This window comes from Rhinoraja longicauda, chromosome 10, assembly GCF_053455715.1.
Source record: "Rhinoraja longicauda isolate Sanriku21f chromosome 10, sRhiLon1.1, whole genome shotgun sequence".
Classification (NCBI taxonomy): Eukaryota; Metazoa; Chordata; class Chondrichthyes; order Rajiformes; family Arhynchobatidae; genus Rhinoraja; species Rhinoraja longicauda.
In genome coordinates, this window is record NC_135962.1 from 10,977,241 (window position 1) to 11,484,900 (window position 507,660).

Below are 507,660 nucleotides of genomic sequence, written 5' to 3' on the forward strand. Positions count from 1 at the left end.
GAAGGCAACTTTGCTCAAAAGACATGCAACTGGATTCTGGTTAGTGACGCTGCTGAGCTAAACTCCCCATTTCTCAATAACTAACTTAGACTGAATTTGTAATTGGTGCTCAAAGCACACGTGGAAGGCTGGAACTGTGGGCACGGAAGTCAATTTACAGGGCAGTGATTCAAATGTGAACTATCAGCAACTGTTATCAGACTGGCTGCCAACAATTCCCTTCCACCTCCTCTGCATTTCCAGATTTCACTTAAAAGCAGTTCCTTAAATGCTACCGAATTTCATCCAAAAACAATGACTTAAGTTTTAATTCAGGGTGCACTGATCAGTGACTAAAAATCTTAAACAACAGCTCACTATGTTCTCACCACCAATGGTCATGACAGCATGACTGTTATAACACATCAAATGTATTAGTGATAGATTACTGATAACTCACCAATGTAAAAATACATACACCACAGGACTATTATTTAGTAATCATGTCATTTATTGTACAGTCCCACCCCAAAAATAAAAACAGAAAATACACTGCATTTGATACATTCTTCATTTGTATTTAACTTTATAAAATATCTGTTGAAACTTGGCAGAACTAGTACTAGGTCACACGGTCCCCTTAATACAGAAACAGATGGAAAATCAGATACCTATATCAGTTGAACCTGGGAGTGGATAAAAATCTCCCTTGTTCCAACAATTCTGCTTTCACCGTGCTAAAGAGCATCACAATTAAATGTGATTCACAGTAAAGCACCTTATGAAATAGGGCAGGCACATACATTATAACACAACTTTCATTGTATTTTGTCACCAAATATACTTTTACACAGAACTTTCAGCAACTGGGCAGACTTTTAAGCACTCACAAATTCAATACAGCAGTATCCACTCTCTGAAAGTTTTCATGTTTAATATTTGATAATAAGATACATATTAGCTCCTCTTCAATAGTTTTGTTTATTATCCACACTTATTTTAAACTTTAACTGACTGAAATAAGCTTGCGTTGTTAGAACAGAATCAAAGAGGGTCTTACGAGTGAGGCAACAAATATGAGGGGTCGAGGGAGGGGTGGGGGGGCAGATGCCTGACTCCTGCTAATATGTTCTCATGTTGTTATCACCCTGCCATACATTCAAGAATGTAAAATAATGTCTGCATTCTTAAAATAACATTATTTTGAGCAATAATTTTAGCAAAATCAAATAGAGCATTTGTCAATTAACATTGACTACTGCCTGATGTCAATTACATGGATCAAGATGTTGAAACAAAGCAAAATTTTATAGGAGATAAATGGGTTTCTCAATTCTGAGATCACAACATGCTTCTCTACATCCCTGATGCATCCCAAACATAGTTAAGCATTGTAATTTAAAAAAATGTTAAACTTAAGCAAGATGGAGTGACATGAATGGTTCTGATCACTGTGGCTCCAAATGTACACAGCCTTATCCTACTTCAACTGTTCTACAACAGGCACCAAATAAAATATCAGCAACTTTGACTATTCTGACCTTTCGAGGGCTGGTTTACACGGCAGAAAGTGATTTACATAACAAAGCCAGTGATGGGGAGGCATGGGGACTGGAAGACATATATCCATCAATTAAAATCTCTAACTTCACTCTCCGATTACTTTTCCTTTTCTACACCAAGGTTTCCATGTAAGACATATGGTCAAAGGGTATTCCATTTTAAAAAGAGTGTATGAGGCCAGAAAGTCATTGGCTTCCTTGCTGGTATGAGCTGGCTGCACTGTAACTAGATTACAGTCACAGCAGATTAGAAGCAGTTCACATCAGTTTAATCAGCTCTGAGAAAATAGTCACTGACGTGATAGAAACAGCAAGGTGCAGTGATGGTGCGCTGCTCGAACGTGTTTGGGTCAATAATTCAGAGCTGTTGCCAATCAAAGATGATTTGGTTTGCATCTTGATTCCTTGTGATCTCTTCGAGAATGCGGTGCTGAAGCCACAGTTGCTGGAGCTTCTTGTATCGCTCGGTGCACAGATGCAGTGGATTGCCTCTCCTTTAAGAAAAAGTATCCAAATTCGTTAAATCTCTGGAAATAGTAACTGTACAAGACTTCATTTTCTCAAGTTTTCAGGTGAAAGATGTTATTATTGCAAGGTGATAATCTGCATGAATACAAGGAGATTGCAGTTGCAGAAATAGAAAACAAAATGACAGAGATAAAAATACGATACAGAACTACTAATGGATCTGGTTCGTAGCTGGAAGATAATATTTTCCTCTAGAAATATTAGGTGATCAGACTGGAAGAACAAGAGCTTGGAGCACATTGTACATCCCACAGAATAACAGCCTCCCACTGTAAGGTGATCGACCGCTTTCTCAGCTAATGTGTGGTTTGGTTTGGCATGCCAACAGTATTTCCTGCCCTCCCTTGACTTACAGGAGAAATGACAGGCAAATCGACTGCAACTTCTGGCAATTGCTTTGGCACTAAACCTAATAATCACACAGCCATTTTGACTTACAAGGTACTTGAACCCTGAAGGAATGTCACAGAATATTCATCAAACAAGGTAAAATCATGTGGAAACACATGAGATAGTTTTAAAAGTAAGATCTTAAGTAGAGGAGGAAAGAGAGCTGAAGAGATTTTAGGAGAATTAACAGCTTAGGGCTTTGCAATGACAGCCTTCAAAGCAGCAGTTATGGTCAGGCTGCTGAGAAAGTTAGAACTGAAGGAGCAATGATGCTCTGGAGGGACAGTGGAATAAATGAGACCACAGCATTAGGGAGTGAATGGACCACGAAGGTGAGGTGGTATCATTTGAAAATACCTGTGGGACATTAATTTAGATCAGCAAGTTCAGGATGGGTGAAATGGATGATGTGTGTTAGAAAGTGGACACTAGTTTCCTGGACAACACCAAATTTAAGAATAATAAAGGCGGGGAGGCTACTCAGGAGTGTACTGGAAGATTCAGTTGGCAAAGGAGACAGCGAGTCATGAAGACATTGGTTCCACAAAGTCTTCAACCAGCCTGACAGGACTTTTGCAATCCAAGAATGAAACAAATGTAACCCTTCAAAATGCTGGTGTTGCCTAATTATCAACTGAAACAAGTTGACTGGACAGTCAACAATTGTTTTGATGAAACTGATAACAGCAGATGAACTGATGCAAGCAATTTTACAAGGAGTGGAAAATGGTGACCCTGGTGAGGGAATGAAAACGAGGTCTAAGCCTCAGATGGTCAAGAATGACAAGTGCAATATTATTCAGTTTCAGACAGTGTCAGAGGGAAGGATGGATCCAGGAGTTATAAGGCGATGCTTGTGAGACTGTCCATAGTCAATGCCTTCATTCCAAACATTTAGCTATAGGAAGTTTCTGCTCATTCATGACTGGACGTGCGCCGGACAGCTTAAAGGGAGAGATGCAGAATCTATAGCAGGATGCTGTTTAGCCCATGCTCCTGCTGGCTGAAGAAAGGCTACCAAATCAAATAACTCTTTCCAGCTCTCCATCCTTGGCCCTGTTACTGCTCTCCAAGTCCTCATCAAAACAATATCTGCCTCAACCACTGAGCTTGGCCAATCTTGCCTGCCAAGCTCCCTGCCCTGGGTTACAGCACTGGAGGGCAAAGGTTGGCATGGTTACAGTAACAAAGTAGGACTAAGTGTGACTTGGGTAGCTTGGAATCATTTACACCAGACTCCTGAAACAGACACACTGTTCCAAACTCTATCACGGAAAAAGATTACAAGAAAATAGAAGTAGGCCATTGGGCCCCTCAAGCCTGCCCGTCATTCAATATGACTATGGCTGAGCTATGCCTGCCTCAACTCCTCTCTGCTAGATCCCCATAACCCTCATTTATCTATATCCACCTAAAATGTTTGTGATGATCTGGCTTCCAACATACGTAGGGGCAAAACATTCTAGAGAATCACCACGCTGAGAGAAGAAATTTCAACACACCTCTGTTTTAAATGATCCACCTCTTATCTTATAACTATATTTGTAACCCTTCCATGAGTGAGAACATTGCAATATCTTTCTTGTGAAACCTTCCAAGAATTTTGTATTTGAATGGGGTCATCCTTTGTTTTTTCTAAACTTCAAGGAATACAGACCCGCACCATTCTGCCTCTCGATACGACAACCCCAGGCATGGGCCTGGTGAATCTGCTTTGGAAATCTCCAATGCTAATGTACCTTTTCTTAAGTAAAGAGTCCAAAACTATGCACAGTTTAACAGGCACAAAAAACTGGGGGAACTCAGCAGACAAGGCAGCAACTGTGGAGGCAAAGGTCTGGTCAAAGTTTTGGGTTGAAACCCTGCATCAGGCCAGAGAGTGGAAGAAAGATAGCCCTCTAGATAAAGAAATGGAAGTCATAGTCATTTTTGAGTCATAACAATAGGGAAATAAATTCTTTGGCCAACTGACCAAGATGCTCCAACTAAGTTTGTCCCATGTGCTCGCGTTTGTTCCATATTTTGCTAAACTTTTCCGATCCAAGGACCTGTCTTAGTGTCTTTTCAATGCTATAGTAGTATCTGTCTCAACTATTTCTTCAGGCAGCTCGTTCCATATACCGGCCACCCTCTTAGTGAGAAATTTGCCCCTTAGGCTCCTATTGAATCTTGTCCCACTTATCTTAAGCCTTTGTCTGCTGGTTCTTGATTCCTCTTCCATGGGTAAAAGCCCATGTGCATTCACCCCATCTATTCCCCTCATTATTTTATATGCCTCTATAAGATCACAAGGTAGGAGGGGTGAAATGAGAAGAGAGCTTCAACAGACGCTGCTTGACCCGCTGGGGTCCTCCAGCAGTTTGTTTTTTGCTCCAGATTCCAGCATCAGCAGTCTGTGTCTCCACAGCACTCCAGGCATGGCCTCACCAAGTTCCCGTACAACTGTAATAAAACCTCCTTATTCTTAATCTCCAACAGTTTTGCAATAAAAGACTTCATGCCATTTGCCTTGTTAAATCTGCCAGCTAACTTTGTGTGATTCATTCATGAGAACACCTGCTTCCTCTGAACTTCACTCATTTGCAGTCTCTCTCCATTTACCTAATTGCCATCCTCTTTCCGAAGTGCATGACCTCAATCTTCTCTACATTGAACTCTATTTGTCAAGTTTTTGAACAATCTCCCAATCCATTTATATCCTGTTGTATAGACACATGTCCTTAATATACATGCCCTTCCATTATTTTTGTATACTCAGCACACTTGGAAACTGTACGTTTTGTTCCCTTCTCCAGGTCATTAATAGAAATTGTAAACCATTAAAGGTCCAGAACCAATCCCTGAGATACTGCACAAGTTACCTCCCTCTAGTTTGAAAAGGACCCATTTATACCAACTTTTTGTTTTCTATATGACCTTTCCAATACCATGGGCTATTAATTTCAGCTCCAGGTAGATGGAGGAAAAGTGAATAAGTGAAGTCGATGCATCAAATCGTTAGCTATTAATAGTAATCTCTCCGGTCGCACCATCCCTACGTCAATTCCAATGAACTATAACATCCATTGATAACTTTTACAGAATCCACTTACTCTGCAGTATCCATATAGTCCCTGATAGCAGAGATTTGGAAAATGTCATTCAGCTCGCTTGGAAAGATATCAACTGGCTGTCCAAACAATTCAATGTTAGCAAATACATTCCTTTGAAATAATCATACCTGAGCAACTGGTCGGTCTCTCCATAATCGTCCAGGTATGGAGCGGGTATGAAACATCCTCTGTTCTTTCCTGCCAGCAGCAACACCTGACACTCCCGTATCCTGGTGGGTGGAAAGGTAACAAATATTCTGATATCCTACTGCCTGAAGATGTTGTCAGAAGTGAACTCTCCAATTTGCTTGTAATGTCGCAATAGGTAAAGTAACTTCCACTTTATCATTTCTTTGCATTATATAGCTTTAATTTGATTTGATAGCTTGGATTCCATACTCATCTATTACACTTAGGGAAGAGTGTATGGTAAAGTCCAGGTTTGAGCGATTAAAAGAATGGTCCCTACAATGCTGGAGTTTGGATTCTGTAGGCCCTGATTGATCACTAATCCCTCATATCCTTGGTCTGTGGTCAGTGTGTGGGCCTAACTGCAAATATAAGTAGGCTACTGCAACACTTGCAAGCCAAACCTGTTCAGTATGGGTCAATAGATTCTAACAAGTGGGAGCCGTAGATGACCCATCAGTGGCCAAACAGATTTAGCTGTAACATTGCAACCATCATCCCAGCCATGACTGGTTCCTGAGCCTTGAACCTGCAGAGCTCTTTGTCTCTCTGGCACATTGGCTATCAACTTCCTCAACTGGATGGAATGAAAGACACATCCTCAGTGATGAATGCAGTGTATGAGCTATCATCAATTAAACTAACCAAATCAAAAAAGATGAGAAAAATAGTGTTTTCATGAAGCAGTGATCAATGCCACTTTCAAAGGGTAAATGAATAAATACATGCAACGGGAAATCTATAGACCAACGGAACAATTTTTTAGCGACCGGCACAGCATACAAACTCTTTGTGTAGTACAGATCATGATACCTCTGTGCCATTAATTAAACACAAATCAGTTTGCATAACAAGATACCTGAGGAACATTCCCAAACCGGACCCACAGTTAATAGCATGAACTGCGCATGCTCCAAACTCTTCTCCATTCACTTCTTCCCTGCAGCACTGACTCTGCGAACACAGCATGGCTCCACAGAACATGCAGAGGGCAAAATTCTTGGGCTCATCATCAGATGATCTGGGGCAACTGGTGAAAGAGCAGAAATTAGTTCCAGGTTATAGCACTTAAATCTTGCACATACACTGAATCCTCTCACCTCTACACATCCCCTTTAGCAAAGAAGGCCATGATTCAAAAGTCACCGATTTAACATAATTGGCAAAAGGACTCGGGAAAAGTGCTTTTTTTAATATTGTGAGTAGTTTTGATCTGGAAAGTTTAATAATGTTGTAGAAGCAGGTTTAAAAGCAATCCTCAAAAGATAATAGATGAAAATATGGCCTAAACCATAAAGCAGATTTTTTTAAAGTAGAAAATGAGCAGAGTCATAACCAGAGAACGTTCTCCTGAAGAGCCAGATTGATGCTTTGAACCAAATGATCTCTTTTGGCCCTGTGATTATCAGGTTCCTTTGCAGGATCAGATCAGAACAACCACCTTATCACTCAAGTAGCAGAGTGGTTTCAGTGCACAATCCGCCTGAAGGAGATGCTCAACCCAGAAACCCAGATCTTCTCCAATGATATTGGACAATGATATTGCTGGAATTCTTTGAAGAAGTAAATAGCAGGACAGACAAAGGAGAGTCAGATGATGTTGTTTACTTAGATTTTCGGAAAGCCTTTGATAAGGTGCCACACGTTAGGCTACTTATGAGGATGAAAGCCCACAGTATCAAAGGGCAGATATTAGCATGGATAGTCATTTGGCTGGATGGCAGACAAAGAGGGGGCTTTTTCTGGTTGGCTGCCATTGACTAGTGGATTTCCGCAAGGGTCGGTGCTGGGACCGTTACTCTTCACGTTGTATATTAATGATTTGGATGAGGGGATTGAAGGCTTTGTGGCATACGGATGATACGAAAATAGGTGGAGGGGCAGGTAGGGTAGAGAAAGCAGGGGACTCTGCAGAAGGACTTGGACAGGTTGGGAGAGTGGGCAGAGAAGTGGCAGATGGAATATTGTGTAGCAAAGAGTGGAATCATGCATTTTGGCAGTAGAAATAAAGGCGTAGACTATTTTCTAAATGGGGTGAGAACCCAGAAATCTGAGGTGCAAGTGGACTTGGGAGTGCTGGTACAGGATTCCCAAAAAGTTAATCTGCAAGTCGAATCAGTAGTAAAGAAAGCAAACTCAATGCTAGCATTTATTTCAAGAGGGCTTTTATACAAAAACAGGGATGTAATGCTGAGGCTCTATAAGGTGCTGGTAAGGCTGCATTTGGAGTATTGTGAGCAATTTTGGGCACCATATCTGAGATGTGCTGGCTCTGGAGAGGGTCCAAAGGTGGTTTACAAGAATGATCCCAGGAATGAGTAGGTTAACCTATGATGAGTGTTTGTCAGCACTGGGCCTGTACTCGCTGGATTTTAGAAAATGAGGGGGGGGCCTGATTGAAACAAACAGAATAGTGAAAGGCTTGGATAGAGTGGATGTGGAGAGGATGTTTCCACTCATGGGAGAGTCTAGGACTAGAGGTCATAGCCTCAGAATTAAAGGACATTCTTTTAGGAAGGAGATGAGGAGAAATGTATTTAGTTAGAGGGTGGTGAATCAGTGGAATTCTTTGCCACAGAACGCTGTGGAGGCTAAGTTTGTACATATTTTGAAGGCAGCGATAGATAGATTCTTGATGAGTACAGGTGTCAGAGGTTGAATGGTGGAATAGACTTGGTGGGCTGAGTGACCTAATTCTACTCCTATTCCTTATGACAGGCCAATGTCTGCACTTCATACTTCTGGTTACAGACCTCGTTTGAGGTAAAGATGCAGACAGGTTAACAACACCAATTTCAGAACTCAAAACACACATAATGGAATCAAAGGTGGCAGTCTGATCCAGGTCCATTATTAGATATGTTCTGCTCCTGTTTTGCATTTTACTGCTCTTAGAAGCACAGACACCAGTGGCTCTGGTCTCCCTCAGCCTATATTATAGCTCAGTGTCCAGACAAAGAGTTGCAATATAGTAAGTCATTGAATCTAATAATTTCCAAATATCAGTTCAAGAGTGGTCCTGCAGAGGACCACTCTGCCAATTTTGAAAGTGCATTCATTCTTGGGAAGTAGAACGTTGTACATTCCATTCCATTTACACTTACACACACTTACTTCCAGGACTATTAAAGTACACAATAAGGCAATACTCAAAGGAAATGTTCCACAATGAACTCACCTATGCTGACAACCTTGGTTCAAAAGAGAACTGTAGTCTTCAGGGAGATCTATTAATTGATTTCGTTCTCTCGGATAGCTTCAAGAAACAATTTATTGTTAAGGAGCATTAAAAGACAATGTTTGAAAGATATAATTTTAAATGCATTGAAATAGCTTCAATAAGCATTCTATACAACTGCCATCATTCATCTTTTGGAGAAAGTGAAACATACCAAACAAGATCTCATTCTACTTTCTCATTGGTCTCTCAAACTCTTCAATATGAGTGGATGGAAAAACAGTAGGAGATGCATTTGCATTTTTGTTCAATCCTAAGATGTTTGAGATTCATAAAGCTACTCAGCACAGAAATGGGCCCATGGTCCAACTTGACCATTCCAAGATGCCTATCTATTCTAATCCAACATTCCTACATTTGATTCATATCCTTCTACACCGTACCTATCCATGTACCTGTCCAAATGTATTTTAACATTGTGACTAATGCTCCTACCATCTCCTCTGACAGCACGTTCCTTATACCCACCACTCTGAAAAATTTGCCCCTCAGATTCCATTTAAATCTTTTTGGTCATTTAATCTATGCCGGCCACATAGAAGAAACGTCCACGTCGTGGGGCTGGAAAATGGAAGTGTCCTGAGCTAATTCTGCTACCACCATCATCTATTGTACAAGTGATGGCTCCCACTGAATGTCGCCGGAAGCTTGCACCCTTTTCAGGACGGAAGATGACAATGATGTAACATTTGAAACATAGAAGATGGACACGAAAGAAGATTTAATTTATGCCTACTAGTTTCAGACTCATCAACGCTGGCAAAGTAACAGTGACCATTCTCCTCATTTACGCCCCTCATAATTTTATAAACCTCAATAAGGTAACCCCTCAGCCTCCCTCATTCCCAGGATGAAGTCCCAGCTGTCCAAATCTCTCTTTATAACGCAAAACCTTCTAATCCCAGCAACATTCCTGTGAATCTTTTCGGCACCCTCTCGAGCTTAATCAGGTGCTTCCCACAGCACAGTGATCAGAACTGCAGACTATTCCAAATATGGTTGAAACAATGATTTGCATTGGACTTTATTTGTACGTCGTTTGTAACATGATATACCACCTCCTATATTCAATGCCCGATGAAGGCAAGCTTTCCATAAACTATCTCCACTGCTCTGTCTACCTGTGCTGTCACTTTCAGGTTAATTGAGTATGAATAAATTTGAGCTCATGTTTAATTCACTTTCTGAGAATCCAAAACGGTAGCAACATTCTTTCCTTTCCATCTCAAATTATTTAAGAAGCCCACTGGATTGAAGGTTACAGAACAGAATAAAAAGTGGTCCATCTTTTGAGGCTGTTCCACCATTCAGGAGGATTCATCCAAATTCAGTCCTGCATTCCTGCTCTCTCTCCTGGAACAATATTGAACATATCTTTTAATATGTTCAATGATTTCATCTCACTTTCTGTGATAGAGAATTCCACAGGTTTGTTGTTTTCTGGGACAACTTGTCCCCTATCCTTACACTGCCATCCCTGGAACTGGACTATAAGGTCACACACTGGGAACAACCAGAACTGGCTTGCACAAACAACTCCAACTGCTCATCCCAATGCAGCCAGATTCAGTTAGTTGCTGTTGTGTGCAACAACTATTAGGCTTTGGTGTGTTCAATGTGGTGCCAAATTTTATTAAAAAGTCTAACCTTTCATTACCACCCATCTGCACAAAGGTTAAGTTTTTAAAGTGAACAAGGAGGGAGAGTCTAAAAATAATTGCTGGACGGCACAGTGGCACAGCGGTAGAGTTGCTGCCTGACAGCGCCAGAGACCCAGGTTCGATCCTGTACAGATATTTGTACGTTCTCCCTGTGACCATGTAGGTTTTCACTGGGTGCTCCGGTTTCCTCCCACACTCCAAAGACGCACAGGTTTGTAGATTAATTAGCCTCTGTAAATTATAAATTGTCCCTAGTGTGTAGGATAGTGCTAGTGCACGGGTGATTGCTGGTCGGCGTGGACTCGTGGGCTGAAGGACCTGTTTCCACTCTATATCTCTAAAGAGTAACTTAGTGGGCCAGGCAGCATCTGTGAAGGGAAATGGACAAAGTTTTGGGTCAGGATCCTTTTTCAAGATTCGAGGAGAGGGGAGAAAGCTGGTAAAAAGAGGTGAGGGGAAGCAGTGGGCCAAGAGGTAGCAATTGATAGGTGGATCTAGGTAATGATGGACAGATGAGTCAGGTGGGGGAGAGAGGAATGGAGAGAGTAAGCAAGACTGCAAGTGAGAAGTGGAGAAGAGGAAGAGTTGCAGATGGTAAAATCTCACAAATAGGGAGGAGTTAAATGTAGAATCAAAGAGAGGGATGGTGGGTAAAGGGAACAGGGGGAGGAGCTGAGAAATGAGGACTTGGAGGGGGTGGAGGTGGGTGATGAGAAAGAGAAGGTAGATGAGGGGAAATAAACTAGATGACATGGGGCAGGGGGTGCAATGAAAGTGTGGGTGAGTGGATCTGAGTAGATCAGGAGGGGGTGTGAGGGTTTTCCTTGAAATTGGAGAATTCAATGTTCATGCCGTTGGGTTGCAGGCTACCCAACAGAATATAAGGTGCTGCTCTTCAAGTTTGTAAGTGGTCTCACCATGCCAATGAAAGAGGCCAAGTATAGACAGTTAAGGGCATAAGGCTCATCATATTTAGATCTACCGTTAAGTTAAGTCTATTTATGTTCCGATTCCTCCAATTACCTTTCCCGTCTGCCCATTCCTGTGACTACCTGCACCTTTTCAATCCTCTAAAAGCCTCACTCCCCCCCCCCCCTCCCCCCACACCACCACACACAAACACATACAACCACATGCACAATTCTGGATTGTGAATGTGGCTTTGTCTGAGCTAAGGGACAACACAACCAGATGCAAAGATGCAAGACTAACTTACCAAACTGATGTTCTCTGTCCCTTGAGAAAACTTTGCACTGAAGAATCTGAACACCACCTGAAATAAAACAAAAACATTATCTACAGAATACTCAGTTGCAACATTCTTGTTTTAGATTGAAAAGCTGGGAACTCCTTTTTAAAAATAAATCAATGAATTAACTTTAGCTCTAAAGGAATAGAATAGCATTCTACATGGGCGTTAATGTCAACTCACAAAATACTGTACAATTAAATAAACGACCACAATACATTTACTGCAATGAAAATCTATTTGATACGAAATTATACAAATATTGTGAGCGTATTAAGTGGCAAACATGCATGTGGTTTCAGTTCCTTGGGATTACATAGAACAGCACAGGAACAGGCTCTGCGGCCCACAATGTCTGTGCCGAATATTATGTCAAGTTAAACTAATCGCCTCTGTCTGCACGTCATCCATATCCCTCCAATACCATATTGCGCCACTCTTGTACCTCTTCCACCACCTCTGGCAGCATGTTTCAGGCAACTCCACTCTCTGTGCAAAATACTTGCCCTGCACATGTCCTTTAAAGTTTCCCCCTCTATCCTTAAAGCTAAGAACTTCAGTTTTCAACATTTCCACCATGGAAACAAGGTTCTAACTGTGGACCCTATCTATGCAACTCACAATTTTACATACTTCTATATACTTATATCAGGTCTCCTCCAAACCTCCGATGTTCCAGAGAAAACAATCCAATTTTGCCCAAACCTTTCTTATAGCCAATACCCTCTATTTCAGGCAGCGTTCCGGTAAACCTCTTCAGCACCCTCTCCAAAGCCACCCTATCCTTCCTGTAACGGGGTGACCACAGCTCCACATAATACTCCAAATGAGGCCTAACCAAAGCTTTATCAAGCTGCAACATGATTTCTTGACTCTTATACTCAATGTCCCGATCATTAACGCAGGCATACAATACCTTCTTTACCACTATCTACTTGTGTTTCCATTTTCAATAAGCTACAGACTTAGACCCCAAAAAACCTTTCTGCACATCAATGCTGTTAAGGCTCCTACCATTGACTTCATAGCTTCCCATTACATTTGACCTCCCAAAGTGGAAAAACCTCACACTCGCTTCTTCCAATTCTCCACCCATGTCTGTACTGATCTATATCAACTCACCAACCAACCCACTTACATTTGCATCCAAGTCACTTATATATAATAAACAAAAGTCCCAGCATTGATCCGTGCACACCACTCCCATCACTATCCCTCGTCTTTGGAATCCAAAAATCCCAAATAATCTTAAAATGGAGCCTAGGAAAATGGGAGCTGATCTCATTGAAACACTCAGGATTCTCAATTACAAGCTGCATGCTGAAAAGTTGTTTCATTTGGCTTCATGCACACAACACTAAGGATAAAGATGTGGAGATAAGAAATGAAGTCAGGAAAAAAATTCTTCACACAGATTCAGGTTAGGTTTTGTCAAGTATACTAAGATAAAATAGTCGCATGAAGCTCAAACAGTATGCATGATAATGATAGATACGGCACCAAAAGTAAAGCAGCACTATGGTGCAAAAATTGTAGTGCAATCTGCTGAAGTAGAATGCAATAACTAACTAAATGAGGTTAGGATAAGAGTAAGAGGAAAAGTACACAGCTGCAGCTCCAGTGGTTGGTTCCTTAGAATTCTCTTCCCCAGTTGGCAGTAGTTGTTCAGTTGGTGTTTGGAGACTGGCTGCCAAAACTGTCTCAAAACTGGTTGGGAACCAGCCATGTGGGTCAGGTTCAGGTGGGCTATTAGAAAATTCTCAGCCCTGGGCTGAGTTCAAATTGGCTGCGGTCAATTATTGATTTAATAAATGATCTTGTTTTGAGTTTATCCAAGATTGAGATTGAAAGAGTTTTGATATTCAAAGGAAGATAGAAAAATAGAATTGAGGAATGTCATCAGCCACAATTTTATCAAATAGCAGAAGAGCCATGAATGGCAGATGATAGAAAGACTGTTAGGAAAGTAGATTGTTAAAAAGAATGTAATGAGAAAACAAAAAGCACTAGGGGAAGTGAGCGGGCAAAGATCTGGTAAATGGAATGGAATACGTGAAAATATTCAGTGTCCATTTTTAGAGGGAAAAATAGAAAAAATATTATGCAAATGGTGAGATACTGCAGGAAGAAGATCTACGTGTCCTTGTGCATGATTTACAAAAGGCTGCTGTTAAGTACTGCTGGTAGGAAAAATATTAAGAGTATACACAAGGATGGAAGTTATGTTTCTGTTGCATGGGACATTGATGAAGCAACATCAGGAGTGCTGTTTAGAGATATAGCATGGAAACAGAAATACGGACCAAACACAGGCAGGTGGGACTAGTGTAGCTGGGACATGTTGGCTAGTGTGGGCAAGTTGGGCCGAATGGCCTGTTTCCACACTGTATTACTCTATGACTCAATGATTTTCATCAGACTAAGAATAGCTCGAAATGAAACAAGTTTGAATCAGCAGAGAGAGATGAGGGAAGGAATGAAGGTGACATGGCGGAAACCACAGAGAGACCGAATGGAACAAGCGATACCTCGAGCTGAAGGGTGGTGGTGAAGGAGTGCAAGGAGGAGACAATGAATGAAAAACGAGAACAATGAAAATGCTGAAAATATGAGATACCAGACTAGTGCTCAATTCTGAAACCGTTGAATTCATCGTCAAAACCTGAAGGCTGGCATGTGCCTCTTTCCACAGATGCTGCCTGGTCTACTGAGCATCACCAACATTTCCTGCTTTGATTTCAGAATTCCAGCATCTGAACTATTTTGCTTTTAGTTTGCTTTGCCATGGAATATGCGCAGAATATTCCAATCAATCAGAATTTTATCCTGATCTGTGTTAATCACTGAGCATTTAATGTCAGAAGTAGTACATACCTTTGCAATAAAGGGGTTACTGTGTCCTTATAATCATGAAAAAGCTTGAAAAGATTGGTTGGCAAAGCCAGGTAATAACATAAGGCTTCAAACTGTCCCTCTGAAGAGCCTAGGAAGAAAGAGATGCTTTTTCAGTCCGATAAAAATAAAGCAGTTACTTTATACAGGAGTTACTTTATACAGTGTTGAATTTTCAAGATATTTTACTAGTTTTATGTGGATATATTTGCCATAATCGCATCAAAGGAAAAACTATTTTTACATGGAAACCATTTTTATTTTAACTCTTGATACCTGTGCTGTTAAAAAGCACAAGTTTCAGGAATGGTGTGTATAGGAGTATGGCCACAAGATAACAGGGGCAGATTTAGCAGAAGGAACACCAGGAACCATATTACTCCCTTCGTGCCACAGAAACTGGAATTAAAATTGTGGATGTGCTGGGCCCAGGGTAGGTCATCCAAGATGTAAACACCCAGAAATTTGAAGCTTCTTACTTCCCCTTTCAGAAGTTAACAATTAGTTCCTTGTTTTTGTTGATATTGAGTGAGAGATTGTTGTTGGGGCACCACTCAACCAGGTGTTCTACCTCTCTCCTGTACACCGACTCATCACCATCCATGCTTCAATACCCTGGTCTGAGAGTTCAGATGTGGAATTAGTTCATTTCTCTTTCCCAGTTCTGATGAAAGATTCCAGACCCAAAATGGTAACAGTTTCTCCTTCCACAGCTGCTGCTCTACCTGCTAAACGTTTCCAGTGTTTTCAGTTTATTTCCCAGACCGATAGGCATGGTGGCTGAATTATTTTACTTGTTTGCCCTGGAGATGTGGACATTGCTGACAACACTGGCATTTATCATCCATCCCTGAAATGTGAGGCAGTGAAGAGGCAACTAGTGGGGTCACACAGCTGCAAGCTTCCTCTTTTAAAGTACACCAGATGGACTTTAACAACAATCTGGTAGTTTTGTGGAAAATGTTATTGAGACAAGCTTTCATTTAAAAAAAAGTTTCTTGAATATAATTTCCCCAGCTGCCATAGTGGGATTTAATTACATTTCTGGGGAAAAGTAAATCAGTAAATGTGGCTCATGTGCCAGAATCACTTCAGTGCCATAAAATCCAAAGAATCACTGCAAACATAGAACCTTTCCTGACAGTGGAATATTATTTATTCTGTTTACTTAAATCACCTCAGAGTAATACTGATTACTCATAACTTGCCATTGTTGCCTGGGTTCTCCACTCCCCAATATCACTGCATCTTGTCAAACTCCATACCAGCAACCTCTCATTTGGTTCCTTTTCAATTTCATCCCCATCCATCACACATCGTCTGCTTCAACCTCTTCCTATTACATAGAAGTCACCATAGAGTCCATGCAATCATTCTTTGCCTTATGACTTTCTTATTTTGGCCTCCAGTATATCCCTATTTTCTTTGCTCCATCACAGGCACACATGCCTTTCAATTCCTTGAAGAGGTTATTCCACCTCTACAGCCTTGGCCCACTATCCTCTCAAATCTATATATATAAATATAAAAACTCTCATCTTGTTTGCTCTCTTCCCCTGTATGTTTATTTGTCCCGTATGTGCAATTTTCATCCAGAGAAAAATAGTACACGATAGCGCCACAATTTTAGGCCCATCCTACTATCATTCTCCCATGCACTCAATAAATAAACTTTTGTTACTTTTTAAAAACAATTTACTTAATAAACTTTAATCAAATGCGCTCCCCCACCCCCTGCCGGGTGGATCAGCAGGAGGACCAGCACCCGTCCCGGCTTGCCCCGTGCCTGACCTTCCTCCCGTGGTGCAGTGCGGCGGCTGAGGGTCCAACAGGGTCCAACAAGATGACCATCGCCGCCGTTCGCTGCAGAACAGGTTTCGGGTCCATGGCTCACTTTGGCCGACGCAATGGATGCCCGGGGCCGACGTGAGTGGCTCCCTCTACCCTTCCCTGTCCCCCCTCGCTCGCCCACGGCCCTGGGGGGCACTCCCCGCCCGCCAACAGGTCCACGGATCAGTGGGGTTGCTCGGCCCTCAGGAGAGGTTTGCATCCAACGGGGGTTGCCGCGACCGCAGGAGAGATTTACACCCAATGGGTATACACCCGTCTAGTGTTTCTTAAAATCGACAGCTGCGACCACAGAAAAGACCAGTATCTTTTTGGTGTTTAGACATCAAATTTTGTTTGGCAGCACACATGTGAAGGGCTTACGAATGTTTAAAAATGTTGCATTAATCTAAGAATTATTGCTTCGTTTTCAGATTGAGTTTTTGTGCTTTTTTACCCGTTCCTCTCTGACAAAAGCAAATCTTTACATTCACCAAATCCTGCTCTAACTAGATTAGTAATAGTTCCTCTTCACGTACCTTTTGAGAGATCTGCAGGCGGTGGCACACCAAGCAGGTAGTTGAAGAACAAAGCAGAACAGCGGAGAAATGGAGTGATGCCACATTTTACACAATTCCACAGGTACCAGCCACAGGGCTTATTTTCTAAAGATCTGTAATAAATGCAACTTATTTCAATGAATTCAGCCCAAATTAAGCAAAAGCTTTGCAGTACAGGATGAGCAAAATTAATAATGAGCAAACAGTAATTTGGATTAAAAAGTTAACATTAATGTCCAGAATGCTGAAACATTGCAAATGAATTTTCTTCTCATTAAATGAAATAACAGAGGTAAAAGAAGAACATTTCTATGTTGACAGTATATCACAGAGTCCAATGATACAAGTAGACCTTAAGACAGAGAATGGAGAGAAGCCTAGATTAATGGAAGAAAAACAAAAGAGCAAGACAGTATACGTTCTTGCATTAAGTAAAAGGAATACTGGCTGAAGTGTGATTTAATAATAATAATAATAATGCATTACATTTATATAGCGCTTTTCAAACACTCAAAGACGCTTTACAGGGATTTCTAGAACATAGAGAAGTGAATAAATAGATAAATAAGTAAACGAACAGAGAAAGGAGACAGAAGGTGAGGTGACCTTCAGTGGTTGAAGGCAGTGCTGAAGAGGTGAGATTTCAGTGATGTTTTGAATGTGGTGAGTGAGGAGGAGTCTCTGACGGTTTGGGGTAGTGAGTTCCATAGGGTGGGAGCAGCGATGGAGAAAGCCCTGTCCCCCCAGGATCTGAGTTTGGTCCGGATGGGGGGGACACAGGAGATTGGCAGCAGCAGAGCGGAGGGTGCAGGTGGGAGTGTGCCTGTGGAGGAGGTCAGTCAGGTAGGACGGGGCCAGGTTATGGAGGGCTTTGTAGGTCATGAGGAGGATTTTGTATTGGATTCTCTGGGGGATGGGGAGCCAGTGGAGTTTGTAAAGGACGGGGGTGATATGGTCACGGATCGGGGAGTGGGTGAGTAGACGGGCAGCGGAGTTTTGAATGTATTGAAGTTTACTGATGATTTTTGAGGGTGAGCCATAGAGGAGGCTGTTGCAGTAGTCCAGACGGGAGGTGATGAAGGCGTGGATGAGGGTTTCTGCAGCTGTGAAGGAGAGGGATGGACGGAGACGGGCAATGTTTTTGAGGTGGAAGAAGGCTGTCTTTGTGATGTGTTTGATGTGTTTGTCGAAGGAGAGGGTTTGATCAAAGATGATTCCAAGATTCTGGATGTGAGGGGAGGTGGATACTGGGAGACCATCAATATTGAGGATGAAGTTTTGGGTGGATTTGGTGAGCGTTTTTGGACCAATGATGATGATTTCAGATTTGTTGCAGTTGAGTTTGAGGAAATTTGATTGAAGCCAAGATTTTATTTCAGTGATGCAGTTTGTCAGTGTAGAGTGTGTGGTGGTGGAGATTGACTTGGTGGAGATGAGGAGCTGGATATCATCGGCGAAGCAGTGGAAGTTGAGACCATGACGGCGGATTAATTGACCAAGGGGGAACAGGTAGAGGACAGTAAAATAGTTTTAAAGTCCCTGTACATTAAATCATGTCTTAGTAGATTCTGTCGCAAACATCACAATTTCTGTCGATGCAGAAAACAATGCGGTAGATAACTGAGGTGCTTGCCTTAAATTTATCACCATTCCTCATCAGGGAACATTTAATAACCATTGAGCATCTTCAATGATAAAAAGTTTAAGCTGGAAGCTACATATGTGGCACATATGAGATGAAGGAAAATATGGCTGCCGACATATTGATACGCGGAATGAAGGAGACTGGGGCTGGTTACATAGTGATGCACAGATTGAAGGAGACTGAAGATAGACACAAAATGCTCGAGTAACTCAGCGGGACAGGCAGCAATGTCTGGAGAGAAAGAATGGATGACATTTCAGTTGGAGACCCTTCTTCAGACTGCGAAGTCAGAAGAGACGGAAACTGGAGATATGGAAGGGTACAACGTGAATGTAAGGTGTGAAAACAACAGATCAAAGCAGATAATTATCAAGGAAATGTAGAATGGTTCATTGTTGGCTGAGGGGAAGGTGACAACGAGGCATACAAACAGTAAAATTAATCAGGTGGACAGTGAAACTATTCACTGAGAGACGGAGAGGGAAAGTAAGGGTTACTTGAAGTTAGAGAAATCAATATTTATACCACTGGGTTGTAAGCTGTCCAAGCAAAATATGATGTGCTGTTCCTCCAATTTTACTCAGACAGTGGAAGATGGCCAGGACAGAAAGGTCAGTGTGGGAATGGGAAGGAAGGACACTGGGACTGGTTACGATTTGATAGGTGGCAGAAGGAAACTGGGGCTGGCTGCATGTGGAATCAAGGATCCTGTGACTGGCTACATATAGAGTGTGGCTGGTATGTATTGATATGTGCTAGAAGGAGATTGGCAACATCATTATGACTGAGTGAAAGGCAGCTATGGAATAAAATAATGGAAGGTGAAAGTAAAAACTGTTAGAGACATCAGCTAAACCAAAATCAACTGTTTGGAACCATTAAGAAGAAAGAGAGCACTGGTGAGCTTACTAATCGCAAAGGGACTGGCAGGCCAAGGAAGACCTCCACAGCTGATGACAGAAGAATTCTCTCTATAATAAAGAAAAATCCCCAAACACCTGTCCGACAGATCAGAAACACTCTTCAGGAGTCAAGTGTGGATTTGTCAATTACCACTGTCCGCAGAAGACTTCATGAACAGAAGGCTACACTGCAAGATGCAAACCACTGGTTAACTGCAAAAATAGGATGGCCAGGTTACAGAAGAAGTACTTAAAAGAGCAACCACAGTTCTGAAAAAAGGTCTTGTGGACAGATGAGACGAAGGTTAACTTATATCAGAGTGACGGCAAGAGCAAAGTATGGAGGAGAGAAGGAACTCCCCAAGATCCAAAGCATACCATCTCATCTGTGAAACACGGTGGTGGGGGTGTTATGGCCTGGGCATGTACGGCTGCTGAAGGTACTGGCTCACTTATCTTCATTGATGATACAACTGCTGATGGTAGTAGCATAATGAATTCTGAAGTGTATAGACACATCCTATCTGTCCAAGTTCAAACAAATGCCTTAAAACTCATTGGCCGATGGTTCATTCTACAGCAAGACAATGATTCCAAACATACTGCTAAAGCAACAAAGGAGTTTTTCAAAGCTAAAAAATGGTAAATTCTTGAGTAGCCAAGTCAATCACCTGAACTGAACCCAATTGAGCATGCCTTTTATGTGCTGAAGAGAAAACTGAAGGGGACTAGCCCCCAAAACAAGCATAAGCTAAAGATGGCTGCAATACAGGCCAGGCAGAGCATCACCAGTGAAGATACCCAGCAACTGGTGATGTCCATGAATCGCAGACTTCAAGCAGTCATTGCATGCAAAGGATATGCAACAAAATACTAAACATGACTACTTTCATTTACATGATATTGCTGTGTCCCAAACATTATGGTGCCCTGAAATGAGGGGACTATGTATAAACACTGCTGTAAATTCTACATGGTGAAACTAAAATGCATAAAAATACCCTTTATTAAAATCTGACAATGTGCACTTTAACCACATGTGATATTTTCTATTACAAATCTCAAATTGTGGAGTACAGAGGCAAATAAATAAATGATGGGTCTTTGTCCCAAACATTGTGGAGGGCACTGTAGATTATACTAGCTCTCCAAAAGACATTGAATTATTTCTATTGACTTTTATTCTCCCCATACAAAATAGAGAAAATTAAAATCGACATATTAAGCTTTTGTTTTTAGAAAATGTCTTGCGCTTCTCCCAGTGCACCGCGCGTTGGCAGAAACTCGCAGCGAGCCTGTAATGGAGAAGCTGCCGAGCAGGTCCTGCTCGTCCGCCGAAGACCAGAAACCGTGAGCGTGGAGTCGGTATTGGGCGAAAGGCAGGGCTGGCAGGTGGTGCGGGGCACAAAGGTCAGCTGTAGGAGGCAAAGGTGGGCGGGCGAGGAGAGGGGCGTCGGGTGCTGGTTGACCCACATGTCAAAGGAAGGCAATGGCTGGAGGCCCCGCAGCAGCCTGGGGCTTGCCTGGACTGAGAGACGCTCATAAGACCTCGAGCACAGACCACGGATTGAAAATGGTGTCAAAACCTGGTGCCTCCTGCATGCGGGCCCAGTGGACTATTTCTGTACACTTTGCTAATCAGGGATTGTGCTTAGGTATGGCAATACTCTACTGGACTGTATGTAAGAAAATAATTTCACTGTGCATTTGCACCTGTGACAATAAAGAACCATTGAACCATAGTTGGGGTTTGGTGGTGAATTCCAACCTCTAATAGACTCAAGTATAAAATACCTGATTTCTCCCTCAGTGATTAGTGGATAACTTTTGTGACGTAACATTGACTGAGGGAATAATAATTCCATCATGTATTCTCTGGTTGAAGACCCCTTGATCAGTGCGATGAAGGATCTACTAAGTGTGCTGATGATTTCATTCCTTGGTTAGTTGCTAACCGAGTCCAGTTTGGAATATTTTGCTGGTTAAAAATGTGATGGATAAAAAGGTCACATGGCCACAATCATTTTTCCCTCCGTTGTTGCGTACCTGCTTGTATATTCTTGAAGAGTTTCATACAGTTCTGCTGCTGAACGGGACTCCTCACTTTCCTCTTCATCCTGCTCCATAGGACAGTCTGTTCATCAAAAATGCAATATTACATTTCACACTGGTGTCTTGAATTGTAATTGGGCAAATCAATTGGCTTAGAAAGTGATCCGAATAAAATGAATGAACAAAATATAGGAGAGTTTATGTGCTAGTTTAAATTGTACAAAGTGCCATAAGAAACTGTGGCACAAAGGACACAGCAAAATCAAACAAATCCAACAGAAAGAGAATTCAAGTCTCAGAAGCATACTGCCTGCGATACCAAGAGAACACAACTGCCTAGACAGACATAAAAGGCCGGAGGAACTCAGCGGGACAGGCAGCATCTCTGGAGTGAAGGGATGGGTGATGTTTTCGGTCAAGACCCTTCTTCAGACTCTATTCCTTCTCGCCAGAGATGTTGCCTGTCCCGTTGCGTCCTCCAGAATTTTGTGTCTATCTTCAGTTTAAACCAGCATCTGCAGTTCCTTCCCACACACTTTGAACACAACAGCTTGGTAGTTTAAAAAAAACAAGACATCTGAAGTATTATAGAGTTTGCAACCATATTCCTCATTGTTAAAAATCTCTTTCATACAGGTTAAATTTTCCCATGTAAAATGTTGAATACCAGCAGAACCCTGCTGCATACCGGAACTGTGTAGAGACTCAATCAGAGAGAAGCAATTCTCACTCATGAATAATTTCCTTTATTGGTCATCCTTGTACCACATTTTAAGCAATTCAAGTCCTCTAGTCCTACACTCTCCTGAAAAAAAATGGCAACCCAATGCTACTTATTGTAGACAAATAATGGATGGTTCGCACGTTTTCATGAAGTAGATTCAAATCTGGACTCGGGAGCTTTGAATTCACCCATTGTTGGCTTCTTCTAGAACCGCTATTCATTTACTCCCAATTTGTTGTTTATAAGGTCTAGAATTTATATCCTAAAAGTTTTACACCACTTTTCTCTTCCTACCCTACTATCATCTTCTAAGACTTGTTAATTCTTGCCACAAATAAATGCAGGCTATTCAGTTTTGTCGCAGTAACTAGTTAACTGTTTTTTCAAGAGGGCCTCGAGAGTCAAATCTTGTTGATGCAATTACTCAAAAAAAAATTCAAAGTATTCCAACAAGATAGGGAACTTTGTGTGACTAATTGTATTTACTTGTTTTCACTGCATTTCCACTTGGCATTGAAATCAGAAATCCACGAGTGCTCAAACTATTTCAGTTTCACTAACATTGGAAGAACACAGAAAATACTCTCAAAAGTAGGTTGAATAAGGACAAATGGGTGCTTGATGGTTGGCACAGGTTTTGTGGGCTAAAGGGCCTGTTTCTGTATTGTAGGATTATGAATCTCCATCAGTCCTGCAATATTTTTCTTAATCTGTGGAAAACATGACATGGAGATAATTGATGTCATCGACTCACAGCAGGGAAAATGGACCTTTCAGCCCAACTTGTTCATGCCGGCCAAGATGCCTACCTAAGTTAGATCTATTTACCAGCATTTGGCCTATATCCATCTGAACCTTTCCAATCCGTGTACCTGTTCAAATGACTGTTAAATATTACATTTCTACCTACGTCTACCACTTCCTCTGGCAACTCATTTAAACCACCATCTTCTGTGTGGAAAAACTTGCTAACAAGTCTTATTCAAACCGTTCCCCTCTCACCTTAAATCTGTGCCCTCTAGTTTTAGTCTCTCCTACTCAGGGAAATAGACTATGACCATCCATTCCATCTATGCCCCTCATGTTTTTATAAACCTCTATCGGGTCACCCCTCAGCCTCCTTCACTCCAGGGAACACCGTCCCAGCCTATCCAATCTCACCATATAACTTTATTTATAATCCTATTGGTACAAATGGTAACCTTCAGATTAGAGTGACTCGCCTGCAGTATTTCAAAGCTCACCTGTTGTTGAGGTAAAAAGGATCTGCACAACGTGTGCCATGGTAATCAGGTGGAAGAGGTAGAGGTTGTTGAATGCACAGCTGATATCTGAGGGTTGCAGCTCCACAGTTTCCTCCCAGTACAACGAAGGAAATGCCAAGACTAGACTTACCTGAAAAAATATGTTAGATGTAACAACACTTTAAAATTAAACTGCAATATAATATTCTTAAGACATGCACATCATTAGTCCGACAAGTCAACCAACTACTTGTGGTGTGACAGCAGATGTAACTTAGGAATGGAGTTGCACACAAAATACTGGAGTAACTCAGCAGGACAGGCAGCATCTCTGGAGAGAAGGAATGGGTGACGTTTCGGGTGAAGACTCTTCTTCTCGACCCGAAACGTCACCCATTCCTTCTCTCCAGAGATCCTGCCTGTCCTGCTGAGTTACTCCAGCATTTTGAGTCTACCTTCGATTTAAACCAGCATCTGCAGTTCTTTCCTACACATTTGGAATGGAGTTCATATTTTGATGTAAAAGCTCTTTATTTCTTCAGCCAAGATTTTTGGCAAGGAAGATAGGGATAAAGGATAATATATTGATGCAATTAATCATACAGACTAGTGTTCAATGACCTTCTTTATTCTCCTCTACCTGTGACCATAAATTAATTAAGGTATAAACCCATCTCAATGGCAAGGGCAGGTACAAAGGCCGGAGAAACATTTTTTTTTACCTATGATAGTGTGGCGGCTCCCAAGGGTCGGGCCATACTACTACCGACCCCTCGGCACGGGAATGGACCAGTCCCGGGAGGCGGTCCTGGACTCAGGTATAAAAGGACAAGGTTTGGGCGCCAAGCCATTCCGGCAGACTAGACCCGTCTGAGACCCACGAACCAATAAATATACCTTCCCAAAATACCTGGCTCCTTGCCTTTATCAACACGCTACATTGGTGACCTCGACGGTCCATTCATTAGGATGGACGAAGAAACAGAATTCGACCGCCCGTCCGGCTCGCAGACCGACCAGGCCCCAGCTGTCGACGCGGTAGGAATCAAGCTCCCGACCTTCTGGACCACCCGGGCTCGCATTTGGTTTTACCAAGCGGAGGCCCAGTTCCAGCTGAAGGGCATCACAAGGGATGACACCCGGTTTTTCCACCTGGTGGGAGCCCTTGACCAGGACGCGGCCGAAGAGGTAACGGAGTTCCTCCAGGACCCACCGGCCGACGGTAAATATAAAGCCCTTAAGGAGCTGCTGCTCCAAACCTACGGGCTAACCCGAATGGAGCGGGCCGAAAGGCTCCTCCACATGCCAGGCCTCGGTGACCGGCGCCCATCTAGCCTCCTGAAGGAGATGGTCGCGCTGCTCGACGGGCACAGACCGTGCCTGATGTTCGAGTATACATACCTGCACCTGCTGCCGGCCGACATTCGCCTGCAGCTCACCGACGTCTCCTGGGAAGACACCCGGGCCCTCGGCAGGCGCGCGGACGCGCTGTGGGCGGCGCGCCGTGATGACGTCAGTGCGCTAAACGTCACTCGAGAAGCGCCCGATTTTCTCCGGTCGGGCGGGGGAGCTGTGGAAGGAGTGACAGCTACGTCTCGGAGGCCTGCGAGATCGCCCCCGGTGGCCATTGCGGGTCGTGCACCTGCAGTCCCACATCAGCAGGCTCCAGCCAGCACCAGCAAGAGGTACTGGTGTTATTACCACCAGCGCTGGGGTGCGGCAGCCCGACAATGCCGCCAGCCGTGCACATTTCCGGGAAACGCCGGGGCCGGCTACCAATAGTCCCTGCGGTGGCCGGCCAGATTCACCGCCTCTTCGCCTGGGATCGGCGGTCCGGGAGCCGCTTCCTCGTGGATACCGGGGCGGAGCTGAGCGTCCTGCCCCCTTCGCCGCTGGACATTCGTTCTGGGAAGCGGGGGCCCATCCTCACCGCGGCAAATGGGAGCATTATCCAGACGTATGGCGTCCGCACGGTCCACATCGTTTTCGGCGCCAGTCATTTTACGTGGCTGTTTACGATCGCCGACGTCTCCCAGCCGTTGCTCGGGGCCGACTTTCTGCGGGCTCATTCTCTCCTCGTGGACGTCAGGCAGCAGCGCTTGGTCCACTCCGCCACGATGGAGCCCATCGCGTTGCGGCTGAATGACCCCGTTATACGCCCGCTGTCGTCCGTGGACTCCCATTTCGCTCGGGTGCTGGCGGACTTTCCGGATATTATGGCCCCGCAATTCCGGTCATCGACCCCCAAGCATGGGGTGTACCATTACATCACGACTACCGGCCCACCCCTCCACGCACGAGCACGCCGACTCCCGCCTGAGAAACTACGCCTGGCACGACAGGAGTTCCGTACGATGGAGTCCTTGGGGATCGTCCGCCCTTCCAACAGCCCATGGGCATCTCCACTCCACATGGTCCCCAAGGCAAACGGGGGCTGGAGGCCTTGCGGGGATTATCGGCGGCTGAACGTCGCTACCGCCGAGGACCGATACCCCGTGCCCCACATCCAGGACTTCAACGCCCATTTGGCTGGGGCCACGATATTTTCAAAGGTGGATCTGGTGCGAGGTTACAACCAGATCCCGGTCCACCCGGAGGATGTACCCAAGACGGCAATCATCACGCCGTTCGGACTCTACGAGTTCGTACGGATGCCGTTCGGCCTCAAGAACGCCGCCCAGTCATTCCAACGATTAATGAACGGCGTTTGTCGCGGGTTGGATTTCCTGTTCGTCTACCTCGACGACATCTTGGTAGCCAGCCGCTCGCGGCAGGAGCACTGTGCTCACCTCCGGCAGCTTTTCCAGCGGCTCAGCGAACACGGGTTGGCCATAAACCTCGCCAAGTGCCGCTTTGGCGTGGCCACCATCGACTTTCTCGGCCACCGTGTGTCCTCGCAAGGAGCGGTTCCCCTGCCGGACAAAGTAGACGCCATCCGCCGGTTTCCCCGTCCGTCCTCGGTGCGTGGCCTGCAGGAGTTCGTCGGCATGGTGGCATTTTATCACCGGTTCCTGCCATCCGCGGCCCACATCATGCGGCCGCTATACGAGCTGCTGGCGGGCAAGCGTAAGACCGTCGTGTGGACCGACGAGGCCGTAGCAGCCTTTGACGGCGCGAAGGAGGCCCTGGCTCTGGCTGTGCTGCTTGTTCACCCACGGGAGGATGCCCCGACAGCCCTTACGGTGGACGCCTCAGAGTTGGCGGTTGGTGGCGTACTGGAGCAACTCACGGACGGGGGGTGGCGCCCCCTGGCCTTCTTCAGCCGGCACCTCGACAACGCCCAGAAGAAGTACAGCGCTTTCGACCGCGAGCTCCTCGCCCTGTACCTGGCCGTTCGTCACTTCCGCTATTTTCTGGAGGGCCGCCCGTTCACCGCTTACACGGACCACAAGCCGCTCACTTTCGCCCTGGCAAAGGTCTCCGACCCATGGTCCGCCCGACAGCAGCGCCAGTTGGCCTACATATCCGAATTTACCACCTCCATCCGCTTTATCGAGGGGAAGGAAAACCGGGTGGCCGACGCATTGTCTCGCCCCGCCATCAATGCCGTGTTAGAAGTGGCACCCGGCATTGATTATTCTGCCCTGGCGGAGGCCCAACTAACGGACGGGGAGATGCCCGCCTACCGGACTGCCATCTCTGGCCTCCACCTTGAGGATGTTCCCCTCGGCCCCGGAGCGACGACGATACTTTGCAATGTGTCGGCAGGTCAGCCGCGCCCCATCGTCCCGGCCGCGTGGCGCAGGAGGGTGTTCGACGTGGTCCACGGGCTGGCTCACCCATCCATCCGGGCAACGATCTCCTTGGTAGCTGCGCGGTTCATGTGGCATGGTCTGCGCAAGCAGGTTGGCCAATGGGCCCGCACCTGCATTCCGTGCCAGACGTCGAAAATTCAACGCCACGTCCGGGCGCCACTCCAAGGGATCGGTCTACCCTGCCGCCGTTTCGACCACCTGCACGTGGACATTGTGGGCCCGCTCCCGCCGTCCCGGGGCATCACCCACCTCTTCACGGTGGTGGACCGCTTCACGCGGTGGCCGGAGGCCATACCACTGGCTGATACATCTACAGCCACATGCGCTCGTGCGTTGGCCGCGCACTGGATTGCTCGCTTTGGTGTGCCGGTGGTCATCTCATCGGACCGGGGGCCACAGTTCACCTCCGAGCTGTGGTCGGCCATGGCCCACCTGTTGGGCGTGCGGCTGCACCACACCACGGCCTATCACCCGCAGGCAAACGGCTTGGTGGAGAGGTTCCACCGGCAGCTGAAGGCAGCGCTGAAGGCGCGACTCGCCGGCCCCGACTGGATGGACGAGCTACCATGGGTTTTGCTGGGCATCCGGACTGCCCCCAAGGAAGACCTGGCTTCATCCTCAGCGGAGCTCGTCTACGGGTCTCCGCTCACGGTGCCCGGGGAGTTCGTGCCCTCGTTGCCGGGGCGAGAGGAACCGCCCTCATCCACCCTACATCGCCTCCGAGAGCGAGTTGGCAAGCTCGCACCCGTGCCGACGTCCCGCCATGGGACATTCCGCCCTTACGTGCCATCGGCCCTCCAGGACTGCGCCTTTGTGTTCCTGCGCCGTGACGCCCACCAGGCGCCACTCCAGAGGCCGTATGAAGGCCCGTACCGGGTGCTGGAGCACGGGCAGACAACCTTTGTTTTGGACATGGGGGGCCGGCCGGAGGCCGTGTCAATTGACCGCCTGAAGCCGGCCCACTTAGACATCGACCAACCGGTACGGGTGGCCCAGCCTCGGCCACGAGGTCGCCCCCCTTTGCGGGTCCCACCGCCTGTCTCTCCAACTGTGCCTCCGCCGGCCCCTCTGTCAACCGATTACCGTACGCGGTCCGGTCGGGTTGTGCGACCACCAGTGCGTTTCGTGCCTCCGGATCTGGGGGGGGGTACTGTGGCGGCTCCCAAGGGTCGGGCCATACTACTACCGACCCCTCGGCACGGGAATGGACCAGTCCCGGGAGGCGGTCCTGGACTCAGGTATAAAAGGACAAGGTTTGGGCGCCAAGCCATTCCGGCAGACTAGACCCGTCTGAGACCCACGAACCAATAAATATACCTTCCCAAAATACCTGGCTCCTTGCCTTTATCAACACGCTACAATAGACACAAAAAGCTGGAGTAACTCAGCGGGTCAGGCAGCATCTCTGGGGAAAAGGAATAGGTGACATTTCGGGTTGAGACTTTTCTTCAGACTGCAGACCTGAATTGTCACCTATTCCTTTTCTCCACAGACGTTGCCTGACCCGCTGTGTCTATCTTCAGTTTAAATCAACATCTGCAGTTCCTTCTTACACATTATTTAACCTATGATGCTTAAATTACTTACAAATTTCTGCTTTTCAACACTTGAGGCAAGAGAGAGATTTTTTTTGTTTTAAGTCACTTGAAAAAACTCACAGGCTGTACAGAATAGGCAGAATTATGAAAAACAAAGACTGGGACAACAGGAAAGGCCCTCAAAAACTATGTTATCTGAAAGTCTGCGCACAAAGAATTAAGGGGCTCTAAACCGGATTGATCCTAAATTCCAGCTGTTAAAAAATATTGTCCTATCATATTGTTTCTTTATCATTCTAATTTATTCTGACTGCGAATGGTTTGACTGCCCCGACCGCAGGAGAACAAGAGGAAGAAGCTTGAACTTTATTGCCTTCCATCACAGTGAGGAATGTGGAATCCACTGTGATGGATGTTTATGCTAACCTTTATGGTGTTGTGTGTCTTGTTGCTTTTCACTTAGTATGGCTGTATGGTAATTCAAATTTTACTGTACCTTAATTGGTGCATGTGACAATAAACTGACCTTGAAACCTTATTAAATCAAATACTATAGGTTAATATTTAATGATCTGACCATTGCTCCTTTATTTTCTTTCAAGACACATACTAGGAATGTAATCCCTGACAGATGATAGCATAAGCAAAGTGGCTTGCACAAGGATTTCGGCTTCAGTTGAACATGATGTCTACATAGTGATATGTTTATAGGCACAAAGCTCCTAGTTTAATCCAAAAAAACAGAAGGAAGATATTCTCTCTCGACCCTGTTAAACCATTCAATTGGATCATGGCTCAACAATATAACTCTATAACTCAATTTTGCCCAGAGCCATGAATATTCTTGCATAGCAGAAGATACAACTCTGTGTTTAGATTTCTACAATTTATGTGAAAGGTTTTCAGATATGACAAAATTCACAAATTTCCCTCAAATATATCAAAGAAACGTACCATAAGGTGGAAGAAGTCAATATCCAGAAATGACCAATTGTCTTCAACAGCCAAATGGGGCACAAAAACTAAAATATAAAACAAATCATATGATATAAAAACATTTCTTGGCAAGGTTGAATATCAGGAGAGATGTTAATACACAAATGGATTATATAAAGTTATTTTCAATAAAATAATTTAAAGATTCATGAAACCCATTCAATTTGTTTCAACATATAGGCATATATAGGCACAGTAGAATAATTATTCACCGAGGATGATTGAAATGCGAGGAGGTGCCAGGTGTGGAACAAAGTGGAAGGAGATGATGCACCTTCAGCCAGCAGTGAAAGACAAATCAATACAACTTATATACAAAGCAGCAGGCATTACAACAATAATACTAGTACTGCTTGTTAAAATGGCAACTAATTGGAGCCGAGGTGGAGCAGATCATTTCTGACAAAAACAGAGACATCTTTTCGTTTTGGTGCAATCGCTGATATATTAGCAACATTCAAAATCGATGCAAGTGGATTAAGGATGATGATGTATGATGCATGCATTCTCACAACCTTTGATCTTATATTTTACATTGTATTCATTGATCATAACTTTTGATCTCATATTTTACATTATATTTGTTAAAGGCCACATCATGTTTTGTAACTTGTAACTTGTTTTGTCCAAAACCTCTTTTATCATGCAATAGTTCCTTGATTGCTAACTTCAATCTGCAATGCAACCGTATGAAATCCACTGGAAATCACAATTTTGATTTGATAATTCTTCCTGCGTCTGAATTGGCATTGGTACAAGCTATCATGGAAGGTGGTAGCCATACATCCACTCGATCCCTTTCCAAGAAACTAGCCAGCCTACCAAGTCCTAACGTGCATGAAGTTCTGTTCATACATCACCACGCTCCCCAACCAGAGTTACGCGTACGGTAATTTTGAAATTCTCAACCTTTCAAACCTCTCCACAGCTTCCTTCTTCTCTACATCTCATCTCCTTCACGCGCCCAGCCCCAGTTCACGGCTGCATTTAATCATTCACCACCAATGGCCATGCAAAGCCATCAAGGCCCTAATTGCTGGAACTCCTTCTCTATTTCTCTTTTGGGCGGCACGGTAGCGCAGCGGTAGAGTTGCTGCTTTACAGCGAATGCAGCGCCGGAGACTCAGGTTCGATCCTGACTACGGGTGCTGCACTGTAAGGAGTTTGTACGTTCTCCCCGTGACCTGCGTGGGTTTTCTCCGAGATCTTCGGTTTCCTCCCACACTCCAAAGACGTACAGGTATGTAGGTTAATTGGCTGGGTAAATGTAAAAATTGTCCCTAGTGGGTGTAGGATAGTGTTAATGTACGGGGATTACTGGGCGGCACGGACTTGGAGGGCCGAAAAGGCCTGTTTCCGGCTGTATATATATGATATGATATGATATTTCCTCCTTTGCATACTTATTAAAACCTACCTCATTAACCACATTGAAAATCCAAACAAAAACTGCAGATTTTGCACAGCTGAAATGAAAATAGACCTGGGAAGAAAAAAATGATGGAATTTCAGCAGCAGAGAAGGTAGGGAAGGGATGGGTAGAACAAAGGGAATATCCCTGGCAGGGCAAGGCCAAATGGGTTAATGTAGCAGCTAGAAGCCTATTATGCTTCTGTGTAACATTGTAAAAAGTGAGGGAGTGGGACATATCTGGTAGGTCAGATTATTGGCATAGGAAAAAAATGACAGGCAGAAGTTCTGATATTGATGGAAAGAAACAGCGAGTTACCTAAAGTTGGAGAATCCGATAGAGTTTGGATAGCTGCAACGTGCCCCGATAGAAGAGGTGGCTATTTCTCGAGCTTACCTGTCCTCATCATCATAGTGCAGGACGCCACAAAATGAACGGTCAAGAGAGGGATGCTGAATTAAGGTGGTGGCATGCAGCAAAATACGGGATTACTTTCTATTTGTACTGTAAGTGATCACCCAATCTCTCTGTGTTCAGTTTCTCCAATGTCGTGAATGTCACAATGTGGCACCAAATGCAATGCACCAGATGAGAAGTGCAGGTGAATGAATCACTGCTTCGACTAGAAAGAATGTTTGGGTCCCTGGATGGTGGAGAGGGAACAGTTTTGATGACAGATATTGTATTTCCTGCAGTTGCATCGGAAAGTGCCATTAGATAGGGAGTGGTTGTTAGGGACAGAAGAATAGACCAGGGTATCATGAAGAGAGCGAGCCCTATGCATTGCTGAGAGTGGAAGGACGAGGACGTGTTAGGGTGGTGGGATTTTGCTGGAGTTGGAGGAAACTACTAAGGATGATCCGTTGAATGTGGAGGCTAGAGATGGCAGCGATAGAGGGAACTCAGTCCTGCTCTATCCAGGATGGAATGTGAGCAGGGACCCAGGAAATTAATGAGATGCAGTCAAGGGATATGTCCACTAGAAAGACAGAAAACGTTCAATTTCTACAGAAGGATCCCAGATCTCGATCATTAACCGTTTCTCTTTCCATGGATGCTACTTGACCTGCTGAGATTTTCCAGCATTTTCCGCTTACCTTTCAGATATCCAACATCTGCAGTTTTAAAACTTTTATTTGGCAGTGCTCCCATTAAATGCTTTGTGGCTTTTTTGCTGTGTTTAACCTCCTTATAATCAATCACAAAAAAACGTTGTTTCAGTCATAAAAACACAGCTTGAAATTTACCTCTAGGCTAGGAGAGATAAAAATCTATGAACAGATAAATGGAGCCTGCTTTTATATTATATTTTAAGATACCCCCAGGCAGCTTCATATCCTATGAATCACATGGTGGAGCTGCTATTTTACAGTGAATGAAACAGCAGCCAACGTGTAGAAGACCTTGCAGAGTATTCACATCTATCAATGCTCAGCTCATTGGATGACTGTTTTCTGCACTCCTGAGCCTTTGCCCAGATAAATGCTTAAAATTCAGCAGGTCCAAGTAAAGTTGCTGATTATTAAGTGGAAGAATGGGACTATTATTTTCCTGCTCAGGAATGTACAGGATATTTGCAGTTCACAGCAGCAACAAGAAGCTAGATGCACAACCCAGCTTTTTCAAGATGCAGGAGCAGTGTGACATTTCTGTAATTATACTCGTGTCGATAAAGGCCACAATTGTAAACTGCAACCTCTCAAAGCAAAGAGTGGGGATAAATGGGTCCCTTTCGGAATGGCAGGAAGTGACCAGTGGGGTACCGCAAGGTTCGGTGCTGGGATCCCAGCTATTTACGATATACATTAATGACTTAGATGAAGGGATTAAAAGTACCATTAGCAAATTTGCAGATGATACTAAGCTGGGGGGTAGTGTGAATTGTGAGGAAGATGCAATAAGGCTGCAGGGTGACTTGGACAGGTTGTGTGAGTGGGCGGATACATGGCAGATGCAGTTTAATGTAGATAAGTGTGAGGTTATTCACTTTGGAAGTAAGAATAGAAAGGCAGATTATTATCTGAATGGTGTCAAGTTAGGAAGAGGGGATGTTCAACGAGATCTGGGTGTCCTAGTGCATCAGTCACTGAAAGGAAGCATGCAGGTACAGCAGGCAGTGAAGAAAGCCAATGGAATGTTGGCCTTCATAACAAGAGGAGTTGAGTATAGGAGCAAAGAGGTCCTTCTACAGTTGTACCGGGCCCTGGTGAGACCGCACCTGGAGTACTGTGTGCAGTTTTGGTCTCCAAATTTGAGGAAGGATATTCTTGCTATTGAGGGCGTGCAGCGTAGGTTCACTAGGTTAATTCCCGGAATGGCGGGACTGTCGTATGTGGAAAGGCTGGAGCAATTAGGCTTGTATACACTGGAATTTAGAAGGATGAGGGGGGATCTTATTGAAACATATAAGATAATTAGGGGATTGGACACATTAGAGGCAGGAAACATGTTCCCAATAGTATAAGAAAATAACTGCAGATGCTGGTACAAATCGATTTATTTACAAAATGCTAGAGTAACTCAGCAGGTCAGGCAGCATCTCGGGAGAGAAGGAATGGGTGACGTTTCGGGTCGAGACCCTTCTTCAGACATGTTCCCAATGTTGGGGGAGTCCAGAACAAGGGGCCACAGTTTAAGAATAAGGGGTAGGCCATTTAGAACGGAGATGAGGAAGAACTTTTTCAGTCAGAGAGTGGTGAAGGTGTGGAATTCTCTGCCTCAGAAGGCAGTGGAGGCCAGTTCGTTGGATGCTTTCAAGAGAGAGCTGGATAGAGCTCTTAAGGATAGCGGAGTGAGGGGGTATGGGGAGAAGGCAGGAACGGGGTACTGATTGAGAGTGATCAGCCATGATCGCATTGAATGGCGGTGCTGGCTCGAAGGGCTGAATGGCCTCCTCCTGCACCTATTGTCTATTGTCTATTGTCAGCGTTTCACCTGACCCGTGCGCAATATTTGACTCAAGACCCTTTCTGCCCGTCATAGGATTCCATGGCATATCTCGAAGATGAGCAGGGAATTCTTCCCTGCTGCCTGGTCAATATTCATGCCTCAGCTATCAGCAGTAAAACAAATTTCCTGTTCAGTTATCCATTGTTGCTCGCAGAATCTTGCTGTGTACAAATCAGCAATCATCACAACAATCACTACACTTCAGAAGTATTTCGATGGATGTGTAGAGTTTGGACAACCCAGACTGTGAATTATTCCGTAAAATTAAAAGTCTTTCATTTAGGACAGTTTGTGCATGAGAAACTAGGTAGACATCCTATTTCATGTATAATGTGCAGAGACAGCAGGGCAACTCTACCCCATATCCCCAACCTCAGCACATAATCCTCCACACCATTTTACACTGAGCAATGCATTTCAAAGAAATGAATTTCATTAACATAAGAAGTGTTACTGTTGAGGCTCGAATTAATATGAGAGTTATGCACTGAAAATATTAGGAATGGAAATGGAAAACAGACCCTGTCACATGGAGAGGATATATAAATAAGTGACATTGAAATTATATTGAGAACATGAACAGATTGGCTTTCCTTCAATTATAGTTATAACCAGGGAAGTTACCAACTGTGACTTCAAAACTCTATTCAGTCCACATCACAACAACAAAAATTCCCTTTACCAGCCACACGTGGCATACTCACCCGACAATAAGCGGGTCAAGTGCTTCTGGATGGCTTTGGCTGATGTGACCACTCTCTGAGAAGCAGCAAACTGCAGAACCGCCTTTAGGCTTACACCCTATAATAAATAAATATAACCAGTCATTGGTCTAAAATTGTTCCCCAACAACACAGTATCTTCAAAAGTCGCAGACACAGGAAATAAAAATGTCCAGCTTACTTTATTGTTCATATTTTCTTGCATCATAGGAAGGCATTTAGGCTATTGAGACTGTGCTAGTTCTTGGTGCAATCCCACCCCCACATTAATTTCCAATTCTCTCCCACATGCCCAACACTTCAGCCTGATTCTCTTGCTACCCATCTACACTAAAGAGTAGTTTACAAAGGCCATTTAACCAAATGATCAGTTCAACTTGGAATGTGGGAGGAAACGGGAGCCATCAGAGGAATCCTACACGGTCACAGGGAGAACGAGAAAACTGTACACATACAGCAACCGAGATTCAGGGTGGAACCTGGGTGGCTGGGGCCCCGAGGCAGCAACTATTACCTCTGCAACACTGTGCCACCCACACTGAATATGAAAGGCCAAATCTTCTTTGGCAGGTTGAAAAAGTGGAAGATAATGAGCAAGTACCCTACTTCAATATTCAGAAGAAAGTGTGATAGTCAGAATGTAGGGAACAAGAGGAAGGGCACAATTAGAGAGCTACAGATAAGGATACAGTGTTGAAGAAAATTCCAACACAAGATGCCAATGGTAACACTGAGAGGAAGTCAGATAGCGGAGCACTGATTAGGATGTTGCCTGGGTTGAAGCCTTTCATTTATAAGAAGAAATTGAATAATCTGGATTAGTTATCCTTGGAACAGAGGAAGCTGAGAAGGATCTGACGAGGTATACAAAATTATGTAGTGCACAGGTATGGTAAATAGTTGGAAATATTTCTCCACAATATAGGCCATAGATTTATGGTAAGGATTAAGAAGTTGAGAGGTGTCCCGAGGAAGAACTTTTCCATCCAGAGGGTGACATAAGACATAAGAACAGAATTAGGCCATTCGGCCCATCGAGTTTGCTCCGCCTGAAAGGAACACGCTAGTTGACAGTGTGTGTCAACTAGCGTGTTCCGAGAGTGTCAACTAGGTGGCAGAGACTCTCACAGCATTGACATATCCATATGAACACTTGCATTGACAAGGCCTAGAAGGCTATGGACTAATTGTGGGTAAATAGGATTAATATAGATAGGTACTTGAAGATTGGCCGGGATATGACAAACCACTCTATCGTAACTTTCTAAGCTTTCCGGAACAATCTTCTCAACATCCCTCCCATGGACATGGAACTGGATCATCTCTGTTCAGACAGAGAAGCCGGAGTGAGGACAAATCCAGTTATCCATACATGAGCAGGGAAGAGCAGAAGAGACGAAAGAAAACACAGGATAACTGAGTCAGAATCTTATGCAGAGAAACAGACCCCATTATATTAATACGTTTTTTTTCTTTGAGAGTTAGTTAGAAGAGAACAGAAATATCCGTTTCATTTTTAACTCCCGGGGAAATTGAGAGTTACCAGAAACACCGCAGCTTCATTAACCGAGCAGCTGTCCTCTTCGAACAACTCAGTGCAAGAAACCACTACATTGTCCAGAAAGGTGTTCCCCAATCAGGAACTGTAAACTATATTTTTTTGTGAAGTTACTTACAATTTCCCAGAATATTCCTATCCTGACCAGAACATGAGTTATTAAACTCGCTGGAAAAAAGGACATTGAGGACTGCTGACATGAAGGCAAGTTAACAGGCAAGTTGCAGCCTGTTAACTCAACAGAATTCTTTGAGGAAATAGTGCACTCAGTTTAAAAAAAACAATGGAATGGTTTTGGATGCCTTCTTGGATAACGTGCATTGACCGCAAGCTGATGAAAGTGGACTGAAGAGCAAAGGTTGGCACATGGAATGTAAACACCAATATCACTGCAGGGCAAGTTGGGAACCCTGTGGAGGAAGGAACTGCAGATGCTGGTTTATACCAAAGATAGACACAAAGTGCTGGAGGAACTCAGCGGGTCAGGCAGCACCTCTGGAGAAAATAAGTAATGTTTTGGGTCAGAACTCTTCTTCAGACTGAAGAAATCTCTGTCTGAAGAAGAGTTCTGACACAAAACATCACCTTATTCCTTTTCTCCAGAGATGCTACCTGATTTGCTGAGTTACTCTAGCATTTTATGTCTACATTGGGAACCCTGCTCTTTTATCAGTCGAAGAGATCGGAGAATAAGAGAAGGCACCATTTTACTGAAATAAATAGGATTGTGTTTTGAGAAAAAATGGCTAAATGAGAAGAAATTAACGTGTTAGATTTTTAGATAACTAAGTTTTTAATAAATGGGAGAACCGGTCAATAAATTCAATTTAGATATTGAGATATCTGGATGGTTGAGGGAGGTGCTGGGTGTTGAGGTGTTACACCAGAGTTGTTTGCAGGTCATCAGGAGCTCCTGGTTGCAAAGTATTTTAATTCTGCTTCCCATTCCCGCACCAGCTTGTCTATGCTCGGGGTCCTTCACTGTCTGGGTTAGGCCAAATGCAAACTGAGGAGCAGTTCCTCATATTCCGCTTGGGTAGTCCAGAACCCATTTCTCCCCAGCGATGTTGCCTGACCATCTTTTTTCCTCCAGTAGATTGCTTGTTGCAAAGACAATTTTTTTCTTATACTGCAGTTAGCTGTCTAACAAAATTATATTCAGTTCGGGATAGGATGTGATGCAGAAAAAGTGTCATTAAGCCATACAACATGGAAACAGGCCCTTCAGCCCAACTCATCCATGCTGACCAAGATGCCCATCTAATCTAGTCCCATTTGCCTGCACTTTGACCCATATCCCCCTTTCCTATCCACGCACTGATCTAAGTGTCTTTTAAATACTGCCATAGTGCCTGCCTCATGCCGTTATAGTACCTACCTACATCCTCCGACAGCTTGTTCCATAAACCCAACACCCTCTCTGTGGAAAAAGTTGCCCTCAGGTTCCTAATAAATCTTTCCCCTTTTGCTTTAAAGCTATATCGTCTGGTTCTAAATTCCTTTACCCTAGGTATAGACGACTCTGTGAATCCTTTCAGTGAGTCTGTTAGAATAATTTCAGTGAGTTCAGTTTTGATCACCCTATCAATTCCCCTCATGATTTTATACACCTCTATAAAATCACCCCCCAGTTTAGTGCACTCCAAGGAAATAAAGTCCTAGCTTGCCCAATCTCTCCCTACAGCTCAGGTCCTCGAGTCCTGGCAACATCCTCCAAAATCTCCACACTCTTTTCCCAGCTTAATGGCATCCATCCAATAGCAGGGTGATCAAAACTGAACTCACCGAAATGATTCTAACAGACTCACTGAAAGAATGATTTGCATTAAGAAAAGAAGGCTCTTTTTGTTAGTATAAAGAGGGCAAGGCGTGATTTGCCAGAGGCATTCAAAATTATATGTCATAAATTTATGATCAAAAGAATGAATGGAAAGGTTAGGAAAATCTAAAAGGGAAGTGGATATAGATTTGAAAAATAAAGTACAATGCACAGGGAGGCACTGCAGATGCTGGTTTACACCAAAGATAGACACCCGAAACATCACTTATTCCTTTTCTCCAGAGATGCTGCCTGACCTGCCGAGTTACGCCAGCTTTTTGCATCTATCTTTTGAAAAATAAAGGTTTCAACGAGTAGGGTAAATTGGAGTGGAAAAAGACTAAACGGACTGGTGCATCTGCAATCACAAGACTAGAAGGCCACATAGTATAATCCACAATTCTGAGACAACTTGAGCATTAATTTAATTCCTGCTCACCAATGTTTACATGATCACATGAGATTTATGTAATAATCTTCAAAAGCATATAATAATAAAAAAATACACAATATTACCTGTCGATCTGGTAGTGATCCGAATAAAACTTTGTCCTCATCATGAAGTATGTTCTCTGCAGGAAGGGAACATTGTGTTAAAATAATTAATTTGTTCATAATTATAACCAAATATTGATTCATGTATATTGAAAAGCTCGATTACTAATATCAATGCATTAGTATGGATGACGGGGATAAATAGAAATAAACTGTTTCTTCTGACAGAGTATACAACCTTAAAATGATGCAGGGAGCATATCACGTAAAATGAACTGGGAATCTGCTGGTCTCCACTGCAAAATAATGCCATGCCTGGGGAATACATTGACGTTTCAGAGCGGTCACGGAAAGACATTTTGTTAGGCAAGATGAACTGTAATGGAAACAAAGGGGTCTAAAGGAAGAGTGGTTATGAGTTCTATAATTGGTGGAATTGGCTTTAGGGACTGTACGACTCTTGACATTCTCAACTTAAATTGCCCTTAAAGTAAATTTACATCACATTTGAAAGAGCTTATTTTATTTTAAATTTCATCCACATATAGTACTTGAGATTTGAAGATGTAAGGTGTTTGCGGGTATAAAAAATTGGATGTGGGGTGTGTAAGCAAGACAGGAAGACACAGAGGCAATTGCATTTTGGTTTTCCTCTGTGGTTAGACTACAGTGGCTGTTGAAATGACTCATAATTCATGAAATAACACGCGGATGTAACATTTCTAAATGGGGAAAATTTAGACAAGTAGATATTTTAAGTACATCGCGAAGCAGTGAAAGAGACGAGGTGATGGGGGTGGGGGAGGAAGAAAGAATAAACCACAAATCCATGTTAAGGTGGAAGACTAGAGAGACTATGAAAGTATGAATCGTTTATTGTTCTTTACACCATCTCTGAGTACTGACAGCTTTTTTTGGTTTCATTGCCACCCCTTTAGGATTGTATCTTATTCCCTCCCAATCTTAACATCATAAAAATTGTTTTATCTCCAACTTTTCTCAGAAAAAAATGATGAACTTGAAATGTGAATTTTGTAATCTCTTTACCATAGCTGTTTCTACTCGGGGTACTCTTCTTGCGCTTTCTGTTTCTTTTCTCCTCATCAGGGGAAATTTGCCCCATTTGAGTAAAAATCCAAGCAGTTTCAGTTTCTGGGTTAATCCTGTTTTGAAGTGTAACTAGAATATGCATACCTGTGGACTGAATTGTGAAGGCACACGCAGTCCACGCCATCAGTGGGACTCGCGGATCAGCTTCATTGGGGGCAACTTTCAGACCCACTCGGTACACAGCGGTAGCAAACAGTAGCAGCATTTCCACAATGCTCTTCGAATACATGACTCTAGCAAAGCACAAAAAGAATAACTTTAAAAACCAACCTCACCTAGTTTCCAATGCTAATGTAGGTCAAAACACAAGACGCAGGAGTAGGCCACCATGCCTCATGTGCCTGCTGAGCCATTCAGGAAGATCTTTCACTTCAGCACAATTTACCTGCTCTTTGATTTTCTCACTCCTAATTTTAATCTAATTATTCTTTTGTTCCTAATTATCCTTCAAATGGGCATTTAATGTGTTTGGGTTTAGCTCCACAGGTAGAGCTGCAGTCTCACTGTTTTTAGTGACCAAAATAGACCCGAGTAATCCTCAACCCAAAGGAAAAGAACAATATCTCATAATCTGCATGGGTAGTCTGCAACCCAACAGTATGAACACTAAACTTTCCAATTTCAGATAAACTACAATCTCTCCTGACCCACAAGTTCTTCAAGAACGCTTCCCCATCATCCAGTTCCATTCTCTTCCTGGTTCCACCTGACACTCATCCCTCCCTTATCTGGTTCCACCCATTACCTTCCTTACTTCAGATTCCTGCAATTGCAGCTTCTTCTGCCTTCGCATATCCCCTGTCTTTACCTACACCCTCCCCAACCCCCAACAGACTCCATCTACTCCTTCCTTCTCTCTACTTTTCACGCATCAGCTATTGCTTCCCAACTCCACCCATCCCTCTTCCCCACCTTGCTCCATCTGCCTGTCATCTCCCTCCTCGCATGGCCCCACCAATTGTCTGCCTCACCGAGAGGACCCATGAGAGCACTCGTCACTTTACGCCGGCTACCCCACCTCTACTCTCAGTCCTGATGTAGGGACTCGGCCTGAAATGCCAACTACGCCTTTGCACCAACAGATACTGCCTGACTTGCCGAGTTCCTCCAGCAATTAGTTTTTTCTGCCGTGACCAGAATTTGATCTTGACTCTGGTGTTGGCTGTGTGGCTTGTGCAAGTGTGAGCTGCACAGAAGAGGAGATTAGGCCAGCATAGATCAAGCCATCTTCATATTGAATGGTGGGGCAGGCTTGAGGAGCTTTTTGCAGTTGTTCTATAGGGAGGTAAACGACATTGATTGAGCAATTTTGCAACCTACTGTTGGAAAGCAGACAGCACTTGGAAGCAGGATGCTTCGGATATCTTTATACTTTCATAGCTGAGAAACATTGGTGTTTTACCAGAATTGAATGATATCCACAGATAGAAGGTTCAGAAGCACTGATGATAGGGGCAACAACCAGGAGCTAGGAAGGTATGGCCCAGATATTTATTTCAACTTTGCTCCATTCTTCCCTCCAAAACAGTGACAGATGTACATTTGGCACCGTTTTAGAAACCGTCTCAGTTAGAACTCAAGCATGGAACCTGTTACTCCAAGGTGAAAACTGACTTCAAAACTGTTTGCTGTACATATTTATGAGAAAACAAAATATGTTGCATTACTTACGGTGATTTAACTCCAAAGCTGAGGATGGATCTGAATTCCACAGGATTTTTCCACGAAACCGGGTTCACTTGAACGAGACTGTTTTTCTCCTCTAGACAAAACAGAAACTACTGATTTCTGCAGAAATAATTAAGCAGCGTACCACAGTGCCCTCCATAATGTTTGGGACATAGATCCATCATTTAATCAAGGGGCGTGGCTGTGTTCTGCAGCTGCGGCTCACCGGCAGTCTCTCCGTTTTTTTTTTGTGTTTTTTAGTCAATGTTGATGTTAAATGTACGTTTTGTTTTATTTTTAATTCTGTGTATGTAGGGGGGTGGTGGGGGGGTTGGGGGAAACCTTTTTTTAAATCTCCTCCTCAACGGAGATGCGACCTTTACCGTGTCGTATCTCCGTTCGCGCTACGGCCTAACATCGTGGAGTCGGCGGCCTCCAGCTGGGATCGACCTCGAAGACTCCGGTCGCAGGGCCTGGACTTACCATCTCGGAGGCTTCGGCCGTGGGCCCTGCAGACCGCAACATCGGGAGCTCGCAGGTCCCTGGCTGGCGACCGGCTTTTGGGAGCTCCAGCCGTAGCAGCTTCGACCGTCCCGAAGCACGAGGCACGATCAACACGCCCGCAGGCCCTTCATCACCCTGCGTGGCTCGGCCGCAGCACTTTACATCGCCCGGTGGGGGCTCAGGACTCTCATCGCCCTGCGTGGCTCGGCCGCGGCATTTTCCATCGCCCGGTGGGGGCTCAGAACTTTCATCGGCCTGCTCGGCTCGACCCTGGGACTTTCCATCGCCCGGTGGGGGCTTCAAGGGGTTGGGAGCCTCGATCGCCTCGTGGCGCCACGGGAGAAGAACGAGGAGGAGATAAGACTTTGCCTTCCATCACAGTGAGGGTATGCCTAGAGCAATCACTGTGATGGCTGTTTTGTGTAAAAAATTGTATCTGTGTGTCTTGTGTTCTTTAATGTCTACTGCCGGACCCTGACGTGAGAGGACGCTGGCGTTGATTATTCGCCGCTTTTCCGTCAGGATAGTTTGTCTGTTTGTCTGTTTGTTTCTATGTTAATTGTATTTGTAAAGCGCTTTGTGCATGTGTTAAGGCGCTATATAAAATAAATATATTATTGTTATTATTATTATTATTTATTTATTTGCCTCTGTACTCCACAATTTGAGATTTGTAATAGAAAAATTACATGTGGCTAAAGTGCACATAGTCAGATTTTAATAAAGGCCATTTTTATATATTTTGGTTTCACCATGTAGAAATTACAACAGTATTTATACATAGTCCCCCCATTTCAGGGCACCATAATGTTTGAATGTCATGTAAATGAAAGTAGTCATGTTTAGTATTTTGTTGCATATCCTTTGCATGCAATGACTGCTTGAAGTCTGCGATTCATGGTCATCACCAGTTGCTGGGTGTCTTCTCAGGTGATGCTCTGCCAGGCCTGTATTGCAGCCATCTTTAGCTTATGCTTGTTTTGGGGCCTAGTCCCCTTCAGTTTTCTCTTCAGCATATAAAAGGCATGCTCAATTGGGTTCAGATCGGGTGATTGACTTGGCCACTCAAGAATTTACCATTTTTTAGCTTTGAAAAACTCCTTTGTTGCTTTGGCAGTATGTTGGGGATCATATTGTCTTGCTGCAGAATGAATCGCCGGCCAATGAGTTTTGAGGCATTTGTTTGAACTTGAGCAGATAGGATGTGTCTATACACTTCAGAAATCGTAAGGCTACTCCCATCAGCAGTTGTATCATCAATGAAGATAAGTGAGCCAGTACCTTCAGCAGCCATACATGCCCAGGCCATAACACCCCCACCACCGTGTTTCACAGATGAGGTGGTATGCTTTGGACCTTGGGCAGTTCCTTCTCTCCTCCATACTTTGCTCTTGCCATCACTCTGATATAAATTAACCTTCGTCTCATTTGTCCACAAGACCTTTTTCCCAGAACTGTAGTTGTTCTTTAAAGTACTTCTTGGCAAACTGTAACCCGGCCATCCTATTTTTGCGACTAACCAGTGGTTTGCATCTTGCAGTGCAGCCTCTATTTCTGTTCATGAAGTCTTCTGCGGACAGTGGTCATTGACAAATCCACACCTGACTCCTGAAGAGTGTTTCTGATCTGTCGGACAGGTGTTTTGTGGATTTTTCTTTATTATAGAGAGAATTCTTCTGTCACCAGCTGTGGAGGACTTCCCTGGCCTGCCAGTCCCTTTGCGATTAGTTAGCTCACCAGTGGTCTCTTTCTTCTTAATGATGTTCCAAACAGTTGATTTTGGTAAGCCTAAGGTTTGGCTGATGTCTCAAACAGTTTTTTTTCTTGTTTCCCAGTCTCATAGTGGCTTCTTTGACTTTCATTGGCATAACTTTGGTCCTCATGTTGATAAACAGCACTAAAAGTTTCCAAAGGTGATGGAAAGACTGGAGGAAAGACTAGGTGCTGAGAGCTCTCTTATACCTGCATTAAGGAGGCATTTAAACACACCTGAGCAATTACAAACACCTGTGAAGCCATGTGTCCCAAACATTATGGTGCCCTGAAATGGGGGACTATGTATAAACACAGCTGTAATTTCTACACAATGAAACCAACATATATAAAAATACCCTTTAATAACATCTGACAAGGTGTACTTTAACCACGTGATGTTTTCTATTACAAATCTCAAATTGTGGAGTACAGAGGCAAATAAATAAATGATGGGTCTTTGTCCCAAACATTATGGAGGGCACTGTATATTGATGCTTCAAATATGGAAAAGATCAGCTCAGAGACAAACTGTTGTACCGATTTCATTTGCTGGCAAATTACACATCTTTATCTTTGTGGAATATCTTTAGTAGGCAGGGTGCACGAGAAGCATTAACCACAGGAAGAAGCAGATAAAAAGGTGGTTGTGCAAATTTAACCTGGAATCTAATCTCTCAGCTCTGGTCCTTTGGACCAGATTTACACTTTAGTGAGAGCAGGTGTTCAAGATGATAAATGATCGCAGTCAGTCATACAGCAAAGAAATAGGTCCTTCAGCCCATCATATCCATGTCAACCATTAGGCACCCATCTATATCACCCCTATTTATTAACTATTGACCCATAGCTTTCCCTGCCTTGGCGATTCAACTGTTCATTTACTGTTTACATGTTGAGAGTCTCTGCCTCCCTTTAGGCAGTATATTCCAGATTACAACTACCCTCCAGGGAAAAGAATCATCCTCAAGTCTTCTCCAATCTTCCTTCCCCTTCCCATAAACCTGTGCCGTCTAGTTTTAGATACTTCTGCTATGGGAAATGTTTCTTACTAATCGCACTATCTACGCTCATACGATGCTGACATTTATGAGGCATTCAAATAGGCATATTAATATGCAGGGAATGGAGGGATGTGGATCGCATGCAGGTAGATGGCGTTACTTTACTTTTTTATCATGGTTGGCACAGACATGGCGGGCGAAGGGCCTGTTCAAGTCAAGTCACGTTCATGGTCACATGCGCAAATAGTGAGGGTTAAGGGGAATGGAAATGTTCCAGTGTTGTACTTTTCTGTTTTATTCACTGTGTATGCCACACCTATATTCGTCCACCCAAAATGCATCACCTCACACTTACCAAGAATAAATTATTTCTGCCACTACTCTACTTATCTTACCACTTGTCAATAATGTCCTGCAGCCCAACTACCTTCTTCAAGGTCAACACCACCAATTCACACCTTATCTGCAAATTCAATAATTCTACCATCTAAAATTTGGTAGCTGAGGGATTAGATTCCAGGTTAAATTTGCACAACCACCTTTTAAACTCTAAATGGACATCCATATTCTTAATATACCTGTAGATAATTAACAGCGAGTCACCTATTGAATCAGTCTGGGACGTGGTTGCATCTCCACATCCTCCAGAGATGCTGCCTGACCTGTTGAGTTGCTCAAACCTTCCAGTGTCTGTGCAAGGTTCCAACATCTGCAGTTCCTCGTGTCACCAGAATGCCGTGTTGTCTCACAATGGATAATTTTGCCTGATCATATGTCAGACCACAGCAGGATTTGGTTTCCCACCATAATCCTTTCTCATTGACATACATTTACCTCACATACACACCTTTTGTGCCTGAAGCGTTTAAACCATTTATTCTTGCCAAGACGTTTTCTAGCCACCGAGGTAAAGTGAGCATATCTGCTATTGTTTCGGTATCTTTGCTGCAATACAATGAATAAAAAAAACAAGTTATAAAAAAGACTCTTCTAACCATACTATTGAAATATACTATTTTAAACAACAACCTTCATACAAAGTAAATTTTCTAAAACCATGACACTGTTCATTTAGTTGCCTTTCATTCTCGTACCAGATTTACTTGAAGCTACAAATTATTTAAATTTGTCTTATCTGAGACTAGTTGACACCCTTGACAATGTTTCACTGGGATGTCAGAGGTCATACCATTGCACAGCACCAACAGGAGATCAAGTGCGAGAAGAGAAAATCAAAGTAGCAGCTTAACAGAAAGTGAGATAGCAACTAAAAGATGAATTGAAGTGTGAAAGTTGAGATACTTTTGAGAACAATTTTTAAATGCAGTGCATCAATAGTACTTGGCATCATTAATTGAGAAGCAATTAACTGCAGAGGCTGGAAACATAGAATAACAGCAATGTTCAGCGGTTTGAGGTGGATATGATAACTGAAAGAGCGAAGCATCAATTTATTTACACCATAAGCTTTTACATATTTGTATTTTAATAATATTTTGAAAAATTAGACTGCTAATGGACAAACCTGTCTAGACTGTGTGCTTGCAGTGGAATGACCGGGATGACAGTATTACACAGAGCCTTGCACAGCGGACAGAGGAACTCTCCGTTTTCCAAATCAAATGACAGTTCAACATGAACCCTGTTGCGTGTTGAGTTTTGCACAGCTTCAAAATATCTAGAGATGAGAAAATATCTTTATTGGAAAATGATAGGTTTTAGAGTTAAATACATCCGAGGATCTATGATCAGGCTCATCATCCCTGTTTTGAAGCAGTGCACCATCATTTTCCTTATTAATAGCTAGCACAGTTGGTGTCGGAGTTGGCAGACACATGTGACTGGAGTGTAGTTATTACACCTTGAATGATTGAAGGTGCTTCATCATAACAGGATTTCCTTGTAAAAATCCACGTTTCTGAATCATTCCAGCTTAATCTGATTCCAGATCACAATCATGCCCCACAAGACCAAGGCCACTGCCCTTGTGGTGTCCCTATGAAGTTAGTTCTCATCCTCTGTACCAAACTCCTGCAAATTTCTCCCCTACATTCTCCCCTATAAAAACTCATTTCAAATGATCTACTTAATGGGTGTCAAAATATTACTGGGTGTCAAAATATTCGTTATTTTTTGGCAAATCCAACACCAGGCTGGGGCTGCAGACTTTTGTTCAATTGTATTTTTCAAAGTAAGCGGAAACGGTCCTACAATGGCTCTTCCTCAATACACCTTTCCCAATCTCTACCAAGTACCTGGATTCCCCAAGGAAAGTCAGTTACTTTGGTAACCAAATTTCTGTCATCCATTTTACATATATTGAAAATACTGTAAAAGTATGTTCCCAAAAAAAGTGTGTTCCCAAAAAAAGTGTGTTCCCAAAAATGTGTGTTCCCAAAAATGTGTTCCCCAATAAAGTGTGTTCCCATTCATTTAAACTTTAACCAAAAGACACACTATCTTATGGTACAAGAATTAGAGATTAAGGTAATGCAGTATCTCCTTTCCATGTAGTGTTTTACCCTGTTCCATTTTATTTTAATTCTTATAGTTAAACTGAGAGAATAGAAATATACCAGACAATGATTACTGGTACGGTGTTTATACAGCACCTGCTATCAGGCAAGTTCTATATTTAGAGCTGGTTATTTATAACCTTTATTCTTGGGACCATGGACATTATCCAGAACAAATGATCAGAACCAGTTATTAGTACAAATTATTTTACAAGATCTTACAAAAAAGGTACAGGAGTATAATGTGAAGTCAAAATGAGAAATGGTAGAATGTACACCAAATAAAATCTTCGCCCGTGGTCTGCTGTCACCCTCAGCATACATGCATACATGCACTGGACCGCAGCTCTAAAAACTCAATCATTGCAGAGTGCATTGTCTGTGGCACTTGTAGCATCAGCCCATGCACAATTGTTCACAAGACCAAGTGGACCCGTTGGGCCCAAACCTTTCCTGCATTGGTGCAGCACCCTCTCCTCCCCCCTCCTTCCCCCTCCCCCCCCCCCCTCTCCCCTCCCTCTCCCCTCTTCGCCCCCCTCCTCCCTTAATAGACAATAGGTGCAGGAGTAGGCCATTCGGCCCTTCGTGCAGGACTTTGCAAAAGTCTTTCAGGTAATTTAATGTAAAAGAATATGGGAGTTACTGAGACACATTTGGCCCTTCATTTTGCATTTGCACCCTGGAAGTGGTTTCAATACTCCGATACCAAGGTGAGCACCTTTGGCAAATTGAAACACACACCCAATTGCAGTTTTGAGGTATGCACAGCACCCTCTGGTATTAACTTACTTCTGCCAGCAGGTGGCATGCATTACATGCCCACAGCTTCCCACGTGAGTGCCACAGCCCAGGTCAGGATGCATAATGATTGGATCACAGTTGTCTGAAGTGAACAAGGAAAAAAGAATGATGAAAACAGTCACAGAGTCATAGGGAGACACAGCTGTCTGTGCTGACCAACACTAATCCTACATCCATTCACATTAATCGTACATTAATCCTATTTTTTATTCTCCCAGATTCCATCGCCCACCCTCATTCAAGGGGCAATTAATGCACCAATCCACCTTTGGGTTGTGGATGGAAACCGGAGCACCCAGAGGAAACTCATGCAGTCATAGGGAGAATGTGTGACCTCCACAGACATCATCCAAAATCAGATTTGCACTCGGATCTCTGACACAGTGAGTTGGTGCACGGTCATTTAAAAAAATAACCCTAAACAAAGTGACAAAAAAAAACTAGTATTACTAAAACAACAATTAGATTGTGGTTTATGAATAAGGTAGATCACGGATGATATGAACCTTAACTCTTTGCTTCAAATTGCCTGTTGCCCATATCCAGAATACAACTGTTCTCATTTTGTTTTTTTTTATTCTTGCAGCATCCACAGAGGGATTTGGATCTAATACGGGCAGATTAACGTAGATAAGCATCACAATCAGCATGGTTGTGGTGGGCCGAAAGGACTGAACGTATCTATGATCATAGGATCTAAACAGATGAAAAAAGAAGTGCAGAAATGCAACCCTTCATGTTAGAGTTAGATTTTCATTGAAATAATAATGACCTCTGAACGTTTAGCTGTCATTATTAAAGTAGAACCAAGGTTTCTGTTGTGGAATACCATCCACACCAAGGGCCATATAAGAATGGCAAGACTGTCAAATGGAGTATCAAAATATTACAGGTGCATTTTGTACCCAAGGATAACCACAATCATAGCTATGCTCAGTCCAGGATAATGTTTCGTCTTTAGTGAAATAGTTCTTCAACTGTTATAATACGTAACTCAAGGTGGGTGTGCAAAGAGAAACAAGAAGTTGGTGTCCTTCTAACTACATGGGCAGACTGGTGGGCCCTTGCACAACCTGCACTAAATAACTTAAAGTAGCCTGTCATGGCCAAGTAAAGAAACTCCTGGCTTCACTTGTCATTCATTACTTTGGAATTGGACCTTTTGGTATCAATTAAATTATGATGGAGGAGAATGGCTGATTGGAAGAATTTCTTGGTATCACAAAATGCTGGAGTAACTCAGCAGGTCAGGCAGCATCTCAGGAGAGAAGGAATGGGTGACGTTTCGGGTCAAGACCCTTCTTCAGACTGATGTCAGGGGGGGCGGGACTAAGAAAGTATATAGGTGGAGACAGGAAGACAGAGGGAGAACTGGGAAGGGGGAGGGGAAGAGAGGGACAGAGGAACTATCCAAAGTTGGAGAAGTCAATGTTCATACCGCTGGGCTGCAAGCTGCCCAAGCGAAATAGGAGGTGCTGTTCCTCCAATTTCCGGTGGGCCTCACTATGGCACTGGAGGAGGCCCATGTCAGAAAGGTCAGACTGGGAGTGGGAGGGGGAGTTGAAATGCTCAGCCACCGGGAGATCAGGTTGGTTAAGGCGGACTGAGCGAAGGTGTTGAGCGAAACGATCGCCGAGCTTGCGTTTGGTCTCGCCAATGTAGAGAAGTTGACATCTTCTTGATTCTGTTGCAACTTGAGTTAAAATAATATTCACCACATCTCACAACTTGCCTCGATATTATGAAATAATAGGGTTCCCTTTTACTGACTAATGCTCACAGGTGATTGTATATAAAGGTAGATACAAAATGCTGGAGTAACTCAGCGGGACAGGCAGCATCTCTGGAGAGAAGGAATGGGTGACATTTCGGGTCAAGACCTTTCTTCAGTATATAAAGGTCGGCTGAAGACTTTGTGACTTTATCAAAAATTGGCCTTGAGTTTCAGATTAAAAGTGTGTTCTGCAATGATTAACCTTCACAAGATGATGGAATTTGTATTTTTACAAACAGAATACAGCCTTACCTCCTATATTTGTTATGATTCGAGACCTCTTTTTTGTCAAAGCTGTGGATCTCTGAACACAAGCTGCTAGTACCATGGCCATTTCATCTGTTTTCACTTCCTGCTCTTCCTGGCATAAGATGCAAGTCAGTAATATTTTCTCAGCTGCTGTTGCACCTTGCATTGGTCCCAGCGCTACACCCGAGTCTGCTACTAGCGGGATACTGAGGAAAAACAAATTGCATATGGTTTTTAAAAAGTAGATTTATGGTTTAGGCAAAATAAATCCTTGCATTGAATTCATTTTCCTTCATGCATTCTTTATTTTACCAGATCAATTGCTCCAAATCTGTGAGTGTGTGTGTGTGTGTGTGTGTGTGTGTGTGTGTGTGTGTGTGTGTGTGTCTGTGTGTGTGTATCAGCAAAAATATTATGATCACCTGCCTAATATGCTGTTGGTCAGCGCCAAGCCATGGACTTTACAAGACCCCTGAAGGTGTCCTCTGGTATCTGGCACCAAAATATTAGCAGCAGATCCTTCAAATTCTGCAAGTTGCGAGGTGGGGCCGCCGTGGATCGGACTTGTCCATCCAGCACAACCCACAGATGGTCAATCGCATTGAGATCTGGACAATTTGGAGGCCAGGGCAACACCGTGAACATTTCATCATGTTCCTCAGATCATTCCCGAACAATGTGTGCAGTGTGGCAGGGTACATTATCCTGCTTAAAGAGGCCACTGCCATCAAGGAATACCATTGCCATGAAGGGGTGTACCTGGTCTGCAACGATGTTTATGTAGGTGACACGTGTCAAATTGATGTCCACATGAATGGTCGGACCCAGGGTTTCCCAGCAGAACATTGCCCAGAGCATCACACTCCCTCCACCGGCTTGTCATCTTCCCACAGTCCGTTCGGACCAGACGGGATAGACTTCGTTGCCCTCACGCATCGATGAGCCTTAGGCACCCAACACCTTGTCGCCGGTTTGTGGTTTGTCCCTCCTTGGACCACTGTCGGTAGGTACTCACCACTGCTGACCGGGAGCTCCCCACAAACCTTGCCGTCTCAGAGATGCACTGACCCAGTCGGCTGGCCAAAACAATTTGGCCATTGTCAAAGTCGCTCAGGTCTTTACTTCTGCCCATTTCTCCTGCATCCTACACATCAACTTCAAGAACTGACTGTTCACTTGCTGCCTAATATATCCCACCCCTTGACAGGTGCCATTGTAACAAGATAACCAATGTAATTCACTTCACCTGTCAGTGGTCATAATGTTCTGGCTGATAGGTGTATATGACCAACCTTATCATTGTCTTCAACCGGGCTGAGGCCATGCGACAACTCGCAGACACCTCCTCCTACTTATCCTTGGACGCTGACCCCACAGACGAGCACCAGACTGTAATATCACACACCATTTCTGATTCCTTTACTTCCGGCTCTCTGCCCTCTAAAGCCTCCAACCTTATTGTTCCCCAGCCCCGCACGGCCCGATTTTATCTTCTCCCCAAAATCCACGAACAGAACTGTCCTGGCAGACCCATTGTTTCTGCCTGTTCATGTCCCACCAAATTAATTTCCACACACCTCGACTCCATCCTATCCCCTCTGGTCCAATCCCTCCCTACCTATGTCCAAGACTCCTCACACGCTCTTCATCTCTTCAATAACTTCCGTTTTCCAGCCCCCCACACCCTCATCTTTACCGTGGATGTCCAGTCACTGCACCTCCCTCCCCCACCAGGAAGATCTTAAAGCCCTCCGTTTCTTCTTCGACCGCAGGACCAGCCAATTTCCATCTACTAATGCACTCCTCCACCTAGCAGAGCTGGTCCTTACTCTCAACAACTTCCCCTTCGACTCCTCGCACTTCCTCCAAATCCAAGGCGTAGCTATGGGCACTCGCATGGGCACCAGCTATGCCTGCTTCTTTGTCGGGTACGTCAAACAATCACTGTTCCAGGCGTACACTGGCCCTATCCCCGAACTCTGCTACATTGATGACTGCATCAGTGCTGCCTGCTGCACCCATGCAGAACTCACTGACACCATCAACTTCACAACTAATTTCCATCCTGCACTCAAATTCACTTGGACCATCTCCGACATCTCCCTACCGTTTATGGATCTCACCATCTCCATCACAGGAGACACACTATTGACCGACATCTACTTCAAACCTACTGACTCCCATAGATATCTAGACTACACTTCTTCCTGTAATGACTCTATCCCCTACTCCCAATTCCTCCGCCTACGCCGCATCTGCGCCCAGGATGAGGTGTTCCATACTAGGGCATCGGAGATGTCCTCATTCTTTAGGAAACGGGGGTTCTCCTCTTCCATTATAGAGGAGGCTCTCACTAGGGTCTTCTCGATATCCCGTGGCTCCACTCTTGCCCCCCTCCCCCCATTCACAACAAGGACAGAATCCCCCTTCTACCCCAGCAGCCATCGCATACAGCATATAATCCTCCTACATACACTTCCACTACAGGCCACATCTTCCCATCTTCACCCCTTTCTGCTTTCTGCAGAGACTGTTCCCTCCGCAACTCCCTGGTCAACTCATCCCTTCCCACCCAAACCACCCCCTCCCCAGGTACTTTCCCCTGCAACCGCAGTAGATGCAACACCTGTTTCTTTACCTGCCCCCTTGACTCCATCCAAGGACCCCGACAGTCTTTTCAGGTGAGGCAGAGGTTCACTTGCACCTCCTCCAACCTCATCTACTGTATCCGCTGTTCCAGGTGTCAACTTCTGTACATTGGCGAGACCAAGTACAGGCTCGGCGATCCTTTCGCTGAACATCTCTGCTCAGTCTGCCTTAACGCACCTGATCTCCCGGATGCTCAGCACGTTAACTCGCCCTCCCATTCCCAATCTGACCCTTTCTGTCCTGGGCCTCCTCCATTATCAGAGTGAAGCCCAGGGCAAATTGGAGCAACAGCACCTCATATTTCGCTTGGGTAGCAGTATGAACATTGACTTCTCCAACTTCAAATAGCCCTTGCTTTCCCTCTCTCTCCTTCCCCTCCCCCTTCCCAGTTCTCCCACCTGTCTTACTGTCTCCAACTACATTCTATCTCTGTCCCGCCCACTTCACTGACATCAGTCTAAAGAAGGGTCTCGACCCGAAACGTCACCCATTCCTTCTCTCCAGAGATGCTGCCTGTCCCGCTGAGTTACTCCAGCATTTTGTGTCTACCTTCAATTTAAACCAGCATCTGAAGTTCTTTCCTACACTATATATATGTGTGTGTGTGTGTGTGTGTGTGTGTGTGCACAATATATATTGAATGTTGGTAAATCATGCTCAAGGGTCACTGGCTAGTAATGTTAACTATTTCTCCATCTGCAGATGCTACCTAACCCAACATTTCCTGTTTATACGTAGATTTTCAATTACTCCAGAGAGATACCTGTGCAATTACTTTTTCTTAATCTTCATTCCTTAGATGTTGTACTTGTATGAAATCTTTAGCATGGTGCCTCACAGTACTATCAGACAAAAAAAGTGTCTCCGGGCTTGAAGGAAATGAAAGAGAAATCTCGCAGGGCTCTATGTTACATTCAGACTTGAGAATTTAATTTCCAGTTAATATGAAGATTATTCATAAATGGGATAGAGATATTGGTATTAATATAAATAGCAGCATTAAAAAAATCAAACATTTTAGAGGCTGGGGTCCAAATGAGCAACAGTAAATCAGTTGCTGTCATATTTCTCACCATATCCCTTTATGTAGTAGTATAGAGAATCATTAAGCAAGTAACAGAATTGGAACGCTTGCTCCTCTGACACTTACCTATCATCTTCAGTAATGATCACCTCTTGCTTTTGAGCTTCTGTCACCTTTTCATACAGGTGTTTGTTTGATTCAATGAAGTTTTTCTGCATTGCAGACATCTGTGCCATGATCTTCTGACGATATAATTTGGCCGCGTCTGCTTTCCGTTTACGCTCAGCCTTATCTTTGTCCTGTACACACTGCAGTACAAGCAAGGACTTTATTCAGCAACCGCCACAACCTCACCACAATCCAAAGCACTCTACAATGAATGAAGGACTTCAGAAATGTAGTTCTTCTACATTTAGAATAATGTAGGAAACACAATTTGTATGTGATTCCATAAAAATAGCAATATTTATATTATCTCAAAGACTTTCAAGGCCTAATTTTTTTTTTTGTATAGTGTTACCATGAAGGTTTGTGGGGCCTCGATTTAATATTTCGTCCATAAGAAACAATGCAGCACCAACACTGTTCTAGATTGTGCACTCAAATGTTTTGGCCTCAGAAGTGGAAATACTACCATGGAGCAACATCCGACACTTTAGCCACTCCTCACACCATTGACTGAGCAGCCGTAAACTAAAACCAGGACACTCAGTTAACTCATTCAGCTTCCATTAATGTGTTATAAAAAAGTTTTGATCTACAAAGGCAACTGGCTTCAGCCTGGCCGAGTCAAAGGTACGACAGGAAACCTGCGGACTGCGGTAGCCCTAAACAACGTCAGCTTTGTTTTTAAATGTACCACAAATAACATGAAAAAGCATTACCTCATTTGCCCTTTGGATCTCAAAGTCTGCTGAGCCAGGGCTTGATTTCTCCCTCAGCTTTTTCACCACATCAAACATCTGAAAATATACAAACATTCAACATTTGTTCCTTCAAATGCTCTTTGACCATTTTTATAGCACTCGGTCCAATTTTTTTAGTACTTTCCATCCTACATTCACAGCCAACATTCCATAGTTTTTAAGCATTTAGATGGCAAAGCTACTTTTGATTATCTGTCCTGTTAAGTTCTCTCACAAGATGACTCACTCCCAGATGGCCTGGAGAGATCTCTTTCCTTTAATAAAGACCTTTGACTTTAAGGAAACAATCATTCACATAACTAATTGTGGGTTCAGTAATGATTCTGGAACAAACCCAAGCAAGTGTTAACTCTTTGCATGGTAGTGCTCGTTTACTTTAGATTATTAAATAAAACTAGAAAATGTTGGTCATACTCTGCAAGTCAAGCTGCATCTATGGGAAACGAGACAGAGTCAATGTTTTTCCTGACAAAGGATGTTGATCTGATTTCTCTTTCCACAGATGCTGCCTGACCTGCTGAGTATTTCTAACAGTTTTTTAAAATTCAGCTTTCCAGCATCTGTACTATTTTTTTTTTAAATCACTTACTTCATATTATATTAATGGTAGCATTTGAATTATGAAGAACATAACCTGGGCTAATGCCTGTGATAACTCTTTAACTGAACAACAGTCACCTTGCACGACAATTTGAAAAAGGAGAATTGAAATCAGCAAACCCATTTACAGGCCTGGAGTCTGTACTTTGTATTAATGAACCTGTGTTCCAAACCCTGGTGGAGCAGGTACATACTCAAATGCCCACATGAACTGCCACAATATTTAACCTCAGATTGATATTGCTTCCACAATGCAAAGCTAGTTCATGCTAACTTGTGTCACTGATCAAAGTAATAAACTTTGTTGCATTTTGCTTTATATGCCAAGAAAGTATTTTTTAGATCAGGAAAAAATGAAATCAAAAATGGCATTTGTTTTAAGAACTCGCTTATTTTTTGTCTCTCTATTTCAAGCTACATTTACAAGACCAATTTTGGTCAGAAAGATTCAATGAATAAGTTCAACAGTTCACAGCCATTTGGCTTCGGAGCCTATTGACATCCTAATCCCACTTACCCAGCTTTGGTTTCTAATTTCTCATTACTCACACCAAAAATAAACAGATTTCAGTCTGGGAAATTCATTCGAGTCCCTGCTTAATAATATATTTTTGAGAAATATATTCCTGATTTCTTCTACCACTTCTACAAGTGTTTTCTGATTTCAGTCATGATTGAAGCAGCTCTAATTTGAAGAAATATACCTCTTTAGCCTTTCTTTACCTCCCCCCCCTCATCCAGAGGAAATATGTCCTCTGCATTCAATCCTTCTGAAGAGTTTTACTGTGAAGTTGTGTTTATTCGCAAAAAGTTATGATAACTCATCAATCATATAAGTTGTGATAGCTCATCAATCTCCCAAGTCGTCACTGCAGGTCTTAATGTTCTAAGGAAAAGCCTGAAGGCTTAAACTATAGACGTTTAGGCTTTCAGTCAAACTTACAGCCCACGTACACAGGGCTAACATTTTAATGCTATATCATTGTGTACCAAAAGAACAGGAAGAAGCTGTTCAGGCCCAGAGACAATTCTACCATTGGGTTATGAGTAAACTCTAACTCCGTTTTCCAACCTAATTCCATATCTCTCAATCACTGCCAACGAGGATCATTCATTCAATCTAAGTATTGAAACTTCCAAAAATGGAAAGCACCAGAGTCTAACGCATTATGTGTTTTACCTGTAAAGTATAAATAATCATGTCCTTCTGGGCATCTAATTGATGAACGTGCTTTAGTTTCTCAAGGAGTGACAGGATGCTTTCAGCATTCACAGCAGAACTTCCCATCCCTTCAGAATAATCAAAAAAAAGATTTGATCAAAACCAAATGCACACTTGACAAAATACAAGTAAACTAGTCTTATAATTACATGGAACTGCACATGCTGGTTTAAAAAAACCCCACAAAGTGTTGGAGTAACTCAGCAGGTCAGGCAGCATCTCTGGAGGACATGGATAAGTGACGTTTCGGGTCGGGAGTCTTCTTCAGGCTGATTTTAGTAGGGGGCAGAAAACTGGAAAGGAGGTGGGGATGGGACAAAGCCTGGCAAATGGTAGGTCGATCCAGGTTAAGAGTTTTTTTATTGGCAGTTGGGTGGACAAAGGGTAGAAATAAACAAGACAAAAGGGGGCAAGATAAGGAGAAAAGGAGCGAAATGTGAAGCCAGAGGAAAGGATGTAGGTGGAAGGGGACGGGGAGAACTGGAAAGGATGGCACACCAGGGTGGAGCACAGACAACAGAGGGGGAAAGAAGGGGGAGGGGCTTGTTACCTAAAATTGGAGAATTCAATGTCCATAATGTTGGGTTAGAAGCTATCCAAGTGGAATATGTTGTTTCTCCAGTTTGCATGTCACCTCACTCTGGCAATGAAGGAGTCCCAGGACAGAAAGATCAGTATGGCAATGGGAGTTATAATGGTTAGCAACTGGGATATCCGGCCGGCCTAGGCTTATAGTCTTATACGGTCATTGGAAACGATACTGTCACATGAAAAGCTCTACAAATTAAGATCACTAGTTTGTTACCTCTTTAAAATTCTGTTTCAAATCACAATACGAACTGTAAAGCCCAACATAGCATTACTGATTTGACAAACATGCGGTGTTTGGATGGTGACTATGGGCAAAATTCAGTTCGGAATTACATTAAGAAAAAAGTTAACGAAGATTTCAAGAAGAAAAAGCAATGTAATATGAAAAATTCAAGACCTCAATGAAGATAAACAATGAGGGGAGGAATCATATTGTTAGAAACTATGGAATTTTAAATTCTCTGTCACAGAAATCAGATATGACTTCTGGATAGGATGTATAATACTGGCAAAATCCATAACACCCTCGAAGGAGAATCTTGTGATATATCTACGGAAATGATCACCAGGCTGGTTACAGCAAAGCAGACTGCATGGATTGTAACTTAGGGGTGTTGGGACACAAGGTGTACGAGTTCAAGGAATACAAACTATTGACTGCATCGAAGTAATGTGCCACGATTTGTCCAGAACCCACCAAAAACACCAAAACATAATTTTGAATAACAAGCCCTTGAATAGTGATCGAGCCGACAGCTGACATTGCTCCGAAGAGATATGTGTGGCAGTGCAACCACCATACATCTATTTAGAAAGTGATTTTGAAGTAACTGCAATATAACAGGACAACCTATGAGCTTTGAAGCAATGGCTAATGACTTCAATTGTATTCCAAATGCCAAAGCAGGTCAAATACCTACTTGTTGCTTTCAGATAAACTTCAAACGTGACATCTTCCTCAGCAATGACTCCCTCTAGCTGCCTCTGTTCTTCTTGCAGAGCCATGCAGATAAGATGAAGAGTCTACATAACAAGAAAAACAAAATGTGATGCTGCTAGCCCACACAATATGTCATTAACAAAGAAACCATTAAAACAATTCCATCGATTTTAAAAGATCAACATGATATAATGTTCTGGCATTTGAATTGAACACTTTGAATTGAATACTTTATTGTCACACGTGACAAGTCACAGTGAAATTCTTTGCTTGCATACCATGGAAAGGTATGCAAATTGTCGCCCATAAAGGGCATTTACAAAATTACAAATCCCCCCCCCCCGCACCCCCTTTGTTCCCCCCCCTAACGGCGGTCCCCCCACAGCAGGTCCCCCCTGTCCATTGTTCTACCCCACCCCCTCACGGCGGTCCCCCCACGGCAGGTCCCCCTTGTCCATTGTTCTACCCCTCCCCCTCACGGCGGTTCCCCCACGGCAGGTCCCCCTTGTCCATTGTTCTACCCCTCCCCCTCACGGCGGTCCCCCCACGGCTGGTCCCCCTTGTCCATTGTTCTACCCCTCCCCCTCACGGCGGTCCCCCCACGGCTGGTCCCCCCTGTCCATTGTTCTACCCCTCCCCCTCACGGCAGTCCCCCCGCGCCGGAGCCCTCCATTGTTCCTTCTCTTGATTTTCCATTCCTATGGGCTCACCCATCGCACAATCCGAAATGGCCCCCGAGCCACCGGCATCGACGGAACCGCGCCATCGAGAGCGAGGTGGACTGGCAAGAGCGACGGGGGACCCGGCGTGGATTTGTTTTGCAGGAAATCCATTCTAATTTTTCAAAATCAACTGGGTGATTGTAACCCTGCAAGTTCATACCTTTTGTACCATTGCTTCACTGCATAACTGTCCAATGGAATCTGCAGCTCGTTGAAGAACTGTTCTGAGAATTAGCATGAAAACATCACAGTTCAAAATGTTCACCACCATTGCAAATGTTGGGAAGAACTGAGAAATGGCAGGAGGAGGAAGAGCTGCAAAACACATTATCAGTAGTTAATAACTTGAACACAGAATGCAACTATTAGTGTTTAATTGTCATATGCAACAAGACTTGAACAATTATATTTTTCCATGCTGAAGCTTTACAAGCACATAAAAACAACAATAATAAAATTAATTATCAGCTATACTAGGTCACAATTGTTCTGCAGAGGGAAAATGCAAGTATACAGCTACAGTATTAAACTTTAGTTCCCAAATATCCTCATCAAGTAACCTACCCAAAAGGCTCCCTCACATCCAAAATGAATGGGGCAAATCTACCACAGATCAAGAGATCAACCACCCCTAAGAGTAACATTTTCAATTATAAGAAGAGACTGGATAGATTGGGTTTGTTTTCCCTGGAGGAGGGACTGAGGTGGAGTGCAAAATAACCTTTTTTTCCATGGCAAAGGCAGCCTAAGGCCAGAGGGATGGGAGTCAATAGGTTTAGAGGGCATATTTTCTTTCCAGATGTTTGCTAAAATCTGAAAGGCACAATATGAGAAGGTGGTGTGGACAGGCATTTAAGAAGCGCCTGGACGAGCAGTTGACTCACCATGGTCTGGTAGGCCACTGGTAAATATTTCAGTGTAGATGAGGCATGATGGCCTGAATGGGTATTTTCTGCGCCAGTTGACTATGATCATGACATGTTATTTCTTTCCACTCTCTGCTGCCTCACAATTCCAGTGACCATGGTTAATCCATGACCTCTTGTGGTGCGTGCATATTCATCCTGTGACCACACAGTTTCCTTCCAACTTTTAACATATCCAGAGGGTGATGAATGCTACTGGCACATCGTTCCATATACCCACTATCCACAGTGTAAAAAAAGATGACCCTCAGGTTCCAATTAAATCTTTCCCTTCTCACCTTAATCTATGCCCTCTCATTCTTGATTCCCCTCTCCTGGGGAAAAGATCCTGTGCATTCACCCCATCAATTCCCCTCATGATTTTAAACACCTCAATGAGAAGTGATTCATGAGGCAAAGGCCTTTGAGACATCTTGAGGGCGATGTTGAGGTAAAAGATTATCTAAAGTTATTAAACGGCAGAACAAGGTGAATCACCTGTGCTTGCTTCTATATGGAGTAACTCGGCACAGAAACAAGCCCTTCAGCCCATCAACTCTACGCCAGTCATCAAGAACCATCATCTAATTCATCTTACATTCATCTAATTTTATTCTCCTATATTCACAACATTTCCTCCCAGATTCTACCATATTTGAGACCAGTCAATTGTAGTGCAAACCTTAGGGATTGTAACATCTAGTCCTACTAATCAATCAAAAACTATACCCGAGGAGTGATTTACACTTCCAATTCACCTACAGAAGTCTCACACAAATCCTTAGGATGCATTAAGAAACTGAAGAACTGGAGGAAATCTGCACAGTGACAGATTGAACCACATAGACGGCAGTGGAGGACAGCATTAAACCTGGTTCACTGGTGGTGAGGCAGAGGTATACCAGCTGTACCACTGTGCTACCTGCCCTTCTTCATTCTTCCCCAGTCCCTTTATCGTTCAAGAGGATACCATTTGTAATTCTTTCATCGTGGGGGAATTTTCCTATTTATGCTTAATAGGAAGATATGGTCATCATCTCCTCATATTCTAGCCTGGGTTCATTCAGGAATCTTTGATGTGCTCGTCCCAGCTTGGTGAATTTTATGTTTAGCATCCTTTCCAAACATTTCCTCTATCAATTTTAGTCCATCCATCATATCACTATTCTTGTTTTAAAATTATGATTGCAGCATCAGCATCACCCTGGTAACATCAATCACAAAGTACTCATTTAGTATCTTATCGAGGTCCTCTCCCTCCACTTTGGCCCCACCCCCCCCCCCCCCCCTTTATAAATAATACAATGTACATTTTGTGGAGTGAAATGGACAACATTTCAGTTTGAGATCTTAAATACAATGCAAAGTGCTGGAGTGCTGAAAATACAAAGTGCTACTGTAACTCAGTGGGTCAGGCAGCATCTCTGGCAGACATGGATACAAGTGAGGGAGGAGGAGTTGACTGGCAGATGTGTGGATAAAGGCCAGAGATGCAAAGACAAAAGGGTGTAAGATAAGGAGAGAAATGTGAAACCAGAGGAAGGGATATACTGTTGGTGAAAGAGGCACGGAGAAAAGGGATTGGGGGTTGGGGGAGATGGGCAAGCATCCGGGTGAGGCACAGGGAAGAGAGGGAAAAAAAGGGGGCGGGGAGGATGGGGGTTTAATTTGTTACCTAAAATTTAAGAATTCAATGTTCATACCTTTGGATGGTAAGGTACCTAAGCTGAATACAAGGTGCTGTTCCTCCAGATTGCATGTGGTCTCACTCTGGCAAAGGAGGAGACCCATGATGGAAAGTTTGGCATGGGAATGGGAGTTTAAATGGTTAGCAACCAGGTGATCCAACAAGCCTTGGTGGACTGAGCATGAGTGTTTGGCAAAATGATCACCTAGTCTATGCTTGGTCTTGCTGACGTAAAGGAGGCCACATTGGAAGCAATGAATGCAATAGATGAGGTTAGAGGAGGTATATGTGAACCATTGTCTCACCTGAAAGAGCTGTGGAGATCCCTGAATGGATGAGGAAGGAGGTGTAGGGGCAAGTGTTCATCTGTCTTTACAGGGGAAAGTACCTGGGGAGAGGGTGGTTTGGCTGGAAGGGAATGGTTTAGGTGGGAAGGGATGTGTGAACCAAGGAATTGTGGAGGAATGGTCTATGGAAAATGGTGAGGTTGGGGAAGATTAACTCATGGTGGGGCCATAGTGAAGGTGCAGAAATGTCTGAGAACAATGTATTGGATGTGGAGGCTGAGGACGAGTGAAACTCTATCCATGTTCCATCTGGGAGGAGGGGGAGCGAGAGCAGAACTGCGGGACACAGAGGAAATATGGGTGAGGGTTCCATCTACAGCAACAAGGGGAAACAACTTTTACTAAAGAAAGAAGACATTTCGGATATCCTAGATTGGAAAGCCTCATCTAGGATGCACAGGTAATGGAGCAGGATTTGAAAGTTAAAGTTTTGAGGAGCATGTGGTGTCTTGGATGAATGTTACCACGCACTTTGCTTTCTTATTCTGTCCTTGCCTCATTTCCTCATGCCCCCCTCACTTTCCTCTTATATTGGCTCTCACTTGTATTGTTAACAAAGTTGCAAAGAACATTCTCAATGAGAAACTTAATTACATCTAAATACCTTCATCGCTATTGGCTTGTTTTTTCTTCTTTTTCTGCTCCTCCTCAGCCTTAATAAACAGACAAACGATAAAACAGCATTTAAACATCAAAATTACATCTTCTACGGCTCTTAATTTTAAAAGCAGCAGGTTCAAGAAGCTAAATTAGTTCAAATTACTGCTGCCTCTCTCAAGTTTGATTGATCTATTTGATTAGGATTTTAGATTTTTAAGTATCTTATTAGCAATTGTTCAGTTAAGTGGTGGAATTGTTTTTCTACTAATTAAGCCTGTTTAACACGCTGAAGGAGTGGTTTAACACACCCTTCTAAATATGTTTGTTAAAAAGTCACACGTGTAACTTCAAAAGATGGAAATAAAATAAGGTGCATCTAAAATCCTTAACATACAAGAGCAGTACAACAGCACAGTGGTGCAGCAGTTTGTGAAGCTACTTGACATTGTGTGATGTTTATATGGAATTTGTACATTTCCCCCTGGTGCTCCAGTTTCTTTTCACATCTCAAAGATGATCATAGGTTAATTGGCTTAACTCCTATGGTTAAGCAAAAGAATCAAAGGGTTGTTCATTGGCAAGTTAGAGTGAATAAGTCGCAGGGTTACAATTATATCCATTGAAATCTGGGTGACAATTAGCAACGCTCATGCAAAAATTAACCAGAGAAAATTTACCTTAGTTTGCTGTGACTTGTAGTAATGGTAGAAAAACAGATTGAAGTGCTTCAGACATTCTGGCTTCAACTCATAAACACCATGCCCCGATAAACCTGGCTTTCTGGAGAGGACACAACGGACATCTTCCTGTGAGTGGAGCGCACTGTGCAGTCCCACAATACCCACAATAGTCACACTATGTAGATGCAAATGTGAATTGGCTTTCCATATATTTGGCTCGCACTTGTATTATTACCAAAGTTGATGCTGATTGCTCAAATGTTAAATCGGGCCATTTGATTTTTTAAAAATGCTAATTGATCTGAGCTTTTACATGAAAGCACAGACCTGAATCCCCATGCAGGTTCAAGTGCCACCATAAAAGTTTTCAGCAAAAAACGGCGAGATTTTCCTTCAATAACCTTTCTCCAGATGGGAACAGCCTTTACTTTATTCTCAACATATTGAAAACATCGTGTTTCCACTATATTGAGGATGGATGTCTCAGCACTTGACTTACTCTTAATCAAAAACCAATTGATTGGTATTGCACTTGTTGAACAAATAGATTACTTTGAACCCCCCCCCTCCCACTTCCAAACACCAGGAAATATTTCCCTAACCATTTGCTTGTATAAAATCATTATGTGAAGTCTAAGATAACAATTTCCAATCCTGCTCATCCAGAAAGGTCATGACCATTTGGTCTCATTCTGGACACTCCCTCTTCTCCCCTCTCCCATCAGGCAAGAAGTACAGAAGTGGGAAAACACAAACCTCCAGATTCAGGGACAGTTTCTTCCCACCTGTCATTACGCAACTGAACCATCCGGCCACCAACTGAAGAATGGTCCTGTGCTACCATCTACTTCATTGGAGACCCTTGGACTATCTTTAATCGGACTTTACCTTGCATTAAACATTATTCCCTGTGTCTGTACACCGTGGATGGCTTCATTGTAATCATATGTAGTCTTTTCACAGACTGGATAGCACGCAACTAAAAAGCTTTTCACTGTACCTCGATATACCTGACAAACTAAACTAATATTTGTTCATTTCTACCTCTCCTTGTAACTTACAATCTTTTTTAAATAACTATTTCCATCTCCTTACACAGTCAAAATAAACTGAGGTGAGAAGAAACTTTTTCACACAGAGAGTTGTGAATTAGTGGAATTCTCTGCCACAGAGGGCAGTGGAAGCCAAATCACTGGATGGATTTACGAGAAAGTTAGATAGAGCTCTAGGAGGCCATATCAAGGGATATGGGGAGAAGGCAGGAACGGGTTATTGATTGGGGACGATCAGCCATGATCACAATGAATGGCGGTGCTGGCTCGAAGGGCCGAATGGCCTCCTCCTGCACCTATTTTCTATGTTTCCAAACACAAGAATCGGCACTAATGTATTATTATCACATACTGAGATAGTGAATTTGTTTTTTTGCTGGTTACCCTGGAATATTATACCAGAACTGATTTATTGGGATCTTTCTATTCTTTCTTTGGCTGTTCAAAATTTTGACCTGACAAATCACTTCACTCAAGGCTCAAGGCTAAAACGTGCATACATAAGGTCATCAAAGCACAAGCTAATTTCTTGATCATGGCTTATGGCAGGTTTTTGCTTTCAAATGAAATACATTTGTAAACTGCAGGCAAAGGGGCAGTTTTCACCTCTGAACTATTCACTTCAGTGAGGTTCTCGTTGTACCCCTGTACAATGACAATAAAGATATATTGTATTGTATTGTATTGTTGTATTGTTATTTTTTGTTAAACATTCAATGGTGCATACATCTGCAGACACAGCATCAATTTTAATAATTTGCCTAGCAGAATGCTTTTATCGGACCGCACAGTATTTGGGTGGATGTAATTATGAAGGCTAGGCTAAGCAAGGCCCTGACAAGTCTTCTTCCATAGCTGATGAATCATGGAACATTGCTTCATTGGTGGGTCCTGAGCTAAGCACTTCCTTCACCCACCTGAAGCTAATCCAATTGGAATAAGATACAAAATGAAAATAATTGAAATAAAAGCAGAAAGTGCTGGAAACACTCAGCAGGTCAAGCAGCATCCGTAAGCGAGTAACAGAGATGATATTTTAGCTAAGGACCTTTCATCAAAAAACTGGTAAAAAATAGAAAAAGCCCAAGCAAGCTCTCGTGAATGGAGTTCCCTCACCCCAAATCCTGGAAGGACTCCCATTCTTCTGGTGTCATTGTCCGTCACATCTTTTCTGAAGGCAACTTCCGCAACAGCACTTCAGGCTTCGGCGCGGGCCGCGTGGATATCGGAAGCTCGCAGCCCCCTGGGTGGGGGCCGACATCGGGAGCTCCGGCAGCGGCAGAGTCTTCGCCCGCCCCGGATCGCGGGGTTTGGGTCGGCCCGCCGCAGACCTTTCACCGTCCGGCGCGGCCTGAAACGTGGCAACTACAACAGCCTGACCGCGGGAGAAGATGGCAGGGGAAGAGAAAAGACATTCTGGCCTTCCATCACAGTGAGGAGGTGACTCACTGTGATGGATGTTTCTTTTTTTATTTTGTGTTGGTTTGTGGTTGTGTGTGTAATTGCTTATTTTATTGCTCTTATTGTTGGACTGTGTGTGACGAAATCTCGTCCAAAAATGTTTAGTTTTTTTTTGGATGACAATAAAGGTTATTCTGATTCTGATCATCAATTGTAGCTTTCTCTCCACCATGGTTGATAATATCTCAGTTGTGGTGATTCACACGTCTGCATTATGTTTTCTCCTCTTAACCAGTGGCAAGAATAAGACTTTCAGCCCTCATCCCCCACACCACAAGCTTCCACAATCATGGATCATCCTCCATAACTTTCAACACCTCTAGTGCAAATTACCATCAGATATATCTTCCCTTACCCCTTCTGCACCCACATAAAATGCTCTGGTCAAATCTTCCATCTCTGGTCCAATATTTCAAGGGTGCAAACTCAGAAGATAGATAGATAGATAGATAGCTATATTTGTCATCCAAATTGGACGAAATTATGTCACCCACAGTCCAACAACAAAAGCATCAAAATAGGCATTAAAATTACACAACCTCAAAAACACACAAAAGAAGAAACATCCATCAAGAAAACATCCATCACAGTGAGTCTCCTCCAGTCCTCTCCTCACTGTGATGGAAGGCCACAATGTCTTTTCCCTTCTCCTGCCGTCCTCTCCCGCGGTCAGGTTGTTGTGGTTGCAGGCCGCGCCGGACGGTCCGCAGCGGGCCGAGCCTAAGGCGAGTCGCAGCCGCTCCCGCAGCCTCCGAAGACGGCCGGCTCCGCTGATGATAAGTCCGATCCGGGGGGGGCGAACACGCTGTCGCTGCCGCTGTTGCTGCACGTCGGGGCGGTCGTGGCTCCCGACACTGAAGCCCCCGCCCAGCAGAGAAATATCCCGCGGCCCATCCTAGGCCGCGCCGGACGGTGAAATGTCCGCGACCCAAGCCCCGCGATCCGGGGCGGGCGATCACGCTGCCGCTGCCGGAGCTCCCGATGTCGGCATCCATGCGGCCCGAGCCTAAGGCGAGTCGCAGCCGCTCCCGCATCCTCCGTTGAAGATGTTGAAGATGCGACACTTTCCTCTTTACCTTCTTCATTCCCTGTGTCCAGGGACCTAAGTCACCCTTCTCGGTGAAGCAGCAACCCTTCTAGGTGAAGCAGCACAGCAGTACTCAAGCAGCAATGAATTGCTGCTTGGGTACAGCATTCAGTACTCAAAACATGGTCATGACTTTGCAAAGTATCTCTGTTTAGTCCTAAAAGATGACCCAGTTTCCAGTGGTCTGTTCCATCCTAGTGTCTTTGGATTCATCAGCTATCTAAAGATCAACGTTAGCCTGCTGAAGAACACGTTATTTCATATCACAGCTTTCAGAACTCAATGAATTGATTGATTTCAAATAATTAGTCATTCCATACTTCTACCTCACATTTTCCACACACAACTTTTCCCTCATCACACACTTTGGTACATTGTCTTCTATTTACACCAATTTTAGACACACAATCGCCATCCTCTTTCAGCCAATACCATCACCACTTGTATCATTCAAATTCTCCTGTCTCCATTCAATTATAGTCAGTCCCTATGTTCTCCCCAGACCTGCATTTACCCTTGCTTTGCAACTTAAAATTATTTCTGACTTTACGCAGTTTGAATGAAAGGCCCCTGACCTGAAACTTTAACTCTGTTTCTTTCACCACGATACTGGTGACAGATGCTGCTTGACTTGATGATTATTTTCAGCATCGTTTTATTTCAGATTTCCAGCATCAACAGTACTGTTTTACGAGTTTCAAGCAAAACTGGATTCAAATCAGTCACTGATGGAAGTGGAAGAGTACCCTTAATACAGATCACTGTAACTTTGAAAATTTTGATAGGCTGGAGGAAGGAAAAGCAATTTACAAAAGTAAACTAAATCGCTTTAGTGATGGGAAAGAATTATCCAAGTACTTGCTCTTATCCAAGTACTTGCTCTCAACTAGGTGTTCAAAAACAATAGAATTGCTCCAATTAAATTGTGTAGCATTTCCAGAACATAAAGCTTTATGTATTATAGCGGAGGCTTTGGGAGCTGGGGTGATGAGATGCAATCCACAGCACAACAGCTCTGTCTACCCTTCACCCCTTGGAAGGATAATGTCCCCATGATCTTTTCTCTATTGGACAATGGCCCACTTGGCCAAAAGCAAAGTTTACCATGGGTGATAAATATTTCAAGGGTGTGGAAGCATCATATTAGAACACCAGCAAAGGAAAACATTTCTGCTTTTCTAAAAAATGAGAGGGAAATCGGTTAAATAACCTAGAAAATACAATTGATTTAATATCTGAATTAGCACACTGGCACTGAAAGAACAATGCAGTGAAAGTAGACTGCTCAAGAATTAAGCCAGTCAATCGTACGGAAATTTAGACTTACTTGAACGTGGCCACTTGATGTATAACATTTTCCAAACCAGTTTCATTGTTCTCCTGTTAAAATATTTGAGCACAAAATTAACATTTTTGGATGCTATCCCCCCCAAAATGGCTGATTTTGTTTTTGCATGTTTCATCACAATAATCATCAACATTACTCACCATCCTCTGTTTCCTTCCATGAAGTCAATTCTCTATCTAGTCGGCTAGGTCTCCCTGGATCCCATGTGATCTAACCTGCCAGAGCAGCCTACCATGTGGAACCTTATCAAATGCCTTGCACAAATCCACATAGGCAGCGTCTCTAACTTTGCCCTCATCAACCTTTTTGATTACTTCTTCATAAACTCAATCATATTCGTAAGACATGTACAAAACCATGCTGTCTATCCCAAATTAGCCTCTGTCTATCCAAATACATATATAACCCATCCCCCAGAATCCTCTCCAGTACCTTGCCTACCACAGATGTTAGGTTCACTGGTCTATAAGGGCACAAGGCTTTTCCTTGCAGCCCTTTGTAAATAAAGGCACAAAATTAGCCACCCTCCAGACTTCTGGCACCTCACTCGTGCATAATGATAATTCATATATCTCACCTAGGGCTCCTGCAATTTATTCTCTATTTTCCCACAGTGTCCTCGAATATATATATATATCAGGCTCAGGAGATTTATCTTGCATCTAAGCTATATGCCTTAGGATGTTCAGTACCTTCTCGATCATAATGTAGACTGTCCTCAGGATATCCCCATTAACTGTCCCCAAGTTCCCCAGTCTTAATGCCTTTTGCCACAGTAAAAATAGAGGAGAAATACTCATTGAAGACCTTGCCCATCTCTTGCGGATCCACACAGAATTGACCACTTTGGTTTATGATGGACCCTATTCTCTCTCCAGATTCTCTCTCTCTCTCCAGCATGCCCTGAACTCTTGTCATCACACTTTTAAAAGCATCCCACTTCCCGGATGTTACTCTGCCCGTAAACAACCTACTTCAACCTACTTTACCAAGTTCCTGTTTAACACCATCAATACTGACCTTGCCCCAATGTGGGCCGTCCTGTCTTTATACGTAACTCTTTTAAGGCCATTAGAATAGTGGTCGCTGGTTCCAAAAGGCTCAGCCACTGACATTTCAGTTAGTCCCTTCTCAATTTCCAAAGAATAAATAAAGCTCTGCCCTCTCCCTTGTAGGGCCCTTTATGTACTGCCTGTGAAAAGTCCTAGAACACGTTTGATAAATTCCACCCTGTCTAAGACCTTGGCACTGTGACAGTCCCAATCTAAATTGGGGAAGTTAAAATCCCCTACTATAGCAACCTTATTAGTCTTGCAATCTCCTGGTATATTTACTCTTCTAATTCTCGTGGACTCTTTGGGGGCCTATAGTACACTCCCAACAAAGTGATCATCCCCTTTTTTAGTTCTCAGCTCCACTCCATACAGCTTCACTGGAGAAACTATTCAGTTATAGGAAGGATGTCATTAAGCTGGAAACAGCGCAGAGATTTACAAGGATGTTGCCAGGATTTCAGGTCCTGAGCTATAAGAAAAGGTTGGAGAGTCTAGAACTTTATTTTTTGGAACAGAGGAGGCTAAGCCAAAGGAGGTGCATAAAATTATAAAGGGAATAGATAGAGTTAAAGTACAGAATCTTTTACTCAGAACTAGGTAATTGACAATTAGATGAGATAGGTTTAAGGTCCTGAGTGGGAAACATTTAATAGGAACCCGAGGGGCAACATTTTCAACCCAGTGGATGGTGGGTATAGGGAACAGGCAGATACTATAACAACATTTATAGCATCAACTTTTAAGAACCAGTTAGACAGGTACATGGATAGGAAGGTTTGGAGGGATATGGGCCAAATGCAGGCAGGTGGGACTAGTGTAGCTGGGGCATGTTGGCCGGTGTGGGCAAGCTGGGCCTGTTTCCACACTGTTTCACTCCAAATTTGAAAGATATTTGGACATGTACATGGAAAGGAAATGTTTGTAGGGATATAGGCAAAGACAGGCGGGTTGAACTGGCATTGATGGAGCACCTCGGTCACATGGACAAGTTGGGCTAACTTTTGTCCTGTATGACTCTATGACTATGAATTAAAAACAGCTTGAATTTCTACTTCCTCCTCAAATGCACTTGTCACATTAGCACATCCCACATTGCATGCAAGAAGGGAAAATACTCGCCATAACTAGTAATTAGCCAACAAAAACTTGGTATTTTACTCAAGTATGTAATCTTTACATTACAATAGCAATTCAATTGCTTTGAACATCTCAGACTGGCAAAAAGCCGACATAAATGCAGGTACTTCCCTATTCCCTATTTCAAACTCTAAACATAAAGAAACATGGACCCATCGAGACCCTTCTTCCGAAGGGTCTCGACCCGAAACGTCACCCATTCCATCTATCCAGCCTGTCACACTGAGTTACTCCAGCATTTTGTGTCTATCTTCAGTGTAAACCAGCATCTGCAGTTCCTTCATACACATTTGATGCCAGGATGGAATACTCACATTCTCAGGCAATAATTTTGCCAGTTCACTGTGAGGCATTGGTTCAATGCACAGTAAATGGATCACCTCTCTCAAAGTGACATCATCTTTCGTCACCTGGCCTACTCCAGGTACGTACCTCTCCCCTGCAGAGAAACAAATGCAAATTCATTATTCTGTGATTGAATTAAAACCAATTTGCCTGCACAGGAAAGGATGAGAAGATACAACATCAAATCATACTGCAAACTTGAAAGATTGCAATTAAAGTGCTACACAGATTCTGTAACCTGTACAAAGTTTTCCCACAGTCTGAGAGTCATCTGCCCTGGGGGATTAATTAAGGGGAAAAATCTTCAAGATGGAAAATTATCTGGGAAAAAGTGAGGTCTTTGGTGGAAAAGAAAAACAGAATATTATTCGGAGACTGCAGGATGCTAATGAACAGAGGGCTCTCGGTATCTTTATACAGGAAACAAAATCACACCACAACTTCTAGTTACCTGCAAGCAATTAAGGCGAATAAAATATTAACCCACTGGGGCTGGACAGACACAAGATATTTAAGGAAGTCTATTTGCACGGCGTGGACTTTAACATCGGAGCTTGCGATCCTTTGCCGAGGATCGACTGTGAATAGCTCCTTCACGGGCCCTGTGGACTTTAACACCATGAAGCCCGCGGTCTCTGGTAAGAAGAGGCAGATTCTGGAGCTCCATGCTGCGGAGAGTGTTTCAATCCGTCCCGACGCCGGAGTTTCGATCATCCCGACGTGAGGGCTTGGACATGGGACCGTCGGCAGCGGCGACTGCGGAGGGTTCAACAGCCCCAACCGCGGGCAAACAAAGAGGAAGCTGATTGAACTTTATTACCTTCCATCAGAGTGAGGAATGTGGATTCCGCTGTGGTGGATGTTTATGTTAAATTTTATTTTATGTGGCTGTGTGTCTTGTTGTTTTTTACCTAGTACGGCTGTATGGTAACTCAAATTTCACTGTACCTTAATTGGTACATGTGACAATTAAATTGAATCTTGAAAGCACACAGAGCTTCAATAAGACTACACCTGGAGTTCAATTTTCAACTCTTTATTTAAAGAGGTAATATCTGCATTGCAAACAATTCACAAAATATTCATCAAGGTGAAATTAAAGGGATTGCATTATGAGGAATGATTGAGTAGGTTGGGCCTAAATTATTTGTTAGAAGGATAAGAGGATTCTTCGTGAAAAATAGAAGATTCCTAAGGGCACCAACAGGGTTAATAATGAAGGAATCTTTCCCTCATAAGGGGTGCAACATCCAACTGGCCTAGTAAGAGGGTCATTCATTTTAGCCAGAGATGAGAATGTATTACTTCTTCATCTGTATAGCGAACCTTTGTAATTGTGTTTCTAAAAGCGATGTTGTGATTGAATAATATATATTCAAAGCTAGCAAATCTTTTGAAGTCAAAGGTTATTGAAAGTAGTTAATAAAGTGGAGTTGATGCCACATGATCTCATTGAAAAACAGAGAACCGAGGAGACATTTGGCCTTCTCCATCTATTTATGATCTAAAGCAGGGGCCTCCAACCTTTTCAGCATGAGGGGTAGATTATATATTTGGCACATTAATACGAAATAAGAACAAACACAAGTGAAACTTCACTCCTCGCCACCGCTGCGCACCCCGGGAATGCGGGGCTTCTGAACATCAACTACACTTGTGTTTGTTCTTATTTTGCTGCGTTAGAGGGAGATGGGGCCGAGGAAGAGAGTGGAGGAGCAGCGCAGATCTCGTTGGCTCTGGGAGAGAGGGAGAGGGGAGAGAGAGAGAGAGGTAGGGAGGGAGGGAGAGAGGGAGAGGGGAGAGAGAGAGAGAGGGGGGTAGAGAGGGAGGGAGCAAGTGGCGGCGCTCCTTCACCCCCCCACCCCCCCTCTGACACCCTCCCCATCCCTGCGCTCCCACTCTCACCTGCTGCTCCCTCTACCCCGACTCACTCTCCCCCTCACCCCTTCTCTCGCCAGGGTGAGTGGCGGTGGCGAGGAGGGAAGTTTCCTTGGGTTTGTTGTTTGCGAGGGGGCGCTGCGATCTCTCGCCTTGTCCCGGCTATGGGTCGGTGGCGATCCGCTCTCCGGTGAACCTTCGCCGGCAGCTTCTGCCTCCAGTCCCCGCCGCCTAAAAGCTTGCTGCGGGCCGGATAAAATCTCGTGGCGGGCCGGATGTGGCCCGCGGGCCTTAGTTTGGAGATCTCTGATGTAAAGCACCAGCATAAATGGGCTGTTGACATGCCGACATCCTGCTCCTATTTCTTACATTCCAATGCAGTGTTCTGCTTAACAGTCTACTACTGATTGTTTTTCATGAGATATATTTAATCAAGGTGCTACATGCATCAACATCAACATGAGCCAAAATTGCAAGCATTATCAACTTTATTCAGATTTAAGCAATAAATAATTTGTGCAGCAGCTTGCACCTCACTGATTTGGATTCAGTTAGAGCTTTATTGGCATTTTTACACGTGTATATAAATGAAGTCTTACCAACAACCATAATAATAAGGTGTAGTAACTCCTCTATTAAAACATTGGTTTGCTGGATTACATCCTGCAATATATAAAAGGTAATCAAAAACTCATTAAATTGGCAAACAACTTTAAATTAAAGCCATTTACATTTTTTAATAATTAGATTTTTGCCCAAGTGACTCGCATGCAAAAAATGAGATTTAATACAAAAGAAAAAATGCAATTTCTCATTTAAATCAACTGCTTCCATTAAACTAAGTCGTCCACTTAATTTTTTTTAGTTGAATACTGACTGAACTAGTCACTCTCTGCTTGCGCTCTTCATACTATGCACAAGGGAAGGTGGTTGCTGCAGGTGAATCCTCCCAGCCCCAGAACATCACCGTAGGAGTTTTAAGACAGTGTCGTTGGTCCAAACATTATCAGCTGCTCTAGGAATGAGATGTTCCAGCTCCTATTCCACTGTTCAGTTCCACTCACACTTCCTCAGACAATGTAACAGGCTGTGCTTGCATGGTGCATGACTACTACATTATCCAAGCTAGGTATGATAAATAGTAAGTAACTTTGCTGCCACACAAACACCACGTACTAACAACTTCCACCAATACAATCAGACTCCTTCCTTTTGACACTCAATGGTGTTATTATTCTCAAATTCCCACCCGACAGTCGCCACGCACTGGAACTTAACTGAACTGAATCAATTCCGTGGCTGAGAGCGAGTCAAGGTTTGTTTTCTCCTAAGTGTCTCATATATATTATGGCTCCATCACAGCCAGTCATACCTGAAATTTCATCCATTAATCTCAATGCTATTCACCTCCTTGAGGTCCTCTCTTACCAGCATTTACAGCAGATGAGGACAATATGCCCGGCATGGCAAAAAGAAGTATTGTATGGGGAAAAGTGAATCACCAAAATTAACTAAACGAAACAAAAATATGTAAGAAAATATTGGCAAAAGGTGATAAATCAACAGAAGCAGCAATTCTTCATTCCAAATGTTCAAAAGCAAAAGAGAGCACTGCAGATGTGCAAAGATTGAAAGTTCTCTTGAAGCAGGAATCATTGCTTTATGTTGCAAGACTGTGTTATGCCATACTGTTGCTTTAGAAATACAAAGAGAGAAACAAATAATTATCTGTAAAGTTAGTCTAATAACTTGTCAGGAAATTAATTATAGTCATTAGTATCTATAAAATGGGCGAATACTTTGTGAATTCACTGATCAGCAAGCAAGGTAAGAAGCAGGCGCATGTAGCAAACCCGATGGAGTTTTTTTGCGTAATTGAAGAATGTTTATGGATGTTATTTACATTTATCCAGCAGGTACTTCATAAAGTTACTCAAAAGACTGAACTAAATTCAAAACACAGAAAGTGGTTACGAATAGTCATCATTGTTTTGAGCGTGGAATATCAAGAGTTTTTTTTAAATAACTAAGAAGGTTGATGAAGACAGAGCCATAGACGTAGTCCGTTTGGAGTTCAGCAAGCCTTTTGATAAGGTTCCACATAGTAGGTTGCTCTGGAATAGAACATAGAACACCACAGTACATGAACAGGCCCTTCAGCCCTCAATGTCTGTGCGAATATGATGCCAAGACCAACTCTTAACTGCCATATCGATATATGGCACATTTTCTATATCTCTCCTTTCCCAGTAGAATCAAAAGTCTCTTTAAAATGCCTCCACCACCTTTGCCAACTGCACATTCCAGTAACTCATCACCATCTATGTAAAATACTTGCCCCACACATCTCCTTTAACCTTATCCCCTCCCACCTTAAAGTTATGTTCCCTAATATTTGATTTTTCATCCTGGGAAAAAGGTTGACTATTTACCGTATCTATGCCTCACATAATTCTATATACTCCGATCAAGTCACCCCGCAACTTCCAGAGAAAACAATCCAAGTCTGTCACACGTCTCCCCCAATCCTAGCATCATTCCGATAAACCTCATCTGTACCCGTTCCAAACCCTCCACATCCTTTCTGTATTGGGACAACCATAACTGCACGCAATATTCGAAATGTTAGATTGCATATGAACACGGAAGAGCTAGATAACTGCATATAGAATTGGCTTCATGGTAGGATGCAGAGGATGCTTTTCCCACAGGAGGACTGTGACTACTGGTGTGGCCCAGGGATTGGTGCTGGGTCCTTTGCTGATTATCAACGATTTGGATAAGAATGCAGAAGATATGACTGGTAAGTTTGCACATGACACTAAATTAGGCAATATCGCAGACAGTGAAGATGTTTGTAATGAATTACAGCAGGGTGTCGATCAGCTGAGCAAGTGAGCCGAGGACTGGATTTATTCAGATAAATGAGAGGTGTTGCTTTTTGGGAAGTCTATGGTACCTTCAATGGTTGAATGGTGCTTTTTAGTGTCACATATGCGAAGTGCAAATGAACAGTAAAATTATTTTCCCACAAAAAGTCCAGTAGAGTATTGCCAAATGTAAGCACATCACCGATTAGCAAAATGTACAGAAATAGTCTACTGATCCCGCATGCAAGAGGCGCCCGTTATCAGCAAGCCCCAGGCTGCTGTGGGCCTCCAGACGATGCCTTCACTTGGACGACCAGGACGGCGTGTGAACTAACGTTCTCTCCTCACCTGTTCACCTTTGTCCACCCTGTCGAACTTGGGTGGGACCTTCACAGTGAATGGTCAGGCCCTATGGAGTGTTGTAAAGCAGAGGGATCTTGGAGTACAAGTACATAAGTGGTGTCACAGGGAGGTAAGGCAGCGAAGAAGGCGTTTATCATGCTGGCCGTCATTAGTCAGGGAACTCAAGTATAGAAGTTGGGACATTATGTTCCAGTTGTACAAAACGTTGATGAGGCCTCGCTTAGAGTATTGTGTTCAGTTTCGATCACTTTGCTTTCGGAGAGGTGTCACTAAGCTGGAAGATTTACAAGAATGTTGGCAAGGCTCGCGGGCCTGAGTTGTGTGAAGATGTTGGACAGTCCAGATCTTTATTTCTTGGAGCACAGGAGGCTGAGGGGTGATGTTATAGAGGTAGATAAAATCATAAAGGGAATTTATAGGGTGAATGCACAGATACTTTTCCGCACGATACAGGAATCAAGAACTAGTGAGCACAAGCTTAACGTGAGGAGGGAAAGAGATAAAGGCCATCGAATGAAGTCAAAGGCCATCGAATGACTGCTCCACTGACTGAAGTTGTATCTTGGAAAATGACTGCAGTCTTTGGAAGACAATCACCCCAACCTCAGGACATCACTGCAAGAAAACTACCTTGAGTTGATTCACCAATAATACTCTTCCTTCCACCATAAAGTAAGAAGTGAGGATGTTTAGTGATGATTGCACTATGTTCAATTCCATTTGCAATCCCTCAGCAAATGAAGCAGCCATTGCTTGCATGTAGTAAAACTCAGAAAACCTTTTGGTACGGGTTGATAAATGGCAAGTAACTTTCACATCATGAAGTGCCTGGTGATGCCATCTCCACCAGTCTAATTAGGGCATGTCTCCAATGACTCTTACAAATTTCTACAGATGTATAAAGCATCCCTTCAGAATGCATGGCAACTTGGTTTGGCAATTGCTCTGCCCCAGACCGCAAGAAATAGGAGCAAAGAGGTCCTTCTACAGTTGTACCGGGCCCTGGTGAGACCGCACCTGGAGTACTGTGTGCAGTTTTGGTCTCCAAATTTGAGGAAGGATATTCTTGCTATGGAGGGCGTGCAGCGTAGGTTCACTAGGTTAATTCCCAGAATGGCGGGACTGTCGTATGTTGAAAGGCTGGAGCGATTGGGCTTGTATACACTGGAATTTAGAAGGATGAGGGGGGATCTTATTGAAACATATAAGATAATTAGGGGATTGGACACATTAGAGGCAGGAAACATGTTCCCAATGTTGGGGGAGTCCAGAACAAGGGGCCACAGTTTAAGAATAAGGGGTAGGCCATTTAGAACGGAGATGAGGAAGAACTTTTTCAGTCAGAGAGTGGTGAAGGTGTGGAATTCTCTGCCTCAGAAGGCAGTGGAGGCCAGTTCGTTGGATGCTTTCAAGAGAGAGCTGGATAGAGCTCTTAAGGATAGCGGAGTGAGGGGGTATGGGGAGAAGGCAGGAACGGGGTACTGATTGAGAGTGATCAGCCATGATCGCATTGAATGGCGGTGCTGGCTCGAAGGGCTGAATGGCCTACTCCTGCACCTATTGTCTATTGTCTATAGAACGGTGGACGCAACCCAGTCCATCACACAGACCAGCCTTCCCCCTTCACCTCTGACCTCACCTCCATCTGCGATTCATGCTGCCTTAGGAAAGCAGCCAGCTTAACCAAGGACCACTTATATCTCAGTCGGGGAGAAGATACAAAATCTTGAAACCATATAATACCAGATTCAAAAACAGCTTCTTCCCTAATATTAGACGATGGAACAGACCTCTCATAAGCCAAGGATGTATTCCTGATCTCCTAGCCTACCTAGTTGTGACTTTCCACTTTTTCTATCTGTATTTTCTCTGTTGTTGTAAGAGTCAGAGAATCATAGAGTGATACAGTGTGGAAACAGGGCCTTTGGCCCAACTTGCCCACACGGGCCAACATGTCCCAGCGACACTAGTCCCATCTGCCTGCGCTTGGTCCATATCCCTCCAAACTTGTCCTATCCATGTACCTGTCTAACTGTTTCTTAAACGCTGGGATAGTCCCAGCCTCAACTACCTCCTCGGGCAGCTTGTTCCATACACCCATCACCCCTTGTGTGAAAAGGTTATCTCTCAGATTCCTATTAAATCTTTTCCCCTTCACCTTGAACCTATGTCCTCCGGTCCTCGATTCCCCAACTCTGTACAAGAGATTCTGTGCATCTACCCGATCTATTCCTCTCATGATTTTATATACCTCTATAAAATCACCCCTCATCCTCCTGCGCTTCAAGGAATAGAGACCTACTCAACCTCTCCCTATAGCTCACACCTTCTAGTCCTGGCAACATACTCATAAATCTTCTCAGAACACTTTCAAGCTTGACAATATCTTTCCAAAAACACGGTGCCCAGAACTGGATACAATACTCTAAATGCAGTCTCACCAAAGTCTTATACAACTGCAACATGACCTCCCAACTTTTATACTCAATACTCTGACTGATGAAGGCCAAAGTGCAAAAAGGCCTTTTGACCACGTTATCTACCTGCGACTCGACCTTCAAGGAACCATGCACCTGCACTCCTAGATCCGTCTGCACTACAACACTCCCCAGAGGCCTACCATTCATGGTGTAGGTCCTCCCCTTGTTAGACATCCCAAAATGCAACACCTTACACTTCTCTATATTAAATTCCATCAACCATACCTCAGCCCACCTGGCCAATCGATCCAGCTCCTGCTGCGATCTTTCACAACCATCTTCACTATCTGCAAAACCACCCACTTTTGTATCATCGGCAAATTTGCTAATCTTGCCCTGTATGTTCTCATCCAAATCATTGATGTAGATGGCAAACTGAAATGGGGACAGTACCGAACCCTGAGGCACACCACTAGTCACAGGCCTCCAGTCCGAGAAGCAACCTTCCACTATCACCCGCTGCTTTCTTCCATGAAGCTAATGTTCTATCCATTCAGCTATCTCTCCTTGGATCCCATGCGATCTAACCTTCCAGAGCAGTCTACCATGCGGAACCTTGTCAAATGCTATGATGCTATAAGACTATATTGTGCACACTGATTATTTTTCCCTTTGCATAACCTGATGTACTTATGCATTGCACGATAAGATTTAACTGGATTGCACACAGCACAAAGTTTTTTACTGTACCTCAGCACACATGAGAATAATAAAGCAATGCCAAATTACTTATCCTCAATATTCAGTAGCATCACCATCATCAGTTTACCCACCATCAACATCGTGTGTGACCCACTAACCAGAAGCTCAACAGGACAAGCCACAAAAATACCATGGCTAAAAGAGTAGGTCTGGGGCTGGGTTTCAAATGACAAGCGGCTCTCCACTCAACATCCCAAAGCCTTTCCAGCATCTAAAAGGAGTATGATGGAATACCCTCTACTTGCCTGGATGAGTGAACCTCCAATGACTGTCAAGAAGTTTAACACTATCCAGGAAAATACACAGATCAGTTGATTAACAACTCACCCACTAATATCACACTTTGCACTGTTTAATTTTTTTAAATGCACAGCAATTATTCAACTGGGATATTCTGAAATCTACATCAAAATGGACAGTTACTTGGGATCACCACCACCTCTAGGTTCCCCCTTAGTTTACCGGCATCCTGACACTCTTTCATCCAAATCTTAACATGTTTGTGGGAGTACCATCACCGACAGAGCTGCAATTTATCAAGAGGATGGGTCACTGTCAACATCAAGGTATGGGCAATAAACAGCAGTAATGGCCACATCATGAAAATACTACAAAAAGGGAGGATCCATCTTTTGGATGTGATGTTAAATTAAGATCACATCTACTCTCTCACACAGATGCAGAAAATGACATGACAGTACTTCAAAGCAAGAGCCCCGATGCCCTAGAAAATATTTATCGTTCATGCAACATTGCATTTTATATTAAAAACATTTGGTTATTACATTGCTTTTAAGTTAATTTGAAAGCAGCAAATGTCCATTCTGTTTCCAATTTCACAACAGTGACTACACTTCAAAAGTACAAAAGTAAAATTGTTTCAGGTCAGTGACTTTTTAAAATATATTACATTGGCTGCAAAGCAGTTCTGGATAGCCTGAAAGCGACACAAGAAATGTTACATAATGCGTGTATCTCTTTCTTTTCCACAAATGACAATAGAAGCCAAACTATGTGCAATTTAAAACCTGATATTAATTAAACAACGACAGGGTTGTGAGGGTAGTCCACATGATTTCAATGAATAGCAAAAGAAGCCAGCAAGAATTAAATGTTTGAAGATTGCCACAATATTTCCCAACATAGTTTAGTGGTAAACTTCCTTTTATGATGCTCCTGCGATAAACACTGGAAGACACTGTACATCATTAAAGGCTGTATACCAATACAAGTGGAGGTTCTTGAATGATTCATTGCCAGATTTCTGCTTCCTTGGATGAATGCAGCACATCAACAGCACTCAATGCCAGACAGTACATTATCCTTCCCGACCTCAGCACTCCATCCATTATTCAGCATTCACTTCATCCAATATTGGCACAGAGTAAATGCAAGGTGTGGCACCTTTTACATATGATGCAATAACTCCAAAAGCTTCTTCCACAGCAACATTCAAATCCTTGGCCCCGGGTGTGAAAATTGTAACAGATAGCATTGGGGAAGAACCTTAACTCTGCAGGCTGCACCAGTTCAAGAATATTTTTTTCAACCCCAACTAGAGACGACAATAAAGACGGGGGCTTGCTGTTAACAGTCATTTCTCACGAGCAATTAAAAATAGAGAGCAAGGAAGCTTGAAGGAGGCCAAGTTCATCATTAATTTTCTCACAAAAGTGGAATATAAACAACATCAATGACCCTACTATTCAACTTCCTCTGTTTGGACACAACATACATTGTTGGGAAATGCCTGGTTTACACTCGTCAAAAGTCACTGAAACTACTTCATAGGCAGGGACCCACTTTTCCCTCGTGTAATATCACAACTTCCTGAAAGATGAAGAAGCTGTTCATTTCAACACGGAACATGGACACTGAACAACTTAGTGAAAATCACTGGGCATGATGAACAAAACCCAGTTAGCATATTTGAACACCACTTGTTTTTCTAACCCGCTGCAGATAAAGTTGTGAAGCTGATGTAAGGAGGCCACAAATGGATACAGAAAGGTTAAAAGAATAGGAAAATATATGGTAACCAGGAGTACCATGTGAAAAATGTGAAACGTACACATTTTGGCAGGAAATATTTTGAAATACTTCTAAATTTTGAGAGATTGGAGAGCTCTGAGATGCAGAGGGAACTGGGTGATGTAGCTGTGGGCAATTTGCATAAGGCTAGTACATATGCACTTCAAGTAATTAGGAAAACTAACAAAATGTTAATCATAAGGGGAACATTACAAAATGGGGCTATACTTCAGCTATATAGGGCACTACGAGACTTGATACAGAGTACTACATTAATTTATTTAAGGACGACTAAATATATGTTGGAAGCAGTTCACAGGATACCAGGAGTCAGTAGGTATGTGGAGTTGAGGTCACAGTCTGATCAGACATTACCTTTTGAACAGCAGAGCTGTGTTGACGATCCAACTAGCTTACTCATTCTCCTAATTTATACACATGTACATTTGTATCTGCAGTTGATCTTACTTGCATCTTGGATCTTACCTTATTTCGAGCAACAGGAGGCTTAGAAAAGACTTCAAATAATTCGTATCTACTCAGTATAAATATTAGGAACCGATTTGAGTCCATAATAGAGGCTGCAATCTGCAACATAAAAGCATTGTTAACTTTGGTGAAGTGATCAATATCAACAAAGGTGCAGATTGAAGGCAGATCGTCGCTGTCGACACCCATTGAAATATTACCTGGGTCTGTCATGTAATATAATTTTTCGAACTGGACAAACAAATCCTGCTTAATTTTGACAGTACTAGGAATCCCAACATTTCAAAAGAAATCTGTCACATCAGATTCTACCCCATCAAACCCAGGTGATATACCCAGGTGAAATATCCTTTCAGGAATTATGTTGTAACTTTATGCTGCTGTGAAATTAGCAGTTCAGCAACACCTCCCATCTCTACCAACGAAGTCAGGTGTTTTAAATTAATTCAGCTCAATCTTCATTCATCATATATACATTTTTTTTAAAGTCACTTTTGAAGATAATTTAGAGGAAAGATGCATAATCAATCATAGTAGCCCAGCCTATACTGTGTCAGCAGCCAAAGTTTCACATTATGACCACCCTATAGTTAATGGAGTGGTCATAATGTTTCATAAAGTTTCGCTAAACTGTACGTCCAAGCAGCCAGTGATGAAAAGTTGGTGACCTAGCAGTGTAATAGCATTCTTAATTAATTTTGAATGTAAACTCCACCATTCCCGTTTTCATATTACCTTCCCATGCAAACACGTAAGATACAATATCTACACTACACCTCGTCCCTTCCCACGATTGAGGAACACAACAGTTCTTCCAGGCAAAGCAGAGATTCACTCGTGCTTCTTCCAATGTAGTGCATTGGTGCAATTTAGTTTAGTTTAGAGCTACAGCATGGAAACAGGCCCTCCAGCCAACCAAGTCAGTAACGACCAGCGACCACCTGTACACTAGTTTGATCCTACACACGCAGGACAATTCACAGAAGCCAATTAACCTACAAAGCTACACATCTTTTGAATGTGGGAGGAAGCTGGAGCACCCAGTGAAAATCCAGGCAGTCACAGGGAGAATGTACAAACTCCGTTCAGACAGCACCCATAGTTAGGATCTAATCCAGGTCTCTGGCGTGTAAGGCAGCAACTCTACCGCTGCGCCACCGTGCCGCTTTCTGACATGATCTCTTCTATATTGAAGAGACCAAATGCAGATTGGTGATTATCATGCAGAATATCTCAATGCAGTCAGCAAAGGTGACCCTGAGCTTCCAGGGTAGAGATGCTGCCTTACAGCGTTAGAGACCCGGATTCGATCTAGACTATGGGTACTGTCTATACAGATTTTATACGTTCTCCATCCCGTCTAATCTGTGTCTTCATCTTCCTACACGGATCCAGCTGAGCCCAATGTAAACTCGGGGACAGCATCCGATATTGCAACTGGCCCAAAGGATCAAACATTCAATTCAACAATGTCGGTCAACCAGCTTTTCCTGTTTGATTCACAAGTGGCCAGCTGATGCTTGGTCATCAATTCGTAACATTAATTCAGAGTTTAACTCTCCACAGATAAAAAAAACTACTCTGCTGAGTATTAGCCAGCATTCTCTTTTATTCTAGATTTCCAGAATCTGTTTTGTATTTTACAGTTTTGGCTTTTTTTTTCCTGCCCTGCCTTCATTGATCTCCTCTATTTACACCTCTTGCAAACAGATCAACTATCAAGAAATATTCAGAATTCTCCAAGATGGCACCAATACATTTGTCACAACAGATTCCCATGTTTTTAACTCTGTCAAAGATTCTCCCGTTCTATCCACCCCAATCTTTCTCGACAACTTAAAATAACTTGTTATCTTGTTTTTCCAGTTCTAGTAAAAGATCACCATCATAAACTCCACTTCACTCCCCACGGGTGCCCCTGATCTCTCTCCTCAGGTGCTCCAGGTCTCTCCCCACAGGTGCTTCAGGTTTCTCCCCTCTGGTGCTCCAGGTCTCTCCCCATGGGTGCTCCTGATAGAAACATAGAAAATAGGTGCAGGAGTAGGCCTTTCGGCCCTTCGAGCCTGCACCGCCATTCAATATGATCATGGCTGATCATCCAGCTCAGTAACCTGTACCTCCCTTCTCTCCATACCCCCTGATCCCTTTAGCCACAAGGGCCACATCTAACTCCCTCTTAAATATAGCCAATGAACTGGCCTCAACTACCTTCTGTGGCAGAGAATTCCACAGACTCACCACTCTCTGTGTGAAGAAATGTTTTCTCATCTCGGTCCTAAAAGACTTCCCCCTTATCCTTAAGCTGTGACCCCTGGTTCTGGACTCCCCCAACATCGGGAACAATCTTTCCGCATCTAGCCTCTCCAACCCCTTAAGAATTTTATATGTTTCTATAAGATCCCCCCTCAGTCTTCTAAATTCCAGCGAGTACAAGCCTAGTCTATCCAGTCTTTCTTCATATGAAAGTCCCGCCATCCCAGGGATCAATCTGGTGAACCTTCTCTGTACTCCCTCTAAGGCAAGAATGTCTTTCCTCAGATTATGAGACCAAAACTGCACACAATACTCCAGGCGCGGTCTCACCAAGGCCCTGTACAACTGATCCCTCTCCTCAGGCGCTCTCGATCTGCTACGTCCAGTATTCTCCTTTTTTATTTAAGATTTCCAGACTCGATTCTGTCCTTGATCCTCCAAGAATCTCAGCACTCTCCCACACGGTTCCTCCGAATCAGTCCTGTCAATCCTCTCTTCTTTCATTCCTATCAACTCTCTTCTTTCATTCCTATCTCTCTGGAACACCTTATATCCAGGAATACTTGTACTCCATCCTGGACTTTAAGCCAGTTTCCGTTACTGCAAAAAAATACAGTTCTTGTTTATAAAATAGGACACAAAGTGCTGGAGTAACTCAGCGGGTCAGGAAGCATCCCTGGAGAACATGGATCGGTAACGTGGCAGGTCGGGATGCTTCTTCACGCCTTGTTGCTCTCTGAGAGCAGCAGTTCTTGTTACTCTATATATATTCTATTCAGTTTTATATTTAGCAAACTCGGATAAATTCCCTCATTGAATAAATACTGTACCTGTAACATGATTATGTCTTTGTCAAACATCTCTTCCCTCCATTTTACATTTCGGTAGTAATACACCTAGAAGAGAAAAGAATGTCAGCTACACACATTTTTCTCATTAACATTCGTGCACATTTGAACAGCAATGTGATGTAAATATCTATTTTACAATGATAATGTAAACCCTAGGGTTCTGAAAGAGGATGGCTTTAAAAATTGTGCAGACATCAATTGTGATATTTCAAGAATCGCTAATCAGGACTGATTCCACACGATTGGAAAATTTCCAATATTACCCCATTGTACAAGAAGGGAGCAAAGCAGAACAGTGGTAACTATAGGCCGGTTAGTATGACTTCAGTGGTTGGTAAGATTTTAGAGTCCATTATAAAGGATGAGGTTACGGAGTACTTAGAAGTTCATGATAAAATAGGCCAAAGTCAGCATGATTTTGTGAAGGGGAGATCTTGCTGACAATTCTGCAGGAACCGTAGTAATTTGTAGTAAATAGTAGGGCAGACAAAGGAAAGTCAGTGGATGTTGTTTACCTAGATTTTCAGAAAGCCTTTGATAACGTGCCACAAGTGAGGCTGCTAAGGAAGATGAGAGCCCATGGTAACAAAGGGCAGATACGAGCATGGATATCAGGTTGGCTGGATGGCAGAAGGCGGAGAGTGGCAATAAAGGGGTCTTTTTCTGGTTGGCTGCCAGTGATTAGTGGAGTTCCACAGGGGTCTGTGCTGGGGCCGCTACTCTTCACGTTGTATATTGATGATTTGGATAAGGGGTTTGAAGGCTTTGTGGCCAAGTTTGCGGATGATACCTAAATAGGTGGAGGGGCAGGTAGTGTAGAGAAAGCTTGGACAGGGCTTGAAAAGGGCTTGGACAGGTTGGGAGAGTGGGCAGAGAAGTTGCAGATGGAATATAGTGTAGAAAAGTGTGGTGCCATGCATTTTAGTAGTAGGAATAAAGGCATAGACTATTTTCTAAATGGGGAAAAAATCCAGAAACCAGAGGTGTAAAGGGACTTGGTAGTGCTGGTGCAGGATTCCCAAAAAGTTTATCTGCAAGTCGTAGTAAAGAAGGCAAACGCAAAGTTATGATTTATTTCTAGAGGGTTAGAATACAAAAACTGGCATGTAATGCTGAGGCTCTATAAGGTGCTGGTCAGGCCACATTTGGAGTATTGTGAGCAATTGTGGACACTATATCTGAGGAAGGATGTGCTGGCTCTGGAGAGGGTCCAAAGGAGGTTTACAAGAATGATCCCAGGAATGGGTGGGTTAACATACGATGAGTGTTTTACTGCACTGGGTCTGCACTCGCTGGAGTTTAGAAGGTTGAGGGGGGACCTCATTGAAACGTACCGAATAGTGAAAGGCTTGGATATAATGGATGTGGAGAGAATGTTTCCACTAGTGGAAGAGTCTAGGACTAGAGGTCATAGCCTCAGAATTAAAGGACGTTCCTATAAGAAGGAGATGAGGAAGAATTTCTTTAGTCAGAGGATGGTGAATCTGTGGAATTCTTTGCCACAGAAGGCTGTGCAGGCCAAGTCAATGGATATTTGTAAGCCAGGGATAGATAGATTCTTGATTAGTACGGGTGTCAGGGTTTATGGGGAGAAGGCAGGAGAATTGGGTTAGGAGGGAGAGATAGATCAGCCATGATTGAATGGCAGAGTAGACTTGATGGGCCAAATGGCCTAATTCCGCTCCTATCGCGTATGACCAATTGAAATAAAAAATGTTAAACCACTAAACATCTTTACAAGTAATATAACCCTGCTTCGTAAAATAAGTTTAGCAAACCCCTATTTCGCTTTAACATTTTGTAAATTCATTTTCAGTTCACATGAGTTTCTTTTAAAAATTCCATCCTTTCTATTTTTGACAGCTCTCAAATACCAATTTGACTTCAAACAATTCCTGAATCACTGACAGATCATTAAGGCAACATCCATTCTGTTACCAGATTTTTTGAGGGTTGAAATATATTTAAGTTGTAAAAAAAACAGGACCATACAGGATTTCTTGAAGATCAGTTTGTTTCAATTTACCATTCCAAATTAAAATTGGAAATAATCCAGTTTGAAAGTTTTAGAAATATAGAAAATAGGTGCAGGAGGAGGCCATTCAGCCCTTCGAGCCAGCACCGCCATTCATTGTGATCATGGCTGATTATCCACAATCTGTAACCTGTGCCCAATTTTTCCCCATATCCTTTGATTCCACTAGCCCCCAGAGCTCTATCTAACTCTCTTTTAAATACATCCAGTGATTTGGCCTCCACTGCCCTCGGTGGCAGAGAATTCCACAAATTCACAAATCCCTGGGTGAAAAAGTTCCTTCTCACCTCAGTTTTAAATGGCCTCTCCCTTTATTCTAAAACTGTGGCCCCTGGTTCTGGACTCCCCCAACATTGGGAATATTTTTCCTGCATCTAGCTTGTCCAGTCCTTTTATAATTTTATATGTCTCTATAGGATCCCCTCTCATCCTTCTAAATTCCAGTGAATACAAGCCTAGTCTTTTCAATCTTTCCTCATATGACAGTCCCGCCATCCCAGGGATCAATCTCGTGAACCTACGCTGCACTGCCTCAATTACAAGGATGTCCTTCTTCAAATTAGGAGACCAAAACTGTACACAATACTCCAGATGTGGTCTAAACCAGAGCCCTATACAACTGCAGAAGAATTTGATTTGATTCGGTGGCCTACTTTGTTCTAAGGTCTCCAAGGTTTACACCTGAAAAGTGATCTCCACCCCTCTTGTTCCTGTCTGCCAAGTGATGCGGTTCTATTTAAAATTTTCCCAGAAATATTCCCAAAATTGGAAACAGACTGCAGTGTGATGAACATGCATACACATGGCCGAATTACAATGTCCTTAATCGCTGTATTTATGGTTTAAATCGGTCTACCATTTGAAAGAGTAAGTATTTTTCAAACATGTATCGACAACACTTGTACAATACCTGATTTACTAAGGAAAATCCATTTCTTCGCCACATATCAGCTGAGACTTGAGCCATCAGCACCAAGCATCGTAATGGGTGATCCATCAGTTTTTCTACATGAAATTCCGACTGTAAGAATTGGCATAGCAATTGGTTATTATAGCCCAAGAACCTGCTTCAAGATTCTTCTGCTCAACATGTACAATTTTATTCTATAGCTATTTCCTAATGCCAACACGATCAATATCAAGTGTGTAAATTGATATTCATCCAATTTCTCCATTTAATTAACACGTTCATGTCTTAAAAGAGGCTTGGGAAACATGAATATACGGTCAAAACATACTGGAAACTTCAAAGTTATAGTAAAAATAACTATTTGTGCAAGCTCAGCTGCTACAGCAAGTGGAATTGCAAAGGTAGGGTAGCAAAAATAATTTAGAGATACAGATTTAGAGATACAGCGCGGAAACAGGCCCTTCGGCCCACCGGGTCCGCACCACCCAGCGATCCCCGCACATTAACATTATCCTACACACACTAGGAACAATTTTTACATTTGCCCAACCAATTAGCCTACATACCCGTACGTCTTTGGAGTGTGGGAGGAAACCGAAGATCTTGGAGAAAACTCACGCAGGTCACGGGGAGAACATACAAACTCCGTACAGACAACGCCCGAAATCAGGATCGAACCCGAGTCTCCGGCGCTGCATTCACTGTAAGGCAGCAACTCTATCGCTGCACCACCGTGCCGCCTTTACACAGTACACCCTCGTTTTAACAGACCCTTTTATAACAATTTCGGATATAGTGGACGGACTTGCCGAAGTCGCCACCGTCCTGCACTCCCAACCCGGCCGGTTACAGCCCCTGCTTCCGATGCCACCCCCCACTCCCGAAGTGCAACAGCGAGCCCTTCTTCACCAACTGCACGGACCAGTTGACACTGCTGTTGTCGCAGCTCACGTTGCATCCCCCGGGGACGATTTCTTCGGGCCCGTGTCAACAACAAGATGCACTCAGTCACCGTGGGGTTGCCTCCCCTCCCACCTGCTGCTGCTTCTGCCTGCCAGCTGTTACTTTGTCTGTTACCCTCTCGACCACTGCCGCCTCCTCTTCCTCTTCCTCCCCTCGCTCTGTCCACTCAGCCTGTTACCCCCCCCCCCCCCACCTCCACCCTCGTCATCCCCCGGTGTCGCCGACGTACTCCACCTTGGAAACAGCAACTGGTGGGAGGGGAGGGAGCCCCACGGTGACCGGGCTCGTCTTGTCATTGTCAGTGGCCTGAAGAAAGCACTGTCAGCAGGAGCAACAATGTGAGCTGCAACAAAAGTCCTGCCACCAGACCATGTGGTGGGTTAAGAAGGGCTCGCTGGTGCAGACCAGAGGCATCTACGCCTAGTTTTAAGGTGAAACGACACGTGCTGGAGTAACTCAGCAGTCTGAATCAGTCTGAAGAAGGAATCCGACGTCACCGATCCATGTTCTCCAGAGATGCTGCCTTACTCCAGCTCTTTATGTCCTTTGTATATCAACCATCATCTGCAGTTCTTTGTTTCAACTCCATAAAGCACCCCCCCTCCCCCATGGTCCATTATAATGAGGGTTTACTGTGCTTTAGGAAGCACTGTACTTTATACTTTAAGAAGCATATTCAAAAACAAAGACTAAATCTGTAAGATGAAATGTAGAAATTTTGCAATCGTATAACCTGGTTTAACGTGTGCATCAGAGTGCCAGAGCCCAGGTGTCAGGGGTTATGGGGAGATGGCAGGAGAATTGGGTTAGGAGGGAGAGATAGATCAGCCACGATTGAATGACGTAGACTTGATGGGCTGAATGGACTAATTCTACTCCTATCACTTATGAACTTATGATTTAATAAAAGCACAAGAAGTCATCAAAATGATGTAATAAAGTATTTACTTTACTTTTTTTCAGGATCTAAATACTGGCAAAGCCAGCGAATGTCACCCATCCCTAAACGCTGGTGATAAGCCTACAGCTTTAACTGCTGAAGAAGATCTGGTAAAGGTGCTCCCACAATGATGTTGGGGAGGGAGTTCCAGGATTTAGACCCAGTAGCAATGAAGGAAACCAATATATATTTCAATTAAAAAAACATTAAGAATGAAACCTGCAATGCAGTGGTGGTTCCCATGCATCTGTTGCCCATCACTTCTAGGCGCTGAGGTTACAGGTTTGTGGGGCACTGTCAGATAACCACATGCAACTAATTGCAGTGCATTATGTAGATGATACACACTGCAGCCACAATTGGCATAGAATTTCTCCAAAAGCTATTGAAGGTCTAGTTGGAAGGAATCTCTTTGATGCAACAGTTGAAGATGGTTGGGCCTAGGACACCCCTGGAGTATTTTACCCTTGATGCCCATTATTTCAATTTTCCTCGGGCTCCTTCATGCCACCCTCGGTCAAATGCTGCTTCGATGGCTAGGGCAGTCACTCTCATTTTACCCCTGTACAGTGCTTTGATCCCACCCAACAACGGGTGTCCTCAGTGTCGCAAGATGGGATTTGGTCTTTACTAAAATTACAGTCGTCGCAGCTCCTATCATGGACAGGTGCATTAGCCACGGAAATATTCACAAGGACAAGCAAATCAGCTGCATGCAAGTAAGCTGCAATCCACTGCCATATTACATAAGCAGGCATGTGAGAGGTCAAAAAAAAGAGGAAAAGAGCTGAGTGCTTGCGGGGGTCAAAAATTTGGATTTTTTGGAAAATTTACACACAAAATTACCAGTTTCAAGCCTCTTTTAGTGCATTTCAAAGTAAAAACAGACATTACAAAATAATGTGAATATGTCACTGTATACTAATAACATTTTTATTATTTAAATTAATTTAGTTATATAATCTTGCACTTAAATTTAATATTTATTCATTCCACCGCTGATTTTCTGGTACTCTTGGTTCCAGAGCTTTGCTGGTTTATCCAGCCGGCCAAGGAAGTCGGCTATGGGGATAGATGTGCTGGCTCCAGCTGGGCTGGAGTTCCAGAGCTCCGGCCGCAGGTTGCAAATTCAACCCACCGATCAGCTGTGGAAGTCCCGATGAGGTTGAGATTGGCTGCCTTGCCCAGCCAAGGGGCCACATTTTCGGGGAGACTTCCAGGGCAGGGGGATTTCAAGTGGACTCTCGTAATTTTGTCCGGATTTCAATGATCAGCGGTTATTTCTCACGGAACCCCTAGCGACCTCTAGCGGAACCCTAGTGTTCCGGGAAACCCCGGTTGAGAAAGGCTTCTATACATTGTTTATTTTTTATTTTTTGCTTTCTCTATTTCGATCCGATTTCTCCGTTGGTAAACGTGATTTTGGCAAAGTAAAAAATGCGGAAATCATGCAAAAAGTGTGGAAAATGGATTTTAAAAACGCGGAAGTCCGCGGAAAATCCACATGCCTGCATAAGTTGAACATCCGCTCATTCATTGCCCTGTCAACTCAGCTCACATTGACTGAAAGATACAGTAGGGAAACAGATCCTTTGGCATACTGAGTCCATGCCGACCAGCGATCACCCGTTCACATTAGCTCTATGTTTAGTTTAGAGATACAGCATGGAAACAGGCCCTTCGGCCCACCGTGTCCATACCAACCATCAACCACCCGTTCACACTAGTGCGTTTAAAAAAATAAATTCAAGGCAGAGATAGAGATTCTTGATTTGTATGGGTGTCAGGGGTTATGGGGTGAAGGCAGGAGAATGGGTTAGGAGGGAGAAATAGATCAGCCATGATTGAATGGCGGAGTAGACGATGGGCCAAATGGCCTAATTCTGCTGCTATCGCTTATTATCAACATGGACTTTGAAATGCATTTTGTTTTTGAGGATGCATGCAAAGACAAAGCTTGCCAGCACGCCAGGTTGGGAAGTCGTAAAACTTTTACAAATTCCCCAGTCTCCAGTTTCATCCTGTTTCCATTATCAGTCGAACATAAATCACGGAATTATAAAAAATGGATATTGTTCTTTACTTACTGATGGCACAAACTCCTCCAGCTTATTAATTGCTCCACTCTTGCTCAGGTGTACATGCAAACCTAAAACACAAAGCAATTTGTAAGAATTCAAAGAGGAATTGTTGTCAACAACAAAACAAGCAAAGCCCCTTTGTACCCAAATACATCAGGTCAGCTTGAATGTAGATTTTACTTTATGACAAAATAATGTACAACACCAAATGTGTTGATACGATATTTAGTTTTATTAAGTTATTGAACTAGTTTCCAGAGAACTAGGCAGATGATTCAGGGACAGAAGTTTGAATCTCACAATGGCAGTTTGATTCTGCCTGCATGGAGAGGCAGCCGAGAAATTAAAATTACACATAATTAATAACACTTGAAATTAAAATCTATCATCAGTAATGTTGTAAGTAAATAAATCTTTCACCAATGTTTGTTCTGTCTGGCTTGTATGCAATCCCTGACCCAACGTGTCTGCCATCTGAAATAGCCTACCAAACCACCAAGTTGCATTTTGTCACCACCCATTTATTTCACATAAATGATCTCATGAAACATAGAAAATTAGCTCAACAGGGAAGATGCTTCAGACTATGGGGAAAACAATGTATTACTAAGAAGAGAGACAATTTCTTCATGCAGTGAGTTGTGAAACCATGGAACTTTCTAATTTGGTGGGTTCTGGAGGCCCAGTCATTGATAGATTGCATTCAAAACTGATATTAATAGGTTTCTGCATGTTAAAGGAATTAAGGGATGTGGGGATAGCATGGAAAAAATATGCTTGAGGTAGAAGATCAGCCATGATTCTTGAATGGTAAACTGTTGGAGCCGAATGGTTTAACTGCTCCTATCGGTTATGCTCTTACATTCTAATGGGAGAACATGGAGCGAGTTACCTTCCTGAGCCACTACAGTCCTTTGTGTTGGACATTGCTGGGTAGAGAGTTCGAAATTGGGACCTAGTGGTGATGAAGGAATGGTGATAGGTATCCATCTTGGCCAAAATCGTGCAGATTTTTCCACTTGCCTGCTGCCCTTGTCCTTCTAATTGGTAAACGTTGTTGGTTTGGGAAGTCCCGTCAAAAATGCCATGGCATGTAATTTCGGTACATTTTATAGATGGTACATATTGTAGCCATCATGTGTTAGTAAATGCTCAGGGGATGCTTAGGGATGAACAATAAATGCTGGCCAGGCCAATGATATCCACATCACGAGAATAAATTAATCAATACCTCTTCTATCAGTGACAGCAACTATAATCCTGTAAAAACCCAAATGAACATGAGTTGAGAAAAACACAAGGAAAAGCAAAACCAAGAAGCTGGAATGCATTTTCCCATGTTTTACAGGGCAGTATAAATGCTGTACATCGACCATCACAATTGACTGTAATCCCATTGATTAAACTGCACATTGTAGATTTCCTGGTATTAAGTACTTTAGTTTTCATTAGAGTAATAACGCAGAAACAGGCCCTTTGGCCCACCGAGTCTGCGCCGACCAGTGATCACCCCGTATACTGGCACTATCCCATACACTAGGGACAATTTTACCAAAACCAATTAACCTACAAACCTATATGTCTTTGGAGTGTGGGAGGAAGCTGGTGCACCTGGACAAAACCCAAGCAGGCACAGGGAGAACGTACAAACTCCATACAGACAGCACCCATAGTCAGGATTGAACCCGGGTCTCTGGTGCTGCAAGGCAGCAACTCTACCGTTGCGCCACTGTGCCGTCCGTTAGTACTGAAAGCTGCCATGATTTACTACAAATCATACAGACGAGTACAGAAAACAAAATGAACACTGGTATAGAACTATTTCCACATCTTGGAAACAAAGCAAGGTGATATCCTAATTTGCATCGTAAATATCTGTGGATTAGGCTGCTGCCTTGTGATTACTTCGAGATACTCTACCTTATTTTGATTTTGTTTATGTAAATTATTTAGATTCCTGCTCTTTGTACCTTGAACACTCAAAACACAAAAATGTAGAGGCACTCACTCAGAGGCACTATAATTCATACATTGAAAAAAAAACTTTCCCAAAGTGATCTGTATTTCAAAATGCTATAATTAATTCTTGGTTTCATTTTCAAATCAAGAATTTAATCTTGATTAACAATCACTGTGATATGATATGAGCCATGTACAAGGTTCCATGTGTAGTGTCTAGTCTGTGCCAAGTTAGCTGATCTCAGCCATGATATTATGGCATGATAAAACTGGTCCAACTCCTTTGGGAAAAGGAAGAGTAAGGAGAAAGAACATAACTAGGGTACTGCTTTGAAATTCATCAAGAACAAAGTTAACATTAAGTGAGCCATCTTGGGAAGATATCACTACGAATCAGCTTTACATAGCTATTTTCAGAAATCAATGGAGGCGATGTTAGCTTTTCATTATTTCATTATATAACAGAGCCTCTCCAACTCCATTTCCTAAGTGCAGCTAACCATTAGGATAAAATATTCCTAATGCTAATAGAAGGCAGTACATTTGATGTCTGACACTCAATAGGCAACTGTGTTAGCCTAAACCCTAATCGGTTCCATTGCATTTCCCTTTGTTGTATTTTCAGGAAAAGGATCAGGGACATGGCCATAAATTAGTTGAACAGACTGGAAATAATCAGAAAAGCAAAAAGGAAGTTTTAATATATGAGAATTTTTCACCCATGGAATGGGGCAATAGCATTATGTGTATTAACATATCATGTTGCTGCATTTAACGAGTGGCCAATAATTAAAATACCACAATAGATCTTTTGTTAAATTGATCACACAAACAATTAAAGTAATATCGATTGTTTAATTATGTAATAAGGGAACACAGAGTAACATGGTGGTTTGCCTCAACTAATCAGGGCCTGGGTTCATGGTTTCTGTTGTTAAGAGGCAAAGTGTTCTTTCTTCCATGCTAGATTGTCCCCCTCATTCTGCCATATCACAATATTATCTAGGGTACCCAAACTTGCTACCCTCAAGAAATTCCTATTATAGTAGCCAGTGAGGCAATATCCTTAAACCAACCTGCAAGGAGCCTGGATAGGGGAAGGTGAATACTGACAGACTCTCGAGATACCATATAGCGTTTCAAGCTGATGGAGTGACCACACATAGTCAGAGTGTTGTATTGCTTCCTTGCATTGCGTTGACTGCACTCATTGTTACACTGGGATAAAACACGGTGGCACTCCTTGTAGGCTCGAAGAAGAACTTGCTCCTGCACGTATACATAAGAAATAATATAAATAGGAGAAGGAGTAAGCCTTCCGGCTCATTATAGTCTGCTCTGCTACTTCATATAACTTATCTCAACTCTGCTTTCCCATTCTAATCTCATATTTTGATTCCCTTTCAGTAATATCCGAAACATTTACTTTGGAATGAAACATTTAAGGGAATAAAACCAATTATTGAAGAACCAATTGTTTAAAGTATGAGTGTCAAGGAGAGTCACCAGGCAATAGCTCCGTCTTTGCAGTCCAGATGTAAATGGTCATTCTAAGAAATACTTCACGAGGAGGAAACTGCATTTTTAACTTGCACAAATTCATCCATTGAAGTATTCTTTTACTGTATAAAATTTGTCTTTATAATTTGGGCCTGAAAGTCCCTGCCAAGCAATCTGTTCGAGACTGGATCATCTGCTTCAGTGTCATTGGGTAAGGAATAAATATTGGACAGAAAATTGGGATAACAGCCCCGCTCAGAAATAGTCTCCTAAACTCTGAACACCCACTCATCCTTCCCCTCATCCTTGCCTTGGATCATTGAAAAAATTTGAAATGACAACTGAAATGCCCATGTTGAAATGCCCGTGTTGAAATGACTAAACTTTAAAAAGAGCACTGTCCCCAGGACTAGTCCCTGGGAATTACCACAGTAAAGCTCCCTTGTTAGTGTTTTGTCACTATGAAATGTTATGAACTGCATTTAGTCCTTTGAGTAATTTTTGTGTTGCAGTTTCCATTGTCCCTTTCGACCCACGGGCTTCATGTAAAATATTTAGCAGAGAGATCCCATGCAGCCCAACTCATCTAAAGCAGCTTTCACACTCCACTTAATCCTCTCTGTTTTCATCATCCAATTCTAATAAAACTCTCTATTGCTACCTACTTCATGGTCTTATTAGCTTCCCTTTAAAAACTCAACTCCATTTGGTGTAACCACTTCCAAACGGTAACACCTTTCACATTATGACCATTCTCCAGATAAAAACATTGCTTAAGATTTTCCTGTCTGATTGCTTGGTGACTTATTGATTTACTTTTCCCTGTAAACCAGAGAAAAACCCACTATCAAAATACTATGAGGTTACGCCTTCAACTATCACTTTTTATAAGCAAAATAAATCAGCCTTTAAGTCCTCTTCTTTTAAACAGCCTTTCATATTTGGATCCATTCTTATGCATTTTTGTTGTATTTTTCCCATGCCTCAACTTTGTTGTAATAGAGCACAAGAACAGTATTCAAAATATGTCTATATATGATTAAGTGCCAGTTTAGTAAAGCTTTGGTGGCTTTCAATTGAATTCCTTTTTCAAAGTGTCCATCTTATATTTGTTGCAACTTCATTGATTACATCACAACTTTTGGTGATTGGGTGTTTGCAATCCAGACCCCTTAGCTCTTCCATCCCATTTAGATTATCTTGAAGCACTGCAGGTTTTCATTTACATATCAGTTTATAAGCTTATACACATTTTTTTCAGTCCTCCTCAGTAAGCCTTCCAATTTAATTTTCACCTGACCATATATTAAAATAAATGTGGACCAGCAATCCAAGCATAATCCTCGGGGACCAGTCATTCACAATGATCTACAATTTGATCCATCTTTCAGCCTTTGCCATTTGTGAGCTATTCTGTTACTATTCCACCAACTCCATGTACTCTTATACTGAATCCTTGAGGCTCTGATTCAACATCAATGTGAAAATACCCACTCCAGAGGGCTACAGTAGTGATTTAACAACAATTTGTTCGTAATTACAGATGGGCAATAAATCCATGTAATATGAAATGATTTTTTTTTTTAAACCTGCTATTTGGTACTTTGTCAAGCTCCTTCTTAAAGACCATCAACTGCACCTTCATTAACATCATTTCAATAATCGTCAGTCAAATCTTATCTTTAACACATTTCTGCTCACTTTTATTTATTAGGCCCTGTACTTTCCAAATACCAATTAACCTTACATCAGGGTTATTCTCTTATTTTCCAAGGAAGTCCATTTACAAACCTTTTGCAATTTCTGCCTTTACTTCCCAAAGCAATAAGATACATCCCAATCAGACCAAATTACTTTCCACATTGAGAAAGAGTATGCGATCCAAAGAAACCATTGCCTCCCCCAGTTACAATAACAAGTGTGGACAAATGCCAAGTACTCATTTCAGACCTAAGCGATGGCCCCCATTTCTAAAGAAATATCAACTTTTGGTCCATAACCTGGCCTATCTTTCTGTTCCTTCCCCTTTACGTTATGCGCTTATAAATGACTATTACTTTCCCTCCCATGCCAGATGATGAGTAAAAAAAAAATCCTATGCGAGTAGGCATTTTATATATACATTAAAAACAAGAGGGTAACCAGGGACAGGATAGGGCCAATCAAGCACGCAAGAATGAATTTATTCTTGGGGCTGGAGGAAATGGTCAAAGTGCTAAGCGAGTGCTTCACATTAGTATTCACCAAGGAGGAGCATGGGGAAGACAATGAAATCAGGTAGGGGTATTCAGATATTCTGGGGTATGTTGATATCAAGGAGGAGGTGTTGGGTGTTTTGAAGGTGGATTTCCCCAGGGTCTAATGAGATCCATTCCATGTCATTGAGAGAGGCAAAAGAGATTGCTAGAGCTTTGTCAGAGATCTTTGTATACTCTTTAGCTACAGGCAAAGTCCGACAGAACTGGAGAACAGTGAATGTCGTACCTTTACTCAGGAGATAAACCAGAAAATTACTCAATGGTGGGGGAATTAATGATAAAGACTGAGGGCCTCACATCTGGAAATGCAGACTCCTTAGGGATATAAAGTTTGGCTTTGTGCAGGCGAGGTCATGTTTTACAAATTTGTAATGCTGAGGCTTTAGAAGAAGGTGTTGGTGAGGTCATATTTGGAATATTGTGAGCAGTTTCGGGCCCCACATGTGTTGACATGTGAAGGATAAGAAAGTCCTGAGGAGGTTTATGAGAATGATCCCGGGGATGATTGGCCTAGATGGAGTGGATGTAGAGAGTGTTTCGAGTAGTGGGAAAGTCTAGGACCAGAGCACAGCCTCAGAATAATAGGAAGTATTTTTAGAATGGAGATGGGAAGGAACTTCTTCAGCCAGTGGGTGGTGAATCTGTGGAAATCATTGCCACAAATGACTCTGGAGGCAGTCATTTGGTAGTTGCGGAGATTGATAGGTTCTTGAACAGGAAGAGCATCAAAGGATACAGGGCGAAGGTAGGAGAACAGGGTTGAGAGGGAAAAATAGATCAGACATGATTGATGGTGAAGTAGATTTGATGGGCCGAATGGTCTAATTCTGCTCCTATATCTTTTGATTTAGAAGAGGTTCACTGCGATAGAGTCATAAGGAGAAGTTGGACAAATTTTGTTTTTTTTTCTCTGAAGTTTTGAAGGCTGAGAGGCAACTTGAAAGTGCATAAAATTTTGACGAGGCCTAGATAAGGCGGATAGTCAGAATATTTTTCCCAGGTGAAAATGTGAAATACTAAGGGCATAGGTTTATGGTGAGAAGGAGATTTACAAGACATGTTTTCTTTACATAGAGAGTGGTAGGTGCCTGGATGCGCTGCCAGGGCAGTTGGTAGAAGAAAATAGCAACCTTTAAGAGACATTTAGAAAGAGACATGAACAGATCAGGAATATGGGGATATAGACCGTGTGCAGGCAGGTGTGCAATTTGGATTGGCATCATTGTCTGCACAGGTAACATGTGCTGAAGTGTTCTATATTCTAACACAAAACAGATCCAGAAATATTCCCTAATTGGTAACTAGTGAGGAATGAGGCAGTTTGATATTTGCCTTTATGAACTTGAAAAATGTTAAGTTATCTCTAGGGTGTATGGAGATGGGTAGAAATTATTATCTGATTATTATCAGATTATTATCTGAATGGTGTCAAGTTAGGAAAAGGGGACGTACAACGAGATCTGGGTGTCCTAGTTCATCAGTCACTGAAAGGAAGGATGCAGGTACAGCAGGCAGTGAAGAAAGCCAATGGAATGTTGGCTTTCATAACAAGAGGAGTTGAGTATCGGAGCAAAGAGATCCTTCTGCAGTTGTACAGGGCCCTCGTGAGACCACACCTGGAGTATTGTGTGCAGTTGTGGTCTCCAAATTTGAGGAAGGACATTCTTGCTATTGAGGGAGTACAGCATAAGTTCACGAGGTTAATCTTATAGATTATTAAGGGATTGGACACGCTAGAGGCAGGAAAAATGTTTCCGATGTTGGAGAAGTCCCGAACCAGGAGCCACAGTTTAAGAATAAGGGGTGGGCCATTTAGAACGGAGATGAGGAAAAACTTTTTCACTCGGAAAGTTGTGGATCTGTGGAATTCTCTGCCTCAGAAGGCAGTGGAGGCCAGTTCTTTGGATGCCTTCAACAGAGAGCTAGATGGAGCTCAATGATAGCGGAGTCAAGGGATATGGGGAGAAGGCAGGAACGGATTGCTGATTGTGCATGATCAGCCATGATCATAGTGAATGGCGGTGCCGGCTGGAAGGGCCAAATGGACTACTCCTGCACCTATTGTCTATTGAAATAAACTGAATTTAGCAAACGTGCGACATCCTTAATCCAGTGCTGTCTGTAAATTCATCCAAATTATTGGGTGGTAGCAGCATACAAAGATTCGATTGATCAAATCAACACATATAATAAATGGTTTCCAATCCTCCAAGAGATGTCCCTCAGTGAATATGATGTTAACTTTGCCCTCAAGAACAACGTTGTCCGCTGGAAAGTTCCATGGGTCATGGCAAGATTTCATCTATCTGATCTGGGAAATCTAGACTGGAACAATTTCATTGGGCGAACTAACACCAGTCACAAGGACAACATTCAATAATTCTATTTATCCGAAGTACTTAACTGGCTGTAAGCAGCTCTGAAACATTGTGAAGTAACTACAAAAGTGTATTTTCCTGTAATTTCTTTCTGGGGCCCAAAAATCTACTCTCCTTTTAACAATGCTGGGAATGGCGAGAGTGTGTGTGGGATTTAAAAGGAATTCTCATGATAATGACACACAAGCCTTAAAAAGTACTAACTCCTTAGTGAAAACATAACACGCTGGATATATATTTCAAAGTATCTATGGATGGAGAATTATTTTTGTGTTCTATGATCGGAACATCAGGTAGCAGAAGTTAGGAATGAAAAAAAGGGAAGTAAGGGGAAGGTGTGTGATTTGGTTGAAATGAGGAGAAATGGAATGACAAATGTGTTGATAGCATCAGCTGCAAGGAAGTGAAGGTCAGCAGATGAATGAAATCTGAAATTACAACAGAGCAAAAATGGTAGAAATTGAAATACAAGGGTGAAAAGACTGACTAAAAAAAAGGCTCAAAAGTACTGTGACTCAACTCAGTGGATCAGGCAGAATCTCTGGAGAACATGAATAGGTGACATTTCAGATCAGAACCCTATTTCAGTCTGATTGTGGTGGCAGACGAAGAAAGTTGGAAAAAAGGTAGGGGCGGGACAAAGCTTGGCAAGTGCTTGGTGTTTACAGGCGAGAGGGTTTACAATTGGTAGATAGTTGGACAAAGGGCAGAGATGAAAAAAACAAAAAGTGAGAAATAAGCATGAAGAGATGTGAATTGTGAAGCCAGGGGAAGGAATGAAGGTGGAAAGGGGTCAAAGTAAAACGGGTGCGAATCCAGTAGGGACCCAGGGAAGAGAAGGGCTAAAAAGGGGGGCAGGAGAAATGGTTTGTAGGTTACCTATATAAAATTGGAGAATTCAATGTTAATACCGTTAGTTTGGAAGCTACCTAAGTGGAACATGTTGTGGTGTTCCTCCAGTTTGCATGTGGCCTCCCTCTGGCAAATGGAGGAGGCCACAGGCAGAAAGGACAGTATGGGAATGAGAAGAGGAATGAAAGAAATTGGGAGATTCAGCAGGCCTTGGTGGACCAAGCACAAGTGTTCAGTGAAATGGTCGCCTAGTCTAATGCTTTGTCTCACCAATGCACAGGGGGGCACATTGCACGGGGGTGTGGGGGGGGGGGGGGGTGGGGGTGGCGCCGGATGCAGTAGATGAGGTTAGAAGAGGTGCACGTGAACCTCCCTCACACCTGGAAGGACTGCAGGGATCCCTGCATGGATGTGAGTGAGCTGGTCAGATACTTTTCTCTGCAACATGTACTGTGGTTGCAGGGGAAAGTATCTGAGGAAGAGGTAGTGTGGATGAGAGAGGAAAAGTGAACCAAGGAGTTGTGGGGGGGGGGGTCAGTCTCTGCAGAAGGCAAAAAGGGGCAGGGGTGGGAAGATTTTAGTGGGATCACGCTGAAGGAGGCAGAAATATTGGAGAATGATGTGTTGGATGTGGAGGCCCATGGGCTGAAAAGTAAGGACAAGGGGAACTCTATCCTGTTTGGATGCGGGGGTCGGTGGGGTGAAGGTTTGATGCAGAAGAAGGGTCTTGACCCGAAATGTCGCCTATTCCTTTTCTCCTGAAATACTGCTTGATCCGCTGAGTTACTCCAGCACTTTGTGTCTATCTCTGGTGAGGTGAAAGGCTGGATGCAGAGGCTTGTGGGGTGAAAGGTTGGATGCAGTGGTTGGTGGGGTGAACCACCCCACCAGCTCTCTGATTTTGAAAGATCATCAACTTGAAACGTTAACATTTTCTCTTTTTGGCAATATTGAGATTTCCCAACATCTTCTTCAGATTTTCAACATCTGCAGTATTTTTTTGCTTCTGGAATTCTGAACAAGAGTGGATTCCAGTCAGTGATTGATGGATTCAGCGATGTTCCTCTCCGAGGCCATGAAAATTGAACATGTAAGATCTAATTCAAGACTTGAAGCAAAGAATAACACAGATGTGGATAGCAAGGAAGGTGATCTGAGGACTCCGCAGGGTACAGATCAGATGAAAGTAGAGTGGAGTATTGGCACTTGGAATTTAATCTGGACAAGTGCGAGGTGATGCATTCTGGAAAGTCAAATAGGGGAAGGATGTATTCGATAAATGTAAGGCCACCGAAGAATATAGATGAACAAAGGGACCTTTTGGTTGTAATCCTGAGTCCCCTGAAAGTGGTACAGAGATAAATAGGGTGCTGAAGCAGACATATTGTATTCCTACCTTCATTGCTCAGTGGAAAGATATGAAAGTTCGAATGTTATGTGGCAACTTTATAAAACTGGTTAGGCTGCATTTGGTGTATATTATGCAGTTCTAGTCACCACATCATGAAGGAGTGACTGCACTGGGGACAGTACAGAGGATTCACCAGGATGTTGCCAGATGATGTCAGTTATGGGGAATAATTGGATAAGCTGTCCTTGTTTTCCCTGGAACAAAGGAGGCAGAACTGCAATGTAATAGAGGTATATAAAATGATGAGGCATAGACAGGGTAGTCAGAATCTTTTCCCCGGTTTTCTGGGCGAAAGGAGTTTCAAAGGGGATTTAGAGGGAATTTTTAAAAAACATAACATGTGGTTGATATCTGGAATGTGCTGCCAGAGGAAGTGATTGAATCAGATACAATCATTACGTTTAAAATGCATTTGGGCAATCACTTAAATAGGCAAGGAATAGAAGGATACTACCCGAATAGAATTAGTGTGGATGGGTAAAAAGGTCCCACATGAACGTGGTGGATCATTTCTGTGCTTTCCATCTCTGCCACTCTACGTTGGAAATCAGCCAGCACTGTACTAACCCTGACCTTTTCCTTTTGCTCTTTCTGCCCCACCCTTTCCTTAGCAACTTCAAACTTGTTTCATTTCTGATTTGTCCCAGTTCTGCTTAAGGATCAAAAGCTGAAATATTCACTGTTTCTGGCTCCACAGATGCTGAGCATTTCCAGCGTTTTATGCTTTCATCTCCATATTGGTGTAAGATAGTCCTCTGATCAACTAATTTCACTCTACAATTTCAACTGGGAGATCTACTTCCGGAGAGCTTCCAGCTCAGAATTATCTCATCACAACCACTGCAGACCATCGTCAAAATGGGAAGCAACAAAATGTGTAACAATTATATCAAAAGTTACGTCAAATTTGAAAAGTGCAAGGGCAAAAGCATAGAACAGTTACATCTTTCATATCAAATTAACCTCTGCTGTAATACCCATTAATTGACATAGCCTGTTAGAGCAACATAGCTATTCAGTCCATTTGTTTAAAGATAGACAGAGAGAAAGGGTCTCAAACAACTGGAGCTAGAGATTTGCTTTTTTGTTTCTGTACTCTCTGTACCTTCTTGATTAGATCACTGCCTTATTGGATTCTGAAAATTACACTTTGCTTAATCTAATCTCAGGGTTCAGAACATGCTATTAAATTAGCTTTTTTTTTGCAGCCGATAGTGCATTGAGCATACATAATGTTTGCTTATCTATATTCCACAATAACTAGCTGACGAAAAGCAGAGCATGTCCAGTTCTAGATGGAGGTGAACAGGTTACATTTATTTATTTTCTTTCAGTTGCTGTAACACACGAAACCAAAAATCATATTTGCACATTGAAAGGCAAAATCATAGTACTTACATCAGATGCACACCATTCCTGTATCATGGACAGAATACATTTCAGAAGCATTTGGATAGTGAATGCTGACTCCCATTCAGGCTCTATTTCTAGGTGTTGCCCAATCTGTCGGCTCACTGGCTCCATGTTCTGTAAGCAGGGCATAAAATTAACTGTCTCACTTTCTCCCCCCCACCAAGGAAAGAATGAATTCCTTCATCATATGCAAACTCCTGATTACTGCATTCAAACAATAAAATCAAAGCAAATTTACTGACAAACAAAATGACAATCTGTTCCTTCATAATTTTGGATAACATTGACCATGCTAAATATTTTTTTTATAAATAATACAATTTTGTTCTATTTTTCAAACTGACAATTAGAATGTCAATAGGAATTCGAAGTTAAAACTTCATCTCACCATAACGTATATTTTAAATAGCATCCAGAATATTGATACAGTCAGTAAAATAACAAGTGCCCCTGTCCTCTTAAACAGTCAGACATGATTTCTGTGATTCAGTTAGCAGGCTGGGAAAGACTTGGCCTGTTACTCCAAATTGAGTGTTTCCTAAAACAAAAGGGACCATAATCTATTCCTAAAGCAATTAATCTCTGCTGGAAATTAGGAAAGTGATAATAGTTTCAGAATCAGAACTGATCAAAATGGTAAATTTGGCTATTGATAAATAACAAGCTGGGTACAAATGTCACTGATTGATTGGATGAATCATAAGGAAGTTTTATTATGATCAGTTACTGACCAGAGGTAGAGGTCTCATCTCTGAATGGCCAGAAGACAATAGTAAAACGTTTAACGGTCTGTTACGCAAATCTTTACGTGTAACTTTAGCATTGGATAATATTGGTCACATAATTATGCTGAGGCTACAATCACTGTACAAGTTGTGATCATGTCACCTTGGAAATTTGTATCTGAGCAATTTTTAAGTAGGTGAACTAAGGAAATGACTGCAGTGTGGACAATGGTTCACTCCCACTATTAGAGTTTATATTTTTAAAGAACACTCAACCCCAACTCCATTAATTTTTAATTTGAGAGTTGACAAAATAACATTTATACAAAATTACCGAGGGACAGATATACGGATCCTCGACTTCCTCACCAACAGACCATGATCAGTATGAATCAGCAACACTTCCTCCTCAATAACACAGGAGCACGTCAAAGCTGTATGCTCAATTCCTGCTCTACTTTATTTGTACCCATGTCTGTGTAGCCAGACACAGCTCCAACACCAACTTCAAATTTGCAGACGACACCACCGTTGTTGGATGGAGAACAGATAACAGAGTACAGGAGAGAGATTGATAATCTGATTGAATGATGCCCAAACAATAAAATTGCTCTCAATGTAAGCAAGATCAAGGAGCTGATTGTTGACTTCAAAAGGGAAAAGGCAGAAATCTATGATCCTGTCTTTAATCAGCAGTGGAGAGATTCAACAGCTTCAAGTCGACCTAACTGCCCTGCCAGGTGAGGCAGAGGTTCACTTGCACCTCTTCTTATCCAATCTACTACATTTGATGCTCACAACGCAGTGTCCTCTACATTGGTGAATCCAAGTAGTGCCTGTGCTCAGTCCACAATGACCATCTCGAGCTTCTGGTTGCTTGTTATTTTAACTCTTCGTCCCACTACCACACCGACCTACCTGTATTCTCCATTGCCACAGAGGCCAAATGTAAATTGGAGGAACAACATCTCATATTCCACTTGGGTAACTTACAACTCAATGGATTTTGAACTTTCCAATTTCAAGTAACCCATACATCCAATGCTCTCCTCCCCCACACACTCACCTATTCACCTAGTTTTTTTTCCCCCTTTGTTCATTCCTTCCATTACCTCTCCCATTCAAGTTCCATCTACTCAACATTCCTTCCCCATCTGGCTCCACATATCACCTACCAACCTTTGTCCCTATCCTCCCTGGTTTCAGTTATCCATCATTCCCACTCCACCTGGTTCCACCCATCAGCCAGCAGACTCTATCGCACCACCCATGTACTGCTACATGATGGCAGTCTTTCCTGGTTCCTCTCTCAGACCTGATTCAGAATCTTGACCTGAGAAGATAACTTATATCATCTGCCTCCACAGATGCTGCTGAAACTGCTGAGTTCTTCCAGGGTGTACGAAGGAGCTGCAGATGCTGGTTTACACCAAAGATAGACACAAAATGCTGGAGCAACACAGCGGGACAGGCAGCATCTCTGGAGAGAAGGAATGGATGATGTTTTGGGTCAAGACCATTCTTCAGACTTCTTCAAGTGTTCTGCTTTTGTTCTAGAACCCAAGGACCATGGGGTTTGTATCCCTGCGATACCTGCTCACTCAAAAACATTTTACTAACATCGCACGTATGCTTAAAATAACACAAATTTCAGTTACTATGGAAATATACCAAAGTAGTCAAGAGATGATTTGCAGCTATTAACTGCATCAATAATGCAGGTTTTCAAAGGGCTATTTCTCAAAACATTGGATTCCAGATAAGTAACCCTAATCTCTATCGTCATGCTAATTAAACAAGATACCAATTCGGAATAATGACCAGAGGACTCAATGCATGTGGAGCAGTTCAGCATCACAAAATATTCTCAAAGGATGCATAAAATGGATCATTCAGAAGGAAAAGTAAATGTATGCCACATGAAAGGATTGCGTGGGAGTGCTCCAACAACATTTTATCGGCTGGGTAAGTGGGCTGAGGAATAGCTAAAGTCGTTCAATGCAGATAAATGCAAGGTGTTGCATTTTGGGAAGACACATCCAACACATCATACCAGCTCCAATGCAATCCCACCACCAGGGCAGGACCTCACAGTAAATGGTAGCCTGGTCCGGGGGGGGGGGGGGGGGGGGGGTTGTTGTTGAGAAGAGGTATCTAGAAGTACAGGTGCGTAGTTCCCTCAAAGTGGCTTCACTGGTAGATAGGGTGGTAAAGGATTTTGATACATCAGTCGGGGTATTGAGTATAGAAGTTGGGACGTTATGTTACAGTTGTACAAGTGACTGGTGAGGCTGCATTTGGAGCACTGTGTTCAGTTTTAATCACCCTGCTGCAGGAAGAATATCGTTAAGATGGAAAGATTGATGAGATGACTTACAAGGATGTTGGACTCGAGGGCCTGAGTACATGAAAAGATTGGACACTCAAAGATTTTATTCCTTAGAGTGCAGGAGGCTGAAGGGGCTGATCTTCTAGAGGTGTAAAAAATCATAAGGTGAATAGATGAGGTGAATACAGAATAAGAACCAGAGGACAGAGTTTTAAGGTGGGAGGGGCGTGATTTACTAGGAACCTGAGAGGCAATTTTTCACTTGGGGGATGGTGAGTATATGTAAAGAGCCGCCAGGAGGACGTGGAGGCAGGTATAACATTTAAAAAACACTTAGGTAGGTACATGGATAAAAAATGTTTAGGGGGATAAAGGCCAAACACAGCAAATGGGACTAGCTTAGAAGAGGCATCTTGGTTGGCATGGATGAGTTGGGCTAACAGGCCTGTTTCCATACTATATTACTGTGACTATATGTTAAATCAGCTTTGGAAATACAAATTACAATGAAATGCAGGAAAAAAATTAATATGGCATTCCATAGGGTAAATAACTGGAGAGGATTTCCAAGCAAAAAGATATACTTGCTTTTATAAAGATGGAGTTAATTAGAATTAGTCAGCATGCCTCTGTGCATGGCAGAACAAATTTGATTGATTTTTTTGAAGTAGCCAAGAAGATCAGCGAGGGCAGGGTTGTGGATGTTGCCTATATGGACTGCAGCAAGGCCTTTGATAAGGTTCCATAAGGATAGTTGCTCTGCAAAGTTAGATCGCATGGGAGAACTACCCAATTGCCTACATAATTGGGTTGATGGTAGGAAGTAGAGAATGATGGAGAAAAGCCTGGAGGCCCATGACTAGTGGTGTGCCACAACGGTTGGCGCTGGGCCCATTGCTGTTCATCATTTATATCAACGGTTTGGATGAAAATGAACAAGGCATGATTAGCGAGTGTGCAAAGGACACTAAAATAGATGGTCGTGTACAGGGTGAAGCAGACTATCAAGAATTACAGTGGTATCTTTAAACAAATTTCAGTATTGTGTCCCATGATATAGGATGGGTAAGAAAGTTTTGAGCATTGTTTTTAATGGACATAGAGTCCGAGAAGCAGCGGTTTAGCGAAATAATTGCAGAGCCAAGGGTCTAAATTGTTGAGCAGCAACCAATGACAGATTATGTAGAATATTAAAAATCTCTATTTTCATCAGTCCTATGCAGTCCTTTCATGTCCTATTTATATTTAAGATTGTCGGCAACCCTGCCTAATCTTACAATATTATACCCTTTGCAAACTCTCTTTCCTCGAGCACAATTCCTGTGCAATGTCTTTTCAAGGTTCCCATGTCCACTATTCTCCAATGGTCGCATTGATAACTTCCAGAACCCATGACCACATTAACCATCTGGAAATTCCTCTCCCTCAAGATTTTTTTTAAGTCATGCAACATGGAAGCTGAACATTTGCTTCGTCATGACCATGCCGAACATTCTAAGTACTCAACACTCTCTGGGTGAACACAGTACCCTTCAGATCCACTCTAAATCTCCTACCCCGCATCCTAAATCTGCATCCTCTAATTTTATTCATTTCTACAAAGAGGAAAACATTTCTGTAGTCCACCCTATCAATGCACTCAATCATGTCACCTTTTCAACTCCTCTTCATCAGACGAAACAAACCTAACCCCTCAGTCTCTCTTCATAACTTAAATGCTTCATCCTAGGCAACATCCGGATGAATCTCCTCTGGATCCTCTCCAGTGCTATCACATCTTTCCTATTGTGTGGTGACCAGAGCGACACACAGTACCTCAGCCGAGGTCTGACTTATATTTAAAAAGGTTGGAGCATAATCTCCCTGATCTTGTATTCAAGTCAAGTCAAATTTATTGACATATGCACGAGTACAGTGAGAGTCTTGGTTACAACAGCATCACAGGCACACAGACTCAGACAACACACTAAAACATAAATTATACTTACAATTTATAAAACAGAGACTACACACAAAAAAACCCAGACATTAGTGCAGAACACAATTAGTCCACTACACTCTGTGGCCTCTTGTGTTCTTGTACATTGGAATTGCCATTTCAGGCCATGAAGCAATCAGACAGAATACTTTCTGCAGTATGTTTGTGGTCCCTTTGGTGACATGCCAAGTCTTTTTTAACTTTTACAAAAGAGACGTGGCCTTCTGCATGATTACATCTACATATTGGACTCCGAACAGGTCATCCGAGACGTTAACGCCCATAAGATCTGAAGCTGCTAACTCTCTCAACCACCAACCCAACAATGAAAACTGGCATGTAGTCTCTCAACTTCCCCTTTTCGGAAGTCAACGATTTCTTCCTTGGTCTTTTTGACGTGGAGCCAGAGGTTGCGGTCATGGCACCTCTCAATCAGTTGTTCCGTCTCTCTCCTCTACGCTGACTCATCGCCACCTGTGATTTGCCCAACCACAGTGGTATCGTCACCAAATTTATACGTGGCTTTGGAGCTGTGCTTAACCACACGATGATAGGTATAATGAAACTAGAGCAGAGTGCTAAGCACGCAGTACTGAGGTGCACCGCAGTACTTGATGATCACCGAGAAGACGTGGTTACCGATTCAAACTGATTGAGGTCTGCCACTGACGATGTCAGGGATCCAGATGCAAAGGGAGGGTCAGAGGCCCAGGTCTTGGAGACTGGTAGTGAGTGTGACGGGGTGATACTGTTGTCAAGGAACAGCAGCTTGATGCATGTGTTCCTATTATTTAGGTGCTCTAGAGCAGAGTGGAGAGCCAGTGAGACAGCATCTGCTGAGGTCAGGTCCTAAATGAATTATTTTTATCAGTATTCACAAAAGAAATGGACTTTGTAGTTTGAGAACCCAGTGAAAGGAAGGTAAAATTGTACTGCAAGTCTCAATAAATAAAGTGGCACTCGATGCCTTAGTATGCTTAAAGGTGGATAAATCCCCAGGGCTGATGAGATTTATCCCCGGCTGCTATGGGAGCGAGGGAAGAGTTTGCTGAAGCTCTGGCTGAGATTCATAAATCTATGCTGGCCACAAATGAGGTGCTGGATGACTGAAGGATGGCAAATATGGTTCCTCTTTTCAAGAAAGGCAGCAAGGAAAAGGCACAGGATCAATGAACACTTGGTAAGGCAGAGACTATTCAGAGATGGTCAACATGGCTTTGTCACGAGCAAACGTTGTTTGACCAGCTTGATTAATTTTTTTAACAAATTTATTGATCCCATAGCAGCCAGAGATAAATCTCATCAGCTCTGGGGATTTATCCACCTTTATGCATACTAAGGTATCGGTACCCCAGCACCGGTTGAGATACTAAGTTACTAGTCCAAACTATCTTTCAATCATGTCTCAGTGATGGCAACAATATTGTAGACCCCCCATGTTAATTAAAGTGATTTTACCTCACTAGTTAGTTTCCTTGCATTATACTGGATATAATTTTGCTTTGTATTTCTCTCGTGTGTATAGACCCTCCTGTTCTGCCCACAGGACTAACCTTTACCCTTCCAGATAACTGTATTTCCCCATCTGAACATCAACTCTGAGCCCCATTCCCTTGCCATGTGACTTTAAACCATTGCCAATAACCTCCCAATTAGAATGTTGGTCCCATTCTGATTTAGGTGCAACCAGTCCCTCGTGTACAGAGGAGCCTAAAGTTCATTTTCTTTCATTGTCACTTTATGTAAAATGCCTCCAAACTCCCACAATGGCTCTACGCTGGAGCAACTGGAGGTATTTTCTGTTGATTATGGAAAATCTAGACACTCTCATTGTATAATAACTCCAATACATGTTGCCGTGCAACATATCCTGTCCCATTATCTCCATCCTTTGCTATTTATATATTTATTGAGAACCTGAAGTAAAATTAGCTTGTTTGCTTTTATTAAAATCAGGAGTGCAAAAGAGGTCAGAACTGCAGGACCGTAGAGATTTCAGAGGGTTGTAGGGTGGAGTAGTTGCAGAGATAAGGAGGGGCGAAGTCATGGAGAGATTGGGAAAACAAGAATGAGCCACCAAAAAATAATACGCTGCATTTTCAGCCAACCATGGAGTTTAGTTTTGTTTAGAGATACAGTGAGGAAATAGGCCCTTTGGCCCACCGAGTCTGCGCCGACCAGCGATATCAGTACACTAACACTATCCTACACACTTGGAACAATTTACAATTATACCAATCCAATTAGCCTACAAACCTTGTACATCTTTAGAGTGTGGGAGGAAACTGGTACATCTGGAGATAACCCACAAGGTCACGGGTAGAACGTACAAACTCCATACAGACAGCACCCGTAGCCAGGATAGAACCCGAGTCTCTGGCGCTGTTAGGCAGCAACTTTACCACAGCGTCATCGCGCCACCCGAGGGATTTACCAGATAATGCAGAAAGGAAATTCCATTAAACAGGAATGGGAAATATTTAACATTCAACCTCTGACCATAATAAGTAGAGGAATTTAACTTCCTTAAAAGGCGAACACTCATAACAGTGCATTTGATTTTGTAATGTTACATACCTGCATAGATTTTAAGAGCCTTAAAAAAGTTTTAAAACCTTCAAAGAAATGTTCTCTCTGCCTGTCTGTCCACACAGGTGGTTTGCTGATCAAAACATACCTACAAAAAGAGAGAGACACATGTTAGAATAGAAATTATAGTACTTTTCTCTGTCATATTGCATAGAAGTATACAAGACAAACAGATGATTCAAACTATTGTTCATGTGCTTAAGCTCAAAGGCGCCCCTTAACTTGGAGGTGTGCATTTTTCTGTACCTCTCGTCTGATGGGAGAGGGAAGAAGAGGGAGAGTCCGGAGGGGTGAGACTTGACCTTGATTGTGCTGGTGGTCTTGCCAAGGCAGCGTGGTGAAGATGGAGTCAATGGAAGGGAGGTTGGTTTGCGTGATGGACTGGGTTGCGGAACTCCACTGGTCAGACCTCCAACCTGAATATTGTCATTGCGCGACTATTTTCTGATTCTGTCAGTAAGCTAGTTCCAAATCCATCCGATCAACTCATGTTAATTCCATGTATCTGAATCTTCTGGATCAGCCTACCAGGGGGGACTTATTAAAATGCCTTACTAAATTCCATGTAGACAACATCCATCACCCCACTTACATCATAACATTCGTCACCAACTCAAAGAACTCGATCAAGTCAGTAAGATACGAGCTGCCATGTGCAAAGTCATGCTGACTGTCCCCTTGGGATAGGATTTATATTAGTTACTCTTGAATCCTCTGGGACCTCGCTTATGGGTAGAGAAGATGCAAAGGTCTTCGTCAAGGCTCCCACAATCTCCTCTCTTGCCTCACTCATCAACCTGGGATAAATCTTATCAGGTCATGGGGATTTATGCACCTTAATGCTCCAACACCACCTCCTTAATCCCAAACTGTCCTTGAATATTAGTGTTCCCCACACTTATTTCATAGTCCTCACACTTATCTCACAGTCTGCTTTGTGAAAACAGATACAAAGCACTTGTTTAGTACCTCTCTTACATCCCCAGACTCTAAGCACAAATTCCCTTCTTGATCCCCGAGTGGTTCTACTTTCTCCCTAGTTCCCCTCGTTTTAAATATAGGTATACAAAGCTCTGGGATTTTCTTTAATTCGACTTGCCAAAGCCATTTTGTGGCCCATCTTGGCCCTTCTAATTGCCCACTTGAGTTCTTTCCTTCTTTCTTTATATTCCTCAAAGACCGTGTCAGATTCCATCCTCTTAAATTGTGCATACGCTCACTTATACTTTTTGAACAAATTTAGAACCTTTTTGGTCATCCAAGGTTCCCTTTCTTTGCCATCCTCACCCCCTGTTCCTCACTGGAACACATCGGTTCTAAACTTCAATCAACTGGTCTTTAACCAACTGCCACATGTCAGATGTGTAGGAAGGAACTGCAGATGCTGGTTTACACTGAAGATAGACACAAAATGCTGGAGTAACTCAGCGGGACAGACAGCACCTCTGGATAGAAGGAATGGGTGGCGTTTCAGGTTGAGACCCTTCTTCAGACTGAGTGTCAGGGGAGAGGGAGTTACAGAGATAAGGAAGCGTAAGAGATCAAAAGAGATGCAGATCAAGGAAAATGTAGAATAGACCATTGTTAGCTAAGAGAAGGTAACAACAAAGCAAACAGAGATACAATGTAATGAGAGGGACAGTCAGACTGGTCAGAGAACTGGGAATGGGGAGGGATGGAGAGAGAGGGAAAGCAAGGGTTACCTGAAGTTAGAGAAGTCAATATTCACACTGCTGTGGTGTAAGCTGCCCAAGTGAGATATGAGGTGCAGTTCCTCTAATTTGTGCTGAGCTTCATTCTGACAATGGAGGTCAATTACAGAAATGTCAGTGCAGGAATGGGAGGGGGAGTTAAAGTATTTAGCAACTGGGAGATCAGATAGGTTTAGGCAAACTGAGTGGAGGCATTCAGCGAAACGATCGTCGAGCCTGCGCTTGGTTTCTTCAGCAAAACAATTGTTTCGCTAACATCTCCGCTCAGTTTGCCTATACTTGTCTCACCTCAGGAATTCAGCCTTCCGGTCCTTGTATGGACTAAGACTATGATCGAGCTTTCTCGATGCCATCAGGTAGATAGAAAATCCTCCCGCCGTGGAAGTCTAGAATGTGTCACCTCATCTATAGTACTATCAAGTAGCATTCACGCAGCATGATCATCGATGCTCTGTTTGGGTTTAGATAGAACCAATCAGCCCCAGACTTCATCACAGCCTGAATCAGCATGTGAAGGAAGAGCACCATTGTGACACTTGACCAAGTGTGAAATCAAGGAGCCATATACGACAAAGTAGCCCGCTTCATAGACATACCATCCACCAGCTTAATTCCCAAACCCATGACCTCTACCGTCAATGATCAGAGCACCAAGTGCATGGGAACAGCTTTGAAGGCTTCTCTTTTGTCATGTGTCATCCAGACTTGGAAATACATCATGGTCCTTCAATGTAACTGGGTCTAAATCCTAAATCCTGCCCATCACAACCATCAAAGCACACTCACCACAAGGAAGAACATCGTCAGGGACAATTAGAAATGGGCAATAAATGCTGTCTTTGCCAATGTCGTTGAGATCAGAGATTGTCGCGACTGACAGTTAAAATTTAAGTTCACCACAAACAAGAATTTCATTCTGACGTTTGATTCCTGTGCGAACGGAACGAGTACACATTGGTCAGCAATAAAATGTAGAAACAAGGAACTGCAGATGCTGGTTTAAAAAAAGCCATGTTCAATCATGGATTATTTATGACTTATCCATGTTCTTCTGAGATGCTGCTGCCAGACCCACTGAGTTACTCCAGCACTTTGTGAGTACTTTTGGTCAGCAAAAAGGGAGACTGACTCAATTAAAACATCTGAAGAAGGGTCTCGACCCGAAATGTCACCTATTCCTTCTCTCCAGAGATGCTGCCTGACCCGCTGAGTTACTCCAGCTTTTTGTGATACCTTCGATTTGAACCAGCATCTGCAGTTATTTTCCTACACAATTAAAACAGAGAGTTCTCCTAAATAGCCGAAGTGCAAAATGCAAAATAGTTCAGATTGCTTTCTCTTCCCCCCACCCAGTAATTGCCACATGCGACTTTTGATCATTTGTTATACCGGGTGACCAAAATGGAAAAGTATTTCATGGAAGAAAGGCACTTTGAAGAACAATGAACAAAGAGAAAACAAAGAGCAAAAATAATACTAGGATTCCACGGATGACTCAGAGTAAACACACTGCGTCCAGTGGCAAAATATACACTTTGGTACCAGAGGGTTCAAATCAATACGATACAAGTTTCTCCTGAACTAATCTTATTAAGTGATTATCTTGCAAGCTTGGTTTTGATCTCCTCAAATATCTTCATATCAAAAAACTTCATAACGAGTTATTGGATGTGTTTGATTTAAAAAAAATTATGTTCCTATTTTCATTTATTTCCTGACCTAAAAGCAGCTGTGTTTGGGAGTTAAATAGCAGGTTGACTATAGGTCATCTGAACTATCAGGACACTGACCCTAAATGTTAACACCATCTTTCCTTCTAAAAATGCCAACTGACCTGCTGTGTGTGACCTGCGCACAGGATTAATTTATTTGTTAAGTAAATTGTTTAAATTTATGGGGGTCCTTCAAAAAATCAGGATGTCAACAACAAGCACTGTTCAGCAACTGTGTCGTTGTAGCAGAACTGTAAACAGCTAGGTTCCGAAGATACACTTACTTAAGGTCATACAAGACCATTTGTTTCCTCAACAATTTTTCCTGGGAGTAACTCTGAAAATGAAGCTTGCCATTATCCATGTGTTCCGAAAACAGCTCGATTATGGCTTCGATAATGATTCTTATTGCACTATGTTCTTCAATCAGATGACGAGCCTAACAAAAATTAATTCAATAAAAATACAAAAATAATATTAATTCAAGGAGTGATTAACAAGAAATTAAACCAGAAACTTTCCATGTTTGATACATTTTTAATGATGCTCATAAATAAGCAGGGATGAAACAAAAGGATTTCTTCTCAAAAATTGTGCCATGATAACACTAATTAACATTCAGCAACTCGGGTATCAAACTGCTTTTCATTACAAATGTACTTAATCCAATGTAATTCAAGTCAATCATTCGCACCCAGATAGTGATCTTTGGAGAAACTTGATTCTAGCCTGTGACACACTCCGTCAGGTCTCCAGAATAGGAGGCTGCACTTGGCCAACTTACCAGTGTTGGAACAGTGAATATTTGAACAGACTGCGCAGTCACAGATATATTTCGATCATGGTCATCCTCCACAAACTCAAGCTGCAGTTGCTTATAATGCTGTTGGGAACAAACAGAGGGATCCTTAAACCACAAACCACAGAGAAATTCATGTGCAGCCACAGAATTTAAGAGAATCTGTTGTCAGACTTCTCATTTACAAAGGGTGGTACTTTATTTTCACCTATTCCAAACTACAGTGAAATTCTTTTTTTGCATAGATTTCAGTGCTGATCTTGCTATACATTAGGTACAATCATATTAAGTTTAAGAGTGTATGATAGTGGACTACACTGAATCCATACACCACAGTCACCACGTTTTGTTCATCAAGTTGGAATTTTAAAAAAATTGATACGAGTCTTTGCTGGGCCATAAGGGTCTGTTGTCTTAGCGGTGGCACTGGGTTGGATTTGCAGGGGTCGGCCTGGCCAAGTGACGTGTCGATGTCCTTCACCGCTGCTCTGCCGCTCTGTGCCACTGCAGGCTGTGTCTGTTCCGACACATGATCACTTGGAGCGGTGCCCAATCTACTTGAGTCCCATGCTGCTTCAGGGCCTGCCGCGGCCCATTCCGTCACCTCGACCATGCCAATACCTCCTCGACATCAGCCCAATCGACATGCCGTCCTTTGCCTCCGACAACCATCAATCAACCTCCTGCAGCCGACCCAGAGAGCCCCACTCACCGACATCAATCTTTTCTTCCATTCTACGCCATCTTGAAGGCATTCAATTCCCAATCTTCCAATCTACCTCGTCCTCGTACTTGTTTCCAAATCTCACTGACTGAAGTACAGCAGAGACAACCGGCAAACGCACAATTGGCGAAGTAGCCTCATAACAGAATGTGGAATAGTGGAGCAAAGGAACAGCCCACAATGTCCATGCTGAACATGATGTTAATCTCCTCTGGTTGCACATAATCCATATCCCTCCATTCCTTGCATGTCCATGCGCCTAAATTAAATGCCACTATTGCATCTGCTTTCACCACCATCACAGGCAGCGCGTTCCAGAAATCCACCACTCTCTGCGGGAAGAAAAAACAACTTGCCCCACACATCTCCGTTAAACTTTTCCCCTCTGACTTTAAATCTAGTCGTTGACATTCCCACCCTGGGAAAAGGGTTCTGTCTGTCTACCCTAAACATGACATGAACTTTCTATAATTTGTTGAATGAGAAGACTTACAGTGATAAATTCGACAGCAAAGAGCCGCTTGTATTCCGTTTCCATCAGCAAACTACACACGATTAATTCATGGAAGATTTTTCGGGCTCCTACATTTAAGAAATTACATGTTCACTCTGAATGTACACTGTCATATTTGCATGTGACATTTTTAATCTGCATTTACATAGGTCACATTTTTATTTCAACAAATTACAGCTCAACAAATTAAATCCACATCTGCACTCATGGGTAGAGGGCTCACCCTCTAACTCCCATGAGAAAGATCTTCAATAGCTTTTATCGGAGTTGCTGATCACACAGGCTTTTGTATAGGAAACTCAATCTTCATACCCAGGACAACTGTCGCAGCAGCATGACTGGAAGTCAAAAGAAACCATGAAAAGGATAATAGAGTCATACAGCACGGAAAAAGACCATTGGCCCAACATGTCCATGCCAAGATGCACCAAAGCTCGTCCCATTTGCTGGTCCCATGTTCCACAAAATCTTTCCTTTCCATTTACCTCTCCAAATGCCTTTTGAAGGTTGTTATTTTTCCTGTCTCAACAACATCTAGCAACTCATTCCATAGACCCATCGCCCTTTGCATGAAAAAGTTGGTTTTCAGGTTCCTATTCAATCTTTCACTTCTCAACTTAAACATGCCCTTTGATTATTCACTCTCCTGTACTGGGTAAAAGACTCAGCATTCACCCCATCTATTCGGCTCTTGATTGTATGCACCACTGTAAGATCATCCCTCGGCCTCCTACGATCCAAGGAATGAAGCCCTAGCCAGCTCAACCGCTCCATATTACGTAGGCCATCGAGTACTGGCAACATCCGCAAAAATCTTCTCTGCTGTCTTTCCAGCTTAATGACATCTTTCCGAGAGAAGGGTGACCAAAACTGAACACAGTACTCCAAGTGCAGACTCACTAACTTCTTGTAGAATTGTAACATAGCATCCCTACTTCCTTCACTGATGCAGGTCGGCATGCCAGCCTTCTTTACTACCTTACATATCTACGATACAAACTTCAGGGAACCATGTACTAGTACTTCTCGATTCCTCTGCTCTATGACACTCGCCCTACCGTTCACTATGAGGTTCCTCTCCAGGTTTGTCTTCCCAAAATGCAACATCTCACACTTATTTGAATTAAACTCCATTCGCAATTCTTCAGTTCACTTGCCCAGCTGATCAAGATATTGCTGTAATTCTTGACAACCAACTTCATCGTCTCCAACATCACCTATTTTATTGTTGACTGCTAACACACTAATCATGCTTTATGCACTCTCATCCAAATCGTTGATATAGAAAACAAACAGCAATGACCCCAGCACCAATCCGAGACACAACACTAGTCATAGCCCTGCAGTGTGAATCTTCCACTGCCAGACTCCGTTTCCTACCATGAAGCCAGTTCCATATCCAGTTAGTTTCTTCTCCCTGGATCCCTTTGATCTAACCTTTTAGAGCAGAATATCATGTGGAACCTTATTAAAGGCCTTCGTTTAGTCCATTAAGACTATATCTATGGCCCTACTCCCAACAACCTTCTTGGTTGTTTCTTCAAAAAGCTTCAATCAAATTCATAAGACACGATCTCCCATGTTCCATGTACAAAAACCATGCCAACAATAAAATCAACCCTGTCTTTCTAAATGCACATATATTTTATCCCTCAGAATCCTCACCAGGATCTTTCCTACCATAGATGTTAGTCTTACTGACCTAAAGTTCCCAGGTTTTACTTTCCAGCCCCTCTTAAATAGAGGAACAAGTTTAGTTTAGTTTATTATTGTCACGTGAATTTTCTTTGTTGTTGCATGCTATACAGACAGTGGAAAGAATATACATGATTACAATCAAGCCGCCCACAGGATAAAGGGAATAAAGTTATGTGTGACACATAAAGTCCAGTAAAGTCCGATTAAAGATGGTCCGATGGTGTCCAATGAGATAGATGATAGGTCAGGACCGCTCTCTAGTTGGTGATAGGATGGATCAGTTGCCTGATAGCTAGGAAGTTCAGCTAGGAAGAAACTGTTCCTGAATTTGGAGGTATGCGTTTTCACACTTCTGCACACTTCTGTGCACTGCACACTTCATATATCTCACCAAAAGGCTCCTGCCTCATTTTTTCTCGTAATCCCAGGTTCGTTACTTCTACCTTTCATTCCAACAGGAACATGCATACCTTGAACTTACACTGTCATTCTTTTGAAAGCATCCCACTTTCCACATGTCCAAGAAATAGAAATTCTTTCAGATTGTGGGAAACGAAGGAAAGTAAAGTAATTGTGGGTACTGTGTACCTAATGAATTGGAAATGAATGTTTAGGACTCAATTAGAAACACAAAAATATTAATTTACTCACCTTTCCACAATTTGGTGTCAGATAACATCAATTTGCTAATCAGGCAAGGTTGATCCGAGCCTGGAAGTTGGTTAAGTACAACCTCACAGAAAATCTGACGTAATCCAGCTGTGCAGAAGAAGAACAAACAGTTTACATCCATTCAATTAAATTCCCAAAAGACTTTAGAATAGTAATGGAATATAATCTTGCTTGGATGAATGCTGTTGCAACATTCATAGTTTGATCTCACAAAGCATATCTTTAAACATTCATTATCATTGCATCCTCCCTGCTGTATATACCATCTACAAAATCCATTTCAACAGTTTGCCATGACTCCTTCTGCAACATTTCCTAAACCTGCGATTCCCCGCAGCATCTAGAATAACAAGGGCAGCAGGCGGAAAAGATACCACCATTGGCTAGTTCCCCATCAAGATCACACACAACCCTAAAATATAACTCCAAAATGTCCTCATTGCTACTGGCTCTAAACTGGAACTTCCTATCCAATTGTATAATGGGGTTATGGTATCTTCATCACCAGAACTCAACAGTTGAGGTAGCAACTTTTAAAGTCCTATTAGGTACAGGCAATAATTGGTAGCCTTGTCAGTGACACCCAAATCCTGTGAACATATTAAAAAAATCTTTAAATGATACAAAATTTAGCCTCACAAAAATCATGGCGGTCATGCTATTAAGTTTCTATGCATGATCCCATTTAGCCTAGGACTTGCATTAAGTGATTGTCTCATCTGGTTAATAAGGATTGGAAAGATACTCATTTGGTCCACATATCCAAGCAGCTGGAAACATCAATTTAAAAAAAAATTGGCCTGTTAGTACGACTACTCAGTTCGGCCTCATTTGGAGTATTGCATGCAGTCCTGGTCGCACCATTATAGGAAAAATGTGGAGGCTTTGGAGACGGTGCAGAGGATGTTTACCAGAATGCTGACTGCATTAGAGGGTTCAGTTACAGGGAGAGGTTGGATAGACTTAGGTAGACACAAAATGCTGGATTAACTCAGCGGGACAGGCAGCATCTCTGGAGAGAAGGAATGGGTGACATTTTGGGTCGAGACCCTTCTTCAGACTGATGTCAGGGGAGTGGGCGGGACAGAGATAGAATGTAGTCGGTGGCAGTAAGACTGGTGGGAGAACTGGGAAGGGGGTGAGGATGGAGAGAGGGGAAGCAAGGGCTATTTGAAGTCAATGTTCATACCGCTGGGGTGTAAGCTGTTTGTGGGAGTATATATTCAGAGTCACTCAAGTCTTTGTACACAAGTTCTTTATTAGCAGATCACTAGCAGTACAGATGCTGGCTACTGTTACCCCCAGTTCCCATGATAGTCTGGTAACTAGCAGGCCAGTACTAGGATATCACAGTACAAAACCCAATCTGGATTCTGGACCAGATGCGCAACAGTAAAACCAGACATGGATCTACATAAGATACCCAAGCAAAATATGAGGTGCTGTTCCTCCAATTTGCACTGGGCCTCACTCTGACAATGGAGGAGGCCCAGAACAGAAAGGTCAGATTGGGAATGGGGGGGGAGTTAAAGTGCTGAGCCACCGGGAGATCAGGCAGGATAGGTTGTTTTCTCTGGAATTTTGCAGGTTGGGGAGAGACTTGATCGCAGTATATAAAATCATGAGCAGCACACTTAGAGTAGGCAATCAGAACCTTTTTCCCATAATGGAAACACCCAGCACCAGAGGACTTAGCTATAAGATTAGAAGGGGAAAGTTTAATGGAGATGTGCAGGGCAGGTTTTTTTATACAGAGAGGTGGGGGCCTGGAATGCATTGCCAGTGGTGGTGGAGTCATATACGATAGTTGTGTTTAAGAGGCTTTTGGAAAGGCACGTGGAAGTGCAAGGAATAGACAGATATGGATCATGTACAGGCAGGTGAGATCATTTTAATTTGGCATCATGTTCAGCACAAACTTTATGGGTCAAAGGGCCCAATCCTGTGCTATACTGTTCTATATTTTATGTTAAAGAAAGGAAATTATTGAGAAGAATGTAGTTTATAAATTGGAGTTGCTTCAAAATAAATGCAATCTTGTTGCTCTAATTTAATCAAGTTAATTGATAAGGAACAGAATTAACAGTTGGGTGTATGCAAAAAATACTTAATGCTTCGATAAAATGTCACATGGATCAAGGATTTGGACTGGGCGCACAATGTATCTCTGAACAGCTTGTCCCAGATTTTCAAACTAAGGTTATTTGTCAACAGAAAGAGAAAGACAATTCCAGAGGTGATTGTGTCAATCTGCAGTGCACTGAGTTGGACCTGAACTGAATTTCACTGGTGATAGCTTGAGCGACGATAGTCATAGAAAACCATGTTTGCAAATCTCTCCCTCTCTCAGGTGCACATACACTGTGTAAACCCTTGCTTGGAAGTTTGCCAGTGTTTGAAGGTCACAATTAGCTGAACATCCACATGCAGTGCAATGAGGCTAATTAGAAATTGATTTTTTGACAATGCAACCTAAAATATATCAGATTTTTAAATTATGAAAGGATTGTTTATTTCCTCCGCTGTTACCTTGATTATTGGGATGTTTTTTATCTTCTACCACGAAGACAGATACAAAGGATTTATTTAAAATTTGGCATTTTATTATTTTTCACCATTATTTCCAGTCTCGCTTTCAGACGGTTTAATTTTTAGAGGAGCTACTCTCTGCTGTTATCTACTAGTATAAACTCTTATTGGGAGTTTGTATAGTTTTTTCTAAGTTACTCTGATAACGTACTTCAGTCTCTATTTTTATTGGACACTTTTCTGGTTTCCAAGTGCTCCCATTTGGTTTCTGTGAGATCATTAATTAATTCTGTCTAATTATGCATGCCCAGATTTAAAGTAATCTGTCCCCTGGTTGATTCCATAGCAAGTTCCAGATGCCTCCCACCCCTCAGGTTACGGCAGGGTTCAGTTCCTGTGAACAATTCGCTAACCAGATGGTTCGCACGGCCGAAATGCAGTCTTGAACCAAGTCCCCATCTGGCAGAAGTTGCCTGCAGCCCTGCAGCAGCCGGCAAGTGCATCCCGCAGGTCTCCCAAATGCTCGTTTGTATGTACGGGCTGCAAATAAGTCATGCGTTCGTAATCTGAAGAGGACCTCTGTTTAAAAAATCTGTCCAGAATTCAAATGGTAAGCATGTCCTCAAGGCTCCCAGGCCAATTTGATTTAAGTTATGTGAAGATTAAAGTTACCCAAAATTATTGCACTACTTTTCTTAAAGAAAGTTTAAGATTACGTTTTGCACTTGCCTGAATACCCAATAACTTGGTTGAGCCAGGAGAGAAGGCGCAAAGCAAACGCCTGATGGAATACAACATTTGAGTGAAGAATCTCAACACGAAGAGGTGATTGGAAGACACTGTTTGTAATGTTCTAGAAGAAAAAAATAGCAGTGCACGATGCAGTATCCTCTTTGGTTTGGCCAAATGCATTGTTAAGAATCAAATATTTGTATCAATTATATTGTTGCATTGACTGTATCTATTCAGCAAGTTATCCTCATTATCAAACATCAGCAATCTGAAATATCTACTCTTCACCTTTCCTCCAATGCAACTTGATGCGAGCACACAAAATGTGTAGGAAGGAACTGCAGATGCTGGTTTAAACTGAAGATAGACACAAAATGCTGGAGTAACTCAGCGGGACAGGCAGCATCTCTGGAGAGAAGGAAGGTTGCCGAGACGTCACCCATTCCTTCTCTTCAGAGATGCTGCCTGTCCCGCTGAATTACTCCAGCATTTTGTGTCTATCTTCGATGTAAGCACCGACAGCTTTATGTAGTCCATAGGATTGTACAGCTCAGAATAAGCCCATATGGTCCCATGCTAGCGATCATGCCCTACAAATACCTTCTCCCCGTCTTCCACCTCTACTCATTTAATTCTATCAGCAGGTTCATCCCCTTGTGTTCATCCAGCTTTTCCTCAAATGCATTTTTGTTCTATGAACCTGGCTAATGCCTGAAGCACTGAACTCAAAGCAGTGATTACTTTAACAATTATATTTCAGCCTGCATAAATCCCGTGAGGCAAGACAGCTGCTAGCAAAATAATATTCTCTGCTGTCACTCTCCCGAGGTGAGTTGAGAAATTAAATGATCCAAAGTCTGGTGACGCTATCCTGCTGATTCTCAGTTTTGTTTAACAGGTCTGCTGGACAACTCAAGAGCTGGAAATTAGGTATCATGCTTACTCATTGTAATAGTTAATTTTATACTCTTACCACATCCCAGTTCAAGTTTAATCTGAATTCTTCGTTGGGTTTGCTTATGACCAAATTAAATTCATTTTGTCCCCATCATAGAAAACCAAAAGGCAACAGAATATTTATCAGGGAGGCAGAGCAGTCAAGAAACATTATGATCCCTTTGCAATGTGCCATATATCACTTGAATCTCGAGTAAGCTAATGCTATATTGATATATTTTCAACCAGATTTAATGGAAGCAGTGCAAAGATTTGGTCTCACTTACAAAAATTTCCAGCTTTGTTTCTTGACACAAAAGCAATGTTCCATCCTTTACAGCTTTACGGCCCTGGAGAAACAAGAAAGAACTGTAACTTGAAAAAAAAATAGTATTATAATGAATCGATCAAAAACAAATCCATGTAAAGTAATTTAGAAACAAGCTTATTTCTAATGTTTTAATTAATTCTTTCAAGTCCATTCCATTTCAAGTTACACAAATACATTTGATCAGCAGATCTCTCTCAAGGTAATATCTCCAAAACTGTTTGTTAACCTATCCATTTTGCTCATGCACAATATTTTACAGAAGTGTGCACACTTTTACTGTCACAGTAAATGTTTAATCTTTTGAGTAAAGATAACTTTTGGAAAGCATAACAATTTCAGTATTTGTTGTTTTTCCTGTTAAATGCATTGGGTGATGTAAATCTAGAATTTTTTTTATACAATCTAAAAAGAAGCTGTGTTTGCAAGAACTTACAATGGTGAGTAGCACTTACCTCTCTATCTATCAAGATGGTATAATTTTGGGCTTCTTTTTGTGAACAGCCTAATGACCGCTGGAGTGAATAGATTACATGGTCAAAGGAATGCTGCTCATCATTAAACAGAACACAGAAATAAGAGTCCGTCTTCTCCCTTGTAGGATAAAAAGTTTAAAGATAAGATGTTTCATCAACACATTTTCTTCAAAGGTTTGTCATCATATTTCTGCACTCGACAGAATTGATAACTATAGTGCACAACATTTGCTGGCATCTAAATCTAAAACTATGAAATCTCCTTCCACTGAATGTTCCTGTGAGCACATACAAATTAACAGACCATTATGTTGACTGGCTGTGGCTAATTAAGAATTCAGGTGTTGCCTACTGCATTTTTCATTAATAAATTTTAAAAAAACAGGCAATATATTCTTATACATATACAGAGGTTTATTCACATGCACCTCTTCCAACATCACCTACTGCTTTTGGTGCTCCAAAACGTGGTCTCCTTTACATCGGCAACATAGAAACATAGAAACATAGAAACTAGGTGCAGGAGTAGGCCATTTGGCCCTTCGAGCCTGCACCGCCATTCAATATGATCATGGCTGATCATCCAGCTCAGTAACCTGTACCTGCCTTCTCTCCATACCCCCTGACCCCTTTAGCCACAAGGGCCACATCTAACTCCCTCTTAAATATAGCCAATGAACTGACCTCAACTACCTTCTGTGGCAGAGAATTCCACAGACTCACCACTCTCTGTGTGAAGAAATGTTTTCTCATCTCGGTCCTAAAAGACCTCCCCCTTATCCTTAAGCTGTGACCCCTGGTTCTGGACTTCCCCAACATCGGGAACAATCTTCCCGCATCTAGCCTCTCCAACCCCTTAAGAATTTTATATGTTTCAATAAGATCCCCCCTCAGTCTTCTAAATTCCAGCGAGTATAAGCCTAGTCTATCCAGTCTTTCTTCATATGAAAGTCCTGCCATCCCAGGGATCAATCTGGTGAACCTTCTCTGTACTCCCTTGAAGGCTAGAATGTCTTTCCTCACATTAGGAGACCAAAACTGTACACAATACTCCAGGTGCGGTCTCACCAGGGCCCTGTACAACTGCAGCAGAACCTCCCTGCTACTATACTCAAATCCTCTTGCTATGAATGCTAACATACCAGTCGCTTTCTTCACTGCCTGCTGCACCTGCACGCTTGCTTTCAATGACTGGTGCACCATGACACCCAGGTCACGTTGCATCTCCCCTTTTCCTAATTGGCCACCATTCAGGTAATACTCTGCTTTCCAGTTCTTGCCGCCAAAGTGGATAACCTCACATTTATCCACATTATATTGCATCTGCCATGCATTTGCCCACTCGCCTAATCTATCCAAGTCACTCTGCAGCCTCCTCGCAGCTAACACTGCCACCCAGCTTCGTGTCATCCGCAAACTTAGAGATATTGCATTCAGTTCCCTCGTCCAAATCATTAATATATATAGGGGTGCTGAGGGAAGCACCCAGCACAGACTAGGCATCCACTTCACTGAACACACTCAGTCTGCCAAGGCTTGCTGGATCTCCCAGTTGCTAACCATTTCAATTCCCTTTGTCATTCCCATACCAATCTTCACCACTCTTCCCTGTGCCCCACCTGGATTCACACCAATTTCTCCGACTATCATAGTACGATTTACAACATTCCCGAATGGAGTTGCCTGTAATATGTTTCAAGAATAACTTTTTTAATCGGCTTCTAAGTTACAAAATATAATTTTAGATAAACTGTGTGTTTTAAAAAGGTTGACATTTCCTGCCCATCTCACATTTTGATTGAACAATCACTTCCCTCTTAAATCGATACAGTGCTTCTGGTGTAGGGAGTACATGAAAGGGAGTGCAACTATTTTAACCCAGTCAGATGCTGTCAACCTTTTTAGTATTAAAAGTCTACATTCTAAGAAAAGCTAGCAAAGCTATAGCTGCAGACTACAGCCAAGGGGTTGACAGAGATGGATAAAGTGAATGTTCCATGTGGTATATTGGGTGACAGTTACATTGCCCTGGATAGTGTTGAGCTTCCTCGGCTGTTGTTAGAGCTGCACTCAGCTAGGCTAGTTGGGTGGGGTGGGGCGATTTAATCTCACAATTGACTTGTGCTTTGCACCTAATTTTATGCAGTCAAGCAAACTGTTGCTCATCCAGTGAAGGAACCTTCAGTGACAACTATCCAGTGGCCTTAATATCCACCATCATGAAGTACTTGAGAGGCTGGTTCGCCCACTGCCACAAACAGGTCCACAGCTAATGCCATCTCCCTGGCCCTATACACCTAGATAAGAACATCTACATCAGACTCATATTCATCGACTAATGCTCTACTTTCCATACAATTATTCCAACCAAGCTCATCTTCAAACTCGTGGAACTCTGAGTCAGCACTTCCCTCTGCAACTGGATCCCCGACTTCCTGACCAACAGACCACAATCAGCGAGGAGAGGTGACAAATCATTCACTACGATAATTTTCAATATTGATGCTTTGCAAGGATATGTTCTCAGCCCCCTACTATACTCTTTATACACTCACGTCTGTGCAGCCAAATACCAATCCAACTCAATCAACGAGTTTGCACAATCTACAGGCAGATGACACCACCATAGTGGGTCGGATATTGATTAACGACAAGACGGAGTACAGAAAGGAGATTGAGAATCTTGTAACTTAGTGCCAAGACAACAACCTCTCTCTCAATGTCAGCAAGACAAAGGAGATTGTTATCGATTTCAGAAAGTGAAGCGGTGCACATCCCAGTCCAAATTGATGGCACCGAAGTAGAGATGGTCAAAAGCTTAAAATTCCTAGGACTAAATAACACCAGCAATATGTCCTGGACCAGCAATATCAAAGCTATGGCCTAGAGAGTACACCAATACCTCTTGCTCCTTAGAAGGCTTAGGAATGTTTGGCATGTCCCCAATAACCCTCACCAACTTCTACAGATGTGTCATAAAAGGCATCTTATCAGGAGACATCACAGCATGGTTTGGGAACAGCTCTATCCAAGACCACAAGAAATTGCAGAGTTGTGGACATAACCTAGATTGTCACACAAACCAGCCTGCCTTCCTCTTTCTCCATCTACACTATGTTGCTTCAGCAAGGCTGCCAGCATAATCAAGGACCAATCTTACCCTGGTCACTCCCTGTCTCCCCTCTCCCATCAGACAGGATGTACAGTAGTTTGAAAACATATGCCTCCAGATTCAGGGACAGTTTCTTCCCATCTGTTATCATCCTCTCAACAGCTATAGCGTGGTCCTTATCTCCCATCTACCTGACTGAAGACCTTTAAACTATCTTTAATTGGACTTTATTGGACTTCAATGTTCTATCTTTGTACTAAATGTTATACCCTTTGCCCTTTATCTGTGCATTGTGGACGGCTTAATAATATACATGTACAGTCTTTTCTTTGACTTGTAGCATGCAAACCAAAGCTTTTCACTGTACCTCAGTACACATGACAATAATAAACTAAACTAATTATAACTGCACAAATACTTTTCCAAAAATTGAATTAATTGAATAACTTATCTGATAGAATGGCTTTGGGGCTATCTAGAGATTCAGGATTCCTGCATAAACAGGGAAATCCCAAACTTCCACACAAATGGAATTTCACAATTGCTACTTCAGAGTCCAGTATAAGAAGATAACTGCAGATGCTGGTACAAATCAAAGGTTTTTATTCACAAAATGCTGGAGCATTTTGTGAATAAAAACCTTCAGAGTCCAGTGCTGGATTGTAAACATTTGTTAGGAGATACACCTTCTAAATCAGCAGCAGATTAATTGATTTTAATTGTTTTCTCGTGTCATTTGGCAACAAAAATATAATTGGTTAGATCATTGTCCATCTCTCTCTTCATGGCAGCTTTGATTTCTGTGGCTCTGCACTGTAACACAAAAGCACAGTATGTACTGGACATCAGTACTGGGTGCCTTTGAGCTCCCACACTAAACAACGAGTCCAGGGACACAACTCAAGTCATTCTGAGGGGCTGGATACCCTTGGTCCCTGGCAGCTCAGCTTTATGCTGCCACGCTGCTATACACGGGGGAAAGTCAATAATCTGGAAAAGGTAAATGATTTATCCTTAAGTCATTTACATAAATTAATTATTTTTCAATTAATTTTGACATCTCAATTTTTTGAGAAAAGATAAGATGACATTTAGAAACAGCTCTAAAAACCTTTGACAGCAGCAGGTGAAACATGGCCATCTAGGAGCATAAATGGTCAAGTGGCCAGTCACCAATGCTCTGATTTGCAGAATGACCTTGGCTGACAAGCTTCAGATTCCATTTATCGACAGGTTAAGCACAAGACACAGGCCACGTGGAATGTAAAAAGAGGCTGTCACACAACACAGTGTCAGGCTCTGTACCACATAGACCACGCTGACTGTCAATTTTTATTCTGACTTGGCTTTTGACAGCTGATTAGACGTGGGACAGGCGCTTAATCAGTTCTCAAAGTATTTCCTTCAGGAGTTACAATTAGTGGGCCCTGCGATTTGATGGTAATTCAATGATTGATCATTTTCCAGGAAGCAAAAGTGGGCGGGCAAAAAGAGATCAGACAGCTTTCCGCTCTGGAGAAGATTCAAAACAAGATACAGAACCACCCATGTCACAGCAAGGTTCTGCTGCTACGAACCATTTGAACACAAACAGTTTGCAAATCCAAAATGCAGCTACGATTCTAGTTCCCACCAGACAGAAGATGCCTGGAGCTCCGCAGCAGCTGCCAAATCCATGCCACTGGTCCCCAAAACACTCAACATGTGTAAGGGCTGCACATAACTCAGGCTTCCACAAGTCTTTCTATAAGCTTATGCTCAGCAAGTCAGGTTGCAGGGAAAGACGGGGAGGGATGGGTAGTATAAAGGTAATATCTCTGATAGGGTCAGATCAGGGTTGCCCCAGTGATATTTTGTTGATTACTGAGTCAGAGATAACCAGAAGTAAACAGTGAGACATGTAAAATAGATCAGAACTGTTGCCGAGAATAAAAGTAAAGGAATATATTTTGAAATGGCAGCAGAACAAGTAGCTGAGTGGAGAGAGAAAAACTGAGTTAATGTTATAGATAGATAACTTAGAGCAGAATTGGTAAGTCCAATGCAAAACAGTGAAATCTGAAATCAATTATTATGATAGATTATCATTACGATAACGATATTGTCATTGGCATTTACATTCCTCCCCCACTTTCACGCGAGTTGCCCAACTCAAGATCAAGTGAGTGGGCCCGGCTTGGCGACATATGGAGAGCGCAGCTAAGCAGTCCCTGAGCAACAGCGAGCTCGGTTTGCTGTGCGCATTTACTTTAAGTTGTCTGCCGTTGACCGTGTTCTCGCGTCTCCCTGTCTTCTCCCTTCTTATCGAGCGGGGACAACTCATATTATTTTTATTATAAATTATTATTACGCAACCTCTGTTGGATGGATAAACCATTTCCTTTAGGGTGATGAATCTTTGGAATCCTCTACTCCAGACGATTGTCATTGAGCCATTCAAAGCAGATTAATAGATTTCTGGATATTAAGAGAACAGAGGGATATGGGGGAATAAGACAGTAAAATGGAATTGAAGTGGATCATCATGTGATCTTGATGAATAGCAGAATAAGCTCAAATGGCTTGATGGCCAACTCTTGCTCCCGATTCTTATGTTCAGATATTTTCATTTATTCATCAGCATATTAATGATAAAATGGACACTTCCCTTTGCATACCTTGGTTGTAGTCCTGGAGGCAGTTCTTTGTCCTCTGCCCAGATCAACATCTCCACAATATACATGAATAGGACAGCAAACAACTCCTGGGCTCGTTCAGCCACACCAACAGGTAACTGGCTTGCAGGATTCTGTAGAAATACAAATCCAGTATTTTGAATGAACGTACACAGCAAACAATCTCTATCTTTGTACAAGAATCCCATTGCAATTCATTTTCCAATACAAAGCAGTTTTTGTGGACGAGTTGATTACAGAACCCTTAAACTGTACATAAACACCATTACTGCCATCTCAAATGTTCGCACTATGCTTTTGCTTCCTCCAATCGACCTGTGTCTCTCTGCTACCAGAGGGTATTTTTCTTTCCCCATCCACCTGCATCACATTAATGCCGATCACACTCCAATTTCCTTTCTGACATTTTTGCCCACTTCTCATTGCTCACCAATATTTTGTTTCTCTGCAAACAAACGTTGCTCTCACTTCCAACTGTCCTGCAGCTTCCTCCATTAGCAATCCCACAGGTGCTGTTCCTCCAAAAGAACACATTTGTTCCTGCTCCAATTGCTATGATGAATTATCTGAATAATCTCTCGAACTTCCACAGCATGAGGTGGAGGGCATACAGACTGGTTGCATCACGGCCTGGATTCAGTAACTGGAACACCCAAGAAAGAAGGTGCCCAGTCCATCACGGGTATTGACTTTCTCACAATTGAAGGGATCTACAGGAAGCATTGCCTCAAGAAGGCAAAGAATATCATTTAAGACCCACACCACCCTGGCCATGCCCTCTTTGTTATCATCGTGGTAACAAGATGGTGGTACAGAAGCCTGAGAATCGTTATCTCCAAGTTCAAGAAGGCTTCTTCCCATCAACTATGAGGCACTTGAGTAACACTGCACAACCCTCCTCAATAATGAACTACTATGGACGTCATTTAAGTTGCACTATGTATTACAGTTTGCACTATTATGTTCTGGTTACTGAGTATAACTGACAAATTATTATTGTATAGGAAGGAATTGCAGATGCTGGTTTAAACTAAAGATAGACACAAAAAGCTGGAGGAACTCAGCGGGACAGGCAGCATCTCTGGTGAAAAGGAATGGGCGATGTTTCAGGTCGAGACCCTTCTTCAGACTAGTTGGGGATAAGGGAAACGAGAGATAGAAATGATGATGTAGAGAGATAAAGACCAATGAATGAAAGATATGCAAAAATTTAACAATGATGAAGGAAACAGGCCATTGTTAGCTGTTTGTAGGGTGAAAAATGAAAAGCTGGTGCGACTTGGGTGGGGGAGGGATAGAGAGAGAGGAAATGCTGGGGTTACTTGAAGTTAGAGAAATCAACATTCATACCACTGGGGCTGTAAGCTGCCCAAGTGAAATATGAGACGCTGTTCCTCCAATTTGCATTTAGCCTCATTCGGACAATGGAGGAGACCTAGGACAGAAAGGTCTGTGTGGGAATGGGAAGCAGTATTAAAGTGTTTATCAACTGGTTGTATGTTTATTCGTTGCGCTATTGCGTTAATGTGCCTATAAAGCTGTAGCAGATAAGAATTTTCATGATTCAGACCCAGTAATACTCCTTAATGATATGAATATGATATAATCATAAATATTAATGATAGACCATTCATCTTCAAATGGAGAGGGATTACAAAAGGAAGCAGAGGTGCCAATATTAGTGAAGGAAACAATCACGTTTGTGAGTGTATAATAAGACAGGAGGTTCAACAAAAGAGGCTATAAAAGTAGAAACAAATGAACGGCCCATCATTTAATCCATCTACACTTCACGCTGCCTCATGGACACATCTCACCACGGAACTTCCCTCTTCTCCCCACTCCCATCAGGCAAGAGGAACAGAAGTGTAAAAATGCATACCTCCAGATTCAGGGACAGTTTCTTCCTAGTTATCAGGCAAGTGAACCATCATATCACCAATTAGAGAGCGGTCCTGACCTACCATCTACCTCATTGGAGACCCGCGGACTATCTTTAAACAGACTTTACTGGAACTTATATTGCATTAAACATTATTCCTTTATCCTGTTTCAGTACACTGTTGATGGCTTGATTGTAATCATTCCACTGACTAAATAGCATACTTTTCACTGTACCTTGGTACACGTGACAATAAATCTAAACTAAACAGTTGTTGTTGGGTAAGTCCATAACAGATATGTGGGAACCAGCTGATCAGAGTTCAGGACCGGCATGTTTCAGTAAGAAGGAGTTGCAAGGAATGCAAGATCAGAGAATCTGTCAGGGCCTTTGAAGAATATAAAATAAACAAGAATGAACTCATCAAGGAATTCAGAGACACAAAAGGGACCATGAAACATCCTTCGTAACTGGAATTTAAAAGGGGCATGAGGGGGATTTCATTGAAACTGACCAAATAATGAAAGGCCTAGATAGAGTGGATGTTTCTAGAAGTGGGTGTATGACCAGAGGGCACATCCTCAGAATAAAGCGATGTACCTTTAGAATGGAGATGAGGAGGAATTTCTTTATCCAGAGGATGGCGAATCTGTGGAATTCACTGCGACAGACAGCTGTGGAAGCTGAGTCACTGGGTATTTTTAGTGGAGATTGATAGATTCTTCATTCGTAAGGGTGCCAAATGTTACTGGGAGAATAGGGTTGAGAGGGAAAGATAGATCAGCCATGATCAAATGGCAGAGCAGACTCAATGGGCCAAATAGCCTAATTCTGCTCCTATGTCTTATTATCTTATGATCTATGATCTAATCCCAAGGCATTTTCCATACACATTTGAAACAAGAGGGTAACTAGAGAGTAGGTAGGATCATACAAGGATAAAATTATTAATGCTTGGAGTCAGAGGATATAGACAACGTACTAAATGAGTACTTTGCATCGGTTTTACAAAGAAGGACATGGAGGACAGTGAACTCGGTGTGGGGAATACTAATATGTTAGAGCATGTTAAGATCTAAAGACGTACAGGTATGTAGGTTAATTGACTGGGTAAATGTAAAAAAAAAAAAAAATTGTCCCTAGTGTGTGTAGGATAGTGTTAATGTGCGGGGATCGCTGGGCGGCACGGACTCGGTGGGCCGAAGGGCCTGTTTCCGCACTGTATCTCTAAATCTAAAAAAAAAATCTAGAAGGTGGTGGTGTTGGGTATCTAAAAGAGCATTAAGGTGGATAAATCCTCTGGGGTTGATGGGATCTCAATGGGATATTGACCAAGCTCGTTGAATCCTTTCTTGCCACAGGCAACGTCACGGAGGGCTGGAGAGTAGCAAATATCTTTATTAGAGAAGGGAAATAGAGATAATCCAGGACATTTAAGGCCAATGAGGCTCTCATCTTTGTACTTAGGTTTTTTTCAATAACCACTGATCCTGCTGAAAATCCTTTCTGTGAAGATATGGGCTTTCTCAAGTCTATTGATTGCACCCTGCTCTACCTCACCATCACTTCCCCCAGTCCCTTCCATGTTTGAAAACTTTCACACTGTTTCTCTAATTGATAATACAGGACAGATGTTCCCTCAAAGCAAATATTGGGAAGATCCAAACCATTGCCATCCATCATCAGCTGTCTCTTGCTAATTCTATCTCCCTGGCAACTATCCGAGGCAGAATTGAGGGATAGTTCGTAGCTCTGTAAAGTTGGAGAACTATCCTCTTTTTGCAGGCCACATTTTTAATTACTTTATTCATTTTTTAGGATGTGAGCACCGCTGGCGATGATGGCACTTATTTGCCCATCACTAACTGCCGAAAAGAGATGGTGGTGAGTCATCATCTTGAACAGTTACAGTTATCAATTTGGGACAGAGGTGACCTGTACAAGAGGAATGGGTTGCACCTGAACTAGAGGGGAACCAGTATCCTAGCAGGAAGGTTTGCTCGTGCTACACGAGTGGGTTTAAACTATATTGGCGGTGGGCAGGCGGGGTGGGGGGTGGGGTTTCAGGTTGGGATCTAATGCCGGACTGACGCAGGTGAAAGTCTGGAAGCCAGTATGGAAGGTGATGGCAGCAAGACTGATATCTATTGAAAGATTGCCATTGATAGAAACTCACATCATAACACTGTCTGCATGAACTCAGAAATGTTTACGTGACATTTCTGCTCCGGGAAACGTTCCAGGAAAATCTGATTCAATTGTTTACAATGTGGCGGTCCCTGGATATTAGGCCACTCCTAGGGTCAGTTCCCTCGGCACTTGACGGACAGGGACGAGGGACTGCCCACAGGCTACGGGGTTTCTACCCAGGGCTTTTTGGGGAGTGTTCATCCCTTCGGTGGAACCCGTTGTGAGTGGATGCTCACAACCTGCATTAAAGAACTTTCAATACCTGCCGTGCGTCCAGCCTATTTCTGGCCACGTCCAGGCCACTACAACAACATGCGTCTCCAATTTATTTCAGACTTGCATTTAACTCTCTGTTCTCTGGAACATTGCCAATTTCTCACAAAAGGGAATTGGAAGGGAATAAACCTAGTGATACATGGGCACACCAAATCTAAAACCATACAATTATTAATCCTACTATTATTCCCAACATTATACTCTTCCAACTCACCATCGCAGAATAAGCTTCAATTTACAATCACAGTTATTCTTTTGAGTAGAATTCAATACAAATGAAAAAGTTACCAGACACCACTAACCTGCATTGTGCCTTTTTATTGTTCATTACAATCTATTCCTTGTCTCTGCAATTTCTTATTACACCCTCAAACATGTTTTTAGTTAGAGGGGTGATGAAAATACTGGTTACTGGATGTCAGAAGGCATCCAGTGTAGTGGGGGTAGGGAGGTTGAGGGAAGGAAGCAACTGAGCTGTTTTCATAGATGCTAGTTTAGTTGGATTATGCAACATATAAGAAGTGCCATTTTAAAAAACTTCGTTATTTCAATATTTTAGAGGAGGCAAACAGATGGAAAAATTCAAACACTGATACAGATGGTGGTGGTACCTGGAACGTATTAAGTACTAGAAGTTCACACACCACATACATAGTGAATTTCCGACTGGGTGGTTCCCACCTCAGAAACACTCCTCCCTCTGCAAACACCAACCTAATCTTAGCTTGCGACATAACTCAGCAAAATAAACATCTTTATATTGAAGGATGTGGTAGCAATAAATGTGCATTATGTGACTTGACATTTTGCAAGATGTTGAGTTGTTAAGACTTGGTCAGGGGTAGATTTTAAACAGTATCTTCGAAGAAAGATAGATCTGGGGGTGGGCTTTCAGAGTCAAGTCGAAGAGATTGTATAGGTTCAGTGACAATAGAAATGGAAATTCACAATCAGCTAGTATGAATCAAATATAAATATCTGATTTAGTTATTCACAAGATGCTGCTGGAACCAGCATTTAAAGTCTAGTCTTAAAACTTTGAGAATAGCTGCAGTTCATGAGGTGAAATTGGTTCCATGGTGCTGTTTGGTAGGGAGTTCGATGATTTTGATATAATGAAGGAACTGTGATAAAGTTCTAAATCTGAACGGTTGTAATTTGGAGTTTAGAGATAGGTGGCTTCCCACACTCATTCTGACATTCTTCTTCAAGGTGGAGGTAGCAGATTAAGGAAGTACAGATTAAGCAATCTTAGTTAGCTTGTGAGATGGCACATATCACTGATATGTTGTACTGCTGATGGTGGAATACATTTTGCTAGGGGTGGATGGGGTGCCAATGCAGCTCACCACATTTTCCTGAAAAGTCACAACATTTCTGTGCTTTGTCGTGGAACATTCCTGAATTATGCCATGTCCCAGGGGAGGGGGTGAAGGAAGCTTCAGTGAATCAAGAATTGCATGTACATGCAGCAGTGTAATTTCTCGCCTCCATGCCGTATTCACTGTACCAGTGGGTCTAGAGCATATGACAGCTTATCTCCTAAAGTTTGCAACGGGCAAGAATTAGTTAAATTATAAATATAAGATTTATTCATTCACATGACGTGGGCGGTACAGGAAAGCAAAGACTTTACAGAGCTGACTGGGATTTCTATACTTTTACAAAGCTGAAGACGTGGCTGATGGTTTCTCCAGGTTTTTTTCTTAGGCCTTTTCATGGCAGTTTTGACGCAACCAAACTTGCAGTTTAAAGTCAGCAATGATGATCCATGATAGGATTTGGACGTGCACCAGAGTGACCAGGACCTGGCCTGCTGCTGGACACACTGTCCCTGGTGCCTGCTCACCAGCACTTATTTATTATTTCCTTATGTAGAGGCTGAATGCGCTGGCCCTCTGTACCCAACAGGCGCCCAGCTAGATACATCAGGTTCCCATAAAGTAAGTATTAAACCTCATGTTTGAGGCTTTTTGACAACATCAGCAATCACTGGTTACATGAAGAAATCAATGTCTCTGACAGAAACATCCAAAAGCTATTCAAATACATATAAATCATTTAACATATCAAAAATCACTAAGATATTAACAAATAATTAAAAACATTGAATAAAAATAAGTGACCAAGTCATGTGTATGCTGGCCAAGTCTGGTATTAAGCCAATCGATGGACATGGTGTATTCAGATCCTCTCTCCAGGTAATGCTATCACCAACACTTGAATTGAGTTAATGGGATAATGAAATAGGTGGGTAAAATCTAGTTGAGCCAAAAGGCTGGTTTCTGCCCTGTATAACTGTGACCCTATAGATTAGCCTTGTCTCTGAGATTTAGTGGATCATTTCAAGTTTATCTAGAATTGATCCAAGTCCTGACATATTACAGGTTCAAAGACAGGGTTAAGCCGCCATGCTCTTTTCATGGCAGTTTTGACGCAACCAAACTTGTAGTTTAGTCAACGATAATGCTCCATGATAGGATTTGGACAAATCATTCTTTTTGTTCTGGCATTCATCTACAATAATAAGATCTTCCTCAAAAACTAAACACTCCTCCTCTAACAGGTCATCACCAAATGGCCCCATTCTGGCCCATCATCTTCCAGGGGGTGATAGCGAAATATCTGATGGCTGCCTTTGAAGTATTTCTTTCCCTTTTTCCACTGGTTCCTTTTTCCACGTTCCTTTGTCTTTTATCTCTCCAACTGCCCTCATGTCATACTTTTGTTGCTTTTCTGCCTCTTACCTCTCCTATTCACTAATTAATCAGATGACCTCTTCAATTTATCCTTACGGCAATCCTGGCTCCATCCGCTCAAAAATAGTCAGTTTGCTCTATCCATCTCTCTCCCACTTTTTCAGCAACTTAAAATGTATTTGTTTTTCCTCTTTCCTAGTTCTGACAGAAGGTCTTTAACCCGAAACATCAATATTTTATTTCTCTTCACTGATGCTAAATATTTCTCACATTTTCTGTTTTCATTAAAATCGACTCATGATACATAAAAACATTTGAAATATTTTTCCCATACAATGGAATCATTGTTTATAAGAAGAGTGCTATCATAAACATATCCCAGTGGTGCGGACCACCTTACGGTCCACAGAGGAAATCTGACTCACAAGAAAAACCCTACATATCATGCCTGTGAGCGAACATTTTGCTCTTTTACAGATACCAATGAACATGTCAACATTTTCCTTCCACAAGTTAGAATCCCAACCAATATTAAGGTCCACTAGATAAATAATCTATCTATGTATGAATAAATGACTGAATTTTGACTCCAATATGCAATTTAAATACGCTTCTTTCAACAAGTGAGATAAATTATTGTTCAAAAATATGCTCAAAAAGCAGCTGTAGAGTTCGGAAATCCAAATTCCTTAGAAGCAGGATCATATAATCAGCATAGACAATAGACAATAGACAATAGGTGCAGGAGTAGGCCATTCAGCCCTTCGAGCCAGCACCGCCATTCAATGCGATCATGGCTGATCACTCTCAATCAGTACCCCGTTCCTGCCTTCTCCCCATACCCCCTCACTCCGCTATCCTTAAGAGCTCTATGCAGCTCTCTCTTGAAAGCATCCAACGAACTGGCCTCCACTGCCTTCTGAGGCAGAGAATTCCACACCTTCACCACTCTCTGACTGAAAAAGTTCTTCCTCATCTCCGTTCTAAATGGCCTACCCCTTATTCTTAAACTGTGGCCCCTTGTTCTGGACTCCCCCAACATTGGGAACATGTTTCCTGCCTCTAATGTGTCCAATCCCCTAATTATCTTATATGTTTCAATAAGATCCCCCCTCATCCTTATAAGATCCCCCCTCATCCTTATAAGATCCCCCCAGCATAGAGTTGGTCATTTTATCCGTTGTGTCCATCCTAGTTCCTAGTCTGCTCATATCCTTTTCCATTACAACACTTCAAATTTGATATGTAATAAGTGCATTGTAAATCCTCAGGCCATTCTCCAATCCTGAGCAATAAAACTATTGTCGATTGACAAGGAAGATCTTTCGTTAAATAGATATGTTCCATCAATAACCATCCAGCCTTACCTAGTCACCATCACCAGAAAAGTTACAATTAACAAAGACAAAATACTATTACATAAATCTCTTACCTTCGTGTCCTCAGCTGCACCATGTTCGTGCTTAATACAAGTAGGTCCAGTCTTCCAGGCTTCAAGATCACCACAGTCACAAAACCCACCTCCATTGGAAGAATTCATCTAAATGCAAAACCATACCATGATTAAATGCTGTGGTAACATCCACTTCAAGAAAACTAATTAGAAAAGTGGCAGGATCTTTCTGACAACATATTTCAATACAAAAAAAGTTATAATACCAAAAAGTTTTCATTAGCTGTGAAGTTAGGAGAGAAAATCTGAATGGAACACCTCCAGCTATTGCTATTTACATTTATCGGCTCATTCGAGAAATGCTCTTTGAGGTTGAAGTGAGGTTGAGAGGCAACATAGGAAATAGCTCAGTGAGCCCAATGCAGAACCAATGGGATTTCCAAACAATCAATTGGAGTTTGACTTTAAAACTACATTTGCCATTTTGGCTATCTGACATTGATAGCAATTCCTATAAAAAGACTCATTGGTTTTTGCATTTTTCAAAAACAATCTTCTGTGAGCAGAAAATCGCTACACTCCACTGCAAAATCTCTAGCCCTGATTCCCAGGACTAAAAGAAAAATTTAGAAGCATATTACCCAACAATATTCTGCATAAATCATACTGATATCTATCCAAAGATCTTCATCTCCATTTCCAACAAGACCATGCAACCATTAGATTTTAGATTTCAGTTTGGGCTAAAAGATCAATTATATTTTAACGGCAAAGGAGGGATTTCTTGCATGGGTCGTATTTATTCCTTCACCAGGAGTTTTATACATCCTCTGTTTAAAAAAAAAATCACATTACTGCTCATGAGATTGTTGTGTGTAGCTATCTATTTTGCTTAATGCCCACGAGCAAGTGAAAGATGGTTAGAGTCAAAGCATTGTACATCTCAGAAACACCTTTGGCTCACCACATACATGGTGACCATCAAGTACCCATCTATACTAATTGCATTGACCAGGACTTGCGGGCTATTGGCAATTCAAGTGATTGTCTAAATACATTTTATATGTTGAGAGAATCTCTGCCTCCACCACCCACATGGGCAGTGCATTCCACATCCCAATCACCTTTTTAGGAAAAAACAATTTTATTCAGATCCCCTCTAATTCTTTTACAGCCTATCCAAAGACTGCTCATTACTGAAATATTCCATTCTAGGCAACATCCTTGGAGATCTTCCTGCACAGCCAGCCCCTAAAACTACAATAATGTACTCCTAAACAGGTTTTCCTTTAACCAAATTTACCAAAAGAAATATTGATAGTTCACAGAGAGATCAAGTTCTCCAGCCCAGCTTTGTCAGCCTGTCAGCTATATGGAGGCTCAGTATAACATCAGTATTTATGTTCCCTACTAATTCTCAGCAACAACAGAGCAGCAGGCATAAAGACAAATGCATTCGCAACTACTCATATAGATGCCATTATCAGATGCAATCATCAGATATCATTTGAACTCCCAACCCATAACCTTTACCAACCAGAAGACCAAGTGACATCATGTTTACAGGAACAGAATCACCAAATTCCCCTCCAATTTCACAGCTTCCTGACTTATACAAAGCAACATAATAAACATAGGTCTATATCCTGAAACTTTCAAACTTCACCTGAACTGAACCAGTCCAAGTGCAGCAAACTGACAATACATAACCTACCTTATCCACAAGACCTAAACCCCAAGTTTCCCCCCCCCCCAATCAAATACTTCCACAAACTGTAAAAATATAACTGCTACATTTTCCACAAACACCTTCCATTCCAGCTTAAACACAGGAATAAAACAGAAAACACAAGACAAATACCTTATACCGATGATTTCGGTGAACACTATTTTGGAAACAGTCCATGCATAGTACGCAAGTGGGATCGAGTGCACAGTCTCTATAACAGAAAGGATACATTGTGTTAGAATGTTTAACACGTTGATCATTTTTAAATTTATTTTGAATATATTTAACACTGTGAGACCTGATAGAAGAATATAAAATTATGAGAGGCATAATAGATAGGGCAGAATCTTTTTTCCTGGATGGAAAAATCAAACATGAGAGAGGGCATTGCTTTAAGATGAGAGAGGCAAGGTTTAAAGGAGATGAGCGAGCCAAGTTATTTTATTACATAGAGGGTGGTGAGTGCCTGGAATGTGCTGAGTTTTTTTTTTAATGTGCTGCTGGGGGTGGTAGTTGAAGCAGATAAAATAGCATTTAAGAAAACTTTGAATGGGCATATGGTTATGGAATGGAGGCATATGGATTATGTGCAGGCAGATACAAGTTGGTCTTGAAATCGTGTTTGGAACAGGCATTGTGGGCCGAAGGGCTTGATCTTGTGCTGCACTGTTCTATATTCTATTTCTATTTGTGACACATCCTAATCAGAGTGATAGAACCCTGGTATGTGGGAGCGCATTTGGCTACGATCGATAGATCAGATAGATCAGATAGATCAAGATCTGTCGATAGCCTCATAATCCTGTCCGTTCCCCACAGTTGTGCAACTGCCCAATATTCATTATTTATCCAACTTCACTTTGGAAGTTACTCCTGAAATTGCTTCTGTCTGCCTTTAGATCACATTGTCATCATATGAAGAGTTTCTAATCTCCTCTGCAATTTATTTTGTCAATTGCCTTCATTTGATGAAGTACAATGGAAGTGTAGTCACTCTCATGTTTTGGGAACTGTGCTAGTGAATTTGCTTGATTAGTTTCCATCTGTTTTCGTACTTTACTCAATCACTGGGTTGACCTTGCTTTTGGGATTAGGACAAATCAGATTATGAACATATTGAATTAGTAGCTTTCCTGCACTCGTCCAAAATACATTCTTGTGGTATGGATATGAATGATTAACCATGGACGTGGCCTTTCTCACGACCTGCACTTCAAAACCAAGTAGGCCATGCTGCTAGAAATTTATTTACAGATTTCTTGTACTCAAGTGCTGCATTCCCTTGAATCTTTTTGTAATTCATTTTTGAGATGCCGTTGCGACAGAAGCCAGGATTTATTGCCCCTGAAAGGTATGGGAGATGCACTCTTGAACCACCTCAGGTGTTCCTGTGGAAGCATTGAGTAATGACCTCCAGTGAGGGAAAAATAAGTCAGCCATGATTGAATGGCTGAGTAGACTCAATGGGCCGAATGGCCTAATTCTGCTACTGTGTCCTATGGTCTTAAAACTACTTATTAAACTGTGTACTGTTTTTACATTGTACAATTTCATTGATTCAAATAAAGTTCAGTATAATATGAATAAACATGAATCTGAAATTAAGTTTAGTAGTTTATTATTGTCATGTGTACTGAGGTACAGTGAAAAGCTGTTTGTTGTGTGCTGTCCAGTCAAAATATAGTTGAAGACTTATACAAAACAGCACAAGAGGTTATCAGGAGCAAAATGCTGTGCTCAATGTACATCTCACCGACAGGAATACGTGGTCTCTCCTCCTTTGAAAACCCGGCCACATAGCTGTGATGTGGTGTTGTTTTGTTCCAGCTTTGCAAAACCAACTTCGGGGGATTCTCCAAATAGAAACCATTCCAAGGTTTGAAATAATATCTGATAGGCCTGCTCCTCTTCGGGTACCTTGGCGTCTGAGCCTGAACAACGTACTGAAGGGACGTATTTCATAAAGTGTTGATATATTCCCGAATGCAAATCAACTCCTTCCTGCCAATTCTGCAAGACAAAATAAAATTGTCAGTTGCAATCAAAGCTTCCCACTCTTACCTTTTGGACCAAATGTGCACTGTTTGAATGTCATTCCAGATCATCAAAACCCATTTGCTGAAAATGCTTTTGCAAAATTAACCTTAAAAAAATCTATAAAATTCCCATAAAGAACCAGTTCAACGTACACAAATGTATACTTAATTTTTATCATTGCCTACTTTTCCTTTCATGATGACTCTGTCTATGCTGGTATTTGTCATGTTTTACCCACGTACATTAGAGCTTGCACCTCCGCAGCCCACAATTCAAACCAAATGGGAACAGGGAAACACCACCACCTTCAATTCTCCCATCGTTCTCCCATTCAATTCTCCTTCATTACGTATAAAAGTTGAGAACTCACGTGGCAGCTGAATAAAACTTGGGTTTGGCCACAATTACAATTATTGTGTTGCCACACCATGGGAAGGAAGTGGAGGCTTTGGAGAGGGCATAGAAGAGGTTTACCAGGATGGAGCCTGGATTAGAAATATTAGCTATAAAAAAAAAGAGGTTGGACAAACTCGGGTTGTTTTCCCCAGAGCATTGGAGGCTGTGGGGTGACCTGCTAGAAGTAATAAAATGATTAGATGCAATTACAGAGTGGATAGTCAGAATCTTTATCCACTTCAAAATAATGCTATTTTTAAATAAAGGGTCTAAGGCAAAGAATCCTATTCTTCTAATCAGGGCACATCTCCCATGATGCATATTTAAAGGTTATGAGTACAAATCACATCCTTTCTCTTGTTTATGTCCACATAATCTGCAACAGATCATTTAATCAATCAGAAAATGAACAATCAAATCAAAGAAATGTCAAGCTTTCCCCATTATCAATACTTCTATTAATACGTTTATACATCATTGAAATACTAAACTTCATAGCATGCAAAAGTATATTAAATGTGTTTGCAGTTGCTGCTGGTATTTTGTAACAACCCGTTCTATAAGTAGCATTCAGAAACATTTCAATTATTAGCCCATTTCACTGTGTGGTATTTTGGATCAGGGACAGAGTGAGAATTAGTGACAAGTATAGAAGTATTCTTATAGAAATCTCTCCAAAATGTCTCAAATTTTACCAAACTTCCATTAAGACATCCTGTTTTGTACACAGAGTACACAACTTATTTGCAGAAAATATAGTACACAGAAAACCCTGATTTTTGTTAGAGTGAAGCACTTATAGTGAGGCAGCAAAGAGCAACATGGCTTTCTTCAACACACTTCCTGTCAATAAAGAATGGAAACAAGCAGAGGGGTTTTAAAGATCTTAAAATAAGTTGGTGAGGTGCCACACAGGAGGTAAATCGCCAAAGTTTAAATGCAAGGAGCTGTGAATAATATACAGGCAGCTTGAGAATTGGTTATAAAACAGAAAACAAAGAGCGGGAATAAGTAATGTTTCTCAGGAAGGTTGTGACTAGTGGGGTATTGCAATCAGTGTTTGCCTCCCGACATTTGATCTTCATTAGATCTATGTCAACAATTCAACTGAGGAGACCAGATGTAATATCTCAAGTTTGTTGATGGTACTAAATTAGGTAGGACTTGAACAAGTAGGATGAAATGCTGTTTCAAATGATTATGGACAAGCTGAGTAAATTGACAAGCACATAACAGATGCAATATAAATGTGGGGAAAAGTTTTTTTATTTCTTTGATGCATAAGAGAGAAAAACAATCAATTTTAAATGACGAAAGATTTGATAATATTGATCAATGGGACACAAGAGTCCCTGCACACGAATACCTGAAAGCGAACAAGTGTAGCAAGGTAATAGAAAGACAAATGATCAGCTGATTTTTATTACACGGAGATTTGAGAACAAGAATAAAGATGTCTTACGAAGCCTTTGAGTCTTATATCTGTGGTCGGAAAGTTACTAGAGTCTTCTGAGGGATAAGATAATATCTGCACTTATATGGATGTGGGCTGATTAAGGATAGTCAGCATGGTTTTGTACGTGTGAGGTCATGTCTCACAAATCTGTTTTTTTGAAGATGTGACCAAAAAGTTTGATAAGGACAGAGCTGTAGACGTATATATGGATTTCAGCAAGGCATTTAACAAGGTTGCACATGGTAGGCTGCTCTGGAAGGTTAGAGCACATGGGATCCAAGGAGAGATAGGTCTTCTCCACTTATCACCTCCAGCTTTGGTTACTATCTCCACCTTTCTCTCCCACAATCTGATTCATCTGCCAACTCCTCCTACCGAGATCCACCTATCGATTGCCAGCTCTTGCCCTATCCCTCCTTCTACCAGCTACATCCCTTTAACTCCATCAGACTGAAGGGTCCCAATCCCTTACGTCGGCTGTCCATTTCTCTCCACAAATGTTGCCCGACCTGCTGTTTTCTTCTGCACGGACTCGGTAGGCAGAAGGGCCTGTTTCCATGCTGTATCTGAGCGAAGCTAATATATTATGATACAAATAGAGAAAGGTCATCTTGGACGTGACCTTGTTCAATATGCAAGGCAAATTACTTATTTCATCATAAAGGATCTTCTGCAGAAAAGTTATGAAGTAAAAAAAGTTTTGTGAGCTGTTGGAAAGAGACACAGTTCAGCGCCAATTAGCTGAAGATGATTGAAAGATTAGACCACAATGCATCATACATTTAAAAATATCCAACATTTCTCAACAGATGCACATTAAATTGAGAAATAAAAACTCCATGAAATAGGTAATCATCTTAATTTAGGATTTTCAGGATGGGTGAAATGTGGTTAGTGTTAACTGTCTTTTTCCATGGAGCCTGTTTGACCTGTTGAGTATTTCATATTTTTCCTTCAAGTTTCCTATGTTAGCTTTTTTTCATTTTTCAGATTAAAAAGGATAGAAACCAGCTTGTATTTTCCTAGGAAGAGTAGTAAGTGAAAGGATTGTGAGTGTTTCATTGTTATGTTCCAAAGTTCACTGATGAACATAAAATGCACAAGAAATAAAAATACAAGGTTTTATATAAAAGGATATCAGTAGTAAAAATAAGTGCAAATTTCAGAGACAATGACAGAAAAATGATAATGGAAAATGAGGAAATGACAATTAAACAAATAACAGAAGTCTTAATAAACGTACCAGGTACTGTTTAGATACAAGGGCCTAATTTATGTCAGTGAGGAATTTATTGGAGAAACTAAAGCTTCTAAATACTAGTAAAATCTGGGCCAGTTAACCTGCCAGTTCACTGTGAGGTAGGCACAAAGAATCTGCAAGAAGATATCAATAGGTTTAGTAAGTAGACAAGAAGCTGGCAGATAGAGTATAATGTGACAAAATGTGACTACTTGTTCCATTCTACTCCAAAACTTTATTTAAACGGTAAGAAAGGAGCAAATATTGCTGTAAAGTCACATGCTGATTTTTCTAGATACAGGAAGTAAACATAAAAAGAATTCTGCATTCGTTTAGGAAGCCAATTGTTCTGTTGCCCTTTATTGCAAAGAAACTGGCAGATAAAAGTAAGAATATTTTGCTGAAACCCCGCATGCAATATGCGTGAAACTCTGGGGAACTAAAGGAAAGATACATTTGCCTCGGAATCAGCATAACATCAAATCACTAAAGAGGGCTGATCTTTGAAGAGTGAATGAAAGTATCCTGTAATCATTGGAGAAGTTTGGATGAATAAGAGGTGATTTCGTTGAGACCAGAAAAGATTCCAAGAGGAATTGACTTGGTTGGTAGGTAGATGCCAAGGAATGTTTCCTGTTGTTGGAGATTAAAGAACCATTGATGGGAGATGGGGAAGAACCTTAATAGCAATATTAAAAAATCTCCATGGATTATAAACCTTTGGAATTCTCTACCCAAGACTGGATATATTCTCGTTAAGTATAGTCATTACTGAGCACAATACATTTTTGGATATGATGGAAATAAGTGGATAACAATGTCAGGCAACAAGATGAATTTAAGGAATGGAATCTGGTGAAATAGATATCCAAAGGTCTAGGTAACAAAATGCACCTAAAATGCAACAAAAAACCCCCACCTTATTGTCTTATGTTTGATGTTAAAAACTCTCCAACCATTACATAAAGTTACATTCTTAAATTATCAAATTCAGAGATACCTTGCACATTCCAATTCACAGTTAAACTGTCTTCAGCTTGAAACTTACACTGTATAACTTACCACGGCACAATAATATACATCCACTTTGCTGGTAAAGCCACCGCCCATGAATTGATGTCCCAATTTATGAGCAATGTCCTTGGTTTAACTATTTCCAAATGGCTTCTTTCCCCAAAGACTGCAAATTTAGCAATTATTGTTAACACATCTTGGATTTTGTTATAACAATGTAATTCAGACTTCCCAGCAGTAATAAAACCATAAGTCATCGGAGCAGAATTAGGCCCATCGAGCCTACTCTGCCATGTAATCATGGCTGATCTATTTTTCCCTCTCAACCCCATTCTCCTGCTTTCTCCCTGTAACCTTTGACGCCCTTACTAATCAAGAACCTATCAATCTCCACTTTAAAAATACCCAAAGTCTTGGCCTCCACAGCCATCTGTGGCAATGAATTACATAGATTCTCGTAATCCTCCTCAGGCCTCTCTCCAACACCAACACATCCTACCTCAGATATGGGACCCAAAACTCCTCACAATATTCCAAACGTGGCCTCACCAATGCCTTAGAGAGGGGCTCAGCACAACGCATGCTTTTATATTCTAGTCCCCTCAAAATGATCACTAGCATTGCATTTGCCTTCCTTACTGCTGCAAATTAATCTTTTGGAAATTCTATACCAGCACTCCCAATCTGTCACCGGGTGGCGCCGTACAATGGCAGCCTCGCCAACAGTCTGTCTCATTCTTTTCTTTCTTTGTTGTTTTTAGTATGTTGTTAAATTATGACCATGATAGTACAAAAATACATTTAGCAACCATCGTAGTGGTTCAATACTGTGGTAGGTCCCCCCCCCCACCCCTCACATAATACAAAGTCCAAGTCCTTCTACATACTCCCTGCTTTCTCTACACTACCTGCCCCTCCACAAAATAGGGGGGGGGGGGGGAATCCCTAAAGGTTTTCCTAAGCTTTGGACAAGATATGGTAGTATAGCAGGAGACTCATAGAATTGTAGATGCTTGAATTTTGCATAAAACACACAAGTGCTGGATTAACTCACCAGATCAGGCAAGACTCTGGAGGTAATATGAATAGCTGATCTGAAACATTGCCTATCCATGTCCTCCAGAGATGCTGCCTGACCTGCTGAGATACTCCAATGCTTCATGTTCTGTGATAGTATAACAATTGTGTTAATGAAGTTTTGGCTAATAACTAAATGTGTTCTCTTCATGGAAAGACTCTTCATTACATCAGAATGAATTAAAGGGAATTTTTTTCCTATTTTGTGGAGGGGCAGGTAGTGTAGAGAAAGCAGGGAGTATGTAGAAGGACTTGTAGTATAAGAAAATAACTGCAGATGCTGGTACAAATCGATTTATTCACAAAATGCTGGAGTAACTCAGCAGGTCAGGCAGCATCTCTGGAGAGAAGGAATGGGTGACGTTTCGGGTCGAGACCCTTCTTCAGACTGATGTCAGGGGGGCGGGACAAAGGAAGGATATAGGTGGAGACAGGAAGATAGAGGGAGATCTGGGAAGGAGGAGGGGAAGGGATGGACAGAGGAACTATCTAAAGTTGGAGAAGTCGACGTTCATACCACCGGGCTGCAAACTGCCCAGGCGAAATATGAGGTGCTGTTCCTCCAATTTCCGGTGGGCCTCACTATGGCACCGGAGGAGGCCCATGACAGAAAGGTCAGACTGGGAATGGGAGGGGGAGTTAAAGTGCTCGGCCACCGGGAGATCAGTTTTGTTAATGCGGACCGAGCGCAGGTGTTCAGCGAAGGGATCGCCGAGCCTGCGTTTGGTTTCGCCGATGTAAATAAGTTGACATCTAGAGCAGCGGATGCAATAGATGAGGTTGGAGGAGGTGCAGGTGAACCTTTGTCTCACCTGGAAAGACTGTTTGGGTCCTTGGATGGAGTTGAGGGGGGAGGTAAAGGGACAGGTGTTGCATCTCGTGCGGTTGCAGGGGAAAGTGCCCGGGGTTGGGGTGGTTTGGGTAGGAAGGGACGAGTGGACCAGGGAGTTACGGAGGGAACGGTCTCTGCGGAACGCAGAGAGGGGAGGATATGGCCAGTGGTGGGGTCCGGTTGTAGGTGACGGAAATGTTGGTGGATGATATGTTGGATCTGCTGGCTGGTGGGGTGGAAGGTGAGAACGAGGGGGATTCTGTCCTTGTTGCGAGTGGGGGGAGGGGGAGCAAGAGTGGAGCTGCGGGATGTAGAAGAGACCCTAGTGAGAGCCTCATCTATAATGGAGGAGGGGAAGCCCCGTTTTCTGAAGAACGAGGACATCTCGGAAGCCCTAGTGTGAAACACCTCATCCCGGGCGCAGATTCGGCGTAGACGGAGGAATTGGGAGTAGGGGATAGACTTTTTGCAGGGGACCAGGTGGGAAGAAGTGTAGTCCAGATAGCTGTGCGAGTCAGTGGGTTTATAGTAAATGTCCGTCACTAGTCTGTCTCCTGTGATGGAGATGGTGAGGTCCAGAAACGGGAGGGAGATGTCAGATATAGTCCAGATATATTTAAGGGCAGGATGGAAATTGGAGGTGAAGTGTATGAAGTCAGTGAGTTCTGTATGGGTGCAAGAGGTAGCACCAATACAGTAGTTGATGTAGCGGAGGTAGAGTTCGGGGATGGGGCCAGTGTACGTCTGGAACAGGGATTGTTCGACGTACCCGACAAAGAGGCAGGCGTAGCTAGGGCCCATGCGAGTGCCCATAGCTACGCCTCTGGTTTGGAGGAAGTGGGAGGAGTCAAAGGAGAAGTTGTTGAGGTTAAGAGCCAGCTCTGCTTGGCGGAGGAGAGTGTTGGTCGATGGGGATTGGCTGGTTCTACGGTCGAGAAAGAAACGGAGGGCTTCGAGACCATCCTTGTGGGGGATGGAAGTGTAGAGTGACTGGACATCCATGGTGAAAGTGAGGGAGTGGGGGCCTGGGAACCGGAAGTTATCAAGGAGATGGAGAGCGTGTGAGGTGTCTTGGACGTAGGTGGGGAGGGATTTAACCAGGGGGGATAGGATGGAGTCGAGGTAGGTAGAGATAAGTTCGGTGGGGCATGAGCCGGCAGAGACAATGGGTCTGCCAGGACAGTTATGTTTGTGGATTTTGGGTAGGAGGTAGAATCGGGCCGTGCGGGGCTGGGGAACTATGAGATTGGAGGCACTGGGGGGTAGATCGCCGGAGATGATGAGGTCAGTGATGGTTGCTGCTGATAAAGGTCTGTTGTAGAAGGACTTGGACGGGTTGGGACAATGGGCAAAGAAGTGGCCAATGGAATGCAGCATACCAAATCATGTGGTCAGGCTCTTTGATAGTAAGAATAAATGCGTAGACAAGTAGTGCGCTTTGGTAGTAAGAATAAAGGTGTCGTCGACTATTTTCTAAATGGGGAAAGGATTCGGAAATCAGAGGTGCAAAGGGTCTTGGGAGTGCTAGTACAGGAATCCCAAAAGGTTAATTTGCAGGTTGAATCGGTAGCAAGGACAAATCACCATAGTGCAGCAGACAATACCACCATAGTGCAGCAGATATCAAATAATGACAAGACAGTGTATAGGAAAAAGATTGAGAACCTTGTAACCTAGTGTCAATATAACCACCTTTGCAACAAGACAAATGACACTGTGATCAATTTCAGGAAACGAAGTGGTACACATACCTATGTATGTATATACATTGATGGCACCAAAGTAGAGATGGTTGAAAGGAGTTCCTTGGAGTAAATATCACCAGCAACCTTTCCTGGGCCAGCCATGTTGAAGCAATGGCCAAGAAAGCACACCAATGCTTCTGGTTAATTTCTTTAGCCAGAGGGTGGTGAATCTGTGAAATTCATTGCCACAGATGGCTGTGGAGGCCAAGTCTTTAGGTATTTTTAAAGCAGAGATTGATAGGTTCTTGATTAGTAAGGGTGTCGAAAGGTTACAGGAAGAAGGCAGGAGAATGGGGTTAAAAAGGAAAGATAGATCAGCAATGATTGAATGGCAGAGTAGACTTGATGGGTCGAATGGGCTAACTCTGCTCCTATGAATTATGAACTTCTCTCCAGAAAACTAAATTGTAATCAGGTACACAAAATATCATAAACCACATCAGGTTCTTGAACTTCCCTGCACAAACCTACCTCAGTACTGAACCACTACTATGGTTGCTCAATGTATTTTTGTACTATCATGGTTGTGCATAATTAGAATGACTAATAATTTATTGTATATTTATTGTTGTTGAAACAATGTCACTTTTACTTCCTTATTTCCAGCTTAACCAATTACTTATTTATTTTGGAAATGAATCATCAGTCAAAGAAAACAACATTTTCACACATCCGATGGAAGGAAAATTAACTTACTAACATGTTCTACATTCAAGGTGCTGTCACCAATTTTATTTAACAGTGAGTATGATACTCCTGACAAAAGTCCCTTTTTCAAAGAGCACAATACCCTGAACAGGTTATAAAATCCCATAAAAGCAATATCCTTGAAAGTAAACTCCAATTTACTCATGGGGCAAAATGGAAAACACCATAAAATCATACTTGGACAAAGGCACAATTACACTCAATGGTTTAAACTAGAGAGGGACTGGTTTCATTAATTCCAAGGAAGATAATTTGCATACTAAGCCAACATGACAGCACTGGTGAACATTCATACCCAGAAAAATCTCAGTTTAAGCTTTTCATGGCTTTTGTACCAAATTTCATTATTTAGATAATGTATATTCCAATATTTTTCATTTTTATAACTATAGACAAAGATTTAACAAAAACGGCAGAACAATTCTGCGATATATTTAACACTTTTTAAAGCAAATAAATGCCAACTGACATTTGCAAAACAGTCAAGGATAGGATCAGAAATCAAACTACTGCAGGAACTCAGTGGATTGGGTTGCATCTACGGAGGGAAATGGACATATGACATTTTGGATTGGGTCTCTTCTTCAGTCTAAAGAGCCCCGACTCAAAACGTTCTTTGTCCATTTGCATTGATCCCTGGGATGGCGGGACTTTCATATGAAGAAAGACTGGATAGACTAGGCTTGTACTCACTGGAATTTAGAAGACTGAGGGGCGATCTTATAGAAACATATAAAATTCTTAAGGGGTTGGAGAGGCTAGATGCAGGAAGATTGTTCCCGATGTTGGGGGAGTCCAGAACCAGGGGACACAGCTTAAGGATAAGGGGGAAGTCTTTTAGGACCGAGATGAGAAAACATTTCTTCACACAGAGAGTGGTGAGTCTGTGGAATTCTCTGCCACAGAAGGTAGTTGAGGCCAGTTCATTGGCTATATTTAAGAGGGAGTTAGATGTGGCCCTTGTGGCTAAAGGGATCAGTGGGTATGGAGAGAAGGCAGGTACAGGTTACTGAGCTGGATGATCAGCCATGATCATATTGAATGGCGGTGCAGGCTCGAAGGGCCGAATGGCCTACTCCTGCACCTATTTTCTATGTTTCTATGTTTATTCAGAGGCTGCACGATCCACTGTCCGTCCAGTAGTTTATTTTTTTATCACGATTCCAAAATCTGCAATCTGTGTCTCCAAACACTGGATTAATTCCTATTCTGGTCTGAATTAACTGACCATGAATATACTGATATGGATACCTCAGGCATCATCAGCTGTGTAAGGGCAAATTTCCAGACCCATTAACAAAACCAGCAAATGATTCAACAATGTAAAGTACACAAAATTGTACCAGGACAAATGTAAACAACACTTGGTATGATAATGGATGCTTACTATTAAACCTGAAATATAAACATATCTGAACAAGGGTCAAAGGCCTGAAATGTTAAGTGTTTCACTCTCCGCAGATCCTGCTTGACATACCAAGCTTTTCCAGAATTTTATTTCAGCATTTTTTTTTTTTTTAACATTTTCATTTGCTATCACGATATTTATTTTTGGTAATGCTGATATTTGATTTAGAACCACATGATAGATTTTAAAAGACGCACAGACAGCATACTGTTAAAATCAGTTTACAAATTCAGTCCATAAATGCCCTGGGCAATTAATGCAAGACTGCCATGATCACAATGAATGATGGTGCTGGTTCGAAGGGCTGAATGGCCTCCTCCTGCACCTATTTTCTATGTTTCTGTTTTTATGTATTTAAAGCAACAAAAAAGGAAGAAAATATGTAGTTTACTTCATTTTGATTATTCAACAATCTTGTCCTACTATCAGTTTTGATGTCTTCCAAAAAAAATGAATGCTTGTCAAAAACAGTGAAACTGATATTTTCAGTAAAGCATGGGATTAAAGAACAAACTGCTGAAGGAACTCAGCAGGTCAAGTAGCATCAGTGGAGGGAAATGGACAGGTGACATTTCAAGTGGAGAAGAGCCTAAAACATCATCTGTCCTTTACATTGTCCCTCAGCGCCTTCCCTATCAGAGCTGGGGACTTGAAGAACTCACTGCAAACTTTCCACAGCAGAAGAAAATCAAGCACTCCACACCACTGCAATCAGCAAAGATGCCGATCGAATCATCTGGCTGCACTCCCTTTTCCACGAATAGGCAGGGATCAAAGAGCACAGCACCCACGGTTAGGATTATACAGTGCTAGTCGGGGGAAGGCAGAGGAGCGACTGTCTGGCATTGGTAAATGTTCAAAGACTCAACAACAGTCCTTATCGAATACGTCACGGTTGTACTGACTTCATCAGGAAATGTATGGAATAGTGTATTCTCAGGCATTCAAGTCTGTCAATACAGGGTCATAAAAAGTCCAGGAACAACCTTGAGAAGTCCATCAAGAAAGCAAAGATGTACTTTTAGTCTGAAATGGTGGATCAAACGGATGTTAGGCAGGGTTTGCATGCCTTTATTTCCCCATAGGGAGAAACCAAGTAGCTCAAATGAGAGCAAAGCATCACTCCCAGACAGGGTCAATGCTTTCTATTGTCTCTTCAAAAGGGAGTTCAATGCATCTTCTCAAGCCCCCAGAGTCTCTAAGAACACAGTGGTCTCAGTCACTGAGGTAAATGTCAGAAGTCCTTCACGAGGGTGAACTATGAGAAAGCAACCAACCCTGAGGATGTGCCTGGCCATGTTTTCAAAACATGCACTGACTAGCTGGCTGCAACCTCTTCAACCCCTCCCCCGAGGTCCCCATATGCTTTAAAACAATGTCCATAATATCTGTGTCCAAGAAGCGCAAGGTGACTTGACTTAATGACTACCGACCAACGGCAATCATGACTGCTGTGATGAAGTGCTTTGAGAGGTCAGTTATGAAGCATATCAACTCCTGCCTCAGTCAGGACCTGGACCCACTACAATTCACCTACCATGACAGCAGATCAACAGCAGATGCAATCTTGCTAGCTCTCCACTTGGACAATAACAACTTGCTGTCATCCTCTCTAGACCCATCATCAAACTCAGGGAACAGGGTCTCCGCTCATCCCTATGCAGGTGGATCCTTGACACCCTCATCGGCAGACAGCAATCAGTACCAATTGGCAACAGGCTTCCTCCTCGTCGAACATCAGCACAGGAGCACCGCAAGTCTAGTGCTCAGTCCCTTGCTCGACTCTCTGTCTACCAATCATTATGGAGCCAGACATAGCTACAACTTCATTTTTTTAATAAGATGATGATACAATCATTGTTGGATGAATAATGGGTCACGATGAGTCAGAGTACAAGAGGGAGATTGATAATCTGATTGACAATAGACAATAGACAATAGGTGCAGGAGTAGGCCATTCAGCCCTTCGAGCCAGCACCGCCATTCAATGCGATCATGGCTGATCACTCTCAATCAGTACCCCGTTCCTGCCTTCTCCCCATACCCCCTCACTCCGCTATCCTTAAGAGCTCTATCCAGCTCTCTCTTGAAAGCATCCAACGAACTGGCCTCCACTGCCTTCTGAGGCAGAGAATTCCACACCTTCACCACTCTCTGACTGAAAAAGTTATTCCTCATCTCCGTTCTAAATGGCCTACCCCTTATTCTTAAACTGTGGCCCCTTGTTCTGGACTCCCCCAACATTGGGAACATGTTTCCTGCCTCTAATGTGTCCAATCCCCTAATTATCTTATATGTTTCAATAAGATCCCCCCTCATCCTTCTAAATTCCAGTGTATGCAAGCCCAATCGCTCCAGCCTTTCAACATACGACAGTCCCGCCATTCCGGGAATTAACCTAGTGAACCTACGCTGCACGCCCTCCATAGCAAGAATATCCTTCCTCAAATTTGGAGACCAAAACTGCACACAGTACTCCAGGTGCGGTCTCACCAGGGCCCGGTACAACTGTAGAAGGACCTCTTTGCTCCTATACTCAACTCCTCTTGTTACGAAGGCCAACATTCCATTGGCTTTCTTCACTGCCTGCTGTACCTGCATGCTTCCTTTCATTGACTGATGCACTAGGACACCCAGATCTCGTTGAACTCCCCTTCCTCCTAACTTGACACCATTCAGATAATAATCTGCCTTTCTATTCTTACTTCCAAAGTGAATAACCTCACACTTATCTACATTAAACTGCATCTGCCATGTATCCGCCCACTCACACAACCTGTCCAAGTCACCCTGCAGCCTTATTGCATCTTCCTCACAATTCACACTACCCCCCAGCTTAGTATCATCTGCAAATTTGCTAATGGTACTTTTAATCCCTTCGTCTAAGTCATTAATGTATATTGTAAATAGCTGGGGTCCCAGCACCGAACCTTGCGGTACCCCACTGGTCACTGCCTGCCATTCCGAAAGGGCCCCATTTATCCCCACTCTTTGCTTTCTGTCTGTCAACCAATTTTCTATCCATGTCAGTACCCTACCCCCAATACCATGTGCCCTAATTTTGCCCACTAATCTCCTATGTGGGACCTTGTCGAAGGCTTTCTGAAAGTCGAGGTACACCACATCCACAGACTCTCCCCTGTCAATTTTCCTAGTTACATCCTCAAAAAATTCCAGTAGATTTGTCAAGCATGATTTCCCCTTCGTAAATCCATGCTGACTCGGAATGATCCCGTTACTGCTATCCAAATGCTCAGCAATTTCGTCTTTTATAATTGACTCCAGCATCTTCCCCACCACTGATGTCAGACTAACTGGTCTATAATTACCCGTTTTCTCTCTCCCTCCTTTCTTAAAAAGTGGGATAACATTTGCTATCCTCCAATCCACAGAAACTGATCCTGAATCTATAGAACATTGAAAAATGATCTCCAATGCTTCCACTATTTCTAGAGCCACCTCCTTAAGTACCCTGGGATGCAGACCATCAGGCCCTGGGGATTTATCAGGCTTCAGTCCCATCAGTCTACCCAAAACCATTTCCTGCCTAATGTGGATTTCCTTCAGTTCCTCCATCACCCTAGGTTCTCCGGCCCCTAGAACATTTGGGAGATTGTGTGTATCTTCCTCAGTGAAGACAGATCCAAAGTTACGGTTTAACTCGTCTGCCATTTCTTTGTTCCCCATAATAAATTCCCCTGTTTCTGTCTTCAAGAGACCCACATTTGCCTTGATTCTTTGTCTCCAGCTAATAGATCCCAACTCTTGATTCCCGGAACTCTAACCTCACAGCTACAACCCCGCTTCCCACACCCCCTGCCCCCAGCACCCTCTCCGCCCTGCTTCCAATCCCACGATCCGGCGCCGTGTACCGGCCCAGCTCCCAGTACCACTACTTACCATCCTCTACTCCACCCTCACGCCGCAACTCGTCTTCCCATATTTCTCTACCCACACTACGCTCCAACCCCCTAGTTCCCAGCGCATATTTGGTACCCTCCCTGTGGCTGTGCCACCCGAGCTCATACCCCAAGTCCCTTCCTTCTGCAGCCGGACTCCAACCCCCAGGCCCCCCCCCCCCCCCAGCTTTCTTCCTCCCTGCCCCGGCCGATTTTCCAGTCTAGACCCGTTGCCGATGGCGCTATAACCGGCAGCCGATTCCTGCCAACACTCGTTTCTTTCGCTCGCTCACCCTGACCACTTGCTCGGGCTCCGGCCATCTCCCGGTGACCAGCTCTCGGCCGGCACTCGGCTCCTTCCTATCCTCCTCCGCCATCTTCCCTCGGACTGGGCAAACTCAGTCCCCGCTGCGCAAGGCCCACCCCGCCGACACTTCGCGACCGTTTTCCGGCTGAGGCTGTCGACGCTTTACGGCAGCTGCCCAGACTGGGGGAGCATGGTCCGCGCGCCTATCGCCACCTGTCGACAGCCAAACGTTGACAGCTGTGCTATAATAATCGAAGATGGACAAAATACTGGAGTAATAGGCAGCATCTCTGGAGAGAAGGAATGGATGACGGTCAGTGTCGAGACCCTTCTTCATACTGAGAGTCAGGAGAGAGGGAGTCCAGAGATATGTAACGGTAAGGTGTGAAAACGACATCAAAGCAGACACTGTTCAACGAAATGTACAATGGTCCATTGTTGGACGAGGGGAAGGTGACAACGAGGCATCCAAACAGTAAAATTAATCAGAAGGACAGTGAAACTAGTTGGAGAACTAGGGCAGGGGAGGGACGGAGGGAGAGGGAAAGCAAGGGTTATTTGAAGTTAGGGATATCAAAAATCATGCCACAGGGTTGAAAGCTGCCCAAGCGAAATATGAGGTGGTGTTCCTCCAATTTGCATTGGGCCTCACACTGACAGTGGAGGAGGTCCAGGACACAAAGTGTGTAAGAAAATAACTGCAGATGCTGGTACAAATCGAAGGTATTTATTCACAAAACGCTGGAGTAACTCAGCAGGTCAGGCAGCATCTCAGGAGAGAAGGAATGGGTGACGTTTCGGGTCAAGACCCTTCTGACTGATGTCAGGGGGGCGGGACAAAGGAAGGACATAGGTGGAGACAGGAAGATAGAGGGAGAACTGGGAAGGGGAGGGGAAGAGAGGGCAGAGGAACTATCTAAAGTTGGAGAAGTCAATATTCATACCGCTGGGCTGCATGCTGCCCAAGCGAAATATCAGGTGCTGTTCCTCCAATTTCCGGTAGGCCTCACTATGGCACTGGAGGAGGCCCATGACAGAAAGGTCAGACTGGGAGTGGGAGTTGAAGTGCTCAGCCACCGGGAGATCAGGTTGGTTAAGGCGGACTGAGCGAAGGTGTTGAGTGAAACGATCGCCGAGCCTGCGTTTGGTTTCGCTGATGTAAAGAGGTTGATATCTAGAGCAGCAGATGCAATAGATGAGGTTGGAGGAGGTGCAGACCTCTGTCTCACCTGGAAAGACTGTTTGGGTCCTTGGATGGAGTTGAGGGGGGAGGTAAAGGGACAGGTGTTGCATCTCGTGCGGTTGCAGGGGAAAGTGCCCGGGGATGGGGTGGTTTGGGTAGGAAAGGACGAGTGGAACAGGGAGTTACGGAGGGAGCAGTCTCTGCGGAACGCAGAAAAGGGAGGGGATGGGAAGATATGGCCAGTGGTGGGGTCCCGTTGTAGGTGACGGAGATGTTGGCGAATGATTTGTTGGACACGCTGGCTGGTGGGGTGGAAGGTGAGAACGAGAGGGATTCTGTCCTTGTTACGAATGGGGGAAGGGGGAGCAAGAGCGGAGCTGCGGGATGTAGAAGAGACCCTAGTGAGAGCCTCATCTATAATGGAAGAGGGGAAGCCCCATTTTGACAAAGATCAGTATGGGAATGGGAGGGGTTAGTTAAAGTGTTTAGCAACCGGGCGATTGCGTAGGCCTAGGTGGACTGAGCGGAGGTGTTCAGCGAAACGATTACCGAGCCTGGTCTCGCAGATATGAGTCTACATATGGAACAGTGGATACAGTAGATGAATTTGGAGGAGGTGCAAGTGAATAATTGTGCTATAATAATTGTCGTGCTGAGTTAATAGTGAACAGAAAAGCAAGAACCTGGAGGTGCTGAAAATATGAAATATATACTGAAAATGCTGAAGATTCTCAGCAGATCGGACAGCTCCTGTGGAGAGAGAAATAGAGTTTGCAGATGATACAAAAGTGGGTGGTTTTGCAGATAGTGCAGATAGTTGTCAAAAATTGCAGCAGGATCTTGATCGGTTGGCCAGGTGGGCGGAGGAATGATTGATGGAATTTAATACAGAGAAATGTGAGGTGTTGCATTTTGGAAAGTCTAACTTGGGCAGGACTTACGCAGTGAATGGTAGGATTCTGGGAAGTGTTGGCACATTGGCCTTCAGTCAGAATATTGAGCATAGAAGTTGGGAGGTCACATTGCAGTTATATAAGATGTTGGTTAGCGTATTGTATTTAGTTCTGGGCACCATGTTATCGGAAAGCTGTTAGGTTGGAAAGGGTGCAGAGAAGATTTACAAGGATGTCGCCAGGACTTGATGGTCTCAGGCTGTAAAATTTCACATGCCAATCGACTTCAAAATACAAGAAGTTTGAAAAATGTTATTTTCATTGCAGAAAATTTGTTCCTGAAAACAATACTTTGATTCAATGAGAGTAGAACATATAATTTATTTGTTGTATTTTTCCACTGGTCTGGTGCTGTGATATTCTGGAATAAAAGAAATAAAATAAAATTGACTGTTGTCAACATCTTTAAAAAAAGTTCTCTCTTGCATACAAAAAAAGACACAATGTGCAAAAATCATTGGGTTAGGCAGTCTCTTGAGAACATGGATCAGTGACATGGATTGACAATACTTTGGATTGTGGACAGTGGGATGTTCAAGGACTTGATAATGGACTTGGATAAGCCACGGTTGCTGTCGACTTCATAAGGAAATGTGTGGAGGACGAGCTAACAGTTTTCTACGCTCACGTCAAATGGGATGCACCCACAATTTCATACATCTCAGTCTCTGATGCAAACATCAGAAGATCCTTCACGTGGATGGACCATCAGAAAGCGGGTCTGATGATGTACATGACCACGTTCTCAAAACCACCGTCAATTAACTGGCCAGAGATTTTTGTGGAGATCTTCAACTTCTCACTAATACTATCTGAGGTCCACAGCTGCTTTGAAAGGATATTCATAATGTCAGTGCCCAAGAAGAGCAAGGTGATATGCCACAATGACTACTGACCAGTGGCAATCACATCCATTGTGATGGTGCTTTGAGAAGACACAATAGATCGTTCTCGCTGGCACACCGCTCTACACTGGACCACTTGGACAACAAGAACATATACATCAGGCGTTGTTCATCAACTATTGCTCAATGGTCAACACCGTTATCCCTACTAAATCAATCATCAAATTCAGAGAATTGGGTCTTTGCTCATCCTTATGCATATGTATCCTCAATATCCTCATCTGCAGACCTCAGCCAGTACGAATTGACAATAACACTTCTTCCTCATTGACCAGCGGCATAGGGTACTTCAAGTCTACGTGCTCAGTACCCTACTCTATTCTCTCTATACCCATAAATAAGTAGCCAGACACAGCAGCAACACCATCTTCAAATTTGCTGGTGATACCACTGTTATTAAATGAATAATAAGTAACAATGAGTTAAGAGTACAGGAGGGAGATCGATAATCTGATTGAATGGGGCCAGATCAACAACTTTGCTCTTAAAGTTAGCAAAACCAAGGAGCTAACTGTTGACTTCAGAAAGGGAAAGCTGAGGATCCACTGACTTGTCTTTATTGATGGGATGGTGGGGAAGAGAGTCAACAGCGAAATTCTTGGACATGAGCATCTCTGCTACCATCAGGCAGGTTCAAGAACAGCTTTTCCCCATCAACCATCATAGTCATGTTATACAGCATGGAAACGGGCCCTTTGGCCCAACTTGCCCATGCGAACCAAGATGCCCCGTCAGCACTAGTCCCACCTACCTACATATGGCCCATAACCTTCTCAACCTACATTTGGCTCATAACCTTCTAAACCTTTCCTGTCCATGGAGCTGTCCAAATGTCTTTTAAATGTTGTGATAGTTCCTGCCTCAACTACTTCTTCTGGCAGCTTGTCCATATATCCATCACCCTCTGTGTGAAAAGGTTGTACCTCAGGTCCCTGTTAAATCATAATTATAATCATACTTTATTAGCCAAGTATGTTTTGCAACATATGAGGAATTTGATTTGCCTTACAGTCATACCAATAAAAAGCAACAAAACACACAAAATACATTTGAACATAAACATCCACCAGTGACTCCTCCACATTCCTCACTGTGATGGAAGGCAAAAAAAAGTTCAACCTCTTCCCTTCTTTGTCTTCCTGCGGTCGGGGGCCTCAAGCCTTCCGTTGATGGGACGATCTTGGCTCCCGTAGCCGGCAGTCGAGCCCTCCGCTTCGGGGCAATCAAGCTCCTGCAGCAGGGAGATCTCAGCTCCCCGTGCCGGGCGATCAGACCCCGAGTCGGGGCTGGTCGAACCTCCTGCAACTTTGAAGCTTCCCGACATCGGTCTCTACCCGAGACTGTGAGCTCCTCAATGTTGAATTCCGCTGGCTGAGGTTGGAGCGTCGATCCCAGGCAATGGATCGCATGCTCCGATAGCAAGTCCACGGCCCCGCGATGGGGCTCAAAGTCAATCTCGAGCAAGGCCGCCAGCTCCATGATGTTAGGCCGCAGAGCGACCGAAGATACGATCCAGAAAACAATCGTATCTCCAGCAAGGTAAGAGATTGAAAAAAGTTTTCCCCAACCCCCTCTGCCACCCCCCACATAAAACAAACCAGAGAACATTAACACATAATTTTAAAAACACACTAAAAATAACAAAAAAGACGAAAAGACAGACAGACCGTTGGCGAAGCTGCCATCGCTGACGGCGCCACCTGGTGGTATCTCTCCTCTCTCATAAGAATCACTGCAAGCAAATGACTGCTTCACCTGAAATGTCTTTTGTGGTCCCTGAATGGAGGCAAGAAATTAGGTTGCATGTCCTCCCATTGCTTGGGAAAGTGCCGTTAAAAGGGAGTAATTGATGGGGAATCCAAGAGGAATGGTTGCCTCAAAATACTTAAAGGGAGTGGAATGGAAAGTGGAATCCTGTCTCCCCTTCGCACCCCCTCTCTTTTCTGTGCCTACCCCACTCTGGTGTACACCTATTTCACCCACTATTCTCCCACCTCTCGCCAGGGTCTTCTCCCTATACCTGGTGATGGGATTTTGTTGAAGCTGGCAAAATTATTTAGAGTGATCTCTTGAATGTGGAGACTGCTGGTGTGGTACTGACCTCCCCAACAGTTATTGGGAGTGGCTGAGTAGGGCATTTCCCCCTGGAGCCTGGGAGGCTGAGGGGCGACCTTATAGAAGTGTATAAAATCATGAGGGGCAAATATAGGATAGACAGTTGTTTCCCCAGGGTAGGGGATTCTAAAAGTAAACAGGTTTATGGTAAGGGGAGAGAGATTTAAAGGGGATCTGAGGGACAGGTTTTTCCCCACAGAGAGGGTGGTGGGTATATGGAATAAGTTGCTTGAGGAAGTGGTAGAGGTAGGAACAATTACAATGTTTAAAAAGATTGGACAGGTACATAGAATATAAAGGTTTGGTGGAATTTGCGCGAAATGTAGGCAAATGGGACCAGCTCAGGTTGGCTTTGACAAGTCGGGCTGCAGAACTTGTTTCCATGTTGTAGGCAACTTTCGACAAACAGCCTGGAAATATGGCCCAACGAGTCGGCTCTGACCAGCGATCACCCCATACACTAGCACTATCATACACATTAGGGACAATTTACAAAAGCCAGTTAACCTGCAAACCTGCACGTCTTTGGAGTGTGGGAGCACCTGAAGGAAACCCACGCTGTCACAGGGTCTCTGGCACTGTACGGCAGCAAATCTACCGCTGTGCCACGATGCTACTGCTAACTTAATATAACTTCATGAAATGTTTCACTAGTATGTGGATCTGGAATGAGGGCTCAATGTTACAAGATTAGTGGACAGTCATTTAAAACGGAGGTGTATAAGTGCTTCTACATGCAAATGAATATTTGAATTCTCTACACCAGAGGAGTGTGGAGACTGGTCATTAACAGTATTTAAATTGGAGCGGCACTGTAGGCAGCGGTAGAGTTGCAAACTTACAGGATACAACTGTCTACCCTATATTTGCCCCTAATGATTTTATACACTTCTATAAGGTCGCCCCCTCAGTTTCCCAAGTTCCAGGGGGAAAAAGCCCTATCAATCCAGCTACTCCTAATAATTCAAGCAACTATGTATCATGCCCCCTCATTCTTCTAAAGAGGAGGTACCCCTAAAATGGGAATGGGTTATGTGGAGCTGAAAGAATGGATAAGAGAATCACAAAAGGAATGACCCCTTCTAGATACTTAAATACCGTTCATACGCATTGGTGAAAGATCAGGGGAGTGAGGGCTATAGGGAACTTATACAGAAAAAGAGGAGAGGCTGAGTCAGCTCAACTATGATGGCAGGGTAAGCGTGAGGGGCCAGGTATCCAAGAAAGATTCTGAATTTCTAACGTTCCTCGTGACAACCACAGTTGTTACCACACCTGCCTTCTTTTTCATCATTACAGATACAAACACTTCTTCCAGGTTCACTTGCACCTGTCCAATTTGTACAGTGTACAAATATTTATTCATATTCATGATACAACTTCTTCAACATTGGGAAATCAAATGCAGTTTAAGTGACTGTTCTGCAGAAAACCTCCATTAAGTCTACAAGACTGGTCCTGAGCTCCAGTTGCCTATCATTTTAAGTTTTTATACCACTTCCACTTTGACCTCTGTTTTTAGTCCCTTACATTGTCTCAACAAAGCTCAAAATAAGCTTACGGATTACCGTTGCAACATATAGTCCTATAATTCTTATTATGTTACTTTTATTTTCCATTCTTTAGACATTATTTACAATGCCAACCTTATTGCTCATCACCAATTGCCCAGGAAAAGATGATGGTGAATCACCTTCTTGACGTGCTGCACTCCTTCTGATAAAGGTCCTGGGGTGTAGAGTTCCATGATCAGCAATTGAGGAACAGTGGTATATTACCAAATCAACATGGTATGCAACCAGAGCAGAATCTGCATGTTAGCGTGTTTGCTTGAACATCACAGTCCTTCTTGGTAGTCAAGACTGTGGGTTTAGGATGTGGAGTTGAGGTGGCCTAGAAAAGTAACATGTGTATTTTTGTAGATCATACACACTGCAGCCAATGTGCATCAATGGTGTTTGCAGTATGGATGGAGTGTCAGCCAAAGTGGGCTGATTTGTGGGGGATGGTGTCAAATTTCTTGAGTTGTTAGAGCTGCACTCATCCAATGTGAATCCAATCATTCTCACCTCACCTCTTGCCCTTTAGTCCATATTTGGTCTGAAGCCAAGTGGTGCTGACAAAACTGCAGTGTTGGGTAGATAGCAGTGTTATAACTGTACTGAACAGTTCGGCTTCAGGTGCAGCTAATTCTGGAGCGCAGATCTTCAGAACGACAGGTCAGATATTGGCTGGTGCCATTGTCTTTACTATATCACGTTTCTTTACATCACATGGAGTGCATCAAAGTAATTTCAGACTGGCTTCATTGATCTTGAGGATCTCAAGAGAAAACTTTTCAAGTTATGAATACCTTAGTGCTCATACATATTGTATGTGATTCTAGAGCTTCCTTCTCCCATTAGCTCTTTAATCCAGGGTAGAGCCATGGAGTCATGCAGCACAGAAACAGGTATTCCGGCCCAACTCATCTTGCCTCCATCTAAGCTAGTCCCATTTGCTCATGTTTGGCACATATTCCTCCACCCTCTAAGTGAAAATGTTGCCCCTCAGGTTCCTATTAAATCTTGCCTCTCTCACCTTAAACCTATGTCCTCTGATTTTTGATTCCCCTAACCTGGGTAAAAGACTGTGCATTCACCCTATTCCCCTCATGCTGTTATAAACCTGTAGAAGATCACCCCTCAACCTCCTACCCTCCAAAGAATAAAGTTCTAGTCTGTTCAACCTCTCCCTGTAGCTCAGCCTCTCTCGTCCTGGCAACATTCCTTGTAAATGTTCTCTGAATTATTTTTAACTTAAGTCCCTTCATCGTATTTTCAGCATCTTTTAGATTTCAATTTCTGTCTACAGCAGGGTGTTCTTGCTGTTTGGCACACGGGTAGTTCTCTGGTGCAGCTTCATCAAGTTCCTCATTTTGTAAGTCTGCCCTGTTGTTCCCAGCATGCCCTTCTGCATTTGTGATTGAACCAGGATTGATTACTTTGCATTGGAAACAAAGTTAGGATTGGCACCTTAAAATTCCTGAACCTTTTGAGCTTAACAATATCTTTCCTATAACATGGTGACCAAAATAAATGGTGAACAAAACTGAACACAATACTCTAAATAACGCCTCACCAATATCTTATACAACTGAATCATGACCTCCCAAATTTTATATTTAATGCTCTGACTGATGAACGCGCTGGTCCCCGACGGGGCTGTGGAGCTAACAAACCGCTCACTACATCGTGCTGATAGAACAAAGGACTCCGGTAAGAGCAAAGGCGGTGGGCTCTGCATCTACATTAACAATGACTGGTGCACCAACCACTCCGCAATAGAGAGCTACTGCTCCCCAGACGTGGAGTACTTACTGCTCAAATGTAGGCCATTCTATCTGCCGCGGGAGTTTACGGTGGTCATCATCATGGCCGTATACATTCCCCCACAGGCTAATGCTAACCTAGCACTAGCACAGCTGCACTCGGCCATCAGTAAGCAGCAGGATGCCCACCCCAACGGTGCCTTCATTGTTGAAGGGGACTTCAATCAGGTCAACCTACGAGCCTCGCTCCACAAATTCCATCAGCACGTGCAGTGCCTACCAGGGGCTCAAACACACTGGACAAGGTGTACACCAATGTAAAGGACGCCTACACAGCTCTCCCCTGCCCACCCCTGGGACAATCCGATCACCTCTCACTGTTTCTACTGCCCGCATACAAACCCCTCATCCGCAAGACCAAACCCACAATAAAGACGGTCAAAATATGGCCCGAGGATGCCACCCTACAACTCCAGGACTGCTTTGATCGCACCGACTGGGACCTGTTTGCACAACAGGCCACCTACGGTTCAGAGGTAGACTTGGAGGAATACGCATCCACTGTGCTCTCCTACATCAACTGCTGTGTGGAGAATGTCACAGTGGGCAAGGAGATAAAGATGTTCCCAAACCGGAAACCCTGGATGAACAAGGAGGTACAGAACCTGCTGAGGGCACGCAACAATGCCTTTAAATCTGGTGACACTTCAGCATACAGTGTTGCCAGGTCAAACCTGAACAAAGGTATTAAAAGGGCCAAAGACACCCACAGGCAACGGGTGGAAGACCACTTCAACACCACGGACACCAGAAGCATGTGGCAGGGTGTCAGGGACATCACTGGCTACAAGAGCAGCCCTGCCTGCCCCCACAACGATATGGCACTGACCAACGAGCTTAACACCTTCTTTGCCCGCTTTGAAACTGGCAAAACCACCTTGAGTGAAAGAACCCCAGCCGAGGCGGTGGGACAGGTCTTGCAACTGAACACACAGGAGGTACAACGCGCTCTGCAAAGGGTCAACCCACGCAAGGCTGCAGGACCGGATGGATTTCAAGGAAGGGTACTGAAGGACTGTGCTGAACAGCTGGCTGAGGTATTCACCAGGATCTTTAACCTGTCATTATCTCTAGCTACGGTCCCCAAGTGCCTGAAGTCGGCTATCATAGTTCCGGTGCCGAAAAAAGCAAAGATCTCCAACCTGAACGACTACCGCCCGGTTGCCCTAACGCCGATAGTCATGAAGTGCTTTGAGAGGCTGGTCCTCTCACACATCAAATCCAGCATCCCTGACTCACTGGACCCACATCAATTTGCATACAGGGCAAATAGATCCACAGAGGACGCCATCTCTCTGGCTCTTCATACTGTCCTGACTCACCTAGAGAGACAGGGCACGTACGTGAGGATGCTATTCATAGACTATAGCTCCGCCTTCAACACGGTCATCCCCACCAAGCTCATCACCAAACTCCACCAGCTAGGCCTCAGCTTGTCATTATGTGACTGGATCCTGGACTTCCTGCTGGAACGACCGCAGGCAGTGAGAATGGGCCCGCACCTGTCCTCCACTATCACCCTGAGTACCGGCACACCACAGGGCTGTGTTCTGAGCCCCATGCTCTACTCCCTCTTCACACACGACTGTGTTCCTGCATTCGACACCAACACCATTGTCAAGTTTGCAGACAACACAACGGTGATCGGGCTTATCACCAACGGGGATGAAACAAACTATAGAGCGGAGGTGCAGAACCTGGCGGACTGGTGCTCGGATAACAACCTGTCCCTAAATACCACCAAGACCAAGGAGCTGATCATCAACTTCCGTAGGTCACATAACGGGGAATATGCCCCGATCTCTATCAACGGGGACAGTGTAGAGAGAGTGTCCAGCTTCAAGTTTCTGGGCACTCACATTTCGGAGGTCCAATAACACTGCTGCGCTGGTCAAGAAGGCACAACAAAGACTGTTCTACTTAAGAACACTGAAAAAGTCTGGTCTACCCCAACAGCTGCTGACGACCTTCTACCGCTGCACCATAGAGAGTATCCTAACGCATGGCATCCCTGTGTGGTACCTCAGCTGCACGGATGCAGAAAGGAAAGCTCTACAGCGGGTAGTCCATAGAGCTCAGAGGGCCATCGGAACACAGCTACCAGACTTGGAGGGCATCTACAACACACGATGCCTCAGAAAAGCCACCAGCATCCACAAAGACTCTTCACACCCCTGCAACAGTCTGTTCGAACTCCTTCCATCGGGCAGACAATACAAGGCCTTCTACGCCCGCACCTCCAGACTCAGGAACAGCTTCATCCCCAGGGCCATAGCTGCTATGAACCGGTCCTGCTGAGCCAGATGGCCACAACGCATAGATCAACTTGCACTTTACCCTGTCTAAAAACTGTTACAATTGTTTCGTTTCGTTGGGTTGCTGTTAATTACTTAAATTATTGTATCGTTATGGGAGGCGCATTCCCAATCTCGTTGTACCCCTGGGTACAATGACAATAAAGATATATTGTATTGTATTGTATTGTATGTGTCGAAAGCCTTCTTGACTACCCTATCCATCTTATGCCACCCAAGAATAAAAAAACGCTAAGTGCAGGAGTAACTAAATGCTGGAGTAACTAAAAAAACACGAAGTGCTGGAGTAACTAAAAAAACCGCTAAGTGCTGGAGTAACTCAGAGGGTCAGGCTTCTCTGGAGAAAAGGGTGACGCTTAGTGTCGGGATCCTTCTTCAGACGTAACCAAAGATAATACATAACCGATCCATTTCCCCCCCGGAGTTGCTGACCCGCTGTTTTGTGTCTTTTTGTGTAAACCAGCAATTACAGCTCTTCAACCCCTCGAGCCAGCAGCACCATTCAATGTGATCATGGCTGATCATTCTCAATCAGTACCCCGTTCCTGCCTTCTCCCCATAGAATTAAATGGATATTCTAGCAAATAATTACCAGACAACTTGCTGTGCCGAGTTCAATAACCAAGCAAGTATCAGCCTGCAATTTGTGGCAATTTACAGAGCATTCAGTTTAACGAATCAGCTATTTTCCTCATTCCTGACTTGGCATTCTAGACTCACTGCTGCTAAAGGCCACATATTGCAGGCTTCGTGTTTAATCGTTGCTTTGAACTGGTATGCAGCAAGCCCTGCCATGAATTAGGATTGACGGAAGGTACATTTGCAGGTTTAGTTTAAGAGACTCAGCAGGTTGTCGGATTCCCGTTCACTTCAACCCAAAGGGCAGCCATCCCTCAGACGCCCGCCGCTGCCCAGCCCGGGATGAGCCTGGGCACCACAGGCCTCTCGCTATTGAACAGACCAGGTGCTTCTCGGCAAAGGCTGTGTTGCTGAAAGGAGAAGGCCCACGCCGCATAGGCCGCAGGATGAGCGGCCGCCGGTACTTGTAGCGACAGCCCTCACTAGAGGGCGGGCTGTGGGCGGCCGGATGCGGGGCGGTCAGGTGTCAGCGGCGTTGCCGAGGTTGCCGCACTCGGGCTCCGATGCCGCGCTGGTTGCAAGGATGCTCCAACTGTTCAGCGTGCTGATCGCCGCCGGCCTCTTCCTGGCCTGTCTCACGGCTTACGTGCTGGAAAACTACACTGTGCAACATCGGAGTTACGGCGGTGCCGGCGAGCACCCGCGGGGAGCGCAGCCTCCCTTCCCGGGCGGGAGCATGGACAATATTTTCTGGTTCCTGCAGGTAGCGCGACCCCAACCGTGCCCGCGCGACCCCCCCACCCGTCCTCGTCCCCGTCCCCGTCCCTCCGGCTGTCAACAGAGGTCTCCGGGTAGATTGCACAACATTGGTGCAATGGGCGAGCCCCTCCAGCTGATGAACCGCCGTTAATACACACACACTTATTTCACTGCGCGTCCAGCGTTTTCAGTTCCATTGCGGGACCAACGCAATAAATAAATTGGGGTCAATTCTCTTTTTTTGTGGCGTGTTGTGTTTCTTCAAAAAGAGAATTCGCTGCTACATCGATCGATCCACGGTAAAACAGCACACAGTTTCAACAGGATTTCACCACTACATTTTGGGACATCCCAATAGATGTAGATGAAACTATGACTGTAAAGTAAAATTATTCTTCACGATTTAAAAAAATAAACCACAATCAATTTATCTTAATCATTGGACTTATTTAGTTTGTTTGTATATTTTCCTGTGCCTAATCGTGGTGTTTTGCTTGCTGCTTCTGTGTTTCTGAGTGACGTGGAAGAATAGCTCAGGGCAGGTTCACATGACCGATGAACTCTGGGAACAAAATGGGAACAAAATTACACATTCTGAGCATGGGATATTTTGTGACACTGGTTACTGTTCTGTTGTATTTTGAATCAAGTGGTGGAAAAGAGTCAGGCTTTGAGAATGTAACATTTAACATTTTATTTTAAAGGCATTGTTATATTTGCTCTATTCATTGTTGATTTAACTAAATATTTTTCTCCTCAGGTGTCTGACATCCACATCAGTAAGTTTGTAGATCCCCAAAGAGTCCCTGACTTTCAGAAATTTTGCACAGAGACCATTGATGTTATTAAGCCAGAAATCGTTTTTGTCACAGGTAGGTCATGATACACAATATAAAAATAGTTTGGTCATCAGTCAGTCTGTAGTTTATCAAATATTTAAAACCTGAAAGCTCAATCCAATGTAATCAGTGGAACAGATTATTTATCATAAAGATGATTGTACCCTATATTGCTGATTGAGATTTTTTTTTCATAACGTGGAGGGTATTTTTCTTTTTTTTTAAATGTTGTTTGACAAAAAATTATTCAAGGCAAACATCTTTGAGCAATGTTTAAATCAAAATATTGGAGATCCTTTTTCTCCCTTAAAAATATAGCTCCATCATTTTCCAACTATTTTCTAACAGTTTGGTTGTGCAGTTACAGCCTTTTCCCAACTTGGATCTTAAATAGAATGGTGGAGATGCATCCGCTATGGATTTAGATTGCATTATGATTGTAAGTTTAAATTGTGTGCCCATTATTTATAAATGTTCCATATAAAGTGTGTCTTTCTGCATAAATGGTTCTCAACAGAACTGCAAGAAAAACAAAAGTGCGTTGGGGGCATTGTAAATTCACCTGGTTGTGGAGTTGACATTCATACTGGCTTTGGAACATTGTGGTTTGAAGCGAAGGATTGTTCAGCAACTTGCTCAGTTTCTCATTTATCCCTCCCTTTTTTCTATTCTTAAGAAGCTCTTCAAATTATTTATTTGTTACAATACAGCATTGGCTTTAAAGGTCTCCTGTGAAAACATTCGTCTTTGGGTAAAAAAATCCACCTCGTTTCTCATATTTATATCATAAATTACTTAAAACTTTGCTCCTTGGTGATATATTTATTTGTCATAAGTGAATGCATTGGCTAGATTAAGTTTTAAAGAGGGGACGAAAAATCATAAAACCAATGAGCATTCCTTTTAAATTCCATAAGGACATGATTAAGTCATTCAACTCAAACCTGTTTTACCATTCAAAAAGATTATAGTTAATCTACATCTTGACTCTATAATTACCAGCATTTCTCAATATGTCTGTAGCGAACAAAAATCTAATTATCTCATTCTTGAAAATGTTAATTTGTGGCCAGCATTCACAAACCTTAGGGGAAGAGAGTCCTCAATTTTTGTTACTATTTATGTCAATGACACATATGTGTCAAGGCCGCCACAGTGACACAGTTGGTAGAGCTCCTGTCTCACAGCACAGAGACTCGGGTTCGATCCAGACCTTGGGTGCTGTCTGTGTGGAGTTTGCATGTTCTCCCTGTGACTGCTTGGGTTTCCTCTGGGTACTCTAGTTTCTTCCCACTTCCCAATAGATGTGTGCTTTGTAGGTTAATAAATTGTAGGTTAATAAATTAGGCAGTGGATGGTAAGTGGGATAATATAGAACTGGTGTGAGCATGAAATTTGTTCTTCACCATATTATTATGTAAATAAATCTCTATTGTTCTGTGCAAAATTGTTTTTTTTAAATTAGTTTGTAATGGAAATAGGCAGCAATTAAATGAAAATTATTAAACTAATGTATATCTCTTCCTTTACCTAATGACATTGAAAAATAATTAGTATCACTAATTTTTTTGCTGAATTCAGTTCAAAACTCAGTGTTTTATTTGGAATTTGGTTTCCAACCCTAAACATTTTACAGCCATTTCACAGTATCCATTGTCTACTTGAACAATTATGTGAGTTCATTCATCAATATAAAATGAAATTGATGCCAAGTTACGATTAAACAATATAAAGTGTAAAATTAATGGTTTACTTTTCCAAACGTCAATACTCTGCCTTCACTGATTAAATATCCATTGAAGATAGTGACAATACACTTTGTGGGAAACATTTATGGAAGAAAAGTTGCTCTCCACCTTGAATTGAATACTTTATTGTCACAGTGACAAGTCATAGTGAAATCCTTTGCTTGCATACCCAAGGTATGCAAATAGCCGGCCATAAAGGGCGCTTACAAAGTTACAAATTCTCCCCGCTGTGCCAGTTCCCCTTTTGTTCCTCCCCCCCTCCCTCACCGCCCAGTCCCCCCACACCGGGACCTTGATATTTATTGAAACATTCCATTCACTTTTATTGCTCCTAAAATGATCTGTATGGGCTTTTAAATTGGAATTATTCCAGCAGTTCACATAAGTGGAAGAATAGGGGTGAGAATTACATGCAACAGTTTGCGGTATTCTATATTTTTGCTTCCCACGGAAACAAGTAACTTCAGTTATGATAGTTGCAGATATGCAGTGTGAATTATAACTTGTCGCTTTGTTGAATATATTAATTTGTCTGGTGATCGATCAGTGTTTGCTGTTGATGCTCTCTTGTCTTCTCAAAGCATTTGAGATTATGAGTGTTCTAATGCAGGGACAGGATAGTCACTTGTATGCAGCAGTGGCCCTCAAATAGCAATAAGGTACATGAACTAACATGTAAACTATTTTATTTCTGTTGGAGAAATAAATATTAACTAGGACTGAGAAAATCTCCCAAACATAGAAAATAGGTGCAGGAGTAGGCCATTCGGCCCTTCAAGCCAGCACCACCATTCAATATGATCATGGCTGATCAGCCAAAATCAGTACCCCATTCCGGCTTTTTCCCCATACCCCTTGATTCCCTAAGAGCTAAATTTAACCCTTTCTTGAAAATATTCAGTGAATTGGCCTCCACTGCATTCTGTGACAGAAAATTCCACAGATTCACAACTCTCTGGGTGAAAAGGTTTTTCCTCATCTCAGTCCTAAATGGCCTACCCCTTATTCTGTAACCCCTAGTTCTGGACTCCCCCAACATCGGGAACATTTTTCCTGCATCTACCCTGTCCAATCCGCTAAGAATTTTATTTGTTTCTATAAGATCCCCTCTCATCCTAAATTCCAGTGAATACAAGCCCAGTCCACCTATTCTTTCATCATATGTCAGTCCTGCCATCCCGCGAATTAACATGGTGAACCTATGCTGCATTCCCTCTATAGCAATAATGTCCTTCCTCAAATTAGGAGACCAACATTGCACACAATACTCCAGGTGTGATCTCAGCAGGGCCCTGTACAACTGCAGTAGGATCTCTTAGCTCCTTAACTCAAATCCTCTTGCAATGAAGGCCAACGTGCCATTGGCTTTCGTCACTGCCTGCTGTACCCGCATGATTACTTTCAGTGACTGATGTACAAGCACACCCAGGTCTCGTTGCACCTCCCCTTCTCCTAATCTGACACCATTCAGATAATAATCTGCCTTCCTGTTCTTGCCACCAAAGTGAATAATCTCACATTTATCCACATTATACTGCGTCTGCCATGCTTCTGCCCACTCACCCAACCTATCCTAGTCACCCTGCAGCCTCATAGCATCCTCCTCTCAACTCACACTGCCACCCAGTTTTGTGTCGTCTGCAAACTTAGAGATGTTACATTTAATTCCCTTGTCTAAATCGTTAATATATATTGTAAATAACTGGGGTCCCAGCACTGTGCTTTGCGGCACCCTGCTAGTCACTGCCTGCCATTCTGAAAAGGACACGTTAATTCCTATTCTTTGCTTCCTGTCTGCCAACCAGTTCTCTATCCATGTCAATACCCTACACCAATATCATGTGCTCTAATTTTGCACACTAATCTCTTGTGTGGGACCTTGTCAAAGCTTTTTGAAAGTCCAGATACACCACATCCACTGGCTCTCCCTTATACATTCTACTTGTTACATCCTCAAAAAATTCCAAAAGATTAGTCAAGCATGATTTCCCCTTCATAAATCCATGCTGACTTTGACCGATCCTGTCACTGCTTTCCAAATGCGCTGCTATAACATCTTTAATAATCAACTCAAGCATCTTCCCCACTACCGATGTAAGGCTAACTGGTCCATGATTCCCCATTTTCTCTCTCCCTCCTTTCTTAAAATGTGGAGATACATTGGCTACCCTCCCATCCACAGGAACTGATCCAGCATCGAGAGAACTTTGAAAAATGATTACCAATGCATCCACGATTTCTAGGGCCACCTCCTTGAGTACTCTGGGATGCAGACCATCATGCCCTGGGGATTTATCTGCCTTCAGTCCCAACAGTTTACCTAACATCATTTCTTGACTAATGTGGATTCCCTTCAGTTCCTCCCTCCTACTAGATCCTCAGTCCCCTAGTATTTCTGGGAGATTGTTTGTGTCTTCCTCAGTGAATACAGAACTAAAGTACTCGTTTAACTGTTCTGCCATTCCCTTGCTTCCCAATATAAATTCACCTATCTCTGACTGTAAGGGACCTACATTAGTCTTCACTAATCTTTTCCTTTTTAGATACCTAAAGAAACATTCACAGTCAGTTTTTATATTCCCCGCAAGCTTTCTTTCACGCTCTTTTTCCCCCCTCTTAATTAACCCCTTTGTCCTCCTGTGTAGAGTTCTACATTTCTACCAGTCCTCTGCTTCTGGCCAATTTATATGCCTCTTCCTTGGCTTTAACACTATCCTTGACTTCCCTTGTCAGCCACGCTTCAGCCACCTTCCCAGTTTTGTTTTTTCACCAGACAGGGATGAACAATTTCTGGAGTTCATCCATGCGTTCTTTAATTCTTCGCCATTGCATCTCCACTGTCAACCCTTTAAGTATAATTTGCCAGTCTATACCTAGCCAATTCCCGTCTTATACCTTCAAAGTCTCCTTTATTCAAGTTCAGGACCCTAGTCTCTGAATTAACCATGTCACTCTCCATCCTAATGCAGAATTCCACCATATTATGATCACTGTTGCCCAAGGGGCTCTGCACAAGAAGATCGCTAACTAATCCTTCCTCATTACACAATACCCTGTCTAGGATGGCTTGCCCTCTAGTCGGTTCTTCTACATATTGGTTTAAAAACCCATCCCGTATACATTCCAGGAAATCCTCCTCCTCAGCACTGTTAACAATTTGGTTGGCCCAATCTATATGTAGATTAAAGTCACCCATGATAACCGCTGTACCTTTGCTACACACATCCCTAATTTCCTGCTTGATGCTATCCACAACCTCCCGACTGCTGTTTGGTGGTCTGTACACCACTCCAACAAGCGTTTTCTGCCTTTGGCTATTTTGCAGTTCTACCCATACCGATTCTACAGCATTCAAGCTAATGTCTCTCCTTGCTATTGCATGAATCCCCTCTTTAACCAGCAATGCCACCCCACCTCCTCTTCCTTTCTGTCTATCCTTCCTGAATATCGAATACACCTGTATGTTTAACTCCCAACCTTGGTCACCCTAGAATCATGTCTCCGTAATTCTAACTATATCATATCCCTAAACTACTAACTGCGCATCCAATTCATCCACCTTATTTCGAATGCTCCTTGCATTAAGGCACAAAGCTTTCAGGTTAGTTTTTCTTATCTCCCTTCTACCTTTTGCTTCTGTCCGTTTATCGCCCATTGGGTCCCATCCCCCTGCCCTGTTAGTTTAAACGTGACCTTTCCGACACTCTCTTTCCCGTTAGCTGCATGGATAGGCGTCCACGTTGTTGACTCTACACCTCCCCCCCCCCTCTTTAGTTTAAACCCACCCGTGTAGCACTAGCAAACCTGCCTGCCAGAATGTCGGCCCCTTCCAAATCAAAGGAATAACTTTTTTATTGTCTGAGGGAAGGGAGTTTTACTTCTCCTTCCAAACAATGGCAGCTCGTCAGTTTGTCATTGAATGGAGCATCAGCCTGCGTTCTATACTTGAGCCCATTACCTTCTGAACCAGACAAAGGTACTGCCAATAGACACAGCGGCACATTTACATGCTAACTGGTTTATACATTTTTACAATTCTTAGGAGAATAAAATGTTACTGATGTATTATTAAGAAATATTTACAAATTCCCAGATCAATTCAATGAAAAAAATGCTGTAATGTTCACAGCACACAAATCTGTTATTTAGAGATATTGCCAAACTGAATTATTGGTCTGTTCTGAAAGCCTTGATTTCACTTTCACGTCACATTGCCTTTCACAGGGGATCTAACGGACGCCAAAGAAAGGAACAGGATTGGATCTCATCAATATGAAATTGAGTGGCAAACCTATCAGACAATCCTGAAGAAATCCAGAGTTTTGGAAAAGACCAAGTGGATTGATATCAAAGGAAATCATGGTATGGCAATCATCTTGGTTTAGTTCTGCTACCTCATCAATTGTAATATAGCAGTTTTGTCATTACTCATGATATTGCTGCAATAAATAATATGTGCAGATGGCCTTAACATCCAGACCCCATAAAGAGTTTTACAGCCAAACATTCACTTTCTGCAGTGTAAACATTTTGTAACTAATAAACATAAAAAATAATTGGCAAGAGGAACAGTAGTGCAGCCAGTATACCTGATTTCTCACAGTACCAACAATTGGTGTTCAATCCAGACCTCAGGTTGTGACTATGTGGAGTTTGTACACTCTTCCTGTGACCATTTGGGTTTCCTTCAGGTGCTCTAATATCCCACTACATCCGATTGGGTTCATAGGTTAATTTTTGGCCACAGTTAATTGCCCCGAGTGTGTGGGTATGGCACATAATCAGTGGGGAGTTGATGGGAATGTAGGGAGACTAATATTGGAATGGTATGAATATTGATTTGCTCATTGGTACAGTGGGCCGCGGGGCCTATTTCTGTGCTGTATGTCTCTGTGATTCTCGTTTGCCTGCAGCAAAGTCACCAGATGATCTGTTTTTACAGTAGCTTTGTTGAGGAACTAAGGCTAAAAGAATCTTTTCATTTTTCAAGACATATGATGGTGTTTTATGGCCAGTTTAGAGAGCAAGCAGACTTTCAGTGCAATGTACTATTCTGACCGATGGCAATACTGACAGCACAATCCTTCATCAAAACTGCCTGTATTAAGTGTTCAGGTCTCAGAATTTTTAATGCACAACCTTCAGGTAAGAGTGCTGCCATGAGGCCAGAGCGGAAGACTAGCAGAAACCCTTGCTATTTTTTGAATTTGCAAATGTTTCTAAGGAAATAAACCTTCAACTGCAGCATGCTACAGGTAGAGCAGTGAGGCAATTGGCCACGAGGCAGGTTGCTGATAACCAGGAGCTGTTGGTCCAAAGGCTGACAGGTGGACTAGTATCAGAGGAATGATGAGATGCCTTGCATCCCAAATGAGCAAAAGGCCTGCATCAACCTGGAACAATTTTCTCTTCATACCCAAGTAAAAAGATTTTTCAAAAAAATTGAGAGTAGGATTTTTCTTTTTCCTTTTGCTCCTGTAATCAAATTAGCTGAGTAACTTGGAATGTCATGTGTCCTTATTAAAACAGTTGGCCCTCATTTTGTAGGGTTTGTTGGCAGAAATGTGGATGTTTTCCTGCAGAGCTGCACCTGCGCCCAACTGGGAAAGTCTCAATGTTGTGGCCACCTGTTTCCCAACAATGGACTTCTCATGGATTAACACATTGTTGTGGTGTTCTAGTGTTGTTTAAGGTAGAGAACACACATGAAACACCTGCCCGGTTTAGACTTAGCATAGGGAGTGCTTCACTATTCATTTCAATTTCTAGGATGGCTGTGAGAAATTTTGGTATGAATTAATGTAGATTTATGAATTGTTTAAATATGATGGAATGTTTTGGTCTAATCTCAGAATGTTAGAAGCCTGTGAGATATTGCAAGTAGTTCTCATCAGTGACAATCCCAGCTAAGCCAGTGGGCTGGCCTAACTGGTGTCAAAGTTTTTCCCAATATTTTTTTTGGTCAAGGTTTATTCTAATGCTCACTACCCTCAACACAAGATGAGCCCACAATGGCCCTGTTGCTGTGAGTGATTCAGCCAGCTTTTCCCCTGTCCAGATTGCTGGGCGAATTGATGAGAAGCACAAAGCTGGCAACTGACTGAATTCTGGCCCAATGTTTCCTTCCAAGAATGTATATTATGATTCAAATAAGGAAGTAAGCATTAACTTGGGAAAGGTACATTGCAGGCTAATTTCAGGACATGGTCTTGAATCTGAGCGTCGGTGTTCAGGAGAGTTGCAATTTTAAAATTCTTTGCTTTTCAAGTCACTTTATGGCATCACATCTCCCTATCTATGTATTTGCTTCACATCTTCTCTCTCAATGTCTCTGTTCCTTTGTGCAAACCCAATATGTTTATCTCACTATGGGCAGTAATGTCTTCAGCTTTCTTAGCTCTGAATTCAGTAACTTTCTCCATCAGTATCTCCTTATTTTAAAACACTCATTACCCTTCTGATCAAATTCTTGCTTATTTTTACGCATCGTGGTATTACTGTTTATCTTATTAGACTCTGCGAACCCATGGACGTTTTATTATGTTAAGGTGCGCTTATAAATACCCACCATGATGCAGTCTTCCTCTTTCTCACCACAGATACTTTCAATATTCCATCACTTGAGAGTGTCAATAACTACTACAGGTATTGTGCTTTAAGTCTATCTAAATTTGGGTTCTGAAATTTGATGAGTGATGTGTTGTTTATTCATTCCTGGGATGTAAATTATGATTGATCTTAGCTAGAAAAAGTGCAGCCGGATCTCTAATGCATCAATTAAAGATCGAGTCTCACCTGAGATGTTTTCTCTCTCCAGTTTCCCTGTGCCAAGTATCACCTGGTGAGAAAACCAGAAATGTTTAGTCATGGTAACCATCTGTTCTCATTCAAACTAATCAGATGAATGTACAAGTCTTGGAACAAAGAGATCTTATGTTTAAGTTTCAGTTATTGTGGGAAACGCCTTGTCTCTCAAAGTGGCATTTCAGGACACAAATAAAGGGGTGGGGCACAATAGAAACCACTGGAGTATTTCATGCAATCAAAGCAGGAAGTGTGTTAAGTGAGCTTGGCTAGAGGTTTTTTGGATTGCATTGTGTTGAGGGGAGGGATATTCTAGATAATAGGTTTTAATATCACTGTAAATTCTTACATATCTTGTTTAAATAAAACGTGCGAGATAAGTGTTGGGAATATATCCTTTAGAGGCCGGTTATACTTAGAAGTTCGAGAATTTTTTGTTTCGGTTCTCTCAAGAGCAATCCAGTTACTCCCACTCCTAACCCTTACCCATAACTTTGCAGTTTTTCCTCCATTAAGTTTTAATCACTCCAAAACGCTATGAAACTGCATCTCCTTCACTCTCAGGCAGAGCATTAATAATTCAGTACATTGTGTATGTTTCTCCTGCATGCAGTTTGCGCCTGACATCTTTAAATGTATGTTATCTGCTAATCTAACCATCTGCTGAAAACCATTTCTCTCTATTTACTCCTCTTATCAAAAAGTGTTAAACAATTCTTGTCAACTTTCTTCTCAGCTTTCAGTGCAGTAAGGAGAAAATCCTAGCTTTACAATCGATCCTTTGTATTTAATCCAATTTCATGTGGCCAAAACTACAGCCTCCACCATTTAAGATGAGGAGGGAACACCTCAACCTCTGAATTTCTTTCCAAACCACACATTGTTTTGCCCACTCCATCACACATCAATCTTCCAAACTACCTCATTGCGGCCTTTCCCTTTTTTAATCTGTGCTTTCTGTGTAACTGTAGTGCTATAACACTATTAGACTATATTCTGCACTCTGATATTTTGCTCTTTACATTACTAGTGTTGTACTTGTTGTGTATGGCATGATTGTACTCGTGTATAGTATGATTTGACTCAATAGTACGCAAACCAAGTTTTTCTTTGCATCTTGGTACACGTGACAATAATAAACTAATAGCAATACCTATATCTGGAATAACAACTATTTGTTCTGTGAAATATTGGAACTTCTTACGAAGCATGTTTTGTAGATCTCCAAGAATATGCCTATCTACTGTTCAGACTATTGATGTTCAAGGGATATTGGGGTGGGACTATAGCTCCCTGAAAACGGAAACACAAGTAGATAGGATGCTAAAGACATGATACAGCATTCTTGCCTTTATTGGTCAGGGCACTGAGTATAAAGGTCACGTTGCAGCTGTTTAAGACTTTACTTAGGCCACATTTGGAGTATCCCGTGCAGTTTTGATCTATATCGCAGCGAGGATATCGAGGCCTTCTTCGTCACCATATATACCTGTCCTGCTTCATACAGGGATCCTTTTACATTGAAGTCCCTCTTTTTCTGAATACTCCTGAGGACACTACCAGCCATTATGTATTGGCCTTTTTAGTCCTCTCGTACCTTTCTGGACTAAATTCCATTTGTCATTGGTCTGCTGATCTTAGCAACTGAACGGTTTCATTCTATAACTCACCATCAATGGCACAATTTGTGTGCCATTTGAACCTTTCGTATTTTATCTTATTTTATTGTATCTTATTTAGGTTTAGGTTTCAATGTCACGTGTACCGAGTTACAGTGAAAAGCTTTTTTGCATGCTGTCCAATCAAATCACATAATACTATACATAAATGCAATCAAGGCAAACTCAAGTACGAAGGGAAAGATTCAGAGTGCAGAATATAGTTGTCACCATTATTCTGCAACGGTTCCAGAGACAAAGTCCAATATCTGCAATGAAGTAGAAGGGTGTTCGATTGTACTCTATGGAAGCTTATGCAAGATCTATAGCTGAGGATAGTCTTCCTGGAAGTGTGTCTCTGGATACTTAAGGGGTGTTGCAAATGGTTGATGGCAGACTGTAGGTGCAAAATAATATGTTATACCAAAGCTGTCAGTCACCATTGCCCTAAATTTCTTTGTCCTGTATCTTTCTAGGGCTCTGCCGAAGACATTGTCAGGATCTCATGGTCAGGAGTCCAAAAATAAATAGAACAGGTGACTGATGACTTGTTTGCCTAGGTTAGCAAACAGACCATTAGGCTCAATCAGTGTATGGTAGTGTTGACATTACACATGGCTTTGCTGCTCCCTACCTCCTCTTAAGTCATTGACTATCCTCCTCTTCCTTTCTCCATAATGCACACAAGCTTCTGCTTAAATTGATTGTAATCCTATCAGCTTCTATCAGTTCCTGCTATTCTCGTATTGATTTGTTAGTGACTATCTTATTTTTATGACATTGAATCTGTTGTCCCATAAAAATGTAAACATCTCTGCAACTTGGTTCTGGAATCAAAGCAGATGCACCCAATTCCGCATTGTCCAAAAGATACCACATGGCTTAATTGTCTGCATACAGTAAAGGAATTGGTAACATCTAGGATGAAAGCTAGTTAGATCGGGCAAATGGTGCATGTAATTCACCCAGAGAATTCACCTGAATACTGGAGAAGATGGTGGTTACTTAGGAGTATACTGCCTGAGCTCTTGGCACATGGCTAGCTCAGCTGGGGTGGTAGATTGCATCCTTGACGCCGGGGACTTTGCTGAGTAGCTGCAGATATTGAGAGGAAAAATATTTTTAAAAATGAGAGAAACAAGAGGTTGGGGGAAAAAAAAGAAACACAACACAAGCAGTCACCTATTTGGCCTGTTGTACCTACTCCACTGTCATAGATGATCTTTTACTTCAATGCTATTTTTCTGCACTAACAGCCATATCATTTGATTTCTTTCCTGTCCAAAATCTGTCAATTTGAATACAGTTAGTGAGGGACAACAGTTCTCGGTGGAGAATCACAAAGATTCATTACTCTCTAGATTAAACATTTCTTCTCACCTCTATCATGAATGGCTGACCTCTCACATTAACTCTGTGGGGCTTGGTTCTAGTCACACATTGTATGTATCAAATTTTCTACCTTTTAATAAAATCATATTTTGTCAGACACTCAAGAAAATACATGCCCAGTCTGCATAATCTCTCCTTATACAACAACACATCACCCAAGAATCAATCTGGAAACATTTGATGCACTTTATCACAAGTATGTCTAGCATTGGATAAGGAAACCAGACCTCCATTCCTCCTCTCTAGAGATGCTGCCTGTTCTGCTAAGTTACTTCAGCAGTTTGTGCCTATCTTTGGTGTAAACCAGCATCTGCAGTTCCTTCCTACACTCTCCAAATTTGCAGATGACACAAAGCTGGGTGGCAGTGTGAACTGTGATGAGGATGCTATGAGGATGCAGGGTGACTTGGACAGGTTGGGTGAGTGGGCAGATGCAGTTTAATGTGGATAAATGTGAGGTTATTCACTTTGGTGGCAAGAACAGGAAGGCAGATTATTATCTGAATGGTGTCAGGTTAGGAAAAGGGGAAGTACAATGGATGTTCTTAAAACATCAGTCACTGAAAGTAAGCATGCAGGTACAGCAGGCAATGAAGAACGCTAATGGCATGTTGGCCTTTGTAACAAGAGGAGTTGAGTATAGGAGCAAAGAGGTCCTTCTGCAGTTGTACAGGGCCCTGGTGAGACCACACCTGGAGTACTGTATGTAGTTTTGGTCTCCAAATTTGAGGAAGGACATTCTTGCTCTTGAGGAAGTGCAGAGTAGGTTCACGAGGTTAATTCCCGGGATGGCGGGACTATCAAAGAATGGAGCGACTGGGCTTGTATACTTTGGAATTTAGAAGGATGAGAGGGGATCTTATTGAAACATATAAGATTATTAAGGGATTGGCAGGAGGCAGGAAACATGTTCCCGATGTTGGGGGAGTCCAGAACCAGGGGCCACAGTTTAATAAGGGGTTGGCCATTTAGAACGGAGATGAGGAAAAACATTTTCACCCAGAGTTGTGAATCTCTGGAATTCTCTGCCCCAAAAGGCAGTGGAGGCCGATTCTCTTGATGCTTTCAAGAGAGAGTTCTTAAAGATAGCGGAGTCAAAGGATATGGGGAGAAGGCAGGAATGGGGTACTGATTGTGGATGATCAGCTATGATCACAGGAATGGCGGTGCTGGCTCGAAGGGCCGAGTGGACTACACCTGCACCTATTGTCTAGATGCAATCTTTCCAAGGACCAATGTAATTGTTTTCGGAGCAAATCTGTACATATTATTTGTACTTGACATATTGTTCCAGTCACTATTAAAATAACCTAAAGCTGTGAGCATTGCCAATAAGTACCAATTTACCATGACAAAGAAAGACACTCATCCCATCAGATTCATGCTGGACCCCAATGGAGCAATTCCATCAGTCCCATTCCTCATCTGATTTCACTATAGATGTATAATATATTCATCAAATTCTCTTTGAAGCTTTTGCCAATTAAAGTTACAATATAGATAGCAAGTAACAGATCTTAATGTTATCAAAATGGGAAAGAACACCTGAGCATCCATGGGAAAACTGTGAAGTCACATAGAATAGTCAAATGCCACACACACAGCATTGTAGATCAGGACTGAACTCTGGTCTCTGGGGCTGTGGGAACAATACGAGTCCTGGGGTGATCAATTAGACTTCACACTTAGGCTACATCTCTATTTTTGCAGTATAATTAATCATTACAATAATCCACACTCAGCTTGAGAGTGTACATACAAGTATACATATTCGGATCAGGAACAGGCTCTTTGGCCCCTCAAGCCTGCTTTGCTGTTTAATAAATTTGGTCAGTCTGCTTGGAACCTCAACCTTGTTTATCAAGTAAATAGCTACCCTTGCTTTAAAAATGTTTTTGAATATTCTGCTTCAACTACGCTGTGAGGAAAGCATATAACCCTCAGGGAAATAAAAAAAATTACATCTTCTCTGTCTTAAATGGGCAATTTTATTTTTAAAAAGCACCCTTTAGTTTTAAATATTCACATGAAACATTGTGTCTACATCCACCCTGTCAAGACCCTTGATCTTATTCTTCCTCAACCCCAGCAGATACAAGCCCAGCCAGTCCAACCTTTTCCCGTAAACTGCCCAATCTGTGTACCAATCTAATAATTTTTCTCTGAAATGCTTCTTGTGCATTAACATACTTCTTTAAAAGCGGAGACCAATACTGTACACGGTACTCTAAATGTAATATCACTAATGCCACACATAACTGAAGCATAATCTCTAGAATTTTTATTCTTAAATCCCATAGCAGTAAATGATAATATTCTGTTACTTGCTATACCTGCATATCAGCCTTCTATGAACGATGCATTTTAGCACCCAAATCTTTCTAAATCTATAAATTACATAATGTTTATTTCCCTACCCAAAACAAATTTCACATTTTCCCATATATTCCAGATCCATGTTCAACCATTTAACTACATCCCTTTGTAGCCTATTTTTGTCTTTATCACAACTTGCATTGCTGTCTTCATGTCATCTGTAAATGCCCTCATCCATATAATTGATATAAATTGTAAGAAGTTGAGGCCCCACCACTGATCCCAGTGGCATAGCACTCATTACATCTTGCCAACCAGAAAAAGCCATAGAGATACAGCAGTACAATGAGTTCATGCCAACCATCCACGACCCATTTACATTAATCCAATTTTATTCTTCCCACGTTCCATCAATTGCCTCCAGTTTTTTGTTACCACTCACCCACACACTTAGGACAATATACAGCTGCTAATAAACCTACTAACCTGCACATCTTTGATATATGGGAGGAGACTGGAGCACCTGGAGGAAATAAATGTTCTCCCTGTGATTGTGTAGATACTCCACATAGGTGAGGTTTTTGAGAGACCAAAATGGTGGCTTGAATGCAGAGATGGAAGGTGCACAAATAAGTACTTTTTGTCCGTCTTAAATAAACAATAATAAGGTGGAAGAATGTGAGGAATTGGAAATTATAAACAGAGAAAGGACACATCTTTAAGAGTGGATTAGTCAGCAGGCTTGGATAATACATCAATCCAAAAAAACCCTACATATGTTAGAAATATTAAATGCAAACAGAAAATACTGGGAATGCTCGGCAGGTCAGGCTGTATTGATGGAAAGAGAAAAATAGTTAGTATTTTAGATGGAAGACTTTTCTTTCCCAGATCTTAAAAAAAAAACATGAGAGAAAAGAACACAGGCTGTGCATATCATTTTCCATTACTGCTTGGCTACTAATGTGAAGCTGGAAGATTGGCAAACTTTGCATGCAGCTGCACTTTCCACATTCTGTGTAGTAAATCCTTAAAATTCAGTGATATTCAGTAAACCTTTTCTACACCTTCACAATCAGTCTGAAGAAGGGTCCTGACCCAAAATGTCACCTATCCATGTTCTCCATCCATACTGCCTGACCATCTGAGTTTCTCCAGCATTTTGTGTCATTTTTCCACATCAGTTTGATACCAATCGTTTCCCATGTTGTAGTAGGCTTGTTAGCCATTTTGCCACTTATTCCCTGACATATTATTTAGTGGTACTTTGAAATCTAGAGACATTTTGGTTATTAAACTTTTTGTTAGACATTTTTATACTTATGGTGTCTGTATGAATATCCACTGGATTTTTGAGTAAGGATTTCATTGTCTTTTGCCCAGTGAATTTAAAATGTTACGTAGTTCCCTGGACTAATTCTATCTCTCGTTAAATGTAAGAATCATAGAGTAGTAAGAAACCTGTTGGGTGAGATTTTTCAAGTAATTCATGATTATGCATTTAATGTAATTCATGACTAAGCTTTCGGTACATTGACCTTCATCAGTCAGGGTATTGCGTATAGAAGTGGAATGTTATGTTACAATTGTACAAGACGTTGGTGAGGCCGCATTTGGAATATTGTGTTCAGTTTTGGTCAAGGAAGGATGTTGTTAAACTGGAAAGAGTGCAGAGAAGATTTACAAAGATGTTGCCAGGGCTTGAGGGGTTGAGTTGTAGGGAGAGGTTGGGCAGGCTCAGACTTTATTCCTTGGAGCGCAGGAGGCTGAGGGGTGATCTTATAGAGGTATATAAGATTATGGGGGGAATAGATAGGGTTGATGCACAGAGTCTTTACCCAGAGTGGAGGAATCAAGTACCAGAGGACATACATTTAAAGTGAGAGGGGAAGGGTTTTATAGGAACTGATTAAATGGCGGGTATATAATGAGCTCCTGGAGGAGGTAATTGAGGCAGGTATTATAATACATTTAAAATACATTTTGACTGATACATGGATAGGAAAGGGTTGGAGGGATAATGACCACATGGGCAGGTGGGACTAGTGTAGATGGGGCATCTTGGTTGGCATGAACAAGTTGGGGCGAAGGGCCTGTTTCCATGCTGTGACTGTATGACGTAGGCACATGATTTTGGATAATAATTTAAAAATCTCCCCAAGATTGACATTTAAATAAAAGACATATTGATCCTAACTAACACTTTCTGCTGTTCATTCTACAGGAAATACTCAGCTTTTCAAAGGGAAGGTTCCTTCCATTATGTTCATCAGACTCATTTTGGAAATTACTCCTTCATCGGCGTTGATGCCACCCCAAGTCCCGGTCCTAAAAGACCATTCAATTTCTTTGGATTCTTGAATCAGGTGAGTAACATATTTAGATATATGTGGGTGAAATTAGGTAAGGACAAAAGATACCTAATTGAAAATCCTGTCAAAATGTCAGGACTCTAATTTCCTGACTTAGACACCCAGACAAGTGCTCAATTTTGTTCTGCTGAGTGTTAAACCAATTTTCAACTGCACAGATCCTAGGTGGGATTTGAAGGAGCCCTGGGATGTAATGTAAGTTTTAAGAGAACTGTAGAGGTCTGTGAACTGAACTACAGCAACCAGTGTTCATAAACAACTCTGGCTCAATTTCCTTCCTCTCAAAACTTAAATCCAACTGGTCTTTAATCAGCTCTAGAGTTGCCTAGATTAATTTCTCTAGATTTTTGAACTTGACTTCAAATTCTAAAAGTACTATCGTTGAAAACTGCCTTTTACCTTTTCTGTAGAATGTCAGACAGCAGTAGCGGATCTAATGCACCATGGTTAAGGATTCTGCGGTGCCAAGGAACAAAGTTGGAAACTAAGCTGTCCCTTCAGCTGGACTTAAGAATTATGCATTACAATTTTCTTATACAATCTCTATTCCTCATCAATAGCTTTATCCGATCATCGTCCCTTTCATATTTATTGCCATTGAATGTTGCATTTCAGAGATCCCCAACATATTTGTCCTCTAAAACCTTTTGTATATCCTAAATACTCTATTGAGCCCTACCCAGGTACTTTCCCTGCTTCATGTGGCCTGCATCACATAGGTGTTGAGTCTTTCTTTTGTGTATTTCCAACAATTGCCATTTATTTTCCTGCAATAAAAAATATCAAATTTGAACATTGGCCATTCATTATGAGGAATAGATAAATACATTTAATTAATTAAAGAAAGAGCTTACATTTAGTACCTTCTGCAATTTTGGATATCCCAAAGTGCTTTACAGCCAATGGAACATTTTAAAAGTTTAAATCACTGTTGTAACAAAGGGAATCGAAACGTATAAAATTATTAAGGGGTTGGACACGTTAGAGGCAGGAAACATGTTCCCAATGTTGGGGGAGTCCAGAACCAGGGGCCACAGTTTAAGAAAAAGGGGTAGGCCATTTAGAACAGAGATGAGGAAAATCTTTTTTAGTCATCGATTTGTGAATCTGGAATTCTCTGCCTCAGAGGGCAGTAGAGGCCAATTCTCTGAATACATTCAAGAGAGAGCTAGATAGAGCTCTTAAGGATAGCGGAGTCAGTGGGTATGGGGAGAAGGCAGGAACGGGGTACTGATTGAGAATGATCAGCCATGATCACATTGAATGGCGGTGCTGGCTCGAAGGGCCGAATGGCCTTCTCCTGCACCTATTTTCTATTGTCTATTGTCTATAAGGGTGGCTGGATATTTGAACACAGCGAGCTCTCAGAAACAGACAAAGTAAGCAATGTGGACCTGTGGAAAAGAACAAGCCAGGATCCCATTGACTTACAAATTCGAAAGAGAAAATGGAGTTGGATTGGACACACCCTCAGAAAACCTGCCACAAACATCACCCGGCAAGCCCTGAAATGGAACCCCCAAGGAAAAAGGAAAAGAGGTCGCCCCAGGAACAGCTGGAGAAGAGGTGTCCAGGCAGAAATGTCTGAGAGTGGGCTCAACTGGGGAGATCTTGAAAGAACCGCCAACAACCGAGTGAGGTGGAGGACATTTGTCCATGGCCTATGCTCCCTAGAGGAGCCAAGGGCTTAAGAAGAAGAAGAAGAAGCTCTCAGAAACATCAATGTTTCAGAGGTGAACTAATTTGTGTGTAAGTGAGGTTGGTTAAACTCTGTTTGAGACCCAAATGAGATCAAAGAATATCATTAAGACTGCCAGTTCCACTGCAGTGCTATTCAGAGGTGTTGTCTTTCTTCAGAAATATCAAAGCATAGCTCCTTCATTCCTCTCAGCCAGCGATGCAAGCTTGAAAAGCATGAGGCTTACAAGAGCAAAGGGTATATTTACAATGTTGGAACCAACATTTATTCGTTGGGCAGTGTAAACACATTATCTTCCTGCTGTTTGTTGAACTTTGCTCTACATATGTCAGTCACTGCAAATGTCTATTTCATCAGTGACTATACGACTGCAATAATACACCAGATGCTAAATCATTTGGGCATCCCACGATTGTCAAATACAAGTGAAGGCACCAACTTACAAACCTAATGCCAAAGTTTTTTTTCATTCTCACCTAGCAAACAGCTAACAATGGCCTGTTTCCTTTATCACTGTCCCTTTTTTGTATATCTTTCATTCATTTGTTCTATATTCCTCTACATCATCATCTCTGTCTCGTTTTCCTTTCCCGTGACTTTCAGTCTGACGAAGAGTCTCGACCCGAAACATCACCCATTCCTTCTCTCCAGAGATGCTGCCTGTCCTGCTGAGTTACTCCAGCATTTTGTGTCTATCTTCGGTTTAAACTGCATCTGCCGTTCCTTCTTACATATAACATATGTCCTTTACTTCACAGAACAAGATGGATGAATTATTAAAGTTGGCATCTGAAACTGTCTACAGTAATCAAACCATTTGGTTTAGCCATTATACCACTTCCACCATTATCTCTGCCTCACCTGGAATACGGCACATCATGAGGTAAGGTCTTTTTAAAATGTGTTTGTTGATAGTGGAATAGTGAGGTGAATTGGCCTTGAGTCGCTTTCACCATTCAATAGATCGCTGTTGATGTGCACTCACCTGTATTCCATAACCCTCAATACCTATGCCTACTAAAAATCGGTCAAACATAATATAATATTTTTTCTTGAGTTTTATCAACCTGGAATTTGTTTAAAGAATTGATCTCCATGATGTCACCTGGGTGACTGCTTCAATTTTAATTTGATGCCTCCTTCCTCTGAATTTACCCATCAGATGAAATGGTTTCTCAACATCCACACCCAACTCCTTTAATTACCCCTCTCAGTTACATTACCACCTAATCTTTGTAATCTCAGGAACACAAGTTAGGTTGTTAAAAACGGTCTTTACATTTTAAGTTATCGTTAGTTCTGGAAACTAGATTAAAAGAGTCGGCCCAGGGACACAACGGACCTGTCGGCATTTTCCGAGAGAAAAGCTTGATTTGCATTTTGACTGGAGGTAAGATTTTGACAGAGTCATCAAACAAAGGGCTTAAAGTGCTGATGTATCTAGTTTGCTTTTCTAGTGCTATCTATTTATTTATTGCATAAATAAATGAAGCTCGTAACAGAAGAATCCTTCTGACAACAGGCTGTCAAACAGTAAATTAATCCACACAATATATCCATGGCAATGTGATGGTATCAGTTCTTTTTGCATACCAGAAGCAACACCTATCTGTCCTATCCCACGTCCACCATACCAAGCAGATGTTCTGAATCCTACTAGTTGTTATTTTGGGTGTGTCTTTATTTGGTTGTCTTTTTGACTTGATGTTGGGCAGAAGTTGCTTGTGCAGCTCAGACTGAGAATTAAACATATTCTTAATCTTCCCTTTTAAGACCACCCTATGTAGTTGCAATAAAAATCAGTGCTTTCTTGGACAGAAGCTGCAAAGAAGGATGAATCAGAATCAAATGATATCAAAGGATTTAAATGTTTAGCAGAATTAAAGACTCACCAAACATCGAGATATATTTTATAAATTGAGTCAGAAAGAATTATTTTAATCCAATGGAACTGTGCAGAAAGTCACAATAAAGTGAGGAAATGCACTAAACAATTTGGACATACCAATGTTAAAGTTATCACGAGGAAATGTGGATTCCCTTGATGTTTCGTTGAATATTTCTAATTCCTGCACTACCTGTGAAATGCAGCCGGTTAGGGTTGAACAGGGGAGGTGTCATTTTAAGTTGTCAATACAGTATTTGAACGCCTGAAGGAGTTCTGAAGAATGACGCCGCTGACAAATTTGTGTCATCATACAGGGAAAGCAGAACTATCTCTCTGTGATGTGAATGCCAAATTAACAACTGCAGCTGCCCAAGTTACGATAGATAATAATATTGATTAAAATAATAGGATTGATAGAAAGAAGGTATTTCTTCTGGTGGTTGATTTCAATCGTACCTCATAAAGATTGTGAATTTCCGCTTCAGCCAAACTAAGCATTGGACCTGTGGAGATGCCGAAGAACTAGCCATTTTATCAATATGAAGTTCGTGTCCAAGTATCCTCCCAATTGTAGAAACCGGGAACTGCAGATGCTGGCTTACACAAATTGCTGGAGTAACTCAGTGGGTCAGGCAGCATCTCTGGAGAATATGGTTAGGCAATGTTTCAGGTCTGGACCCTTCTTCAGATTGATAAAGGGTCCTAACCTGAAACGTCATCTATCTATGTTCTCCAGAGATGCTGCCTGACCCACCAGATACTCCAGAAGTTTGTGTCCTTTCATCCTCCTAATTGCATTGGAATGCACCAGATTTAAACTAGATATAAACCATTCCAAAGCACATGGTATGATGAAGATGTAAAACCTGCAGCTTTTATCAGGTTACAAATTTAAAGTACCCAGGGTCCAAAGTCACATCGGATACTGTCATGTTGCGAGAGTGGTGGATTTTCCAGGAGGATTTTCTAGGAGGAACGATCTTGCATGATTAATAAAACCAAATCAAGTTCATCGGGGCTCAGAATTATTGTGACCAGTTTTCCAAATGGATAAAATAGAGCGTAGGAACCAGCATGTGGTTTGCCACAATTAATGGCCAAGAATTGATGGATCCATGAGGATAGGCCCTGGACAAGACCAGAGGAACTCTTCTGACACTAAATCAAGAGTTAGCACCAACTAATTTATTATAAACTGTAATTGCCGCTACTTCTCCCTTTTCACTTTGATCTTGTTATCTGATGACACTCACTCACTCTATCACATCCACCCCCCTCCTTTGACACCATGTCACTTCAGCCTCTGTCACCTCTGACTTACCACTCCAGCCCCCACCTCCTGTGTCAACCACTTACTCCAGTTTGCATATTAATCAATCCCACCCCCTCCAGCCCAGCTCGTTCTGCCTATGGTCGCTACTCTACTGGTCACCCCCTCGCCACCTGGATCAATCCTAATCATTGCTGGGGAAGGATATGACAACAAGAGATAACGGCCTGAATAAAGTCCAAGTGGTAGGGGTTGCAGTTTCGAAGGTGCAGGTGGCTAGGACGGGTGGGAAACTGGGGAATGGCTGGAGGGAGCTGTGTTAGGGTTGAGAACAGTGGGTAAACCCTGTCCACTGTCATTCAGCGTGGGAACTGAGAAAGATCTTTGCAGATTAGCATTGCTCTGATCAAACATTGTAACTCTACCTAGGATTTGACCTCCAACTTTAGATAGTTTGTCTGTCCCACTTCCCCTCCCCTTTCCCAGATCTCCTACTGTCTTCCTGTCTCCACCTATATCCTTCCTTTGTCCCGCCCCCCTGACATCAGTCTGAAGAAGGGTCTCGACCCGAAACGTTGCCCATTCCTTCTCTCCTGAGATGCTGCCTGACCTGCTGAGTTACTCCAGCATTGTGTGAATAATCCTACCTAGGATGTGAGAACAGAGAAAAATAACTTCCAACGATTGTAAAACCTCCGAGTCCCAGTACTAGCACCTCCCACTGCAGAGTAAAAATAAAAATCATCACTGAACTTCTCCCTCCATGTTAGTTGACTAAATCAAATTATATCGGCAAGATTTCCTCAGTGCAACAAAGACCTAGAATTTGAAAACCTGGCTCTATCTGGTACTTTTAACGACACGGAGGAAGTCCATTCAGCCTATCAAGCCAAAACCACTTCTAAAGGGAATAATCAAATTGGTCCCATTTCCCCCTCTCTTTATGTCCCTGCACCCTAGCAACTTGTGATAGAGTCATACAGCACGGAAATGGGCCGTTTGGCCCAACCGTGTCCACCAGGATGCCCCATCTAGGCTAATCCCATGCCTCGGAAAACCAGCCAACATAATCAGACTTATCCCACCCTGGTCATTCCTTTTTCTCCCTGCTCCTGTTTGGCATAAGGTACAGAAGCATGAAAGCGTGCACAGCCAGATTCAGGAACAGCCTTTTCTCCGTTATCAGGCTTTTGAACAGTCCTTACAAAAGCTAGTGTACTGTCTGATTCACCTCTACCACATTGAGGATTTTGGCTAAAGATCTGATGGGCTACAATCCATCAAACTATATAGCATGCAAAACAAAGCTTTTCACTGGAGTATTGTACGTGACAATAATAACCAAAAGCATTTGGCCCATATCCCTCTAAACCTTTCCTATCCATGTACCAGTCTGTGTCTTATAAGTACTGTAATAGTATCTGCTTCAACTACCTCCTCTGGCAGCTTGTTTCTTATACCCACCAACCTTTAATGATGGAAGCTGGTTTAATGTCTGATGGTCTACAGCTCTGCAATCTCTTGAGGTCTTAGGCAGATCCGTTACGAAACTAAGTTATGCATCCTGATAGGATGCTTTCTACAGTGCATTTGTAGAAGTTGGTAAGAGTTGTTGACGACATGTTCAACTTCTTTGGTCTTCTGGGGAAGTCAAGGCATTCGTGGGTTTTGTTGCCCTAGCTTCAATGTGGTTGGTCCAGGGCAAATTGTTGGTGATATTGGTCTTGACTGTAGGAGGAAACTGGAGCACTTGGAAGAAACCCATGGGGTCATGTAATCTTCCTACTGACAACACCCAAGATCAAGCCTGGGTCCCTGGAACTATGAGGCAATAGTATTACCTGCTGTGGCACCACACTACCCATGCACAGCTTCTGAGGATTTGGAAGTGTTTAACATTTTGCTCGTATTGCAATGACATAACTAAATTAAATACGGAATGAAAGTATTCATATCAAGACTTGCCCTTTCAGTTTCAATGCTCCCCTTAGGTATTCAAATGCAGTATCAACAGTTTTAAAAAATCTTCTCCCCGATAAAATTGAATAATATATTATATAAGAAGAATCCAATTATACACAATATAATTCGAATTTGGAAACAAATAAAATTAAATTTAAAATTAAGAAACTTATCTTCATTAACACCAATAGTGAATAACCCGGTATTTAAACCAGCTATTGTAGCGTGTTGATAAAGGCAAGGAGCCAGGTATTTTGGGAAGGTATATTTATTGGTTCGTGGGTCTCAGACGGGTCTAGTCTGCCGGAATGGCTTGGCGCCCAAACCTTGCCCTTATATACCTGCGTCCAGGACCGCCTCCCAGGACTGGTCCATTCCCGTGCCGAGGGGTCGGTAGTAGTATGGCCCGACCCTTGGGAGCCGCCACAGTACCCCCCCCCAGATCCGGAGGCACGAAACGCACTGGTGGTCGCACAACCCGACCGGACCGCGTACGGTAATCGGTCGACAGAGGGGCCGGCGGAGGCACAGTTGGAGAGACAGGCGGTGGGACCCGCAAAGGGGGGCGACCTCGTGGGCGGGGCCGGGCCACCCGCACCGGTTGGTCGATGTCTAAGTGGGCCGGCTTCAGGCGGTCAATTGACACGGCCTCCGGCCGGCCCCCCATGTCCAAAACAAAGGTGGTCTGCCCGTGCTCCAGCACCCGGTACGGGCCTTCATACGGCCTCTGGAGTGGCGCCTGGTGGGCGTCACGGCGCAGGAACACAAAGGCGCAGTCCTGGAGGGCCGATGGCACGTAAGGGCGGAATGTCCCATGGCGGGACGTCGGCACGGGTGCGAGCTTTCCAACTCGCTCTCGGAGGCGATGTAGGGTGGATGAGGGTGGTTCCTCTCGCCCCGGCAATGAGGGCACGAACTCCCCGGGCACCGTGAGCGGAGACCCGTAGACGAGCTCCGCTGAGGATGAAGCCAGGTCTTCCTTGGGGGCAGTCCGGATGCCCAGCAAAACCCATGGTAGCTCGTCCATCCAGTCGGGGCCGGCGAGTCGCGCCTTCAGCGCTGCCTTCAGCTGCCGGTGGAACCTCTCCACCAAGCCGTTTGCCTGCGGGTGATAGGCCGTGGTGTGGTGCAGCCGCACGCCCAACAGGTGGGCCATGGCCGACCACAGCTCGGAGGTGAACTGTGGCCCCCGGTCCGATGAGATGACCACCGGCACACCAAAGCGAGCAATCCAGTGCGCGGCCAACGCACGAGCGCATGTGGCTGTCGACGTATCAGCCAGTGGTATGGCCTCCGGCCACCGCGTGAAGCGGTCCACCACCGTGAAGAGGTGGGTGATGCCCCGGGACGGCGGGAGCGGGCCCACAATGTCCACGTGCAGGTGGTCGAAACGGCGGCAGGGTAGACCGATCCCTTGGAGTGGCGCCCGGACGTGGCGTTGAATTTTAGACGTCTGGCACGGAATGCAGGTGCGGGCCCATTGGCCAACCTGCTTGCGCAGACCATGCCACATGAACCGCGCAGCTACCAACGAGATCGTTGTCCGGATGGATGGGTGAGCCAGCCCGTGGACCACGTCGAAAACCCTCCTGCGCCACGCGGCCGGGACGATGGGGCGCGGCTGACCTGCCGACACATCGCAAAGTATCGTCGTCGCTCCGGGGCCGAGGGGAACATCCTCAAGGCGGAGGCCAGAGATGGCAGTCCGGTAGGCGGGCATCTCCCCGTCCGTTAGTTGGGCCTCCGCCAGGGCAGAATAATCAATGCCGGGTGCCACTTCTAACACGGCATTGATGGCGGGGCGAGACAATGCGTCGGCCACCCGGTTTTCCTTCCCCTCGATAAAGCGGATGGAGGTGGTAAATTCTGAAATGTAGGCCAACTGGCGCTGCTGTCGGGCGGACCATGGGTCGGAGACCTTTGCCAGGGCGAAAGTGAGCGGCTTGTGGTCCGTGTAAGCGGTGAACGGGCGGCCCTCCAGAAAATAGCGGAAGTGACGAACGGCCAGGTACAGGGCGAGGAGCTCGCGGTCGAAAGCGCTGTACTTCTTCTGGGCGTTGTCGAGGTGCCGGCTGAAGAAGGCCAGGGGGCGCCAACCCCCGTCCGTGAGTTGCTCCAGTACGCCACCAACGGCCAACTCTGAGGCGTCCACCGTAAGGGCTGTCGGGGCATCCTCCCGTGGGTGAACAAGCAGCACAGCCCGAGCCAGGGCCTCCTTCGCGCCGTCAAAGGCTGTTACGGCCTCGTCGGTCCACACGACGGTCTTACGCTTGCCCGCCAGCAGCTCGTATAGCGGCCGCATGATGTGGGCCGCGGATGGCAGGAACCGGTGATAAAATGCCACCATGCCGACGAACTCCTGCAGGCCACGCACCGAGGACGGACGGGGAAACCGGCGGATGGCGTCTACTTTGTCCGGCAGGGGAACCGCTCCTTGCGAGGACACACGGTGGCCGAGAAAGTCGATTGTGGCCACGCCAAAGCGGCACTTGGCGAGGTTTATGGCCAACCCGTGTTCGCTGAGCCGCTGGAAAAGCTGCCGGAGGTGGGCACAGTGCTCCTGCCGCGAGCGGCTGGCTACCAAGATGTCGTCGAGGTAGACGAACAGGAAATCCAACCCGCGACAAACGCCGTTCATTAATCGTTGGAATGACTGCGCGGCGTTCTTGAGGCCGAACGGCATCCGTACGAACTCGTAGAGTCCGAACGGCGTGATGATTGCCGTCTTGGGTACATCCTCCGGGTGGACCGGGATCTGGTTGTAACCTCGCACCAGATCCACCTTTGAAAATATCGTGGCCCCAGCCAAATGGGCGTTGAAGTCCTGGATGTGGGGCACGGGGTATCGGTCCTCGGCGGTAGCGACGTTCAGCCGCCGATAATCCCCGCAAGGCCTCCAGCCCCCGTTTGCCTTGGGGACCATGTGGAGTGGAGATGCCCATGGGCTGTTGGAAGGGCGGACGATCCCCAAGGACTCCATCGTACGGAACTCCTGTCGTGCCAGGCGTAGTTTCTCAGGCGGGAGTCGGCGTGCTCGTGCGTGGAGGGGTGGGCCGGTAGTCGTGATGTAATGGTACACCCCATGCTTGGGGGTCGATGACCGGAATTGCGGGGCCATAATATCCGGAAAGTCCGCCAGCACCCGAGCGAAATGGGAGTCCACGGACGACAGCGGGCGTACAATGGGGTCATTCAGCCGCAACGCGATGGGCTCCATCGTGGCGGAGTGGACCAAGCGCTGCTGCCTGACGTCCACGAGGAGAGAATGAGCCCGCAGAAAGTCGGCCCCGAGCAACGGCTGGGAGACGTCGGCGATCGTAAACAGCCACGTAAAATGACTGGCGCCGAAAACGATGTGGACCGTGCGGACGCCATATGTCTGGATAATGCTCCCATTTGCCGCGGTGAGGATGGGCCCCCGCTTCCCAGAACGAATGTCCAGCGGCGAAGGGGGCAGGACGCTCAGCTCCGCCCCGGTATCCACGAGGAAGCGGCTCCCGGAGCGCCGATCCCAGGCGAAGAGGCGGTGAATCTGGCCGGCCACCGCAGGGACTATTGGTAGCCGGCCCCGGCGTTTCCCGGAAATGTGCACGGCTGGCGGCATTGTCGGGCTGCCGCACCCCAGCGCTGGTGGTAATAACACCAGTACCTCTTGCTGGTGCTGGCTGGAGCCTGCTGATGTGGGACTGCAGGTGCACGACCCGCAATGGCCACCGGGGGCGATCTCGCAGGCCTCCGGGGCATAGCTGTCACTCCTTCCACAGCTCCCCCGCCCGACCGGAGAAAATCGGGCGCTTCTCGAGTGACGTTTAGCGCACTGACGTCATCACGGCGCGCCGCCCACAGCGCGTCCGCGCGCCTGCCGAGGGCCCGGGTGTCTTCAAAGGAGACGTCGGTGAGCTGCAGGCGAATGTCGGCCGGCAGCAGGTGCAGGTATGTATACTCGAACATCAGGCACGGTCTGTGCCCGTCGAGCAGCGCGACCATCTCCTTCAGGAGGCTAGATGGGCGCCGGTCACCGAGGCCTGGCATGTGGAGGAGCCTTTCGGCCCGCTCCATTCGGGTTAGCCCGTAGGTTTGGAGCAGCAGCTCCTTAAGGGCTTTATATTTACCGTCGGCCGGTGGGTCCTGGAGGAACTCCGTTACCTCTTCGGCTGCGTCCTGGTCAAGGGCTCCCACCAGGTGGAAAAACCGGGTGTTATCCACCGTGATGCCCTGCAGCTGGAACTGGGCCTCCGCTTGGTAAAACCAAATGCGAGCCCGGGTGGTCCAGAAGGTCGGGAGCTTGATGCCTACCGCGTCGACAGCTGGGGCCTGGTCGGCCTGCGAGCCGGACGGGCGGTCGGCTTCTGTTTTCTTGTCCATCCTAATGAATGGACCGTCGAGGTCACCAATGTAGCGTGTTGATAAAGGCAAGGAGCCAGGTATTTTGGGAAGGTATATTTATTGGTTCGTGGGTCTCAGACGGGTCTAGTCTGCCGGAATGGCTTGGCGCCCAAACCTTGCCCTTATATACCTGCGTCCAGGACCGCCTCCCAGGACTGGTCCATTCCCGTGCCGAGGGGTCGGTAGTAGTATGGCCCGACCCTTGGGAGCCGCCACACTATTATGGATAAAACATATAGACAATGGGAAAGACAGGGAATTAAAAAGTTGGGTGACATGTATGAAACGGGAAATTTATTATCATTTCAACAATTAAAATCAAAATTTAATCTCAATAATAACCAATACTTTAAATATTTACAGATATGTGACTTTATAAAAAAATATATACCAAGATCACAGAATATAACGATAGACCCACTGGAAGAAGCAATGAATATTAAGGCGGACTCACAAAAATTAATATCATATCTATATAACAGTATTCTTAATAGAGAATTGCCTCCAACAGAGGCAATTAGAGAAGATTGGGAAAAAGAATTACTGATAAAAATTTCTAAAGAAACATGGGAGAGGTATTTGATATACATACATAAATGTTCGATTAACTCTAGACATAATTTAATCCAATTTAAAATATTACACAGACTATATTACTCAAAAGTTAGGTTGAATAAATTTTATTCAAATATCTCACCCATTTGTGATAAATGTCTTTCACAAAATGCCAATCTTACACACGCTTTCATTTCGTGCATAAAACTTCAAAGTTTTTGGGGTGATATATTTGATGTATTTACTAGTTTATTTAAGACAAAAATGGAACCTAGCATGGAAATGATTATCTTTGGAGATGTAAATAAATTAAATATATCCCAAATCTCATTTTTGAATTATGGTTTAATAATAGCGAAAAAACTCATACTTAAATTGTGGAAAAAGTCTACTCCACCAACATTTAAAATGTGGATTGGTAATATGTTGGAAACAGCACATTTGGAAGAAATGAGACTCCTCCTAATAGAAAAAAAAGACCAATTCTTATCGAGTTGGTCTCCATTTATTGACCTTGTGGAATCATGCAGTGTAATATCAGCATAAAATTAAAAATTCTGGGTTTGACTGAAAATTGATTAAGAATATTAAAAAACATCGATTGGTTGCGTGGGAGAATCTCCTTTTTGCTTTACTTTCGCACATTTCCTTTTTTTTTTTTTTTTTTTTTTTTTTTTTTTTTCACTCTATACTCACTAATTTATTCTTTACTCTTCACTACTTCTTTCTTTCTCATTTCTTTTTAAAAAGGAAGTTGTACAAATAATGTTTTAATAATTCTTGGCACCTGTAAAAAGGAACCATTAAAATGTAATGTGCTTACTTCCAAAGAAAATAAAAATAAATTTAAAAAAAAAAAAAAAAAAAAAAAAAAAAATCCTTCATTGTTCTACCATGACAAGTCACATTTCACAAATTCCTTTGGGCCAGGTGTAGGCATGTATGTTGGACTAGCTTGGTTTGGCAACTTGTTTAGCATGGACAAATGGGCTGAAGGCCCTGTTTCTATGCAGTATAGTTCTATCACCTAAAACCTAGATAAACCCCCTGGTGTCCTCACCACTTTTCCTTTCATGTGCCTGTGGTAGATTAAGTTCTTTAACTGGCAAATCACATGGAGATTTGAAAGGTGATTAAAAGCTGGTCATTGTGTTGTCAAATTGTAGAAATTCCAGAAAGGTATTTGAAGAAGGTGAATATTTGTTAACATATTACTGTTCATTGAGGATATGACTTGTAGTACAGATATGAAGGGACCTATGGATGAATGTGGTGTATTTAAACTTTCAAAGGATTTTGCATAAGATTTCACACAGACTGATGAACAAGTCTAAAACATGTGAAACTGGGAGTAAATGTACCAGCATGATTCGGAATTATTTAACAGACAAAAATATTGACAGGATGTGACTGGTCTGGAAAAGTATGGATTGAAGTTTGGCTATTCACAATATATTTCAGCAGTTTGGTTAAGGAGATCAAATGTCATATTTCCAAGTTTTCTGATGTTACAAAACCCAGTGGGATTGTAATAGAGGATTGAAGAAGGGATGTAGACAAACTGGGTGAGTGGGCAAGTATATGGCTAATTGAATACAATGTGGAAAAAATGAGTGGCCATTCACTTCAGTTCCTGGATCTGAAAAACAATATTTCTAAAATGGTGAGAGATTGGGTAATTTTGATATTCAAAGGAACTGCGGTATCTTTGGACATACATCACTAAGGCCAACATACAGGTGAAGAAAACTATTAGGAAAGCAAACAGTATGTCATTTTTATTGTGAGGGCATTTAAATATAAAGATGTCTTTGAGCATCATATCGTCCTCGTAGGCAGTCTCTCTGGAATGAATAGGATTGCTTCAACTCCAATTCTTTGGGTGGCGAGGTGGCTGAAGAGCCAATATGGGATTCACAGACATGGAGTAGGCAGTGCCTGGTGGGTGGGTGGGTGGGTGTGTAGTTTGTGAGGCAATGCATTCCTCCTCTGTTTCTACTGGGATTCTTTGTATTCCCAGGGAATGGACTTCATACCATCCTGAATGCTGCTGCTCTGTTTTGAGTGGTGATGGGGATTCCCAGCAGTTTGTGGGGATGTTGCTTTTTTTTAGGGAGACTTTGAGCATGTCCTTAATGTTTTTTTCCCCTCTCTCTAGCTAATATCTTTTTTCCTGTTACAGCTCAGAATAGAGTTTCAAGAATAGAGTGTTCATCGTGTGCACCAGATATGAACCGGAACAATGAAATTCTTACTTACTGCAGCTTTACAGGCACGTTAGATACAACAACAAGAAAAAGAAAGAAGTATACAAGAATATATCAGTTATTCTAAGTAAATTAGATCATAATAGAACTAAGGTACCAAGTACATAGACCAACCATAGTGGTGCAAGGTCCATGGTGGCTGAACGCTGAGTTCGGGCTGTGCAGTGTGATTCAAGAACCTGATGGTTGATTGGCAGAAATTATTCTTGAACCTGGCAGTAACGGTTCTCGGGCTCCTGTACCTTCTTTGTAATGGTAGCAGTAAGAAGCAGTGTGGCCAGCGTGCTGTGGGTCTGATGATATCCACTGCCTTCTTAGAACATAGAACATGATGCCAAGTTGAACTGATCTCATCTGCCTGTACATGAACCATATCCCTTTATTTCTTGCACTTCCAATTGCCCATCTAAACTCTCTAGGGAGTATTGAGGAACATAGTCTCCACTCAACCTCTGATGTTCCAGAGAAAACAATCCCAAGTTTATTCAACCTTTCCTTGTAGCTGAAACCCTGTAATCCAGGCAGCGTTCTGGTAACCATCCCTTGCACACTCTCCAAAGCCTTGGCATCCTTCTTGTAATGGGGCAGCCAGAATTGTACTCTAAATGTGCTCAAACCAATGTCCTATAGAGCTACATCATGACTTTCTGACTCTTATATTCAATGCTGCTGGCAATGAAGGTAACTATACCATACGACTTCTTTACCACCCTATCTACTTGTGCTGCCTCCTTTAGTGAGCTGTGAACATGGACTCCATGTTCTCTCTGCACATCTATGCTGTTAGGGTCTTTCCATGAACTGTATGGACTCCCATTGCATTCAACCTCCCAAAGTGCAGCACCTCACTTGCGTGGATTAAACTCCATCTGCCATTTCTTTGTCCATTTCTATAGCTTATCTTTATCATACAGTATCTTCTGACAGCCTTCCTCACTGTCTGAAATTCCTCCAATTTGTGGGGGGGGGGGGTCATAGGGAGAGTGCAGCGAAAATTCACAAGACTGTTTCCTGAGATGATGAATTTGCTAAATGAACAGAACCAAGTAGGCTTTGTCTGTGTTTTCTGGAGTGTAGAAAAATTAGAGAAGATTATCACTGAAGCATTTTTTTACAGGGCTTGCTGGATGAAACCAGGGAGAATGCTGATGAGTTTAGAACTCAAGATGAATGTCTCAGAATAAGGGGTAGGCCGTGAAGGACTGAGATGAGATTAAATTTCTAAAAAGTGATGAATTCTCTACCATGAATGCTATTGAGGCTCAGTCATTGAGTTCATTCAAAACAGGCATGGATAGGTTTCAGGATGTGGGGATAGTTCAGGAAAATAGAAGTGTGGTAGAAGATTAGCCATAATCTCAATGAATGGCAGAGCAGGCTCTAAGACCCATCTGGTCTCCTGCTGGTAATTATTGTTATGTTGCGTGATTTCCTCAGGAGTTTGAAAATTTGTTTTCTTGAATCATCTCAAACGTTCCATTGTCTTTTTACAATCTTCATCGCAGTTCTATTGGTCTTAAGTTTGCAATCAAATGCTCGCAGGCTACATTTCAGGCTTTGTTTACCTTAAATTCCATCAAGTTCTTAATTTCACAAACTTTTGATCATAGGAAAGTGTTCCAAAAGAGAATTTTAAATTTCTCTCTGAGAATTGAGCTCATCAGAGAACTCCTTTAAAGGTGATACTTGGCTGCAATGGCCCTTTTGGTCTTTCGATCTGTATTATTCCAGAGATCGGTGTCTTTTTCTTGCCTATTCTCTCCTTTGTTTATGTCTTGAAGGAGCTGTGCTTTGGACACAGCTCCATGATAGCCTCCATCCTTCTAGTCCCTTCTCTCCACAATCAAGTCTGGCTGTGGCAATAAACTGGGCCGGCTTTTTTTAGATTTAGATTTAGAGATACAGCGCAGAAACAGGCCCTTCGGCCCACCGGGTCCGCGCCGCCCAGCGATCCCCGCACACTAACACTATCCTACACCCACTAGGGACAATTTTTTACATTTGCCCAGCCAATTAACCTACATACCTGTACGTCTTTGGAGTGTGGGAGGAAAACGAAGATCTCGGAGAAAACCCACGCAGGTCATGGGGAGAACGTACAAACTCCGTACAGATGGCGCCCGTAGTCAGGATCGAACCTGAGTCTCCGACGCTGCATTCGCTGTAAGGCAGCAACTCTACCGCTGCGCCACCGTGCTGCCCTTACCGGGCTTACCGGGAGTGTCCTAACCCACTGCATGCTGGAAGTGTGCCGGCCCACTGCTTGCGGGTTTACTTTAGACACGTATGTTACAAAGAGGTTGTTGAGCACCATGACTCAGTTGATTTTCCTTTGAGATTCGAGGGCTGAATTGTCTTTTTCCTAACAATAAACATTCAAATATTAACAGGGGATTGTATTGGGGAAGAGAGAAACAAGTTATACCTGTGGATGTTAGACTATGTTTTCCTCTCTTTTACAGTTCTGCTGTTGCCTACCTTTGTGGACATCTGCATACATTAGGTGGCTTCATGCCTGTTCTACACAGCAGGCATGAACACGGGACACTGGAGCTGGAGCTGGCTGACTGGATGCAAAACAGGAGGTTAGAATCTCTAGCATAAATAATTTAAAGCAGTTCTTAAGAAGTGCTTTAGGAATGTTTCATCACTACAAAGCTTTGAACTTCAGCATAGAAACAGGTCCTTTGGCACCTTGAGTCCATGCTGACCATCACCTGGAGGAAAGAATTGCAGATGCTGCTTTAAATTGAAGTTAGACACATCCATCACCTGTAAATAGTTCTATGCCTTACACACAAGGGGCAATTTACATAAGCCAATTAACCTACAAACCTGCACTTTGTTGGAATGTGGGAGGAAACTGGATCACCCGGGAAAAAACCCACGCAGTCACAGGAAGAACGCCCAAACTCCGCACATAGAGCACCTGTAGTCAGAATTGAACCCGGGTCTCTGGCGCTGTGAGGCAGCAGTTCTACCGCTGTGCCACCTATACTTGATTAATTTTATGTTGTTGTGTTACATTTTGGCAATATATTAATGAACCATATTTAGAATACCAGATTGACCGTGGTGATTTTTAATTCAGTAATTATTTTATCAATCTGTCAACAGCTGAAAACAAATCAAGGGTTAGTTTTCATGACTCCTCATGTGCATTAATTCTTTCCAGGATTGTATTTCGCTCTGCTATATCTGGCAGCACGTTCCAGGCACCCATCACCCTCAGTATATAAAAAAAACATGCCCTGCATATCTTCTTTAAACTATGCCGCTCCCACCTTAAAGCTATGTCCTCTGGCCGATGGCTTTTCCACCCTGGTGAAAAAGATTCTGACTGTCTACCCTATCTATGTATCTCATAATTTTATATATTGTAATTGGGTCTCCTCTCCCTCTGGAGTTCCAGAGAAAACATTCCAAGTTTTCCAGCCACTCCTAATATCCTTTAATGTATGCAGAATTCTCGTAAACCTCTTCTGCACCCTCTCCATAGTTTCCACATCCTTCCGGTAAAGGGACGACCTGAACTGTACGCAATACTCCAAACAAAGCCTAACCAATGTCATATAGAGCTGCGTCATGCCTTCCTGATTCTTAGACTCGATGCCTGACCAATGAAGCCAAGCATGCCGCCTTTACCACTTTATCTACTAGTGTTGCCATTTTCAGCGAGCTATGGATCTGATCAATAGCCAAGATCCCTGTTCATATTAATTCTCTTAAGTGTCTTGCCAACAACGATATCTCTTCCCCTTATATTTGACCTCCAAAGTGTAACACCTCATATTTGCTCCAACTGTCATTTGTCCACCCATTTCTGTTGCTGATCTTTCCTGCTGAATACTTTGACTGTCTTTCTCACTGTCTGAACTCCACCAATTTTGGTGTTGTCTGCAAACTTATTAACCAACCCATCTACATCTATGTCCAAGTTATTTAGAAACATAGAAAATAGGTGCATTCGGCCCTTCGAGCCAGCACCGCCATTCAATATGATCATGGCTGATCATCCAAAATCAGTACCCCGTTCCTGCTTTTCCCCCATATCTCTTGATTCCGTTAGCCCAAAGAGCTAAATTTAACAGCAAATTGGCCTCCACTGCCTTCTGTGGCAGAGAATGCCACAGGTTCACAACTCTCTGAGTGAATTTTTTTTTCCTCATCTCAGTCCTAAATGGCCTAACCCTTATTCTTAAACTGTGACCCCCGGTTCTAGTCTCCCTAACATGGGGAACATTTTTCCTGCATTTTAGCCTGCCCAACCACTTTAGAATTTTATGTTTCTATCAGATCCCCTTGTAGGATTTACTGAATCCCACGACAGAAAGCAAAGTACAAATGACACTTAGCTGAGCCAGACACCTTGTGTCACGTTTATTCCAGAAGCCTCTTTTACCTACATTCTCACCAATCATAACCCGTGTGCAGATAAGGCCCATTTAGTGCATCTGACCTTGGAGTTGTTATTGAGCTCTTGTGGCTGGACCTTCTCATGAGGCTGCTGGCGAGTCGCCAGAGGTGACAGACTGTATGCAAAACCAACGTGGGCGTGAAGGCGCCACAACTCCCCTCTCAGCCACCGAGTCATACAATATGTGTAGAGAAAAAAAACCTGCAGATGCTGGTTTAAATCGAAGGTAGACACAAAATGCTGGAGTAACTCAGCGGGTCAGGCAGCATTCTACCTCCAATGGGACCCAACTACTGGCCACATCTTCCCATCTCCACCCCTTTCTGCTTTCCGCAGAGACCGTTCCCTCCGTAACTCCCTGGTCCATGCGTCACTTCCCACCCAAACTACCCTCTCCGCAGATACTTTCCCCTGTAACCGCAGGAGATGCAACACCTGCCACTTTACCTCCCCCCTCGACTCCATCCAAGGACCCAAACAGTCTTTCCAGGTGAGGCAGAGGTTCACCTGCACCTCCTCCAACCTCATCTATTGTATCCGCTGTTCCAGATGTCAACTTCTCTACATTGGCAAGACCAAGCGTCGGCTCGGCGATCATTTCGCTCAATACCTCCGCTCAGTCCGCGTTAACCACCTGATCTCCCGGTGGCTCAGCACTTCAACTCCCCCTCCCACTCCCAATCTGACCTTTCTGTCCTGGGCCTCCTCCATTGTCAGAGTGAGGCCCAACGCAAATTGGAGGAATAGCATCTCATTTTTTGCTTGGGCAGTTTACACCCCAGCGGTATGAACATTGACCTTTTTAACTTCAGATAGTTCCTCTGTCCCTCTCTATCCATCCCCTCCCCCTTCCCAGTTCTCCCTCTAGTCTTCCTGTCTCCTACTACATCCTATCTTTGTCCCACCTCCTCCCCTGACATCAGTCTGAAGAAGGGTCTCGACCCGAAATGTCACCCATTCCTTCTCTCCCGAGATGCAGTCTGACCCGCTGAGTTGAGTCATACAAGATGATGACTGCCTGGCTGTGTCCTGCCCCGCACCTCATGGCGGGTTGATTTTACGGCCTGATCTTGTTTGGTACTGCAGTGTGGGAGGTCTTTGACAGGAAGTGTTGGGGTCTTGTGACTTCGCCGGTTCAGTGGGTGAGGTAGTCGGTTGGTTCACGACGTATGCTGGCTTTAACCGGTTGATGGATACGGTGTCAGGTTTTCGTTCCAATAGATCACAAAACGTTTGGGTAGGCATTGGATGACTTGGTAAGGGCCATCGTATGCTTGTTGGAGGTCGGCAGACAGCGTTGTGTCGGACCAAAACCTGTGTAGTGTTAGAGGTCAGCAGGCATGTAGACCATTGCAGCTAGGTGCATAGCTCGCTGAAATCGATCGACATACCTGCTTGGATCATAGGATCTGTCTGTGGGGATTGGTTCGACAAATTCGCCGGCCAGCTTCCCATTGTGCTGTAAACTATTTCCGCCGTCGAACATCCTAGGTTTGCTTTCACCTCCGTACAAATGCGAAGTAGAACTGGAGGCAACCGTTCACTCCAGTTCGCCGCATCTCCTCCGGATGCCAGAGCAGCTTTCAACTGGCGATGAACAGTTCAATCAGGCCATTCACTTGTGGATGATTCGCAGTCGTTCAAATCCGGTTCATACCTAAGAGGTCGGTTAGTGTTTGAAACAGTACAGACTCGAGTTGCGGTCCTTGGTCTGCTGTAATCGTACTTGGGGCCCCAAAGACCGTCACGCTTGATGAAAGACCAGATGAAATGTTCGGAGATTAATTTTATCATAGCCTTGTTGCTCAGATGTGATAAGTTGTGCAGCGCGCTGAAAAATTCTCGACGCATCGTCTTAGGCACAAACGGCCTAGGTTTGCCAGTGGAAGTGTCACATAAGGTTTTTCTCGTGTCACCGATAGGTACATCTTCCAATTTTAGGGCTGTATGCTTCTGGTGGTAATGGATAAGACCGGGATCAGTATGCTGCGCGCAAGCCATGGCTTAAAAATCGGTGAGTGTGGCTGCATTCAGAGCATCCACCTCCAGTCTTGATAGGGCATCAGCAACCGGATTTGCTTTTCCTTGAATGAGCCTGATGTCACTGGAGAACTGCAGAACGAAGTCCAAGTGGCGGATTTCCCACAGTGCATAGCTCCCCACACTTGTACGAGTGATGTATGTGAGCGGTTGGTGATCCGTATGAATAGTGAAGGGCCGGCCTTCCAACAGATGGCGAGAATGCTTGACGGTGAGGTACATAGCCAAAAGTTCTCGCCCGAACATACTGCACCGAACATCTGTGTGAATGATAATTTTGCCGAAAAGAATGCCAGAGGCTCCCACCTGCCATTGACTCGCTGCTCTACGACGACTCCCATGGCGGTAACGTGGCCATCAGTGGTGAGTGAAAATAAGGCATTGGGCCTCCGATGGACCAGCATAGTTGCATCAGCGAGAGTCCTCTTAGCGGCGTTGAAGGCTTGCACTGCATCCTCGGGTAAACACAACGGTTTCTTTGAAGACCATTTGCTTGCACCTTTGGGTAAGTTGGTCAAGGGTAATAGGGAAACTGAGGCGTTCGGTAGAAAGTGGCGGTAGAAATTCATCATCCCCAAAAGTCGCCGTAATTAGTTTAATAAATTTGGCAGTGGGTAGCTTTGGATTTCCTGCACCTTTGATTCACTGGGCAGGATGCTATTCACCGTCAAGTGAGGAAAGTGAGTTTGCGAGTGCCAAACACGCATTTGTTCATGTTAATGACAATACCATATTCGTCGAGACGCTGGAACAGTAATCCAAGGTGTTTCTTGTGTTCGTCTTCGCTGCAGCTCGCTACCAACACGTCGTCTATATATGCGTAGACGAAAGAGGCCGGAGAGTACGTGGTCCATGAAATGCTGGAACGATTGTGCTGTGTTCCGTAAACCAAACAGCATCTGTAGAAATTCTAACGACCCGAACGGAGTGACCACGGCTGTCTTGGGAATATCGGCAGGCTCGACCGGAATTTGACAACACACATGCACAAGATCGATGCTTGTGAACACCCACTTACCCTGTAGGCTTGCAGAGAAATCCTGCAAATGTGGAATGCTGTATCAATCTGAAATAGTGGCATTGTTTAGTGAATGGTAGTCGCCGCAGGGTCGCCAGTCTCTGGGAGACTTCTTCGGGACCATGTGAAGAGGTGATGCCCAGCAGCTCAGACTTGCGGATGATCCCGAGCTCTAACATATGGTCAAATTTGGCCTTTGCGACTTTGAGGCGATCTACGGGTAACCTGCGCTCTCTTGCCGAAACTGGAGGGCTGCGGGTCTGAATATGATGCGTGACAGAGTGTTTGATATCGTTGTGTCGGTAAGATGGAGTTATTCGTCGTGGAGTAACTCCTGATATGGGCTTGTGCTGGGTTGGAGGCTGGTAAGATGAGAGATAGTCATTGCCCGGATGACAGATGCAGTTCACCTGTGCGTGGGTGCAGTAATCACTCAAGCGGCGATTTTTAAAATCCACCAGCAAAGAAAAGCGCAAAAGAAAATTTGCTCCGATAATGTGTTTTGATACGTCGGCGACTGTGAAAATCAAACGAAACGTTTTCTGCAGACCGATGTCGAGCGTTACTGATTTCTGACCAAATGGCTGTATGCTAGAATTGTTCGCGGCAGTGAGAACACATCCGGCGTTAGGGTAAAAACGCTCTTGGGAACTGGGAGGAACGATCATTAACTCGGCACCGGAGTCAATGAGATATTGCATACCCGAAAGGTGGTCGCTGAGAAAAAGGCGGTGGCTAGTTTTCTCACGGGCAGCGGTCGCCTCTACTGCCGGGCCTTGTCGTTTCCCGGGTGTTGATGTTTGTAGAAGGAGCAAGGAGGTTGACACGACCGGGCCGCTGCACCATATTCCAGCAAATGCGTTGCCCTTCACCTCGGCCCCGTCCCCGATCCCCAAAGTTTGTATTAAACCTAAAATGGGGATGGTTCTGCTGGGCTGCCAAAGCCTCGACTTGCGCAGTGAGCATTGCAATTTGCTGTTCCCGCTGTGCATTTTCCGGCTTTACTGTTGTTGCATTAACCACAGTCACCTGCAGCGCTGGTTCAATGAAACCTCTTCCATTAGCACCAAAGGGACGACGGTGAATAAGGTGGGCCTAAAATTGTTGCACTATTGTGTACTGTTTTGGCTGTAGTTCAGGAACAAACAAACGAGTTTTAGTATATAGATTGATGACCGTATGGCAAAACAAATTCCTCGTATGTTGCAATACATACTTGGCTAATAAAGTATGATTACGATCATGATTATAATCCTAAATTCCAGTGAATACAAGTCCAGTAGAACTATTCTTTCATCTTATATCAGTCCAGCACTCCTTCAATAGCAAGAATGTCCTTCCTCAAATTAGGAGACCAAAATTGCACACAATACTCCAGGTGCAGTCTCACCAGGGTCCTGTACAACTGCAGTATGACCTCTTGCTCCTAAACTCAAATCCTCTTGCAATGAAGGCCAACATGCCATTAGCTTTCTTCTCTGCTTGCTTACTTTCAGTGACTGATGTACAAGGCCACCCAGGTCTCGCTGCACCTCCCCTTTTCCTAATCTGACTTCATTCAGATAATAATCTGTCTTCCTGTTCTTGCCACCACACACTTACCCACATTATACTGCATCTGCCACGCATCTGCGCACTCACCCAACCTATCCAAGTCACCCTGTAGCCTCATAGCATCGTCCTCGCAGCTCACACTGCCACCCGGCTTTGTGTCATCCCGCAAACTTGGAGATGATATTTATATCATAATCAACAGAGGGCCCAGCACAGATTCCTGTGGAAATCCACTGATTACAGACATCCAGCTAGAATAATGCCCCCCCACCGCAACCAAAAAGAAAAGTGGTCTGAGTATTTGGGGGAAGTAGAATTTGCGGCAATGTGCTTCAGGACCATTCACCAGAGCCTGAAGTGGCATCAATGAGCAGAGGTAGTGGGATTTAGCCAAAAAGAATGGTTTGGGATTTTGTTGATTTTTAAAAGTGGGTAGAAGATTTAAGTCATCCTGATCATATTTTTGGGGGTGTTGGTCCAGATGTTAGTTATTTAAAGTTATTAGTTAGTTGTGTGGGATAAGGAATGGTAGCCTGTCATCAGGCTGATGTCATACTTCAGCATAATATTGTCAAGGGGAAGAGCATAGTTTGAAGGGGGTGGGTGGATGTTCTTTGTGGAGAGAAAGGGTGAAATGCGAGGTTCCACAATCATTAAGTGGGTAGTTAATGGTGGAGAAACTATTCCTGGCATGCATCAAGTGAAATATTCCAGGAGCCAGCAGTAACATGGAGGCAAGGTACCAGGGGAGGATTGAGTGCTGGGAAACATAGAAGATAGCAGAAATTCTGAGAAAGTAATGAAACAACATGATCATAAGTTAACTCTGGTCATTTATTTTCCTAATACATGATCAGGTATCACAGCGATTTGAGACCAGCTAATTCTTTCGAGATCAGAAATTGACCTATGTCAACATGACTTTTAGTAGGAAGATAAATTTGTCTTCTGGGCATACCTGAAGTCACCTGCTTTTCTATGTAAGTTTGTTTGGACTCAACTGTGAAGTCCTAATCTTCTTTATCTTGTTGGTTTTCTCTCGGCAGGTATCGTATATTGGTTTTTGACCATGATCTGTTTAGCTTTGTGGATCTGGAGTTTGATAAGTGGCCAGTGATTGTCATCACAAATCCAAAATCGGCTCTATATAGTAGCCCTGGACATGAGCCACTGGGAAAAATAAAGGAGTCTACACACATCAGGTATGAGCTGACCTGTGTTCAGTTGCATTGCTTTTGACTTCATTTCGAAACAAGGTTAGAGCCAAATATAGTTTCAGCTGTGCGACAGATACAAAGAATAACCGTAACCATTGTTGAACATATCGTGGATTCCATCATGCATTCAGCATATTTCGACGTATTCTGTGGAACATTGGAATGTGGACTGTCAACTCTTGTATTGCCAGGTGATAGGGTAGGTGGGTCCTCTTCTAAGCACAGAGTCACACTGCATGGAAACAGCCCTTCTAAATTCTACTTAAACATTGTGAAGTTACCTGCCTCCACCACACCTGCAGGCAGTGCTTTACAGTTTGGAACTGCACTCTGGGTGAAAAAATTGCTTCCTAAAGTTCTCACAATCCCCTTCCATTAAACATATGATATCTGGCTTTATACACCTCTGTTATGGATAAAGGTTCCTATGATCTACCCTGTCAATGCCCCTCCTAATAGGTTCTTAATAGGTTCTGCTGAACCACCTCTGCTCCAAGGAAAACGAACCCAAATCCAGTCCCTTTGCATATCATCCCAGGCAACATCCCTCCTGTGGCACACTTTAGTTTAGTTTAAAGTTACTGCTTGGAAACAGGTCCTTTGTCCAGGCTCAATCAATTCACCTGTTCTCAAGTATGTTATCTCACTCTCTGATCCCAACACATTAGGGACAATTTACAGTGTCCAATTAACCTACAAAACCCATACGTTGTGGGATGTGGGATGAAATCAGAGCACCTGGAGGAAACCCACGCAGTCACAGGGAGAATGTGCAAACTCCACACAGACAGTACCCAAGGTCAGGATTGAACCGGGTCTCTGGTGCTGTGAGGCAGCAGCTCTACCAGCTGCGCCACAATGCTCAATGATGGCACTTCCAAAATTGAAGCATCCCAAAGATGTTACAATGTAAAGTTAATTTTGGAATAAAAACTGCAGATGCCGGTTTATATTGAAGGTAGACACAAAATGCTGGAGTAACTCAGCGGGTCAGGCAGCATCTCGGGAGAGAAGGAATGGGTGACGTTTCGGGTCGAGACCCTTCTTCAGACTGATGTCAGGGGAGGGGGCAGGACAAAGATAGGATGTAGTCAGAGACCGGAAGAATAGTGGGAAAACTGGGAAGGGAGAGGGGATAGAGAGGGGAAGCAGGGACTACCTGAAGTGGGAGGTTAATGTACATACCGCTGGGGTGTAAACTGACCAAGCAAAATATGAGGTACTGTTCCTCCAATTTGTGCTGGGCCTCACTCTGACAATGGAGGAGGCCCAGGACAGAAAGGTCAGATTGGGAATGGGAGGGGGAGTTGAAGTGCCGAGCCACCGGGAGATCAGGTTGGTTGACGGACTGAGCGGAGGTGTTCAGCAAAACGATCACTGAGCCTGCACTTAGTCTCGCTGATGTAGAGAAGTTAACATCTGGAACAGCGGATACAATAGATGAGGTTGGAGGAGGTGCAGGTGGACCTCTGGAAAGACTGGGTCCTTGGATGGAGTCGAGGTGGGGTGTAAAGGGACAGGTGTTGCATCTCCTGCGGTTGCAGGGGAAAGTACCTGGGGAGGGGGTGGTTTGGGTGGGAAGGGACGAGTGGACCAGGGAGTTATGGAGGGAACGGTCTCTGCGAAAAGCAGAAAGGGGTGGAGATGGGAAAATGTGGCCAGTAGTGGAATCCCGTTGGAGGTGACGGAAATGTTGGAGGATAATTTGTTGTATACGACGGCTGATGGGGTGGAAGGTGAGGACAAGGGGGACTCTATCCTTGTAAGAATGGGGAGAGGGGGAGCAAGAGGAGACCCTAGTGAGAGCCTCATCTATAATGGAAGATGGGAACCCCCCTTTTCCTAAAGAATGAGGACATCTCCGATGCCCTAGTATGGAACACCTCATCCTGGGCTGAGATGGAGGAATTGAGAGTGGGGGATAGAGTTTTTACAAGAAACGGGATGGGATGAAGTGTAGTCAAGATAGCTATGGGAGTCAGTGGGTTTGTAGTAGATGTCGGTCACTAGTCTGTCTCCTGTGATGGAGATGGTGAGATCTAGAAACGGTAGAGTGATGTCGGAGATGATCCAAGTATATTTAAGAGCAGATGGAAATTAGTGATGAAATTGATGGTCAGTGAGTTCTGCATGGGTACAAGAGGTAGCACTAATGCAGTCGTCAATGTCGCGGAAGTAGTTCGGGGATCGGGCCAGTGTACGCCTGGAACAGGGAATGTTTGACGTGCCCGACAAAGAGGCAGGCATAGCTGAGGCCCATGCGAGTGCCCATAGCTACGCCTTGGATTTGGAGCAAGTGGGAGGAGTCAAAGGAGAAGTTGTTGAGAGTAAGGACCAACTCTGCTAGGCGGAGGAGAGTATTGGTAGATGGAAATTGGCTGGTTCTATGGTCGAGGAAGAAATGGAGGGCTTTAAGACCCTCCTGATGGGGATGGGGGTGTAGAGTGACTGGACATCCATAGTAAAGATGAGGGAGTGGGGGCCTGGAAAACGGAAGTGATTGAGGAGATGGAGAGCATGTGTGGTGTCTTGGACATAGGTAGGTGGGAATCGGACCAGGGGGATAGGATGGAGTCGAGGTAGATGGAAATTAATTCGGTGGGACATGAATAGGCGGAAACAATGGGTCTGCCAGGACAGTTCTGTTTGTGGATTTTGGGGAGAAGGTAAGAACGAGCTGTGCGGGACTGGGGAACAATAAGGTTGGAGGCTTTAAGGGGCAGAGAGCTGGAAGAGATGAGATCAGTAATGGTGTTGGAGATTAAGGCCTGGTGCTCGTCTGTGGGGTCATGGTCCAAGGATAAGTAGGAGGAAGTGTCTGAGAGTTGTCGTCTGGCCTCAGTCTGGTAGAGGTCAGCACGCCAGACTATCACGGCACCTCCCTCGTCGGCGGGTTTGATAACTAAGTCGGGGTTGCTGCAGAGTGAGCGGAGGGCTGTTAGTTTTGGATATGGCTCATGGCATTGAATCAATACCTGAACTGAGTTTGAAAGACAAGCGTACTACCATTGAACCACAGCTGACATCTGACCAGATATTTGGACGGAGAATGAAGGTATCACAAAATGCTGGAGTAACTCAGCGGGTCAGGCAGCATCTTTGGGGAGAAGGAATGGGTGACATTTCGGGTCGAGACCCTTCTTCAAACTGATGTCGGGGGGGCGGGACAAAGAAAGGTAGTTCGAGACATGAAGACAGTGGGAGAACTGGGAAGGGGGAGGGGAAGAGAGGGACAGAGGAGCTATCTAAAGTTAGAGAAGTCCAACAGCGGGGAAGAAGCTGTTCCTGAATTTGGTGTACATACTTCAAGCTTTTATTCTTTTGCCCAATGGAAGAGGGGAGAAGATGGAATGACAAGGGCATGAGTGGTCCTTGATTATGTTGGCTGCTTTCCTGAGGCAGTGTGAAGTTTCGATAGAGTCAATGGTGAGTAGGCTAGTTTGCATGATGGACTGGGTTGCATCCAGAACTCTGCAATTTCTTGTGGTTTTGGGCAGAGCAGTTGGAAATACAACTTGTGATTCATTTGAATAGAATGCTTTTTATGATGAATCAAGATAAAATGGTAGGTGTTATTGGAGAGGTGCTGAATTTCTTTAGACTTCACGGGAAATAGAGGCGTTGGTGTGCTTTCATAGCTGTAGTGCCACTGTGGTCGGACCAGAACAAATAGTGATATTCATGCCCAGGAACTTGAAGCTCTTGACCACCTCTGCTTCAGCACCGTTGATGCTGACTGAGGCAGGTACACCACTCTGCTTCCTGAAGTGGAGGAGAAAGGAGGGGGGGGATTAGTTAGAGGTCACCTTAAATGGGACAATTTAGTGCTCATACTAGTGGGTTGTAAGCGACGTGAACAGAATATGAGGTACTATTCCTGAAGTTTCCAGTTTGCATATGGCCTCACTGACAATGGAGGAGGCCCAAGACAGAAAGGTCAGTAATGGAATGGGAAAGGGAGTTAAAATGGTTACCAGGTCCCTTCCCATTTCTCATTCTGAACTCCCCCACCCCTACGTTCCTCCCTCTGGCTTCACAATTTGCAACTCTTCAATTCTGTCTCTCACTTTCTGATTTTATCTCTGGCTTATGAACAGTCAGTTCTTGAAGTTGATGTGTTAATGCAGGAGAAATGGGCAGGACTAAAGACCTGAGTGACTTTGACATGCGCTAAATTGTTATGGCCAGACTACTGGGTCAGAGCATCTCTGAAACAGCAAGGCTTGTGGGGTGCTCCTGGTCAGCAGTGGTGAATACCTACCAACAGTGGTCTGGGGAGGGATAAACTACAAACCGGTGACAGGGTGTTGGGCGCCCAAGGCTTATCGATGCGCGAGGGCAACGAAGGCTATTCCGTCTGGTCCGAACCAACAGAATGTCTACTGTGGCACGTCACAGCAAATTTTAATGGTCACGGGAGGAATGTGTCACAATACACAGTGCATCGCACCCTGCTGCGTATCGGGCTGCACATGGAGGACCAACACCATATTAGGCAGGTGGTCATAATGTTTTGGCTGATCAGTGTACACTGTGCTCCAGCTCTGGCCTAACCAATAATCTCTATACATTTGTATTTCAATCATGCATTATGTATGCCTACAATTTATCTACCTGTGCTGCCCCCTTCAGGAATCCTTGAATCTGTACACCAAGTTCCTGCTGTTCTACAGTAATCCCGAAAGAGCGTAGCGACAAAGTGGGCGGGGGAAAGTTTAATGGAGTCATGCAGGCAGGTTTTCGACGCACACAGTAGTGGGGCCTGAAACGCATTGCCAGAGGGGGTGGTGGTAGAGGCAGATACGATTGTGGCGTTTAAGAGGCTTTTAGATAGGCACATGGAAGTGCAGGGAATAGAGGGATATTGATCATTCACAGACAGATTCGATCATTGGCATTATGTTCGGCACAAACATTGTGGGCCGAAGGACCCCATCATGTTCTGTACTGTTCTATGTTCTAGGGTCCTGGTTTCATTCTGTATGTAGGGGCAGCACTATGCCACAGTTGGTAGAGGCCTGTCTCAACAGCACCGGACACCCGTTTACACCTGATCCCAAGCGCTGTCTGCATGGAGTTTGCATGTTCTCTCTGTGACCACATGGTTTTCTTTCGGGCGCTTCAGTTTCTTCTCACATACCAAAGACATACATATCAGTATGTTAATTAGCTGCTGTAAATTGTCCTTGTGCGTAGGTGAGTGGATGAAAAAGTGGGATAACATAAAACTAGTGTGAACGAGTGACTGATGTTTGGCTTGGACTCGGGGGTTGGGGGGTGAGGGTCAAGGTCCTGTTTCCATGCTGTATGATAATGATTGTATGACCCTTTTTATCCTCCCAAAGTGAACTCTTCATTCTTTTCAGGATAAAATTCCACCTTCAATTGCTCTGTCCATTTTACAAACTGATCAATATAATCCTGCAGCCTAAGTACCCTCTTCATTGTCATCCAGAAGTCTAAGGCTATCCCCCTCACTAGTTCAGAGATTAATTTGAGGATTTATTTTCACTTGCTTGTTGGTCGAGATAGATGAGAATGTATTTTGAATCTTTTGGAAGATTATAATGAATATTTGAGAGTAACCACCATTAATAACTAAAATGAGGGGAGCATTTAAGATCTTAAATAACAACGCAGAAGCTTGAATACTTGATACAATCACTTGAATTCTGAACTGCAAAGACTAACTGAAGATCATGCTGGAATCTGTACATCATCATATATTTTCATCTCCCCTGCATGGATTGGTTCAGTTTGTGCCCAGTTTGGGTGAAGGAGAGCAATAATATTTACGTAGCAGCCACATTGTCATTAAATGTTTTATCAATTTAGAGGATCACATCACGTGGGTATAGTAAGCCTTTCCCATCTCAAAATAATGTAACCTCCCCACCACCATCAAACCGATTTATCACTCCCACCACGGGAGATTCCTCGGGGAAGCGAAACTCAAAACTAAAACATGACTTTGAAAATAGACTAGAATAAGTTAACTGATGCTACAATTCTCAATTATGTCATCACCAGTTGTCACTGGACTAGTCTGGTAGATTACCTCAACCTCACACAATTGGTTGACCATCATAGCCATCCTTTTGGTGCACAGCCAGTCTTCCTTAGTCATTCCTGGATGATTCATGCCTGCTCATCCCTCACAAGATCCATCATGAAATATATAAAAGTATCAAACATGGTTCAAAAAGCAAGAGAAAAATGAATGGTAAGGTCCTTGGGGTATCGAGAAACACAAGGACCTTGGTGTGCTCAGATTCCTGGAGGTGACAACACAGATAGTCATAGTGGTGAAGAAGGCATAGAGGATACTTGCCATCATTAGAATATAAGAACAGGGAGGTTATGATACAACTTTACGAAATGTTAATTACAGTTTTAGTCTCCACACAGCAGAAAGGCGATATTTACACAGCAGGGGGAGCAGAGGAGATTCACCAGAATGTTATCTAGGATGCAGCCTCAGAACACAGAGTACAACACAGGAACAGGCCCTTTGGCCCACATTGTCCATGCCAACCATGATGACAGTCTAAACTAATTCCATGTGCCTGCACATGGTCTACATGCCACCATCTAGATTTTCCTAGGCGACCTAGATTTTCAGAAAGCATTTGATAAGGTGCCACATGTGAGCCTGCTAAGGAAGATGAGAGTCCATGGCATTAAAGGGCAGATACTAGCATGGATATCAGGTTGGCTGAATGGCAGAAGGCAAAGGGTGGCAATAAAGGGGGCCTTTTCTGGTTGGGTGGCAGTGACTAGCAGTGTTGCGCAGGGGTCGGTGCTGGGGCCGCTACTCTTCACATTGTATATTAATGATTTGGATGAGGGGATTGAAGGCTTTGTGGCCAATTTTGCGGATGATACAAAAATAGGTGGAAGGGCAGGTAGTGTAGAGAAAGCAGGGACTCTGCAGAAGGACTTGGACAGGTTGGGATGCAAGTAGCAACGGTAGTAAAGAAGGCAATTTATTTTGCGAGGGGTAGAATACAAAAACAGGGACGTAATGCTGAGGCTCTGTAAGGCACTGGTCAGGCTGCATTTGGAGCACTGTGAGCAATTTTGGGCACCATATCTGAGGAAGGATGTGCTGGCTCTGGAGAGGGTCCAGAGGAAGTTTACAAGAATTATTCCAGGAATGAGTGGGTTAACATATGATGAGCATTTGACGACACTGGGCCTGTACTCGTTGGAGTTTAGAAGAATGAGGGGAGACTTCATTGAAACGTGAAAGGCTTGGGTAGAGTGGATGTGGAGAGGATGTTTCCAGTAGTGGGAGAGTCCAAGACTACAGGTCATAGCCCCAGAATTAAAGGACGTTCCTTTAGGAATGAGATGTGGAGGGATTTCATTAGTCAGAGGGTGGTGAATCTGTGGAATTCTTTGCCACAGAAGGCTATAGAGGCTGTCTGGGGATATTTTTAAGGCAGATAGATAGATTCGTGATTAGTACTGGCGTCAGGGGTTATGGGGAGCAGGCAGGAGAATGGGGTTAGGAGCGAGATATAGATTAACCATGATTGAATGGGCCGAATGGCCTAATTCTGCTCCTATCACATGACCTAATGATCTTCTGCCTATTCATGTCTGTCTAAATGCCTTGTATCCGCTTCCACAACCTCCTCTTGGAGCACCCTTACCACAGTGTGTTAAAATAAAAACTTGCCTCACAAATCTCATAAAATTTTAACCCTCTTATTTTGCACCTATGCCCTATAGTAAATTTCTAACTGGTCTAAATAATTTGACAATCTTCCTTGTTATTCTCAACTCTGTTAACTTTCATGCCGCTGTCAAACCTATGAATCAGAGCACCTACTTGTTAATCCAAATTATTGATAAACATTGCAAACATTAGTGGGGACAGCACTGATCTTGGCTAAACACCACTGGTCACAGACCTTCAGTGAGAAAGATGCCTCTCTATTACCACCTTCTGTCTTCCATGACCAAGCCAATTTTGGATCCAATTTACCATCTCAACATAGATCTCACGTGACCTAATCTTTACTAAAGTCCATGTAGACAACTTTCACTGCCATACTCTCATCAAATATCTGTCACTTTCTCAACATTTTTCATTCAAATTTGTGAGACCAGACCTTCCCCACAGAAGCCACACTTACTATCTCTAATATGCTTTTTTAAATGTGAGTAAATCCTGTCCTTAAGAGTCTTAAATAATTTCCCCACCATTGATGTATTGCTCAGTGGCCAATATTTTCTGATATAGACATTAGAAATACAGCATGGAAATATGCCCTTTGGCCCATTGAGTCCACGCAGATCATCAATCACCCATTCACATTAGTTATAATAATAATAATCCTTTATTCGTCCCACAACGGGGAAATTTGCAGGGTTACAGCAGCAAAGTGGATAGCAAAAATAAATACGCAGTCATTAAAAAATAAAATAATTATCTTTATGTACTGGTCTGCTGGGAGCAGTGCTGATTGTGCAGTCTGACGGCAGCAGGAAGGAAGGACCTTCGATATCTCTCCTTCACACACTTGGGGTGAAGAAGTCTGTCACTGAAGGAGCTGCTCAGTGCAATGACTGTGTCCTGCATGGGATGGGAGTCGTTGTCTAGCAGTGATGGTAGCTTTGCCGTCATCCTCCTCTCTCCCACCGCCTGCGCTGAGTCGAGGGGGCATCCCAGGACCGAGCTGGCCTTCTTGATCAGTTTATCAAGTCTCTTCCTGTCAGCAGTTGAGATGCTGCTGCTTCAACAGACCACTCCATAGAAAATGGCTGATGCTACCACAGTGTTGAAGAAGGTCCTCCGGAGTGCCCCCTGCACTCCAAAGGACATGAGTCTCCTCAGCAGGTACAGTCTGCTCTGGCCTTTCTCATACAGTGCATTAATATTATCAGTCCAGTCCAGTTTATTGTTCAGGTAAACACCCAGGTACTTATGAGTCCAATCTCTCAATGTCCATTACCTGGATGTTCACCGGTGTCGAGGGGGCGGGCTGCGCCTGCAGAAATCCACCACCATCTCCATGGTTTTCCCCGCGTTGATCTGGAGGCGGTTCCGCTGGCACCAGTCCACAAAGTCCTGAGTCAGTTCTCTGTACGCCCTGTCATCATCATCTGTGATGAGGCCGACGATGGCAGAGTCGTCAGAGAACTTTTGCGGATAACAGTTGGCTGAGCTCTGCATGGAGTCCGCAGTGTACAGGGTGAACAGGAAAGGAGCCAAAACTGTTCCCTGCAGAGCCCCTGTGCTGCAGACCACCATGTCAGAAACGCAATTCCTTGTCGGGTTCTATGTTATTCCATTTTCTCATCCATCCCCTACACACAAAGGCGAACTACAGAGGGCAATTAACTTAGAAACCCACATGTCTTTGGGACATAGGAGGAAACCTGAGCCCCGGAGGAAACCCACACGATCACAGGGAGAACGTGCAAACTTCACACATACAGCACCTGAGGTCAGCATCGAACCTGGGTCTTTGGCACTGTGATGCAGCAGCTCTACCAGCTGCGGCACTGTGCCACCCATAATTTGTGCCCATTTCCCCTCTTAAATAAAGGAAGAACATCAAGTCCTGGGATCCACCTTATTGTTTCTCAAGACGCCTAACAACACCTCCTCTTTAATATCGATATGCTTAAGAATTTGAACAAATCTCCCCATTATCTCGCCAATATCCATGACACTTCCTTAGTGAATACTACTGCAAAGTACTCATTAAGCATCTCACCTACTCCCTCTGGTTACATGCACAAAATTCTCTAATTTCTCCTTGAGTTTCAAAATCTCTAAGTCTACCTTTTCGTTAGATAACCTCTTGCATATAAAATGCCATAACCTTGCTTGCCAAACTCATTTTGTGGCTCTCTTCAGCCTAATTTCTTATTCAAGTTGTTCTCTACTTCTTCAAGGGCCTTGTCCGATTTCAATTACCTAAATCTTACATATGCTTCCTTTTGCTTTTTGACTTAAATATCTCTTATCAACCAAAGTTCCTGAACTTTGCCATCCTTATCTTTCATCCTCTGGTTATGAACTCAACTGGCTTTATAAGAGCACGACATGTCAGATGTAGATTTGCCCTCAAACAGCCACTCTAAATCTACCTCCTCCAGTTCCTGCTGAACATTGTTGTAGTTAACCTGCCCACAATGTAGCACTTTCACCGAAAGAACTGTCTACCCTTCTCCATAGCTTTTTTACAACCTGTGGAATTATGGGTCAAGGTGGTGCAGCGGTAGAGTTGCTGCCTTACAGCGCTTGTGGCGCCGGAGACCTGGGTTCGAGCCCGACTACGGGTGCTGTCTGTACGGAGTTTGTACGTTCTCCTCGTGACCGCGTGGGTTTTCTCTGAGATCTTCGGTTTCCTCCCACACTCCAAAGACGTACAGGTTTGTAGGTTAATTGGCTTGTTATAAGTGTAAAAATTGTCCCTATTAATGTAGTGTTAATGTGCGGGGATCGCTGGTCGACCCGGACTCAGTGGGCCGGTGTTTCCGCGCTGTATCTCTAAATTAAACCAAAATGCTATGCTCATTCCCAGAACGAGGTCGAGTACAGCCCCATCCCTAGCTGGACTATACTCTATCAAGTCACTTCCTGGATGCACTGAACAAATTTTGCCCTATCTAAGTTCCTGGCACTAAGATGTCTCAGTCAGTATTAGGGAAGTTAATATCACCCACTACAAATAGCTAATTTTCTATCATTCCACGATCTGCCTCTATATCTGTTCTTGATACCACATGCCTATAGAATAACCTGTCATAGTAACTACACCTTCCTTATTCCAAGTTCTACCCATATGGCCTCGTTCGATAAACTCTCCAAGATGTCCTCAGTGCAGCTGTAACAAATTCACTGATCACTCAACTCCCTCAACTCTTTTACATTCCTTTCTGTCATATCTGAAACATGACACCCTGGAAAGTTGAATTGCTCGTCATGCTCTTCTCTTATTAATGGTTTGAAGTTCAATGCACTAATTCAGGCTTTGGGCTCATCTACTTTACCCATTGTACTTTTTGCATTAAAGCAAAAAAATGTTCTATCTAATATTTGGGAATCTGGTGGCAGAAATAAGATATAAAAATAACAACTGTGGGAATTAATACAGCTTTGTGGACTAATTATTGTTGGTAACGGCTTACATTTCTTCATCAGGGTCTTAGTTTTCTCCACGGCTAAAGTTACCTCAGTACTTATCAAAATTGATGGTATCACAAAGGGCAGTGCAGTCCACATCAAAGGTCCACTTCATACGCTTCTTTGGCGGCCGATGGATTATGGTGCAGGAGTGCACTACATTGAAGTCCACGCACAGGTTAGTTTTCTTTAATACCAAAGCAATATTCAGCAGACAGTCATCTTAAATAAATAGATCAAAAAGCTGAATCTACTCTTGGGTCAGGCAATGTTTATGGAGACAGTTAATTATTATTTCATAACATAGAAAATAGAGGATTCTGTAGTCATACTACTGGGATGTAGGCACTCAAGTGGAATAAGTGATGCTGTTACTCTGGCAATGAAGGAGGCCCAGGACAAAAAGGGGAAGTTAAAATGGTTAGCAACTGGGAGCTCCAGCATGCCCAGTAGTGGTTAAGAACAATTGATCAGTGATGAATTGGATAATTCTGAAAAAAAATAGTTGAAAGTGCTCCTGGTTATCATGGGTGCCAGGGGTAATGGGTAGAAGGCTGGAGAATGGGGTTCAGGGGTTAAGAGGGGAAGATAGATCAGCCATAATTGAATCGCGGGTGGACTTGATAGGCCAAATGGCCTAATTCGGCTCCTATCACTTATGAACTGGGTAACATTTAATGCAGCTTAACAAAGCCCTACCGAAGGAAATGCACGTTAGCCAGAGAGCAGAAAGTGATTTGTTTGATACTCAGTCTTGTTAGCAGTGTCAGCCACAGCAGATTGTCAAGACACGAGGGAGAGGGAAATCAACCCAAACTTCAATCCTTTAGTGAAGGCTCATCAATTAAATGAACAAATGAATTTTGCTTGCCTCTAAAGTCTCTGAGACTTAAATTATTTTAGACTGCATGTAAAGAAAGGCAACAATAGAAAGTGGTTTGAGGGCTGTAAGTTAGTGGGAATCAATGCTCTCGGTAAAAGGTAGAGAGATAAAACGGTCAAAGAAATGCTACAGCATTGGTTAAAAAAAGTGTGGTGTTGTTACTGTAAGTTTTTTAAGGGCAAAGGATTTGTTAACTTGATTCCCTTTGTCTTTAATTGTAATTTGGCATTGTCCAAAATCTCTCATGCATTTGTCCTTTCACATTGACTCTAATGAAAACAATTCAACAACTTCTTGCCCTATTTTCCACATTTCAGACACCTATACATGCTCACTCAATCTAGAATCACCATGGGTTTGCTGATCTGGTTGGGCACATCCCTCTGCAACAGGCATATTGGCAAATCACGACGATTGATTAGGTAGCAGCAGCGGCTTGAGAAATCACTTGTTCTCAAACCCAATTTCTGCTTCTCAATCTGGGATACACTTAAGTAGGACATGGATTCCTTTGTCAACACAGGCTTGGATCACTTACATTTCAACTAGTTTACCTTAAATATAAGTGACCAACTAAGGTTGGTAAACTGCTCACATTTGTTATTCCTCATAGTGAATCACTTATTTTTTTGATCTAAGGACAAAGCTGGAAGAACCACAATTGTTGGCCATAGGTTTACAATGGAAGAGATCAACCTGCTCCCTTTCGACGTGATGGCTTCGTTCATCATCCAGGCTCCTCACCACATCACAGTAAGCACAACCATTGGCTTTAGAAAGACAGCAAAAGTTCAGGAAGGACTTTGGTTAGATTGTGCAGAGTGTTTCATTTTCAGTTTTGTGTTCCCATTGTAGAATGGTACCAGAGAAGCGGAGGAAGTAGTAGAAATTAGAATGTATGAATCCCCTGTAATATGTTTCAGTACCTCTTCCTCTTGTATGCGAGTCTTAAACCAAGCCAATTAGAATTGATTTGGCTGTGAAAGATAGATAAATTGAATATTGATGGCAGGTATTCAATAATCAAAGGTCTTTCACAAATATATTCCCTTCAGCAAAGAAAATGTAGCTAGAAAAGTGAACCAATAGTGTACAACTGATTGAGAATATTAAATTAAGTGAGGTGAAAATATTGCTAAAAAGAGAATGGATTAGGCAGATTTCACAAATAAAAAGTAATTCATTATCACTCTGCAATTTACTGTGAATCGCTGTCATTCTCTCTTGCTGTCATTCTTTTCTGTGATTTGTCCTCACTATCTGCTTTGACCCGCCTTTAGTCTAGTCTGTGTTATTCACCGTCACTCTCAGCTATCTGATTCGATGTTGTTTACTTTTGAGGGAGGTTTTCTCTACATTTTTCTCTGTTTTTGGGAGTTTTATTTTACACGTTCAATCCAATAGTTTTTTAGTGTGTTCCATGATTCATTGTAGCGTTCTTAAGGACATAAAAGAAAATAAATGAAATTTAACGTGGAGTTTGCACTTCAGACAAGTACAAACCACAATGATGTCACATCGAACAGAAGAAACCCCGTGTCTCTTCTCCAGGGACACAAGGCTTTGCATATCTTTGCATATGCCAGATTCATAAGTTGGCCATGGCCATTCCTTGCAGCATATTAAAATTATTTAAATGCTTTAACTATTTGAAATGTTGCTGATCCTCAGAGGTAGCAGGACTTGGTGGAGCAGGCCCCTGACGGTTCATGGTGTAAGAACTTTGTCAAGGCAATGGTTGTAGTTTTGCTACTTGCTGTCTAGTTGCCCCCCTTTCCCGCTCCTTCTCATGCAAGCATGGTACCAACATCAAGGATATGCAGAGCTGCACCGATGCACAGAGTAAGACGTGGACATGGACCCAGCCACGTCCAATGAGATCTAGTCCACTAATGTCACAGGGTTGTTCCTATAGGAACTAGACTGAGACTACCTAACAGTATTGAAGCTTGATATGTTGTGAACTGGATATTAATGATAGACACAGAAAGCTAGAGTAACTCAGCGGGTCAGGCAGCATCTCTGGAGAAAAAGAATAGGTGACGTTTCAGGTCGAGATCCTTCTTCAGACTGAGAAACAGGGGAGAAGAACCGAGAGATATGAAAAGGTACATAGAACAAATTAATGAAAGATTAATCAAATTAATCAAAGCCAGCAACGAGGATCAAGGAAAGGTGGAGCCCACAATGGTCCATTGTTGGCTGTGGAGAAGGTGATGACAAGTAATACAAACAGTGAAACTCAGCAGGCGACAGTGAAAATAGTACAACGACTAGGATGGGGAATGATAGAGAGAGGGGATGGAAGGGTTACTTGAAGTTAGATAAATCAATATTCGTACCACTGGGTTGTAAGCTGCCCAAGCGAAATATGAGGTGCTGTTCTAACAATTTGCATTTAGCCTCGCTCTAACAGTGGAGGAGGCCCAGGACAGAAAGGTCAGTAAGGGAAGGGCAGTTAAAGTGTTTGGCAACTGGGAGATTGTGTAGGCCAAGGAGGACTGAACGAAGGTGTTCAGCGAAACGATCAACCAATCTGAGTTTGGTCTCGCCGATATGTAGGAATCCACACCTGGAACAGTAGATGAGATTGGAGGAGGTGCAAGTGAACCTCTATCTCACCTGAAAGGACTGTCAGGGCCCCTGGATGGAGGTATAAGGACAGGTGTTGCATCTCCTGCTGTTTCAGAGGAAGGTACCTGTGAAGGGATGGTTTGGGTGGGAAGGGATGTATTAACCAGGGAGTTGCAGAGGGAATGGTCTCTGCGGAAAGGGGTGGAGATGGGAAGATGTGACTATTGGTAGGATCTCGTTGGAGGTGGCGAAAATGTTGGGGGATTATGTGCTGAATGTGACAACTGATGAGGCGAAAGGCGAAGACTAGGGGGACTCTAACCCTGTTGCAACTGGGGGAAGGTGGAGCAAGAACGGAGCTGTGGGGTACTAAAGAGACATGTGAGGGCCTCATCTTTGATAGAAGACAGGAAGCTCCATTCCCTAACGAATGAGGACATCTCAGATGTTCTTGTATGGAACACCTCATCTTGGGCGCAGATGCAGCATAGACGGAGGAATTGGGAGTAGGAGATAGCCTTTGCAGAAGGCAGGGCGGGAAGAAGTGTAGTCTAGATAGTTCTGGGAGTCAGTAGATTTATAATAGACAATAGACAATAGGTGCAGGAGTAGGCCATTCAGCCCTTCGAGCCAGCACCGCCATTCAATGCGATATGGCTGATCACTCTCAATCAGTACTCCGTTCCTGCCTTCTCCCCATACCCCCTCACTCCGCTATCCTTAAGAGCTCTATCCAGCTCTCTCTTGAAAGTATCCAACGAACTGGCCTCCACTGCCTTCTGAGGCAGAGAATTCCACACCTTCACCACTCTCTGACTGAAAAAGTTCTTCCTCATCTCCGTTCTAAATGGCCTACCCCTTATTCTTAAACTGTGGCCCCTTGTTCTGGACTCCCCCAACATTGGGAACATGTTTCCTTAATGATGCAACTTTATATTTTGCAGCTCAAAGTTATCTTTATTTTGGTCCTTCTGATGAATCTCCTTGTAATCATCGCCTTCCGCTACTTGACAAAGCCACGGTTTAAAGGTAACTTTGTGCATTTTACAGTTTGATTCTAAATTCTGTTGAAAATATAGGTTATGTTCAATATCTCAGCTGATTTGAGAGAGAAAACGATGCCAAGAAAAACAGTGCACTGTTGGAGGACACCTCCCTGTAACTCCCTTTGGCAAATAGGTTTTGAGTGGGTTACACTCCTGGATAGATAGCTCATTAAGATAATGAATGACATTATAAAATTAGGTTATCTATATTTTGCACCAGATTTCTGGCTCCTCATCACCGTTCATCATTGCTCAATGTGCACATAGCTACATCTGAAAGGGTGATGGTTAAGATCAAATGGCTCCTTTCCCTCTGATTGAACATAATTCTCCATTATTGAACATTTCACTAATATGGATTGTTCAAGCTTACAAAGAGACGCTATAGGTTGAGACCCTTTTTCCGATTAAGAGTTAGGGGAAATGGCATTTCCTTTCTGGGCAAATCTAGAGCTGGGTGTCACTTTAAAAAAATAAGGGGTCAGTCACTTTGGATAAGAGATGAAAAATAAACTTCTTCACCCAAATGCTCTGAACTTTTTTAATTTCAAGAGGGCTGTGCAGACCAGGTCACTGAGCATATTCACATTCGATTAATAATTTTCTTAAAAATTAAGTGAATCAAGAATACGTGCAGAGACAAGGGGCTGTAGTAGAATATCAGCCATGACCCTATTCAATAGCATAACAGAACAAGGTGTCTCAATGGCCTTCTATTTCTATCTTCATTTTGAAAGCATTTTTTAAAATGATTATCATTCCACACCATCCACTATCCTGCACATTCATCCTCTTGCCACTGCCACATTATCTACGTAAAACATTATAGCCATTCACAATTAAATTTCCGCCACTCAGTGGAATGGGGACAGCAGGTGCATGGGAACAGCAGATCTGAAGATTCCTATCCACGTTATACACCATCAGTGTAGGGTCAAAGTCTTCGATTGCCCTTCCTGACAACATTACTTGAGAATCTTCACAAGTACTGCAACAGTTCATGAAGGCAGCTTGCATGATAAATGTTTGCCTTGCCAATATCATCCAAGTCCCATGAGAGAAAGAAGAGAGTACATTTTACTGCAGTGAGCTGTTTTGAATTTGAACACATCTTCCAAAAGGAAGGAAGATGGCAGCCAATTCAAAAAAAAAACTTTCTACCAGATTTGGACAAGTATCTGAAAAATGTCCAAGGCTATTGAAAAGTGCAACAAACAGAACAGCTTTCACCAATGCTGAATGACCTCTGTGCTGTTTCCTTGAGGTTCTCTTCTAAAATATACAAAATTGTTATAATTTGCTGTAAAATATTTTCAATCTCCTTTCGTTTTCAGATACCCCTGGTTTCTTTGCTCTGGTGAATTTTTCAGTTCATGTGTTCTCAAAGACTAATATACTCTATTATCCTGTCTTGCTATTCACGTGCTACGTAGCAGTGGGTGAGTGTTTTAACGTTTTTCTATACAAACAGTCATGAATTTTCCAATAATGTTGCATTTGATTAGCATTATTTGTTTTTGTTCTTCCTCATTTTTAGTTCTTCCAATTGTTTTATTTGATTCCCAGCTCTTCTTTGCATGTATTCAGTTCCCTACAGTAGTTTGATGTAATCCTGGAGTTTATCATAAGGACAAATTTCTAAATTAAATAGTCCACTCGAATTGAGCAACGTGGCAGGGCAAGCCAAATCTGACCAATCTTTGGAGGAATTCAGGGCTGAAGAACTGGAGGAGATTAGAGATCGAGTACAGAGGAGTTTGAACATGATAATTTTAAGTTATAGGATTAAAGATTCAAAGTGGTGTTTTCCTTTTGGTAAAATATTTAATACTGTGATTAAAACTCCAACTAATCGAGATTAAGTCTCTGTAAATCCACTCATCATCCTTAAAAGAAAGATTTCAAAATGTTTATGAACATCCATTTCAGGTCTTTAAAAGATGTAGATTGCAAATAAGTTAACTTTATTAAAAGCTAGTCATGAAAATTTATTTTTGATATTCAGTTGAACAGTATAATAACAGTATAATATGTTAATTTAAAGAGAAGAATGAAAGAAACCGGTTGTACATTAGCCATCATTGGTGGTCCATCATTTGCTCCTTTTAATATTTATATCCGGATGGTCCCAACGCCAGAGATTTTAAATGGGAGGCAAGTGAGCATTTTCAAATTCATGGAACCTGGTACCACAGAGCGATACAACAAAATATAAAACTGCTCCATAATGAAGCTTGGAGTGACAATCTTGAACTGTGAAACTATTTAGTTAATTAGATTCAGACAGATTTGTAAAGGGATGCTTAACTATCCAGAGTAGACACAAAATGCTGGAGTAATCAGCGGGATAGGCAGCATCTCTGGAGAGGAGGAATGGATGACGTTTCAGGTCGAGACCCTTCTTTAGACTATCCAGAAACATGTTTAAAGTAGTAGGCAAGTTAATGACCATGGATGTTATTTATGAATTTTTAAAAATATTTCCTGTAAGTTCCTTATAAGAGGTTGCTGGGTGGAGCTGGCCAGGAAATTGTCCGTGTCAGAAGACATAGGAATAGGCAGGTACAGCACCAATCACATCCTGCTTACTAGTTTCCTCCAAGAATCCAAGTACAGGGGGTTCAAACTATTCACCTCATTTATGAACAACTTAAAGATGCATAAGTTGTCCAAAGACCAAAAAAAAAGTGGTATTGGGAATAATATAAATGGGAAGCATAAATTGCAGATAATTAAAGAAAATGAGGGAAATTATTTTGAAACCATTTCAAGTGAGATCACCATTTTGGACTAAAATGATCATATATTCAAAATTCTAAACGAGAAAAACCAAAAGAGTGTTAATACTCCATGAATATAGATAATTTCATTTTCATAGACAGATTCAAACAGTAATCAAAGGGTAATTGTATCCAGATGAATTCATTGGAGGCGACTGGTGGAGGGGGGAAAATTTTGTTCGCAGAATCTAGGATCTAGGCAAAACAAATCTGAAAAATTACAGCCAGACCTTCAGGAATGAACACAGCCACATAAGTATACTACATTTACCTACAATTGATGCTGGGTCGACTGTTAAATTTAAATCCGAAACTTTATCCAGAGATGGTGACAGAGGCAAAAGCTAGATTCATGGAAGTTAGGTCAACCGTGAACTTAGAATCAAGGAGTTAAATAACTTAAGTCTTTGGCTGTAATATTTCTTGTAAATGTTTTGTTTACTATGGTGATAATGCGCTTTGGAAGGAAACAAATAGTTTCACTCCTTTCCCTATCTTCTATGTTCTAACATAGTTGTAAAATTTCAGCTCCACTTTTGCCATGTTGCAGGGCCCTGGTTCATTGGTGAGATTATTGATGACCATTTTGGAGCTTGCTTTGTCTTTGGTATCATTGTTGATGGTCACTTCTTGGAGGGAAGCCTGACTTATTTCTGTGGAATCCTTCAGGTAAACTGACAACTTCTTGAACATTGTAGATGTAATTAGATGCTGAGATTAATATTGTACCTAACAACATTCTGAGCAGGGTTCTGATCGAGTAAATAAAGAAATTGTTTACAGTGGCTCAGGATTGGTAGAAAGAAAACATGTAGTGGGTAAAATGAACTAATGCTGATCACAGATGAAGATATGCAGAATACTCCAAATTCCCTCTCTTGGTTTGTCACTTTGTAGGTTGCAGGTCTCTCAGTGGTGTAACAGTAGACTTGCTGCCTTACAGTGCCAGAGATCGGGGCAACACAGTGGTGCAGGGCCAGAGACCCGAGTTCGATCATGACTGTGGGTGTTGTCTGTACAGAGCTTATACATTCTCCATGTGACGGCGTGGGTTTTCTCCAGTTTCCTCCCACATTCCAAAGACCTACAAGTATATAGGTTAATTGGCTTATGTAAATTGTCCCTAGTGTGTAGGATTGAACTAGTGTCCGGGTGATTTCTGGTCGGCGTAGACTCAGTGGGCCGATGCGCCTGCTTCCATGCTATATCTCTAAACTAAACTGTTCATCCAGGTAATGAGTTTTAGAGAAACAGCATGGAAACAGGCCCTTTGACCCACTGAGTCTGTGCTGACCAACGATCACCCCATACACTAGTTCTGTCCTACACACTAAGGGCAATTTACAGAAGACAATGAACCTACAAACCGTACGTCAATAGAAAGTGGGAGGAAACCGGAGCACCTGGAGGAAATCCACATGATCATATAGAGAATGCACAAACTCTGCACAGTCATCTCCCATAGTCAGGATTGAACCCAAGTCTCTGGTGCTGTGAGGCAGCCTCTCTACCACTGTGCCGCCTGTAACGGTCACTGTCATCTCTGCAGTGATGCGTTTAAAACCCACACTTCAGGGAGTAATTTTTTTTCTCAAATCCATCTACCGTAACTAATGTAGTTAACAACACCTCTGCCAAAGGAAATATACCCTTCCCCTTCACCCACTCGGAAGTTTAACACCTCAAATTTCTCTTCAGTTTGCTTAGTTCCAAAAGTAATATGGGCGATACTGTGGAGCAGCTGGTAGAGCTGTTGCCTGATAGTGCCAGAGACCCGGTTTAATCCTGACCTCGGGTGCTGTCTGTGTAGAGTTTGCATATTCTCCCTGTGATTGCATGGGTTTCCTCTGGGTGCTCTGGTTTCCTCCCATATCCCAAGGATGTGTAGTTGATTGGCTTCTTTAAATTGCCCTTAGAGTGTAGGAAATGGATGAGAAAGTGGGACTGAACTGTTGTGAATGGGTGATCGATGGTCAGTGTGAATTCAGTGAGCCAAAGGGCCTATTTCCATTTTGGAATGGATTTTTAAAAGACTCATAATCCTGAGAACACCAAAATTCACTGTTACTGTTGGAGAAATTTGATTTGGCTTTAAATATCAGGAAATAGTAGACAGAAATCAGTAGGTAAAAATTAGGTATTAACTTTGTCTGCACATCCTTTGAATGAAAGAAAATAACATGAAATTGTTGGATTACTGTGAGAATCCTGATTGTTCATGGATGCTCTTTAAGGAAGGAGACCAGCCAATGACTTGGTCTGGCCTGTATATCTAGTTACACGTTAAAAACCAGTGCACTCAAGATCGTCACCAACTTTCTCACATTTTACCAGAAATGGCTAGAAACCGATGGGAATAGATAGCCTCCCATCTGTGATAAAAGTGCAGTTGCAGAGAACAGCCTTAATGTTAAACCGGAATAACTAAAGGTGGGTCCTGAGAAGAAGTTATGGTAGAAATGGGAGACAAGAAATGGGGAATGCATCCAGAAAAGACCAGTCCATTTCTACCACTGAAATCTCAGCAGGCCTCGCCCTTATAATTCAATGTGTAATTTTTCTTTTCACCAGCTGACATTTTTTAACATTCCGCTGATTTGCTACCTGTGCTGGTGCCTGCTTCTTCGTTGCCGAGGGGCCTACTTCCGGTCCCACCTCAAATACACCGGATGGATCTGTTCTGGTCTCATGCACATCATTATGGTGGGGCTTCTTGCGTGGCAAGCTTACTCCTGCTACTTCCTGCAGAAAACCTATGGGATTGTTGCCTTCTTCCTGTCTCCAGTGAGGACGTGGTCATTGGCTTTGGCCCTGGCCCTTGTCTACAAGGCCTGGAATTTCAATAATTCTACCATCAGAACGTTTAAAGCTGAAATGAAGAACTGTCTTTACTCTTGATAGCTTTCAGAGGATAAGGAGATTTTAACACCCACCAATCATGGACTCCAGTCAGTTCACGACTACCAGTCATATTTTTGAACCTTTCATGAACACTGAATTCGCATGGGTGACTGAACATAAATACAAAATTTTCCGCTCACCATTTTTCCAAAAAAAGAGTTCCAATACAATTCAATAAAGGAATCAAACTCAAAATGCACAAAAATACAATGGAAATGATATTTGAGAAACTGTTGGGAGCAGCTAACATTTTGGTTACAGTGTCCCTGCTGGGTGGAAGACAACTTGTTTGTTTCCTTTCCACGATGTTCTTACACTACGGAGCTCAGACTGATTCCAATAAAGCAGCTGCTACCAGCTTTGATTCCTACATCAGTTTTCAAGAACAATCAGTGACATAAAGTGCATGTGGTTCTTAGAATGTGGAATGTTGAACAAAATGTTAAATATTTTTCAAAGAATAATTATTGTAGTGCGTTACACTGTGATTCCTGTGAATAATTTAAGAAATGTAGTTTCGCGATACAAAAGCAGAATATTTTGGATGCTGGAAATCTGAAATAATGTGAAATGGAAATGCACAATAGGCCAGAAATCATTGACTTGAAATGTTAATCCTATTTTTTTTCTGACTGAGCAATTACTACATTGCTGAGGTGCCCTCTTTAGGTGATATATTAACCTGAGAATGTGCTGACCCCCTCAGGTGGGCAAAAAGATCTCGTTTCAAGGAGTAAAATTATTTTTCAAAGTGTCCTTGTGAATATTTATCCACTGAACAACTTTAAAATAATTATCTGGTGGTTATGAAATTAGCAATTGGAAGATCTTGCTAATCCTAAATAAGTTGCCTTATTTACACTACATCAGTAAGTATTCTTTAAAACTATTTCAATGCCTCCGAGGTTCATAATAATAATGTACAAATCTCAACAGATGTATTGCACCTGCTCGGTTTCCAACCTACTGAATTTTGAATGTGAATATATTGTGTCCTTAAGGCTTTATCTACTGTGATTATCACAAACTGTAACCTCTGCCACAGTTTTTGACGCACACCATTAGTGGCAAGCACCAGCTGCTCACTCACATGTTTTTCTGTGCGAGACACTTGCTGGGGGGGTGGGGGGGGAGAATCAGCAATAGGTAGGGGTAAAGGTGCTGGTGTGGGCAGGCCCAGGTGAGAGGTCTGTTACATGGTGGATTTCCTGGTGAGGTTTCATGAAAATCAAAGAAACTGCAGATGTAGGAGATACAAAATAAGGACAAGAAATGCTGGAAATACTCAGCAAGTCAAGCTGCATCTGTGGGAAAAGAAACAGCATTAATGTTTCGGATTGAAGACTCTTAATCAGAACTAGGAAGGAAATATAATAGCTCAAAACTGTACGGAGTTGACTTTTCATCAGATCTAAGAAGGAAAGATAATAAGCACAAAGCTGCACAGAGTTGAAGACTGTGTTAATGTTTCTGACTGAGTAAAACCAGGCTGACCAAGGCGATAAGCTGTAAATTAGATTATTTAGGCAGAGTGAATGGGAGGAGTTAGAGTTAGAGCACAGACAGAAGAACCAAAAAGCTGCAAAATGGAAAGCAGAAAGATATGCAGAGCAGGTTATTCTGGAACCAAAAACAAACTCAGACAATATCACAAATGGATGACGAAAATAGGTTATGTGAAAGTGTAGAATTCAATTATGGTCCAGAAGGCTGCAACCTACTGAGATGAGAGATGAGGTGCCGTTCCTCAAGCTCACATTAGCCTCATTGTGACAGTGCAGGAGGCCAGAAAATGATAGCTCGAAGTCAGAGTGGGATGGAGAATTAAAGTGGCAGCCCAGGGTTTCCCTTGTGAACTGAATGCAGGTGTTCCACAAAGCAGTCACCCAATCTGTATTTGGTTTCTCCACTATAGGAGACACTGAATACAACATGCTTCACCTGAATGTTTGGGTCCTTGGATGGTAGAGGTGAAAGGGCACGCATCGGCTAAATTTGCAAATGCAAGTGCCGCAAGAAGTGGGGTGGTTGGTGGGAATGGAAGAGTGGGCCAGAGTCACAAAAGGAACGATCCCTACAAAATACTGAGAGCGGAGGAGAGGGGAAGATGAGTCTGGTGGTGGAATCTCTTAAGATTGCAGAAATTACGGAGAATAATATGTCAAGCACAAGGAGCTCTAATCGTTCGGTACTGCAGAGGAAATGAGAGCAGAAGTGCAGGAAATGGATGAGATGTGGTCAAAGGCATCGTTACTATGGTAGAGAAGAAGTCAGGGTTCAGGAAATAGGAAAATGTTTTAGAGCTACCTGCACAGAAAGTCTTATTAGGCAAATACGATGGAGACGGGGGAACTGGGAGAATGGAACAGAGTCCCTGCAGGAAGCAAGATAGAATGAAGAGCAGCCAAAATAGTTGTGGGAATCAATAAGTTTGTTATGGATGTTTGTAGCTCCTGAGATGGCAGCAGGGAGGTGCAGAAAATGAAATAATCAGGTATTAACCATCTGAAGTTATGAGTAGTGTGGAAATTGGGTTCAAAAGTATTGTTAAAGCAGCAACAATGCAGTCATTGATATACCAGAAACAGAGAAGAGGGAGTAGGCCCAGAGAGGACCAAAGCAAACAGTTCCGCATATCATAAAAGACAGCCATAGCTTGGAACATATTTGATACCCATAGCTACATCTCTGATCTGGAAAAAGTGAGTAGAGTTGAAGGAAAAGTTGTCCAGTGAGAGAAAGGCTTCTGGTCAAATAAATAAGTATGGATACTGGCAGTGGAAGAAGAGTTCAACGTCATGTTGAGTTCAGAATTAATTGAAGGAGACATAGGTGAGGTAAGCCGAGGCCTCTGCTGAGGAATGATCATTCAGGATCAGAGAAGGATGGATCAGAAACTGGGAGAGAATCGTTCTGAGTAATGTGAAGGGGGTGGAGCGAAGAGAAAGATAAAGAATGAAATTGGAACTAAAAAGCCCTTGGACGTTACAATCTTTGACATCTGAAAAATGTCACCAAATGTTGAAATTCAGAGTGTCTCTGAGGATCCTTCATTGCTTCTACTCTGGGGCTGTAGAGAGCATCCTGTCCAGCAACATTACAGTCTGGTTTGGGAACAGCTCTGCCCAGGACAGGATGGCCCTGCAGAGAGTAGTGCGTTCGGCAGAACGCACCATGGGAACTACACTCGTCCCCCTGCAGGACCTATACATCAGGAGGTGCAGATCCAGAGCAAGCAAGATCATGAGGGACCCCTGCCACCCCAGTAACGGACTGTTCCAGATGCTACGATCAGGCAAACGCCTCCGCTGTCACGCTGTGAAAACGGAGAGGATGAGACGGAGCTTCTTCCCACAGGCCATCACGACTGTCAACTTTTATAACCACAGAGACTAAATTTTTGTCGACACCAATAGTAACTTATTAACTTTATTTATATGCTGTAACTGTAATTCTTTTTGTGCACAACCCGCATGCATTGCCACTTTCATTTGACTGCACATCGTGTATGTGACAAATAAATTCGACTTGATTTGACTTGACTTGACCATTGCAGCTTTGCGATAGAGCAAGTCATTTTGTTGCTGCAGAGAAAGGTCAAGGGCATGCATGTGCTGAATGGGGATCAGAGGATGTGAAGAGAACAGTGCCTGGGCAGGTGTTGGATATTTTGAACATGCATGTGAACCCAGTTGGGACTATTGTGAAGTTTGGACTTTCAAATAATTTCAGTTCTCTTTCAGTCTGTGATTATCACTCATCCATCTGTGATATTGGCAGAGCTTGTTTTTTTGTTTTGTTATTATTATCGGGAAGTGGATGGCCTGACCTGCCAGGCACGTCTTCCTGCATTATGCATCTCCTCTATTATTTTGTCTATGTTCTCATTCTCTAACTGCTTCTATTCATTGAATAGATAACTTTGTTTACAGCTGAGTATTTCCATTTTTTTGTTTTTATTTATGGTTTCATGGAGTTAGCCTGCCTTACAGGTGGGATGTGCTACTACAGTTGATCCCTCAAGTCTCCAAACCATTTCTCAGCAGAAGGAGAGCAGATGGTTCTCAAACAAGAGCTACAACCACCAGTTAGAAAAAAATAAATTGTTCTAACATTGTTTGGACTTCAATCAGCTTTTTCTCCAAAAATTAAAAGTGCCCAAATTTTATAAATTACTACTGTGTATAAAAAGTAAATATCACTTACCTGCACCCTTGCTGCTCTGTCTGAAACGCAAGAGTTTATCCTATCGGTCATAGTTTATGAAACGGAGATGATCCTGTTTGAAGTTTATCCTGAAATTTAGGGAGCGCCCTACGAATGATCATAATAGGTTAAAAAAGCAATTAAATTGTTTGCAAATTACTAATTAGCAAAACAACAAATCAAAGTATTACAATCGAGGAATAAAGCGGAACTGTTGTGGATCATGACATCTTTGAGAGTTAGTCTCCAGTTTTTAATTTCTCTATCACTCATCCATCTGTGATATTGGTTCAGTTTGTTTGTTGTCTTTCTTTTTAAATTCTCTGAAAGGTCATGCCCAGCCTGACCTGCCAGGCAAATCTTCCTTCTCTGCATTTTGCAACTCCGACATTCTTTTGTCCATGCTCCCTCTTTTAACCACTTCCATTCACTTGAACAGGAACAGGGTGACAGGGTTCAGAAATGTTTTGAACAATTAATCATTGGGTCTACTTGCATGGAAGAAGTTATTATTCACTGCTTGAGTAGGGAATATTGCTCATCACACTGGAACTGCATTTGAAAAAAATAAAGTACCACAGTAAATGTTTTCAATTGTCATGCACGTCCCATCTGCTTAATTGCCGCTGTTTAAGATACTGCATTTCTGTAGCTCCTTGAATTTAATATAAATGTTCCAAGATACTTCACAAGTATTTTTAAGATAGATTGGATTCATGGTGTCTTGGTCGTTTGGATTCAGAACTGGCTTATTCATAGACGTCAGAAGGTTGTGGTGGAAAGAAGATATTCTGGCTGGAGTCCGTGATCAGTGGAGTTCTGCAGGGATCTCTGCTGTTTATGATAGATACAAATGACTTGGATGTAAATGTAGATAAGTTGATCAGTAAGCTTGCTGATAACACCAAAGTTGGAGGAGTGGCAGACAGTGAGGAAGGCTGTTAGAAGAAAACAGATCCTGGAGTCTAAGTTCATAGCTTACTGAAGGTGGCAGCACAAGTAGATAGGGTGGAAAAGAAGCCAGTTGGTATGTTTGCCTTCACTGCAGGAGGCATTGAGTATAAGTTAGAAAATCACGATGCAGCTGTATAAGACTTTGATTAAGCAGTATTTGGAGCACTGCATGCAATTCTGTCACCCCATTACAGGAACAATGTGGAGGTTTTGGAGAGGGTGCAGAGGTGGTTTAGTAGATGGCTGTCTGGATTAGAGGGTTTTAGCTATAAGGAGAGATTGGATAAACTTGGATTGTTTTCTCCGGAATGTCAGAGATTGAGAGGAAACTTGATAGACGTACAGTGCCCTCCATAATGTTTGGGACAAAGACCCATCATTTATGTATTTGCCTCTGTACTCCACAATGAAATTTGCAATAGAAAAAAAATCACATGTGGTTAAAGTGCGCATTGTCAGATTTTAATAAAGGCCATTTTTTCCATTTGGTTTCACCATGTAGAAATTACAGCTCTGTTTATACATAGTCCCCCATTTCAAGGCACCATAATGTTTGGGACACAGCAATGCCATGTAAATGAAAGTAGTCATGTTTAGTAGTTTGTTGCATATCCTTTGCATGCAATGACTGCTTGAAGTCTGCGATTTATGGACATCACCAGTTGCTAGGTGTCGTCTCTGGTGATGCTCTGCCAGGCCTGTATTGCAGCCATCTTTAGCTTATGCTTGTTTTGGGAGCTAATCCCCTTCAGCATATAAAAGGGATGCTCAATTGGGTTCAGATTGAGTGATTGACTTGGCCACTGAAGAATTGACCATTTTTGAGCTTTGAAAAATTCCTTTGGTGCTTTAACTGTATGTTTGGGGTCATTGTCTTGGTGTAGAATGAACCGCTGGCCAATGAGTTTTGAGGCATTTGTTTGAACTTGAGCAGATAGGATGTGTCTATACACTTCAGAATTCATTATGTTACTACCATTATCAGTTGTATCATCAATGAAGATAAGTGAGCCAGTACCTTCAGCAGCCATACATGCCCAGGTCATAACACCCCCACCACTGTATTTCACAGATGAGGTGGTAGGCTTTGGATCTTGGGCAGTTCCTTCTCTCCTCCATACTTTGCTCTTCCCATCACTCTGATATGTTAATCTTCGTCTCATCTGTCCACAAGACCTTTTTCCAGAACTGTGGTTGCTCTTTTAAGTATTTCTTGGCAAACTGTAACCCGGCCATCCTATTTTTGCGGCAAACCAGTGGTTTAGTGTAGCCTCTGTATTTCTGTTCATGAAGTCTTCTGCGGACAGTGGTCATTGACAAATCCACACCCGACTCCTGAAGAGTGTTTCTGATCTGTCGGACAGGTGTTTGGGGATTTTTCTTTATTATAGGGAGAACTCTTCTGTCATCAGCTGTGGAGGTCTTCCTTGGCCTGCCAGTCCCTTTGTGATTAGTAAGCTCACCAGTGCTCTTTTTCTTCTTAATGATGTTCCAAACAGTTGATTTTGGTCAGCCTAAGGTTTGGCTGATGTCTCTAACATTTATTTTTGTTTCTCAGTCTCATAATGGCTTCTTTGACTTTCATTGGCACAACTTTGGCCCTCATGTTGATAAACAGCAATAAAAGTTTCCAAAGGTGATGGAAAGACTGGGTGCTGAGAGCTCTCTTATACCTGCATTAAGGAGGCAATTAAACACTCCTGAGTAATTACAAACGCCTGTGAAGCCATGTGTCTGTTTTGTAATCAATCCATACAAAGTATTCAGTGAACCATAAAGCGTTTATTAAACCCATGCATAATGAGCCATACATACTGTTGCGTTCCTCACTTCAGCTTACAGACGAAAAACCAAGGGAACAAGCAACAAGCTGACTATATCAGTGACTCCAGTCCTACCTAAATCCTGGACTGGATTACATAGTGGAATGTGTATCATGCATAGGATATGTGGTGAAGGTTATAGAGACAGATAAATATGGTTGATCTAGTGTCCCAAACATTTTGGTGCCCTGAAATGGGGGGAATGTGTATAAACACAGCTGTAATTTCTACATTGTGAAACCAAAATGTATAAAAATACCCTTTAATAAAATCTGACAATGTGCACTTTATCCACATGTGATTTTTTTAAATTACAAATCTCAAATTGTGGAGTCCAGAGGCAAATAAATAAATGATGGGTCTTTGTCCCAAAACATTATGGAGGGCACTGTATATACAATTATGATAATCACTATGTATATCCTGCACTGGTTTAACTTACCAAAATAGATCACTTCGCATTTGTCTAAATTCCATCTACCATCCCCTTGACCACTTGATCCAAATCCTGTAATCTACAACAATTTTTCACAGTTCATGATACCACCAAATGTGGTGTCATCTGTAGACTGACTAACCTTGCGACCAACATTCTCATCCAAAGTATTAAGATACATGACAATAACAGAGGACATAGGACCAATCCCTGTGGCACAACACTGCTCACAGGCTGCCAATCTGACAAAGAACCATCCTCTACCACCCTCCAACTCCTACCACTGAGCCAATTTTGTATCCAATTGGTTAGTTCACTCTGGACCCTATGTGATCTAACTTTCGAGTCCAGCCTACTAATGCTTAGCTTAAGTCCACTTAAACAATGTCTACCATCCTGCCTCGCTCGTCACTTCTCTTAGTTACTACTTTAAAAAACTCCGTCAAATTTGTGAGACATGATTTCCCACACACAGACCTATGCTGACTGTCCTGAATCAGACCTTGTCTTTCCAAATACTGATACATCCCAGCTCTCAAAATTCCTTCCATTAATTTTCCTACCACTTGTCTAAGGCTCATCACCTCTAGTTCCACAAATTATCCTTGCTGCCCTTCTTAAATAAAGACAATCATCGGCAATCATTGGCTATCCTACAGAATTGCTGTGTCTCACCCATGACTAACAAAATAACGAATATCTCTGCCAGGGCCCCAGCATTCTTATCCTTTGCTCACTGTAACATCCCAGCATGCACCAGGTCAGGCCTGGGTATTTATTCACCTCAATGCACTTTAGGACCGCTAATACCTCCTTCTTTATAATGCTAGTATGCTTCAGGATATCGCAGTTCCCTCCCCTGAATTCACTAGCTTCCATTCCATGTTCTTACCACACTGATCCTTAAGCAGATCTACTTTATCAAGTGACTTTTTTGACCCTTGACATATATATATTGAAAGATATTGTGGGAAAGTTTGCATTAGTATTAATCAACTTCAGTAGAATATAAAGGTCTATTTATTAGTAGCAAGAGTTTGAAAAATGGAGATGTTCTTAGAGATCTGGTTGTCCTTGTATGTGAAGCATTAAAAGTTAATATGCAAATTCAGTGTGTAACGTGGCTTACAAAAGGATTTGGTGTAAGAGAGATGTCTTTGTCTTGCTCCGATTATACTTTGGTGAAACTACATCTGGAATACCTGGTGTATGGCTCTGGTCTTCCTGCATAAAAGATTATATTCTTGGAATAGAGAGAATGCAACAAAGATGGGCTTGTCATTTCAGAAGAGATTAAGTAGAGTTTAGAAGACCAAGATAAATATTGAAATATACACATTTTGTACAGTGTTTGATAGATTAATGGCAAGAAGAATGCTTTCTGTGGTTGGGCTGACTAGAATTTAAGGCAGGTCAGAGATGATAAGAAATCTCTTCACCCAGAGATTAGTGAATCTTTGGAATTCTTTACCCCAAGAGGGCTGTGCAGACTCAATCGCTGCAGAGATCAATTAGGTTTTTAGCTATTAAGAGAATCAAAGGCTATTGGGTTCACGCATTGATGTGAAAGATCAGTCATGTTCTAACTTAATGGTAGAGAGGTAATGAGGGCCGAATGGCCAACCTTATTTCTGTTCTTATTTCTGTTCTTATTTCTGTTCTTGTCCTTTGGTCAGGAGAAGAAATGAACAACATAAACAGTGACTATTTTCAGGATATAATTACATGAAAAATTAGAAATTTTCAGACAGTGGAAGGACAATGAGAAGGGATTTGAACTGCAGAACACAGGAAAATGGAAAAGAGATGTAAATTTTGTGCAGTGGAACAAGAAACCGAGGAGAGCCAGTGGCCTGAAATGAAGTTATACTAGAGATTTCAGGGGAGCTCCCTGCTGTCCATGTCGGAGTGATTTAATCCACACGCTACATAATCTGCTATGTGAATATATTTCCAATACCTTAACCACTAACATGATAAATCACAAATGCTCCACAGGAATATTCACTTAAACTTGATACCAAATACAACTTGACAATCGTAGATCAGAATTTGTGGCAATAAAAGATTGAAAATTTTGTAATAGCCATTACTGTTTTTAAACAAAGGAGTCAGTAATTCAGTCTGGTATAATCTATTTCCAATGGCCACGTTAACAGATTTGGTCTCACCCTCTCAGAGACACTTTCTTTGTTCTACCTGCCCCTCCACAACTTCTCTATTGCTGAAACATAACTTTTTTATTTTCTATTTTCCAGTTCTGATGAATAGTGTCAGCCCTTAAACAGTAACTCGGTTTCTCTTTCCATAGATGCTGCCCTGGCCTGCTGAGTGCTTCCAGAATTTTGTACTTTTATACTCCATCTGTCACCATTCTCAAAATGATTCATAGGTTTTCTGGATATAGGAGGAAACAATGGTTGAGGGAATTGGGCAAGAATATGGTATTAGGATAGATCAGCCATGATCTCGCCGACTGGTGGCACAGGCTCAAGGGATCAAATAACCATTTCTCCACCTGTTCCTTATGTCGTCACCTAATCAATTAGCTTGTCTATGTATCTTTGTATTTCACCAGAATTTGTCCCTCATTAAAATTCTTTAGACTGGAATAGTCTAGGCCCAAATACTGTACATGAAGGAACTGCAGATGCTGGTTTAAACCAAAGATAGGAGTAACTCAGCGGGTCAGACAGCATCTCTGGAGAAAAGGAATAGGTGACGTTACGGGCTGAAGAAGGGTCTTGACCTGAAACGTCACCTATTCCTTTTCTCCAGAGATGCTGTCTGACCCGCTGAGTTACTCCAGATTATCTAAGGCTCAAATATTGATCATTGTGGTACCACATTATCAAATGCCATTCCTACTCTGTTCTGCCTGATCAAACATAGAACAGTAAGTGCAGACACAAGGAACTACAGATGATTGTTTTAAAAAAAGGCAAAGCACTGCAGTAACTCAGCAGGTCAGACAGCATCTCTGGAGACCAAGGTTGGGCAACGTTTCAGGTCAGAACCCTCGGGACAGATGTAACACCTGTCCCTATACTTCCTCACATCCATCCAGGGACCCCAGCAGTCCTTCTGGGTAAGATAGAGGTTCACGAGCACCTCCTTTAACCTGATCTACTGTCTTTGGTGGGCCCAATCTGGCCTCCTTTACATCAGCGAGACAAGGAGTTGACTAGGCGACCATTTTGCCGTTTCTCTTTCCATAGATGCTGCCTGGCCTGCTCATCATATCATTGAATTCTCCAATTTTAGTTAGCTAAGCAAGCACCCCCTCCCCTCTTTCTCCCTCCCACCCTCCACCTATATTCCTTCCTCTGCGTTCATGTTTTGCATCTCTTCTATCTTTATCGCTTTGTCTCACACTTTTTTGTCTTTTAATCTCTGTCCAACCATCTGCCAATATAAAAAACCCTCACCTCTATCCACCTATCACTTGCCTCTTTGACCTGTCCCACCTCTCTTCCAACCTTCTCCCCCACCACTACAATCAGTCTGAAGAGGAGTCCTGGCCCGAAACATTGTTTTTCTATGCTCTCCAGAGATGCTGCCTGACCCCTGAGTTGCTCCAGTACTTTGTGTAATAGAACTGTACAGCATTGGAACAGGCCCATCAGCCCACGGTGTCCATGTCGAACATGGTGCCTTGTAAACTAATCACCTCTGCCTGCACTGGATTCATATTCCTCCATTCCCTGCACATCAGCATGCCCATCTAAAAGCCTCTTAAATGCTATTATCGTATCTGCCTCCACCCCCGCCCCTGGCAACACTTTCCAGGCATCAATCACTCTGTGTAAAAAAATTGCCCTGCACATCTCCTTTAAAAGTTACCCCTCTCATCTTAACTCTAGTCTTTAACATTTCCAAACTGGAATAAAGGTTCTGACAATCAATGCTATTGTTCCCAAAAACTATGAACCATAATCTTTTGTGACAACCTCATTTCACCATATCAAATGCCTTATGAATATCAAAATATGCAAAATCCCTTTAGTTACATCCTCAAGGAATAATTGATGCTGGTTCAAACAGTCATAGCTATGCCTAATCTTATACTGTTGTGATGACCCGCAAGAAAAATACAAGATATTTTGATCACCATAAATGCAGTTATGAACACATAAAACAAATACACACCAAGGATAAATCCTCAGATATTAATCCTAAATTAACACTAATACCTTTGTTAATATTGTAATTATTAATACAAATAAATCCACTGCAGCCAATCATTCTTTCAAATGACTACATTCCACAGTTGCAGTCTAAAACCAAGAGCTCAGAGTTCTTTAAATAAGATTATATGGATAAAACACAGGGTGCATAAAAATATATTCCTCCGTCAAATATCAAACTTCGAACCTCGCATTCAAAATAGATCTAATCTGGGAGATGGAGTTCAGAATTTGCATAAGAGTTGAAGGGAAGGAGCAAAGACCCCTTAGAATCCTAGAATGTCAGAGAGCCCGCCCAGGAATTCCATAGTTGCTCAATATTAAACAAATTCCTGCCCTCATTCCAGCAGTTCAGTGCTGACAACATCCAAGTTCATAAAACACATTTGTTCTTCAAATACATTGTAGCAGTTCCATTTACATGTCCACCTACTTCATGAGTATACAACTTTACCACAAATTTCACATTTGCCATATTGCTTTACAATATGGAAAGAAAAAGAACCATTCCAATTCAATAGCAGGCACTTTCACTCCACAGCAACTAAGTAATTAGTCACTGTGGAGTGTCATTTAGTTGCTGCAACCACCTGATGTTTACACGGGGCAGGATCTCTCAATCCAACATAGACTCTGTTGTCAGCCAATGTAAACACTTGAAAATAACAAACAACAGCAACTTCCCCAATCAATGCTCACTACATGTCCTTAAAATAATACATCAGGTGAAAAGTTGTCAGAATTTCAAATGAAAAATATACTCTCAAATTGCATAGGTCTGTCATGTCCAAAAGACCGCTATCAGAAACGTACAACAGATTTACTCTACATTCTTCTTTCCAATGCTGACCTTTCAATTTCCAAAAAATTCTATTTCTGTTGTGGATACCATACTTCCAAAGAAGTTTAAGGGATATTTATAAATTGATCAACTTTACTCATCCATATCAAATCAATAGAATTGCCAAAGTAATAGTTGTCCCTGTATGTTAAAATCTGACTTTAAAAAGAATCACAATTACAGTGCCTTTCACAATCTCAAAACATGCCAAAGGCTTCTTGCCAGCAATTTGGGAACATAAAGCATTTCTATGGAGCTGATTGTACATGACTAAATGTGTCCTTTTATAAATATTAGTCATAGAGTTGAATCTGGAGTGGGTATTATGACTCAGCTTAAACTAAAGAGTCGACTGTATAGAAAGACCAATTTAAGACCATTATAAATAGTACACTATCTGACCTCTCTCACAAGCTGATCATTAAAATCAAGGCTGGCCTTTCCTGTACTAACCCTATTTCTCACAATATACAATAATCTGTTGATCTGTTATGAATATATTCAGCAACTGAACCTTCAAAGCCCGTTAGGGTAGAAAATTCCAAAGATTCACTTTCCTCTGGGTGAAAAAAAGTTTCTCGTTTGTTCTAAATGACTGATCCCCAATTTGAAGACGTGATAGTTGGAAGCTCAGGGGAGACGATAAAAGTTTATAAAATTTTGAGAGGCATTGATAGCATAGACCATCAAAACCTTTTAACCAAGGTGGAAACAGCAAATACTAGAGGACATGCCTGCAAGGTCAGAGGGAGAAAGTTTAAAGTGGGGCAAGCGTCATTTTAACACAGGGTGGTGTGTAACTAGAATGTGCTGTCAAGGTTGTGGTGGAAGCACATATGATGGCAACATTGAAAAGGCGTTTAGATAGGCACATGGAAATTATGGAAAGGGGGGGATTATGGATCACGTGCAGGCAGATTGCATTCATTTAAGAGGGCATCGATGGTTGCATCGGACATGATAGGCCAAAGGGCCTGTTCCTGTGCTGCACTCTTCTTTGTTCTATGACAACTGGCTCTAAATACCCCTGCCAGAGGGTCACGTGCATTAAGAATTTCATATGTTTCAACACGATTGCCTCTCATTCTTTCGAACTCGAGACTATAATGTCTTCTCGCGCAATCATGCCACCACTTCCTCAAACCATGATTCCTGTGCAGGATATTCAGAACCACCTTTCAATCTCTTACTGCTTAAAAACATACCTTGTCTTCTTAAGTTCTAGGAGCAGAATTAGGCCATTTGGCCCATCAAGTCTACTCTGCCATTCAATCATGGCTGATCTATCTTTCCCTCTCAACCCCTGACACCCATAGTAATCAAGAATCTGTCAATCTCTATCTTAAAAACATCCATCGACTTGGCCTCCACAGCCTGCTGTGGCAATGAATTCCACAGATTCACCACCATCTCCTTTTATTCTGAGGCTATGGCGTCTGGTCCTAGACATCCCACATGTGGAAACATCCTCTCCACATTTACTCTCTCTAGGCCTTTCACGATTCGGTAAGTTTCAATTATATCCCCCCCCCCCCCCCCCTCATCCTTCTAAACGCAAGCGAGTACAGGCCCAGTGCCATCAAACGCTCATCATTTGTTAACCCACTTTCCTGGGATCATCGTAAATCTACTTTGGAGTCCTCACCAACACCAGCATATCCTTCCCAGATATGGGGCTCCAAACTGCTCACAATACTCCAAATGTGCCTTATAAAGCCTCAGCATTACATCCCTCTTTTTGTATTCTAGCCCCCTCGAAATAAATGCTAGCATCGCATTCACCTTCTTTACTGCCGATTTGACTTGCAAATTAACTTTCTGGGCTCCCAGCACTCCTAAATCCCTTTGCACCTCCGATTTCTGAATTCTCTCTCCATTTAGAAAATAGTCTATGCCTTTATTCTTACTATCAAAATGCATGACTCCACACCTTGCTACATTGTATGCCATCAGACTCTTCTCAACCCACTCTCCCAACCTGTCTAAGTCCTGCTGCAAAGTCGCTGCTTTCTCTGCACTACCTGCCCCTTTACCTACCTTCATATCATCTGCAAACTTGGCCACAAAGTCTTCAAATGCTTCATCCAAATCATTGACATATATCATGAAGAGTAGCAGCCCCAACACCGACCCCTGCTCACTAGTCACTAACAGCCAACCAGAAAAAAAACCTTTATTGCCACTCTTTGTCTTCTGCCATTCCTCCAACCTGCTATCCATGCTAGTATCTTCCTTCTGATACCATGGGCTCTCATTCTTCTTTGGCAGCCTCACGTCTGGCACCATATCAAAGGCCTTCTGAAAATCCAGGTAAACCACATCCACTGACATCCTGCTATTTACTTCCTCAAAGAATTCCACCAGGCTCATCAGGCAAGATTTCCCCTTCACAAAACCATGCTGACCAGCCTATTTAATCATGTGCTTCCAAGTATTCAGAAACTTCATCCTTTATAATGGACTAAAATCTCTCCAACCACTGAGGTCAGGCTAACTGGCCTATAGTTTCCACTCTTCTGCTTCGCTTCCTTGAACAGCGGAGTAATATTTGCAATTTTCCAATCGTCTGGAACCACCGCTGACCATAGAGATTATCAAAAGATTACAACTAATGCCTCCACAATCTCTAAAGCCACCTCTTTCAGAACGCTGGGGTGCAGTCCATCCGGTCCAGGTGACCTATCCACTTTCAGACCTTTCAGCTTCCCTAGCATCTTCTCCTTAGCAATAGCAATTCCACTATCTTCCACCCTGGCTCTCTTGAATTTTACTATCCTCTCTTATTAGCTAGCTTACTTTTATATTTCATTTTTTCTCCCCATATTGCCTTTTTAGTTGCCTTCTGTTGGTTTTTAAAAGCTTCCCAATCCTCCAGCTTTGCAATATTATATACCTTCTCTTTTAGGTTTATGCTGTCTTTGTCATTCCTTGTCAGCCATGGTTGCCTCATTCTCCCGTTAGAATCTTTCTTCCTCTTTGGAATGAAAAGATCCTGCGTCTTCCAAATTGTTCCCAGAAATTCCTTCTAGGATTCTTTTCCAATCAACTTTAGCCAGCTCCTCCCTCATGCTTCTGTAATCACCTTTGCTCAACAGGAAAACAAACATATCCAATTTCATCTTCTCCCTCCCAAATTGCAGGTTGAATTTTACCATATTATGGCCACTCCCTCCTCGTGGTTCCTTTACCTTAAGCTCCCTATTCAAATCTGGTTCATTACACAATACCAAATCCAGAATTGCCTTTTCGCTGCCAGGCTCAACTATATGTTGCTCAAATAAACCATCTTGTAGGCACTCTATAAATTCCCTCTGTTGGAGTCCAGTACCAATCTCGTGGTCCCTTGTTGGGGTTCTCACAATGTAAACACTGGAAACTGCTGGTGTTCTGAAAATATTAAGCTATACACTAGGACAAGGAGAACCAGCTCACCATGACATAGTTTGCCTGGATCTAATCAAGAAAATGTACTCCAGCCGCCATTGTTGCTCAAAAAAAAACTTCCTTCAGAGTAATTTTATGGGCAATTATTTATAGTAGATACGGAAAAGAAAAACCAAACAGACTCAGCTGCAAGTGCACTGAAATAATACCATTGTCCCTATACTCCAGGGATGAAAGACTGGTAATTCAATGCACATCATACACACATTACTTTCAAAATCTGAGTAGAAAATGAATTGCAAATTCCTAATTGCCATGAGAATGTGAAGGTGAATATTCTTATCCTGTTTCAGTCCATCTCTCCCAGTGTTGAAGAGTTCTAGGATTTAGATCCAGCTACAATGATGAACTATCAATAAATATCCAAGTCAGGATGGAGTGCGACATGGAAAAGAACCTAAACCGCTCTTTTGCTTGGTTTAGAAGTTACAGGTTTGGAAGCAGACCCGCATAATTGGAGTACATTTTGGAGATGGTACACACCGTAGTTGACGTGTACTGGTAATGATGAGGGAAAACGTCATTTAGGCTAGACAACCGTTTCACCGAAAACGTGCTCAATCCATCAAGAACTGCTGCTTCTCCCAGATGCTAACCATTTCAACTCCCCTCCCCATTTCCATACTGATCTTTCTCCTCGATCTCCTCCATTGCCAGAATGAGGTTACAGGCAAGCTGTATTTCGTTTGGGTAGTCAAAGCCCAACAGTATGAATGTTGAATTCTCCCATTTCAAGTACTAACCACCCCCCTCCCCTCATGTTTCCCTGCTCCCTATTGTGGTTCACCCATTTCTCCCACCACCTTAGTCACCCTACTCTTTTCCCCTCCTTCGTATGCTCACCTCCCATCCCAGAGTCCCATATTTCCCTTTTATGCCTCCTCTTTTCCCTTCATCTGTCCCCTTCCACCCATATTCCCCCCTCTGGCCTTCCATGTCACTCCTCCATCCTTCATGGGTCACTTACCCCACCCATGTCAATCAACCCTCCCCCCCCCCCCCCCAACTGTATACACCTACCATTTACAGGCTTTGCTCAACCCTATCTCCCTTTTCCATCTTTCTCCCCCCCATTCCATCAGTCTGAAGGGTCCTGACCCAAAACATTGTCTATCCATTCCCTCCATAGATGGTGCCTGACCCACTGAGTTCCTCCAGCATTGCTTTTTTTCTGCTCCAGATTCCAGCATCAGCATCTTGTTTCCACTTCTGATGTTATGATGGAAGGTAGGCAATTGATGAAGCAGGTAAAGCTTGTTGGGCAAAGGACACTGCCTAGAGAAACTGAGAGTGATAACATGCGGCTGGGTGCAATTGATTTCCAGAAAGCACAACCCTTCAGAACTACAGCTTCCATGTCATCCAATCCCATTGCCTTTTCTTGATATCATGCAGCATGAATCAAACCAGCTGTGATGGAAGGTGCTCAATAGGAAGTTGGGATGAATCATTCCTTCAGCCTTGTCTTTAGAACACACAAGTGATTGCTGCTCTTATTAAAGATGGGCATATTCATGGAGGGTGTTCTTCAAACAGCTGTTTATTGTCCAAACCTTGCGGTGCACCATTCAGGACCAGATGAAGCAGATTGCCAAGCTATGATCTGATTAACTGGTTGTGAAATCATTTAACTGTTTATACACATGTAGCCCTGCACTGCAGCTTCACCAGGTGGCATCTCACCTTTAGGCCTGCTCTTGGCATGTCCTTCTGCATTCCTCATTGAACTAGGGTTGATCCTGTGGTTTGTTAGGGTAAAGCAAAGCAACAGCAGGCCATAATATTGTTGATTGTAGTGGTATACATTGGCCCTGCTTTGTTCACCTAATATTAAGCTAACAGATCAGTAGTCCATAACATTTTTCGCATTGAAAGAACCCTACAACGCAAATGAAAGATACCCTCTGCATGAAGATTATAGGGATTTTATTTTAAATGAAATGTTTTATACAACATGCATCAGAACAGCAAATCTGATCCAGGTACATGATAGATTAGTGTAATCCATTTAAAATTAAAACCTCAATTAGTGTTTCTTCGGTTCCTCTCAGGGAGAAAGGGCAGTTTGCCTTATTACCCCTCAGAGACTACGACAAGCTGTTTCCCGATGTTGCCCCCTTTCATCAGTGACTCAAAGGCGGCTGCAAGAGAAGAATTATCATATATCATATATATACAGCCGGAAACAGGCCTTTTCGGCCCTCCAAGTCCGTGCCGCCCAGTGATCCCCGCACATTAACACTATCCTACACCCACTAGGGACAATTTTTACATTTACCCAGCCAATTACCTTTAAAAAGTACCATCTTGGAAATAAATGGAGAACAATTCCCATTTTTGTTCCAAAAACATAATTTGCAATATCACAATGCTACTGATTCTGCACAGTTTCCATGACATGCTGGTGCAGTGTTTTCAATGTGGCTGGAATAGAAGCGGAAGAAAGGAACTCGAGTTGTATTAGAGGCTGGAGAATACATGATTATATCTGGACAAGAAAGCTAACTTAGGGCAAAGGGCATGGTCATCGTCTTTTCATTCGGCTGGATCAAGGATTAAAAGATGATTTGTCCTTTGCCCAAGGTTCATCAGAAAACCAAACTAGGTTCTAGTTACTGGGTACTCGTACCTAAAATAGACAGACAGAAAGTGCTGAAGTGAAAAAGAATGGATGGCATTTCGGGTTGGAACCCTTCTTTCTTAAAGAAAGGTTCCAACCACAATATCACCCACCCATCCTTTTTCTCCAGTGATGCTGCCTGACCCGCTGAATTACTCCAATGCTTTGTGTTTACCTTCAGTATAAACCAGCATCTGCAGTTCATTCCTACACTCTAAACTCTGTACCTAAACTCTGTGTACTGCTCTGGTGAACAGCATGAACAGGCAAAGTGCTCAACTTGGTCACGATTAAAGGGAGCAGACTGGCGAAAATGGATTGGGAAGAAGCTTTTCAACAAATGCTTTTCATTCCATGTTTTTTCTCCTTAATTGTAAAATCCAGATTCCCAATGAACAGATCTCTGCTTTTCACCTCAAATCAATCCACATGATAAAAAGTTCCACATTTTAAACATGTTCTCAGGGATAGTTTCTCCTAAATTTCTTAATGCAATTGGAAGTGACCATGTTGCCTTTAAGACCCACAGTTCTGGATTCCACGTGTGGAAATCTCTTTTCCATTTCCATGCTTACAAATCCTTTCATAATCTCAAGGACTTCTGGGAAGTTTCCCTCAGCCAATTTCTTTTGGAGAAGTGCCCCAGCATGATAATCTCTCCTGAAAGCAGAATCAATGTGATACAACAACCCTCCTTGTAAAGTATAAAATAATTATTTGTTACACCTTCACCACTATTTGTAATGCAGAAACCCAGAGCAATGCATGGTCATCGTCTTTTCATCCGGCTGGATCAAGGATTAAAAGATGATTTGCTTCCACTCTAGTCTGTGGGTTCGAAGGTGATTGATGAGGCCCTCTGTAGGAACATAGATTTTTCCAACAGAAGGAGGAGGTGCCTGATGAAGCAGGCTGTTTGTGAGGCGTGTGCTATTTCTATTGATTATGCCGAGCTTTTGCGTGCTCCTGATGCATGCACGAGATTTAGCCCCTTTCGACATGCTCCTCCCCTGTGTAGTCATGGGCCAGGTATTTCCAATGGTGATATTACATTTCAAGGAGACTGACTAGAAAGCTTTTCAATGCTTTGACTTGTCTGCAATAGATAGATCAGGCCTCAGAAACATATATAAGGCGTTGAATATTGCTGACGGTAGAACGAATTAAGCAGAGTGGAGATGTTTAATCATCAAACATTTTCTGAAATTGGCTAAAGGCTGTGCTGGTGAATACAAGTGATGATGAATTTCACCACTGATGCCTGCCTTTGCTGATAGGTGGCTTCCAAGGGATGTGTAATCCATATTTTCCAGCTGTTCCAAGTGTGATCTCATGAAGGTTTAATTTAATGTTCCATTGCTGAACTATGTCCTACCAGAATAGAGCTCCAGTATATTCTTGCACTTGTGGCTTTACTAACTCATCACCTACTTTTATTAATTTATGGATCCGTAATGCTGGATTCCTAATATGATGCAGTACCTTATCTGAAGATTTATCTATTACTTGCCCAGTTGAGAATGAGTGAGTGAGTGTGTGTGTTAACCACAGCAGTTTGTGATGGTTTGAAAATACATTCCTCATTCCACAATCCCAGTAACACCAGTCTCGGTGGTAATCTTCTTGCAATTCACTTCCTACCTTTTCCTAGTGCGACAAACTATTCTGAATCCTTTGCGTTCTGAACAGTTTCCATTCTGCTGCTTGTTAACAATCTAATCTTAGTTGTGAATCTATTGCAATGTCAATAATGACATGTAATGTCAGTGTCAATTCCTTTGAACATCTATGAACGATTCAAATTGATCTCATATGGAGGACAGCTTTGGACACCTGCTCTTATTATAAACCTACTGTTCTTTTTACCAAGGCATGGCGTATAGGAATCAATTAAAAGGGAAAGTGGGGAAAGGAACAATTAACAAAGGGTGGCATGAAGCTGACCACTTCTTACCTCCAATATTTTCCAATCCCTTCACCACTGTCTCACGAACCTGCAGGGACAGAAGCATTGGTGCGAATTGCAAATACATATATTTCCATACCTGCTGCCCCCCCCCCCCCACAAAGTTTCTATCACAGCATTAACATTTATTTTCCAGCTTGACACCCCAAGGAAGCATCCTTGTAATAATTCTACACTGCTGATGCACAGGTATGGCTCAGTTTACTATAGGAGTGCAGCCAGCCCCACCGAACAGTTTATCTCATCATGTTCATGAAGTTAATATGTAATTTATCTTTAGGGTTTATCGAGGAAAAAAAAAACCTTTAATTACCAAATTAACCAAGAACAGCTTAGTGCAGACTCAGAAACTGCAAGTGACTGGTAGAGCTGTTGCCTCACAACTTCAGTAAATCAGGTTTAATCTTTACCGCTGGTATTGTCTGTGGGATTTTTGCACATTCACCCTGTGGCCATTCGGGTCCCCCCCCCCAGGTGATCTAGTTTCATTGCATGTTGGTGGGCCAAAGTCCTGTTTTGTGTTCTCTTAATGATTGAACACAGCAGCTTCTAGCCTGCCTGTCAAAACTTCATTTCTCTGAAATTAAACACCACAGGTGATGAAAAACAAAAAATACAAAATGCCTGAAGGATTATTAACGTTCTTCATTAACTGGTTTTCTTTCTACAGATACTGCGGTTTTCCAGACTTTAATGTGTTTAAAAGTTTCATTGTGCTTGGTGACACAAGACAAACTGGCCCTCTGGTTGGGGTGTCCCGTTCTCATTTTTCTCATCTCTTTCTAACTTCTGAGCCACATCCTTATTAATTCCCATTTCAGTAACTCAGTTAGTAACCCAGTAAAGCTTTTTGCCACAAAGAGTTCATTTAATTTCCTATCCAAAGTTCTCCCATTATACAACTCTAACTGCTGGTAAAGTCTGAAAACCGTATACTGTCAGCTATAGGCTAATCTGCCAGATTCTGTCAAGCAAGATCATAAACTTAGAAAATGTGAATTTGACAGAATGAATCCCACCTGCTTCCATGTCACATTCATGAATAGAACAAAAATAATCAGCTACCAGCAGCAGTGGCTTCAAGAAGCACCAAAGCAAATTTAAAGATCTTGGGATTATACAAGTGACACCATTTTATAGTGCCCATAGGAAAACAGTATAAGTAGGTCAGTTAAGCACCTGTCCCACTTAGGCGATCTTTTTGGCGACTGCCGGCGACTGTCAAAGTCGTAGCAGATCGCCAAACTTTTCTTTTACCCGGCGACAATGACCACGACAATGCCGAGTCAGGTCGAGATTACAGCGTCTTCTGAAACATCACCAAAATTCCCACGCTGTCAATGCTTCTCCGGCGTCCTGGTTTTCACTGAAATCACTGACAAGTCGGTAAGTACTTGAGAGTTTTGAACTATAACACCTTGTATGGGTTACTTAAAAACCAAGCTTCACTGTAAGAAGGAATAAACTGGATTCACTTCCAGTTTACTAATAGCTGTATTTAAAAAAATAATTTTAAGTGGTTCAGTGGATTTTTGTGAAAAGTGTGTGGGCATTCTTTGAAAATGTAAGGGAGATGTATATCTTGTTTCTGGGTAGAATATCTGGGTTTGGAGCCCACTTTAAATGTAATGGCTTAGGCCAAAAACATCGCGAAAATCCCCACACTTACCTGACCGTCAAACTGTCGCCTCCAATCTACCTGTCAAATGTCCTGACGGTAAATAAATTGGTTAAACACAAGCATTTTATGGTATTTTGAAATGACTTTACTTATTTTAATATTATGTGCTTCTAAATGTATCTTAAGAGAACCTATCAAACCTGGGGACAGCAAGCGACAGCGACCGCAATAAGCTACGATGCCTGGCGACAAGCCAGCTGTCGCCGAGAAATTTCAAACTGTTTGATTTCTCAGCGACGCGCCGATCCACTACGATCTTTGGAAGACTCCTCACGATAATGCCCGCGACACCCCGGCGAACTGTCTAGTTGCCGGCAGTCGCCTTAAAATCGCCCAAGTGGGACAGGCCCTTTAACCTATCTACAGCTTATACAGTTTTAGCTTCAATGGATTGTGAAAATAAAAGGGGTTAAAGGGTACTTAAAATGGGTATACAGAAAGATTAACATTCCACCTTCACAGCACCCTCCTGTTGTCTGCACTGCTTCTTTGTACCTTAATTTGTCCGTTACAAATTGCCCAAATACCAGGTAGTGGATTGGATAGTTTAGGTATGTTTTTGTTGGAGCAGAGAAAGCCATGGTAGACAGAATTAGGAACATAGCAAAGGTATGTATGACCAATGTATTGAATCAAGTAAAGTGGTAGGAAATTTAGAGAGAATCTGAAAAAGTATTTTTCTACCCAAAGCGTTGTTGAAATCTGGAACACATTGCCAGATGGCATTATCAAACAAAATATTTGAAACATGGCACACAAGGCTACGGATCAAGTGCTGGAAAATACGATTAGCATGCTTTGGTACATATTAGTTAGCATGGACGCAATGGGCTGAAGAGATTGTTTCTGTGCTGTATGACACCATTAGGGCAACAGATACCACAGTTCTTTGAACCCAAGCCCCCAACTATATACCACTGCAGAGATTTCACGCTTACAACGACCAATCTACTTATTCAGCTGCCTGAAGTCTCAGCTACAGCAATAAACTTCTCTCAAATACATCAATCTCCCAATAAAACATGCATGATTTTTCCAGAAAATACAGTGAATCCAAAATAATTCACAACACTAATTAGGTGTGGTGTCAGTCTCTGTCACTAATAGCAGAGGGGTCTTGTGTGTGATCAACAGAAGTCATTCAATCTGACCAAGATTTGTCATCATTTGACAGTTTAAAAAAAAATGTCATGAATGTGCAAAGCAGCAAGAACACAGCATGGTACAGTACCTTCAGTTTTCCCTCCTTCAGCCACTGGCTCAACTGGACCAGGCCCATAGCATGTTTGTCTGAATAATCTAGCACCATGAATCTCTCTCTGTTAAAGATTAAGAGGAAGAAAGAGGATGAGCAGCAATTGGCCTGGTACAAACATCACAGCTTAGAATAGTTTTTTGGAATATTAAATGGAGCACAATTAACAGAGTGGATGCCTAACTGAAAAATAATTGCTGGTCTCTCAAGAATGCACTGTAGCAACTTCCCAAAGTTGCCCAAAGGCCATGTTGTTTTATGCTGTGTCTATTACAAAGCAAGCACTTATTTTTTTACTGCAAACAGAGCAAGAATCATTTATCTACCTTGTGATATTTCTTTCCTTTAGGATAGCCTCAGTTTGTGCTGGAAGTGGAGGGGGGTAAGGCATGTCTTTGTTGTACATGGAGATTTGTCCACAAAGAATAACATGGCTGTTCTTTTTCATCTAGGTTAAACAAAAACATTGTCAAATGTAAACATCTTTCAAATTACATTGCCTTGAGCTTAAAAGCAAAGTTAGAAAAGTACAAATATTCAATGAGGTCAGAATAAAATTAGAGCTATCCCATTCTGATAACATGGAGAGTATCATTCCTTCCCCCTCAAAAGGTTAATCAAAATCCATAATCATAATTGCAATTTATTGGCCAAGTATGTTTGCAACATACGAGGAATTTGGTTTGCCATACAGTCATACCAACAAAGCAACAAGACACACAACTACATAAAGATTTGACATAAACATCCACCACAGCAGCTCCTCCACATTCCCCACTGTAATGGAAGGCAATAAAGTCTTATCTTCTTTCATCCTTTCCTCCCGCAGTCGGGGGAGTCGAACCATCCGCAGCTGGTGACCGAGCTCCCACGTCGGGGCGGTCTGAGCTCCCGCATCGGGACGGTCGAAACTCCTGCGGCTTAGAGTTCCCGAAATCGGTCCCTGACCAGGGACCGCGAGCTTCACGATGTTAAAGTCCACAGCTCCTGTAGGTTGCAGTACCAAAGACCAACCCCTGGCAAAGGGATTACCCGCTCCAAGATATTAAAATCCGCATGCTCTGCAGTTTTGGAGCTCTAGATGTCTCAAACAAGAGGCGGCCAACTCCATGATGTTAGGCCGCAGTGCAGATGGAGAACTACAACATGGAAAAAGTCGCATCTTTGTCGAGGAAAGAGATTAAAAAAAGTTCCCCCCCCCACCAACAAATAAAAAACTAAAGATAAGCTAAAACATACATTTTACAACAAACTAAAAACACAAAGAATGAAAAAGCAGAAGAGGCAGCCATTGTGTGGTTGGGAAACAATTGAAATTTAAAACTAAAGTTGATTTTGTGGCTAAAGGTATTTAAGGATACGAGTCTTCAATAGACTCTGGAATTCATTTTCTAAAGCAATACACCATTCTTGTATCCTCCATGACCTTAATTATACACACTTTCACCAAAGGTTTGGTCAATTGCCCCAAAAACCTGAAATCAGCATGATATGTTGTTGGCAGAACTGGGTCCAATCCGTCACAATACCACAAAGTGAATAGGGAAATATTAACTGCCAAGAACATGTAGGAGAGGTGCTTTGCTAGTTTTCACAGAACACCAGTAAGTCAGTATGCTTCTGGCAAGTTACAGGCCAAAGATTGTCCAAACTTCTGACAGCTCCCCCAGTCCTCATTTTAAAGGCTGGCTGCAACAATAATACAAGGGCATGGCATGGTTTTGCAGGGAAAACTGAACTCTTCTAGTTACAGTTTATTTCATAGATATGGTCACAGAACATGGAAACCCAACTCATCCGTGCAGACCAAGATGCCCCAGCTGTTGGTAGCATTTCCCCCGTGCCTTCTCAAACTTTCTTATCCACGTACCTGTCCAAATGTCTTTTAAATGTTATTGTACAGGTCTCAACTATTTCCTCTGGCAGCTTGTTCCATGTACCCACCACCCTCTGTGAGACATTTACCCCTCATGTTCCTATTAAATCTCTCAACTTAAACCTTTGCCCTCAAGTTTATGATTCTCCCATCCTGGGCATAGACTGTGCATTTACTCTACTCCAGAGGTGTAGCTATGGGCACTCACATGGGCCCTAGCTATGCCTGCCTCTTTGTCGGGTACGTCGAACAATCCCTGTTCCGGGCATACACCGGCCCCATCCCCGAACTCTACCTCCGCTACATCGACGACTGCATTGGTGCTACCTCTTGTACCCATGCAGAACTCACTGACTTCATACACTTCACTTCCAATTTCCATCCTGCCCTTAAATATACCTGGACTATCTCCGACATCTCCCTCCCGTTTCTGGACACCATCTCCATCACAGGAGACAGACTAGTGACTGACATCTACTATAAACCCACTGACTCGCACAACTATCTGGATTACACTTCTTCCCACCCGGTCTCCTGCAAAAAATCTATCCCCTACTCCCAATTCTTCCGTCTACGCCGCATCTGCGCCCGGGATGAGGTGTTTCACACTAGGGCGTCAGAGATGTCCTCATTCTTCAGGAAACGGGGCTTCCCCTCTTCCATTATAGATGAGGCTCTCACTGGGGTCTCTTCTACATCCCGCAGCTCCACTCTTACTCCCCCTCCCCCCACGCGTAACAAGGACAGAATCCCCCTCGTTCTCACCTTCCACCCCACCAGCCAGCGTATCCAACAAATCATCCGCCAACATTTCCGTCACCTACAACAGGACCCCCACCACTGGCCATATCTTCCCATCCCCTCCCCTTTCTGCGTTCTGCAGAGACCATTCCCTCCGTAACTCCCTGGTCCACTTGTCCCTTCCTACCCAAACCACCCCATCCCCGGGCCTGCAACCGCAGGAGATGCAACACCTGTCCCTTTACCTCCCCCCTCAACTCCATCCAAGGACCCAAACAGTCTTTCCAGATGAGACAGAGGTTCACCTGCACCTCCTCCAATCTCATCTATTGCATTCGCTGCTCCAGATTTCAACTTATTTACATCGGCGAAACCAAACGCAGGCTCGGTGAGCAGCACCTCATATTTCGCCTGGGCAGCTTGCAGCCCAGTGGTATAAACATCGACTTCTCCAACTTTAGATAGTTCCTCTGTCCCTCTCTGTCCCTCTCTTCCCCTCCCCCTTCCCAGATCTCCCTCTATCTTCCTGTCTCCACCTATATCCTTCCTTTGTCCCGCCCCCCTGACATCAGTCTGAAGAAGGGTCTCGACCCGAAACGTCACCCATTCCTTCTCTCCTGAGATGCTGCCTGACCTGCTGAGTTACTCCAGCATTTTGTGAATAAATACCTTCGATTTGTACCAGCATCTGCAGTTATTTTCTTATACTACTCTATTCCCCTAATGATTATATACATCCCTAAGATCACCGCTTTGCCTCCTGTGCTCCATGGAATTAAGTCTTAGCATGTCCAACTTCACCTTATAGCTCAGGCCCTGGAGTCCTGGCAACATCCTTTCAAATCATCTCTGCACTCCTTCCAGCTGAATGACATCTTTTTTTATAAAGCAGGGTGACCATGACTGAACAAATATACTTTTAAAAGCCATTTGGATAGATATGCAGATAGGAATTGTCTAGAGGGCTAAGGGCCAAATGCAAACTCATGGGGCTAGTCCAGTATTGTTAGCATGGACAAGGTGGGCCTATGGTCCCATTTTCCTGCTGTACAGCTCTATGATTAAAACTTTGTACAACTGTAACATAACGTCCCAACATTTACATTTAATTTCCTGACTGAAGGTGTCAAAAGCTTTCTTCACCACCACTTTCAGAGAAATTTGTTACTATGTATTTGTTCTTCTAGACCTCCCTGGTCTACAACACTTCTCAGGGCCTTACTGTTCACTTTGAAGGTCCTTCCATAGTTTGACCTCAAAATGCAACATCTCAAACTTATCTGAATTAAACTCCATTTACGATTACTCAACTCATTTGCCTTGTTGATCAACATCCCACTGTAATTCTTTATAATCATTTTCACTGTCTAATTGTGTTTTACAGTTCGTGTTTATCATCTACAGAGGTTTATGGCAATAGTTTTGTTTACAGGGAAAAAGGCACCCAATTGGTCAGCAGTCATTCTAGGGATTAAAGCACCCCCTCCTCTTTTTGCAGTGGAAGGGAGTGGTTTTGTTTCACTTGGTTAGGGGCAGGAAATAATATTGGATAATTCTTGTATTGGGTAGCTGCTGATACTAGAAGGATGTTAAATATTTTGCTAATTTCTTCAATCCTTAAAATCCTTACCTGACTAATGACAACATCACTGATGTGCCCACCAACATTGTCGAAGTAACTATCCACTCCATCTGGACAGTATTCCTGTAGCTTTTCTGCAACATTTTCTTTCTTGTAATTAACAGCAGCATCAAAACCCATCTCATGGACCACAACTTGACACTTTTCATCTGTGCCACAGATCCCAACCACTCTAGAGCATCCTTCGAGACGAGCAATCTGCTGACACAGATAAAATGTCAGGTATTTTGTTGCTTAACCAGCTGCCATAAAATGTTAGAGAAAAAATATGCCTTGAAAACGTCTCATTCCCAAATAGGATACAATCATAGAATTTGTGTTAAAGCACAAAATTACATTACCATCTAGGTCACTTTGTACAAGTAATAATTTCAACAACGAGATCATTTGGTCAACTCCAGGAGTGAAAGGGATATATACATTTTCATAAGTATTAATGACATGATCTTGGATATTAGAACATATTTTTGACATGTGGAAACGTAGATCCATGAATGGAGCAAGCAGTAGCAAATGGACCTTGAAGGGATAGTTAAGCTGATGGATTGAGCAGTTGCACGGCAGAGTAGAATAGTACAATTAAAGATTACAGAGGGGTTTCGGTCCACGTACCTGACCAGCTAACATCCCACAAGCTCCTGCGGCACCACTGACCACCATAGTTTGATTAGCTCCAGGCTTCACGTGGCCTTTCTCCCTCACTCCCAGTAGTGAGGTAAGCCCTGGCATTCCAACAATACCCAGGAAATAGGAGAGGTGCCAATCAACAAGCTGAGGATCAAGCTGCAAGAAAACCAAAAAATAGTCACATGAAATTAAACAATACAGATGGAAATAAATGTTAACCTCACAAGCTTGTTGTAAAACAACAGGATTGGATATACAGTAATGCATTTACATTCCCTAACTTGCAAAATATTTATTGCCACATTGCTGTTTATGAATCTTGCTACACATTTTTCATATTAATTACACTTCAGAAGTGTATAAAAGGGACATCCCAAGATCTTGAACAGTGACAAAATGTAAATCTGTTCTTTTTATTGAAGTCAGTGGCATCTAATATTGGGCTTCGTATAAAATCCATGTGCACCTCAATCTCACAAGACTTTTATGGTCAGATAAAGTTAATTAAAAAAGTCTTCAGCACAACTAAATGACAGCCACTCATAATCCATCTGAAGCTAATCACACTGTGATGAATACTGTAAATCATCATTACACTGTATGTCATCGAAATATTATGGTTTCACAGGACGACACCTTGTTACTAATATTGCCCTCCATCAAAGATAATGATTTATCACAGCCGTCAAACTAGCAATTAGTCCACAAGAGCTGTGGAAACAAGGCAAAGGTACCACAATGGGAAAGTGCTTTGGAGACCATTAAAACCAAAGTCACCCATTTCACTTAAAGAAGCCACGGGTACCCATTGTTGCAATTCAGATGCAAGATTCAATTTAGAAGTGTTCAAGGTAATGAAAGGATCTAAAAGGCAGACATGATATTGCAAACCCAGAAGGACACCAAATGGCAAGTGTAAGAAGGTTCCAAATTAAAAATAAATTTGGGATCAACTTTTCAATCCTATCACGTCAACCTCTATTGTCCCAGTATTCTGCAGGTATAGTGATCCATAATCTTAAGAGGAGTGCAGTTGCAGGGGATTGAATTGGAGCACAGAAACTGGTCCTTCGGGCATCTGTCCACCAAGTACACACCTCTACTAATTTCCCAGCACTTGGTCCATAGGCTTTTGTGCCTTGAAGATTTAAGGCTTGTCGAGATACTTAAATCAAGAGAGAGTCCGTCTCCACTAACCCCTCAGGGAATGCATTCCAGTTGTCGCCACTTGATAAAATTCCTCAGCTTCCCTCTAAACTTCCCTCATCCTCATCTTAAACCTGATTGATCTCCCGTCTCAGCTACAGGATCTTCTGTTTACATCTGTCCCATCAATGGCCCTCATAATTGTTGCATACTTCCAATCAGGTTCCCCCTCGACCTCCTCCACGCCAAGGAAAATAAATCCATTAGTGAAACACTCCAGCCCAGGCAATAGACTGGTGAATAACCTCTGCACTCTTTCTAGTACAATCATGACAATCAGATTAGTACACAATGGTCTAGCTGTGGCTTAACCCATATTTATAAACTTGTATCAAAACCTCCCTGCTCTTATGTGAAATACCCCAATCAAGGAAGCAGTAGGTTGCATGCCTTCTTTACCAACTTATCTACCATATTGCTGCCACATTCAGTTATCATTGGATTTGTACACCAAGGTCCCTCAAAACACCTGTCAGGCTTATTAGTTCTCCAAAATTTGGCATTAAATACCAGGAGATCAGAAACTTAACACAATACTCCAATTGTGGTCTCGCACAGAGAGGTGCTCTCTTGCTGCACTGGAAAAACTGAAGGCCAGAGCTGCAGACAGGAGAGCCTATTGCAAAAAAATAACTTTTGCAAGTGGGCAATGGAGTGTAGTGCCTGTCTTTTCAGATTTGTTTTGCAAAGATTGTTACTGTTTATCGAGAGGAGTTTCGTGAAGGTTTGATGGAGGCGACAATGGCTGCAAGATCACAGGGGTGAGCCCATGAGTCAGAAGGGAGCTGATGGAATTGACTTTTCGCTGTTCCCTTCAGTGAACTCACCCCACCCCATTTTGCTTTGCCACGGTCAATCGGGCGCTGTAAGGGACAGCGGCATCTCGGACTTGCAGGCCCAGGCTGGGCTTACCGCATAGGCCTCTCCCGAGCTGCGGTATCGTCATATTGACATCATCAATATGTTGTACCGGGCCCTGGTGAGACCGCACCTGGAGTACTGTGTGCAGTTTTGGTCTCCAAATTTGAGGAAGGATATTCTTGCTATGGAGGGCGTGCAGCGTAGGTTCACTAGGTTAATTCCCGGAATGGCGGGACTGTCGTATGTTGAAAGGCTGGAGCGATTGGGCTTGTATACACTGGAATTTAGAAGGATGAGGGGGGGATCTTATTGAAACATATAAGATAATTAGGGGATTGGACACATTAGAGGCAGGAAACATGTTCCCAATGTTGGGGGAGTCCAGAACAAGGGGCCACAGTTTAAGAATAAGGGGTAGGCTATTTAGAACGGAGATGAGGAAGAACTTTTTCAGTCAGAGAGTGGTGAAGGTGTGGAATTCTCTGCCTCAGAAGGCAGTGGAGGCCAGTTCGTTGGATGCTTTCAAGAGAGAGCTGGATAGAGCTCTTAAGGATAGCGGAGTGAGGGGGTATGGGGAGAAGGCAGGAACGGGGTACTGATTGAGAGTGATCAGCCATGATCGCATTGAATGGCGGTGCTGGCTCGAAGGGCTGAATGGCCTACTCCTGCACCTATTGTCTATTGTCTATCAGTGAGGCACATTCCTTGTATTCCTGGACTACACCCACTGATCTCAATCTCTCCTGTGCTCTGATCTGCAGAAAAGTGGATGGTGCAGTTCTGTGACTATTAAATGGTTCATCAATCTTATGTGGGGGAGTTCAGTTGAGTTTGAAAGTACAGCTGCTACATCATCCATTCCTGTACCCTGGTCCCTGTGTAGAATGTTAACCTTTAGGAGCGGTGTGAAAAAGCTGTGTGCACCCTGACATGAGTATTGATGCTGTGCAAAGGCAATAGCTGGAGTTATTGGCTTTTCAGCCATTGTCGCATCCCCAAAGATGTCAGGAAAGGCCATTTTGTTCTCAAGACAGGACTGGCAAGGCCACTGGCCCAGATTAAGTGGGTCACAGTAGGTGGGATTTTCCTGCCAGTGGACCCACTGGGGGCAATAGTGGGAATATTACTCTACAAAGTCCCACCCTTCAGATCCAATGAGCTCCTTCTCCCTCATCTCTGTCCTCTGGGGGTGTGCAGTCAGATATTACCCCTATCTCACTCAGTCTTCAAGAGAACAACCTCCATCATGTCCTTTCGTTTTGACACCAGCTGTTCATGTAGCTAGTGTGGGAGGGGGGTCACTGAGGGCCATGTTGTTGTCCAGTTTGAAGGAACTGTTTATTCAGATCTTGGACCATGCGCTGTGTCATGCCTGTGCAGAGGAGGGGGACTTTTGAAAAAAACTGCCCTAGCCTCTGTGCCACAGCTTCCACCACAACGGCCCAAGATGGTACCTCTAACCCTCCTCTCCACCTATTGCGGTGGACACTGGGGGAGAGCATGTCGCAAAAGAGTGAGAGGAGGGAGTATTCTGGGATAAGGCAAAGAAGAAAACAAAGCATCAAGGGGTGCCTCCCCTTGACGTTCAGGGCCCTGCATTTGGCTCCAGCTCTGACCCTGAGGAACCTGTTGGCCCCGGGATAAAAAATGGCTCAGAGGGGGCCAATGTAGCAAAGACAGGGACCTCCTCCGAGATGAATGTCTTCGTGCTCCCAAAGGCTTGCGGGAAGAAAAGGTTGGGGCACCCATCCTCTCTGAAGTAGAAGGGGGGAGGATTTACCAGCTGTTTCAGCTGGCAGCCCAAGTCCAGTCTTCTGGGTTGATAGGTGGCCCTGCAGTGGTGGGACCAACAAAGGGGGACGGTTTGGATATGGGGATTGGGGATGGGACTCAGCTTGGCTCTCATTCCAGGCTGTGCGCGAGGGTGAGGGGTACAGTGATCCACTGGATGGGGTGGGCGAATGAAACCCCCAAGATGACAGCCCCTCCCACATAGCCTGGTACAGATGTACAAATGGTAGGGGAGGCATGAGAGCACAGGATAGGTTGGCCGTTTTGTCCTCTATATCAGAAATCCGTTAAAGAGGGTCATCAAAACAAGGGTTTACTGTGTTGTCTTTGCAAAAAGTTAGGAGAGAAGACAGAGCATAGATGAAGATGGATTTTGGGAAGCAGGCTTTTTTATAGGAGCCCAGTAAATTGGAGAAGGCTTGGCAGGAAGTTCAGAGTGCCAGAGGGTAAGAGGAAAATTGAATAGAAAGGTGGGAGATGGGGTTGTGGCCTGGTGTGTGGGAGCAGGCAGAGATGAAACACAATAAACTCAAACACTGAGCCAACAGAGATAGAATTAGACCAGGCCAAGGAGGGATTTCAATGTTTACGGATAACCAAATAACTCTTTCACGGCAGAGGTACACGACCGGGGAAGAGCACTTGTCATTTGCAATGCCATCTATGGCCGCTCAAGGAACTTCAACTGGGCTCCTGTAATTTTGTCTAGTTAATAAGGATGGGTGGACCATCAGTTGCCAGAAAATCAGTGTTCAACATGTATCGTGGATGGAATTCAAGACTACTCCATAAAACTTACCCTTGTAATTTAATCATCCAAATCCTGATACCACTGAGAATCGGGCTTGCAACTCCAAAGCAAATTATCCCACCTTCATTACCGTACCCAGAACTGAATGTAGTATTCCTGATCAGGTCTAATCAAAGGTCCATACAGATGGAATGTAACATCTCTCCTTTGCATCCAGCTTCCTTACAGTAAAGCCCTGCATTACATTGGACATTTTGATTACACTTTAAGGCTGTCTCCAGGCTTTGTTCAACTGCAGTTTGCCCATATGTCCCCACCATTTTAGAAAATACTTCAATTTGAGAGATTAATGTTGATTGAGGAATAACTCAAATAGATTTTGCCATAAGATCCTCAACCTGCATCTGAGAGTGGACAGAAATTCAATTTTACATGTCATTCATAGATCAACCACTGAACTTCTAACTCAGAGATGAGGTGCTACCAATCAAGCCATAGTTATCTCTAGCTAACATTTCACAAAATGTCATAGAAATAGAACATATTATATGCTAACATAGGCAGGTGGCAAACATCTGTTATTCAAGTTCAAATTTACAACATAAGTAAGAACATTTCATGTTAGACCTGTGGGAAAGGACTAAGGGAGATGTTAAATGGGAAGAGTGCTCTTAAACTATGGCAATGTTTAGTGGCAATATTCCAATGAATTAGAAGCAGTTAAGTAACAAACTACCTTCGTCAGGACTTTCCCATCCACAACAGCCCGGGTCTGCCAAGGCCAGTTCCATGAAGTTACAACATCACATTTTTGAAACATGGGATGTTTACTATCTTCAACCACTCCCACTCCTCCACCATCAGCAACTCTGGATACTTGCCAGGGTTGAACATAGTCCACCCCGGTGTCTTCATTCATCCTGCATCGCTGCAAAAATGAATCAAAGTCAACCATCAAACTTCAAGTACTAAAATTAGTCCATCTTAACACAGATTGGAATAAATACAGGACAAAACAAGAACCAAAATGAGTCTATTCAGTCCTTAGTCCTATTCCCACACATTCAATTGTGTCTTGGCTTCCCTGCATCATAATTTGAATTTTTTATTTTGACACCCCACCTCAGCTTGTTAAGGATAGAGTTCTCGCTTCCCACTACCCTTGGTGCGAAGCAATGCTCTCAGACCAAGACCGGAAGCCAGGCTCTAATTTAATGTCCCAATGATCCAAAACCTCCTACCTGGGGAAAGACTTTCCCTCTATTTGCCTGCAAGACATTTGCAATTAATGAAAAATCTTTAAAGTCAAGTCCTGTTTTAATGCAATGAAATCACAGCAATGCTCACAAATAGTAAAGTAGTTATGACCAGATAATGTATTTAAGTGAGCAATAAAAAGGAGAGCAACTCGAGGAACTCAGCGGGTCTGGCACTATCTGGGCAAGGGCTCCTTGCCAAAGTAATAAGCATGGAGGTGAAAGAAGAGCTGAACAGGCACAGAGCTCATTGAAGTGTGGGGAACAAAGGAGAGGCCTCTGTTGAGCACAGACTGCTCAATGTCAAGAGTGGTGGTCGTTAGAGGGGATGGTGAGGACACGGCTGGGGTTGGAGTTGGGGCAGGCTTGGCGTCAGAAGAGGTGAGGAGGTAGGGCTCTAGGAGTGGAAGAAAGGGTAACGTTGTAGGTGAAAGGAGCTCAGAGGAGGTGGGGAAAGGGCAGAACATGAGATCAAAGACAGGTGGGAGCCTTTGACGAGCCAAGCAGTGGGGCCCCACAACGTGTTAGGGGCCTTGGGAAGATGGGCAGCAGGTGAACAGTGGGATACCAGCTTGACATCAGGAGCTTGGAGATGTGCGAAATGTCAGGAACATGAAACAGCAGAAGACAATGTTTGGGAGAGCAAGGACTGTAGTTGTGGGGAGAAAGAGAAGGCCAGAATGCACTGGCACACAGCAGAGAGGGTTGAGCATAAGGCGTGGAGGAAAAACAGTTTAGATAAGCTATGAGATATCAGAGGTTCTGTTTGGGACAGAACTATGAGATCTGGAGCTAGAAGCCACTCACTACAAGATGGCAGAGAGAACAATTATGAGAAAGGGCACGTGGTTACGAGTCCAGGTGAGAACATAGTTGAAGAATTGGAGAGCAGTGAAAATCAGAGGGGCAGTGGTGAGAAGGGTCATCTGCAGAGTGGAGGAAAACTTCTTTACATTCCAAACCTTGAAGAGACTTCAAAATGGAGCAGTAAAATGGAGTTACAAGAGATAGCAGATGCTGAAGTTTGCAGCAAAATTAAAGGAGTGCAGCCTGAGGAACTCAGCAGGGCCAGGCAGCATATGAGCAGGGAAATACACAGAAGACGTTTTAGATTAAGAGACTTCATCAAGAAAAGAAATGCTCGATGAAGGGTCTCAACCTGAAACAAATGACCAGTTCCTTCCATAATACTGCTTTATCTACCAGCTGCTCTTTTTTGTTACAGATTCTAGCAGCTGCAGTCTCTTGTGCCTTGTATGTTTCAGTGACATTGACAGAAATAAACATTCTCTAGCATCACAGCAAATACACTAGTCCTCATAACACCAAGTCTTCAACTTTTAGCCAAAACAGAAAGCTGTAGTTTAGCATCTTCACTCCAAAAAAGCAGCAGCACCAACAGGATTCCTTCAGTTGTTGATAAGAGTATCTACCTTGATTTTATTCTCAAGACTCTGAAATGGAAGCGTTTCGAACAAGGTGATAGATAGTGTTAACGCCATAGCTAACCCATTTACAATGGGAGTAATATACACAATTGTGATCAAAAAATGCACGCTGGTAAGAGCAAAATGCCCAGAAGAGTAGGAGAAAAAAAAATGCAGATGCTGGTTTAAATCAAAGGTAGACACAAAACACTGGGGAAACTCAGCAGATCAGGCAGCATCTCAGGAGAGAAGGAATGGGTGACCTTTCGGGTCGAGTCTGAAGAAGGGTCTCGACCCGAAAGGTCACCCATTCCTTCTCTCCTGAGATGCTGCCTGACCCGCTGAGTTACCCCAGCATTTTGTGTCTGCCCAGAAGAGTAATTTGATGACTCTTAATGGGAGATTGTTGAAATGAAAAGTGCATACTTGAAAGAAAAGAGAAATGTATTAAGCTGGGATCTTACTAAAAAAATTACACAGAACTTGCAAATCAAGTGCATGCAAAGCAAAAAACTTTGTAACATGTTAATAGGAAGCAGCAAATAAAGTAAGTGGAGTGGTTAATCCATAACTGAATGCTGGACTGGGGAATTTGAGTATAATGAGAGCATTTACACAGCCAGTGGTTATGATGCAATGTAGAAACAATCCTTCAGCCCACTCTATCCATGCTGCTCATTAATCCAATATTCCAACACTTGCCCTTTAGCCATCCTAACCTTGGCAATTCAACTGCATGACCAGATATGGCAAAATTGTGATTATCAACAGGACTTTATTGCTGGATCAGCAGATTTCCCAGGCTGCTAAAGATTTGTAAAATCAGTCATACACCACAGAAACACCCCTATAACCCCCTATGCTAATCCCCTTTGCCTGCATATCCTCCTTGTCTTTCTTCGCATTTAAACAACTATACCTGCCTTTACCATCTCCTCTGGCAGGTCATTCCAGATAACTACAAAACCATGAAAAATATACCCCTCAGATCTCCTTTAAATTTCTCTCACCTTAAACCAGTGCTCTCTTAATAATAATAATAATAATAATAATAATACATTTTATTTATATAGCGCTTTTCATATACTCAAAGACGCTTGTTCTAGATTATATTGCCCTGTAATAAAGACTGATGTACTATCCTGTCTGTGTAGGAAAGAAAACTGCAGATGCTGTTCAAATCAGTCTGAAGAAGGGTCTCGACCCGAAACGTCACCCATTCCTTCTCTCCAGAGATGCTGCCTGACCCACTGAGTTACTCCAGCATTTTGTGCCTACTATCTGTCTGTGCTCCTTAATTTGTTTAACTCTTGAAAGTTACTCCAGAGTCTCCTACATCCCAGTGAGAATAACACCAGCCTATCTAATCACAGTTTGTAACTATAGGCCTCCATTCGGAGCCACATCCTTCTTGGATAAAATGTGTTGGGAGGAACTGCATATGCTGGTTTAAACCGAAGACAGACAAAAAGCTGGAGTAACTCAGCAGGTCATGCAGTATCTCTGGAGCAAAGGAATAGGTGACGTTTCGGGATGAGACCGTTCCTCTGAAGTAGGAATTACCCGAGTTACTCCAGCTTTTTGTGTCCGTCTTTGTTTTTTGTGTCGTCCTTCTTGGATAAGCTGAGGTTGGTGAATTTTTTCTGCACCTTCTATTGCTAGCACACACTTCCTGTTGTGTGGCAACCAGAACCGTACACAATACTTCAAGTACAATCCAATCAACAGTTTAGACAGTTGCAACATTCCACCCCAAATCTTATACACAAATCCTTTCTTCACTACCCATGCCACTTATGTCACTTTTAGTGAGCTGTGGACTAGTTCTTCTAGGTTGTGTAGGAAATAACTGCAGATGCTGGTTTAAATCGAAGGTGGACACAAAATGCTGGAGTAACAGTGGAACAAGCAGTATCTCTGGAGAGAAGGAATGGGTGATCTTTCAGGTCGAGACCCTTCTTCAGATGATGTAAGCCAGCATCTGTGCTTCCTCGTTTCTACAGTTTGGCCAGGTTCAATAGCAAAATCAAAAGGAAACGTAACACCCAGCTGTAGGGTAAGGAAAAGGAAGTGGCACAGAAATATTTGGTGAATGTGCATACTATTATTTTTTTGATTTACCTTTGTTTACCATTGCTTATTTACACATGTGACCCTACAAATAATGAACATGTACTCACCATGTAGGGATCCACAGACAGATATCTGGTGTGAACTTTCACCTGCCCCTTCTGTAAATCTTCAGGCAAAGTACTCTCTTCCAACCTAAAGTTCTCTGCCACTGGCTCATCATTTTTACCTAAAGACAGCAGAAAATAACAAGTTTTCACCCATTTATGAGAATAACCTTCACTAAAGACACATCACTCCATGCCTCTTCATAGCAAATCTATTCATTTTGACAGACCAACACAACTATGATCATGTAGTGGTTACGACTGAATTAATAATCCATAACATACCTTCAAGTCCTACAATAGTAACTGGAGCATTTAAATTGATCTTTTATAAAATCCAGAAAAGAAGCTAGTCTCAACAAAAGTGGCCATGAACTCTAAACTACCATGAAAACCCAACATATTAATTCAGTTTAATAATATCACTTTAGAGAAGGGATAGTAGACCTGGAAAACCACACCAATGTAGTTGATCTTTTCCTCTCACTGCAGGTGTTGTCTGACCTGCTATATATCTTAAAGATTTTGTTTTTACTTTTGATTTCCAACCTTTGTTTTTCTTCTTTTGGGTATCTGTATTGAGGTGGTGGGCAAACATTTACTGAATAAAATATTAATTCAATTTAAGGTTGTTCAGTGAAGTTGGTTTTTAGTTTAACCGGTGGCAGGAAGAGTGAACTTATGGACTTGGTGGTTTTCTGTTTCTGATTGTAATCTTTAGCTCCCTCTACTGGGGTTATAAAAATTGGAACAAATCATTTTATCTGTATGGCCACCACCTACAATTCTGAGGCACACCCACAAACATAGGGCAGCTTGCATGCAGGCACACAAAATAGGGCAAATAATGAATAGGTGGACCAGTAACTATGTGATGGATGGAGTCTACATGTGTTTCCACATGAAAATATAAAACTGCAGTTGCTGGAAATCTGAATTAAAAACACAAAATGCTGGAAACAGCAGATTAAGCAACTTCTAAGGCAAAGTGAATGCTTCTAGATGAGGATCCTTAGTCAGAACCATGATTTTTTTATTTTTTTTAAATAGTTGCAGAGAATATTATATAGGGTATAACTCTCTGGGTGAAAACGTTTTTTCTCCTCAGTTTTAAATGGCCTCGCTGTTATTCTTAGATTGTGGCCCCTTTTTCTGGACTCCCCCAACTTGAAAACATTTTCCTTCATCCAGCTTGTCCATTCCTTTTATAATTTTATGTTTCTAAGATTCCCCCTCATCCTTCTAAATTCCAGTGAATACAAGCCCAGTCTTTCCATGATATGGATCATGGATCATGACAGTCCCCCCCCATCCCGGCAATTAACCTCGTGAACCTACTCTGCACTCCCTCAATAGAGAGGCCATCCTTCCTCAAATTAGGAGACCAAAACTGCACACAGTACTCCAGATGTGGTTCACCAGGGCCCTGTACAACTGCAGAAGGACCTCTTTACTCCTATACACAAATCCTCTCGTTATGAAGGCCAACATGCCATTAGCTTTCTTCACTGCCTGCTGTAACCTGGAGGACAGATTTGCTGGAGCTACTCAGGAAGGTTCAAACTCGTCTGGATGGGGGCTTGGTGAAGGGGGCAAGGGAGGGTGGGACCCATGGCAATATAAGGGATGAGAAGGATGAGGCAACTATTGAAGTTAGAGAGCATGTTCAATAGGCAGGACAGCTAGGAGCATGGAAGGGTGCAAGGAAAGATTAATGGCTTAAACTACATTTATTTCAAGTCAAGAAGCCTAATAGGTGTGGCAGATGAACCCAGGGCATGGATAGGAACATGGAACTGGCTATATATAGCTATTACAGAAACATGTTTGAGGGAGGGAGAGCTCAATCTTCCAGTTTACTAATTTACAGGAGGGATGGAGGTGGAGGTGAAAGAGGAGTTTTTGATTAGGGAGATCGTCACGGTTTAATCATCAACTTCATGGATGGAGTTCATCCTCTATTCCTCCTCATGGAATAGAAGATATTCCTGGAGGGTTTGTCAGTGAGGCTATATAGTTGAAATTGAGTAATAATGGGGTCATTAGTTTGATGGGATTATACAGAAACAAGGAACTGCAGATGCTGGTTTCCAAAAAACAGGATACAAAGTGCTGGAGTAACAAAGTCCAGGCAGCATCCCAGGAGAACATGGATAGAAGGGGTACAAAACAAAACAGCACAGGAATGGGCCCTTTGGCCCACAATGTTTGTGCTAAACATAATGCCTACTTAAACTGATCTCATTTGTCTGTATATGATTCATATCCCTCTATTCCCTGCACTTGCATGTGCCTATATAAAAATCTCTAAAACGCCACTGCCTCAAGAAAAAGGACGCACATGTCAGGTACAAACAACTGGGATCCAGCAAATCGCTTGAATACAGGGATTATGGGAGTATACTTAAGGGAAATCATGAGCACTTCTTCTTCTTGCGTCTGGTGTGCACAGCCTAAAGTTGTAGGTCAAGGGTAGACATCCAGACCAGGGCAGCATCAGTTGCTGGGTGGATGGCCTTGATGCCACCAGGGAAAAGCCTCAGTGAGCAGTCATTCATGATGTGTGGGATGGTCTGGTCTGGATAGCCACAGTCGCAAGCAGGGCTGTCTGTCATTCCCCCACTTGCGCAGGTGAGGGCTGTTCTTGCATGGAGGGTGCAAATCCTGTTCAGGGTTAGCCATTGCTTGCGATGGAGGTCAAATCCAGGTGGTTTCACTGTGGGGTCTGTGATGACCTTTCCGTTATTGGTGTTGGCATCTTTCCATGCTCTGCGCCACTCAGTCTTGGGGTCAAAGTCTTCCAGGGATTTGGCTGAAGACCAGAAAGGTTTGCGGGACTTCAGGCGCATGTTGGGCTGATTATTCAAGTCAGCATAGATGGGAAGGTCAGGGCTTATTTATATTAAGGGCTAAAGAGTATGTTGGGAGAGAATAGGGCCCTTTAAGATAAAACATAGTAGTTTATGCGTGGGGATGGGCAAGATGTTAAATGAATATTCATCATCTATATTTACTTTGGGAAAAAAACATGATGTCACAGAACTCGGGATGAACAAGCCTTGAAGAGAGTCAAAGTTACCGAAGAGGAAGCATTGGAGTCTCAAACGGATTAAGGTAGAGAAATACAAAATGCAGGAGTCAATCAGCGGGACATGCAGCATGGATAGAAGAAATGGGTGACGTTTTGGGTCGTAACCCTTCTTCAGACTGAAAGTCACAGGAAAGGGAAACAAGAGATATGGAGGGGTAAGGTGCGAAAATGAGAAATCAAAGGGAACAAAGCTCAAATGTAGAATAGATCTAGGCGAAGGTGACAATGAGGCATACAATGTAAAATTTAATCAGGGCAGTCAGACTGGTCGGAGTATTAGGATTGGGGAGGGATGGAGGGATAGTTCTCCGACCAGTACACTCTCTCCTGCCCCCATCTCAGTTCTCCGACCAGTATGACTGTCCTCCTGATTAAATTGTACATTGTAACCTTCCCTAGCTAACAATGATCTATTCCACATTCTCTTTGATGTTCAGACCAGAGGTCATAGCCTCAGAATTAAAGGACGTTCCTTTAGTAAGGAAATGAGGAGGAATTTCTTTAGTCTGAGGGTGATGAATCTGTGGAATTCTTTGCCACAGAAGTCTGTGGAGGCCGTTAATGGATATTTTTAAGGCAGAGATAGACAAGACAGATTCTTGATTAGTACAGGTATTAGGCATTATAGGGAGAAGGCAGAAGAATGGGGTTAGGAGGTAGAGATAGATCTGCCATGATTGAATGGCAGACTTGATGGGCTGAATTACCTAATTCTGCTCCTATCACTTGTGAACATTGGACATGTGCTGTCAGCATGAAGTATGTATTTCCAAATCTAAACTCAGCCAAAACATCTTGTGGAAAAGCTTCTGGTTATTGGTAGCTATTGATTTCTTAAACAACATTTTCAACTCAACAACAAGAATTTTTGACAATACACAAACTGATGTCCCAAAGACAATCCTCCTAAAACTCAACTCTAAATTGGAAGACAATCTTCAAATGAATAAAGCATCTTGTAAGGAAAAGGAGAAAGTGTACCCTTTTATTGATGAAACCATGAAGTTTCAGTCTGAAGATACTGAACAATCACAATTATGAACATTCATCACCAGTTTTGAATCTAAACTTCTCAGAAGTACTGTCCTGAAATTCACCATATAAATTTTCCTTCAGTTCTATTCAACAAAGCCCAAAAGGCAGACATTCACCCTCACAGAACAAACCCTGGTATGAAATATATCCAAACTCATCTGGCACAACAGCTTGCCAGAGGATAAGCACACTTAACCAGCCTTAACCTTTTCCAAGATACCCAACATTCACAATATATAAACACATGTTGCCGCATTAACAAAATGCACAAACCTCAATTTAAAAAAAAGATAGTACAAGTGTTCCTAAGACACCTTATGTTGTAAAAAATCACATGCATCGATGGCAAAATGAGTTAGGGTCTAGTGTTTCAGCAATAAAAGTTCTTCGCAAGACATCTCATTTTTTGCTTGTCAATTTCCAAAGTAATTTCAAGTTTTCCAGCGCCAGATAGAAATCTCTGTACCACCAACTCTATTTCCCCAATTCATTAATCATAATATATCTAATTTGCAGTATGGAAACATGCATTCTAACAGAACCACCTGGCAACTTACAACCCAGTGGTACGAATATGGATTTCTCCAACTTAAAGTAACCCTTACATCCCCTCTCCCTCCGTCCCACCCTCACCTTAGTCATCGTACTAGTTACTAGTTTTACTGTTGTCCTCTTGAGTTCCCCTGTCTGTATGCTTGTTAGCACCTATCCCACAGCCAACAATGGCCTGTTGTGTGCCCCATATTTCCTTGATTATCGTTGCTTTTTGCATATCTTCCATTCATTTCTCCTGTATCTCTCATTCGTCCCGGACTCTCAGTCTGAAGAAAACTCTTGACCCGAAACATCACCCTTTTCTCCAGAGATGCTGCTTGACCCACTGAGTTACTTCAGCCTTTTATGTCTGTCTTCTTGTAAATACCAGGTCAGGCGATACCACTCTAGCTAGAAAGAACCATAGACGGTTGGGTAGAACACCACAGAGCAGTCTTCTGTACAACATGCTGTCACTGAAGCATTAGTGGAAGGAAGCAATCGTAATCCTGAATGTGGTAGCGTCATAGTCACACAGCATGGAAACAGGCCCTTCAGCCCAACTTGCCCATCTCTGAAATCTCGGAGGCACTCGCATTGCTTTAATGTATGGTAATTTTGAGAACATTATTGCTAATTTATGCACAATAAGGTGCATAAACAGCAACAGTATAATGACTTTGATGATCCATTTTAGTGGCTTATTAAGGAATAAAAGTTGGACAGGGAATGAGAGTTGCAAGAATGTGTTATGGAACCTTACACATACTATAACATATATCAACAGAGCCTCAATTTACTCTGATAACCATCTCTCCAACAGTGCACCACGCCTTTAGTGGGCAGAGGAAATCGCACCTTCCATTTTGTGCTCAAGATCGGAATTTGCACCCATGACCTTTCCACTCAGAAGAGTACCACCCACATAGCCAAAGGTAATAGGTTGTTAGAAGGAAACATGTTCCAATTACTCCAGACTTTATTGTATCTCAAAGCACCTTGGGTGCAGTAAGTTACTTTACGACCTATGCAAATATTGTAACCATTCTAAACAAGAGAATAACAAGGCATGAGTGACCAGGAGTGTCTGCTACTATTCGGGAGGCTAAAAGCAGAAGAGCAAAATACCTCATCTCGGCATGCCACCCCTTACAGTCAAACTCTCCCATTGCACTGGTAATTAGGTTGCATTCCAACCTAAAAATGTGACAAATATCCCAAGCGAGGTTGTGAACCTAAAATTGAACAGCCTCAAACACAAAAAAATTAGCCATCAATAGCTGAAACTTTAAAACTGGTTGTAAATCCAGCTTCAAAGTAAATCCAGCAGAAGGCTGTTAAGTGAACATCAACCTAACTCCTCATCTATGGAGGCTTCATCATCACCAGTCATCTCCACATCAGATCATTCCAACACCCAATTGACATTCTCAATCTTCTAAATTTGAACACTCTTAATTGCTTATTCATGTTCACCGACCAATTTCACTAATGCATCTTTTTTTAAAATTTTGCCACAGTCAAAAAATCCCTCCACCTCTTCCTGTCATCTCTACAGTAACATTTTCATTCACCAGTCTCGTCATTGATAGCCGTGCCTTCAGGTGGCTAATCTTAAACCTTGGGAATTCATTCTCTAGAACTTTAGAGTCTATCTCTTCCTTAAATATGCCTCTCTGACCAAGTATTGGGCATTTGTCCTTTTCTGGATCATTTTCAACTTTCTGCTTCATTCTTGCAAAGCAAAGACGGTATAAATACATGTTGAAATGCTTTTAATCAAATCCAATCATTGTTAATATTCAGACGAGTTATTGCATAAATTTTACATTAAATGATCACCACGAAAGCAAACTAGTATTGTAGAAATAACTCACTCAGTCGCGAGTTTAATACAACTTGCTGAATCGACACCATTTGTGAAGAGAATGCCCGATGGTAATAACAACTGACCTAGGAGGAATGAGATTAAATTTTAATAAAGAAATATTTATAATAAAAGAATTGCACATACATCAGCAAAAATGCTTAAAAAAGCAGAATACATTCATTCTTTGTTATTTGCAGTTCAATGAAGCAACAGTATCAGTCCCAGATGTTGCATGAAGCGAGCTTCGGAAGGGAGACAAAGTTGCTGATGGCTATCCAGAGCAGTTATGGAAACATTGAGGAAAAATAGTTACCGACCCGTACAGTTATTTAATGCTGAAAAAACAGCACTGTGTGGAAGCATGTATCAGCACCATCTCAAGGTGGAAAAAGGACTCCAAGCTTCTATAATGCTGGCGACATGGTGAAGTCTTTGCTTTCACTATTCAAAAAAATCCTCATGCCTCAAGTGGCAAAAACATGATCCCTGGACTTTGCAAAAAATTAAGTGTTTTGTGTGACAGGAAGATTATGTTCTTGAATTGGTTTCATAATTGCTCCATAAGGAAAGGCTAGAAATGTCTACAAGATGAAATAATTATTAACATGATTTTAGATATTGCTCCAGGTTACACATAATCACCAAATTCAAACACACGAGTGTCAGGTGGACGTTCTTTCTTCACAATACCTCGTCTACCTTCTCAACCAGGGTACGATCACAACATTTGAGGTCTATCATATAAAATGTATATTTGTACACATTCATCAGGCCTGGATACATCAATGCATGAAAATGTTTGAAAGACTATAAATTGCCAACTGCATAACCAACATGAAAGAATCGCAGGATGAATTGACACCGGCTACACTCAACAGTTTCCAGCAAAAGACATGGCCAGGGGATGTGCACGACATCATAGGACAAGTGTGTTTAATTGCTTTATGCGTTGGGAACAGAACTGTATTGACAGAAATAGCCTTACAATTAATCTGACTCAAGTTTGGAAAAGGATATTTTGACAAGGCCAAGGAAGAAGTTGCAGTTATTTGAAAAAAAAAACCCGACAGCAACCCGTAAAGGTGCGTTGAATCTGAAGGCAAGGAAGAGTGTGAAATTCCCACTGGAAGCCTGAAAAGCCGATGAAGGTCACAAGAACATTGACAGATTTATTGGTTAAATGCATTTCTCGAACTTGGCTAGAGAGTAAAAAAGTGGACGTAGACAATTATTTGAATCCTTGTGTGGCAATTTATTAGGAATTAAAGTTATCACAGCTCCCTATAAAATGTCCTTTACACTAGTCAAGCCAGCAGAACGACAAGGTTGCAACCCTTTTCTGCTGCCATCTTACACCCAGCTTCCTCTTCCTAACTTTTGGCCCAAAGGGAGAACCAGTTGCTACCACTAATCACCATTGTCTGCATCAAAGTTCCTCAGTCCAGATGATCAATCACTGTCTGCTGGGAGGGTAGTGGAGCAATAACTATGTCACTGAAAATTACCACCTTTAAATTTACCCTCATCACCATCGGATTCACCCGTCTCACCTGCCATCTACACAACATCAAACATCAACAGTGCACTGTAGGGTATATTGCTACATACAGCAATTGTTTCTCATCTTTTCTTCCTTAGGATTACTCTAGAGGTCCTTCTACAGTTGTACCGGGCCCTGGTGAGACCGCACCTGGAGTACTGTGTGCAGTTTTGGTCTCCAAATTTGAGGAAGGATATTCTTGCTATGGAGGGCGTGCAGCATAGGTTCACTAGGTTAATTCCCGGAATGGCGGGACTGTCGTATGTTGAAAGGCTGGAGCGATTGGGCTTGTATACACTGGAATTTAGAAGGATGAGGGGGGATCTTACTGAAACATAGAAGATAATTAGGGGATTGGACACATTAGAGGCAGGAAACATGTTCCCAATGTTGGGGGAGTCCAGAACAAGGGGCCACAGTTTAAGAATAAGGGGTAGGCTATTTAGAACGGAGATGAGGAAGAACTTTTTCAGTCAGAGAGTGGTGAAGGTGTGGAATTCTCTGCCTCAGAAGGCAGTGGAGGCCAGTTCGTTGGATGCTTTCAAGAGAGAGCTGGATAGAGCTCTTAAGGATAGCAGAGTGAGGGGGTATGGGGAGAAGGCAGGAACGGGGTACTAATTGAGAGTGATCAGCCATGATCGCATTGACTGGCGGTGCTGGCTCGAAGGGCTGAATGGCCTACTCCTGCACCTATTGTCTATTGTCTATTAAAGCTATATGCATTCTTATGATAGTTTATTTTTTACAATTGCCTAATGTAATTTTCTTTTAAGTTTTTGTTAAAAGTAGCATGAATGTATTTATCGCTGATATAGTAACCATTGAACCTTATGAACCACCCTTCAAATTACCGCCATTAAATATAATGATACATGCAGTAATAATTTTCACTGTCGCCAGTCCTCATCGCCTGCGATAGCATTATAATCTCTGTCACCAAGACAAATGAGGGGGTCTTTCATGAGGACGAATCCTCGGAAAGCATCCAACCCTGATGTTATACTTGGCTGTGTTCTTAAAACTTGTCTGCAAAAATTCCAGCCAGTTGGTCTGTACATCTTCAATCTCTCATCACTAAGGTGGTCCGAGATTTCCACCCGCTTTAAAAGGGTATGAAATGGTACTGGTCCCCAAGAAGAGCAAGGTGACGTGCCTCAATGACTGCCGTCTGGTGGCACTGACATCTGAGGTGGTGAAGAGCTTCCAAAGGTTGACCAAAGGTAAAGATGGGCATGAGAGAAACTGTCCAAAGGTTAAAAATACTCAATAAATAACCAAAATCCCAGTGTCCTTTGGACACTGACAAATCGATATACTTGCCCCATATACTTGATTGGATGCGATGAAGGGAATTGGGATGAGCTTGAATTAAGTGAAAAGACTGCCTCAAGGTCAGGGTGAGATAGAGTTTTTGTAGGATTTTGATTTCACTACCTGCAAAGTTGGTGGAAACAATTAAGGTGCTCAAAAAGGAAGTGGATGGGTGAGACAATGGGGAAAAGGATTTACATAATTGCTTTCCCATGAGCAGGCACAGTCTCAATGGGCTATATAGCTTTCTGTACCTTAATAATGTTATGATTTAAATATTAAAAAGGTGGTTAATAAAGTACATCAGGATAAACATTCCTGTGGCAGGAGCATAATCAGAGGGGAGTTATTTACAGAGCAAGATTTAGTTATCTGGAATGCATTAAATAAGTTTTTTTTTAAATGGGAAATTTAGTACCTCTAAAAATACTTGAAGTAAATTGCAGGGGTATTAAAAGAAAAGAGAATGGGATGTAGTGTATCAGAAAATGCCAGCAGGCAAATAAAGGTTGAATGAGTTCTTTCAGTCTTTGAAAGTGGTTTCTTTAATATATAAATTCCAGACATCCAAAAGCTTTGCATCACAAGCTCACGTTCCATTGGAGGCTCAGGGCCAAGTGCTGATAAATGGGATTGACATGGTAAGGTACTTTTCAGCTGGCACATACACAATGGCTGAAAGTCATGTTCCGGTTCTCTATGACTAATGCATGGATATTAAAGCAAAATAACATGTGCAGAAGAGTAGATTTGAAGCATCAGTTCTCAAATCGCTCCCATTAGTTTACAGTTAACCTATGCTCTGCCAGCCATAATCTACAATGACCCAAAACATCACCTATTCCTTTTCTCCAGAGATGCCTCCTGTCCCACTGAGTTACTCCAGCAGTTTGTCTATCTATCATATAATGGCTATCTATAAAATTTCCCCATGTCTCAAGGAGCTTGGAATTCCAGAGAGGCTGATAAGAGTAGACATAACTGATTGGTGAAGCATTGTCATATTCATGCAAAAAAAAAAACACATTTCAGTTCCAATAAGCAGGTGAATAACATCCTTGGTCAGTTAGGCAACCTCTATTGGTCTTGTGGCAAAATTATAAATTTTGCAGGAACTAAAATGGTACCGTAATACAGGATGCCCAGCAGACACTGACGTATCCAAAGGTCATATCCAATGCTGCCCCAGGAAAATAATGCAACATCCTCACTGCTTTGAGGAGTCCATCACCCAGAAGCAAACAAGGACTATGGAGCAATCCTCGCAACAAATGCTCCACCGCCTAATGCACCTCCTCGCCCTCCACCAAAGCTCCTCCCCTCTCAAAGTTACTCCTCCCCCTGTCCCCCTCCCAAAAGTTCATCCGCCCCCTCCTAAATGCCCCCCGCCCCCCCCCCAAAGTTCCTCCCACGGCCAAAATAGCTCTTCTTCCCACCCCCAACGTCCACCTCCTCACCCCCTTCCCCGGCCGAAAGCTCGTCTCCTGCCAAAAGCTCTCGCCCACCCATTCGCCCAGGCAGGCTTTTCTCAACCACCAATCTCAGCCCCTTTGGATCTGATGTAACTGCACCCTGAGGACTAGCGCCTCGGGGGTTGATGTTGGGGGAGAGAGCCCAACCACCCACGGAATGAAAGTAACTGCAGAATCTACCCACCCTGTTCCCCAGCGCTGCGCGTTCCACCTCTCGCCCGCCGCCGTGGAAGAAAACAACGCGCGTCCGGCGCCGCTCCTGACCAATGCCACTTTCCGCTGGCGCGGGGTCGCGCTTAAAGGGGCGACTGGAGCGGGAGCGGAAGCGGCTCAGAGCCATTGGCGCCGAGTAACGGCCACCCATCGTTCAGGGGCCATTGGCGCGGTTCAACCGCCGCCCCTCGTGCGGGGCCATTGGCGCGGTTCAACCGCCGCCCCTCGTGCAGGGCCAGTGACGCGGTTCAACCGCCGCCCCTCGTGCAGGGCCAGTGACGCGGTTCAACCGCCGCCCCTCGTGTAGGGCCATTGTCGCGGATGAACCTCGGCCAGGGGAAGGGCGGGCGGGCAGTATTGGTGAAGAGGTAGGGCCTGTCTACGGCGCCTTCTGGATGGAGATCTCATGGTGGCGGGAATTGTGGAGGAGTAGGGCTTCATCCAACTTTGTTCTAATTGTAATTTCCATGTCAACTAACATCCATCAGAATCACCATCCACCCCATAAGCCGTCGAACACAACATATAATCCTCTGACATTTTCACCACCTCCAACTGGATCCCACCAACAGCCACATCCCATCACCACCCTTTTCTGCTTTCTGCAGAGACCGTTCCCCCCTGGTTAACTCATCCCAAACCACCCCCTCCCCAGGTGCTCTCCCCTGCAACCGCAGGAGATGCAACACCTGTCCCTATATCTCCCACCTCGACTCTGTCCAAGGACCCCAACAGTCCTTTCAGGTGAGGCAGAGGTTCACTTGCACCTCATCTACTGTATCTCCGTGGACTCTATAGGGGAGACCAAGCTCAGCAGGCTCAGCAATCGTTTCACTCAACACCTTTGCTCAGTCCGCCTAGACCTACGTGACTCCGGGTTGTCAAACACTTTAACTCCCCGTCCCATTCTCATACTGACCTCTCTGTCCTGCGCTGCTTCCACTGTCAGAATGAAACTCAACGCAAATTGGAGGAACGACACCTCATATTTCACTTGGGCAGCTTACAACCCAGCAATATGAATGAATTTTGATTACTCCAACTTCAAGTAACCCTTGCTTTCCCTCTCCCTCCCCCATCCTAGTTTTCCAACTAGTTCTACTATCCTGATTAAATATTACTAATTGTATGAGGTGTTGTCACCTTCTCCATTGCTAACAATGAACTATTCTACATTTTCTTAACAACCTCTGCTTTGATCTGTTGTTTTCATACTCTCCCCTTCCATATCTCTAAACTCCATCCCCCTTGACTCAGTCTGCAGAAGGGTCTCAACCAGAAATGTCACCCATTCCTTCTCTCCAGAGATGCTGACTGTCCCGCTGACTTACTCCAGCATTTTGTATCCATCAGAATCTCTGGTGGTAAAGCCTCAGTGATGTTTTATTTATTCTCTTATGGGTTGCGGGGCCTTGCTGGCAAGGCTGATGTTTATTTGCAAACAAAACACAAGAGCTATTGGAGGAACTTAGCTGTCGAATATCATCTACGGCAGGGAGAGAAAGAACTGCAGATGCTGAAATTTTGTACTCTCAACACTTTGCGATCTGTGGTGAGGCAATGGACAGTGTTTTTTTTCAGTTGGACCCTTCATCTGGAACAACATTTATTTGACATAAGGACAGGAAAGTTTTAGAGGGATTTTGTTTAAATATGGGGAAATGGGATTATTTTAGAAGTACTCCTTGGTCAACATGGCCAAGTTCGGCCGAAGGGCTGTTTCAAGTCAAGTCAAGACAGCTGAGGAAATTCAGAGTCTCTCTGAGGATCCTTCAGTGCTTCTACTCTGGGGCTGTAGAAAGCATCTTGTTCGGCAACATCTCAATCTGGTTTGGTAACTGTTCTGCCCAGGACAGGAAGGCTCTGCGGAGGTTAGTGCGTTTGGCTGAACGCACTATGGGAACTACACTCGCCCCCCTGCAAGACCTATACATCAGGAGGTGCAGATCCAGAGCCAGCAACATTATGGAGGACCCCTACCACCCCAGCAATGGACTTCCAGCTGCTACGGTCAGGCAAACGCCTCCGCTGTCACGCTGTGAAAACAGAGAGGATGAGACGGAGTTTCTTCCCACAGGCCATCAGAACTGTTAACTCATATCACCAGGGACTAATTTACTGTATTAATTTTTTTTTGTGTTGTGTCTTTTAAAAAAAAAAAATCTATTCTGTTTGGTAGTTTTAGCACAATCTGCAGGCATTGCCACTTTCATTTCATTGCACATCTTGTATGTGTATGTGACAAATAAAGAAGACTTGACTTGACTTGAACAAAATACTTAACATACTGAAAACATGAAACAAAGACAGGATGTTTGGCATGTCAATTGGCGTCTGTGGAGAAATAAACTTAATGTTTCTGGTCAATGTCCGCACCAGAGCTGGGTAAAGTTGAAAATTGGACAAGGTTGGAGAGAAGTGAGGGTGAGGGAAAGAACAAGGGGTACATTTGTGAAAGAGCAGAAGGCAGAAGAGAGTAAACAATAAATGGGAACGCAAGTTGCATTTGAACCACAGAAATGCCGTGCAATAACGATATCCAACAAAAGAAACCAACAATCACCTGACATTCAATGGTGTTACCATTACAGAATCCCCCATTATCAATATCCTAGGGGTTATCATTTGACCTGAAACTGAACTAGCGTAACCATATATACCATGTAAGTGAAAGGCTAGGAATCCTGAAGCAGGTAGTTCGCCTCCAAATTCCCAAAGCGTGTCCCCTATCTACAAAGTTCAAGTCAAGAGTCTGATGGAATAATCTCCATTACCTCGATGAGTGCATTCAAGAAGCTTGATATCATAATGGATATAACAGCTTGCTTGAGAGGCACCCTATCCACAACCATCCACCTCCGACACACGTTAGCAGTAATTTGTACAATCCACAGGATGTACCGCAGCAACTTGCTATTTCTCCTGAGACAGCACCATCCACACTCCTAACCTCTACCAGCTTGAGGATCATGAGCAGCAAATGCTGGCTAACTCCACTTCCTGAACTTGCCCTCCAAGCCACACACCATCCTGACCTGAGAATATATTGTTCCCTCACCATTAGCTGGACAAAATCCTGGAGCTCCCTCCCGAACAGCATTATGGCACACCCACATCTCAAGGACTGCAGCAGTTCAACAAGATAGCTCACCAAAACCTCTGGACATAGACACATGCTGGTTTATTTTTAAAAAGACATAGTGCTGGTGCAACTCAGCAGATCAGGCAGCATCTCTGGAGAACATGGATAGGTGATGTTTTGGGTGCGGACCCTTCAGAATGATTGCAGGAGAGAGAAGAAAGCTGGAGAAGAGGAGGGACAGGACACAGCCTGGTAGGTAATAGGTTGATACAAGGGAGGGGGGATTTTGATTGGCAAATGGTGGACAAAGGCAAGAGATGAAAGGACAGAAGGTGTGAGACAAAAGGTTTGAAAAGTTGCGAATTGTGTAGCTAGAGGAAGAAATGTAGGCGGAAGGGGAGGTAGAGGGGCAAAATAGGTATGAGCCACACCAAAGATGGTGAAATTGAGAGTAGGAGATAGCGTCTTTACAAGAAGCAGAATGGGAGGAAGCATAGTCCAGATAACTGAGAATCATTAGGCTTGTAGATAGTGAATGTTCTACCCTTTGTGATGGAAACAGAGAGATCATGAAAGGGGAGAGCGGTAGTCCAAGTGAATTTGAGGGCAGGGTAGAAGCTTGTGGTAAAGAAAATGAAATCAACGAGTTCCATGTGGTTGCAGAAGGCAGCCCTGATGTAATCGTTGATGTAGCGGAGAAAGAGTTGGGGGATGGTGCTAGTATACATTTGGAACAAGCACGTTTGGTTCAACGTAGTGGACAGAAAGGCAGGAAGTAATGGACAGTTCCAGTTCAAGGAAGAACCGGAGGGCCTTGAGATCTTCCTAGTGGGGGATGGATGTGTAAGGATGAAGAAAAGAGGGCCAGGAAAGTGAAAGTTATTGAAAAGTTGAAGGGCGTGTGAGGTGTCTCGAATGTAGGTCGGAAAGGACTGGACTCAATAGCATGGAATCAAAGTATTTGGAGATGAGTTCTCTGGGGCAGAAACGGACAGAAACAATGGGTTATGGATTTTGAGAAGGAGATAGAAGCAGGCAGTGTGGGGCTGTGGAGGGGAGAGGCCAGAGGTGATTAAAGCAGAAACAGTCTGGGAGATGATGGCCTGGTATTCATCTGTGGGGTCATGGTCAAGGGGTAGATATGAGGAACTCTCCGAGAGCTGGCCTCAGCATGGTAAAAGTAGTCTGCGGCACTTTCCTTGTTGGTGGGTTTAATAACAATGTTGGGATTGTTGCTGATTGAGCAAGAGGGCTGTGCATTCAGAGGGTGTGAGATTGGAGAAGGTAAGGGATGTGGAGAAACCAAGAGGGTTGATGTCACGCTGGCAGTTGGAAATAATAAGGTCCAGAGAAGGTAGAAGGCTGGCAGAGGAGAAAGAATGTTGGATCCGGGAGAAGGGTTTGTCACTGGGCAGCAAGGAATCTTTACAAGATAAAAAGCCCCGGAGGTGGAGGCGATGGAAGAAGAGATGAACATCATAGAGGGCTGGGAACTCAATGAGGTGTGGATGTAGGGATACAAAGGTAAGGCCTCTGTTGAGGACTGACAGTTCTGCATCAGAAAGAGGGAGGTCAGGGGGGATGGTGAAAACTTGACAGGGGTAAGGACTCCACGTAAGGAAGTGCTTCCTGATGTCACCCTGGACAGTATGGTTTGAATCCTATTCACTCCCTTAGTTCTGAATATTCCTGTCAGAGGAAATATTCTGTCTCCCTTTTTCCTTTCATTATCATTTAGCACCTCAATTACCATACCCCTTTACCTTCTGGATCCAGTGCTTCGTGGTCCCATATTTTTAGTCTTTGGATCACCCTGGAGCCGGGGGTCATGCAGCGCAAAGAGGCACTTCAACCCACTATGTCTGTGCTGGCTATAAAAGTATGTGTAGGAAGGAACTGCAGATGCTTGTTTAAACTGAAGATTAACGCAAAAAGCTGGAGTAACTCAGCGGGTCAGGCAGCATCTCTGGAGAAAAGGAATAGGTGACATTTTGGGTCGAGACCCTTCCTCAGACTGAGAGTCAGGGAAAAACACTACCTGCCTTTGCTAATCCCATTTTCCAGCACTCAGCTTGTGGTCTTTATGCTAAGGTATTTCAAGTGCATTGTGAATGTCATGAGTTTTTCTGTCTTCTTCACTCCATTCCAGATACCAACCGCCATTTGAGCACAACATTTTTTCATCAAACATCTATATTTTATCTGGTCCAGAAGGGGGGGATAAGATAAAAAAGAGGCTGTGGCCAAGTATTGAATTGCAAGCTCTGCTAAACCGATAAATAGTAAGTTGTTATAGTCCGGAGTGCAGACTGGATTAGTGCTATACAAAGAAAAACAATGGGTAGACAAGACCAGTGATGCCTTATGATGGCAGGAATCTCTCCTGCTGAGAGATTTGCAAGCCAGCCTTCCCTATGTCTTTTCGTTCCTTGTTCCACAACAACCCATCTGTTTTTCAATGACATTGCATCTTTCTACTCAATACAAGTCATCCCCTTCCCATGGTATCTCCTCTGTTCCATGACTTTTCATCCCCCTGACTCTTGGCATGGAAGATTTCAATGAGTTGGTAAAATGGACAGAACAATGGCAGATGGAACCTAATCCTGCTTAGTACAACGTGATGCATTTTGGGAGGACTAATTAAAGTAGGACAAACATGAATAGAAGTGCCTTATGAAGTATTGAGGAACCAAGGGATTTGAAATGCAAATCTAAGGATCCCTGAAGGTGGCAGCGCTGGTAGATAAAATGACGATGAAAGCTATTAGGATAGTTGCACTCTTCAGCCAGGGAACTGAATATTAGAGCAGGGGAGTTATGTGCAACTTAGTTAAACATCAGTTGGAGTAAGGTGTGTATTTCTAGTCACTACATGTTCGTGATTGCGCTGGTAAGGATGCAGAGGAGATTGACCAAGATGTTACATGGGATGGAACATATCAGTTGTGAGGAGGCTGGATAGGCTGAGTTTGTTTTCCTTGGAGTGAAGGAGTCTGAGGGGATGACCTGATTGAAGACTGCACAATTATGAGAGCAATTATAACAGCATGTTAACTCTCTTTCACTTAGCATGCTACCTTCCTTTTCCACAGGAACCGATCTCCCAGTCTCATTGCAGTTCCCATTAAATCAAAACCCTGTCAAATTTGGAACATATCCTCAGCCTCTGGGAATGAATGATAAATCTGCAAACATTCCTGACAGAAGTCCATGAAAATGATGGGGGCAGTGGATGGGTGGGGGGATTACATGAGTTGGGTAAAGTTGCATTTACATAACTTGGAACTGCAAGTTGATTGCTTATTAAAGCTGGGGACATAAAAGCAGGCTCTCTCTCTGACTTGATAAGAGTGACTGGCTTCATTGAGTCATAGGGGAGCCGAGAAATGAACCTTTCAGCTTAACTTGTTCATGCTGACCTGGATGCCCCATCCAACTAGCCTGCGCCTGGCCCATATCTCTCTAAACCCTTCCTATTCATGTGCCTGTTCAAATGTTTTTCAAATGTAGTTATTGTACCTGCCTCAACTGCTGTTTCTGGCATCTCGTTCCATATACCCACTACCCTCTGTTGGAAAAAGTTCCTCAGGTTCCTATTGAACCTTTTCCCTTTCACTGAAACCTTACCCTCTAGTTCTAGATTCCCCTACCCTGAGACCCTGGGTCATGTGAAAAAGTCGGGATCCAGGCACAGCTGAAAGCCAGCAAGGTTTGGTGTATTGTCAATAGACAATAGGTGCAGGAGGAGGCCATTCGGCCCTTCAAGCCATTCAATGTGATCATGGCTAATTATTCTCAGTCAATACCCCGTTCCTGCCTTCTCCCCATACCCCCTGATTCCGCTATCCTTAAGAGCTCTATCTAGCTATCTCTTGAATGCATTCAGAGAATTGGCCTCCACTGCCTTCTGAGGCAGAGAATTCCACAGATTCACAACTCTGACTGAAAATGTTTTTCCTCATCTCAGTTCTAAATGGCCTACCCCTTATTCTTAAACTGTGGCCCCTTGTTCTGGACTCCCCCAACATTGGGAACATGTTTCCTGCCTCTAACGTGTCCAACAGTCCTTAACATGTCCTAGTGGGTTTGTCGTATTTCCACAAATTCAGTATAGAGAAACTAACTGAGCTGGATGATCAGCCATGATCATATTGAATGGCGGTGCAGGCTCGAAGGGCCGAATGGCCTACTCCTGCACCTATTTTCTATGTTTCTAATAGATCATACAATCAGCATGACACTCAACTCTCCAAGTATTATCAATATTTGAAGGATTCCTTTTAATTGTGCATGATGTAGCTATCATATTTTTTACCCGTTTATTGGAATTAGGGGTTGATTAGAGATAGTTAGCATGATTTTGTGCATGGGAGATAGTGTCTCATGAATGTTACATGTAACCGAGAAAGTTGATAGGGCAGGGCCATACAAATTGTCAATATGGACTTCATCAAGGCCTTTGATATGGTTCTGCATGGTAGGCCGTTCTGGAAGGTTAGGCCGCAACCGAACCAGGCAGAGCTAGCAAACAGAGTACAAAATTGGCTTCAAGGTAGAAAACAGAAGGTAGCAGTGAAAGTTTTCTTTTGACTGGAGGCCTGTGACTCGTGGGGTGCCTCAGGGATCGGTGCTGGACCCATTGCTCTTTGTCATTTACAGCAACGATTTGGATGAGAATATAAAAGGTATGCTTAGTAAGTTTGCAGATAACGCTTTTAACAAGTTGTTATAGACAGTGAAGTGGGTTAACAAGAATTGCAAGAGGATCTTAATAAGCTGGGCAAGTGGGCTGGGGAGTGGCTATTTGAGTTAATTCAAATGAGTCAGTAAGGTGTTGCATATTTAGAAGTCAAACCAGGGCAGGACGTTCACAGTGAACGGCGGGGCCATGGGATGTGTTGTAAAGCAGAGAGTTCTGGGAGTATAAGTAAATAGTTCACTGAAAGTAGTGTCACCGGTAGATAGGATGGTGAAGAAGCCTTTTGCACATTGGCCTTCATCAGTCAGGGAATTGGGTATAGAAGCCGGGACATTATGTTACAGTTGTAAAATACATTGGTAAGGCTGTGCTTGGAAGTATTGTATTCAGTTTTGCTCACTGGCTAGCCGAAAAATGCCATTAAACTGTGTAGAGTGCAGTGAAGATATAGAAGGATATTGCCACGTCTTGAGGACCTGAGCTGGAGGGAGAGGTTGGACAGACTAGGACGTTATTCCTTGGAGCGCAGGAGGCTGAGGGAGTGATCTTGTAGAGGTGTATAAAATCATGAAGGGATAGGGCGAATGCATGGATTTTTTTTCCCGCTGTATAGAAGTGTCAAGAACTAGAGGGCTTTGGTTTAAGGAGCGAGGGGAAGATTTAATAGGAACTTGTGGGGTAACTTTTACACACAGAGGATAGTGGGCAAATGGAACGAGCTGCCAGAGGAAGTAGTTGAGGCAAGTACAATAACAACATTTAAAAGATACATGGATAGGAAAGGGTTTTGACCAAATAGGGGCAAATGGCATTAGTTTAGATAGGGCATCTTGGTAGGCTGGGACAAGTTGGACCAAATGGTCTGCTATTGGTATGTAAAAAGCTATTGACGGACAGCCCCTAATGAGATGCACAAAACTGCCAAAAAAATCTGACTGGTGTATTATCACCCTGGTAGATCCAGTTCATTTGATAACACACCCACTTGTGCCTGTGGGTTTTCGGCTACAAAATAAATGTACTGTCATGAAAAAACGCCATTAGTGCGTGTCACGTGTGCATGTTGCAATATGTTACATTAGAAATACGGACTAAGTACAACTCCCACTCACAACTCCCACGCCTTCGGACTATCTGGAAGCAAATGAAACTAAACGTGATATCATTGAAAAGTTAAAGATAAGGATCCGGGTAGTTTCAGTGCTGATGAACGGGCATAGCGACAAAGAAACATCACCATCAGCGTGCTTCCTCAATGCAGCAGAGAGTCTGTAAGAGTATTTACATTGACACGATTATAATCTGGGTGATTCAACATAATTGTGCAGGTTTCTTCCACCCGATCCAGGTTATTCATCCCAACCAAACCACAGATGTTTCCACAATTCGCAAATGTGCAAATACGAAACGTAACGAACCCCGTGCAACTTAAAACACTACGATTTAAAGTGTAACCGTGCAATATTAAAAAAACAACGCTCAAAAACTGGTCACGGGATAATCCCTGCCCAAAGCAACAAGTTTACCAAGTCAGCCGGAATGAAATCGTGGGCAAGTCCAAGTTGTGAAATAGCAACTGCCTGCGGCTCCCTCGAGACAAGGCTGCGTGGGCCAATGCACTGTCCAGAAAATAGTTCTTTATTTTTAGTGGCGCGGGGAGGGTGCTGTCGTGCAGTCGCAGAGCAAAAATAAATTATGCATGAAATAAAAGGGAACAAAACGACGAATAAGAAATGAAATCTAGAGATTGAGACAGTGTTGTTCCCCCTGCAGCCTGACTCCTGCTTTGACGTCACCGCATAACTTTTAACGAGACGCAGTTTTCTTAACTAGGAAGTGAACGGACACCCTTTGCTTTGCAGACAAAGTTCTGGATTGAGAAACTTCTGGCGATTTGCAGGGATTACTGACGCCTGCGAGTGTGTAAGTTGGCGGACGCTTTATGTCTTTTTTAAACTTTATATTCGAATGTGGACACAGCCTGCAAAAATGTTGCAAATTTTCCTTGCGTGGGTCGATTCGAGCGATTTTCTGTCGCTAGTGTACGCGGACTGAAACTGACGTGAGCAGGTGACTCGAGTTTGCAGGCACAAGTTGGAATTGTTTGGGTTGGGGGATGCCAGGGTGGCTGGCGTTGGTGAAATAGTTATTTAATCTGTCGTCATAGATACATTTATAATCTCTGCCCCCACACCCCAGTTAGTTTCAATTCTTAAAATTAACTGGTTAATTCAAAGGTTGTTTGCAAAAGTTCGCGTTGCATAAATTCTGTGCTTTGAATACTTTTTTGAAATGACGTTTTATCTTAAAAATATTACCTGAAATTTAATTATTAAACCCGGGTAGCTTCGCATTTAACACTTTGTCCTGAGTTTGATTGCCCCTCTAAATTTGCTCTTGCAAATTTACTTCAACTGAACCCGTGTAAGTAAGTCACTGAGCGGAAAGTCCCGGCATGTTTACGGGATTTAAAAGGGCCTTGTGCCATTTTCTGACGGCAGCAGGAAGTAGTCGTGGAATATCACAAAGCATTTTTGTTCTATATGTGGGGAATTTGCGGTTATTTCTGCATTGAGCATCTTGCAAAGTATTGGGGAAGGGGGTGGAGGAGGCGGGGAGGGGAGGACGGAGAGGTAGATTGTGTTGTGCACAGAAGATGTGCAATTGTCAGATCGCCCTCCCCCGCGAGAATGTGCAACAATGTTCGCTCAGCCCTCGATGAGGTAAACTATGACTCAGCCTGCCAAATGTAAGCTCACCACAGCATTGCGATGGTGAGAGCGGATGCATCGAGTTGTTGGGGACGTGCTGCATTTCCAAACTATTTTTCAGCCTTGAGGGAAGACTGCTATCTGCTGCATGCCTTTGGGACGAGAACATTACACAGGTATCTTTGTCCATAAAGCCCCAGTACCGTCATAGATTTCTGGAGGGAACAAAAAGTTTAAAAATGCATTGATGCCTGTCTGGATATTTTTGGTAAGGTTGTGTATTGTACACCAACATCTCTTTAAATAATGTTTTAAAATCTTCGCTTAAATTGCAACTTGACACCACCGTGTCAGAGTTTCCAGGCGGTTTCAGCGTGATTTCACCTGATGAGTTGGCCTCAGTTCTGAGTGCCGATTTGGACGCTTGGGGATGTGCATGACTCTTAGGTTACCCGGTGCCTTCGACACTGCCGCACTCAAGCCGCCGGATCACTATTAAAGACCCGCCCGGCACTGCACTCGCCGCCCCCGGCACGGACGGGAAAAACACAGCGTGTTTCGACACCGTGCGTGGGTGGCTGCCTTGAGCGTAGTATTGAGATTTCTTTGGGGAGGTAGGAGGAAGTGGTTTCCTGCGTTGCAATGCAAAAAGGAAAAGTCCCGACAGTGCAACAGGAACGCACTGGTGATAATATCTGTTCTAACATGGGTTTTTTTACGGCACGGTCTGGGATTTGCCGATTTAGGACTGAGCTGTGGCGCAAAGCTTCATATTGAGGAGACTTTACTTCTAGTTCACACCGGGATGGAATGTGTGGAGTTTGGTTCTGCATTTATTCACTCCAGCTCCGTTAACATCTTGCATTGCAACCCCCCAACAAATGTACCAACACGGAGGTGCTCAAGGGCTCCCGTTTTGGCACAAAACATGCAGGGTAACGGCTACGCTGCAAAGGGGAGGGGGGTCGTTATACTGTATTGGCTCCATGGGGCACTAGGAGACCAAACAGGGACTCCCTTCAACCCCCACCCCACATTAACGCGTATTGAACAGGCGGTGATTTGGTTGCACGTTTCAACCAGACTCGGCAATCTCCAACATTGCAACACTCCATCCGTATTGTTACCAAAAGTCTATATAGAAGAGAAGCAGAGAGTTATTTTTCGTAGACACAGGAACTACAGATGCTGTTTTAACAAGGAAAGACAATGTGCGGAGTTATTCCAGCACTTTGGCTTGAGTTCATCTAACCTGATGTGAACACTGCTTGTTCTGTAGCTCTGGTATTAGAATTCAACTCTGATCCAAAGCATATGAAAGCTTCCAACAGTTCATCGCAAAAAAAACAGCCCACCCCCTCTACAAAAGGTTGTGAGCACACACCATCAGCTTCTTCCTTGCTGCTTTTAATATATTCCTTTATTTGTCCCACACTGAGGAAATTTACAGTGTTACAGCAGCAAAGTGGATAGCAAGAGATCATTCATTATAAATAAAAAAGACAAGGATAAATTGTCATCAGTTTACTGTGTATTCCTTAACTGTTACTGTTGACTCATCTGCTGGGAGCAGTGCTGGTTGTGCAGTCTCACAACAGCGGGAAGGAAGGACCTCCGATATCTCTCCTTCACACACTTGGGGTGAAGGAGTCTGTCACTGAAGGAGCTACTCAGTGCAGTGACAGTGTCCTGCATGGGGTGGAAGTCGTTGTCCAGCAGCGATGTTAACTTTGCCATCATCCTCCTCTCTCCCACTGCCTGTACTGAGTCGAGGGGGCAACCCAGGACAGAGCTGGCCTTCCCGACCAGCTTATCAAGTCTCTTCCCCTCCGCCGCTGAGATGCTGCTGCTACAGCAGACCACTCCATAGAAAATGGCTGATGCAACCACCGTGTTAGAAACATAGAAAATAGGTGCAGGAGTAGGCCATTCGGCCCTTCGAGCCTGCACCGCCATTCAATATGATCATGGCTGATCATCCAACTCAGTATCTCGTACCTGCCTTCTCTCCATACCCCCTGATCCCTTTAGCCACAAGGGCCACATCTAACTCCCTCTTAAATATAGCCAATGAACTGGCCTCAACTACCTTCTGTGGCAGAGAATTCCACAGATTCACCACTCTGTGTGAAAAAAAACGTTCTCATCTCAGTCCTAAAAGACTTCCCCATTATCCTTAAACTGTAACCCCTTGTTCTGGACTTCCCCAACATCGGGAACAATCTTCCTGCATCTAGCCTGTCCAACCCCTTAAGAATTTTGTAAGTTTCTATAAGATCCCCCCTCAATCTTCTAAATTCCAGTGTTGTAGAAGGTCCTTAGGAGCGCCCCCTGCCCTCCAAAGGACCTGAGTCTCCTCAGCAGATAAAGTCTGCTCTGGCCCTTTTTGTATAGCACATTGGTGTTTTAGGTCCGGTCCAATTCATTGTTGAGGTAAACAACCAGGTACTTATAAGAGTCCATCCTCCTGATGTCCATTCCCTGGATGTTCATCGGTGTTGGGGGGACTTGCTGCGCCTGCGGAAATCTACCACCATCTCCATGGTTTTCCCTGCGTTGATCCGGAGGCGGTTCCGCTGGCACCAGTCCAGAACTTCTGTAGATAGCAGTTTGCAGAGCTGTGCCTGAAGTCCGCAGTGTACAAGGTGAAACAAGACTGTTCCCTGCGGAAGCCCTGTGCTGCAGACCACTATGTCCGAGACATAGTCCTTTGTCCTCACATACACAGCCAAATGGTCCTCTCATAAGCTAAACGCGTAGTATCTCCCTATCACCCAATCTGTCTCATTGTAGCCCTTGAATTTTTTAACTGCTCAATTTTCTCTGTAACACTATAATTTACACAGGTATTTTTCTCTCTGCGCTACCTGTTGTACTTGTGTATGGCTTGAATGTACTTGTGGATGGTATCATTTGAATGGATGGCATGCAAACATTTTTTTGCTGCATCTCAGTATATCAATGATAGACCAATATCCCCATTAAAATGTTTTAAGAAAAGTTGCACTGACAAGGAAGGGTGTTGAGAAGAAAAATATTTAATGCAGCCTGTCATGATCTGGGATGTGCTGAGTCTGTAGTAGAGGCAGATTTAGTTGTTTCAAGAGGGCTTGGATAAACTGTATGATCAGTAGCAGCTCCTCTTGGACAGTGGTCTGAATCTTGTTTATCTTGAATTCCCCATTGGATTTATTATGTGCGTTTTTGGACAATATTTGGAAATATCCTTCCTCTGACAACCATATCAGACCCCTTCATAATCTTAAAGAATGTTATCAGGTCACCGTTGGACTTCTCTGTAGAAAATAGCCTGTTTACTCTTTCCTATGTAATATTAACCCAGATATTTAATTTTGCATTTTATTCAATGTTGCTTTGTTCTATTTTGTAAGCTGGAGACTTGAAACATTGCACAGTATTCCATGTGTGTCAACAAGCTTGGCTTGATTTGACCGTTGGAACACATTGGAATTAGAAACAGCAATTGAACATGAGCTGGACCAGTGACTGACTCCTCCCATTCTCCCAGGCTGGAAGTGGAATTCCTGTAATGGTTGACAGTGAAATTGCAATAAACGGATGAAGTCATAATATGAAAGGTAGCCTGATGAGGCTTATCTCGTGTTACAGTGCTCCACTATGTGTCAGTTCTGTCACTCCTCTGCTTATTAAAAACAGAACATAAATAAAAAGAGGAGCAAGAGGAAGTTGTTCAGTCCTCCGACCCTATTCAATTGTTCAATAATTTCACGACTGATCCAATCTTGGACACAATTTCACTTTCCCACACATATTCCATATCCCTTGACTCCCCTGTAGTTGAAATGTCTGTCATTCTCTGCTTTGAATATATTCAATGACTCCACCCCCAAAACTTTGCGGGCTTGGGTTCCAGAGATTCATCACATCCGAGAGAATAAATGCCTCCTCTCTGTCGGAACTGAGTGACTCCCTGTTGTTTATGTCCTTTATAGAGTCAATCATAGGGGCTTTTGGTTTGCCATTGGGCTATATTTTTACATGGTTTGAATTCAATGACTGACTTAACTGAGGAAGTGCTGCATGGTCTCAGGCACTTCCAACAAGGTGTCAGTTTGAACCCTAGTCTGGCTGCTGAGTAAATATTTATGGTACTATTTATAGATTGGAAGAGTGACCCCAAGTGTACTACCACTGTTTGACCTCGTTCAGTACCACAGATGCCGTAGCCATTGTCATATTGTGGCATGTGGAAGCTTGCAGTATACATATTACGTTATCATTTCTACACTGATATAATTTCAAAAGCAAGTCCATGGCTATAAAATGCTTTTGTATGGTGGTGGTCAAGTTTGGTGGAGGAGGCAAATAAGATGTGTTTAAGAGGCTTTTAGATGGGCACATGAAAATGTGCAGGCAGATGAGATTAATTTAGCTTGGCATCATGTTTGCTGTATACATTGTGAGGCCTAAGGCCCTGTTCCTGTGCTGTATAGTTCTATATTCTATGGTTTAAGACTGAGAATGGTGCTTTGAAAATGCAGATTCCTGTTTCTAAGTGGCTTCTGGTGGTGTGCCAGACTAGCCTTAACCCACAATCTCCTGGCTTGTGATTCACGTCCCTGTCTCACAGTCTATGGGACTACTAATAGAATCTTTATGTAAGTTGCTCATGTTTTTGCAAGCATCAGGAGTTGGTTATAGAAGATTTGATCTCAGTACTAGCATTTTGAGGATTTATGCTGAGGTTTCCGTTGAGACCAAAGATCAGTATTTAATACATTAGACGTTCCTAATGAGATATAACATATGATCCAAGCACTGAAGGAGTTCAATGCCCCTGAGGCTCCCATCTGGGACAACTACTGCACTTCTAACTTGCACAAATGCTCAATTGGCCTGAAGTTATAAACAAAAAGACCTATAGGGTTGCCGATGCTAGTAATTAAAGGATATTTTCCAGTAGAACTACTGGAAGTAATCAATGATAGATTTGAAAAATCCTTTACCTCATATCTCTTGACCTTTTTTAACTGAATTGATTTTTTTTTAACTCTCAGTATCAGCTTGAGAAGGCCAGCATTGTTTCTGGGGAGAGAGTTACCGTTTTCACTTCCTGATAACTCTTCTGAACTACCGTGCTCTCTTTCTCAGCTAATGAGTAAGGATGGTTGGCATTTTAAAAAAAGTCCAATGTCTTCATGGTTTGAATGATGGTTATACATGAGGGATCCTTCTATGCACAGCAAAGTCCACAGACTATACTGAATAAACAGTTAATTGTTTTTGGACTTGGTGATAGCTAAGAAATGACAATTGTTCAGGTGTATCAATCTATTCCTAGCTTGTGGTGCCAGAGGAGATTTGAATCCAGTCAGTCAAGCAGAAGCAGCCTAGGCCCGAAGTAATTGTTTCATTGAAAGGATGCCTCGTTTTCCACTGCCCTCCTCCACAGCATGGCATTGAAGGAGATAATACACTGAAGACCTAAACTGGATCTTCTGACTCAGGCAGAAATGTTAGCAACTAACCACGAGAGACAGTGTACAAGAAGTAAGCATAGCACCAGAAATAATCACCCTCAAAGGCGGTTAGGGCTGTATATTAAATGCTGACTTTGCCATCAATGTCCACATCCCATGAGAAAAGGAAAGGTGTTGCATGTGGTATGTTTATGCATTTGGCACGTAGAGGACGTTTGCTGTAATGTATGCATTGTACAACAGCCGGTCCCATGGAGATACTCGTGCATTGTGTGATCAGTATGAAACCAAGAAGTAGGACATGCCACCACAAAATGCACAATGTATTATTCTAGTGCTAATGTGCAATTGTATGTTGGAGTTCAGCTCTGTGGTTTGTTGGCCTTGCATGCTTGTCACTTTCATGTTGGAGCTTAGAAGGACCCAGCATATTGCATTTCTTGAACTACACAAAGCCTTGTGTCTTGCACCATTTTTAACAGACTGCTAATGATATTAGTTACTCAATCATCTATTGTTTAAGATGGCAGCTGTGTTGTAACATGTATGATACATGATATATTACTTTCAATTTTACAGAAGAGCTGAAATTCCTTCAGCAGTTTGTTTTATTTTTGCTTCAGATTCCAGCATCTGCAGTCCCTTTGGTTGTTTAGTTTAGCGATACAGCGCAGAAACAGGCCATTTGGCCCACCGAGCCCTCACCAACCAGTGATCCCCACACACTAACACTATCCTACACACACTCGGGACAATTTACAATTTTACTAAACCATTTAGCCTAAATACCTGTATGGCTTTGGAGTGTGGGAGGAAACTGGAGCTCCCGGAGAAAACTCAGGCAGGTCATGGGGTGAATGTACATAGTCTGTACAGACAACACCCGTAGTCTGGATCAAACCCGGATCTCTGATGCTGTAAGGCAGCAATTCTGCCACTGCGACACCATGCCATCTTCTGGGGATGGATCTACTGAATTGCTCTGGTAGAGAACTGGTATGAACTGCAGATGCTGGTTTAAACCAAAGATATACTCAAAAAGCTGGAGAAACTCAGCGGGATGGACAGCATCTCTGAAGAGACGGAATGGATGACGTTTCGGGTTGGGTCTGAAGAAGGGTCTCGACCCAAAACGCCACCCATTCCTTCTCTCCAGAGATACTGCCTGTCTGCTGAGTTACTCCAGCTTTTTGTGTATATCACTGGTATGGACTAGATTGGTTGAATGGCCTTCTCTACTTTAACCAGCCTATGATTTTTATTTACTAATGCGGTAGTGGTATGCTCACTGAGATCCCACATGGCCTGAGATCTCTGTTTAGGATCTGCTGCTTTGCGCAAAACTGCTGGCCTTTTGCTCTTTAACTCAAGCTGTTGTCCCTGCAGTTAAACCTGTGGTGTTATACCCCTTGTGGCCTCCTGCAGTTTGCCACTTGATACTGGGAAATCTGCCTGCTGTATTTGTGCTGAAATTGCTGTAAATGCTCAGTTGGATTAGGAAACTCCTCTGGAAAGAAATGCAGAGTTTATATTTCAGCTTGATGAACATATTAGAGAGAATTCAATGACTTCATTTGTTTCATTAGAGTGGAATGACTTTGTGAGAGATGACTAAGTTATAGTAATAACACTAAGAAGAATACCAATAAAATAATTTTATTAATAATAAATAATACCAAGATAAGTATGGTGACTACCAACCCACTACAATTTGCCTACCGCCATAATATATGAGCAATTGATACGTTCTCTCTGGCTCTCCACTCTGCACAGAACCTCTTGGATAATAAGAACACGTATGTCAGGCTGTTGTTCATTGACTACAGCTCAATATCAACCCCATCGTCCCTTCCAAATTTCTTACGAAACTTGGGGAACTGAATCTTTGCAGATCCTTTTGCAACTGGATCCTTGACTTCCTCATCAACAGACCAGAATTGGTACGAATTGGCAACAACACGTCCTTCTCGATAACCATCAGTACAGGGGCACCTCAGGACTGTGTGCTCGGTCTTCTGCTCTACTCGCTCTATAGCCAAGACAGTGTTGCCGGCCACAGTTCCAACTCCATCTTTCAATTTACCTTGTTGGACGAATTACGGATTATGATGAATTGAAGTATAGATTGATCGTCAGATTGAATTGTGCCAGAACGACAACCTTGCTTTCAACATCAGTCAGACCAAGCAGCAGATTGTTGACTAGATGAGGAAAGCTGAGGATCCACAAACCTGTCTTTATCGACAGGTGGAGCAAGTCAATAAATTCATTTTCCTGGGTGTGCTTGTCTCTGGATATCTGTCCTGGACCCAGCCACATTGATGCAATCATAAAAAAAGCTCATCAACACTATTTTGGTATGTCAATGAATACGCTTTTGAATTTCTACAGGTGTACAATAGAGAGCATATTGACTGGTTGCATCACAACCTGGTTGAGCAACTTGAACGTCCAGGAACGAAGTAGATTTCAAAACATGGTGGACACTGCCCGGGCTGTCACGAATACTGACCTCCCCACCATGGAAAGGATCTATAGGAAGCGCTGCCGCAAAAAGGCAGCAAACAACATCAAGGACCCACACCACCATGGCCATGCTCTCATTTCACTCCTGCCATTGGAAAGAAGTAATAGGAATCTGAAAGCCATGACCTCCAGGTTTAGGAGCAGTGTCATTCCAACAACCATCAGCTGATTGAACCCTACAAATACCAAAAACTGTGTAAGGAGAAACTGCAGAAGCTAGTTTAAGCTGAAGATAGACACAAAAAGCTGGAGTAACTCAGCGGGACAGGCAGCATCTCTGGAGAGAAGGAATGGGTGACGTTTCGGGTCGAATCCCTTCAGACTACAAACTGTCTTGGTTGCACTGGGGACCGTACTTTTATTTTGCACCATTATTAATTCAGTTTTGAGATGCAGCATTTAAACTGGGCCTTTGACCCACTGAGTCCACGCCAACCACTGATCACCTGTTTTGCACTAGTTGTATGTCATCCCTCTTTCTTGTACACTCCCTACAAACTATGAGCAATTTACAGAGGCCAATTAACCTACAAACATGCACGTCTTTGGGATGTGGGAGGAAACCGGAGCACCCGGAGGAAACCCACGCTGTCAAAGGGAGAATGTGCAAACTCCATGAGGACAACACCTGAGGTCAGGATTGAACTCTGGTCTCTGGCGCTGTGAGGCAGCAGCTCTAGCTATGCCACTGTGCTTGTTGTTTTTTAAATTTATTTAGTGCACTTCTCTTTTGTTTGTTTTATTATGTTTTCTATTGAAGCTTGTGTTTACAGACTTGTTCTGCTGCTGCAAGCGTGAATTTCATTGTTCCTTTTTGGTATATATGACAAACATTCTTGACACTTGATTTTAAAAAAAATCAGATTTAACTGTAATCATTTTTCATGGTTTATGTTTAAAATTTTAACTAACTTTATTTTTATGCTTTTAATATGTGTTTTGGAGGAGTTTGTAAACACGGATGAGAATTCTAAACGCAAGCCATTGTTTAACAGAGTCACTTCAGGTCAGCAGTGTAAGATTGGGTGAGTGGGATTTGGATACAAGGTAGGACATGAGCATTAGTGGGAAAAATGACGGAGATCAGGCACATATGCAGTGGAGCAGTCAAGTTTGAAGGCAATGTCGATGGGTGCTCAAGAACATGCAAGTTGAGGCAGACGCAAAATCAAGCAGTGTTATGGAAGTGGAAATGTACAATTTGATGACACCAGTGCATGGCCTCAAGCTCCTTTTTGGGTCAGATGTGTTGACAAGATTGTAAACTATCTCATTCAGTTTCATACCCATGGTAGAGAGGGAGAGCTGACAGAAGGACAACGCAGTTTGTTCTGGGAACTTCAGGCTTGCCAGTGTTTCACTGGAGAACGTTTCTGCGTGTTCATTAAGCTTATTTAGGGCTCTGGAGGCGAGAACAGGTGGAACTGAGAATGGGAACTTATTACATTACAGTAAACCCTCGCTATAACGAACCACGGGGGGAGATGGTGTCTGTTATTACCGATTGCTATACGGGATTAATATTTACAGTATGCAAAACAATCAATAAACATACACCACACACAACACATACCACCACACAACAATCAATGCATTACTAAAAACCAATAAATATACACTACATAATAAACAGTAAAAGAAACAAAATACACTACCTTTGGACGGCACATTGATGCCGCAGTAAAGTTGCTACCTTACGGCGCCAGAGACGCATGTTCAATCTTGACCTCGGGTGCTCCCTGTGGCAGCGAGGGTTTCCTCCTCTTTTGTGGAGACGTGCAGGTTTGTGGTTTGGTTGGCAACTGCGGATTGTGTGGGTTGCTGGTTCTATCCTGCACACTGAGTTGTCCCCAGTGTGTGGGTTGGAGCTGGTGTGCCGGGGGCCCGTGGTTGGAACCGGGTCTCTGGCGCTGTTAGGTGGCTCTGCAGGCAGGATTCGAGGAGGTCAGTTGGGCTGTACATCTTTGCGGGGGTTGTGGGGGAGAGCAGGGGAGGTGAGGGTGAGAAATCCACGCTGTTACAATGTATTGGTCTTTGCAGGAACCACTGCGTTAGCTCTATACACACTCTAAATTGTCCCTAATGTGTAGGATAGAACCATGAGCCGAATTATGATTTGTCTGTGTGTAGGATACAACTAGTGTATGGGTGATCGCTTGGTGTTTCCACGCTGTATCTCTAAACTAAATGAAGCTAAAATCATTCCAAAACACTATTTAAATGTGTAGTTCTCCAAAGCATTTTAAATGCTTTTATTTGTACAGTAGTAAGGCCAGTAGAAGAAATGACAGCATCAATGTACAGTACCTGTATCTCGAAGTAAAGAAAACCAAGTATCTCTCCATCCAGCTAGTGGTCATTCCATGAAACAACGAACTCTTGTCTATAACAGATTCGGTCCACTTTAACTGAAATCCATTATAAAGAGGTCTGTTATTGCGAGGGTTTACTATACTGTTTGCAGGTTGTAGATGCGATGCATGAGGGAGTCAAAGGTATAGGCTCCAGAGATCAGGGCAGCACAGTGGTAGAGTTGCTGCCTTACAGAGCTAGAGACCCGGGTTCAATCTTGACTATTGGTGCTGTCTGTATGGAGTTTGTACATTCTCCCTGTTTCCTCCCACACTCCAAAGATGTACAGGTATTTTGGTTAATTGGCTTCGGTAAAATTGTACATGGTTCCTAGTATGTAGATAGTGGTAGTACATGGGGTGATTGTATCTATGTACAAAACTCTAATTTGTTTGTTTGTTCCTGAACTACAGCCAAAATGGTGCACGATAGTGTGACAATTTTAGGCCCACCTTACTCACCATCAGCATTTGGTGCTAATGGAGGAAGTTTCATTGAAATCGGTGTTATATTTTTAAAGTTATTCACATTTTAAAGTTTAAATCTATCTCGGAGGGAGGGAGGGAGGATAAGGGAGGTTGAGGGGGAGGGGAGGGAGGGGGAGGGTGGGGGGGGGGGGGAAGAGGGTGCTGCACCAATGAAGGAGAGGTTTGGGCCCAACTGGTCCACTTGGTCTATCTATAAAGTTGCTGTATCTCTAATGTCAAAAGGTATTTGTTTTGGTTGGGTTGGAATGCAAACCTACTGCTAATTTTCTGACTTCAATTAGATTTTAAAAATTGAATGGAGAGATTTTGGAGGAAGGCTGAGTCAAATCCTGAGGCAGACTGAGATGGACAATGAATATATTACCTGTCACTTTCATAGAGGATGTCATTAGTGGCTTTCATAATGATAAAATAACAATTGTGTGGAAAAATAAGCAGCAGATGGGGACAAATTGATCAGTGCTTTCAAAGATATGGAACCTCCTCTGCTGGAATATTCCATTTATATCATGTAAATAGAAAAAAATGCATGGTTAAATATAGGCAATGATATACCAGCAGATATATATGCATTTGCATAAATGCACACAACATCTGTAAGCATGAATGCACAAACACCCACACAGTATTTCAACAACTTGCATTTAATGTGATATTTTTCAAGAAGTGCAAGTTTGATGCAATTTTTCTGCAGTAAAAAGTTACTGTCTACAAAGAACCATCCCAGTGCTAAATCTGATTAAATGTGATTTCTAATATGGTGCAGACTTGGTTTACATAAAAAATAAATTGGACATTTCTTTACTAAATGGTAGACTGATCCAAAGTTCAAGGCAGATGGGATCCACGGTGGCTTGGTAGAGTGGATTCAAAATTAGCTAGGCCGTGGAAGACAGAGGGTAGTGGTGGAGGGTGTTATTTTTGATTCAAGATCTGCAACCCACAGTGTTCTGCAAGCATCGGTGCTGGGACACTTTCTGTGACATTGGACAAAAATGTAGATGGATAAGGTTGCATACAACACAAAAAATTGTGGAAGGTTGTCAAAGGATACAGCAGGACATAGACCAGTTAGAAAATGGGTGGAAAAATATCAGGTGCGGTATAACCGGGACAAATGTGAGCTTTTGCTCTTTGTGAGGTCAACTGTAAGAGGAGAGTATACAACTCTATGTAGAGCAGTATATATAAAGGTTGGACCCATAGGAGCTGTGCTAGTCCATAAGCTCCCTAAACGTGACAGCACAAGTGGGTAAGGTGGTAAAGTGTATTGCATAGATCTGGGTGTTGAGAATAAAATTCAGGAAGCAGTGTTGCAGATGTATAAAACTTGTTAGGCCAGATTTGAAGTATTGTATGTAGTTCTGCCCCTGCATAACATGAAGGACGAAGAGGGTGCAGAAGTGATTCACTGGGAGGTTACCTGGATTAGAGGATATTGCCAATAAAGAGATGTTGGATAAACTTGTTTTCTCTGGAGCATCAGAGGCGGAGGGGAGACCTGGTAGAAGTTTATAAAATTGAGAGAGGCATAACTAGTCAGAATCTTTTTACCGGGGTGGATATGTCAAATATTAGAGAGCATAGCTGCGATGGGAGAGTTGAACAGAGATCTAGAAGGCAAGTTTTTCTTCTTGCATGCAAATGGCAGGTATATGAAATGCAGTGATGTGGGTGGTGGTGGAAGCAGATAGCAACATTTAAGAAGCATTTAAACAGGCAAATGTAGAGTTTAAATTAGTATTATGGTTGCCAAAGACATTACAGGCTAAAGAGTTGTTCCTGCATTGTCCTGTCCCTTTTTTAAGTCACTGGTTTCACCACCCCCTTCAGACATTGTAGTTTTGATTGTACCAGGATTGTGTAGGAAGGAACTGCAGATGCAGGTTTACACTGAAGATAGGCACAAAATGGTGGAGTAACTCAGCGGGACGCACAACATTTCTGGCGAGAAGGAATGTTTGACGTTTCAGGTTGAGACGTTTCTTGTACCAAGTTTCTTTTGCCGAATTTTGTCGATTTGCCGTTATCTCATCTTCTTGTTGCCAACTCACTTACCCACGGGAACAGATTTTCTCCTCTTAGCCCTCAATTTTTAAATTACTTTAATTAGGAATTTCCTTCACATTCACAATTGTAATCGAAATAATCCCAGTGTCTCCAGTCCTTCCACACAACAGATTTTTTTGCTTTATTATTGGGGTAAGTTTGCTCTTTTTCTTTGCCTTGGCCTCTATCTTCCTTTTGGTGTGTGGCTCTCTCAATACAGGGGAGTTCTTTTACATGTGTTGAGCCAGTAGCTTTGTAATTATCTATTGGAACAATGGGTAGGAGTAATTTTGTGATGTCTTAATAGCAAATAGACCTGTTCAGATGAATGACTATAGAATGAACGCAATAAACTGCGGCACTTAGGAATTTCTTCTTGCCGAGGTTGGTGAATGTGTGGAATTCTCTACCCTGGAAACTTGTTGAGGCTGATCACCAGAGGTATTTAAAGTCAAGGGTCAAGTCATGTGCATCAGATATGAACCAGAACAATACAATTATTACTTGCTGTAGCTGTGCAGGCACATTTGATGCAACACTAATAAAAATGCAATAAATCATCATTCCAAGTAAAATGTACCATGATAATGCAAACAAAAGTACATGGAACAACCACAATAAAGTCTGTCGAGGAGGCAAATAAAGTTTTAAAAGATTGAGGAGTTGAAGACAATGGGAAAATTGGCATAGATGAGGAGTTGAGGCCTGGGATAGATCAATGACGATCATTTTGAGCGGTGAGAAGGCTTGATGCCTATTCCTGCTCTCTCTGAAGTCTGTGTGCTTTAGATGATCAAACTAACCTTTCGTCGTCTTGGTTCACAAGTTGATGCTGACAGTAGTTTCAAAGTAGTCCTCTTACCAGATTCTCCCACTACCTCCCATCCCAGGCAGACAAACAAAAGTAGGAGGGGTAACTATAATTCTCTTTGTAACTGAAGAAGCATCTGAAGGAGCCACAGCTGCTGTTGTGGCAAGCGCAGGGTATCTTGTTTCCACGGTGTGTTACCGTGGCAGCAGGACTGCTCTCTCAAGTTCAGGAATCTGATGTACGAAAGTTGTTCTGGAACCGAATGTGTATCAAATCACGTTCAGTGCTTGGGGTATAGTTTCATTATTTATTTCCTAGAATTGGTGGCTCTGTTGGGTCTATACATTGAAAGGACATACTGGGATTTAGACTTTGCCTTTTACGAACTAAGGGCACCTCAATGCTTTGCAGTCGGTGACTTGTCTCTGAAGTGTCGGCAGTGTTTTAACATTTTAAATCAAACAGTCAATAAATGTACCTCAAGATTCCACAGCCTGCAATGTGATGATGACGGTTGATCTGTTTTAGTCATGGGATAAATATCAGTTGGTGCAATGGCGAGAACTCCCGTGGTCTTCGTCAGAAGAGTGGTAGCAGACCTTTGTATCTATTGAGTAGTTTTAACGTCTCGCTTAAGGCACAATGGCTGAGAAACTCAGGTACATGGTGCTCTTTCTTCAAGCCTAGCATGCCTGAAAATAGCTCGGAGCAGAGTACCATCATGATGCAACAGTTTCTGTGTGCGATCATGTCAGTCTGAAAATTGACTGTTTAAATAAAGCTGGTCCCAGCCTGGTAGTTATTGTAATTTACTCGTCTCTGGGCACCCAGCATCTCCTTTCCTCTGCACACATCCACCCTTATCCCCAGGGGCTCCATTTGGGGCCTCTGACCACCTTCACCTCGCTCCCCACCACTACACACCTGCAACCGCGCATGCCCAGTCCTGGACTCTGGAGTTCATGAAGCAAGATATGCAATACACAATCAACCGTGGCACAAGCTTGCTTCCAAATCACTAATGGCAGGCCCATTTTGTTGCAAAACAGCTCTCTGTGTGATGTTAATATTGTAGATCAAGTACATCCCGTGGTGGACTATTGCTACACTATGCATCACACTAGTTTGTGTTTTCTGGTCTACAAAATGGGATATGAGGCAGAAATCTAAGATCAGAATGCAAGAAAATAGGAGAAGGGATAGACAACCACCAGGCCCCTCAAGCATAATCCACCATTCAAATTTATCATGGCTGATCCAGTCTAGCCTTGAGTCCTGTTCTGTAACAGTAACCCAAAACCCTCAGTTTCTTGATCTTTCAAATCATTATCCATCCCCGCTGTAAATATTCTTATTGATCTGGGCTCCACCTCCCTCAGTGGCAGAGAATTCCAGAGATTCACTGCCCTCTGAGAGAAAACAATTTTTTGCACCTCTGTTTTAAATGACTGGCCCCTGTTCTTGTAACTTTGTGCTTTTTCCCCCATGAAACCCCTACTGATGAAAATATGTCAAAATATACCCTATTAAGTCTCCTCAGGGTCTTGTGTATTTAAATGTCATCCTTTCTTTATCTAATCCAGCCTGTACATAAACCCATCCTGACTATTTCTCTTGATAGAACAACCTTCCCATCACAATAATTGGCCTGGTGACTCTCATTTGGACTGCCTTCAATGCTACTATATTCTACTTTAAGTAAGGGGACCAAACTCTACAAAGCATTCCAGATTTGGCCTCATTAATATACCTGTACAATTGTAACAAAGCCACCCCTATTTTCAAATCCCAACCCCTTTGCAATGGAGGTCATGATGCAGTTTGCCTTCCTGCTTAGTAACTTTGTGACATGTGCACTAGAAGATCTAGATTCTTCTGAACTGTATCATATCCCTTTGGCCCATATTCCTCTCAACCTTTTATCCATGTAAATGTCTGTGTCTTTTTAATACTGTTATTATACCTGCTTCAACTACCTCCTCTGGTAGCTCGTTCCATATGTCTACCACCCTCTGAATGCAAAAAGTTGCCCCTCGGGTTCCTATTAAATGTTTCCCCTCTCACCTTGAACCTTTATCCTTTTTTTCATGATTCACCATCCCTGGGGAAAAAGACTGTGTATTCTCCCTACATATTCCCTTCATGATTTTATACACCTATATAAGATCACCCATTAGTCTCCTACAGTCCAAGAAGTAAAGTTTTAGCTTGCCCAACCTTCTTACAGTTCAGGCCCTTGAGGCCTGGTAACATTATCTTAAATCTTCACTGTATTCACTCGAGCTTAATGACATCCTTCCTCTAGCAGGGTGGCCAAAACTGAACCCCAAACTCTCCATTTAGATGATCTCCCTTTTGATTCTTCTGAAAAATCTTTTCTTTTTTTTTTTTCTTTCTTTTCTTTTTTTTTTTTTGAAAAGCATATGTACGGATAGAAATAAAAGACAAATTTGTTACAAAATTCTTACATAGCTTCAATTTAAAAAATTTTAAAGAGAGAAAATAAAAATAAAGAAGAATGAAAAAAAAAACAACAAAAAAAACCTATAAACTATTGGGAAGAGAGAATAAAAAAAGAGTTTATAACTATAAAAATTAAAGGGGATAGATCCGGGAGACAATAACCACAGTTGTACATCCAACCCTAAACTCAAGTTTCAACTTTTAATTTAATTTTTTTATTTTAGTCCTGTGTCAAACCCATTTACTTTTCTAAAAATTCAATAAATGGAGACCATATTTTAAAAAATAAATCAGGTTTGTCAATTAAGGCAAATCTTATTTTTTCCAAATGCAAGGTCTCTGTCATTTCCGTAATCCACATTTTAATTGTGGGGGTTATTGGTTTTTCCCAAAATTTAAGTATTAATTTTTTCGCAGTTATTAAACTGTAATCAAGAAAATGTACCTGACTTGTTGTAAAGTTTGTAATATGTTCTGATAATCCTAATATTATTAATTTTGGATCCATATCCAATTGCTTGTCGATAACTTTAGAAACTATTTTTAAAATATCCAACCAGAAATTTTGCATTTTTATGCAAGTTACGAAAATATGAGTTAAATTAGCTTCTTGAAATTGACATTTATCACAAATAGGAGAGATACTAGGAAAAATCCTATTTAATTTTGTCTTCGAATAATGTAGTCTATGTATTATTTTAAATTGTATTAAGGAATGTCTAGTATTTAATGAACATTGGTGTATATGTTGTAAACTTTCATCCCATATATCTTGCATTATGAGTTGGTTCAATTCGTCCTCCCATGCTCGTCTATATGATTCTGATTACGGAATGTCAGTATCTAGGAGAGTATTATAAATAAAGGATATTAATTTATTTGAATTATAATGTCGATTCAGGCATTCATCAAGAGTTTCTGGACCTCTAAATTTATATTCTTGCATGTGTAATTTTACATAATCTCTAAGTTGTAAATATCTAAAATAATTATTAACATGTAATCTGTACTTCTGTTGTAAATCCTGAAAAGAAAGAAAAGTACCCTTATGATGCGATCCTCTTAGCTCCAATAAATTTAAATAAAAAAACATATGGAGGTAATCCGATTATACATAGTGTTATCCGTACCTGGAAACAATTAAAACTTACTTTAAAACTGAGTAAATTATCCTCTTTCCTCCCTATTGCGAATAACCCTTCTTTTAAACCGTCTGTCTTAGATAGAGGATTTGCTCAATGGAAAAGTTATGGAATTAAAAGGGTGGGAGATCTTTATCATAAGGGAACTTTTCTTTCTTTTCAGGATTTACAACAGAAGTACGGATTACATGTTAATAATTATTTTAGATATTTACAACTGAAAAATCATTTTTGCAAGGTTTTTGCCTATTCACTTAGTCTATCTATATCCTATGCAGAATAACAATGTCCTTATTACATGCCCTTCCATCTACCGTCAGCAGACATAAATTTACATTCAGTTTCCTCCAGGTATTTAATGCAAATGGTGAACACTAAAAGGCCAAGACCCTCTCTGGCATACTCTTAGTTAGTAGAAACAAAGAGCTGCAGATGCTGGTTAATACACGAAAGGACACAAAGTGCTGGAGTAAGCGGGTCAGGCAGCATCTCTGGATAACATGGTAGGTGATCCTCAACATAAGCGAGGGGGGGGGGGGGGCGGGTTGATAGGCAGGTTGATAGGCAGGTTGTTGGAACAAAGGTCAGTGATAAGAAAGGAAAGTGTGATAAGTTTGAAGAGTTGCAGATTGTGAAGCCAGAGGGAGGAAAGTAGCAAGAGGGGAGGGGGATGGATGGGTGGGGGACATAGGTTGGAAACCGTGGAGCACAGGGGAACGAGGGGAGTGGGTTAGTGAGAGGTTATCTAAAATTGGAGGATTCAATATTCATACCATTAGGATATAAGCTACCTAAGTGGAATATGTGGTGCTGCTCATCGAGTTTGCCTGTGGCCTTGTGAAGAAGGCCCAGAACAGAAAGGTGGGTGCTGGAATAAAAAGGGGAGTTAACATGGTTAGCTACTGGGAGATCTAGTAGGCATGACGAACCAAGTGCAAGGGTAGAGTTCTCCCTTCATCCTCGCCTTTTACCGCACCAGCTTCTGCATCCAACACGAAATTCTGACATTTCCGTCACATCCACTGTGATCCTGCCACTAGTTGCATCTTCATCCCTTTCCGCCTTCCACAGAGACTGCTCCCTCGGCAACCCCTTGGTACACATCCCTTTGCACCCAAACCACCCCCTCCCCAGGTACTTTGCCCTGCAACCGCAGGAGAGTGTTGGAAAACTGCTGGATTTGTTGGAATGTAGCCAAAGTATTTAGACATGTTGTAAGGTGTACCATTGTTTTAATAACACATTTACTTATTTCCCAGAAATTTCTCCCTCAACACTGTGAACTGATAGAACAGAAATGAGATTTAACTGTGTGACACGACATTCTAGACTTTGTCCTGCTGATCCATCAATTTGGCAAACAATCAAATCAGCTGCATGGGAATAGTGTCTTTGAACAGTGAGCTTTGTAAAGGACATAGATTGTTAAAATAAAAGGGAATGGATATTTTGGATTGTGCTATGGTGAGCTGTTGCATAAGTTGAAGCAACTAGGGTATTTACAGTTTCACCTTGTACTAAGTTTTTGAATAATCAGTGAAATCTGATGAGTTCTATTTCTGGCATTTGGTGTATCTTCTGCTCCCATTACTGGCCATTGCACCTTGTCTGAGGTGATGTTCTAGAACTCCCTTTTTAAATCCTTCCACTTCCCCCCTCCTTTTGTCTTTTTTCTTCCACATACAGTTTGTTATGTAACTTTAAGATTTCTGTGAAATGTTGTGGGATGTTTTGCAATAAAATGCACAACGAGACTTGTCCAACTGGCTCATGCAGATTTTTGTTACACAAAAGCCTGCATCCACCTTATTTCATCTCCAACTTCTGATGTGCTCTTTTATTCCTTTCTCCCTTGCAAGCTTATCCAACTTCTTCCCCAATGCACCCAATGCCTCGCCTCTCCCTTGCGGTGGTGTGTTCTCCACTCTAACCACTCTGCGTATAAAGAAGTCTTGTTTTTTAAATTTAGTAATGGCCAATTTATTTCCGGTGTTCTGGTCTGTGTGGAAACGTCTCTGTTTACCGACTTGAATCTGCTATAATAAGGTTTTAGTGGATCACTCACGACTTTTGGTTTTCCTCAATGAAGAACCTTCACATGTTCAATCTTTCATAATAGACGTGATGTGCCTATTCTGATATCGTCCTTCCCAATGAAGAAATTTTCTAGTATCCTATGTTCATTCTGTATGTCCAGCAGCAGGTTATATCCAAAAGATGAAGGATAATCTCTTCCTCACTGAGCTAGGAAAGCTCTTTTGACTAAACAATGTTTGTTCTTTTGCAGTATCAAGGGGTCACCAGCTCGGGAGTTTGTGGGACATTTCGAGGCTGGGTGCGCGTTGTTTCAAAATAGATATTTGATGTCCAAATCCCTCCCTGTCCTTGCCTCTCTGACTGGGTCCAGTGTTCAGCAGAGGAATCCTGAATACCTTTGGTCTGTTCATGTTTTCTGCCTAGCTCAGCTGAAGTTCACAGAGATGATGGTCATTTGGCCTACTGGGTTCATGCCAGCTCCCAGGGAAGCAATCCAGGGGCGGCACGGTGGCGCAGCGGTAGAGTTGCTGCCTTACAGCGAATGCAGCGTCGGAGACTCAGGTTCGATCCTGACTACGGGCGCCGTCTGTACGGAGTTTGTACGTTCTCCCGTGACCTGCGTGGGTTTACTCCGAGATCTTTGGTTTCCTCCCACACTCCAAAGACGTACAGGTATGTAAGTTAATTGATTGGGTAAATGTAAAAATTGTCTCTAGTGTGTGTGTAGGATAGTGTTAATGTGCGGGGATCGCTGGGCGGCGCGGACTCGGTGGGCCGAAGGGCCTGTTTCCGCGCTGTATCTCTAAATCTAAAAAAAATCAATCCCATCACTCTCATTCTCCCATTCTTTATTTCCCTGTATACCTGCAGCTTATTCTCTCTCTCATGTACTCATCAACTCGTTTTATTGTTTTGGCTTGGGCTAAGGGATAATTTTACAGTAGTGAATTAACGAAACTGCATGTCTTTGGGATGTGGCTGGAAACTGGAACACCCAGGGTAAACCCATGCAGTTACGGAGCACTCCACATGCATGGCACCAATTGAACTTTGGTCGCTGGAATTTTTTAGAAACAAAACTGCAGTTGCTGATTGTACAAAAAAGGACATGCAGTGCAAGTCGAAAGAAGGGTCCTGACCCGAAACGTTTCCCGTCCATGTTCTCCAGAGATGCTGCTTGTCCCACTGAGTTACTCCAGGACTTTGTATTTTTGTTCCCTGGAATTCTGAATGGCAGTGCCGCTGTGAATCAACTCGACACACTTCACCAAGCTCTTTTTTAAATTCCAAGCTCACTTCCTTTTGAGTCAGAAGCTTTAACGTTCATCTCCTTCTGAGTGCATGGAGTCGGCCTCAACAGAACAAATTGCCTGTTCAGCTATCATTGTGTGCAGATTGCTGGATTGTTTTGCATGTATGGTACAGCAGTTAATTAACTATGAAGATTTTGAGATATCCTGTGACTGACTAAAAATTCAGAGATGTTAGCCAAATCAATGGATCCTGGAGAGTTCTAATGACCACCATTACTGGTCACTGGGTCCATCACCCTGCTAAGGAGGAAATGGGCTGGATTAACAATGGCATGTCATGAAAAGAAACTGCTGGAAATGATCAATAGGACAGGCAGCACCTGTGAATTGAGAAACAGTGCTAATGCTCCAGATCAATGATCTTTGAAGGTTGTTGAGGGGGGGGGGGGGGGTGGTGATGATTCTTCCCACACTCACAATAAATCGTTTCTGCTGGGAGAATGGTTTTCCAAGTGAATTAGTGCAAAACAATTGAATCTTCTGACAATGGATAGATGCAACAATGGGAGGTTTTCTATCTGAATTAATCAAAGTAAGCTTCATGACTCTGTAAATCTTGCAGTGATAATTTCTTTGCAGAATTGTTACCGAGTTTGTGATTGTTCCTATAATTCCCTGAGGATTTGTTTGTAACCATCCATTTTTAAGAGGTCTTCTGAATGGATGGTAAAGTGGCACAGTGAGTCGAGCTGCTGCCTCAGGGCTCTAGAGACTAGGGTCCATTTCTGATGTTGCAAACATTTCTCTGTGGAGTGTTTATGTTCTCTCTGTGATTATGTGGGTTACCCTTGGGTCATCCAGTTTCCACTACATCCCAAAAACATGTAGGTAGGTGGGTTAATTGTAAATTATCCCTGGTATGTGGGTGTAAGGTAGGATCTAGTTAATGGGGACGAGGGGAGAGTAATTAATGTACAAATAGTTGGCATGGAATTTGTGGGCTGTATGTCTCTATTATTGCACCCTTAATGGATCAGAAATGTGGATGAACCATATTATTTAAGTGTTGTTTGTATGCTGGCATGAATATTAATATCTCTTGGATAATTGTAAAATACTCTTTCATAAACACTCGAGTATGGCCTTCAACTGATGTAGAACCAAACTCCATTATCCTTGTGATCACAGCACGAATCTATATATCGCCACTTCAAAGGTAATGATAGAAACATGCATTTATATAATGCCATTCCTGGCCATAAAATGCACCTAGCTGCTTTCAACAGATAATTTAGTGAAGGAATGCAGCTAATTTTTAAATGGCTAGGTTTAATGAGCACCACTGAAGTTGATAACCAGAAAATCACCTTTCATAATTATTTTCTTTGAGTGTCCGTGTACTAACAACATCTGGGATTCAAGCCACAGAATAATTGGTCCTTGTAACATTAATAAACATGATGTCTAGTTAATGCTGAAATAAGGGAGTGCAAATCTTGTTATTTTCTACATGTGATCTTTACCAGTAAGTAGAACACAGGAATTTAATAGAATTGATAGCACCGAAATTGGTCATTCCTGCACCCTGCTGCATATGGGGCTGCACACGGAGGATCAACTGCATATTAGGCAGGTGCTCATAATGTTTTGGCTCATCAGGTCATAATGTTTTGGCTGATCGGTGTATATAAGCCAGGAAGCTCCTGGCAGTGAGCCAAACATCAATAGTGGGAAAGTTACGAGAGAGGATGTGAGATACTGGATATATCTGCATTTGGAAAGTTAAGGACTGATTAGCCATAGTCAGCATGGCTTGGTGTATGTTAAATTGCATCCCTCAAATTTTTTGAAGCGACCAAGAGGACTAACAAGGATGTTGCGTGCATGGACTTTAGCAAGACTTTTGACAACGTCTTGCTTGATATACTGATCTGAAGATGAGATCATATAGGATCCAGGATGAGCTAGCTAGTTCTATACAAAATCGGCTTGGTGGAAGGGGTCAGAGTGGCAGTGGAGGGTTTTTTGTAAATCGGCAGCCCTTGACCTGTGGTGCGTTGGTGGAATCGGTACTAGGTCCAGTGTTTGTCGTTTATGGTAATTATTTGGTTTAGAATGCTGGTGGCTTGATTAATAAGTTTAAGAAAACACCCAAATTGATGGTGTGGTGCATACTGAAGAGGACTGCCTGAAATGGGAAAAGGAATGGCAGATAGAATTTATTTCTGTCATTCCTTTACCAAGTAAGTTCAAAGTAATGCATTTGGGGAATTTGAACCAAGGCAGGACTTGCACGATAATTGAAAAGGCCTTGGGAAGTGTTGAAAAACAGAGGATGTGGGATACACTTACATTTACTTACATTGTTCACTTACAAGTTCACTTACATTGGTGACCCAGGCAGATAAAGTGGTGAGAAAGGTGTGCATTTGCTTCACTGGTCAAGGCACTGAGTACAAGAATTGGGATGACTTATTACAGGTATATAGGACGTTATTGAGATAGGGAGCATTGTGAGCAATTCTGGTCGTCAAATAATCGGAGGTACTGTATGTGACCAATCGAAAGAGGATGAAGAAAAGATTTGGATTTTGCTGGAACTGGTTGTCATGTTACAATTCGAGACTGGAATTGTTTTCTTTGGAGCAAAAGAGGCAGACCTTTTAGAGAGATTTATAAAATCTTGAGGCTCAAGATGGGGTGAATGGTCAGTCTTTTCCCCAGTGTAGGCAAGTCTAAAACTGGAAAGCATAGATTTAAGATGAGTGGGGAAAGATTTAAAGGGGATCTAAGGGGCAAGTTTTTCAGAAAGAAGGTGGTGGGTGTATGGAACGAACTGCTAAAGGAGGAGGTAACATTGGGTATAGTTAGTGTTTAAAAGTCATTTGGGTAAATTTGTGGAAAGGGAAGGTTTAAAAGACTGGGTCTTTTGCAAGCAAATGGGATTAGCCCAGAAAGGCACCTTGGCCGGCACTGATAAGTTGGAGTAAAGGGCTTGTTTCCGTGCTGTATGACTATGTCTTTCATCTTAAATGTACCGATCACCTCAACTACTCTGTGTAGGTAGTTCCTCCTCCTCCCTCATTACTTTGGATACAAGCTCAATGTTGGATTAAATTGTTGGCTAATTGACTATGTAGAGGTCCAGGGTGGGGATTGTGGTGGATTTTGCAACTTCCGCATTGCAATAAATTCCCTCCTCTTCCTTCTCATGGCTGCCATGAGCAGTATTACTCCTTACCATCTGAAACATCAACAAACAATTGAGGACCGATTTAAATCCAGATCCTGCAGAGTTGCAGCCACGCTGACAGACTAGTGCTGCATTTTTATTTTGTAAAATCAAATGCAATCCAAAATTTAGCATGAAGATTAGTTTTAATGTTTAGAATTACTTTGAGAGATTACAAGTGCACACTGGCATTGCGTGACATTCCAAAGGATGGGAGTGCATGCAGTGACAGGCCAGAATAATCACACAACCGATAATGGGCTCCCAGAAGCCTTTTCCACTGACTGTACAGTGGAACAAGTTAGGGAGAATCTGGCAACTGTTTAGTTTTAGCTCTTGGCAGATGGAACCTGTCAGCAGGATTCTCACATCCCAAAGTTTGCTGAGCACTCATTTTGAGGCTGAGACTGGAGCATTAACCCACACTCATTTTAATCTTCTATCCTTGTCCAGTTCTTGCTTACTGTGCTGCAGAGAAAAAAAGACGCAATCTGAGCCTGAGACATACATCATGCAGTGTCCGATGGAAGAGAGTTTAGAAAAGATTACCAAACAGCAGAGACACAAGGAACTGCAGATGCTGGTTTACAAAAAAAAAGACAAAGTGCTACGGTGCTAGATCAGTGAGATATGGGCCAAATGTGGGCAATTGGGACTCGCTTCAATGGGGCACCTTGGTCTGCATAGATGAGTTGGCCCCAATGGCCTAATTCCGTGCTGTATGACTCTATAACTTAATGCTGGAGTAACTCAGTGGGTCAAACAGTATCTCTAGATATGGAAAAGCAACGTTTTGGAATGAGACCCTCCTTTAGACTGACTACAATCAGTGTGAAGAAGGGTCTCAACCTGAAATGCCGTTTTTCCAGAGATGCTGTCTCACCCGCTGAACACCAACACTTTCTGTCTTTTTTTTTAAACCAAGGAACGTTTTGCTGTTTGTTTTTGATCTTTGCCCAGTTTGCACTGTTGGTGGAACAATGTTGTTTGGCTAAGATTATCCTCTTTGCATGAACAGGACTGAGTTGCAGATGATGATTGCTAATGTTTGACCTTGATTGTTCTTCCAGGTTGTCAAATTTCCTTCTGTGTCTTTGCACGTGAAAAGTGAGGGAGAAAATTACCCATGTGGACTGCGCACAACTGCAGAAGTTAACTTGGTACTGTGGACATTTGATATCTTGGGTGCAAGTAGACATCCATAATTCATTGTTGGCTTTCAAACATCTTATTTTTAGAGTGGAGAAACCGAGCTTGGAAGGAACAACGCTCTTAAAACTGAAAGGGGTCAAGAGTTTGCAACGAGCGCCTTAAATGCCGCACTAAAGATGAGTATACCTGCCCCTGGCAAGAGCTCAACCAAGCGGAGAGGCAAGCAGATTTCATTCTTTGCTGAAAGCACCAGAACTGTTCGACCAAACCCAGCTCGCCAGAGGAAGAACGGAATGCTGCACAGTGAAGTGAATGTCTCTGAGGGCCTGGCTGAACCACAGCAACTCCCCAAGGCCACAGTCCCCGTCGCCGGGGTGCATTGCCACCCTGTAGCTGCACCGGAAGTGGAAATGGATCAAGAGAATCTGACCAAAGGTGGCACTGTTCCACCAAACTGGGCTGCCTCCATTCTGATTGATCGCTTGCCCACCAAAGGTGGGCTGAACTGGCAGCCAGCTAACCAGGGTGTCTCCTGGAGTCAAAATGAAGCCCCTTTCTGTGCCATTAGCAGGGCTGCAAGCAATGTCCCAAGATCCTTCCTAAACACTCTAGCACAGCAAGAGAGCACAACCCATCTGTCACAGGAATGCCTCCAAAGGCAACAGGAGAACAAAGACAGTGGATCCCAGCTTGGCTTATTTGGGGATGCAATAAAACAGATGGATGAGAAAGCCCACTTAGCAAAGAAGCCGGCCAAGCAACCAGTTCACTCATTAACTGAGCTACAGAAACTACAACTACAGAACCCCTTACAACACCAATCCCAGCAGAACCCCCTGCAGCATCAAAACCAATCCCAGCAGAACACCCAGCAAAATCCACTGCAGAATCAACACCAATCACAGCAGAATCCATTGCAGCATCAGCATCAACACCAATCCCAGCAGAACCCCCAGCAAAATCAACTGCAGCATCAACACCAATCCCAGCAGAATCCACTGCAACACCAATCCCAGCAGAACCCGCTGCAACACCAATCCCAACAGAACCCACTGCATTACCAACACCAATCCCAGCAGAATCCACTGGTGCATCAACAGCAATCCCACCAGAACCCATTGCTACATCAACACCAGACAAACAAACTGCATATCCGAATGCATTCAGCACAGCATGACCTCCAACAGATCCGACTGCAGCATCAACACCAGCAGAATCAACGGCAATACCAGCAGAATCAAGCTCAACACCAGCAGGCTCAACTGTTGCATCACCAGGAGCAACAACAGCAACAAACCGGTCATGAAGCGTTGATTCAGCATCAATTCTTCCAGTTTCCATATGGACAGCGCCAGAAGCAGGACCTGCCCCCAAACTCAGTATTAAACCTGTTCCACCAATCTCGCCAGCCACCGCTTCTTCCTCTTTACAGCCATACAACACACCCACAAGCCACATGTCAACAACACCTTTTCCAACAGTTCTTCCCTCACCAGCAGCCACCCCAATCTCTCGGTCTCCACAGGATTCAGACAAGTCAGAGGCCAGAAGAATCCACGCATCTGATCGTTTCAGCACCATCTCAGTTACAGCAATCATCTGATGTACAGATCAGCAAAGGAATCCAGGGGTCCACAGGTGGTCACAATCAGGAACATCCTCTATGTCATATAGGGAGTGAATTTCAAGCACCCTTGGCAAAGCAGACTCGATGTACCCTAAAGGAAAAGAAGGTGAAACCCTGCCAAATTGAGTTGCAGAGACGTGAAAATGAGTCTGGCACCATGGAAAGTACCTGCCAGCATTTGTCACTTACCTATGGGCCAGAGCTCCAAAAATTGCTAAACATGCCAAAGTATCAAGGGGCACAGAACGAACACAAACTGCTTGAGGTAGATTTGCCTCAATCCAACAGCATTCAAGCACATGCTCAGATTAATGAGGACAACAGGAGTCAGAGAGAACATGAGAAAAGCCAGGTGAATCAAAACAGTAGAATATGTGCTCAGGAAACTTCATCGGAAGTTGACGAGGCAGCTGACAGTATTACAGAAAGCACAAGAAAAGGAGGGACAATTTCTGGCGAAACCACTGGGCTCCGATCACAACAGTGTCTGCTCATTCAAAACTCCACTGAGGTTAGTTTTACCTATGAATAGAACTCTTTTGTTGAACTTCCCCAGTGCTTCAAAATAGTTTTGCTGTTAACACCCTCTTTGCACCAATAATTTATAGGTTTTGAAAACTTCTCATGCCTATCTGGAAAGAACTTTGTACTTCAGAACCTGAGAGCTTCAAACAGCATAGTTATTGTTGCAATATTGGAAAGAATCAGCAAACAAAGTGGTGAGATTATATGCTTTTGTGATACTACTTTTGCAGTCAAGTATTGGCCAGGACACCAGGAAGAACTCCCTGCTCTTTGAGGCAGCAAGATAGGAACTCAGTTTAAAATCTCATGCATGGAATTGCATCCTCAATATAGGTTTCAATGGTCTTTTATTGCCACTTGTACCAATTAAGGTACAGTGATATGCGAATTACCATACAACCATACTAAAAATGCAACAAGACACACAACTACATAAAAGTTAACATAAACATCACCACAGTGGATTCCCCACATTCCACATTGTGATGGAAGGCAATAAAGTCTAATCTACTTCCCTCATTTTTCTCCCGCGGTCGGGGCAGTCGAACCATCCGTCGGGGCGATCGAAGCTCCCGCAGCCGGCGGTCGAAGCCCTCGGGTCGGGGCGATCGAAGCTCCCGCTCCTGCAGCTTGGAGTTCCCGATGTTGGTCTCTAACCAGAGACCGCGAGCTTCGTGACGTTAAAGTCTGCAGGCTCCTGCAGTAGAGCTCAGAGGTCGATCCCTGACAAAGGGATCGCGGGCTCCACGATTTTAAAATCCCGTAGGCACCCGCGGTGGAGCTCCCGGTCGGTCTCCAGCAAAGGCCGCCAACTCCTCCATGTTGGGCCGCAGTGCGGACGGAGATACGATACGGAAAAAAAACGCATCTCCGTCGAGGTAAGAGATTAGAAAAAGTTTCCTCCAATCCCCACCCACACCCCCATATAAAACAAGCTAAAGAACATTAAAAACATACATTTAACACATACTAAAAAAACAACAAAAAGAAAGGGACAGACAGACTGTTGGCGAGGCAGCCATTGGATTGTAGAAGTCTGGGGAGTGGCTAATGTACCGTTACATAAGGACATACAAACCTACTGACTCCCATAGCTATCTTGACTACACTTCTTCCCACCCTATTCCCTGTAAAAACCCTATCCCCAACTCCCAATTCCTTCGTCTACGCCGCATCTGCGTCCAGGATGAGGTGTTCCATACAAGGGCATCGGAGATGTCCTCATTTTCTTTTTAGAAATCGGGGGTTCCCCTTTCCATTATAGATGAGGCTCTCACTAGGGTCCCCTCAATATCCCGCAGCTCCGCTCTTGATCCCCCCTCCCCCCTATTCATTACAAGGATAGAGTCCCCCTTGTCCTCACCGTCCATTCCATCAGCCGTCGCATACAACATATCCTCCAACTTTTCCGCCACCTCCAAAGTGATTCTACCTCTTCCCATCTCCACCCCTTTTCTGCTTTCCGCAGAGACCGTTCCCTCTGAAACTCGCTGGTCCACTTGTCCCTTCCCACCCAAATCACCCCCTCCCCAGGTACTTTCTCCTGCAACCGCAGGAGATGCAACACCTGTCCCTTTACCTCCCCCCTCGACTCCACCCAAACAGTCTTTCCAGGTGAGGCAGAGGTTCACCTGCACCTCCTCCAACCTCATCTACTGTATCTGCTGTTCTAGATGTCAACTTCTCTACATCGGCGAGACCAAGCACAGGCTCGGCGATCATTTCGCTGAACACCCCCGCTCAGTCTGTCTTAACCTGCCTGATCTCCCGGTGGCTCAGCACTTCAACTCCCATTCCCAATTTGACCTTTCCGTCCTGGGCCTCCTCCATTGTCAGAGTGAGGCCTAGTGCAAATTGGAGGAACAGCACCTCGTATTTCGCTTGGGCAGTTTACACCCCAGCGGCATGAACATTGACTTCTCCAACTTCAGATAGTCCCTGCTTTCCCTGCCTATCCCCTTCCCCCTTCCCAGTTCTCCCACTAGTCTTCCTGTCTCCAACTACATCCTATCTTTGTTCAGCCCCCTCCCCTGACATCAGTCGGAAGAAGGGTCTCGACCCGAAACGTCACCCATTTCTTCTCTCCCAAGATGCTGCCTGACCCGCTGAGTTACTGCAGCATTTCATGTCTACCTTACGTTACATAAGGACAACAAGGACAAGCCAGTGATTACAGGCCACTGAACCTAAAGTCGCAGTGGATAAGTTGATGAAGGAGCTTCTTAAGGACATGTTCTACCAGCATTAGGATAGGCATGCTCCGATTAGGGATATTAAGCATGGCTTAGTGTGGAGAAATTGTCTCTTGCAAATCTAAGTTTTTTAAAAGAAATCACTAAGCGAATTGAGGGGGAGCGAAGCGGATGTTGACCATGGGGACTTTATTTAGCGTGGACTTTATTTAGCGCGGACTTTATTTAGCAAGGCCTATGACAATTTGACAAGGTCCCACATGGTAGGTCTGTCTGAAATGTTCAATTGTATGGAATCCAAGGTGAGCTAATTAATTGAATTCAAAATTAATTTAAAGAAAGGAGTCAAAGGGTAATTGTGAAGGGCTGGTTTTTCTACTGGAGGCCTGTGACCAGTGATGTGCTGCAGCAGGTCAGTGCTATGTCTGCTGCTGTTTGTTATCATTAAAGATTTGGGCGACAAAGTAGTTAACATGTTTAGTAACTTTGCAGATGACACCAAAATTGATGGTAAAGTGGAGAGTGAGGATATAGCACATAGAACATTGTAAGGTGCCGCACAGGAATAGGCCCCTTCACCCACGATGACTGTGCCCTACATGATGGCTAGATCATCTGCCTGGACATGATCCATTCCAGCCTATCCATGTGCCTCTCTTAAATGCCACTAGTGTATCTACCTACACCACTACACCTGGCACTGCGTTCCAGGCAACCACCACCCTCTGTGTAAAAAAAAAACTTGCTCTGCAGATCTCCTTTAAGTTTTGTCCTTCTCACCCAAAAACCTCCTAGTGACGCCCTCATAGTTTTGATATTTCCATCCATGGGGAACATGGTTCTGACTGGCTACCTTCTCTGTGCCTCCCATAAATTTATATATTTCTATCAGATTTCCCCTCAATTCTGGCGTACTGGCGAAAGTAATCCAAGTATGTCCAACTTTTCCTTGCAGCTCATACCCTTTAAACCAGGCCGCATTCTGGTAAACCTCTTCTGCAATTTCCACAGCCTCCACATCCATCCTGCATTGAGGTGACCAGAACGCACGTATACTCCAAATGAGACCTAGCCAAAGTCTTAATGAGCTGCATCATGAATTCCTGACTCTGGTATGCAATGCCCCAACTGTTTATGATGATTCTGCTTACCTCTCTGTAGATGAGGCACATCCCATTTGGAATTAGAAAACATTTGGGCAAATATATGAATAGTAAGGCTTTGGAGGGCTACAGCACCTCCAGCAGATGATACATTGTCAAATGAAGGCAAATGAGACGAGTGCAAAATGCCAACTTGGTCGGCATAGACAGAGTGGGCCGAAGCTTTGTTCCCATGCTATTCAGCTTTATGACTTTAATGGGGTAGGATGGCAGATCACATTCATGCACTCTGCATCCAAATTTGTTTCATCTAGAGCTCTCATAAAATTTAAATTTATGCAGTCTTTTACAATTAAGCCACGATATCCTATTGCAATTTGTAATGGCAGTTTATATACCATCTCGAAATCCCACTTCGATAGCCATTACTGCTCGGGGATGAAATGTGGTTATAGCTTACGCACACGTCGCACCCTGATATGACAAAACGAATCTTCCAAACTTCTTTTCTTCATTAATTGGTTTTATTAAAGTAGCATAAATCACAGAGTAATTAATCAGTTTCCGTACTTTATCAACTGTTTCTTCTTCTAAAAATATCTAGAATTCTTGCAGTTATTACCGTATGTTTCTGACAAATATAACCGGTGCGAGCGCATGGTACGAGCGCATGGTAAAGAACTGTATGCTCACCATCCTCCGAGTCTAAACTGACCCACAACCTCTGTCGCCACGCTAGCCACCTCCCATCTAGACACTCCCCATTACGCATTAAGTCACACCCACAAGCAGGCAAAAAAGACATAAACTAGAAATATTAAAACATAGCCGTAACACAATGACAATAACTGAATTAAGCGTAAATGGCTCCTACATACCGGCCCCTAATTGTTCTGCGTATATAACGAAGCGATTACTAATAGATATCAAAGGAGCTATAAAAGCATAATATTCATCAAACAACAAAACAACATGCATTATATACATTGGCGTACAAATTTATTTCGCAATTCTTCAATCTTCCATTGTTGAGACTTTGTAGTAATAACTTGATCTAGTTCTGCCATTCTGGATTTAGCTGCTTGCAGCTGTGCATTCAGATCAGTAACTAATTGTGTCTTTTCATTTTCTGCATGTTCCGTTTCCTTTCTAACATTTTGTAAACTATTAGTCAGCTTTTCTACCTCTGCTCTCAGTAATGACAATTGGCCATCCTTTTCTTCATTCTGTTGAACAGACATCTTCAAATTTGACTCGAGCTCTTTCATTTTGTTGTTGTGCTGCACAAATTTTATTTCTGTTCTTTTCTTCCATTCTGCTAACTTGTTTTTATATTGATCTACCTGTCCAAGAGCTAAAATTTTCTCTCGAGAATTAGCTTCAATACTTGCAGATAGTTGATCTATTTGGTTCAGCAGCTTTTGTTGTTCCAATTGATGTTGTTCGTTGAGCAAGGATATAGCTTCTTTATCTACAACGATATCATGGTGCTCAAGTTGCAACTTTAAACTCTTTATATCTTCCTGGCAACTTAAGATGTTTGAGTCTTCTTCCTTCAGCTGTTGAGTGACGAATTTATACATATCTGCATTTTCTGCCAGTTCTGTTTTACAATTTTCAATGTGTACCTCCTTCTCTTTCAAAAGCTGTTTGCTGAGTTTGCTTTCTTGTTGGAGTGTGTCGCGCTCTGCACTAATGATTTGTAATTCTGCTTGTAAGGTCTTAATATTCTGCTCTTTATTTTGCAGTTGTACTGTGATATGCTGCACTGAATCATTTAATAAGACTTTTTTTGTTTATCAACTCATGAACATGAATTTCTAAATCACGAATTTCACAGATCCCTTTCATAAATGCCTTTTTTATCTTCTCAAATTGAGCTTGGTAAACTTTAAGTTGCTCGCTAAGGTTATTGATTTTATCAAAACAGAAAGAAGTAAATTTATTGATTTGCAACTCTATTTTTCCATCAGCTTCATTAAAACAATTAAGTTCACAAATCCTCTCCTGGCTTTGTTCATGCGTATTTTTCAACTCACTTCTTGCCAGTAAAGTTTGACTAGCAGTCTCTTCAAGTGTTTCTAATCTAGTTTTCAGGATTATTTCACTTCCCAACAAAGCACCAATCTGGCAAGATGCTTCTTGGAGCTCCACTTGGAGCTGTTGCATTCTATCTGCTCTTGAAGCAACTTCTCCTGTAAGCTCTTCTACTTTGCTAGATAGTTTGTCCTTATCATTATTTGAAGCTTCCAGGTAAAGTTTCGATTTTGTGACTTCCTGTTCCTTTTCCTGAATCTCGTTCTCATGTTTTTCTTTTAGTTCTTCCATCTGCTGAGCCAATCTATTCATCAAACTTTGATTCAGTTCTGCAACCTTTATTTTGTGCATCTCATCAAGACTTTCCAGTTGTTTCTGGTTAGATTCTAACTGAGCTACTGTTTCATAATCATGCCTTTTCCCTATTCCTTTTTGAATATATTCATCATCTTCCTTGGACTTCGATCGAGACAATTCAATGCATTCCTTTGTTTTGGATCAAGAGCCATCAACTCTTTCCTTATATTTTGACAAGGAGCTTTCAGATTCTCTTCTCTTTACTATTTTCTTCTCCCTTGATTTATCTTCTTGCAAATCTTCCTTGGATCTTGACCATGAATTTTCAAAGTTCTGTTTATCTTTATTTTGAGCATCCTCCTGTACAGTTTCCTTTGAATTTGACCGAGAGCTTCCAGATTCATTTTGATTCTCTAACATTCTCATGATTTCTTGTGTCATCATGCAATTTCTCTCTGGATTTAGTTGGACCATGTTCAGATTCATTTTTCTTTTCTCTGCTTTTAGCATCTTCATGTATGCTTTCCTTCAATTTGGATTGAGGGTTTCCAGAATCCTTTTTTTTCTCTTTCCATTTTTCACTGGATTTCACATCATCTTGTGAGTTTTCTTTGAACTTTGGCCGCATGCATTCAGATTCATTTCTTTTTTCTTTTTCTCATGACCCTTTGTATCTTCCTGGGTATTCTCCTTAGACTTTGGCCAGGAGCATTCGGTGGTATATATTTTTTCTTTCCCAGACATTTCTTCTGATTCCTTGCCGGCTCTTTCATTGAAGTCATGATTATGTTGCTTAGTCAACAACTCCTCCAGATTTACGATAGATATCCGATTAACGGCAGCAGCAGTATAATTATTCTTTTCCCTGCCTTTATTATTCTTTCTCAAGGAGCCATAGATAACCCATCCGAGTACGGTTCTCACGGCAAACGGTCCACCTTCTTGACAGGTAATAACCTCTCTAGGTTCTAATGCCTCCAAAGCATTCGTTCCGATAAGCAGGTCAATACCCAAATTTATTTTGGGTAATTTGACCTCCTTCAAGTGAGGCCATTTTTCCAAGTCTTTCTGCTTATGTATATATGGATGAGAGACGGGCATAGTCTTTTGTGTAAACACATCAGATACTTGCATGAAGTTGTCTTCCTCCAGACTAGATATTTCCATATTTGCAATATGATAACTATCGTGGTATTTCGGACCATTTATGGTGTTCATGAGAAGTTTAACCTTTTCTCCTGTAATGTCCAGCCTCCTCATCAAACTTTCTGTACAAAAGGTAGCTGAACTTCCACTGTCCAAAAATGCATATTTTTTCAGCACTGTATTCCCCTCGTCGCTCCTTACCTGTACCAGTAAGATGGGGAAAACAGGTTTCTACCCCGGCCCCAATATGCGCATTTAACTGATGAAGAACAAAAACGTCACTCATAGCTGGCTTCTCCTTTTGTTCCACTTGCTCTGGCTTCCCATCTGTATTCCTCTCTTCGATGTGAAGCAATTCAGGATGCTCTTGCTTACATATGCTACAAATTATCTTATTCCTGCAGTCTTTGACCATGTGTCCTTTCTTCAGACATCCATAGCAGATTGCTTTCTCCTTCAAGAAGTCAATCCTTTTTTTATAATCCCTTTCCTTGAATTTCCGACACCATCTTATAGTGTGGCCAACTTCATTACACGAAGAGCAAAACCCTTGTCGTTTAACGGTAGATACCTCTTCTTTCACTCCGCCCTTCTTTTCTACAGGTATTACAGTGGCAGCAAAACTGTTTTCCTTAGGTCCTCATCTTCCCCTGCCCTTAGTAAATGTAGAGTCTTTAACAGTTGCTGATTTGGGATCTTGAATATTCCCATGGCGTAGGTCTGACATTAACCGTACTTCTCTTTCCATGAAATTCACTAAGTCGGGAAGCATTGCCCCCTTTGTTTCGACCTCCCGTATCAGTGCTGCTTTGTCTCTCCATTTTTCCCTAAGCCGATAGGGCAGTTTTAGCATGATAGCCTTCATATTACTCACGATGTTCATTTCTTCCATGTGGCTGCTATTTCTCATGGAATTACAACAACCACTAAGAAACATCGCAAACTCATGCAAAGCCCTCACATCTTCCGCCTTAATAACTGGCCAAGCAATGGCCTTTTTCATGTATGTGTTAGCAATCTTCTGTTTGTCTCCAAAATGCATTTCAAGCAATCCTCTTGCCTTCCGGTAGCCCTCACCTGCAGGCAAATATCGGCAACTCTTAACAAGCTGCTTCACGTATCCATTCGTGTAAAAATTCGTAAGCCATCTCTGAAACTCGTGGTTTTCATTTCCACTCCTTCTTCGAACGCCGCTATGAAAGTCTCATATTGTAAGGGATCACCATCATAGTTAGGAATCACCATTGGGGGTAAGGTAGCAGAAAGATTTTGTTGGACCATGAGCTCACTGAGTCTCGTTTGATTCCTTACTAACTCGTAGAACTCATTTTGAGGTCCCTGGCTTGGTTCAGGGCGATCCTGGTAAACTCTGTCATGAGCCCCATAGTCAGTTGTCTGTCTCTGTCTGTGTGCAGGTAGCTGACGAGCAGGCCTCTGAAAAGAGTACTGGGTTGGCTCATCTCGAGCCGTAGCAGGCATCCCAGAGGTAGGTTGCTTCGATCTAGCACCCGGTTGCTTTGTTGAAGTTTCATCGACCATCCATTTACTCAGTGCCAGTTCAGCGTTACGAGACCAGGCTGGCTCTGGCTGTAGGTTGGCCTCGGCTTTTGTTTCCAGCTTAGTAGCTCCTCCTTGGATTAAGGAACTCCTCTTCTGTGAAACTCTCGAGCTGCATTTAGACCTTTGGCCATCCAATGCATCCTTCCTTATCTCCGCAGCTGCCAGCTCCGTGGCTATTTCCAGCCGTTCCTTCTCTCTCTTCAACTGTTCTGTTCGTTCTTCTCGTTCTGCCGCTTCTCTCTTTACCTGTCTTTCCTGTTCCTCAAGCTGATATTTCTTCTCTAAGGCGGCAGCTTCTAGCAAGAGAGCAGCCATCTCAGCTTCAGCTTCAATTTGAGCAGAGACCCTCGTAGCTGAACTGGCTACAGAACTGGATTTACATCTAGATCTTCGCGTTGAAACGTTTGAGACACTATCCTGAGGTGTAATCTCTTCTTCCACCTCAACGCCTCGTTGCATCGCACCTTCCACTGTAGAGTACGATGTTTGAGCCGTGGCTACAGACATCCATTTCTCCACGTCACCCACGAAACAATCAAAAATCTTTTTCCTCTCTTGGAACCACTGAGTGTGCCATTCGAGTTGCTCCTTTGTTAAGTGTTGTTTTTCTCCAACCTCTTGGCGAAGGTTAAGTAGGTAATCCATATTAGATCGTACAGTGTTCGCATTCCCATCTGATTCCATCAGTTCCTTCTGATATTCAATCGATTTGATGACCTTCCTCCACAGCTTGTCTCTCTCCTTCTGGCATCTTTCCAGATAGGCTGCCAGTCCCTTTTCCGAAAGTTGAATGTCTCTTTTTTCATATCTTCTTGCCTTTTGCTCCACATTTCCCTCCTGTGGCAGTTCTTCATACTTACCTGACGGAAGATCCATGATAATTGGTGCTTATCACTATGTTCCAGCAACACCAGAAGAATTCAAAACAAAATGAGCATTTTTTCAAAATATATCATTAATTTCAAGGCTGAAAGTCTTCGGCCAGCACCTATGGTAAACAATCGCTGGCTGAGCACTTTATCTTGCAGAAGTTCATAACATCATTAATTCTCAAGGTCGTGCTCTGCGAGTTGGGCTTCCTTATCTCGTCGTAGCAAAAACAAGCTTCTTGTGTCAAGTAGTACTTCTGCAGAAATCTTCCACAGGCTTTTAAGCTTTTTAAACTTCTTAACTTCAAATTACGACTAAACAGTCGTCTACTCACGGTACCCGGTCAATTAAGTCTTCAATCTTCCGATGATCCAGGTGTAGACCGTGTCAATTTGCCTTCGACCGGCAGGTTCTTTGTTCCAGGATCTCAGCTCCAATCTCTGGCAGAGATTCAGCTTCTTCTTCAATTCCACTGTAGAATTGGATTTTACTTGTAGAACAAGTATTTCTTAAATTCCTTTTACTTTAGTCCATTCAGAGCAGTTCTTTACTCTAATTCCTTCAGAGCAAGTTCTTTACTCTAATGTAATGGCAGTTTCTATACCATCTCGAAATCGCACTTCGATAGCCATTACTGCTCGGGGATGAAATGTAGTTATAGCTTACGCACACGTCGCACCCTGATATGACAAAACTAATCTTCCAAACTTCTTCATTAATTGGTTTTATTAAAGTAGCACAAATCATAGAGTAATTCATCAGTTTCCGTACTTTATCAACTGTTTCTTCTTCTAACAATATCTAGAATTCTTGCAGTTATTACCGTATGGTTCTTACAAATATAACCGGTGCGAGCGCATGGTACGAGCGCGTGGTAACGAACTGTATACTCACCATCCTCCGAGTCTAAACTGACCCACAACCTCTGTCACCACGCTAGCCACCTCCCATCTAGACACTCCCTATTACGCATTAAGTCACACCCACAAGCAGACAAAAAAGACATAAACTTGAAATATTAAAACATAGCCATAACACAATGACAATAACTGAATTAAGCATAATTGGCTCCTACACAATTAATAGTGAATACAAAGCCAATGGTGAACAGTGGGGGACATGGCCTGGGATAAGTTTGGTAAAAGGAAGTATCAAGGACGTTGGCATCTTCATAATTGAATACATGGTCAGGCATGGATGAAATAAATTCCAGGCCGTTTCTGCAAGAGAGGATAATGCAGAGGCACCAATCTTAATTTTTCAATCTTCGTTGACCATTGTAGTGGTTAAGGCTATTGGAGGACTGCTGTTATTGTACTGTAATTTTTAAAAAGCATATCAGAATATAAAGGCCAGTTTAAGTTCAGTGAGGAAAGATTGGTTGTCAGATTGCTGAGACTGAGGGGAAACAAATGTGTAGAAAATGATGAGGGACTTGGGTAGAGTTTCTAGGAAGGATGTTTCCCACATCTGGGGGGGGGGGGGGGGGGGAGTGCAGAAATATGTAGAAGGATTAGAAGAGAATTGAGGAAATTTTTCTTCACTGGGGGTCGAGAACTTGCTGCTTGAACGCGGCACAAACCCTCAAAGCAGTTCTTGAATGTGTATTTGAAGCAGTGATTTACAGGGTCACAGACCCAGTGCTGAAGGTGGGGATTAGGCTCGGGAGATTTCTTTGATCAGCACATAAACAGTGGACTGGATGGCCTCCTGTGATGTGAATATTTGACGATTGTAATGGGGACCCGACAAGATTTTAAGTACAGTCCAGTAATTTCATTTTCTCTATGACTAATGCCACATTTTAATTCTAGATTATTAAAACTCAAATTCCCCAAGGATTTAAATTTGTCTTCAGATCATTGAGAGTAAAGAGAGAGTCAAAAGTGTTTTAATTGTCATTTGCACTAAGACTACAACAATGAAATTCTTAAGATAGACACAAAATGCTAGCGTAACTCAGTGCGTCAGGCAGCATCTCTGGAGAATTAATGGATAAGTGATGTTTCGGGTCAGGACCCTTCTCAAACTTCATAAAAATCCTACTCGGGTCAGGTGTCTGGTTTACTCCAGTAACCTGACCACCATACTTATTATAGCTTGTATATGGTTTCAAAAAACTTTTAAAAAATGCAGGTGATGAAAATCTGAGGTCAAAAAGGGAGAAACTGAGTTCATGTTGCATAATTGCATTTCTGACACAGACTGGTGAGACTGTAGATTTAATGTGGAGCCCCAAGGGCTGCAACATTTCCAGACATGGATATTCGTTGAGCTGCTGTTGGGCTTTGTTGGAACAGTAGAGGAGTTAAAAAATAGGGTCAGAGTGGGATGGAGATTTAACATGACAGGCATGTGGATGACCAGGGTCACCTGTATAGTCTATACACTGTTCTCTCTCTGCAGATGTCTCTCCATAATTTTCTGTTATATCTTCAAATTTCAACCTGAATACCTTGTGCAAAAGCAAGGTGAGAGTTACTGCTCTGACAGCAGTACAGAAACCCTGGTAAACTTCGAAGTGAATGGGAAAGGGGTTCAGGCCATAGCCAGTGTGAATAGGGAGTGGAGTGTGTGTTATCTTGCCCAAAACATTTGTTCCAAGTACTTCTTGGGTGAATTCCCTGAATCAACTATCTTCCGCTGCTTCAACAATTAATTTTCATCTTTCATTAGATCAGACTTGACGATGTTTACAGCTGATTGTTTGCAATTTGTGACGTGAGAATTTGGTTGTCGTCAGCAAAAGAAAAAGACGTAAAGTGCTGGAGTAACTCAGCGGGTCAGGCTCTGGAGAACTTGGATAGGTGACGTTTCGGGTTGGGACCCTTATTCAGTATGGTTGTAATGGGGAGGCAGAGGGGAAGAAAGCTGGAAGAGAGGTGGGGACAGGTTAAACCCAGGGAAGTGATAGGTGGATACAGGTGACGGGGATTTGATTGAAGGGTGGTTGGAATAAGGACAGAAATGATAAGACAAAAGGATGTGAGGCAAGGAGTGAAGAGGTATGAAATGTGAAGCCATGGTCACGGATATGGTTGGGGGGCCCAAGGTGAAAGGGGGTGGGATTATGAAAAAATGGGTGTAAATCCTGATGGGGCACAAGGAAGAGGGGGGGGGGGGGGAAGGGGAGGAGGTATTAGCTACCTAAAATTGGAGAATTCAATGTGCATACCATTGGATTGGAAGCTACCCAAGCAGAATGTGAGGTGCTGTTCCTTCAGTTTGTGTGTGGCCTCACTCTGGCAATGGAGGAGCCCCAGGACAGAAAGGTCGGTATGAGAATGGGAATTCAGCAAGCCTTGATGGCCCACGCAAGATCTGGGTAAGAGTCAGGGAACTATAGACGAGTGTGTGCAACATCTGTGGAGGGATTACTGGCAGGGATTCTGAAGGATAAATTGTATATGCAATATATACTTTGGGGATAGTCAGCATGGTTTTGAATGTGGGAAAGTATATCTTATGAACTTGATTGAGTGGTTTTGAAGATGTAACCTAAAAGGTTGAAGAGTGCAAAGCCATAGACATTATCTATATGGATTTTAGCAAAGTCTTTGGTAAGTTTCATATGGTAGGTTGCTCTGGAAGGTTAGATTGCATGGAATTTAGGGAGAGCTAACTATCAGGACACAGAATTGGCTTCAGGGAGCAGAGGTTAGTGGTGGAAGGGTGTTTTATGGACTGGAGGCCTGTGTGTGTGTCGGGTATTGGTGCTGGGCTATTGCTACATTAAAGATTTGGATGAGAATGTTGAAGACATAATTAGTAGGTTTGCAGATAACACTAAAGTAGGTGGTACTTTGAATAGCAAAGATGGTTATCAAAAATGATAGTGGAATCCTGATCAGCTGGGTAAGTAGGTTGAGGAATTGCTATGGAATTCGATATAGTCAAGTGTGAGTTGCATTTTAGGAAGTCGAACGAGGGCAGGACCTTCACAATGAAGTGCGGGGCACTGGGGAGTGTAGAAAACTCGGACTACAGATAATATTAGGTATTGAGTATAGAGGTTGGGGTAGACACAATGCTGGAGTAACTCGGCGGGACAGGCAGCATCTCTGGATGAAAGAATGGGTGACGTTTCGGGTCGAGACCCTTCTTCAGACTGAGTCAGGGGAGAGGGAGGTAAGCTGGTGAAAGGTGTGTAAACAGTACAAAGGGGATGGAGATCAAGGAAAATGTAGAATGGATCATTGTTAGCTAGGAGAAGGTAACAACAACGCAAACAGATAAAATGTAATCAAGGACAGTCAAGCTGGTTAGAGAACTGGGAAGGGGGGGGGTAGGGATGGAGAGAGAGGAAAAACAAGGGTTACTTGAAGTTAGAATGGTCAATATACATGCCACTGGGGTGTAAGTTGCCCAAGCACCACTCAGTCTGAAGAAGGGTCTCAATCCAAAAGTCACCCAGATACTGCCTGTCCTACTGAGTTACTCCAGCATTGTGTCTACCCCAACCTCTATACCCAATACCCAATATTATCTGTAATCCGAGATCCCTCTTTTCTACACTCCCCAGTGCCCCGCCATTCATTGTGAAGGTTCTGCCCTCGTTCGACTTCCTAAAATGCAACTCACACTTGACTATATTAAATTCCATTAGTGAGTTACTCCAGCATATTGTGTCTATCTTCAGTTTAAACCTGCATCTGCAGTTCCTTCCTACACAAATGTTTGGGTGGTATGTTGCAATTGTACATGATGTTGGTGAGGCCACACTTTAGTAATGTGTTCAGCTTAGGTCACACTGCTATAGGAAGGATGTCATTAAGCTGGAAAGAGTGCAAAGATGATTTACGATGATGTTGCCAGGACTTGAGGACCAGAACTTTCGGGAGAGGTTGACTAGACTAGGATATTATTCCTTGGTGCACAGGAGCTGAGGTGTGATCTTGTAGTGCTGTATAAGATCGAGGAGAATAGATAGAGGAAATGCAGTCTTTTACCCAAGGTTGGGGAATCAAGAACCAGGGGACATAGATTTATGGTGAGAGGGACAAGATTTAATAGGAACCTGAGGGGCAACTTTATCACACAGATGGATACGAAAAGCTTAAAGGGATAAGGCAAATGTGAGTAGCTGAGATGGGGCATCTTGGTCGGCCTGGTGAGTTGGGCCAAAGGGCCTGTTTCTGTTTTGTATGACACTACTGTGAATATGTTCTGTAATAACCCAACAGAAATAAGTTTAAATTAATTTAAGGAAAACCTAAATTAGTATCCCCATGATGAGAAATTAAGTCAATTTTATACAGTGTTAGGTAATATAGATTGGGAGGAACGTGTGGAGCATGACACTAGAGTGGCATGCTGAATTGGTTATGCACTGTGCTGCATAGAGCTTTGTAAATCTAACATTGTGTGGCATAGTGGTGCAGCCAAAAAAGCCGCTGCCTCATTGCTCCTACAACTCTGGTTCAATCTTGACCTCGGGTGCTGCCTGTGTGGAGTTTGCACATTCTCCCAGTGGCTGTGGCTTCTCCCTGGGTGTGTCAGTTCCTCAAGCATCCCAAAGAATTGCTGCTAACTTAATTTACAACTGCAGATTATCCTAAGTGTGTCGGTAAGATCATTAACATGGGTAGGAGTTGAGGCAGCGGGGGGGGGGGGGGGGGTCAGTGGTGATGGTAAGGGAAAGAAGAAAATGCATGTGAGAGTATGTTACAGGAAAATAAGCGGAGGACTAGAATTGCTGTCAATAACACCATAGACTGGAATGAATGGGTTCCACCATAGACTGGAATGAATGGTGTCATTAGAAAGGATGACACTATGAGAATGGTAATTTTTGATAAGAGTCGGCAGATACATGAGACTGCAGAGGCTGAAATCTTGAACAATAAACAACCTGCTGGAGAAACTCGACAAGCTAGGCTGCATCTGTGAAAGAGATAATAAACAGACGATGTTTCCGATCAGGACCCTCCAGTGGTGAATTTGTTACGGTGACAGGTATGTTTTGTTTCCCTTCTAGGCTCAGGTGAATGACGGTGAGGAAGGAAGGAAGAGGATGTCAGAGCAATCAAAGGTTGAGAGTACCCTGTCAGAAGCGGTATCTCCTGGGGGCCGACATGATGACAGCTGCCTGGTACCACTGGTAATACCCGTGTCTGTGCCAGTCAGAAGCGCCAATCAGAAAGGAGATGGGGAATCGCAGAAGTATCTGTCAAGTGAGAGGGATCTGCCTGAGTTGAAATCCATTCCATTGACCACCCGCAAGCGCAGATTGAGTAGAGGTTCTGGAGGTGGCCCTTCCTTACAGGTAAACTACCTCAATAACAACATCATATTTGTATGGTGCTTTAAATGTATGATCCCTTTGGGTTGTGTTCACCGGGGGCATTATCAGCTGACACTGGCAAAAAAGATATTAAGCCAAGTGAAGTGAGAGCATTTAAAAGGAGGAGATGAGAGGCATAAGGGTGAGAGAATGCAAGATCTCTAAAGAGTAAGTGGAATTCATGGAGGTGTGCAAAGGAGGAGAGTGCTGTGTGGTTGGAGGAGGTGGAGGAGATGGGGAAGAGCAAGACCATGATTGGATTTGAAAATAGGAATAAGAACCAGAGTGCAAAGGTTTAGGGTGAGAGGGCAAAGATGTAAAAGGAAATCTGAGGGGAAGCTTTTTCACATAGATGGTGATGTGCACATGGAACAACTTCCAGACATTTGGACAGGTTTCTGGATTGGAAAAGTTTGGAGGGATATGGGCCAAAGGCAGGCTGATGGAACTTGCTTGGTCCAGGCAAGTTGGGTGGCATGGACAAGTTGGGCCGAAGGGCCTGTTTCCATGCTGTATAGTTCTTCAACTCTCTAACTTTATAATTGATGGATGAAGAGTTAATGGAACTTATTGTGCGCCTGGATAAAGTGTGAAGTTTTCGATGAGCTAAAGTTGATGCAGGTGGAAGATGGGAACTGTTTACTGTTCTCTACTTTTGTTCAGTCATTGTCCTAATCCCAGAAATTAAGTCACTAACTTGGCCCTGTAGTGGTTTTCCGAGGGATTGTTTGAAGGAATATGTCTAGTCATACTGCAGGAACATAGGCCCTTTGGCCTAACTTTCCCATGCCAACCAAGATTCCCCATATACGCCAGTCCTACCTGCCTGTATTTAATCCATATCTTTCTAAACATTTCCTATCCATGAACCTGTCCAAATGCCTTTTAAGTGTTGATGTTGTACCTGCCTCAACTACCTCCTCTGGTAGCTTGTTCCATTTAGCCACCACCCTCTGTCGCCTTCTGGTTCCTATTAAGTCATTCCCCTCTCACCTTAAACCTATGTCTTCTTGATTCCTTTGCTCAGGGTAAAAGATATTCACTCTCTCTAAGATACGATACAATAGAACTTTATTTATCTCAGGAGGGAAATTGATCTGTCAACATAAAAACACAAAATACATGAAACATGAAATTAAAATGACGAGTGGAAAGGATTGGGGATGTGCAAAGATTGGGGGAGGGGAGGAGGAGGAGCTTGGTCTCAGTCTACCCCATGACAGAAGGGGGAGGAGTTGTACAGTTTGACAGCCACAGGGAAGAAGGATCTCCTGTGGTGTTCTGTCCTGCAGCTTGGTGGAACCAGTCTGTTGCTGAAGGTACTACTCGGATTGACCAGTGTGTCATGGAGGGGGTGAGCTGTATTGTCCAGGATGCTCCACAGTTTGAGGAGCATCCTCCTCTCCAAGACATCTCCCATGAATCCAACTCTGACCCCACGACGGAGCCAGCCTTCCTGATGAGTTTGTTAATTCTATTGGCATCCACTGTTTTGCACTGCTGCCCCAGGACAATATAGCAGAGAATACAGTACTGCCTACCACCAATTGGTAGAACATCTGCAGCATCTTAGTGCAGACGTTGAAGGAGCGGAGCCTTCTCAAAAAGTACAGCCAGCTCTGTTCCTTCTTGTACAGGGCCTCTGCATTCCTGGACCAGTCCAGTTTACTATTCAGGTACACTCCAAGGTATTTGTACTCCCTGGTAAACTGCACATCCACACCATTTATGGGGACAGGAGACAGGGATGTTCCTCTCTTCCTACAGTCCACCATTAACTCCTTAGTCTTGTCGGTGTTGAACGGCCAGAAAAGCCGTTGACTACACCTCTGTATTCAGCTTCCCTCCCATCACTGATGCAGCCCACAATTGCAGAGACATCTGAAAACTTTTGCAGATGGCAGGAGTCCGAGTTATATCTGAAGTCCGAGGTGTAGATGGTGAACAGGAAGGGAGAGTGGACCTGTGGGGCCCCTGTGTTGCTCAACACCATGTCTGAGACAGTTCTGTAGCCTGACATATTGTGGTCGTCTAGTCAGGTAGTCGGTGATCCAGAACACCAGTGGGGCATCCACCCCCACCTTCGTCAATTTGCTCCCTAGCATTGCAGGCCGGATGGTGTTAAAAGCACTGGAAAAGTAAAAGAACATGACTCTCTCAATGCTTCCCAGCTTATCCAGGTGAGCATAGGAACGATGGAGCAGGTCAAGTCAAGTCAAGTCAATTTTATTTGTATAGCACATTTAAAAACAACCCACGTTGACCAAAGTGCTGCACATCTGATTAGGAAAAAAAAAAAGAAACATACAGTGGCAGGCAGCCAAACACAAAGGCGCGGCCATCTTGAACAAAATGTTTGGATTGTTCCCTCATGGTGCAGGTGGATCTATGCCCCCCATCTTACACACCTGTACAAGATCACCCTTCAGCCTTCTGTGCTCCACGGAATACATTCCTCGCCTGCCCAACCTCTCCTTTTAGCTTGGGTTCTCTAGTCCTGATAAATATTCTCTGCACTCTTTGTGCATTAATAACATTCATCCTTTAGCAGGGTGACCAAAACAGAACACAATACTCCAGACTCACCAATGTCTTGTAGAACCAACATAAAATCCAAACTTCTGTACTCAATACACTGATGAAAACCAATGAACCAATTGACCACCCTATTCTACCTGTGACACCTGCACTCTTAGATCCCTCTACTCTACAACACTCCCCAGGGCCCTGCCATTCACAATAAAAATCCTGCCCTGGTTTGACTTCCTAAAATGCAACACCTCACTCGTATCTGCATTAAACCGCATTAACTATTCCTCAGCCCACTTGCCCACTGATCAAGATCCTGCTGTAATTTTGGATAACCATCTTTGCTATCTACGATACTACGCATTTAGTGTAATCTGCAAACTTACTAATCAAATCGTTGACATAAACCACAAACACCAATGGGCCCAGCACTGATCCCTGAAGCTCATCACTAGTCATAGATCTGCAGACCAAAAAACAGCCTTGCGTTATCACCCTCTGTTTCCTTCCATGAAGCCAATTCTCTATCCAGTCAGCTAGCTCTCCCTGGATCCCATACAATATAACTTTCCAGAGCTGCCTATCATGCGGAACTTTATCGAATGCCTTGCTGAAGTCCATTTAGATAACATCTGTGGCTCTGCCCTAAATCAACCTTTTTTTGCTTACTACTTCAAAAAACTCAATCAGATTTGTAAGACATCTCCCACATACAAAACCATGTGACTATCCCTAATCAGCCCCTGTCTATCCAAATGCATATATGCTATATTTAAATGTCAGGCCTGATTTTCTTTTGTTGTTGCAGGAAGTTGAACACACCAGAGGTCAGCTGAACCTGACGGCCAAGCTGAAACGGCGCCCCAGGCCAGAGCCCCTCTTCATTCCGCCCAAACCCCACAACCATGTCTCAGTCATTGCTTACCCACCTGGTACCCTCTATCAGAGCAACCTTCGATCGCCCATCAGACTGCCTGAGTACTCGGTGGACAGGAACTTCCAACCACCGCCCTACACTCCCCCGCCCATTCTCAGCCCCATGCGGGAGGGTTCAGGACTTTACTTCAACGCCATCTTGTCAGCTACAACCAATTCGTCCCAACCGGTCACCCCAAAGTCTACGCCCAAATTCTGTTTAAGCCGATCAAGTAAGTTGAGATCATTTAATTTTTCTTCTCAGCGGTAAATTGTCTATGTACTTCGGGCCAATAAACCAACTACTTCCAAAGTAAAGGCTAGTTCTGATATTTGGCTCTTTGGGTGCTTAAATGGAATTTTTACATCACATCTGTCTAAAAAACCCCATCTTGAATAGTTGATGCAGTCAATAGAATTTGCATTTGGACGGTATCTTCATTTTTCCCGTACAATATACCAAGTCCAACATGGGTAAATTAGTTTGTCTAGTCCAGATCTGTTTTCTCTCTTCTACCACCTTTGAAAACACGCACACTTGCAAATGCCTGGAGAACAGTTTATCCGGAGAATTACAAGCTCAATCATTTAGGGACCCACAACATTATTCCCATTGTTCTCTCTCCCCATTGACTGAATACATCATCTTATTTTAGACCTTTCTCCAAACCTATTGAGATTATCAATCTCAACAGGGAATAATTTCTTATTGTCTCCTGGGAGGCAACCACTGCTAAAATATGAAGTTTTATGATGTTTTGTTCAAATATTTTCATAGCTTTACAAATAACCTGCATCTTTCAAGGTCTTGAAATGCAGAAAGGAATACTGTCGAACAGATGTCAGAATTTTGGTTAAGAAACATAGAAACATAGAAAATAGGTGCAGGAGGAGGCCATTCAGCCTTTCGAGCCAGCACCGCCATTCATTGTGATGATGGCTGATCGTCCCCAATCAATAACCCGTGCCTGCCTTCTCCCCATATCCCTTGATTCCACTAGCCCCTAAAGCTCTATCTAACTCTCTCTTAAATCCATCCAGTGATTTAGCCTCCACTGCCCTCTGTGGCAGAGAATTCCACAAATTCACAACTCTCTGGGTGAAAAAGTTTTTTCTCACCTCAGTTTTAAATGGCCTCCCCTTTATTCTAAGACTGTGGCCCCTGGTTCTGGACTCACCCAACATTGGGAACATTTTTCCTGCATCTAACTTGTTCAGTCCTTTTATAATTTTATATGTTTCTATAAGATCCCCTCTCATCCTTCTAAACTCCAGTGAATACAAGCCCAGTCTTTTCTATCTTTCCTCGTATGTCAGTCCTGCCATCCCAGGGATCAATCTTGTGAACCTACGCTGCACTGCCTCAATTACAAGGATGTCCTTCCTCAAATTAGGAGACCAAAACTGTACACAATACTCCAGATGTGATCTTACCAGGGCCCTATACAACTGCAGACGAAAGAAGGAAAGAATAGAATGAGAGAAAGTCGCTGAGCCTCTGGCTTGTCACCTCAATGTTCAAATTCCTGGCATAAAGATGGGTTTAGACCATAGCTTGTCTACCCCAGCCACTGGGAGCACAAGGCTTCCAGCACTATGATTATGATGTTGGTAATACTCTGTTTTCTGTTTTCTAGACAGTGCTGATACCTCTCCTCCATTCCTGCCCCTCATGAATGACGCCACTCCTGCAAGCATTGAACCGTGAGTAATAGAAAGGATTCCAACCTGAAATGTTGCCTATCCATTCCCTCCAGAGATGCTGCCTGACCCACTGATTTACTCAAGCACTTTGTGTTATGCTCAAGATTCCAGCATCTGCAGTTCCTGTGTCTCCATAAAAAAGGATGTAAGCTTTTTGTTTTCGAAACAGGCAGAGTAGCATAGGCAGAGACTGCAGAATAGCACAGGTTATCAGCAGAACATGAAACTTACACAAGCAGCTACAAGCTAGAAGGTGCAGGCTTCCACAAGTCTGCGCTGACTTATATGCATTGGATTAGATATGTTGTGGTTTGCCTTAGCTGCTCTTTAGAGGTTTAGAGATATAGCACGGAAACAGGCCTTTTGGCCCACTAAATCCATGCCGACCATCGATCACCCGTTCACACTAATTCTATGTTATTCCCACTTTCTCAGTCACTCCCTCACACGAGGGGCAATTTACAGAGGCCAATTAACTTACAAACCTGCATGTCTTTGGAATGTGGGCGGAAGCAAGTGCACCCGGAGGGAACCCATGCAGTCACAGGGAGAACTTGCAAACTTCACACAGATAGCATCCGAGGTCAGGATCGAACCCGTGCCTCTGGCGCTGTGAGGCAGCAGCTGTACCACTGTACTGCCAAAGGTATTGCTGGCCATTCATCTCCACCCTTACCGTAGTTGCACGCAGACAGTTGAAATGGAATGGCTTTTCTTTGGTTTCCTTCCATTTTCAATAAGCTTGCCACCCAGCTTATGTGAAAAGATAGCCCCTGAAGGGGGAAAGAAAACAGCATGAGAGCACCCCAAGGAATGTGGGGAGAAGGCAGGGAGCTTGGTCAAGATCACTTTGATATTTTAGTTTTCAATATGCACAGATAATCTCCCCACTAGTGCCCGATTAAAACTTGGTGTTTGGACTTAATAGGTTTCATAGAGAGAAATTATTCTGGTCATTGGAATAAATCTGTGCACATGTGGTGAATTCTATTTCAGGGGACCACTCCAACGTTAGAACTAAGTGGCACAGGGGTTGCATGGCAGATTGTATTTGGGTAACAAAGGATGGGGAGCACAGGGGTGGGATGCAATTAAACTATAATAGACAATAGACAATAGACAATAGGTGCAGGAGTAGGCCATTCAGCCCTTCGAGCCAGCACCGCCATTCAATGCGATCATGGCTGATCACTATCAATCAGTACCCCGTTCCTGCCTTCTCCCCATACCCCCTCACTCCGCTATCCTTAAGAGCTCTATCCAGCTCTCTCTTGAAAGCATCCAACGAACTGGCCTCCACTGCCTTCTGAGGCAGAGAATTCCACACCTTCACCACCCTCTGACTGAAAAAGTTCTTCCTCATCTCCGTTCTAAATGGCCTACCCCTTATTCTCAAACTGTGGCCCCTTGTTCTGGACTCCCCCAACATTGGGAACATGTTATCTGCCTCTAATGTGTCCAATCCCCTAATTATCTTATATGTTTCAATAAGATCCCCCCTCATCCTTCTAAATTCCAGTGTATACAAGCCCAATCGCTCCAGCCTTTCAACATACGACAGTCCCGCCATTCCGGGAATTAATCTAGTGAACCTACGCTGCACGCCCTCCATAGCAAGAATATCCTTCCTCAAATTTGGAGACCAAAACTGCACACAGTACTCCAGTTGCGGTCTCACCAGGGCCCGGTACAACTGTAGAAGGACCTCTTTGCTCCTATACTCAACTCCTCTTGTTACGAAGGCCAACATTCCATTGGCTTTCTTCACTGCCTGCTGAACCTGCATGCTTCCTTTCATTGACTGATGCACTAGGACACCCAGATCTCGTTGAACTCCCCCTCCTCCTAACTTGACACCATTCAGATAATAATCTGCCTTTCTATTCTTACTTCCAAAGTGAATAACCTCACACTTATCTACATTAAACTGCATCTGCCATGTATCCGCCCACTCACACAACCTGTCCAGGTCACCCTGCAGCCTTCTTGCATCTTCCTCACAATTCACACTACCCCCCAACTTAGTATCATCTGCAAATTTGCTAATGGTACTTTTAATCCCTTCGTCTAAGTCATTAATGTATATCGTAAATAGCTGGGGTCCCAGCACCGAACCTTGCGGTACCCCACTGGTCACTGCCTGCCATTCCTAAAGGGACCCATTTATCCCCACTCTTTGCTTTCTGTCTGTTAACCAATTTTCTATCCATGTCAGTACCCTACCCCCAATACCATGTGCCCTAATTTTGCCCACTAATCTCCTATGTGGGACCTTGTCGAAGGCTTTCTGAAAGTCGAGGTACACCACATCCACTGACTCTCCCTTGTCAATTTTCCTAGTTACATCCTCAAAAAATTCCAGTAGATTTGTCAAGCATGATTTCCCCTTCGTAAATCCATGCTGACTCGGAACGATCCCGTTACTGCTATCCAAATGCTCAGCAATTTCGTCTTTTATAATTGACTCCAGCATTTTCCCCACCACTGATGTCAGACTAACTGGTCTATAATTACCCGTTTTCTCTCTCCCTCCTTTCTTAAAAAGTGGGATAACATTTGCTATTCTCCAATCCACAGGAACTGATCCTGAATCTATAGAACATTGAAAAATGATCTCCAATGCTTCCACTATTTCTAGAGCCACCTCCTTAAGTACTCTGGGATGCAGACCATCAGGCCCTGGGGATTTATCAGCCTTCAGTCCCATCAGTCTACCCAAAACCATTTCCTGCCTAATGTGGATTTCCTTCAGTTCCTCCATCACCCTAGGTTCTCCAGCCCCTAGAACATTTGGGAGATTGTGTGTATCTTCCTCAGTGAAGACAGATCCAAAGTAACGGTTTAACTCGTCTGCCATTTCTTTGTTCCCCATAATAAATTCCCCTGCTTCTGTCTTCAAGGGACCCACATTTGCCTTGACTATTTTTTTCCTCTTCACGTACCTAAAAAAACTTTTGCTATCCTCCTTTATATTATTGGCTAGTTTACCCTCGTACCTCATCTTTTCTCCTCGTATTGCCTTTTTAGTTAACTTTTGTTGCTCTTTAAAAGAGTCCCAATCCTCTGTCTTCCCACTCTTCTTTGCTATGTTATACTTCCTCTCCTTAATTTTTATGCTGTCCCTGACTTCCCTTGTCAGCCACAGGTGTCTCTTACTCCCCTTAGAGTCTTTCCACCTCTTTGGAATAAATTGATCCTGCAACCTCTGCATTATTCCCAGGAATACCTGCCATTGCTGTTCTACCGTCTTCCCTGCTAGGGCCTCCTTCCAATCAATTTTGGCCAGCTCCCGCCTCATGCCTCTGTAATCCCCTTTGCTATACTGTAATACCGACACTTCCGATTTTCCCTTCTGCCTTTCCATTTGCAGAGTAAAACTTATCATGTTGTGATCACTGCCTCCTAATGGCTCTTTTACCTCTAGTCCCCTTATCAGATCAGGATCATTACACAACACTAAATCCAGAATTGCCTTCTCCCTGGTAGGCTCCAGTACAAGCTGTTCTAAGAATCCATCTCGAAGGCACTCTACAAACTCTCTTTCCTGGGGTCCATTTCCAACCTGATTTTCCCAGTCTACCTGCATGTTGAAATCTCCCATAACCACCGTAGCATTACATTTTTGACACGCCAATTTTATCTCCTGATTTAACTTGCACCCTAAGTCGAGGCTACTGTTTGGGGGCCTATAGATAACTCCCATTAGGGTCTTTTTACCCTTACAATTTCTCATTTCTATCCATACTGATTCAACATCTCCTGATTCTATGTCACCCCTTGCAAGGGAATGAATATCATTCCTTACCATCAGAGCAACCCCACCCCCTCTGCCCACCTGTCTGTCTTTTCTATACGTTGTGTACCCCTGAATATTCAGTTCCCAGCCCTGGTCCTCTTGTAGCCATGTCTCAGTGATCCCTACAACATCATACTTGCCCATGACTAACTGAGCCTCAAGCTCATCCACTTTATTTTTTATACTACGCGCATTTAAGTACAACACTTTAACTTCTGTATTTACCTCCCCTCTCACATCGTTCACAATTGGCCCTGCCCTTAATTTCTTTTCCGCTCTAGAACTTCTGTTCCCATTCTTCCGTGAGTCTTTTGCAATATCTCCTGTATTCCCTTTTACCTCATCTTCATATTCACAATTTGTTAACCCCTCCCCCCCCACTACTTAGTTTAAAGCCACAGGTGTCACACTAGCAAACCTGCCTGCCAGAATGTTTGTCCCCCTGCTGTTAAGATGCAACCCGTCCCTTTTGTACAAGTCACCCCTAGCCCAGAAGAGATCCCAGTGGTCCAGAAATCTAAATCCCTGCTCTCTGCACCAGTCCCTCAGCCATAAATTCATACCCTCTATCTCTCTGTTCCTGGCCTCACCAGCACGAGGTACCGGTAGCAGTCCAGAGATAACTACCTTCGACGTCCTACTTCTCAGCGTTTTTCCCAACTCTCTAAACTCCCGCTGTAGCACCTCCTTCCTCTTCCGCCCGACGTCATTCGTGCCCACGTGCACAACGACTTCAGGTTGATCGCCTTCCCTCGCTAGGAGGGAAAATGGGGTTGAGGGACTGAATGACTTCTGTTTCTGTTTTAAGTTATCTGGGAAGAAAATGTTTATTCTCCCAAAATATCCATGTGATTCATTTTTGAATACAACTTTTGATGCAAGTCATTGGTGTGGAAATGTACTCGGTGTTGCGTGTTGTAAACAGACAATGTAGGATTTAAAGTCTTTGGATATACGCTCGTGTATTTTGTTGATGGAAATGGAGTTGGAGGGAGGGCGCTTCATTGGTTTAACATGTTTTCTGTCATCGTCTTCCTCAGGCGAATCAACATTGGCGGCCAGTTCCAGGCAGAAATACCTGAGCTTCGTGACAAGTCCATGGCTGTGTTGGATGTCAACCATGCCGATCTGGTATTCAAGCCCTGGGAGAGTCCTAAAAACCGTCGGCTTAACCAACAAATAAGTAAGAATTCAAATTCATTTTAGAATTTTCTTTAATAGAAATAATTTGTTAAATGTCTACATGTTATGATGTTGCTAATCATAGCTGAGTGAAGGTGATTGTCAAACCATTTTGCAGGTTGTATTGCTGTAGAAAATTGGGATTCATTTTATGAGAGTAATGGATATTGTATAATTATCCTGCATTGGCTACATTTTACTGGAGAAGTAATTGTTTTTAATCAGGTAATCAGGTTTTTAATCAGCTGTGTTGAGGAACACAACAATGTGGTACAAAGTTTAAGGGTAGGAGTCGTCATGTAGGGAAGTGTTGATGTGAAGTAATCTGTAATGTTTGTGAAGAATAAGGAAATGTGGGGAGAGTAAAATAGGATTACTGTAAATGGGTGGTAAATGGTTAGTGTGGATCTGGTGGGCTAAAAGACCTGTTTCCATGTTGGATCTCTCTCTGATGAAAGTTTGAGTCTTTTTTTAAAGAGTCTTTTTCCTAATTAAATGCAGTTTAGTAGAGTGCTGAGTCTGAAAAGGTCCTGATCCGAAATATCGTCTGTCCATTCCCTCCACAAATGCTGCCTGACCCGCTGAGTTACTCCAGCACATAGTGTTTTGCTCAAGATTCCAGCACCTGCAGCTCCTTGTGTATCCATTGTGCAGAGTGCTATTTGCTATGTAGTCTTTGTTTTTTGTAACAGAGTTTACTTACTTTGAGAAAAGCTGGAAAGCCCACCTCCAATTTGTTGGCTGATAGAGTATTATCAGTTTTCACTCTCAAATACATTGCTTGACAACCATAACTATTTTCCTTTTGTCTCTCAAAATGGCACCATAATCTGATGGTTCAGAGCACAAGAAGCTTAAAAGCAATTCAGCAAAATCATGGCATAATCTTTTACCTTGGCACCACTTAGTTGCACTAACTGCACATCTTTGATTTCCCTTGCTATCCAGAAAATAGGGTATTTGTGTATTTTATGTCCAGCAATAATATCTAGCAATCAATAAGTTGGCTAAATGTGATGTTGGGATAGATTTATGATACCACAGTGATGGTACTGATTTAGATTGATGTTTGGTGATGTAAAACCACAAATGTCACTCGAGTAATAAGTTACATTCACCCTAGTACTTGTCAACTTCAAGTGTCTTTCAATCTGGTAGAACCCTTATTTTTAAATATCTCATCCTCTTCACATTACTCTATTTCCAAGGGTCTTGGGTCTCTAATTAATCTACTCCTGTGCTGTCAGTGCTCCGTTTCCTAACTCCTACTTCAAAATCTACCAACTGGATAAAGATTTTCAGTGAAACATCCACGTACTATTGTAGCTTCCTTCCACTCTCCAAAAACAGAGGTTGGTAGGTTAGTTGACGCGTGTAAATTTACCCTGGTGTGTAGGTGAGTGGTAGATATTTGAAGGGGGGGGGGGGGGGGGTTGATGTGAACATGGAGACAATAATTAAAATAAATTGGATCAACGTAGGATTAGTGTAAATGGACAGTTGATAATTGGTGAATATTCGGTGAACCTCAGGGCCTGTTTCCATACAGTATGACTCTTCCAAAATCTGCTGGCTGTTTAGTGCCTGTTGGGTTGGCATCCAACAATGATCACCACGTATAATAAAAAGAAAGGGGTAGTCAGGAAATGGGGCAGGAGATGGCAGTGCTCTGAGACATTTAAAAATTGTGTCATTCTCCTCCAAACTAATGCATGGTCTTGTTTGGTTTGCCTTGTAGTGGAGGACCTGATGACTGTAGCCTGCTCCGATATTTTACCAGGTGGAGGTACTAACCAGGAGCTAGCCTTACACTGTCTGCATGAGGCCAAGGGAAATATATTGGTGAGCGATCCTCAATCTCTGTTTATTTGTTGACTCCCACCAATAAAGCTATACATGCACACCTTGTGTGTGTATTTCTATTTGATGTCTTCATCTCTGTTTGTTTATGTCCCTATCAGGCAGCCCTGAACATGCTGCTGATTAAGAGGAATCCACGGGGCAGGAGCAAGGCACTGATCAATTATCACTATGCAGGTAAGTGATTTTTTTTAATTTCCTGGCTTTGACTCACCATTTGTTTACTTTTGCATTCAAAGAGAACACTATGTGAGACTGGTGAGCACACCTAGGACTTGGTGCTACTAGACTTGGTTAAGCGACAATATTGCCCTTGTAGCAAACAGCGTTGTTGTTGCCTGCAACAGTGAACCTTTGCAACAGTCCGAAGCGGTTACAGAGTAATGTTCAGTGAGTAATAATCTCACTTCATTCAGAACGGTCCTACTGTCATCCATGTTAATGTTGCTTCAGTAGACTGCTGAATGAGACGTTAAACGTCTGTGGGTTTTATTGGCATTGTTCCCAGTGTTCTGACTAATTCTCACACTAAGCCATCTTCACAAACACAGGTTATTTATGTCATTATTTCATGGATGTCTGTGGGCAGACTATATTGTCATATGTACAATTACAGTGCAGCTTTCAAGTCAAAGCATCCTTAAAGTACAGGAAATCTATTTACAACCTTGGCAAAGCCATCTAGAGTTTAAATAACCACGTGGATGCCTGTTGATTGAGGCAAGGCTAGCATGTTGTAAATGGTTACAAAGTGAAGTTGGGTATCGCTGGCAACAATGCATCTCTCCCTGACAGCTGAATCCATTCTATGTTGCCTGTTATTAAAAGGACAGTGGAATTAGGTCATCCATCCTGTCAGCCTTGGGTGCTTCTTCATCCACGATCACTGTCACATGTGTCAGATCAGCCCTCCTGAGATTGAACCCATGGAAAACAATTGGCCCAAATGAAATTCCTGGCTGCGTCCTCAGGATCTACGTGGACTAGACATCTTTAACCTCTCCCTACCTCTTGATGAGATTCCTACCTGCACTAAGATGATCATTATCATCCTGAAAAAGGTAGCGTGTTTTAATGACCACTGTCCAGTAATGTGTTGCTAGAGTCTGGTCATGGCATACATCAACTCCAGTTTCCCAGACAGCTTTGATCCACTGCAGTTTGCCTATCACTGCAAAAGGTCCACAGCAGGCATAATTTCCCTGGCCCTACACTCATTGATGGAGCATCTAAGTAGCAAGGACACCTACAATAGACTCCTATTTATTGACTATAACCTTCAACGCCATAATCCCAACCAAATTCCTCTCCATACTGCTGGATGCAGGAATCAGCACCTCCTCTGTAATTGGACCCTCCACTTCCTAATTCATACACCATAATCAGTGAGGATAGGTGACAACACCTACTTCTGAATAATTCTAAACACCGGTGCCCCGTATGGATGTGTTCTCAGCACCTTACTATATTCTTATTTACTCAAGATTGTGCGGCCAAATTCTGCTCTAACTCCATTTACAAGTTTACAAATGATGCCACAGCAGCGGACAGAATCTTGAACAGTGATAAGACAGAGTACAAGAAGGAGATAGAGCTTCGTAACATTGTGTCAAGAGGACAGTCTATCAATGTCAGCAAGGCAAAGGAGCTAATTACTACTTCAGGAAACAATGTGATGAACACCAACTAATCAGCATCATGTGGAAATGGTCGAGAATTTCTGGTTCCCAGGTGTAAATATCACCAATAAATTTTCCAATCACATTGAAGCTAAGGCCAAGAAAGCACACCAGTGCCTCTACTTCCTCAGGAGAACAAGGAAGTATAAAGAGTCACTGGTATGTCTACAGTGACTCTTTATCAACTTCAACAGATGCACCATTTAAAGCATCCTATTGGGATGCATCACTGCTTAATTTGGCAACAGCTCTGCCCTAGATTACAAGAAATTTCAGAGTTTTGTTAATGTAGCTTAGTCCATCACATTAACCAGCCAAGCCAACCCCTCTTTCCCACTCCCCCCCCCCACCCCCCACGCCCCCACCCCATTAACTCCAACTGGCTCAGTAAACCAACAAGCAGAATCAAGAACCATTTTCACCCCATTCATTCCCTTCTATCATCGAGCAGAAGATACAGAAACTTAATAATAGTTTCTTCCAGATTATTGAATGGTCCTCCCATAAATTAGGGTGTTGTTCCAAACTCTCACTCTTCCTCATTGCACACTTTGCAGTTTTTTCTATCTGTAACTGTAATGCTAAAATGCTATAACACTATATTCTTCCCTCTAGTATTTTTTTCTTTCCATTACTTGTAGTACTTGCGTATGGCTTGATTGTGTGCCATCACATTAAATCATACTACACACGAGTACCAGATTTTTCCACTGTATCTCAGTACAGATGACAATAATATACTAATACAAATAAAGTGAAGTACAAAGACAATGAAAATCTAGCTTGTGTCAGCATCACAGGAACAGAAACTCGGACAAGCACAAAATCATAAATTCTACAAGCCAGTGAAAAATAAAAGACTGCAAACAAGCAAGACATTAATGGAAAACGGCATTGGGAAATAGGGCCATGGTGGTATAAGAGGTGGCCTGTAATATTACGTTGACAAGGTCAGATTAGGGTTGTGGAGGTCGGTTCAAAAATAAAATGTTTGGAGGAAAGTAGCTGTTCTTGAAACTGGTGGTGTGGGACTTCAGGCTTTGTACCTCTTTCCACAGTGTGATTAAAAAAAAAGTATATCGATGGCTTTGAAACACTTTATGACATCCTGAGGTTGCAAACACATTGATAGCCAGTTCTCCCCCCAAAATACTGCCCTTCCTTTGGGAAAGCATCAAAAATGAGAGGGAGGAGGGGGGGCAGGGGGTGATGGGGAGGTTGACCACCCTATTTAGCTTCTGTTATCGGTTTTCTCCTCGCATGTAACAAATTGCATTAGCAGGTTAAGGTAATAACCATCCAAAAACATTTAATGGTAAACTAAATTTGATACCAAATTATGGCTTGTTTTAGGGTGAAAAGAGCAGTAGCGAAGTGTGGTTATGTTATTGTAGAGGTGTGTAAGTAATGAAAGATTTGACTACCAGTGGTAGTGATTACAATTACAGTTCAGAGTCCAGAGTTGGATGAGTTAGGATTTTGAGGGTTTTGGGGATGGAGAAGCTGGGCGATTAGAGGACTGGGTGTCTAAGGATGTCCTGAGTGCCTTATTGCTGTGGATTGGTCTCAGCCTCATACTTGATGTCCCTGAGCGAAGGAGTGCAGTGACCACAGAACAAAATTAAATGTTGGTCCCCTGCCAAAGCCTCACTGGAACACAGTCGAAGCAGGAACTGTTGGATCTAAGATTGGTAAGGCATGGGCTGCTCTGACCCATGTGGTTTGCACATGAGATTAGTTTATCTTGGCATCATGTTCAGCACAAGCATTGTATAAATTAAACCTAAACTCCACAAGACACTGATTCAGATGTGAGAATCAAAGGTGCAGTCATGTGTGGGTTTCCTCCCTGAAAACTGTCTGCAAGCTGATATCTTTAAATCAGAAACATTACTTTTCTGTAGCTACCCATATCATAAGTCTCTGCATACATGTTATAATTCTTTCATTTCATCAAATATTCACGCTAATTCAATGAAACGAATCTCTACTATGAAATATTATTTTCTTGGGAAAAAATGTTAAATTTAAGTCAGAATTTCTTGGGAAAAAATGTTAAATTTAAGGTAGAATTTGCATAAAGACAGATTTCCAAAATACGGCTCTTCTATAAGTGAGGGAGCCCCTAGATTGAGTAGCCAACAGTACTCGCCAACATGCCTGATTCTCCTTTTATGATCTACAGGGTCAGATAAGTGGACTTCTCGAGAGAAGGTGATGTTTAATAAAGGGCTGGCAGCGCACAAAAAGGATTTCTTCCTTGTTCAGAAGCTGGTAAGGCCCGAGTCATTCATGCCAAAATGAAAAGTGTTTGTGGTGATAAACGGGAGGAAGCGAAGGTTAAGGGGAAAGTTATTTAAATAATAGTTAATGGAGATCTTGGAGAAAATTGTTTTACTGAATAGGGAAGATTAATGGAGTTAGACACAAAATGCTAAAGTAACTCATCTTTGGAGAAAATGAATAGGTGAAGTTTCGAGTTTTTAGACTTTTAAAGATACAGCACAGAAATGGGTCCTTCGACCCACCGAGTCTGCGCAGACAAGTGATTACCCCGTACACTAGCACTATCCTACATAGTAAGGCCAATGTACAGGAGCCAATTAACGTACAAACCTGTACGCCTTTGGAGTGTGGGAGGAAACCGGAGCACCTGGAGAAAACCCATGCGGTTAAAGGGGTTGCGTAAAACTCCGTACAGATAAGCACCGGTAGTCAGGATCGTACCTGGGTCCCTGGCGCGGTAAGGCAGCAACTCTACCACTGTGCCACCCAAAGGTCAAAACACTTCTTCAGACTGAGAGTCAGTGGAGAGATTTTGTGTCTATCTTTTGTGTTAGCAACATCTGCAGTTGCTTCCAACACAGGCTGATGGAGTGTTTAACTGAAATGTTCATATTTATTACAGTGTTCCCATTGGCAGGATGATCAGTAATCAAAAGAAGAACAGCATTATGATCGTTGAGAAAAGGCTGAGGTGGAATAAACGATTTTTGTTGTGATTTGGAATGTATTGCTAGAAGGGTTGGTACAAATAGTTTCAATAGAAGCCATGTAAAGGGTGTTGGATGTATAACTAAAGAAAATAAATTTGCACTGGTATGGAAAATAGAAATAGCAGAAGAGTAGCATTAGCTTGCAAGGAGCTGGCAAGGACACAATGAGTGTCATGAAATTCATTGAATTCTTCCCTTCTGTTTTAACAGGTGAAAACAAAGACAGTGGCCCAGTGTGTGGAATTTTACTATACATACAAAAGACAGGTCAAAATTGGCAAGAATGGAACATTGATATTTGGTGACACTTCCCCAACTGACTGTAAGATTGTGGCTGAGCCAAGCACAGTTGACAGAAAGGTGCTTTCCTATTGCTTCCTAAAATACTAGTTTATGAAAAGGTCTGGAGAAATTTAGCTGTCTAGTTAGGGCGTTGTACGCATGACTGGTCTCCATATTACAGGATAAAAACTTGGGAAATAATTGTTTAATGAAGATAATTGTGCTGTGGTGCATTTCACAAAGGTGATTAAAGAAACCATGTAATTATTTGGAGATAAGTGGAAATGGGTGGAGGAGTCATGGGATGATGATAAAAGAGTAAAACATAAGATGTTGGATCTTAAGATGTGTTGCTTTTCCCTGATTGTCAGACCACTTGAGTTTGTTGTTACAGCTTCACCCATCAGGCAAGTGGAGAGAATTGTAATGCACTCATAATATATTTTCTTCTTGGAGATGGTGGAAAAGCTTGGGAGAGGCACATAATACAGGACCTCCAGCTTTTGTAACTGCAATGTTTGAGTTGCTAATTGATGGGTTTCTGGTCGATAGACTGGTGAATAAAGATACTGACCACAAAGAAGATCCCAGCCTTTGACCTAGGTCTGCACTGCAATACAATACAATACAATACAATATATCTTTATTGTCATTGTACCCAGGGGTACAACGAGATTGGGAATGCGCCTCCCATACGATGCAATAATTTAAGTAATGCAGTGGAGCAATGTTTACTTTGGATCTCTTAATTTAAAAATGCGTGAACAAATTATGGTCCAAGATTTTAAACACATTGGGTTTTCCATTTAAAAACAATTGCATTTTGTACAGTGCTTTTCGCTGTCTCTGGATGTCCCAAACCACTTTGTAGCCAAAAAAATGCTATTGTATTGCAGAGAATTTCCTCAAAGCATGGCTCATAAATAAAATTGTAATGGTCATCAGGTAATCTTGTTCTGTGGCGTTGATCCAGGAATAACATTGACTAAGATGATAAAGGTCAAAATTCTGCTTCCGCCCAAATAGGGCAGGATCTTTTGCATCCAGCTGCTTTTTTAAACTTTTCATAATTTGGGGGATCTAGGTGTTGCTGCAAGATCAGCCTTTATTGCTTCTTAATTGTCCTTGAATTGGCACTCTGACAATGCATCACTCTTGCAGCATAATATTGAATCATTATCCAGATTTGTGTGGTAAATTAAAAGCAATAAAATGCATGTGCTGGAAATCTGAAATAAGGCTGTGGAACTGGAGCTTTCTCAAAAGGGAAAGTGGTGTCAATGAGTCACTGTTGACACTTCCGCCAACAGTAACTTTGTTCTTGACCTCTGAACTGTGCCATAACATTAATTTGGACCCACCTGAATCCAACTTTTCAATTACTTTAAAGTTTTTAACTTAGGAAGAGTGAGATAAAATTGTCATATTTGGGTAATCTCATCAGCTCATCACCCTCTGGGTGACATACACATTTTAAAATTCTGGGTATTTGATCATCGAAGTTAATCACTTCACTCTTGATGTGTATGCCTTCAGTTTCAATAGTTCTCAGACCTCTCCATAACTTTCTTAGCTCCACTACCGCTCATCTTTCCTTTGGGATCCTCTGACAAGCTTAACAGATTGATCAAACTTCTAACATCATCTTCTGAGGCCCTGGTTGTGTGTTCTCTGGAACATATTGTTCAATGCAAGATGTTGTTGTCGAGACGAATGTGAAGACTACCTTTACAATCTACTCAAACAATAATATGTTGCATTTATATTGTCTTTTAATGTTGTATGAAGGCATTGTCACATAAGTGCAACATATTGTGTAATTAGGAATGAATGGACAAGAATTGAGCAAAGGAGAAAATATTCACAAGTTATAGGAGTAGAATTAGGCCATTCGGCTCATGGAGTCTACTCTGCCATTCAATCATGGCTGATCTCTGTCTCCTAATCCCATTTTCCTGCCTTCTCCCCATAACCCTTGACACCCATTCTAATCAAGAATTTGTCTGTCTTAAAAATATCCACTGATGGCCTCCACAGCCCTCTGTGGCAATGAGTTCCACAGATTAACGGACTAAAGAGGTTAGTAGAGTTATTTTGTGATTAATAGAGGCAATTGCGGAGTTTACCATCCAGATAGATGGTGGTCAGAGGGCTCAAACATTCAATTGGCTAGAATTGGAGATGGCGTGTTGTAGAGCTGAAAATTGTTGTGGAGGTCAAGAGGACAAAGACCATGGGAGGGATTTTAACAAGTGGGAAATTAAAACTAACATGTTAAAAGACCTTGATCTGACATAGGTCACATACATTGCTTGATAACCATAATCATTTTCCTTATGTCTCATAAAATAGCACCATAATCTGATGGTTCAGGGCACAAAAATCTTCGAAGCAATTCAGCAAAATAATATAGAACTTATTTAAATGGAAGAACAGAGTTTTGAATTAACTCAACTTTATTGGGATAATTCCAAAGCATATTGTTCCATTTAAGTAACTTCCATACAAAGTGGGAAGGTGTACAAGAGTGCACTAGGATTGTTAAGATCAGAGGTAACACAGATGTAGGTGAATAGCAACATTTGGGTTGAGGCAGTGATGGTTTTGGATGACACATTATTACTGTGGTTGAAGTAGTGGTCTTGGTGACAAACTGGATTTTTTGGCGGAGTCGAGATCCTTTTGCATTCCTTAGAAGAATGACAACCTGGAAGTCTTGCTCAGACGGCAACTTTATTTTTGGCAGGATTCACTCCGGCGTAAAACCCGCACCCCTCTTGCACCAGATTCTAAGAATGATTTGTCGGAGGAGGTGAAAGAGGAGGTTAAAGAGGATACAGACGAAGATGAGGAAGAGGAAGCCGAAGATGAGGACGAGGAAGAAGAGAAAGAAAAGGAAGAATACAAACCTGATCACAAGAAATTGATTGTGACTCAGGTAAGGTTGATGGGGAATGAATGAGACACGGCAGACATGATGGTATCAGTGAGTTATGGAGTTGGAGACCAGAGTCTATCAATTGATAGTAGTTAATGTTTTCAATGTGCTGCAGATAATTTAATAAGAGGCCATTTATTAATTGTTCAATTTGGTTTCCATGATTAAGGGATTGTTGGATAGAGCCTTTATTAATTTGAAAATAAAATACTGCAGGAGTTGAAAGTCCTAAGTAAAAAACACAAAGAGAGAGAAACTGAGTTAATGTTTCATTCATGATGAATTCTGGTTTTATTTCAGGTTTCAGGTCTTATTTATTCATTATAGTCAAGCTGTATTTCATAAAGAAACCTACTTTTCTTGTTCTTGTAACTCTACTGGTTACTGTGTTGCCTGAGGTAATGCATAGATCTACACAAAGCATTGACCCTGATATTCTGGGGAGTTTTCAGTTTGCTGTTACAGAGCATCTTGATTAAATATTGAAAAGGGACATGGGGTAGTGGCTGTGGTGGATGCTGAACTAATACAAGAGAAAGGATTTTTCAGTAGATACAGGAACTACAGATGCTGTTTACAAAAAAGGCACAAAAGTCCTGGGATAACTCAACGGGTCAGGCAGCATCTCAGAAGAACATGAATAGGCATTTTCAGATTGCGACTTTTCTTCATATGGTCTCGACGTGAAATGATGCTAGTCTGAAGAAGGGTCTCGACCCGAACAGTCGCCCACTCCTTCTCTCCAGAAATGCTGCCTGTCCCGCTGAGTTACTTCAGCAGTTTGTGTATACCTTCGATTTAAACCAGCATCTGCAGTTCTTTGCTACTCATGTTGACTATCTATGTTCTCTCAAGATGCTGCCTGAGCCTTAACACTTTGTCTTGTGTTTATCAGTGATGTCTCTCATGGCCTTCAGCACTTTAGAACTTCAAACCCAGGAAATCTTAATTGGAAAAGAGTTACAAACATAAACCAGTTTGTTGTATTCCATAGTTGAATGAATGAATATCGTGGAGCTTAATGTCAAATATCCTTCCTGAACCTCTGCTGATCTCATCTGTGTATCTTCCACCTCTATCAAATCCACATCAATCAATCCAGGTTTGTTTTGCAGCCTGGGATTGTAAAATGCAAGGTCTTATGTGCAGCTATGTACACCACATTCAAATGTTTGCCTGTGAGTCTGAAGGTTTTGTGCGGATGTTCAGCTGCAGAAACCCAAGTTCAAAATCCAGGCTGTCTCTCCACAGTAGTAATGAAGAGGTGCTATATTTTAAAGGGCATTGTCATGGTCCATACCAACTTCTCAAAAAGAAATAAAGGTTCTGAGCACTGTCTCAGGATGAGAATCATGGAGTTATAGAGCACAGAAACAGGTCCTACAGCCCACCATGTCCATGCCAACCTTGTTGTCCAACTGCACTAATCCCATTTGCCCGCATTAAGACTGGGTCCATCTCCTTTGACAATGCGTTCCAGATATCAACCATTCTCTCAAAACAAAATTAAAATGCTCCTCGGCTCTAATTTAAAACTCCTTCTTCTCACCTTAAACCTTTGCCCTCTTTTTAATAGAACAATACATTCTTCCAGAATGTTAGGCTAATTAATTCTTCAACCAGTCATTATCACTGCTCTAAGTAGGAATTTACTCCCTTATTTTCTATAAGGCAGAAAGCATCCACTAGAAAGTGTTTGAGAGGCTCTATTTTGTGGTAACATTTTTCATTACAACGGTTCCTGAGATTGTGTGAGATACTTCGTATTTGTGGGAGAGTTGCATCTCTGATATGTCCTTGTCCTGCTCTTTCCCTTTCTCTTGAAGCAGGCGCAGGAGGTTCACCTGCGGAAGAATCACGACCCCACGTACCGATGCAACTACAGACCGCGACGTCCAACGACTGTGGCAGCTTCACGTACATCGTCTAGGAACGAGCGTGTACAGTTGGGTGACACAGCCAAGCTTGGCAAGCAAACTCAAGAAAATATCTTCCCTTGCAAGAAGTGTGGGAAGTAAGTGGGAAACTTATGATTGAAAGGCTGAGGCATTTATGCCATGCCATTTAGTGTCCTGAATATGACAGGTTTTATTTTGATTTAATTTGCCTCAGTTAGTAATTAATACCTCCTTGCATAAATGTTAAAGTTTGTTTAAAATTTCCTTCCTAATCTAATGTAGAAAATTCTAGTTTTAAAAGTTTTCCTTTGCAACTATAATATCTCATTTGGGATGTTGCTACAAGTAAATTTTTGCAGCATACATTCCATGTTTCCAAAAAGGAGTGTGCCAAGAAATGTATCCTTTCAATGTGCTGGGGCAGGTGTGATGAGCTGATTCACTTCTTGCTATTTCTGCAATATGTCTCAGGCAGACAACAGCACAGTGATCCAGATTGCAGAGCTGCTACCTCATTGTTCCAGTACCCTAGGTTCAAAACTGACCTATGGTGCTGTCTGTGTGGAGTATGCTCTTTCTCCCTGTGTGTCCCTCCCACATCTCAAAGATGTTCAGGTCAATAGATTATAGATGAGGCTCTCACTAGGGTCTCTTCTACATCCCGCAGCTGCGCTCTTGCTCCCCCTCCCCCCACTCGCAACAAGGACAGGATCCCCCTCGTTCTCACCTTCCACCCCACCAGCCAGCGGATACAACATATCATCCACCAACATTTCCGTCACCTACAACAGGACCCCACCACTGGCCATATCTTCCCATCCCCTCCCCTCTCTGCGTTCCGCAGACCGTTCCCTCCGCAACTCCCTGGTCCACTCGTCCCTTCCTACCCAAACCACCCTAACCCCGGGCACTTTCCCTTGCAACCGCACGAGATGCAACACCTGTCCCTTTACCTCCCCCCTCAACTCCATCAAAGGACCCAAACAGTCTTTCCAGGTGAGACAGAGGTTCACCTGCACCTCCTCCAACCTCATCTATTGCATCCTCTGCTCTAGATGTCAACTTATTTATATCGGCGAAACCAAGCGCAGGCTCGGCGATCGCTTCGCTGAACACCTGCGCTCGGTCCGCATTAACGCAACTGATCTCCCGGTGGCCCAGCACTTCAACTCCCCCTCCCATTCCCAGTCTGACCTCTCTGTCATGGGCCTCCTCCAGTGCCATAGTGAGGCCCGCCGGAAATTGGAGGAGCAGCACCTCAAATTTCGCCTGGGCAGTTTGCGGCCCGGTGGTATGAACGTCGACTTCTCCAACTTCAGATAGCTCCTCTGTCCCTCCCTATCCCCTCCTCCTTCCCAGATCTCCCTCTATCTTCCTGTCTCCACCTATATCCTTCCTTTGTCCCACCCCGACATCAGTCTGAAGAAGGGTCTCGACCCGAAACGTCACCCATTCCTTCTCTCCCGAGATGCTGCCTGACCTGCTGAGTTACTCCAGCATTTTGTGAATAAATAGATTAACTGTAAATTCCCCCTTTTACACAGGTAAGTGGTAGAATTTGGGGGAGTACATGCGGACAAAAAATAGGATTGGTGTAATCGGGATGTTTAATGGTCAGCGCAGACATGTTGGTTTGAAAGGCCTCGTTTCCATGTTCTAAAGAACTATGACTAACCTTCTGATATCTCCGCTCACTAACATTGGTCTGTTGCACGTACTACAACTCTCTCTCCTCCCCTTTCTTTTTCCTCTTTCCCACCCCTCTCCACTCCTACCATATTTTCTGATTCACCTTAGAATTTTCCTTGAAACAATATTTGTTCAGATTTCCTAGAAGTTGTTTACCATAGCTCGGACTTTTTAAAAATCTTTTTGATAATTGGGCACCTTTACTACACAAATAGCATTGCACACATGCTTTTGTTATCAGCCAGTTAATTGAAAAAGGTATTGAGCTCAATCATCCAATGGGTGGGGAGAGTTGTGCAACCAAACTAATGGGTCAGATAACAGCTCCAACTGGAGGCAGTGAGGGAAAGAATGACTGTCCAGTCTGTCAACACCTGGAGCAGGTGCAGCTATCTCAGTCGTGAGTGGTGTGGCAGACGTCACACAGAGAGTGAGCACCAGTGGAAAATTCATGCTAGGTTCCAGTCCCACAGCACCAGGGAGGATGGGTTCACACCAAGCTTCTGGAACACCAGCACTCTGCCTGATGTCTTGTTTTAAAGAATGTGGATGCATATCTCTAAATGTTAAGTTCCGAGAACCAAGAGTGCAATAACAAATCAGTGCTCTACAGGATAGCAATGTTTTTATTGAGCTCCTATTTCCTGATATGACCAGTGTAAGTCCTTCCGACATTGCTTGTTGCAACGTGGAACTTGTCAATTTGAATTTTTTCTCCCCCTCCCCCCCCCCCCCCTCCCTACCAGCCACCTCAATCTATCTATTCCTGGCACTGGACGGTGTTCTTGTGGTCTCATTTGTGGTTGCAGAGGATGTTTTTGTATCACTTGTTAACATCTTCCCAACCTACACCTTTTCTTCAAATAGCCTTCTGAGTCTTACTCTACATCGTTGGGTATCTTTCGCTCACCATTCTGACAAGTTTGTTTTATTTTATTACTTTTACTGGGTTGCTAGTCGAGAACCGTAAATTCTTCCACATATCAGAGTCCAGCCACTTCCTTTTATTTATTAAGTAACAACCTGAATAAACATGCACAGCTTGAGCCTGACATCTGACCCAATCTTTGTGTTCAAGGGTATTCTACAAAGTGAAGAGTCGAAGTGCACACATGAAAAGCCACAGTGTCCAGGAAAAGAAGCAGAGGGAGTTAGAGTTAAAACAACGAGGTCCAGTTGAAAAAGAGCTGCCAAAGGAGCACGAGGAGTGCAATGATTATTCCTCATATTGCCAGGACATTTAATTTATGCAATGGTGATAAAGCAAACTATTTCTATTTGACCTTCAAACAGCTGTGGAACCTGAGACATGATCTGTGTTCTTATCTGGATACATCGTTGAATGTCAGCAAGGGTACGCTGGACACGATCCCTGTGGGTAATTCCAACTCTCAATTTGTTGTCTCTCTTGTTCCTGGCTGCAGACTCTTAAATGGAAGCTAGAGACTGCATTTTGTCACCATAGCCCATTTGCTCAACTACGTTGGTCTGAAGCGACAATCAGCAACAGAGGCCAGAATGTTGGAACAATGTAAAATGTCATAATTCTCTAATTCTGTCTAGCTGATGGAGTAAACCCTATCACTTAGTTTTTTTTAAAACAGTTGCCCAACATATTTCTTGCAGAGATTCAAAGTATGCTTGGATGCTGTGAAAGTGTTGCACATCAATTGTGTAGGTTGCTAAATATTGTATCACACAGAATTAAAAATATTCAGTATAAAAGAATTGCAATATTCTGGTTTTACATCACACCAGGCAGAATAAAGTTACATGTTGACACAGTGTTAAAGCACAAACATTTAACTAGTTTATACTTCATTTATGCAGTTTGACTAATTAGAATTAATGTTCCCTGTAAATTTTCATGTCAAACCGCAAATTTAATTTGAAAGCTGCCTTCCTGCTCAGTCAGATGATTAGCAATTTCACTCGTGTGAAACACATTGGGAATGTCCTGTCATTATAATTTATCCCCACACTTAGGTTAAATTATTCAACTATTATATCTAGACACAGCACATTCCAAATCAACACTCCAGTGCCCTCCATATGAATACTGGATGCACCTTTGTGACACACCACATCCTGTGCGTTGAAAAGTGCTGTCTGCTTTAGAAACTAGTTACATTATCCATTTTTCATAACTCCTCTCCAATCCATTGTGTCATTATTTTCACTGGTGTTATCAAGTCCAGTTGTGACTTGTCACATTGTTTTCTGCCTGAGCATGGAATAAGGCTATTTACCCGTTATACCCGTGCTTGGAATTGTGCAAGCAGGAAACGTTAATTTTGCTGAAGTCCTGATGCAAACATTTTTTTTAAAAAGAGCATGGCATGTTGCCTACTGCACTAAATTTGCTGGACCTTCCTTCAGTTTCTATGCAGTCAATTTTTCTTTCAAAATTAAGTTGCGCACGATAGTTATTTGAAGTGGCAACGTAATTTCAGATTATAGCAGTAGCAACAAATCATCCTCATTAATATTGCATTTTCCTTCCACAATGAAAGGAATGGGGTAAATTGGTGGGCTCCATTATTGACCTGGATCAATTTTCTGTGGTATGGTTGCTATCTCCAGTTAGATATATATCTTGCAAGTTTCATCATTTCAAACTACCTTTTTGTTTTTATCCTTGTTTTTTTTAGGTAAATATGTCAAAACCAAATGGAAGAAATTCCATTTTTAAAGGACTTTCTTAAAGTTGCATTCTGTAGTATCTAACAGCACAACAATGTAACTTGTATGTCTTGCCAGTGAGGTCACACTGCTAACATTGCTGATTAAACCCACTTCTACTGATTGTGTCAACCACTTCCTCACTGGTCGGATGTACCTGTGTTTACCAGATTTATTTTCACATCTATCTCTAGAGATTAACCTTTAATTTATAACATGCCCAGGGCAATCTGGAAGAGTTGGCAAGCTATGCTTTAATCAGTGATACAATATTTATGTAAAAAGCAAAATATTATCTACTGTGGAAATTTGAAACACAAAAACAAAATGTTGGAAGTATTCAGCAAGTCAAGCAAGATATGTGGAGAGAGGAAAAAATGACTTTAAGACAAATACATTTTTAAAGAATAGAATTATATTTAATATTAAAAATAATTTGAATAGGATTATTTTTTAGATTCTAGGGTAAATAGCCACTAAGCTAAACAACCCTATTTTTTAATATATATTATATCTTAAATGTGATACTGCAGCTTTTTGCTCATGCTATTGTACATACAGCACAAATTTGTATAAATCATTTTAAGCTATGGCTGTGAGCACTGAATTAAACAGCCTATTTTAACATGAGCCTTGTAAATATATTAAAATAGATATTATTTATTCTTACTGTTGGTTTCTGTATAAAAACTTTATACGATTTGTAATGTCATTGATTTTAGCAAGGCTGGCCTGAACATTGTTTTCTGTGAATGGTTTTGTAAATATCTTTTCAACAATCCTTTTGCTCCTTTCCTTTTAAAACTTCAGCTAAGAGTGGGTTAAAAATGCCCTTTGAAATATAATTTTTGTATTAATGACAATGTTATGTGTTACAAAGAAAATCGAAACCATTATTAAACATTGCTGCCTCAACTGGAATTTTCTTATTTAAAGTCTTGGTGAATCTGTCCATGATTAAAAGTAGATAATTAATAGTTTCTTTGTACAAGGTGTCGGTGGTTGAGGAAAGAAAACTTTATGGCTCTCAAACAACAGTAAGTCAATGATGAGATCTGTTTTACTGTGGGATAAATATGGACCAGCCCATTCCACTGCTTTAATTTGTGTTTGATCTTTTACATCCACTAAGAGGATATCTTCATCCAAACGATAGCAGCTCTGGTAGTGTGGAACTTGCTCAGAACTGCACTGGAGTGTTGGCCAAGTTTATTTCTGTGTGTTAAATCTCTAGACTGGGCCTTGAACCCATGAGTTGCTGATGGGGCTCATGTGTTTACCATGGGTGGTTGAACCACTCATCGTTGAGCTTTTGACAAAAGATAGAGGTGGTCATCTGTTCATCAGAGGCACTGTAAAAAGTATCCCTAACCAACAACTCTAATTCCTACCTCTGTAACAGAACACTGTAGACCACCTCTTGCACTATGCGTTTTCTAATTTTATATTTTTGAACTAATGACTTGTTTTTCTGGTCTTAAATGTCACTGTCTTGTAGAAGTTATGTGTGATTTATATATAACATGCATAATTTATGTTTTTTGTGTGTTGCCTCAGTCTATGTGATTGTGATACAGCCACAAGCAGGATTTTCATTGTACTTGCACCTCACTGTACTTGTACATATGACAAACTCAACCTGACTTTTGACTTGGGCATGCACCAACGATAGAGGCCTGAATTTTCATCTCAAAAGATATCTTATACTCTGCTGGTAGTGGCCACAGCAAAAGTATCGGTGCCCGATTAGAAAGGAGGACAGAGACTTAAACCAGGTCCACTGGGCTATGTGGGGTGGGGTGGGGTGGGAAGCTGAGCAAACTTACCACTTGGCTTGCCAGTTCCTTGGGTTAATTCAACAATTGAAGGCCAACTACCAGTTGACATCTGTGGAAAGTTAAAAGGCGTATTTTACATTTTTAATGATGTTGGAGATGAGGAAAAAGGCTATTTCAATTCATCAGGATTAATCCAATTGAGCAGCAAAGAATTTGTTCAATTTCTAATTAGCTGGAGAGTCAATATGCCTTTAATTGTCTGGGTAGGATGATTTGAGCCAAGAAGGCAAGTGATGAAAGTACTAAGTACCAGCTGGTGTTGGGCGCCTTAGTTCCTGCTGCTTCTGGTTCCACCCGAGATACAAAAGTAACGCAGTAGGTAAATTCATCAGTCTGAAGAAGGGTCTCGACCCGTAACGTCACCTATTCCTTCTCTCTAGAGATGCTGCCTGCCCGCTGAGTTACTCCAGCATTTTGTGTCTACCTTCGATTTAAACCAGCATCTGCAGTTCTTTCCTACACACAGTAGATAAATTATTGGTCTGGTAACCAGAAACCTGAGACATTGGCTCTAATCTTACCACAGCAAATGTTCACTTTAAATTCACAAAACATGTCAAGGGGCAGAATTAGGTCATTGAGTCTACTCTGCCATTCAACTGTGTTTGATCTATCTTTCCCTCTCAACCCCATTCTCATGCCTTTTGCAAAGAAATCTTTTGGGAATCCCGCAATAGCACTCCCAAGTCACTTTGCAGCCCCTATTTCTGAAATCTCTCCCCATTTAGAAAATAGAAAATAAAAATATGCATTTATTGCTACTACCAAAGTGCATGACTACACATTTTGCTACGCTGTATTCCATCTGTCACTTCTTAGTCTGTTCTCCCAACCTGAACAAGTCCTTCTGCAGAGTCCTGGCTTACTCTACACTACCTGGTCCTCCACTTATTTTTGTATCATCCACAAACTTGGCCACAAAGCCGTCGATTCCGTCATGCAAACGTGAAAATAGCAGACCCAACACCGACCCTTGCAGAACACTAGTCACTGGTAACCAACCAGTAAAAGCCCCCTTTATTTCCACTCTTTGCCTTCTGCCATTCAGCCAAGCCTCTACCAATGCTAGTATCTTCCCTCCAATACCATGGGCTCTCATCTTGTTTAACAGCCTCATGTCTGTCACTTTATCAAAGGCCTTCTGAAAATCAAAGTAAACAACATCCACTGACTGTACTTTGTTTATTTACTTCCTCAAAGAATTTCAATAGATTTGTCAAGCAAGATCTCCCCTTCACAAAATCATGCTGACTTCAGCCTATTGTATCATGTGCTTCTAAGTACTCAGTAACTTCATCCTTAATAATGGATTCTAAAATCTTACCAACCACTGAAGTCAGGTTAACCACCTTAGTTTCTCCTCTTTTGTTTTGCTCCCTTCTTGAACAGCAGAGTAACGTTTGCAGAATATACAATAGAGAACAGTAGGCAACATAAACCAGTAAAACACAGGAACAGGCACTTCAGCCTACAAAGTCTGCCAAACATGATGGCTAAACTCCTCTGTCTACATGTGATTGATATCCCTACATTCCCTACACATCCATGAGCTTAACCAAAAACCTCTTAAACACTTGTGTTTGCTTCCACCACCATCCTTGGTAGTGTGTTCCTGGCACACACCACCCCGTGTTTAAAAAAAACTTGCCCCCTCTTACCTTAAAGCTATGGCCTCTAGTCTTTGACATTTCTACCCTGGGAAAAAATATTTTGACTGTGTCTACCCTATCTATGCCTCAAAATTTTATATACTTCCAGCAGGTCGCCCCTCAACCTCTGATGCTCCTGAGAAAACAATCCAGAATTTTTCAACCTCTCCTAGTTAACACTCTAATCCAGGCAGCATTCTGGTAAACCTCTTCTGCACGCTCTGCCAAACCTGCATGTCCTCCTTGTAATGGGGAGACCAGCACTGCACACAACACTCCAAATACATCCAAACCAAAGTTTTATAAAGTTGTAACATGACTTCCTGACTCTCATATGCAATTCCCCAACTGATGAAAGCAAGCAATATATGCCTTCTTTATCACTGTCTACTTGTGTTGCCACTTTCAGATAGCTATGGATTCAACCAACTAAATAAATCTAGATTAAAAAATTAGCCTTAATAATGGTTCTCAAGAAAAGGACATTAGCATGAAGCTGAGATACTCCAGCACCTTGTGTCCTATTGTGTAAAGCAGCATCTGCAGTTCCTTGTTTCTACATTAGCATCCTTAACTGACCCAGCTTATTTGTGACTACAGGCCCATTTACACCTAAATGCCTTCTAGTCAGGATAAAACTGCATTTTTTTAGTTTAGAGATACAGCGCGGAAACAGGCCCTTCGGCACACAGAGTCCAAGCCGACCAGCGATCCCCACACACTAGCACTGTCCTACATGCACTAGGGCCAATTTTACACATACACCAAGTCAATTAACCTACAAACCTGTATGTCTTTGGAGTGGGAGGAAACCGAAGATCTCAGAGAAAACCCACACAGGGTCACGGTGAGAATGTACAAACTCCGTACAGACCGCATCCATAGGCGGGATCGAACCCAGGCCTCTGGCGCTGCAAGCGCTGTAAGGCAGCAACTCTACTGCTGCGTCAACAATGCCCATATCTTAAACCTAAAACTCAAATGAACTTAAACCTAAAAGTTAAAAGCATAACTGTAGGTATAGGGATAGGAATTATGTTGCAGATTAACATAGGTGAGGGAATTGGTAGTCAAACTGGCGACAAATCCTACACTGGCCGAAATGTGTCAACTTCCACCATATCAGTGTTGTATCTGAAAAAAATTATGTACATGCATTGCACTTCCTAGATAGTCTTCAGGAAAGCAGGTGAAGGGATCTGGGGTAAATTGAAGGGGAGAGGGGGGCACTGGAGAATTATTGGGAATCATTAGTAAGGAAAGATAAGAAAGTTAATTATCTTTAATCATTATCAGAATAAATCATTTTTCCACAAGATTGTGCGTACATGTACAACATCTTCTGATAAATAATTTTGTATAAAACAGATAAAAGCACTTTACAAAAATGAGAATATCACTTTAAAAAGTATGCTTGTTTGATGAAATGAACATGGGGAAAAGCTGCTGCTTTATGACATTAGAAGCAAAGGTAGGACCTTATCTATGAACGTCACATTCATTAACTACATATCTACCTTGTAACAATATCTCATTCATTTATAATTACAATGTTCATTTTACAGAAAATAGTTTCATGTGCTTTACCAGAAATGAACAACAGTTTACCATGTTGTCAAACAGCATCTATAAGTTAATGCTCGTGTCACGCAAAAGTATACAAAAGAAATTAAAGTTAAAAAATCTGTAGTTCAAGCAACTATTTTCCTGTTAGTGGTTGAAGTTGAAGTTTTTAGGTGTTGGTCAGTAGATTTTGGAAGCTCACAGTTTTCAACAAACATGACAAAAATCACGAGGCAACACAATGAGAACGTGCTGGGAAGTTTCCAAAGACTGGGCTGTGAGATCTTCAGACAATGCTCACTTGCAAGGAGAGTACAGAAAGTGCAATAGGAAGGTTGTTCAGACATCAGCCTCAGTCAGTTAGTCATCAGCCTCTTCTTCCACCTGTTTAATGACAGGGATCCCTAAATTTAACAGAAGTTACATAGTTAGAAAATTATTGGCCACTTGAACATGCAAAGCAAGTTTACAATTCCCCACTCAAGATTGAAGGATGCAGGGCAAAACTACTTTTAAAGTTTAATGTAGGAAATGTAGCTACCGGATTCCACAAGCAAACCTCGATTTATACAAATTCAGACAATCAATATTGATATAAATGAAACAATAAATGGCTTTAATTTTGTATTGATAATATTGATATTTCCTTCAGACATGAGGCCATTCAGCCTATCGAGTCTCTGCCAGCTCTCACAGCAATCCTATCAGTCCTCTTGCTCTACTTATTTTCCAGTACCCTGTTCTCTTCCACATGCTCATCAACTGCCACAGTAGCTGTCGTTTACAATAACAAAACAAACCTACCAAGCAACAGGACTTTGGGATATGAGAGGACAACAGAACATTCTTAAAAAAACCCCACATGGTCTCAAAGATAAAGCATGCAAATCTGCAAATACAATAACCTGAGGGAAAAAAATTAGCCATGACACGGGGACAACTTTGCTTGTCTCCTGGTTGTAGCATGGTATCCTTTATATACAGATCAGAGGTTTTGGTCTAACAATTCATCCAAAAGGTAAGACCCCTGTCAATGCAAACTCATTCAATGTAGCACAGAAGTGCAAGCCTGAGTTCTGCATTCAATTCTTTGGAATGGGAATTCAAAGCACAACGTTATGACTGAACTGACTATGCCATTATTGAATAAGGGAGACACTTCACACACTATCTGGCATGTGAAACACATTTCTTGCAGATTATTCAAAGCATTGTAAAGTCCTGGCCATTTCCAAAACTGCAGATCACTTGGAACTATGAAAAGTGAACAGTATAGAAACAGCCAAGTTTCTCTCGAATTACTACTAATTTAGATGTGACGATGTATTATTTATGGTCCCACAAGTGAAATATTTTCTACCTTATCAAACCTGTTCACAATTTTTAGAACATCTTTAGACAGCTTGGCAGTACAGCAGTTACTGGCTCACAGCTCTGGGATACCAGGTTCCATCCTGACATTGGGTGCTCATTGTGAGGAGTCTGCATGTTCTCTCCTTGGCCAAGCAGAGATTGGTACTTTCTTGATTAGTAAGGATGTCAAAGCTTACAAGGAGAAGGCAGGAGAATGGGTTTGAGGGGGAAAAACAAATCAATCATGATCGAATTGCGGAGCAGACTCAATAGGCCGATTGGCCTTATTCTGCACCTATGTCTTATGAGCTTTTGAACTAAGTGGGTTTACACTTGGCGCTTTGGAGATAAACTGCCTACTTCCAATCACCGTAGATACAAGAAACTGCAGATGCTGCTTATAAAAAATACAAAGTGCTAGAGTAACTCAGAGTGATTAGTTTCCAAAGATCATACAAATAGATCTTGTTGATCAGCCAGAATATTTCAACGTATAGAGCACTCTGCACTCTGAAGAAGCATCCCGACCCGAAAAGTCATTTATGCATCTCCTTCAGAGATACTGCCTGACCCAGTGAGTTACTCCAGCACTCTGTGGTTTTATTTACTTCCAATTACTCCTTAGTATTGGCAAATTGCAATATTAGAAGAGAGGTTGTGTTAGAAATTATGTTGCTGGGATAAACAAAAAAGTGGGGAAACAAATGGGAATATTGCTCGAATACCAGCATGGACCCAATAGGGTCAATAGCCTCCCTCTCTATTACTATGTGTGAGCTATAAGAAATTCTACAGGCCATCCTTAGATCTTCAGTTATCTGGTGAAATAAAACCAACAAAAAAAAAGGGTCATGACCCGAAACGTTACCTGAACAGCGTTTAGTGCTCCATACACTGAAATATTCTGGCTGATTAACACGATCCACTTGTATGATCTTTGGAAATTTATTATAAGAAAATAACTGCAGATGCTGGTACAAATTAAAGGTATTTATTCACAAAATGCTGGAGTAACTCAGCAGGTCAGGCAGCATCTCAGGAGAGAAGGAATGGGTGACGTTTCGGGTCGAGACCCTTCTTCAATTCACAAAATGCTGGAGAATTTGCTGGATTATTATGCTGGAGAATTCACAAAATGCTGCCTGACCTCCAGCATTTTGTGAATTGAAGAAGGGTCTCGACCCGAAACGTCACCCATTCCGTTTGGAAATTTATTGTTCTGTATGGGCCCCTTCCGTGTCTGTTCGCAGCCATTGCGTTCAGGCAAGGTTCTTCTTTCCCTCCCTCCCCATCCCAGGCACATTCATTTACATTCATTCCCCACCCCTCCTATCTCTGGGTCCTCCATTTCCCTTTTATTCCCCCCATCTTCCCCCTCCTTTGTCCCTTTCCTTAACCCTCCCTCTGACTTAACATTTCACTCTTCCTCTTCTTTCCTTATCTGGCACCCCTTTATCTCTTATTCACCTTGAGCCTTTGTACTAACTCCACCCATCTGTCAATCGCTACCCCCCTCATCTGTTTCCACCTGTCACTTGCCAGGCTTTGTCCCACCTTTTCCAGCTTTTTCCTTCACAACTCCAGTTTCCTCCCATATCCCAAAGACGTGAGGGTTTGTAGCTTAATTTGACCTCTGTAAATTGCCCCGTGCGTGTAGGGAGTGGATGAGAAGGTGGGATAACATAGAACTAGTGTGAACAGGTGATCGATGGTTAGCGTGGACTCGGTGGGCTGAAGGGCTTGTTTCCATGTTGTATCTCTATATGCAACTAATCCCCCATCGACCTGAGGAAGGGTTCGCCCCAAAGTGTTATCTGTCGATTCATTAGTGCATCAGTCACTGAAAGGAAGCATGCAGGTACAGCAGGCAGTGAAGAAAGCCAATGGAATGTTGGCATTCATAACGAGAGGAATTGAGTATAGGAGCAAAGAGGTCCTCTGCAGTTGTATAGGGCCCTAGTGAGACCGCACCTGGAGTACTGTGTGCAGTTTTGGTCTCCAAATTTGAGGAAGGATATTCTTGCTATTGAGGGCGTGCAGCGTAGGTTTACTAGGTTAATTCCCGGAATGGCGGGACTGTCATATGTTGGTAGACTAGAGCGACTAGGTTTGTATACACTGGAATTTAGAAGGATGAGAGGGGATCTTATCGAAACGTATAAGATTATTAAGGGGTTGGACATGTTAGAGGCAGGAAACATGTTCCCAATGTTGGGGGAGTCCAGAACCAGGGGCCACAGTTTAAGAATAAGGGGTAGGCCATTTGGAACGGAGATGAGGAAAAACTTTTTTAGTCAGAGAGTTGTGAATCTGTGGAATTCTCTGCCTCAGAGGGCAGTGGGGGCCAATTCTCTGAATACATTCAAGAGAGAGCTAGATAGAGCTCTTAAGGATAGCGGAGTCGGGGGGAATGGGGAGAAGGCAGGAACGGGGTACAGATTGAGAGTGATCAGCCATGATCACATTGAATGGTGGTGCTGGCTCGAAGGGCCGAATGGCCTACTCCTGCACCTATTCTATTAGGAATAGTCTATTGTCTATTGATTCCCCCCACAGATGTAGCCTGATCCACTGAGTTCCGCAACACCTTATCTTTTGCTCAAAATGCAGTATTTGCAGTCTCTCATGTCTCCATTCTAGCAAGCTTCTAGAAAGGAAAATCACCAAACCAGATTCAGCCACTGTGTGGCAGTGTGTACTGCATTGTCTTCAAACATCTATTACTGTATGTTAGGACCTGGCTTGCTGGTTCTCAATTACATTGCTCCTCATCAGCCTCCACCTTGCATTCTCCACAAACTAAGCAAAGCATTGGAACTAGCATCTAGACCCATTCGCCCGTAGACCTGCAAATCTTTAAAAATTCTTTGTTCCAAACCTCTCCATGAATTCCTTCCTCCATTTTCAATAACCTCCTTCAGCGCTACCTCCTCCAAGATCTGTCTTTTCCCCCGATCCTAGGCTCCAGAGCCTCTCTTCAGTTTCTTGCCAAGAATGCTGGTTGCCAGGTTAATCACCAGAGTAAATCAGCCCAGTATGGGTGGCTGAAGAATTGATGTGAGATTGTCAATAAGCATGCTGGAAACAATAGTTGACAAGGAAATAAGTGAGGGAGGGGGTGGGATGGAATGACTCAAACAACTGGCACAGATTCGATGGCAGAACTGCCTCCCTATGTAACATAATGAAATGTAAATATGTCAGTTAACATACCATCTAGTTTCTTCAGCCGAGTCAGCCTCTTCGTCGCTTCTTCCACCCACACGCCTTCCGATGAGTATTTCTCTTCTAATGGGTTCCCCACAAATACAAGGTCCACCAGGTTAGGAAGATCAGCCAGCTTGGCAAATTCAGCTAAATGTTGAAAGTAACGAAGAGAATTAGGAGAAAGTAAGTGTGCGAGAGAGTGATGGAGGGAGGGAGGGACAGAGAGACAAAGGGGAGAATATACAGGGATGGAGAGGGAGACAGAGAAGTAGGAGGCAGAGAAAGACACAGAGAGACAGTGAGAGAGAGAGACAGACAGAGAGATTGAGAAAGAGGGTGGGACAGAGATACAAAGGGACAGTGAGAGATGGAGACAGAGGGAAGAAGAGAGGGGGCAGAGAAGGAGACAAAGGAGACCAAAAAAGACAGAGAGAGAGAGAGAGAACCAGAGATACAAAGTGAAACTGAAAGGCAGACACTGGCAGAAGCAAAGAGAGAGAAAGAGTCAGGCAGACAGACCAGGGCGACAGTCAGACAGATAACCAAAAGTTGTCACAACCGGATGACTTGAGAGGGAACGAGAGACTAGAGTTTGAAGAAGAGAGGGTAGATATTTGATAAGTGAAATGTCGTTAAGCAATATGCACTCCTGCATATTGCATACAGATCCTGAGGGGCTCTGACACTGGTGAAGTGGAGACAATGACTCCTCCTGTGACAGAGATGAAGTGAAATTTCTATTTCTTAGTGTGTCATGAGTCTTTGGAACTCTTCCTCAAAGGTAATTGGAAGTAGAGTCCTCGTTACTTCTCTTCTAGGTAGAGGTAGATAGATTCTTGGTAAGTACGAGGGTGAAAGATTACCGCAGTTACATAGGAGTGTAGAGCAGAGGCTACAGTCAGATCAGCACTTAACTTACTGGCAGAGATGTTTCCCAACAAGTGGTGATGCAGGGACAGAGAGGGGGTAAATTCAGTTATCAGATCCAAATGGAGGCATGCAATATGGTTAGGGACAGGGTGAAAGTCCTGGTGAAATGGTATCAATAAACAAGCTGTAAATTACAAAGCAGCCCACGAGGTTATTAATTACTAATAACCTGAACCATTGCAAACTAGCTTTACATCTAGAAATTAAACCATTACTGTTCTGAATGAGCACAATGACTAAATCTCCATTGTTCTCAGGGACAGACCATCCAAAGATTCATGAAGGCATTTCTCCTCACCTCAGCCCAATGTGGCTTATTCCATATTCTAAGGCGATGAGCCTTAGTTTTAGATTCCTCGTCCAGGGGAAACATTGAGACTAGGAGTTTTGCAAGTTTCAGTGAGATCTCCTTTCAATCTTCTTCACTCTTCAGAATACCAACACTAGTTTATTTTTTAATTATTATTCATTCAAGGGATGTGGGCTTTGCAGGCCGAGACAGTATTTAATTACCCATTCCTAACTGGCCTCTGGAAGGTGATGGTGAGCTGCTTTACAGATCTACTCAATCTCACCCCCTTTAACATTCCTGGGACCAGTCAAGCAAATCTTCTCTGAACTCTGAACAGAGTGGCAAGAATATTGCTTTTTAGATTATGAAACCAAAACTGTACTCAGTACTCCAGATGCACTTTCATCAAGCTGTTATATAATTAGCAAAACATCTAATAAAGTTGTAAAAGATTTTAGACGAGTTTGAAGGAAGAAACACAAGAAGTCCAAACATTAACAAATCAAGAAAGAATAAAATCAGACAGGAAAGATACCAAGGAAGCAAAACAGAATTATAGGATTCTAAAAAAAGGTTAACCATGTAGTAAGATATAATACAATTAAAACGTGAGTGAACTATATGTATAGCAATGTACACAGTGTCTGCAATAAAATAGGGCATCTGGTATTGGTAACCACCAGACCAAGTGTGGTTTACTAAAACAAGGGTACAGGGAAAGTGGTACGGGGAATTAAACACTGCAGTAACATATCTGGAAAACAGAGGGAAAAGGGATGGAGAAGCTGCAATACTTGTTATTACATAATGACATTAGAAATAAGGCGAAAGATATAAAGAAAACAATCTATTTAGATAAAGGATCAACCATGCTCATTCAGACTACATTATAAGACCTCCACCAGAAGGTTGGTGGAGGAACGTCACCCATCCCGCCAGTCTTGGATGCGCCTGTACCAATTGTTTCCCTAGCAGACGTATGTTTGGCCTGCCTGAGAGTGCATCTGCAGAAAGCAACGGTGGTGCAGCGGTAGAGTAACTACCTTGCAGTGCTGGAGACCCGGGTTCAATCTGGACTACGGGTGCTGTCGGTACGGAGTTTGTACGTTTTCCCCATGACTGCGTGGGTTTTCTCTGAGATCTTCGATTTCCTCCCACACTCCAAAGACGTACTGGTTAATTGGCTTGGTGTATATGTAAATTGTCCCTAGTGTGTGTAGGATAGTGTTAATGAGCGGGGATGGCTGGTCGGTGCGGATTCAGTGGGCCGAAGGGCCTGTTTCCGCGCTGTATCTCTAAACTAAACTGGCCCAGATGGAATCCCAGACGCCTCCTCGGGACCCGTGCGGACCAGCTGGCAAAGGTATTCACTGACATCTTTAACCTCTCACTACTCCATTCTGAGGTCCCACCTGCTTTAAGAAGACCACTATTATCTCATCCAAATCATTAATATACAACGTGAAGTGTAGCAGCCCCAGTACCGACCCCTGTGGAACTCCGCTAGTCACTGGCAGCCAACCAGAAAAATCCCCCATTATTGCCACTCTCCGTCTTGTGCCACCCAGCCAACCTGTTGTTCTTGAGAAGGTGGTAAAGGGTCATTGCAGACATTCCCGCATCCGTAACCAAATAATGTTGGGTAGGGAGGTCTCAGGATTTGGATAAAGCAACATGGAAGAAATACTAACATATTTCCAAACATGATTGGTACATGACGTGGGAAAAACCTGCACCTGTGGTGTTGCCTTACATCTGAATCCTTGTCTTTTTGGATGTAGAGACTTGGATGTGCAGTTACAGAGTAACCTGGGCAAATAACTATAGAGCATGTTGCAGACGGTACACACTGCAACTACTGTGCATCATTGGGAGAGGGAATAAATATTTCAGGTGGTAGATGGGCTACAAATAAATTTGCATGCTTTGCCCGGGATGGTCTCAAACTTTCTGAGTACTAATGGAGTTCCACATCCAGACAAGAACATTTTATCAGAATCTGTGTCACTGGCCAGTGATTGGTGTCCATCTTAATTGTACTCAAGTAGGTGATGGCGAACCATCAAGTCCAATATCTTGCACATAAAGCAAAACGTGTGTGGTGCCCAGCAGCGAGTCACTCTCAGCAGGATAACCAGATTCTAATCTGCTGTGACAGCAACAATATTTATGTTGCTGATGCATCGTGTTTTTCGTCAGTGATAGAGAAGGACTCTGAGATGGCAATGTTACTGAATGTTAAGGGCAAGGGATTAGGCTCCTCTTGATTGAACATGATCGTTGGCTGCTTTTCTTGTTACTTGTTATTTATCCTGTCCATGCTCAAATGTTGTGCAGGTTTTATCCATGCAGGAAGGTCTGCTTCATTCGTTCAAGAGTTGTGAATGGAATTGAACACATCAGAAGTTGTAACAGTGGTACATAAAAGTGCAGGTGCTAAACTGGTAAAACTGCAACGCTGGGTCATGTATGTTAAACAGGAAAAAGAATGGACAGAGTTCAGCAACCTCACAACAAACCAATCAGACCAGCTTTGCCATCCTGCCACATACAGCCTGGAATAGTGGTGGAAATTGTATATCATCACTAATGTCTAGTTTAAAAAAAAATCTAGGTGATTAACTTAATTTAAATTACAGGGCTGGTGGGATTTGAATTTAGCTTACTGGACTGATAGTTCAAGCCACATATTTACTGTAAGTGTAACCACTGAACCACATCAGATGATACAAAAATGTAAGGAAAACAAGGGGTACCAGAATTTGAGAGGACATATACTAAAAAAGGATGGACAGACCAGGCTTCCTTTCCCTTGACAACAGACCTAAAAACATAATTCAAATTATAAATAACAATAGAAAATGCTGAAAATACTCTGTGGGTTAGGCATCATCTGTGGAAACAGATAATAATTCAGATCGAAGACGCTTTGTCAGAATGACAAAACATCTTTGATCTGAAGTTTTAATTCACTTTCTCTCTCCACAGATAACGCCTAATCTTCTGAGTTCTTTATAGCATTTGAAGTTTAATTATAGATTTACATCATCTGTAATTTTTTTTGTTTTTCATCTTTTTTTCATGCAAGTTCTTGATGGACTGAATACAGAGAGAACATTTCCAGCTATGTTGAAGAAGGTAACTGGAGTCCATTGCTAAAAGATATCACTAAGAAACCCGACAAGAGGAGCAAGGGAACAGAGAATTACACTGGTGCATTTCGATGAACAGAGTGGAAGTGACACAACAACAGCATAAATGTCAGTATGGGCTGTCTGACATGTGGTTCGTTTCTGTGCTATAGATCCTATAAAATTTCAGGTATCTCAGCACAAACATCCTTGAATGATAATATAAAAACACAAAAGTAGATGACTATTTAACATGACCAAGACACAAATCTACTGCTTCCAGAGAATTGCTATTTGACAAACATAGCTGTTGATTCAGGGACCTCTGACAGGCTTCAGCTACAGAAGAAAATGACGAGTCTCATTAGATCAAGGTTCATTTGTATTTTAGCTTCTGCAACCTGGTTTATTTCTATATCCCTCAATTCTCTTAGCAAGAACATAACCACCTCAAATTTGAAATGTTCAATATTGTCTCCACAGATTTAAGGAGGGATGGTGGGAGTTGCTTCATTGTCAGAGTCACAGAAAGGTACAGCAGGGACACATGGCCATAGTCCATGCCAAGTCACTGCTATTGTTTTAAAACCTGTAAGTACAGCAAACCCCTTCCCGAGGTGCTGTGGCCGCGGTGCCGCCCAGAAGGTTCGTTGGTCAGTGGGACCTAGCCCGAAGGTTCGGCGATCGGCAAGACCGGAAACCCGCCCGAAGGCTCGTAGGACCGCGCAACCAGCGGCCTGCCTGAAGGCTCGTCGAACAATGTGACTGGGAGGGAACTGGAGACGTCGCATGTGAGGAGCGTGGGCCAGTAGGAGGGTGAACTGGATTAATGCCTCCAGCGTCTTCAAGGTCGGCTTCAGGAGACGACCCGGGACACAAAGATGGGCCGACCGGACTTTGAATAATGGCGTTAAAAATAGCATTGCCCGCATGTGTAATATACGCAATAAGAATTTCACTGTGCAGTTACATAATGTGCCAAATAAAGCAGTATTGACTATTGATTGACACTATTGACTATTGAACCCTCGCTATAACCAAATAAGGGGGGGGGGTTAATATGTACAGTACTATTGGGAAAAACAGCCAATAAACATACACTACGCAATAAACAGTAAAGGACACAAAATATACAATAACTTGGGGCGGCACAATGGCACCGTGGTAGAGTTACTACCTTACAGCGCCAGAGACCGGAGTTTGATCCTGACCTCGGGCGCTCCCTGTGGCAGCGTGGATCTCGTCCAGGTCCTCGGGTTTCCTCCCGCGTTGGGGAGACATGGTTTGTGGTTTGGTTGGTTTCTGTGGGTCGCTGGTCGAGCCGCTAGCTTATGGCCCCGGGTGCTCCCTTTCGCTGCCTGGATTTCCTCTGGGTGCACTGTTTCTATCCGAAACGTTGTAGCGTGGGGGTGGAGCTGGGGCGCCCGGGTGGGAGAGTCACGGTCGCAGGGGGTGCCAGGGTGGGGGAGTCACGGTCGCAGGGGGTGCCCAGGGTCAAGACAGTGTCTCTGGCGCTGAGGCTCTGCTGGTGGTTCGCGGAGGCCAGTTAGGCCGCAGGCCTGCATTTCTTTGTGGGGGAGGAGACCCAGGGAAACCCAAGCTGTCGGAATGCCTTTGCCTTTGCAAGGAGGGAGGGAAGGTAGAACCACTGCGGTAGTTTTATCCTACACATTATGAATTGTCCCTAGTGTGTGGGATAGAACTAGTTTATGGGTGATCGCTGGTTGGCACGGACTCGATGTTTCCATGGTGTATCTCTAAACTAAACTAAGCTAAAATGGTTCAAAAACACCATTCGCTCCATTCACCTAGTGGTCATTCCGTGAAACAACAAACTCGGTCTAACTGATTTAGTCCGCTATAACTGAGGTTCATTAAAACGAGGGTTTACGGTAGGTTTTACTGTTATTATTTTGCTCAGCTTTTATACTACATATATGGGTCCAATAAAGCTTCACTAACTGAAGATCTATTGGGCATTTAGGGGTATGGGAATTGTGAGATGATCAAAGGTTCATCTGGGTGCAATCACACAGGTAATGCTTGATGTAACAATGTTGCTGCCTAAATTATTGCGATCAGTCATTGTGAAGTAATCCATATTAACCCAGGCTGAAGGTGAAGGAAATGCTAATGATGAAGGACGCTGGGAATCAGAAATCCAAAGCTACTTCTTTCACCCAAACCTGCAACATTTACTGGGAGTCCTTACTCAGATTTATTTTAGTTTAGAGATACAGTATAGAAACACACCCTCCAGCCCACCAGGTCCATGCCGACCAACAATCACCTGTACACTAGTTCTATGTTATCCCATCCTACACACTAAGGGCAATTTTACAGAAGATAATTAACCTACAACATGTACGTCTTTGGAATGTGAGAGGAAACTGGAGCACCCGGAGAAAATCCACACGGTCACGGGGAGAACGTACAATCTCCGTACAGATAGCACCAGCAGTCAGGATCGAAACCGGATCAGGATCGAAACTGTGCCATCCACTTCAGGTACTTCTCCCACTTCCCACATTCCCACTATTCAAATCAGCAATCAACATGTCAACTATGGGACCTGCTGGGTGTTTCGTGGAGAAAACTCTTCTACTTTCACAACCATCCATCAAAGTCAGACCATTTCAGACCAAAAGACGTTACTTAGTGTGTTTCTCGCCCAGTCTCTGGTCAAGTAAAGTAAGTCCACTTCACCATATTGACTTGTCATCTGCCAACTTGAATGTGGAGATGGCTAGTCTTCTATGTGTTTCAATCATCCATAGAATCCATATGAAGTTGCCCAGCATTACTCCAACAATTTGCGTCTATCTTTGGTTGTTATAAGTACAACTGTGGCTATGATTCAAAAACATTTCATTGGCAGTAAAGTGCTCAGGCATGTGCTGATGTTGTGAAACCCTCTGCAGTAATGCAAGTTTTCTATATTAAAAAATGTGGAGCGTACCCCAATCCTTCACTATGTTGTTCGACATGTATAGCACTCGGAGCTGCTTCATGGCATGAATTCCTTTAAGCTTCTCTATTAAGTTGTACGATATCCACAATTCTTCCAATGTCTCCCCGACTGACTCCTGCAGAAAGTAAAATTAATTATAGCAGTAAAGATAGAGAGTGATAGGAAATGTGCTTAATTTCTTTGTAACAATATTTTAACATGCAATTGCACTGATTTCATCGCTTGCAGTGTGCCTTGATTAAGGTGCAAACAGATTTGGAAATTAAACTAAGAAACGGGCAGGCAGGCAGAGTGCTTGAGTTAATTCGCAATACAAAGTATTTATAGAAATCACTGAAAGTTATTGGACAGGTACAGAGGACATAGAATTATGGTGAGAGGGGCAAGATTTAATACAAACTTGAGGGGCAACTTTTTCACTCAGAAGGTGGGGATTTTATGGAACAGGCTGCCAGAGGAGGTAGTTGAGGCAGGTACTGTAACAGCATTTAAAAGACATTTGGTCATGTACACAAATGAGAAAAGTTTAGAGAAATATGGGCCAAATGGGACAACTGGGTTGGCTTGGATGAGTTGAGCCTGTTTCCATTCGTATGACTCTATGACTATAAAAGAAAATTAGTACAACTTAAATAACTGACCAAAAGCTTGGTCAATTTATTCACAAAATGCTGGAGTAACTCAGCAGGTCAGGCAGCATCTCGGGAGAGAAGGAATGGATGATGTTTCGGGTCGAGACCCTTCTTCAGAGCTTGGTCAAAATGGTAGGAAATAATAAGCATCATAAAGGAAGCAAGAAAATCCAGGAAGGAAAAAAAGAGCAGATTTAAATGTTTCTCTTAATATCAAGGCACTGGACTGCAAAGGATGCTAATTATGTGATTAAAAATCTCATTTAATAACATTTAGAATACTGTAATTAGCCCCAGGCACCACATTTCAGATCTATTGGTCATGGAAGCGATGCTGTACAGAGTCAACAGACTGGTACCACAGCTGATGGGTTAAAATTATGAAGAATGCATAGATTGCAATTATTAAACTTTCTCTGCCATCTCTCGGATGAGCAACCACCATTTGTGTCACTCAATCTCCACCTTATCACAACCATTCTTTCTGTTCCCCCTTCCTTTCCCCTTCTCTACAAAAACATGCTTGTTTTCCCAATTTCTCCCAGTTCCGATCAAAGGTTATTGACTTGAAATATTAACCTGCTTCTTGCTCCACTGATACTGCCTGGCCTGCTGAGTATTTCAAGTATTCTCTTTTTACTGAATAGACTATATTTGTATTCCCTTAATTTTAAGATGGGCATTTTGGGTGTGACAAAGAACCATTCTCAAATGCACTGAATTTGAAGATACCAATGAACAATTAAATGGTTAATATATTAACTAAAGAATAGGAGTAAATTTAATAAATGATTAAATGATTCTTGTTATGGCTGACTGGTATTCCCCTTCATAAACGCGGAGCAAGAGTGGATTATTTTGACCATGTGGCTGTTCTACTATTTAATGACTTAGATTTTGTGGATGTGATGCCAAGTAAACTGGTAGCATTTGCCTTTCTTATACCACAAAACCAACAGCCTCTTATACAGTGAAACCACATGGAAACTCCAAAGCTGCAGTCTGTAATTTCTTGCATCTCTACTAGCTGCAATTTGCAATTTGCTCCAACGTAGCCTCTGAAATTGAGTGAACTTGTGGGAACTTCAGGTATTTACAAACTATTCTGAGAATAGAAAAAGCCTGAAAATGTTGTGTTTTGTGAATGACCTCTAATGGTGTATTACATAAAACTGTACAGAACAGGAATAGGCCCTTCCGTCAACAATGTCTGTGCCGAACATGATGTCAAGTTAAACTAATCTTCTCTGCCTGCATGTGATCCATATCCCTCCATTCCCTGCACATCCACGCGCCTTTTTGAAAGCTTCTTAAATGCCACGATTGTATCAGCCTCCACCATCCCTGTCAGTGCTTTCCAGGCACCCACCAATCTCTGTGTAAAAAACTTGCTGCACACATCTCCTTTAAATTTAGCCCCTCCCACTTTAAAGCTATGCCCTCTCGTCTCTTACAGTTCAACTCTGGGAGAAAGGTTTTAACTGTCTATCCCATCTGTGCCTTTCATAATTTCGTATACTTCTATCAGATCTCCCGTTAACCTCTGATACTAGTATATACAATTTTACATTCTAAACCTTTGCGCTTTGTATTGTGCCCCACCACTCTTTAACCAAATTTGCTGCCCAATTGCAGAAATAAGTACAAACCTTAATAATGGAGATTAGATTCAGATCATTCATTTGTTATTAACCTACCAGGCCATTTAAATTCTTTATGTTGTTTCTTCCCAGTGATAGAATTTTTAACTTCTCTGGAAAATAAGAAAAATACACAATATTTCACTTTAAACTGGCATTTAGTTCGTTGAAAGTGGCATCATAGGTAGATAGGGTGACAATAGACAATAGACAATAGACAATAGGTGCAGGAGTAGGCCATTCAGCCCTTCGAGCCAGCACCGCCATTCAATGCGATCATGGCTGATCACTATCAATCAGTACCCCGTTCCTGCCTTCTCCCCATACCCCCTCACTCCGCTATCCTTAAGAGCTCTATCCAGCTCTCTCTTGAAAGCATCCAACGAACTGGCCTCCACTGCCTTCTGAGGCAGAGAATTCCACACCTTCACCACTCTCTGACTGAAAAAGTTCTTCCTCATCTCCGTTCTAAATGGCCTACCCCTTATTCTCAAACTGTGGCCCCTTGTTCTGGACTCCCCCAACATTGGGAACATGTTATCTGCCTCTAATGTGTCCAATCCCCTAATTATCTTATATGTTTCAATAAGATCCCCCCTCATCCTTCTAAATTCCAGTGTATACAAGCCCAATCGCTCCAGCCTTTCAACATACGACAGTCCCGCCATTCCGGGAATTAATCTAGTGAACCTACGCTGCACGCCCTCCATAGCAAGAATATCCTTCCTCAAATTTGGAGACCAAAACTGCACACAGTACTCCAGGTGCGGTCTCACCAGGGCCCGGTACAACTGTAGAAGGACCTCTTTGCTCCTATACTCAACTCCTCTTGTTACGAAGGCCAACATTCCATTGGCTTTCTTCACTGCCTGCTGAACCTGCATGCTTCCTTTCATTGACTGATGCACTAGGACACCCAGATCTCGTTGAACCCCCCCTCCTCCTAACTTGACACCATTCAGATAATAATCTGCCTTTCTATTCTTACTTCCAAAGTGAATAACCTCACACTTATCTACATTAAACTGCATCTGCCATGTATCCGCCCACTCACACAACCTGTCCAGGTCACCCTGCAGCCTTATTGCATCTTCCTCACAATTCACACTACCCCCCAACTTAGTATCATCTGCAAATTTGCTAATGGTACTTTTAATCCCTTCGTCTAAGTCATTAATGTATATCGTAAATAGCTGGGGACCCAGCACCGAACCTTGCGGTACCCCACTGGTCACTGCCTGCCATTCCGAAAGGGACCCATTTATCCCCACTCTTTGCTTTCTGTCTGTTAACCAATTTTCTATCCATGTCAGTACCCTACCCCCAATACCATGTGCCCTAATTTTGCCCACCAATCTCCTATGTGGGACCTTGTCGAAGGCTTTCTGAAAGTCGAGGTACACCACATCCACTGACTCTCCCTTGTCAATTTTCCTAGTTACATCCTCAAAAAATTCCAGTAGATTTGTCAAGCATGATTTCCCCTTCGTAAATCCATGCTGACTCGGAACGATCCCGTTACTGCTATCCAAATGCTCAGCAATTTCGTCTTTTATAATTGACTCCAGCATTTTCCCCACCACTGATGTCAGACTAACTGGTCTATAATTACCCGTTTTCTCTCTCCCTCCTTTCTTAAAAAGTGGGATAACATTTGCTATTCTCCAATCCACAGGATGGTCAAAAGGCTTTTGGTACATTGGCTTTCAACAGTCAGAATATTGAGTATAAAAGTTGGGTGGTCATGTTGCAGTTGTACAAGACGTTGGTGAAGCCACATTTAGAGTATTGTATTAGTTTTGGGCACCATGTTATAGGAAAGATGTTGTCAAGCTGGAAAGGGTGCAGAGAAGATTTATGAGGATGTTGCCAGGACTTGAAGGCTTGAGCTTTAGGGAGAGGTTGAGCAGGCTCAGACTCTATTCCTTGGAGCACAGGAGCTTGAGGGGTGATCTTGTGCAGGTATACAAAATCATGAGAGGAATAGATCAATCAGTTAAATGCACAGATTCTCTTGCCCAGACTAGGGTAATCAAGAACCAGAAGACATTTAAGGTGAAGGGGAAAGATCTAATAGGAACCCGAGGGGTAACATTTTCACACGAACGGTGGTGAGTGTATGGAACGATCTGCCTGAGGAGGTAGACACAAAATGCTGGAGTAACTCAGCGGGACAGGCAGCATCTCTGGAGAAAAAGAATGGGTGACATTTCGGGTCAAGACCCTTCTTCAGCCTGAGGATGTAGTTGAGGCAGGTAATATCGCAATGTTTAAGAAACATTTAGACAGGTACATGGATTGTACAGGTTTAGAGGGATATGGGCAAAACGCAGGCAGGTGGGATGAGTGTAGATGGGACATGTTGCCTGGTGTGGAAAAGTTAGGCCGAAGGGACTGTTTCCACGCTGTAAGACTATGACAAGGGAAAGACTTTGGAGGAAGATTGCAGTCAATTGATTCAAAGGTTGAATAGTTTGAAAAAAAGGAGGGATTTTTATTACTATTCTGTAAGTTCTCATGAGAGACTTTGATGAGGCATTTCAATACGATGGCAAAGTTGACAACCTGATTGGAAGGATTTATGCAGAGTTAAAATAGGCACATTTGGGAGGATGACATGTGGTTAAGATTTGATGATCTTAGTCTAAATAACAAGTCCACCACTTGACACCTATCTCTATTGGTGAGGGTAACAAATGAGGGGCTCTGGTAATGAGGGAAATGAACTCGGGTCTCTGGTCACGAGGGAAATGAACTCAGATCTCTGGTAGTGAGGGTAATTAACTCGAGTTTCCAGTAGTGAGGGTATCGAATTTGGGTCTCTGAGAGTGAGAGTAATGATCTCGAGACTTTGATAGTGAGGGAAATTAAGTCAAGTTGTGATAGTAACAAACTCGAGTCTCTGGTCGTGAGGGTAATGAACTCGGATCTCTGGTCGTGAGGGTAGTAACAAATTCCAGTCTCCAGTAGTGCCTGCTGGGATTTGTACTCAAGTTTCTGAGGTGTTATTCCAGTTCAGAACGTTACTGGACTGGTAGCATTATCACTGAAACTATCATACCCAAAGTTAAGTAATGAATACTGCCATTAGTGAATATTTACAGTAGTGTATATATAGTATGTCATCATTTGACAACACACATCTATGATTTTATTTAAATATCTTAGGATGCCAGCTTTGCTAATGTAAATGGAGTAAAACATGAGCTCAGCAAGTGACAGCAAAAATACAGATGTACGTACTTCCATTTACCCGAAATAGTACATTTGCTTCAGTTTTAGAAGAATGTTTGATGTGAAAGTAAAAACACTTGAATGAAATCTTTAACAAAAATCTTACACTTACTTAGTCCATTCAAATTCGCTATTTTTTCAATGCAATTAGTTGAAAGAGACAATTTTCTGAAAAACAAGCAAAATAATATTTTAAATTTGGGTGATATTGCACCATTATTTAAAGCAACACTAGATTGCTGATTTTTAAAAAATGATAAAATGAAGGTCTTCATGTTCTCAAACATCAACTTCAGATACATGTTCAGTATTTCTGAGATCAGTGCTCAGAACAGAGAACTTTACAATGTACCACCAGAATGAAAACCTTGCTCCACTGACTGCATGAATCTGAAGCAAAATGATTTCACCTAATTTTGACAAGACCTCAGTTGCATGGAACTCACAGGTAAAACCGGCACACTAATTCAAATGAGCATCAGTGCATAGATAGGGTAGATGCACAGAATTGTTTACCCAGAGGAGGGAAAATCAGGAACCAGAGGACATAGGTTTATGGTGAGAGGGGAAAGATTTAATAGGAATCTGAGAGGCACCTTTTTTAGAAGAATGAGGGGAGACCTCATTGAAACATACAGAATAGTGGAAGGCTTGGATAGAGTGGGCGTGGAGTGGGAGTGTTTCGGACTAGAGGTCATAGCCTCAGAATTAGAGGACGTTCTTTTAGGAAGGAGATGAGGAGAAATTTCTTTCATCAGAGGGCGGAGAATCTGTGGAATTCTTTGCCACAGAAGGCTGTAGAGGCCAAGTCAGTGGATACTTTTAAGGTAGAGTTCTTGATTAGTACGGGTGCCAGAGGTTTAGATTTTTTTTAGATTTAGAGATACAGCGTGGAAACAGGCCCTTCGGCCCCCCGAGTCCGCGCCGCCCAGCGATCCCCGCACATTAACACTATCCTACACACACTAGGGACAATTTTTACATTTACCCAGTCAATTAACCTGCATACCTGTACGTCTTTGGAGTGTGGGAGGAAACCGAAGATCTCGGAAAAAGCCCACGCAGGTTACAGGGAGAACGTACAAACTCCGTACAGACAGTGCCCGTAGTCAGGATCGAACCTGAGTCTCCGGCACTGCATTCGCTGTAAGGCAGCAACTCTACCGCTGCGCCACCATGCCGTTATGGTTATGGTTAAGGTTATGGGAAGAAGGCAGGAGAACGGGGTTAGGAGGGAGAGATGATCCGTCATGATTGAATGGCGTAGATCTGATGGGCCGAATGGTCAAATTCTACTATTTGATATGACCTTATGGACATAGGTAGGAGAGGTTTAGAGGGATATGGGCCAAAAACAGGCAGGTTGAACTAGTGTAGATGGGGCACCTTGGTCCACACGGGCAAGCTGGGCCGAAGCGCCCGTTTCCGTGCTGCTTCTTAGGCCCCCCACGGTCATGGCTGACCATGGGTGATGCATCCTAGTTGGCTGCTTGCTCCACACCTCGGTTAGAGCAGCGTCGCTTGTGGCTGAAGAGACCAATGCGGGAGTGACAGTCTCTGTCGCAAAGGTCACATTTGCATGTGGTCTCTGGTCTGTTGAAATTGCTGCGCTCCTTTCTGTATGCCCGCTTGTCTGCCGCTACGTTCATCAGTTTCTCTTCAGGTTCAGGGTACCTCTCCACCTCGTATGGTCAGCTGCAAGGCTCTCCCAGGACTCCACATCGATGTTGAGCGCCTTCAAATCTCTCTTGCAGACATCCTTGTAACGTAGCTGGGGGCGGCCGATGGTTCTCCTCCCAGATGTCAGCTTTCCATAGAGGATGTCTTTTGGAATATGGCCATCCTCCATGCGGTGGACATGGCCCAGCCACTGCAGTCTGCGCTGCCTGAGTAGAGTGTACATACTCGGAAGAATCTCGGCGTTGGACACTCTGTCTTGCCAGGATATACCCAGGATACGGCGGATGCTTCTAAGGTGGAAGGTGTTGTCTTTTCTCCAGTCTGGCATATGTAATCCACATCTCACTGCTGTACAGCACCGTGCTGTTGACACAGGCGTTGTAGACTGCTATCTTTGTCTTCACTGTCAGCTTTGGGTTGGTCCACACTCAAGTTGTGAGACGAGCGAGAGTTGTAGCTGCCTTCCCGATCCTCTTGTCAATCTCTGAGTCCAAGGAGAGGTTGGCGGTGATGGTGGAGCCGAGGTACATGAACTGATGGACGGCATCGAGTTCGTGGTCGTCGATGGTGATGACAGGCTGTATCCTGTCCCAGGACGTTCATCTTCTTCAGGCTGATGGTCAGCCCAAAGTCCTTGCAAGCCCAATAGAAGCGGTCATCAGTGACTGTAGTTCCTGCTGGGTGTGGGACATGTTTCCGTACTGCATGACTCTATAAATCTATGATATATCCAATTATGCTGATAGGTATTGACAGTCTGGAATGGAAGGCATTCTACTCCTTAATAATATCATCTTTTGATAGACACAAATGCTGGAGTAACACAGCGGGTCAGGCAGCATCTCTGGAGAGCATATCTGTACAGCAGCACCTTGCTGGGGTTGTGGTGAGTTCAGCAGCAGAAATCTTGAGCACTGCAGCTCTCAACCATTGATACTCTGTAGAATGAATCAAACAGGATCCCATGATTATGGGGACATTGGGTCATCCAAGGTGGGTAATCCTTTTAGCATTCTGCCTGAAGATAGTTGGAAATGATTCAGTCTTTTCTTAGTGCTTCAAGCTATAGATTATCAGGAAGCTTTATTTTCATATTGGTTGTTTAAATTTTCAGCATAATTTTTAGATTTAGAGATACAGTCCAAATACAATTTATTTGAGATACAATTCAAATCTGTAAGTACAGGACTCCAGATTTAGTTGTTGGTTTCTTACAAACAAATTAGCAGGAGACCACTCTTTTTAGACTTTAGACATACAGCGCAAAAACAGGCCTGCCGAGTCCGCGCCGACCAGCGATCACCTTGTACACTTGCACTATCCTACAATTTATGATCTTATTGAAGCCAATTAACCCACAAACCTGTACGTAACCTCAACTCTACATTTCTACCTATATATGTAACTTCTCTACCCCCTTCCTTATCAGAAATCTATCTCTTTCCATCTAAAAAATATTCAAACATTTTACTTAGCTGTAAGCAATTAACAAATCTAACAGATTATTGTTTAGTGGAAAAGTATTATTTAAGTTAAATAGACTACAATAAGTCTAGGAATAGTGTGAACAGTACTGATCTCCTTATTTAAGAAAGGGTATAATGTGTTGGATGCATTTCAAAAAGGTTAACTGGAGTAACATTTGGAATTGGTGAGTTGCCTTACGAGGAAACGTTGGGCAGGCTAGGCTAATACCCATGGAATTCAAATGAATGAAAAAGAATAGTTGAAACAACTAAAATCCTGAGGGATCTGGGCAGGATAGATATGGTAAGGATTTTTGCTTTCATGGGATACTCTAGATTCAGGAGTCATTGTTTAAAAATAAGCTTATTTAAAACAGAATAAGTCAAAAAGTTATTCTCCTAATGGCTCAAGACTCTTTGGAGTTCTCTACAAAAGAAAGTGGAAGCAGAGTCTTTGAATGCATCTAGGCAGTGATTATGGGGAGGAGGGTGGGGGCACTTTAGGAAATCAGATCAGCCAGATGCTATTATGCAGCAGGCAGCTCAAAGAGACGAGTGGCCTTCTCTTGCTTTTAGTTTTTTGCTCAGATGAAGGTATTTAGGGCAATTCAGAGGAAAGCATTAAAATGTGGTAAAAATGACAACACTTAAACAAATGTGTAGGAAGCAACTGCAGCTGCTGGTTTACACCGAAGATAGACACAAAATTCCGGCGTAACTCTGCGGGACAGGCAACATCTCTGGAGAGAAGCAATGAGTGACGTTTCGGGTTGAGACCCTTCTTCAGACTGTTTCTTGTCACCCATTTCTTCTCTCCAGAGATGCTGCTTGTCCCGCTGAGTTACGCTTAAAGAAATGTTGTTCTACGAATGCTAGCAGAAGTATTAATTTCTATAGCTCCCTCATCTCCACAACCTTTGCTGATTTGGGATTGAAGAAACTAACCAAGATTCCTGCCCCACTGCCAGTGACAAAGGTATGAACTCAGACACCAAAGCATCACAATTCCTTGTGATAGGGATCAGCTGAAGAATGCCCACTTTGACCAGATACAACATGCCATCCAATATTTGAATGTGTTAGGAGCTGTAAGAGAAGGTGAAACCTTGAAAACATTATAGTTTTCACTTTAAAACCATATTTTAAGGAAAGAAAGTCCAGCAGGGGGAGCGAGGCACATAAATAAGCACTCAAGGTTCAATCCAGAAAAACTTACTCGCAATTACTCAGTGTTGAAAGGGACGCATCCATCTTTTCAATAGGAGGGACCTGGCCATACAACTTCACCTCCCGTGCTTCAGCTGCCTTCTCACCTGACCTTTCTTCCTGAAAATCAATGTTTTTTCATCCTTTTAAAATTTCTATCTAGGAGACAAATAATTAGCAACACCATTCATCCTTCTTTTAAGGCCTTGCCATGGAACCCACAACTAACCTCTCGGTCATCTACACATCTTGGAAATCCTTGCTCTCTTCCAGTTGTTGCCTTTTTTGCATGTATATCAGCAAAAGGTCTAACTTTTGACAGAGCCCAAATCATCATTTATGCCATCTTGCTAATTGAAGCTATTGAGATGTGCCCAAGACTAGCCCAAAGCCTTAAAAGCAGGGGGTGGTGATACAATCATGAAGGTTAGAACATCATGATTGTATCACCACAGATAAAATAGAGCGATAAGCACTGGGAGAATGGATGAGGCAATGGACGAATTGTAGGAAAAGGTATAGTCAAGATAGCTGTTGGAATATGGAGGATTGGAATAATTGATCACTAAATAAAAGTGAATTGAGTCAGGTATGGACATGGGAAAGAGAGAGCAGAATGGAAATTGGCAGAGGTTATGTAACTTCCTATCTGGAATTCCACAGCAGATTAACAAGGAGATAAACCATTCATATACCAAGAAAAAATGAGGGAGAGAATCTGAGGAGGCTTTCCCTAACAAAGTACCTGTTCAAATGCCCTTTAAATGTTGTAACTATCTGCCACCACCATCTCCTCTGGCAGTTCATTCCAGATATTCGAAAAGCAGATTTCCTCAGATCTCCCTTCAATTACCCCCCCCCCCCCAACATTAAACCTGTGTCCTCTAATTCCAGACTCTCCTGTAAATTGAATTTAATCCAGACAAGTGGGAAGTGCATCCAAGATCTGCTGTGATTAAATTCCATATGATTTTGACTATCTATTCCATCTATGCCCATCATAATTTTGTACATCTCTTTAAAGGGACTCCTTTAATTTCCAGTGAGAGAACATCTAGCCTGTCCAATCTCACCATTCAACTACAGCCCTCCATTCCACGCAACACATTGATGAATCTCTTCTATTGTTACCACGTTCTTTTTTCCAGTGCAACCACAGGACTGTACACAATACACAATACTCTTAAGTGCACTCTAATGTTTTGTATGGCTGCGTTATGGTATCCCAACTCTTTTACCCGATGCCTCACCTATGAAGGCAAATATATCACATGTCACTACCCATCACCCATGTGGCTATTTTCAGGGAACTACGGACATGTACGCAAGACATGTATCAATACTTCTCAAGGTTTTGTCAATTACGCTATTTGTCCTCCCAGAATTTGACCTCCCTGGTCCCATTTGTTCGCGTTTGGCCTGTATCCCTCTAAACAGTTCCTATCCAAGCACATATCCGAGTGCCTTTTAAATGCTGTTACGGTACCTGTCTCAACTACTCCCCGCGGCAGCTCGAATAAATAGAATTTCGGTAGAAGAAAATAATGAGTTTTGCAGAGCAAATGCAGGCTGAGGCAATGAATGGATCCACCACACGAATCATGTTGTTGGGGGAAAGGTGTAAACAGGCTTTGTGGTGCACAGGGACGATGAACACTGAAGACTGGAAGGAGGAACAATCAGGGATTGATTGTAGGGGTTGTTCCGAAGGTGGTCGAGGGGGGGGGGGGGGGTGGGGGAGCAAGGAGGGGGAGCAGAAGGTGGTCGAGTGGATGGCTGCAGGGAGCGAGTCGTGTTCGGGACTGGGGGTGGTCGAAGCCGGGGGGGGGATCGAGGCGGAGGGAGGGAAGATGGAGGTGGAGGTGATCGAGGCCGGGTGGGATCGGGCGCCTGTTACTCACCCACTTGGCCAGAGCCTCTTTAATGGTGGTCGCTTTTGCCTGGAAAAGAAGAGGAGAGGCGGCGTTACTGAGGAGCGGGCAGCGTTACTGAGGGACGGCGACCGAAACCCCCACTCACTCACCATCCTCCGCTGCGGTTGCTAGGCACAGCGATGCCCCGCGCAGGCGCGGCTCACCGGGGCGGGGTGAAAATGACGCGATGGCCAGGGGGCGGGGCGAGGATGACGTCCAGACGAAGGGGCGGGGTAAAGATGACGAGCGATCAGGGGGCGGGGCGAAGTTAACGCAGGAACTGGGCGGGGCGAGGATCCGGCTGCGACTTGGGGCGGGGTGAAGATGACGCGGCGAGCAGGGGCGGGACGAAGATGACGCGATCAAGCGTCTGCCAGACTCTGGTCAAGTCAAGTCAAGTCAATTTTATTTGTATAGCACATTTAAAAACAACCCACGTTGACCAAAGTGCTGTACATCTGATTAGGTTCCAATAGAAAAAAAAAAAAATGAAAACATACAGTAGCACGCAAACAGTTCACAGCGCCTCCTCAATGAGCCTCAAACGCTAGGGAGTAGAAATAGGTTTTGAGCCCGGACTTAAAGGAGTCGATGGAGGGGGCAGTTCTGATGGGGAGAGGGATGCTGTTCCACAGTCTAGGAGCTGCAACCGCAAAAGCGCGGTCACCCCTGAGCTTAAGCCTAGACCGCGGGATAGTGAATAGCCCAAGTCGGCCGATGGTGAATGGAGCTGAGATCACTCAGTCCAATGAGACTCACTCAGTCCAATGAGATCAACTTTGAGACTCACTCAGTCCAAGGAGACCAACTTTGAGACCCACTCAGCGCAATGAGACCAACTTTGCGACCCATTCAGTCCAACCGGACCAACATTGAGACACACTCAATCCAATGAGACCAACTTTGAGACCCACTCAATCCAATGAGACCAACTTTGAGACCCACTCAATCCATTGAGACCAACGTTGAGACCCATTCAGTCCAACAGGACCAACTTTGAGACCCACTGGCACTTGTGACCAACAAATGCGTCCAGCTGAAAGAAAGACTTACATTCTCATAGCCCTTTCCATCACATTAGAACATTCCAGAACTGGTTAGACTAGTGTTCAGGAGCAGTAAAGAAAGAAACAGAATTCCAGAGGCAGCAACTTGGTAATAACCAGCCAACTGGTCTTGGGTTCAGGGGAACCTTGCTCTTCATCAAAATAGCGTTATGGTACCTGTTACAAGGGATTAGACAATAGACAATAGACAATAGGTGCAGGAGTAGGCCATTCAGCCCTTCGAGCCAGCACCGCCATTCAATGCGATCATGGCTGATCACTCTCAATCAGTACCCCGTTCCTGCCTTCTCCCCATACCCCCTCACTCCGCTATCCTTAAGAGCTCTATCCAGCTCTCTCTTGAAAGCATCCAACGAACTGGCCTCCACTGCCTTCTGAGGCAGAGAATTCCACACCTTCACCACTCTCTGACTGAAAAAGTTCTTCCTCATCTCCGTTCTAAATGGCCTACCCCTTATTCTTAAACTGTGGCCCCTTGTTCTGGACTCCCCCAACATTGGGAACATGTTTCCTGCCTCTAATGTGTCCAATCCCCTAATTATCTTATATGTTTCAATAAGATCCACCCTCATCCTTCTAAATTCCAGTGTATACAAGCCCAATCGCTCCAGCCTTTCAACATACGACAGTCCCGCCATTCCGGGAATTAACCTAGTGAACCTACGCTGCACGCCCTCCATAGCAAGAATATCCTTCCTCAAATTTGGAGACCAAAACTGCACACAGTACTCCAGGTGCGGTCTCACCAGGGCCCGGTACAACTGTAGAAGGACCTCTTTGCTCCTATACTCAACTCCTCTTGTTACGAAGGCCAACATTCCATTGGCTTTCTTCACTGCCTGCTGTACCTGCATGCTTCCTTTCATTGACTGATGCACTAGGACACCCAGATCTCGTTGAACTCCCCCTCCTCCTAACTTGACACCATTCAGATAATAATCTGCCTTTCTATTCTTACTTCCAAAGTGAATAACCTCACACTTATCTACATTAAACTGCATCTGCCATGTATCCGCCCACTCACACAACCTGTCCAAGTCACCCTGCAGCCTTATTGCATCTTCCTCACAATTCACACTACCCCCCAGCTTAGTAACATCTGCAAATTTGCTAATGGTACTTTTAATCCCTTCGTCTAAGTCATTAATGTATATCGTAAATAGCTGGGGTCCCAGCACCGAACCTTGCGGTACCCCACTGGTCACTGCCTGCCATTCCGAAAGGGACCCATTTATCCCCACTCTTTGCTTTCTGTCTGTCAACCAATTTTCTATCCATATGGTGTCATTATAATGACTGATCCAAAACTTTGAGAGTACTGTCTTCTCAGTGCAGCCCTGAAGTCAAGATAGGTGATCAAATCTTGCGTGAAGGAATTCAAATTGGCATCATCTGACACATAGGTGAGGGTACGATGAATCACGCTTAGCAAAAAGCATGGAGGGAATGCAAATATATTTAACTTGGAACCTAATTGTGGCTATTTGGGATTCCATTTATGATTAATTGCATAACCGGATTATAGGTAACAGATGAAGTTAATTGTATTTACCTAAATGACTAGAAATCTGAAATGGTATACGTAAATTAGGCATAGTGTAAGACTGTGCAATACATGTTCGTCCAAAGCCCCCACAGGAGGCTCTCAAAGTGTGGTGGTGGCGCCGGGGGGGGGGGGGATTTTAATTTTCCCCATTGAAGATGGATGAGATTTCTTTTAGATCATTTTCTGAGGAACATTGCTGAGATTTTCTTTGAGTTGGGTGTTTTGAAATCAGGTGTTTTTTTCTTAATTCAAAATTATATACATCATGGCTTTGCAGAAAAATGATTGGCCAGTAGGCGTGAGCCGCACATAGCTCAGTGTCAAAACAACCTACAAATCCAAAATGTGTAAAAAGTAACTGTAGATCCGTAGATACAAAAAGCTGGAGTAACTCAGCGGGTCAGGCAGCATTTCTGGAGAAAAGCAATAGGTAACGTTTCGGGTCTGAAGGATCTTATAGAAACATAGAAACATAGAAAATAGGTGCAGGAGGAGGCCATTCGGCTCTTCGGGCCAGCACCGCCATTCATTGTGATCATGGCTGATCGTCCTCAATCAATAACCCGTGCCTGCCTTCTCCCCATATCCCTTGATTCCACTAGCCCCTAGAGCTCTATCTAACTCTCTCTTAAATCCATCCAGTGATTTGGCTTCCACTGCCCTCTGTGGCAGAGAATTCCACAAATTCACAACTCTCTGGGTGAAAAAGTTCCTTCACACCTCAGTTTTAAATGGCTTCCCCTTTATTCTAAGACTGTGGCCCCTGGTTCTGGACTCACCCAACATTGGGAACATTTTTCCTGCATCTAGCTCATCCAGTCGTTTTACAATTATATATGTTTCTATAAGATCCCCTCTCACCTAAACTCCAGTGAATACAAGCCTAGTCTTTTCAATCTTTCCTCATATGACAATCCCGCCATCCCAGGGATCAATCTCGTGAACCTAAGCTGCACTGCCTCAATTACAAGGATGGCCTTCCTCAAATCTTGAACTGAAACATCACCTATATTTCTCTGGAGATGCTCTCTGACCCGCTGAGTTACTCCAGCATTTTGTGTCTATACATCTGAAATGTTGCATATAAGTTAAATTATCCTATCTTAACTTAATTACATTATTTGTGGAATAGTTGTATATTTAAGTTAGAATTAATTTCATTTACCAGGAGTGTTCTCAATCCCAATTGCACAGAAATAAATGCAAACATCATAATTGTCAGCATAATAACCCGAGCAAAGCCTTGTAAACCAGCTAGTCTTTATTAAAATGATCAACAGGCTTTGTTGTTTAATGTAATTTTGTTTCTCATAGCCACTTTAAAATAGGCGGAACAGCAGATGAAATTTAATCCAAGTGAATGGTGAAATACATTGAGATGACTAATGTTAGGACCATCAGTCTGAAGAAGGGTCTCGACCTAAAACGTCACCCATTCCTTCTCTCCAGACATGCTGCGTGTCCCGCTGAGTTACTCCAGCACTTTGTGTCTACCTTCGATTTAAACCAGCATCTGAATTCTTTCTACACGTAATAGCTCAAGACTACCTTGGGGTAATAATGAGTAGGAAAGAACTGCAAATGCTGGTTTACACCAAAGATAGACACAAATGCTGGAGTAACTCAGCAGGACAGGCAGCATCTCTGGAGAGAAGGAATGGGTGACGTTTCGGGTCGAGACCTTTCTTCAGACTGAGAGTCAGGGGAGAGGGAAACTGGAGATATGGAAGGGTACAAAGAGAATGTAAGTGTAAACATGACAGATCAAAGCAGACGATGATAAGGAAATGTAGAATGGTTCATTATTGGATGAGGGGGAAGGTGACAATGAGGCATACAATCAGTAAAATGAATCAGGAGGACAGTCAAACTAGTCAGGGAACTAGGGTGGAGGAGAGACACGGCGTCTCGGCCACCTCCATATGGCCAGTGTTGTCCTTGGACCACCACCATCTGTGGGCGGAGTTCATCTCACTGTGCATGCGGGGTAGGGTCCCCGTTCTGGCATTTTAACAACCAGCTGTTGGAGGATCGCTGATTCCGGGATTCGTTCAAAGGTTTCTGTGCCACGGGTAATTATAGACCAGTTAGTCTGACATCAGTGGTGGGGAAGATGCTGGAGTCAATTATAAAAGATGAAATTGCTGAGCATTTGGATAGCAGTAACGGGATCATTCCGAGTCAGCATGGATTTACGAAGGGGAAATCATGCTTGACAAATCTACTGGAATTTTTTGAGGATGTAACTAGGAAAATTGACAGGGGAGAGTCAGTGGATGTGGTGTACCTCGACTTTCAGAAAGCCTTCGACAAGGTCCCACATAGGAGATTAGTGGGCAAAATTAGGGCACATGGTATTGGGGGTAGGGTACTGACATGGATAGAAAATTGGTTGACAGACAGAAAGCAAAAAGTGGGGATAAATGGGTCCCTTTCGGAATGGCAGGCAGTGACCAGTGGGGTACCGCAAGGTTCGGTGCTAGGACCCCAGCTATTTACGATATACATTAATGACTTAGATGAAGGGATTAAAAGTACCATTAGCAAATTTGCAGATCATACTAAGCTGGGGGGTAGTGTGAATTGTGAGGAAGATGCAATAAGGCTGCAGGGTGACTTGGACAGGTTGTGTGAGTGGGCGGATACATGGCAAATGCAGTTTAATGTAGATAAATGTGAGGTTATTCACTTTGGAAGTAAGAATAGAAAGGCAGATTATTATCTGAATGGTGTCAAGTTAGGAAGAGGGGATGTTCAACGAGATCTGGGTGTCCTAGTGCATCAGTCACTGAAAGGAAGCATGCAGGTACAGTAGGCAGTGAAGAAAGCCAATGGAATGTTGGCCTTCATAACAAGAGGAGTTGAGTATAGGAGCAAAGAGGTCCTTCTACAGTTGTACCGGGCCCTGGTGAGACCGCACCTGGAGTACTGTGTGCAGTTTTGGTCTCCAAATTTGAGGAAGGATATTCTTGCTATTGAGGGCGTGCAGCGTAGGTTCACTAGGTTAATTCCCGGAATGGCGGGACTGTCGTATGTTGAAAGGCTGGAGCAATTAGGCTTGTATACACTGGAATTTGGAAGGATGAAGGGGGATCTTATTGAAACATGTAAGATAATTAGGGGATTGGACACATTAGAGGCAGGAAACATGTTCCCAATGTTGGGGGAGTCCAGAACAAGAATAAGGGGTAGGCCATTTAGAACGAAGATGAGGAAGAACCTTTTCAGTCAGAGAGTGGTGAAGGTGTGGAATTCTCTGCCTCAGAAGGCAGTGGAGGCCAGTTTGTTAGATGCTTTCAAGAGAGAGCTGGATAGAGCTCTTAAGGATAGCGGAGTGAGGGGGTATGGGGAGAAGGCAGGAACGGGGTACTGATTGAGAGTCATCAGCCATGATCGCATTGAATGGCGGTGCTGGCTTGAAGGGCTGAATGGCCTACTCCTGCACCTATTGTCTATTGTCTATTGTCTATTGAAACGGGAGGATTTCACTCCCTGTGGCTATGGTGGGATGTAGGGAAGGTCCACATCCGGTTCTTCTGGCAGGAGTACACTAGATGGCCGACCAAGAGGCGGGATTCCAAGGTCGAACAGCTTGGGAGCGAGTTGCTCGATTTGGAGTCGCAGCTAAGTCAGAACGTCGTAGACCCGATCCAGTGGATGGAATATCAGGAGAAGAAGGACACGATGAGGGAGTTGCTTCTTCTTCTTGCGCTTGAGGCAGCAGAAGTTATATAACTGCAATGTGCTGTTGACGAGGGCTGTGAGGTCTACCCCTTCACCAGAGGGGCAGAGGACAGCGCAGTCGAAAATGACGTACTGCGCTGTTTGCTGGTCTGCTCCACACACGCAGTCTGCTGACGAACGCAACCCCCAACGATGCATGTTGGCGTTGAACCGGCTGACCCCTGTGCGGAGTCGTTTCAGGGCGACCCACTCTTTGCGGGGCGTGTCCGAGCTGGGTGGGGTTGTGGTGTTCAGTGCGACAGTGAATTGAGGAGGTCACGAAGTCTGTTCCCAGCTGGTTCTCCATGCTCCTAGTATGTTGAAACCGGAGCCACTGAGGCTCGCTGAGTGACGGGAGAAGGGGCGATGAGATGACAGGCGTCGAGATCCCAGTTGCTGTGAATCCTGGGCGAGGAGGTGCAAAGGATGTTTGGCGTCCGTTGGGGCCTTGCACACCAGCCTAAGAGTGAAGAACTCTCTGCGAAGCTTGGCGGGTGTGATAACTGCGAGCACCAGCAGGAGATCCGTCGGAGTAGGGCGTAGGCAGCTGGTGATGATCCGCATGGTGTAGTTGAGGGTGGTGTCTAGCTTGCTAGTATGAGCGCTGCGGCACCATGCTGGGGCGGCGTACTCAGCGGCGCTGTACACGAGTGCAAGAGGACTGGTTCGGAGAGTAGATGTCCTGGCGCCCCATGACAATCCAGCCAAGCAACGCAGGAGGTTGTTGTTAGAGTAATGCTGAGGTGCATACGTGAGGTCATGGATCCAAATGCTCCACGATTTGGACCGTGTTTCAACCTTCTACTCACTGGAGAAGTGGCGGGGAGTCTATCAGCAGTTAGAGGAACTGCTTGTTGATGATGACCCCTTCGTCACTGAACCAGAAGACATCAATGTGGTGTTCCTTCCCTTTACTGGACATTGTTCTCACAAGATACCTCCTCTGACACTGGACATTCCTCCAAACATTTTGGGATGTCCTGGGGGAGGACTACACCATGGTCCTGAGGGAGAGTCTGTGACAGGAGAGATGCCCCAGTCTTGGTGGAGGGCTGTCATGGTCCTCTATCCAAGAAGGGCGATCTCCACCTGTTGAACAACTGGCACCCAGTTTCTCTCCTCTGCCCAGACCACAAGGTCTTTGATAGGGCAATAGCCAACCATCTGGGCTCAGTGCTGGCCCAAGTGATCCACCCTGACCAGGTGATCCACCCTACCTAGCTCAGGAGACTGGCCGGTAGACCAGGTCCCAGACCAGATGGATATCATCCTGGATGGACCGGCCCGGGACCGTGTAGGACTGGTCAGGGTGGATCACTTGGGCCAGCACTACAAGGGGGAGGGATGCACCGTCCCGAATTGTTAACCTCCGTGCATGCACGCCAGCATCTTATGTGCATTTCTGCCGGCCAGGAATGTCACGTGTGCACGCGTGCACGGTAGATTGGAAACACCATTCAATCAGAGGATGGTGAGGCGGGACTTGCGCGAGGCTCGGCTGAAACTGGGTTTGAAAGGCTGCAGCCATTTTATGTGAGTTGCGTTGATGTATTAGGTTTGAAGGTAATTAGTAAATTACTGTTAAATTACTTACTCTGATGTGGTTATTGTTTCGGGCAATACATAACGGAAAGAAACTGGTCGTTTATACCGAAGATAGACACAAAAGAGCTGAAGTAACTCACCGGAACAAATAGTATAACAAAATAACTGCAGATGCTGGTACAAATCGAAGGTATTTATTCACAAAATGCTGGAGTAACTCAGCAGGTCAGGCAGCATCTCGGGAGAGAAGGAATGGGTGACGTTTCGGGTCGAGACCCTTCTTCAGACTGATGTCAGGGGGGCGGGACAAAGGAAGGATATAGGTGGAGACAGGAAGATAGAGGGAGATCTGGGAAGGAGGAGGGGAAGAGAGGGACAGAGGAACTACCTAAAGTTGGAGAAGTCGATATTCATACCACTGGGCTGCAAGCTGCCCAGGCGAAATATGAGGTGCTGTTCCTCCAATTTCCGGTGGGCCTCACTATGGCACTGGAGGAGGCCCATGACAGTAAGGTCAGACTGGGAATGGGAGGGGGAGTTGAAGTGCTCGGCCACCGGGAGATCAGTTTGGTCAATGCGGACCGAGCGCAGGTGTTGAGCGAAGCGATCACCAAGCCTGCGCTTGGTTTCGCCGATGTAAATAAGTTGACATCTAGAGCAGCGGATGCAATAGATGAGATTGGAGGAGGTGCAGGTGAACCTTTGTCTCACCTGGAAAGACTGTTTGGGTCCTTGGATGGAGTTGAGGGGGGAGGTAAAGGGACAGGTGTTACATCTCGTGAGGTTGCAGGGGAAAGTGCCCGGGGATGGGGTGGTTTGGGTAGGAAGGGACGAGTGGACCAGGGAGTTACGGAGGGAACGGTCTCTGCGGAACGCAGAGAGGGGAGGGGATGGGAAGATATGGCCGGTGGTGGGGTCCCGTTGTAGGTGACGGAAATGTTGGCGGATGATTTGTTGGATCCGCTGGCTGGTGGGGTGGAAGGTGAGAACGAAGGAGATTCTGTCCTTGTTGCGAGTGGGGGGAGGGGGAGCATGAGCGGAGCTGCGGGATGTAGAAGAGACCCTCGTGAGCCTAGTTGACCCTAGTGAGGGTCAAATAGCATCTCTGGAGAAAAAGCATGGGTGACGTTTTGGGTCAGAACCCTTCCTCAGACTTATACCAAAGATAGAAAGAAGATAAATGTTCTAATTGGCTGTTTTTAACAACAAGTTGATGAATAAATGTTGCTTTGAACACTAAAGGGAGTTTTCCAACTCTTCTTCAAAATAGGATTTCTTACATTTTTGTTCCTTGAATGAATACTGCACTGCCAGGTTGCCATAATTCCAATAAGACAGTAATCAATTAGCCCCATCCCGACTGAGAGTTGTGGGTGAAACAACTCAGAGACTGCAGCACCTACATTTATTGGACTTTGCCGATCTGATCTTCAATTTTGCTCTTCAAGTTTGTGACTTCTGAGGAAATATTCATTGTCACCTCCTCGTATCCAATTTGAATGCCATCAGAGAATAAGAGCAAGGAAGAAATACACTGCCAGACGAAGAAGCTTAATAGTGGAGGAGGACTCTGCAAAACCAACTTGTTCGCCAGGAGGAATAGGAAACTTCAAGAAAGGAATCACCTTGCATCAGCCTCCATGTGACTTCGAGGAGTGCATGAACAAGCCAGGGGATGGAAATCCCCAACACCTATTTTTCAGGGTTTGAGCTCGAAGATGAATCGGGCTCAAAATTCAGATGTAATGCCCTTTGTTCATCCCTTGGACTGTCAATTGAGTTTATTTGCTGATGTAAAGGTGGTTCTCAATCCTGCTCATGGAACAAGCAACACTTCTTTCTAGCTGCTATGACCTGTCAAGGAGAAAACGTAAGCGGCATTGGTGCATTGTAAGAGTATATATTGAATAGTGTCAGGGACAGTTTCTTTCCAGCTGTTATCAGGCAACTGAACCATCCTACCAACAACTAGAGAGCTGGCCTGAGCTATGATCTACTTCATTGGAGACCCTCGGACTACCTTTAATCAGACTTTATTGGACTTTATCCTGCACTAAACGTTATTCCCGTTATTCCCTTTATCATGTATCTGTACACTGTGGATGGCTCGATTGTCATCATATCTTGTTTTTCCGCTGACTAGTTAACACGCAACAAAAGCTTTTCACTCTACCTCGGTACACGTGACAATAAACTAAACTAAACTAAACTAAAATTTGGCACAATGAATGTAAAGATAAACGTGTACATAGCATTGTACTTCCTGTTTACATTTTTAATGAATAAAGTACATTTTGACATAATAAAAGAAAAGAATCTCAGTACAGGGCCATTAAAGAGTTTCAGTCTTCACACTGCTAAGACGGCTCCTGGTCAGATCCTGAAATAGCCTAGTGGAAACTAAAACACTTTGTTGATTATCCACTTGAGGTCACTGCATCCAAAGCTGTAGTCGTTCAGTGGCTCCTCGAAAAATCAGTACAAGCACAAAGGTAAAACATTGTTCAGCCTTAACTTTTACTGATGATTGGGTTACCTACAAAAGTCACTGCAGTGCAAGGAAGCAAGCAAAATTCTTTGTGGCGATTCAGCGGGTTTCGGTCAACACATTCACAGTCTGCACATGTAGGAAGGAACTGCAGACGCTGGTTTAAACCGAAGATAGACACAAAATGCTGGAGTAACTTAGCGGGACAGGCAGCATCTCTGGAGAGAAGGAATGGGTGATGTTTCGGGTTGAGACCCTTCTTCAGATTGATGTCAGGGGAGAAGGAGATACATAGATGAGGAAGTGTAAGGTGTGAAAATAGGACAAAGGGAAGGTAGATCAAGGAAAATATAAACATAGCACAAAAAGTAAGGAAATTTGTGTTTGGTAGATTATTTCTTTGTTGTAACAATGCTTCTTGGCAATAAATCTTATACCGTTGGAAAGCCTGTTTATTTCCCTTTTAAATGGTGCCACATTTGTAAGGAACATGCATTTGTGGGATGAGCAGCAGAGCTGAGTATATGGGTTGCGCCCATGAAAAATTTGCCAAATCTTCTCTGCCAATGCCAAACAGCTTATTCTGCTGTTGCTATTGACTCTTGTTTTGAGCTTCTGGTACCCCCAGGTGCTGACAATCAGGTGCCTGATTGGCACCTGATTGGCAGCATCTGTGAGCATGGGCCCTGCTACAGTGGTCAGTAGGTGTTTGCTCCAAGAATCTGCATGCCACGTTTGACTGATCTGGATAGGGCCCGTGCGATAGGGCAACTTCAAGCTGGTGTTCCGCAAAACCAAGTTACGGCATTATTTGGAGTGAGCCCTAGTACCATCTCCAAAGTGAAGGCCAAGTTCCATATAACGGGGGATGTCAGAGACAGGCCGCGAAGTGGGCGTCTCAAGAAGACGACACCCGAAGAAGACTGTTTCCTCACCCTGTCAGCACTTAGGAACCGTAGGCTGTCTTCTACAGATTTGCAGTCAAGGTTTGCAGGACGATATGGCCGACGGCTCTGCCCAGACAATTCGGAAAAGACTGCACGCAGCCGATCTCCGGTCTCATAGGGCTGCCAGGAGGCCTGCCATGACTGCCCTTCACCGTCAGGCCTGTTTGCGCTGGTGTCGGCAACACGTGCACTGGAACCTGAACATGTGGAGGAACGTTATGTTCAGCGATGAGCCCAGATTCTGCCTACGGCAGTTGGATCATAGGGTCAAAGTGTGGAGAAGACGCGGAGAACGCTATGCTGATTGCTGCACCGATAGAGGAACATCTTTTGGTGGAGGCAGTGTGATGGTGTGGGGCGGCATCTCCCTCACTGGAAAAACGAGGCTTGTCATCATTGGAGGCAATCTCAATGCAGAGAGATATCGAGATGAGATTCTGCAACCAGTAGCAATCCCATATCTCCACAGTCTGGGACCGAACTCTATCCTCCAAGATGACAATGCTCGCCCCCACAGAGCAGGGTTTCTCAGAGACTCCAGAATTTGGGAGTGGAGAGGATGGAATGGCCTGCCAGCAGTCCTGACCTCAACCCCATTGAACACTTGTGGGATCAGCTTGGGCGTGCTGTTCGTGCCAGAGTGACCAACACAACCACGTTGGCTGACTTGCGACAAATGCTGGTTGAAGAATGGGATGCCATCCCACAACAGTGTGTGACCAGGCTGGTGACCAGCATGAGGAGGAGGTGCCAGGCTGTTGTGGCTGTGTATGGTTCTTCCACACGCTACTGTTTATTAAATGAATAAATTGTTAAATTGCCAATATGTCTTGTTTCTTCAGACTTTAATCATCCAATCCACCAAACAACACCGAACAAGAGTCAATGGCAGAATAAGCTGTTTGGCATTGGCAGAGAAGATTTGGCAGATTTTTCATGGGCGCAACCCACATACTCAGCTCTGCTGCTCATCCCACAAATGCATGTTCCTTACAAATGTGGCACCATTTAAAAGGGAAATAAACAGGCTTTCCAACGGTATAAGATTTATTGCCAAGAAGCATTGTTACAACAAAGAAATAATCTACCAAACACAAATTTCCTTACTTTTTGTGCTATGTTTAGAATAGATCATTGTTAGCTGGTAGAAGCTAACAACAAAGCCAACAGAGATAAAATGTAGTTGGAGACTGTAAGACTGGATGGAGAACTGGGAAGGGGATGGGAAGGAGAGAGAGGGAAATCAAGGGTTACTTTAAGTTAGAGAAGCAAATGTTCGTACCGCTGGGGTGTAAGCTGACCAAGAGAAATATGAGGCGCTGTTCCTCCAATTTGCTCTGGGCCTCACTCTGACAATGGAGGAGGCCCAGGACAGAAAGGTCAGTATGGGAATGGGAGGGGGAGTTAATGTGTTTACCAACCGGGAGATCAGATAGGTTTAGGCGGACTAAGCGAAGGTGTTCAGTGAAACACATAGGAGTCCACACCTGGAACAGTGGATACAGCAGATGAGATTGGAGGAGGTGCAAGTGAACCTCTGCCTCACCTGAAAAGACTGTCGGGATCCTTGGATGGAATCGAGGGGGGAGGTATAGGGACAGGTGTTGCACCTCCTGCGGTTGCACAGGAAAGTACCTGGGGAGGGGGTGGTTTCGGTGGGAAGAAACATAGAAACATAGAAAATAGGTGCAGGAGTAGGCCATTCGGCTCTTCGAGCCTGCACCGCCATTCAATATGATCATGGCTGATCATCCAGCTCAGTAGCCTGTACCTGCCTTCTCTCCATACCCCTGATCCCTTTAGCAAAAAGGGCCACATCTAACTCCCTCTTAAATATAACCAATGAAGGGACGAGTTGACCAGGGAGTTGCGGAAGGAACGGTCTCTGCGGAAAGGGGTGGAGATGGGAAGATGTGGCTAGTAGTGGGATCCCTTTGGAGGTGGCAAAAATGTTTGAGGATTATGTGCTGTATGTGACGACTGATGGAGTGGAAGGTGAAGACTAGGAGGACTCTGTCCCTGTTACAACTGAGGGGAGGGGGAGCAAGAATGGAGCTGTGGGATATCGAGGAGACCCTAGTGAAAGTCTCATCCATGATGGAAGAGGGGAATCCCCGTTCCCTAAAGAATGAGGACATTTCTGATGTCCTGGTATGGAACACCTCATCTTGGGCGCACATGTGGCATAGACGGAGGAATTGGGAGTGGGGGATAGAGTCTTTACAGGAGGCATGGTGGGAAGACGTGTAGTCTAGATAGCTGTGGAAGTCAGTGGATTTATAGTAGATGTCAGTTGATAGTCTGTCCCCTGTGATGGAGACGGTGAGGTCATCAAAAGACAGGGAGATGTCGGAAATGGTCCAAGTGAATTTGAGTGCATTTGAAATTTGCATTTGAAACATTTTATCTAAGATTTTTAAAGATAAGCCAAATTCTTCAGCCTTCTGAGGAAGTATAAGCATTTAATTTTTTTTTTTTAGATTTTTTAGATTTTAGAGATACAGCACGGAAATAGGCCCTTCGGCCCACCGAGTCCGCGCCGCCCAGCGATCCCCGCACATCAACACTATCCTACACACACTAGGGACAATTTTTTTAAAACATTTTACCCAGTCAATTAACCTACATACCTGTACGTCTTTGGAGTGTGGGAGGAAACCGACGATCTCGGAGAAAACCCACGCAGGTCACGGGGAGAACGTACAAACTCCGTACAGACGGCGCCCGTAGTCAGGATCGAACCTGAGTCTCCGGCGCTGCATTCGCTGTAAGGCAGCAACTCTACCGCTGCGCCACCGTGCCGCCCTATTGCATTGTTGTGCTTTCTTGGCCATAGTGTCAATGTGGTTAAACCATGTCAAATTGTTAATGATACCTACACCTAGGAACTTGATGCTCTCAACCATCTCTATGTCATGTCACTGATGTAGACTGAGGTATATATGCCATACCACTTCCTGAAATCAATGACCAGCTCCTTCGTTTTCTGTCATGGAGGGAGAGGTTATTCAATTCTGATCTCCACCACAGTCTGCGTGGACTTTGCACATGCTCCACATGTGATACTCTGGATGCTATAATAATAATAATAATAATAATGCATTACATTTATATAGCGCTTTTCATATACTCAAAGACGCTTTACAGAGATTTAGAGAACATAGGGAAATGAATAAATAGATAAATAAGTAAATAAGTAAACGAACAGAGAAAGGAGACAGTAGGTGAGGTGACCTTCAGTGGTTGAAGGCAGTACTGAACAGGTGAGACTTCAGCGATGTTTTGAATGTGGTGAGTGTGGAGGAGTCTCTAACGGTTTGGGATAGTGAGTTCCATAGGGTGGGAGCAGCGATGGAGAAAGCCCTGTCCCCCCAGGATCTGAGTTTGGTTTACTCCCTCATCTCAAAGATGAGTCGGAGAGTTCATTAGTGTAGGTATTGTCAAAAATGAATCAATTACATGTTGATGGGCATGTGAGAGAGAATAAGATGCAGAGTTACATGAAATTAAGGAGGAAATGACACTGATGGGATTGAAGCGAATGGCTTCCTCCCACGTGTAATAGTAAAAAAGAAGGGTTCTAATAATAACAAGGTGAATTCTCTCTTACCAGAGAATGGGTGAATTGGCATCATGCGGAGAGACTGAGGTGAATATTGCGGATACATTTAAGGGGACCTTGGGTGCTGAAGTGAATGGGAAATAAGTAGAAAGACATGTTGATTGGGTTAGGTGAGGAGTGGTCGCCTTCCCCTTAAGAATGCAACTGGTTGATGCACATTCCATATCAAGGGTCAGCTATGGTTACACAAAATATTTTTTTCTCCTGTGTGCCTGAAAATTTTGCAAGCCTTTTAAAAATCACGCAACATGACAGCATTTGTTTCAATTCTCAGATATATGTCTGGTGTACATCCAAAATGCTCGAAACAGCTTTTTGTGTCTGACTGCTCTCACTGTCAATATGTGAACTTTCTACATTTCCATCAATCCAAATCACTGACAAATTGTTTGCCTTTGGAAAAGTGTGAGTTGACTCATTGCATGGGAAATTCATGTCTAGTGAAGTGAAATTTCTACTTTTAAAATCCGATTTTGCCAGTTCCTCTCCAAAGCACCTTGGGATATCTTTCTAAGTAAAAGTCATAGGATTGTAGAATCTTACAACACAGAAACAAGCCCTTTGGCCCAACTTGTCTGTACAGTCTAAGATCTCTATCTGTGCTAATTAGTTTAGTTTAGAGATACAGTGCGGAAACAGGCCCTTCAGCCCACCGAGTCCGCGCTGCCCAGCGATCCCCGCACATTAACACTATCCCACGCACACTAGGGACAATTTTCAATTATACCAATCCAATTAACCTACCTGTATGTCTTTGGAGTGTGGGAGGAAACCGAAGATCTCGGAGAAAACCCGCGCAGTCACGGGGAGAACGTACAAACTATGTACAGACAGCACCCGTAGTCAGGATCGAACCCGAGTCTCCGACGCTGTAAGCTCTGTAAAGCAGCAAATCTAGCGCCCTTCTTCTGCATTTTCTGAAAATCGTCTGCATCTGGCTCTATTTCTTTTTCCCAGGGTGGAAATGTCAAGGTGATAGGGGAAAAGTTTAATGAGGATGTGCAGGGCAAGCTTTTTACACAGAGGGTGGTGGGAGCCTGGAACACATTGCTAAGGATGGTGGTGGAGGCGTAGGTTCACCAGGTTAATTCCCTGTATGGCGGGACTGACGTATGATGAAAGAATTGGTCGACCGGGCTTGTATTCGCTGGAATTTAGGATGAGAGGGGATCTCATAGAAACATATAAAATTCTCAGAGGATTGGACAGGGTAGATGCAGGAAAAATGTTCCCGATGTTGGGGGAATCCAGAACCAGAGGTCACAATTTAAGAATAATGGGTAGGCCATTTAGGACTGAGATGAGGAAAAGCTTTTTCACCCAGAGAGTTGTGAATCTGTGAAATTCTTTGCCACAGAAGGCAGTGGAGGTCAATTCTCTGGACGTTTTCAAGAGAGAGTTAGATTTAGCTCTTAGGGCTAAGGGAATCAAGGGAAATGGGGAAAAAGCCGGAACGGGTACTGATTTTGGATGATCTGCCATGAGCATATTGAATGGCGGTGCTGGCTCGAAGGGCCGATTGGTCTAATCCTGTATCTATTTACTATGTTTCTATGTTTCTATTTACTGTGGTGGTCTGACCAGTACTACATTTCCTTCCACTTGTCTGAATTAAATCCCATCTGTAGCCCTCCGCCCAGTTTTCCAGCTGATCGATATCCCTCTGTACTCTGAGGCAATCATCCTTACTATGTACAGTTCCACCAGTCTTTGTGTCATCAACAAAGTACTTATTAAAAGTATTTTCATCCAAATCATCCATGTGTGACAAACAACAAAGGTCCCAGCACCAACTACTGCAGTACTCCATTGGTTACAGACTTCCAGTCAGATAAACAACCCACCACCACTATCCTCTGCCTCCGGTCTCTTGCAGCACCAGAGACCCTGGTTCGATCCTGACTACGGGTGCTGTCTGTACAAAGTTTGTATGTTCTCCCCATAACCGCGTGGGATTTCTCCGAGATCTTTGGTTTCCTCCCACACTCCAAAGACGTACAGGTATACAGGTAAATTGGCTTGATATAAGTGTAAATTGTCCCTAGTGTGTAGGATAGCGTTAATGTGCGAGGTCGGTGGTCGGTAAGGACTTGGTGGATTGAAAGGCCTGTTTCCGCGCTGTACCTCTAAACTAAACTAAACCCTGACAAACTGCATCACTGAAATAAAATCTTGGCTTCAATTCAATTTTCTCAAACTCAACTGCGACAAATCTGAAATTATCATCATTGGACCAAAAACCCTCACCAAATCCACCCACACCTTCACCCTCAATATTGATGGTCTCCCAGTATCCACCTCCCCTCACATCCGGAATCTTGGAATCATCCTTGATCAAACCCTCTCCTTCGACAAACACATCAAACACATCACCAAGACAGCCTTCTTCCACCTCAAAAACATCGCCCGTCTCCATCCATCCCTCTCCTCCACAGCTGCTGAAACCCTCATCCACGCCTTCATCACCTCCCGTCTGGACTACTGCAACAGCCTCCTCTATGGTTCACCCTCAAAAATCATCAACAAACTCCAACACATCCAGAACTCCGCTGCCCGTCTACTCACCCACTCCCCGATCCGTGACCATATCACCCCCGTCCTTTACAAGCTCCACTGGCTCCCCATCCCCCAGAGAATCCAGTACAAAATCCTCCTCATGACATACAAAGCCCTCCATAACCTGGCCCCATCCTACCTGACTGACCTCCTCCACAGACACACTCCCACCCGTACCCTCCGCTCTGCTGCTGCTAACCTCCTGTCCCCCCCCCCCCCCATCCGGACCAAACTCAGATCCTGGGGGGACAGGGCTTTCTCCATCGCTGCTCCCACCCTCTGGAACTCACTACCCCAAACCGTCAGAGACTCCTCCTCACTCACCACATTCAAAACATCACAGAAGTCTCATCTGTTCAGCACTGCCTTCAATCATTGACCGTTACCTCACCTTCTTTTTCCTTTTCTCTTTGTTTACTCATTTATCTATTTATTTTCTTTTATGTTTTAGTAAACCTTGTAAAGGGTCTTTGAGTGTTAGAAAAGCGCCATATAAATGTAATGCATTATTATTATTATTATTATTAAACTAAACTAAAAGATGAGATTAGTTTAGCTTGCAATCTTGTTCAGCACAGATATTCTGGGCCGAAGGGCCTGTTCTTGTGCGATACTCTACTATGTTCTACGTACTGAATAAACATTTGCCTCAAATTGTTGATCAGTCTACAACAAGTGCAACCAGTTTTTGGTCCCAGCAGTCAGGCGGCACAGGAAAGGAAGAAGTTATTTGGTTGCTCAAGTCTATTCCATCAATCACATAGATCATGTTTTATCTGCATTTGACCCGTCTGCCCTCCATGGTTCTGGAATCACTTTTATCATTGGCAAACAAAATATCTACCCATTAATTTCTGAAATCTTCAGTCTATTGAAGAGGTATGTCTGATACTTCGTTGTGGCTTCAATTGTCCATTTATCATGTGGAACTCATGGAGTCGCAGTGAGACATAGCATGGAAACAAGCTCCTCAGCCCACCGTCCACACCGACCATTGTATCCAACTTTACGCGAATTCTACCTTAACCTGTCCAATTCTCCCCTCATCCCAAGAATCAAGAGTCAGAGTGTTTAATTGTGACAGATAATCACAATTGTTTAAGTGTTCAACAGAAATTCTTCTTTGCAGCAGCATAATGGATAATATATAATAATCAAAAATTCTGTAAATTAATAACCTCAATACCAGTGCAAAAAAAGCCAAAGTCCCTAGTGAAACCAAAGACAGCCCATAATTCATAGTTGAGCTTAGTGTTGTGTAGTGTTGGTTGTTGGGAAGAAGCTATTCCTGAACCTGGTCATGTTTTTCAGAATCCTTTTCCTTCCTCCTGATCGTAGGAGTGAAATAAGAATGAGGCCTGGGTAGTGCCTCCTATAGATCCCTCAACAGTGGGGAGGTCAGTACCGATGATGGACCAGGTGGTTGATCCCACTTTTTGTAATCTCCTTCATTCCTAGAATTTGAGTTGCTGAACCAGTCCATCTTGCAATTGGTCAACATACTCTCTACTATACTCCTGTAGAAGTTCAAGAGAGCATTTGGCGACATACCAAATCTCCTTGGGTAGGAAGGAACTGCAGATGCTCGTTAGCACCAAAGATAGACTTGAAATGCTGGAGTAACTTAGCGGGACAGACTCTCTGTAACTCCCTCTTCTCCCTGTAGCTGCATGGGGTTTCTCTGGGTGCTCCCGTTTCCACCCACAATCCAAGGATGTACTGGTTTGTAGACTAAATGGCTTCTGCAAATTGTAAATTGTCCCTAGTGTGTAGGATAGTGCTAGTGTACGGGGTGATCGCTGGTCGGTGCGGATTCGGTGGGCTGAAGGGCCTGTTTCCACACTGTATCTCTAAAGTCTAAAGTCTAAATCAGGATCTGAGGTGCATATGTCGACTTTTGACAGATAGAGGAGGATGGATGGCGTTTAGAACAGCATTCAAGACAGATATGCTGCTCCTACACTGCCCTTTTGCCATCAGGGATAGAAATGGACTATCCATGCGATGATATATGGATAGAAAAGGTTTGGAGAGATACGGGATGGGAAAGTTGAATTAGCATGGTTAGGCAACATGATCATCATTGTCATGTTGGACCAAAGGGCCTGTTTCCATGCAATATAATCCTATGACTCTATTCTTCAGGACGAAGCGGTCACTGAAAATAGCAAGAGGATTTGATAACACTTGGCATTAACTTTTTCATTTCAGTTCTAATTTATCTCAGTTGGGGAGAAATTCTTCCTAGCCCACCACTAAAGCTTCTGAGTTTTTTTCCCCTTGTCTTCAGTGTTCAGTTGGGAAATTCCAATATATCGCAATATATTTATACAGATATAAATTAGGCTTCATTCCTCACAATGTGAACAGTGCAAGCCGATCACTCTCGATGGGACACCGGAGATTAATTTACAGCTTTTGGGAATGCTGGGGTTAAAGAGAGGCAAAGTAGTACATGCTCCCCCTCCCTATAGTGCGGGAATTGGAACAAGTTCTTCTGACCTGGGTGTTTTTTTATCAGTTGTTTTCACTGTAAAATGGGCAAAATGCCCCTTTATCCAATCATTTCTATTCACCAAAACCCTGAACTAGCAGCAGGGATTATGTTTGGGGGGGGGGGGGGGGGGGGGGGGGGGGTAGTGGGGGAGAGTTCAGAGAAACCTAACTCTTCAACCTAGATAATCTGACAGTAAAATCTCAAAGATATTTGGTTATACAAATGCAAGCAGTACGCAGTTACCAGTGAGAATGAGTGTGCGATGACTTGCTGTGTTTGTTATTCCGTGGGAGTGGAATAAGTGCTCTGCTTAAATGTTACATTTACATACAGACAGATGAGAGCCGATGTAATGCTGAGTTTCCTACATGATCTATTAATTTCCGCCTAATGTGATTCATTTACACTTGTTGCAAGGTAATTGAAACCATCATTTCAAGATGCTGGGTCAAATCAGCTTGGTAATCTATGTAGACCAGACGAATAATTTTGTCGTTCACCACTTCAAAATCTGTAATCTGGGACAATTTGACAAGGAAGAGATAGTGTGGCTGCCTCAGATTTTAAATAGATTCTGAGAGGAGGGAGAGGGGTCAAGAATTAGGTTTAATCAAAGGGTATAATATATATAATACCATGAACATTACAGAGTTCCTGACTAAAATCCCTGTTGAGATTAAGAGTTTAAAACCAGAAGTGCCTTGCACTTAGATTGTGCTGGGACTGAGATGAGGAAAAACTTTTTCACACAGAATCTGTGGAATTCTCTGCCACAGAAGGCAGTGGAGGCCAATTCACTGGATGTTTTCAAGAGAGCATTAGATATAGCTATTAGGGCTTTCGGAATCAAAGGATATGGGGAGAAAGCAGGAACGGGGTACCAATTTTGGATGATCAGCCATGATCATATTGAATGGCGGTGCTGGCCAAACGGCCGAATGGTCTAATCCTGTAGCTATTTTCTATGTTTCTATGTTTCTATTTTTCAGACCTGCTTCTGTGTGGGGGAGAACATCGATTACGCCTATCGTATGAAGTAGGCCTTCATTCCGATGTCAATGTGAGAGCTTACTGGTGTCTATTCCGATAGCTGACCTTGTAACCGAGCATGATTCTTTTCTCAAAATACATTGTGGAAGTTATAATGATATTGTCTTTTCACTTGATTGCATGGTCGTCACACCTTATCTCCTCTTCCATTGTCACCCATCATGATGGACTCCCTCCTTGACGAGCACAATGGTACTAGTTTACTCAGTTTATGGGCACATTAGTACTTGCTTCATGCCCACGTTGGTACTTGTTTCCTTGGTGTGAGGCATAACGAACCAGTATACTTGGCACACAGCCATGGTGATATCAATTTGCCCAGTGGTTGGCACGGTGACTTCAGTTTACACAGCTCAAGCTGGTATTAATTTGCTCTGTGGTGGATACTGTGGTCCAGTTTGTTTGGTTCAAGGACACAGTGGCAGCGGTTTGCTCAATGACAAGTGCAGTCCAGCTTATTTGATGACAGGCATGGTAGCACCAATTACCCAGTCTTTGGCACTTTTTGCATCTCTTTCATTCATTGTTCTTTATCTCTCTATATCATCATCTATATATCTCGTTTCCCTACCCCCTGACTAGTCTGAAGAATGGTCTCCACTCGAAACGTCATCCATTCCTTCTATCCTGTCCTGTTGAGTTACTCCAGCTTTTTGTGTCTATCTTGGGTACAATGATGTGGGTTCACGTAGTGACAGATAGAGTGGTCCACTTGACACGATGACAACTGGGTGGCAGTTACCATTACACCAAGGTTCTGATGGTGGTTGAATAGACTGGAACAGATTCCAAGGCTTCAAAAGGAATGAATTTGACTGACATTTCATTTTGAAATATATGGCCTCTTGAGTTCCAGAGTGCCTCATCTTATGCAATTATATTTGAATTTCACTAAATGACTTGAAAATCATTCGCAGTTAATATCATTTTAATTATCTACATGATTTTCTCACAGAGCACTTTAACCATATTAACACCTTTTTTATGATCAATAGGAAATATAGAACCATCGAGCATGCAAGGAGACAATAGGTCCCTCGAATGAGTACCAAATTAGAGCCACTCTACCACTCTGTCTCCCTATCCCTAAAAAGATTATCTGTTCAGGTAGTTATCCCATTTTCATTCAGTTTTCTCCCTTTCGTGATGAACTGGGCAGTGTTCACCGCTTTTTGAAATCTTCTTTATTCCTGGGTGATTGAGTGGGCGTCAGGTAATGAGACTGCCTGGGAATGGAAATGTGGAACTGGGATATGAGGGACATGGAGGATGACAGGAGCAGATAAATATCCTGCACATGAAATAAAGTTGAAAGAACTTTGTCAGACCAAATCATCAGAAAGGCTTAGCTGAAAATGTTAACAAAGAACGCAAGAAAATAGGAGCAGGAGTAGTCCACTCGGCCCCTCAAACCTGCCCACCATTCAATGTGATCATGGTTGATCTGCCCCAGGTCTGAAGAAGAGTCTTGTCCCAAAACGTCACCCATTTCTTCTCTCCATAGATGCTGCCTGTCCTGCTGAATTACTCCAGCATTTTGTGCCCATCTTCGGTTTAAACCAGCATCTGCAGTTCCTTCCTGCACACCAGGTCTCATCACTTCTGCTAGTTTTCTATTGCCCGCAATTCCCTGATCTTTCAAACATGTATTTACCTCCTCTTTAAATACCTTTGATGATCAGCCTTCGTGACCATCCAGTGGAGAGAACTCCAGAGATTCACCAACTTCCATGAGAGGCAAACACTCTGAACTTTACTGACTTTCAAAATCACTCATAAACGATAATTAGCTCTGATTAAATGTTTTCAGAAATAAGTGAAAGTATCTGAAAAATTGAACCAACTCAATAATAAAACACCGACCACTGCTTGCAGCCATTCCACTCCCTGAAGTCTGTGGAGAGCCATCTCCTGTCACCCGTTAACCCGGTTCAGAATGTTGTGCCATTTCCAGTTCTCCAGCTAGATGATGCTTTTGATAGTTTGGAAAAACGTATCCACTGATGGCAAATGTAGTTGTCATTATTTCCATGCACAGTATTTCGCAGAGGCATTTGGATTTGGATATAATTATCCATGGTGTTGTTATGTCTTCAGTAGGTGACCCGAAATGTCACCCATTCCTTCACTCCAGAGATGCTGCCTGTCCCGCTGAGTGACTCCAGCTTTTTGTGTCCACTTCCACTTTTTGGATTAAACTGACTGCAGATCCAGATTCTGGATCAAATTAATTCCAGCTCCATGTTTTGTAAAACCCACTCCAGCAAGCAATCTAAGATCACAGCTTTTGTCAGACTGGTATGAGGATCCTGTGATCTCAGCCATTCAGGTGCAAGGTGCCTGTCCTCACATCTTCTCTAGACTTGTTGCTATCCATCAGACTGTGCAGCTTGATTTGCTCTCTCCCTCTCTACATCTTTAATCGGTATAGAGAAGCTGTACAACTAACCTGGGCTGAATGCTGCTACCCACATTGAAAGGACACTTTTAAGACATCCAGCTATCAGACAGGTTGGTAAAAAGCTTTCTTGCTCTACCCATTTTTTAATACAGCAACAAAAAAAAAGAATGATTATTCAAAGTGTATGCATTTGTACATTTACTTTTCAGCTTGTTTGTCACAGTGTAAATCTTTTTTTTTAAAGTGGCTTGGCTTGTGAGGTTTGCATCTATTCTTAAGAACGTCACCCATTCCTTCTCTCCCGAGATGCTGCCTGACCTGCTGAGTTACTCCAGCATTTTGTGAATAATTGCATCTATTCTTAATGGTTGTTAAATCACAGTCATTTATGGTATAAGAAAATAACTGCAGATGCTGGTACAAATCGAAGGTATTTATTCACAAAATGCTGGAGTAACTCAGCAGGTCAGGCAGCATCTCAGGAGAGAAGGAATGGGTGACGTTTCGGGTCGAGACCCTTCTTCAGACAGTCATTTATGGATTCATCAAAAGTCAGTCGATGATGTTTTAAGTGAGCTTTATTTATGTTTGGTTCTGGTGTGATCTAACAGTGGCAGGGACTTCACAGTCTATAGCCAGACAATAGTGCAGCATTTGTTATTAAGTTCAGCAGTCTCTCCAGGAACAAGTACACATGAGACTCAGCCACTGTGAAACAGAATACATTTTGGTGAGATAACTCACAAGCTATTACAGTCCCAGTTGGGCACATCCTGAACCTTGTCAAAGATTAATATACTCTGCCTATGTCAGTCTCAGTCTAACTCTCTTTTCCAAAATCAATTCTATCAAATACTCTAAAATCATACAATTCAATAGACAATAGACAATAGGTGCAGGAGTAGGCCATTCGGCCCTTCGAGCCAGCACCACCATTCAATGTGATCATGACTGATCATTCTCAATCAGTACCCCGTTCCTGCCTTCTCCCCATACCCCCTGACTCCGCTATCCTTAAGATCTCTATCTAGCTCTCTCTTGAATGCATTCAGAGAATTGGCCTCCACTGCCTTTTGAGGCAGTGAATTCCACAGATTTACAACTCTCTGACTGAAAATGTTTTTCCTCATCTCCGTTCTAAATGGCATACCCCTTATTCTTAAACTGTGGCCCCTGGTTCTGGACTCCCCCAACATTGGGAACATGTTTCCTGCCTCTAACGTGTCCAACCCCTTAATAATCTTATTATTAATTCCCCATTCAACGCACTCTACTTTTGTCATCTTGAATCTAAAGCCCAGTCTGCATCAGACTCTCATTCTCTGCTCATACTAGTCCCAATTTAACATCCTCTGTCTATATGACTCCCAGTTTAACATTCTCTGCCTACACTGTTTTCACTCTGACCCTCTCTCCCCACACCATTCAGTCAAATCCTTTCTACTTATGTTATTCCCATTCTAATCCTTCCAATACCATTCCCATTATAACCCTCTGTACCTATATAATTTCCATTATAACCCTCTGTACCTATACGATTTCTATTATAATCCTCTCTGGTGGAGGAGTGGGGGGAGGGGGTGGAAGAGAAAGAAGTGTTAGCCGAATACAGGAAAGACAGAAAGTCCTAAAAGCTGTGGTTCCTGTCTAGGGCCAGGGCTAGGGACAACTCTCTGGGCTGATGAAGAATCTGGTGTGGGAGGGGCAGGAATATAGAGGGGGGGGGGAGGGGACTCTGGGCCTCATCAGAGGCAACAGATGAATGAACGGGTTAAAATGTGGCAAACAGAATTTAACATGGCGATGTGTGAGGTTGAGCACTTTGGCAATAAGACTTTAAATGGAGCGGGAGAGGCTGGATTTTCTACAAACCCCACTCCCCAACCCTAAGTTATTCTCCAGCAATCAGGTTTGACCCTGACCTCTAGGGAGTTGATAGAAATATCCAACTGCACACCAGAAACAATTTACCGTATCCAATTAAACTGCCAGCCACACATTTCTGGGGGGTGGGAGAAAACTGGAGCATCAGGAGGAAATCCACACGGTCACGGGAAGAACGTGTAATCTTCACCGACTGACTTAGAGGCCAGGATTGAACCCGGGTTCGCTGGAATTGTGAGGAGGCAGCCCTTGCACAACTGTGCCACCCCAAAATCATTTTGATTTTGAAATATATCTTTTTTAAATTTGTCAGGGGAGGAACTGATAACCTTTCCCACAGCTCCAGGTGTTCCATAATGACAATCATTATACTTTCTTAATTTATTTCTCAATCTGCCCTGCAATGAATTCTGAGCAGCAGTTTCTTGCAATTAGACTGAACTCTTGTACCCACCTCATGTGGCATCATTTAGATTCCAACACCTCTGCCACTATTTCTTTCTGGAGTACAGCACTTCCAAGCTAACTGCATTAAATTGTCTATGTTTCTGTCTATTGAATTTCATTCTCCTGATCTTAGCTGTCATTTGCTATATATTACATTGGCAATTTTGAATTTTAACTTATCTATAATCTCTGAAATTCTATCTTTTGTCAAGCTTAGGTTTGGTACATAGAAATAGAAATAGAATGAATCTAAAGCTGATCCCTCAGGAATACCATGTACTTCTTTCAAATTCTTCAAACCCCCTGTCAGTACATTGGTCTAGTTATTTGTTGCAAGGTAGACACAACCTATCAGCTTCAGTTTCAGATACCTTTTCCAGGATCAAAAAACCCATACACTGTTGAAAGTTAAAAAAAACTGAAGATGCTGGAGGTCTGAAATAAAAACACAAGTTGCTGGAAACACTCAGCAAGTCAGGCATCATCTGTAGAGAGAGGAACAGAGTTAACATTTGACGTCAAAAACCTTTCAGCAGTATCGGTGAAGGGTCCTAATGCAAGTTCTTCAACCTGAAACATTAATTCTGTTTCTCTGTCCAGAGATGCTGCCTGACCTGTTGGGTGTTTCCAACGTTTTATGTTTTTATTTCTGATTGACATTCCATGCTGTCACCTTCACGGGACATCATAGACAATGAAATACTGTTGATGTGTAGCCCTTTTAATGTTGGCACAATGCTAGCAATGGTTGCTGCACAGTAAGATCACATGTGTGACGTTTCGGGTTGGAATCCTCTTTAGAGTCTGAGAAGTTGTCTGTCCATTTCTCTCCATAGATGCTGCCTGACCTGCTGAGTTTGTCCAGTAGTTTGTTTTTTTACTCAATATTCCAGCATCTACAGTCTCTTGATCAGCCCTTTATGCCTGTTCCGTTAGTCGATTAGATTTTGACAGAAGGGGGAGGAGTTGTAGAGTGTGATAGCCACTCGGAAGAAGGATCTCCTATGGCATTCTGTACTACATCTTGGTGGAACTAGTCTGTTGCTGAAGGTACTCCTCAGGTTGACCAGTGTGTCATGGAGGGGGTGAGCTGTATTGTCCAAGATGCTCCACAGTTTGAGGAGCATCCTTCCCTCCAAGACCACCTCCCATTAATCCAACTCTGCCCCTCAGGACGGAGCCAGTCTTCCTGATGAGTAAATCACCCCTCATCCTTCTGTGCTCCAAAAATAAAGTACTAACCTGGTCAACCTCTCCCTGTAGCTCAGGCCCTCCAGACCTGGCAACATCCTCGTAAATCTTCTCTGCACCCTTCCCAGCTTGACAATATATTTCAAGAAGGATGAGAGGAGATCTTATCGAAACGTATAAGATTATTAAGGGGTGGACACGTTAGAGGCAGGAAACATGTTCCCAATATTGGGGGAATCCAGAACAAGGGGCCACATTCCTAGAAGGATGAGAGGAGATCTTATCGAAACGTATAAGATTATTAAGGGGTTGGACACGTTAGAGGCAGGAAACATGTTCCCAATGTTGGGGGAGTCCAGAACAAGGGGCCACAGTTTAAGAATAAGGGGTAGGCCATTTAGAACTGAGATGAGGAAAAACTTTTTCAGTCAGAGAGTTGTGAATCTGTGGAATTCTCTGCCTCAGAAGGCAGTGGAGGCCAATGCTCTGAATGCATTCAAGAGAGAGCTAGATAGAGATCTTAAGGATAGCGGAGTCAGGGGGTATGGGGAGAAGGCAGGAACGGGGTACTGATTGAGAATGATCAGCCATGATCACATTGAATGGCGGTGCTGGCTCGAAGGGCCGAATGGCCTCCTCCTGCACCTATTGTCTATTGTCTATTGTCTATAACAATGTGATCAAAATGGAACACAATACTCTAAATGTGGCCTCGCCAATGTCTTGTATAACTGCAACACGACCTCACAACCTCTATACTCAATATTCTGACTGAAGATGTCCAAAGTGCCAAAAGCCTTTTTGACCACCCTATCTACCTGTGACGACGCCACTTTCAAAGAACTATGTACCTGCACTCATAGCTACCGCTGCTCTAAAACACTCCCCATAACCCTACCATTCACTGTGTAGGTTCTGCTCATGTTAGACCTTCCAAAATGCAATACCTCATATATCTCTGTATTAAATTCCATCAACCTGTCCTCAGCCCACTTAGCCGACCAATCAAAATCTTGCTGCAATGTTTGACAACCATCTTCACTATCTGCAATACCACCCACTTTTGTATCACCTGCAAACTTGCTAGCCTGGCCCTTATTCAAATCATCAATATAGATGACAAACAGTAATGGGGCCAGCTTCGAACTCTGAGGCACACCACTTGTCACAGACCTCCAAATCGAAAAAACAACCTTCCACCATCACCCTCTGCTTCCTCCAATGAAACCAATTTTCTATCCATTCAGCCATCTCTCCTTGAATCCCCTGCGATCTATCCTTTCAGGGCACCCTACTATGTGGAACCTTGTTGAATGCTTTGCTGAAATCCATATATACAACATCTACAGTTCCGCCCTCATCAACCTTTTTGGTCACATCTTCAAAAATATCCCTGCAGCCCTTCTTGAATAGAGGCACAACATTTGCCACCCTCCAGTTTTCTGGCACCTCACCTGTATCAAATCTCAGCCAGTGTATCTGCAATTTCATCTCTATCCTCCCACAGTGTCCCCGGATATATTTGATCCGTTCCGAGAGAGTTGTCTACCTTCATACGCATCAGGACCTTCAGCGTCTCTTCAGCCATAATACTGACTGCTCTCAAGACACTTCCATTGATTGCCCCAAGTTCCCCAGTCCTCATGTCTTTCTCCACATTAAATACGAAGAATGGACACAAAGAATAGAATAAGATGATACAATAGCTTGCAAGAGCTATGAAAAAGGATGGAAAAACACTTGCAAGGTAGACCAGAAGCAACATGAACATGCATTTGCAATTCCATTCAGAGATGGAGCATGGCCAAAAACAAAATGGGCCACTTCTCAACAAATAACGATGAAATTGTAAATTAAAATTTAATTTAATCACTGATAGATCAGTGGACGCGCTGGAGGGTCATGATGAATGTGCATATCCCCCGATAATAGTTCAATCAGGGACTGCGGCCAGACAAAGCTAAACAGATCAAAATAATGCAGATGAAAGAAAGAAAGGGAGGGAAGAATGAAAGAAGCTGCCAGGGCTAGGTGATTTTCACGCCAAGACTTTTGGTGTCACTATAATTTTCCAAACGTCCTTTTGAGTTAGGAGCCACTGATGCAATTAATCAAAAGAATTACAATCCAAATTAGCATTTGTCACCACAAAACTGACTGTTATATTTTGATGGGGCTGATGCAGTCTCAGTGAAGTAGTTTCATTATGGAGATGAACACAAATGATAGGAAACTCAGTGCTGAGTAGACAACATTTAATTAATCTAGAAAATTGCAATTTAAATTTGCATTCATTTTGAAGCTATTTAAAATTTTTAAAATGAACAGAAAAGGATGGTGCAACCTTCCCATCTTATTTAAGTATTGTTTATCTTTGCCCATTTGCACATATTAGCCTTGCCTTGATGTTCTTATAGCCTGGCTTTTGTCTATGATGAGGATTTATGTGATTTTGCTGGAGCCTTGCATCAGGTGCTTTCCAATGCTGGGGACCAAAAGCATTGTGAGAAACAGTACATTGTAAATGCCCCCCCACATTATCTCAGAACCTTTATGACTCATTCTGATGTCAAACGCAACAGCTTAAGAGACCAACGCTCACTTTCATTCTGTGTTTCAATCAAGATCTTTACATTTACCACAATTCCTCACACCTTCACATAAGAGCTGGACTCCATGCAGTCTGTCAATCCTGTAATTAGATGTGACTACGTCATAGCTGATCCATTTATCAACTCTATTAAGTATTAATGCTTTTAACCCATAAAAGGCTATCATTATATCTTTTGATATTGCCAATGGCCATGCACACCTCACACCCACAAAAAGGTTGGGGTTGACGTTTGCCTTGATTGTCCCAGCTCTTGCATTAAGATGATGACACCATGTCTGGACTTCTGCAGCATTGAGAGGTATTTCTCCCGATCCATCCCTATCCATTGCATCCTGTGACTGACCCGTTTCGAAGTTCCAGTCTCCATCATTCAACTACAACCGCAGATAACATTTTGGGGAAAGCTTCTAAAGTGTCGACAAATGAGATGTTTAAAAATGAGGGTTGCCCATTTTTCGACAGAGATAAGGCAATTTATTCAACATGCTGGTGTAACTCAGTGGGTCAGGAAGCATCTCTGGAGAAAAGGAATAGGTGACGTTTCAGGTCGAGACCCTTCTTCAGCAAAGCAGGCATACCTTGAGGAGATTTCACAGGGGAGCAGATAAAATGTTTAGGAACGAACTGCAGACGCTGGCTTACACCAAAGATAGACACAAAATACTGGAGTAACTCAACGGGTCAGGCAGCATCTCTGGAGAAAATGAACAGGTGACGTTGCTGAGTGCTTAGAACTCTATTTCTCAAAGGGTAGTGTAAGAAGATTCTTTGACTGTATATATGGCATAGACTCATGTTGGGCATGAAGGTCTCCAGGGGTAGACAAGAATGTGAAGCTGAGGTTGCACTTACATCAAATGGTTTACTCCTGCTTCTAATTCGTGTGTTAGTTTAACAGGGAAGTGAACTCTCTCGCTCACACAGATGAGCATTTGGAGTATAGGAACCATAACAATGGCAACAGGCCCAAGTGCTCCGTCAAGCCTGTTCCATGTTTTACTTAGATTACTAGGGATCTGTTCCTCTTCTGCATTTACCAGATGCCCCACACTTTACCTTCCCCCACATTAGGCCATTGATTTCATTCTCAAATGTTTTTGATGTCCCACAGCATCCGACAGGTCTTGGACATGTTATTCATACACTTCTTCAATCACTATTTCTGTGTGTGTGTGCGTGTGCGCACATGTGTGCATGCGAGTGTGTATATGCATGTGTTTGTGTGTGTGTGCTTGCATGCGAATGTGTGTGTGCACGAGTGTGCGTTTGTGCACGCACATGTGTCTGCATGTATGTGTGTGATTGTGTGTGAATGTGTGTGTGTGTGCATGTGTGCGTGTGGGTGTGTGTGTATGCATGTATATGTTATGGTGTTACCTGATCAGCTTAACACTAACCTTAAGTTTAGACTCGCTCTTTCTTGACTTAACGACCCACCATAAGGAAATTATTTCTCCATATCTACACCTTTTAATATAAAAATTCTCAGATCAGATTACAACTTTTATCCCAATGCTTCCAAAGTATAATCAGTAGAAATAAATCAGCTTCAGAACCACTTGCTTAAAATTGATGGCAAAGGGTTGACCTAATTTGCACAGATTTTTACTGCTGCTCTTTCAAGTTTGTAATAAAATGATAATAAACCATTCTTGTTTAATCAGTGTTATTTGCTCAACATTCTCTCTGTGCACTCTTCAATGCGGTGTATGGATTAATATTAATTGAATGAAGCTGCCCACTCAGGTCTTCAAATTACCTCAAAGAACACAGGACGTGTTTGTTTGTTCCGAACATTGTAAAAAAGGAATTGATTCTCCAAACATATGATATCAGAACAGAAGGCAAGGTGGCCCCTCGATCCTATTCCGCCATTAATTAAAATCATGGCTATATTTAATTCTCATAATTTTTTACAACGTAAGGGGCCATTCAGCCCATCAGGTCAATACCGGCTCTCAGGGTAAGCCCATGTATCTCATTTCCCTTCTTATTTCCCTTTATCCTATCTATACCTCACACCCCAATCACTGCCCCCTGATTTTCCTGAACTATGTATGATTTACAATGGCCAATTATCCTACTGGACATAGGAGGAAACTAGAGTACATAGAGGAAAGACACATGGATACAGGGAGAACATGCAAACTTTTTGTAAAACATTTTACATCCTTGGGATATGGGTGGACTTTACAATTTCAGCTGCTTGAAGTGTAACAATGAGAGGGAATGCAGCTGCCTATTTGTGCAACACCAGATCCCAACAACAATGACATACTGGCCAAATCATTTTTAAATGATGTGGGTTAAGGAATAAATATCGTCTTGAGTACCAGAGAGATCTCCCCTCCCACCCCACCACGTCTTCACTGAAATAGTCTTGTGGGATTTGTATGGGTGTTTGGAAAGCTATGTCTAACGTATCTCAAAGAATGGTTTATAACCCCAAGAGAAGGTCTTATTAATCACAGGGGAATGTGGAGTTGAGATATTTTGCATTCTCCTGGTCTATCCAGAGAGCACTGTGGTGGTTGAATAAGAACATTGTGTGGTTTAGAGCATTGGGCAAGCCACAAAGATCAGGATGGTTCCCACGTTCAATCCCTAGGCCTGGACTGATGAGTTGTCTCCTGTGGTCCAAAGATAGGAAGCCAACAGTTGCAGTCATTGTTTCAGGAGTGGGATTAGAGGGTGTGACAACATATATCTAGGGTTCTGCTGCCTGCACGACACGAATGGATATCTTTTTTGGTGGTTGTGACCCAGGAAAATAAGAAACCTCCCAGACTTCCACCTCCTAGAAAGCCAGGGTCAGCAGGTGGCCAACATATTCATGTATGGGTTGCTCCGGGCAAGTTTAGTTTAGAGACACAGTCCTTGGGCCATCGGTCACTAGTTCTATGTTGTCCCACTTTCTCATCCACTCCCTACACATTAGGAGCAATTTACAAAGTCCATTGACCTACAAACCCACACACCTTTGGAATACCCCGAGGAAGTCCACACGATTACAGGAAGAACGTGCAAACTCCACAGAGGCAGCACCCAAGGTTAGGATCGAACCCAGGTCTCTGGCGCACGAGGCAGCATCTCTACCATTTTGCTGCCTCGATTATTTTCATTGATTCAGTGTCACTGCTGGGACGTCTGACCCAACCATTCCATGGGAGCACCTTCACCATTCGCCCTGCACAGGTTCAAAGATGGTAGCTCACCACCACCTCCTTTAGGGCCCCAGAGGTGGACAACAAATGCCCATAACGCTCAGCATGCCCACCTCAGCACGCCCACCTCAGCACGCCCACCTCAGCACGCCCACCTCAGCATGCCCACCTCAGCACGCCCACCTCAGCATGCCCACCTCAGCATGCCCACCTCAGCATGCCCACCTCAGCATGCCCACCTCAGCGTGCCCACCTCAGCATGCCCACCTCAGCGTGCCCACCTCAGCATGCCCACCTCAGCGTGCCCACCTCAGCATGCCAACCTCAGCGTGCCCACCTCAGCATGCCCACCTCAGCGTGCCCACCTCAGCGTGCCCACCTCAGCATGCCCACCTCAGTGTGCCCACCTCAGCATGCCCACCTCAGCAGCCCACCTCAGCATGCCCACCTCAGCACACCCACCTCAGCATGCCCACCTCAGCATGCCCACCTCAGCATGCCCACCTCAGCATGCCCACCTCAGCGTGCCCACCTCAGCATGCCCACCTCAGCATGCCCACCTCAGCGTGCCCACCTCAGCATGCCCACCTCAGCATGCCCACCTCAGCGTGCCCACCTCAGCATGCCCACCTCAGCATGCCCACCTCAGCACACCCACCTCAGCGTGCCCACCTCAGCATGCCCACTTCCACAAAATGAGTAAAATACATCTCTTGGGAAAAGGCTATCAGAGAGATCATTTCTCATCTTGAAGGGCAGCAGAGGGGTGAAAATATGGAAACAAGTGATGTGGGTCAATGGCTGGGATTAGTAAGTGGTTGATGGTATGTGATTTATTCTGTGCTTTCCACACAGGTGAGCCAGTGATGGCTGTGAATGAATCTGGCGTCTGGCATATGGCCCTCAACGGTTCAATGTGCAAAGTGACAGTGTCCCCCTCGTTCTTGGGCATTTGCCTGCTCTTGAAGCTGAAGCCTTTCTTCATTCTGCTCTATGTGGTGCTGGTGCTGGTGGCATGTGGTGGAAACCTCCTCCTGCTGGCTCACATCATCTCCACCAAGAAGCTCCACACCACCACCAACTTCCTCATCGGCAACCTGGCCGCCTCCGACCTGGTGATGTGCATCTTCTGCGTCCCCATGACGGCTTCCTACGCCTTCGCCAGCCAGGGCTGGCTCTTTGGAATCTTCATGTGCTACTTCATGAGGCTGATGCAGTCCACCACCGTCTTTGTGTCCGTCTTATCCCTCACGGCCATTGCCGTGGATAGGTATGTGGTGGTGGTGTACCCAGTCCACCGCAGGATTAGACCGCGGTCCTGCGCCTACGTCATTGTATTGATCTGGTTGGTCTCCATTAGCATTTCGCTGCCAACTCCGCTGCACACCCAATATATAAACATCAACCAGCTGGGGTTCAACATGATCATCTGCGAGGAGCTTTGGTACAAACTGGAGCGGCAAGGTCTACTGTACTCCTGCATGGTGTTCCTGCTGTTCTACATGCTCCCAGTTGGTGCTGTTTCCATCTCCTACTGTGCCATCACGTGTCACCTAAAGAGGAGGAAGGTTCCCGGAGCTGAATTGTACAGCCATGACAAGTGGTCAAAGAAGAAGAGGAGGACCTTTTACATGCTCCTCATCTCCGTCCTCTCCTTCGCACTCTGCTGGATGCCTCTGCAGACGGTCAACCTGATCTGGGACATTGACCAGAGCATCATAGACAACACCTACGTGGAGGTGATTCAGGTGTCGTGCCACCTGGTTGCCATGAGCTCCGCCTGTTACAACCCCTTCATCTACGCCTCCCTCCACGACAAGTTCCGCCTCCACTTGAGCAACCTGCTGACCCGCAACAAGAAGCAGGGCAGCAGCACCATGTCCACCCAAACTTCCCGCTTAAACACCTGCACCTCGCTGGATGTGCCCACAGTCACCGACAGCAAACTGAAGAGGCCATTCCATCTGAAGCAGAGCGCCTGACGGGGACAACTTGGTCGAGGCCACTGAAGCTACTGCCTCCCACGATGACCCTAGAGGTGGGCCCTCTTCTGCACCAGTCAATGGGTCCCACTGTGTTCCTGCAGTGTGGAGCCCAGGTTTCTGCTTCATCCCTCTCCCATTCAGCATAACCCCCTGGCCCCACGGTTGGGCTCCAGAGTGGAGCAAGAGGAGCACACCAAACTGAAGTGGATCAGGTTAAGCTCCGATATTTGCTACGCTTGCAAACAGAACAAGCAACTGCTTCGTCATCAAATGGAAGGGCAGAAAGTTGCCCATTCCGCACTCAAGAAGAATGCAGCAGCTCATTCAAACCCGGGACAAGATACTTTCAACGCCAATTACACACAACACAGGGCATTGGTGAACAGCCACACACACACACACACTCAAAGGCAATGCACCTCTGAGGCGGGGCCTTTAGCTGATTGCTCGCCCTGTAGATTTGTAGCAGCTCTCTGCTAAATGATCCAAAGCAACAATGTTTAAGGTGGTTGAACAGAAGGGATCTGGACCCTTCGCCAATTGGCCTGGTTGGGGGATGCCAGAGGATGCCATCTGAGGAATGAAAAATTAACGACGAATAGAAGTAAATTCTTCAAAGCAGACCTCTGACATTAGATGTTTTACACTGAAGATATTAAATACAAGAACTAGCATAGACCATGTAACTCCTGACGTCTCTTCTGTCATTCGATTAGGCCCCAACTGACATCCAACCCGTCTATCTGCCTTGGATCCTTGATCAATACCCAATTTGAAATTTACATTTGTTTCAGTTACAAGCTGACCTTCATTTGTATGACGCATGTGTAAATTGTCCCTAGTGTGTGTCGGATAGTGTTAATGTGCAGGGATCGCTGGTCGGTTCGGACTCGGTGGGCCAAAGGGCCTGTTTCCGCGCTGTATCTCTAAACTAAATTTCCACCAAAGTTCTAATGTTGAAAACAATCCAGGCGACCCAACTATGATTAAAAAAATAACACACACAAACTGTTGGAGCACCTCAGCGGGTCAGGCAACATCTTTGCAGAACATGGACAGGCGATGTTTCGAGACCAATAGCAGGAAGGACTGAAGAAGGGTCCAGACCCAAAACATCACGTACCCATTCCCTCCAGAGATGCTGCCTCACCCATTGTGTTACTTCAGCACTTTGTGCTCTTTTTTGTAAACCAACATCTGCAGTTCCTTGTCTCTCCGACCTATTATTCTAATTCAGAAACCATTCTTTATATTTGAAAATTGCATGTCAGATTGTTGTTGAAAGAGGAAAGACAATGGGTTGTAGATCAGTTAACTAACAGTTCAATGGTTCAATGGCACTTTATTTTCACGTGTACAGTGAAATTCTTTGTTTTGCATACAGTTCAGTGACAATCCTGCTGTATATTAAGCACTATCATACTAAGTATAAGAGTGTAAAATAGTACACCACACCGAGTCTGTACACAAGAGTTGTCACGTTTTACGTGCCACTTGTACCCTTCAAGTCTGAAATTTTTAAACGATTTCCGAGTCTTAGCTTGGCCATAAAGGCCCGTTGTCTTGGCTGGGGCCATCCTGGCCAGGTGATGTGTCCATGTCCTCCACCATTGCTCTACCAAACCCCAATGTTCTGAAGTCTACATGTTAGGAAAGGCTGGCTGAATACAAAGAGATATTGATAGAACGGACAAGGTGCTGGCAAATGGATTAATGCAAATGGAAGCAAAAAACTGCAGATGCTAGAAATATGAAATAAAATTCTAGAAATGCAGGAAACACTAAATAGGTCCTGCAGCAACTGGAGAAAAAAAATAGAATTAACCTTTCGGATTGAAGTCCTCAGGATAGGTCATACACGAGTGAAGAGAGAAAACTGAGCCAATATTAAAGATTGATGACTTTCAACAGGATTGGCCAGTTCTCTTTGTGTTCTCTCTCTCAAACTGCCCTCAATAACCTATCAATCTGGCGACCTCATCGACACCTTATCTCTATGGCAACCTTGACCCCACCTTAGAAGAGAAATATTCCTTTCATTTTTCCATCCCCCACCTGCCTCTGCTACTTAAAGCTAACTTGTTTTCTCTCTTTCACAGTTCTAATGAAGGGTCTTTGACCCGGAATATTATCTCTATATCTCTTTCCACGGATGTTGTCTGACCTGCTGAGTGTTTCCACTGTCAAGAAAAACTTTAATTCTTTTTTTAATGCAAATGAAGACAAACTGGAAACTCAAATGAAAAAGTGGAGGTACAAATAAGCTAAATAGATTATGAAAATGTCTGCGATAGGAAAATAACAAAAAATAATCAAAGTGGATGTCTTGATTTTCTGATCTAGAATACAAGTGGGTCAATCTTTGTTACACCACACAGAACAATAGTGAGTCCACATCTGGAGCACTGTGTTCAGTTCTGGGTTTCAGATCATAGGAAGGATAGGTTTGAAGTGCAGTTACAAGTTACTGAATGATACATGGATTAAATTATCAGCAAATATAACACAAGATGGCATCTGGAAAAAAAGTGGAGATTCCATCAAAGATTTCATGATAGACAATAGACAATAGACAATAGGTGCAGGAGGAGGCCATTCGGCCCTTCGAGCCAGCACCGCCGTTCAATGTGATCATGGCTGATCATACAAAAGTAATGATGGGGTAGTTAAATATAATCTATTTCCACTGTGTCCCTTCAGCCATTGCTCCCATGTGTGCGGAGTGACCTAACTTTGTCCTAGTCCAAAATGACTCAAATTTGAAATTATGAGGTTTATAAACCTCATATAACATCTCCTGTTGCTCTGTAATCCCCTTATCATCCCCTGTGCTTCTGATGTCTTGAACAACTAATTTCCTTCTGTTCACCACTGCCAACTGCACCTTCAGCTGCCGAGATCTCCACCTACCTGCCAATCGAACCCCCCCTCCCACCACACTGTGTCCATCTATCACTTGCCAGGCCTTGTCTTACCCACACCTCTTCTCCAGCTTTCTCCTCTTTACAACAATCAGTCCAAAGAAGGCCCTGACCCAAAACATTGCCTGTCCATTACTTGCAGAGATGCTGCCTGACCCGTTGAGTTACACTCGCACTTTGTGTTTGCTCAGGATTCCAGAATCTGCAATGTTTTATGTCCCCAAACTCTGGTATTCCCTTCCCAAGGCTCTCAGCCTCTCTATACTGCTTTTTAAAACTGAACTCTTTGATCAAAATGTTGGCTTCCTCACATCCCCGTTTCTGCTTGGTGTCAGAGATGTCGGATAACACCTCCAGGAGACATCATCAGAACATAAGCGCAAGGTGTTATTGTTAATTTCCCAACCTCCAGAAATGGGCACATATTGGGCAGAGTGGATAATAGAGCAAAATGTATGTGGTTGTTCGAAAGCATCAGACGTTATTTTGGTGTACTGAGCCATGATCATTGCATAATTCCCCATGTAAAAGAACTGACTATCCCATTAAGACAGTAATGATTGATTAATGGAATCACACAGCAGGGGAAGGAAACTGTTTGATCATTAAACCCAGAGCAGTTCAATGAAAGAGCTGTTTAATCTTCCTCCTCTGGTCTTTGCTCAAGGCCCCACATATTTTCCATTTCCAGATTTGATTGAATCTGCTTCAGGCAGCACGTAATCTCATAAAAGCAGGGCAGACTGTCCACCGTCGTTACTTATTATGACACAGCAGGAAGCCATTCAACCCGTCCTGCCTGCAATGGTCCCAACTAAGCAATCCAATTGTGAGAAGCGTGTGACATTTTCCTCGTTCTGCAGGCTAGCACGGAAGTGAAATGATGAAAGATGAACGATATACTCCATCACATTCAAAGCATCTGTTGCTCATTTTAATGTAACGATCCAAAAGCTGTTCAAAAGCTTATAGATAAGATATGTGAGAAAATCTTACACTGTAACTGTCCTGCACTGTCGGTAGTTCCACCTTCAGTCATCTGGCTCATCTGCTTTATTAACTTTCTAAGGTTGCGTTTGTTTAACAATTTTTACCAATCTGTCGTGTTATTAATGTACCCGTGATTTAACATTTTGTGTTGTCATAATATGCATATTTATATTTGTACTTTATATTTCATTAACAGAAAATCAAACTAATTTAACCTAGAGCACGTCTGCTGCAATGTGTCAAGAGATTGCTTTCATTATCTCAAAATAAATAAGTATCATGAACAACTCTTTGACATCAGTAGTGGCTTATTTTAATTGGATTCCCACACCGGGTAATGATACAGGGAATAATCCTCATGCTTGGGATTAACCAAGGACTCTGGATAAACCTGCTAAATAAAGGCTCGCGTCCATCTTTCACATAGTGGTTCCATCTTCCTTTGACCGCTGTATACAGTTGCAGGGAGCAACAAGACTAATGAGAAATGAGCAGAGACCACAATTGCACAGCCACAACCAGGAATTCCACAAGGGAACATCGTGAGTGGACCTCTTTTTGTTTGCAAGATACAGCTGGGAAACAGGCCCTTCTGCCCACTGGGCCAATGCCGACCATTGATCACCCGTTCACACTATTTCCATGCTATCCCATTTTCTCGTCCACTCCCAACACGCTAGGGGCCGTTAACAGCCCAGTTAACCTACAAACCTTGGGGATATGGGAGGAAACTGGAGCACCCAGAGGAATCCCATGGAGAGAACCTGCAAACTCCACACAGCCAACACCTGAGGTCAGGATCGAACCCAGGTCTCTGACACTGTGAGGCAATGGTGCCACCAGCTGCACCGCTGTGTCGCCTCTCTGTCAAAATGAAAGAAATGCCACAAAATGGGGCTTATTATCACACAGGAGACCATTCAGCCCATTGGATCCATGTCAGCTTCCATTAGACACCATTCCCTCTCTCTTTATTTCCTTGTGTCTCACTCCCATGTCCATTAACTTCCCTTTCTTTGTTTTCTTGCTACTTACCTACATCAAAGGGCAAGTTACAGCAGTCAATTAACCAACCAATCTGTGCACCTTTGGGATGTGGGAGAAAAGTATTGAAGCACCCAGAGGAAGGCCATGATTTCACAGGGAGAACGTGCAAACTCCGCACAGACAGCGGCCAAGGTCAGGATTGGATCGGGGTTGCTGGGACTGTGAGACACTGGCTCTATTGCTGTGCCTCGTACTATGGACTGAGATCCTACTCTGCATACTGGTTAATTTTAGTTTAGTTTAGGTTAGAGATACAGCGCGGAAACAGGCCCTTTGGCCCACCGAATCCGCGCCGAGCAACAATCCCCGCACATTTGCACTATCCTACACATTAGAGACAATTTACATTTAAACCCTAAGCCAATTAATCTACAAACCTGTCGTCTTTCGAGTGTGGGAGGAAACCGGAGATCCCGCAAGAAAGCCCATGCAGGTCATGGAGAGAATGTACAAACTCCGTACAGATAGCACCTGTAGTCAGGATCGAACCCGGGTCTCTGGCGCTGTAAGGCAGCAACTCTACCGCTGTGCCACTGTGCTATTTAAGCAGCATCTGTGGAGGAAATGGACCGGTGACGGCTCGGGTCAGGACCCACTCTTCAGAGCGATTGTAGTCATGGAGAGAAATCTGGAAAAGAGATGGATGGCAGGACACAGCCTGGGGAGTGATAGGTGGATACAGCTGAGGGGAGTGATTGGAAGAGTGGCGTAAGTGACAAAGGTTAGAAATAATGATGGAGATAGAGCGTTGGAACAGGCTCTTCGGCTCACTGAGTCCACACCAACCAGCAATCACCTATACATTAGGTTTATCCGGGGCACTAGTGAGAACTTACAGAAGCCAATTAACCTACATACTCGTATGTCTTTAGCATGTGGGAGGAAAATGGAGCACCCGGAGAAAACCCACATGGTCACAGGGAGAACGTACAAACACCGTACAGACTGCACACATAGTCAGGATCGACTCTGGGTCTCTGGCGCTGTAAGGCAGTAACTCTACTGCTGCATCACCCCTGGTGTCAGGTATTTCTATATATTGCTGACTCTCTTTCAAAATCTATTATAAACAAAATAAACAATGAAATCCACCTTCAAATTGATTAAAAAGATGTAAAGGACAGCAAATCGCTCAAAAGCATTTAAAATACTTCCAAATGATTAAAAAAATTGCAGGAACTAGAAATATTTATGAGGAATAACTCACCAACTCAGCCTTGGCTGCAAAAACTCCACTGTGGATCGTTTGTCAGGACAGGGGCTCTCCCAGATGCTGAGGGCAGCTCAGGTTTGTGGGCAACTGACTGAATCATCTCTGGGAGTCCCTCAGCAAGTTCCGTCCTTCCATATCCGCGTGAGAATGCCGGACACCTAAAAGTTTACGCACCAAAGAAAGATTTGGCCCAACTTTTCACCTTGTGCCATTGTCAGGGTTTATTGTCCAACCCAAATTACCGGTGAAACGCTGACTGGTTAGCAACAAAGGCTTTTCACTGTACCTCGGTACACGTGACAACAAACTACTGAAATGAACGTGGAGGAAGGAACTGTAGATGCTGGTTTAAATCGAAGATAGACACAAAATACTGGAGTAACTCAGCGGGACAGGCAGCACCTCCGGAGAGAAGGAATGGGTGATCAATCTTCAATCTGAAGAAAGGTCTCGACCCGAAACGTCACCCATTCCTTCTCTCCAGGGATGCTGCCTGGCCCGTTGAGTTACTCCAGCATTTTGTGTCTATGAATTGATCGTGGAGGCAGGTAAGAATGGGTGGTCCTTGATACAGGCCAGGCGAGGTAAAGATGGTGGTTATTCTCTCAGGTTGATCATTAGGGGGCTTCAATGGTCAGCTGTCATGAGACCCGCACTCATTCCATATTTTTGTAATTATTTCAATCTAATTCCCCGGCTACCATCGTGGGATTCGCACTCAGTTCAGGTTTCTGAGTGCAAGTCCAGTAACTTTGCCACTACGCTACTGCTTACCGCTCGCAGGGTGAGGTAGACCGGTTTTGCTATCCCACAGGTGGGCCAGAGATGTTGTGCATGTAAGTAGGAGTGCAGGACGTGTATCTGGTGGATCGATAGCAATGCTGTGTGGCAGCCTTCCGCTGCAATCCTTGCACAAGTGTCTGCATGAGTTCTGAGGCAAGTTCCTGTGCAGTCTCACTGACGCCACGCTGTTCATGGTCACGGGAGTTCCCATCTTGGCACCCGTGAGAAAGAATCCGGGTGCACGAGAGGGGAGCGTGACGCCACAGCTTCAACCAGCTGAGCCCAGAAACTGGCATCAGGTGAGCAGGCTAAACCAGAGGCATGCATTTCACCAGGGAAGATGTCTGCCTGTCAGCAGCCACAATGTGGGGCCAGTTGGGACTGCACAGTGGTGCAGTCAGCAGATGCTCTGTCTCACGGCTCCAGCGACTTGGATGGGTCAGCCATGCTTGAATGGAGGAGTAGATTCGATGGGCCGAATGGCCTAATTCTGCTCCCATGATTTATGAACCTGTGAATCAATCCTGACGATAACCTGGTTTCCTCCCACGTCCCATGACAATACTGGCAGGTTACTGGGCCTTCAGTAAATTGTCCCTTCAGTAAGTGGCAAAGAATCAAAAAGCAGTTGATGAGCTTGTAAGAAAGAATAGGTTGAGGGGTGCAACTAATAAGGAGCGGAGAATGAGACTGATCCAAACTTTCTGCTGGGAGCTGGCACCGACTTGACGGGCCAAATCACCTCCTTTAGTTTAGCTTGGTTTAGTTTAGAGGTACAGTGCGGAAGCAGGCCCTTCGGCCCATTGAGTCCACACTGACCAGTGGTCTCTGTACATTGACAAAACCCTACACAAACTAGGGCCAATTTACATATACACCAAGCCAATTAACCTACGTACCTGTATGTTTTTGGCGTGTGGGAGGAAACCGAAGATCTCGGAGAAAACCCACGCGGTCACGGGGAGAACGTACAAACTCCGTACAGACGGCGCCCGTAGTTGGGATCTAACCTGAGTCTCTGGCGCTGCATTCGCTGTAAGGCAGCAACTCTACCGTTGCGCCACCGTCCTTATTTGTAATTGTCAAACAGCTCTGCACTTATTCCAATACTTGTTGAAACCATTGGGATCCATTCTGAGGCGAAGAATAAATGCTATATAAATGAATGCACAGCAGGGGTGCCGGTGGAGGCTGTTATGACAGTGGCATTTAATAGGTTTTTAGATGGGCACCTGGATATGCAGGGAATAAAGGGTTATGAACCCTCAGCAGGCAGAGGAGATTAGTTTATCTTGGCATTTAGTTCAGACTAGAACAAACTGTTCTATATTCTATGTGCATGCCTTTACAAAATACTGGAAGCCTTCTCCTTTATTTGATACTATCTTTTAGTTAGTATTTTCCCTTGGAGGTTTAATGTCTCCACAGGATGTTTATCATTGCAAATTGTGAAATATTTCTTTCAGCTCATAGGTCTGTCAATACTGTACCTTTACTTTGATTTCACAGTCTATTACAGCCAACACACTCATCCTCAATCTCAATATAATATACTATCACATTATAAGCAATCTCCCGCAGCAGAGATTTTATTATGAAGTAAATAACTCATCCTTTTCCATTACACAGGACACAGCATAAAATAACTTCTCGCCCAGTTGATTCCATGCAAACTGCTCCAGGTATCTCGAGTATATTCAATGAACTTGTCCTCCAATTTACTTTTGCCCAATTCCTTTGTACAGTTTTAGGTGAAGATTTTATTTCCTTTGTGGCAAGCACCTTTCACAAACTTATTAATATCCAGGCTAACAAAATCAGTGCTATTACAGAAAGCATAAACAACTCCTACTCATGTTTTTAGTTTCTTATTATTCCTTATGTCCGTTGAAACTCACTTTACTGTATGTTGCTGTGTTCCTGTCACCACTGCCCTCCATCGATTCCTTTAAGTCCAGGCTCAAAACCTATTTCTACACCCTAGCGTTTGAGGCCCTCTGAGGGGGCGCTGTGAACTGTTTATGTATGTGCTGTTATGTTTGTGTGCCATTGTATGTTCGTTTCTCAGTACCTGAACTGATGTACAGCACTTTGGTCAACGTGGGTTGTTTTTAAATGTGCTATACAAATAAAATGGACTTGACATGACTTCGGCCAATTGGGACCAGTCCCCTCTCTCAGCAAGTCGGTCACTTTTAAATGGTGTACTGTAGCGACCATAGAAAGTGGTCCTAGTTGTCGAACCCTCAGATTGGCCAGCAAGGTCACGTGTGGGTGCGACCGTAGGGATTGGTCCAGAGAGCGACACCGCTGATTGGACAGCGTGTTCATGTGCGCTTTTGGCGCCCAAAAAGAGTCAGTTGGGAGACGTCTTCGAAGAGAACAGTTAGTTTTAATGGTTGTCTGTAATCTTGTTAAGAAAATTTTGTAATCGAATATTGCTGTCGCAATAAACTTCTTCAACAAAGAACAAGTTTCCAGACTCGCCATATTGGTGACCCCGACGTGATCCAGCCGATCACTCAGCCGATCACTCACCATGAGTGAATCAAACGCCTCGTTGTTGGTTCCTACGCCCAGCACACCGGAGCTAAGCGCGGTCAGCGTTCACCTTCCGTCGTTTTGGATACATCAACCACAATCTTGGTTTGTCCATACCGAAGCCCAGTTTCACTTAATAAACATCTCAGCAGACGCAACAAGGTATTACTACCTCGTCAGTGCTCTACCGCCGGAGACGACCGCGCGGGTGATGCGGTTCATCGTCAATCCTCCGGCAGAAAACAAGTACGAGGCCATGAATGCACTGTTGTTACGGACCTTCGGGTTCAGCAGGCAGGACAGAGCTAAGCGTCTTCTGCACCTACCGGATCTCGGAGATCGGCTGCCGTCCGTTCTCATGGCTGAAATGTTAACGCTAGCAGGTGAACATACGGATTGCCTCATGTTCGAGCAGGCATTCCGAGAGAAGCTTCCCGAAGATGTCAAACTTATGCTCACGGATTGTTCTTTTAAGGACCCCGTGGCATATGCAGAAAAAGCTGATGCGCTCATGGCGTCCAAATCGAAAGAAAGAGGTTCGATCAACAAGGTCTCGACATCAGCGGCCGCGCCACAGCGACATCAAGATGGCGCCGCGTCTCCTGCCATTTCTCCAAAAGCCCGCCAAAAGGATCCGCACAAGCGCGGCTGGTGCTATTACCATCTACGATGGGGTGGAGAATCCCGCAACTGCCGCTCGCCTTGTACCTTCTCGGGAAATGCCTCGGCCGATCGTACATAGAGGCAGTTGCGATTGGCCAGAACCGACGCCTCTACGTCCGAGACCGATTCACGGACACAGAATTTTTGGTTGACACGGGAGCCATTGTCAGTATCGTACCGCCGACCGACCTTGAGACCAGATCGGGTAAGACAGGTCCTACCCTCATCGCGGTTAACGGCAGCCCCATCTGCACGTATGGTACGCAGAAAATGTCCCTGGTTTTAGGTCTCCGCACATATGAATGGTCATTCATTATAGCAGACGTCAGCCAGGCGATCCTAGGCGCAGATTTCCTCTGGGCCTTTTCACTAGTCCCCGACGTCCGCGGTAACGACCTCCGACCCTCCGCCAGCAACGATGAGCCCGCTGCTCCGACAACCGCCACCTCGCCCAGCCCGACTGTCCAGGCCGTCGTCGCGGCCCCCGACTCGTATGCTGAGGTCCTGGCGGAGTTTCCAGAGCTGCTCATCCAGCGTTTCGACGCCCCTTCGGCCAAGCACGGCGTGGTCTACCACATCCGCATCGAGGGCCCCCCCGTTTCCGCTCGGGCCCGGAGGCTACCGCCCGACAAGCTGGTGGTGGCGCGGGCGGAATTTAGGAAGATGGAGGAAATGGGCATTGTCCGTCAGTCCGACCGCCCGTGGGCCTCGCCGTTGCATATGGTCTCCAAAGCATCTGGGGGGGTGGAGACCATGTGGCGATTATCGGCGTCTCAACGCTGTCACCACGGCTGATCGCTACCCCATACCGCACCTGCAGGACTTCTCGTCTGGGCTGGAAGATGCGGTGGTGTTCTCCAAGATCGATTTGGTGCGGGGATACCACCAGATTCCTGTGCGGCCGCAGGACATACCAAAAACTGCCACGATCACTCCGTTCGGGTTGTTCGAATGGTTGCGCATGCCTTTCGGTTTAAAGAACGCGGCACAGGCTTTCCAGCGACTGATGGACCGTGTGGATCGGGATTTGCCTTTTGTGTTTACTTATTTAGATGATATCCTGGTCGCCAGCCCCTCAGTGCAGGAACACCGGGCCCACTTGCGGGCCGTATTCAAGCGGCTCCAAGCACACGGGCTCGTCATCCAACCCTCCAAGTGTCAATTCGGCCTCCCTTCTCTCGATTTCTTAGGGCACAGAATCACCCCTGCCGGCGCCTCCCCTTTGCCCGAGAAGGTGGAGGCTATCCGGGCATTTCCGCGGCCCACCACAGTGAAAGGTCTGCAAGAGTTCGTAGGCATGGTTAACTTCTACCATAGGTTCGTCCCGGCAGCAGCGCGGGTCATGCGCCCGCTCTTCCAGTGCCTTTCGGGTAAACCTGTAGAGTTGATATGGTCCCCGGCCGCGGAGTCGGCCTTTGCAGCAGCTAAGGCGGCTTTGGCAGACGCCACCATGTTGGTCCACCCGAGCGCCTCCGCCCCCACGGCCCTGACGGTTGATGCGTCTGACGTGGCGGTGGGTGGGGTTTTGGAGCAGCAGGTGGGTGGCTTTTGGCAGCCCTTGCCGTTTTTCAGCCGGCAGCTGAGATCGGCTGAGCTGAAATATAGCGCATTTGACCGAGAGCTTCTGGCCCTCTATTTAGCTGTTCGTCACTTCAGGTATTTCCTTGAAGGCCGCCCGTTTGTGGCCTTTACGGACCATAAACCATTAACTTTTGCTTTTTCCAAATTGCCCGACCCATGGTCGGCACGCCAGCAGCGGCACCTGACTGCCATCTCCGAGTTTACCACCGATGTCCGTCATGTCGCTGGTAAGCTTAATGCCGTTACTGACGCCCTGTCTCGGCCTGCTTTTTCCCCCATTTCAGCGGTGGACTGCGAGGTGGATCCCCAGGAGCTTGCGGAGGCACAGCTTCTGGCGGATACCGCCTCGGTATACCAGTCCACCACTTCGGGGTTGAAGTTGGCTCAGGTGGCCTGCGGGCCGGAGGGCACAAAAGTCTGGTGTGATGTTTCCCTTCCCCGTCCCAGGCTGGTAGTGCCGCCCTCCCTTCAGCGCCAGGTGTTCGATGCCATTCACGGGCTGGCGCACCCGTCCATCCGCTCCACCTCTACCTTAGTAGCCGCTCGGTTTGTGTGGCATGGCCTGCGTAAACAGGTAGCTGTTTGGGCCCGTTCCTGCATTCCCTGCCAGACCGTTAAAGTCCAACGCTATGTCCAGCCCCCGGTACAGGAGTTTGAGGTCCCAGCGGTCCGTTTTTTCCATATTCACGTGGATTTAGTAGGACCCTTGCCTTCCTCCTGGGGCTACACCCATCTGCTCACGGTGGTGGATCGGTTCACCCGGTGGCCAGAGGCTTTCCCATTGTCAGATACCTCTGCTGCCTCTTGTGCCAGGACCTTGGCCCTCCATTGGGTGGCACGTTTCGGGGTTCCGGCTGTTATTACCACCGACAGGGGGCCACAGTTCACTTCGACCCTCTGGGCCACGCTAGCAGAGCTGTACGGTTCCCGGTTGCAACACACCACAGCGTACCACCCCCAGGCTAATGGGCTTGTGGAGAGGTTCCACCGACAACTCAAGGCGGCCCTCAGTGCGAGGCTGGAAGGCCTGGACTGGGTAGACCAACTTCCCTGGGTCCTTCTGGGCATCCGGACGGCTCCTAAGCAGGATCTCGGTTCTTCTGCCGCGGAGCTAGTATATGGCTCGCCACTTCGAGTACCCGGGGATTTGCTTCCGGACTCCTCCGGCCAGCTGCCTCCAGTTCAGTCAGTCTTAGCATCTCTCCGGGCACGTGTGGGTTCCCTGGCCCCGGTTCCGACTTCACGTCATGGGTGTCCCATGGTACACGAACCGCCTGCCCTGCAGGATTGCGAGTTTGTATTTCTGCGTAAGGATGCCCATCGTTCCCCGTTGCAGAGGGTCTATGAAGGGCCATTCCGGGTTTTGCGTAAGGGGACGGTCACCTTCACCTTAGACGTGGATGGCAGGAGTGAGCTCGTCTTGGTGTCCAGGCTTAAACCTGTGCACTTGGATCCGGACCGCCCGGTCCGGGTCGGCCAACCACCTCGGCGAGGTCGGCCTCCTGCAGTTCCGCTCAGTCCAGGACCCCCCGCTCCGGTAGTTCCACCAGGTCCGGAATCTCCTGCTCCTGTGGTTCAGGCTGCCCCTCTCCTTACTCGTTCTGGTCACGAAATCTGGCTCCCTGCTAGGTTCCGTACCTCGGGTTCTGAGGGGGGGTCATGTAGCGACCATAGAAAGTGGTCCTAGTTGTCGAACCCTCAGATTGGCCAGCAAGGTCACGTGTGGGTGCGACCATAGGGATTGGTCCAGAGAGCGACACCGCTGATTGGACAGCGTGGTCATGTGCGCTTTTGGTGCCCAAAAAGAGTCACTTGGGAGACGTCTTCGAAGAGAACAGTTAGTTTTAATGGTTGTCTGTAATCTTGTTAAGAAAACTTTGTAATCGAATATTGCTGTCGCAATAAACTTCTTCAACAAAGAACAAGTTTCCAGACTCGCCATAGTACCCTATTTAACCCCTAACCTTGAGCACTATGCAAAGACTCACAATGATCAAACGTACCGATCTGATGGGACCCGTCTACTGTTGCTGGAGCTGCAGCCAAATGCAACAGGAAACACCAGCAACGTACCAGCCTTCCGAAGGCCCGACCCAGAGAAGCCCGCTGGTCGACAGCAGTGGCTAATCCGAGACCCGACCGAACAAAGAGTAGAGTTGCTGCCTTACAGCGCCAGAGACCCGAGTTCGATCCTGATTATGGGTGCTGTCTGTATGGAGTTTATACGTCCCCCTGTGACCGGGTGGGTTTTCTCCGGGTGCTCCGGTTTCCTCCTACATTCCAAAGATGTACAGGTTTGTACGTTAATTGGCTTTGGTAAAGATTGTAAATTGTCCCTAGTGTGTGGGATAGTGGTGGTGTGCGGTGATCGCTGGTCGGTGCGGACTCAATGGGCCGAAGGGCCTGTTTCTACGCTGTATCTCTAAACTAAACGAAACCTTGTGGAGTCCCTGGTACTGTGACCCGACTCCTGGACCCCGCACGAAACAGTCGACTTCACTCACATCTCCTGGCTGCGACCAGAAGCAGCCCATGACCACAGCAGCAAGGGAGACATGCTCACCCCCAGGTGAGACTCAAACAACACCCCTGCAGCACACCCCTGGCAAATGTTCAAGCTATTGAAAAACTGGATGAACCTAAGGCTAGAAACAGGGAACTCCAGATGCTGGCATTCAAAAGAAGGCACAAAGTGCTGGAGTAACTCAGCGAGTCAGGCAGGATCTTTCTAGAGCATGGATAGGTGACATTTCAGGAGTCTGAAGAAAGGCCTTGACCTGAACGTCACACACCCATGTTCTCCAGAGATACTATAAGAAAATAACTGCAGATGCTGGTACAAATCGATTTATTCATAAAATGCTGGAGTAACTCAACAGGTCAGGCAGCATCTCAGGATAGAAGGAATGGGTGACGTTTCGGGTCGAGACCCTTCTTCAGACTGAAATACTGAAGTATCTCCAGAGATACTGCCTGACCTGCTGAAATACTACAGTATTTTGTATCCTCTTCTGAATTTAAAACTAGACTCACCTACCTTATGGAACTGGGAGACTGCCGTGTGCTCTATTTCACAGCCACTAGGCTCACAACAGCTTCACCTGACTCTGCCATACAACCCGAGGATTCTCACTTCACCAAATGGACCACAGGGTGTCTCCAGGCAACATAAGAGGCAGAGGGAGGATAGGCACAAAATGCTCAGGAACTCAGAGGGACAGGCAGCATCTCTGGAGAGAAGGAATGGATGACATTTTGGGTCGAGACCCTTCTTCAGACTGAAAGTCACGGAAAAGGGGATTAAGTGATATAGACGACGATGTAGAGAGATATAGAACAGATGAATAAAAGCTATGCAACAAAGTAACAACGATAAAGGAAACAGGCCTTTGTTAGCTGTAGCTAGGTGAGAATGAAAGCTGGTGTGCCTTGACTCACTGGCACATCTGTTCCTCCCTGGCAAGGCTATACCTCCTAAGCGATGGAATCTTTGAAGAGAAGACTACAAAAAGCTGGAGTAACTCAACGGGACAGGCAGCATCTCTGGAGAGAAGCAATGGGTGATGTTTCGGGTTGAGACCCTTCTTCAGACCTTAGAAGAGGATGTTTATTAAGATGTCCTTCCCCCTCCCGGATGTATTGCAATGTGTGTAACTCCAGTTCAACCTCACCAACTCTAAGATGGTGTATTGTGATGCCACCTTCTCCAGAGGGCAGGATTGTGCATAATCCCATCGGCCTTCTCCAACCTCCCCGCGGAGCCTCAGCAATGCATCGCCCGCTTTAACATTCTGCTCTTACTAGGTTTTATCCAGTTAGTTCACCTTATCTTTGGTTATTAATTTTAGTTTTTAACATCGAATTAATTTCTTTTACTAGATTATTTATTTAATAATGTGATAGCTTGATTTTATCAGCTCTTAGGTTAAACCCCTGCCCTGAAGGAGCAAATAAAAAAGATAATAGCCAACAATTGATCATCTCTCTGTGAAGTCAAAGTCCAAGTGTTTCTTGGCAATGTCAAGGTCATGAAGCTCTCTCAGCTTTCTCCCGCCTGCCCTCTCCTTTATCCCAGCTGTGCTCTCTCCCAGTTCTCCTGCTCTTACTCCCTGCGACTCTGTCCTTTTCATTTCTGCTCTCTGCTACTCCCTCTGAGATTGCTCTTTGCAACCTCTTAATTTTCCTTTTGTTCCTTTCAAAAGTGCATTTCATGTTCCTTTCATCACTCGACAAGCCTACATTTCCTTGATCCCTGCCGCTCCACTCTCAGCTCTCACTGTGTCACACTCTACGATCCTGCACCCATCTCTTCCACCATCCCCTTCCTTTATCCACACCATGCTTTTGTAACTTCATAAGTCATAGGAGCAGACGAAGGCCATTCAGCCCATCAAGTCCACTCCGCCATTCAATCGTGGCTGATCAATCTTTCCCTCTCAACCCCATTCTCCTGCCTTCTCCCCATAACCCTTGACACCCACACTAATCGCACTCCCATGCTGCTGTTTTCTCTGTTGCACGCTCTGAACACTCCATTCCCATAGCCCTGCTCTCGTCATTACTTGACTTGAATCAGTTCAGCATGCGTTAACTAGAAGTAAAATGCCCACTGAGCGTGCATGCGTGTGCAAGTCTGCAGGCAGATGCGTCGGTCTGCTGATGTTCACGTTGAAGAAATGAGTAAGTGGCGTGCGTGATGCCCAAAGTTCTTTAATGCTACCAAAGTACTGTTGAGGAACAGCCACTTGTAAGACACAGGACAAAAAAGCAGCCAATTTATACACGGCAAGATCCCACGAACAGTTAAATGACAATGGATTCATCGCCATGTGTGATCCTTGGGATCTGGGTGTTGCTGGCAAGGTCAGCTTTTATTTTCACAAGCCTCGCTGCCCATGGGGAGGGGGTGGTGCAGGGGCCTTCTTGATCCTGTTCTTCTGGTTAAGATGCCCCCCACAGTGCTCTTGGGGAGGTATCTGTAGGACTGACCGAGTGGGGCCTGCAGGTGGTTGTGTTTCTTGTGCCTGCTGGACTGTCCTACTTGGTGGTAGCCACCACAGGATTGAGGGAGGTGCTTACAGAGTCTCCTGGGTGTGCAAGTGCACAGCCAAAACTGCAGTCATTGGGGTTGGTGATGGAGGGAATTAGTGGACGAGGCACTGATCAAATGAGCAACGCTGTATTGGATGGTGCCGAACTTATAATAATAATAATAATAATAAGCATTTATTTTATATAGCGCCTTATCGGGTGCTCAAAGCGCTTTACAAATACAATCAACATAAAAACAAACAGACAAACTATCCTAACGGAAAAGCGGCGAATAAACAACGCCAGCGTCCTCTCACGTCAGGGTCCGGCAGTAGACAACAAAAAGCACAGGACACACAGATACAATTTTTACACAAACAGCCATCACAGCGATTGCTCCAGGCACACCCTCACTGTGATGGAAGGCAAAGTCTTATCTCCTCCTCATTCTTCTCCCGTGGTGCCACGAGGTGATCGAGGCTCCCAACTTTTTGAAGCCCCCACCGGGCGATGGAAAGTCCCAGGGCCGAGCCGAGCAGGCCGATGAAGGTCCTGAGCCCCCACTGGGCGATGGAAAGTCCCAGGGCCGAGCCGAGCAGGCCGATGAACGTCCTGAGCCCCCACCGGGCGATGGAAAGTGCTGCGGCCGAGCCACGCAGGGTGATGAAGGCCCTGCGAGCGGGTCGATCGTACCTCGCGCTTCGGGGCGGTCGAAGCTGCTACGGCTGGAGCTCCCAAAAACCGGTCGCCAGCCAGGGACCTGCGAACTCCCGATGTTGCGGTCTGCAGGGCCCACGGCCGAAGCCTCCGAGATGGTAAGTCCAGGCCCTGCGACCGGAGTCTTCAAGGTCGATCCCAGCTGGAGGCCGTCGACTCCACGATGTTAGGCCGTAGCGCGAACGGAGATACGACACGGTAAAGGTCGCATCTCCGTTGAGGAAGAGATTAGAAAAAAGGTTTCCCCCAACCCCCCCACCACCCACCCACATACACAGAGTTAAAAATAGAACAAAACGTACATTAAACGATGACAATAGACAAAAAACAAAAAAAAGACAGAGAGACTGCCGGTGAGCCGCAGCTGCAGAACACAGCCACGCCCTTGGACTGCAATTGGAGCTGTATCCATTCGGGTAAACAGAGAGTATTCTGTCAAGTTCCTGACTTGTAGATGTTTAGTTTAGTTTAGCTTAGTTTAGCTTAGTTGATGATGAAAGGCTTTGGGGTATCAGGAAGTGAGTCGCTCACCACAGTTCACCCAGTCTTTGACGTACAATTGTAGTCATCATATTTATACGGCTGACGTAGTTGAGTTTTTGTTTAGGAACAAGGAACTGCAGATGGTTTATACCAAAGATAGACACGAGGCACTGAAGTAACTCAACGGTTTAGGCAGTATCTCCGGAGAAAAAGGATAGGTGATGTTTCGGGTCAGGACCCTTCTTCAGACTGAAATGCCGGCATTCATTTTCCTCCAGAGATGCTGCCTAACCCGCTGAGTTATTCCAGCACCTTGTGTCTAACTATGACTGGTTGTTGATGGTGGTAATGTCAAGGGCATTAGACTCTCTAATGTTGGAGTCATCATTGCCTGGCACCTCTGTGACATGGCTGTTAGCTGCCAGTTATCAGTCTATGCCTTATGTAATGTGCAGACATGGGCTCACTTCATTCTGTTGAAGAGTTATAAATAGAATTGAAGGTAGTACAATCATCAGCAAACATCCCTACTTCCGACCTAATGTTGGCCATTGATAATGCAGTTGAAGAAGGTTGTGCTTAGGACAGCAGCACCCTGAGGAACTCCTGCATTGCTGCATTGGTGTCTTGGGACTGGCATCGTGAGACTTGCCGAATTTAGCTTGTGAGACCTCATCATCACCACGACAAATTATTATGGGTGCAGCTATATTGGGTGTATGTGTGACAGGTTTATTAAGTGAGTTACATCTAGTACAATACTTAACAAAGACAATAGTTAGTCTGGAGATAGACACAAAAAGCTGGGGCTCGATCCGAAAAGTCATCTGCCCATTTCCTTCCACAGATGCTGCCTGACCCACTGAAATCCTCCAGCACTTTCTTTCTTCACTCAAGATTCCTTGTGTCTCCATTGCAGCCTGTTGTGTCTCAGTCGTGACTGTGCTGGATCAGTTTGGAGAGAGTCGCACCTATTTCTAAAGTGCACATCTTTTGTGCTACAATCTGTTTTAATCGTTTATGTTTATGTTGGCTTGGAAAACGGAGGTAAAACTCTTGCTCATTTTCATAAACAGTGCCTAGGGAATTTATTTTGCAACCAGCCCGATAATTGATGAGGGTCCTCAGATTTGATTTACATGTGAAAGACACCAGCCTCAGCAGTTCAGTGCTGTCAGCCCCACATTATACAGCACGCCTGGATTTGAGCTCACAGCCTAGTGACTCAGGGTTGAGAGTGCGAACTGCTAAATCACACTTAAAGACAACAAGAGCAGAGCTTCTGAACACTCAAACACAATCACTGTCTTTTCATCAACTGCACAGCTTCAACAATGTTTTACAGCGAAGGTCCTGGAAAGTAAGTTGTGTTAAACCAGCTGGAATGAATCATAAACCTCATCCAACCGTGACAATCTAATCAGTAGCCTCTCACCAACCCCCCTCTCTCACGACTCCATGTTCCCCACCGAGACGATCCTCTCCAAAAACGTTGACGTACCTGCCAACAATTTCCTCTCCTCCGCTCAAGCCCCTCAATCCAAAGACGTACAGGTATGTAGGTTAATTGGCTGGGTAAATGTAAAAAAAAAAATTGTCCCTCGTGGGTGTAGGATAGTGTTAATGTGCGGGGATTGCTGGGCGGCACGGACTTGGAGGGCCGAAAAGGCCTGTTTCCGGCTGTATATATATGATATGATATGAATGAATGGAAAAATACTTCATTGACACATGTGACAAGCCACAGTGAATCTCTTTGTTTTGTATATCCAAGGTATGCAAAGAGTGTCCACATAAAGGGCGCCGACAAAGTTGCAAAGTATCCCACACCAGGTTCACCTTTGTTCTGATTCTCGGTATTTTCTCTGCTCAATGGCAGAGGACAGTGTTGGGCAGGTCTTTGTGTGTTTTTTGGGTTAAGGCTTACCCTCGCTGGCATTGAACCCCTGTGAAATAGCCCATCAGAGCTGAGGAGCTTTGCATGGCTAGCACCTTCTCCCACATCCTCTGCCTACCTGCACCCCTCCTCATACCTCCATGCCATCAGGGCCGTTTTTACAGCATTATGGGCCCCCGGGCAAAGCAGTGTACTGGGGCCCCTACCGTTACTCTCCCCCACCCCCCCTTTCCCTACCAGCCCCCCCCCTGTTGTGCCGGCGAAAAGCACTTACCGAAAAGCACTTAGCGATGGACTTAGGGTGCTACATTGTTGCGAAAAGCACTTACAGATCGCTGTGAGAAGCACTTAGTGACCGAAAATGTTGCGAAAAAAGCACTTATTGAACCTACATTTTTAAAGTAGTATTTATTTATTGCAAGTCACTTAACATACACAGATCAGCATGGGGCCCCTATGCTCGTGGGGCCCTGGGCAAGTGCCCATCAGGCCCATGCGTTAAGACAGCCCTGCATGCCATCGCTCTCACCTCCCAGTCTCCACACTGCCACCTTCTCTGGCCATGTACAGTTCCCCCTTCCCCAGCTCCTTCTGCTCACACCACTATCCACCTGTGCTGGTAAGCCTGGCTCATCCCTCCACCCCATGTCCTTCTCCTACAAACTCTGCGCCTCCCCTTCCCTCTGCCATGCCCTTGCCGTACCCACACCCCAGCCCTCTCCCCTCTCCCCTCTCCCCTCTCCCCTCTCCCCTCTCCCCTCAGCCCTCTCCCCTCAGCCCTCAGCCCTCAACCCGCAGCCCTCTCCCCTCTCCCCTCTCTCCTCTCCCCTCTCCCCTCTCCCCTCTCCTGCATGTTTACGCATGCAGGAACCGCTAGCCCCACTACCTCATTGCCCTTGCATTGCTGCACCCAAGTATTGCTGCACCCAACACAAAGAAACATTTTCTTTGGGAGTTAATTCATTCAATTTTCCCCCTTTCGGTCCTTTATTGCAGAGCTAAGACAACGTGACTAAGGATACATTGCTCCCTTGGGTGAGCTTTAGAGATGTCCGACCAATCCAATGTAGCAAAGGACAAGTTGCCTTGGTTACACTGGCTTTGTTAGAAATCTCTAAAGCCCACCCAAGAGAACACCGACCTATCCAGTGGCCTATCCCAAAGGCAGTACTTTCAGCTGTGCTGTACTCCCTCAGTACCACACTGAAGTGTTAGCCTGGGCTTCAATCTGCACGTCTCTGGAGGGATCTTGAGCCCATAACCTTCCGACCCAGAGGTCAAGATGGAACCTGGGTGGCTGGAGCTGCGAGGCAGGGATCTTCTGCTTGCACCAGTGTGCCACCCAATGCACTTTGATTGATTGATTGTAAGGTACAACAGGCCCTCAGCCCCCTGGATCCACGCTGACCATCAATCACCTGTCCACACCCGTTCTATGTCATCTCACTGAAACATCCACTTCCTCCACACTAGGGGGGATTGACAGCGTCCGATCAAGCTGCAAACCTGCGTGTCTTTGGGATGCGGGAGGAAACCAAAGCACTTGGAGGAACCCCACAGGGCCACACGGAGAACGTGCAAATCCCACACAGACAGCACCCGAGGGCAGGATCGAACACGGGTCTCTGGCGCTGTGAAGCAGCAGCATTACCAGCTGCGTCACTGTGCCACAATAAACATCCCAGTGTAGGTCAAATCCATTTATTTGTTCTTTATTTTATAGAAGTTTAAAACACCAGGGATCGTTGACAGATACAAGGAAATCAATTGGGAATGAATTGTTTTTCATACGCACTCATTTATTCTCAATTGATTAGTGCTAACATCTGTCGGGAAGCAGGTTAATCATTGTCTTTAATAAGCTGCAGAAATTATTTAATTGCTTCGAGATACTGAGTTACTTGAACAAGGATCGAAACATTAATACCGTTTAAGTAAAATGGTTCTCAGTGAGGTAATTCAAATTTTAATGCAGGTGGTCATCCCATTGTTACAAAACATCACAAAACCTTTTGGGAATATCTGTTTTCTGTCACAGTGTCACTCATTTGCACAATTATGGAGAGGTGCAGATACAACAGGGACAGCCAATTTATTACAACACAGAAGGAGGCCATTTGGCCCATTGTGCCCTAGTCAACTCCCAGCAGAGCAATTCCCTCAGAGCCGTTCCCCCTCACCTTATTTCCCTGTGCCTGATTCACCAGGGGCAGTTTCTTCCCAGCTATTATCAGGCAACTGAATCATCCTACCACACCAAGAGAGCAGAGCTGAACTACCATCTACCTCTTTGGTAACCCTTGGACTATACTTGATCGGACTTTGCTGGCTTTACCTTGCATTGAGCGTTATTCCCTTGTCATGTATCTGTACACTGTAAATGGCTCGATTGTAATCATGTATTGTCTTTTTGCGGACTGGATAGCACGTAACAAAAGCTTTTCACTGTTCCTCGGTACACGTGACAAGAAACTAAACTAAACATTACACCGTATTCTCTCTGAGACACACTCAAAAAACACGCTCAAAAAAACTAAGGAGCTGATTGTGGACTTTAGAAGGGCTCAACATCCAAGGACGTACACGCCACTGGAGATAAATTGGTCTACTGTGGATAGGGTGAGCAACTTTAAATACTTGGGAGTCCACATCAAAGAGGATCTGACATGGACAACACACATTGCCGCACTGGTGGGTAAGGCAAGGCAGCGCCTTTACCACCTTAGACAGCTGAGGAAATTCAGAGTGTCTCTGAGGATCCTTCATTGTTCTAGGGCGGCACGGTAGCGCAGCGGTAGAGTTGCTGCTTTACAGCGAATGCAGCGCCGGAGACTCAGGTTCGATCCTGACTACGGGTGCTGCACTGTAAGGAGTTTGTACGTTCTCCCCGTGACCTGCGTGGGTTTTCTCCGAGATCTTCGGTTTCCTCCCACACTCCAAAGACGTACAGGTATGTAGGTTAATTGGCTGGGTAAATGTAAAAAAAAAATTGTCCCTAGTGGGTGTAGGATAGTGTTAATGTACGGGGATCACTGGGCGGCACGGACTTGGAGGGCCGAAAAGGCCTGTTTCCGGCTGTATATATATATGATATGATATGATATGATATGATATGATACTCTGGGGCTGTAGAGAGCATCCTGTCCGGTAACATTACAGTCTGGTTTGGGAACAGCTCTGCCCAGGACAGGATGGCCCTGCAGAGAGTAGTGCGTTGGGCAGAACGCACCATGGGAACTACACTCGTCCCCCTGCAGGACCTATACATCAGGAGGTGCAGATCCAGAGCAAGCAAGATTATGAGGGACCCCTGCCACCCCAGCAACGGGCTGTTCCAGATGCTACAGTCAGGCAAACGCCTCCGCTGTCACGCTGTGAAAATGGAGAGGATGAGACGGAGTTTCTCCCCACAGGCCATTAGGACTGTTAACTTTTATAACCCCAGGGACTAAATTTTGTCTTCTCTTGCCACTTTCATTTCACTGCACATCGTGTATGTGCATGTGACAAATAAACTTGACTTGACTTGACTCATCAGCCCTTTGATTTTTTTTGCCACTTAGATATAATTTACAGTTGACAGCTAACTCACCAGAGATAGACACAAAATGCTGGAGGAACTCAACGGGTCAGGCAGCATCTCTGGAGAAAGGGAATAGGTGTCGTTTCGGGTCGAGGCCCTCATTTAGACTGAGAGTCAGGGGAGAGGGAAACTAGATTTATGAAAAGGTACAAAGAAAAAATGAATGAAAGGTATGAAAATATCAAATCAAAAGCAGCGACGGTGAAAACATACGTGGCTGTGGCAGCAAATCTGGTTGTAAATGTAATCATAGAGCCAGCGAGCAGGGGGAATCACAGAAGTGGTGCAATGAGAGAGGATGTTGCAGAACTCTCGTCACAGAGAGGAGGAGAACTCACCAGCACATCTTGGGGATGTGAGTGGAAGCTGGAGCACCCAGAGGAAACTCACAGGGTCACAAAGGGAGAAGCCCTGCACAGATAGCGTCAGAGGTCAGGATCGGACCTAGGTGCCTGCCGCACCACTGTGCCATGATCGTGCAATCAGACGCTTGCAATCACACAGTCATTTTCACATGAATACAAAAGGCTTTAAAGGCTCAAACCTTAAACTACAGACCTGAGCACAAAATCAAGGCAGTACAGGGAGCCACATTATGTACAATATGAATGTGACCCAATTATTTTTAAACAACTGACTGATCTCTTCCCCGAGTGGACATTGGCAAGTAAGGGCGGCACGGTGGTGCAGGGGTAGAGTTGCTGCCTTACAGCACTTGCAGCGTCGGACCAAGGTTGCTGTCTGTACGGAGTTTGTACGTTCTCTCCGTGACCGCGTGGGTTTTCTCCGGGATCTTCGGTTCCCTCCCACACTCCAAAGACGTACAGGTTTGTAGGTAAATTGGCTGGGTATAATCGTAAATTGTCCCTGGTGTGTGTAGGGCAGTGTTAATGTGCGGAGATCGCTGGTCGGTGGGTGAAGTGCCATCTGTTGTGGGGATGGGGCTTCTTTACTGTGGGATCCTGGCACATTCGACTGCTTGAGAAATTGGCCTCACATCCAATTGGTCAGGTCGCTAAAGGTCACGAGGCTCTGCTCAGGGTGACGAGCAGGCGTGATATTGAATGATATCACAGGAAGCTTCGCGGATCGCACCGAGAGACCGGTTCTTTCCCCTGTTCTCTCCCACTGAATTGTCGAGGGGCATAGTCCTGAGTCACACAAGCCCAGCCGTCCCCAGTCTGTTTATTCACAAAATGCTGGAGTAACTCAGCAGGTCAGGCAGCATCTCGGGAGAGAAGGAATGGGTGACGTTTCGGGCCGAGACCCTTCTTCAGAAGAAGACCCTCCTTCGAGCCAGCACCGCCATTCAATGTGATCATGGCTGATCATTCTCAATCAGTCCCTTGTTCCTGCCTTCTCCCCATACCCCCTGACTCCGCTATCTTTAAGAGCTCTATCTAGCTCTCTCTTGAATGCATTCAGAGAATTGGCCCCCACTGCCTTCTGAGGCAGAGAATTCCACACATTCACAACTGAAAAAGTTTTTCCTCATCTCAGTTCTAAATGGCCTACCCCTTATTCTTATCTATAATATAGAACTAGTGTGAATGGGGTGTATGTTGGTTGACATGGACTCGGTGGGCCAAAGGGGTTTCTTTTAAAAATAACTTTCTTCTAAGTTTAAAAAAAAAAGAGGATGGCAGGAGACGCATCACACATCATCTAGACACCGTGATGCCTCATTAACGAGCCCTGCTGGACAGCACATGGAAGATTGGGTGATGTCTTTCCTGGTCGAGTAACACCCTGACACTCAAGCTGGTAAAAACAAATGGTGAAGCAGACACAATGGAACGTGTCCTCAGGAAAAGATGGTGGAGTAACTAGCAACTATGTTTTACAGCAGTTATTTTCGCCCTGATGCATTGTGCCTTGGTGAGAAAAAGAGAGAGAGAGAGAGAGAGAGAGAGAGAGAGAGATTAGAGGACGGCGGAGAAGTGGCATAAAACAGTATGCGGATGGAAAGAGAGATGGGAGATGGGAGAAGGGAGAAGGGAAAAGGCATGAGGATTCACAGGGAGGGAGTGATAGATGAGCTGGATTAGGGTGTGAGGGACACGTTGAAACTCACAGAGAAACAGAGTGTGGAGATTTACAGTGACATTGTGGGTTAAGATTAAATTAAAAGTTGATCGTATTACACATTGAATAAGACAATTGGTTAATAGTAGGAGCACAAATTGAGAATATATCGACAAAGTGATTTGAAACTAAAAATGCTTAAAAGAGGAAGAAACTTGGTGATCTGACAGATGTCCTGGAGACTTAATAAAGGTAATGGGTTTGTGATTACTCAGGGCCAGGAGGTCAGTCAGTCAGTGACTCAACGACCAACTCTTCAGGTCAATCCCTTGTGCTCAGACCTTAAGATGAACCATGTGTTGTTCGTTGCCCTCCTCAAGAAGAAATGTACGTCTTGTATTGACAATTGACACCATTGACACTGTTGACAATGTGAATGGTCTCACACTCACCACCGTGCTGCCATCGACAATGTGAACAGACATAGCACATGTCTATGGACGCGGGCACATGGACTCTGACAATGTGAAGGAACACACCCCTTATCATGTATCTATACACTCACTGTGAATGGCTCGATGGCAATCATGTATTGTATTTCTGCTGACTGCATAGCATGCAACAAAAGCTTTTCACCGTACCTCGGTACACGTGACAATAAACTAATCTGAGCTTCACCACTGTACAATGTGAATGGACTCACTCCCATCACTGTACCATGGGCCCTTACTGTTGCTGCAAATCTTTCAAATGAGATTTCATTTTTTTCCATTGGGATTAAATGATCTGCCAATTATTCAGATCCAGTCATGAATTTTGTTTAAACTAGAACACATGCAGCCATCCAGTTACATGGACACAATGTTAAAACAGGGTTCAGTCCTAATTATTGTGGCTCTTTGCATGAACCAATGTATTATATTCTCCTCTCAATTGCCTGATGCTGGTTGTGCCCTCTTGCTTTCATTGCCCTTGCTCTTGTGCTGTGCTTTTCCCAGTGGCTCTGGTTTGTCCCTAATCCTGGTGGATGGGTCTCGCTTTTTAACCCTTCACGTGTACGTTCACATTCCTCCAATGGTTTCCACCCATGTTGAGCTGCCTCCTGTCACAGTGGCACTTCACTGATTTGGATGTTCGAGCTGCTCAATGGCTCAAAGGCCATTGCATCAATCGCAATTTCAAGAGGGAACATTTTCAACCTTTATTACAAGCATTTATTCCCCGCTGAGCTCTGGCAATGTAATTATATCGACCGAACCCTGGAGGTTCCATCAGCCAGCCAAGTGTCCACAGTAAATGAGATTATAGGTTGCTCTGCACAATCACCAAGGTATGTCACATTTCGGTGAAGACCTGTTGTACAGAAAAGAAACTGACTACAAATGCGATCTGACTGTGCGGATGCAGTGTTCAGCGCGGACAATACGATTAGCATTGACATATTGTAACAGTGCATTGAACTGATTCAGTGAGAGTAGAGAAAGACGTGTCCAGATTGCTCTTACTGAATGTATTCCGAATACTGTGCACTTTTGGGAAACAGGATTAATCCAGCAGCTCATTGACATCGGTCACATTGTCAGACTGTGCAGGAAGCAGGGAAAGGAAGCTAAGGGCCAGTGACATTCACAGGCTAGATCCCCGACACCCAAGACATCTTCAGTCACCTCCGGTACCGATGGAACACTCTCCACGATGCACCAAGCATTGGGAGAAAATGCTGCCATGTGCTTGGGTACAGGTGTTAATGGCGTGTAGGTAGGAAGGAACTGCAGATGCTGGTTTAAACCGAAGATCGACGCAAAAGAATAGGGTCTGAAGAAGGGTTTCGACCCGAAATGTCACCCATTCCTTCTCTCCAGCGATGCTGCCTGTCCTGCTGAGTTGCTCCAGCTTTCTGTCTATCTTAATAAGGGAGGGGTCTGAAGATTGGTCCCGACCCGAAACGTCACCTATCCACCTGCCTGACCTGCTGAGTTACTCCAGCACTTTTTGTCTTCTTTACCAAACCAGCCTCTGCAGTTCCTTGTTCCTCATAAGGGAGCGGTGCCTTGTTGGGGGTGGTGGTGTGGTCGCGGGGGTGTCTTCTCCATGATGTGATGGGGTTGAAGCCCAGTTTTCCCACTGAAGTGCTGGCAAAGGCAAGGTGGATGGCCAGCACACACGGTCTTTAAAAGATTACAGCAACATGCCATTTGTCCCTCCAGCCTCTCCTGTGGGCTCTTGCTATGCACTCATACTACACTGCGTAAGGTGACACAGCGGGGGCCAGAGGGGTAAAAGCGTGTCACAGGGACTCAAAATAAGGCATCGTAAGGATGCACCTTCCTTCGTTTTCCATACACCACCAGCACGATGTAAAATGAACGTCCTCCTGCAGGGACCCTGGCAGCGACGTCTCATCTGAAGGTCAATGGCACATGCCAGTGACCAGAAGGATACATGGCCAAAGCACACGCCAGTGACCAGAGGTCCAGGCTGATGCCCCAGCGCAGTGTTGAGGGAGCGTTGCATTGTTAGCCATTATACCTTCTGGTTGCAGTACTACGTACTACGCCGATTGATTCCAAGTTACCGTCACCAGCAGAGATGATGTTTGGAAGACAAATTCGGACACCTCCACCCACGAACCTTGACACGAACAAGGCATACGAAGGGCAGAGGAACTTTGAGCGACTCGAAGAGCGCATGCAGAGTATGAAGGCGCATTTTGACAATCGGTCAAGAGGCGGGACTTGAAACCATTACACATTGGACAGAAGGTCCGGGTTCTGGATCAAGCGACCCATGTCTGGATACCAGCAGAAGTGAGAACGATCTGTGACGAACCCCAGTCAAGATCTTACATCATTGAGACGCCGAATGGAAATAGGTTAAGGCGGAATCGAGTGTAGTTGGGAGATATTCCTCCACTGGAGAAACCAGGCTTTGGTCCCCACTGCATCACTCCAGACAGCAGCAGGACTGAGACCAAATATGAAGAGGAGGAACGACTGGCACATAATGTTGATGGAGATCATGTGACACGTTCAGGACACGTTAGTAAGAAACCTGCACGTTACCGTTGATGTTCGTTACTGTTTTATGGTGTTTATAAAAAACATTTGTGTTTAGAGTTTGTTGTTAAATATATTTTATTTTATAAGACAAGGGGGATGTTGTGATATTGCAAGGACTACTTTGTTGTATCACAAGGACTACTTTGTTTGCCTGTGTAGTAACGTGTATATAAGAGAATGAGGTGATTTGGTGGAAGCTCTGGTTCCAGGTGGCCGTGGAATAAACAGCCTGGATTTAAGCTCCAGCTTTCAACTCTTTTAAACACGTGTACTTGTGGTCCGTCCAGAGTCATAACAAAGGTATAACAGATACCGGACCACGAAGTACAACAGAGATATTACTACTGAATGCACACTTAGCTGTTTCCACAGCACAAGCAACTACATGTGGGGCTGCCTCATGAAGTCGGCACTTCCCATTAAAGGGTCCCCACCATCAGGGTCACCCTGTCTTCTCACTGCTACCATTTGGGCAGGAGGTTCAACTAAACGAGAGCAAGTCTGAGGTCATCCTATTCGGTCCCCCCGACTCCATCGAAACGATAACAGGCAGCCTTGGAAGCCTATCCTCCCTAGTCAAACCGCATGTCAAAAACCTTGGCGTGATATTTGACTCTGCATTAAAGTTTGACAAGCAAGTCAACGCTGTGGTAAAAGCCAGCTTCTTCCAGCTTCGTACCATAGCTAAAATCAAACCATTCCTCCAATTTGACGACATTGAAAAAAACTTCCAGGCATTCATTTCCTCCCGCCTAGACTACTGCAACTCCCTATACACTGGGATCAGCCAATCATCCCTGTCCCGCCTGCAATTGGTCCAAAACGCCGCAGCGAGACTCCTGACGGGTACCCGTAAAAGGGACCACATCACCCCGATTCTGGCCTCTCTCCAGTGGCTCCCAGTACGGTACAGAATCAACTTCAAGCTCCTCCTATTCACATACAAAGCCCTAAATGGGCTTGCCCCCCCCCCCCCCCCATATGAAAAATCTTCTAACCCCCCTCTCTATCTCCAGGTCCCTCAGGTCGGCCGACTTGGGGCTACTCACTATCCCGCGGCCTAGGCTTAAGCTCAGGGATGACCGCGCTTTTGTAGTTGCATCTCCTAGACTGTGGAACAGCATCCCTCCCCCCATCAGAACTGCCCCCTCCATCGACTCCTTTAAGTCCAGGCTCAAAACCTATTTCTACTCCCTAGCATTTGAGGCCCTCTGAGGGGGCGCTGTGAACTGTTTATGTATATGCTGTTATGTTTGTGTGCCATTGTATGTTCGTTCTTAGTACCTGAACTGATGTACAGCACTTTGGTCAACGTGGGTTGTTTTTAAATGTGCTATACAAATAAAATTGACTTGACTTGACTTGACCAGTGGAGGACCAGCTACTTTCTTATGACTAGCATGTTCTGTTGCACTCCCGTGGTCGTGCTTCCTGATTGTACTTTGCACTAAGGTCTTGTTTTTCTGCACAGTCTTTTGTTCCCACTGTCTTGCAAAAATTAGGTGTGATCATTGCACAGTTTATGTTTTTGAGTGTTGTCTCGGTCTTTGTCCCTGCAATGCTGTGATCTCCTTACGAGGTTGTCATTGTACCTGCAGTGGAGATTGTCATTGTACCTGTATCTCTCTGTGCTTGTGCATATGATGATAAACCCCATGTGACTAAGAGACAAATACATGGGTTGTTACCTTGCAAAGATGAACACAAAAAGCTGGAGTAACTCAGCGGGGCAGGAGCATCTCTGGAGAGAAGGAATGGGTGACGTTTCAGGTCGAGACCCTTCTTCAGACTGGTTAGGGATAAGGGAAATGAGAAATAGAAACATAGAAAATAGGTGCAGGAGTAGGCCATTCGGTCCTTTGAGCCTGTACCGCCATTCAATACGATCATGGCTGATCATCCAACTCAGTATCCCGTACCTGCCTTCTCTCCATACCCCCTGATCCCTTTAGCCACAAGGGCCACATCTAACTCCCTCTTAAATCTAGCCAATGAACTGGCCTCAACTACCTTCTGTGGCAGAGAATTCCACAGATTCACCACTCTCTGTGTGAAAAAAAAGTTCCCATCTCGGTCCTAAAAGACTTCCCCCTTATCCTTAAACTGTGACCCCTTGTTCTGGACTTCCCCAACATCGGGAACAATCTTCCTGCATCTAGCCTGTCCAACCCCTTAAGAATTTTGTAAGTTTCTATAAGATCCCCCCTCAATCTTCTAAATTCCAGCGAGTACAAGCCGAGTCTATCCAGTCTTTCTTCATATGAAAGTCCTGCCATCCCAGGAATCAATCTGGTGAACCTTCTCTGTACTCCCTCTATGGCAAGAATGTCTTTCCTCAGATTAGGAGATCAAAACTGTACGCAATACTCCAGGTGCGGTCTCAGCAATGCCCTGTACAACTGCAGCAGAACCTCCCTGCTCCTATACTCAAATCCCCTCGCTATGAATGTCAACATACCATTTGCTTTCTTCACTGCGATATAGACGATGATGTGGAGAGATAAAGAACAATGAATAAAAGATATCCGAGAAAGTAACGATGATAAAGGGAACAGGCCATTGTAAGCTGTTTGTCGGGTGAAAATGAGAAGCTAGTGCAACATAGGTGGGGGAGGGATAGAGAGAGAGGGAATGCCAGGGCTACCTGAAGTGAGAGAAATCAATATTCATACCACTGGGCTGTAAGCTGCCTAAGTGGAATATGAGATGCTGTTCCTCCAATTTGCGTTTAGCCTCACTCTGACAATGGAGGAGACCGAGGACAGAAAGGTCTGTGTGGGAATGGGAAGGAGAGATCAGGTCGGTTCAGGCGGGCTGAGCGAAGGTGTTCCGCGACTGTACCTTTGATCGAGATTTAACAGGGAAAGGCCAGGCCAGGCAGTCATTGCACAGTAGAGTATTTAAACCTTTTGCTTCAATTAGCAAATCGCCCAGAGCAAGTGCCCTGCCACCTGCATGCATCTCGGAAATCAATCAACAAAGTTAAATTGTTTGGAGAAACAAATGTCAATTGGATCTTACAGTTCTCTTAAATACCAAAAATTCTTCTCCCTCAGGTGGGGACTGAGGAGTCGGAGAGTGGATCCTCATGGTCCGGCCAATATTTACCTCCCAGCCGACTTCATAATGGCAAGGCTTTGATATGTATGAAGGAACTGCAGATGCTGGTTCACACCAAAGATAGACACAAGATGCTGGAGTAATTCAGCGGGACAGGCAGCCTCTCTGGAGAGAAGGAATGGGTGACGTTTCGTGTCGGGACCCTTCTTCAGACTTTGAGTCAGGGGAGATGGAGACATAGAGATATGGAAGAGAAAGGTGTGAAAACTACAGATCAAACCAGACGGAGCTCCAGGGAATGTAGAATGGATCGTTGTTAGCTGAGGGGAAGGTGACAACGAGGCACACATCCAGCAAAATTAATCAAATGTCATTGATGTTACCAGAGTATAGTTCTGGTGCTGTAAAATGTAGATATAAGGGACTGCAGGCGTTGGAATCTGGAACAGCAAACAAGCTGCTGGAGAACTCAGTGGGTCGAGCAGCTTCTGTGGAGGGAAATGGACAGTTGTAGCGACCATAGGGATTGGTCCTGAGAGTCGAACCCTCAGATTGGCCAGCAAGGTCACATGGTGGTGCGACCGTAGGGATTGGTCCTGAGAGTTGAGCCCGCTGATTGGCCAGCGAGGTCACGTGTGGTTTTGGCGCCCAAAACCAGTCAGTGGGAAGAGGACTTCGAAGCGAACAGTTTGAGTTAATGGTTGTCTGTAATCTCGTTTGTTATACTTTGTAATCGAATATTGCTGCCGCAATAAACTTCTTTAACAAAGAACAAGCCTCCAGACTCGCCATATTGGTGACCCCGACGTGATCTAGCCGATCATCTACCATGGAGGGACAAGACGCCCCTTCTTTGGTTCTAACGCCCGGCGTACCGCAGCTAAACGCGGTCAGCGTTCATCTTCCTCCGTTTTGGGTACATCAACCACAACTTTGGTTTGCCCATGCGGAAGCTCAGTTCCACTTGAGAAACATCTCGGTGGACGAGACAAAGTATTATTTCCTGGTCAGTGCTCTACCGCCTGAGACGTCCGCGCGGGTGATGCAGTTCATCACCTCCCCTCCTGCAGACGGCAAGTACGAGGTGCTGAAGGTACTCATGCTTCGAACCTTCGGATTCAGTCGGCATGATCGAGCTGAGAGGCTTATGCACCTACCGGATCACGGAGATCGGCTGCCATCCGCCCTCATAGCCGAAATGTTGGCGCAAGCAGGTGATCACAAGGATTGCCTCATGTTCGAACAGGCATTCCGAGAGCAACTTCCAGAAGATGTTCACGGATTGTTCTCACGGATTGCTCTTTTAAGGACCCCGTGGCATATGCGGAGAAAGCCGATGCGCTCATGGCATCCAAATCGAAAAAACACAGTTCGATCAATAGGGTCTCGGCACCAGCGGGCAGCCCGCAGAGGCACCAAGATGGCGCCGCGATGCCCGCCATTTCTCCAAAACCCCGCCAAAAAGATCCGCACAAGAGCGGCTGGTGTTATTATCATCTGCGATGGGGTGGAGAAGCCCGCAACTGCCGCTCACCTTGCACCTTCTCGGGAAATGCCTCGGCCGATCGTACATAGTGGCGGTCACGATTGGCCAGAACCGACGCCTCTACGTCCGAGATCGATTCACGGACACAGAATTCTTGGTCGACACGGGAGCCATAGTCAGCATCGTGCCGCCGACCGACCTTGAAGCCCAATCGGGTAAGAGAGGGCCTACCCTCATCGTGGTTAACGGTAGCCCCATCCGCACGTATGGTACGCGGACAATGTCTCTGGCTTTCGGCACCCGCACGTACAAATGGTCGTTTATCGTCGCGGAAGTCGGTCAGGCGATCCTGGGCGCAGATTTCCTCTGGGCCTTTTCGCTAGTTCCCGATGTCCGAGGTAAAGACCTTCGACCCTCCGCTAGCAGCGATGAGCCCGCTGCTCCACCGCCTGCTACCCCGCCCAGCCCGACTGTCCAGGCCGTCGTCGCGGCCTCCGACCCGTATGCTGCGGTCCTGGCTGAGTTTCCGGAGCTGCTCGTTCAGCGTTTCGACGCCCCTTCTGCCCGGCACGGCGTTGTTCATCACATTCCCACCGAGGGGCCCCCCGTTTTCGCTCGGGCCCGGAGGTTGCCGCCGGACAAACTGGTGGTGGCGCGGGCAGAATTCCGGAAGATGGAACAAATGGGCATTGTTTGTCCGTCCGACAGCCCGTGGGCCTCTCCGTTGCATATGGTCTCCAAAGCATCTGGGGGGTGGAGATCATGTGGAGATTACCGACGCCTTAACGCCGTCACCACGGCAGACCGCTACCCCATACCGCACATCCAGGACTTCTCGTCTGGGCTGGAAGGTGCCGTGGTATTCTCCAAAATTGATTTGGTGCGGGGCTACCACCAGATCCCTGTGCGTCCGGAGGACATACGAAGAGGACTTCGAAGTGAACAGTTTGATTTAATGGTTGTCTGTAATCTCATTTATTATACTTTGTAATCGAATATTACTGCCGCAATAAACTTCTTTAACAAAGGACAAGCCTCCAGACTCGCCATACAGTCGACATTTTGGGTTGAGGTCCTTCATCTGGTCTGAAAGAGTAGAGTGGATATTGCCAGGATAAAGAGATAAGGGGGTGGACTGGCAAGCGGTAGGTGGATTCAGATGAGGAGGGTTGTTTGGCAGATGATGTCATGTGGGGGAAAGGGAAGGGGAAAGGGAAGGATGGGAATACCAATGGAGGCTGGAATGGAATCTGAAAGGAAAGGAAATTGAAGCAGAGAAGCAAATATAGTTTGGGCAGAAGGGAACAGAAAGGGGAGGGACCATGTGGGAGGAGTGTGTGTGTGTAATGGATAGATGAACAAGAAAGGAAAGGAAGTGGGACCCCGGTTCGATCCTGACTACGGGTGCTGTCTGTACGGAGTTTGTACGACTTACGTTCTTCCTGTTACCGCAAGGGTTTTCTGTGATGTGCTCTGGTTTCCTCCCACACTCCAAAGACGTACAGGTTTGTAGGTCAATTGGTGTCTGTATATTGTCCCTAGAGTGTAGGATAGAATATGGGTGAATGCTGGTCGGCATGGACTCGGTGAGCCGAAGTGCCTTTTTCCACACTGTATCTTTAAACTAAACGAAACTAAATGAAACCATCTGTTGTTGTTTGATGAAACCTATCTGTTTCTATATTCAAGATGCTGTATAAATGTACATTTTTACGCTCTATTTTTTAAATGTTTGTAGAAGGAAACGTTTTCTCCAGTTCGCATTTATTGAAGTGCAGACTTCAAGTGGGAAAGGTCACAACACATCTTCGAATTAAACTTTCTCAATGAATTTTGCCATTGCAACATGCAATATCAATTACTTTTTACACACGTCAAAGGAAATAACCAAACGTATTGCAGGAGCAAAGGATGTAACGTATGCGATTTTCCAATCATTGGGTCCACCCCTGAATCAATAAGAGATTGCTTCAACCCGGACTACAGGTTCCGACAGCAACCTCGATTGGTTAATTGTACGGAAAGGCCTTATGAACCATACCCCCAGGAGATCCCGAGAGGGGGGAGGGTGAGACCTCCAATAGGATGGACCAAAGGTTATTGACCCATGACTACGAGTATAAGATGCATTTGCGGAAAGCTGTGCAAGAACTACCATGGCCTTAAAATCCATCAGGCAAGAATGAAATGCTCGGAGAAGGGGAAAGAGGTGCAGTGCATGGGCCTTGAACCTGGTGAGACACAGGAGAAGCCCGGCCAGGACTCACCCCACAGAGCCCAGTCCCTCCACGCACCAGCGTCTCCCAACCCTGGGATGGCAGGACTTTCATTTGAAGAAAGACTGGATAGACTGGGCTTGTACTCGCTGGAATTTAGAAGACTGAGGGGGGATCTTATAGAAACATATAAAATTCTTAAGGGGTTGGAGAGGCTAGATGCGGGAAGATTGTTCCCGATGTTGAGGAAGTCCAGAACCAGGGGTCACAGCTTAAGGATAAGGGGGAAGTCTTTTAGGACCGAGATGAGAAAACATTTCTTCACACAGAGAGTGGTGAGTCTGTGGAATTCTCTGCCACAGAAGGTAGTTGAGGCCAGTTCATTGGCTATATTTAAGAGGGAGTTAGATGTGGCCCTTGTGGCTAAAGGGGTCAGGGGGTATGGAGAGAAGGCAGGTACGGGATACTGAGTTGGATGATCAGCCATGATCATATTGAATGGCGGTGCAGGCTCGATGGGCCGAATGGCCTACTCCTGCACCTAATTTCTATGTTTCTATGTTTAACCCCTGCAGAGTAGTTCCACAGCAACAGATTAAGTGGCCCCCAAACCAGCAACCGGAATGAATGGGTGGGGCATTACGGGGCTGGCAAAGAAGAGGGCCATTCAATCCGGAAGCGAAGCCTTAGAGGAAGCCACTAGATGGCTTTGGATTAAGAGGGCTGATCCGTGGGCGGTTGCTGCTGGGACGCAAGTCAGGGCCTGATCAACCCCGGCTGGGTCGCCTGGGCGAGGGTGTCTGATGTTCATATTATTTCATATTTCATATTTCAGATACAGCGCGGAAACAGGCCTTTTCGGCCCACCAAGTCCGCGCCGCCCAGCGATCCCCGCACACTAACACTATCCTACACACACTAGGGACAATTTTTACATTTACCCAGTCAATTAACCTACAAACCTGTACGTCTTTGGAGTGTGGGAGGAAACCGAAGATCTCGGAGAAAACCCACGCAGGTCACGGGGAGAACGTACAAACTCCGTACAGACGGCGCCCGTAGTCAGGATCGAACCTGAGTCTCCGGCGCTGCATTCGCTGTAAAGCAGCAACTCTACCGTTGCGCCACCGTGCTGCCCGTGAGACCCGAAACACCCCATGACCCCAGGTCACATCACTGAGGATGAGTCCCAGTGCATCCAGAAGATGTATCTTGCACTCGTGGTCAGGATCCTCCCTTTAATTCCCTCCCTTTAAAAAAGAGAACGAAAAAGAGATTGAAATGAGAAGGAGAGGGAAAGAGAGGAAAAGAAAGAAAACGAGATACATGGGAAAATTTAGCACCATACAGTGTCTCCTATGGTTTCAAACAGGTCGATTTGTTTTTTGCAGAAGTATGGTGAGGTACAGTTAGAATGAAAATCTTATGGCAGCATCATATTCTCAACTAAACACACAAAACATAAACGATACATAAATTACACGTAAATTCTACAAGACAGTGAAAGCAAACCTCTGCAGTCCAGGTTGGATGGACCCTGTTGGATGGTTATTCAATCCTTTGTTAGGTGAAAATGAGAAGCTAGGGTCTCTATCCCTCTCCCATCTAAGTCGGACTAGCTTCTCGTTTTCACCTAACAAACCGCTGACAATGGCCTGTTTCCTTTATCATCGTTACTTTTTTGTACAACATATCTTTCATTCATTGTTCTTTATCTCTCCACATCATCGCCTATATCTCTTGTTTCCCTTATCCCTAACAAGTCTGAGGAAGGGTCTCGACTGGAAACGTCACCCATTCCTTCACTCCAGTGATGCTGCCTGTCCCACTGAAGTTACTCCAGCTTTTTGTGTCTATCTTCGGTTTAAACCAGCATCTGAGGTTCCTTCCTACACATTGTCGCGCGATGAAGCTCTCTCTGGATGATAGATTAATAAGGGGAGTTATAGAGAGAGAAAAAAGCAGAAGAAAATATAAACTATAAAGTGCAGGTCAGAATTGCAGAAATATCCAGCAAATGAGACAGTGTTAATGGGAACAAAATGTAGCCAATATTACAAAAGACTGAGCAGTTCTGATCCACTACAGAAATTGTTGAATTCAGTGTTGAGTCCAGAATGTTGCAAGGTTCCCATATGGAAGATGAAATGCTGTTCCTTAAGTTTACTAAAACAGTTCAGGAGGTCACAGGAGAAAGGAGAGAGTGTAAACGGGGATAGAGTACCGAAGAGCCAGACACTGGAAGCTCACGGTTACTCCTGAGGACTGAACAAAGGTGCTCTCCAAAGCAAACACCAGACACAACAGTGGCGCGGGGGTAGAGTTGCTGCCTTACAGCACATTAGACTCTGGTTCGGTCCTGACTGCGGGTGTTGTCTGTACCCGAGTTTGCACGTTTTCTCTGACCACGTGGGTTTTCTCCGGGTGCTCTGGTTTCCTCCCACATTCCAAAGATGTGCAGGTTTGTAGGTTAATTGGCTTCTGTAAAAAATGGTCCCCAGAGTGTTCGGATAATGCTAGTGTACGGCTGATCATTGGCCAGCGCAGACTCGGTGGGCTGAAGGGCCACTTTCCACACTGTATCACTAAACTAAACTAAACTAATCATGAGCACTGAAACCAGAACATTGCAAGTGAATCACTGCTTCAATTGGAAGGTTCTTTTGGGCCTCAAGATGGTGGGAGGAAGTTAAAGGACAAGTGTGGCATCTTCTGCAGTACAAGGGAAATGGCACATGAGGGAGGGGTTTGTAGAGGTGGGGGAGTGGACCAGGTGTAAAGCGGACTGCCTAACTGGAATGCTGGAAGGGGAGAAGGGAAGATGTGTGTGGTGGTGGAATTTTGTAGGGAGGTGGTGGATATGGAATGTAGAGACTGATAGGGCAGAAAATGAGGACCATGGGAACTCTCTCCTTGCTCCAGCCAGTGTTCAAGGTATGAGAGCAGAGGTGTAGGAAGTAGATGGGATGCCTAGGTGTAGGAAGTAGTAGACAAGATGCAGACTTTAGGAAGTAGGCAAAATACAGAGATCATAAGGTCATAAGTGATAGGAGCAGAATTAGGCCATTCGGCCCATCATCTACTCCGCCATTCATTTGTGGCTGATCTATCTCTCCCTCCTAACCCCATTCTCCTGCCTTCTCCCCATAACCCCTCACACTCGTACTAATCAAGAATCTATCTATCTCTGCCTTAAAAATATCCTTTGAAGGAAGAGAGTAGGAAGTGGACGAGATGTAGTCAAGGGCTCTGCCAATTACGACCAGAAGTGACGATACTATTCAAGATGATGGAAGGCATCTGAGGTCGTGCTCCTCTTCAACTAATGCAGGAGCAGGCCTTGACTGTTGCTTTAATCCTGCCTCAATATGTGCCCCCTGCTATTTGCTAAGTGAATTCTGAGAGCGACTTCAAAGGGCAGGTTGGAATCCTTTTAACTTCTCTATGTGTGTCCTGCAGCCTAAAATGAATGGAACTGCCAGGGAAACCAACAGAGCAGCAGAACTCAAAGGATATGAGCACATTTAGAGATGGACTCCCTTTTGTGTATTTCTCTGTGGGAGCTGTATTGCAGAGATGAATTTTGATCTTTGGTGAAATTATGTATGTTTTACTGCCTGATTCTTGTTACGTGCAACAGTGGGTTTAACCCTCTGCTCTCCCACCTGATACATTGCTATTGCTCATGAGGACAGTGATCATTGAGTTCAGGGAAGTGCCCACTGAAACAGAAGGCAGAGACATCTCCTCCCAGATAGACCCAAAATGCTGGAGTAACTTGGCGGGACAGACAGCATCTCTGGAGCGAAAGGAAGGGGTGACGTTTCGGGTCGAGACCCTTCTTCAGGCTGATCGCTCCTCCCAGATCTCCTTCAGGTCATCTCCTCCCACTTTGCTTGTCCAGTTACGTGGATGGTAAAGCTTACCACAGCCAAAACGATCCTGGCTCTGGGGCTCTCCTTGTGTCATCACCAGGCACACCGGGGGGGAGAGGCTAATCCAATAGCAGGCTCTGAATCTAGAGCCGTAACTTATTATTCAGTTAACAAGGATTAAACCAATCCAGAAAGAAGGTACAGGAGCCTGAAAACTCTAACGCCCAGGTTCAGGAACAGCTTCTTCCCAACAGCCATCAGACTATTAAACACTACAACCTCCAAATAACCATCAGGCTATTAAACACTACAACCTCCAAATAACCATCAGACTATTAAACACTACAACCTCCAAATAAGCTCTGAACTACAATAGACTATTATTGTTATTATTGCACTATTATTGTTTTTTTTTGTGTGTACGCATGTATGCATGTGTGTGCGTATATATATATATATATATATGTGTGTGTGTGTGTGTACTGTATATAATCTATATATATTCACAAAATGCTGGAGTAACTCAGCAGGTCAGGCAGTATCTCAGGAGAGAAGGAATGGGCGACGTTTCGGGTCGAGACCCTTCTTCAGACTGATGTCAGGGGGGTGGGACAAAGGAAGGATATAGGTGGAGACAGGAAGATAGAGGGAGATCTGGGAAGGGGGAGGGGAAGAGAGGGACAGAGGAACTATCTAAAGTTGGAGAAGTCAATGTTCATACCACTGGGCTGCAAGCTGCCCAGGCGAAATATGAGGTGCTGTTCCTCCAATTTCCGGTGGGCCTCACGATGGCACTGGAGGAAGCTTTTGCCAGAAAGTAATATTATATTAGTATATAATCTATATATATGTGTATTTGTGAGTATGTGTGTATATATGCACACTGAACTTTTTTTCTCTCGTTTATTACATTGTTTACAGTGTTTATATTCTGTTGTGCTGCTGCAAGTAAGAATTTCATTGTTCTATCTGGGACATATGACAATAAAACTCTCTTGACTCTCTTGAATCTTGGTTGGTAGAAAGAGGGAGGATGGTACACAGGAGAGAAAAAGATGGGAATGCACAGGAGTTTGGAATCTGCAGAGTAATCACCAGAAGTCATAGGAAAAGCTTATTACCTGAAATTGTTAAACGCTATATTGAATCCCTGTAATTGTGACGTGCCTATATGGATGATGAGGCTACGCAAGGCTTCTTTAGAGCAGTTCATGACATCAAAGGCAGAGTGTTCACAGGGGGAGTGGCTGCAGAATGATAGAGCAGGTGACTGGTGTCTTGGAAGATGGTGAGACTAAGATTGATTGTGACATAAAATGTAACTAGGTTTCTGTTATCATAATCCCAAAATAACAAATCATAATAGAAACTAAAGTGGGATGGTTGTGGGATAGCTAGTGGGTGAATTACATTACTCCGCAAAATGTATCATTAGAAGTCGAGAGGGGTTTTAACAGAGGGAGCTCTGTCACACTGGAGAGAGCACTGGGTTTTATTAGCATTCACCAGGGGACTGGGATTCATGTTGAGACATGCTGATTGGAAGATCTGTTTCCCAAGGCAGAAAGCCTACTGCACCTGTCGTTCCCAGGTGGTCTTCCATTTCAAACGCCAGCCACACCTTGGTCCGCTTAATGATAACTCACACGGTGCACATTGAGAAAGCAATTGCAACATTGCACAATGTGCAACTGATAGAGTTACTGCCTCACAGCGCCAGAGAAACTGGTTCGATCCTGACCTTCGGTGCTGTCTGTGTACGTTCTCCCTGTGATTGCGTGGGTTTGCTCCAACACCGAAAATACGTGCTGGTTTGCTGGTTAATTGGCCTTTGTAAAATTGCCCCTAATGTGTAGAGAGTGGATGAGAAAGTGGGATAATATTGAATGTGTGTGAATGGCTGACCGATGGTCGGTGTGGACCCGGTGGGCTGAAGGGCCTGCTTCCAGGCTGTATTGGTAAACTAAACTAAACTAAACTGAACTAAACTGAACTACACTAAACTAAACTAAACTAAACTAAATTGAACTACATATCCTGTATGTGTATGTGACAAATAAACTGAACTGCACATCCTGAATGTGTATGTGACAAATAAACTTAACTTGACTTGACTTGACTAAACTAAACTAAACTAAAACATTCTTCAGAGGTCAGTGTCCAGATGTCAAACATATAATGAGCGTTTGACAACACTGGGCCTGTACTTGCTGGAATTTAGAAGGATGAGGGGGGAACCTCATTGAAACTTATCAAATAGTGAAAGGCTTGGATAGAGTGGATGTGGAGAGGATGTTTCCACTAGTGGGAGAGTCTAGGACTAGAGGTCATAGCCTCAGAATTAAAGCATGTTCCTTTAAGAAGGAGATTAGGAGAAATTTATTTTGTGAGAGGGTGGTGAATCTGTGGAATTCTTTGCCATAGAAGGCTGTGGTGGCCGTCAATGGATATTTTTAAGGCAGAGATAGATAGATTATTGATTAGTACGTGTGAGGGGTTATGGGGAGAAGGCAGGAGGATGGGGTTAGGAGGGAGCGATAGATCAGCCATGGTTGAATGGCAGAGTAGACTTAATGGGCCGAATGGCCTAATTTTGCTCCTAGAACTAATGAACGTATGAATAACGTTTAGTGCAAGATAATGTCCAGTAAAGTCCAATCAAAGATAGTTTGAGGGTCTCCAATGAGGTAGATAGTTGCTCAGGATTGTTCTCTAGTTGTTGGTAGGACATTCAATCATCGCTTATCTACCTTTCCCTCTCGACCCCATTCTTCTGCCTTCTCCTCTAACCCCTGACACTCTTACTAATCAAGAAATTATTCAAGCTATTCCCTTTATCATGTATCTGTACACTGTCGATGGCATGATTGTAATCATGTATTGTCTTTCTACTGACTGGTTAGCACGCAACAAAAGCTTTTCACTGTACCTCGGTACACGTGACAATAGACTAAACTCAATAAACTCAACTCAATGATCACATGGGTCACAAAAACATTGCAAAGACATGCTTGTTTGCAGGTTAATTGGCCTTTATAAAATTGCCCCTAATGTGTAGAGAATGGACGAGAAACTGGAATATAGAACTAATGTGAACGGGTGATTGATCGATGGTCGGCGTGGACTCGGTGGGCCGAACTAAATGCTAAATTTGCAACCAAAATATGCTCAACACCATCTCAGTCACTTTCCTGTCTGATGGGAGCCCACAATTTCTCCCCAGAGACTAAAGCACAGAATCTAGACTGAGACTGCAGTTCACTGGAGGTGCAGTCTTTTCAATGGGACATTGGGACAGATCTCAATGGCTTTTGCTGGAATTTGCAAAGTGTAATGATGGCATTTAGACAATAGACAATAGACAATAGGTGCAGGAGTAGGCCATTCAGCCCTTCGAGCCAGCACCGCCATTCAATGCGATCATGGCTGATCACTCTCAATCAGTACCCCGTTCCTGCCTTCTCCCCATACCCCCTCACTCCGCTATCCTTAAGAGCTCTATCCAGCTCTCTCTTGAAAGCATCCAACGAACTGGCCTCCACTGCCTTCTGAGGCAGAGAATTCCACACCTTCACCACTCTCTGACTGAAAAAGTTCTTCCTCATCTCCGTTCTAAATGGCCTACCCCTTATTCTTAAACTGTGGCCCCTTGTTCTGGACTCCCCCAACATTGGGAACATGTTTCCTGCCTCTAATGTGTCCAATCCCCTAATTATCTTATATGTTTCAATAAGATCCCCCCTCATCCTTCTAAATTCCAGTGTATACAAGCCCAATTTCTCCAGCCTTTCAACATACGACAGTCCCGCCATTCCAGGAATTAACCTAGTGAACCTATGCTGCACGCCCTCCATAGCAAGAATATCCTTCCTCAAATTTGGAGACCAAAACTGCACACAGTACTCCAGGTGCGGTCTCACCAGGGCCCGGTACAACTGTAGAAGGACCTCTTTGCTCCTATACTCAACTCCTCTTGTTATGAAGGCCAACATTCCATTGGCTTTCTTCACTGCCTGCTGTACCTGCATGCTTCCTTTCATTGACTGATGCACTAGGACACCCAGATCTCGTTGAACTCCCCCTCCTTCTAACTTGACACCATTCAGATAATAATCTGCCTTTCTATTCTTACTTCCAAAGTGAATAACCTCACACTTATCTACATTAAACTGCATCTGCCATGTGTCCGCCCACTCACACAACCTGTCCAAGTCACCCTGCAGCCTTATTGCATCTTCCTCACAATTCACACTACCCCCCAACTTAGTATCATCTGCAAATTTCACTCCTTAATCATCAGTAATCTTGGGCATTTGCTCGTGCCTTGTCAAACAGTGGTGGTGAGGGGGTTTTGTGTGTGGGGGGTGGGGGGGAGTGGGACAGAAGACAGAACAATTTACAGGCAGTGAACTGAGACTGTTCTCCATTCTTCAATGTCCACCCTGCAATTACAACAGTCTGGATTTAAAGCTGAACCAAAAGGTCAGATCACCAGCACCTCCCTGACAACCACACCTGGTTTTACACAACGTATTATTAGCTCCATAAACCAAAGGTCACAGGATGAACCCCGGCAACAGCATAAACGACCCTATCCATTCACATGTACAGAAAGGACTAAATATATGCCTGTATCCACCTGCAGACTATAACAAATCCTGCCGTGTTTTAGATGAGACATTACCGGCAGACATATCTTGGCAATTTCAAGGCAGGTTTTCAATTGCTTTGATATAATAAGGAATTAACATTAATGAATCATTATGTGAAATTATTTCGCCCCGAGACTTCCCAATTTTGATGAAAGAGTTGGGAATTCTGAAGGTTTCACTGAGCGTTCTAATGGTCAACACCGAGACAGCCACTTGCCTGATCGAGGGCAGTGAGGGTCGCTTCAGAGGCAAGAGCACTGAATCAAGGCTGATACTGCCGTGTCGACTCTGGAAAGTGCTACCTTCTCGGCGGGACATTGGACCTTTGCAGTAGGCTGCCAGAACTATTGCATTTGGCTGCTTTAACTGTTAACAAGTGTTTACATCTGCTCCATCAGACCAATACAGGGTAGGAGGGGCAAAATTTAATGGAGATGTGCGAGGCTTGGTGGGTGCCTGGAATGTGCTGTCAATAGTGGTGGGGGAGGCAAATATGATAGTGGCGTTTAAAAGGCTTTTAGATAGGCAGAAGTTGTTATTGCATTATTATTGTTTGTGTTTTTGTGTGCACGTATGTGTATACATTGGCTACGGAAGTAAGATCGTACCGTCAACGGAAGGTTAGAGGCCCCCGACCGCTGGAGGACAAAGAAGGGAGAGATTGAACTTTTTTTTCGCCTTCCATCACAGTGAGGAATGCAGGGGAGTCACTGTGGTGGATGTTCATGTTAAAATGTATTTTGTGTGTTCTGATGCTTTTTATTGGTATGACTGCATGGCAAATGAAATTCCTCGTATGTTGCAAAACATACTTGGCTAATAAAGTATGATTATGATTATGATTATGATATATATGCGTATTTGTGAGTATGTGTATATACACACACACTGAACTTTTTTTTCTCTCTCTCGTTTATTATATTGTTTACAGTGTACTATAGTTACATATCCTGTTGTGCTGCTGCAAGTAAGAATTTCTTTGTTCTATCTGAGATATATAACAATAAAACACTCCTGACTCCTGATATGCATATGCAGGAAATGGAGGGATATGGATCATATCAAGACAGCGGAGGCTAGTTTAACTTGACATCTTATTCAGCATGGGCATTGTGGGCGATGTTCTACATTCAAACCTGGGAAGGGGGTTGAGGCACAAACATGTTAGTTCACTCCAGAAGTCCTCACTATCAGGGCCGTCTTAACGCATGGGCCTGATGGGCACTTGCCCGGGGCCCCACGAGCATAGGGGCCCCATGCTGATCTGTGTATGTTAAGTGACTTGCAACAAATAAATACTACTTTAAAAATGTAGGTTCAATAAGTGCTTTTTTCGCAACATTTTTGGTCCCTAAGTGCTTCTCACAGCGATCTGTAAGTGCTTTTCGCAACAATGTAGCACCCTAAGTCCATCGCTAAGTGCTTTTCGGTAAGTGCTTTTCGTCGGCACGACAGGGGGGGGGGCTGGTAGGGAAAGGGGGTTGGGGGAGAGTAACGGTAGGGGCCCCAGTACACTGCTATGCCCGGGGGCCCATAATGCTGTAAAAACGGCCCTGCTCACTATTAAACTGGGGGCGATCGCCTCCTGGGTTTTGTTCTGTTAGACTCGGCAAAGGATCAGGTATCCCATTAATCACAACGAAAGGTCTTGGGAAAAGGATTAGGAAGCAAAGAAGGACACTTTTAAGATTATCTTGTTTAATGCTTTTAATTATGGATTCCTTTCAATTAATTTACCGTGGAGATGGATGTGAAAACTGGGGAGAGAAAGGGAAAGAGAACAGTGATACCCTGGAATGTCTTGAAATACATAAGGGTAAATGAATCCATGGGACCTTACCAAGGGCATCCTAGGATGTTATGTAAAGCAGCGAGGAAATTGATAAGACCCTGACAGGGATATCTACACGTTCTTAGCCACAGGTGAGGTACCAGAAGACTAGGGAATGAATTATGTTGTGCTTTTACTAAAGGAGGGCAGCAGATATTAGTCAAGGAACTACTAGCCAGGGAGACTTACATCAATGAAGGGAAAGTTATTAGAAGGGATTTTTAGAGACAGGATTAATTTGCATTTGGAAAGGCAAGGAGTGATTATAGATTAGCAACATGCCTTGATGCGTAGGAAATCTTGGATTGAATTTTTGAAAGAGTTGACTACAAAGTTAGATGAGGCCAGGGTGGTAGACATTGTCCACATGGACTTTGACAAGGCATTGCATGGTGGACTGGTCCAGAAGGTGAGAATACATGGGAACCAGGGTGAGCTGGCCAACTGACTTGGAGGATATTGCCTGGGCTGGAGGGCTGGACTTACAAAGAGCGATTCGATATGCTGGATGTGTAGGAAGGAACTGTAGATGCTGGTTTACACTGAAGATAAACACAAAATGCTGGAGTAACGCAGCGGAGCAGGAAGCATCACTGGAGAGCAGGAATGGGTGACGTTTCGGGTCGAGACCCTTCTTCAGACTATAGATATAGACAGATATAGAACAAAGAAATTATGATATCACTATTCATACCACGGTAAGCTGTCCAAGCAAAATATGAGGTGCTGTTCCTCCAATGTACGTTTGGCCTCACTCTGACAACAGAGGAGGCCCAGGGCAGAAAGGTCCATGTGGGAATGGGGAGGGGAGGTGAAGTGTTTGGCTGGATCTGTTTTTCATGAAGCTTAGGAAGTTGAGAGGTGATATAATATAAAATTATGAGGATCCTAGATAGGGTGGATAGCCAGAGTCTGTGGCCCGTGGTGAGAGTGTCTAACACTGGAGACCATGGGGCTAAGGTGAGTGGGAGGAGACTGAAGGGGATGTGAGGGGGTAAATATTTCACAGAAAGAGTAGCTGGTATCTAGCATGAGCTGCCTGTGGAGGTGGAGGAGGCAAGACCAATAAAAATGTTTAAAGAGACATCAAGACAGGTACATGAATGTGCAGAACATAGAGGTATATGGAATTAATACACACAAGTATTGTTAGAGTCACACACGATAGTCGGCACAGACACAATGGGTCGAAGGGCCTGTTTTGATGCTGAACGAGTCTACTTTCTGGAAACTGAGGGGCAAGAACTCTCCCTTTGGGAGAGTGAACTGGAAGAGCAGAATCTGCACCCAGGACCTCTTGCTTCCTGAACACTCTGAGCAACTCATTTACTTATTACAACACAGGAGGTCATTCAGCCCTTTGAGTTTATGCTAGCTCGCAGAATAATCCTATCATTCCCCACTTATTTTCCTGCATCCCATTCTCTCTCTCGCATACTTATCAACACCCCCTGAATGATCGACCAGCCATCTACAGCAGGGGCAATTAACAGCATCCAGTTCACCTACTAATCAGCACCTCTTTGGGATGTGGAGGAAACCGGAGGACCCTGAAGAAGTCCATGCGGTCATGGGGAGAGCGTGCAAACTCCACACAGACAGCACTGGTGTTTCTTCTCATTTCCCTCATTGCAGTGTAACAAGGGACCTGGACTCACAGTGGCAAACTGGATATTAGAGAATAGCACAAAATGATGTTTGCCTGCCATGGGTTACACAAAAATAGAATGTTGGTTACAAGGGGGCAGTCATTTAAAACAGAGATGAGCAGAAATGTATTTTCAAGGAGTATGGTGAATTTCTACCTCAGATGATTATGGGGCCTGATTCAATTTAAGTATTTAAGGAGGAAGTGGATAAATATTTGAAAGAAAGCGATCCAGACCATTTATTCTTTCAATCCTATTAATTTATTAATGTTATTAACTTGGAGTGTGGCTGATGAATATTCATTAGTGTCTGTCTCTCTGGTTAGTGTATTGTCACTCTGTCTGAATTATCTATGTCATTAATGGCAGCTCAGTGGTGCAGAGGTAGAGTTGCTGCCTGACAGACCAGAGACTCGGGTTCGATGCTGACTATGGGTGCTGTCTGCATGGAGTTTGTACAGTCTCCCTGTGACCATGTGGGTTTTCTCCCAGTGCTCTGGTTTCCTCACACACTCCAAAGACGTACAGGTGTGTAGGTTAATTAGCTTCTGTAAATTGTCAATTTAGTGTATGGGGTGATCGCTGGTTGGTGCAGAGTCGGTGGGCCGAAGGGCCTGTTTCAACGCTGTATCTCTAAAGTCTAAAGATCCCCATGGTTTCTTCATCTCCACGCACACAACTCACGACCACTCCACCACTAGACCTCTCGTTAATGGAGGGCGATATGGCACAGACAAGGCGGCCTGGGCAGAGCAGCAATGATTATGTTGAATGCTAGGATAGGCTTGAGGGGCCGAGTGGCCTATCCCAGGTCCTGATTAGTCATCCATGTTTTCCTTGGTTATAAACATGAAGAGGTAAAACATTAGTTGATACAGCAGGAGAATATAAAGCAGATTTGGCACTAGAAAATGCACAACAGTTCAAATGACCTCTCAGGATTGCTGTGTTTGTACGATTTGCTTCAATGATGAAACAGTGCAGTAAAGGTCAGCTTTGATTTTGAACTAAAATTTCTAACCATGCTGTCACTTCTCCCTTTATCCTTTTCCTTAATGAGTCAGTAACGATTGCCGATTAATTGCCTTTGGTATTTATATATTAAAGCAGGCAAGATTAAGCCTCCTATGCTGTTTCATGTTCTTCAGTAATTGAATAAAGTGACCAAATGAGATAAAAGAGCTGCACTCCTCATCTTTAGCTTCACAGAGTAAAACCTAAACCATCCACATGAAGACAGCGCGAGGAGATTGCAAAAAGAAACACTTGCATTCATTTAGCATCTTTCACAACCTCTGGACATTCTCTGGTGCTTCAAAGCCGATTAAATATTACCAAAGTCATGGTCGTAACGAACATAACAGCCAATCCGCTCACAATATTTATCTATTAAGCATATTCCCCCCAAAATAGCTATTCAGCTATTTGCTGTTCTGCGGAGATTTGCTGGACTGCAATCCTTTCTGAATTTGGCCCCGCCCAGTTGGTGATTGTTAATGTGTCTGGGGCATTCTGAGAGGTCATGACTATAAACAGAAAAATAAATATACGTAGAGTGCACATTATGCTCAGATGTGACATTGTACTCACATTGCACTACATGGGTGGGCACAAAGTGCTGGAGTAACTCAGCGGGTCAGGCAGCACCTCTGGAGAAAAAGAATGGGTGACGTTTCGGGTCAGGACCCTTCTTCAGACTCAAGGGACTACAAGGGTGATCGGAAGAAGGGTTCCAACTCGAAACGTTGCAATAGACAATAGACAATAGACAATAGGTGCAGGAGTAGGCCATTCGGCCCTTCGAGCCAGCACCGCCATTCAATGTGATCATGGCTGATCATTCTCAATCAGTACCCCGTTCCTGCCTTCTCCCCATACCCCCTGACTCCGCTATCCTTAAGAGCTCTATCTAGCTCTCTCTTGAATGTATTCAGAGAATTGGCCTCCACTGCCTTCTGAGGCACAGAATTCTAGATTCACAACTATCTGACTGAAAAAGTTTTTCCTATCCATGTTCTCCAGAGATGCCGCCTGACCCACTGTGTTGTTTCAGCCCTCCATGTCTTTTGATAAACCAACATCTGCAGTTCCTTGTGTCTAAAAGGCTGAGGTGTGTCATAGGGTGTTAGTGCATTTGTTAGGATGTATATATCACAAAAAGCTGGAGTAACTCAGCGGGTCAGGCAGCATCTCAGGAGAGAAGGAATGGGTGATGTTTCGGGTCAAGACCCTTCTTCAGACTGATGTGAGGTTAGAGTCAGGGCAATGGAAAATTTGAGGCTGTTAATTTGAGGCGGTGTAGAGAGGCATTGTTGACAGGCATTATTATATTGGAGTTTAGGGATTGAGGAAGGTTGTGGATTCGAGTTTGGGTCAGAGATGATTGTAGATGCCATAAGATCATACAGCATGGAAACAGGCCCTTTAGCCCACCGAGTCCGTGTTACACATCTACCATCCATTTACATGAATCCCATTTTATTCTCCCCACATTCCCATTAACCCCCACCAGATCCTACCACTTGCCCACACACTAAGGCCAACTTTACCTATCAACCCGAATGCCTTTGGGATGTGGGATGAAATCGGAGCTCCTGGAGGAAAACCACACCGTCACAGTGAGAACATGCATACTCCACACAGACGGCACTGGGACTCAGGATTGAACCCGGGTTGCTGGCGTTGTGAGGCAGTGGCTCTACTGGCTGTGACACTCTTCCCAAGCAGGTTCTTGCACGGGATTTGTGCAAGCAGTCAGGTCGCTCGCAATGCACGAGGTGAGGAGGAAACCAGCTCTCAGCACAGCAGTGGCACCAGCCCTGGTGCATGAGGGGTGCTGAGGATTTCCAGCTAATCTCCGGGTGCTCCATGTCCTTCGACACATCTTCCCCACTCCAAAGCAGCAGCTGGCAAGATTGCTCTCCTGGGGCCTCAGAAGAACAGGTTCTGAAACATTTCTTCTTAAATGCTAAGCATTTCGATCAAGATCCTCTCAGGCCTGAGTAATGCAATTAACGTGCGCACAAATGAAAATGAAACATTAAAACTGAGCTGCACTCAGTGAGTGGTGAATTGATCGAGTGTTGAAGTGGCTTGTGTCTGATCCCCAGGGACACAAGGACCACGCAGCTTATTAAAGGTTTCCGTTACGTTCATCAATCAACGCACAATTTAACTTCGGGGAATAATAGCTGTAGGTCCAGCTTACAGCTTTCTTGTTAATTAGATGACCCGTGACCCATATTCTATGGTTCAGCATCAATGGGGGAGGGGGGTGGGGGAAGGGGAGAGGAAGCAGTTGTTGCATTCCCCACTCAGAACCCCTCCTCCTCCAACACCCCTCCCCCCAACCTTTAACACTCGCCTCCAAACCCACCCTTTGGCAGCCCAACCCAAAGTTCATTTCAATGTCTTGGTGTCACGGCTAGCCTCCAATGAAGCCCTCCAGGACACCTCATGGTGTTGAAGGTGCGGCTTAAATAAAAATTGCTGTGGCCAACTCACACAAGATTTATAGTGACCCCCCCCCCCCCCCCCCCCCCGGCGGGTTTAGTCAAGATAATCCACACCGGACGTCAGCTCCCCCTCCATGCACCACACCACATGCACATGTGTTTCATTTCTGTCACTGTATAACATTGGGGTACAGTACTGGTGGGGACGGAATTGTCACTGTATAACATTGGGGTACAGTACTGGTGGGGATGGGTCTGTCACTGTACAACACTGAGAAACAGTGCTGGTGGGGATGGGTCTCTCACTGTATAAAACTGGGGCACAATACAGATGGGCACGGGTCTATCACTGTATAACATCGGGGTACAGTACTGGTGGGGATGAGTCTGTCACTGTATAATGCTGGGGTACAGTACTGGAGTAGAGGGGTCTGTCACTGTACAGCACTGAGGTACAGTACTAGTGGGCCCTGGTCTGTCACTGTACAACACTGGGGCACAGTACTGGTGGGGATGAGTCTGTCACTGTATAACGCTGGGGTACAGTGCTAATGAGGACAGATCTGTCACTGTATAACACTGGGGTACAGTACTGGTGGGGATGAGTCTGTCACTGTATAACGCTGGGGTACAGTACTGGAGTAGAGGAGTCTGTCACTGTACAACACTGAGGTACAATACTAGTGAGGACAGATCTGTCACTGTATAACACTGGGGTACAGTACTAGTGAGGACAGATCTGTCACTGTATAACACTGGGGTACAGTACTAGTGAGCACGGGTCTATTGCTTTGTGACAAGGGTATCATACGGGTGGGTACTAGTAGTATTGCTATCTCAAATCCTCAGCGACCTAGGTTCAATCCTGATTTTGGGTGCTGTCTATGTGGAGTTTGCATGTTCTCCCCGTAACGGCATGAGTTTCCCCTGGGACATCCAGTTTCCTACCACATCCCAAAGACATGCGAATTGGAAGGGTAATTGGCCAGTGTAACATTGCCCCTTGTGTGCGGATGAATTGTAGAATCTGGAGGGAGTTGATGGAAATGTGGGGAAGAATTAAATGGGATCACCGTAGGATTAGTGTAAATGGGCTTGGTGTTGTCTGATTTCAATGTCTTGTTGACACAACATCCCCTGATCCACCCAGCCGCCCAGCTTGAGATGTGGTTCCCTGAATTTATTCTTTGTCAAACTGCACAAATTAAGATTCCAGTGAATACTGGACATCCCTGGGTAACAAACAGGTCCTGTTGTACCGAGGTCCAGGAATCAATTTTGTCCAATAGCTGGAAAATGCTCAGAAATCACTCGATATGGTAAACACTCATCTGCAGTGGGTATGGTAATGAATGGCATTTAAGTCTGATTCAAGGAACAATTATTAAAAGTAAAGAGAGAGGAAACTTGTTCTAACGTTTGTGTAATGAACTTTTCTAAAAAATGTTATATGTTTCAATTTAATAATATTATGGCTGCTCATTCGTATATCAGGGGAGGAATAAATCGGGCTTTTGTAATCCAGGTTTGGCCTTTAATTATTTGTGTTGTAAATTTACAATGTCAATTAAAAGGCATTAAAATCATGTAGTTGAGGCTGGGACTATCCCAACGTTTAAGAACAGTTAGACAGGTACATGGATAGGACAAGTTTGGAGGGCTATGGACCAAGTGCAGGCAGGTGGGACTCGTGCAGCTGGTACATGTTCGCTGGTGTAAGCAGGTTGGGCTGAAGGGCCTGTTTCCACACTGTATCACTCTATGACTCTATCTGGCAATATTAACACAATGTTCCTGAGATAACTGGTTCCAGGAAAAGACGTTACTGTCTTCATTTTAATGCATGTTTCTGCAGGAAAGATATTACAAGCAAATTATCTGACTTAATGAGGCTATGCCACTGACTGACTGATTGAGTCTGGGCTGTGCTGAACACTGGTGCAGAATTAACAATTACTTCTGGCAGGCTCTTTGATTCACACAGATAAACTCCCTTCCCGTTGTCCATTAAGCTGTAAGGCTGGGTAGAAGAGTGTGACAATATCTACAGGTCATTGCCTTGGGTAACCCTTCACAATGGTGTCTCTCCCCAATCCCTAGACATTAATGGTGTCCCCAAGACTTCCCTCCAACGTGGAAGGCTGGTGCAAGTACCCCTTCTCAGCACTCTCTCATCTTCAAGGTTGTGCGTTGATGACTAATTCAAACAGACTCCAACTGCAAAGATCTGTCTACATCTCCAAGTGTTCAGGGACCTTGATTACCTATTGTCTGCACTCGTCTCCCTACAGGAACCAGTATCTACCACTGGTTCAGATTGGTGTAATGGAGGTTGGCTCTGCTCTTTATGCTGCCCTTGGGCTTGGTTTGAAGAAAGCTTAATGTTGTACTGAAAACAACAGGAGGTCCTGATTCCCTCTCGGCCTGAATCAATCCATTCCATGTCCTCACATGATATTTGTCCACCTGCATACATCTCCCTGCACCCAGAATCTCGGCTGAGACACCAGTCTGGTGTTATCATATCATATCATATCATATATATACAGCCGGAAACAGGCCTTTTCGGCCCTCCAAGTCCGTGCCGCCCAGTGATCCCCGTACATTAACACTATCCTACACCCACTAGGGACAATTTTTACATTTACCCGCCAATTAACCTACATACCTGTACGTCTTTGGAGTGTTTTTTTGTACGTTTTGACAGGTTTAATGGAGCTAATGGCTTTGATCTGAACTGGAAATTATCGACCTTCAGCCTAAAGTGAGTGCTTGACGCATGCAAGTGGACAAGTATCATGAGGACATGGGTAATCAAGGATGTAATTGCAGAACAGCTTCAAAAGAATAATAGGGTTGAGTAGAGTCAGCATGGATTCATGAAAGGCAAATCTACTGAGATTCATTGTCAACGTGCAATCATTCCCACCTTCTGTGGATGTAGCTTATTCAAAGTTTTCGGAAGGCTTTTGATTAGGTACCATGCTGCAGCTTACAGGTCATAGAGTTGGGTTAATATCCTTAAATAAATTGAAAGCTGGCTAGCAGATAGTAGGAATAAACAGTCCTTTAGACTAGTTTAGTTTAGTTTAATTTAGTTTGGTTTAGTTTAGTGATACAGGCCCATCGACCCACCGAGTCTGCACTGACCAGAGATTGTCCGTATACCAGTTCTATCCTACACATTAGGGACAATTTGCAGAAGCCAATTAACCTACAAACCTGCATGTCTTGTGAATTTGCATAGAAACATAGAAAATAGGTGCAGGAGGAGGCCATTTGGCCCTTCATGCCAGCAGCACCATTCATTGTGATCATGGCTGATTCATTCATTCTGATCATGGCTGATTCATTCATTGTGATCATGGCTGATTCATTCATTGTGATCATGGCTGATTCATTCATTGTGATCATGGCTGATTCATTCATTGTGATCATGGCTGATTCATTCTTTGTGGTCAAAACCCATGCGGTCTCAGGGAGAACGTACAAACTCTGTACAGACAGCACCCATGGCTGTAAGGCAGCCACTCTACCACTGTGCTACCCTAGGTCGGCGACACAAGGCCAGCTATTCCCTGTACCGACCAGGTGTGCAGTTGTTGATATTAATTTTAGGTTTGAGAGTAGAATTCTCAGGAGGCCATGGATCAGCGTTGGTCACAGGGGTGTCAGGGGTTATGGGGAGAAGGCAGGAGAATGGGATTAGGAGGGAGAGATAGATCAGCCATGATTGAATGGTGGAGTAGACTTGATGGGCCGAATGGCCTAATTCTACTCCTATCACTTATGATCTTATAATGATCCAGGTGACTGCCAGGCTGTGCTGTGGAGCCTTGCACTGTCAGAGGTTTTCTGTACAAGTTCCAGTCTGGCATGCTATTCTGTAACACTGTGGTGAACCAAAAACCATCCCTGACGTTTCATAACTAAAAAAGGCCGCCAGTCCACCACCGCATTGTTGCTTGTGGGATCTTGCTGTGCCACATTTGCCACATCTGAATGGAAATTACACCTCAGACATGCCAAGGTCCTACATGGTGCAAGCACCTTGCTTCCCAAAACCATTCCTTATACAAACTAACTCAAGTTAGGTGACTTCCTATGACTGTGGGATCTGCCTATTGAGGGCGTGCAGCGTAGGTTTACTAGGTTAATACCCAGAATGGCGGGACTGTCATATGTTGAAAGACTGGAGCGACTCGGCTTGTATACACTGGAATTTAGAAGGATGAGAGGGGATCTTATCGAAACGTATAAGATTATTAAGGGGTTGGACACGTTAGAGGCAGGAAACATGTTCCCAATGTTGGGGGAGTCCAGAACCAGGGGCCACAGTTTAAGAATAAGGGGTAGGCCATTTAGAACGGAGATTAGGAAAAACTTTTTCAATCAGAGAGTGGTGAAGGTGTGGAATTCTCTGCCTCAGAAGGCAGTGGAGGCCAATTCTCTGAATGCATTCAAGAGAGAGCTAGATAGAGCTTTTAAGGATAGTGGAGTCAGGGGGTATGGGGAGAAGGCAGGAACGGGGTACTGATTGAGAATGATCAGCCATGATCACATTGAATGGCGGTGCTGGCTCGAACGGCCGAATGGCCTCCTCCTGCACCTATTGTCTATTGTCTATTGCCTATGGCATCAAATTGCCTGCCGTGTTGCTGTACGTCCTTCCAAAGGATCTGTTGTTTGACGCCCAGAAGCTTATAATTTGATGTAAAGACTTTACGAGAGCTTCTACAGGATTAACAGTGCCACTGCAATATTGCATGCCTTTTATACTAAGACTGTCTAAACAAACCACGGCAATATTGAAAAGCCAGGAACTGTTTGATCCTTGTACCCAATCATTTCCAAATTGTTCCCACTAAACACTCACTCAGATGATTTAATAGCCAAGCTTTACAAAGGACAGTCACAAAAACTGCTGCAAAGGTACAGCGTCAGTCTCTATAGCAACACATCATTGGTCACATTTCAAAGGAGCTATCAAACCGCACTCCAGAAGCTTAGCAATTCAATTATCTCCATTGTGTCCGCATCTTCAAGTGTTTATTTTTCTGAAGGGTTTGTTTATAAAGCAAACCAATGTCGCTCTCTCTTGATGTTCCAATGTATTTAACAGATACTAAGGGAAGCATTGGGGAGAGGGATTTGTGCAGGAGGGTGGTGCTATTGAGAAAAGAGCAGCCATGAGCTTACTGAATAGTGACACAGCCACAATGGACTGAGATATCTACTCCTGTTTGTTGTGCTATAGAGTCATAGAGCCTTGCAGCGTGGAAACAGGCCCTTCGGCCCAACATGCCCACGCCGACCAACAAACCCCAAACCGCGGCACGGTGGCGCAGCGGTAGAGTTGCTGCTTTACAGCGAATGCAGCGCCGGAGACTCAGGTTCGATCCTGACTACGGGTGCTGTACTGTAAGGAGTTTGTACGTTCTCCCCGTGACCTGCGTGGGTTTTCTCCGAGATCTTCGGTTTCCTCCCACACTCCAAAGACGTACAGGTTTGTAGGTTAATTTGACTGGGTAAATGTAAAAAATTGTCCCTAGTGTGTGTAGGATAGTGTTAATGTGCGGGGATCGCTGGGCGGCGCGGGCTTGGTGGGCCGAAAAGGCCTGTTTCCGCGCTGTATATATATGATATGATATGATATGATATGATATGATATGATATGATACTCGTTCACCTGCCTGCTTTTGGCCCATATCACTCTAAATCTACCCTATTCATGTACCTGGCTAAATGTTTCTTAAACGTTGCAATAGTACCTGCATCAACTACCTCCTCCAGCATATCGCTCCATATACCTACCACCCTTTGCATGAAAAAGTTACCCCTCAGGTAACTATTAAATCTTTCCCCCCTCACCTTAAACCTATGTCGTCTAGTTCTTGATTCCCCTACTCTGGGCAAAAGACTCTGGGTGTCTACCCAAACTATCCCTCTCATGATGTTGTACACCTCTATAAGATCACCCTTCATCCTCCTGCGCTTAAAGGAATAAAGCCCAAGCCTGTTCAACCTCTCCCTGCAGCTTAGTCCCTTCTAAAGGTAACTTGGGGTGGACTCCTGCCTCTGCCGGATGAACTGGTCAGCTGTGATCAAATGAATATCTGTAGGGATCTGAACCTTCACCACAAGGATGCATGCTGTAGAGTTACAGAGTCATACAGCAGGCAAACGGGCTCTTCAGCTCATCATGTCCGTGCTGGTCCTCAATTTATCTGTCAATCCACAGGGTGAAAAGAGTCTTCCTTTGCATTCTCTACCCCTGACCATAAATCTCTGCCCTTTGGTTATAGTCTCCACTTTGTAAACCTTTATCAAGTGCCCCCTCAGTCTTCTCCCCTCCAAGCAAAAGTAACTCAGCCTATCCAGTCTTTCCGTAGAGCTGAACTGCCCCATTCCGGACAACATCATGGTGAATCTCTTCTGTAACCTCTTCAATGCAATCACATCCTTTTCGTGCTGTGGCAACTAGAACGGTGCCCAGTTCTCCAAGTGTGGTCTAACTCCACCTGTGGCTTCGCTATTATTTTATACAGTTGTACCATAATGTCGCGGCTCTTTTACTCCATGCCTTGTCCAATGAAGGCAAGTACTCTGTATGACTTATCTAGCTGTGCTGCCACTTCCAGGGATCCTTGAATGTGTACACCAGGGTCCCTCTGCCCCTAGTGCTCCCTAAGGTCTGACCATTCATTTTGTGTTCCGATATGGCAAAGAACATCAACCTACGATGCTTATAACACGTATGCACAATGGTGTCATTAAGTTCTACATCCACGTGACTTGCACATTGTACATAAAGACCTCACAATAAGGAATATTCGTAGCCTGCTGAGAAACAAGGCTTGACCATTTTAACTGTCAGAAGTGGTCATCTGAAAGAGAAACGGAGGGAGGAATGAGGGGAGGGAGAGTAGAGACCGATGGATCGGACTATAGAGAACAAAAGGGATAGAGAATAGGAGATCGCAGAGAAAGCGAGCAAGGAACAAAATAAAATGACAGAGGGAGGATGAGCTGCAGAGAAAAATAACTTTTCGGGGAAATAGGATAACTTTGTTCCTTGGAGCAGAGGAGGCTGAAGGGTGACCTTATTGATGTGCACAAGGTCATGAGAAGCATGGATAAAGTGAACGCTCACTGTCTTTTTCCCCAGGATGGAGAATTGTGAAGCTGGAGGACACAGGCTTAGGGTGAGAGAGGAGAGATTTTAAGAGGGACATCATGGGCAACTTTTTCATTCAGAGGGTAGTCAGTATCGGCTGCCAGAGGAGGCAAAAGAAAGGATATAATTACAACTTTTAAAAGACCTTTCTATAGCTGTGTGGATAGGAAGGGATAAAAGGGTTATGGGCCGAAAACAGGCATGTTGGACCAAAGCTACTTGGTCAGCATGGCCAAGGTGGGCTGAAGGGCCTGTAGAGCTCTATGACTTCATGACTCTAAAGAGCGTTTAAATTAAAGATGCAGCGTGGAAACAGGCCCTTCAGCCCAGCGGGTCTGCTCCAAACAACCATCACCCCGCGCACTTTTATCGCCAAGGCCCTTCCCTCGACAAGGCCGCTCCTCGACAGGCCGCTCCCCTGCTCAGCGAATCCCCGCACCCCTTCAACTGTCCTCCTCTGACCAACTACTCTCCAGAGATGCTGCCCATCCCGCTGAGTTACCCCAGCTTTTTGTGTCTAAATCTTCGGTTTAAACCAGCATCTGCAGTTCCTTCCGACATCGTACCATTTGTCCTCTTGAGTGATTATCACATCTGCACGCTTGGTTTCAGTGACTTGTGTGAAAAGTCGCTTCAAGCATCAACATTACCCAGTATCTCGCCACTTTAAAAAAAAATCTATTTTTCCTGCTTGGCACATTATTGTGGATGATTTCATTCGCCACATGATATCCCATCTCACATTGTCAGCCAGTCACCTTTTCTCCATCCTCCTCCTTACTCATAATTACAGTGCATGTGTCATCTTGGAAATACAGTGCTTAGCCCCCCACCCCCCTCCTCCCCCCCCCCCCCCAAGAGTTGTCAATATAGATGTGAACAGCTTGGGCTCAGTCACAATCGCTGTGCAACCTCCACTAGTCACAACATGTCAACGTGAGAAAAATACGCTATTGCCACTTCGTTTTCCATCTGACAAACCAATTCTCCTGCTCCAGCCTTGCTGAACGACCTCCTACAAGCAGCCTCAGTGAAAGTCTTCTAAAAGTGTAAATGCTGCTTGCCACATCATTATTTCCCGCTCATCTCCATCCAATAGCACCAAAGGCGAACACATTTTCCTTTCATTTACCCACGGAGACTTTGCTCCAATCTGTTATTGTTTTCATGTGGCTTTAAAAAAAAAAACAACATCATTTTCCCCACCATTTTCCCAGTGCCTGAAAGGCTCATGTTGTGAAATATATCACCAATTTGACTGCAGGGAATCAAATGCCTTGTTTCCGGGTTTTGCTGATGATCGAAAGGCAGGTGGGTTGTGATCGAGATACACAGAGGCTTCGAGTTTGGACGAGCCCTGGGTGTGGGTGAGAGCATAGCAGAGAGAATATAAAAGGTAGAAAAATGTGAGGTGGTGGCCCTCTGTTTTATCTCTTCCTCGTTTTAAAAACTCGGGCTCGCAGTTGCTTAGCCTGCTTAGGAATAGGTTTATTATTGTCCCGTGCACTGAGGTACAGTGAAAAGCTTCATTTTGCATGCAAACCAATCAGGTCAGGTAATACAGGTGCACCACCGATTTCCCGGCACCCTTGGTTCCAAGCCTTGCCAGATTGTCCATTTTGCCGAACCAACAGAGGTCAGGTAATAATAATTCAACAATAACCCCTGACCCACTAATTACACACCCTCCCAGGTCTCTAATGCACCATGGGAAGCACTCTTACCATCTTTCATAGTTTGACTGTCACTTGGACCTTGCTTAGAAGCCTTTCTATCTGTGGCTGCCCACTGACCTACGCTGGCAGCCGCGGGAATTCCAATTACTCTCTTGGAATTTTGTCCGGATTAAAGGAGGTTCCAGACCATCAGTTGCAGGAAATACGTTGGTGGACCTGAAAAATACATAAATACAATCAAGTCAAACTCAAGTACAATAGATAGAGCAAAAGAGAAGATACCGAATGCAGAATATAGTTCCCAGCATTGTGTCACATCAGTTAGAAACATAGAAACAGGAACAGGGCACTGATTGAGAATGATCAGCCATGATCACATTGAATGGCGGTGCTGGCACAAAGGGCCGAATGGGCTCCTCCTGCACCTATTGTCTATTGTCTATAAACATAGGGACATAGATAATAGGTGCAGGAGTTGGCCATTCAGCCCTTCAAGCCAGCACCGCCATTCAATATGATCATGGCTGATCATCCAAAAACAGTACCCTGTTCCTGCTTTCTCCCCATATCCCTTGATTCCGTTAGTCCTCTACCCCATTGCGGACATTGGTCTTTGTCTATGGAATAAATAGTTTCCGGAACTAAATTGTAAGCAGGAACAGGGTACTGTTTTTGGATGATAACATAGAGGAAGAAGATGCTCCTGAGTCTGGTATTTGTGCACTTTCAAGCTTCTGTTCTTTTTGCCTAACGGGAACAGGGAAAAGGAATGACTGGGGTGGGATATTCCTTTGATTATGTTAGCTTCTTTTCCAAGGCAGTGTGAAGTGCAGATGAAGTGGTGGGGAGTCTAGTCTATGAGATGGACTGGGCTACATTTACAACTCTGTAATTTCTTGTGGTCTTGGGCAGAGATGTTCCTATACCAAAATGTGATGCAACGTGATTGATTGTATACTTTCTATGGTGCATCTGTCGAGGTTTGTAAGAGTCATTGGAGACATGGTCATAGAGTGATATTGTGAGGAAACAGGCCCTTTGGCCCAACTTGCCCACACCGGCCAACAATGTGTCAGCTACACTAGTCCCACCTGCCCGCATTTGGTCCATATCTCTCCAAACCTGTTCTATCCATGTACCTGTATAACCGTAAATATTGGTATAGTCCCAGCCTCAACTATCTCCTCTGGCAGCGTGTTCCATACACCCACCACCCTGTGTGTGAAAAGGTTACCCCTCAGATTCCTTTTAAATCTTTTCCCCTTCACCTTAAACCTATGTCCTCTGGTCCTCAATTCACCTACTCTGGGCAAAAGACTCTGTGCATCTACCCGATCTATTCATCTCATGATTTTATACATCTCAATAAGATCACCCCTCATCCTCCTGTGCTCCCAGCCTACTCAACCTCTCCCTATCGCCCAGACCCTCTAGTCCTGGCAACATCCTTGTAAATCTTCTCTGCATCCTTTTAAGCTTGACAATATCTTTCCTATAACATGGTGCCCAGAACTGAACACAATACTCTAAATGCGGCCTTACCAACATCTTATACAACTGCAACACGACCTCCCAACTTCTATACTCAATACTCTGACCGATGAAAGCCAATGTGCCAAATGCCTTTTAGACCACCCTATCTACCTGTGACTCCACCTTCAAGGAACCAAGCACCTGCACTTCTAGATCACTCTGCTCTACACCTCTCCCCAGAGCCCTACCATTCACTGTATAGGTCCTGCCCATGTTAGACTTCCCAAAATGCAACACATCACATTTCTCTGTATTAAATTCCAACAACCATTCCTCAGCCCACCTGGCCAATCGATCAAGATCCTGTTGCAATTTTTCACAACCATCTTCACTATCTGCAAACTTGCTAATGTTGCCATGTATGTTCTCATCCAAATCATTGATGTAGATGACAAACAGTAAAGGGCCCAGCATCAAATCCTGAGGCACACCACTAGTCTAGGGCCTCCAGTCCGAGAGGCAACCTTCCACCATCACCCTCTGCTTCCTTCCATGAAGCCAATTTTCTATCCATTCAGCTATCTCTCCTTGGATCCCATGCGATCTTCCCTTCCAAAGCTGCCTACCATGCGGAACCTTGTTGAATGCTTTGCTCAGGTCCATATATACACCATTTAAAGCTCTACCCTCATCAACCTTTTTGGTCACGTCTTCAAAAAACAATCATGCCGAATTTCCTCAGTCTCCTGAAGTAATAGAGGTGTTGGCATGCCTTCTTGGCGGTTGCTTCAATGTGGTTGGTGCACTAACCAATGTGGTTGGCAATATTAACACCAAGGAACTTGAAACTCAACCATTTCCACTTTGGTACCATTGATGTTGATTGGGGTATGTACTCCACCTCTCTTCCCGAAATCGAGAACTAATTCCTTCGTCTTGCTGACTGAGGGAGAGGTTGTTGTCCTGATGCAGTGTTAATACGTTCTCTACCATCTTCCTGTATGCCATCTTGTCATTGTTTGTGGTCCAGCCCACCACAGTGGTGTCATCTGCAAGCTTGTAGATGGTGTTAGAGCCGAATGGGACCACACAACTGTGGATGTAGAGGGAGTATAGTAGGGGACTGAGAATGCATCATCGTGGGGCACGGATATTGAGAATTATTATTCTTAAGTTATTAGAGCAGAATTAGGCCATTCGGCCCATCAAGTCCACTCTGCCATTCAATCAAGGCTGATCTATCTTTCCCTCCTAACCCCATTCTTCTGCTTTCTCCCCATCGCCCTTCTGCCCATCTATCCTCGCGCACCATTCACTGATTATGGCTAATCTCCACCTTGACTCCAGTCAGCTGCCCTTATTACAGACACAGTGGTGCTCCCACCACTCAGATCATCTCACCTTTGCACCCCCATACCCCTGAGAGGGGGTGGTTCCAGCTGGTCAGTCTGTATTTAGCACAGGCTGCCCCTACTTTTAAAATCACGCCACTGTTCTGGACCTGCCCAGAAGAGAAATGAGCAGGTCAGGCAGCATCTCATGAGAACATGGATAGGTGACATTTTGGGTTTCTTCACCTATCCATGTTCTCCATAGATGCTGGCTGACCTGCTGAGTTACTCAGGCACTGTGTGTATTAACCAGCATCTGCAGTAGTTTGTACGGAAGAGCAATTAGTTGCTCTACATCAACGCTATTAATTCCTATTTTCAATTTAAATGCATCTTCCCTCTACAAAGGACCTTAAGCCACAAAGAAGCATTTGGTACACATTGACAGCCCAGTGAAAATATGACTCCTGTTACTACCATGCTTCTGTTTAGCCATGTGCTTTATTCTTCTAATTGGAAGTAGCCGAAGGAACATTTGATAAAACAGATCTGGGCAGGAGCTGATGGCTGCAAGGATTAACCTGAAATATATTGCTGTAAATATTTGAATTTGCTTTGCCCACAGCCAGTAAATGGGCAGAGCCGTCAGGCTGGAAAACGAGGACATGGGTCTCTTCACTGGCAATGCCCACACGGCTACTGCTCAGCAGAGTACCCTAGTGGCAGAAAGGCCCAGAGCTGAACGTTCTCAGTGGAGAAGAGGTCCACCTGGTGGAGGAACGACCAATGCACTTTAAAGGCGACTACGAGCCCAGTCCTGATTTCTGCTGGTAACTGCACTTGATTGTGCCCTCCTAGATTTAGATTTTAGATTTAGAGATACAGCGTGGAAACAGGCCCTTCGGCCCACCGAGTCCGCGCCGTCCAGCGATCCCCGCACATTAACACTATCCTACACACACTAGGGACAATTTTTACATTTTACCCAGCCAATTAACCTACATACCTGTACGTCTTTGGAGTGTGGGAGGAAACCGAAGATCTCGGTGAAAACCCATGCAGGTCACGGGGAGAATGTACAAACTCCGTACAGACGGCGCCCGTAGTCAGGATCGAACCTGAATCTCCGGCGCTGCATTCGCTGTAAGGCAGCAACTCTACCGCTGCGCCACCGTGCCGCCCTGGGAGAGCGAAAAAATGGACTGGATTTTGCATCGGCTAAGCCTTGTGCCCCAGATGGGAGAGATCAGAGGCAACCAGAGATCCCAAGACCGGGAATGAACAGAGAGAGGCCAGTGAACACACAGCTCTAAATAAAAACCAGCGAAAACAAAGTGAGAGAAGGAACCAGATCTCATGGCCCAGTGAAGAACCCAGTGAAGAAACTTGCAAGGTCAAACCAGAGGAAAACTCGAGAGTTTACAGCCCAGTAAATAAAACAGAGAAAACCAGGGCACCCATAGCCCAGCAAGGGACCAGAAGCAACCAATGTGTTCAGAGTCCAGCAAGCAGCTGAAAACAAAACCAGTGAATCCAGAGCACAGCAAAGAGTCAAAGGGAACTAGTGGGAATCCTTCAGCGCAGAGCACGGCAAAGCTCAAAAAGAACCAAAGGAAGTCAATGAGAAACTGTGAATCCGTCTGGAGATGTGGGAGGAGGGGGGGGGGGGGGGGGGGGGGGGGTAAGGATTAGAGTGTAAAACCACAATAATAAATATCAGAATTACAGACCAGTTAGCCTGACTTCAGTGGTGGGAAAGATGCTGGAGTCAATTATTAAAGAGGTAATAACGGTGCATTTGGATAGCAGTAAAAGGATAAGTCCAAGTCAGCATGGGAAATCATGCTTGACTAATCTTCTGGAAATTGTTTGAGGACGTGACAAGTAAAATGGATGAAGGGGAGCCAGTGGATGTAGTGTATCTAGACTTCCAGAAAGCCTTTGATAAGGTCCTGCACGGGAGACTGGTGACCAAAATTAGAGCACATGGTATTGGGGGTAGGGTGTTGACATGGATAGAAAATTGGTTGGCAGACAGGAAGTAAAGAGTAGGAGTAAACAGGTCCTTTTCTGAATGGCAGGCAGTGGCGAGTGGAGTGCCGCAAGGCTCGGTGTTGGGGCCACAACTGTTTACCATATATATTAATGATTTGGAAGAGGGAATTAGAAGCAACACTAGCAAGTTTGCGGATGACACAAAGCTGGGTGGCAGTGTAAACTGTGAAGAGGATGTTAGGAGGTTGCAGGGTGACCTGGACAGGTTGAGTGAGTGGGCAGATGCGTGGCAGATGCAGTATAATATAGATAAATGTGAGGTTATCCACTTTGGTGGCAGAATCAAGGAGGCAGATTATTATCTCAATGGAGTTAGGTTAGGTAAGGGGGAAGTGCAACGAGACCTGGGTGTCCTTGTACACTAGTCACTGAAGGTTGGCATGCAGGTACAGCAGGTAGTGAAGAAAGCTAATGGAATGTTGGCCTTCATAACAAGAGGATTTCAGTATAGGAGTAAAGAGGTTCTTCTGCAGTTGTATAGGGCCCTGGTAAGACCACATCTGGAGTATTGTGTACAGTTTTGGTCTCCTAATTTGAGGAAGGACATCCTTGTAATTGAGGCAGTGCAGCGTAGGTTCACGAGATTGATCTCTGGGATGGCGGGACTGACATATGAGGACAGATTGAAAAGACTAGGCTTGTATTCACTGGAGTTTAGAAGGATGAGAGGGGATCTTATAGAAACATATAAAATTATAAAAGGACTGGACAAGCTAGATGCAGAAAAAATGTTTCCAATGTTGGGGGAGTCCAGAACCAGGGGCCAGAGTCTTAGAATAAAGGGGAGGCCATTTAAAACTGAGGCGAGAAAAAACTTTTTCACCCAGAGAGTTGTGAATTTGTGGAATTCTCTGCCACAGAGGGCAGTGGAAGCCAAATCACTGGATGGATTTAAGAGAGAGTTAGATAGAGCTCTAATCAAGGGTGGAATCAAGGGATATGGGGAGAAGGCAGGCACGGGGTATTGATTGGGGATGATCAGCCATGATCACAATGAATGGCGGTGCTGGCTTGAAGGGACCGAATGGCGTCCTCCTGCACCTATTTTCAATGTTTCTATGTTTCTATCAAGATTGGAAACATGCAAAATGTACTGCTCAGTGAACCTTTGAGTGATCAACCATGGGGAACGAAAAGGAACGGAAAAAGAAAGGTATGGGAATGAACCGCAGGAATGGTTCTGGTTTATCCCGACGATAGACGCAAAATGCAGGTCAGACATCTCAGCTGGCCAGACATCTCTGGAGAAAAGGAATGGGTGACGTTTCAGGTTGGAACCCTTCTGTTATATTGTTACAATTGAAACTGGGTTGTGACATGCAAATTAAATGCATGACATGGTTAAGACATCTGATCTAGACAGCGCGAACAGTTGCAGAATGAGAAGCCTGTAGAAGCCATTTTAATAGTAGCAACCAATAAAAGAGAACTACAACACTAAGTGCTGTCTCCATTCTTTATCTTGAAGATAGACTTCAAGGAAATACAAAACATAACACCTTCTTCAAAAAGGTGCTTCGAGGTGGAGTGTAAGTCCCTGCCTCGTCTCAAGCTCCTTGGGGAACAGCCAGCAGGTGGCGGCAGAGCCTAGGGCAGGTTGAACACAGACCTAATAACTAAGGCTGCTTTCTGATGATCAGGAAACATGGGTCTTACTCATTGGAAACCTGTTTGCAGGATCCTTGCACAACCTTGGAGCGCCTCGCTTGAGTTCACAGCTAAAAAAAACAGACCACAGATCCGTGATGTAATTCAGGAAATATGGCAGCTGATTTAGGCATGGCAAGATCCCACCAAATATTGAGCCGGTCACCTAAATGCCCCATCACCTTCCCCTCCCCCCAACTCTTTCAGTGAGCCGCATGGCATATTTCACAGGCACGGAGTTTGAAAATGGTGATAAAACCTGGTGCCTCTTGCATGCCGACTCAGTAGACTATTTCTGAACACTTTGCTAATTATGGATGTGCTTAGGTATGGCAATACTTTATTGGACTGTGTGTAAGAAAATAATTTCACTGCGTTTGCACACGTGACAAATAAAAGCACCAATGAATCATTGAAGATTCACGCCAGGAGTGTGATGGAAAACACTCCTCTTACCTGGATGAAAGAAACTCTGTTACACATAGGGTTGCCAACTGTCCCGTAATAGCTGGGACATCCTGTATTTTTGGGCTAAATTGGTTTGTCCCGTACGGAACCGCCCTTGTCCCGTATTAGGCCCGCGGGCCACTGTAGGCTGGGACAGTGTAGGCTCACGGAATGTGTTCACCTAACGGAGGTTGCATAGCAACCTGCATCCCTGCCCGGGCGGCCGCCATTGGTGGAGCGGGAGCACGTGGCCACTGGCTGGGCGAGGTCATGTGGGGCACGGGGCAGTGGCATTACCTTGTCCTGTATTTGGGAGTGAGATAGTTGGCACCCCTAGTCACACAATCCTACATCAATGGCATTCCCCCACTATTTATTCCCCAGCAAAAAAAAGAGCGACTGGGGGAGCTCAGCAGGTCAGGCAGCATCTGTGGAGGGAAATGAGCTGTCAGCATTTTATCCAAACTGCTCTGAGACCTCATCCAGTCTAGATCAAGGATTTCGACCCAAATGTTGATTGTCCATTTCCTTCCACAGATGCTGCCCGACCTGCTGAGTTCCTCCAGCCGTTCTCTTTTGCTACAGGTTCTAGCGTCTGCAGTCTCTTGTGCCTCAGGCCAAGTGTTTGATCAACTCTCCCAATGTGGTACTGGATCAGTTTTTGATCTTCAGATGGCAAGTCTTTGAGAGATGGCAGGTTTACATCAAATGCGACCAGAGGACTTCTGATTCAAGTGCGTTGTGTCACCTGGAACTCAATGTCAACTTGACTATAAAATAACACTCCTGCCTCATCACAAAGGGACACAAATATAAAATACATTGGCTTTTATAAAACAATGCATTCCACAGTCCCAAACCACTTGGAATCGATGAAGCACGGAAAAAGCAGACTACTGTAATGTGGGGATATTGCAATTCTGGTAATAAAGCAACTCTACGGCATTGGAGTTGTTCTGAGTGGGAGGAAGTATTTCAGGGGCAGTTATGCTGTCTTTTGTTTTACTCACAAATCCTGCTATCAGGGCGATTTGGTTATACAACATAGAAACGGGTACATCGACTAAACCTTATCTATGTCAACCAAGTTCTCTATCTGGTCCATATCCCTTTAAACCCTTTCTATAATATAATCCCATTAGAGTGATTGCTCTTTTCTTATTTTTGAGCTCAACCCATAATGTCTCAGTAGGCATGTCATAGAAACATAGAAAATAGGTGCAGGAGTAGGCCATTCGGCCCTTCGAGACTGCACGGCCATTCAATATGATCATGGCTGATCATCCAGCTCAGTAACCTGTACCTGCCTTCTCTCCATACCCCCTGATCCTTTTTAGCCACAAGGGCCACATCTAACTCCCTCTTAAATATAGCCAATGAACTGGCCTCAACTACCTTCTGTGGCAGAGAATTCCACAGACTCACCACTCTGTGTGAAGAAATGTTTTCTCATCTCGGTCCTAAAAGACTTCCCCCTTATCCTTAAGCTGTGACCCCTGGTTCTGGACTTCCCCAACATTGGGAACAATTTTCCCGCATCTAGCCTCTCCAACCCCTTAAGAATTTTATATGTTTCAATAAGATCCCCCCTCAGTCTTCTAAATTCCAGCGAGTATAAGCCTAGTCTATCCAGTCTTTCTTCATATGAAAGTCCTGCCCGGGGATCAATCTTGTGAACCTTCTCTGTACTCCCTCTAAGGCTAGAATGTCTTTCCTCAGATTAGGAGACCAAAGCTGTACACAATACTCCAGGTGCGGTCTCACCAAGGCCCTGTACAACTGCAGCAGAACCTCCCTGCTCCTATACTCAAATCCTCTTGCTATGAATGTCATCCATTGTGGCAAGACATTCTCCCCGATTAGGGGCAGCAGGGTGACGCAGCGGGAGAGATGCTGCCTTACAACACCAGAGACCCAGCTTCAATCGAACAAAGTTTGTACATTCTCCCCGTGACCTGCATGGATTTTCTCTGGGATCTCCAGTTTCCTACCACACTCCAAAGACGTACAAGTTTTTTAGGTTAAGTGGCTTGGTATAATTGTAAATTGTCACTAGTGTGTGTAAGATAGTGAAGGTGTGTGGGTCGGCACGGTCGGTCGTGTGCTGGTCGGCACGGACTCGTTGGGCCAAAGGGACTGTTTCAGCGCTGTATCTCTAAACTAAACTGGTAATGCAACTCCTCCACCTCCTTTACCCCTCTATCACGTCCGAATCATTGAAACCCCAGGACGTTTAGCTGCCAGTTGTGTCTCTCTAGTGAGGAAAAAGTTGTGTCTCTCTAGTGAGGAGAGGCTGGGACAACGGACAAAGCATGACAAGTCTGATTTTCAGAACAATGCTGAGGGATCCGAGTTAACACGCATTATCTGTCATCATATTAGATTTTTTAGATTTAGATTTAGAGATACAGCGCGGAAACGGGCCCTTCAGCCCACCGGGTCCGCGCCGCCCAGCGATCCCCACACATTAACACTATCCTACACACACTAGGGACAATTTTTAAAAAACATTTACCCAGCCAATTAACCTACATACCTGTACGTCTTGGGAGTGTGGGAGGAAACCGAAGATCTCGGAGAAAACCCACGCAGGTCACGGGGAGAACGTACAAACTCCGTACAGACGGCGCCCGTAGTCAGGATCGAACCTGAGTCTCCGGCGCTGCATTCGCTGTAAGGCAGCAACTCTACCGCTGCGCCACCGTGCCTCCCTGGATTGACTGGATATATATGGTAGAGAGCATATTGACTGGTTGCATCACAGCCTGACTCGGCAACTCATATGCCCAGGAATGAAGGCGATTTAGTCAGCCTGACATCGGTGGTGGGGAAGATGCTGGTGCCAGTTATAAAAGATGTAATTGCGGCGCATTTGGAATAGCAGTAACAGGATCGGTCCGAGTCAGCATGGATTTATGAAGGGGAAATCATGCTTGACTAATCTTCTAGAATGTTTTGAGGATGTAACTAAGAAAATGGACAAGGGAGAGCTGGTGAATGTAGTGTACCTGGACTTTCAGAAAGCCTTTGATAAGGTCCCATATGGAAGATTAGTGTGCAAAATTAGAGCACATGGTATTGGGGGTAGGGTACTGACATGGATAGAAAATTGGTTGGCAGACATAAAACAAAGAATAGGGATTAACGGGTCCCTTTCAGAATGGCAGGCAGTGACCAGTGGGGTACCGCAAGGCTCGGTGCTGGGACCACAGCTATTTACAATATACATTAATGACTTGGATGGAAGGATTAAAAGTAACACTAACAAATTTGCTGATGAAACAAAGCTGGGTGGCAATGTGAACTGTGAGGAGGATGCTATGAGGATGCAGGGTGACTTGGGCAGGTTGTGTGAGTGGGCAGATGCATGGCAGATGCAGTTTAATGTGGATAAATGTGAGGTTATCCACTTTGGTGGCAAAAACAGGAAGGCAGATTATTATCTGAATGGTGTCAAGTATGGAAAAGGGGAAGTACAACGAGATCTGGGTGTCCTTGTACATCAGTTACTGAAAGTAAGCATGCCGTTTTCAGCAGGCAGTGAAGAAAGCTAATGGCATGTTGGTCTTCATAACAAGAGGAGTTGAGTATAGGAGCAAAGAGGTCCTTCTGCAGTTGTAAAGGGCCCTAGTAAGACCACACCTGGAGTATTATGTGCAGTTTTGGTCTCCAAATTTGAGGAAGGACATTCTTGCTATTGAGGGAGTGCAGCGTGGGTTTACTAGGTTAATTAACGGGATGGCTGACTGTTATATGTTGAAAGATTGGTGTTTGTATACACTGGAATTTAGAAGGATGAGAGGGGATCTTATTGAAACATAAAAGATTATTAAGGGATTGGACACGCTAGAGGCAGAAAACATGCTCCCGATGTTGGTGGAGTGCAGAACCAGGGTCACAGTTTATGAATAAGGGGTAGGCCATTTAGAACGGAGATGAGGAAAAACTTTTTCACCCAGAGTTGTGAATCTGTGGAATTCTCTGCCTCAGAGGGCAGTGGAGGCCGATTCTCTGGATGCTTTCAATAGAGTTAGATAGAGCTCTTAAAGGTAGCGGAGCCAAGGGATATGGGGAGAAGGCAGGAACGGAGTACTGATTGTGGATGATCAGCCATGATCACAGTGAATGGCGGTGCTGGCTCGAAGGGCCGAATGGCCTCCTCCTGCACCTATTGTCTATTCATTACAAAATGTGGTGAGCAATGCCCGGTCTGTCACAAGTACTGATCTCCCCATCATCAAAGGGATCTATCGAAGCGCTGTCGCAAAAAGGCAGCCAGCATCATCATGGACCCAACACCCTGGCCACACTCTTGCTCTCGGAAAGAAAGTATAGGAGTCGGAAAACTGCAACATCCAGATTCAGCAACAGCTTCTTCCCAACAACAATCAGTCATTGAACACTGCGAACTCCAACTAAACTCCGAACTATGAACTGCCTTGATTGCACTAGGGATTTGGGGATTTGCTTTGTTTTTACACTATATTGGGTTTAAAAAAAAATTATTGAACGTCTTTTAATTTGTTTATATATTATCTAATAAATACTGTATTTACAAACCTGTGGTGCTGCTGCAAGTAGGAATTTTTTGTTCTATTTCGGTACAATAAAACAGTTGTCTCTTGGAGATTATTGCTGGGAGTAGACGTCGGAGGGAAAGTGCCCCTGAGCAGCATTACTTGCTAACAGGGTTACAATATGGAGACATGTTGCATGCGCTAGTCCTGCAGTGTCCTGAATGCAAGGAATTAAGAGATTATCCAAATGCAGTGTTTACAAAGATTAGTTGTATTACTGAGAAACTGGTGGGACTATTTCCTCCCATCACCTTTTCAGGCAGCATGTCCTATGTCAGTGTTCTTCGTTTACTAAACATTTTGGCACTGAAATCAGCTTGTCTTTTTGAACTCTTCTCCTCCTTCTGTTGTCTCTGTCCTTCCCACAGCCTTTCATCTCTCCACAACTCTAGTGACTGCTTTCTGCACCGTCTCCAAGAGCTTGATTGATATGCTTCGTATTGTGATGCCGAGAAGCAGATATGACCCCAGCTGGGGTTGAAGCAGTTTTATTAAGTTTCAGCATAACTGGTTTGCTTTTGTATTCTGTGCCTCTCTTGGTAAAAGCATGGATCCCACATGCCTTTTTCATCAACCCTCTCCAGCTGCCCGGCCACCTTCAAAGGTTCGTGAATCATGTTCCAACACCTCTTTTTAAGATTGTACCATTTGGTTCATATTGTCCCTCCTCGGCCTTCTCAGCAAAACGTACACCACTGCATGACTGTTAGTCGCCTCGTGCCTTTCTGAAGTCTAACAATAGGTTTCAATAGACAATAGACAATAGGTGCAGGAGGAGGCCATTCGGCCCTTCGAGCCAGCACCGCCATTCAATGTGATCATGGCTGATCATTCTCAATCAGTACCCCGTTCCTGCTTTCTCCCCATACCCCCTGACTCCACTATCCTTAAGAGCTCTATCTAGCTCTCTCTTGAATGCATTAAGCCTTGAAACTCATACTCTAAGCCTTGAAATTATGCATATTTCCAAACTCAAGTATTGATGTATATATTATAAAAAGCAGGAAGGTTAGTATACTTCCTTTCAGCATGAAATCTATTGCCCAAAACTACTTATTGTCCCTTAGACAATCTACAGTGCTCTTTTCAGTTTTGATAGTGTCCTGACCTGAAACATCCTTCTGCCTCCACAGATGCTTTTTCACCTGCTGAGTTCCTCCAGCAGTTAGTCAGATAGTCCCTCTTCAGATAGTCCCTCTGTCCCTCTCTATCCCTCCCCCCTTCCCAGTTCTCCCACTAGTCTTCCTGTCTCCTACTACATCCTATCTTTGTCCCACCCCCTTCCCTGACATCAGTCTGAAAAAGGGTCTCGACCCGAAACGTCACCCATTCCTTCTCTCCTGAGATGCTGCCTGACCCGCTGAGTTACTCCAGCATTTTGCGTCCACCTTCGATTTAAACACTGAGAACAAGGAAGGACCTGGTCTGAGGGATTCTGCAGAGAATAAAGAGGGGGAGGAGGAGAAAAGAGAAGGAAGAGGGACTATTTTGAATACTTTTGTAACTTTGTCACCGCCTTTTACGCGGCGATTCTTACAAACTTGTACTGTACGCAAAAAAAAAATCTCACTGCACCAAGCACATGTGACAATAAAATATCAATCAATCCTGCATTGTTCTACAGGGGACTGATTGCACTTTATAATTATATATTACATGTTACATAGCATGACATGCCCAAATTTATAAAATGGGATTAAAAATTGGATAAATCCCTTTGTTGCTCCCCATGTTATTATCATGACTATATCTTCAAAAGTATAAAGTTTTGAGACACTTTGAAACTCTTGTGGTCATGGCACTTTACATAGCTGGAAGTCTTCCTCTTTTCATGGTAAAGTGGACAGCTATAATGTTCCTATACATCTTTGGATACAATTACTGATGCCATGTAATGGGCTATTATAAATGTTATTTATATGATTTTTATTAGAATCTCATACACCAATCCTGACTGCTATCTAATTCTCATCACTAAACTGTTTAGTATTCACCCGACATGGGTCAAAGTCCTCAAGAAGCACGAAGATGCAGCGGTGGAGTTGTTGCCTCACAGCGCCAAAGAGTCAGATTCGATCCCGACTACAGGTGCTGTCCGTACGGAGTTTGTACGTTCTCCCTGTGACCGCGTGGGTTTCCCCCGGGTGCTCCAGTTTCCTCGCACACTCCAAAGACGTACAGGTTTGTAGGTTAATTGGCTTTAGTGAAAATGGTAAATTGTCCCTAGTGTGTAAGATAGTGCTAGTGTATGGGAATCGCTGATTGGCGCGGACTTGGTGGGCTGAAGGGCCCGTTTCTGCACTGTATCTCTAAACTAAACTAAATAGTGTGGGAAGCTGCAAGATAAATCTTTAATTTCTCAGTTCAGGACCATCCAAGAGGATTGGTCAAACCAACTCCATTGGAGACTGTTGTGATTTTATCGGGAAACACCATATCAATAGGAAGCAAAACTTTGAGTTAGGAGACAGTAACAGGTAAAAAAAAAAGGTTGTGATGTGCATGGATAGTCAACAATTAGTGAAACTCTCTGACAAAGTGGTTAGAGTTGTTTGAAGTTCTAATTACAAGATTATAATATAGTATACATTTATCTTTGTAAAAAACACAAGATCATGAGAGGAATAGATCAGGTAAATGCAGTCTTTTGCCCAGAGGAGGTGAATCTAGAATCATAAGACAAAGGTTTAAGGTGAGGGGGGAAAGATTTAATTGGAACCCAAGGAGCAACTTTTTTTTACTCAAAGGATAGTGGGTGTATGAAACAAGATGCTGGAGGAGGTAGTTGAGGCAGGTACAATTGCCATAATTTAAGAAACATTTAGACAGGTAATTGGATAAGATAGGTTTGGAGGGATATGAGCCAGACGCAGGCAAGTGGGACCAGTGTGATGGGGCATGTTGGTCGGCATGGCAAAGTTGGGCTGAAGGGCCTGTTTCCACACTGTATGACTCTATCCAACAATTGAGATTGTTCAAAGTTACGGTTCATCAAATTGGCTCCATTGCTACCATCCATAGCCAGAGCATCACCCAGGGTTGGTCTCTCTTCTCCCACAACCGTACATCTGGTTTCCCCAAGGACAATGTTGTGTCCCTCCAGTGTAATTTGCATACTGGTCTGTCCATCTCCCTCCACAGATACAGCCCGACCATTGAGTTCCTTGAGCAGTTTGTTTTTTTACTCAAGCTTGCAGCATCTGCAGTCTGTTGTGTTGGCATTTAATAGGATTTGGATCTGATCAGCAGTGTCTTATTCACAGATGGTCAATGTGCAGATGCAGCAAACAATCGAGGAGATTAAAGACTGAAACCATGTCTTCCTTACAAGTATGCTTGCCTTCATCGGTTGGGGCATTGAGTACAAGAGTCAGAAAGTCATGATGCAGGTTTATAGGACTTTGTTAGGCTGCATTTGGGCCCCATAGCAGAAGCGTCCACATCGCGGGGCTGGAAACTGTAAGTGTCCTGAGCTAATTCTGCTACCACCATCATCTACTGTACAAGTGATGGCTCCCACTGAATGTCGCCGGGAAACTGGCTCCCTTTTCAGGACGGACGATGACAGTGATGTAACATTTGAATGATGGACATGAAATAAGGCGGTTGCATTTGGAGTGTGTGTGCAGTTCTGGTCACCCCATTTACAGAAGGATGTAAAGGCTTCGAGAGGGTGCAAAAGGGGGTTACCAGAATGCTGCCTGGATTAGAGAATATTAGCTACAAGGAAAGGTTGGAGAAGCTAGGATGGGTTGTTTGCTCTCTGGACTGTTGAAAGTGTAGGGGCGACCTGGAGAGACATATTTAGCATTGACAGACACCATCATGTTCCCAGCGTAGAAATGTCAAAGATTAGGGGATGAATTGTACAGGACAGGTTTTTTAAAACACTGAGTTTTGAGTGCCTGCAATGTGATTCCAGGGGTGGTTGTGGAGGTAGATTCAATAGTGGCATTTAAGAGTCTTTTACAGTGCCATCTATAATGTTTGGGACAAAGACCCATCATTTATTGATTAGCCTCTGTACTCCACAATTTGAGATTTGTAATTAAAAAAAATTACATGTGGTTAAAATGCACATTGTCAGATTTTAATAAAGGCCATTTTTATACATTTTGGTTTCACCATGCAGAAATTACAGCTCTGTTTATACATAGTCCCCCATTTCAGGGCACCATAACGTTTGGGACAGAGCAATGTCATGTAAATGAAAGTAGTCATGTTTAGTATTTTGTTGCATGTCCTTTGCATGCAATGACTGCTTGAAGTCTGTGATTCATGGACATCGCCAGTTGCTGGGTGTCTTCTCTGGTGATGCTCTGCCAGGCCTGTATTGCAGCCATCTTTAGCTTATGATTGTGTTTTGGGGACTAGTCCCTTTCAGTTTCTCTTCAGCATATAAAAGGCATGCTCAATTGGATACAGATTGGATGATTGACTTGGCCACTCAAGAATTGACCATCTTTTAACTTTGAAAAACTCCTTTGTTGCTTTAGCATTATGTTTGGGTTCATTGTCTTGCTGTAGAATGAACCGCCGGCCAATGAGTTTTGAGGCATTTATTTGAACTTGGACAGATAGGATGTGTCTATACACTTCAGAATTCATTATGCTACTATCATCTGCAGTTGTATCATCAATGAAGATAAGTGAGCCAGTACCTTCAGCAGCCATACAAGCCCAGGCCATAACATCCACACCACAGTGTTTCACAGATGAGGTGGTATGCTTTGGATCTTGAGCAGTTCCTTCTCTCCTCCATACTTTGCTCTTGCCATCACTAATATAAGTTAATCTTCGTCTCATCTGTTCACAAGACCTTTTTCCAGAACTGTGGTTGCTCTTTTAAATACGTGTTGGCAAACTGTAACCTGGCCATCCTATTTTTGCAGGTAACCACTGCATCATGCAGTGTAGCCTCAGTATGTCTGTTCATAAAGTCTTCTGCGGGCAGTGGTCATTGACAAATCCACACCTGACTCCTGAACAGTGTTTCTGATCTGTCAGACAGGTGTTTGGGGATTTTTCTTTATTATAGAGAGAATTATAGAGAGCGCCGGAGACTCAGGTTCGATCCTGACTACGGGTGCTGTACTGTAAGGAGTTTGTACGTTCTCCCCGTGACCTCCGTGGGTTTTCTCCGAGATCTTCGGTTTCCTCCCACACTCCAAAGACGTACAGGTATGTAGGTTAATTGACTGGGTAAATGTAAAAATTGTCCCTAGTGTGTGTAGGATAGTGTTAATGTGCGGGGATCGCTGGGCGGCGCGGACTTGGTGGGCCGAAAAGGCCTGTTTCCGCGCTGTATCTGAAATATGAAAAAAATAAAAATAAATATGAAATATGAAATTCTTCTGTCATCAGCTGTGGAGGTCTTCCTTGGCCTGCCAGTCCCTTTGCGATTAGTAAGCGCACCAGTGCTCTCTTTCTTCTTAATGATGTTCCAAACAGTTGATTTTGGTAAACCTAAGATTTGGCTGATGTCTCCAACAGTTTTGTTCTTGTCTCTCAGTCTCATAATGGCTTCTTTAACTTTCATTGGCACAACTTTGGTCCTCCTGTTGATAAACGGCAATAAAAATTTCCAAAGATGATGGAAAGACTGGAGGAAAAATGAGGTTCTGAGAGCTCTTTAAAACCTGCATTAAGGAGGCAATTAAACACACCTGAGCAATTACAAACACCCGTGAAGCCATGTGTCCCAAACATTATGGTGCCCTGAAATGGGGGGGACTATGTATAAACGTTGCTGTAATTTCTACATGGTGAAACCAAAATGTAAAAAAAATTGCCTTTATTAAAATCTGACAGAGCACTTTGACCACATGTGATTTTTTTTTATTACAAAACTCAAATTGTGGAGTACAGAGGCAAATAAGTAAATGATGGGTCTTTGTCCCAAACATTATGGAGGGCACTGTATATGTGCAAATGGATATGCAGGGAATGGATTAAGTGTGGGCAGAGGAGATTGGTTTAACGAGGCATTGTGTTTGGCATGGACACAGTTGGTGAAGGGTCTGTTCTTGAACTGTACTATTCTATAAAAGTAAATAGATCTCACCGCAGTTAATCAAACCTTGACGAGGCTACATCTGGAGCACTATTCAGATTTGCTTTCTTGAGCCGGCGGTGTAAAAGGCATTAGAGGGAAAGCAATAAAGGCTCAAAAGGTTTATTTCTGGGGTGGTGGTGTTGGCGGATGTACTATGAAGAGAGATGAGCCTATATTCACTGGAGTTTGAGCAATAAGAGATTATTTAATTGTCATATGTAAGTTTTAAAGGTCTCGACAGACTATATACTTGGATACATATTTTCTCTGCCCAGAGACTCAAGGTCAGTGTATCTGAATTTTAGCCACTTGAGACCAAGAGAACATTTTCTCCCCCATTCAAAGGATAGTGAATTACTGGAATCCAGGTAGTCTCTCTACCCCAGGGTGCTGTAGATGTTCAAAATGACAGATTGATAACAGGTTTGAATATCACGAGCATCAATGGGATAGCAAGATAACATGCAGGTGGATTAGACATGTTGCTCATACAGCCAGACAGCCTTCTCCTGCTCTCTGTTTTGTGATATTAAATATTCAAGGGACTTAAGCACCTTTTACTGTACTGTTTTGAACTTTAAACTCAATTTAAAATTTGAACTTAAATCCATTAAATCGTACTGTACGTGAGACTATCGGGGAAAATGGGTTTGAATAGGTTCTTTGAAAGCTTATCGGTAATACTACTTCCTTGTTCTTACCCTGTAGCAATGCAAATTTGCTGTTCCAAATAATTAACCATTTGCTTCCTAAAGGTACCGTAGTACACTCCTGTTTGCAAGGTGCACATGCGGAATCTCATCTTTCCCCAGATTCTATGTCAACTAATTACTGACTTTTGTAAAAAAATATGGTTTCTGGCAAAACTCAATGAGCCTTGTTAATCACAGTTTAGTTGAATGAAGATGGTTGGGAGGAAAGCAAACATAGGAAGCGGTGTCTTGGCTGGTTAGTCTCTAACAACCTGGATGGTCAGCTTGACCAAGTCTCAGGGGACACTAGTCATGCAGAGAAACAGGACCACTTCCAAATGATGGTCAACGACCAATATTTATCTTTCAATTCCACATGCCAGAAGATAGAGGGATCTGGTCATTTTGAGCTGTTTGTGGGGCCACTTTGCACATATTACTTCCTGCATTCTGTTACATTGTGAAAGCAATCAAGAGCTTAAAGAACTTCATGACAAAACAATATGAAATTAAAAAAGGTATTGAAAATATACAGCCCAAAGAGAGAACTCTTCAAAAGTAACCAGAAATAACTGAGGAAGGACTTACCCGAGTGGGGGAAGGGGGCAAATGCCAAGAGTGAGATATGCTTTACTTAGAAGGTGCACTATAATAACTTACCAAGGCTCCTTAATTAGCACCCCTCAAATCCTTAGTAGCTGGTATCACCACCAGGATAGTCAGGCGAAGCAGGCTCATGAGAATCTCACCATCCAAGTCACACAGCATCCCAGCTTGCACATATAATCACTGAATTTTCACTGTTGCTTGGAAAGGTTGGAAGTCACAGCCAAGAATGTTGAGGGAGTATTTTCACCAGATAGATCGCAACACTTTAAAGCAACGTTGCAACTGCAATTTTGTAAACATTAATGTTACTTTAATTTTTTTTAAAGCTTAATATCAGAGAGGTTTTATGTGGAGTGGGTCTTGATTAAGAGTAAAATCTACTGGGTAATATTATTTGGGCAATGGTGTCATCAGAAAGGGGTTGGTATGGTTCCAAATGGAGTAGCAAGGGAATGGAGTAACAGGCAACAGCTTGATGCTATAAGGTATTAAGGAAATGTGATACTGTCCCTTAAGCTTGCAGTTTGGCTTGATCAGGAAGTTGGGGAAATTGGGGATGGGAATAAGGGAGATGGATTGACAAGGCAGAGAGTGATCCAACAGACGGGCATCTTGGATTTATCTGACATCAGACCTTGAGTAGAGGGGATTTAATTAAAAGCAGGATACACTTAAACCCCCAAATAGAAGAATTTAAGAGCTCTGGACAACCAAACATGCAAGAAACAGATGTCACATCTGCTATGGTTACTCAGGAAATTGCCAGGAAATGAACTGGGGGGGAAATCTTCCTGTTCAAAGAAGGTAAAATCCTGTTGAGAGGACAAAGCCCCCAGCCAACCAAAAACAAAGTAAAAGAAACAGCCGAAGAGAAAGGGTGCTTCAAAACATGGTAAGGGATGAGAAGTCAACTACACAGAATAAAGGCTGGGGAAGATAGAATCTCAACAGCAATAGTATAGGAAGGAATCTAACAGTGGGATTCAGTGTGTTTACCTATCTTAATCCAAGAAAGGCAGTGGCACCAAAAGGGATCTCAAAAGAACAGGCTAAAATGAGTGCTGGTCAATGAGATTTTCTTGGCTGGAAGCACCATAGTAATTTAATGCAACAGAGAAGAAAATTGCAAAAGAGTGAACGAAGGAGCAGCTGAATGAGTGGCGTGCACATACCACAAGACATACATGCATGGCGCCTGCCCTTCCTTATTGGGGAAATGCAAGAAGAGGCGGAGAAAATGTTGACGGTAATAGTGTGGTGAAAACCAGATGAAAGCACGAATCTATTTCCAATTCCTATATCACTCCTTTCTGTATATTTCTTAAAATTATACTAATTTCAGTATGTTGTATGAGAAACTTTGAAGCTTAAAATAAAAGAGAGAAAATGCTGGAAACACCGCGGCAGCGTCTGTGGAGAGGGCAACTGTTTGAAGTTGATGTCCTTTCGTCAGAACTGGGAGAGCGAGAAACAGGTCAGAATTTTAGTTGCAAAATGAGTGGGAGAGGGTTAGAAAGGATAAAGGGAATGTCTCCGATATGCAAATACTGCTAATGGGGATAAATTGCAGTGGTCATCTGATTGATGGGTTAATGGAGGCGGCTAGAATCTGAGCGAGAGCATAAAAAAGCTAAGAAATTATATAAATTAGAGTATGAACATGAAGGAACATAGAACTTGTGAAAAGCAAGGCCATAGGACATGCCCAGCAAGTTAGGTTGTGCCAAGTGGAAAAATGTCTATTTTCAAAGATGAATGATTTACAGCAGAGATGACCAGTCTGACAAAGAACGAGTTACTTGAAATTGTAGATATTGATAGTAAGCCCAGAAGGCTACCATAAGCTCAGATGGAAGTTGATGTGCTGTTCCTCAAACTTTCCACAGGCCTCCTTATAAGAGTGCAGGAGGCCAAATTCAGAATGCTATTGGGCAGAGGTAATGGATCGTGAATTGGAATGGTGACCTTACAGGTGGCAGCATGGGAGTATGGTCAAGACAACTGTGGGTGACTGTAGGCTTGCAATAGATGTTTGTAGCTAATCTATCCCGAGATGGATATCCAGAAAAGGTGACATTAAAGTTGGAAAACCAATGATCACTTTGTAGAACCAAAGGGGAAAGTGAAGGAAGTTCAGGAGTGCGGAATGGTTTATATATACATACATCATTGGATGGGCAAAATGTTTTGCACACAGGCCGGCTCGGCTAAACATCTTCATTTCTATTTGCAGGCATCTATCAAACTTCCAAAGTTTGAAAATTAAAAGTAGAGGTGAGATAGCTGCAGCAGTCCAAAGCTTTGCAATGGATGTTTGGTGCTAGACCATCCCATGAGACGGAGAAACGCAGAATGGGAAGGGAAGTGAAATGCACCACATAATAGAAACATAGAAAATAGGAGCAGGAGTAGGCCATTCGGCCCTTCGAGCCTGCACCGCCATTCAATATGATCATGGCTGATCATCCAGCTCAGTAGCCTGTACCTGCCTTCTCTCCATACCCCCTGATCCCTTTAGCAAAAAGGGCCACATCTAACTCCCTCTTAAATATAGCCAATGAACTGGCCTCAACTACCTTCTGTGGCAGAGAATTCCAGACTCACCACTCTCTGTGTGAAGAATAATGATGAGAGCATGTGGAACTTGGCAGCAAATGTAATGAATCTGAAATGTAGAGTCTGAAGGGTCTCGACCCAAAACATCACCCATTCCTTCAGTCTGAAGAAGGGTCTCGACCCGAAACGTCACCCATTCCTTCTCTCCCGAGATGCTGCCTGACCTGCTGAGTTACTCCAGCATTTTGTGAATAAATCGATTTGTACCAGCATCTGCAGTTATTTTCGTATACCCATTCCTTCTATCCAGAGATGCTGCCTGTCCCGCTGAGTTACTACAGCGTTTTGTGTCTATCTTCGGTTTTAAACCAGCATTGGCAGTTCCTTCCTATACGTAATGAAATACAAGTTCATTTGAGTGCAGAGAGCAACGCCAGTGTAGTCATTGATGTACTAGGTATTAAGGAAAAGGACTGAATAGGACCAAGTCGGAGATAGTTCCATGTATCCAACAGAAAGGTTGGACTCCCGAGTTCCAGTGGCTACATTTTAGATTGGAAAAAAGTGATTAGAGTTGAAAAAGTTATTTATTGCAAGAACAGGTTCAGCCAGCTGAATGTGTATATTGATGGAGGAAACTATTTATACCCCAGTTTAAGGAAGAAGTGGAGTGCCCCGCATCAAACTCCTGCTCAATTCCACAAGCAGGGCTGCTTAGTCATATCCACTGTTCATGTTGCCATAAGTGCTTCTTTCCATCTTGATTCTATCCCTTCTCCCAATTTAATTCACATCCATGCCTGATATTTTCAATAGTTTGCATTTCCCTGGTACCTCATCTTTACCATGGCATGCAAACCTCTACACATCCACCCCTCACCAGCATAGGCTGAACCCACTACAACTTCCTTCAATGGAAGCATAACCAATATTCATTCATGTGGATGAACGTGCTCACATATTAAACAACTTCTTCTTTAACAACTCCAACGACCTTCTTTAATCAAAGGTATTCCCATGAGGACATGGAACCCACAACACACCTTTTTGTAGGATATAAAACAGTTTCAGTCCTATTAATTTTTCTTTCCTCAACTCCTTCTGGTACATTGATGACTGTGTAGCTCCCTGCACTCAAATTTCATTACTTTTTCTTCCAATTTCCTCAAGCTCTCACCTTCATGTAGTCCATCTCCAACTTTCCCCTTCCCTTTCTTGATTTCTCCTTCTCATGGGATGAGCGAATGATTAAAAAAACATTGTAAAACTACAGCCTCCCACAGCTATACCTTCAAATTGAAACCAAATTTCTGGCAAAACAGCACTGAAAATGCTAAGGTCCTTGTGCAAAACATTTTTGTACTTATAAGCACCATTCCCCACCACAGATCCCACTTCAAACATCCCTCCCAGCCTTTTCCCATAACTGAATCTACAAATTAATTATTTATTGGTCACTTAATACTAAAATGGGCCGGGGGGGGGGGGGGGGGGGGGAAACCCAATCTACGTTTTCTCCATTTTGAACCTGGACCCATTTGTGCTCCTACTGCATTTTGTGTTATTCTGAAAAGTTGTTTCCGAGGCATTAGGCAATGGATCAAAACCCATTCAGACACTAGAGCAAAATCTAGGATCATAGCTTGCTGCACTATTAAAGTGATGTTGTATTGTTGGAAGTGCTATCTTTCATAAGTTGTTAAACCAAGGTCATATTCATTCATGGCTTACAGGCAGCGCTTAACTGCTCCTTAACTTAGTGGCTAGATCGAACACCCCATATAACAGGCAAGAGTCAACTGTAACTGTCGAGTTTAACTAGGTAAGGACAAGGGGTTTCTTGGTTGGTAACTTGGTTGCTTCAGTCACCATTACAGACATTAACTTCTTGTAGATTTAATAACCCAAGTTTAAATTCTCCAGTTGTAATGGCTCAGTGGTTCTTAATTGTCATGTACAGAGGTATGGCAAAATTCTTTTTCAGCATACAGTTCAAAGTATTGCCATAGCCAAGCGCAATCCCCAATTAGTACAAAATGTATAGAAATAATCCACTGAGTGCATGCAAGTGTCACCAGGTTTTTGGCACCATTTTCGAAGTCCAGTCCAGTCCGTGCTCTTGCTCTTCTGGAGTGGCGCCTGATCTAGGCGAGCCCCAGGCTGCTGCAGGGCCTCCAGCCATCGCTTCCATCCAGATCGTCCAATGAACCGTTATCCCTCTCCTTGCCTGGTCACCTTCAGCTTTGTGGCACTGCCCGCAACCAACATTTGAGGTACGACCCTGGTTCACTCTTACTGGCCCTTGCTCACGTCTGCCTTGCAGGCTCCCTTCATCCTCTTCAGCCATGCGGCATGTGGATTTGAACCTTCATCCCAATATTTGCACCCCTAGCTACCAGATAATTTACTTAACCACTAAGCTGCCCTTTCAGGTTAATCTTTGTACCCTTGCATTCATACCTCAATGAACTCTGTACCCAAACAGATGAGGTCTTCTTCCACTGCTTTCACCTCTATGCCCAAGGAACAGTCACTCCTCCCTCAAACAGAACCTTTCTCACTTCTCCAGCACTCTCCTGCTACCTGGGACAGCCCCTTCGGGTCTCTGACCTTTTCATTGCTATTTGCTAACATGACAGATTGTTTCGACTTCTCTGTTCCAACCTTTTCCCATCTGAACATGCAACACTCTGCTCACTTCACACCAATCCTAACTTTGTCCTCAAACTTGCAGATACGGGTAATGCCGTTTTAATCTGGTGCACTGACCTCTACCTTACAAAGGAAAGGTAACAGCTCTTGTACATTTCTTCATACCAGACCATAGGCTATAAACACTGTCTCCTGGACTGTTTGAGATCTTGCTGCATCAGATCTCTCCTCCCCAGCCTCCAACATTATAATGCCCCAGCCCTGTATTGCCCACTTACATCAAGATCCACCAACAGGATTGCCCAAGTAGACCCTTTTCTTATGGCCAATTCTTGCCTCAAATTTCTCTTCATATCTTGACTCCATCCAGTCTCCCCTTCCTACCTGCAACCAGGACACCTCTCATGTCCTCTACCATTTTCACGACTTTCAATTCACTGGTCCCAACTTCACCCTCGACATTCAGACTCCATACATCTCCACCCCATTACAAAAAAAATAATCTGCACTCTCTGTAGCCGAAACACTATATTCTGCGCACTCTCTTTTTGCACTACGTGTCGTACCTACGTATTTACTTGGAAAGCAGTTTTTCATTGCCTTGGTAAACATGGCAATAATAAACCAATACCAAACTTGGAAGATCTTGGAAGACCCACTTCTTTCTGGAACAGATCCAACCAGTTTCCCTTCCAGAACACTCCCCTGCCTAGCAGAACCTGTTCTTACCCTCAATAACATCTCTTTGATTTCTCCCACTACGGAAAGGAAAGGTGCAGTCATGGGCACTCGTGTGACAGCAAAAGCAAACAACATCACCCCATACTCTGCTTGGATAGCCCAGAGCCCAATTGTATTAACACTGAATGTTACCATTTCAGGTGACACATTTCACCCCCACCCCTTGCTGGGGTTCTTTTGCCACTCCCACCAGTAACCCAGGGTGTCTCTTCCCTTTTCAATCTCTTCGCACATGCCCTCTCCACCCAGTTACCAAGACTCAATCTCCCCAGGAGGCTCCATTCGTCGATCACTCACATACCCACACCCACAATCTGGGTTTCTTCTTCCAAGGCTCACCTTTCCTATCCCCTTTTCCATCTGCCCATCACCCCCCACCATACCCCCAATCTGATTCCAACCATCACTTACCTGCCTCTGCCTCACTCCACCCCTCTTTATACTGGCCATCCTCCATGTACTCAGTTCTGATGCAGGGTCTTGACTTGAAATCTTGACTACCCCTTTGCCTCTGGAAATGCTGCTTGACCTACAAAATTCCTCCAGCATTTTTTCTTTGCTCCAAGCCGCCCTTTCTGTTGGCCATGAAAACTCCCAGAGCTTTATTCAGAGATTGGGGCAACTTGATTCAAATGTACCCCACAAATGAGTATTCAATAAAGTGCTTCATAGTCTTCCAGACTGCTCCCAATTTGAGGCAGTCACTCTAGCAAAGCATTTTTAAATCCTTATTAATATCTCCTCAAACCCATCTCTTATTGTTTGTTCATTTAGCATGTGCCATTATCTCTAATGCCATTTATTTATCGGGTTGTAGACCTTCTGTTACCTCAACTCAACCATTGCTTAAAACCTGCTTTTCCAGTTCCACCCCTGTATGGATGCATAATAAGCATTTTCTGTCTTT

At 43.7% G+C, this 507,660-nt stretch overlaps 6 protein-coding genes across 11 annotated transcripts; 3 read left to right on the forward strand and 3 right to left on the reverse strand.

Moving 5' to 3' along the window:
* Positions 1-489: 489 nt before the first annotated feature.
* On the reverse strand, positions 490-155,956 carry ubr1 (ubiquitin protein ligase E3 component n-recognin 1). Its single transcript, XM_078406202.1, has 47 exons — positions 155,865-155,956; positions 141,513-141,769; positions 139,892-139,970; positions 138,070-138,177; positions 129,573-129,703; positions 123,783-123,921; positions 123,287-123,349; positions 122,061-122,184; positions 118,782-118,889; positions 116,412-116,500; positions 115,180-115,278; positions 114,680-114,834; positions 110,960-111,059; positions 103,336-103,464; positions 94,615-94,807; positions 91,586-91,647; positions 87,596-87,706; positions 84,630-84,695; positions 81,544-81,645; positions 73,211-73,274; positions 70,703-70,827; positions 68,176-68,228; positions 63,246-63,348; positions 62,573-62,621; positions 59,190-59,344; positions 58,288-58,390; positions 56,735-56,844; positions 54,913-54,990; positions 54,155-54,336; positions 50,359-50,561; positions 48,321-48,414; positions 46,541-46,693; positions 45,863-45,960; positions 41,759-41,849; positions 40,172-40,320; positions 38,999-39,054; positions 35,088-35,184; positions 29,982-30,049; positions 23,735-23,885; positions 21,761-21,848; positions 17,147-17,280; positions 14,763-14,871; positions 11,856-11,912; positions 8,919-8,996; positions 6,600-6,770; positions 5,680-5,781; positions 490-2,035 (listed from the first exon to the last, which is right to left on the reverse strand). Exons 1-47 carry the CDS (start codon positions 155,946-155,948, stop codon positions 1,900-1,902), a joined length of 5,256 nt encoding a protein of 1,751 aa, XP_078262328.1. The 5' UTR covers positions 155,949-155,956; the 3' UTR covers positions 490-1,899.
* An 11,483-nt stretch (positions 155,957-167,439) lies between these two features.
* On the forward strand, positions 167,440-231,867 carry tmem62 (transmembrane protein 62). The gene is made up of 14 exons (XM_078406203.1): positions 167,440-168,061; positions 168,818-168,929; positions 174,869-175,006; positions 177,244-177,289; positions 185,039-185,180; positions 187,644-187,768; positions 201,676-201,798; positions 209,289-209,444; positions 220,624-220,783; positions 222,128-222,241; positions 225,007-225,091; positions 226,443-226,547; positions 228,439-228,557; positions 230,460-231,867. The coding sequence occupies exons 1-14, from the start codon at positions 167,807-167,809 to the stop codon at positions 230,784-230,786; spliced, it is 2,007 nt and encodes a 668-aa protein (XP_078262329.1). The 5' UTR covers positions 167,440-167,806; the 3' UTR covers positions 230,787-231,867.
* A 16,742-nt stretch (positions 231,868-248,609) lies between these two features.
* ptgr2 (prostaglandin reductase 2) lies at positions 248,610-288,978 on the reverse strand. 2 transcript variants are annotated; one of them, XM_078406205.1, is made up of 10 exons: positions 279,595-279,880; positions 275,095-275,170; positions 268,561-268,679; positions 264,434-264,625; positions 259,074-259,244; positions 258,450-258,659; positions 254,529-254,650; positions 254,179-254,266; positions 251,255-251,294; positions 248,610-248,821 (listed from the first exon to the last, which is right to left on the reverse strand). In XM_078406205.1, exons 1-10 carry the CDS (start codon positions 279,772-279,774, stop codon positions 248,754-248,756), a joined length of 1,266 nt encoding a protein of 421 aa, XP_078262331.1. In that variant the 5' UTR covers positions 279,775-279,880; the 3' UTR covers positions 248,610-248,753. The 2 variants fall into 2 exon arrangements, with proteins under 2 accessions (XP_078262331.1, XP_078262332.1); XM_078406206.1 differs by lacking the exon at positions 279,595-279,880 and adding an exon at positions 288,934-288,978 and having other exon boundaries at positions 248,612-248,821.
* Positions 288,979-289,087: 109 nt separating this feature from the next.
* Positions 289,088-359,784, forward strand: mideasb (mitotic deacetylase associated SANT domain protein b). 5 transcript variants are annotated; one of them, XM_078406207.1, is made up of 13 exons: positions 289,088-289,330; positions 315,004-317,223; positions 332,420-332,707; positions 336,063-336,402; positions 337,807-337,873; positions 342,710-342,852; positions 344,590-344,693; positions 344,813-344,888; positions 348,576-348,664; positions 349,597-349,746; positions 352,415-352,606; positions 354,433-354,620; positions 357,272-359,784. In XM_078406207.1, exons 2-13 carry the CDS (start codon positions 315,262-315,264, stop codon positions 357,435-357,437), a joined length of 3,765 nt encoding a protein of 1,254 aa, XP_078262333.1. In that variant the 5' UTR covers positions 289,088-289,330; positions 315,004-315,261; the 3' UTR covers positions 357,438-359,784. The 5 variants fall into 5 exon arrangements, with proteins under 5 accessions (XP_078262333.1, XP_078262337.1, XP_078262335.1 ...); XM_078406211.1 differs by having other exon boundaries at positions 354,436-354,620; XM_078406209.1 differs by lacking the exon at positions 289,088-289,330 and adding an exon at positions 289,920-290,294.
* A 3,875-nt stretch (positions 359,785-363,659) lies between these two features.
* dnal1 (dynein, axonemal, light chain 1) lies at positions 363,660-387,792 on the reverse strand. The gene is made up of 8 exons (XM_078406213.1): positions 387,691-387,792; positions 387,569-387,607; positions 385,678-385,787; positions 381,428-381,483; positions 378,139-378,194; positions 375,798-375,924; positions 368,492-368,632; positions 363,660-364,329 (listed from the first exon to the last, which is right to left on the reverse strand). The coding sequence occupies exons 1-8, from the start codon at positions 387,691-387,693 to the stop codon at positions 364,286-364,288; spliced, it is 576 nt and encodes a 191-aa protein (XP_078262339.1). The 5' UTR covers positions 387,694-387,792; the 3' UTR covers positions 363,660-364,285.
* Positions 387,793-411,065: 23,273 nt separating this feature from the next.
* On the forward strand, positions 411,066-426,389 carry prlh2r (prolactin releasing hormone 2 receptor). The gene is made up of 2 exons (XM_078407101.1): positions 411,066-411,132; positions 421,178-426,389. The coding sequence occupies exon 2, from the start codon at positions 421,189-421,191 to the stop codon at positions 422,302-422,304; it is 1,116 nt and encodes a 371-aa protein (XP_078263227.1). The 5' UTR covers positions 411,066-411,132; positions 421,178-421,188; the 3' UTR covers positions 422,305-426,389.
* Positions 426,390-507,660: the final 81,271 nt, after the last annotated feature.

Excerpts from the sequence above, each read along its gene's own strand:
- ubr1 (XM_078406202.1), bottom strand. The coding sequence starts at position 155,948 with ATGGCGGAGGAGGATAGGAAGGAGCCGAGTGCCGGCCGAGAGCTGGTC. Across the intron at positions 123,350-123,782 it reads CCATCTTGATAGATAGAGAG|GGCCGTAAAGCTGTAAAGGA; the intron begins GTAAGTGCTACT and ends TTGTTTCTCCAG. Across the intron at positions 8,997-11,855 it reads GGACAGAGAACATCAGTTTG|CTATCCGAGAGAACGAAATC; the intron begins GTAAGTTAGTCT and ends TGTTTCTTGAAG.
- tmem62 (XM_078406203.1), top strand. The coding sequence starts at position 167,807 with ATGCGGGGCGGTCAGGTGTCAGCGGCGTTGCCGAGGTTGCCGCACTCG. Across the intron at positions 168,062-168,817 it reads ATATTTTCTGGTTCCTGCAG|GTGTCTGACATCCACATCAG; the intron begins GTAGCGCGACCC and ends TTTTCTCCTCAG. Across the intron at positions 201,799-209,288 it reads GACTGGATGCAAAACAGGAG|GTATCGTATATTGGTTTTTG; the intron begins GTTAGAATCTCT and ends TTCTCTCGGCAG.
- ptgr2 (XM_078406205.1), bottom strand. The coding sequence starts at position 279,774 with ATGGGTGGCCGTTACTCGGCGCCAATGGCTCTGAGCCGCTTCCGCTCC. Across the intron at positions 258,660-259,073 it reads GTGGGATGTTAGCTGGTCAG|ATTGCTCGTCTCGAAGGATG; the intron begins GTACGTGGACCG and ends CTGTGTCAGCAG. Across the intron at positions 251,295-254,178 it reads TGAAGGAGGGAAAACTGAAG|GTTCGTGAGACAGTGGTGAA; the intron begins GTACTGTACCAT and ends CTGTCCCTGCAG.
- mideasb (XM_078406207.1), top strand. The coding sequence starts at position 315,262 with ATGAGTATACCTGCCCCTGGCAAGAGCTCAACCAAGCGGAGAGGCAAG. Across the intron at positions 344,889-348,575 it reads GATCAATTATCACTATGCAG|GGTCAGATAAGTGGACTTCT; the intron begins GTAAGTGATTTT and ends TATGATCTACAG. Across the intron at positions 349,747-352,414 it reads CAAGCACAGTTGACAGAAAG|GATTCACTCCGGCGTAAAAC; the intron begins GTGCTTTCCTAT and ends TATTTTTGGCAG.
- dnal1 (XM_078406213.1), bottom strand. Across the intron at positions 385,788-387,568 it reads AAGAGGCTCTGGCCAAGTGG|GAAGAAAGGTCAGGTGAGAA; the intron begins GTGAGTAACAGG and ends ATTGATTTTCAG. Across the intron at positions 364,330-368,491 it reads TCGGCTGAAGAAACTAGATG|GGATCCCTGTCATTAAACAG; the intron begins GTATGTTAACTG and ends TGTTAAATTTAG.
- prlh2r (XM_078407101.1), top strand. The coding sequence starts at position 421,189 with ATGGCTGTGAATGAATCTGGCGTCTGGCATATGGCCCTCAACGGTTCA.